The sequence below is a fragment of the Symphodus melops genome (genome assembly GCF_947650265.1).
Source record: "Symphodus melops genome assembly, chromosome: 19".
NCBI lineage: Eukaryota > Metazoa > Chordata > Actinopteri > Labriformes > Labridae > Symphodus > Symphodus melops.
In genome coordinates this window covers 14,449,184-14,945,552 of record NC_136709.1, presented here as the reverse complement: position 1 = coordinate 14,945,552, position 496,369 = coordinate 14,449,184, and the positions used below count along the sequence as shown (strand labels likewise).

The following is a 496,369-nucleotide window of genomic DNA, read 5'->3' as shown; positions in this document are numbered from 1 at the left end:
TACACAAAAGCATCACATTGGCTTACGATGCCAGTTAAAGGAAATGTGTACTTTAGCGGATGTAGCCTGAAAACACCTCTTCTCTGCTTAATGGAATACAGCATCTTCAATATCCTAGATGTTCATTTTAAAGCCAATAATACTACCTATGCTCATATAGGACATCTACCGTCTGTTCATAACTGTTCTTCGTAGCCACTGTTTTGAAGGCAGGTGAAAAAAAATTAGATAACTGTGCACACAGTCTCCTCAGAGACAGGCATAGGCAAAAGTGATCCAATTAGTTGTTTTAAAACAAAAAAGGGATTGTCAGGAATATGTAAAAATGCTAACCTTTTCACTCAAACTGTGGTTTCCTTAGTCTTAAATGGCTTGCTTGTTAGCTTTGGGTTCAACATAATGTCTGACATACAGTATCTCTTACCAAATCAGGAATTTAAGGTATCAACCTTTTATTACATGGAGCCCTTTTTTAAAGATATATTTTTGGGCCTTTTTGCCTTTTAGATAGGAGAGTGAATAGAGATAGAAAGTGGGTGAAAGTGTGGAGTTACATTGAGGGAAGAAGATGCAGTTTGGACTTGAAACTGGGCTGCCCGCTTGTAGAACTAAAGCGTCTTTATATTGGACGTGATCTAACTATTTGGCCATCAGCAACCCGCATGGAGCCCGTTCTGAAGGATACATTGTATTGTCAGATCCGGCATAAGAAATAAGCCATGAGGTATTTGTTAACATGTCAAGTTGAGATCCAGTTGAAAGACAATTAGCTCAGAAGCTTTGGGAGTCTGTCTTCCAAAATGTTCCACTGAAGCACTCAATGCACTGAAATTCAATCTGCTTTCCATTCTGCCTGGAATCTATCACAATGCTTTACTCAGCTTTGTTTCTCCGATGGCAACAGGCTGGAAAATGATGAACATTAATAACCGTGTATTTGCTAATTGACATAAAATCCCACCAGTTCAGAAGTGAGATTGCTGTCACGGTATGCTAATCCTGTTTCTCTCTGGAACAATATGGAAAGAAAACAGTTTTAATGACTTCTGCTGTGCAAATTAGAGCGTTACTTTTTTTTTTTATTTATAGAAATTACATTTTCTGCACATGAGCAGATTTTCTGTACCAACCTGCTTCACTTTTACCCTTCCTTAACCACTGATATTCTTTCAACATCAGCTCTCGTTCTCTCTGCTGCTCCTCTCTGAGCAGATCTCCTGTAACACTCAGGGGTTAAGTGCCTTGCTCAGGGGCTTATCAGTAGATGTTTTCTGATACAGAAATGATTTCCACAATGGCTACATAACAAACCAGTATGCTTCATATCTCTTAATCTAACTGATTTACATCTGATTTCATGCTAAGCTATGCAACATTTGCTTATGTAACACTTGTAAAGAGGCTGATTCTGATGGATGCTAAATATTCCCTGTTATATATGTTGTGTATATGAGATATCAGTTATTATTATTCCTCAAAAACACATCAACCAAATCGACCCAGTGATTGGTAACAAAACCTTTTCTTTCAACAATGCAGAAATTGTATTTGCTCAATTGTTTCCTCCCAACACATAAATAGTTGTAACCTTGATAAGAGTCCTGTTGGGAAGAATGATCTCTTCTAGATCTTTAATTCTACGTATGCCTCTTGAACGAGTGACTAAATCCCCTCACGCTAAGTACTAGCATGCTCATTGCTAGTTGTTTCGGCTACATGTTAGCGTGTCAAAATTCTAAAATGTAGCTCCAAAGCTTGTTCTTATCCAAAGTAAGCAAACCAACACTACTCTTTTCCCCCCCCACAATATCCTAGGACCTACATGTTGCTGTGATTGCTTGTGTCGGTGTTCTTTATGATCAGTTTAGACCTGGACTAATTATCCTCCCGTACCTTTAGAAGCACATTAGGTGTAGACATTTTAATTGGATCCTGGATATTTGACCCGTGGGTACCTTTTCTAAACGAGCGAGTTTAGTGACTCTTATAATGAGTCCAGTTGTTAATGAAAACAGGTCTGCATGTCTTCAAATGAGTCATCAACCAACTATTATACACTGTTATAGTTGGCCTCCAAACAACTTTCAAAAACCTTAATTTATATTCTGGATTAGCCTTTTGACTCAATTTACAACAAAAACTCACTTTAAAACATACACTTGATACACTTTTTGTACATAATGGATGCACTTGTTAAATACTTCAACATATCAAACATCTTACATCTACACATTTTGTGCACTGTAATGATCATATTACAGCCTGAAAACAATCCGTTTCCCTGTCCACAATAACAGAAAAGGGACCATAATGCATTTCAGTGAATGCTTATGGCTCTCTCGGCCTGCAGATGGTAGCTTTTGAGGTTCGCGCTCTTTTTTTATCAAGGTTTTTGTAGTTTGACCAACTGGGCACCGCTCACTGAGGCTTGCTGTCATTTGGCAGTAGACTCTTCTCTCTGAAATGTAAAAAAGCTTTTTGTGGAGCCAGGAAATCACTGATTGACAGAGCTGATGGAATTCTGGGTCCAATTACAAAATATCGCCCAGAATGCACCAAATATGACAGATTTATCATCCCTGTGTGACTCTGAGAAGAGCTGATTATTTTCCCTTAGTTAGATTCTTCCTGACCATGACCAGAGGATGCAGCTGTCGCTTAAATCATATCATGATGAAACTGAAGTTTAGACAACAAAAACAGAAGCAATAATACATGATGATGAAGAACAAAGGGCATGTCAGAAGATGTCTATAGTTCTTAAACTTTTAAAGATACCTTCTTTAGTCAGAGTAAGAAATCTTGCTCTTCAATACATCACATTTAAAATGTCACATAAAGCAGAAACGTCCAACCAAAAATCTCCCTACCATTGAGAGAGATCTGCACTGGAGAAATTTAACAATAAAACCTCGCATTATCACAGTACATCTACTTTTTATTCAAAAACATCTCCCCCACGCCTCATATATACCTGATTGACAAAAATCACCAAAAAGACTTCATGTCAGTTGCATGGATATAGCCTACCTCTGAGCAGCAGGAATTACCATAAACTAAAATGTTTTTATTTTACTATTGTAGAAAAATGTATATTATCTAACACAGATTTATGAGAACTAACTATCGCTAACAGTGGTTCACTCTGTTGCCTCACAGAAAAGATCCTGGTTCGTACCCCCGTTGATAAAGGGCACTTTGTGCAAAGGGCCTCTTATCAGCTTCCTCCCAGAGTCCAGACACATGCTGCTTAGGTTAATTGGTGACTCCATATTGTCTGTAGGCATGAGTGTGATTGTGACTGGTTGTTTGTCTCTGTATGTCAGATTGACGATCTTTACATGGGTGAACCCTGGCACTAGCCCAATGACAGCTGGGACCAGCACCTGCCCCTATAGTAACCCCAAACAGGAAATGCATTGTAGATAGCAGGTTAAAGGACTTCCAATAAATTCTGTAATATAGGTTAGTGTCTAATATAGCTTCTGTTTTGCTAACTTAGATGCTAAATCTGTGAGTTCAACAACAAATTCAAATATATTAGCATCAGGCTAACAAACCTTCCTGTTCATCTGTGAGAAAATGATTCACAGGCAATAATTTATATTATATTCAGTTTAACCTTTTGCAGAGAGAATAACTTAGTTGTAAAGTGATGAGTAAGGTTTGTTTAAAAAAAAAAAGTCCACAATTTTACATTTGCAATCCACAGATTCTATTTTCCAATGTTGAACTCGATAAAAACTGCCGCTCAGCAGTTTCAAAACACGACGTGAAGGACAGAATCGTGCAGTCGCTTCGTCCGAGTTTAAGGAATATCCTGTCAGCGAAAAGATCAGCTGAAACTTTGCGACATGTCAGGATGTGCTTCTCCTCCTCTTGTTCTTTTTTTTCTTTGACAAGAGAATGAAGGGCAAGTCATGAAACATGAGCCCTACACACACATACACCTACACACACACACACACACAGAGAAACACACTTTTTCAGCACAGGATTTTTCAGTTTTGCCACTTTGAATGTACAACAACCCTCTTTCCTCCAGTCGCTGTCCCTACTTTACTCTCCCAGATTTTTAACTGGGAACTGAGCCTATTTATTTGCTTTTGTCCCTGTTTTTTTGTTTTTTGGTATGAGTAAGACCTCTTCTTCTGTTAGGGTCCTGATTTTCCTATCTCCTTCCCTTTATCCACCCTGTCTCTCCTTTGAAAAACAAATCTTCTCTCCTTCTGCATCTCTTGATTTCCTCCTCAAGGGTCCCCTCTACTTTCTCCACCTTCACCCCTCTGATCCTCCATTTCTTGCCCTCTTTTCTTCCCTCTCTTTGATCTCCCCTCTCTTGTAACTCCATCTTGCTCTCCTCAGCATGCTGATGATGTAAGGTCGGTCTGCGTCGTGTCGACTTTCACACGATGTAATCCACCTCTCTGGGGACTTGTGGGCACGACCGAGGGGCCTCATTTATTAAAATGATCCTCTGGCTTGATTCGATTCTGTATATTGCATCGAAAAATGACAAGTCATTTTAAAGATAGATTTTTGTGTATTGTTTTATTGCAGAGAATCTGCGGATTTTTTTCTCCAGGATTAGATTAAGCTATTAAGTTTTGGATGGTTTCAATAAACGGGGCCCTTCAGGAAACAAAACAGTTTCTTTTTTTCTACTGGAATGTGATCAATTTCTACTGTTTTGTTAAAGCAATGGTAGGGAGCAGCACTTAAATCCCACACTGACTCATGTATTGTTTTGCAGCTGCACCTAAACTGTAGTGTGAGAATAATAAACAGCCGTCTGGGATTACTCTCTGTGGGGCTTCCTGTCTGTCTTTTTCTGTCTTTTTCTTTCCCTTGCACTCGGCATTAAGAAATCAATGAGCCTGTATTGATCTGTATCAACACCCAGCAGGAGCTGAGAAAACGCAAAAGAGGACGCGCTCTTTCTGCCGCAGGACAAATCTTCACCTTCCACTTCACCGCTGAGCTGTTTGCCTGCAAGTAAGATCCAAGAACACACAAAAACCAAAGGTCAAAAAGAGATGAATCCTTTCCCTGAAAACAGACGGAGAAGATAAACCACTCAGGCTAGAGGATTTGATGTACTAGCCGAGATCAAAGCTGTCCCCAAAAAATGTGTAAGTAAGTAATATTCAGTCTTTAGAATTATAGAAAGCTGCGAATGCTAGGCTCATTCACTTGTGTCTGAGAAATTTTGTTTTCTCTGCAGGTTTATTTGAATAACAGCTCAGTCAGAAGTCAGTCATAGATTTCGGAGGGGGAAAAAAAAGGCAACACTTTTACTTTCCACTGGTCCTGTCCTGCAGCTGAACCTTTAAAGACACTTCAAGTAGTATTCATGATTCTCCTCCTCGTCCTATTTCTCCCTTAGTCTCCTTTTTTCTTGTTCTTTTAGTCGTTGTGACCAGAATTGATATTAGCAGCTCCGGCTGCTGCTATCTTAGAGGATCAGTGTAAAATAAAATGATCTTAAATCCCAGTTTAACACCTCAGAATCTTATTAAACTACTTGAACAGTTGGGAATGTTTTAATTAGATTTTTGAAATCTTTGTTGTTGTTTTTCTACGTTTCAACCTTCTGCAATTTTCTTAACAGATAGCTATTTACCCGTGGGCCTCTCTAGTTATTAGTCCGTCCAGCTAACCCAATCAGACATTTCCCTGACACCACCTTTGTGGCGTTAAAGGCTCTGACTCTGAGGCCAATTACAGGCAGACAGCAGAATTATCACGCTCAGTTTCCCGTGTGGTGCGCCAAACGAAACGGGGGGGGGGGGGAATTATCCTGTCAAGACTCTGCTGCAGTTTCAGCTGTCCAACCTGCAGCTCTACACCCACACGTGAAGCCTCATTTTGGTGCAAGGATGGAGCACATGCTTATCCCCATTAACGTCTCCTTAAAGAGAGAGAGAAAGACACATACAGTCCACCTATGAGACACCCGTCAGCTCAGGGTTTGTGCCGGCAGATTCTCCTGGAAACATATTTAATTACTGCTGGTGAGAAGTAGAAGTGTGAAGATGTTTTCTCTCTCCTTGCAATTTGAAGAAAAAGAGCTTCTGAAGCTCACTGACTCCAGAATTTTTTTTATTTTATTGTTAATCGTGATTTTGTTGAATTTCTATATTTGTTTTTTTTTTGTATCGGGTGAGTTAACAGCTTTAAAGACACCGAGGATTATAAAGTCGTAAAAAGAAACAGACAATCAAGAGTTGATTTTTTTTCACATGACAGCGACAACGTACAAACTATTTTCAATGGATGCACTGCAAGCTTTTCTTTGTCTCTCTTGGAAAATAGATTGGCCTATTACTATCTATGAAACATCACTCTTGAATTTCTTGAGAGTCAGACGTTAAGGAACCAAACATACTTACGTACTAAACATATATTCAGTTTTGACTGTTTTGACTGTTGTTCAGCATTCCGGTCAGCATGTCTGCTGTTTCAAAAACAGGCAGCCTCCACTGTTAAAACACGATGCCAATCCTGAAGTGTGAAAAAGACGCAGATGTCCCATACACAACCCATTTTTAAATGTCTGTCATTAATTAGTTAGTGTTTTTATCAGCCCACAGCATTGGCTGGAGTGAATATTTCTATAACTAATCTCTTTCCATTCTATGAAGGGAAGATTATTTATCATTTTTAGGGTTAGTTAGTGATCGAAATGCAAGCGACCATGTTGCAGTAGTTTGTCAGTAGGCTTATGATTGAGCTTCCAAACAGCAATGGGATTTCAGCCATGTTTTTAAATAGTCTATGTACGAAACCTGGGGTCCAGGTTGTGGGGCGCCAAAGATCTCAAAGTGGGTGTGAGACTTTGTCTGCTCTTAGGTTATCAAAATTAGATCTTCACACATAAAAGAGAACAATAAAGGAAACACACTTACTGGATAGTTTAAACAAAAGTCTTTGAAATGACCCGTTTAAGCCTACATTCTGTTGGCATTTCATCAATGATGATAATTACAGCAATGGATTCTTTTTTTCATGTGCATCATGGGGGAGCTCACCTTTTACAGTGGGTTGTAAAAAAATCTACAACCTCAGGATTTTTAGAGAACAGTTCTTCTTTAAGAGAAAAAATGTTGTGTTTATTTTCAAACACACAATGTATCCAAAGAATTAAAACACTTCCTTAGGCAGATAAATACACGTTTTTCCACAACTGTTTGCTCCTCAGGAAAAAAAGAAAAACTGGGTCTCTAAAGAGGAGTTAAGTCCGTTGAAGCAGAACCTTAACCGAGAAGGAAAGTTCCTGTAATTCTTTATCGATTCAACTTCCATGAGGGTATTTGCAGTTGGCTGCCCTGTGCACTGGCAGAGAAAGTCAAGAAAGTGCTGCCAGAAACCACACAAGGCCTACAGTACAAATCCATGATTATGGATTTTTTTTAAGGTCCTCGACTTGCATCTAACATGCTCCAGTTTTTTTTCTTTTCCTTACAGGGAAAGAATACTCTCAGTTACTTGTGAACACATCATTTCAAGTAGAGTATATTCACTGTTTTGGATGTAAACTAGCTCTAAGTTAACTCTGGCACATGACAACATTTTATTTAGTATTGTACGTGGTCAGTTAACAAATAAAATCAAATAAACAATAAGTAAACCAACAGCAACTTCCGGTGTTGAACGGTGACGCCGATAATGCAAATTTAACAGCGATAAGCACAAGTCGACTGTGTGATGTCTTATAACTGCTTCTTACATTGTTCACACAGTTACGAGCAGTCCTGGTTTGAGAGTGCTGGTGGGACAATTCCAAAATCCAGAGGTACCTGAACACAACATTTCAGCTGGCTTGCTGCAACAAAGGTGGGTACACACGTTTTCCTCTTCAAAGAGTAAATAAATACATTTACATAGATTTTGTGCTTACAGTAATAATAATAAAAAAAGCAGTGTTGCTGATCCACAACAATAAAACATTAAAATCGCAGAACATACGGCCAAAACTTAAGCGATGAAGTTCTGGCAACAAAAGATGAGGTAAAAAATTGTTTTAGATTTCGTATTTCAACCAACACACTTTAATGAATATAACATTCCCATACAACTGTCACATTAGGAATGTAGAACAAAACAACTTAATATGATCCACTTTATCAGACCCAAACTGGGACAGATTCAAAGTCTAACAACAAACCAAAAAGTAAAAAGTTCCCTTTATTGTTCTGACTATACTCCTTTTGTTCTCCATGAAGCAGTTAAACATGACAGCAGAACTTCATTATTAAACGTAACTCCAGAGAGCTTTATAAATCAGAAGATCCATTCCAGACAGGTTTTAATATGAAGTTGCTATACTTCGAATCAAAATCTTTGAAGTTCTTTTTACTCAAAAAACAAAATGATCAATACTGCTTAAATATTGACTGCTCCTTTTCTCTTTTCCTCAAAATGAAATCTTTCTGAAAATGAAATCCCTCCTTTAGCTCCAATGTTTATGGTTATTTTCATGATAAAAAGATGTGAGCATAATTTTTAATATGGCACTGTGACTCTTGTGACTTGTGACTCTTGCAGGTATGTTTGCAAGAACTGTACCTTCTGGACATTGTTTCTACATGTGTTCTGACTCAGATTATTACATGTATGAATGACTGATTTCAGCAGATTACATCATCAAGTGTAGGTGCAATCAGAACAGACTTGAATATCTATGATCAAAAGAAATTACCCTGCTGAGCCACCTCATTTAGAGCTGCATCTTCTGTTGCAACATGTGATAAAAGGCCCTAAACTCCGAATGTTAAAAAAAAGTTTGCATTTATGTGTGTGCTTCAAAGCTGCTTTCCCTGCTGATTACTAGCTTTTGCATTTTTTTGTTTTTGTTTCTCACTCTTTGGTATCGTGGCAGCGTGGTAACCTCCTGGTGTTGTGGCGGCGTTATTGTTTTATCTTCATCAAAGAAGGTGGCCGTGCTGTGACCCTTCCACCACCCCTCACGGTTATATTACACGTCAATGGTATTTAAGGCTGACAGACAGTATCCTGTGGGCGATCTGTTCTAATACAGAGAGGGGCATGGGAGGAAAACACTGTTCAAAATTACCCCTTGTGATTTATTTTTTCCTATGCCTCTTATTGATTGAATTTCTCCACATCAATTTTTTCCTTTTATGAGTTAGGAGATATTTTTTTTATAGCTTTACATTAACTTATTTTAACCTCTACGTATTCCCTTTTTAATATATTTTTTAATGCACTTTTTCTATGGCACTTTATTCAATTTGTCCGGCTCAATACATTTAATTTTGTAAAATCAGAGTTTGCATCCTGTCGTAAAATGTGCAGATATTGTGGAAACTGCAATTTTCAAAAACGATTACAAAATGCATTAAGGGTTTTCAAACTAATCCAATATGGAGTGCATCTTGAACTGATGCCCAATGTCTACCAAAGCTTCAAAATGTACGGTTAAAAATATAAAACATTATGCAGTTTTTGAAAAGTTACATAGGTTGAGCACAAAGAAGTAAAAGATAATTGTGAAAAAAATATTGTTTATTAAAGGAAATAAGACGATGCTGACTGCTTAAATAGTATCTAAAAATGGTGTTCAATCCCAATCAGTGTTTAAATGATCCATCCATCCATCAAACCCAACCTCCCCCTTAAAAGGTGCTGTGGTCCAATGCTGATAATCAGATTAAAAGTCCTGGAAAACGTCAAACATTTTACTGAGGATGAAAAGATCCCCCGCCAAAAAATTAGCACAGCTAACAGTTCCTTTCCTGCTTTGTTCAATACCAACAAGGAAACTGACGAATTATTGCTTTCCAATGATTCTGTCCATTGTTCCACAGCTGGAAAAATGCTGTGTGCAAAATTTTCTGCCAGCAAAAGCGAGATCATCAATCAGCTTCCACCCCTGCTGCCTCAGTCAAACTACATGTCAATGGTAATAACGGTGATAATGATCCCAGGCTGGTTATATCCCTGGAGATATCTCACCCAACAGAGCAGTACAGCCGTCCTCTCCATTGACACTTCCTCATAGATCCTCCTCTTCCTCTGTCACTGTAGAAGTGGCTGTATAATTTATAATCCCAGTTGGTACCTGTCAAGCAGCATCAGAGGCAGTGGAGGGGAAGTACCCTAAAGCCATTGCTTCTGAATCAGCTCACCTGCCCTTAACCTCAAGTTTCAGTGAGCTATATTGGTATTCTGACCCTGATATAGTGACCTAGACTAACAGTATTAGCATTGGAGAGTACTCATTGCTGATTGGCCAGAAAGATGTGGAACGCATTTAATTGAGCAGTGTGACTGCAAAGCGGAAACAAACAAATTGTGTCTATACTTTGCAGCTATTTTTCGTTGAATTATCACATTATGAAAATGCATTTAATTCAATTTAGTTTGGATACATTTCTAACTTGAACATGTTTTGTTTCCACTGACCACATTGTAAATTCAACACTCAAATATCTTTTCACATGTTTTTACCTTTATTTTACCAATCTTCTGTTTGAAGTTTGTGCCATTGACTTTATCTTCAAAGACCCAAACTAGGATGCCAAGTTACAAAATGTAATGCTGGCAGTGGCCATGGCCTTTTTAAAAAATCTTATTTCAAAAATACCAATAATTGTTGTTGTTGTATTTAGACATACTCAGAATAAAATCTTAAATTGGCATTAAAGGGTAACACCATAAAGAAAAGCCTATTATGCATTACCAGCAAGAACATGGGTGTTCAAATTATTTTAAAAAATCCAGCATTTGCAAGTCTCAGTCTGACTTATAATTAGGAAAATACAAAACATTTACCTTATTATAGTTATGAATGTGTGGTGTGAAGAAACTTAAATCCATTCAAAACCTAAATATATTGAATTTAACAACATTCTTACGGCAGGCATCGTCATTTCAAGCTTTAGCCATAAAGCTAAATGTACAGTAAGGTCACATATATCTCCAAACACTGTTACAGTAATATGAAGTGTTATTGAGAAGTCAGTTAGTAGCACACATTTAGTATGTTTCTAACAGTAACTGAATGACATTCCTCAACAATCCATCTGACCCCTGAATTACCCGTTTTAAATAACAGTCCAGGGAGACGGTTCACTTCAATCTGAATAAGAGGTCTCTGACGTGAGTCATCATGTCTACCCTGCGCTCCCAGGAGAAGACATAGACCCCACGTTAGAAACCTCCATCGGTGGTTTTACTCAGATGCCCCTCCTCCTCCTCCTCCTCCTCCTTGCTGGCTCCTGAGTTACAGTACCCCTGCCAAGAGCTCTTGCAGTCATTGTCTTCCCTCCCCCCTCCCTGCAGCACAACGAGGAAGTGGTAATGTCAGAAAAGATTAGGACAGCGAGGGTCGTTAGAACATTTCTCCTGTCAGGGTTGTTGAAGAAAACAGAGGTCTTGGGAGAGTTGCATTCCAGACTGCTAACCTCTTCATTTTTTCTTTACATTTACAGTAAAAGCCTGTTCAGCACGCTTACTCACACGCTGTTTGCTTTGCATAGCTTTTTTTGTTTAACAGTATTCAGCTCTGTTCTGGTTTTCTACGAACAAAATCCTGCAGTGTTGATGCCGTTACTTCCAATAAATACGTTTTCCTTTTATCAGCCGTACTTTATGGAAGAGAATCAAATGGAAGAAATTGGTTCTTGGTTGTATTATTAACTGAAGAAGGGAGTATATATTTTGCGGCAAATCAAAATCATCATTATGGTGCATTTTAATTTAGATGCTTAGAGAAACTTAAGGCATTCCTAACACTCCGTTTTAGCCAAATATATACATGGCAATTGTACTGCAAACAGTTTTGTAAACTAATGAGGTTACGCCTTCATCGAAATGTGATTTGCTTTCATAATGTCTCTAGCCTGAGTCATAGTTTTATCTCCTTTGAAGTTTAGTCCATCAGTGGATGATTAAAGGTTATTTGATCTGTGATTAAATGCCTTTAAGGCTGCCACATGCTGAGTTTAAACTTTGATATGAAACACATTAGAATTTCCAACAATATAAATCTAATGAGGTGCTTCATATTAACTGCAAAGCAAAAAATGTATAGGTAGACAAAGATGAAACGAGTTTGGTTGCCTGTTTAGTTCAGTTTGTAGATCAGGTGCCCCATATACACAGGCTAACAGTCCTCATGCATTCACTACATATTTAGATGGGCGGATTAGCAACCTCTTGTGAGTGAAGAAAATGTCCCCAGCTCACTATGTCACTATGCACATTAAGGGAGTATTTTCGCTCCACTGTTTCACAACGGAAAGGGCCGGAGAGGCGTTATCCATGTCTTCAGTGAACCAGTTACAGTTCCAACTTCTGGCCTTCACGTCCTTCCCACTCTCTCAACTCCTGTCTCTCTGTCCCAGCTGTCCTATTTGATATAAAAGATGAAAAAATATCCAAAAAAGACAACAAAGTTACATATCACCCAAAAATGCAGTAAGACACTGGACACTGAAAGATTACAGTACATTAAAGAGACGAGCTGTCACTATGAGTCAGACGAGTAACTGACCTCGACCAAGAAAGTCAGCTTGTTAGTTTGGATTGACTCCATTTAGAAAACCAACATAGCGACAAAAACAGGCCAGGATCAATAAAAGCTAAGGATTATCTTTGCACTGATTGACACAGTGTCAGAAACAGTGATAACACAGTCTTGCTTGAGTGTTATTAGGCTGACCCGACAGGAAGAGATCAGATGCCAGAAGGTCATAGGTCTGATACGAGACGATTGCAGCTTTGTAGTTCCTGTAAGAATAACAATATAATATACAGATTCATTTTGTGATGAGTGTGACATGAATGATCAATATAAAATGAAATAGTCACTGTTGCTTTCTAATAATCTACTTATTTATATCCTTTTAGGACAGTTTCAACTACCTTTGTCATCGCTGCAAGGCGCTTTCAGGAAAACTATTAGATTCTAAATCATTCAAAATTGCTAAAGTCTCCAAAAACTCCGGACAGAATATATTAATCCTAATAGAGAACATATCAAAAAAAGCATTTTTTGCAGCAGTGGGGAGCTTTAAAATATTGATGTGCAGTGTTTGAACAAAGCCAAACGGGGAAAGGAAAAAGGACGAGAGAGGGTTTGTAGCATGGGAGTAGTGTATGTTCTGTTTCCCTTTGAGCACTGGGGCTCGAACGCAGCCCTGCGGCTCCTCAGTGACATGTGAGTACACACGGATTACATAAATCCATCTCCCCTTTGGGATTTATATATCTCACAACACTTTGTAAAAGCCCTGTTTATCTGCCCAGTTACTGATGACTAACTGGCATTGGGTTGGACTCAATGGAGCGTTAAGAAGTGGTCATTAGGTTTCATAAAAAAACAGTACTAATTTAAGTGAATCAAATTTAAATTGCTTAAAGAATTCCAGTTTATTAATACAACTGATCAGATCATGGACAAGCTCACATTTGGTATAAACACAGAAAAGCAAGTTCATTATACCAGAAGAAAAACACCTCAGGTAAACGTTTGCTGTACTGAAAAAAAAATCCACAGCGCATTACTTTTCTGCAAGCAAGCCCTTTTGTTTTGTACTACTTCTACACACCACGTGGTGGTGGTCAGATTTCATATTTGTCCTCTATAAACAAACGTGAAATCCAGAAGCAATTTTAAGCAAATGCATAAACATGAAGAAGAAAGTATTGTGCCTGTCCAGCATTGTGTTACACAGATGTTATACATTCAGTTGTGCTGGTCAGACAAACACCACAGTCACATCTCAGGGCGACCGGGTAGGTGTATGTTGGGTCAACGTTCCGTTGACAGTTTGGCAGTTTCACGGTGACCAGACGGGTCTCGTTGTACGTACAGACCCGTTGATGCGACTCAACGTAGGGTGGGTCAAGGACAGGTTTCTGGAAGATAAAAAATGTAAAACAACTTCTGTAAAAATGACCTTCTTAAGTTGCATTCTTCTCATTAAAAAATATGATCCTTTTTTGCTTTTTTGGGCGATTGGCTATGGCAGTTGAAAACCCAATTGCGGCTCCATTTCTTTTGTTGCTAAGGTTAGCTAACAATACTTCCCATCCATGTTTGCTGAATAGCTAAGTGGTTATATACCATCAACACTACTGCTGGTGGATGGAAAGCTTAAAAGTGATCTTTGGCTGATTTTACACGTCTCAAAAATGTGAGGCAGGCTGCACCTGAAATCTTCCTGAGTCTTATTTTTTTCATAGCGAGAGACTATCCCTTTCAGGTAATAGGGAAAAGTCTGAGGAGGCAAGACCTGATGTCAAACTGAAGATGCAAAACAGTGAGACAAAACAGCATTTTCTGATGCAATAATTTCAGTTTTTGCTTTTATCTTTGACACATTAATATCAACAAAACAACATAAAAGAACATAAGAGAAGATGTTTAGTTCTAGAGACGGTCCTGTGACCAAAAATTCAATAATTTGGCCCCCTGATTCTGTTTATGTGTTATAAACTCTTCCTCCTAAAGCACAATCTCTCTGTGAGTTAGAGCAGACACAAAGATGAGTCTCCTCCCTGAGGGGATCCAAAGAGTATCACAAAACAAACCTCTGGGCCTCTGGCACTCACACCAGCGACGCCACAATTACAAAGCAGAGAGAAGCACGAGCTTCCTAATGCCTGTTGTCACCAAACACAATGTAACGGATGAAACCTTAGATTTCTCAGCATTTTTGTAATCAGTATCTGGCGACGTATACAATCCAATTGTGTCTTTCATGTAGCTGAGGCATTGTTAAGGAAAGTGCTGCTGTCACTTCAATCTCTGGATTCCATGCTGCTTTCCATTCTTGCAAACGTTAACTCAATTTCAGTGAAAACTGCTCTGAAAGCCTCTGTGATTTCGACTTCAGACAGCCTCTCATTACCATGTGACAGACTTAGATATTGGTTTATTATTAAATACACAGAACATACTTACTAATTTCTGCCAATATTTGTTCATTTTCTGTATTGTAGTTGTCTGCTGCAGATCTGTACTCCCACTAGGCTGACCTATTTCTGACCTCCAAGTCGAAAAAAACATTACAAATTTCCTTCATTTCAATCACTCTCTCCTTTTCTGTATTTACAGTATTTGCTTTTCTGTCTCTCTGTCTCTGTCTGCCTCTGGCTTAATTTGCATCTGATCTTCTTCTTTTCTTCTTCAAACCAAAGCTAATACAAACAGCAGACTCCTTTCTTGTGTGTAAAGTTGTCGGCTCTGCTTACATCTCTTCTCAGTCTAATCTAATCCCATTCAGACACCTCTCCTCCTCTTTGTGTGTACACTACAGTAGTTGCCTCTCAGATGCTCACCTCCCAGGTCTCACAGCGCCCCCAGCAGGCGTCTGTGGTGATGTGCAGGCCCCCGCAGCCAGGCTTCTTGGCCAGGAAAGTGAACTCCCGGACTGCGCAGCCGATGAAGCGCCGCAGGTTGACGGCTGACACTTGGTGGAAGGAGTTTTGTTGCATACTGTTCAGGAGCAGAAACCAGCATAGCACCAAGCCATGCCGCCTGAGGTTGAGGAACAGATGTGTGTTTATTTCAACAGTAAAGATGGATTTCTTTTTAAGCACTGGGATAATTACATGATGCAGAAACAGATGCAAAAAGAGAAAAAAATGTGTCGATAAAACTCCAGCAGAGCAGAGACTGGATCCTAGCATGATGGCTTCTGGTAGTAACAAGAACAAGTATTGTTCTGTGCAAATGGCTTTCAGACTCACAATTCAGATGCTCTAGGTGAAAGCACTCTGAGGTCGGTTTCATCATTGCAAGGGAGACTCTTTAAAAAAGCTCAGACAGTCCTACTAAACGAGTTTCTCTTATTGCTGTGGTTTCAGCAGCTGCTTTTAGACAAACTCCTGAAAAGAGGAACCCTTCTAGACTTATCCTGATTTGTCCCCTGTGCTGTAAAGTAATGCTGTCTTAATTAACAGCAACCCAAACAACTTCATCCGACTGACACTGCTTTAACAACACATCCAGGAGCAATAAAGGGCATTTAAACACGGTCAATATAGCTCACTTAGAGAGAGAGGTAATAATGACTCTGCAGATGTACAATGCCAATCTAGTCTGGTCAATAAATGTCTTGATAAACAGGAAACTCCATTCAATTATGACTAAATAAGTGTAGTCAAATTTTAAAAAAATTGAATATTGCATGCACTAAAAAATAACAAAATATAAATTTTGGTTGTTCTAAAAAAAATCGGATATTTAGTTATTATTTCTCATGAGGCTTTTTATTTGCAAATGTCGAGTTTAATGTCTGAAATGTCTGATTTAATTTCATTAAGTTTGATATTTTCTTCAAATATTTTGTGATTGCAATAACATAATGTATTTTCTTTAGGGCTTATTTTCTGTTTTACACTGAAATGTCAGTGAACGCTACTAATTTACATCACTTTGTTTCAGCATTGTTATTGGTTTTAAGTTTCCAATTTCCTCTGGAAACATCAAGGAGTTGTTTTTTAATGTTGCTTTCAAAAATTGAGATAGAACTTTTGCGATGTCCATCAAACCAAAAAGCTCTAAAAATAATCCCTAAATACTGACCTTGTGGAAAGTTCATATTCTTAGCTGCCTTCAAATTCAAGAATTTATGTTGAACCTGAACTGTACAATAGTTTGTACTGAGATTCTTTCAGGGACATAATGTTAAATTGAATTTCTTCTGAATTGACTTACCATTCTGACTTGAACCTTTGCAGGGTCATCGTGGCTTGGACTTTCAGTTGCTGTTCTTCTTCCAAAATCAAGGATTAAATGGGTTGAATGGTTTTAAATTCAATGTGAATTAATGTCAAAGCAGGCTGTTATTGTCAACAAGCAGATTTCTCAATGTTTGAGTCCTGACCTTAAACCGCTGACGTTCTTCTCTGGCAGCGTGGAGGGTTGACAAGAACCACGGTAGACCTGAACCTGCTGTTAATGGATCTGACAGAACAAGTAGGGGGCTTTTTATTACTCTACGTCCTGCCAATCAGAGGCTGAAGTCCTCACCTCAGACTCCCTAAATCTCTCCCTGGAGGCCTTTCTACCTGTCACTGCCCATCTCATTCAGCCACCACCGTCTTCCCACTCCATTAGCTTGATTAGAGAAAGAGTCTGCACTTTTGTTCATAGTCATCCACACGGAAGAGAGGGAACAACATAGTCAAACACAGTGCCTACCTGTGTCTACTCTCACTCATCCGAGCTCAATTAGCCGGCTCCAGAGACAGACCCTGCTCCTGTTCTCACATGTCGACTGTAATGACTTCAACCTCTTAGCTTTATCCCTGCTGTTTCCTAATTCTGCCACTTTGTCTCTTTCTTGTCATTGTGTCGATTTTTTTTTGTTTCCAGTGGGTGAAGCCATGTCTTGAATGCTTTAGTGCACTGAGAACAGAAAAGATACCTGTTAAAGGTAGCGTCAGGATGAGCATGAGGAAGATAAAGAGACTGAAAGAGGTGGGAAGAATTGATTTGGGTGAGTAAGCGCCTCATCAAGGAATTACCATCGTCAGAGGGAACCCGCAGGCGGCGTGCAGAGCCAGCAGAGCAAAACTGAGTAGCTCAGGAAATGAATCTTTAAAAGGAAAGTTAAAAGTTAAGGCTAAGCAATTAAAGTTAGATTAGAGCAAATATAGAGGAGGATGAGTCAGGGATGGGTTCAGACACCGTTTCTTCCAACTATCATGTAGAATTAGCCATCCTGAGCTTCTCATTGAACAATGTGCAGGGTGTGGAGTAACATAATGTGTGTAATAGGATAACAGTGGTGACTACAATGAGGTTAATGTGTAATTCAGTACAAAGACAGTAAGCCTGGATTTCCCGAAGCCGTTGTCTATACAATTATTCATGGATTACCAATGAAAGATTCTATTCCAATTTTCTCAGTATAATTTATTTGTATCATATCTTTAATTTTATGGATAAACTTTTAAGCTTAACTGAACTTTTCTATTACAACAACAAGCCACACTCCCATGGTTTTCTAATAATTTCTTCCCACATAAAATACATTTAAGAGAATCTTGTTCAAATATAGTGATTCTGGTCGAATTGCTCAAACTGCTTAATAAAGAAAATTGACAAAGCACAACTATGCCTGATCAATTCACAATTGGATAAAGGACTAAAGTTGAACTTTTTCACAGCTAAGTGCTTGTTGCTCCACCAGGAGCACAATAACAGCTCCTGGTGGAGCTGGTATAGCTGTACTGGCAGAGTATGGAAACGATAGTCCTCACATGATGTCCTTGTCATCTTTAGTTGGTTCTACTTTTTGTCATGAAATATATACAAAACATCCCCATCCTTACCCAAACTGCTTTAGGAAAGCTGGTAATAGTTAATGAAAAAGCTCACTTTTAAGACCTTAACTCCAGGAAAATCTATTGGTTTTGCCTGAAGCCATCGCCAGTCTAAGAGTAACATGATGTTGTGCTGTCCTCTGGTGTTCACTTGAAGTATTGATTCTAACAAAGACCTGTAAACGCACCCCAAGAGATATATTTTTTAGAAAATGTCATTTTTTGACACCAGTTAAGTATTATTGTGCAAACGGCATTTTCTTTGTAGCTGACTCAGAGCTAAAAAAAATTTTTGTTTTGTTTTGTTTCTTTTTTTCATACAATACAAGACCAAATGTAAAACTCTGCAACAAAAAGCATACTCCTGGTGCATCAAAATATTTTGAATGTTGGCCATTCCATCCTTCATTAATGTTTTCATTCAAGTCTACAAATAACAATAGAATAAAATAGTCCCATATTGGGCTATAATTTATAAATCAGGTAACTATATGTATTATTTGGTGTTTCCCTGAAACTAATATCTGGTTTGGTATTTTTCAAATAGCCTTCATCTATCACTGTCACTGGTACTCTTCACAGAATTTAGTTTCTTATCCAAACTGCTGAGCCAGCCGGTATGAGCTTTGACCTTCATGTCAGCTCTTCAGCAATCTAGAGCTCCCTGGACCTGGAAACATTTGGCTTATAGGTGTAGCACTTACTTCAAGCACTAGGCCTCTTTGTTAACTTCATGTGGATCATCAGGACAAATATCCACCAATAATGGCTGTCTTGAATAGAAAGGTCTTTATTTGGTTGGAGCTATTTCGAGTAAATATCTTTAAAATCTATTGGAAGAATTTTGCCATCACACTATACTTGTAGTTTTCAACTAAAATGTAGCATTATGTTTTTTGACATCTGCAGGACCTATAGCCTGTAAGTGAGAGTGACTGGAAACAAATAGTGCTTATAGGCCAAATAAAATTTCGAATGCAGTATTAATCAATAGTCTACCTAATATTAGTGGTATTTTGTTTAGTTACCACTGTGAATTGCGAGTAAAAAACTTGAGCTTTGGTTTCTAAAAGATGAGGTAGCACACTTATGTTAGCTAGGCTAGCACTTATGTTAGCTAGGCTTAAGTTAGCTATAATTTGTTAAATCTGATTGGTTGGAAACAGATGTTAGCATGTTAGTGATAAATGTTTGACCCTCTCAGTCAACTGTGAGAAGTTATTTGCATTTAAAATAAATGTTATTTATTTGCTTGGCTAAATGCATTTCTATTAACTGATAATGGATGTAATGATGATATTTTAATCAACAAGTCAAGAAAAAAGAAAAGGACTAAAGTTCTAGGCCTTTAAAAAAGATTAGTTGGATACAACATTTACTAATTACATTTACAGTTACTAGTTAACTGTTTGAGATTTTTTTTGCATTATAATTGAAACTTCAAGTGTATTCCTGCCTGTCATAGTCTCTATATATGCTTTACTAACACTCACTTTAACTCCCCTCCTCTGTGTCTTTATGAATGGACCAGGGGAAACCAGAGTTGGCCTCAGGTTGGCAGGTTTTGGATTTGTTCCACAGCTGAGCTGACATTAAACCCCATTACATACACTTGTTGATGTGAGACCTTTAACCCAGGTGACAGCCACCAGTGCCAAACTCTTTGAGGGGGTGTGTGTTGAACCCTGACTGGTTTCTATATTTAGTCTCCCAGCAGCTAGTTTTTTTTGATCAGCCCCCGGATGGCTGGGGCTTCTCCGGTGTCAGTCCGGCCCGTCCTGTAGCTCAACGGACTGCAGATTTTAAACCGTGCTTCATGTTTCAGCTCCACAGAGTAGGCTACTACTGAGCAAGATCTGTTCTTCCACATTGGACATCAATATTCAGTGTAGCTGCATCTGTATCTTCAACAAAAAACGGAATCTTGTTACTCAGCTTGTAAGTACCAGAAACTTTTTGAACGTTTTATGAACTAGAACATTACAGTAAATACACAACTCTTAGCTGTGCTTATGTGGCAATAATTGATTCAAGCTATGATCAATAAAGTTACTGCATCATCCCCATGCAGTATTTACCCTGCCATGTGTGCTTTTCAGATAATGATTTGTTATTGCACTATTGTCATACCTGCAGGGCAAGATTTCACTTGTTTTGTCCGCTATATTGGAAAGTCCTTTGGTCATCCTCAAGGACTCATTTTACGGCTCAGCTGAACTGATCTGAAAGCAGTCACTCACACGTGTTCCCTGCTGCTATTTTTGGGCTCTGTCAGCTTCATAACTTCAACACTATCTCACATTCCTACAGACAGGGTGCACACTTTGTTACACTTGATACAGACAGCAGTAATAAAAATGAGTCAGTGTAAAATAAATAAATAAAAAACCCCAACAACAACAACAACAGAATCAGGTTGAAAATGTAAGATTGTATGTCATACATTTGTTATAGGCTATCAGTTATACATCAACAGCATGCTTGCATAGCTTTATAATGCACTTTTCCTATTTTTTAAACCTATTTATCAATCAATTTAGATTATTAATGATCAGTCCAATTAGAAGCACATTTTGCGGCATCATGCCACATTAAATACTTGATCTCTTGCCTAAGACTTTGTGTCACGTTGAAGTGCCTTTTCATGTTGTGAAAAGTGAAACACCTTCAATATTTTGTATTTACAAAACAAAAAGCAAATATTCTCAGTAAAGTTTGACTCATAGGTCACTTGCAGGTGGATGAGAGTTGATTCTGGTGCTTGGAAATGTTTTTCTGAATGTGTGACTAGCAAATATTTTGTGCACAAATAGGTGATTTAAAATGACCTATTACAGTTGCTATATTAGTTTTATTTTATGGGCAGCAATCTGTTTTTGTCCAGCAGGTTTGTGGGATATTTCTATTCCACTAAGCATATAGCTGCTGGAGTGTGCTTCCCCTTTTCAGTCTTGCATGGGTGTTTTAGACCACTTATATCAGGCCTACATCCTCCTGCATCATATTTAAGCAATGTTGAGCCGATGTTTTTTTCTTTTCTGGTGGAAAGAAGTACTTTACTGATGCCTGTGAAGACGTGAAAACCATTTTTGTTGTGTAAATCCACACTCTCCTTGCTTCTAAAGTTCATGGACAACATTGACACAACCCTTATGTAGATGATAATGGAAGTGAAATGAGAATCATTTTGTTAAGCCTGCTGCATTAGAGATCCTAATCATGGCATCCATGGTGTGATTGATGTCATACTGGGGATTCTGTGGACAGTGACAGTCCAAAGGTTGAAGCAGCAGACAGCTACTAATATTTCGACTTGCACTGTAATTAAAGTCTCTTCTAAGATACTATCTACTGCTATTTACATGCACAACGTGTGTTGCTTTGTATTGCCAGTGTACAACAACTATAATGTATCCACCTAAAAAAGTAGCTTCCTTCCTGTCTCCTAACAGGTTTTATATGGTTTATTGCAGTTTTCACTTGTCGTACAGTTCAGTAAAGCTAGTAAAGTTGTTTTCTTGTGGCAGATGTTCAATTACCAAAAGCAAGTAGCACAGCTCTCCATAGACTGTGCAACAGGTATACATTGTCATTGTTAATATACTCGCCTGACATGCTTTATAGTTAAAAGTTTTCTTTCTTGCTACAGCTAATAGATGCATTTACTAAAATTACTGAAAAAGTTTTCAAGCTTTCTGCCTGTTTTGCTGCCCTGAAATGTCACACAAACATCACATCTCAGCAACTCTGTTGTTGTCCAAGTTTCCTGATTTCCCACTTCATGTGCTCATTGCACGTAAATACAGTAAATATGATAGTCACGAGCTGCACATGAAGGTTGCATTAGACAATACCTGTCTGCAACAGATAGGACAATAATTGATAGAGATGAAAATCAGGGAGGGAGCGAGAGAATGGGGAATGACAAACGACAAAGAAGCCACAGGTCGGATTTGTAACCTAAGCTGCCCGCTTTGAGGACGGTAGCCTCTGTGCATAAGGCGCACAAACTAACCACTAGTCCACTGGCCCCTCTTTAGGTTGCTTTTTGGCCAAATCTAAATGATTTTTTTTTCTTCTCATAATTATTACATGGGCCTTATATTGCATAGGGTAATTGAAGAAAGACAGGAAATGTTGGGGGAGAGAGAGTGGATGACATGCAGCAAAGGGCCATTGTCAGATTCAAACCCACAGCTGCTGCAATCAGAACTACAGCTTCCATACTGTGCATGGGGCGCACAATGTAACCACTAGGGTATCCTGTGCCCCAATTCCAAAAGAATGTTTGAGCAAGCAGCTGACAAGCACAATCCACTGCACAGCCACTGGTGTCATTAATGCAAAGAATTTGACTTTTACTTACTCAAAGCACTGAGGAGTGGTAGTGACCTTTTCACTTTGCTGGCTGGTTCTGTTTCTTTGACTGTACTTTCTATAAATCCTTCTTCTTTAGTTCTCTGTGTAAAAACCCAACACCCAGAGTGTTATCACAGCTCGTCTTTGGGCTATTTTTCTGCTCTTTTTTTTTTGTTGTCTAAACTGAACCTCTGTTTCGTTTTTCCTGTTGAATAAAAGCAGATATGACTCTCCCCTTTGCTATTACCATGTCTCCCAAGGCGTGTCTGTGAATGCACTGTATGACAGGTTGAGCAACACTCGCTCTATTGATTTACTGCCCAGTCTTAGACAAAGAGCACAAAGCCCTGCTGGAAATCATTTAGGGAGAGCTAATGAGTGTGTTATTGTTGTTGCAAAGAAAGTCACTAATGATGAGAAAGAAGCATCAAGAGATGTTCAAATGGTTGTTAAACCTGTCGCTACATGGGAATGTGGGAGATGTGGTTTCCACAGGTTTGCAACCACTGTGTGAGCTCAGTGTGAATGTCAGAAAAGTTGAAAAAAAAAAAAATTATAATCAGGTTAGATATACTTCTAGCCTATTTCTGAAAACAATTACATTTTTCAGTGTGATTCAAAGTCAATGGCATGTTCAATTCAGCCTAATCAACTTTATCTTTTATTTCCTTTATTAAAGGTTTTTAATTTTATATTATACAGTGGTGGGAAGCTTGTTACTTTCTTGAATTGCAAATAAACAAATACAGTTTTTTGAATTGAATTGAATTGAAAAAGCAACACATACTTAAGCACTGCAAGTACTCTCGTTATTCTTGTAGAGTAATGGAAGAAGTTTAATGAGCCTTTGAATTTAATCGTCAGTACAGTGTGTGCTAGGTTGTATCCAATGCTTTCATCTCTCATACTGACAGTCATTGTACTTCAGTATGGCAGGAAAGGTCACTGTGGCTACAAGGTTCCCACTGCAGTCATTTCTTGGACTCTATGTTCAGACGTTGATGCCTTTCAATGATTGATTTAATTACAAATCAATTGTGTTCTACTTTAACAATTACAAACATTTGTCAATCTGTCCTGCACACTTTTTGATTTGTGAGTTGACACAAAGCTAAAGTCTACAAAACCACTCAATGCAAGTTGATGAAATTGATGAAAAAAAAAAAAAAATGAAAAAATGTTTATTTTCAGAACCCCTTTGTCCTTTCCCTGCTGCTATTTTCATCAATATAGCATTATCCTCCGAGCTAATGGAGGATAGAATCAGACTTCTATATCCAACCAAAAAAAGGTCAGATCAGTGAGCACAACACCTGAATATATTTGCTGAACTCCACTTTTGAAAAGTTTAGTTCTGCAGTTATGGATTCATGTCAACAGATAGGTGTTTCAGAAAATGAATGATATATGGCCTGTGTTCACTGATGCTGTCAAAACAACCATTTTTTTTATTCAAAGCAAACACATTTCTGCACTCATAGCACGTGTTGTCCTAAGCAAAAGAAGCCCTTGGCGTCAGCTGTTTTTTGTTGCTTGGCTCACAGTTCTCCCAGTTGATAAAAGTACAACTTTTAAATCACAGCCCCACTAGTCAATGTCACTTCCTCCCTGTCGACCAATCAAAGTGAAGAAGGGGCCGGACAGGATCTATTTGACACTACCATTTCTAGTTCTAAAGCTGCTTCTTGTTCCAGGACTCTGTTCAGCGTTGTGGACTTATGATGTCCCCCCCCTCTTGATATTCTTTCCACAACACTGTGTGTTAAGTGTCTCACTGCCCTCTGCCTTGTTGCTACAATTAGAGCTGACAGAAGAGACTTGTGACTTTGACTCAGGGAAACTCAAATCTTTTCCCTGCCCTTCAGTTAGCTTGTCCTTCAGTGTTCAGTGTTGTCCTAAATGTTTTTACTCTCTTTCTTCTCTCAACCTCTGTTTTGCTCAATGTTAAGTCGTCTTTATTTGGTTTAACTCTTGCTAACTTTGTCATTCTCTGCAGACTGTCTATTCCTTAACGATGTTGATCTTTGTCCAATCTGCTCTGAACTGATTCCTCTCCATTATTATTGTTGCATTGCCAAACACACTACAGCACGTAAAGCCTTCGTTTACTTGCAATGCCCATCTCTTTAAGGTAAAGCTAAATATTAATGTATTTATATGTGCTTCTTAAGCCAACAAGACCATTGGCATAAAGATGGTTTCTACAGTATACCGTTATTGTTAATGTCTGAAAGCTGAAGGTTTTTTCACAAACATTCTGAGAACATTTCAAAACCTTTATTATAGCACAGTTTTCCAACAGCCTGAAGCCAAGCATCGCCGTCAATACGCCTTGAGACATTAATATTAAATCCATAATTGTGTAATATTGGTGTTCCACTCTGTAAATTCTGGGATAGAATTACACCACTCGGGAATCAATGGCATATTATTAATATTGGTTCCCATTAGTGGGAGTGGATTGGACACAATTTAAAAGAGAGTAACAGACAACAACATAAGGCAGCCGCTGGATTGGAAACCCCGGGGGAAGAAAAGAGTGGGGAGGCCAAGACAGACTTGAAGAAAGCCCAGTCGAGAGTGTAGCCGAAAACCCCCGCAAAAACATGGGCCCAGCTTAAGACAGAATGTCTTGGAAGGGTGTAGTTGCTGCCCTATGCTTCACTTAGGAGTCTAAAAGAACAACAACAACAAGTCTGCAAATTCATAATGCATTTACTATGGGAGAGAGCATGGCATATTGGGAGCTTCACATACACACAGTAAGACGTGCACACACACACAGACACGTTTCTCCTGCTGACTCAGCTGATCCCCTGTTTCCCTCTGTAACGCCTCCCTGACATTTTAATGGAAGATTTGCTGTACACTTAGATTTATCTGCTCCTTTATTTACAATAGTTATGATAAAAACTCCTGAGGCAACTAAGATCAGGACGTAAAAAGAGTGACGTGGAAGTGGCCGTCGAAGAGCAGAGATCTGCTAAATGACGCAACTGTTTGACAAACGTATTGTTAGGTTATAAAAATATATTACTAAGCGTATAACGTTTGATTTTATTAGTGACAGACAGTGATAAATACAAAGCAGTGAAAGCTGCAGTCCTTTCCTGTGCAGTAAACGATATCTGCGTCTCATGACAGCTCCCAATTAGTTACAGCCTTTAGGTGCCTCATTTTACAGCACTTTCTTACTCTCTCCTTCACTGCCTTTACTATGGCTCTCTCTCGCCTTTCCTCTCTCGCCTCCTCTCCAACAGCTCTCTCTCTATTCTCTCGTCCGCAGCTGACATAAAGCCTTGGGATAGCTCAAATGCCGTACTATAGCAGTTTAACCTCCACCCCCCCACCCCACCCCCCCATTGGTTCTTTGCCATTAGTTGTCTTTGAAGAATTTGCACGTGTTAATTGCTGCAGTCGTTGTATACAAGCAACTTCAGATAAAAAATCGACAACTTCATGGTTTTGTTTTTGTGCATTTTAAAGCCAGATGTTTTTTTAAGCATTGAACATTTCATTTGAGGTATTTGCTATTCTTTTATCTTAGTTAAACAGAAAGGCACACCAATCTTCGAAATGAAAATGTTGTAAGTTTTACACTTCTCTACATCCAAAATCAAATACCAAGCGTATACATCAACAATATGTCATCATGTTTAACACCGGAACACAACACGTGCCGCTGGATTCACATTCACAGGAGGTCATTCAAATAGAGAAGTCTTTTTTCTCTCTCGAAGATGCCACGGTCACATTTATGTATCTTACAAACAGACAGCATAAAGGTCACTGTCAAATTTGAATTTACACTGTGTGGAGGAGTTTGCCTGCAAGTGATATAGAGGAAATCACCCAATGTTGGGTGCCTATTTTTGTTGCCATGGTATCAAAACTGTTGTTGGTACTGTTTGCTTGTACCTAGTGTTGAATAGAAGTTTGAAAATTTGGAATCATGACAGGTGTAATTTATTTAAAACAGAAAATGATCTTAGATCCTTAATACCCTTTTATGTGTCAGGCTATACAAAGAGTATTTAAATAACAGTAGTTACCAGAAGTACCTTGAATTGCCTCTTTTCATTGGTTCAGTGCCTCAGAGAGTTATAGGTGCTTGTGATGTAAAGGCAGTGTAAGAAGCATGAAGACACTGATTAAAAGTCACAATGTCTGATTCGTTCGCCCTGAACTTCCCAGCCCTATGGCAACCACTATTTGACCTGCTCTGACATTTGTCCTGGCATTTTGGTGAGGCCTGCTGCTATCTCGCGCTGTTTTATTTTAGCCTCGCTCACCTGTCTGTTCTCCGAAGCTGTCAGTCAGATTTGTGATCGACAGAGAAAGAGACATTCTTCCGCTCAAAACAAAAGCACTATGAGTTGTTTTTACAGGCAGGCTTTTTTTTGGCAGAGAAATTTGCAGGGGTTCCTAAATGTCACACATTTTTCTCAGTTCACTTTTTCCTGTCTGAGGGCAAGACGGGACAAGCTAAAACATTATCCCACAGTAGTGTAGTGATTGCTGTGATTGTTTTTTCTGTTAAGGTGATACACTATATTTGATAGGCTTTCTGCAGCTTAGGAGGTACAAGGCTTTTTGTTTCTTTAAATGATTTAACTGCCAAACTGTCTTAGAGGTTGTTGGATTTCTCCTTAACTTTGTGTTTATTGGGATTGTTTACTATGGTTTTCATCTGGCCCCCAATAGGAAATAAAAAACACCCCTACATTTATTGGCATACTTTCAAAATACAGTTCAAGTAAATGTATCAGCCCTTTGTCAACGCGGTTGGTAAAGAAGTTTAAAGCTGCTACTGGAAGATTTTCCATGAACTAACTACAGTTAAAGATGACCTTTGAACTGGTGCATTTAGTGGTATTATATTACATTTAAACAGCATAGAAACGTTCAGATCTTCCTAATGGGATCTCAAAGATCATTCAGTCAAAAACATTGGCGTATGAATAATTTTTTTGCCGACAGGCCGATGTCTGTCAATGCAGCCAATAGCCATTATCATCCTATCAGTGCATTCCTAATTGAAAAGATTTCAAGGTAACTTCATATTTTTCTAACCTATATTAACAACTAGCAGGGGTTGCATTTAAAGGCTCTGATGTGTTTTTGCAGGAACCAGACATTTCAGCTCAGTGGCATCAGTCTTTTCTCCCTACGGAGACGTACGCTCCACTTCAAAGCTACCTTTGGCGACACAGATGCTGATGTAACTGTCTCTCTCTTTGTTTCAGAGCCGAGGGTTGCCATGCTGCAGGGAGGCTGTGGATGAGAAAATATGTCGTCAGACTTCTACTCCAGAGATGATCTGGTGGAGAGGGGGCCCATCCCCCTGGACATTGACAATGTCCACATGCTGCTACAGGGTCAGTCTCTCGCTCGCTCTCTCTGCTTTGAGCCAAGATTTCAGTGCAGTGTTTCTGACTTTTCTGACGCACACTATAATCTTGTAGCTTTATGTCTTATAAAGTCACACATGAAAGAGCAGAAAGAGTATTTCTTTTGTGTGTTGAATACTATCAATTGTTCTCAGTATTAGGTTATTACAATAACCATGGTGCTGGTGTGAACTAGTGATTTTTCCAACATTATTCAACACGCTATTTAAGCTAAACTAAGCCCAGGTCTCTGGTCTCCGCGAGAAGTCTGAGATCATCCAACTATGACAATGAAAGCCCCATGTCTTGATTTCAATGTTTTATCTTGGGGTTACCGTGGAAACATAATAGCTATTTAACCTCAGTTATGTATCTTACTCAGGGGAGCAGTGTGTTGGATCCTTCTCAGTCTGCTGCTGGCGCCGTCCTGTATCACTTTTGTCACTTTTTTGCGGGGTCATGTTGGGTTTAATATGCTGGAACGGAACACTATGCTTCCAGAGAATTATGAGACGGATCTCAGAGATCTATCCTCAGGGAGAAGGAGGGTGAGAAGATTGTTCGTGAAGCCGCAGGCTCTCAGGGCAGTTTTGAACACTTAAAGCCAAGCTGCCAAGCTGTGATGTGCTGGTGTTTTCATTGGATCCTGTTTTTTTTTTTTTTACTTATGTTTCTATACAACATGTTTAATATATCAATGGGTTAATGTGTAAGATTTCAATGTTTTATTGCATTGCCAAATGGCATGAGCAATACAAAACCAATGCACTTTGACATTTTCATTTCTCAGCGTCCTAAGCATAAAAACCAAGAAGGGGTGGGACTTCCAATATCTAAACATGTTCTTTTACAGGAACTATAGCTCTAAAGCTTCTTATAATAATGCCATGACATGATTCCCTTCCATTTTTTAAGTTTTTCTTGTTAAACTTTTCTCTTTCTAACATGTGCAGCCATACTATGTTACTGGTGTAAACACACTACAGTAGGGGAGAAGGGAGTGCAGGAACAACTGTGCTCTACCATGGTATGAAACAACTGTACTTAATGTACAGACACCCTTAGTGCTTTTGCTACAAGCTCTAACAGTGCCACAGTATTTAATTTTTTCACATTTATTTTATCCTCGGCTTTTTTTCCTGTTCTGCTCTCGTCCCTCTCTGAGTTTCTTATATTGCAAACCATGCTGTGGAACTCCGTTTAAGTGCAGAGGTAGCTGTAGGTGAGGAAACGTTTTGTGTATTTGTTTTTCTGCTGACGAGAGCAAACTTTCTGGCTTAGGAGAAGCAGTTTTTAAGCTCTGGCTTCTTGTGCTCAATGCATCCTGGGAAATGAGGGCCATGGCTCTGCTAGCAGGAGAACTCAACATCTGTGTCTCTTTCAAGCTGATCAGCTCGTCATGAGAACGTAAAGATCATTTCTTTGCAGTTATTCATCTTTGATTTGCAAAGTTTTATAGTTGATTATTTTGGTGCCTTGTGTAAAGGGGGTTAGGAAAGATTACGTGTGGTAAAAATCTTTTCTCCACCACTGACATTTGAATTTGACCCACTTTTTCATTTATGTAGCTTAAATATACCCAGGAGGCTGCAGGAAAGTTGATTACAGGTCTTGTTTGGACAGGCTGCGGAGCCTCTGTGCGTCAGATTTCAAAGAGGCGGAGCCGAGCAGATCTCACCTGCCTCCCTGCAGGCAGCAGATATACTGTAGACTGTTAGCTGGTTAGAGAACAAGAGTTAGTTGCAAAATAATTTACACATGTCTCTCCTCTGCAGCCTTAGAGTCAGGGCAGGTGTGTGTGTAGATGGTAGAGCAACTTGATCTGAATTGATATGCAATAGGTTTTGCTGACTTCAATAAAAATCCCTGCTGAATCAGCATGAGTGATCCCAACATGGGTAAGTTGTTTCCTTTGTTTTGAGTGTCCAGTTTTTTAAGCTAGCAGAGAAAACGTTTTGTCTAGGATTAAGTGTAAAGGTATTATCCTGTAACGGATATTTTACCAGCGAATGAACATGTTTACTGTTGGGGGAGTGATGCAGGATAACAGTAGAGTTGAACAATAGGGAAAGAAAACTTCTCGGTCATAAAGATGTCTAATTCTTCGTCTTTATTTGGTTGGACAGAGGGGCAGGCAGGGGTAGTCGCTTGAGATAAGACATGATGTAAAAAGAACTACGCTTAAGTGGGGGACAAAGCTACAGAGTCTTCCATACGATGCAATAATGAGATCATTTCTTTCAGATCTGTCCTATAGTTTGATAGAATCACAGCATCAACCAAATAGTGGAGAAGAGCATATGGGCGAAGAGAAAACATAATTCTACAGTTTAATGATGTGCACTGAGATAGTACCGCCGTGTGCATCAATCTATGGTGATGCACCAGTTGTAGGGAATAAATGTCACCATCCCCTCCCACTCGCCAGAGGTGAATTCTCTTTATCATGTCCTGCTGCGTTCTTACATCAGCTCCCTCTGACTTTCTGCTGGAAAAAGAAACAGGAGGGTGGCAGGAGGAAACTCTATATAAAGTCAGAGTTACACTTTCACCCTAAAAAGTTTTTGTTTTTTTTCAATTGTAACCAAGGCCTAAGAAATAGTGCTACTTTCCTCAGGTGAAGTTTGATACATGACATGTATATATGTCTGTCCCCTAATGTCAGGCTCTTGTAGCAGAGCTTTACACAGTTAAAGTATTTGTTTGTTTTTCTGAAAAACAATCATTGTTGCATGCACATACAGTGAAATGTAATGCAAACACAAAGTGACAGCTTGGCTCCCACCCAAGGGCTGTACTTCCCCTGAAGGCAGAACTCTTCTGTGACATTTACTAAAAGCAAGTAAATGTGTGTTTTTTACAGAAAACACTGTTACTGTGGGACAATTAGAAAGAAGTCAGGACTTTAACTGATAAATTTGATATTCTACCAGTCAAAATGTGTAACATGTTGTCAAGAGAGTCTATTCTGGTAGTTACTAAAATGACAGCACTTTGAAGCTGACTTTAAGGCCATGTGGTTACAGTGACCAAATACTTTTGTTTTAAATAATTCTTTTGGCAGTCTCTCAAGTGTGTCAGAGCTCTTGGGTATCCACATCACGTTTATTTGCCAGGAACTCATGGACACTTTGTGTTGCTCTTCATCTCTTGGTTTTCTTTTGGTTTAATTAACTCTTTGGAGTGTTTTGTTAAAGATATCTAGTCTTATAGTTGTTTGATGATACCAGATAAATTCAAATAAGACTGCTAAACCATCACAGGGGGGTTCCCAATGACTACAACTGGACTGATACCAGAGGTTGCCTGCTGTGAAACATATTAAGACAGAAAATAGCCTGCAAGCTGTCTGTTAATACATCTCAGAGGAGCAGACAGTCGGAAGGAGGGCTGATGCTTAACATGGACCGCAAGGGCATACAAAATCAGACTTTTGCAAAAGGTTGATGGATTTATGACACAGCAATGGCAATAAACTGGTTGGATGTTTTAAGTTTTAAGAAGAGCAATCATTGTTGAAGAATATTTTTTGAAGATACACTTGGGTCATTGGATAGCTGGAAGTTTTTTTTTGTGGGTATAAAATGGAGAATGAAGACTGGATTACATGTGAGTCTTCATACTGTCAGTGATCTGAATGACTTCATTGAGCTTTACGATGGTGAGTGATTGGACACTTGTCAAGTTTCTTGATAACTCTAGTTTTTTCATTTTTAAAATACTGATTTTGTCAGTGTTTATTAAAATAGGCCACATTGTTTGCGTGCAAAACCATCAGCAGATCGATTTAGATTTTAATCGCATGTTTGAAATTCTATCGTTTTGCATTTACAAGAAAGGTTAGGCTTTTATTTTGAATATGTGTACTGCCTTCAGTCTGTACTTCCTATTTAAAAAACAAATCTACTTTTACTTTAAATAAGTTAGTTCCAGTAGATTGGAGGTAATGACATTAACTCAAAAAAATTGAGATATTTCAATAATTTGAGTCGTCAATTGTGCTGTCCATGAAGTTTTTAAAGTGAAATAAGGCATGCAAAGGTGCATCACTCTGAATACAGGAAGACGTTACAAAGGCTTTTCCTACTGTGTGCAAAAAGGGACAAAATAGCATGGAAAAAAAAAGTTTGGGGAAATGTACAGATTTAAGTAAGTATGTGTGCTAATAAAGATCAACCTAATATTCGAAAGCTTACAATATTTCAATCTGCAGCACATGTAGCAGAGTAGAAGTTGCATGGCTGAGCAGAAGTTGGACAGCAGTAGTATTGTTTGACAATGAAGAATAATGTTACCATTCTTTATACACAGACTGACTTGAGTTACCTGTGTAAGATCGTACCTTCAGAATACATTTGCAGAGCCATGCTGGTGCATGCAATGAATTCCCCTTCAAATGAAAATATATGAAAATTGTTCATAATGCTGCACATCCACAGTAATGTATTCATTATATACAATGAAGTCTTGCTTTATACATTTCCTTAAACCTAGCCTAAATACAACTTTAAACAAAAAACACAAATGAAAAATTCATTGGGGAAAAAAAACAAACATGTTTTAGGGCTCAGTCTGTAGGGACTTGGGTCCCGGTTGGGAACCGGAGGGTTGCCGGTTCAAGTATCAATGTGGACCAAAATATGCAAGCTGGTCTGACAGCTGGAGAAGTGCCAGATCATCTCTTAAGCACTGCTGAGGTGCCCTTGAGCAAGGCACCGAACACCTTCCAGCTAAGGGGGTGCTTCCACCGTATTCTGACATCTCTCCTTTAATGCATGTCCACAGGTCCTGCTTGTGCATGTGTGTAATTCAGACCTGTGTTGGAAGCATGTTTTAAAAAATAACTGAGTGTGAACCAGAATTTCCCCCTCGTAGATTAATAAAGTATATCAAATTGAATTAGAATTATGTGAACATGCTGCCTTGCTGGCAGCTCTGTATGCTAAATCATTTTCTGTGGTTTCATTATTGCAGGCTTTCTGCTTGTTCGGGCAAAACACTGATTGTCATTATGTCATCATTTCACCCTCAGGTTTTCTAAAATGATTGGCCAAACTAGTGGGCGTCGGCTGCAGTAACAATCTGCTTTTGTGTCGGTAGTAATTACTTGGTTAAATCGTAGAATATGTACTGGACTCTTTAATGGCCCCTTTTGAAATGCATAACACTCTGGCTGACATGATGGGAGCTCTGTGACCTCTGTGATTTTACTGATCTAATAAATACTGTGTTTATAACTTTAGCTGACTCCAGTTAACAACTACAAATTATTTGAACCTGTCACAGTAGGACTATTCTGCGCTCTCAGTCTGTCTTGTCTGTCTCTTGTTGTGTTGCCTTTGAGACATACCATATACTTGAATTGTTGATCCGGCCTTTTGGGTTGAATCTAGACATTAGAACTTGTTCATATTCATTTTGAACAAACACATGACATTAGCATGCTAGCAATATCAGATTGTCTTTTGTAACACTCAGCATAAATGGTTCTTGAATTTGAGCTATAATAATGTGCTTGAATAATTTCCTGTATTTATCTGTCAATATCATTTAATGTGTTTGTGTCTGTCTTCTCCTTCTCCCACAGTGGAACAAGAACAGATTCAGAAGAAGACCTTCACCAACTGGGTCAACGCTCAGCTGGCAAAGGTAAGCCCTGTGTCCGACCTCTGACGTCTCTTTAAGATCTGACAGAGAGAGGACACTTAATTTGACAAGGGTGTTTGTCTTTGTTAGCTGTGCAGCACAAAATACATTAAGAAGTCTACATTGGCTAATGTGGTACAAAAACCTGCTCAACTTCCTGTCCTAAAAACCCAGTGTAAAAGTTAAGCTATACAATCTCAGTTGTTTTAATAATGGATAGATCCTGTAGGTAAAAAAAAGACCATAGCTTTTTAGAACTGTAAATCTTCAGTTATATGTCCGATGTGTCCTTGGGCACGACACTTCGGATTGCATTGCATTCACAGAATATAAAGAACATTTTTGAGAAAGTTAACCATTGAAAATAAAAGTTTCCTGTTATTTCATGTATCCTTTGTGTACAAATGAAAATTCCCTCACAGCACATGATATTCTATTCCATTCCTTTTGAATTGTTTGCACTCAGTCCAAGGACACAAGCCACAGTGTCGTGTGATTCTTTTTGTATCATCCTGTAAGGCATTAAGTCATCAGCTGACTATATCTAGATATAGACTATATAGAAACACCAAAACAACTCCCAGAACTTCCTGATTCATGAGCAATAAATATGTGTGAAACAGGACTTCATCCTTTTTCTTTTATTACCCTCCGAGAGCCCTTTCCACATCAGCAGCTTGTGTTCACAGTAAATACACTATTTAACTTTCTCTACGCACATTACTGCAAAGAAGGTTGTTGTTTTGTTATCAGACTACGTCCTAACATTGAGTCAGCAGCCGACTGCCCTGCCTCATGTTAGAGGTCAGCTGTGACAGTGGAGGACACCGAGTAGAGGTGGGGATCTGTATGTAAATATAGCTTTGAGGAGCAAGGTTCAGCAACAGACAGACAGCGACAGACGGCCACCACACTCCCCCTTCTCCGCCTACCATCTTCACACCCCCTTGATCACACCCACCCAGTTCTGTGTGGACTCTGCCAATAATGTGAACAGTGGAGATGATTGTTAATCCTCGGGGGTTATTCACATTAGGTCTCACACTGTAACAGAACCTTCTGTCACATGTGATAGTTTTCTTTTTATAATGCCCTAGGTCCACTTTGGGAAGGCTGTGTGTGCTAACATGCATCATGAGTTATGAACCTAGATGGCCCCTCAGACTCCGTGGTTGTTCACTTTTAGCCGTTCCACAGAGCGGACAAAAATGTTTGGTGGTGCTGCATTCATCTTTACATTAATGATGTATTTTGCTTTCCTTAAGCTCTGCTTTAATGTTTTTCTGTTTTTATGTCTGTAAAGCACTGTGAATTGCCTTGTGTCTGAACAGTGCTATATAAATATACTTGCCTTGCCTTATAAATAAACTTGCCTTTACGCTCCGATACGTTTGAACAGATCTCCAGAGGATCTGAGAAAAGCTGAATACTGAGAATAAAAAAAACATGTTTATTCAGTCTGGTTTTTATTATTTGGACTTTTATTGAGTGTCTCTTTTAATCAACAATCTTCATTGTGTTGTTGTATGAAATTCTTGATTTGCATTTGTCTCTGAATCATTTTAAACAAACTGCCTTTTGTCCATCACTGTTCTGCTCTTTTTTTTTTTTTTAAAGCACTTTGAACTGCAGTGGAATTTGTCTGAAAGTTGCTACAGTATATGAGTTTGACTGACTGATTGATAAGGGATGTGTGTTGCACAGGACATTTTAAACGTGTTTGTGTTTACCAAGCAGCAACCTCTGGAATGGAAAAACTAAGCCAATGGAGATGTGCAAAAAAACTGCAGTTCCTTTAATGTCCAGTGGAGGCTTGTCCCCAAACAAACTAAAACACCATTAACAGCCATGTTAAAATACACGTTTTTTTCACACATCTAAACAGCTTATTGCTTGATTTGTACACACTGTACAGAGGTGAATTTTCGGTGACTCATATTTTTTATTATATTAAGACATATGCATATACCTACATAATTGTGCAGGTATGTTTTATAATATATTGGTATAGTGCACTATACCAATAGTAGTGCACTAGTAGACAACAGTACTAGGCTGCCTAAAACTGTTATTATAGTATACAGTAAGTCATCAGAAGTGAATGATTAACCAATCCTGAGCAAAATCATGATAAGGATTTAACTTTTGGTGGCCTGAGAGATGTAAAAAAAAAGTTCATCTAATTAGATCTGACCTTTCGTATTCTAAATCTCTGTCCAGAAAGTCAAAACTCATATTTGACTTCCAATGGAGGATATTTATGCCTAAGTAACTTTCATCACAATGTCACTTATAATTCAGTGTTTCCTGTTTAAATGGGACTCATTAGCAAAACACATCCGTGCAAAAACGTTGGTCAATAGACTGCAGTATATACTCAATCCTGTCTCAATGAGAGTTAAAATTCGTCCACATCAATGTTAAACTTGAATCACCAGGAAGTCTTACCATACCGTTACAAGAAGAGTAGCAGCAGTGTCACGTGAAATACATACAGTATAAAGAGTATAGTTGTTTTCAGGTGGGCCAACATGATTAATGAGACTTTGGTGGTTTGCCATTCAGATGAATTCCCTGATTTATACAACACATTACTTTTTGCTTCTTAAAGCCTGACAGCGATGGAATCGATGAGTTAAGGCATGTCACATAAAACATCAATGTCATCAGCGTGAAAGACTTCCTATCTTGAAAATGTCAGGTTCTCAGAAACAAACAGCCTGGTTTTTATCTTAACCACCGCATGTTTTCAAGTCGAACTCACTGATTATGATTGGATATTACACGCAGCACGTCATCCTTTAGCTTCAGCTACACAAACAAGGATTGATTCCACTTTGTGATGCCTGACAGATCTTTGATTTTCTAGATTGCAGGGCAATGTTGTCTTTGCTTATGGCTCAGTAGACTGTAAAACTGAATTGCCCTTCTGGGATAAATAAAGTTGTCTGAATCACAATTTGAATGTGAGTAAGTGTATAGCAGAATCTTTGCAAAAAAATAAAATAAATAACACAAACACGATTTATTTGGCTTTATCATTGAATTTGGTACACAGGTGTTTTTTTTTTTGGGGGGGGGCAGCTGAAGAGAGACAGAAACAGTTGGGAAGAGAGAGTGGGGTCAATGGGCAGATGTTTGATTTGTGATTTGAACTAAAAAATGGTCTTGGTACATGTGGCGGGAGACATCACCGCTCAGCTATCCTGCATCATGGTAAACAAATTCTAATGGGGAATTACTTGTGTTTTAAAACCTAATTCTTGCAACAATGGCTTATTTTCTAAAAACTTTGATTATCAGGTAAATGCCCAATTATTTATATTATTTCCAGAATTTTTTAAGGACCAAAAGTTAACACAGTTTTTTCCACTGCAAGTTGCCTCATTGTTGCTGCATGCCATTTCCCTGTTTTCTTCATAATGACTCCAAATTTCCTGGAGCTTGCATTTCCCAAATCTTCTTCTCTTTCTGTCTTTGAGGAGATTTGTGAATGTGCGTATACTGTAACAAGCTGCCTTAGATGCTGTGGATTGTCACATGAACAAACATAGCCACAAAGAAAGACCAATAGAAAATCCTATAAAGCTAACGAGACACGGTGGATTTGAGAGACAGAAAGTCTTCAGACATGTCTTAAAATGCTATCTAAAATTTAAGACCTCTCACGAGTATAATAGATTTTACATTTACCCTAAATTTAGAATGGGACCATGTTTACGTATTGACCATTGACTTGAATGTGAAAAACGTGTCTTCAAGATTTCTACTTGGGTAAAGGTATGGGTCTTTGTCCTTCATACAAGGATAAGAGGTGTGTAAAAAGTCTTTGTCCATGTGTTTGTGCATTCCCAGCGGAGGCCTCCGTGCATGGTCCTAGATCTGTTCAATGATTTCCGTGATGGCTCCAGACTGTTGGACCTGTTGGAGGTGATGAGCGGCCAACGCATTGTAAGTTTCCCTTTTTTTGTGTGTGTGGCCTTAACACGTTTTTCAAAACCAACAGCGGGTGTTTTTATTGAATGAAACTACTCTGTGGTTGTCTTCTTTTTTTTTTACCAGAGTCGGGAGAGAGGCAAGGGGATGTTCCAGCACAGGAGCAACATTGAGAAAGCCCTCTCCTTTCTGAAGCAGAAATCGGTAAATGGGACCCTTAAATCAATCAGACAAATGAAATTACTTTCAGCAGTTTTGTTAATCATCTTTTTTTCTTCCCAGATCAAACTAGTCAACATTCACATTCCTGACATTATGGATGGCAAACCGTCCATCATCCTTGGTGTCATATGGACAATCATCCTCCAGTATCATGTGAGTGTAACATGTTAACTTTTTTACACTTAGTTTACCTGTGCTGGTGTTTAAGTGTCATATTTTTACCTTTTTTTTATTTTTTTTTTTTAGTCATGACTGCTTTTGGGTTTATAAAAATGAAAACAGATTAACATTACGTTCAGTAGGACTCAATGTTTTCCCACAGACCTCTAATATAATGTCTGGCTTTTTTCTGTTTTGAACTTTTTGACACAAACATGAAGGCCTAACTTCTTAGACTTAGGCTGAACTTTATTGATCCTTTTGGGATGACTCCCTCAAGGAAATGTAGGTTCCAGCAGCATATACAATAAAAATAAAAATAAAAATGTAGCAGGTAACAAAAAGTAACAATATAAAGAATAATATAGCATAAATAATAGAACACTCTTCTGTTGGAAAAAATATACAGAAAATATGCATGGAAGAAGCAGAAAAAAATATACAAAAAAAAGGCAATGATTATTATTGCGATTATTGCACTTGGTTGAGATTATTATTGCACATACAAGTGAAAGTGTCTCTTGAACTGAGACTTTGTGTTGTTCGTTTCTTAGATCGAGGAGTTGGCCAGCTGCCTCTCTTTCAGCTCCCGTCAGTCCTCCATGGAGTCTTTGAACACTCTGGACTCGCGCTCCACACTGTCGAGCCGCTCGGCCAGCAGCAGCCCGGTCCCTCCTAGAGGCTCACCACTACACAACAAGTTCAGGGTCTCTGCCAAGAAGGCTCTGCTTCTCTGGGTCCGTGAACAGTGCCACAAGTAAGCACGGGGCGACCCGAACAATAGGAAATAAAATATTAAAGTTTTTATATTGGCTTGACAAATACTTATAAACCCTTTTATTGACTTTTTTTGTTGGCCAAGAAGGTGATGTAATAAGTTTGGTATCTTCACCCAGCAGGGACCTCTTGGTCATTTCCAGTTCCGGGTACTGACCAAAACATGAGCACTCACCCTGCCAAAATCTGAGAAATAATCGTTCCCAGTATACATGGCTTTGAGCAGGAATAGCCTGTTAGAAATAGTATCAAATTCATCTACCCACCTCCTGCCATTATTTTTAATTTGACTTTTATAAAGACGCTATTTAAGTTGTTTTGAAAATGGAGTGCCACATGAACGCTCTTATCCTTCATCCTAAAGCCCACACGTGCAGGATTTAGCATTTTTCAATTTGTTAAGAAGAGAAAGAAGAAGATATACTTCATCTCACGAGGGGAAATTCATTTTTACGCTTCGTTTGTTGAACATTCAACACACGTAGCCTGAAATACACACACATGCACAAACAGGATCCTATGGACATATCAGAGTGAAGGGGGTGCGCTGCTGAGCTGGTTTGGGGGTGGAGGGGAGACAGTGCCTTGCTCAAGGACACATTGGCACTGCTCAGAAAGGGAACTGACACCTCTCCAGCTACCAGATCAATTTCCTGACTTGATCCACCTTTGGACTTGAAATGGCCACCCTCCAGTTCCTTATCCAATCCCCTGCAGACTGAGCTGCTACGGCCTCTGCTGCCACACCAAAGACTGTAGCTAATACTTTGATACATTTGAATTTCTTGTATTATTGTCCTAAACAAAGCATTTGTTTTCTTCAGAGCTGGCTGTACATTAAATGTAAAAGACTTCAAATCCAGCTGGAGAAGCGGTGTGGTCTTCCTGGCCATCTTGTATGCTCTGAGGCCTGATCTGGTGGATCTGTCCAAAGCCAGAACCAGAAGCAACAAACAGAACCTTGAGGAGGCTTTCCGTGTCGCAGAGAGAGAGCTCAGGATCCCCAGACTGCTCGACCCTGATGGTGAGTAACGTTAGCTTTGTGATAACACAGCAGCAGGATTATTTAGTGACGCAAAACAAAAGCATTTAGTAAAGCTAGTGGCATAAAAAAAACTCCTCCCCTCCTACCCTCTCTTTAAGAGACAGAAATCTCGGGCAAAAACCAGACTGATGATGAATAGCTGTGTGGCACAGCAACATTTTTTAGATACTACAGAAAAAATGTAAACACACACATGATAAATACTAAGAAAAAGACTGAAGGCTGAAATAACTGATCAAGATGCAGAAATGTGTTTTCATTCCATTTCACAATTTTTAATCAAACCTGGGAACATTGATGTTTCATTTCATTTCATTGTTTTCATTTTGTAACAAAGACCGTAAACAATATTCAACTTGCATGTTGCCTTTTCCATGCATTGTACCAGAGTTAGCTTAAAGCTTCTCTCCTTGGCAGGTCCATTTTATTTCATCATCATTTTTGCCTTAAAAAAAAAAGAAACCTAAACTTGATTTCATACACTATTGCAAGAAATCTTTCGATGACCTTTTACCAATTGGTCATTCTAATACTGATGCAGGAAACATGTGGACAGCTCTTCTACTTTCACAACGCGGACTCCCACAGCTCGGCCTCACTTTTTACTACAATTTATTAGCTTAATCTTTCACAAATCAGTTAGCTCTGCTTCTTTTATTAAAAATCTCAGTTTTGGTATTTTGCTCTCTTTCACACTCCCTCGGTGCCTCCTGGTCTGCTACATACAAACAATCTTTCTTTTAAGTCTGATTCATTGGATCGGTCTCACTGACGTATTCTGCAGCACAGATGATGTGGTGGCATGTGAAGCTTTTTTGAATGTGTGCAGAGCGCAGCAGCAGCAATCAGAGCACTGTAACCGGAGCCGTACCCACGGAAGCCTTGAGGGCGAGCGGGATGACGATCCGACAGTCTGCTGACTCACTTGCTGCTTGTTTACTTCAGTGCTTATATAAAAACCCCAGTCTTCTGTGTGCTCCGCCTGTTAGTTCATCATCAGACTTAATAAGAACACAAACAGTTACACCTCCATTCTTCAGAATCCAGTTTTAAACTCCACCTGCTGCAGGATGTGTTAGTCTAGACTCTGACTGCTCTGTGAGAACTGATCATGGAGGATTGTGATGTGGATGCAGATGTGGACGTTCGAGACCCTGATGAGAAGTCCATCATGACCTATGTGGCTCAGTTCCTGCAGTACTCCAGAGACCTGCCGGTGCCCGAGGAAGAGATGCAGGTCTGTATCGTTTTCTAGAAAGGCGTTGAGTTATGTGTGGCACAGTTTTACACTGCAACAACATTTCAAGGGACAATCTTATTTTTTTTAATTACTCAAGATAGAATAGATGAAGGATGAATATGCACAACAACAGAGAGACTTTTAACTGAATGATACTTATTTGCATGTACAGTGCAAAGAAGAACACAGCATTTGTGTTGCACTATAAAAATGTTTTGACTTGAAGGGGGTGTGTTCCCTTTTAAACATTGCAGTCCACTGACAATGACAAGGGTGCAGCTGAGCTCCATTTCGGAGATTTGTTGCTTTGCAGGTCTAGACAGGGAGGTTTCAACGATGAAGGAAGTCGGTTTAAGATTAAAAAGTCTTTGCAACAGCATTTGAATGAATTGATCTCAAAGCGGACCGGCTTGAAAACAACATGTTTGAACAGAGAATGGAATAGAGCATCCCGAGGCAGAATATACATATATGCCGTTTAAAACACAAGCTGACATACATAAAACTCAAGAAAGTTACTGATAAAATGTAGAAACAGCAGCTGTATGAAACTTAGATGATGAAAATCGTTACTTGTTCTTTCACTTATTACCCAAACATCTGCATTTGTTTGACCTGCGAGAACACAAATCAGTGCTCCGTGTGTTTTCTTAAACAGCTTCAGTTTGTTTATTCAATGGAATCTGACTGATGGTTTTGCATTGATGCCAACATCAATATTGAGTACAGCAAGACACACCATGTGTACACAACTGCACTAATGTTGCAGGAATCCCTTTAAATCTGCTCGTCACAGATTTGTCACACGGATATCACCCAGAGGCAGGTCCACACCACTATCTATTCTGAGCTGGGATTCTTCTCTGTCAACTCCTTCTTGTTAAATCTGAAGCCTGCTTTTTTTTTTTTATAAACTCCCAGACTCAATTTCCCTTCATCTGGAGCTTGTGGTGTCATTTATTAGCTCTAAGTTGGCTAAATACATTGTGTTACTTACATAGTCTGTGTGTGTGTGATTGCTCTGCTTTGTTGTCCTTCTTATCTTTACATTTCCTGCTTTTTCCCCTCACTTTTTTCCCTCTTTTTTCCTCCCAGACACAATACCTGACTGTGCCTAAAAGTCCTTCTCCTGTCAGCCTTCCTGTTCACTACACCCCTGCTATTTCTGCTTCACCTCTGCGACAGGTAGACCTGACGGTCGTGAACAACACGTGTTTTATTCCCCACCTTTTATCCACCTAATCTCCTTTCAGCGTCAGAAACATGGTATAGAGTCAGGTGGTAAAATGTAGGAAAAAAAAAAAAAAAAGATGATTGCTTGCTGAACAAACTCCAATCCACACATTTTTCCACACCGTCTGTCACTGTTTGTGCTGATGACAGAGCTGATGTGTGTTCTTGTTCCCAAACTTTTCACACACTAAAAGTGTCAAATGTGTCATAAATCAGCTCATCGGCTTTAAGGAACCCACAAATTGCTTTAGTATTTAAAAGAAGCCTTAAAAACCAATCAGGAAAGTTGTTTATTGGTGAGGTGCACACTGTAAAAAGTCAGTTGCTCAGAGCCAGGAGTACCTTAAGATCATGAGGTGATTAAAAGCAGGACTGATCATGCAGAATCAAACTAGTTTGCCCTGTTTTCTTGGATTGAATCCAAAGTCTCAGCGAGGGTGTGTTTGTCCATAACAAGCATAAAGCACTCGCTGCAGAGACTCCTTACACCGAGCTGGTATCGCCTGTATGGGCCATCTCAGAAATCAGGAGCGCTCGGTCAAAACACCTGTTAGCTCGGGTTTCTGACAAGATACCAGCATGTTTGGATGTTGCTTTACGAGTCATTGGAGTGTGTGATCTGCACTGCATGTTGTTAGTCTAACCCTACAGGGGGTTATTTTAGATGAGATGTGCTTTATTACCCCCAAGGAGAAATGCGAATCGAGCTCCAGGGCTGCCCAAATTTAGCCTCCTCTAGAATTTGTTTTTCAAATCGCAATCCTGGTTTTTCTTTAATAAATAACTTCAGTTGCTTTCTCAAATCTTTGACTTTCTTTCTCTTGATCTCGGGATAACATGGCTGTTTTTTAACCCATCATAATGAACTCATTTATCTCATTATCCCAAGACAACAACCAATGTTGCTAACTTGGCAACTTTCTCGTTAAATCTGGTGACTTTCCGTATCCTCTTGGTGACTTTTTTTGTCAAAAGCAATTGGCTACAAATCTGACGACTTTTGATTTTTGAGAAGTGATGGCCCTATTTTAATGAAAAAAACTACAACGAAAAACCCAGAAACAACAGAAGAGAGTTCATTTGTAGTTCTAAACATATTTAGGGTTTATTTTTTACTTACTTTTCCACACTCTTCCACAGCGTTATTTCTCTCCTACAGCGTTCATTACAATTTCATGCTTATTGCCAATTCTGCAAACTAGGCAATGACGTTTGACTTTTAGTAAAGCCAATAGCTTTTTTCTTTACAGGAGAGTTGGCAACACTGACAACAACGCTTTGGAAAACAGGAGGATTTTCTGGTGATCTAAAAAACTAAACCGTAGATTCCTCACTGTGATAGGCCGGACCATGATGTGCCCTGCTGACATTGCCCACATAAACTGAAATATATGTTAATTTTTTTCTTTGCCAACTTTGGGGATACGGCATATTGTAGGATAAGTCAAGCTTTTGAGAAAAAAAACAAACTGAAATGACTCCTCATCACATAGTACATTCAAATCACGTGCAAAATGAGCCTGACATTTACATTTTCAAGAGAGCAGTACGTGGATAAATGTGGCTTTAGTAAATGTTTCCATGTTGAAACAACTCTGGAGCCAAACACAGTCCTGTTTGGGCTTGGTTCTCCGCTCTGCTCTGGCTTGCTGCAAGTGAAACTCATTTTTGGCACAATTGCAGCTATTCTGCTTTGTGTGAAAGTATCTCATGACTGGTGTTTGCCTTTTGGGGAAGTTTTTAGCTTAACTCTTTAAGTTTATGGCCTTTATGAAAGAGGAGTTTTAATCTGAAGGAATGTTGAATTTAATATTTAATCTGAAGTTCAAATATTTAAAACATTAAATAGATTTGTAAACATGATAAATCAGCGTTCTGGTTTCACCTGGGCTGGTTTAGTCATTCTCATTCAGTAACTTTTTATTTGTCCTACATTACCAGACGACATCTGAACAGAAAGCACAGGAAGTGACCTGCTGGCTGGTTCAGGCGTACGACGAGCTGCTGGAGGGATGGAACTCCACAGAGGGAGAGAGCTACTCCGAGAGATACCATGTAAGTCCGTATTTATTTTTATTCACCATTACTTACCTCAAAACATTCTGTTACAACATTTTTAAGTACCACTGTATTGCTTTCGAATAAAATTAAATTACTATCAGCAGAAAGAGACTTGCTTTATTAATCCCCGAGGTTATTGAACATCAAACTGACTCACATGCACAAACAGGATCCTTTAAATATGCATTCATGCAGGGATATAAGAGTGAGATGTCTGCACATGAAAAACGCTCTGGGATTTGGGCCTTTGTCAAGGTCACGTAAGCAGTCGAAATGGGCATATTTTGGTCTGTACTGGGACTGGTGACTGTCAGGTTCCTAAACCAAGTGCCCACAAACTGAACCATTGCCACCCAAACAGATAAATCATCCAGTTGCAGAAAATCAATCCGTGCTACTTATTTTGATTATTCCGTAAATAATGCTTCTTCAGTTATTGAAAATGTTTTGCTGCTAATTGATTTAACGGCAGCGTCATCATATCTTGTATCATATTACAAAATACCAAATCATTTTCCCCCTCCATATCTGAACTTTATCCTGCTGCATGTTGGGTTTTTTTCTTCTGTGTGAGTTGATGTCACTCATGATTGATTTTTTTTCCGTCCCTCAGGTCTTTCAGACCTTTCTGGTGTCCTTTAATGAGCAGCGGCGTCCCATCATGCCTCTGTTGACAGCGATGAGACGAACCCCAAAGCTGAGCGAGGAGCAGCGGGCTCTAAGAGAGGCGTGGGATACCCTCACTGGAAAGGTCAGTGTCAGCTAAATCTTTTGACCCACACAATCTTAACTAACTCCAAAGTTCTTGACAGGTATATGTAAAACTTTCATTCGATCGTTAAACCTTCTGTTCAATTTTCAAGAATCGTTTCAAATATACCCTCATGTTCAGTGATGCTGCTGATGGTGGTAATAATTTCTGTTAAATCGCAATCTGGGCCGCTCCTGATGCGTGGACTTATAAAGATAGTATATTGTTTTTTTATATATATTTTATCTCTCTGTTTTATTCTTCCATACATAAAACTGTCGTTTTTCTGTGCAGTCTCATGTACCACTGTGTTTTCTTGTATTGCCTTGAGCCATCTCTTGCTCTCTGTGTTTTCATGAAGCTACGGGAATACAAAATGGAGTTGGATATGAGTCTCCCACCGCCCTTGGACACGGTGGCTCGCTGGCTGCTGAAGGCAGAGGGGGCTCTGGCCGAGGAGGAGGGCGACCCGCAGGACCACGGCCGAGCTGCCGACGATGCAAGGGAGAAGCAGGAGCTACTCAAAGTGAATATTTACTTCATCACAACTGCACACTGAAACTAAACAAAGGGTCAAAAGAGTTTGAACATACAAATATACTGACTCAGGCATCGAAGACATAAAATACTTTAAGATAAACATTCACTGTTTGGGAAAAACTAAGGATATAGATATCTTTAGAAAACTGGCTCACAAGTCCCTTCCCGTAATATCTGCGTACTTTTGCTTTAGGTTTGCCTTGAGGAGATGCCTCAGCACTTGAAGACCTTCCAGTCCTTCCAGAACCAGGATGACTATGGAAACATGATGGTTCCCATTGACAAGATGGATGAATTAAAGAGGAGGTGAGGGTACTTTCCATCTTACACTCTTGGCTTACATGACGTTGTTGTATGCACTTCACGTGTTTGTGCAAGTGTTTGCTCATCTTAAGATAAATGGCCTTTAAATAGATAAAGAACGATAACACTATTTATGGGCCCTTTTTTTAAACCAGGTTCACCAGTGTTAGAGTGTCCGCCAAATACCACGGCATCAGGTTGGAGTATCGGGAGCACCGCCACACAGTTTTGGATCTATTGGGGCAGATCAAGACAAAACTTCGGGTCTGGAAGAGACCGTATATCTCCCCTGAGGCTGTGAGGGTTCTCCTGCAAGAATGGCATGTGAGTAATCAGATACGACATCTTTGAAAGTGATCTGGGAGTTGTTTGGAGGAAGCGGTACCAGGATGCACATTATATATTTGAGATTTGGGGTGATAGTACCCTACAGCTAATTCTAAGCTAATGCTAAGAATTATAAAGCTAACATTAGCAACTGTTGTAAGAGTTATAGCATGTGCCTTAGTCTCTGTTGCTCTCCGGACCAACATATAACAGTAACATAAGTTGAAGGTAATGTTGGAGTCTGTCACGTCAAGCAGTGTGGCTGATGTTGCTCTGGACTAAAACGTTTTTATTTAAACATCTCATAGGAGCTGGTTAACACACAGGAGCTGCCTTCTTTGTTGGAAGCAGCTCTTCATAAGCTAAAGCAGGTTTCTGAGAAATACTCGAGCAAATCTGCCCTTGGTAAGTGATCTCTCTGTGACATGTGCTTTTCATTCCTTATTACCTTTAATAATATCTAGAATGTGAATGTGAATCAGGCCAGTTCCTTTCTCTGTTTTTGGATTGATTGTTTTCTTTTTGCTCCTCAGCTGGAGATTACAACCAGGTCAGTCAACAGGTGACACAATTGGAGGAGGACACAGCTGCAGTTTTGGAAGACGTGAAAACAACTAAAAGTACCATGGGACGGGTCCTGTCTGCCTGGGACTCCTACAGCGACTGTCACAGCTCCTTACAGGCGTGGCTAGAGCAGGGCTCGGTAACACACAGCCATGGACACACAGCTGAGGTACTGTGAACACATTTAATTATGAAAATGTAGAAAAACAACAGAACACCATGCTCTATACATGAGTTAGCTCATTTTACCTAATGTGTTAATCTCTCATTACTTACCAAAACATCTTTAAACTTTAAGCTGCCCTTTACATAACCAGTGGGAATGTTTATTTTTAAATGTTTTCTATTTAAAATATATTTTAAAATAGTCCACGGGAAATTAACAACACAGCCTGAACACAGAGGCAGATTTCTTTACATACCATCTTCAATATTCTAATGTTTCTAATGTCTTCAGTCTTTGGCTGAGTGGGGCTCCCGACAGGCCCACCTGAACGAGATGGGTAACTTCCTCATCGAGTCAACAGACCCTCAGGCCAGCAGAAGCCTGGCAGAGGAGCTGCGGAGACTCAACATGCATTGGGCCGAGTTTATCAAGAGATACACGTTTGTAAGTTACACAACAAGGAAAACCTGGTTGGTGAGGAAAAACTAAACCTGCTGTTTAATTTGAGCCATTTGTCATACCAACACCTGAGGGATGTGTGGCCTAGTTCCTTCTTCCTTTATTTACATACAAGTGGCAGGTGACAGCAGGGATTTTGTTGACTTATCATTGTTCGATTGTTACCATTGTTCTCATGCAGTGCTATTAGGGAGTGTCTTCAAAAGGAAAGTTGCACTCCACCTTAACTTATTGCATAACAGGGTCATTATAAAATTAGGGTTTTAAGGTGTTGGAGTAAAGTGTACAGTCAAACAGCTTCACTGATTCCTCAGGTTGACTCTTAAAGGCTTAACATGCTACACTCTGAACATTAATAAAGGCAAAATAAAACATAGCCAATGTAAATGTACAGTATTGTGGGGTAAACTTTCTCTGGGTTTCTTGTTCTCAGCTCTTGTCTGACACTCAAAGGTTTTAGCTGGTGAAACAGGAAGGGAGTGGTAAGGGATGAAGAAGGTGTGTCCAAAAGAGCTGTTGTTTTGGTCTGACAATCCACTTTGAAAGTCACATAGTCCTAATTTAACCAGGAGTAACAGATACCTATGTAAATTTTTGTAATAATTTTTTTATGCTATCATGTCCAGAGGCACTGCTCGACAACAGACAAAGCAGTCACCTGCTTGGGGTCCCAGACCAAGAACGGGCCCTAGAAGGCTTACAAACTTAAACCAAAGCAGTGTCCCAAAATGAAAGCCAAGAAAAATTAAGAGCAGTTATCCATCGATAGGAGACCAGAAAGAAACAGGATAAAAGAGACAACAAGCAGTACACTTAGGACACTGGCAGACATAATGGTGATGAACACTGTTTTAAGGGCATTCTTCACCCATGTGTTATTTGAAATTATGGTATTACTAGATCTACAAAAGCTGTGCTTTGGCTCTGTCCTTAAATCCATCTTTTAAGCTTGTCTGATTTGACTATCAGGGATAGCCTTATCTGAAGCAGACAGATGTTCAAGATTTTGTCATGTTTTATTATTGAACTGTTTTAGTATTTTTACCAGATTTTTTAAAGCACAAATGTGTGCTTTTTCCAGGACAGCACAGCTGAGCCCAGTCCTGATGTACAGGTCAGACCCCAGGACATCCAAACCCTGATCAAGGAGGCCACTCTCATTCTAAAAGAGCCTGTGGAGGCCATGGCTGGTCCCCTACGGACCTACAGAAAGAAAATACAGGTACAAATCAATGGATAAAGGAATCCTTTACAAAGTGAAGAACAGTTATAGCTGTTTAATTCTGTTAACTGAACAATGCTATCACATAGACAATTTCAAAACATTTGGTAAAAGCATTATTCACATATGCTCGTACTGAACTTTGATCTATCACCTAAAATATTTATTTAAAATAAAACAAAATTAAAGTGCCAAAGTAAGTAACAGCTTCCTTCAAACAAAAGATCTCGAGCCTAGTGTTTGATTTAGCCACCTATGAGGATTCATCATTGCATGAAAAGATGTTGACTGATTGCTTTCTATTCTTCAGTTCTCAATGAGGAAAATAAAAGAAGTGGATCTGGAGGCTTTGGCTCCCTCCCCAGAATTCCCATTGGATCAGGTCAAGAAAGTGAAGCTTGCTGTACCTGAAGTATGTATTATTTATTTTACATCCTCCTTAAATTTGTGTTTAAATGCATGTAAGTCTTTTTTTCACAAGCTTATCACATCTTGTAACAAATAGGCACTGGCATCTCCTGTTTGTGAATGTACATTCTTTAGTTATTTACTATAGTTTTCCCTTTATATTGCAAGGTAATGAAGACCTTGTTTGAGACAGAACAGGTTTGTGCAGAGCTGCAACACAGTGTGTCAGGCCTGGACAGTCGCCTGGCAGAACTGTTGCATTGGGAGACTGAGGCCAGGGAGCTTTATCACTTACTGAGGGCCACTGAGCGTGCGCAACAGCGAGGCCAAGACCCACGAGCCAAGGTAAGATTATTATGAAATTGAAAGGTTATTATACAGTGAATGTGGCTCAATATATTTTCTTCCCCTAAACAGCTTAAGTTCCAACAACAATGTTCTTTAATAAGGAATTCTGATGGTTGTTCAATACAGTACCATTTATTCCCCAAGGTCCTGATTTCCCGTGGTCTTCAGCTGGAAGGTCAGGTGGTCACAGAGGAGCAGGATCTACAAGTGATGGTGATGACAAATCAGAAAAATTCTCCCATCCAATATCTCCATGCCTTCACCATGCAGGACAGAGTGCGAACTGCTGTTGCACAGTCACAGGTTTGCCATCTTTTTGCAAATTAACTTGAAAAACAATCTAGTTTTGCATTTTGTGTACTTAAAACATCAGCAAACAAGAACGACACAGCTGATGAATACCAGAGAATATTTTTGAAATTGCAATTTCAGTTGACGTATTCGTCTGATTTCAATTCCAGGAAGCTGTAGGTATGCTGAGCAGCCTAGGAGCAAGAAGAGACAGAAGCAGAAGTCCTCCAGATGGCTCTCCTCCATCAAAAAAATTTATCCAAACTACAGGAAAACCTCAACATCTGAGAGAGTCAGACAACAGGCAGTACACTCAGGAGACAAAATTAGTCACTCATCAGAGCCATGAAACTTTTGTGCCAAAGATAGTGGTGCAGGAATACAATGAAAAAAATGTTTCTTCTCCTACAATGCCGTATACCTACGCACAAGCTTTAATGCAGACAAGGACAAAGTCGCCACCAGAAGGCACAGTTCAAGTCTGGCAAGAGACTGTTGTGCACGAAAAACAACATTCTCAGGGACAAGGATCTATACCCCAGCAAACACCTCTGCAGCAAGAACAATTAAACAGACAGACAGATGAAGAGGTACATCACCAGGAAATCAAGCAACAGCAACCTCAACAAGGGCAACAGCAGCAGCACATGCCAACACAACCACAACAACAGCTGCAAAAGCAGGAACAACAACAGAAGGAGCTACATCAAAAGTTTGATATGCATCAAGCTCAAGTTCAGCAGCATGTGGTTACTCATATTCAGGTTGAAACACAAGTCAGACAGATACCAGAGCAACAGGACCAGCCCTCACCTCAACCTTCGCCTGTAAGGAGTGCACCTCTCAGTTGTCAGGAGCTTCAAAGTAGGAAGGCTCAGGCCATGAAGCATCGCCCATGGCTTCAGAAGCCAGCCTCAGCAGAGCCTGAAACTCCTGCTCCAAGTCCTGAACAGCATTCTGCTCAGGAAATGATTGAAATAAGACAGACACAGCCACAATCAGATGGTGAAACAGTGGCCTCAGTTCAGGTTGTAACAAAGCAAGCATTCACTCATACATCCCAACCTGAGACAAATGCAAAGGCTACCAAGCAGCCACAACAACTGAAAAAGGAGCAACAAAAACAAATACAGCAGCAACAAAATCTACAGCAACAGCAGGGAAAACTGCAAAGTAAACAGCAACACAATGAAGACAAGCAAAACCAGCAACAGGAATTGCTGCAGCAACAACAGAATCAGAAACAACAAAAACAACCACAGCCTACTGTAAGGAAGGCCGAACCAGACACCATGGCAATACCATTAACTGTAGCTACGACTCAGCCCCAACCACAAACAAAGGTCCACAATAAGTCCCATATCCAAACTGAGTCTGTTTCCCAGGCAAGGCAGTCCACACAGATGTCCACCACAGATGGTCAGCAATCAACAAAAACCATGTCCCAAACCATAGTGAGTCAATCACAAGCTCAAGTTTCTCCACAACCACATGGTCCCATGAAGACACAGGGACAAAACACACAACATCTTCAGGCACAGGTTCATACTCAGCTCTGGACTCAGCCCCAAACATTTATGCCTACTGGACCCCAACCTTCTATGCAACCTCAGGCCCATAATCAAGCTGTTGCTCAATTTCAGACATGGGCTCAGGTCAGACCTTCTTCACCTTTGCAACCACCACAAACAGGCCAAATTCCACCTCCTGTTCCATCACATGTTCAGCTTCGTAGTCACCCACAATCCTGGTCCCCAGTCAGGTCTCCCTCCCCTAGGCCACCAACTGATGCCCAAAGTCAAATCCATGCTCAGTCAGTGCCCCAGACTCAAATCCATCCACAGGTCCAGGTTCAGACCCATGCTCAGCCCAAGATCCAGCCAATGGTGCAGTCTCAAATCCAAGTCCATTCAGTGGTCCAGTCTCAAACCCATCCCCAGTCCATTGCCCATCCACAAGGCCATGCTGCTCCCATGGTCCAAACTCAAACCCATACTCATCCAATTGCCAAGGCAAGTCATGCCCAAACATTACCACTACAAACCCAAGCTCAACCTTTAGTCAAGCCTCAGGGTTATCCTCATCCAATGACTCAGTACCCCCTGAATGTTCCACCATCAGCTCAGCACCCAGGCCATATTTCTCAAAGCCCAATTCCTGTGTGGACTCAATTTAGAACTTCATCCCCAATGTCTGTCCAGCATCCACAGGGATCTACTCAAGTCCCACCATACCCACAAGGCTACCCCCAGGGTCAGTCTCCATCCCAGCAGTGGACACCCCAACAGGAGCAACAACACCAAGCCATTTCCCAGCAGAGACATTCAAGTCCCCAACCACACCCCCAGCAGAAGAGTCAAGCTCAGCATTCTCAGGCTTATCCAACATGTCAGGTACCACCACAGTGGCCCCAAACTGGAGCCCAGCCATTACCTCAGATAGGGCCTCCTAGCTATTCTCAGATGGGGCCACCATATGGTCAGCCACAGATGCAGCCACAAACCCAACCCTGGGCTCTATCACAATCCCAGAGTTCACAGCAGCAACAACTTCAGATGAGAGGTTTTGATACACTTCATATCCAGTCACAACAAGGCCAATTTCAGCAACAGACTTGGGGTCAGGTACCACGTCAACCTCTATCTCAGCCATACCCCCAGGCTTGTCCTATGCCTAATTCACAGCAATTTTCACAGGTTCAAACTCAACGTCATCCTCAGCCTCAAATGCAAGCACAAATACCACCCCAACTACAGCAACAACACCAAGTCCCACCTCAGCCTCCATCACAGCCTCAGCTCAGGCCTCAAGTACACATTCAGGCACAGACATCAATTCAGGTAAAGCCACAAGTCCAGACTCAGCATTCTCAGTTCAATATACAGTTCCAGCAGCCAACTCCACAAACAAAACATCAGGCACAACTCCAACCACAACAGAAGATTCAGTCACCAACCCAACCAAAGGCTGGCTCAGCTTCACAACCCAATCCTCTGGCCCTATTTCCGCTACAACCAGAGGTTCAGTCAACAACTCAAACCAAGGCTGACCAATCCATACCTGACCCCCACTTGCTACCACCACTCAAGACTGAATCACATATCAAGGCAGAATCACAACCAAAACCAAAGTTATCATCAGGAACTGCACTCCAGACAGAGGCTCAATCACCAACTCAACCCGAAGTTCAGTCACCAAGTCAAACCAAGGCCCAATCAGTGCCAGAACTCAAACCACAGGCCCAATTGCCACAACAGCCCAAAATTCCTGATCAGTCACCTACATTACCTAACAACCAAACTACATTACAGCCGAATGCTCAGTCACCTCCACAGGCCATATCTCAACAGGCCAAAAGTATTCCATTCTCCCAGGTCAGTGTCCTGCCTCAGTCTCCGGCTGATTCACCAGATCTGTGCATTAAACCTCCAGCCTTGGCACAGGTGCCACCACAGGCCTACACAGAGGCATATGCCAAGGCCCAGGCATTAGCCAGAAATGGTTTTGAGGAAGCTAAGCACTGTCTGCAGGAGCACATCATGGAAACCATCAACGTTTTTCAAGACAAACGTATATCGGCTGAGCAAGCATCCGTGAAAGAGGTAATCATCATCACTATAATTTACTTTTGGTGTTTAATGTCGTACTTAATGAGAACAATTTCTTATGAAGTTTGCAAAATAACCATAAAATTAGATCACTTGGAAGTCAAAGGATTAGTAAGGAATTATATATTTTGAGTTGGTTGTTTTGTCAGAATGGCATCCTGATTCTGGAGTACCACCCCAGAATCTGTGATAAGAGTCACAGCCCTATCAACCATCTGCTTTACTAAACGGGTTGCTCTTCTTAACAACAGTCTGCTATTAAGGTAGAGCAGAGTGTTGCTTTGTGTTATTAGCCAATCAGAATCAGTTATTACACACAGCCTTGTTATAACTATGGATTAAACTTGGTGCTGTAATAACTCTTTTAACTGCTTAGTCTATATTACTAGAGCAAGCTTAGCATTGAATTCATGCCTTTGCCCTTAGGAGACATTGAGGACCCTGGATCCGGAGTTGTTGGAGGAGTTCCTAAGAGCAGCAGAGGGCATGGAGGCCTTTTGTACCCCAGCAGAGCTCAGAGACATGGAGTTCTACACTCAGTCTGTCAGGACACAATGGGAGGTAGGACATGAACCAACTTAAATGGGGCCGTTTTGTCACGTGTGGGATTGTAGTTGCTGGGGATTGTTTACGTTTGTTAAATTTATTGGAACTATTACTTTACTTCAGGTTTAAATCTCTTTCATAATTGCCGTTACTTGTTAGCCATAAATATACAAAGTATATACACGTTTTTCATATAAGTGTCAGTAAATTGAAACAAACGTTCACATTAAAACCTTTCAATGAATAGCGTGTTCTAACTTTCTCTGTGATTGTTGTGAATTTTTTTATTTTATCTCGCAGGCGGTGAGAGCTGAGATCTCAGCCTTTTTGAAGCAATTACATTTTGAATTAACAAGGAAAGACTTTAATAATGCCATCCTGCAGTGTGAGATGCTCTTAAGCTCCCCGTTAGAAAACCAAGTACAGGTAGCTAAATTATTAGTACTATTAGCCGCTAGCAGGTGTGCTTTGGTGGCTGGGAGCCAGTATCTCTTTCTGCTTATCTAACCTTTGTCCTTCCTTCTTCTTCATGCTTCAAAGGAATCTCTGATGATGGGACTTGGTAACTGCATTACCTATTTTTGGTTGCACTTTAAGAGGATTCTGTTTTAGTATATTGGTTATACTGTATTTTCATCGACTGGAAGAGTCAAACACAGCTAGCATACACAGAAAAGTCACTTAAAAATCAAAATAATGTGAACACATGTAATACAGTAGAAACAAAGAAGCAACATTTTCCAACTTCGACACAAACAGCCTTCTGTGGGTCAGTGTTGCTCCAGATAAGCTTTATTAAGTGTCATAGTTTAACTTGTTCTAAATTAGTAGTATCAAACATCTCGTTTTAAACCAGTAAATAACATCCCTGATTATTTACTCGTCTGTCAACATTTTCCAGGCTTGTATCTCAGAGGATGCCAGCTTTGCTCAGGCTGGGCAGCACCTTCAGGCCTTAAAAGACCTGTGTGACACCTTGAGCCCTGAGGATGCTCACCGCCTGGCCCAGACTCAGCTCAGGGAGTGTGAGAACAGGCTGGCAGCCATTCAGCGCCAATTCAGCGGAGACCAAGATGCACCACTCCCTGATTCTAGGTGAGATATAGACTGCTTCTCTAGTTTTTATGGAGGATATTTAAATACAGGTTGTGTCTTGTTCAGTCTTAAAGGAATTGTATTTTATTAAGGAAAACATATTGAAACCATGCTTGTTTGTCTGTTTACAGGATACCTGTTTCACTCAGTGAGGAACTAAACACACAAAATGAACCTACAAGACCATCTGACAAACCTCAGGTCACAGCTAAGGTAAATTTTAAATTCAAACATGCTACTTTTCAGTTTAAAGTTGACTTCTTCAGCTTTTTAAAATATGGGAAATGGTTTAAAAAGTGGTAGCACTTCATCAGTAGCGTTTTTTTTTCTGCATTAATACTTCACGTTCAAACTGTCTTCTAAGGTTGCATCTGATGGCTTGTGATTAATTGCAAAGGTGTAAAATAAAAGATGATGTCATTTTCAGGTGGCTCCTGTGACAATGAAGACAGCCAGTGTGGAGAGGAAGGAGGTTGAAAAGCAGACGTCCGTAGAGGAAGAAGTTTCCAAAAAGGAGGCTGTTGAAAAGTATGCTGATTAAAGCACGTTTCAGGCTTTGATAATCTAACATAGCTGACATCCTTTTAGACATTATATCCTTTTAGACCTACTGTACTGGCTAACTTTGTCTTTTTTTGTACTTGTAAAATTTCCAGATATGAGAATTCAAAGAAGACTCTCCAAGCCCAACTGGCTAAAAATGAACAAATTATCAAAGATATTCCCTCTGACTCTGTGTCTCTCAAAGGCCTGCACACAAGGCTCCAAGAAATACAGGTACAACGAAAGCTTGGAAGAATGTGACAGTTTTTTAAACATCTTGTAGAAAAGTGAATTAATCACTTTAACATGCCAGTAATCCTGAGATAAACTTCTCGTTTAACAGTTCTTGAGACAGGAGACAGAGTCTCTTTGGTCTGACTTTGCAAACCAGTGCTCCCAGTCCGGTAACCCTGGTCTGGAGCAGGAGAAGGCGGAGCTTCAGGAGCAGTGGCGCAGCCAGCAGTCCAACCTGCAGAAGAGAGGCAGCTCGCTGGCCGCAGCCCTTAGGCAGATTGACTCCACTGAAAACCACATGGTGGACTTCACAGACCGTCTCGACCGCTACCTGAGACAGCCCAAAGACATCACCGGCTTCACACTGGCCAACACCAACATCCTCAAAGATATCAAGGTCCTCTGTCACACTCAAATACCTTTCTTTAGTGTGAAGCTTTGTCACAAAAGTTTATGCAGAAAAACAAATTATCAATTGTGAGTCTGGATAAAATTCTATGCAAAATAAATAGTGCAACTTTTATCATCAAATTTTGAAAGTTGAAAGCCAACTTCAGCCAAAGAAAGTTTTCACTTAATCAAATGTTTGACTCATAATGCACAGCCAAAGAAACCCATGAATTTTCTGTGGAAAAAGGGCAAGAACTTGTAGAAAGTAGTAAAAATGTGTTGAAAGAACTGGAGTTCATTTACTCAATGAAGGACTAGGAAACTACTCTGCTGTGCCTGTGCTAAAACACAGTCCTTCTATCTTCTAAAAAAAAACTGACTTTGCACATCTTAGAATGTATATTAAGATAGATAGAGCGCGAGATGCCTGAGATTAAAGCTGAGACATTTATAAACCCCATCCATGTAAACAGATGGAATATGGGTCAAACTGTTAATTTAAATTCACACGTTATGTCAAGCCTGGTTGCTTAGATTTCACACCACCCTCTGTCTTCTTTTAAAATAGGAACTGGATGACAACATCCAGAGTGAGCTTGACCAGTTGACACGTCTGGAAGCTGAATCAAGTGATCTGAACCCCAGAGACTGCCCCCCTCTGTCCCGCGAGGTGAAGACTCACAAAGCCAGCCTTGATCAGCTTCGGCAGCAGGTCCGCAAAAGCGAAGCAGCCGCCCGCGCCCTCGACCGCTTCCTCATGTCACTGCGTACAGTAGATGAAGACATCTCCGGAGTACAGGGCGCCCCCTGCAGCGACTCTCAGGTACTGCAGGACTGTCGCACCAAGCTGGCTCTGATCAGACAGAGCATTGACAGTCTGCAAGAAAAGGCTCCTCAGCTGGATCAGCTCCTCCAAGGAGCCAGGCTGACTGTCACCAGGGATGGAGTCCCGGCCTCATGCCTGGACATGGTTACTGCTTTGCTGAGGAGGCTGGAGGAGGCTGACAGTGGACTGGCCGGCCAACAGAAGGGCCTCCAGAAGGAGACGCAGAGTCGATCCCTGGGCCTGAGGAAGAGGACGCTCCTGGGGGAGCTGAGGAAACTGCAGGAAACAATAGAATCACAAGGCCTGAAGGAGCCCACTATGCCTGCTTTGCAACAAAGGTGAGTTTGATGTGCCAGTTGCAGTAATGCAAAAGAACTTCTATTTGGTGGTGATAACTGCGATTACGAGTATAATGTGTAGTTTTTTTAAAATAACCCTTAACTTACCAAGAAAACATCATCGAGATTAAAATCTCTTTTTGTACGAGTGTCCTGTCCAAGACAGGAAACAGCTCAATTAACAGTTTCTTTCAAACGATGAACAACCATCAAACAACTATAATACAAAACACATGATTATATTTCATTTGACAAATTAAAAACAGCAAATATTTAACAACAGGGTTGCATACAATCATAAATATATCAGAGAGAACATCTAGAGGCAGATGTGTCCGCCTCCTCGTTATTTAACTTCCTGTAAACAGCTCTTTAAGTTCCAGATGTTGTAATAATTTGTATTTCTGAAGGTTGGAGTACTAACTGGCAAAACAATACACAGTGACGACACATCTGAAGACATGTACGTACACTATTCAAAAGAACTGCACCTCCTAAAGTCATCGAACAACAATCTTGTATGTTTCAGGCTACGTGCCTTGTCTGATTTGGAGAGCCAGGTGCAAAGCCAGCACACGGAGATACAGACCCTCCGTGAACTTCAAGGGAAAGAAGGAGGAGGAGAAGACCTCTTTCAGGACCTGGAGAGTCAGTGGAAGGACACTCAAAGAGCTTTTATTGATGGGTAGGTTCGGCAGGAGAAGCATGTTTAGCTCAACTTTCCAAACAAACCATACGCAAATTAAAAATAAGTGACTCTTAGTCACCTCAGTGTAATAAGATAGCTGAAGTTTTAAAACCTAAATAGATTGTATTAAAAGCTCGTGATCACTCTGGGTTCAAAAAGTGGTTTCATTTAGCTCTACTGAAATGGTGATATCAGCTTGTAGGCTGTTTTTTTTTTGCGGTAGATGTCATGGATTAAAACCATTTCTGCTATTTTCTCCCATTGGGCAGCAAGAAGCAGTACAACCTTCTGCTGGAAAATCTGAAGAAGTTCCAGAGCTGCCGCAGCCATCTGAGCAGCACCATGCAGAGAGCGGAGCAGGCCATAAGCGAACAGGCTTCCTACATGGGGAAGGACAACCTGCAGAGAAGTATAACCAAGGTTAGTCAGCAAGAAAAATAGGACTCGTATGGTTTATTTTGAATATAAAAATGGTTGTCAGTATGTTTCAACAAACCTGGAATTTAAGTGATAAAGCCACGTGTGTATGTTCACAGGTCGGTGACATTAAAGAGGAACTTGCCGGTCTTGGGCAGCCTATGGAGGAGTTGAGGGGAGCTTGCAGACAGCTGCAGACGCAACTGAAGAAGTTCCCGGACTGCAGCCAGGCTTCCTTTGAAGCAGAAGCTGACACACTCGTGGACAACTGGCTGGACGTAAGCATCTTTGAATGGTTCTTATTTCAGTGTATTTTTATTCAACAAATACAATTTAAGTTATCGTAGTTTACCTGTAAGTACAGTACATGATATCCAAATAAAAACACAATTTAGAGAAGGCTTTTTAACTTTTGATAATGCCGCATTTTAAATATAGGACGTTGCTCCGTCAAATGAGATCTTTCTGAGGGAAATATTTAAACACCAACCTCAAAGGTGTAGAAGTCGTCCTGATTTCTGCACCACTGAGGTTCTGTTTTAAGCTTTTCTTGACTTAATATTGTTGACTTTTGCTTGCCTTGCAGGTGACAGAGAAGACAGATGCATACATCGATAACCTTCGGGTGGGGCTGGAGCTGTGGGAGAAGCAGCTGAGGGTGGGGGGAGAGGTAGATGGCTGGGCGGGGGCTAAACTGGCACTCTTTGCTGAGAGCCATCCCTTCCACAATGAACAGCAAGTACTGGCCATGAGGGTAAGACTTCAATAATGCTGTTTTTTTAGTGCATCAACTTGAGATTGAACCTCCCACAGAGACTTTGTGGTTTGCACAGAAATCGTTCGTGACACACTTTAACTTGATGTCTTCATAGGATGAGATAAATGCCAACGAGGAGTGCGTAGAGCTTTTCCACAAGAAGTCTGCAGAGATTCAGGAGATGCTGCAGGGTCAGGAGGCACCGCTGGAGCTGCAGGTAAATAAAAACAAGAATTCATATATCGTTGTTTTGTTACCACAATGCTCTTATCCATGTATGGCTTCCAGATTTGTTGACTTGTCTGTATCCTTTTGACACTCTCTTTAATAAGGTGATGGAAACCCAGCTGAGGAAGAGGATGCAGCAGGTAAAGGAGCTGTTTACTGACTGCACGGACGTCTTCGAGGAGCTGGTCGCTGTGAAGACGCACCTGGCTGAGAAGATGGAGGAGTGTCAGACGGCTGTAGAGAGCATCCAGTGTTCTCTGGGTAATCTTGATGCTTCACAACCAAAGGTGGAAGCAGAGATACAGGTACACAGGTGTTAAATTTGTATTTGTTTAGTTTGACAGGGAAAGCTATGCTAGCTATGAGCTAATTTACATCTGTAGTCCTTAGGCAGAAGATACTACAAACATCAACACAACAAAACACAACTACTGTACAACAGCATGCAATTCATTCACTGTGAAATTCACAAATGATATTAACCAGTAATAGGTGAAGAGCACTTCACTTTGAAAACTACAACATATCTCCATAGCAACACATCAGAGTTTATCAACCTTCATATGTTATAAGGACATGATTAAGTTAATTTCCGCCATGATTTCATCTTAAAGTTGAATTCAGAAAAGCACTTATTTAATTCCACCTGTCTTGTCCTATCAAGTAGCCTCTGTTTTGAACTTGACCCCTGCTCTCTGATTCTGCCGCTGAGTACTGTAAATAAAGTTTCCCTCTTGTCCTATCTCAGGGTCTGAGTGATGACCTGGACACTCAGGAGGAGCAGGCTGAGGCTGTGATGAAGGAGGTCGGTCTTATTTCCAGCGTGGCCAGTCCTCAGGTGCTGGAGGCTCTGTCTGTGGACTGCAGCCGCCTCAGGGAGGCCATCTCCAGAACCAGAGACATGATCCACCTGAAGAGAGAAGAGAAGGACAAAGGCCTGCTCAAGGTCATCAAAGGTGAATGTGGATTCTTTCAAGATACAAACAGAAACGCTGCCCTGATATACCATTCAGAAGTGAAGTTTTTCTCGCTAATGTGGTCTTATTTTCAAAATCCTTCTCTCTAGATGAAAAGCAGTCATTCATAGGATGGTTCCAGGACTTGCAGATGTCTGTCAACGAGTGCTTTGAGAACCCTGAGAGCAAAACAGACGTTGAAACATCTCTGCAAAGACTCGCTGTAAGTTGATGGAAAAAGTGTCGTGATATAAAGCTGCTGTAAATTGTTGGCTCATAGTTGGATCCTTATGGTTTTTCTCTCGTCCGTCAGTGTTTCTTAAAAGCAAAGGATGCAGAGAAACGTCTGGAACAGCTGAAGGATCAGCTGGAGAGAGGCAGCCGGAAGGTTCCTCCCCAGCAGCTCTCTGAGTTCGGCGAGTGGCTGAAGGAGCAGCAGGAGGAGGTGGGAACGTTCAGAACGCACTGCCTCAACAGGCAGACACAAATGGAGTCACTCCTCAGTGACCTGACCAGGTACACCCGGTTATATTAAATGAATACAATTCTGCTTTGTATGTACCAGATGTTTTGGTAAACATTTTTTGGTACAGTATTTTTTCATTCGGGCCTATTTTAAGAGAGATATATAATATCAAAGAGAAAACATATTGACCTAACTTTTTTTTCTCTGTTGTTTTCTAGCCTGCAGAGGAAACACGATACCTTCCGGGATTGGCTGCAGAAAAAAGAACAACAGTCCGTGGGATCAGACAAAGCTAAAGTCCTTCTCAAAGAGCTTGAGGATGAGAGGTGAGCTTCGACATGCAAACACGTAGAAGTGTAAACTAAAATTCTATATCTTATAATTATGAATACAAAAAACATTCATGCAGTTACATTATTGAGACAGTATTTTATATGCAATATTCATACATTTTTGTCATAAAATTAGACTTTTGAGTTGCTAAACTTCCAAAACAACAATTGTACAGAGTAATCTTACCCATCTTATATTCTATTACATTTTGGTCCCTCTGTTTAAAGAGCCTTTTTGTGTTACAGCCATGATGTCTTAAGCTTAACACTTCCCGTCGTGTGCATATGCATCGTTCTGTTTTCCATCTGACAGTGGTACAGCCGACTCCCTCAGTGAGTGTCTAGCTTCCGTACGCAAACAAGGCGTCAGAGCTGAAAGCCTCCTTAAGGACGGTGACAACTTGTTACAACGCTACAGAAAGCTGAAGGCCAGGCTGCAGAAGCAGGCGGACAGCCAGAGCGCGCTGGAGGGACAACATGACAAGTTTAATACTCAGGCTAAAAGCACCAAGACCTGGATAACTGACCTGCTGCAGCCCCTCACCTCCCCTGGCAAAGACATCAAGAAGGAGGAGCTGAAGAACAAAGCCCAGGTTGGTGATAAGGAATTTGAAAGCTAAACTATTTGACCCAAATTCACATTTAAAAAAATAGAAAAATCCACTCCACTTCAAAACTTCTTGTGCAAAGTACTATTTTTCCCATTTGTATTTTTGTTTTCTCTTTTTTTTCCACTGATGTAGCTTTATAGCAAAGCTCAACTCAATTAAAGAACCAAAACAACATGCAAACAAAAAGGATATATATAGTTTAGAGCATATGTCATGAAACAGGAGAATCAATGTGGCTGAAACAAAGAGAAACATTGTTTTTAAAACTGACTCAAAATGTTAGAAGTTTATCAACTAAGCAGTAATTACTATTATATGTTATAGCTTAGCCTTAAAGGTCACATATTATGCAGAAAAGAATTTACCATGCTAACATGTCCCTAGTCTGTCTACAAACCAACTTATTATGAGAGAAGTCCATCGTGTGCAGCTTCAGCCTGCTCGACTTTTCAGAAAATGTGTGCACAAACAGGCCGTTTTGGAGATTTTCTTTTTATGACATCACAAAGGGCAATGACTCCTCCCCCCGGGTGGGTGACACTCCCACAGCTAGGTGTTTGTTCTAGCTTCTGAGTCTGCCATCACACCTTAACAAAAGGGCATGATGTGAGAAAGCCTGTGCTGTCTAAGCCCTTCCAGAGAGACTTTGCTAAACACAGCTCACCTGAATTTAAAGCTACAGACACAGAAACAGTCAAGGATAATCAAATTTATTATTATAGAATTGTTCATCTAGGGATCATGGTGTGATTAACAAACTCTACTTGAAGCCATTGAAGAACTGTTTAAATACTGTACTGGTTGAAGTCAAATCGCAAGTTTCATAATTTTTCAATTTTTGTGATTAGGCCATCCTGAGCTCCAAACCTGAGGGCGACTCTAAAGTGAGCGACCTAAGGAAACAAAGCCAAGGTCTGTGTGAGTGTGAGGACCTCGAGGAGGACAGGAGAAAAGACATTCAGCGATCTGTCAGAGAAACAGAGGAGCAGTGGAGGAGTGCTCTGCAGACAGCTGAGCAGGCTGTCAACAAGGCAGAAACCCAAGCTGTGTTAGAGAAGGACTTTGACACTTTCAAAGCCAAGGCTGAAGAAGTTCAGACGTGGATTAGAGACAAAGAGCAGAACCTGAAGTCGATAAGTGGTCGCATGCAAGTTGAAGAAAAGCTTCCGATTGCGCAAGTGAGTGTAAAATGATGATAAGGCTAGCATGGAAGGCTATTTGTTGGAGGTATAGATGAACGGGTAAAGATTACCTCCTAAAACACATGTTTATTGTCTTTAGGCTGCTCTGAGCTCCAAGACTGATGGAGATTCAAAGCTTCAGAATCTGAAGCAACAATGCCAGATTCTGTGTGACAGCCAAGAATTGGATGAGAGCAGAAGACGAGAGGTTCAGGACGCCATCAGGAACACAGAGCAGCAGTGGAAGAAAGTCCTGCAGGCTGCTCAGGAGGCTCTCGACAAAACTGGGACTGAAGTTGCTGCCAAAAGGGACTTTGATGCTTTCAAATCTCAAAGTGAAAGTGTCCAGTCATGGATCAAAGAGCAAAAGCAGAAGCTGTTGTCCCTCGGTAGTCATATGCCATTTGAGGAAAGGTTACAGGTCGCACAGGTGAGTTCAGTCAGAAAAAAATAGAAAATCTTAGGTAAAGATTTTCCTTTGACTCCTTTCTATACTTTAAAACTTCAAATAAAAGCCCATCCACTTTAAGGCCCATCCTTTTTTACTAGCCTAGTGTTGCTGCACATTTTGGCAACTGAAGGCAAGTCTTACTTAGATGCACCCATGCATAGTTTGCAGAACTAATAAGGAGAAAAATCAGTACAGCAGGCAGGCATACATGGGCTGTCTTACGTTTTAATTTCTTTAGTTAACAATTTAACCATTTTCGTGTCCTCCTCTTAAGGCTATTATCGCCTCAAAACCTGAAGGAGATTCCAAGCTGCTCAACCTGAAGAAACAAGGGGAAAGCATGAGTGAGGAGAGCAGAAAACCAGAAGTTCATCAGTTTGTAAAAGACGCTGAACAGCAGTGGAGAAATGTTTTGCAGGCCGCCAGACAGGCAGAGCTCCGAGGTCTTTCTGACGACTTTGACTCTCAGAGTAAAAACACTCAGTCGTGGATCAGAGAAAGACAACAGAAGCTGCAGTCTGCTGGGAGTCACACGCCAGCTGAAGAGAGGACCCACACAGCCCAGGTTTGTTTGAACCTGATTTACTGAAGAAGGAGTCTGATATTTGCCAAGATAGAATAAAAAATAACGATGTGAAAATCTGTCAAACTTAAAGTGTCTTCAATTGAACTGTCTTAAACGAAAAACTGATCATCTCCACTAGTTTTTGAAGCCAAAAATGTTCTCATGTTAAACACATTTCACCAATTTCACAAATTGAAAGTTATTCTTCAGATTTTAGTGAGTTCACATGCTTTTAATTCGTAAATGTTTTAACAACAACAACAAACAACATGGATGCTACGAAAAAGATGTATGGAATGTCAGTGTCAAGAGAGTTTACTCTTTAATTCGAGGAAAATTCTTTCCCAGATTTCCGACTTGTTGTTCCAGCTAGAGGATGTGTTCACATGTATTTTCCAACTGTGGAACTTGTTTTTTCCGCTGTTCCCAACACCACATGAATGTAGCATAAACACAAATGGTAGCATGCTAAATGTGAATACACGCACAATCAGCACAACTATACGAATGATAGACATTAATATATGCATAATAAACACAAATAATAGCATGCTTCACATAAACATTAGCATATTTAACCAAACAGTAATATGCTAAACCTCAACTTTGGCATAATCAAAATAGTACCCTAAACATAACATTATTATAATTACCACAAATAGTAGCACATTAAACATAAACATCAGCATAATTTACAGTAGTGCCTTGAACATAAATGTTGGCATAATTTGTATTCATTTGCATATGATTAGCACTATGTACAAGAACATTAGCATGCTAATCATGAGCATTTGCTCAATAAACCTGAGCATTAGAAAGCTAAATATCAACGTGCTAAAACTAATTAACTGCTTCAAACCTTACTGAGATTAAGCAGGGCACAGATGGACTTTTTTCAGATCTCTTAACAAAAATGCAATTTTTTAAACAGTTTCCTTGAGCACCAGTTTGACATTAATCTCTTAATCTCTTTTTGCAGACGTAAACATTTTAGAATAGCTGAGTTTGATTTAACTTTCATCAAGTAATTTTTTGTTTTTCCAATAGACTTTATAGTCCCACAACCCTCCTGTTTATTCCTTGTATCAAAGGTAAAAAAAACTTTGAATTTACAATTTATGCTGTGTGATTGCAGAGCATCTTGAGCTCGAAACCTGACGGCGACTGTAAGGTGAACAACCTAAGGAGGCGAGGCCAGACTCTTTGTAACCATCAGGATGCAGACCAGGGCAGAAAAAAACACGTTCAGCAGACGGTCAAAGAAACAGAGGAGCAGTGGAGGACGGTCCTGCAGGCTGCAAAACAAGTTGAAGCAACTGCAGAAGCTGACATCGCCAAGAAGGTTGAGAAAGTGAAGTCAGAGGTAAGAGAAGAGAGAAAACTGTGAAACATAATCCAAATCTTTAGCTACCTTTGAAATCAACACATTATAGCATTTTTATGGAAGTTTTTTTTCCTAATTTATGAAAAAAGCCACAAAATGTATCTTCTTTATGTTAATGTATAACTGAACTTATTAAATGGCTTTTGTGACTAAGAACCTTGTCATGTAATGATAATTCTCAAGCGTTTGAACAGATTTACTCTTCATTCAATGTGAATGTATAGCATAGAAGGTGGAATACATCTCATTTAAAATAAATGTGACTACACACAGACAGTGGAAGTGTGTAAAAAAGGCTCAATCATTAGTCCTCATTTCAGGGCAGTTTTTGGGCTTATTTTGAACTGCCTCATTATGTCATCATCTCTCATTTTCAGCTGAGAGAATTTGATACAAGTCAGCAGGATACTGGCAAATGGCTTACAGACTTCCAACAACAAGTGGACTCACTGAACAATCAAACCAAAGCTGAGGACAAACTGCACGCGGCTCAGGTGAGCAGCTGGGTCAAAAATAAAAGTGGTCAAGATATAGGGACTTCTCTTTTTGTCACATTTGGTTCAGTGTCATTACTCCTGTCATCACTGTTTTTCATTAACCATCAAATGCCAAAATGACATGACCATGACGTCTGCATCTTCCTCTCCAGGCCATTATAAGCTCCAAGCCCAAAGGAGACTCCAAGCTCCAGGAGCTCAAGAGACGAGGTCAGAGCGTGTGTGCTCAAGACCTCGAGGAAAGCAAGAAGCAAGAGGTGCGACAAAAAGTACAGGGCGCTGAGGAGCAGTGGACGAGAGTCCTGCAAAATGCCAAACAGGCCCTGGATCAGGCTGAGAGGCAGTGTGCTGTGGAGGGCCAGCTGAAGGAATATGAATCCCTGAAGGAAAAGACCAGAGCTTGGCTAGAAGACAAGAGGAAGAGCCTGGACTCTGTGGACAGTCAGACAGATCCAGAGAAGACCATTATCACTGCACAGGTCAGTTCAAAGAAATAAAATGCTTTGCAAAATCATGTTAAAAGTTGTTTTAATGTGTAATGAGTACACATGCAACTTTTGCATCTCTAAAATGTAAAGTTTTTATGCATGCCTTTTTTTAACCTGTGCAAAAAATGTTGTCTTTTTGTTGATCACTTATTCCTTAATTCTTAGACCATTCTGAGCTCCAAGCCTGAGGGAGACTCCAAGCTGAGCGAGCTGAGGAGGCTAAGTCAGAGTTTGTCCGACCAGGAGGACCTGGAGGAGAACACAAGGCGAGAGGCTCAGCAGACAGTGAAACAGTCTGAAGAGCAGTGGAAGACAGTCCTACAGTCAGCTGAGAGTACTCTGAAAAAAGCTGAGGTTCAGTACTCGCTTTCCAGGGAGCTGGAGGCCTTTGGTACCCAGGCAGAAAGCACCAATGCGTGGGTTCAAGAGCTGCAGAAACAGGCTAAGTCCATGGGGAGTGGTACTCAGGGTAACCGTGCCCAGTTAGAGGACAGATTGAATAAAGCACAGGTAAGAATTCACAATGTATTTTGTTTTTTGGGGGGGTGGAAAATTTTGTCTCTGGTCAGTGGGTGCATGACAACTGTCTTATAAAGCTAAATATATCTGATATAAAACTGCATGATTGTGTCTTTAGGTCATCTTGAGCTCCAAGTCTAATGGTGACTCTCAAGTGTCGGAGTTGAAAAGACGAGTGCAGAGTCTCTGTGAGCAAAAAGATCTGGAGGAAGACAAGAAGAAGGAGGTCCAGCAGAAGATCAGAGACACTGAGCAGCAGTGGAGGACAGTCCTGCAAGCTGCTGAGGAAACACAAAGGTACAAGGAGCTGGTCTGAGCACGATTACGTTACAACCAAAGATAGAGAAGATATTATGAATGGAATGTGTTGAAATAAAAAAAAGTACTAAAGGCAGAACTGATCCCATGTTCTAGTCTTACTTTTTACAGTCTGGAAATTTCGATTTGATTGCGAATTATAGCGGAATGGATTCGGATTAGTTATTTTACCACTCTCGATTGTTTTCATTCCCCATCAGACAGTTGAAGGGTGTTGCGGATCGTTTGGTGTCCTGTGAAAATCAGCGCGGTAAGGCTGAGGCTCATCTGGCAGATCTTCAGAAGCAGACGTCCTGCCTGCCTCGTGAGTTCCCGTGGCCTGGCCTGGGAGAGAGGAGGCAGACTATGGAACATGGCAGAACCCTGCTGGACCAGAGTTCAGCTTTGGTTCCAGTCCTCAAAGACCTCCGCAAACAGGTACCAACTGTACAGGATAAAAACAAATGTGGTTGAACACGGATGAGATGACTGTCATGATTGTCATTGAGTTGAAACCATTCCCTTTGCTTTTCCTGAAGTCTGCAGAGCTGTTTGAGCTCACCAAGGACCCTGGTCTGTCAGATCCCTCATTGAAAATCAAAGAGGACTCCATTCCTGTTATGCTAAAAGAGCTAACTGTGAGTTTATCACTCTGTAGTGAAATAATACCAAATTGAGTTGAAAGGAGACAAAGAGTTACACTTAACGGTCTCCTTGCTATCTCAATATTCATTTACTTTCTCTTCAGTGGTTGCTCAGGCTTAAAATGTCTATATTCAGTGACATATTAGAAACTATAAATGTCATCTTTTAAATGTTATTATTGAGCAGATATTTATTGATGACTTGGCATATCTTGATAAAACTAAAACGTTATATCATGAAACAAGGTGGGGTTTTCTGCATACATGTTTTAAGTACATATATTTAAGCACTGCTAACAGCCAAGTTAATCTGTCAATGACTTTAAAACTGCTGTGTAACGTTCTAGGATGCAGTAACTGACCTCGAGCAGGGCATCCAGACGGAGAGGCAGTTCACACAGCTGGTGGAGCAGCATGAAGCAGCTCAGGACTGGCTGAGGGAGCATGTCAAAGGCCTGGAGGCCCCTCCTGCAGATAGAGCGGGCCTGCACAATGCCATCAACAATCTGAAGGTTGGATTTATTTTTATTTTTTTCACAAAGTGATTGTTCAGTATCTCAAGGAAGTCAGAGGCCCACATTGTGACCTGTCACTGATAGTTTAACTTGCTCTATTGTCCCAAAATGTATAAGCTAAGTACACATAGATCTGTTTCCAAGCATTTGAGGAAGGAATTAAAGAAATGTGAGATTTATCTTATCTTTAAAGTATTTTAGATTGAAAACTGACAAATGAAGATACGTGAAATGGTTCTTCTGTGCTATTACTCTTTTAGAATGCAAGTCTTGATTAAACCCCATTCATAGGGTTTTCACAGCAAACCCATTTCCTGAAATATTACACTTTTCTAATGTTTGAAGATTTAAGAACCTCAAATCTTATAGTCAAAGCTCTTTAAAAAGGCTTATAAAACTCTTTTCTCAAGTCATATACTTTGTTATAACTCTTTATTCCCTCTGATGCAAGGCACTGCTCCAAACAGTGGAAAGGGAGAAAAGAGAGATGAAGGAGCTGGACTCTGCCAAAGACAGTCTGCTGAGCCTCTGCACCCCAGGAGGTAGGGCTGCTCTAACCCTGGAGGTCGGCCATCTACATGACCTCTGCACTGCCTCAGAGAAGGAAGTGAAGGAGCGCCTAATGGCCTGCGAGACACGTCTAGCTGAGCTGGATGGTCAGGCGGCAAAAAGGGCTCTGGGGTTGAAGGAGAGATCTGCAGCCTTGCAGTGGGAGCTCCGCTCTCTGGACCAGGCCCTCAGTTACAGTGAACCGCAGAACAACATCGCTCAGCTGCAGCAGCACTGGAACAGCCTCAAGGTTATTACTCATTATTTATTCAAACATCAAACTGAATGTTAATGCTCTCTTGACTAAGCCATGCCCCTCAAATTAACCTGAGAAAAAGGCTGTAGACAGTAAGTGAATATTGAAGTTTTGTAGCTCACAACATCCACGACATTTTGCAGAAACGAGAGTGAACTGTGTTGTAGCAGACATGTGAATATTAATTTTGTGATGATGCTTTTCCTTTAGAACTGTGAGAAGTCCCTAGAAGACTTGGGGGTGAAGGTTCATGACCTTGATAAGGAAGTGAAGGCTACCCCAGCAGCTGATGAGCTGTCAGCAGAGATTACCACTGGGGTGGAGTCCTTATGCCAGCAACATGACAGGTACCACGTCTTACCCCTGATTCAATTCTTTTAGTGTTGTAGTTCTACTGCTGGTGGACAGTCAACAACTTGGTTATTAATTGGTTATTCATTAAAGTTCTGAATCTGGTGCCTGAGTCTTAAGACAGTCAGAACTAATGTTTTCATCTGATGGATTCTGTTTTTTCTATACACTTAAAAAGTACACAGTAAAGAGATTATCTGACGCATATCTAACTCACTCATATGGCATGCAGTAACAGCTGAACAACTCCACCACTTGGGATTTTTGAACTGTGTATGGCCTACCTGAACTGATTTAAGATGATGAAGAAACAAGAAACTAATTAGCTTTCAATTTTTCTTACTAACAATATAAATGCTCCAATAGGTCAGTCCGTTCTCCATCGCTGAAATAGAAAAAGGGCTCTCCTGATTTATGGTCTGCTCTTAAAAGATCAAAGATCACACGGCACAACAAATCAACACTGTGTATATTAATATAATAATGTTGTGCTTGCAGTTGTTCATTTTGCATACAGTTTTATGCAAAAGTATTTTATATGCATATTGAATGGATGTTTAAGTTGAATGCATGCACTTAATTGGAAAAGTGTTCAATATTAATGTATTATGTCTACAGTCTAAAGTCCAGGCTGATTGAGCATCAGGGTACCTGCTCTACAAACACAGCTCGCTGTCTGATGGACTGTCTACATGACCTGCAGGAATGGAACCAAAGCAAACCATCACAGTCCAGTTCTTCTGCACAGGTATTTTTTTTTGACATTTTAACCAATTTGCTGAGCTTTAAAAAAGCTTGATGAGTGAAGGGGTTTGTAAAGTGTTACATTTTGGTGGAGCTTTCATCAGTGGTCTATTTGACACACTGAGAAATCATTTAGGTCATGACATTAAAACAAAATCCCAGATTGTTTTCTGACTACAGACATTAACATTTTTGTCTTAGGCAACATTAGAGGAAGGTGCAAAGTTACATGCCAACCTGCAGGAGGCTCTTTCTCATAAGAAGTTCCTAACAGACTGTCTAATGCCTGAATTGATTGGAAAACTGCAGAGAGATGGTTCAGAGACTCTCAAAAAAGCAGACACACATAAGACTTCTCTCAGCCAAAAAATCAAGGTATTTCAATATTGTAATATGTTCTATTTAATTCACTCAATGTTGCATGTTAAAATATTATTTATATTATATTAATAAAAACATTGAGAACCTTTGTGTTAATTGATGCTATTCTTTGTACTTCAAGGAACTTGATGAAAAGAGTAAGCAAAAGCTGCCCAGTAAAATAGAGGAGACAAAGACACCTGTCGTGGCACCACCAAGAAAAAACAAGCTGTCACCTGAGAAAAAGCATAAACATAAACAACAGAAAAGCAGTTCTTTATCAGAAAACTCTTCATCTATTGAGGATGAATTGCCAGTTTCAGCTGAGCTGCAAATTCAATCTAAAACATCAATGCCTACTGTGACAACTACAACAGGAGACACACAAGCTACTTGTGTGGAACAAACCAGCACTGAACCTACAAAAAATAAATCTCAGAGTCCAACAGATGCTTCAAAACCATATGAGAGTCCAAAGCCACGAACCAAAACTGAGCCTGTTATGGTTGAAAAAATGAAACCTGCTCTTGAAGAAAAATTAAAAGTCCAAGAGGTCATGGAGCAGACCTCAGCTGTTGTTGGTGAAACTACTACAACTGTACCTCCAGGGAAAAAGTCCAAGACTGCCACGGTGGCTACTGAGTCTGCACAGATTAAAGTTGAGTCTGAAGTGGTGAAAAGGACTTCTACTCAAGGGTCACCCAAAGCTTTTCCAGGAACTGCTGCGGCTGAGAAAGAAGCAACGAATGTGGCAACCATTGTTCTAGATATATCAGAGCCGATAACAACTGCAGAGATCACAGGCAAAACTGACTTTGAGAGGCCTTTGACCACAAAGTTAGTTCAAGAACTGACTGAAAAAGTTGTTTCGGGGCAAAGTAAGATTTCACCCCCGAAGCGAAAGTCCAAGATTAAGAGTACAATACCATCTCAGTCTGACCAACAGACTTCACTAATAGAACCAGAAAGTCAAAAGTCTGCTTTGAGTTTGATGGCGGAAAGTGAAAATGTTGTTAAGAAAGACACAAAGCTCGTACCAACCACAAGAAAGTCAAAGAGTGCTGAAATGAATACAAATTTACAGCAAGTTGAACTTGAAGATAATAAGTCAGAATCAGACGGCTCAAAGACCTCTTCAACCCCACAGGGAGTCACAGCACAAAAAGAAACTAAACTTTCTCCAACAAAAAGAAGGTCAAAGGGTCCAAAACTCTCCCCGGAACATGCTACCACTCAGGTGGAAGAGACTAAGAAGGACCCTGGAAGTCAGAACCCTTCATTGAGCTCCAGACTGCAAACTGAATCTTTGGTTGGGGAAGAAATGAAGAATATTGCAACAATTATTCTAGATGTGTCAGATACATCCCCTGGTCTCCCTGAAGCTGAAGTTGTACCACCCAGGAGGAAGTCAAAGGGTTTGGAGGTTTCTGCAGTCCCAGAGACTATAGCTCCTCTTAGTGTGGAATCTAAGGAAACCGAACACAAACCAGAAAATGACTCTGCCATCCCAGAGGTTGGTCAAGAGCAAGCTTTCGAACAGGGTAAGTTAATACCACCCAAGAGAAAGTCAAAGACTTCTGAACTTCCTCTTAAACCTGCTGACACTGAGGAACCTCAACCAAGTGAAGAGCTAGAAGGTCAGAAGCCCTCTTTAAGTTCTGTTGACCAAATTAAAACTGTTGTTATTGAAGATGCAAAGCTGGTACCAATCAGAAGAAAGTCAAAGAATGGTGACCCCACCACTCCTTCCGAGCCAGTTGCTCACCTAAGATCACCTGATGTAGACAGTAAACAACCTAAGAAAGAACTTGACAATCAAAATGTTTCAACAACAGATGTGGTCACAGGACGAGGTAAACTTACTGTCGCAGAAAAAGGTAAGCTTTCACCTACCAAAAAACGATTAGAGGGTCGAAAATTGTCCCTAGAACTTGTTGCTAAGGATAAAATGGATACCATAAAAGAGCCTGACAGTCCACAATCATTAGAGCAGACTGAAGAAATTGTTCAAAAAGGAACACAGCTCATACCAACCAGAAGGAAGTCAAAAAGTTTTGATCTTTCCACAACTTCAGATGCTGATATGAAGTCAAAAGAGGATGGAAAAGAACTTAAAAATAGGCAGCCACCTTTAACTGAACAGGTAGTCACAGTAGTCACTGAAAACATTTTGGGAAAAAGTGAGCTGTTACCGCCCAAAAGACATTCAAAGAGTCAACATTTGGAGGAAAAGCAGGGAATTGAAAAGCCAGAGAGCAAGATTATTGAGACTGCTGTGGAGGACACCAGAGTTACACCTATCAGGAGAAATTCTAAGGAAGTCCATGATAGTCAGAAAGTAATTCTAACACAAACGCTGAACACAACACTGACTACATCTACTGAAACTACCGTTGCAGAAAAGGGTCTGACACTTTCCTCAAAACTTGAAACTGCAGAGTTGAAAATGGCCATGGCAGGGACTGAGAGTCTGAAGCAAACTACTACTCCTGCAGGGGTCATCACCTGGTCAACATCTGGAAATACTGCAGAGAAGAAAGGAAAGCTTTCGCCAACAAAAAGAAAGACTAAAGGTGTAAAACCTTCTGAAAAGACAGAAACATGTGAAACAGATAAGCTTGAGAGTCAGAAATCTGAGGCTGCGGTTGTGGAAGAAACCAAAGGTAAAATGATCAGGAAGAAATCAAAGGAAGGCCCTGACAGTCAAAAGCCATTGCTGTCTCAGTGCATGGCCATAGGAACAACTGAAATGACTGAAGTAACTGAAGAAAAAGCAATGCTTTCATCTACCAAAGAACCATCAAAGGGTCTTGAACCTTCCCCAGAACTTGCTGCAACAGAGCTGGATGTGACAAAGAAAGAACTGTTTTCAGCTCCAGTGATGGTTGCAGAACCAACTGAAATAATTAAAACTACCATTGTTGAACAAGGTAAGCTATCCCCAACCAAAAGAAGGACAAAGGGAAATAAACTTTCCCAAGAAGTTGCAAAGACCAAAGAAGAGCCTGAAAGTCAGAAGCCATCTACAACTCCAGAGACAGTCACAGCAGAAACTCAAGTGGCCATTGAGGAAAAAGAAAAAGTTTTACCTTCTCATGAAAAGTCGAAGGTTGTGAAAGTATCACCAGAATTCGGTACAACTCAGGCGACAAAGACAAAGAAAGAACTTGACAGTCAGAAGCCATTGCTGTCTCAGGGCAGGGCCATAGAACCAACCGAAATGACTGAAATAGAACTTACAGAAAAAGCAAAGCTTTCATCTACCAAAGAACCATCAAAGGGTCTTGAACCTTCCCCAGAACTTGCTGCAACAGAGCTGGATGTGACAAAGAAAGAACTGTTTTCAGCTCCAGTGATGGTTGCAGAACCAACTGAAATAATTAAAACTACCATTGTTGAACAAGGTAAGCTATCCCCAACCAAAAGAAGGACAAAGGGAAATAAACTTTCCCAAGAAGTTGCAAAAACAGAGCAAACAAAGACCAAAGAAGAGCCTGAAAGTCAGAAGCCATTTACAACTCCAGCAGCGGTCACAGCACAAACTCAAGTGGCCATTGAGGAAAAAGAAAAAGTTTCATCTACCAAAGAACCATCAAAGGGTCTTGAACCTTCCCCAGAACTTGCTGCAACAGAGCTGGATGTGACAAAGAAAGAACTGTTTTCAGCTCCAGTGATGGTTGCAGAACCAACTGAAATAATTAAAACTACCATTGTTGAACAAGGTAAGCTATCCCCAACCAAAAGAAGGACAAAGGGAAATAAACTTTCCCAAGAAGTTGCAAAAACAGAGCAAACAAAGACCAAAGAAGAGCCTGAAAGTCAGAAGCCCTTTACAACTCCAGCAGCGGTCACAGCACAAACTCAAGTGGCCATTGAGGAAAAAGAAAAAGTTTCACCTAAAAATGAAAAGTCGAAGGTTGTGAAAGTATCACCAGAATTCGGTACAACTCAGGCGACAAAGACAAAGGAAGGACTTGGCAGTCAAAAGCCATTGCTGTCTCAAGGCATGGCCATAGAACCAACCGAAATGACTGAAATAGAACTTACAGAAAAAGCAAAGCTTTCATCTACCAAAGAACCATCGAAGGGTCTTGAACCTTCCCCAGAACTTGCTGCAACAGAGCTGGATAAGACAAAGAAAGAACTTTTTTCAGCTCCAGTGGTGGTTGCAGCACCAACAGAAGTAATTAAAATGACTGTTGTTGAAGAAGATGAACTGTCCCCAACCAAAAGAAAGACAAAGGGAAATAAACTTTCCCAAGAAGTTGCAAAAACAGAGCAAATTAAGACCAAAGAAGAGCCTGAAAGTCAGAAGCCATTTACAACTCCAGCAGCCGGCACAGCACAAACTCAAGTGGCCATTGAGGAAAAAGAAAAAGTTTTACCTTCTCATGAAAAGTCGAAGGTTGTGAAAGTATCACCAGAATTCGGTACAACTCAGGCGACAAAGACAAAGGAAGGACTTGGCAGTCAGAAGCCATTGCTGTCTCAGGGCAGGGCCATAGAACCAACCAAAATGACTGAAATAGAACTTACAGAAAAAGCAAAGCTTTCATCTACCAAAGAACAATCTCCTGAACCTTCCCCAGAACTTGCTGCAACAGAGCTGGATATGACAAAGAAAGAACTTTTTTCAGCTCCAGTGGTGGTTGCAGCACCAACAGAAATAATTAAAACTACCATTGTTGAACAAGGTGAGCTATCCCCAACAGAAAGACGTGCAAAGGGAAATAAACTTTCCCAAGAAGTTGCTAAAACAGATCCAGGAAAGATGAAGGAAGAGCCTGGCAGTCAGAAGCCATCTTTAACTTCAGGTGTGGTCACAGAACACACTCAAATTAGGATTGAGGAAAAGGAAAAGGTTTTACCTACTGATGAAAAGTCGAAGGTTGTGAAAGTATCACCAGAACTCAGTACAACTCAGATGACAAAGACAAAGGAAGGCCTTGACAGTCAGAAGCCATCTCTGACACAGGAAGCGGTCAAATCACCAACTGAAATTGATGTTGTGGAAAAAGAAGGGTCAAAGGGTTTGAAACTGTCCCCAGAGCTTCCTACGGCAGACCTGACAAAGACCAAGGAAGAGCTGAACATTCAGGAGTCATTTTCAACTTCAGGGGTGGCCACCACACCAATTGATATCACAGAAGCAATTCCTTTTGAAAAAGGAAAGCTTCCATCTTCCAAAGAAAAGTCAAAGAGTTTCAAGCTTGCTAGCACTGAGTTGACTAAAACCAAGGACGAGCTGGGCAGTCAAAAGCCATTTTCAACCCAAGAGGTTATCACAACACGTACTGTTGATGGAAAAGCAATGCCTTCCCCCGCCAAGGATCAGTCAAAAAGTTCAAAACCATCCTCAGAACAAGTTACAACTCTTTCACCAACCAAAACTGAGTCAATGATCCAACCTCGAATAAATTACGCTGATGAATCAAGTGTCCCTCAGAAAGTTGAACCTGCAGGGGCTCTTAAGGATGTCAGTCCTGTTACTAAAATGCTTACTCTTGAGGTAACTGGAACCATTCAGGAACTCCCTGGAAAGAAAGTGGCTACATTGATTCTGGATACACCTGACAGTTTTCTACAGATGGCTGATTCTAAGTCATTGATCAGCAGTGAAAGTAAACCAGTTTTAGTAAAGGCTGATACCACTCCTGTAAAATCCTCAGAAAAAGTCGATACCAAGCCAAAGTTACATGATGCTACAGACAGAGCTAAAGAAGCAGCAGCACAAACAATAACCCCCCCTAAGGAAAAAGACACAAGTGCTTTACCTCAATCCCAACTACCTCTCTTCACCAAGACTACTAACACACCACCTGAGGCAGATACCACAGACAGGCTGATCGAAAACACAACAGAGGTTCAGCAGAGATATATGGTTCTTGATCTGCCTCAGACCGTGTCCACCATGATGAGTGGGAGAGAGTCTAATCAACTGGAGGCAAAGCCTTTGGAGAGAAGTGGCTCCACTCAACCGACCTCTGCTGTTTCTGTAGAGGGGCAGCCGCAGAAGGCAGGTTTGGAATCTTCTGAAATAAGATCATCTAAGAAAGACATAAAGGCCAATGAACCTGTAAGTCAGCTTTTACCTTTGGAGAAGGATAAAACCAAGGAGAAGCCACACGGTAGAAATGCAGTACATGCTGAAGTATCAGCACATGGCACTGAAGATGCACTCCAGGCAGTGAAGCCTGGTAAATTGGAGGAAATACAAATGGAGCCTGAAGTGCGAGTCTTAAAGCTAGATTTATCAGCAGGCCAGCAGCAGAAGGAAGACATTCCTGTTCCAGGAACAAAAGAGCCAATGAAGGATATTGAACAAACGCTTGTTCTCAGTGATGGACAACAAGAAAACAAAGGTGCTTCTACTGCTGATGTTATGCCAGAGAAAGCTGCAGTTCAGATGACAAAGATGAAGGTGCAAGAAAGTAACACTGACAGTAAAGATAATCTGGCTCTAAGGGACTCTGCTCAACCAACTTCTCCCCCTTCAGGATCAACCCAATCAAATGAAGCAGTAACAGAATTCATAGAGCTAAGCTTATATGAGCAAGAGGTCGTAAAACCAAACCAAACTGAAACCAAGATAGAGCTCATGAAAACCACACAAGACAGATCTAGAGCAGGAAAAGGTGTAGAAGAGGGGCACCCTAAAGTTTCAGTGTTTGGTATCCATGATGAACCTAAAGTCTATGATGAATCTGGCAAATTGATTAGAATGGAAAAAATCCACATGGGGTCTGATGTGCAAATCCTAGAGCTAGATATCATGACCGGTTTAGAGGAGGGAAACACATCAGTCACAATAGCAAAAGCGCAAAAAACAGATATTGCTCAAACAACCATCAAGAGAGACATGGCGCCAGAAAGTCAAGATAAGCCTTTTCCTGAAGTTCAACAGGAAAAGACAGCATTGAAGACTATTGTGGATGTGCAAAAAGTTGTGACTGAAAAGCAAGCGAATGTGCCTCAAAGTGACACCTCCCAGCCCACCTCTGTTACTTTTGTTGCAGTGCAGCCAAGTGAAGCAGAGCCAAAACTTGCAGGGATAGGTTTAGTAGAGCAAGAAATTGTAAAACCAGGGGAAACATTGGTTAAGCTAGAGCTTGTGAAAACCACACTGGGAGGACCTAAAACAGTAAAGGATGATGATGTACTGGACAAGCATGCTAAAGTGCCACTGAAAGCAATTCAAATTGCAGCCCAGAGCGTGGTTGAAAAGTCTATCCATCAAGCTATCATTAAGAGCAAAGAAATGCCTGAAAATAAATGCCTGATTTCAACTGACATTCAGCCTGAAAAGGCTGCAGTAAATACTTCCATGGTTGAAGTGAAGACAGAGGAAAAGCCTTCTGAAGTCATTACAGAGGACAAGAAGAATGCATCTGATACCATGAAAGAAAAGTCTATCTTTGTGGAGAAAGTCCAGAGAGAGGCTGAAGTGCCTACTGTAAGCTTATCTGAACAGGACAAAGTGAAACCAAGCCCAGGTGTGACTCAGGAAGGATTCTTTAAAACCACACAGGGAAGCCTGAAAGATGTCTGGGATTGTACTATGGAGGAACAACCAGAAAAGGGGTCCCTAAGTGATGTGCATGTTATACAGAGAAGCCTTGATGAAAAGTCTGGTGAAAAGGAAGACATCCTTATTGCTGCTAACAAAGAAAAGATTCTCACAAGGCTGGAATCAATGAGCCAGTTTGGAGCATTGGTAGAAGTTAAGGACCTGCCCACCCATGACCTTCTGTCTGACAAATCTGCGGTCAAAACGGTCAAGGTTGAAGTGAAAGAAACCATAGCTGAATTCCTACCTCAATCCAGAGTCCAAGCAGATGCGGAGGAAAAGAAAAAAGAACTGAAAGGGAGAGGGGAGAGGACAACTCAGGGGCAAGGAAGGCAAAAGATGGACAAAGATGAAACCCAAAAGGCTCAAATGGCAACAACCACAACCACTGGTGGGGAAATGAGGATTCAGAGTATACAATCACCACAGGTATGACATGATGGAGGTGGGGATGATTACGTAAAATTACCGCAGTGGCACATGTAATGTTAAAAATGCAGAATAGCTTTTTACCTTCAATAGAAGATAATATTACATTTTCAATAATAAGTTGATTAGTCAGGGAGAAAGAGAAAACAACAACTCCTAAAAAATATGATGCATATAGAGTTGTATTGCTCCAGGGAAGGCCCATATGTAAATTCTGTATTATTTACTGTCTCACACTTGTTTTCACATGCTTATCTCTCCTTTAAGGTGCATGGACATCTAATTATTTTACTTCTGTAAAAGCTTGAAATTACCAAGATTTGAAGGTTCCTAAGATTTTTGCAATTAAGGCTGTTAAAGTGGCAAAAGCAGCAACATTGTGTGACTGATAAGGAAAGAATTCCAACACAATACTTTAACATGAGCACAGTTTCAGTGCCTCAGGGTAGGAATATGAGCTTCAGTACAGGGATGTGTTTTAGCACACTTAAAGCAGAGGAAACTAATGCTTCTGATGGAATAGACAGGTTTCAGCCCTGGGCTCAAATTCAACACAATACATCTGTACAGTACGTCATGGTTTTTTCTTGCATTAATACTTTTGTTTTCACAATAGGAGCAGGTGTACAAGACTGACATGGTATCTCCAACATCACTGCAGACAGTTCAGATATCTTCAACTGTCACTAACTGGGGTGCGATATCCCCGACGGAAGGATTCCCTCCGCAGGAAAAGAAATATCAGGCCGAGGCAAGTGCTGCGATGACTGAGAAACTTGTTATGGAGGAACCTGAAGGATCCACCATGAGGAATCTCTTCAAAGACATACAGCTACGTATGGGAACAGGACCAAGCAGTCTGCTCACTGAGGAATCGAAAATAAAAGTACAGGTGGGATTACCATTTGAAGTCAGCACTGCTGTTTAATAACGTATACACATTAAACCAACAAGAACATTTTGAGACTATAGGCACTTTTGTGTCTGTGTCTTTAGGGTAAACAAGCAAAGGATGAACCAGAGGGTCAGATTACATCCATTAGAGATCTGGAGACTCATCTTTGCAGGCTGGTTTCTAAATTCCTGAGCTGCAAGAACCAACCAGCTGCGCTCAACCCAACAGCGATGGCACAGCAGCTTGAGGATGCTCAGGTGGGAAACAGAACGACAGCATGCATGACTCATAGAGAAGTGATAAAAAAGAATTTATTGCAGCAGCCTGATTTGTAGATACAGGTGGAGTTGTACAACATGCTGGAAAGCATATGTATCATTGCCAAAGCACCTCAAGTAATGGACATCTGTTATGAGAACCTTTAGTAGCTTGTTCCAGTGTATTGTAAATGATTTATTGGCAGAACAAAGTGCTTGGGTGAAAAGCCCTGATGATTTATAATTGCTGAAATGAATATTTGCACAAAATCTACTTGCTTTAAAAAAATTTCGTCTGCATTTACTTTCCGTTGCCGAGTACAGAAATGTCGAGAGACTGCTGAAGAACAGGTGGCATTGCTCTCTCAAATGAGACTCGCCGATGCTGAGAACAGGGAAGCCCTGGAGCAGCTGCAGGACCAGTGGAGTACCGCTGTTCAGGATGCAGCGGCTATCATCCAAAATAAAGAGGCCCAGCTGCAGGACGTGACAGATTACTGCAGGCACACCAAAGCAGCGGAAACCACGCTGGATAAACTAACAGTAGAACTGGATGCTGTTAGAACGTGAGTTTTTACCCATGGTTTCCTTATTGTTTTCTTTACTGAAGATTCCAACTGATTGTACGAAATGATTATGGGTGTTACTAAATGCATTTACTTGGCACAGATGAGTCAGATACTCATAGATACTCTTAAACACTACTTTAAAATATGCAGCAAGCAGCCAGACAAAAAAAAAAAAAAAAAAATCTGTCAGAGTCATGTCTTTAACGTTGTACCTCTGTGAACACCAAGCATATGATGTCAGGACTTGAATGTGTTTCTTTCAGGTCCCCAGAAGAAAGCAGCATCAAAGAGGCAGAGCGACTGTCCTCCTCACAGAGAAGCATGGAGGAGTACAGAACAGTGCTTGGGCAAATGCTCTTGGCCCTTACCAAGGCATGCCCCCACCTTAGTCGGTCTGAACGAGCTACTGCACAGGCTGATTACAAAAACCTGCAAGTGAAATGGAGGGGCCTCGAAAGAGCTGCAGAGAGATCCTTGTACAGCACAAATATCCATTCCCAAGAGACCAGCTGCCTCCTGACAGAGATATCAAGTCTTCAGGAAGATTTGGAGGCAATCAGCAAAGACCTTGAAGCCAAGTCTTCCTCAGGTGCTCCATGGAATTGCAAGAAGGCGCAGCAACTGATGGCGGCAAATGCTGAAGTAAAAGCTGCCCAGCAAAGATACCTTTATCTGCAGAAAAAATTACAGGAGCTGCTTCTCAGCTCCCACTGGGAGACAGAAATGAAAAAGATAGAGCAGGAGCTTCAAAGGGTCAAAGACCAACTTTGCCACACAGAGGAACTGCTGTCCTCCCAAACGCAGAACACCAGCAACCCAACCATGGAGAAAATCATTGCAGTGATGAGGGATGGACTTGCCTGGGCGAAGCAGACGGAGAGTGACATTGAGGGCAGGAGGAAGAGGGTGGCTCTCCTGCCTGAGGAGGTGCACCAACAGCTTAGAGACCTAAAGAAGCTACAGTCTGAGGTCCTCGCAAAGCAGGGCCAGCTGGAGTCGCTGGTGGAGGAGGTGACAGAGCTCCTTCCTCAGCTGGACCCAACCGAGGAGGTGCCAATGGTGCGCCAATCTTTGGAATCCCTTGAAGAACTCTCAAATTCGACTACTGACAAGCTAGCAAAGGCTATTCGAGAGACAGAGTCGGGACTTCAAACGAGAGAGAAGCTGTCAGAGCAGATTGCCGACCTGGACTCCTGGGTTGTGACGAATCTAAACAGAGAGGCTACCAGAAGTGTGGACAATGAGCTCAGGAGTCCTTCTGACTTCGATCGCAGAGTTCGTCAGATCCAAGATACCGTGGCAGAGGCGGAGAAGCAGTCTGCTGTTTGTGAGGCTCTTCTGATGAAGAGTAAAGACCTTGCCTCAGAACTCAGCATCACAGAGAACGGCAGGCTTTATGACAAGCTTACCAACCTTCAAGAGGACATCCGAGCCATCAGCAGCTATGAAAAGGCCAACAAGAAGGAGCTGGATGAACTCAAAGAGACTGTAGAGTCAAGCAGGAAGGACATGGTAGCCGTTGAACAAAGGTTAAGGCAGATACTCGTAGATCTGAATAAAAACAGGTTTCCCATCACACGAGAGTCCCAACAAGCATTGGAGCCTTTTAAACAGAAGATCTTCGAGCACAAGTCCCAGGTTGACCTTCTGCAACCGTGGATTCCCCAAGAAAAATCAAAGGAACTTTACGCAGTCATTTTTGAGCTGTACAGCAAAACAGTCACCCTGGAATCGAAAGCCAAAGATCATGAGGGATACTTGAACATGAGGCAAAGTGTGGAAGACCTCAGGGAGAACATTGAGGAGCAGGTCCAGCAGACCAAAGATGATAGTAGGGACCCTGAGGAGAAGTACAAAGTCTGTCAGACTCTTCTGGTCCAGTTTCCTCTGATGAGGCATTTGACCAAAGAGGCTCTTTCCAAACTCCAGCTGATTTCTGCTGACCTGTACCCATCGCAGCTAAACGCAGAGCGACTGAGGCTAAAACAGAACGAGGATAGCAACGACACCTTGGAGATGATGCTGTACAACAACCTCAGCATCATAGAGTGGAACCTGATGAATGAGCTGGACCTGGACACAGAGAGGCAAGCCGCTGGGGCATTTCTCCACAATACACAACAAGAGCTGCAGAAACTCCACACACTAGAGCCAAATGATACAGTTATTGACAACGAGTACCGGAGGATCATGTATTTGAAAAAGATTGTCGAGTCAAGGATGAGAGCTTTAGAGGTTCTGGAGCAAAAGAAGGGAAACAAACAAGGATCCAGAGAGTTGATGGTCTTGAAGAAAATACTCCTCAATGAAAGTGACAAACAGATGGTGAGTTGAGTTTTTCCCTCACATGGTTTTTCATTGCCTTTGTGTTACTTTTAAATCCTCTAACTGTTTTGATGGGGCACAGAATGTATATTATGAAAGGCACTTAGTTGAAGTGTTAAATCCTGTTTGGCTGTTTTTTTTAGCTGGAAATCTCCAAAGCCAGAGAGTCTTTCCGAAGCTACACAGGCGCTGTCAGACAGGCAGCCCAATTCCTCAGAGACATCGAGGTCTCCCTGCTGCCGCCGCACGGCTTCGCTGGCCTCTGCTCTGAGAGGGTGGAGCCGACACAACAGGCGCTGGCTTCACTGCAGCAGCAATTCCAAACGCACATTGAGAAGCTCCAGAGCCAGAACGTCCTGCACCCTTACCTGTCCCCGCAGAGGGTGGAGCAGCTCCAGGAGAACATTCTGAGCCAGCTCCTGGTGAAGATGTCCACTCTACAGGCAAAGGGCCATGTGCGCCTGGACAGTCTAAGCAGGTAAAACCAAACCAAAAATCCCAAGATGGAAGTCCAGGACTTACGTTTCTTTGGCATATAAGTGAAGCAATGTATTGTAATTACTGGATATTGATGGATCAGAATTTGTGTTACAGATGTGCAGAAAACCACCGAGAATACACTAAGAGTCAAGAGGAAATCATCAAGAGTTTGAACAGCGCAGAGAACAGCCTCTCAAAGTTCATTTGTCAAAAGGTCACCTGTCTCGCTGACTGTACAGATCAGCAAACCAAGCTTGAAGTACGTACGCAAAAAATGTCATCTCAAGGTTACCATATTGTTTGCAACATGTTAGGTTTTAAAGTAATTGTGCAACGAGACAAAGAGAATATTGAAACCTGCAAGAAAAAATGTACCTTACCACTCAATGTTTTCGTACCTTTATGAAAAGACATTGTGTTTGATTAACAGGCTTTGTCCGAGGAGGCGGAGTCACTGCAGAGGCGTCTGGAGGAGCTAAAGGAGTGGTGCCCAGAGCTGAGCTGTTATGGAGGTCGGGAGTCAAACGTGACTGCTCTCTGGAAACGGCTAGCAAGACTACGTCGTTGCACAGTGTGGCTTAAAACCAGAAGTAAACACAGGGTCACTGAATGGAGCCAAATCACTGACAGTGTAAGTTAAACGCCAGAACAAATCTCTCAAGGCTGCTCATATTTACACATAATACTGATCCTTGTAGGTTTTATTGAGATTTTCTTTTTTTTCCTTCCCTCTTCTCAGGTGGAGAAAGCCTCCGCTGTCCTGGAGCAGGTGGAGGCGGAGCTTCCTGATAGCTCTCGGGTTAAAGCCTCCACTGAAGAGCTCCAGGACCTGCTGCAGTCCTGGGAACAATACCAGGACAGGCTGGACTGCGAACACCGCGCCCTGTCCGCACTGGAACTGCGCACTGCCAGGCTGCTGGGTGTCCCCGCCCACCTCGAGGAGGCGCCTTCCACTCCTATCTGTCAGAAACTGCAGGCGATGCAGGGTCGATACGGCAGGTAACATCGTGTTTAATAAGCAGGTCATATTGTCTCGACAAGAAAAATACTGATGGATGTGTTTGTGTCTTGACAGTGTGAAGCAGAGGAGCCGGCAGGGTTTGGACTCGGCCAGGATGGAACTGGAGGAGAGAGAAAAGCTTCGGGAGGAGCTGCAGGGCGTCAAGGTGTGGCTGGAGGCTGCAGACGGTCTCCTGTCAGAGATGGAGCGGAGCAGCAGCACACAGGAGCTACAGGTCAGAATCCCAAAGAAAAGTCTTGTCAAGCAATAAGAAGGTTTTGAGAATCTATGCTGAAGATGAAGATTGATTCTGGACAAAATATTCAATAATCTTCGAACAATTGTAGAGAAAGCATCCAACTTATTCTTCTTTTTGCAGGGCTTTTAAGGATTTGAGACTTGGGGAAAAAAAGTGGCCGGTTTGAGTTGTCACTGTTAGATAAATCTATAGGTGTGTCATATTTTGTGGTCTTTACTCTTTTGTTTCTGCCCCTGTCGCCGAGCTACCCTCAACAGATAAATGAGAACTAGCTTATACAACTAAAGCTTATAATTATTATTATTATATTATTATTTTAAACATCATTTGATTTGATACAAGTTCAAAAGACGTTTCTTTGTGACATTAGTATTTGTCGCTATTCGGTTGAGTTGAATCCAATAACTTACATTTAAAAGTATATTACTCTGCTGCTTGACATTCAGAGAATGAAGACATCATGTCCCCATGATGAGGTGAAATTAAAATGTATTCACAACGATCCTGGAATGTAAAAATTCGAGTTTCGAATAAATATAGAAAGAAAGTGGCTTTAAAGCGTTTGATGCAAGTGTCTGGTAGTTATGGAAAGTCGGAATCTAACCGTTGGGCTGTCTTGAGTCCTGAAGGCTGTTCGTTGTTTCCCTCTGTGAACCCATCAACCCGCAGAATCACTCTGCCTTTTGTCCTGAAACCTGAGCGGAGGCCAGCATCTCCTCATCCACATACCTCGCCATACCCCCCCCCCCCCCCCCCCCCCCGTGCGCCCCGATCAATCAGCTACCCTCGCCCCTCCTCCTGTAGCAGACACCTTTTGTTCTGCGTTGTAAGTGGATCTTCCAGGTGGCCTTTGTGGCCAAGTCAGTCCATGGAAACACACACACACACACACGTTTACTCCTATTTTGAGGGGACACTCAGACATTATACTCTCTCAAAGCCTTCACCTCAATGTAAACCTGATTATCTTTACCCTCTGGTAACGCTTTCTAGAGGATCTGACAAAGTGTCCTCAAGGCACAAAATTGTTTGACCTTTTCCTAAATCTATTAATTTTCAGAAAATGTTTTCTGTCTTCTTAAAGGTCCAAACTGTTACATACCTACTGAATAAAAGCATACAATGACCTTACTATATCATTGCACGTTAAGGAAGCATGCCATGTTGAAGCGTTGGCTTCTCTGTTCGCAGCGCAGCAGCTCGTGTGCCCTCCTTCTAAGTATAACTTCCAGTCCAGGACGATTTGTTTTTGTTTCGACCAGAGTAAGACACAACCACACGGTCGTTTGGCCAGTTCGTACAACTTCACTTCGTATGAAACTTTCTTGACATTAGTTATTTCCCATTAAAAAAAACAACAACTTTCAAATGTTGCAAATCTGCTCAAAAATGTAAATGTAACCCCTTTAAACACACCCACAAGAACACACACAAACACTTGAACACTTGTCCCGCGCTCAACTGCTGAGAAACCGTCTCCCCCTAATTGTCTCCTCCTCACTCGCACACACACACACACACACACACACACACACACACACACACACACACACACACAAACATACTTAGTGTCCTGTAGTAATAGCATGCACTTCCCTCTTTTTTGGACAGAGCATCGGACGTGTTCAGACGCAGCAGGTAGTCTCCTCTGTATAACTGTATATCTCACATTGATAGTTGTTTGATTCTATTGTAGAACTGAGATGAGTTCACTTGAAAGTGCTGTGGAGCTGAAGAGCTTTGGAGAGGCCGGCCGTGTTTGATGAGAGCAGCACACGAGGGATGAAGCGCTAACTGCTAAACAAAGCCCTGAGAGCTCACGGACAGTTCGCTCATTGTCAGACGTCGAAAGATTTTGTCTCAAAGTTCTACGAGATTTACACGATTTGACTAGAAACAGAACACTAGCACATGAAACCATGCGGTGCTTACAGACATTGTGCTGGTGTTGTACTGTAGCTTTGAGGAACGTGTGGTCTCAGTGACTGTTTTGTCTTAAATTTGCTTACAAGTGTTTTTCCAAGGAGGCATGGTTTTGGTTTTTAGTTCTGAGAAACCGTCATCACACCAGTCATGTTTGTGCTTTTCAATGAAATGTCATAAAAAAAAAAGGAAATATTGACATTTTTCTTGCTTCAGAACACACAGTGTCCCTTTCTTATGTGGTACTCTGTGTCCTTTTTCTGGACCACGTTTTTCTTCTCCTTCCGGTTTCAGGAGGTTCACAGCCAGCTGTGTACCCAGAAGGCTTTGCTCCAGCGCACCATGGAGAGCCTGAGGATGAAGTACTCGGACATGTACACTCTGGTCCCGGTCGAGCTCGACAGCCAGCTGAAGGAGGTCACTCAGTCCCTGCAGAAAGTGGAAGTGAAGGTAAACAAGATCTGAACGGTTTTGATATTAAAGTGACGAGTCAATGAGGGACATTTGAAGAAAAAACATTCATAGAAAACAAAGTGAGGAAAAGTAGTTGGTTGAAATGACAACTGGGAAGAGTTAAACAGTTAGCGACATAAGTATAGACTACTTCGCAGTTTTCTGAGCCAAATAGGATTTCACAAGTTCAAGGGCAGTGGAGCGTTCTTTCACAGTTTGAAATCAAACTTGTAAGGATGAGTAGAAGATGCCACCCTTGTACACAGACGTCACTTTCTAACCCATTGATGCCCAGAATGTCTCTGCTGCTGGCGACAGTACACACACACACACACACACACACACACACAAACAAACACACACACACACAAGAGCATGAGTGTACCTTCGGGAGAGCATGCAGGCTAATTGTGGCTAAGCTAATGTAACCCCACCCCTATTAGGTTAACCATCAGTGCAAATAGCCAACATGTTGAAGGAGTTATTAACACCAAACGGGGTTTTAGCTGTTACTAAAACATTTCAGAATAGTGAATGAATAGTGTTTCAATCCAAATGTATCTGCTTCAATTAAGACGGCCGCTCATCTCACACAGTCAATGAAAAAAGGTGACATTTTTCACCTGCTGGCCAAAGATGTTTGCTTAAAATCTCCGTGGATAAAGCTTATCGATTTAGCACAGAGCGGTCCAACTACACATAGAGAGATAAGATGATAGTATTGGCCTTGACTAAAATTGGTTTCATGTAATTATAATATTACTATCAGACATGTCTACAATTTGACCCAGCCGACATTTTAAGCGTAAACGATGATTTTCGGTCTTGATCTCTCCGTCAGGTGGGAGAGGCGGTGGAGAGGAGTGGTCCCGTCCACAAGCTGGGTGCTAAGCTGTCTGAGATCCAGGCTGGCCTGAGGTCAGTTCAGAAAAGGCTCGAACAGAGGAGCCCCTCTGTGGCCCAAGCAAAGGTCACCCAAAAGGTGAGAAGTGACATACAGAATAAATGTACTGACCACATTTCAACATCACATAAATATACTCGATGCAAACAACTATGGTCATAGATAGTAGTTTATCCCACCTGCCTTACATCACTTGAAATGCAGGGAGAATGAGGAGCTATATAGAATCTAATATAGAAGCTATTTTTACACTCAAGGAGGTCGGAGGTCTTGGTTTGTCTAACTTCTGATACCCTCATTAAGATGTATTTTCATGACGTTAGGGACAGTAAGTGGGATTTTTGAAGCTTGGTCAATATCCTAAGAAGATAGATCCATGAGAACCCTATCAGCGTTTGATTCTGTAAAAACAGATATAAAACTCTCTCACTGTTATTCATTCATGCTGCCATGAATACTGGACTAGATAAAAGGGTTAATGACAGGTACGATCACTTCGTGTTTTTACGCCCGGAGGACTGAATAAACTTGACGAATCCTTAAATGTGATCGTGGGTCCTTTTATCTCAGCGTGTGTGGGACGAGCTGGACGTGTGGCACTCGTGTGTGGCAGCGCTGGAGGTGGACATGCAGGACCTGGAGAAGCCAGAGGAGGCGCTGACCCTCACAGAGAGACTGGTGGAGGTCCAGCAGCTCCACTCCCAGCTGGCCAAGCAGGCGGAACAAAGGACCACCCGACTCAGCAAGGTGAATGTGGGAATCTGAGTCAGGCGATCTCCTCTCTGGAATATGTATTTCTTGAAGGCTCACACACTCACTCACTGGATTGGGACTGTAAACAGATGTTTTTGTTTTTGCTCAGATCCACATGTGGCTTCAGGAGCATCGGGAGATGATCAAGAGCTCCAAAAGCTGGATGTCAGAAGCTCAGACGTGGCTCGTTGCTCCCTGCATGTACACCAACGCTAAAGATCTGAGCAGCCATGTTCAAGCTCTGAAGGTTCCTCCTACACTCTCCTTTTTTTAAATATCCTGCAGCTTAATTTAATGTGCCGTTCGAGTCTACAAACACCATTTTTTTTTGACAACACTCCAAAGGAGAATGTTGTGGAGCAGAAGTTGAGAAATACAAGGTGTTGAAAAGGTGATCCCCCGTGTCCTCGTTTTGCAGACGGTGTTGGACGACTCGGCTCAGATCAGAACCACCCTGCAGGGCTTCAGCACCGTCCTGAACGAGATGTCGCAGGTTTGCGACGTCACAACCCTTCAGGAGCAGCTGGTCAAAGCCGATCAGGACGTGGCCAACGTTCAAGACAGCTTCACGGCTCCTCTGTCTCAGCTGGAGCACGCTGCTGCTGTGAGTCTTATGTTATCTCTTTTCCTCCTTCCTGTGTACTTTTCTGTATCATGAATGGTAAATATATGGATTTTTTTTTTCATGTGTAGGAGGTGGAAGCCATCGAGAGTGAGGTCAGGCGAATGGAGAACAACGTGGCCGACATTAAGACTTTATTGACGTCTCCTGAGACCTTCCCCAGCCCAAGGGAAGAAAGCCTCATGGTAAGGTGTCGAAAAAGCATGACTTTTTATCAGTGGTCTTCATTTTATAGGCTGCGATTGTTTGGAATAGAAGTCCAAAAATACCCTCTTTTTGTTTGCAGGCTGTTGAGAAAAGGATCCAGTCCATGAGGAGGACCATAGCTGAGATCCAGAAGTGCAAACCCGGCCTTTGTCTTCCAGAGAAGGCTGAGGAGACTCTGGTCGTCTTCGCTGTCGTGGACCAGCTGCAGAATCTGCTGCTGGAACTGGAGAAGGTTTGAAAGCCAAAAACAGTCTGTCTCTTGTGTGTGTATTGAACCATGAAGTAGGTGACCCTGAACGTCCTGCTTTACTCTTTCTGTAGAAGGTCCCTGCTCTGTTTATTCAGCAGCCTCCGACTCCAGTTCAAGCCAAAGCTCCGTCAACGACCTCTCAGCCTAAACTCTTCAAGTCTCCTTCAAAGGAGGATGAGGTAGATTTTGTCCTAATTGAAAGTGGTTGAGATGATTTTAGGGTTTGAGACGTTGTCATTTTGTGAAATTAAATAAAAACATGGGATTTTTAAAAAGCATGGGGGTGAAAAGGAAGTTGATTCTTTTTTCTTTTTTTTAGCTTTATCTTCTTTACAGCCGGGATTGTTAGCCATTCCAAAGTCATGTTTCACAGAGAACAAGTCCTGAGTATTTGGACATGAACTCTTCTTTGTGCTGTCGCGCAGAAAGAAGACACGGGACGAATCCGAATCGCTCACGTTGAAGAGGACGTACTGAAGAAATCCGGAGCGGCTCTCCTGACTGTTGAGCATTCCTCCGCTGCACAGAGGAAGTCAACCGAGAGCACCAAGGTAAGAAGGCAAAAAAATATATACTGCAGGTGTGAACTTTCTTTACATTCAAACAAACCCTGTTTCTGTTCCCCGTGAATGAAATGTTTTGTTTCTTTCACTAATACTTATAATTCTACTCCCCACTATCTACTAAAATGTCTTAGATTGATATACTGTCTACTCACACAGAAGTGCAGATGGTGGGACATTGATTGAAAGTGCTTTAAATGTTAGATTATGAAGGTAGGGAAATGTACTTATTTTTTGTTCCTGTTCAGATTTTGAGCTCAGAATCTGTTTCATCACAGAACTTTAATGCAAAATTCTGAGTTTAATGTAAAAATTCCAAGGAAAAAGTGAACTGTGAGGCTCTCGGTTAAAATTCTGGGATTGAAAAATCAAGATTCTGAGATTTAAAATCAATTAGTATTATTTATTTTTTTACTCCACAGAGTTCTGTTTAAAGTCGAAATTCAGACATGTTTTTTTTTTAAATGCTTACCTTTTTTATCTCAGAACTTTAATCTGAACATTCTGAAAATAAAAAAAATTTAAAAAACGGATTTTGAAATCAGAATTCTGCGATCAGAACATTAAAAATGAACATTGGCAGTCAGAAGCTGTGATGGATTTGCCAGCTTGTAGCTCAGTGTCTCAAATGCACTTTGACCAAATGCTCCACACCCTCCCAACCCCCCACCCCCCCCCCACCCCCCACCCCCCCCCACCCACCCCCCACCATCCACTCACCCCCCTGTGACTGAGCATGTTTCCATGTCAGCAGCAACGCGAGCATGAAGGCGTGCTCCCGGCTGAAGAAGCCACAGAGAAAACAGGGAGTGAGGAGCAGAGAGTGGAAGAAGGGGGAGGAGGTGTTTTATGGTGGCTCTGGGATGCTTTCCTGGGCTCTTCTCCAGAGGTAACAAACACAGAGAGCTGCAGTTATAAAAAAAAAAAAAAAAAAATTAACCTTTGCTTCCTCTATCCAACAATCCTTCTGGTCACATCTCTTTTTCTCTGCTTGGAGTTTGTTTGACCCAGGGTGAACTAACCAAAGCGTGGCTCCATTTGGGAGGTATTTCCTTAGCTGGATTTTTTTTTAAGCTGATAAAGTAAAGATAGTATTAGCGACTGAGGTAACATCTGAGACCTTTGATCTGGAACATCTGGAAAATCTGCCTCCAATTTAACTGACTCAAAGATCTGAACCTCTTTGACCTGGGTCACTCTGCTCTCTGCATCGCCGCTGCCCATGCACTCCTTCACCTCCCTTATCTCTGCTTCCATCTCTTCTTATACTCATCATAGCAGGTGCTTCAGCTTGTAAAAACCCTTCACTGATGGAGGAATAATTCCCTTTAATCACTTCACTTTCCATTTGTGTTTCCTATTCTGTTCTTCCTCCCTGCACGTCTGTTTTTAGGATTCTTCCTCTAGAGGGTGGTATTGAACAGTGTTTTTTTTTTTTAAAGTTTGTGTGACAAAGCAGTAGATGCTGTTAACTCACACACCCATACAAACATTACTCTCTCTTTCAGGCATTTTACATCTTGATTGCTTTATTTTTCATGGAAATTAATTCACATTTGTCTCTTGGGACGTTAGGAGCCCATGGCTTGGTCGCCTGAAAAAGAGGCCGACGCTGCCTCTGAACAAAGGACTGAACAAACTGAAGAAGCTCAGCAGGTAACTAAACCATCAAATACTCAACACAACTCAGCTTTATTTATACAGCACCTGTCATACAGAAAAAGCAAGCGCTTCACTAAAGAACAAACAGATAGGAGAGAAAAAACTTAACTGGCAGAAATAGTTAGAAAAACAGAAGAATAGAACAAAACAAACAAACAAAAATAGTAACGACCTTACGTAACCCTTTTTGTTTGACCAGCTGTTTTAAAACAGCCTTTTGAAAGAGGTGAAGAAATGATCTCCGATCTCTTCTTTTAAAACTATTGATGTGTTTAGACGGAGGAACGGGCTGAGGGAGCTGTGTGACGCAGACAGGGTTGGAAAGTCATTCCTTATTAGCATCGAGAAACGCCCCTTTTATGCCCACATAAGGGCATAAGACTAAATTTAAATCATGCATTCATACATGAATTTGTAAAAACACAGGAACACATCATTTTGCGTTGGTATATCAGCACACTGAGTTTTCTTCAGATATTTGTTTTTGTCGACTAAGAACAAATCGCAGAAAACAAAACTGCTGGTGAATGTCCATGTGGGTTTTAATATCAGATCAGTCCCTTTGAGAGCGTTTGATGAATGAGGCCCATTGAGTTTTTCTGCGTTTATTGGGTTTATTAACCAAGACAAAAAACACATTACTACCAGTATCAAGCTATTCATCGTAAGTATACATGCTTGTGGTTATTTCTTATACTATTTATGTCAGTTGTCATAGTTGTGGCTTCATTTGGAGAACGCATTACATTTATAAAGAGCCAATAAGAGCCATACTTAAAGTTTTACAATACAACAGTAAACAGGATTTTTTAACAAAACTTTGTCAATAACATCCCTTAATATAAGTCCATAACCGAGTGTGTCAGTAACTGTGTGATCTGTCATCCTGTGGTGGACTGAATGCTCCGTGTATATAACTGACTGACCTAACTGATCTTCTAACCCTGCTCATGTTTCTTCAGGATGTTGAGACCCCGTCTGACACCGCAGAAGCAAGTTCATCTGAAGCTTTATCAAAACCCGTGGCCACAGTCAGAACTCAGTCCCTGCCCGAGAGCATGGTAAACACAACCGCCACAGTAAAAGTCTCCAAAGCCGAGTCTGCGTCCCAGCAGAAATGCGTAGTCTCCTAGATCTAGAGCTTGTACGACTAGAGCGTTGTACTTCCTCCTGAACTTCTTCTAGAGTAGTGTGCAAAATCGAGCCTTCGACCTCTTTCTAGAATTAGCTGTACACTTTTTTTTCCCTTCTATCTTGAACCAGTTTTTTTGTAACCCAACTAAATCTCAGACCAACTCGTGCCTCGTAAAATCAAACTAGAACACACGTCTCCTCCAGAACCTGTTCTAGATCTTTGCATTTATTCGAGATGAGACTTCTGATCTTCTCGTCTCCAGTCTGAAAGGAGGGTTTTTCTGAAATCTCTACAACACGACCAGACTTATAAGACCGAACCATTCATCACAGAGCTTTTATTTTCCTCTACAATCTAGTCTTCATTTGACGTCTTTCTCTAGAATCTTGTAGAACAAGGTCTAGATCATAGTGGGGACTTTTTTTCTAGATTACCAAACACCCTAATCATCTTTTTAGAAGTGCATCTAGAAAGCATTTCCCACCCTTAGAACAAATTCTAGAACTCCATGTTGTTTTTCTAGAACACGGATCATTTTCATCCCTCGGTGCATTTACATGGCAGATAAATTCCAAGTATTGGCTTCTGACATTTAAGAGTTTGGGACAGTTTGTTTACATTTGATTTTTAATCAGTGTTTCGTATTGAGACATGGAGAATAAAGTAAAAGATAGGACTGAGTGGTTCAATCAGATGTGTGCCATGTGTGTTTACATGAAGGACTAGTGAGCTGGCCTGTCCTCAGAGTAGTTCTGCATATTCTTTGACAAGCGCTAACCTCTGAGATGCGTGGTTCCAGATGACTCTGAACATTTTTTGAAACTACGTGAGAAGTGGTTGCCAGGGTGACGGGTGCTCTTTCACCACAAGCTGCGAGCAGACTGATAGTATTTAGCATGTGAGGTGGATGGTTTTGAGCGTTCTGCTCTTAAATAAGCTTTTGCATGGACATTGAATCTGATTGGTTACAATGTTTTTATAAAAGGCAGAAAGAATTGTACTTGCATATTCTGTGATTTTTTTATGTATCATATATGAAATAGCAATTGAAAATAGTTAATCTCTTTGATTGTTGACTTTTCATGTGTTATCTGAGCTTTTGCCAACAAAAGCAGAGTCTAACTGTTAAAATAAACTCGTGTTTGCTTGCTCATATGCATCTGCAATTTGTATTTCCATGAGCTGAACATTTTAATGAATTGTTGGAGATTTTATGACTCAGAAAGTTCCTTTATAAAGACAAATGTTGACCATGAAAATGCACTGGTTTGACATGAATACGGATTAACACACTGCTGTGGGCAGGTGAAAACCACTTGACTCCAAATTAGGTAATACTTAAGTATAAACACATGATAAGGATCGTACTCAAGTCATCAAAAACGATGTTATTATGCTTCATTTACTCATTCAGATTTCATTTAAAAACAGTAACAGAGCCAGAGAAGGTGCCCTTTTTTTGGAGGTTTAAGAGGTTTCACCTGGAAGCAGCAGTACTGAGATGTCTTACATTACATGGCATGTTCTGTATACTTGTACCTTTTTCTATTTTTTTCCCTTCCATTCTGTCTACATATCCAAACAAGAGCACAAATACAAATAAAAACACAACAGTGATCCACTCCTCCGTGTCTCTTTCTCTGTGTCTGGAGCTAATGAAGGGACAGAGAGGCGGGGGTGGACCCACAGGGGATGATGACACACACATACCTGCATCCCTACTGGCCACGTAAAGGTCAAAGAATCTTCACCCTTTACCAAGACAAATATTAAATTAAAAATATGGAGGAAATCAGGGGTTTTATATGCTGTATTCTTGTAAGATCAGCAGTGAGGTAGGCAGCAGTGGAGATTTCCAACATTTGGAATAAGTCCTGGTCCCTTTAAAACAAAATACAGCTGTAGCCAACAAACTGAAAATTCCTGGACTAGTTATTCCGCACATGTAAAAGCCTGTGTTGCCCCTTGTAAGTAAAATTCTGCTGCCTGGCTAAAAGCATGATGCACACAAAAAAAAGGAAAGCGCCGTCCTCCTCCTAACCCTCTAACCGTGCAGGAGTGGATGCAGAGTCGAGGCCTGGTTGCACAAAAATAACAAACTGATGCACTGAATTGACACAACTGATGTTTCATTACAAGATAACCATCTACAAAATGGTTTTGAGATTGATTACAAGTTTGACCTGATAACACAATTTTATAGATTTATTAATACTCCCCCATCCCTGCTGAATGCCAGATTTGCTATTATGCATTTAACATTAGTGTTATTTTGATAAATGTTTTCACTTACAGTTGTCAGTGTACACTTACAGAGCCTACGTGCCTAGGAGGACCAGAGTAAAATATTAGATACATTTGCCTAAATGTGTATTAAATGTGTAAATTTGATTTTGACTTAATCTCTACACATCACTATACATTTAAAAAAAAAAACACATTCTATTTAAAGGAACAGCAGTCATTTTCATTCTCTTTCATACACGCCCCAATTTTCCTTCTGCTTGGTCCAATCCCATCACACACTGTACACCCTTACTGTGAGCAGATAAATAGTGTCAACAAGGGCCAGCCGAGTTATTGAAAGCCACACGGATAATAAATCTTGTAGGTTTTTTTTTATTTCCAAGTTTTAACACCATGTTGTGTCCTCTTTTCTGAGTTCTTCATGGAAGCACAAGCAGGAAGGACTAGATAATTTGTCGACCATTATCTGGGAATTGTAGTCACAAATTATACATTTAAGACACAACGTAAGTAATCAAAATGAACATAATTCTGTCTTTGTGCTTACTTACTATGTTGAACTGTGTAACAGTTGTTTCATACTGTTACTTATTCAGTTCCTTTCATAAAATAGGGTTTTGTACAGTTGACATCAAAGCTGGATGCCATTCAATGCAGGTTTTGTTGACTCTTGGAGTTCACCTCTCTTTAAGCCTGCTTTAAATCCTCTACTAGAAAAGTTTGGAGTTTGAACTTGCCCAATTCACAATGCTCTTTATTTAAAAGAGGGGAGTGGGGGTCAAAAAAGTAAAGAAAAACTGTAAAGGGAAAAAAAACTCTTTAAGAGCAGAAGAACAGATGACTGACAGCTAACAAGCTGTAACATTTTTAGGAGGAAGTAGGCCAGTGTTTCTGTGTTAACTGCTTACTCAGCTTGCCTGTCTCGCCCTCTCAGCTCCACCCCTGCAGCCTGAGGCCTCTTTTCTTTCTCTCTGTCATTCTCTGTCCTGTGATAAAGCGTCGCTGTCACTGGAGCCTTGACGTTGCTCCAGGAAGTGGTTTCTGCCACAGGTGGGAGGAGCAGAGAGCGAGAGAAAGATAGACAGATATAGAGCCAGGCAGAGGGAAGAGACTGAAAGTGTTGGTGTTAGAAGAAGAATGAGGGGCCAGGATTACTTGTTAAGATTAATATTAGAGCTACAACCTGCTCAGGTGGAGTCTAATTAAAGCTACAGAGAGCTCAGTCCAGCTCCCTCTCCCCTCTCTTTCCTCTCTACCTGCAACCCTGGAGCAGAGAGGTTTAGCCGGGTGTGTTGTGTTTGTGTCCCAGGGCCCGGAGGAGCCCCCAAGACCTGGGCTTCGCCCTGCTGAAGGTGTCCTCCATGCATGCCTGGAGAGGATCGCTCAGCTGGAGCTGTTGCTGCAGAAAGCCCAGAGGAGCCTGGTAGCTGCAGGATCTGCTGCTGCTTCTGATGTTGGTGTTGGATCAACGACTATGCAGGATAGCGTGGAGCAGCAACTCCTCACCTGTCAGGTAAGCTCCGCCCCCACCAGGGGGTATACCTGGGTCACTCCCAGGGTTAGTCAGATCCCTCTTTAGGACCGAGAAAAGTAAACAATACCATCATTGACAAGAATTACTATTTCCATACTCTATTAAACTCGATTAAAGAGTTACATTATGAACAATCCTAATCATATTCATGCACATTCGCCGGTGTATGAATGTGTATGAATGGGACTCTTTACATAGCAGCCTCTGCCACCAGGGTGTGAATGGGTGTGAACGTGTAGGTGTGACCTGCAGTGTAAACACACTTTGCAGTAAACTACAGTATTACCAATATTCATAAATAAATGTTCACAATAAGCCAGTGGCCACATATGACAGACATTTCATGTTTCTCCTTGTCACAGTATGTTTTTAGCAAATTTCACAAGTGAGAAATGTTGGTAATTTAAATGAATTGATTCTGTTATAAAAGCTCTCAGTCCTGCCTGTAGAGTTCTTCATTATCCTGTCCACAACTTAAAGCTTTGGCTGACATTTTTCTCCCATGATTCACTTTGCTTACACTGAGAGAATAACCTGAGCCACCATTAAAGTTTTAGTGTTTACACACGTCTCACAGTCAGGTCACATTTGAATGAAGCTTTGAGGGCAAACAAACAACCACTGATAGGATCTATTTTTCCATTCAAATACACTGAAGAGAAACCTTATTCATGACAGAGATATAAATGTAACTATGTAAGTACATGTGTCGAATCTGACCTCAGTGAAGAATATAAATCTCTTTCACTATAAATGTTGAAAATGAAATTGAATATACACAAGTAATACATATAAGTTATTTTGACATGAGATAAGTGTGTTTCTTAATGTGCAGGTGATGTTCCTGGAGATCGAGCAGAAGGTCGCCAGTATCTCAGCAACTGGCTCGCCCTCTGACCAGCAGCAGGATGAACTGGGAGCTATGGGGTCTCAGCAGGACGCAGCTGAGCATCTCTCCTCCAAACTGGAGCTGCTGAAGGCAAACCTGGTCTGTTTCCAACAGCTGCTGCAGGAGCGACAGGGAGAGGAGAAAGTCACTGCTCACAAAGAGTCGCAGGAACAGGTACATCTACTCGAAATTACTGGATTTTAGTTTACAGCTCCTGTGAGGAGTTTTCATCTGGTTATAAAACAAACTGACATTAACATTGCTGTGTCTATATGACCGGCAAAAATAAAACAGACCACAAGCATCAAGATTAATTATTTCTATGAAGTTTTTTTTTAAAACCTGTAATAGTGCCACAGGGTAGGTGTAAGATAATGTGATTTACAGCATGCTGTAGAGAAAGCTGTACCTACAATTTCCACAGCAACAGTGAGAGAGACATCTGCCTGCAGCAGGCAGAAAAAGCACTACATGCCACTTGTCAGAAAACATTACTTGTGCATGTTATAGGATAAGATAAGCGAAAAGACGTACCTGCCCTGTCCCCAGGGGGTGCCAAAGTCAACAGCGGCCATTATAAAATGCAAATTTTGACAGCAAACACAAACATGTTTCCAGCCTGGTACACAAAAATATCTGTACTGGGGAATTTGTTTTGACAACTCGTCCATATTGATATTATGAAGGATAAGAGTAATGCATAATTAGGGTCGTAGCGGAGTACAACCATTTGTGTTGTAGCCGTTTGTTAGGAGACTTTCGTGCCTGCCATTACTCCATCTCTGCTTGTCACTAGGTTAACCAAAAGTTAGGTGAAGATAGCATTAGCTAATTGGTGATGTCACTGAGCTACGTCAATGTTTTATAAATTCTATGGAATAAAATATCATGTTTCTATCAATATGACTTTAGTTTATTAGTTTATTATTTCATGTACAAATACAATCCCCTTTTACATTAAAGTAGCAGCTTTAGCCTTTGTGGATAATTTCCAGCTGTAGTCCCCGGCCAATTGCTAATCAGCTGCCTAAAGTGGACTTACTGCAAATTTAGTTTGCATTTGTCTTTAATTTTTGGCCTGAGTGATCAGTGATTTTCAGTCATCCAATAGCTTAAATTTGGAATTCAATTCATGCTTGGTTGTCATGATATAATTACATCTGTGTGGATTATATCTGGATGGGCATTGTGACTTTTTTCTATTAGTTTTGAATGAACTTACCTATAAAAATGAACCTTCCTTTCCAATGTAATAGTCCAATCCATAAAGCTATACTCTCTCTCATTTAGTCTCAGACTTAGTCTTAGACTACAGGTGTAAGAGATAAGGGATTGGAAATAGTTATTTCAGTGAGTGATAACAGAGCAGACACTGCACATGTTTCAAAGTTTCTCCTTGATAATTATTAACCAGTTTGCAAATAAACCATTACACGCTCACAGGCGGCTGGTTAAAGGCTTCTGCCTCAGTGTGAGGGCACGTCTGTTTACCTGCAGAAGAGAAATCAAGCTGTGGATACAGTTCAAGACAAAAGTCTTCTTGAACAAATGAAGTAACTGAGACAAATGACTGCCTGGTGATGTTTTAGCAAAGGTTTAGGCTGGAGAAAACAATTGAAGAAAGGTATTGCTAAGTTCAATGTCAAGTAAGTGTAGTCCATCAAGCCCCAATTAATGTGTTTTAAGGAGTTGAATTGTTCACTCTGATTAGAAGTATATTTAAAGCTCATGTTAAGAACTTTCCTTTTGTGTTGATTTTGGCACCCCCCTGTGGATAGAGCACAACTTTTTTTTTATCACATTGCTGATTGTCCTGTGCATGTGTAAGTTGTTTATTTTGACAAAAAAATAAATAAATCTAATCCTGCTGTCAATTAACTGTAAAATATGTAGCTAATTGTGAAACGTTACACTGTTGAGAATGTTTTTTTTCTCTTTCTGCAGGAAACTAAATATTTTCTTGCCTGACAGCAGACATTTATAATAACACTATAATTCATGGCAATTTAGTACCAGAAGTTTTTGAGATTTGCATTGGATTCATTTCGCAAGTCGTTTAAGCTTTAACTATTATGAATTATTTCACCTTAATTGAGGTATTGCACTTTATATGGTTATCTTAATACTTAATACTAATACTGTCACATTTTTTTCTCTTACCATGTGGGACAAAGAAAATAGATTTAAAGTCCATAATAATTCAACATGATGGTTGTATGATTCAAATGTTGATTACACATATTCATGCCTGCATAAACTCTTGGTTGCAAAAAACGACTTGGTTTTGAAATATCGCAAAATATGCCTTAGAAAGAAAATGTTTCAATATTGATCAGACCTTACTTGAAGTTTTTCCTCACCAACATGATGATAGACCTGATCTGTTTTTTCTTCAACTTCTTCTCTTTTAGAAGTCAGAATCCGAGTCAGAGCGCCACCTGGAGTCCAGCAGCAGCGTTCAGGAGATTTTCTCCTCACCAAAAAACAAACTCCTGAGACAGAGCAGCCTGCAGCAGCAGAAGGTGCACAACTCTACTACTAACTGCTCATGATGCAGAGACAGCTAGATGTAAAAAAAAAAAAAAACCTTCTCTATGAGGATTATGCATCACTAAAAGATCAATTTGACCATACATTTTTTAATTTATTTTTTTGCTCTGTATCTTCTTTAACATTAATGTGGTGCAAGACTAGCACACTGCGTGGCAAACACACCCAGATGAGCCGCGCCCTGTCACACAGCACTCTGAGGTCACAAACACCAGTGGCAACACCCTAAACTTGTTCAATGACAATTCTTACTGTGAAGACACTCATCGTATACAAGTTTGGTAACATGTCTACCTTTATGTATGACAGTGCCAAAAAAAACTCATGCATAAACACCAGCCAAGAGGGCACTTGTCTTGTGGTAAATGAGCAGGATATGTGTGGATTGTGACGACTCACTGCATCTCAAAATATCATTTGTTGCGTTGACACTGTTGCAACGAAGTTTCATGTAACGGTGTTGTGTTGAGCAGGAGTTGGAGCACGAGCTGACAGAACAGAGAGGACTGACTCGGGCCATTGCCAGGCAGGGCAGCAGAGGCCGACTCTACAGCCAAGAAACAGAGGAACACAGCCCTATGTCACCACGGTAACGAGTCAACTTTAACACTTGACGGGTATTCGTTTTAGTTTGACTTCTTCTTTCAGCTTTATTGTACTTTTTGGTTTTTCATATCCTTCCATTTTTACCAAAAGCATTGTTTCAATGTTACCAGCATTTTGGACAGCATCTTTGTGTAAAAGTTAAAATGTATATAAAGTTAGTTATATACATAGAATACATAGAATTCTTTTTTAATATCTTTTTTTCTTGTTTTTTTTAAAAATAAATTTTTGGGGGGGGAGCATCTTGTCATTTTATTGATAGCACAAGAGTAGTTAGACAGGAAATGTTAGGAGGTGAGAGTGGGAGATGACGTGCAGCAATGGGCCGAGGTCTGATTTGAGCCCACGCGTTCAAGAAAGAAAGAGATATGAAACGTTAATTTTCAGCCTCTTTTCTCTCCCAGCAGGCCGCCTCCTGCTGAGCCTGATGTGAACGAGGACTCTGCTCAGAAGAAGTGGGATCGCCTTCACAGCCGCCTGCTGGCTGTGGAGGAGAGCTTTCTGCTTCCTCCCTCTGAGGTAGGATCTTCATCGTGATGCCTGAAGGGCTTGATTATCACTCTCCTAACACAAGACAGAAAAGAAAAATGGTTGTTCTCGCCATGCTTGGTTATCACCTCCTTTGCGCAGAAGGCACTTTGTTGTCTCTGTGGTGTTTTGGGGCCTCCTGCAGGGCCTGATGGGAGTCATGTTCATTTCAGAATCCCTCTAGCTTCTTTACTCTGTCTCTCTCTTCCTCTGAAGGTGTCAGACTCATATGTGAGGCGCGGTGATGGAACAGCAGGACGTATGATTGGCACACGAGCCCTGAAAGAGCTTCAAACTCACATCAGCCTTCTCAGAGAGCTGGGACACACAGCCACACATCGTCTGGGTCAGGTGTGGGATCTTTATCACGTTTATCGAAAATTATTCACATGATAGGCTGGAGGCGAAAGTTGCTTGAACATGTAGCCCAGACTTTATGGTATAGTTTTTTATCATATCAAACCTTTATAGCTACCCGACCTAACAACACATATTAAAGATGCACCCTGTTCTCAATCCCGAAACAATAACAATAAAAACACTGATTATAAAAAAGGCGAGTCATGGATTAAATTTTCTGTCGTTTTGTGATCTCATTTGAAATAAAAGTGAGGTCAGACTGTCAGTCCTAGTTTGCACTAATGAAGAGGTTTGGGCTACACAGCAGATTCCTCCTGTTCATGATGTCCTGTGCTGGATAAAAGATTACAAAAATGCATCATCACTCAATTGAAATAGTTCCACCTTACTGACACCGTTCTTGCATACAACATTTGCCATGGCTTGTATATAATTAGAATAACCTTTCTGACCCCAGGCCTCCCATGAGGACGGTTCCTATCAGACTCTGGATGAGGGTTTGTTTCATGTTTTGCACGGCACGTCCTTGTCTCTGTCCTCCATCAATAACGTGCTGCTCTCACCTGCTGGGAGGACACCCGAGGAGGACACACAGAGAAGGCTTCTACAGCTGCAGGTGGGATTCATAATCATTTGATTATTTTGATTTGTAATTGATTTTTCACATTATAAACCAACTAAGAGTTGCATTGCTGCCATCTTTTAATCTGTGATGGAACGAGGAACAGATTAATTTATTTTATAATCTCTTTTTTTTTTTTTTTTTATATACCTAAGAGCCTTTCGATACCATTCCTTCATTCATGATTGTAAGAACACTAGGTATTCACATTATAATTAAATGCTTATTTTCTTTTCAGAGTCTGACTGTAGAGATGGGTACCCTCAGCAATGAGCTGGACTCTCAGGGGCCAAAAGTGGCCCGTCTCCTTGGTTCAGAGTGTGGTCAGCAGTGCATGGATGATGTGTGTAGAGTTCTTCCTGTGGTCCAGGCTGCCCTGAGCTGCAGCGAGAAACAGCTCAGAAAGCTGCAGGACGAAACTGCAAAGCACCAGGTCAGATATGGTACAAGTAGAAACAAGAAGACACTGAACTAAACTGAACTACAAGTGATGTAGAATCACAGACTCATCTCTACACTGTACTTGTTATAATCTGTATGAATTGTCTTTTGTCATTGTTTCACTACTAAACTGTAACTCACCTCCTTTACAAAATGAATCTATACTCATATTGTATCCCTATCTAATCTTGCAATAATCATACATGTAAACCTTGATATCTTTAAAAGTCTTAAAATTAACCTTAATAAGTAATAAGTAACCTTTCCCTGTGTATTTAAGATTTAAAAAAAAAAAACATTGTTTAACTGATGAACCAGTGTTTTTGTTTGACCAACAGATACAACTAAATGAGTTGCATGCAGCCTTCACTTCTAACCAGACAACTGTACAACAAAACATTAATTCATTTAAAGGAACCTTGGATCCTAACCAACAGTTACAGGTACTGTTTTTTTTTTTATTGTTTTTTTTAATATAAGAATAATAATAAGAATTTTTAGACAGAAATGCAATCAGCAGCTACACTTTCAAAAACAACATGTTTCATGTGATAAAAAAAAATAATTAAAATTAATCTGCTGAAATAAATGTCACCTCACACAGATATGATAGGCATTTTTGTTCAATGTTTCTATTGAAGCCCAAAGCAGTTGAATTTTTTTTTTTTTTCTTGAGTGAAAGCTAGGGATTTGTGTTTTTATGTGTTTTTGTAGGCTGTGGCTCAGATGCAGGACTCTCTACAGCAGCAGGTTGAGCAGGTGAGCTTTCTCCTTGAGGAGGCTGACCAACACAACATGTCTACATCTCACCTCCAGCAGGCCAAGCGGCTGCAGGTATCTGCTGCTTAATGTGATATATGTGGCAAATTGTAATATCTCAAACTCAAAAAAATATTAAACAACTATTATTCTATGTGCAGGGTGAGCTGGACACATCTCTTGGTGGTGTTCGCTCATGCTGTGATGAGCTGAAGAGCAGTTCGGAACTGCAGCAGCTGTATGAGCGCCTGGTCCACAGCTTAGAGGAGCTCATCTATTTGGGCTCTGAACGCCTCTCACAGCAGCCTGACACAGAGCTGCATGACAAATCTCAGCTCCAACAGCAGCTTAGCAGTCATACGGTCAGTATAGAGGCAATACTGTTCAAGAGTTCACTGTTGACTGAAAATGTGAAGTTAAAATGGTTGAACTCTTTCTACTATCAGAAAATGCTTCAGTTCCTGGGCCATCATTTTGGGACCCTGCAGTACTTGACCCAGAGAATCCCTGAGAGCGGCCTCCGGAGGTGGGAGGCTGTAGCGATAGGCCTTAAAGATGAGGTGACTCGACTTCAGCAGATTGGACTGGAGAGAGTTACTAGGATGCAGGAAACATTACAGGTTGTGCATTGTATCCATTTAAATTTGAAATTATAAAACAATGAAACATGCACTGAGAAGAAAATGTAAGAAATTTTGAATTTAGTGAAAATATGAAGATAATATACACAAGTATTTCTCATGTAAATGTATACACAAGTAACCATAGAGGGATCAAGTTCATGCAATATTAGATTAGATTATAAAATCACAATTTATGTCCTTATCACAACCTTCTGCATTTCTCCTTCTGTCTCAGATGTGGTCTCAGTGGGAAGAGGACAGCGCCTGGTTAGACTCCCTCCTGAGAGGAATTGAGACTTCTTTTCCCAAGATAAACGCAGGGGCTGATTCTGAGGAGCAGATATCAGAGAAGAGCTCTATATTCCAGGTTATTTTTTTAATAATATGCTCTCACTTAACATCAGTACATAATACTTATTTGGAAAAGCTCTTTTTTTCCATTTTCCATTCTGTTCCTTTGAAGACGGTTGGTCATCCTCTCCATGTTGGGCTCTTTGCACAGCACTCATAACCTAATTGGCTCAATTAAATACAAGTGAATGGGTTGTTTTCTATATGGGCACATGATGTTCCCTGGCTCTGATGTGAGTTATTAACTAAGTGAAGACCTCCAACTAAAATTCATTTTGGTACATATTCCCTGTTGCTCTTCTGAGGGATTGGATGTGTCTCTTATTTATCTGAAATGGACTTTCAAGGAGGCATTGGAGGGATAGAGGCTCTTACAGAAGACAGAGGTCTCATATTTAGCTTGCTAGCACAGTTACAAATATCCAGGCTCATCATTCATAAGCTTAACTATTATTTAAACCGTGTAATTAATCATAATGATAATGTGGTATAATTTATCTATATAATTTATTTGGACTTACGTTAGAAAGTAAATGGAGTTTGTGAAGTAAATTAATTGCTAGGAATGCTAACTCTCAGTTGTTGACTAAAAATAGATAACCATGAGATTTCAGGGGCTCCACAGAAAGCAAATAAGCAAGATAAAGGTTATAAAACCTTAAATCTAATTCACTGTGTTTATTTTAAAGTGAAAAATAAGTAATAGATTTGCTAACTCGTATTATTAGCTAACAGGCTAACTGGTAAGCGATTGTAATCTAGCATGCAGTTACAAAGATTCGAAACAGGCTAAGTATTTTCAATAATTAGCAGTTTAAGTGGCTGATTTGTAGTTTTAACATTATGGAAGGGTTTTTGTGAGTTTGTTTTACGTATATTAATTTTTCATCTTTTTCATTGTCTTTCTGTTACTGTGTGAAGTAATGTAAACGTTCAGCCCAGGTGTTTCATGTGGAAGATAGGATTATAAGACTTTTGTTCTTCTTGCAGGAACAGCAACATGTTCTAGATACAAACAAAGCACGTTTAAATCAGATGCTGGAGACGGGGACCTGGCTGCATAAGGTGGGCTGCAGAGGAGTTGAACCATCCAACAGGAGGTTGGACACACGCTGGAAAGTGTTGCAGAAGAGGGTGGAGCATGAACGCATCAACATAGACAGGAAAAGGAAGCTGAGGAACAGGTAAGTGATACAAAAAAGAAACAAACCTTTCAGGTAACCCTCCAGACAACTGAAGTTGTGCTAATTAAGAATTTTATTTAGCAAACAACTTTGTTAAAATGTTAAATTAAATGATTCCCTACATTATGTGAAATTTGTTTTCCTTCCTGCTTATCTTTTTTTTAATTTAATTAGTTATGATGTGACTGGACATTAAAGGACAAAATAAATTATTTTAAACCATAAAATGCATTCCTAAAAATCATTCTATTTACGAGGAAATTAGCTTTAAATCATTCAGATGAAATCTGTATTCTGGTAGATATGTTAATCACAGTTTTCCTATTTTCTATTAAGCTTTCTTCGAGACTCTGCTGCACTTACGGAATGGATGGATGGGGCCAGGAACATGATTGACACATTTTCAGCCAATGAGGAGATGGATGCTGAGCAGGGGCGGGACTATTACCTGCAGTTTATGGTGAGTGAGAGTTGACGAGTTGGCAATTCAGGGAAGAGGTTTTTGATTGGGCAGAAGAAGTCATCTGTGGGATGAACTCAGATTTGACTTCTTCATCAACTGTGAAAGGAAGTGGCTGCAGCGTGGGAGTCTTACACCACCTGTGCAGTTTGTAAGACATGTTCCAGTAAATACATCACATATGGTTACTCATTTTAAAAACAGACACAATAAAACACAAAGCACAAATATAAATCATCTGTATTGGATGGGCAAAGGACTAAAATTTAACTTCAGACATTTGTATTGTTATCAGTATTGGTATGTCATCTTCACACCCTCTTTTTTTAGGCTTTGACAAAAGAGTTGGAAGCCAAATCTGGACTGAAGGTGGCTGTGATCGGTGCTGGAACGCGGCTGGTCAATCTGAGGGAAACAGATGAAGGCTCAGATAGAACTCCAGGAGACACAGAGACTCCAGACCCAGATCTGTGCTCCATCCAATCCCACCTCAGGCGGATCGAACTGGACTGGTCCAGTCTGCTGGCAGATATTCCTGTCACCCAACAAACTCTGCATAAGGTGAGAAGAACCCTCTATGTAAATAACTAAGTAAATATACAGTAAACATAAAACATATGACGATTTATGAATTCTTCTTAAAATGTAAAAATCACATCAGAAAATGAAATATGATTGTGGTCTCTTTTGTATGTCAACTATCAAGGTGACTTTGTCTTTTTTTTATATTTCCCTAACTCTGGGTGTTCATTTACCTTAAAAAACTGCTCAACTATTTTGAACACAAGAGGATGGATTTTAAAACTTAAATTCCCAGTTTTTTCATATTTTGAAGTGGTTTTGTCCAATAAGATAAAAACTCAAAACTTTTGGCATTCCCTTTAGCGTTTGCTTTATGCTTTACACTTACACTTTGCATTAGTGCATATTTTTGCAAAGGATTGCTGCTGACATCGGGGAGTTTGACAGCGTGAAATGATACTTGTTACAAATCACCATGTGGGAGATGCCATTGTGTGTAAGATAAGATTGGACTTTATTATCCTTTAGTACAGAAATATGTGTCGCTCACAAGCTCAGAAACCCTCACATCACATCACATCACATCACACGTAAAATACAGAACATAAACACAGTATACACTCTAATAATGTCGGGAGATTTTCTATGAAAATGGGAAAGTGCTCACAGTCCATGAGCAGACCAGGTCAGAAAATTAGCGGAAATGAGTGAGGTGGGGCGTGGCCTTCATGTTTTTATGCTAATTTTAGTCCATGTTATAGTCCATGTAATAATCTAAAGTAAGAAAAATGTTTAAACTATAATTTCAACCTTTTTTTTAACCTAAATGTGCTTCCCCTGGGCCAAAAATACATTACAGTGCAGTTACAGATTTCAAAAAGCACACAGCACGCTCCCTGTCACCAATTAGTTTTGAACATCCCCGCAGTGCAGCACAAAGCCATCCTGAGGACTCTTCTCGTCCCCTTTGGTGTGAAGCCATTCTCTCCTCCAGCTTTCTGTCAGTCTGGATCTTTTCTCTGCTCGCCTCCATGCACTGCTTCCATCTTCCAGTAATCCCCTCCCAGCTCTCTTCCCCTCCCTATCTCCCTTTTCTCTTTTTGTGTCCCATGTCTTTTTCCTGCTGATTTTTCTCGCCCTCCCTCTACTTCCTTTTGCTTCCTAGTGAGAGTTTAAAAGTTTTAAACTTTTCCATTAAATGCATCTCGCACTATACTTCAAGTTTTTCCCCAAATGAACAAGTTAAGTTAAATTCAACAGCAAAGAGTAGATGACAAGTCATCCCCTTCTTCTCCTCAGCAATGGATGAAGACGTTGACCCAGCAGGGGGCGCTGCTGGAGCTGCAGAGTTGGCTGGAAACTGCTGAGTGCCGGCTGGAGGAGCACCGCAGCGGAATAAACCCAACCTCGTCCACTAACACTGATCTGAGCCAGCTGCTGAAGTACTGCAAGGTAGAAGAAGATTGACTACTTCAAACAGCCATTAAAACATCATGGCTACTTGAGTATTTTTAGGTTTTTAAGAGGAATAATAATCAGGTCTTGACAAAAGTGCAGTCCTCAGGCCCTGGTAGAGGTTTATCTCATTTACTGACTCTCTATTATATTACATTTTATTTTGCAGGAGTGTCAAGCAGAGATGTCAGCCCATCAGGCTACACTGGATTTTGTAAACCCGCCTTTACAAACATGCATCACTGAAGAAGGCCAGAGGGGGCGCTATGTGCACAACCAGTTTGCAGATGAGCAGGGCTGTCTCAACTATTGGTGGCTCAGTTTGAAGGAAACCCTCAACTCTCAGGTCAGAAGGCAGAACTTGCAATCTGTATACGGATTTACAAACAAGCTTCTTATTATTTTCAGACCTGAAAATAGAGCCTTGCAGGTTTCCGTACAATTTCCGACTCAAGGTTCACTTGCAATAATCGTTTTTTGTTTTTCGGAAGATTTTATCATCTTCCTCTTCATCAGCGAAATTTCCATGACAGAAATACACATTTTAATGCTTTTTTAAATGCATTATATAACTTAAGGCTTCACATAAATGATTTAAGTTAAGTTTATACTTCTTACTACTCCTTTTTGGACATGTTACTTTTAAAAATATATATATTTTGTTGATCATTTTCTTATTATTACTTTGTGTTCTTCACATGTTTGAAATAAAACAATAAATTAAATAAATAAAATAAAATTTAATTACAGTTAAATGTTTTACACATTTTACAAAGTTAATTTTCAAAAAGCTTTTTAATCGACCTTTCTATTGGTAGAATTACTTTTTAAAATTGCACAGTTTAAAAACCTTTTTTTTTGTAAGCTACCAGTTTTCCTCTGAAAGCTCTGTTCTGGTCACCAAAGCTTAGATTTGAATTCTGACTGAGAGGTTTGTATTTTTTCTAAAATGTATACAGTTTTTACTTGATATAAGTTATGATTTAATACATGTTATACAAAAAAAATCAACACGACATACTGATAATATATCATCTATTTTTTTCCAACATGTCAATATCTTTTCTTCTCTTATTCATATTGTTCATATTTATAAATATGAACAAAAGTCTGACCAGCTGTGGTGGTTTGTGGCGTTCAGATTGCAGAGGTGGAGCAGGAGCTGAGGAGCAGAGTGGAGCGGGAGGCTCGGCTGCAGCAGATCAACCTCTGGATCACGGATCAGAACATCTGGATCGAGTCAGCTCAGATACCCAGCAGCAGGACGGAGCTGCAGAGGAGCGTCAACACCTGCCAGGTCAGATGTCACATCTATACTGTAACATCTGTATTAAAGCAAAGAACACTTGATAAAACATTATTATATTAAAGTCACGGCAAGTCATTAAGCAGGAAGGAGAATTATGAATCTTTTCATCTCCTTTTTTTTCTCCTTTATTTGAAGGATCTTGAGGACAAGATCAGACAGAAGTCTGAGGCGCTTCATGAGTTAAGGGACAAACTTGACGGAAGCAGCTCTGATTTTACCTCTCAGGTTGACAAATCCATTCAGCACTGTGCAGCTCTCATGCAACAGGTAAATAACACTTTAAGAGTTGGGACAAGAGTTCAGAAATGAAATCTGCTGTTATTGTGCTCTGCTATGAAATATGGACATTTTCTCTACTCAAACTTTGCAAATCTGTTTGACTCTGGTTTAACTTTTTTTGGATCATCTTGTCGGGGTTTTTTTTTTCAACAGAAGGACTCTGTGAAACAGAAGTTGACTGACGCTCAGCGGCTGTGGGATTGTGCAGAGAAGCAACTAAATCAGATGATGCTGAAAACAATGAGAACGTCTCAGGCTCTTGATTATCAGTGCAGCCCTCAGCTCTGCCTGCAGGCACACAGAGATGTCCACGAGAAGCTGCAGGTATATTACCTGGACCTTATAGATGTGTTGTTTTCAGATTCATATTTGAAACTGTTGGCTTCAATGTGTGAAGAGCGTGTAAAAAATACTTTCTGGTTCACATGTGCTGATACTTCAACTTTTTTTTGTTGTTGTTGTGCTGGAAGGTTCTTCATGAGGACACAAAAGCTTCCACAGCAGAATGGGAAACACTGAATCAAACCGTTTCCTCCCTCAAAAACGTCATAAATTCTCCCGCTGCCGTCCTCCTCACACAACGGCTAGACACACAGAGAGACAGGTGAGACATGCACATGTAGATAAACACCAAGTCTCACCTTTGAATCAATTGACAAATAGTCATCCCCCTGTCGCGCAGTTGGTCTGCGGTGTCTGGGGAGCTGGACCGGCAGCTGCAGAGGAGTGGAGGAGTCCTGCAGGCCTGGGAGCTCTATGCTGGGCTGGCTGCATCTTTCTCCCAGCGGTTGCAGACGCTGCTGAGCGATGAAAAATCAGCGCTAAGGGGGACGTCGACAGATGATAACACAGAGGAGCAAGTCACTATGAAGATACACAAAGTTCAGGTGGGGGAAAAAAGAAGAATTCTTCAAAAGGGTAAAGTTTCATACTTAATGGTAACTCAAGGATAAGGATAAACTTTATTGATACCCCAATGGGGGAAATTCGCGTAACAACAGTAAAACAGGCCATATAAACAGCATCAATAGCAAAAAAGAAAAAAAGAACAGCTATGAGCAAGTTTACATTAATTAAATAAAGTTAAAAAAAAAAACCCAAAAAAACTCAACCTTCCTTTCCTAACAGTTTTAACATTTTTCAGTTTGAAAAGGATGGAAGTTGTGTTGCACAAATAAAATGACATCTTACGTTTTACTGCACGCTGTAACAACTCTCCATGTCCTCAATCCTGTTTCTGTGTTTCCTCAGAGTCTACTGGAGAGGACAGTTAGTCTGCAGTCCGACCTGGAGGGGTTACTGGAGGCTTCCAAGGACTTGATTGGCCACCTAGAACCTTCAGCTGCCGCTCTGGTCCAATCAGAGAGCAGGTTGTTGTCACGAGGAGTCCAGCAGCTCGTCTGCAGCCTGACAGGGAAGCTGGGTCAGCTGCAGGTAAGACTTTGTGAATGAATTACTCTCTTTGAGGGATTAAGCAAAGTCACAATGGACTGGAACTATTTATGGTACAATAAAGGAATGCATAAAAAGGATACTTGAAGGAATTGCATATAAATGTAGGCATTTTGTTGATGTCAGCAAAACAGACTCAGATGCTGGAATAAGTTACTTTTTAATCCATACAAATGATTTATTATAATTTATTTATTCTCAAACCATTCAAAATTACAAAAAAGCTCATCTAAATTGATTGTTATGTCATTGTCTACATTCTTGTATTTTAAGTGTAAAATCACTTTCTGTTTTTTTCTTTTGCATTTTAAGCACTCAGTACATATTCAGACATATAGCCTATGGTGGCTTGTTTTTAGTTTGCTTTTCTTTTCTCCAACCTGCCACCTAGATTCACTAATTGTCAGTGACCTATCAATTAACAACACATATGGTCCTGTGTGTGTATGTGTGTGTGTGTGTGTCCTGTTTGCGTGTAGGAGGAGCTTGACAGACTACTGGAGTTCGGACACGTACAGAAGTCACTGGAGAGCAAACTGGAGCTTTGGCTGGAGCGTCTGGAGGATGTGGCTCAGACAGCAGACCAGGTGAGACAACATGAATGAACTTTATGACTGACTGTACTGTGCTGCTTCTTCCACAGTAAACCAAAGAACAAGATACTTTATAATGAAATAATGATGTTAGAACAGTCACTTTAGTAATCTACCATGCCTACATTTTTAAGATACAGTTTTGGACTGAGAAGACAAATTGGAAAACAGGTGTTTACTCGTTGCATATGACAAATGTCATATTCATACTTTAATGGATTAAATGTTTGTTTTGGGTTTTTTTTCAGTTTCATATTTGGGTAAATGTGGTTCAGAGAATTTCACTACAAGCTTTACTGGACCTTCAAATTTCCAAAGATGTCTCGTTTTAATTGGTGTAAAAGTAAAACTTAGAAAGTGAACTAGCTTCAAAAGACTTGTAAAAATCGACCTTGTTGTGAGATTTCTCTCATTCATATTTCTTATTAAGTTGCAGGTTGAAATACATTCTTGAAATTGATAGAAATGTGTCTTCAAGGACCATTAAGGACACTTAAAACAGTTACAAATACAGACCTATGAGTCACGATACAACAAAGAAGCAGATAATTAAGCAATAAGGGACTCAATAGGGATGTAGCCCTTCGGTAGTGATTTCATGTGTGCAGTTGTCCAGTCTGTTGTGATCCCCTTGTGATCCACCATATGTTCTTCAGTCTGGCCTCCTGGAGCTGAGCGGACTGTCTGCTGACCTGGATGTGCTGAATGAGCTGAGCCGCAGCCTGACGCTCGGCGACGCTGCAGCACGTCGCCTGCAACGCCTCAACCACTGCTGGGCCGACGCCTCCGCCAGAGCTGAAGAGGCCTGCAGGTGAGACACAGAGATCTGTGCAGGAATACATGAACACAGAAGCAATACAGATCACAATATGCTGCAGTTTTATGTTTCATTAAAATAGTTAGTAAACTCTAAAAATACTGTAACTACCTCTACCTTTTTTTTTTCATGAAATTTTCAACAAAAATGCCGAGATGTTTGCTGTTAAAAGGAGTTAATATACATGGAATTAATGCACTGCCACAAAAAGAAAACGTTTCAGAGGTGGTTGATTCTCAAACTGTTTTTCACACCCCTCAGTGAGCTGCAGAACGAAGCACTGAAGCGTCGGAGCTTTGAACAGAAGTGTGAGAGCTGGATGTCTTTCCTGCAGAGGATGGAGGACAGTCTGGCTGTAGACGTGGCCGGCTCCTACATGGGCCTCAGAGAGCAGCTCTGTACACACAAGGTATCTTTTATCACAATCTAGCAAAAAACAAAATGAAACATATAAGAGAACATTTAATCCAGATATCCTCGGGTATTTCAGCATTTTCAGGCTGAGCTGTCGATTGGCCATCAAATCCTTCATTCAGTAATCACTGAAGCTCTTCATCTGCTGCAGAAAGGAGAGGTGGAGGACAGGTAAGAAAAAAAACTAAAACTTTTCATTAAACCAAATACATTACAACGAAATCGTAGCCTATGTGACTTCTAGTGTTTAGGCACTACCACAACCTTATTTTTGAAAAAGAGCGAGGTAGAGGCTTAAAATTATTCTTTAAACTCGGTCCAGCTGTTTGTGTCCAATGGGCCACCAACATTTATCAAATCATTCTCCTGACTTCAATCACAGGGCTTCTAGCATCTTCAGTGAGCACTTATGTTTATGTGTAGCCTACAGTTAATTCGTCACAGGTTGCCAACATGGTAACATGCTTGTGTTAGCATGTTATCAAGCCAAGATGATAATTCTTTTCTAATTCATTTTTTCATAGCCTTCATTACTTACAATCTTTGTTACACTGGGATGTTGAAAGCCAAGTACTGCTACACAGGTTAGCAGCTGCCAAAAACACAGAAGGCTACATTGCTAGTCTGCTAAGTCAATTAGCATTATTCCTCAGTGACTTGTTAGCAATTCATTTACTGGACTAAAAAACTTTTACACATTTTTAGTTGTTTAATTACAAAATAAATATATTCTGTGGTTTAGACATTATCAACTTTGTGACGCATATTTGTACAGAAACTAAGTACTGAAACTGTTCTGATCCTGTTAGCTAATAGCAGAAGTTTCTTTGGTGGTGAAAGTGGTGTCTATTGTGCCATTGTGCATTATATATATATATATATATATATAGATATATACATACACATACATTCACAGTATATAGATAGATAGATAGATAGATAGATAGATAGATAGATAGATAGATAGATAGATAGATAGATAGATAGATAGATACACTGCTCAAAAAAATAAAGGGAACACCCTTTGTGTTGTGAATCCAGGAGTGACTTCATCTTGAAGCTTGCCCAGCTCAGGGAGCACTGGCAGGGGGCCGTGCAGCGAGCCGACCAGCGGCGCTCACTGGTGGAGGGACTGGTGAAGCACTGGCACCTTTACAGCCGCAGCCTAAAGAAGCTGCAGAAGTTCCTGTCTGACACACAGAGCCTCTTGCCCCCCGCCGGACCTGCCCGCTGCAGCCTGCAACAGCTGAGACGCTCCCTCCAGGACCTTCAGGTGAGACATATTTCACATACAGTGAAAGATTTACATTCTCGTTATGCACAGTGAATTTGTACCTTACCATCAGCCGGTACAGTGAGTGATGCGATGTTGTTTCAACTCTGTCACTGAGAAAAAAAAAAAAAGCGCAGTTAAAATCTCAACATACTCTGAAACAATAAAACTATCTTGCACATTTTAGGAGTTGTTCATTATCCAAACAAAGGGTTAATAGACTGAAATGGTTGTTGATTCTGACTCAGACCAGAGGGGTAAATGCTGTCTGAGACCTGACAGGGACTTTTAAGTAAGAGAAACCACCGCTGCTGATTACATTTACATCTAAAAGGTTATAAGGAGATAGCGAGACAGAGATTGGATTTGAATTGAGTGACGATACTATAAAACAAAGGCTCCAGTAGGGTTTTCACTGCACAGATCACACACGCTCATTCTTTTGCTTCAGCTCTGTCTTCCTCATCGCTGACCTTTTCTACCTCCTGCTCCCTCCTCAGCACACGGAGCTGTTGTTCCAGAGGTATCAATCCAGTTTCATCCACACCCTGGAGGTCGGCAGGCAGCTCTTCTCCATGGGGAATGAGGAGACGCAGACTCAGCTGCAGTCAGATCTGGGAACCCTGCAGGAGGAGTGGGACAACCTCCACAGCCTGCTGGGTCGGAGGATGGACCTCACCGAGGCTATCATCAAGGTATATTTTGTACTGTTGTAACTCAGCAGCTGAAGTGGTGCTTTCAGGAACATCTTGCATGTATTTCAATAAGTGACGTGTTTGAGATCTCATCCCCAATAATCCCAGGTGATGAAGTTTGTTTATTTATCGTTATTCACTTTAGTTTTGAGTGATTTTTTTTAAGATCTGGTATGGACTTTAACACAAAGATTTTTGTCTTGAACTCAGCCTGGAATTAAATGAATTGTCCATTGTACAAGCAAAATCGCTAACCTAAGTTTTCCAACTTTTCTCTGCTTTTTTCAAAATGTGGTGTTTTGACAATTCGTTTAAAATGTTTCCTAACTTACTACATGATATTGTTTGTAAGACTTTTTTTTTAGCCTTTTGAATCAATTGCTTCAGATTTGGGATTTGTTCCAACAGAACAGATGTCATCAATTATTCAAAGGATGTATATGAATACATATAGAGCTTCATCTAGCTTCATACGTTGTGTCAGTTTGATACAGCATTATTGGGTCCATGTCCTCCTCAAGGGGACGCCAAAGATCTCAGTGGGTTAAAAGTTTTTCTCTTCCCTCAGACCGTCAAAGTTAGATTTGCACATAAAATCCTGGTTACACGCGTGCTTTAACAATTCCATCATGTGAGAGCAGCTTTCATGTTGTTAAACCAGTAGAATTATAACAAGTCGCAAAGGGAAGCTCATTTGTTCATCTTTTATTTGATCGGTTTATGATTCCTCTTAGTCGGAGGTTCTGTTTCATGAAACTCGACCGGTTGTGTTCATTCAATTAAACCTGAGGGTCAGATTCCACCGAATCCACAAAATCAATTCTTCAGCAACATAATCTGATGAGTCACAGTTTCCTGCAGACAGAGTGCAGCGCTAATGCTCGCCCTGAGACACTAACATCAGCGCCTGTAGATCCTGTCTTATTTATATGACTCATGTCTTTAACATATACATTTCTTTACTTGATCAGATTTCTTTTCTGTGCTGTAATATGTCAAATATTTGACAAATTTGACCCCATTTCAACTTATTCTCTCTTCTATGTGTTGGCCATGTTTAAACTTGTTGCTTAACAAAGATTCTTGAGGGCAGACGTCCAAGGAAGAGGGTATGATGAAAATGTGAACTTTTGTATCGAGCCTTTTGTTTGCACATGTCAAAAAGCCTTTAAAAGTGAACATTTAACCTGCTCTGATTTAAGTTTTTTGAATTTGGTTTCATTTTTTTTTAGTTATGTCGTGAACTTTGTTAACGGTTGGGGCAAACCTGATTCAGCTGCACGTAAATGGGATACACCATTCTAATGCAAGAGGTGTTTGAGTTTATACTCGGAGAGGGCAGTCACCTGTCCTCTCTCAGTTTGTTTGGATCCTTTGTCCTCCATCTGTCCCAGGAGTCTCTACAGTTTCTGTTTGCCTGAGAGCGAGCCAAGTTAATCCAATCCGCTCTGATTAATGAGCGAGGACGCGTTCAGGAAGTCAGAGACAAAAGAGTGATGATTGCGTTCACAAAGACAAACAGCTTTTAGTAATGATAAGTTACTGAACTTTTTTGTTTTTTTTTGTTTTGTTTTTTAAATTGTCGCTCAGAACTGGGAGCGCTGTGAGTCGGGACTTGCAGACAGTATGCTGCAGCTGAAGGACATGAAGACCAGGCTGAACCAGTCGATGCCAGAGTGTGATGACGAGCTGCAGAGTGCTGAGAAGTTCTACAAGGTACATCTGCAAACAGCTGGTCACACAAACAAAAACAAAAAGAAAAGAAGCATGAAACTTTGTAACTCCAACATTCTGTGATGAGATAGAGTCACGCAAGAGGCAGCTGCCATCTCATTGGCTGAGTTACATTTTAGATAGTGGAACCAAACGCAATATTATTGTGAAGGAAAAAAGTGGGTTTGAAATAGTAATGGTAAGATTTATCATATTAATAATAAAGATAAAAAAAGAGTCATTCCCCACTCTCCACTCCTATCTCTAAAATAAAGGCAGAAAAGAAACCTTAGATTATACATTATCTCCAGTTTCAAACATCAAAAACATAGTTTCAGAGGTAAAAATGTCCACTCTGTCTCCTCACTGTAGTTTCATATTCGAAGTACAGAATTTCGTCTCATCTTGCTGTCGTTAAAGAAAATCAGTTATCACACTTGCCCCCCAAAAAATCCATCATGGCTTTCACAATGACTAAGTTATCGACACAAATATCATTATTATTGGTACGTTTTCATGGAAGCCCTGAGCTGAAATACACCCATTCATTATATGTAGCTCTGTTTTCCCCATGATATCAAACACGTTTCAGTTGTTCTCAGATCTCCAGCCCTCCACTCTGTTATCTTTTTTCACTCGTTGTAATGCTGATTGTCCTTTGGAAACAACTTAACTTCAGTCACTTTCTTAAAATCTCTAGACATGAACCCGTTATCACCAGAAAGTGACAGCTGTTATCTCGACTGTCTGGGCTTCCGTAGTATAATAGTTCTACATTTTAGCATAGCTTCCCAAAGGGGGTCATAAATGATTAATACACATATTAAACAGAAAGATAGCCCTTTTCAAAACATAGAAACAGAAAGTACTGAAGAGTAGGTGTAGGTTAACTTTGAATGTGAACACAGTCAGTGGAGGAACAACAAACAAACCGACAAACAAACAAACAAACAAGTCGCCTTCAGGCTGTTTCAGAGGAAATGATCACTTAAAACTTCCAAAAGAGCAAAGTTTGAAACAGGTTTGACTTCAGTCGTCCTCTCTGTCCTATCACAGCCTTTATATCCTCCACCCTCCTCCCCTCCCCCTCCCCCAGCACGGCCACCCCTCCCCCGGCCTGTGGCCCTTAATCCTCTCTATGGGCGGGGAGAACGAGTGACAGGGAGAGAAAAGGAAAGGAGGCTGGACAGAGAGAAAGAGACAGACATTATAGGGAGTAGCTGCTAAAAAGAGCCGGACTGAGGAAAACTGGGGTCCCTGACGGTCTGTTGTGTCTGCTGTGGGGTGTGTTATGGTATGCAGGAGAACGAGGACTCCCTGGAGGACTGGGCTGAGAGCCTGACGGAGCTGAGCACCATGAAGACGGATCTGTCCCAGTACATCATCGCCGATGACGTCCTCCTGCTGCAGGAGCAGGTGGAGTACCTGCACTGTCAGTGGGAGGAACTCTGCTTTAAGGTGAGTCTGCAGAGTGGGATGAACTCCACTCAGCTTAGAGCGAGAAACAAACCCAACTTTAGAGTGTCCTTCTTTATACCTGCTCAAATGAGATGCTCCTGCTGTTGCAGTTGCATTGAGTCCCTCTGAGTTCTAGTATCAGAGAAGGACATCCACTTAATGTCAACATTTCGAACACTCCTCACGATATAGCTCAGTGTTTTTCTTGCACTCTTAGAATTGCGAGGAAGAAAAGTTAGTTTGTGTTTTTTTTTTGCACAGTTTGGTGCTCCTCACACAAAACCCTTTTTATTTTTCGCTTTGGGACCCTTTTCCAATGCCATAACAACGTCACCTGAACGTCTCTGGAAGCAGAATTCACTTGTAAAAATCCTCACTTTAGTACCCCTCCCGATTCCTTTTTTGAGCGAGTTCCAGTTCTTTATTAAAACTGTCAAACACTTTTGTGTGGAAAAATGCAATCCGAGATGTCTCTTCCATTCCGTGTGAACGGGGATATCACAGATGTTTTGGATGCATTCATTTTCGCTCGTGTCCTCATTCTGATCAGCAAAGTTTAGGATCTCTGGAATCATTGTACCAATTAAAACACGGTATTGTGTATTCTTGGACAATACGTCGCTCCACTGACTTAACTCCTGGTGGAAAAGTTGAAAGTAAATGATCGTGTCCCGAGAGGAAAATTTGTTTGAGAACGAAGCAAGAGGAAGTGTTTTTGTGTGAAGGTTAATCATTAAAGAGAGGACATATGTTGCCACTGTTGTGTCTGTGTGTGTAGGTCAGTTAGATGAGGAGACTGAGGGCAGAAACTTAATTTTCACAATGAAAGAGAAGTCATGTGACATGTTTGGAAGGTGCTCTCAGCGCTTCCCTTCATGGAGCGCTCGACATCTGATGTCTCACTCTGCGGCGTTTCTTTGTGCGCTCAGAGTTCAAGCAGTTGGTAAGAAACTAAGTTAGTAAATCTCGTGAGTCTTTTTAGCGCCACTGAAGAGACCAACAGGTCTGGGTGGGGTGGGTGTGTTGTGGGGTAACAGATGGTGACAGGAGAGAAATGTTGTAATGAGCCGAGAGGGTTCAGCCTTTGTGTGTTTTTTTTTTTTTTTTTTGGGGGGGGGGGGGGAGGGAAGGGGCAGTTAAAGTGATCTCACTGACTTTCACTTTCACACCCTGTAAAGCCTTTTCACACACACGCAGAAATCTCCTGAAAAAACAAATAAACAAACAAACAAAAAAAACCTCCAGGAGGTTTCCAGGGGCGTGTGCTCATTCTGCAAGTGTGTCGTAAAACAACGCACCCAAAGTTCTGCTGCAGACTTGAAGCGCCCCGCCCCCCCCGGTGTTTAAAAAAGTCTAAAAGTCTCTAACTTACTGGAACTGACAGTTCAACACTTTGACCATCGTGCTGGTGTGTATGGCTTAAACTTCCCTTCAAAGCTCCCTCTTTAAAAAAAAAAAAAAAAAAAAACAAACCCCCCTCCCCAGTCTTCTTAAAATCTCATATAAACTGTGTGGGCTCCTGTGTGTATTGTAGGTATATCTGTCTGTCTCAAGCAGAGTTGACCACATGTAAGGATTTGTTTGGAGAGGGTGCAGGTATAAAAGTTCACATTTCTTTCACCACAAAAACAACTTGTTTTATCGCTGCTCAGCGTCTCTGTGTTCGGTGAGCTCGATGATCACACAGCCCCGTTCTTCGGTGTCTCTTCGTTTTAAAAGACATGTCCACTTTGTTATTCTGTCAAGCCTAACACACTGACAGGACCCCATGCTGTTGGCTTTTAATACAACTGCAGTATGGTTGAATTAAATCAAAGTTGATTCCCTTGCAGATGACTTTGACAGCAGTCGTGTTTCTCGATGTGTTGGGCATAAAATGTCATTTTAAAGCTGCGGTGTCAAAACTGGAGCTAAAAAGGAAATGTGTGCTGGTTCATGTGTATCAGGAAGCTGAAGACGTGGATTGGGCATATCCAGAGAGATAACTAAAAGGGAGTCTTTCTTTCATTCCGTCAGGTGTCTCTGCGCAAACAGGAGATCGCTGACCGTCTGAACGCCTGGATCATCTTCAACGAGAAGAACAAGGAGCTGTGCGAATGGCTCACGCAGATGGAGAACAAGGTGGCGCACAACTCCGATCTCAACATCGAGGAGATGGTGGAGAAGCTGAAGAAGGTAAGGGAGCATTCACGGGCGCGTATTCCTGCTTCACTGTCACTTGAAAAAGAGGAGATATTAAGGAGCTGTAGAGACTTTGAAGATCGGATTAGCGGCACGTGTTAAGAAGGTCTTTGGCTCTGTATACTGTTGATGAAAGTTGGATGTGCTACACGTCATCGATGGGGTCCACACTTTGAACGGAACTGACCCAATCCCCAGTCCCGAAAAAACAAACAAACTAAAATCTAAACTTCAATCAAACTTCAATCCATCTGGAAATGCACGATGAGCATTTTTGAAAAATATGAGGGAAATACAAATTTTAAACAAGTCAATTCCTTGGTCTCACTTTTCTTTGTGTCAGCAGAAGAGATTTGGGGACATTCAGATATAAAAGAAAACATCATTTACACGTAGAGCATTAAAAAAAAAAAGCAAAAAAAAAAAAAAAAAAAGCGGTGAGCTCCTGCATAACAGTTTTATCCTCCCAGAGAGCACGTTCATTATGCTGTGTGACTCCGCCACGCTGCACTCTGGGCCGCTCAGCGTTGATTGGGTGGTGCAGGGACAGCCTGCTCTTTTCAAAAAAGCTGTGATTTCCCTCCTGATTGTTAAAGAGGCGACAGCTGTTCGAGCTCCAGCAGGGCCACGCGGGTTTGTTTTGTGTCGAGCTCTCGGGGCCTTTTCATTTCTCACAGTGTGTGTGTGTGTGTGTGTGTGTGTGTGTGTGTGTGTGTGTGTGTGGCCCTCGCAGAAGAGATTAAACCTATTCAGGCAGTGGTGAGTTAAATTTAGTGTCTTGTTCTTGATTCCTGGTCTTGGCAGGGTCTGTGCTACTTTCTGGCAGACTTCCAAAGTCAAAGGGCCGCCACGATTTCTTGGATAAAATGAAGCTTAAATCACGTTAAAGGTTGTACGATTTTCCTTAAAAGCAGGAAAGTGTACCCACTTTGTCATTAAACCTTAACCCCTGTCATCATTTTTAATTCACATTCAATCTTTATTTCCTCTTATTTCAGACATTTAAGAGCAAAGCCTATCTGCAACATCAGACTTAAGACAAATGCTTCCAGTGTGCAGCACAGATGATGAGCAGGTTTCTACTCGGCGGCTGCTGACTCTGTCCTGCTTGTTTTTCCGTTTCTCCTTTCAGGACTGTATGGAGGAGATCAACCTGTTCAGTGAGAATAAAACCCATTTGAAGCAGCTCGGCGAACAACTCATCACAGCCAGCAACAAGACGAAAGAGACGGAGATAAACGACAAGCTGAAGGACATCAACGACCGCTGGCAGCATCTCTTTGACCACATAGAAGCCAGGTAAAGACAACAAAGTCAGGACGGCTTCTTTTTTTTAAAACGCCAACGTCCAGTTGCGTAGACGGCGTATCCACCTTCGCTTCGTTCATTAAACGCGTACTCACCGCCATGTTTGTTTTTTGCTGATGCGTCACTTGGCTGAGTCCGCACCTGTAATCCGCTAATCGCCAGCTTCCAGAAACCCGGGGTAAGGTGTATGACATCCCATGGTATCCTATTTTCTTTGGAAGTTCTCCAGAAAGCAAAGTCAGGATTGTGTAAACCAGGACAAGGGCTTATCCTGGTTTCTAAGAATCGGCTTAAACAAAAAAACAGGATACTTTAAAAAAACCCCAGTTGAAACAGGGATATTCAAGACCATGTAAGGTCTACGCTGAATGTTCTGACAAGACAAACTGTACGGCGGATGACCTCCTGTAATGACCTCCTGAGCTCGAGTCGTCCCATTAACAACAGTAGATAGTGTATAACAATCAGTGCGCTGACCATGTCTTTATGATGACAACACCTCTCCGGCTTCTCCCGGGGAACAGTCTCTTTATGACCGTGGCTCATATGACTTGATCAATAACAGTGAGGACAGCCTGTCTTTGAAATTGTCTGGGTGATTCCTTGAAAGACTTAACGGCAACCTTGTACTTGTACTTTTGTTTCGCGGTTATTCTTTCGTTCATGGCATTCTAAATGCTTCTCTTGCAAAGGTCAGACGGTAGGTCGTGCAGCATGAGAGTCCAGGTCCAAATGATGGATTTGTATGTGAGCTTTCTCCTCTCCTTTTTGATGTTTGACTGTCTACTTTTTTTTTTTTTTTTTTCTTTGCTGAAAACACATCTTCTAGGATGTTTATTTTGGATTGTTTTGGTTTTAAAATTCCAGTTGCTAATAACCCTGGGGATTTTTTTTTCAATCGATCTTTACATCTGCAGTTCAACGTGTGCAGCAGTGTTTGTGTCTTGTTGCTTTCCGTTCTCAGAATCGACAGAGCACAGCTGTTATTCCGCTGTGGCTGCAGATTAAAAAAAAAAAGCCCAGAGGATGAGCGATAGTATTATTAATCCATAAATTCAAATCTCGTCGGTGTTTGTACGCTGCGAGCTGCTGACCTGTTCATGCATCAGCTTAATGCGTCTTTGCCGCTGATCTACATGAAGCAGCATTGTGCAGTCGGACTTGCCAGCCCGCTAGTGAATTATCTTTTTTGCACACATTCGGGGGAAAAGATGATGTGAGCAGAAAATACTGCGGGAAAAAAAGTCACCGTGAGCGAATAGGAGGGATTGGTGGCGTTTTTACCCTGCGACCGACGCATGACCCCGTGCAGTCTGAACATGTGTTGAAACATTGTTTTTATCACACATTTTGTTGCTTCTCCTTACGTCGATGAGGGACATTATGTACATTATGTTGCAATATAATCTATTTTAATGAGAAATGTGGACTTGCATTTGTGGCTAAGCTAAGTAGCCCCCTTTTTTATTTTTGAAGTCTTTTATTTTTTTTTACAAAAAAATAAAAGGATGAGAGAGAGTCATTATGTGGCTGCTGATAAGATCAGGATGTGTTGTATTTGAGACGGAGGACGGGATATCAAGATTCAACATTAATGGGTGTCAGATTTTTACCTCCTGTACTTCTGTTTCTGCCATCCAATGACATACTCGAGCCTTATGAATCTTTAGTACATCTCATTAGATTTATCGGAGACAAGAAAAGAGACAAGTTCCATTCATTAGCAAAAGCTGTTTTTTTCTGTCCTTACTCCTCTCCTTATTGCAAGATGGCATTCCCACAGTCAAACTGTTTCATAATGGTCACAGGCTGTGTCCTCACCGTGCAGCAAAACGGATCCAAAGTAGTAGAGCGCTCAACATTTACTGCTATTTTTTCAGATAAACAGCAAAGCAAGTTGAAACCCATCTTTGCTCTGCTTATTTGTGGCTTTAAAAGGCTCGATGTTTAGAAGATGGCAGGGGCGCTAAATGCCCACAGCGGACTGATCTGAATCGAGCAGAGCAGCATTGGATTGTGTGGACTTGGAACCAGATTGGTTAAAGCAGTCTCATGGGGGAGGGTGTGGGGGAGGGGGGGGGGTAGAGTTGACTTAGCCTCCATGGGAATGACTTACTTAGATCTGCCATATGGTGGCTGTTTAGTGAGCGAGGCTATACTCGTTCTCTCCTCAGACTCTGGCTGTTTCTCTGGCCTCTTTTAAGCCTGAGGCTTTTGGTCTATGTCTATGTTTGCCATGTCATGTACAAACATAGCTCTCTATGGACTGTGTTGCGCCCTACAGGGGTGCATGAGGAAAAAGTAATGGCAGCTTTTATTTAACGTTTATTTGATGAGTGGACATCGCAATTACATTGGACAAACCAGATGCATTGATTTCAGTGTTTCAGCACATGTGCTAATTTGCAACACTTGTCCACAGGCTGTTTTTGAAAGGACAAAACTTTATCTCCACTTTGAATAAAGTGCAGAGATCTACGTCTACCCCTGTAGATGTGATGCATGGGATTAGCATTTTGCATCGGCCATTTGATCAAGATTAAACCTTTTCAGCCAAACTGGCCCAGAGGCTTCTGCACGTGCTCATCAGTTCCCACATCGGGCTTTGATCCAGAAATCAACAACGTCAATACATACACAAGGAAAGCCCGTGCTGTTGCCTGCCTTTGGGTATCACAACGTGCATCGCATTTATACCAACAGTAACTTAAGAGTAGGTTAGAAATGTACAGAGCTATAAAATTGTCCAAACTTTCCCCATCAGACATACAACCAGTTTGCCGCTAGCTTATTTGCTAGTTTTTGTTTTTTTTTTGTGGAATATGGCGTGATAGATCATGGAAGAAGGTCCAATATAAGCTAGCTAAAAGAGGTATATATTGCCACCTGCTGTTGCGGTTTCTGACATACTTCAGTCAATGAATCCATTCTCCTCCAATCCTATACTGGGACAAGAACAGTAGTCCACTTAAATGGCTTAATCAAGCTAAATTCATAGTGTGAGTGAACTGTGCATGGAGATGTACCAAAATGAGATGTACCAAAATGAATGGTTAAAAAAACCAAGGGTAAATCAACTGTGGAAGTTTTAAAGGGAATTTGCCATGACTGACAGGTTGTGAGAACAGATAGGTGACCTCTGCCTTTAACAATAAAAGGGGGACCTGGGTGGTGAGGGAGCGTGACACACAGTAGTGGATTTGCCCCCCCTCGGCTGAGCCCCCTCTCAGGGACTGACCGATATAACACGACTAAGCTTGTTAATGAGCCTCTGCTGAGGCACGAGCCTTGTGTCTGTGATGGAATGTGCTGTTGTCACTGTGTTGAGGGCATTCAGAGGTGTTAGATAGATAGATAGATAGATAGATAGATAGATAGATAGATAGATAGATAGATACTTTATTGATCCCGAGGGAAATTCAAGTCATGTTGGATGGGTTTGTGGGTTGTATGTACGGTAGTCAAGTTCCTTCTCTTCAGTGTGCAAAAACCTTCTTCTTTATAGACCGGGCTTTGAGCGTGAGGATCTTCTTGCATGGCAGCAGAAACTGTAAAGACAGGTCTCAGTCTGCCGTGGTGCTTTCCTCAGGCCCTCTTCCACATGGAGTCCTCCATGGCTCCATCCTCGGTCCTCTTTTATTCTCCTTGTCCATGCTGCCCCCAGGGGGTCCATTCTAAGACATGATGGAATCTCTTTCCAGGTGAAATGTAAAAAAAGAAAGACACAAACCCTTTAGGCAGACTGTGAGACTGCCTCAAAGACTCAATCCAGTTGGTTAAAATCAGTTGGTTGCTTTGGGAAGTCAAGGTGTAACGCTCCATAATGTTTGCCATTTTATAACAATCATCAGGAGATATAAAGAGCTATAACCCATTGTGGGATGTCAGGATCTACTGTAACAGACTGTAAAGAGGGGGAGAAACCCATTAAGCTGATAAAGTGGGTAGTGTCTTTCCACACAAGCTGCTTAACATGATCAGTGAACCATTTTGTCAGTCCCCATTGTCCTGTCTATGCCCATCACACCTCGGGCCCATCAGAGCATTTAGGCTTGAGGTCAAGGAGGAAATATGATTATTTAGCATTAACCCCCGAAAGTTTTCCTGAATTCTTAAAAATATTTCTGAATGAGCTCTTTCACTGGAAAAAAAGAAAAGAAAAAAGCACCAGATGTCTGTGTGTTTGCGTGTATTTGGTGGCTACGAAAATAGAGACTGAGCTAAAAGTAGATTTGTAGATCACTGGGCTTCAGCCCTCAGATCACCCTCGGGTGCCTAATCCGTCCAGGCCTCTCACGCCTCTGACAGAGGACACACCCAACTCTCTGAACCAATCAAACGTGCTGAAAGAGGTTTGGTCAGAATGCTGTGGCAGATTATAACAGCCACTGTTTCCAATGCTCTGTGTCATAGAAAGTATTAAAGTACACTACCAGAGCACAGCTTCAGCACACTGAAGGAACTGCATTTTTTTTTTTTTGCACTTTCATTAACTACATTTTTTAATACCTGAAGTTGCTACTTGGGTAATAAACTGACTAGTTAAGTAACAATGGCTGCTTAGCGTTTAAGGCGTGACTACTCACGGATTCACCTGGAAGTGAAGTCCAGACATCCACTCAGCCTGATTATGTTTGGTAGCTGATATTTCAGCAGATGTACCTATGAAAGTAGCAAATGTAATTTCCTTTTACTGTAGTAATGTCCGCCTTAAAAAAACCTCCCTTTACATATTTCCCTACTGAAACACCTCTCATGTTTAACTCCTTCTCCATTTCACTTTTTCCCCCTTCGTCTCGATTCAGTATTTTATAAACATGACCGTTTGCAGGGTGGTCATTGATGGGTCCGATGCCAAAGTCCTGCAGCCCTGTGTCATGTGTTTAGATAAGGCCGGTGGGGTTGAAGAGGAGCTGATTCAGACTCCCTCACTAAGTTGCTGCAGATGACTGCTGAGGTTGGACTTGCAGGGGGGGGGTGGATTAGACGCGTTGACATTGGCCTACTGCTCGCCTTTGTCCCCCAAAACAAACCGGGTGCTCTGTCACCCGGCCCAGCAGCTGCTGTCTGCTGACACGAGCCTTTTGTGCCGACAGGCCCTCAGCCTCGGGGGGCCACGCAAGGGCCACCGTCCTCTCTCTTTTTTTCCATTGTCTGAATAAGAAGCACATGACGCAGATGTTTTGTCTTCAAGCGATATCCCTCGCTGCTCCTCCTGCCGCCTCTTCTTCCAGCTCCTTCTGAACACCTGCTGCTGATGCTGACACAGCGGTCGATAAGTTGAAGACGGGACCACGAGACCAAAAATGGAACAGCTCTGGAGCGGATGTTTTCTGAATGTGATGCAGGAGTTTTGTAATTTCTGGAAGGTACAGATTTGAACGTTGAGGTTTCAGAGAGTGGCAGGATTAATCGCTGTTCACTTTGAAATAGCACAGATTTCTTTGTTTCAACTGATTTTCCAAAAAGACCGTGCACCGTAGGGTTGAGCTACTACTACTTTATTGTTGCCATACGTCCCCGATCCGCTCGTTACGATTGGACCTTCTTCCAGTTGACCTTGTTTAGCAAGTCAACAAGTGCTGGTTGTATGTTGAATAATGAAAACATAGACATCTGTGCAGCTCTGTGCATTTCACACCTTAGCTTAGCTTCGGTTCAGATGTGCCGCACGCCGTTCCATCTAGCTCGTGTTGATATCCAAAGGTAGGCGGCAACGGGACTTATGCGATGCAGTTCAACATCCGGGTCAAAGTTTGGAGCGGGGATGGTGGAACATGCTTAAAACAAGTCGTCCACCTGTGGTCCAACACACGCAAGAGTTAATCAAGCTACGATGTCGACGTCTTAGTCCAACTTTGATGAATACAGCTGGACCAATACGCTTTTTAAAAGGCAACTTTTAGTCGATATAGTAATCGACTTATCTAACCGCCATTTGTATCCCAGTGTGATAGCACACACGCACACACACACACACACACAGAAGTGTCCTCTGGCGTTTGCAGTGATGCATGGCGAGGCAATGTGAAAAGGGGCTTATAAAAAAAAAAAAAAGAGATGTTATGACTTCTCCCTCTCACACCAGGTGCCAAAGCTCCCGAGATCCCTGTGGAGGAATAAACTCTGACAGAACAGTCACGGGCGCCCGTGTCTGAATAACAAGCAGCCGTTACTGTAACTGATCGGTGAAGCCGGCGGTTTAATGTCTTCCATGTCTGAAAAGGACTTTAGATTTACATTTATGTGTCTATTGTTTCTGTGTTGTTGTTTTTTTACTTCTTCTCCTCCACCTGTCGCCGCCCGAACACGTCTCCATCATTCAGGCTTGTAATGTATGACTCACTCTCAGCACACTGAACCGCAGGCTAGCTTACAGGAAATAGAAGAAGTTGGCAGATGGAGGGTTTTTTCCAGACGGAGGTTCCCCGCTGGTTCTGTCTCGCTTCGGTTTGGTCGTCCGAGGTGGGTTTTTTTTTTTTTTTTTCCCGTCACGGCCGTCGACAGCTGCACCTGTAATCTTCTCAAGTGGCGGACTAACTTTAACTTTAATGGGCTAACTTTAATGGGCTTCTGCTGCTTTGTTGCTGCTTATTGGCTCTGTTTGTTGTTGTTGTTGTCGGATAGTAAAGGGATATAGTTTCACAGATGGTCGGGGTGATAGATGTGCCTTTCTTTGTCTCTTCTTCTGAATCGTTGGCATCCAATGATTGGATGTGAAAAGACCCACAGAGACACGTTCTGCACTTCACCTGTATGCTTTAACGTGTGCTGTGTATCTTTTGACCAGCAGTTGGCGGCTCTGAGTGACAACTGACGTTTGTGCTGTGTAAACAGCATGTTTCACAACATCTGTCGCTTTATATTGATAGATGTGACAAACTGTTAAATATCATGAAGCCAGCATGGCGTCTACCCACCGAACAGTCGGAGTGATCGAACCCTTTCGCTTTGATTTGAATCCATAACTCTGAAATCCCATTAACTAAGGGTGAAACAACAGACTGATAGAATACAGCGATGATTCTGTCATTCAAATACGCCAGGAAGCAAGTCATCAAGAGGTCATTTGATCAGTCAGAAAGCGACAATCGTCATTGATTAAAATGCCAAACAATGTCTGAGTCCACCTCCTGAAAGTCGACAGTTTGCTGCCTTTCTGTGTGGAACGCTTTCAACCCTCATATTCAGTGTGAAACTGAACCTGATCTTTGAATACATCTGTTTGGATCTGATGACCTGACACGTTTATTTGAAAGATTTCACGATATGGAGGCTCAGCCAAAAAAAAAAAAAAATCTACGAATTAGTCAACTAAGGTGATTCAGTTTTTATTTAGTTACAAAAATTCATACGAGATCTCAATCATTAAACCTGTTACTGCATCCAGGTGTTAGTCGAGGCAGGAGGAGGAGACAGAGAAGAGGGAGGGGGAGATGGGGGGGGGGGGGGGGGGGCAGTGGTTACTAGCGGATGAGCCGTCGCCATGGAGTAGTCTCCTCACCAGCCTGTAAGTACCTCTCGCTCTCTTATCCCCGAGACCCTCGTCACACACCCGAGGCTGAGGACGCGGGTGAAAGGGGAGCGGATCGGATGTTTTGTTGTGACGAAGGAGGAGAAGGAGGAGAAGGAGACAGGGGAGGGAAGCAGGAGAGAAATGGGGCGGGGGGGGGAGGGCTGCGCTTTGTCGGCGCAGGCATGCAGACACGCGGATGCATGCCGAGTCATTCAGAGCAAATTCAATTTAGCCGGCCAGCTCCAGTTATCCTGTGTGTGTGTGTGTGTGTGTGTGTGTGTGTTGGTATTTAAACAGGGTGGCAGCTTGGACAGCAGGTGTGTGTGTGTATCTGTGTGTGAATATCATGAGCCTGTCCGGCCGTGATGGCAGCTGCATGTTGTTTTCTGTCACAGATGTTTGTCTCCGCCCTCCAGATACATGCAGCTTACATCTGCACACGCACACACACGCACACACACACACACAGCTGAATCAGCCGCTACATTTAGAACGGGAGACACCCCCCCCCCCCCCCGCGCGCGCTTGTGTTAAACGCAGCGTCAGCATCACAGCATCGCCTGCTGTCAGTCTCATCAGGCGGAACATCAAACAATCCTCCCGCGTGCCTCTAAAGGAAACGCAGCTTCAGTTACTGCTTGTTGCTGCGTCGGTGTTCGCGGTGCATCGTTCAGCTTTTGCAGACGTGCAAGGGCAGCGGACACCCTCGAGAACACGGTCCTTCTTTGCTTTTTTTGGGATCAGGTTGTACCGCAGTCTCTTTCACAAGAAGCGAAAAAGTTTCAGGGAAAGATTGTTGAGATGTCACACTGAACTTCAGACTGACACACACACACACACACACACACGCTCGTCCTGCCTCCCGGCTCTGTGTGTTGGTGTTTGTGTGTGCAGGAGAATGAACTGATATAGGTCACTGACCTGAGAGCTGGACTGGAATGCGGTCTCTCTGCCCAGACTGTACCCAGCTCTCTGTCAGATGTAGGTCACCCTGCAGCTCGCCCACAACGGCTGCCGTTGTGTCAAACGTGAGAATGTTCGCAGACACACGATCAGGCTGCTGCAGAGACGGGGTGAGCGTCACTGTGGACGGAGCACGCTCCACATGAACACGCAGGCAGGTTACGTTGTGTTTACTCTCAATGTGTGCCTGAAACCCTGGTGAGTTCAGATCAGTCTGTGCAAACTCTGCTGGAAATTGCTCACCGGAAAGTTGTCAGTAACTAACCACCATTCATACAAATGCTCATGGGCACGTTGGACATGTTGCTGCAGGAGCTGGGAATCGAACCCCCGACCTAAATCATTCACAAAGAGATGCAAAGTATCTGTTCAAACTATTTTTAGCAGCGGATTAGTCCACTATTGGTGCTCTCTGTGTATTTCTGGCAGCTCGTGTGTGTGTGTGTGTGTGTGTGTGTGTGTGTGTGTGTGTGTGTATTTCGATTAACAGAGGATTGTAGAACAAGGGCTTTTGAATCGTTTCATAGTAGTTTTATGACGCAGTTTATTGGCGATAAAGTGCCGTTAAGAAGGGGAACATTTCTGCAAAATAAAATGAGTCAACGGCTGCTGCAAAGAAGAAAAAAACAACAACACATTTTCAGCATGGAGAGAAAGGACAGTCAGGAAACAGGGGCATGCTCTCAGCCTTCAGGGAGAGTGACCTCTGAGCGGTCAGACTCCAGCAGCAGCAGCAGCTCATCTAACGTGTCCTTTTTTCTTTTTTCTTTTTTTTTGGTCCCGTGCAGGGTGAGGAAGCTGAAGGAGACGCTGGTGACGGTGCAGCAGCTCGATAAGAACATGAGCAACCTGCGGACGTGGCTGTCTCGCATCGAGGCCGAGCTGGCCAAGCCGCTCGTCTACAACGTGTGCCACAGCGACGAGATCCAGAGGAAGCTGGCCGAGCAGCAGGTGAGCAACGACACTGTGCTTTTTTTTTTTTTGTACTTTGTTAAAGCTCTGCAAATCTTCCAGGCCGCGAGAGAATTTAGAATTATTTAGGGTTCAGACGCACGTTAAACACAATCCTACTAGATCCTTTTAAAAAATTATTTCTATGTAGAAGAAAGTATTTATGAGGTCTCTCCGCACTATACCCTCGACCTAATTGGCTCTTGCACTCCACACCTCTACACTACTGAGCTCAGAGGAGGCTTTGTTTCTGATGGCACATCAATTCAGAAAATCTACTTTGAGGGAATTTGAGGTTTGGGAAGGTGAGGCTCGCCTGCTTTTAAACCCCCTTTTTTATATATATATATATATATATATATATATATATCGCTGCTGCCCTGTAGAGGTCCGCAGCGTAATAACCGAAGAGCAGAGTCAGGTGTGCAGTAAAGTAAAATCCCAGCAGGTTGCCGGAGAAAAGAGGAAGCCGCCCACCGAGCTGAAAAAAAACCCAACAACTTAAATGAACCGAAAGTCAGAGTTCAGACGAGGGGGGACGAAAGAGAGGAAATGGACTTTGGTTCTGCTACTTCACTAACAGGAGAAAGTATGCACGGTGACAGAGGAGGTGGAGGAATAGAAGGGTAGAGGGGACTAAACATGCTCTCTCTCCCGCTCTGATTTCAGACTAAACAATTCTTCCTCTCCTCTGTTATAGTTTCACATATCCACAAGTCTATACTCCCCGAACAAATGACGTCACTCTCATCGTTACTTTTCACCGCAGACATCTACTGCTTTGTGATTCCTTCCCGGGGGTGAACGTTCGACACATCTGCCTCTCCTTTTTAAAACTCCCTTCTCAGATATCTACAATCCAGCTATGTCAGCGTTTATCATAGGCACAGCTTGTTGTCCTCCTCGCTCCCCGCCTTCAGTGGCATCTCCATCTACTTCGAGTTGTCCTGCCTGTTAGAGGAGGGCGATGCTGCAAACACAGAGAACATCATCGATGTACTGTGTAGGTAGTGTTAACCACATCACTTCACTTTGAATGAATTACAATAGGCAGATATTTTCTGTTGGTTTTTTTTGTCATAATATTTAGAGCTTTGTAAGTGCAATGTGTTCATTTGTATATATAAAAAATTGTGTTTTCCTCTGTTGGACAGGTACTTATAGCATTTCGCAGGCTATTGTATCGGGAATGATTGTGAAGTCATCCAATAGAAATTCAGCAGAGAGAGAGAGAGAGAGAGAGAGAGAGAGAGAGAGAGAGAGAGGCGCAGGAAAAAAAAAAAAACGGGTGATTTGGTAAAAAAGTGAGTAGGAAACAAAAAACCATGCGGGCTGAATGAAACACTTTGGGAGAAAAAAAAAAAAAAGTCTGCAGCTCTCTCCATTAATGGACGAGGGACGGCTGGAATGACTCCAGTGTGGACGGGCTCTTTGCTGTCACCGTGGCAACCCAGAGAGTGGTAACTTTGAACAAACAAGAGCCGACAAAAGTGATGTCAGGCTTCAGAGGGCTCAGACGCAGACCTTTGAGTCTTCTGGGCGATATCTGGGCTCGCACTCGTACTGTCGAAGAAGTGTGAGGCTTTAGCTTTCATAGAGTTTCTGCAGAAAGCACACAAGAAATCGCCGAATCGTACAGAAGGATGTAAGACTTTTAAAGCCCATTTAAATGGGCACTTGGAGGTTTAAAAATCCAGGCAACTTTCTCACATATTTTTTTCCCCCCTATTCACACTATACATCCGGCAGCTTCTTGTCTCTCACGTGCACAGAGTCTCTCTTCAGCTGTCCTATCCAATAAAGTAAAAAAAAAAAAAAAAAAAGCTCCAGAAACATTTGGAGCACCACGATCAACTTTTTCGTCCTCATGTCGCTTGAGGTGATCTTAAATTCGCAGACGACGTCCTGGCTCCAAGATTTTTCTCAAAGCATCAAGTCTCCTCGTATCGATCGCGAAAACCGACCGCTCCGTCACCCTTAATTCCATCCCAGAGTGCCGACGTGACCCCGGGTGTTCATGTGCTCTCTGACCTGCAGGATCTGCAGCGGGACATCGAGCAGCACACGGAGAGCGTGGCGTCCGTCCTGACCCTGTGCGACGTCCTGCTCCATGATGCAGACGCCTGCGGCAGCGACTCAGAGAACGACTCGATCCAGCAGACCACTCGGAGTCTGGACCGACGCTGGAGGAACATCTGTGCCATGTCCATGGAGAGGAGGATGAGGTGAGAGCCCAACAGATAAAAACGAAAAGTCTTTGTTTTGTAAGGTCATCAGAATGTTCTAGTGCTCTCATAGCTATTATAATTGTGTGTCTTAGTTTTTGTTTCATGTGCCCATGGACTTTTCTCATCACTCATCGGCATCGACATAAAGTCCTCTGGTTTGTTGTATTTAGGATTGAGGAGACGTGGCGTCTCTGGTGTAAGTTCCTGGACGACTACTCTCGCTTCGAGGACTGGCTGAAGTCAGCTGAGCTCACCGCGGAGAGCCCGGACTCTGCCGACGTCCTCTACACCAGCGCCAAGGAGGAGCTCAAGAAATTTGAGGTCAGCAGATGAAATCTGACTCGTACAGTGTGCGCTAAACTTACAACTTTTCTAGAAATGTCATAAAAAGGAATCATTTCTATCTTTACACATTCATCTGCGGATATCTGGATCCCATAATCCACCCGTGGAAGTGTCCCACATTTTACACCGTGCTTCGATGAAAAGTTGAAGTTTTTATTTAACATCAAACTCAAAAAGGACAGTTGACTGAAGCAGCTCTACTTTTGAACTGTGATCCTTTTCCGACCAATCAAAACGCTCGTCTGGGACGCGTCTCGTCCCGTTTAGTCCAGTGTCAGGCTCAGGTGTTCGAATGCAGCGCTAACCTTTGATGTGCCAGCCTGGATTAGAAAGACAGATTAGCTTCTGCTAATCTGGACTCTGCCCCTGTGCGCTCATCTCCACAGCAACCGGGATCCAGTAAGGATGTAGAGGGTTGGTTACTAATTTGATTTAAACGCTCTCCATGCTGCTGAGGATCCTCTGACCTAAATACTGACTGTGAATGATCTGACGCGAGGAGAATGTATCAGCTCTGGTACATATTCACAAACTGACGAGTCAAAGTTGCCTATGTTTGAGCCGCTCTGACTTTTTAAATGCTTGTTTGAATTTGATCCATCCGACATTTTCCAAGAAAGTCTCGAGATGTTTTCATATCACAACTGGAACAATACATAAAATGATACAACAAAAATAGAAAAAAAAAAAAATATATATATATATATATATATATATAAAAAATGTTGCAACATGTTTTTGTCCCAATCATTTATCTTACATAATTTTTTTTTTTTTTTAACACAGGACTGGATAAAAAAAAAGTCTCATTTTTTTTTAACTTTCTCTGATTGCTCTCTCCTAAACATAAAGTCCACTGAAACATATTTACAGATCAATTAAACCCTTTATTTTATTATTATTATTATTTATTTTTTTTATATTATATTTATTATATATTTTTATTTATCTTTATTAAATCACTTCTTCACACTTGCACTCTTTTGGAAAGAGAACTTACTGTCAGTACAACCAGACTTCTGTACTTAAATCTTCTAACTCTCCTCTTAGGCCTTCCAGCGGCAGGTTCATGAGCGCCTGACTCAGCTGGAGCTGGTCAACAAACAGTATCGCCGCCTTGCTCGCGAGAACCGGACAGACGCCGCCAGCAAGCTCAAAGTCATGGTTCACGAGGGGAACCAGAGGTGGGACGGCCTGCAGAGGAGGGTGGCTGCTGTTCTCCGCAGACTCAAGGTGAGAACGGGGAGGCATGTATCTTTCCTTAGAGCTTGTAATACAATAAGAGCGACCGGAGGAGACATCGCCCAAATACGCAGGAAGAGAAATGACTCATGAGTGAACGTTGCTCATGAAGGCAAAGAAGGAATGTGTCAAACCTCTCCAGCTCATCCGTGCAGCGTCTCTCTGCTCTCGCACTCTAAGCCGGCAGGATTTAGGTCACCTCTCAGACGGTGACGAGGCACGAGGCGTCACGTTGGCAGGACGCTGTTTTCATCGCGCCATGTGGCGCCGAGCAGATGGAGGAACTTTATGTTGCTTTACAAATATACCGCATGTATTCAAAGAGTGGAGCGCATTGGTGCTTTTTTTTTTTTTTGACCTCTGACATCTCAGAAGTGATGAAGCAGACATCACTGGGGTTTAACAGCACTTCCTGGAGGAGTAAAAATAGTTACACACACACAGGGGATTTGTTTGGAGACGCGTCGTGGTCAAATTATAAATCAGTGACTACAAACGGTGACTTCCTATTTTGCATGTTTTTCATGACTTTTTTTTTCTGTGTTTCCATCTCCCAATAACTCGCAAGTTTTAGTACTTCAGCTAATAACGCTGTAAAGTCCACTCCTACAAGTCAGGATTGGCTGTGTTTGCAGTTCAGGTCATAAGCCCCGCCTCCTCTATGTGAACAAGGTCAAACTAGATAGATAGATAGATAGATAGATAGATACTTTATTGATCCCGAGGGAAATTCAAGTCAACTATGCAATTAAAATTCTCAGATCGTCATGAATAATTATTATAATGCTTTTTGTGTTTAAGTCATCTTTTATCAGAGCACCTCGTCAGCCGGTGATACAAAATAGATTCTAAAAAAATAAACAAAACAAAACAAAAAAAGGTCATAATGCCACCAAACCAGACGCTTAAATTTTTCTTCCCTGTGTCTCCCAGAGTTGTTGGTCGATGTCCTTACAGGTTACATATCGAGGGTTAGGCGATGTACACGTTATTGCTTTAATAGCTGCTGTCTTACTCTCTTCAGTTGGTTTCACTCAGGAGGTTTGTGTCCTGTCCCCCTTTGCTCCTGCAGCACTTTACCTCTCAGAGAGAAGACTTCGAGGGGACCCGTGAGGGGATCCTGGTCTGGCTGACAGAGATGGACCTGCAGCTCACCAACGTGGAGCACTTCTCAGAGAGCGACATCGAAGACAAGATGAGACAGCTCAACGTAAGTCCGACGGTCAACACAAAGCTGAAGCTTCAGTACAAATAGATATGTGGAAAAACGATTATGGATTATGGACACACAGATTGTATAGATGTACAGATGGGACTAACGGTAAACACCTGAGTTGGTCAGAGATTATTCTTCCTTTAAAATCTTACCATTTTATCAGATTGTGTTTCCTAATCTTCAGTATCTGTTCTAACAGGAGTTTTTCCCACCTAACAGTCTGTGTTTCTCCTCCTCGTGTCTGCCTCCCTGCAGGGCTTCCAGCAGGAAATCACCCTGAACACCAACAAAATCGACGCCCTGATTGTGTTCGGCGAGAATCTGATCCAGAAAAGCGCTCCTCTGGACGCCGTGCTGATCGAGGACGAGCTGGAGGAGCTGCACTCTTACTGCCAGGAGGTGTTTGGACGGGTGGCCCGATTCCACAACCGACTCGTCAACAGACGGCCGGTCAGTACTGCGTCCTTATTTCATCAGATGTTTTTCATGAAGCTAAATTTCCCGAATAAAGCGCTCACTTCTTCTTCTTTTCTTTATTCTCCTTTGAATGTTTTTAAGGTGCTGGAGGAGGAGAGGGAGATGTCAGACCGGGACACAGACCACGACGACTCGCCTGATTTGACCAACGGGACCTCCTGGAGCGAGTCAAGCCGGAAAAAGGAGGGCGAAGAAGAAGAAGAAGAAGAAGTTCCATCATCAGCTGGAGTCTCAGCTGGACGGCAAGCCATGTGTCACCTCCTGGCGCCCCCTCTGGAGCGATCAGGGAGAGAGACCCCCGTCAGCGTGGACTCCATCCCTTTGGAGTGGGATCACACGGTGGATGTGGGAGGGTCATCGTCCCACGAGGAAGATGAGGACGCCACCTTCTTCAGCGCTCTATCAGGTATTAATGACGTTAACGTATGATACCTTCACATTTTACCAAAGCTTGGTGCTTTTAAAAGTCCTGTCCTCATTAGAATCTTATTTTAAGATATTTTAAGGGAAACATAAGGCCCGGGCTGCTTGCTATGAGTAAAATAAAATCTGCCAATTGAGCAAGAACACTTTTGGTTGAAGTCGTCTTTAGGTCATAACAGGGATTATTAATTCATGTGAATTAATAGTCAGAAAATCTGTCATCTGTCGCAGTTCTAAACACGTGAAAACTTCGACCAATGTCGGCACTCGGTACACGTTTTATAAACCAATCAAGTCTCTCTACCCCCATGCATGCACAAGCCCACACTCAAAGCATGAGCTGAAATCCGCTTCTGGACCAATGACACTAGAGCATGTAAGTGAGGGGGCGTGGCTTGTGAGGGAGCACAGAGGGGAGGGAGAGGATGCTACTTTCAAAATCGTGCTCGTTTTGGAAAATGACCGAGCCTGCCTTTAAGTTTCAAATCAATATCAAAATGACATGTATGTACTTTGATACATACTTTAGCCCAAGACTTGAACCGGCAACCTTTAGGTTCCCAACCCATAGTCCCTGTACAGATTGAGCTACTGCTGCCTTAAAAATGTCTTATTTCAAGAAACTGAACAAATGAACATATTTCCCTATTGGCATTTTTTTTAAACTGATGAGCAGCACCGTAGGCCTTTTGTGATATCTCAAAATAAGATGTGAATCAGGACTTGTCAGGTATCTTCTTTGTCCTGAAACAGCATCATAACTTATGCAGAGCTGCACGGCGTCCAGAGCAGCTGCTGACCTCCGCTCTCTCTTACAGATGTGAAGGTCACAGAGAGCTCAGAGTGCTTTGTTAAAGCGACTGTCAGAGCAGTGAGAGCGGCCTCGGGTAGGCACTCTGCCTGCTGCATGTGCTTGCCTCGCTGTGTTCTTGTGCACCTCCATCTCGTCGCCTAGCAACCATACAGACTCATCCAGCTGTACCCCACATCCCAATCCATCATCTAATTCACATTTTCCCCCCATTTTTTATTTATTTTTTATTTTTTATTTTTTTAGCGAAGAAGCACAGATGTGGCGGAGCAGCTCTTCAACTTAATGCTCAATTGAAAGAAAGAGATCAAACTTGCATGAAGTCACATCGGGTGTAACTTCACTTTTCAAACCATCTGTGTTTCGTTGATGTGTTTCTAATCGGAAGTCTTATTGGCAACAGAAAAAAAACCAAATAACGTGGTGATGATTTTTCGAAAGAAAGTTGTCTTTTTCCAGCATGACCTTTAAACGTTCTTCATTTTCATCTGTGAAAACACGAGAAGGGTTTCCTCCAGCGGCATTTACGGAACGAAAACGAGAAAAAAAACAATCATTATTCTGACACATATTACAAACTTAAAGAAGCTTTCTTCTTTCTTCTAATTACAAATACAGCTGAGAAAGTTACATTGATTCATAATATTGATTCGAGAACAGTCTACAATTAGTTTTTTTCTCTTGCCTCTCAAGGCTTCCCTACTTGTTGCATGTTTGTTACAGGTGTGTTAGTCTCGTGCATGAACAAATTGATCTGTGAGAATTACAGTTACCTCAGTATGAATCTTATAAACTAGTTTTTTTTTTATTTCCATTCTCTGTTTGTGTTGTATTTATTCTGATGTGACGTATGTATTTATCCTTTTTTTTACTCTGTTCATTTCCTCTTTGACACTCTTTTACCTCTTTCCCACTCTGTCTTCTCAGTGAAGTCAGTGACCGACCCGCCCAGCTGGCATCAGCCCGGCTCTCCAGAGAGGAAACGACTTCCCCGAGGCCTCACCTCGTCTCCCACTCACACCACCAGTACTCCCTTTCACCAGCAGGGCTATGTAAGGACACATACATTAAAACTTAGTCTCCATGTTTAAAGAAATAAAGACCCAACCTGTTTATCAGCACAGAAGTGCTGGGTGTTAAAGCTCTGTGTGTGTGTGTGTGTGTGTGTGTGTGTTCAGGCGAAGCTCATGTCGGAGTGCAGCGGCAGCATTAACACGGTAAAAAGAGTCAAGCTGATCCTGAATGATGAGGTAGAGCTGGATGATCCGGGGTTGACCAGCAGCACGGCAGACAAACAGACCAGCACAGGTACGTTTACTCAGATAAGGAAGGAAACATGCTGCCTTCTCTGTTAACAGCACAGCAGCCAGTGTGTGTCCTCCTTCTAAGTTTAGATCCCGGTACAGAACGGTTTGTTTTTATTTTGACCGGAGAAGAAAGCGGTGTTACCAACAAGTGTTGCAGCGAAGTGTTTCAAAATATAACTGATTCTACCCGACCTAAGATGCTTCTGCATTTTTCGAAAGAGCTCCACGAACAGAAACGTGCTCGAACTAAGATAAATATTTGAGATCGTTTTAAAAAATGGAAACGGGTTAGAACGCAGAAAGGTTTCAAGACGGATGCAGAGCTGGTTAAATTCTGCAGCTGTCATGTCCACGACGTGGCAACCTGCGTGCAAATCAACCCTCTGGAGGGGAGGGGAGGGGAGAGACGAGGTGTCAGAGTTACATATTGCTCCTTTAATGCAGCCTTCACTACAATGCAGCATGTCTTGCCTGACAGTATAAACTAAAAAAATATCCGCCGACATCTGAAGAGTCTTGCACGACACATCCTTCTCCGCAGGTGTGATCGAGCGCTGGGAGCTGCTGCAAGCACCCAAGTTCAACAAGGAGACGGACATCAAGCAGGACCTGGAGCAGTGGCAGAAGCTGAACTCCGACCTCTCTGATGTCACTTCCTGGTTGGGCAGGGTGCTGCCAGAGCTAGAGCGGCTACAGCGTATCGCACCGTCCACCAGCATACGAGACATCGAAGTCAACATCAGGAAATTGAAGGTGATAAAAAAAAAAAAAGAAAACAGTAACGGGAGCATAAATGTGCACGCCTAATTACGCGACACATTCAAATGCATGCTCTGCTCTGTTCTCCAGGAGATGCAGAAGACTTTCAACAGCTACAAGTGTCTGATGATCTCTGTCAACCTGAGCAATCGTCACTTTCTCCGCGGCGACAGCGCAGAGTTGCGGGAGCTGCAGGAAGCTCTCAGCTCAGCCAATCAGAGCTGGACGCAGGCCTGCGGGGGCCTTGAAAGCTGGGAGAGGAGGCTGCACTTAGCACTGATGCAGTGTCAGGTTAGATGTGGAGACCCCTCATGTATTTACTGTGAATGGCCATATAATCACGTTTTTACCTGTGGTTCAGACAATGTGACCAAATTGTTTTTAATCTGTCTTTGTCCTCACCACGTCTTCTGCCTCAGGAGTTTCATGAGACGCTGCACTCTCTGCTCTTGTGGCTCGCTCAGGCTGAGAACAAACTCAGCGCTGTGGATGTCAACGACCTGTCGATATCACACCTGGTCCTGCTGGTGCACCAGAAATCTCTGAAGGTGAGCAGATGAATGACTCACAACATCCAGCCTCTTTTTTTATTGTCTTTTATAGCGCTTTTTTTTTTTTTTTTTCAAACCCTGGAGTGTCTGAGATTTTCTTCTTCTTTTTTTTTTTAAGCACTTAAGGACAGGACGTTAATGCTAAAATATCTGGCTTCACACTAAAGATCACAATGGGCGCGTTATTTAGCTTTTTCCCTAATACTAGCACTCAATTAGCATTTTTCATAATTAAAATATCATGAAATCACAAGTATATGGCGTCAACAACCCTACATTATACTTTGCTCTCTGTCGCCCCCTGCTGCCAGGCTCTGCAGGAGGAGCTGCGTGGCCGACAGCGGCAGGTCTCCTCCCTGCAGGACATCTCCTCTCAGCTCCTCCTGGAGGCCACGGAGGAGGACAGCATAGAGGCCAAAGAGAAGGTCCACGTCATCTACAACAAGCTGTGTCTCCTGCTGCGACAGGTGGCCGCTGACCTGCGCACGCTGCAGGGAAGACTGGTAGGTCCAGTTTATCTTTAAACCTGCATGAGGGCTCTGCTGTGTCGTGTTCACACACTTAAAGAATGGCTGTTTTTCCTTTACAGGTTTCTCTAAACGAGGTTCTAGAAACTTAAATAGTTCATGTTGCCCGTGGTGAGGAATCAATAAAAAAGGAGCAGGGTTCCAACAGTTCCTAGAACTAATAAACAGTTCCTACAGCCTAGAAATGTCTGTTGGTGGCATTCTGACTCGCTCCATTCAAAGATGGAAATGCAGAAAATGACTAAACCCGTTTAGTGTGTGATACTCATCTGAATAAAAAAGAGAGCATGAAAGAGATACTATGAAGTGTTCAGTGTCAGTTCTCCTGTTTAAAGCCTGTTGACTCTCAACCTGTTTGCTCAGTATTTTTTTTGTAACTCTCTGTTTGGTGTTCGTGTGTGTCAGGAAACCTGCTCGACCAGCTCTGAGGTAGACAGCATCGGGCTGGGAACTCTCAGCTCTCCTCTGCCGCTGCACAATGAGGTACACCTGAAAATGTGCTCATCTTTACCTCGACTCCCCACAAGCAGAGACGTGATGCTTGATGTGGAGAGGGTTAGTGTGTGTTTGAACAATTTCATGTGAACCACGTTTTATCCTTGAAACGTTGAAACCACTGGAGGACAAAAACAGCACAAGTTCTAAATCACAAGTGGACATTCCTGCATGACAAGGATAAAATAAAAAAGTACAAACTCCTATCATGTCAATCACGTTTCCTGTAAATAACTCATTTACTGACCTAGTGTGTTGTTAAGGTTCTTAACAACACAATTGTTGAATCGTAACAATGAATCATATTTAACAAGTGTTTTTAAGTTCCAACTAATATTTGCTTCAAACTATAGCAGAGTAGAAGAGAGTAAAAGATGTTTAACACTCAACTACTTGTACAAATGAAAGTTAGGCCCAGTCGACTTGTGTAAAAATACCAATAGCTAAGTGGTTAGTGAACCATGTCATTTCATACTACTTCAACAAGACGCTAATACCTGTTAGCTTGTTAGCTATGTAAGTTAACCTCAAAGGTTAGTTTAGGCTCTATTGAAACTTTTTCAGACATTTGACATGTCTTGCTGTAGATTTAAGGTTATTATTATTTCAAGGTAGAAAAACTCAACATCACTGTCCTTGTCCTTGTTGCTGTAGGAGGAGGCGGGTCTACAGGCTGCTACAGTTGGACTACCAGCAACTAGAAGGTAAACCTTTACATGTTAGAACTTCACCTTTTGTGTTTTTTGCTGGAACATCAAACTCTTCATCTTTATTGTTTCAATAATCCTTGACACCTTTTATGGGAATTGAGGTGCATTTCTGAACAACTAGCTCAGGAGGATTTTAGGAGAAGATCTCCTGACATGTTCTAAAAATTCAATTGCCTTTGTGAAAACGGCTTTAGTTTAATTAAATGGTTAAACTGAAAGTCTTCATAGCTACCAACAGAGGCGCTGCTTGCAAAAACATAAACATTTTTGGGTGATAATGACACTGGTACATTAAGTTGGAAAACTACAGCAAGGTCATGTTTTGTTTTTTTTCGAGGTTTTTTTCAGTTTTTAACTTTGTCTCACAATGTGAAGTGCACTTCAAGGTTCTTAAGAAGTTATTAAGTTGACCTAAAGCTAAGATTGAAATGTGCAGAAAAGGGATTTACAAGTTAAAACGAAACTGACCATGTAGCATATGTTTCCACCCAGGGAGGAGAGGAGGGATTCTTCGCCACACCGACCTCTCTTCTATCGAGTTCTTCGAGCTGCCTTCCCTCTCCACCTGTTCTTCTTCGTGCTGCTGGTTTTGGCCTGCTTGGTGCCTCTGTCTGAGGAGGACTACAGCTGTACACTGTCCAACAACTTTGCCCGTTCCTTCTACCCCATGCTGCGGTACACCAACGGTCCTCCCCCCACATGAAAACTGCCATGACACCGGTGGAGTGTAGAACTGCTGGACTGAAAACGTAACCTTGTACAAGGTTAAAATCCAACATGGATCTCTTCCCAGATTAGGGTGGAATTTCCATTCAGTTTCTAGCTTCCCTGTAAGAAAAGGATGCACTGCCTTTCATGTCAGAAGGCCTCATATTGCGTGTTTTCTTCACTAAGTTTATGGATGTATTTAAAATGTATTTATTGTTTGTGGAATTCAAAAATTCTAAAACAAGAAGCCATATCACTGGTTTGTTTAAGTTTTGCTATTTTTCTATGTAGATTTTCCATCTAACGTCCTCATCTTCAATATGACACAAAAAAAATTTATTTTAGTATTCACAAATATTTCATTTATTTTAATTTCACTTTAGTCCACGGAATCCAGTTTGAAGGCTGCAGATAGTTTAGCTGGCAGCAGTTATTACCAAAGCATCAAGTAATAAAGAATAAACTCGCCATTTTTTACCACTGCAGCAATTTTTCATAAAGGTAGCCGCTTGTTGATAGCACATTTTGTACAGAAAAGTTGTTTAAGAAGTATTACGAATATAAAGATCTGTGAAATATGACTTTTTTTAAAGGATGGCAGTGAAATATCTGAAGACATGCCTTTATGTAGCCAACAGAACCACCAGAACTTTATGAATTACTTTGAATGGTTTTGCTGTTGAATTTTGTATATAAAAAGGGCAAAAAAAAAAAAGTTAAATTATTGTTTCTGCATATGACTTTTTGAGTGTGGCACTGAAACCTAAAGACGTAATTTAACAAGGGGAATAGTTTGAAATGCTTTTATTTTGTAAGTTGTTTGTGGCTTTCAAATCTATACAGGTTAGTTGCAGTGTTTTTTGGCACTCCCTTTTCTGAGAGCTAAAATGTCTAAATGAGATATTTTCTTATGACATCAAATTTATGGCCCTTGTTTTTGAAATGGTCACTTATATTTTCGTAGATCACTCAATTGTAAAGTTCGGGATAGAGGAATTAATTCTTAAATGAAAGCTGCATTTGGAAATTCGTGACCACCAAGGGTTGAGTAGAGTATAAACACTAAGAAACATACTATTTTTAAACCCATGGCTGATAAGCTGATTTAAATTATGTAGCATCACAATGTTACTCGAGTATCTATCTTTGTTTGACGTGTACAAAGAAAGCAACACCTATTTGTGTACAATGTCAGTTTTGCTGACTTGACGTTACTAAATATTAACAAAGAGATGAATCAAATGCATGATGTCAAAGTAAACATTGGTTTGCATTTTCAGTGACTTTGGTAGCAATTCATTCAGTTTGACTAAATTAATCAGCGAATACATGTCGATCAGTGTAGTTTTAACGGCTGTTATATTGAGATTTTGTACAGTTTAATGGAGCAATATAAGATGGGAGTATAAGAGATTAACAGCAGCAAACAAATACCACACTGCCATTTTAGTACATCTTTTCATGTAAAAAACATTTATAGGACTTTTAATCATCCCCTCTAGCATTACATATATGTTGTTAATAACTTACCCAATGCTGTCCAAGCTAGAGGGACACAATGTTGGTATAACACACAGGTTCAAACAAAGGCTACATTTAAAAATACAGTTTGTAGTTTAACCTGAATGCTGATTTCAAACTCTTAAGTCATACAGTTGCAGGACTTGTGTTAAAATGTAACAGGTCAGACTTGGAGTGGAATGTGAATGTAAGTTATCCTTTGGGCTCTGAATGTAGCTGTGTACATGCACAATCAAAGATCATTAACTGTAAGTTATTTGTTTTGGTAAAATTATTGATCCTCAATGCTAAACCGACTGTTTGAAACTAAGTGTGTTATCCTTATTTGTACACAATCTCAGCCTCACACTCAAGAAGGCCAAAAGAACAGGAACGAACAAGAAAAAGTGTGTAAAGTTTGATTTATTTTGTGAACTCTTATTTATGGGATGTATAGGTTGTCATTTTTGATTGATAATAAACAGTGTTTGCCATGATTTGTGGCTCAATGTTTACTGAATCTTTTTGTAAGGATAAGAGCTGACTTTAACCGGGGCAGACGTGTGTTTGGTACAAAAAGGACAACATATTTTCAGCATCAAATTTAGATTTGTGTGTGTGTGTGTGTGTGTGTGTGTGTGTGTGTGTGTGTGTGTGTGTGTGTGTGTGTGTGTGTGTGTGTGTGTGTGTGTGTGTGTGTGTGTGTGTGTGCGTGCATGCATACCAGATACAGACATCAAGAAAGAAAGGACAGTGAACATGTACAGTATTTGTATATTAGCAGTGGTAGGATTGTCCAGGATTAAAATTGGATTTACACGAGCAGAAAAGTGGCACAGCTCAGAAGTGGACTTCCAGCCTTACGGCATTCAGGACTTTTTTTCTGTTGCAGCTTGTTTGACCAGCCCTCTTTAGGAGTTATCCGTGTCAGGGAAGTGCATTAAAACCAGTCAATTACTGATGATAACGCAAAGTGCAAGCTGAATCGAAACAAACTAAATTGGATTTTTTTTTTAAACCTTGTATAAACTGGTTCTATAGCTCTTACCTGCATAAATTTCCATATGTAGTGTATATGTAAAATGTGTATACTATCTGCAAAATGGACTTTGACACCTTTAAAATGTAACTGAATATTTTGTTGCTATAAAATACAAACTTCAAAAGTGTTACTGAAACACTTTGAAGAAGTTTGAAAGCTCGGCTAATCATGCATTCTGTAAGTTAGCTTGTTTTACTAAAAAAAATAAAAAAAAAGATGCTGGCAGGTCAAAACATACTGGCATGCTAACATGTAGCATGTCAGTTTTACTTTTCACTCAAAAGTACTTGATCTGACATAATTCAGTCATTAGTGTAACAAATATCACTTAGAATAGTAGTATTCTAAGTATGTAAAAGCAATACTAACTTCCTATCAAATGAACATATACATATACATATATATACATATATACACACACATATATATACATATATACATATATATATACATACATATATATATACATACATATATATATATACATATATGCATATATATATATATATATATATATATATATACACATATACATACATATATACATATATACATATATATATATATATATATATATATATATACATACATATACATACATATATACATATATATATATATAGTGGCACTGTCGCAGAAAATTTTAAGTGTCAATCACACTCGGTGCCTTACCTACACATCTGTACTGCCATGGGTTACTGCCATGTATACATACATACTTTTTTTTTAAGGTGCCTTGCCCTAAAAGTAGATACCTCGAGAACAAATACAATTTCTGGTTTGCTGGTGCAAAGTACTGTCAATTTGTAAAACATGCTGACATTCAGTAGTATAGTTAAAATCTGGCATATTAGCTTTTAAGCCCTTGCTGTCAAACTATGACTTGCATAGCAAAATAAGCTGGTTACAACGCAAATAATGTTACAGTAGTATAATTGTATAAAATATACATATTTCTATTTATGAGTTATGAGCTTAGATTTAGTTAAATTGGTTAGCCTCGAACTAGAATATTTAAAAAAAAAAAAAAATCAATTTGCTGGGGCCAAGTGTAAACTAAGAACAGATGTATGCCACTTATCTATTGTGTAAATCCAACTTTTGTTTGACCAGATGAACAGAAAGATACAGATTACAGTTTATATTAACAGTCATTTGTTAAAAGGCCACAAACTGCTGCGTCTGACTCCACTGACAAGACGGTAGAAAAAAATCCTCTATGAACAGGCAGATAAAACACTCAGGAATACAGTAGAAGTGAAGTAAATAAACACCATTATATGACATAAACTATTCCCTATTAATCCTTAGGGTAATGGATTTTTACTGTTGACTACATGCACATTCCTGTAAGTCGTTTCAGATGGCTTGAAGATTGTTCTGGATGTTACAATAAGGTGAAAAACGAGATACAAATACTGTTTTATCAAAAAAGAGCTCCAACTAACTGGCAGAGGATTCAGCGATGTCCTCATGAACATCAATTTTAGTGCACATTCACAAGAAATATCAACGCACGCAAAATATACAATCGATCCAAAACATTTTTTCAAGACTAAAAACATCTCAACAAGAAGAAAACTTTACCTCACAATGGCACTTTGTTTTATTTTTATTTTTTTCATTATTTCAATTTATTTTATCAATCTTTGGGGAGGATGGAAAAAACACTGAAGCTCAGTTTCAGTTTTTCTCTAAAGTCCTGTCACCTCCAGAGCAGTTTCCATGACAACTCGATCAGGGATTATGTAGTGCATTGTTTCCACTGATGGAGTTGCATCTTCTGTATCCATTGACCAATGTTGCGGATGGATGTAACTGTGAGGAAAGATAAAATAACGTTGTTTTTTTTTTAAAGTACACAAGTACATTATACAAGAACTGTTATAATCATTTTCAGTTGCAGGGAGAATTTTTATGTTTTATATAGTCTCAGACATGTGACTAATTATTTACCTAAATACTATATATATATCAGGTCACATAATGCATAACATAATATAACAATTTAAGGTCACACATTTGACTATTTTTCAACCAGTTCGAATAAATCTCAGAGCTCACCAAAACATCCCTGTGAAGTGTCTAGCTGAAATTCTGTATTTTAGCATCCATATATACCCCTCTATTTCAGCCCTGATCAGAACAGGCTGTTTCTGTGTCTGCAGCTGCCATACATACATACATACATACATACATACATACATACATACATACATACATACATACACACATACACACACATACACACACATACATACATACACACACACACACACATACATACATACAAAAACGTCCCTGTGAAGTGTCTACATACATGCATACATACATACAGACACACATACATACATACATACATACATACATACATACATACATACATACACACATACACACACATACACACACATACATACATACACACACATACACACACATACATACATACACACACACATACATACATACATACAAAAACGTCCCTGTGAAGTGTCTACATACATGCATACATACATACATACATACATACATACACACACATACATACATACATACATACATACATACATACATACATACATCCCTGTGAAGTGTCTAGCTTAAATTCTGTATTTTAGCATCCATATATACCCCTCTATTTCAGCCCTGATCAGAACAGGCTGTTTCTGTATGTATCTTTCATTCAGTCCTCTCTAATTTCTTCACTTACTCATTTTTGTCCATGTGAGGGACCATGTGACTCTGAAAAATAGGTGGGGACGGGAGGGGCAGAGCCTGCATCTGTTCATCCAGGATTTGGCCATCAGCAACTCCATGTGCAGATACACTGCTGTGGTCAATGGTGGTCTGGTCAGAGCCCGGCTGTAGATGTGAAAGATGCTGTGGGTATGGGTTCTGGTCAGAGTATGTGTCAGAGCTCGGCGAGGATGATGATTGGTTGCTGATGCTGGATGTGTTGGCATCCAGCATCTCCAGGAGGAGGTCGTATACCAGCACCACATTCTTCCTCTTCATGGTGGACAGATGGTCCATGCCTTTGTTACTGAACAGAGAGGGAAGATTATGCAGAGTGATACATATGTAATGTGATTTGTTAGAAAACAAAGTTTTGTTTCAGACTTTATTTTAAGAATGAAAGCAGCTAGTCGAGCGGTTATGTTGAACACCTTTAGCAGCCAAGGGTTCAAATCCAACCGTGGCTACATTACTGGATGTCATACCCCAGCCTGTCCACCCAATATTGAATTTAGTCTTGTAAAACATATTCTTCTTCATCTGTTTAGCTGCTAGGAGCTTAATAATATGTTATTCCAGTTAAAAAAAACTATTGTCTATCTCCATGTGAAGCTTCAGCGGAAACATGGCTTCTTCTAACACCTCCTGTTAGCACTAGCAATAGCCGCATGTAACGCTCGGTCCCTAGACCCCCTCGTTGAAAATGGTTTTGTGACATCACAAACCCATGATGTCACTGATCCAAAACCATTGACTCGTAGCATTCCCAATATTGTAAAAGTGGTGGGAAATATCAGAGAACGAAGCCGAACGACTGACAAATTACAAAATCGCAGATAGGCCGTCTTATCAGATCAGACATGGCACACGTGAGAACCCTGTTTTTTTCTCTCTTCATCGGGGACTCTAAGCATTAGAAATACAGACAGATGAGCCTGCATGGAGAAGCATTACATGAAAACAGACACTCTTTTTGAACATTAGCTTGGTTCAAAAAGGTTGTAGACACATAAAATAGATATAGAACCCCAAAAAGGGCATAATATGGGACCTTTAAATTTAGAATTAAAGATAAATGAACATCTTATTGTCACTAAAATACTTTAATGATCTAAAACAAACAAAAATGTTTGTGTTGGTTCTTTTGAAGTAAACGGAACATATTTTAAAACAGTGCACATTCTTAAAGTGTTTTTTTAAGTGTACTAAATTGTGTGCTCACTTAATGTGTACAGTAAGTACTCTATACCCGTTAAGAATGGTCATTCATTCATGTACAGTACATGTTTTAAAGTGTACTAATAAAAAAAGGAGATTTAGAAGAAATAAAGTTGGACATTTTATAAATGTCTGGGAGAATTGATTTTCCATTCTCTTCTCTGTAATCTCAGCAGAAGTTCCCATGTTTTATTGCCCTCTTTGGCTCTACCTGACGTGGCGGATGTGGGAGAGCAGCATGGTGAGGTGTCCGAGGCGCAGAGTCTGCTGCTGGGTCGACAAGCCGAGTTTGGAAATGGCCCAGACAAGAGCATCGATCACAGAATCCAGCAGACGCAACAGCTTGTTCCTGCTCTCCAGCTCCTCGGCTGTCTGCGGGGAGCTCGTACACAGATCTGAAACACACAGCACAGAAAGATTTTCCTCATCATCATACATAGTCTCATAATTGGCAGTGTGGCACTCTTTTATATGGTACATCTTATTGTTTGTGCTATTTGTGCAATTTGTCAGTCTCTTGCCATAAAAGCAGACGGCTCATTGCCCAGTTGGTTATCTTCAAACAATGCTTCATGCTTAAAAGACATAACCTGTACATCAAAAAATCTGCCCAGGTCATCTGAAGCCCCCCCCCACCCCACCCCGTCTAATTCTGTAATCCTGAAATTTCCTTCACCTTCTCTTTGACATCTCTGACTCGATTTCATTGGGGGTTTTTTTCCACAATTTGTTCTTTTCTTCACTCCAGCTGCAGCTGACTCGAGTCAACAGAACAGAGTCTGGCAAATATTCTGTGTGTGTGTGTGTGTGTGTGTGTGTGTGTGCGCGCGCGTGTGTGTGTGTGCGTGTGTGTGTGTGTGTGTGTGTGTGGGGTGTAAGGGAGGAACTTTGTTAAAAGTTGTTAGGACACGCAGAGAGGTCGATCACCTTGACGAAACCTGTGCAATGTAAGGGGGGGGGGGGGCTGGGAGAGGACACAGTGACCGCTGGGAACACATGAAAAGCTAAAAACAAAGGCGGCGTGGTAATAAAGTCCATCTTTACAGGTCATTTCATCCAAAATCTTAGTCAAACAAGCTGGAAGTTCAGCCGATCCAACCTTGTGAGAGCATCACTTTTAATGAAATCACATGGAAGACAGTTTAACCCCAGAGTACAGCACTTTAAAAGGTCATTGATATAGTTGTAAAATGGATTTCAACGTGAGGTTCTTGAGGCATGACTCAGACAGAACTTTAAATACTGTACTAGGCGCTGAGGCTGCCTAATTGCTCATTTTCCTTGTGTAGAATTTTATACAGCATTTAGATGTCCAATTGAAAGAACCCTGTCCTTAAATCAGAAACACAATCATTTTTTATTGCCAAGTACATCTACACATACAAAGAATGTGTCTTGGTGTATTGGTGCAAAAACAGTTAACATGGGAAATAAATCCAAAAGAGCAAGAACTTAAATAGAATAACATATAAGAAGCAATTACCAATCTATAAAATAGAAAAGTATTAGTAAAATAGAGAATAATAATAATAAAAAAACAAAACACTAAATGTACAATAATATGTAATTTTTTTCTGACTTATGTAAATATTTACACTAAATGACTTTAACAGCTTATTTCAAATTTGCTAACTGGCTGTTCGCCCCCAGGAAAAATACCATCAATTTCTGGAAGACAGTATAGAAACCAATGACCAACTATTAACAAATAACTCATGACTTTATGTCCAAGAAAACAAACCTTTTTTTCTTTATCTCAAGATCAGATTAAAAAGGAAAAATCCTGCATATTACTTTTGCTTAGAATTATTAGACCATTATTAGAAAACAACACAACATTTTGGTAACTCTGGACCTTTGTCATGTGTGCTCTCACAGATCCAGAGGAAAAGAAAGAGTAAGATTCAAGGCTATAGATTTTCATCAAACTTTATGAGATAAATAGCAAAAGAAAACCCAAAGGAAGCTTAATTTAAGTGTTTATCATAATGGAAGCATCATAACGGCAAGAATAGATGGTGATTAGATTAATATAAATTTAAGACCGAAGTAATGTGGGGTCTTTTTGTATGTATTTTGGAGCCAGAAACCAGGGAAAAAAGGAGCGAGAGATGAGGGAATGACAGCCACACATCGGATTTGAAGCTGGGCCGTCTATGACGAGGTGGGGTTTGACACATACACTGTAGTGACTCAGTGGAGGTTGGGATTCACTCCCATGTTGCGGTTGTTCTGTCCGTCTTAATATTTAACATTGACTATTTAGTCTTCCGAGTATATTCTTTGCAAGTTATGGAAGAACTTTGCACCAAATTTAAAGGAAATATGAGTAATGTCTTCCAGATACCCTGGAACTACAGTAACACAAAAGGGTAGAAAACTGTAAACATATTTGGATACAGTGATTTAGGCAATTATTTCAATTAAATGTCTTTGCGTTAAGTGAAAAGACACATTAACCTACAGAACAGTATATTCATGACACTAATAATTAGGCTGGTATTTGCTCTGATGACATTTCTTTTTCCCAATATTGGTCATTGACCCACTTACATCCAGATTAAGGTTTCAGGTACAAAAGAGCAAAGACACAAACTTATCTCTGTCACGTAAGAGTAAAAAACAAACACTGATGACCTAATAGGACCTAAACAGGTCAGTATAGATTTTTTGCTGATACAAAGATCATCGATCTCTGAAGGAATCAAGTTAAAACTTGCGTCAAAGAAACTCACTGGAGTTGAGGAGGATCATGGCCTTTAGACAGACATACTCCTCCCGCTGAAGCTTCAGCTCACGAAAACGAGATGTGGCAGCAAGCAGCATGTCAAAGATGTCCATGATGCCCTCCACACACTGTCCCTCCTCCCTACAGAGACACAAATAAAAACAGGGGTTTTGAAACAGAGAAAATGGGAAACAACTGTGAGAGCGAGAAAAATAAAGAAGAGAAACAAAAGAACAGAGAAGATGGAGCAAAAGGTTCAAACAAGAACTATTCGAAAGGCAAAAAGAATATGAGCTTTGACTCCAGTATGGTTGTCATATTAAAATCCATACCGTCATTGTTCATTTGAATTCAAGAGAAAAAATAATTAAGAGAAAAAATGACGAGAAAATGAAAAGCACAGTAAAGGAAATAATAAAGAAAAGGGCAAGACAAAAGGCAGAGAAAACATTGAAAAGATAAAAAGTAAAAGGGCAAATGTAACAAAGTACAAACAAGTAGAGAGGTCGGAGGCAAAGCACACAAAAAAAAGTGGAATAAAGAGACAAAATCACTTGAGTGAATTACTCGATTACTCGACTGAATTGATGGATTTGCATCCAGGATGTCTTCCTGTCCTTTCCAAGGAGAACGAGCTACTGCTCACAGGAACCGCTCAGCAGAGAAAAATAACACTATGTTATGAAAACACATCAAGGTTAACCTAAGCCCACAGTGATAGTTTCCGTGGTAGTAGAGGAAGAACAGTCAAATGCTAAACTGAACCCCTACAGTATTATAGGAGAGACTCCAGCCCTTCCTGAATTTTTGTTTCATTGATTCTATAATTTTTTGTAGACTTTCTTCGATTATTTGATCATATTGTGTCTTATTTTCCATCTGGATGGATCCCATAAAAAGAAAAAAAAACACCAATGAATGGATTCTACTTAAAATGGTTGTGTTTCCAAAGACTAATGTTTTTTTTTTGTCCCTCAGCGCTCTATTGCTGTAAAAAAAAAGATCCTTAAAACACATCAATGAGCAACACTGTTGCATTGTGTGCATTGCAATAGACTCAATACACACTATAGGCACCAAATAAACCCCTTAAAAAGGAACCAAAAGGCACCCCTAAAAAAGCAACTAAGCTGCAAGCGTGCTGATTTACAGTTAGCTCATTTTTAGCGTGTTTCAGGCCATATAAAAAAAAACAGCCTTGAAAAGCTGGTATAACTGACTGGCATGTTCCTTGCTCACAAGATAGCAAATAGGTTTCCAGAGGCACTACATTAATCTTTGTGAAGGACGGGGTGTTTAGTAACAAAGCTATTCGCTCGCTGACTGACAGTGGGCTAAATATTAGCATGTTAAATACAACATACTAAAAAACAGGGTCTCAAAAAGCTCTTAGGACTGATTTCTGCCAGCATCTTCCTTGATTACAAGAGTATAAGTCATTGGCATCACAGTGCACCTGGTAACTATGTTGAAGACTATGCTTAGTCTTTAGAGAACATATTTAAAGACTATTAAAGTGGATAGCAAATCAGTTTGGACACATAACGCTGTCTGGAGGTAGGCTCTTTAGCAACTATGCTAAAGACTTACTGGAGCTAATTGTTAAATTCAAATTATAATGAGTGCTATGGCTGTTCTCTACAGGAAAGTTTTAGAGATCCTTTCAGTAGAGTTAACACATGTGAAACCCAAAACCTTTATCATAGCTTGAGCTACGATGTTACAACATAGTGCTACAGGCTACAAACTAAAAACATCCACAAATGACAAATCAGCGATTTAATTTGAACTTCCATCAATGAAATGCTTTATTGGTTTACGACATCTTGTGACATCTCGACTATGCTTGCAACACGAAAACAACATGAAAACCTTAGCTGCTCTGCATGTTGTACGTATACAGTAGCCTACTACTCGGTCAACGAGAGTTCACTGTGTCAGCAGAGTGAGTGATGCTATTGCAAGTGGAACAGAGATTGTAATAACAATAAAGTCAGTTTATGTGTATTTATTCATTTATTTCGATTTACAAAGGTGGGAAAACTTGATTCTGATTCTACCTTAATCATTAATGTTTACCAGTCTGATCCACATATTGAGGAATACATAGGTTTTTAATTTAACACTGGTATTTGTATTAGTATTTGTATCAGCAGATACCCAAGGCTGAGGTATCACATCCATATCAGAACTTAGAAAGTTGGATTGGATCATTCCCATTTGAAATGCAATGGTACAATGCATTTAGATAAAAATGTTAATTCAAAATATGAAGTTTGTGTTTGAGTAAGTTTGATATGACTGTGATATGACTTTTAAAGCAAGCTTGGGTCATAAAAATAACTGGAAACAACATAGACTAGACTTTCTGCCATCAAACATCTTAAAATTAAACACTAAAAAGGAACCTGAACCTTTTTTTTTTAAAAGTAAAGTACAATGGTTCATCACGTAACACAAGTGCCGGTGCAAGTGCTAGCTTAATGACAGTGCATTAGCCATGAATACTAAGGGTGAAATGAGATGCTAGAAAGAGCCGACTGCTGTCTGGCCAAAGTTGAAGGTCAGTGTGGAAGGGAACAGCGAGTGATAAAAGATTTTTGGCAAGGAAAGCAACCAGCAGCTCAGGAGAATCAGAGATAAATCAGCAGCAAATGTTGGTGATATCTTTACTGCTCCAAGGTCTGATTGAACTCCCCCGTTTATTGTGTGATGTCAAATCGTCAGCAGAGTGTAACAATGTGGGAAGATAACGTTGTAACCAACAACACTGGTAAGGCAAACGTGGCAGCTGCACACGAGACTCTCTTTCAAACAGAGGAGTTCATCAAGAACAATAACGTTTCAAAATAGAGGCTGCAGCTTCTCTTCACCTTGAGTTCTGAGAAAAACAGGCCTTTATATATATAACAGACTAGTATCAAAGCAGTTTATTTCTCACTTCCAACACAGTCATGTCACGCCTAGGTTGAAGGAGAAATATTACTATGCAAAACATTTCCAGCTTGCAAAAGCTTACAAGCCTTAGCATGTGGGAGTTGAAGACAAAAAGATTTTGCCAAAAGCCTGTCGAACAAAAACTTTCTCCTGTGATGAAAAAGCTGCTTAAACCCTGAATTGCACAGCCGATGACACAAGGTATAAAAGACGCCTAAGCCTGCTCACCTGTTGAGTTTGAAGTCTGGAGAGAAGATTAGTTTTCCAGGATGATCCACAGACCTCCACATCAGGCCCAGCATCAGAATCTCCAACCAGCAGCACTTCAGGAGGTGGATCTGATCAGCTAGACTCAGCTCAACAAAACCTGTTGACATACAGTACATATTACACATGGTACAATAGGTCAGCTTGGGAACAAGAAGCAACGTATAACACACTCCATTTTCACCTGGATTCAGAGGTTATTTAAGTATCTGTTTCATATGTAGGCAGGGTATTAAAGGCTACATCAGCTTTAAATAACTTAGGATACAAACTCTTCAAAGTACCCTTAAAAAGAGGTCATCTGACTGCTTGCAACAGATAGTATTGTCGAGGAAACTAAAGCCAGTATAGAAGGGTTTTAAAAAGGGACCAATTAACTTTTATTATTCATAGACAGACACACAAAGGCCCTACACTCTAAAAGCAGTACTAAAGAAGTTAACAAAGACATCAATCGAAAAGCAACGAGGCCTTTAACTGGATAGCGCTTTGCACACCCGTCTCTGCCATCTTAGATCTTTTACAAAGCATTGAATGCACACTAATTTTCACTTCCGCCAGATAAAATCGTCTTTATTCCAAAAAAACCTTTGTGATCCTCTCACATTTACACCTCTCCTGTGGAGTGACCTGCTGAGCAGCACGCTGGCTGAGAGAGGAGAGGAGAGGGTTGAATTATCCCATATCCCATATATTTTCCAGCTGCTTATTTCATGGTGGATTGAGTATTATCCTATATGATATGCACATTAAGCTGCCCCAACAACAGTTTTTTTCTAAATGGAGTATAGAGGCCATCTGTATTGTCAAATGGAAAAAAAAACTAAAACACTTGTTTGTATCAAAGTCTAACAAATTCAATTCTTCAAATCCTGATCATTAAAATGTAAGGGAATCGTGGTGTCACTTCTATGCTTTTTTGTTGAGTGTATTAGGAAACTGGATGTAAAATCAACTTTCTGTTTTAAAGCATATTGTTATGGGTTGTGGCGTGTTGTTTCTCCCCTCACTCTCTGTTACAGGTTGGCGCTCCGCCCAGCTCTCTCTATGAGAGGCAAATTGGACTCACCTGTGTCTGTCAGGCGCTGCATGCAGCAGGAGGAGGAGTGCAGTGTGGCGGGTGCTTGCGAGGAAGAATGATTAATTTCGTTTACTAGATCTTCAGGCTGCCACAGTGCAAGCTGTTCATTTTTTGTAAAAGAGCTGACATTGCTCTATGGTTGAAGGTTTAGTCGTTTGTTTCTTGACTTGGATTGATCTAAGTTATTTTTCAGTTGGTGCATTTAAAAGGAGCTTGTTTTTGTTAGTGATTTATTATTGTAAATAAATCCTTACACTTTTTTTGTATAACATTTTAGTCTATTTTTTTATGATCCAGGTTTTAGTATTTATCGTTACTCTCTGCGTCCCCTAGAAATCCGGGGAACATAACACATATGTTAAATATATTTTACATTATTTTTTATTATTTGTTTTATGTATTTCAATATCAATAAAAATCAATTATTAAAATGTTTGTTAAGAAATATACAGTGTCTTTAAGATCATCTGCTTGAGAAGAATAAATTTCACATCACAGTCATCACAGCCTCCTACGTTAATGTATTCAATTTGACAGTTTTGATCTTACCAGGGATCTTTTTAGCCCAGCTGATCATTAGGACCAATTCTTTGTCAGCCAGGTTTGTGAGGGACATCATCATGCTGGCCTCAGTGAAGGGCTTCTTTAAGTCCTCCATGAGGTAGATCTCCGGAGGCTCTGCCTCCATGATACGAGAGATGAATTCTTCTGGGCTCATGGCGGCATTGTGTATATGGTTCACCTGAGGGATGGGGCCGACTGGAGCTAGGGGACCCTCGAGGTGGAGATGTCGCTGTGCCCGAGAACCAAGCCCCACCCTGACTAAACTTTTGCCTGTGGTATCCCGAGTCTGGAGGCCACCACGGCGGTGTCTGGTTCCTCGATAACTGCAGCGTTCACGCCTTACACCTTTTATAAAAAGTCAGAGAAAGAAACAAACTGTCAAATGACCTATGACGTCCCTTTGCACTATTATGTGAGATAACATGATGAAATGCTGTCTAGTAGTACGATCAAATTACATTAAAATAGGTGTAAGTCAAGTAGGTATGCCTTTACCTAACAGTCATCCCAAAAACAGTTTCCTATTCTAACAAATGGATGTTACATATTTTCTTGAAAATCTCTACGGACAAAATTGCTGTATGATTTGAAGGGCAGAGTGCCTCTACCTGGAATCATCTACAGAAATCTACAATAAATAAAATTGGTTTACTCTTAACTATTACAAGAACAGTTTGACATTTTGAGAAATAAAGCAATTCCCTTTTTTTCTAAGAGTTTGACGAGGAGATTCATACCTCACATGCATTATCTGTCCTTTAATACCAAAATTACGGTAAGCTTGGCCTAGCATAAATACGAGCCTACTAGAGATCGTGCTGCAGAGAAAGAGCTTAAATTTGCCTGTCTTGAAGAAATGGAAGCTGAAATATCCCGATCAATTGTTTTTAATTGGCACTATGGTGAGTCAGATCCTGAGTGTTTTCAGAAGTCTCAAAGTTTACGTCATAATGGGGTCACAGATAGAACGTTTCAGTTTTTCTCTGTAACTGCTTGAACTCTGGTGCTGCCAAATCACTTACCACATTTCATCATGCCCACTTCATAGCATTTGCGTAGGCGACAGGCCTGGCAGCTTTTACGCCGGTTCTTGTCGATAGTGCACTGATTTGTTGCAGGGCAGATGTAGTCATTGTGCCCTAAAAAGGAAAGGCCAGACATACGGCATAATTATTTCGATATTTAAAAAAAAAAAAGAAACGGTTGAGTAAATATGGACAGGAAGACAGAGTTGATACCTTGGATACTCCTTTTGAAAAAAGCCTTGCAGCCCTCACAGGACCACACGCCGTAGTGGTACCCCGAGGCGTAGTCATGACACACGGCACAGAAGTGCATGTCGGCTTTCCCTACTGCAGGTGAACACAAGGAGGAGTTCACACCATCCACTCTTTCCTCTGATCTTTTCCCCAGCGGCTTGTTACAGCCGATGATGGAGCTGCAGGAAGAACCAAAGCCTCTGTGAAAGAGGGACAACTTGACATTTGGAATTTTCGCCCGTCATTTGACTGTTATTACTCTGAAAGGAGCTCCATTTCTGTCAACTGGAAAATAGCATCTGAAAATGTAATCATCGAGACATAATGGGTATATATCCTCCAGCGTTCATGGCAAGTGTCATTATGAAAACCAACTGATGCCACACATATTACATTTATAGAATATGCTTTCACAAAGGATGAAGAACAGCTGTAGATATACTGTGTTAAGGGCAAATCTATCTAATCCCATGGATGAGTGAATTAAAAACTGATCCATTTTTTATTCCAGAAGGACTTAAGTACCACCATGCAAAGTCTTTCCTAATATTCAACGAAGATTTTAGCTGTATCTCTTTAACTACATACAATAACTAGGTTCAACAGCCAAGCTTTAACTTTGAAGTTCTCACAGTGCTGTAGGAGATTACTCGACATGTTGTCAGTGAGCTCTGAATGGAATAAATCCCGGTCTAAAGTCATTCAGATTTTTCACTGAAGAGGCTGTCAAACAATGCTTCTTACTTAAAAGTAGATAACACATTCATGTTCACACATCAAGTTCTTCAGTACAAATATTCTTCCATGATTCCTTTGCCAAAGATGGCAAAACAGTAAGGGGACAAAGATTCAAGAGTAGGCTTCCAATTTCTGAGCATTTACCTTAAAACTCTATCTTTGAGTACCTGTGTGTTTTTGTTTTTTTTTGCATTAATGGTACTCACCGAATATCAAATATTTACATCCTTTCATCATTGTCTGTAAACCTACCTGCTGTTGTTGAAGTTGTGCGATTTGGGGTCCAGCCAGGGGACCTGTAAGCCAGGTTCATTGTAGACGATAGGCTGTGGGCAGCGCAGAGTCAGTGAGGGCATGTTGTTGTGGCTGTGAGGTGGCCAGAAGGCTGATGGACTAAGGGGGTTGCAAAGAGATGATGGACTGTCGGTGACGGGCGGCCTGGCATAGGTCAGCACAGATGGGCTGTAGAAGGTCAGAGGTCCATGTCCGTGGTTGTACTCGTGGCTATTGTCCGTGTATGGAGAAGGGATGTAGACCGTGTGGCTATCCATGCCCTTAGGAGAGCTGTACACTGCAGGCAGGAGACCTGGGGAGCTAGCCCTCTCTGAGGCTTTGCTAGAGTCCACGTCCTGGAGCTGAAGCAGAGGTAACTGGTCAGTGTCTAGCCCTGGGGAGGTGGCCATGTCAGAGGGAATCTACTGTGTGAGGTGACAGAGATGAAGAATACGATGATGCAGTCGGTTCCTTTAATGCATATTCTGATGCAGAAAAAGTCCTGTGAAGAAGAAATACTGATTTGTTTAAATAATCAAAGAATAAAAATTAGCCGAAAAATCTGATCAACCTAATGGTTCATTTGGTTTAAAAGTAAATATTGAACAGATGAATTAAAAATTGAATCTAGATGAAAAGTCAAAGTTTTTGCCGCCTGTCAATTAGTGAATAGAACTTTAAAAGCACACTTCACTGCAGGAACTATTTTCGAAAGGTTCCTAAAAGATCAACAGTTTTACCTGCTCTTAAGCCAAGTGCACTGGAAGCTAAATTCAAGCTCCATGTTTGAACTGTCATTATTTACTTGTATATGTCATATCATTCATTTTTAATGTATGAGTCTTTGCCAAAACCACTATTGATACTTTTATTAAGGTGAAGCTTTTAACTATTATTTGATGGAAAGATGAGATGCCAATGTGCTTTTAACAGAACAAATGTGCCTCTGGGAAGAGATGCAAGATTTGTGTAGTAAAGTAGTTCTGGTGAAGTAAGTAGTTAGGGTTAACTTTTAGTTGAGACCTCCTTTTCTTTGCAGGGGTTTACAGCTGCAACATCTTGGTCCATAACATCCTGGAGTGGCCACATCATCTGTTAAGTATCAGATCAATAGTTCAAGTTTTACGAGTTCACTCGGGCTGGGACTTCTTGGCTGTGTCCTAATTCGATTTGATGTTCATTCTTGGAGTAACTATTCAATTCAGAATTGATTTTTGAGTCAAAACAATTCATTGATCCACAGATTCAAAGTCTATGTATGAATTACTATATATTTCAGGATCCACTCCTGTCATCTGTGGGACTGGCTTAATTTCTTGTGGCTCTATTTGCCATTCTAATGAGCAGGAAGTGACTACTTACCCACAAAAACAAAACAAAAAAATTGCACAAAAAAATATTTTTGGAAGTTATGAATCGATGTTAAATCTTAGAAGAACCTCAATTTTAAATTAATTATAAAACATTTCGACTACACTTACTATAAAGCTAAACTTATTTTGTAAGATGCAGAGGAGCTGCCATAAACTATGTTGGAAAGCTAGCTTTTAAAAGATATCTGAAACATTAAATTGCTTTATCCCTTACTAAAGTTAAGATAGCCAACTACACTTGGAATGTGGATAGTGATTAAGAGTAAAGCCATGAGGGTGTAACCTTTCCAAGCAAGAGACTGGAGGCATGTAATGCAGAGATCAAAAATCAAAACCAGCAAAACACTAAAAAATATACATGGGTTAAATATAATACACTGGCTCCAAAATGAAAAAGTAAAAACCATGTTACGTAAATAGAGGTAAGACAACTGCTTTTAAAACATGCTTTTTAGTAGATCCTGAAAGTCAATCAACGTAGATGTAAAAAAAAAAAAAAAAAACTCTCTGATCTCTGATGTTGTGATAGCAGTTTGGAACCAAACACTTTGTTGGTTTTTCTACAATTTTTATTTGCTGCAAAGTGAATCCAGAATGGACAGGAGACACTTTGCCACATAGTCCCATGGTCAGTGGCTTTAACTGTCAATATGTGTCCCACATGACAGGTCAGAGTGGCCTTAAGCACAACAATGCATTCTTATCTGTTCAACCCGAACATAGGGTACACATGCGGCCATAGCACGCTCGGGCCTGATTTGAAGTCATAATATCTTGGCTAAAAAACATTAGCAGGTCAACATGCTTTCTCCACATTAGCTGAATTTGACAAATAAATCTTTTTAAAAAAAAAGTTATTAAAGCAAAATAATTTCAGAGAACATTTTCAGTTATGCAGTGTTTCAAAAATACATTCACAATTGACTGAAGATAAACTTTGAGTTATTACACCAGCTTGATATCATTACAAAGAACGTATTTGAAAATTCAAAAAGGGGAACTTCCCAGAAAGATTTTTGAACCCAGTTCAACTGGCAGGCTCTGGGGCAGTTTGTTTGAACTACAAATCTTTCTTCTTCTTCGTATCTCTAAGCCCAAGTTCAAAGTCAAGTTGAGAGAGAGAGACAACTCGGGAGCACACCCAATCAAAACAACCAGAGACACAGTCAATCAAATTTTTGAGTAAGTCAACCCGAAATCCTGTGACAAAGACGTTAACTCTGATTGCAGTCGGTCGTTTCATTGAGTCAATATTTAACTGAAGTTAGCGTTAAAGCGTATGATTAAACAAAAACAAAACAAACAAAATCAGTTTTTTTTGCCGATTCAATTGATTTGACTTCTTGAAAGGGCATGATAACTTGGAAACTCAAAATTACACACCTGTCTGCATTGAAATACGACCTATATAAAAAACGTTTGGAGCTCCCACCACCATCTTCATTCGAGCGACGCTCTGGAAGTACTAACTGGATTTTTTATTGAGCGTATCAGTCCATTTACCAACGGCAGAGGACATTTGCAGTTATGCTGAAGTGATTCAAAAATACAGTCAAAATTAACTAAAGACAAACACAAACTACAAACATGTTGGTTGAGCCGCATTTCACAACAAAAACCCTGGATGCAAAGAAGGGCTTTTTGGCTTGCAATTTAAAAAGCTCTCTTGAGTAATTGAGGCGGTTTGCTCTTGCTCAGGTTGTCTGCAATCCTTCTTAAAAAGTGAGAGCAAGGTCTGTATATTTATGGAAACCAAGTTTACTGGAAGTTAAAGGTCTTCATTACTCTTTTCAAATTCACATCCACATTAAGAATTAATCCAAAAAAAAATTTAAGTCCATAATTAGAAACCTAAATGTGTGCCCAGCTCTGAAAACAATCTACCAAAATACGAAAAAAAATATTACAAGGAATTTTGGAATCAACGATTGCACACATGGGCTAAAGTCCAGAAAATTTACCAAAAATGTCAGAATGAGCTACATGTGTGAACACAACTGGCAGAGTTTTTCCTGCTTACCCCTTAGTAATACTCCTGCGTTAAGTCCAGGTCAGCTAATGTGTCGACGCAGCAGATAAAAGGTTTTTCACTGTATTGTGCAGAGGGTTACACTAATTTCAATGTTATTCATATCTTTCAGCTCTAAAGACAGCCAAAGCCAGCTGTGAAATATCCCTTTAGCAACACTGCAAAAGCTATTCACAATACAATGATGCAGAATCATTTTGTGTCAACTCACACACTATTATTCTGCTGTTGGTAAATGCACTGATACACTGAATAAAAATGTTATTGTGTCTGTGAAAATGGAAGTGCAAGAGCTAAACAAAACTAGATCATGGTTCGTGAACCAAGCGACACAGCAGCAGATGGGTCATTTAATACAACCGGGCTGTGAGTCAGGATATTAGACGGGTATAAAGAACACAATGGTGCACATTCTTAGGATAAAAAGTATTGCCTTCATTCTGGATGACACTTCACACCCCCGAATATCTTCTCAGACCTGTTCAAATTTAACACTCAGACAGACACAATAAACTCAATCTATCACATGCTGCTGGAGACATTTTATAAACCAAAGCCCATTCATGAGGCAAAAAAACTCCCCAACAAATGGAAACATATCAAACAGTTCAAACGACTCACTTAGTTCTTCAGGCTGTGTGCCCACACTGTCAGGCTGTCACCCATTGACCATGTAAATACTGTATCTGTTTAGTCAGAACGTCTGTGCTGAAGTTTGAGCTTTGGACAGACTGGTGTTCATGGCAACATTCCATGTCAAACCACCAGGCTGGCATCAAAGGGCCAAAGGTGCCTTAATGCCACTTGTTTATTCCTCTGATTCATTCCCGATACCAGAAGCCTGGTCTTTAAACCAACAGGACAAAAGAGCTTAAACGTTCATGCTTCCCTTTGTTTAAATTCTCAATCTACTATCTCCGTTTCAAAATCCCTGCAAGCCCCCCAAACATTAGGATGTACACGATTGCCTTGAACAAATAAAAAACGTCTAAAAAGGAAATCAGTCATCTATTGCCATCGAAACTGTAAAACTAGGTTTGTCTTAGTGGTGTTGCCGTACCTGTACAGGTTTTGTCTTCATTGTTGAAAGTAGAGGAAACGCACACGTCACTCAGATCAAACTGATTGTTAAGTGGAATAGGGAAGTTATCACAGAAGTCCTTTTTTTAAAAATATATTTTGGTTTATTTTTCCGAGAGCTTTAGCAACCCCAGGAATACGAATATACAATACAATTGTATAGTTGAAATGCCCAAATGGTTTGAAAACACATTAATTTCAATGTGTGTATCCTGGCTGACATTTCCCCTGGTCCTTTTTTGGTCCTTGGAGATGCAAATATGTAAATCTATACCACATGAGATAACCCTACAGTACGTAGCAGAATGTATACCTGTTTGTTCTTGATTGCACATTTTTAAAAAGTAGTTTGAATTCTTATAAGTATTTAAGTACACCAGTGCTTTGAAGTAATAATTTGACAGAATTCCACAGCAGCATCGATACTTTGAATCAAGTCATGACACTGTCCAAGACTGCCTTTAACTAAAACTTTTTATTCACCAAGGTAAAAAAAATAATACAGAAATAATAATTCACTGGACTTCTACATAAAAAAGGAAGACCTTGTTTATACGCACTTTTTCTATTTGTGGGGCTGAACCTGAAAATTCAGATATTCACTTATCAGGTAGGCAATCAATTATTAAGTTTAGGATTTTTTTCTTATTATTTGGGTACCTGATACTCACCACGGCCAGTGAACGTCTCACTTCAGCTCACCACAACCGTTAAAGGGAAGACCAAATGCCAAAGACTTTAGCTGTTCAAAATAAGCGAAGACAAAGGTGTCGGTCTGTTTGTAAACTGAGCACGCTTCATATATAACATAAAAACATACATTTGTTGTATTACGACAACAGTATGTAGGGCACAGTTAGTCCTGGTGCACCAGCCAGTGTGACAGTGCCCTTATTGAGACATACAATTTGTAATCCTTCGTTGATATTCAATACTCTGGTGAAGCTCTCAACTCGAACTTATGTTCGCTAACAAGTCTGAGAGTGAATAGATCTTGTTCGCTTATGGACACTACAGGGGCTTCAGAACATGTATTTCAACATCCAATACCAACTTGTTGTACTAAATTGAAACCCTACTGGGATTCATGAATGGACAATCATTTTAAAAAACTCTGGAACACCCTGAGGAGTTTAGTCAAAGAGATGAAGTCCATACAGGACCTTGTTCACACAAAAAAAAAGGCAGGCTTTTCCTCTCTTAATAAAGAGATTTCTTAAGAAGAAAAAGCTTGTTTGGAAAAGAAACTAAAGCACAAATGTAGCTCAGATCTGTCGCCTTAGGAAGATGGAAGACACGGTTCCAGAGGGCACACACTGCTTTAACAAAGCATATGTGAGCAACAAGAAATGTCTCGCTTGTTGCATGAAACAAGAGCTGAACCTGGGTGAATGAAAGTACAACATGTCTCTCCATTGAGGACTTTTTTTTTTTTGCAGGCCAATGTATCAAAAACCTGTTTATTTCTGGTGTATAAAAGAAGCATGGAGCCCTCCTCCCCGCTCAGAAAAAGGCTCCCAGCCAGCAGCACATACCGAAACACAAAGACCCCCAGCAAAACCATTAGGCGGACTCTTTCCCTCCATTCTCTCAGCTCCACAAAGACGACAAGGAGCTGCTGGAGGAGAGGAACTCGGCTGAATTGAAGAGGTGGACAGATTACATGGGAGCAGGAGGAGCTGGAGGATTGGGAGGGAGCTGCTTCTGGCTCACAGAGGAATAGAAAAAAAAAGTGAGAAGCACGAATGGACAAGCCTATTATAATGTCTGGATTTCAAGTCAATTTCGCTGTCAGAGCTGCTGAATGGTCTACATGCCTGACAGGTCTGCTGTAGTACTGTACCTCAAAAAAAAGTATGACATGCTCAGAGAGCAATTTATTCTACTTCCGTCTCGTTCCTTCAGACAAAGAGATATTGTACAGTTTAATATCTGATATTGAATTACTTAAATAAACATTTTACTCTTCTTTTTTTCTTTTAAATGTTCTAACTTTCATTGTCAAAGCTTATTCATTTTACTTTTCATATTGCCAGTTCAAAGTGCAATATTTACACCCCTAAGACATCTTCAAGCTTGTGAAGATCACACACCGGGACACAAATCTCAGAGTCAAAATGACAAAAGTACAAAAGGTAGAGTGACGTTGGAGATTTGTTTTCTGAGCTGTTGCAATTTAGTAATCAAAAACCTGAATTGTTTCATCAATGGGAAATACTGGACAATAGAGCAGAACTGATTTTTAATTTCACGTAACTTCACAGCTAAGATGCCTTTCCTCTGTAGTTTTGTCGAATTTATTTCGGTTCATTTGAGCTTTTCTTTGTTACATTATCGCCAGAAATGTATGCATTATAAATTATCAAATATAAGTGACTTAAAATGAGATAGAGGAGGGGGGTATACACGATTGTCATCACGGGTTTACAGTCACACGTTTGGTTGTAGTCTACTCACGGGGCGACACAAATTGGACAACCTCCCAGGAACGGATAAATACATGGAGTGTGAAGTTGTGATTCGTGACAGACAACCAGGCCATCGATCTCCTGCATGTTTTGCTCTGACACTCAAGAGCAGAGCCAGCGGTCTCACACGCTAACGAAGCAAAGTGCTCCGCCTTCTCCTCGCAAATCAATTAAAAGAAGCGCTTTCTGGCTCTGACTAGTAGTGAAAGGATCACCGTTAAACACTGTAACCCCCTTCAGTGGTATCACAACTCTCCACTAACGGCTAAAAAAAAAAAAAACTGTTAACATTTGTGCAAATCTTCAACACTTTGAACTTTATGATTTGTATGCGTAAAAGAATGAAAGATTTCACAAGTTTTAAAAAGGAGTCGTCCTTCACAAAATGACATCCGCTGACGAAACGTGGAAATGAGTTTGTATTGAGGGAAACATTTTCAGCACACCTGCCTCAGGAGAAAAAAACACGCCTCTCTTGTTTTCTCCACTTCATCTCGTCGCTGAGTGAAAAGAAGACAAAGGAGGACGTGATCCTAAAAATTCGTATGAGTGAAGAATTAATGTTACGAGAGGCTTACTTGAGAAGGTTGAGAAAACAAGTTACTACATGATTGCTGCTCACTGATCATCGTTCATCGTGAAGAGGATTCTTTTGATTTCATTTTAGAGCTTCATCCAACCTCTGCGTTACTAAACATAAAAGCTCCGACACTCTGCCTTCGTCGAGAAGAATCACAGACCAGAGCTGTACTCCAATGCCCCCAGAGACCATATCAATGAATAAAAACTAACAATATCAAGTGACAATGGAAACAATACTCAAAAATCAGCAGCAGGGCAGCGGACTGTCTTACCAGCTAACAGGGACCTTTTGTAGGAATCCATTCGGTACACTATTTGGGGTCCAGCGACAAGACATCACATCTTCTACATTTGGTTTGTTCTCTTTTAAAGATTCACACATCCTTTACTACTTCTGAATGTATTTCCTCAAAACATTAACAAACTTTTATAAATATTTGGACACTTTGTATCAGCTTTACCAGCATCTGTTTTCAGACAGCATGACTGTGCATGAACAGTCTGTTTTAATGGTGCCCATTAAGTTTGACTGCCGCAGTTTCAGTTTAAGCCAGTCAATATCTTTCTTTACACGTCAGTCCACAGTCCTATCCAATAAAGGCATCCCCCACCATAGAAACATAAATGTGCTTGAACTTGTGAGGAATTCATCTATGTTCTTTGGGACATCAACTACGTGTTTCTGTCAATGAGCGTGTGTCAATAAAGATTCAGTTGAAGCAGAGCTCAGGTCCTGCTGAGTATTTCTCTCACCATGATTATTTTTGTCTCAGGTTTTGAAAAACTCCTGAAAGTCCCCCTGCAAATGGACTCCACATGTCGCTGTGTGCCTCCAGATGTTGCTCCTCCGCTCACCCCTGCACCTGTGACTTGAATTGGCCCCTCCGAGGACAAAAAAACGTTTTCTTTGAATTGAATTTGAATTGAATTTGACATTGTTTACTGCAAACCCATAGTTGTTTTTTTTCCCCTTTTCTCCCACTTAGGTTGCAAGCTCAACTGAACATTCTGGTCCTGCATTTGATAAACAGGGAACAGAGCAGGAGGACATACTGAAACTTGCAGTGAAAAAGAGAGGCAGACACGCACGGTTAGATTTAACCCAACCAGGAAGCAACGATCAGAGCAAGCATTGACCCATGGAGAAAACGATCAGCTTTAAACACCCCTCTCAATCAGAATGAAATCCTTTCTGAATAAGCTGGATCAGATCCATCATCCCAATTGATGTGTTCCTCATTTTCATTCTGATCACCACAAGTCTTGAAATGTGTCTGTGTGACAGACAGCAGGTTGGTTTCAACCGGAGCGAACAGGTGAATAAGTTCACCCGTATTATATATATAGATTCAACAAACCACTTTATATGGAGTATAGTGTTGTACTGTAAACTGATTACAAAATAGAATCCGGATTTATCACAATCTTAAAAGACTTGTAATTGTCGCATACACATTTTTGAATACTTTTTAGATTTAGGAATTTTGGGGGGGCCATCAGATTTCAAGTGGTGTTCACTTGCCACTTAGAAAACTAATTTTCCACTTTGCACGTACAAGCATATGTTTTAATGCGTGGCTTATCGAGTGCAAGGTGCCTGTGGTACACAGGTTCACTATTGCTCCAATGACACTTCTGAATTCAGATGGCCTCATTATTATAATGCATAAACGACTTCTCCACGTGCTGTGAAAGACTTCATCTGGATTGTATTATAATGCGGCGCGTTGAGGATCTTCGTGTTGATTGATCTGTTTGACATGATAACTGCAGACTCAACTCTACAGTGCTGTTCCTACATTTCAGAACATTAGAGGCTGTGAGACTTCATGATACATACATCGTTGTATCACTTTAGGTCGTGATCACATACTTTTTTCGGCAGCTTGGTATAAAGCACAAGACGCAGGTCTCCCTTTTTCTGATGAGTCTGCATCATGTTTTGTTACGTTTACTGTTTTTACAAAAAGATAAGTGAGTTAAATATGATGCTGTGTTGAATTGTGTATAAAGCAGGAAAGAGGCCTTAAAAAAATTAGTGCATTAAGGTCTCTAGATTGATTAACCTGGCTTAAAGCGTGAACTAGCACTAGTACAGGATATTTACTAAACACAGAGAACACAGAGACTTTAATTACAACTAAGGCCCACCATGCTCATAACTCTGCAGCCTGTTAACACACACTGACAAAACAATCGTGCGGCGCCGCTTTTCTGTTCACTACAGCCGTGTTTTAGTTACGCTCTGTACTCCGGTATCTTTAGTGATGGACGCCCTGACGATGGCGTGGACGAGGGGGGGTATCTTAGCTCGTCAAGCAATGTGACCTTGACTAACTTTCGGCACCGGCCGCTGAAATTCTTTTCGATGTGGGCGAAACCCGGAGTCCAAAAAAGGAAGTTCTTAAATTCCGACTTTTTTTATTTCTAGTAACAACAGGACTTCCCTCCATCCTCCCCTCCCAACACACACATACACACACACACACACTTCTACCTCCCACACAGCTCAGTTATTCACGAGTGGAAAAGGAATCTGGTATTTAAAATTAAAGCAAGATTATTATTACACCATGAGCAGTCTCAAGGCCGTGAAGAGGAGTCTGACTGTACATCCTCACTGGTTTCCACTCTGGAGCCTTAAGAAGAGCCGCAGATAGAGCAGGGTTTGTTGGTTTGATAAAATAATCACCACGGCTGTCAATGATTAGAGAAGTAAACCAAATGTCCCTCACAAAATTAAACACACAATGTTTTTGTAAACTTTAGGGAAATAGTATCTGAAAAGCAAGGGAATTAATAAAGAAGTTTTAAATAAAAAAAAATTTAAGTCACTTGTATCTCTGCACCCAATTCACCCCCCCCCCCCCCCCCAACACACACACACACACACACACTACACAAATCTGATGGAAACATCTATTTCATTTTTGTAAAAAAAAAAAAAAAAAAGTAATAGAAAGAAAGAAATCGAAGCCAATTGATGTCCTGCGATTGATTTGTTCCCTTTGTTTTGTAGTTTGCAAACTCTTGGAGGCAAATCAGCTGCAGAGAAGGATATAATTGAGTCCACAAATTGTCTGCAGAGCATCTGAGCAGAGGCAGTGAATCATGGATGAAACAGTCGTCTTCGTTAAGGCTGCACTGAGTGACCTTTTAGAGCAAACTAGCTCTACAGGAGCCAAAAAAAAGGATTTAGATTAGTTTTCTTCACTAATGTCATCCAGACGGCTCCACTTAAGAGGAAGTTACTCACAAAAAAGTTGCCAAGATCAAAAATGTGTCTAGCTTGCACATGTCCTGATTTTCCTGTTGTTTCCGTCGTTATAAAGTCAAATTCTGACACTTTCTTCACACTCGTGAAACAAAAATGTAACTGTAAAATTAAAAGAATATTTTAGTCTTGCCTTTTTGCCTATCCGAGAAACTGAAGATCTTTTTTTTTACTTATTAAAGAAAAAAAAGGCCCGAGTTTACATCTTTTACATCGAAAGTGTGTTTACATATGCATAGGTTGATTGTGTGACACTAAAAACCAAGAAACTTTTCTTGCAAGATTGTTCTTTCAGCTTTATGTTTTTGCTTTCTGATGTGTGACTCTACATCGTTTGGTAATATTTAAATTAAGAAATATACCCTCCTATAAAAGGGATACATTGCAATCAAGGTCAGTGAAATAAATTAAGTGTATAGTCCTCAAATTGACTTTATGACTGTTTTTTTTTTTTTTTTACATCTGTTGTACAAACCTGTGCTACAGCCGAACGAGTTACTTTCTTAAAGATAATCTTCCTCACAATTAACCATATTAATTTATCATAATTCAAAGACTTCCAGAGACGATGAGAAAATCATCTTATTATTAGTTGTTGTTTTGTTTTTGTTTTGTTTTTTCGTTTTAGATAAAGAAAACAAGATTAAACTCTATTATTGAAGGAATTTAATAAAACTCTGTCAGGTCACTAACCTGTCACTCCAGGCGATGATCAGCAGCTGTTTTCGGAGTTTAGTCGCTTTTTTCGCCGCTTCAAAAAAAAAAGTCAATGAGCACAAAACAAACAAAAGCCGAGTCGTGTCAAAGTGAAACTACACATGCACCCGGACCCGGTGCTTATTCCTCCGCGTTTTATTCCTCCAGGGGTCTTCTTCACTCCAAGCTCGTCATTAGTACTTCCCTTCGTTCCCCCTGTCTGTCTACAGTTCTCAAAGTGGCAGGTTGAAGGTTTGCCCATTTGGAGACGTCACTGAAGACCACGCCCTCTTTGAAGAGGTGCCCGGCAAGAGGAGGGCGAAAAAAACCGAAGTGCGCTAGACTATCACAGAACGAAATGCCGTGCGTGTCTATTCTAGTGACCATGAGATTTAACAAAAATCAAATGGAAAATACATCATTCCAGAGAAATAAAAAGAGACCCTGACCTCTGTCATAGTGATTTCTCTGCACCCTTCAGCCACTGAAAGTTAATGATTAAGAGATTGAACACAATAAAAAAAAAAGCATGAGAGGCCAGATTTACCTTGAAGCACAATCTGCATTCAATAAAAAAAACTGAAATTTATTTTAAAATAGAGCCAAAATGACTGGACAGCTGAATTTAACCCTCAGCGTTGATCCTCCTGCTGCATTTCAGTTAGACCGTGATTCATTTCAGCCCCCTGAGTCATTGTAATGCATCTTGATGAGGTTCATTTGCTTAAAGGAGTCAACGATGTTATGATAAAAACTATAAAACATATTCTCTTTATTTGCTGCCTTCTTCAGTTTATTGTTGTTCCTTTAATGGCCATTGGTGAAGGAACCAGGGGCAAAAAAAAGACCGAGTTGTTGATTGTGTTTAAATAAGAACACTTGCATTATTAATCATCTACTTGTGTTCATTTGAGATACGTTCGTTATCAGTCTTTTATTGAGAGTCTCCTTTGTTTTTTTCTTTTACCTGTTGGTTTCATGGTCTCTCAGTTAAAGACAGAAAGAGTCGAGCAGGAATTGTTAAAAACCTGTTGTAAGATTATCGGTGCAAAACCGAGAGATTTGAACTCTTTTTTGTAACCAGCAGATCCTCAGGAAGGCTGAGAGTATTTCAGCTTCTTCTGGTCATGCACTCTGAAGTGATATATCTCTGCTGCTGTCACGTCATTATGATGTTATACCTGCCTGTAAAACAAAACTGTTTTTCCCCTCTGCAATAAGATTACTACTTGCTACATAGGTTAATGATTTTGTCTTGTTAGCGCCACAGATCTCTTATTCATTTATTTGACTGATCATTCCAGTGTTTTTATTTGTTGCATTCAGTCTGGCTGAACTCTATTCAGTATGTCTAATGTTAGCTTCTCCTTTAGGTCTTATTTATGTTTTCACTCCTTGTGTAATTGTGTTTCTTTCTCATACCAATTGTCCCAAGCGGGGTTCATTAATTTCTTTCAAATTAAATTGGATTGCACATACATTCATTTCACACAGTGATGTTTGTAGTGGGTTTGCCTCAGCATATCTCCCTTTTACAAAACTACACATTTTTCATATTCAGTGGCTTTAACCATTTCATTTGATTTCTGACAGAGATTTATACTCTCTTATCTCGTCTCAGCATTATTAGGTCATCCTGCTTTATTTCATCCCTCGCATACAGTGACCTTGTCTCTCCAGATTTCTTGGACTTTTTTTTCTACCCGTTGCATAATCTAAAGGTGAGGTAGTCGGTAGGTTTGAGGTTGTACCGTGGAATAGCTTACATCTACAATGAGATCAGCATACGGTGCTGAATTGCAAAGGTTGAGGTACTGTGTTAAATAGTTTCAAAGGCCACCTCAAAGGGTTAAAAGGTTAAGTCAGACTGTTTTAGGGCTTACCTCTCTTTGTGTCTGCTAGAACATTGTTCAGTGACATTTCTACACATTTTCTCACAACACGTTTGTGCTGGTGGACATGTTTCCATTCAGTGTGACCTGGAATTTTATCCATATTGAATTATTACAAAGCTCAGAGTTTTGTATAATAGTAAAAGTCTGCATTAAACATAGACATCGCCCTATTGACTTCACCAATTGGCTTTTGAAGAGGAGTTATAAAGCCATATGAAGGCCATGTTGCCTTGAACTTTTGATCAATCCAACCAAAGCTAAAGAGGTGGAGCTGAAGTGGGCCTTAAGCCTCCTGTCATCTATAAACATCTATTAGACATCCACCTGTCATTGAAATGTACAATAGTTAGAATTTTACGACGATGTCAAAATGTACATATCTTTTTAAAAAATGGACAAAACCCACGTACATCCATATATTTATTTGTTGAATACTTACATGACCTTACACATTTCCAGCTGGTAGCAAAGCTGAATAAATCTGTTATTTTATTGTTGTAACTAGAAGTGTCTTGTCGAGGTGGCCGCCATGACAGACATGTTCATTGTTGCCGTGGAAACACTGGAAGTTAGGTAAAAGACCGCTATAAGCTGCTGAAAGCTGCCATACTATGTGTATGTTATAAAACAATGTTTGTTCTGAAATAAATCCATTGTCTAAGTGTTAAGATATTACAAATGGGTTTTATTGCAAATTCATCACACAGTGACTTATTTGGTGACTTATGGAGGTATTTGTTTTATTTCAAGGGACATTTTGGACGTTGACATTTGGAAAACAATAATAACAGATGACTATCAATTAATGGCGCTTACCACTTCTGTAAAGGGGATCAAGGCTACACATTCTGCTGCTTCATGCTAAGAACACACAGTTTATTCTACCTGACCAACTTATCCAGAGAAACCTTTTCAGCGCTCAGGGAAGACAAAACAAGCCAAAATCTTAAATCAGTAAAAACAAGAAATTTTTCCATGAAAGACAATTTTAAAAATCTTAACAGGAATTTTGAGAAGATAAGCGGTTCTTCTACCTTCTGAAGTTCTTTCATTTTTTTGTTTTTTACTGTTTTAAAAAAAAAAAAAACAACACAAGTGTTGATCCTCAACATGTTCATATACACAATTTTGGCTTCAGCACATTATCTGCTTGTAATAGTAGTTGAAATCAAAATATAAAGATACGATACTACAGTAGTGTCTATAAATGCATACAACATTTTGTTTCTGACAAACAGCCCTTGAGCAATAGATGTGATAATAAGATAAAAACATAACAAATACACAAACCGCAGATTAAAGCCAAGAGATGTTTGAGTGTCAAGGGCTCAAACAAGTTGCAAAACTATGCACATCCTGGAAAAAAAAGAATCTATTTGTAGCATACACGGCCTAATCAAATCAAGTATCAAGTATTGTTGCAACAAGTTTTTTTCTAAAGAGTGTGTGGATACTTAAAAGCTGACGTATTGAACATGATCATCAGATGAAATATGAAGCAGAAAGAGCCTGCAGCAACACAAATAGAGCTTTGACTGTATTCAGCTTTGTTTTCTGTCCTCAGTTTATTTGCCTCAGATGATTCATTCAATCTATTTTTTAGTCCTTGTATTAAAACAGAATTCTTCTTCAGATTCGTGAATTCTTTCTCTGCCCACTTCAATTATCTTCTCGTGATTCTATTTGCCACGTATTAGCCGCTGACACAGCAGCCGGCATGATATTTCATGACAAGAGGCAGAAGTAGGGGACTCTTTTCTTTTCCAAAAAAAACCCTGAGTAAAGGGAGGAACTGTGTGTTCCCTCTTATGTCCTCTCTTCTCCTTTAGCCTTTGCTCCAGTAGCCCATAGACCAACGAGAGAGAAAAAGATAAATGGGCCCTCCCCTTCAGGCTTGGAAATGTGTATAAGGGATGGCTTTGAGTTTCAGAGTTACAGTTTTAAATTTTACTATTGTGGCCGGGGTTTCGGCTCAAATGTGGAGTCGCTCTGATTCTGTCGCTTCGAAATTCTTTGCAAATGAAATTTGATTCATCCTTTGCCCACATTTCTCTCCTTAATCATGTCTGAATTAGATTCATTGGGGCTCTGTGCTCTGCCTGCTCTGGCAGTAATAAAAACTGGGGAGAAGGGAATGGATTCCCAACGTTTTGGTCCGCCTTCTGCCTATTACTGAAGTAATGGACTGAATATACAGCTGCATGTACTCAGAGGTGAAGCTTAAGATAAGCTAAAAGGGGGCCTATAGACTGTTAGCATTACTATTGTGGTTTCGTCTGAAAGTGTGGATCTGATCAAAGGTAGGAAAACCAAAATGTCATTTAAAGCCAAAAGGTAAAATCAGGATTATCAGAGCTGACATGTATTGTCTCCAAACTGTAATTAAAATCTCCTGTTGTGAGCGACAGTACAGGAGGGAAACTCCAGAAAGCATGTTCCTTTGACAAACAGTTCTGGAGTAATGAAGCTCACTACTGAATAAGCCATGCCATCTGCCTTCTTTCTGTAAATCCATCTCTAGCTTTTTTTTTTTTTTTTTTTTTTTCCAAATTTCAAGTCTGCATATGAACGTATTCAACGTAACATACTGGAAGGAACTCCAACAATGTTTTGGTATTAGTGGATCATTTTATACAAGCTTAATCGCAGCGTGCTTTAATCATAAATCAAGCAAGCACTTTCAGGTTCTGGCCCCTTCAGATCTTCTGGGCTCAGTCCCACTTTCCCAACAAGTTCATAGGAAATCAAATCCATTTCGCCATCGTCAGAATAGAGCGTTACTTTATTTTCACCAGAGAAGCAAGACGAGGATGAAAAATAATTAAGCTTGAAATCATGATTTTACAGTCCATAACAGCAAAAGTCATGTGGATGCATTCAGCATATTGGGAATTTCTTGATAAACAATGAGGGTTATGGCTTTCGTATTAAACCCGCTGATGCAGCTAACATAAAATTACATCAACAGCATTCATCATACTAAACAAAACAAGCATCAACTTTTTTTTAAGCCCTAAAACATTTTAACTAGAATTTACGGGCTATCCTTAAGATAGAGTTACATGTGCTTTCAAATCATTCATCACTAACTGTAGAGGTAAATTTACAACAAAACAATTCCCACCCTCCCCATGACATCACCTCCTTCCCTTACAACTGTTTCCCGACAATGTGTCTTTGAGCTTTAGCCCGCTTTAATTGTGATCTGGATTCACAGACTGGAGCAACGTGGGAGTGAGGAGGAGCTGCAGGAGAGGTTACCTTGAACTCTTGCACCTCCAGTCCTGTGGAAATCCTTCCCTTGTCTGGACAATTTAGGGCTTTTTCTAAATTCCCTGGCAGGACACTGGCTGCTTTCAGCCCTTGACCACAAGACACAGAACCCCTGCAGCAGGTTTTTGTAACACTCCCTGTTCAACAGCGATATGGGATCCATGGCAGGATTATGTTCTTCAGAGCTCAACAGAATGTGTTCAGACGTCTTTATAATGTACATAATGTATGACACCCTGACTTAATAAGGCAGGTTAAAAGCTTAAAAGCTCTCTTTTAAAGATGAGGTTGGGAATTTTCTTTTTATTTATTTAAATACACCTTGTTCACCAACTTGCACTGTGTGTCTTGTTCGTTTGGCAACACACTCAGAAGTTTATGTTACTTACTTCTGTGCACATAATCCATCTTAAATATAACTGAAGCAGTGACGCTCAAGATTTTTTTATTTAAGTGCCCCTACCGATATTAATATCCCATTTATGAAATGACAATGGGTGGTAACAAATACTAGGAAAAGCATCCTTGTTGACGCGTGACAAATCTCTCGATAAACACATTCAGCTCATGGAAGCCTGCTCCTTTCACTAAACTTATTGGGAGTATGCAGTATCCGTTAACGTTACTTTAAGACTATTATTTATTTATTCCAAAAAATGTGCTGGTTTTAAATGTGAGATTTGTCATCTTTAAGTCCAAACCCACAAAACTGTGGTCATGTAAAAGCAGAATATGGGTTACACAAAAGTTAACACACCTAACAGATTCAATGACAGCAGATGAATTTGGCTCATTTTTTTCTGAAAGTACGGATTCTTAAAGAGCATACACACAGAAGCACCCACGCACTTTCATCCACACACACAAACATACCAACAGATAAACACAGACTGGTCGATCAGGTCTACCTTCCATTTGTGTTGTTTGCTGGCATCAGTGGTATCATCTGCTTGTTGCTATGGGATTTTTTAACCACTCGCCCCTCGCTCGCCCACACTGCTCCTCCATTGCCAACAACAAGCACAAATAAACACAGAGCATGAGGACAAGAGAACAAAAAAAGTTAAGGCAGAAGAGACGGCCGAGTTAGACTTGCGCTCACAGGCCCGTTTACTCACGTGAGTGTGTTTGAGTGTGTTTGAGTGTGTGTGTGTGTGTGTGTGTGTGCATGTGTGTGAGTGAGTGCAGGCAGAAAGTAGAAAGTAACTTATGAGTTTTAATCCGTATTTAATTAGCCAATTTATCCTGGTACACATTCAGTAGAGCTCTCTACTTCCTTATTGAGCACTGATCATATTTTTTAAGGAAGTAGATTTTAATATGAAAGCTCAACTGCCGAAAGAATCAGATGTCATTCTTTTAATTTAAAAGGCATTTTAAAAGGCATTTAAGAAATAACTGCAAAGCATTTAATAAAAAAATAACAACCCACAGCCCGCCTGTTTTCAACAGGAATACTACAGACCAGTTCAGAGGTACATTTTAGAGAACATTGAGAAGCTGTAGTTTGTCAAACACATTTGAAACTTTTTTTTCTTCCTACATTTACCACCAAATAATAATGTAATCACTATGTACAGCCCTAGCCTGGAGTGTAAAAACGATAACAAATGCAGCTATTGTTATTTTTCAATGTGCGTTGTTTATTGTAGTTTGAAGTTCAGAGCTTGTGTCTCATTTCTATTCGGTTTTGCTTTCCAATCTCTAAATATTAGAAAAAGGCCAAAAATAAATCTTATAAAACCAACTCCTGGGATAAGTTGTTGAACGCATGTTCTCTTTGCTCAGTCCCTGTGATTGATACCTCTGCCTTATGCTGTCAAATAAGCATTGGTTGATGTGTTACGCAGTATTTACCCACACAAGGTATTTAAAAATGCAGGTTGCTCTTTTAACATCCACAGTGTCCTCTGGCTCTACTCTCCTTCGATTATTGGGCCTGGCACTGAACTTTGACAGTTTGGGATGAATACAAATACCAGTCAAAGTCCTACTTTACAATAAGAACGTGTCAAAGTACTTGAACTTTTAAAGAAGTGCGATGTAGAAATGAAGATCCATGAGATCTGATCATTTAAACCAGGTGGCAAACCTTTTGTCTGAATATCTCTGACATCTAACAACATGACTCACACACCACACTCCTTTGTTTCAGCTGCTTGCTGGCCCTAACCCAAGCCAAGTCCTGAAGCAATGAGGGCATTTTTACCAAACCAGACTCAGAGTCATTCATGATAATCAGATCTGTCCTCTAAAAACAGGTCACACAGGTGGGATTTGTTGGTAATGGACGACCACAGAATGGACCAAAGTAAACGTTTCGTTTTTTGCATCAGTGTTGCACTGCTTGCAGCACTCTGCTGCCATGGAGATGTTGAGGTTGTTTACCCAGCCTGGGTCTCACTCGTGAAGGAAAATGAAATGATTCCACTTGTGTGTTTTTCCACTTTATGAAAATCGATTTCGAGACTAGATACGACATGATTTAACACGTTTTAGAATTCTTCTTAAGACATCAAGCGAACCACTTCTCCCTGAGTTGTATCCATTTGTCCCATATTTAACTTCTAACCTTCCTTTATAACTGTATTGCAAAAGAAATGGCTTTAACGAGTGGAACATTTCAGACATATTGGTTGACACTATTACAGCCCTACTAAAAATACAAAACACGAGTTTAGATGTCTGAATATGTCGCTTTAATTGCATTGCATGACATACAGAAAATGTGTTATGAATGGATAATGATTTATTAATCAAGCCCAGGCTGCATGATGTTGCCTTGGTTACCACTGTTGCCTCACAGGTTCCTGGTTTGAATCCCTGTCAGTTTGATTGTTCTCGCTGTGCATACATGCACTCTCGCTTGATGCTTCCTCCTGCAGTCCAAAGAAAAGCTTGTCAGGTTATTGGTGACTCTAAATTGCCCGTAGGTGTGAAAGTCAGTGTGGCTTGTTGTTTGTCTCTATATGTCAGCGCTGTGATTAACTGGCGAAGAGTCCAGACTCCAAGGTGTACCCCACCTCTCGCCCAATGGCAGCTGGGAGCGGCTCTCTTGCAACCCCAAATGGGACAAGCAGTATAAATAATGGATGGATGGCTGGACGTAAGCCCAGCAGGGAAAAAGCTGATATTTGATACTGCTGCATTTTATTATTTTAAGTGCTCAATTACACCATTTGATCAAAGTTTGCAGCTACACAGACGAAGAACATTTCTCCTCTGGTTGAAACCCAAAGTTCTGCTCTGATTTTCAGCAGAACACAAAGAGCAAGAGGTCACCATGTGTCATTATCATCCTGGTTGCCGAGCAACACACGTTTGGACATGGAAGCCACATATTAGCATTTGCTACCTAATACGTAGTAACAAGAGGGTAGTGATATCGAAAAGAACAGACGAGAGAAAGCGGCAGCTGGTTTTTCTGCATGCTGCTGAAGAAAAACGAGGAGACGTCCTTTCTGAGGCCGAGGGAACATGACGTCCCGTCAGAGAGAACAGAGTGCATGTTGTTCGAAAATTCTGTGGTGGTGGTGGTGGTGGTGGTGGTGGTGGGGGGGGGGGGGGTGGGGGGGGGGGGGGGGGTAAGGATAAACTTTAGTGATCCCCCAATGGGGGAAATGTTGTTACAGCAGCTCATAAACAAGAGTATAAACAGCATCCAGAGCAAAACGGAAAAAAACAGCTACAAGCATGTTTACATTAATTAAATAAAGGAAGAAAAAATACTACAGAATTAAACTACACCAGGCATATGTACTATGTACACTTTCACTTGTGGAAAGACAAATAAGACATCATTAAAAACACACACAGAGTGTAGCATTAATGATATTGATGATGATTATACAGAGTCATGAGGTGGTGATGCTGGTAAACAGTCTGAGGTTGTATTGTTATTTTGAATTTATATTTCACCTTTATTTAACCAGCAGACAAAACGTGTTGACATTAAAAATCTATTTTCCTCCAGTGTCCTGGCCAAGGCAGGCAGCGGCACGATGAACTGAGTTTTTCTATATAACAACGATCAGCCATACAAACAAATATAATGAAGATGCAAGATCATGAAACATTAAACGACCTAAAATAACACACTTCAAATGGAAACATTTGTCAAGAGCACCCGCAACCATAAACACACGAGGGAGAACATCTAGTCAGATGTGTCTGCCTCATCGTCCTTCAACATGCTCTTAAAAGCGCCCAATGAAAGCAGCGTTAGATTTCAGATCTTGTTGTCATTTGTTCCAATTAAAGGGCAGCAAACTAAAGCGCCTCCCGCTCAGTTCAGTTCGGACTTTTGAAAACAAAGCATAAAAAAGGCTTCTGAGGCCGTCGATTATTACCTCCTTTACTGTTCTGACCGATGGTGAGGTGAGAAGGTGAGAAGGTGAGAAGGTGAGAAGGTAAGAAGGTCGACATTTAGATTTAGAATATGCCAGTGTTTAAGTCTACGTGTGGACAAAGACCATCCAGCACTTGCATGCAACAAAGAGTTGTGAGTGAGGGATTTAAAATGACTGATGAACCTCAGAGCTCAGTGATACACCGAGTCCAGAGCATGTAAGCTTTGAAAAGAGCTGTGCAGGTATAAAACATCCCCATTTACCACACCATGTAAAGCCACCTGGGATCTATTGAAAAGTGCAATATAAATTAAATTCTTCATTATTATTGTTACTAGCGCGGATAAAAATTATTGGCATAGACTATTCTTGGAATTAAAAGAGAGGCAGGATTTGATTAAATCCCAGTTTCAGCTGGAAGTTTATAAACTCAGATTTCTGAGTAAAAAGTCAGAACTAAAAATTCTTTTTTTTTTTTTTTTTTTTACCTGGCCCTATCCCCATTTTTCACATCAAAGAAATACCGTGCTATAATCTGTTGTCATATCCATGTTGAAATGTTTCCGCCTCATCAACTGCTTGATAGGTATTTGTAATTTTACACGGCCAAGAAATAAATATCTCTTCAGAACCCAAGGTTGGAAATCCTTTTTTTTTTTTTTTTTCAATCCACCCCACACTGATAAGACAGCTTTTGTTCAAGAAAAACTGTACTCTGCTAATTTGGAATCACTGCCTCAATCATTCCAACAACTTTCACGGGTATTTTACTCTCATATGTCAGCACAGCAACAAGTTCATGATGTTTGAAGTAATTCATTTTAAGGCCGTCTCAGACGTAGTGGAGGGGTCAACGTTGCTGTATGAGACTTGCCAGCTTTGTGGAGATGATTCCCTGGTATGAAGACCTTGAATAATAATTTATAGTCAAATGTTGTCAGCATCTCAGAAGATGGAGAAGCACATAATAAAGTCATTGTCAAAAGGTCCAGTTTTAAAGCCTTGGACGGGCTTTCACGTCATGCCTATAGAAGGATTTACAGTATTCTGAATGACACTGAAATATGAGAAGGATTAAAGACATCAGAGAGCCAAACAAGCACAGATGTTTTGAATAGGAATGTTCCAGACATGAACACGTTCTTTGCTCAAGCAAAATATGTGTATTTTATTCAAATATTACTTCTTTCAGAGTATACTAATCTGCAAGTCTAGGAAACTCAAATCATTTTCTTTAACAACTTTCATTTGAGTTCACCTTAAATATGTTTTCCCCTTTATATTCACATCAAGCTTTGTTCACAAGAATTGTTCTGTAGATTGTGAAAAAATGGCCCTTAAATCATCTAGTGTGTAAACCAGCCTTATTATTATTACAGCTTTGTTATGGTCAAATCTTTAAAAAAATAAGAGCCCAAACTGGGTTAATGACTCTTTTTCAGTCCACAGTTTGTTAGACAACTCCTGAAACCCTTTATAGCACATTCAGTGAGTCTAAATAACACAAATAAATACGATTGAATAAAGACTGTAAAATAATTGACATTAAGCATGAAATACTGGGGAAAGTAAAACAGCAGATGTGGAAGGTAAAAATGATGCTGTTGCTTTTGTGATGCACTTAGTTGCACTGTGTTTCTTAAATGTAACAGGCACAGGGTATGTACAGTTAGGGGATTTATAGCAGTAAAGAAAGCCATACAATCGGCTTAAGCTAAATCATGCACAGCATCTCTCTTTGTTCCTCCTCCAAGACAGGCTGATCACTTATACTTCAGATATTAGTTTTAAAAAAAACAATTTGTTTGCTCACACTTTAACTTCCACATCCCCTGAACACTATTCTGAGGACACAAAGGACTGACCATTTCCTCCACGTCTTCATGTTAACTTAGCATGTGAAATTCTTAACACAAGCATTTTAGAATTGACATTCCGTAACAGACAGCTACTCATCATCTGTTGGTGTTCAACAATGATAAATGAACTCTATTCAGGATGTATAGAAAAGGATCGGATACGAGTATATAAGATATGAAGCAAAGGCTTGAACTAAATACATCTTTGACCAGAACGTCAGCTGCTTCCAGTGCTCCATCTGCAAACATGCAAAGGCATACAGTTTGAAGCTTTAGCTAGCACGTTTTCATACCAACTCCCATTTGCTCTTCAGATTCAACAGCTCTGCCCTACAACCCGGATGCAGATAAGCACAGTGCCAGGATAGCATCTCACAGGAGCAGCATGTTTCTTTTGTAGTATTTCAATCAAGAAGATGGAGATACAGTTTTAAATGTTCGCTACATCAGATTAAACTTGAGCAATGCGTCACCACATTTAGCAAGAGCACGTGGATGTTAACCTATTGGTGAGGAATGAAAGCTGGTGGTACGAGCACTGCTAACCTTAGGCACACTGACAATCCAAATTACATCTTTTACCCGCTGACAATTTTGAATAAATTGTGCTCAGTTTGATGGGCAACACCAAAAACAAGCTCTGTTGTTGTCTCTGATGTTATACATAACTATGAGTGCCACCAGCAATCGTTCCATTAAGCATCTGAGGACAGGGGCCCTATAGGCAAACATTAACTGGGGGCCCCTACAACCAGCGTCCATTAATATTTTCACAGCAATAATGCACGCGACACTTAGCAGGGCATTGAGACTGATTGCTGTCAGATGGGGCCCCATTAGGGAGGTTTCCGACTGTCATTACAAAATCTGTACATTTTGAGGCAATGCTGTAGTTTAAAGTTCGTCAGCCATTGAGGGCCCCATACTGGCCTGGGGCCCCAAGCAGTTGTCTGCCTCGCCTGTTGACAAGCAGCGGATCTGCGTGAGGAATGCAGAGAAAATAAGTAAATAAGCGTTTAGAGGACATGACCCGTGTCAATTTGCGCAGTCGCGTTCTTGAGAGTGCGCTTTACGTCCAAAAACTTTTCCATAGGCATTTTTTCCTGTGAAATCTTCACTAAAGTTGGTTACATGTGTCAGTTATTGGTAGTTCTGGTGCTTTAACTTTTCTTATCACGCTGATCTACAGAAAGGATAAAACTTGGGAGATTTTCAGAACAGCTTATCTGCTTCATCTCTGCAGATAAACTCAGCCAACCATTTAGTCTCATTAATTCAGGGACTGATACAGTAAACACAGTTTTATTACAGTGCAGAGCTGTAACCGGAGAAGAATGTTTGCTCTCCTTTAATAAATGCTCACTTTAAAATCCTTTGAGCTTTATGGGAGAGTTGGGGAGAGATGACAGTTGAATACTCATTCAAGCAGATCAGAGGTCTCCTGTGAGGAGATCTAATACCTTCATTTGACTACGGCTTTACTGGTGGAACTTCTGTCAAAAAGGTAGAGTTCCCTTTTTTTATCAACCCTTTTATTACACTGTTTTTTTCTCTTTCTTATTCCTTACCAAATAACTGTCTTCAATCTGAACCGACAGAGACGTTAATGCACCGAGCAGGCTACTCCTTGCAATGACACTATTCAGCTCTGACCTTTTTTTTCTCTGTTGGTACTGCACTCTCACACAAAGGAGCAGGAGGAGGTTAATACAAGTTTGGCGGTAGAAAAAAGTATATTCGGGAAGGTTTTGGACGCCTCTGTCTCGCTCGCTATCTTTTTCTCTGCCTTCATTGTTCTCTCTTTGCACAAAAGGGGCCTTTCAAAGTCTGGATGGGATGGAAAATGAAATCCAGAGTAAAATCAGGAAATAGTGTGTAACACAAAGGATGAGGCTGTTCTATCAATGAGAAGTCCCGGTCGCTCTGCATTAGGACGGGAATGAGACAACACCAGGTGTAATGATATGTCCCTTACCTGTTTTACATTAGCCTCAGGAGTAAAGTGGACAGCCAAGCATCTTGTATAGTTGAGAACTGTACGTTGGTGCATAAACAGGTGTTACAACAGACATTTCTGCAAGAAGTGAAAAGGAAAGAATTTCAAAGTGAAACTCGTGATCATGATAACAGTTGATTGGCTCATCAAGTTCAACTTTTTACTGGTATTGAGCAAGAGTTTTTTTTCCCCAGAGATGTACAATCATAAGCAACCAGACTTTGGACAGATAAATTAAGGAGCTTCATTGGATTACGGTAGTGTAAATGTTTTGGTAAAGTGGTAATGTTTTCTGATTATTTTTGTGGTGTCCTGGGCTGGCTTCTTTGGTTTTGCTAGCATGGGTGTGGTCCTATAGGGAGAAAAATGGCATTGACTGCCCAGGATCCTTATGAAAGACTGGGCCCTTATTTGGCTTGAAATAAATGCATCATTGTTGTAGATTTGCCTTTCTCTAACTCACAACTGTCATGGTTATGGTTAAATTGGCTGCATGAATGAGCGTGATCGCCACTTTCTTGAAACAAAAAACTATTGTGTAAAACTTTAAGTTGCATGCATCTATTTAATAGATACATTATTTTAATCGTTTAATTTAAAATGCAATGGAATATTTTTTTAAGGGTTTCACACAAACTGCTGGTTATTTATATTAGTTATGATTCCAGAAGTTTCAAGTTAAATAGAGTACTTGTCAGATTCAAACAATGCTATTACCTGTTTTGAAACCAGAGGAAGAAAAATACATAACTTAGCTCACCCATATTGCGTCCTTTTTTTTTTTTTTTTTTAAAGACCAAAAACATCTGTGCATGATAATCAAACAGAGGCTCGTCGCTGGTGTCACAGCTGCACTTTGCAGTCTCTGTTTGGTTGGAGTTTGGTGGAGAGTGAAGAGGTCGACTGGCGCCACCTGTTGAAGGGGAACATGTGAGGTTCTTTTTAATCATCTGCTTTTGGCTTGAGGTCAGTGAGATGATTTTCTCCACAGGCCTCAGTTGTTCAAAAGTACTAAATTTAGGAAAAAAGCCATCGCACAGGATGACATTCTTTTAAACGGAAAAAGAAAAAAATTGATTACATAACTGGATAATATCAGGTAATTCAATCGTGGATTTTATCAGTTCAAAACTTCCAGTATTCAAAACTTTTGAGAAGTGGAAAAAAAAAAAAAGGATTATCCTGCTACGAGAAGAGGACTGGAATTCTGTCTGGGTGAACAATTAACATTTTATACAGGGTAGGTGATTTCAAGGCATTTTTAAAAGCATCACTTGAATCCTATTTTTCTTGAGTGAAGAAGTCTGAGTGAAAAATGTCTATATAGCATCAATATCAAGCACAAAACATCTCAGCTTTGGCGCCCCCAGTGGACAAAGTATGTAATGTGCAGTCCCCTGCGAAGATGTGATACGCAACATTTATATTAATCCAGTAGATTTCACACTTTTGCACCAATCTCTCATAACAAACATATTTTTAATTTTTTTTAAAAACTCTGTTGATTCTGATTGTTGTACTCTTGCAATAAGGCCATTTTGCCAGTACTTTTAGCATCTCTGAGTGGGTGTGGCTTTCTCTCATTCCCCCACACCCCTTGTTTCAGATTATATAGCTGTAAAATGCAGTCTGCTGTCCAGTTCCAGTCAGTTGAAATGACAACCATACTTATAAAATGACAGACTAAATTCTTCTGAAAATGATTTTTCCAGAGGAATTCAGGGTGACTTAACTCATAGCTCGACATCTTGATGGCATGTCGAGATTTAACTTTTTGTTTTTCAAAGACAGTAAGTGTAGAAAAGACTACACGAGCAAAAAGAAAAGTGAAATCTTTTCCTCTTTAAAACAAAATGCAACACTTTTTTTTCCAAATCTTTTTTCTCCAGATTTCTTGTGTTTTAAAAACACACGCTATTTGAGTCCTGCACATACCTCGATCATTTTCTCTAACCTAATACACTTTTCTTTCCCTCCTCTCAGAGAGTGCAGAGGACTGGATGTACCTGGGTCACACAAAACGTCAACCTGCTTTCTAGAAATCTGCTCTAATTGCTTCCCAGAATCTCACTGCAGTGTTAATGCTTTCTATAAATATTCACCTGGCTGAGCCTAGCTGCTTTACTCTGAATTATTTACACACACAAGCAGGTGGTCGCTGACGACCAGCTGTAAAGCCCAATCCTGCACAACAGCAACCCAAAATAATAAAGTACATGTTTCTTTTCATGTTTGATTATAGTTTAATCCAAATCAATAATTAATAATGCCCTATAACAAATATAATGTGAGTCGAAATCATGATTTATGTTTTTCCTCTGTATCATAGAAACCAGAGTTTGTCCAAAATCGACTAAACACACCAATGTTTAGCTTACACTGTGTGTATGTTAATGACCATAGACACTCTAATAGACCCCAACTGATGATGGTAACGATCAGCTGAAGCAACCAGTATTTGCATTTTTTTAATTGTGGCCATATTGAAAATGACCATTAATATACACCAAAGTAGATTTGAGAAAAGTACTGTGGAATCATCTTTAATCTTTGAGGCAAACAGGCAATATCTTCCCTCGGACTTTATCTTGAGTTTCTTCTTCCAGCCACCTCGTATTTATTCCACAGAATCATTTCTCATGAAAAAGCTGTATTGTTTGTGTGTGAAATTTACCAACGATGCATTCAATTTGAATAAACAGAGTCAACTAAACTTATCAAAGTCAAAGCTTATTTCACATCAGAATATTAAAACCGACCACAGCCAGGATTTAACCAAACTGCAGCTTGGTTTATTAAATTCCGAGCAATCAAATCAAACCAAACAGGAATAGTTTCTCATTTAAAATGTGCCTGATTATTAACTTTTTAATAACCTTGCAGGAAATTAAAACTTTACTTAAGCCATGAGATTTTTGAAATGTTTGGAGAAAAACTCATTACACCTCCATCAAACTCATGATTTTCCAAAACGGCATGTTCCACCTCAGATCATAGATTCATGTGTGTCAGGTTACTAATCTACAAATCCTGCATACAGTATATGTCATTTTAAACATTCCAGGGAACACATTGATACTATTATTTACAAGATACTTTTTTTTTTTCTTCTAGAAATCACATGATCATAGAATCGTTGAACATAACAGAGTAATTATACGTCAAACCTTTAAATCTGGAAAATCTAAGTCACACAAGGACCTCTGAAGATGCCTGCCATTTCAAAACTTCGGGTGGATGTCCGTGTGTTGGTGGTGATCATGGTGGGGCGTGGAGGGGACTGAAAAAGCTTGAGAACCAATACGACCTGAATTTAAGTCAAAAACCCTCTGTTCTACATTTCCCATGATGAATTACAGATTCATCTGTCAATGAATCCTTATGACAGGTAAATGACCACATCCTTTAATCTCTACTTTAGGCTTTCTGATAACAATTAAAAAAAAATGGGTGTAGTTTAAGTCACGTTAACCTTGATATCACCGTGATGTCATTAAGATAAGTGGTTAGATCTGGCTCCATGTGGGGAGGCTATATAGTCCTCTAACCCTGTCAACACACCCATGCGGGGCCCATGTGGGTCAGATATGGGCTGGAGAATGGGCCTCATCTGGGCTGCCCAGCTGGGTCCCAGTTAATTTTGTCCGGGTTCCATGGTGGCCCCATGTGGGCAAGCCCAGATGGGCTAAAGGTGGGCCTTACATGGGCCCAAGCTTAGACGCACATGGGCAACCCAGGTTTCTCCCATCTGGGACCTAAACTAGCTGGGCCCCATGTGGGCTGAATATGGGCCCCTGATGGTACCCATGAGGGTAGTAACCGTTATTATTATGAGCAAACAAAGGCTCTTTTTATGCACTCATCCCGGTCAACACATCTATGCGGGGCCCATGTGGGTCAGAAAGATGAGACATCAAGGTTTTTAACAAAGCTAACTAAAGCTAGCATTAATGGTAGCTCACAGTTTTACATTTGCTAAAAGCTGGCTAGTAGCCCAGCTGGAGCCCACTTATTGCCCAAGCTTAGTTTAGCCCATCTACTGCCCACCTAATGCCCATGTGGGGCCCAACAACAAAGCCCACTCTAAGCCCATGCCAATCCAAAGCCCAACTAGCCCAAGTGAGGCCCATATGAGCCTCAACTGTATGCGTTTGCTGGGAAGTGGGTGGCCTATAGTTTCAAGTCAGACCTGTGGCTTCTGCCGATTTCCTACTTTGTACACTGTCTACAGTAAAGGCATAAAGCCTAAAACTAAATTAAAAAAAAATAAAATGACCCTAATGTGATTATTCTTCCAAAAGTAGTCCCAGAGATTCTTGGGTTTACAGGATTAGAGCTCAAGAGGAAAAACAAACGAACCTTTATGCCGTTGCAATGCATTTACCCAACACTAGAGTGCAGTGTTGTCTCTTAAATGTTGTTTTGTGGCTCTTGGAAATATTTGGCACAGTGGTGAAATACCTCCGTGATTCTCGGTGGATCAGTGTTCATAAACACGTACAGACGTTTAAAGTCTGTCAGTGTGAGAACAGACACAAAGACAGATCACTTAATCAATGTTTGGCATGTCCAGTGTTTGCCTATGACTTTTATCACTACTAATGCAAATTGGACACTTTTAGTGTTTATTCATCTGAGGTGTTTCATTTACAGATGTGTGTGCAATGCTATATTTTTAAATTTACAGGAATAAAGTTGTCTCATTCGATTCAACTGGATTAATTTGGTCCTGCAAATAGAGCTAGCCCAGGTGGCCCATTTAATGAAGCTGCAAGACTGCAGAGGAAGCAACACTTAAACTTCAGACAACACCTAACAAGCTCCTTGAGGACTCTCACCACAGAGAAGCGGGGAAAAAAACATCATAGCGAGCATTTGCTACAGATCACCAGGGGAATGGAAGTGTTGTTTTGATGCTTCTACACTTTTACAATCATGTCCATTTCTGACATGCTGTCAATCACGCTCCAGCTAAACCCTTTTTCTTCCTCGTCATCTTCTCCCCCCCCCCCCCCCCATATGAAGAAGTGGAGTAGTGGTGATTTAGACTCGTTTTAGTGATCCGGATCATTTGGCTAAGCTGATTAATAAGACACCAATTTAATTTCATGCGCACAGCAGACATGTTAAATGAAAACATGAATGCACAAGAGAAGAGCCCCTCTAAGAGTGTTGATAAGGTGGGATGAGACAACCTCTCCTTTTCCAAACTTGAAATATGCAGCCATGTGAGAGCACCATGAAGTTAACTGTCGTAACAAGTGGAAGCTAGTGGTACTTTATCCACTGAACAACAGACCCAGGACCAGATCCTAGACCAGAGTTATCCATTGTTCCCTCAAGTGGCCCCCACTGACAATCCAGCCCCTCTCGAATCCAACAAGTGGCCCCTCCGTAGTTGAAACATAATTACTCGTCTTATTGTGGCTGAAACTGCTCACGCTCGCATTGTTTTCCTAAATCCATGTTTGGTTGCCATGGCAGGGGGGGAGACATGGAAACGTTGGGGTGAAGCCGGGGCACGTGTCTTCAACAGGAGTGTGGCACCAGCCGGGCTGAAATGTAACCATGCTTCTTATCCGTCTTGCCCTCCTCTCTCTCTCTCTTTTCTACTACTTCAGTTACACAGAGAGACATACATGTGACAGTGGTAGGATTACACAACGAGCGGGGTGGGAGTGGGGGGCAGGAGGGTGCAAATGTAGCCAAAGGCAGGAAAAGCAGTCCCTCTCCTCTGCTGTGTTATTTGTTGGTGTCATGGGCTCTTCCAAATGCCTCCATGCAGCCATAATGACATGTTTCAAAAGTACCATGCTGTGTGCCAGTGTATACTGCTTACTGACCTGAATAGAAAAAGACAAACACTAGTGTTTTATTGTTTGTCAGAAGTGTTTGGAAACCAGGGTTTGGTAATGTTACTTTAGAAAGCAACTTGTTACTTTACAGGATTTCTGTTTTTAAAAAGTAACTTCTTATGTCACTATATTACACACTGAGAAACGTTGCACTTTCAAGCAGGGGTGCCTAACTTTTGGACTACATGAACCAGACGACAGCTGTCATATTTCTGGGGGGGGGGGGGGGGGTGACAGGCACAGCGTGTTTTCCAACATTCAGTCTGCTGCAGAGCCTTGTTTTGGTGACTCAGTGATCAGTGGAGTGTCTCCAGTATCCTCACTCCAGTATCCTGTATCCTCACAGCCTTTTTTCAGAAGCCCGAGTAAAACAAAATGTGTTAACATCGTCTGTTTCTTCATGCGCTCTGCATCACGAGCTAATGTACTGAGGGTGGCCGCTCGCTCACACCACAGTGCTGCGTACTTGAGCCCCACGTGAGCTAATCAGTAAAACTTTTTCATGTTCATGAATTACCTTTACTAAAATATCAATGATAAAAGCATTGTTTATTTTAACTATAACTGAAAAGATTAGACGTGGGCCTGTTTGAAACCACCCAAGGCCGAGGACGAGTCCGAGTCACGGTGTTTGGGGACCCCCTGTTCTTCTATTGTTTCACCCAATTAAAATTGAAACCCCTTTTTCTCTACAAGGATCAACCACAGACACACCTAGCTTGGTGATATAACAGTTTTAGATAAAAAAAACATTTTTCTGGGATTTATGTTACGTTCCATTTACCTCGGAACTGTAAAGTTGGAGCTGGGAATGGTGTCACACCCAAGTTGAGCATGCTCCAGTTTTGAGTCGGAAGTGCAACATGGACACCTCCAGGAGTACCTTTGTTCTGTTAGCTAATGCCAGACGATAAAAACACACTACATGATAACAAAGATAACGTGACAACATGTCCACAGATAGAACTGTCACGATAGTGTCGTGTGGTAGGTTTATTCACGCTGTACGGTTGATGCACTTAAAAAAAAGGAAGAGGTGAGCGAATCAGGCCCTGAGCGTCTGTTTTGCACCTCGTGCTTGGATTGATCAACATAACTCTTAAGTTGGACTAACTAGTTTTTCTTCTTGACAAAGAAGAGCATAATATATTTTGTATTCATTCTACTTGCATGCAACCTTATCCCTAGAAAACAGGATCAGCTGTTGGTCTCTGTGTGACTTGTGTGTTTGTATTTAGCTCATATTACTTCACTAACTTAGCCCTGTAAGCATATAACAAACAGATATCTCCTTATTGTGCTGAAATTTAGACCTGATTGACTGCTCAGCCTTGGAGAAAGAAAAAACAAACTGCAGAGCAATGCTGTAACTGAAAACTAAATACCGTTTTCACAACTTGGAGACCATGCATCCTCTTCAAATTTCATGCCATGATGAAAACGAGGGCTGCAGTTGCATTCTGCTTCCACCATTCACCACACGATCCTAAAGCATACCGAGGCAGGGGGCTGAGGGGGGGGGGGGGCTGTGGGTAAACCAGCATGTTTGTTTTACAGTGATTAGCCTATTATGAGGTCTGTCGCTGCCAAGCCCCGCTGAGCGCTACACGCATGCCTCTGTGACCTCGCTGAGCTGAGTGGGCGAGGAGTCGCAGGCGTCATTATGGTGGCTGCGCAGCTCGCTGTCGTGGAAACGGGTTCAGTTGGAGGAAAGAGAGGTCCGTGAGTTCAACGTTTAGGAAAGTCACATGAGGTCAAACAGAGCCCACGCTGTTTCTTTGGCAAGTTGCATCAACAATTTTAGAGTAAAATGCAGAGACAGTTGTGTGCTTGTGCGTTTTAGAGTGTTTTTTGAAGACGACTAGTTTTCCTCTGTAGTTGTGAGAGAAGCAGTTTTTTTTATAGCCATCAATGACAGCTATCCAATCTATGGTCATTCTGGCTTCAGCGATCAATGGAAACACTGTTATGTGTGCTTTTTGCTTTCGAGACTTGTGTGTGAGCTTATGTGAATGTGTGTGTTGCACGTCCATAAAATTTGTGAAAGCTGCATGAGGCTGTTGGTCACACTTGGCTCGGATCGTTGGCCTTGTGGATTTCCTTAAACAAACTGAAGCTCTGACAACTCTGTGGTTTTTCTGGAAGCAGAGAGACTACAACTGCATTTACATAAGAAAAATGAAAACAAAACAGACACAGTGCCGAAAAGAGTCCAAAGATGAGCTACTTTTACTCTTTCTAAAATAAACCCACTTCAAATGGCTGAAACAAACGGTTTTTAATGCTCTAGCTCGAAGTAAATGTTGATTGTGTGTAAAGGTTTTGTCTGCATTTGCATTTACACTGATTTCCTTATGCAAGCAGTTATTTTTACAATTCAGTTTATCCCCCTCATGTAGGAGAATATAGGTTCACAATATGGTGATATAAAGGCAGATATTGGACCAGTGTTCAATTTTGGAAAAAGCTGTTTACAGAAGTCTCATTTTCTTGATTTTATTTTCACAGCTCCTGATCATATCAAATCCTTCTGAGATTACATTTTCCACAATTTCAGAGACATTTACGATTTAAGAAAATGCAGTCTTTATGTGCCTTGCAAAAATGATTTAAACATCTAGTCAGATGGGCAAAGCTCCAGAACAGCGACTGTAACTTTTTGGGAGGAAAACCGCAGTGTAAACAGGTCATATTTATGTTCTCTTTATTAAATTGGAGGGAATCCCCAAACTCTCTAACTTTAGTCATTTTGTCTTTATTAAATCCTGTCATAAGTTGTGGTTACTAAGATCAATATTTGGTGCTTTGTGGAAACAGGTCCACGTTCCTCTGGCAAAAGAGACAGAGGGAAGATCCTCTGCCCCCACAAGCCTGAAGAGTTGAGTTTGGTTACGCCTTTGAGTAGGTGATGATGAAAAGACTAAGTGCAGATTGTTTTCACACTTTAGTGCACGTGTCTCTGCCAGCTTATTCAGTGTGGCAAGTTGATCCAAAAGTGAGTCATGCCCGTCGCTGTCACGCTTCTCTAAGCCTAAAGAGCACTGGACACGCCCATTATCTATCCTACAGCATCACATGTACCGAGAGCCATATTGCAAACTCTTTTAAAACTCTTTTAGACATTTTAAACTCTGTGCAAAGACTCTGCTTTGATTGTCAGTGTTTTTAAGAAGAAGAAATATTGGTCAATCTCAGAAGGATAAGATGTTGATAAGTACCAAAATCAACAGAAATTTCAGAGGCTGGCCGTTAGTGTAGCTAGCATCTTTGTCTTTGTCGGCCTGACGTTTAACCACACGGAAGAAAGCGTCAATTTAAAACGACGTACAAAGTCTTCTGGTGTCAGAAATTCTCAAGTCATCAATTACTACTAGAATGGGAATCTAAAAGTTTGAGCTGCTTGTGTAGAATATTCATTTTAAGCGACCATTCAAATATAAGTTTTAATACAGGTTGTTTAGAAACTGTCAACTCTTAAAAAGGAAACTCAGAGACTCATTAATCAAACAGCTGTGACTCTTAACAAACGATGACCTTATAAGCTATTTAGGTCTCTATGTGTCCATACTCGTGTGGTAGTAAGAGCTCTCTGCTCATTCAATTTTCAAAAGCATCACACTGTTACGCCCATAAAGAAAAAGGTTTGCCAAGTAGTTAAAGCTGACTGATGCAGGAGAGTTCTGATGTACACCAAAGTCAATAAAATAAATCCCTAACATTTGAGGTTTATTAACAGTAGTGGTCGATGGAAAAAGCAGATTTGACAGTCCTGGTGCCGCTGGGAGAGTTTGAGTGTCTCCACATTGTCTTGCGTCTCCTCTCTCATCTGACGTCCTCGACTCACTCTCTCTGACTGACTACATCATGTCTTGGCACGCAGATAAAAAAACTCTGTGGAGGTTCCTTGGACGTGGAATGATAACCACATGAGAGCAATTACTGCATTACAGAAAAAATTACAGCCGTTCCTAAAAAGACTGCCTGGATCAATAAATCAAGCTGGTATGAGTGTCAGCTCTTAAAAGCACAATAGATGTGGTGAAGTTATTTGTGAATATGCACTTTAAAAGGCAATTTGAAGCAGTTAAATGAAGTGGTTGTAGAGAGTGTGGTGTGCTGCATTTCAATTACATTCAGTCATCATGTCAGTGACAGTGACACCCGTCTGGTGTCGGTATCAAAGCAGAGAGATTTATCAGCATCTAATTTTAACCTTCATTAAAGGGATGGGGGAAAAAAACAACATTTGGGGGTTGTTGAAATCAGATTTGAAGCACCAGTCTGTTTGGATTTAAGATGTTATTTTATCAAAGGTAGATTTCTTAAACCTAAAAAAGGAGAAAGAGGCTCTTCGTGGATTTTGTAAAAAAAAAATGTGTATGTTATTCAGCTTTATGAGGACACTCAAGATGTGGGATCGCTCTCCTGGATGATTGGTTAAATTTAAGAAAGAAATTTTGAGCATCTAAATAAAAGAAACAGAGTTCGAGATACCGTGCCACACACATAAATATTGTAAAAATAACACTTACACTAACCATGCTGCCATTTGCCTTTTTCCATCTATTTTGGGAAGCATCCACATCTTTATTTTTGAGAATATCGGGCTTTTTGCTTCTTATTTGATAGGACACAGCAGAAAATCAGGCGAGAGAGTTAGGAATGACATGAGGGGGAAAAAAAGCAGCAAGTCAGAATTGAACCCTGGCCAGCCTGCTTGGAGGACTACAACCTTATGGGGCGTGACCTAACCACTATAGGCCATCAGCAGGGCAACTCTTTACCGGTCTCCAAACCTCCAGCTTTCATTTCATGATTGTAGTTAGAATTTTTGTGGTCCCTTAACATAGCAAAGGGAAATTCAGGACACAATCTACTTTACATCGCACATACACATGGGTAATAATAAAGACCAAGAAAAGTTTTTTTGTGTATTTTTTTATTTTTATTTAAACACTTTCTCAATATGAAGGTTCAGTCTATGGTATGTGGTCTTTACATTTTACGACACTTTTAATCATCATAGATCTCAGGGAAAAAAGGACAATGGACATGTTCATAAACATCAAAAGTCTCAGTATGAAAAAAGGTCAACATAACTATGATGCACTCAGTGTGACATCATCAGAGCTTATTAAACTAAAGCTCCTCCCCGCAGAAAGGACATCATAAAACTGTTTTAACAGGATGTGCATCAACTTTAAACACATTGATGTTTGAGATTTGTGGAATACCCATTTTTTTTAATAGGACTTTGTTATATAGATTAATTGTTATATATATTTTTGTGCTATTCTAATTGATATTGAGCCCCCAAGGTGCTCAAAGTTAAACTAAACAAGGTGTTTTTAAAGTTTTTATATTTCTAAGTTATGAAAGAAGTTAACTGTATTTTCATCAATATACCAAAAAAAAAACCCACTTTGTTTGTGTTAAAGAAATTAAACTAAAAAAAAATAAAAATCATTGCTGTCGACTTGATGTCTTTCAAAAGACTTTTTACCAAAACAGCTATTGACCCTAAGATCACAAACTTGCTATCTTTTGACAGGTAAATCATAGAAAAAGACACGCTCGTGCTCAACTCCTTCTCTAATAAAAAATGTCTTCTTAAATGGTCGAAGAATCTTAAACTGTTTTTAACGTGATATTTTGACTGATAATTTGAGCAAACCCTAAACCGTCACCCCTGTCTTCATTATGCCTTGACCTGCAGTCCACGGATGACGGCCAAGTCGGTGTTAGCATGCACTCTCCAGGAGAAGAAGAGCAACTGTGAAAACAGTCAGGTTAAACTGTACACCACCCTTCCCTCTCTCCCCTCCCTGAACAACAACTGAAAATGCCGTAGAGACGTCTAAGGATGAGACAATGGGATCAACTTTCAGAGGCATCTGCGGCCCCTTTGCACTCTCCCTGTAGTCTGCGCTGCTGTCTTTCACACGGCTGTCAAGTCATCAGTCAAACCAAACACACAGCCACACACGGCAACACAATGAGCATTCTGACATTCGAAGAGCGAATATGCACACGTACAGCAAAACATATGATCACAAACAGATGCGGGCTTCACATTGACACGGCACAAAACATCCACTTTAGCACTCCAACCACAGACAACCACTTGTCTTAACACACGGACACACACATTGTTAGGACTCGCAGTTTGTCTTGTTGGTTGAGTGTCACCTGTTCAGCTCCCTCACACACACCTCTCAGCCTCTGACAGAGAAACACCATGAGTGTGTGTCAGGTCGAAATGTCACTGACAGCAGGGCACGTCTGCTGCCCGAGGCAACTCGATACTTAAAAAAAGAGAAAAAGCTCATTCTGAACAAACATTATTAGAGCAACATGTCGTCCAGCCAGGTATTACTTTCAAAATTGACAAGTATGACTTCTGATAAATCCCAAGCTCCAGAGCTAAGAGATGATCAGGCTTATGCAGGATCACTTGTCTCGGCCATGAAATCACTGCTCATGATAAGAGACAAAGTGTAAGTTGCTGACCCCATAGGCAAGTTAAACACAAGAGTCCAAACGTCCTCTTTGTGAGTGGGGTGTTGTCCAAAATTGAATGGGGTCTTAATCCAAGCCACACCCTACTAACAAGTTTTTTTTTTTTTTTTTTTTTTTAAATCTTATGTGTAGCCTCAGAATCTGCAATTAAACTGAAAATCTTACTGAAAACATCATCTCCTTGGTGGTGTGGGCACAAAAGATAGAATTCATGGCAGCAGCTATGCAAATGCTCTAAAACAATTCACCAGTTTTATCAATAAACAATTATTAATTAACATTATAAATGTTCATAACATAAATAATACATTTTATTTATAATTATTTGATTATTGGATAGAAAAAAGTAAATGGACTGAATAATGGATTAGTGAAAAATGGATATTGGATGAAGAAAAAATGAATTTAAAATTACAGTAGATGACAGATGGATGGACAAATGGATTGATGAAGAATGGATGGATGGTTAATGGATGGAGAATAGATGGATTTATGATAATGGGTTGATGAAGAATGGATAGAAGGATAAAGAATGGGAGAATGGTCAGATTGATGGATTAAGGATATTTTGGTATGACAACATTCTAGGCCACTATTTTGGTATGTAAAATATACTTTTCATAATTTCATAAGTTTTGAAAGCCACCTCGCATTGTTAATGCCTGACTCTATCTTATGAAGACTTCCCATTCAAATAATAATGATCATTTTTCAGTTATTTTAGGGAAAAATTGCCTTGATTGGATGGGACAGCTGGAGAGGGACAGAAAAAGTTGTTACAGCAATTTTAATATATTATTTTCATTTAAGTCATATTTTACAGTACTAATACAAACATTGTGAAATAAGATGTCTGAATACAGTAAAAATCTTTTAGCCATTAAAAGACACTGATTATATAAATTATCATCTTCTAATTTCATTGAAGCATTAACACTCACTTCACACAATTGGTGAAGTAAAGGCATAGAACACTTTTGCACAAAGACATCATGGTAAAAAATGTACGTAATGTTTTTTTTGTTGTTGTAAAAAACAGAAAAAGTGCTAATTTAAAGCTGTTTTAATATTTTGACAACATGATCTGTAAAATGATTTGTTTTGAGGGAACTGAAGCTTTCAGGGAGCAACCGAATGTTCCCATCAATTGTTGAACAGAAGCCACTGTGCTGTCAATTTACAACACAGAATTTATGTCACCTTGCACTCGTGTTAATAATTATTTGAATCACCTTATTGTGCCAGTAGGATATGGAGACTGTCCGGGTGACACATTTGTTGACACACTTTAAAACAATTAGAGATTATGTTTGAATAGAAACACACACTTATCTTCTCCACTGTCGCACCGAACACACCATAAGCCATTTCCTTCCACAAACCTCCTTAATTCTGAGGACATAATTACACATCATGTCAGATAAGACAAGCCAGGAGTCAAAATAAACACCCTCTCTCTTATTCCCACCATCAATCAACTGAGTCCAAGCAAAGCACATTATGCAACAACAAGAACATAGCTGATAGAGCACAGAAGTAATGTTGTAATGGATAGTGGGGAGGTGGAGGTGGCTACGAGGAAGGAGGGATGAGAGAGGGAGATAAGGTTTGAGAAATGGGAGTTGACATTTGAGTAAGAGAGGTGATAAAGAAAAAAGGGAAGAAAATGGGGGCAGGTAGATGTAATGAGTTAAGGGAAAGAAAGAGAAAAGAGAAATAAGAGGAGCAAAGTAAACTTAAGGAAGGGAAGAATTTCATGAGGACAATAGTTAAAGAAAGTAAATCGATATCATACATGAAGCGATGGTTTTGACTTAGAGGGAAGAGGGAGAAGAGGGCTGTGAAGTTTTTTTTTGCTGCTAACAGTAAAGAAAAAAGAAAAAAATGCATTTCTGTGTATCCCAAGTGGAAACCTCTGGTGCTGAAAATTGAAGCCAATGCAGATTTGTAAAAATACCTGCAGTTCATTGAGTGTCCACTTGAGGCTGGCTGAAGAAACCACAGATGACCCATACGTATACAGTCGTTAAGAAATGCCGATGATTTTACAGCGCGGTACAACAACACAACACAGGTTTGACACACTCATGCCTTCATTGGGCCACACTGTAGCATGTACATGTTGATTTTATGAAGGATAAGTGTTATTGATAGCAAGGCGCATGGCTGACCGGACTGCTAGGCGAACGTGGTGTAGCTGTTTATCAGGAGGTCTTTGCCTATCGTTAGGCTGACACCTATTCCAATATGGCGACCAAAATCGGCAGAGCTTCAGTTTACAGTGTATGGTATTTAATATTTCAAATTACACATTTTTTGCATCTGTAATTTCTTGCTTGCGGTCTTCTTTGCTGCCCCTTCTTGTAGCATTGGTACATGTCTTTCAATATTACCAACAAATGTCAACAAATGGGATCCAATTGTACAAGAGTTGCTCAAAAATATACCAATGATGAAAAACTACAGATAGTGAATTTTCACTATGGGTTATTGGCAGAATTTGACTTTTTTTTTAAAAGAAAAATAAGTAACACATAAGGTGAAGAGAATGGGAGAAAGCTCATGCAGGGACCAAAAAAAAAAAAGTCAGGTGAGGGGTGATTGAAGAGAGATATGGGTTTAAAAGAAAGTGATGGATGAGGTACAGACAGACAGACAGCGAGGGAGGAAGGGACAGAGGTAGAGAGGGAGAACAGCCATTGTCACCCCACCTGTCTGAGATGGCAGGATTTCCGGCACTGCTGGTTTTATTTTCCCTCCTTTATGTGGTTTAACAGCCCCCAGGATAGAAGGAAGTTTCAGGATATCTTTGCAGACTTCCTGTACAGCACAAAGCCGCCCAACGCTACTCTGCAGATCAAAAGATAATCCCAACACTTTCTGAGTGCGTTGAAGACAGACCCAGAAACATGAGACCTCAGAGACGCTTCATATCACACCTGAAGCCACTGTCAACATACAAAATCCCTTAAATTAAAGCTCTTTCACAGACCATGGGTGTTTACAATGTGAGTATTGCTACAGTGATTTGCCTTACACCTGTTTGTCTCAATGACTGCATGTACTTGTTGGTTGGAAAGTGGATATGCAAACTGGATACAGTAAAGAAGGTCAGGCTTACTGCCAAGGCCACAAAGCAGGAACACTTTTGTTGTTGTTGTGCTGCGTCATTTCTTAGGTGTGTTGAGGTGTGAAAGTGGACTAAGATTGAACTAAGAAAATCAAAAATGTTCATACTGTCCGACACGTTTAAAAATGATATAATGATTGCTAGTATCGTGAAAAATGTTACCGAAACATGAGGCAAGTGAAAGTGTACATTGGGGACAGAGGGCAGTAGTTCGCCTGCAAGTTGTGGTCATAAAAACCAATATTGGGTGCCAAGCACTTGTTTTTTTTTTTCTTGCAGCACGATCGAAACAGTAGTCAAGACTTGCTCTTGTGACAACTTACCATATATGTGACTTTAAGCATAAAGCTAGCTTTATCCAAGCAAACCTTTTATCTGTTCTTTCACATCTTTATTTAATCTAAACTTGTGAGTCACACATTTAGTTAGTTAGTAAGAAGAGACATCTACTGTACCAGGCTGAATATACTGCACTTGAATTGGGGTCTACAGTGATTGACTATAGCCTTTAAATCCAGCCTCGGCATCAGAGAGAGGTTTGGAATGAACCGAGTCCAATTTAATCGAACGTCTTGATTCTCTACAAGACAAATGGCCAAAAGACGAGAACAGATAGGATGGAAAGCACCAACACTCCCCATTCTTTTGAATCAAAAGTGTACGACAACACCCAAGTGCACTGGAGGGAAACTTTCCTCGCGGGCCTCTTCAGCTACAGGAGAACATCATTACACTCAACCCAAAGAGACTTCTCAACACACAGCGGTCCAAGCTGACTGATGTGTTTGTGGGGCTGAATAAAGACACTTGTTGGCAACACAAAGGCAGCTGCTAGCTTTTGTTGCCAAAGATGACAAGCAGAATCGCCTTACTCTAGTCTGGACAATGGAGGGCTGCGATGGTATGGTATTGTGTGTCTGCATTATCCTTGGTAATCTTTGTGAAGAGCTGCTATGCCATCACACAAGATTAGATTTCTTGTGAAGCCCTAGAACAAAAAAAAGAAGTAGAAAAAGCTGCTCCATTTTTCTTCTGGAAGTCAGGGCTAACACAAAAAAAAAAAGAAAGCCAGATGAATCACACAGCTACAGCTGTTTCTCAAGCGCAGGTCTGAGGAAGCTTAAAGGCAAAATCCAACTTGAAACATGCGTCACCTTATTTCACTCCTGTGATCTACAGAATAATGATGATCTTCCTGCCTGTGATCTGGGAATTTTCAATATAAACACTCCTTCAAGAAGTCTGTGGTGGTGTCAGACAAATCCTGCAGCTGCACCACTGAAAACAAGCTCTTAAGTCATAGTTATGCGCAGTGAAGTTTCTCGTTACTATTGTGTGCAGCTATTGATAGCAGAAATGTCAGGCCGTTAAAAGTAGGTCTTTTAAAACTTTTTACATTATTTAGGGGTTTCGTTTGACAGTTTCACCTTGATACTTCATGCCAAACATACAAAAGGCCTAATTTGACAGCAGACAAAATTAACACATTATCACAGTGAAAGCAGCGTTGTTTTCCCAAAGTCACAGGACAAAAACATTATCATCTTAGGAAAACTTTTCATCATTAGAAAACACTTAAATAAAGTGTGTTTCATGTCTGCTTAGAGCTTCCATTGGTATGAACATATCAGTTTGGTCAAGGTGTTTATGATCCAAGTTATCAACTTTCTGAATCACTATTAATATTAGGATTGTAAAATGTAGTTAACAGTATTTTAAGGTTGCTCGTCAATGGCTCATAAACCTCCTGTAACTGTATTTTAGCCTCGAGGGAGCAATGATTTACTGCCTGAAACATGCAAAATGTGTGCAAATGTTTCTGTTTACACAAAAAACAGATAAAGAGGATTATGTCATCCCATTTGAGATGTGATAAGTAAGTCTGGAATTAAATTTGTTTTAACTAGTTAATGGGATGTGACTATTAATATGGCTTTTAAGATTTATATCTTCCTTTAAGTAAATGAAAACACTTAGTCATTAGTTACTGTTTTCACATGCCATTTGTTGTAACTTAATAACGCTCACACACTCTAATTGATTCCAGTGAACACAGTTGTCATTCCTGCAGCCAAAAAAAATGCCAGTAGGCAAGGACACACACACACACACACACACACACACACACACATACACACAGCTACGCACACACACACGTTTAGCCCTTGTATAGGGAGGAGGGTTGGCAGACGTGTGTTGATAAAGTCCCAGCAAAGGTTTGACTATCCTTCTTAATGTGTTATCTTCTCATTGTTTTCTATAGTTGGTTACATATTTTCTACAGTAGGATGTTATAACTGAATTGTCAGTCTAACACAGTCAGTTCTTTAACCTTAAATCCAGGGCTAACTAAAGCCTCAAACCAAGTCTTAATCCCCAGAAGAACTAATATAAAGGTGTCAACATCAGAAAAAGAAAGGAGCCACCACAACTTCCCTCGGTCTGAAACTCGATTGGATTCTCACAAAACTAGAAGAACACACCAACAGACCAACTGCAGAGCTGGTTACAACAAACACTCCAGGGGAAAATCAATAACATGTTCTGTGCCTAAACACACACACAAACACAAACTCAGACACACACACCCCTCCAATCCCACAGACCCCCCTCCCTGTGACCAGAGAACAGGTGATCAGCTGCAAATGGGTGAAGTAAGGGAGGGAAGAGGGGGAGGAGAGAAGCTATTCATCACCCATCATCTCCCCCCACCTAACACACACACACACACACACACACACACACACATATATACACGTAATGTAGCAGACATCTCCATTTAAGAGCACTTGAGCGGCAGCTAAACAAACCCAGGCCCTCAGGTCGGACACTCGGGGGCCACACAACTGGGTTTGAAGCCGGGTCGACGTGCAGCCTGGCCTTCTATTAGGGCGAAGTTCAAAGGATACATGCACACACATCTTCAATCACAGGCGACAGTGCAGGGAGGGGTGAGGTGGGGTCCATACATCAAACAGGAGCAGTGTGCTGCTGAGCAAACAGGTGAGCACTCCAGCATACAGAAAAGAGGGGTGGGGAAGTGTTGCTTTTGTGTAAGTTACATTTGATGAATTTGTGATATCATATATTTTTATCTTTGCATTATAAATATATTATTTGGGGATTTATCGTTAAAACTTCTTTCAAATTAATCACACTAATCCACTTTGTCAAAAGATGTGTAAATTGAGCGAACATAAGCTACATTTTCTAATTAGGCCCAAGTTTTTATTATGAAAGGTTTTTAAATTAGTGGTGGCCATGCTGTGAATCCTGTCTCTCCCTAACTTTCAGTCATCCAACAACTGGCTTAGAGCTGGAGCTGTTGCGGGTTTTAAGCCTCTAAATAAAATACAACACACCCATTTGTCAATCAGATCAGCTACGTGCCTTACAGTGAATAAAGCCCAGTTACCAAGCGGTTAAGTTTAGTTAGTCCATAGACACTCACTAAACTTAACCACTTGGTAGTCCAAGCCGGGAAAGATCCCCAAATTACCAACCCGTACTGTCCTACTTTTTAGGACCCTTCAGTTAGGCTGCCATGTATATCGACCCGACCGTTGATTGGTCGAAAGAGTCCTCACTCACGCGGCACACAGCCTTCTCTGAAACAAAGCTAGATTGCGTTTCTGTAACAAAGAGCCACGTGCCAATGACAAAGTAGATGAATTGCTGGTTGTCATCATTGGTTTTGTTTACGGTGTCGCGTTTTTCTCCTTTGTTGAATTTATTAGCAGGGTAGCTGTTAGCTGCTATGATGTGACACAATTACGTAACTGTCGGCATCCAGCTTACACAATGCCTACCAAATAGGGCGCAGTTGGCTGTGGAAACACAAACAGGATCAAGCTTTACCGAACTAAACTGTACTGATCCACACCGGACCACCGGGTGGAAACAGGGCTTAACATTTCTAATCAAAACGCCAAAGATATAGTATTAAAAACAAGTGGTTAATGTGGCACTAGTTCATGTAAACAGTCGTGTAAAATTGTAAAATGCACTTTTCTTATTGGTCTTTTCTGTGTTTTATTGTTCTCCCTATGCTTTTCAGACACAGTAGTTCTCTCCCCATTTCACGCTTTATAAATCAGCAGAGAGCCATGAGAGGTGAACTCAGAGGTGAGACCGGCTGTCTGCCGCTTGACGTCTCAGTCAAAAGGCCACTGACCCCCTGAACTTTCTGTGAGACCACACTCACAGCTGTGACCTCAGCCTATACCAACACAACCCCAGCAACACTCCCATGAGAATTAAAACAAAAAAAAAACATTCACTGACTTTTTATTTTTATTTTTTTTAAATCAACTTAAATATGATTTTATTAACACGTTTTTCCACCTGGGGGTGCTACAGACAGCAAATTCACTGAGCTTACAGCAACTTCCACAATGGTGAGCTGATCTCTCTAATTAAAGTACAGTGAGGGGGAAACCTGTACACGAGCAAAATGTTCGGCCAGATCTCAATCTTTTAAGTGCAGGCTGGAGTCACATCAGGCTTATAATGTCTGTTTATGCTTGTTCTCCAGAGGTTATGATTACCGGTGACAGCGGCGTCACACAGTCAGCAGGTGCAGACGAAGAGAGGATGACAAAAACACAAGTCTGGTGACAAGCCTCCAAATGTCCAACTCTATCATAAGAGTTAAGCTACCTTGCTGCTAATAACTGTATTCTGAGGATTTTATCAGCAACAAATTGTTCAGTAGGATGCACTTTTTTGACATTTGCTGTGGAGGCAGCTTATGAAAGCATTTAATCATAGAAGCAGCACACAAATTGATGGTATACACCTTTAAATGACTGTTATTGGTATTAACACGTTTGTGTCCACCTTAGAATCAGCCTTGCAGAAATTGCAACATGCAGCTTGAAATACTTTGGTCCTGGCACGTGACATTTACTTAAGGAGATTAACAACATGAAGTATTTTGATAACCCTTACTTTTTTGTTTGCAACACTTGTAACCTGACAGAGTGAAAGCAGGCTGATAGACGCGGCTGTAACATTGAATGTTGTCAGTGTAGGCAGACAGGTACAGGCAGTGCCAGTCAGTAAGCTGAAACTGCCCAGAGTCTATTAAAAGGATACTTCACCCATTTACATGAAGCTTTGTATCATTAGACATGGTAGTAGTGTTGAATGGTCGTGAATCCAGCCCTCATTTTGCCCTGAGACGAGAAAAATGTGTTTTTCTTTGCCTGGACGTTTTCTTCATGTGATGCAAAAAGCGTCATATTGCATCCCTTTAAGCCTGGGCCGATAAAGTCTGGATCAACCAAACATCACAGGAGTACGGCATACATTTTAGGACATCCTCAGGTCTCAGACGAAGGTGTCAGACCTCAGACGAAAAAGCATCAGTTCTCAGGAAAACCTCCGTCGGGTGTCAGACCTCAGACTAAACGGCCTCAGATGAAACTGTCTCAGACTAAACGGCCTCAGACGAAAAAGCCTCAGACGAAAAAGCCTCAGACGAAAAAGCCTCAGACGAAAAAGCCTCAGACGAAACGGCCTCAGACGAAAAAGCCTCAGACGAAAAAGCCTCAGACGAAACGGCCTCAGACGAAAAAGCCTCAGACGAAACGGCCTCAGACGAAACGGCCTCAGACTGAACGGCCTCAGACGAAAAAGCCTCAGACGAAACGGCCTCAGACGAAAAAGCCTCAGACGAAACGGCCTCAGACGAAAAAGCCTCAGACGAAACTGCCTCAGACATATTTATTTTTAAATTCGAGGGGGGGGGGGGGGGGGGGGGGGGTGACTAAACGGCCTCAGATATAATTATTTTATTTATTTATATATTTTTAAATTGGGGGGGAAGCGGAGCGTTGCCGGGGAACATGAAACGTCATCAAGATGCGACCACAACAACCCTGGCGCGTCTATGGGCGCGGAATGAAAATACAGTAAGTAAGTTTTCATTCCGCGCCCATTATTTTTACAGTCTATGGCCCATAGACGCGCCAGGGTTGTTGTGGTCGCATCTTGATGACGTTTCATGTTCCCCGGCAACGCTCCGCTTCCCCCCCCAATTTAAAAATATATAAATAAATAAAATAATTATATCTGAGGCCGTTTAGTCACCCCCCCCCCCTCGAATTTAAAAATAAATAAAATAAATACGTCTGAGGCAGTTTCGTCTGAGGCTTTTTCGTCTGAGGCCGTTCAGTCTGAGGCTTTTTCGTCTGAGGCTTTTTCGTCTGAGGCCGTTCAGTCTGAGGCCGTTTCGTCTGAGGCTTTTTCGTCTGAGGCCGTTTCGTCTGAGGCCGTTCAGTCTGAGGCCGTTTCGTCTGAGGCTTTTTCGTCTGAGGCCGTTTCGTCTGAGGCTTTTTCGTCTGAGGCTTTTTCGTCTGAGGCCGTTTCGTCTGAGGCTTTTTCGTCTGAGGCTTTTTCGTCTGAGGCCGTTTCGTCTGAGGCTTTTTCGTCTGAGGCTTTTTCGTCTGAGGCTTTTTCGTCTGAGGCCGTTTCGTCTGAGGCTTTTTCGTCTGAGGCTTTTTCGTCTGAGGTCTGACGCCGTTTAGTCTGAGACAGTTTCATCTGAGGCCGTTTAGTCTGAGGTCTGACACCCGACGGAGGTTTTCCTGAGAACTGATGCTTTTTCGTCTGAGGTCTGACACCTTCGTCTGAGACCTGAGGATGTCCTAAAATGTATGCCGTACAGGAGCAGGATGGAGTGTTCATAGACAAGAAACATCCACACTGGAGCATATTAGCAGGAGTGTTTCAAATGTAAAACATAAACATTTTGCCACATGCTATGGCTCCCGTCGTTGACGTTACAGAACCGTTCAATAGATTTGGTTCGTTCGCAAACGTCACAACTCTGTTACTCAGGTTGTCTTTACTTCAGCAAGAAATGGGGGTTGAGATTATAGCTGTTCTTCTGTCAACACTAGTATGCTAGCTTTTTTGGGCGGTGGAAACGCGGACTGAAAAAGGCTGGTGATACGGATGCCTTCCCCTGACCTACAGGTGAAGGCCTCAGTGTTGACAGTTACTGTCCTGTGGTTTGTGTTGAACTATATCACATCCGATGGTGTGGGTGTGGATGTGTGTGTGGATGTGTGTGTGTGTATAGGCAGAAGAAAAAAAGTCTTGATGCCACAGAAGCATCCATGTGAACACCAAACATGCTAACATGATTTAAAGTGGTGTAACTTAACCCCGCCTCTGCCTCTTCCTTCCTTCAGTCAGCCCTCCGTTAACTGACATGTTGCCCTATGGACAGTTATACAGATGAACCTCTGCGCCGTCACAGCGGCCATCACCCCACCCATCGACACATATATACAGCTCACATTCCTGAATTCTGAATCTTTAGACCTGCAGGAGGGTCAACGCACATGCCTGGACATGTCCATCCATGGCAACTTTCTGAACAGAGGTGAATGCTGCACGGCTCATTAAGCACAGACCTGCTGTTACTATGATGCTCTTGATAAACACCGAACAGTATCCTCATGTGACAAAGGCCTCTTTTATCCAAGACTAAAGTTAGGATTCGCTGTTTATTTCTTTAGTCTTTTCTGCTTATTAGGACCTTAATTCGAATTTCTCAGCTATTACAGAGGAAGAACAGCGAGCGCAGATTTAATCTTTTTTTGTATCCGATTTTTGAGTTTGATGTGTAAACATCATATAACTAGTTGAGACACCGGGATAAGCCATTATTAAAATTTGAGAAACCTTATTTTGCTACCTGGAGAACTCTGAAAGAAAACAGGCTAACTCTGAAAATTGACTGCTGCGGACTACCTGCGCAGGCGCTGCCTCAGCATAGCAACGGTAATGAGAGCGTCTTACTTCTGGATCGATAATGAGACTCAATTTGGTCTTTTAGTAATGGAAGAATTTAATATAATAGGAAGTTGAGATAATAAATAAAGCATTAAAAAGCTGACCTATAAGTCTGTGGTGAACAGGCGACAAGAAGCCGGTTTCCCAAAAAAGTTTACAACAGTTTCCCTTTGCTGGAGATGTTCCCCTAATTCCAAATCTGCAATACATTTTTAGCATTTAATTGTGTTAAGATCACAATTATCACAATGACACAATGGTGTGATGCAAAAACCAGGATTTTAGTATTTATCATTTTTACAGGGATATGACGCAACAGGTTTATCTGTTTGCATGTTAACACCATATCACGAATTTGACCAAAACCAGGAAAAGGCTCATAACCTGAAGACTCAAGTCCATGTTAACTTCCTCACTGAGACACATGGCTGTGGTTGATGCTGACTGGTAGAGTCCTTTGTCTCTGAAGTGGAAGGTTGGTGGTTCAATACCTCGTTTTTTGGCTGTTTTTTAAATTCCTTGTACTAGACGGTGACAATTTCTCCATGCTACACCAACAATGTGCGAGTGCATATAAATGGAAAGGCCACTTTATTTTACATAGGAGCCTCTGCCATCATTGAAGTCAAGTGTGAATGTGGTGTGAATGGGGGGATGTGACTTGTAGTGTGAAAGAGCTTTGAGAAAACAAGTTCATTTTGGACCTAGCAAAACAAAGCAATCATATAAGCTTAAAGTATACGTCTCAGATTTGCATTAAGAAAAGGGAAATTCACTTCATTACAAAAAGAGCACAGCACTCGTCATCCCCTGTTATTAATCACACAGACCTTAGGAGAGCAGCTATACAGCAAGCCCTCAATGTGAGTGGGATGGAAATAGGTTTTTCTCCTCCAATAATTATCTTATCAGACCATTTACACGGCTAAGAATCATTAGCACCGGTTTAATGAGGTAGCTAAAAATAGAGGAAGCACATAAAGGATCAGAGGAACCTGCTGGAGCCAAAACGTCACCCTCTTGAGTGTGTTTGAGCATAAATTCACAACATCGCTTCTCGTGTGTGGCGGCGTATTCCTGCACCTGTGTATGTTTCAGTTTGTGTGTGTGTGTAAGTACAGATGTGTATGTTCTCCCCAGTGGGTCATGTTCTTGTTTGTTTTTAACAGTTTGTTTGACCGTACTTTACTTTCTCTACCTCCTAAATTCTTTCTGAGCACTGAAAAGTAAAACTATTAATAATCACAATGCATTTTATTTAAAGGCGCCTTTCAAAACTCTCAAGGTCACCTTACAAACAACAATTAAAAGCAAGAAAAATACGTTTCTGTATCGTGGCACTTACTGTACGCAACTCAGTCATATTTTTTTAATTGATTTTATTATTATTATTGATGAGTGCATTCTTATACAGGCTGGCTTTAATCTGTATTTCTTATAATCAATAAACCATTACATTATCAAAATGACATACCTTTAAGAAAGGCTCAAACTCTATATCTGGATTGTCTTTAAAAAAGTTTTTGTGACTTTATTAAATAGTTGGTCAAATGAAATGTAACTTCACCGCGTTTTTTTTTTTACTCTTTTGGAGGCAGAAACTACAATACAATAAAACAGGACACGCTACTATAGTGCTGCACAACAAAGGATATAACACATGATGAAATGCTACAGTGAGTTACACGACTTAATAAGAAACAATACAACACAGTAAAAGAAAAGAAAATATTACATCATTAATGTTCTTTCAAAATTCTGTCAAGCTGCCCCTAAAATCTTCCTGAGTTGCTTGTTCACGCATGCTTTTACATGTGAATTTGCGACTGCAGTTGTTCACACATTCTCTTTGTTGCATACAGACAGGTAACACAATGAAGCAGTTTTATTTGGAGCGCAGAGATCACGTCAGTTTACACATTATACAGTCTAATGTATGATTGTGTGCTGTTAGAAGAGTAAAAAGTCGACACACCCTAAGACCTGCTTATTTGAACTTCAGTGAATATTTCCTTCTGTGTTATCACATGTCTGGGTAAAAAAAATCATGTTTGTGTTCACATGTGCAGAACATTTCATATGAAAAGTTTTTCTTTTCAAAGGTTGTGCAGACAATGAGATAACAACATACAAAACCAAAAGTTATTTTCCCTGTTTCTTTCATGAAGTAAGCTGATCATTGCTGGTCTATTTTTGCACCGCACATCCGAAACAGTATACAAATGGAAGTACATATCTGCAATAACAGGATGCGTTCGGATAAACACAGAAGAGGACCCTTTCAACTGTAAAACAATTTCCTGAATGGGTTGTAGACTGAATCACTGCTGTGTCACGTAAATCCATCAACGCAGTTCAAGAGAGTTAAGAGCTCCGGTCGGTGTGGGGTGAACAAGCAGCATCATCTGAACTGTTAACCTATTCAACATGTACGACCAGTCAGGGAGAGAAAACAGCTCTGATTGGTTATCGTTCAGCAAGTCAAGAAGAGGACCCAAAAGTGACGAAAGAAAATGAACGATAATCCAAGAGGGCGCGTTATTACCAACGCTTTCATCAGAAATATGATTAAGAGTGCACAAAGAGTGCTGATACTTGTTCATTCAATGCCTCTCACATTGAACTCACTTGCAGTAGGCTATCACTTCTGTGCCAACAGTGTGACTCTTTGGCCCAACAGCCGCAGATAAAACGTGATGCAGCAATCACTTTTTGTTGCATCTTATTCTTTGGTGTGTAGCAGCCTTTAGAGCTCCTATTAAATGTATGAGATTAAAAGTTATTCATGTAAGGCATAACTAGAGGCATGGCTAATTTGGCTGACATGTGAGGGCCTTGTAGCTGCTTGTCTGGAGGCTTTAGATCCACCTCTTCTTGACCTTTGCTTTTCTCGTAGATTGATCAAAAGTTTGGCAGAGGTAGCATCTTCAATATGGCAGCCGCAGCTTCACAACACTTCTTCAGAAAACAAATCTGTGACGTCACTGAGACTACAGCCATAGTGTGTAGTTTATGCAATAATAGCCAACCACATTATTCTCTTTCTGGCACAATAATACAGCCTATGAAGGCCTCTTGATTTAGAGGGTTTAGGAGCTATTAGCTGAAAATACATTCAATATACTTGTTGATTATGACAAAGTCATGGGGAAAAAGTGAACCAGGGTTTAAAGTTGGCATGCACAAACATGGTAAAAGGAGGTCAGGATTTCAGAAACGCTGGAAAGTGAGACATACAGACACCTGAAACCAGGAATTTATTTGCTAATATCATTTGATCATTTGAGCAGAGCGTTTACAGTCTGGCTGCTCTCGCCTCCACCGAAGTGACGTGAGCAACTGTTTGGACTGAGGGGGTCAAGTCGGGTGTGTGTGTGTGTGTGGAGACACAGACTTCGGCTGGAGTAAGTTACAGTCTGGAGCAGCTGGAGCAACACACAACACCAAGCACCCACAGACGTACAGTATACAAACACACAGGGAAAGAAGAATCTATACAGTTAAATGATGCAGAAACTTCAAAATGAGCAAGAAGCAAATTTAAAAGTGCATCAACCGGAGGGATGATCTAAACACATGACCGCAGGGACCAGGTTGAAATTGGCAAAATATGAATTGGAAGTCATGTTTTTTCTCTGTTCAATCCAATTTAATGTGCGTCTACAGCTCCCTTAAAGAACAGCTGTTGTGCTGATCTGATCCATATTTTATAACTGATAGAGTTACAATGTTGGATGCTTTAACTAAATGTGTCAGGTCATGAGGTAAACAATGAATGTATGAATATAATGAAACTGACGCACGTGCATTCTGCTCTTTCTTGTGTCATGCCCTGTGTTTAAATACAAGTGCTGAAACCTTCTACCAAAGGTCCAATCAAATTAAAGTCGTCTCTCTCCTTTTTCCCCAACTGGTTTTGTAATAATCAAGCTTCCATAAACATACAGACTGCAGACACATGCAGACACACACAAGCTGTGATCAGACTGTTGGGTGGGTGTTTGGGGGTGGGGGTTGGATTACTTCTGCCAGCCTCTTGGCTGTACCCCCTTCCAGTCTGTACTGTAGCTGTTGCGAAAGGTCAAACTGAATGGAGCAACTGACTGACAGCAGGCCCTCTGTTTCTCTGAATGACAGCCTCAGCCTTCGAAACAGCAGAAATAAAATCACACAAAAAAATGGCAAACATCACACCAGAAGTCGCACATGTGAAGGGCGGCGTTGTCATATTGGACTAATCAACACGTTATACCAAGAAAATGTAAATATTTGACACCATAGACTACAGCCAATCCAGAAACCAGACACCAGAAACCCACAGCAACATGCTGAAGTGTTGAGAAAACAAACCGTCTAATTTAATTACAATCTTCAGTAGAAAGCGTGGAAACTGTCCTTTCTGATTTGTTCAATCCTAAACACTCAAACAGTTTTCTCCACTGGACCTTGATATCTCAAATGATCCCCCGTTTAGCGAGTAAAATAAAACATCTTTATTTACGTTTGGTGTCAAAACCACCTGGAGATTACCCAATGTATTTTTAATAAGAAAACACTGGAGAAGCTATTTTTGGATGAAACACCAATTGTGTGGCAATTATACTCCAGTCAGTCATAACAGTATGTCGCCTGTGCAATCAAATGTAATGAAATACAGCAGCTTCTGTTATGAATTCTACTTGTTTTGGAGCATATGCAGTTTTTGTTAACTTCTTCAGAAAGTTGATACGTTCAGTATACTTTCCATTAAAGTTATCATGGGTGGTGTGGTGTTGGGGGGGGGGGGGGGGGGGGCATCATTCATTTGGATGGCATTAGATAGCATAGGTGGTCATTATGATATGTTTGCTTATTGTTGTGTATCCCATACACTGAAAAAAACTTTTTGATCTGACCTGCACAGTGGCAGACCACTGTTGTTTTCAGCCCAGGTTAACAGAAAAATGATTTCAGCAGAAGATGGTACACTTTTGTTGTTTATGTGACAACAGCGTTTGAGGTGCCTGAAAACCAAAAGTTAAAAAAAAAGGGTTCCAGAGTGCAAAGTTCTGAAAATGGCACGTTTCTGTCGCCATGTAAACTGGTATTATGCTGTTCCTCTATGAATGAGGCAGGGGCACATGCGCATTAACGTTCCAGTGATAGCCATGGATAACACATATCGTTATTTAACATCGAAACAGACATTTGAAAAAATGGTCTGAAAGCAGAATTTTTCTGAAAACGCAAACGTGGATCACATTTCTTGTATAAAAGACCTAAAATAGGGTTGAAATCTAAAAAAAGTATGCTGGATGTGCATGCTTATGTTTACAGGTAGTAGATTTGAGATGTTATCAGTTCCTTAGTTGCAGAAGATACTAAAAAGGGTGAGGAGCATTTATTCAAGTCTGTTTTAAAGAGTTAAAAAAAAATGTTAGAGAAGAGTGAATGTTATTATCCCATGTAGCAGACAATTTTTTGTGTCCAAAGCAACATACAGTATATCTGAGGATAAGACCAATAAATAGTAAGTGCAAACAAATAGTTTTAGGTCAGATATGATAAGCTTTAACGTCCCCTCAGGGACATTTTTCTCTTGGACTCTAGTGCACATAAAGCTCTCCTAAGTTAAACAATTTGGACTATTTTTGTGCATTTAAAAAGTCCCAAAGTTTTCAATCTGGCATCATCTAAATGTCTTGTGAGTTTGACTTTTAGACCCCGTTGGCTGGTTTTCTTTAAAAATGTTTAACTTCAACCATTTCACTGCACTTAGTATTCAACCTGTGCACTCACTTATTGGAGTGTTCTTGTTTTGCAGCGGAAATAACCAAACTTCAAAAAAAAAATTCTCTGAAAAATCATTGTGGTTATATGCTTAAATACAAGTGTGCGTTCCTGGTGGAAGTGAAGGTGCTGATATTGTGTGTTAGTTGTTGGTGTGGGTGAGCTGTTAGCTGGGAGAGGCCAGGATGGGAAGTCTGGGAAAGTCTTAATGACAGACTAGTGGCGAGACGAGACACAGAGCCATAACCATGAATCACACGGTAATTAATGACCAGGTTCCCATGGTCGGGGCTTGTTTGATGGTAAAACAAAAGCTATCTGGACCACGCAAGCGTTATTTACACACACATTAGACAGATTAAGATTGGGGGAGGCAGGGGGAGGGGGCGAGGTTAAAGAGAGCCACTTACACTGTGTTTGCGATAAGGGGAGGTTTACTAACATGACCAGCAGGTAAAGAGGAGACAAGGTGGACTGGAGCTAATAAGGGAGTGTGAGACCAGCTGGCTGCCTGGCTGCAGAGTGAAGGGGAGGTCCAAAGGTCCCGCTAATGATAGCCCCGGACCCTCCAAACTACAGCGGGGTCACTCAGAGGGGCAATAAAGAAGAGTCAGCATACGTAAAGACGTTAAATACACGCTGAAATTCATGTGGGAGCTAGGGGCTGTTTGTGAACTTACAGTCATGTCTCATCTTTTTCTCACCTTCACAACAATGAGTCATGTAGGCAGTTTCTCACTGGGAAAAAAAAAGAGAAAGAGGTGATACAAAAAGAGTGAGAACAGAGGCTAAAAATTGAAGTCTCGTATAATGTGATATGGTTTGTGACGCAATAAATCAAATGTCACAAATATCCAATGACACTCTAAATCCCTCTGGTGCCCTGTGACCTCAAGTCTGACTGAAGTTAACTTGTTGTGACCTAAAGACCTTTCTTAATTGCTGAAATGTTTCGCTCTTACACTGACTGGCATAACATATCTGTAACCTCAGAGATTAATAACTGGAACTGGCTTTAATTTCAACAAGGTTCACATTATTTAGCACAACATGTTTTAAATCAGTTAAATTCAAGCATTTTGGTAGAATTTCTATGAAATGAAATGTGGCTTTTTGATTTTTAGAAACAATTGTAAACAACGTCAACTAAATAAAGTCTTGTTCGCACTTCCAAAATGCTGAAATAAACATTTACCTAAACACTTGTACCTGAGTGCATTGACACTAAAAAGCCAAAGAGACTCTTTACTCATCAATAAAAATATTGCAGTGTTCAGTCAGTTTATGTTGATCGTGTGTGCTGTTGTAATGAAGATTTAAAGTAAATTCTAAATTAATACGGAAAATATCCAGTAATGCAAATTAATTAGTATTTGAATAAAGTAAGTCATGTTTCCTGTTACTCTTTACTTTAAAGTCTGTTAAAGTAATACAATGAGATTAAGTCCAGATGAAGGATTATGAGATTTGTCATAAACCTAAAAGTTCTGTTTATTTGCTCTGATTTAAGCCCTGAACATGAAGCATGTTTGTAGTTAATTATACCCACTATGTGTACTCACAGCTCAGTGTGTTAGTTACCCACAGATGTCAAACTCTTTTGTTCTACCTCCCACACTGTGTACAAACATGCACAGCCTTTCACAGAGAAGACACCACGCAGAGAACATAAAGCCAGTTTGAGAGTGTATAATGTGAAACAACATCCTTGAACACACAGACCAATTAAAGGGGTCGGGACAATTAAAGGGAAGGACGTACACCAAGCAGAGACAGCGAGCAGGCGGGCTGTCAGCCACGCAGAGGGCGGGGCAAGCTGGGTGTGAGCAGGAAGTCATGACAGGCGTGAGAACAGGGAGATAAAAGGCAGACAAGTTTGGATTATGGTGACAACATGCACACAAGTATATGAGCGGAAGTTCTCACAATTTAGCAACAATGCTAATCATACTGTTTCAAACTGTAGCTGTAAAACAAAGTGACAATTCTGCTTTGTGGTGATTTTGGTTGTATTTGCAGGTTTTACACTCCCACATGGTTTCATAATAGATGCATGCTGTGTTATCATTGTTCACATGCTGAGAATAAAAAACAAAAAAAGCAAAACCCTGAATCAAATGCACATACAAGGCACACACTGATACACAAACTGAAAACACGCACACATGCAGAAACTTTTTTTTTTTTTTAACGATGGGAGCAAAAAACTTACACTTGACTTTACTCATAAGCACATAAGATTTGTGTTTATGCTCCAAATCCTGTTTGCATATCTGTGCTTTCATTATTGGCTGTACAAAACATGGACATAATTTCAGTTGCATAACCCATTTGTTACTAAAACGGAATTTTAAAGTCCAATTATGGCGGTCGCCATATTGAAAATTCCCTCACAACATAACTTGTGTTTTTATTGAAAATGGGATGAAAAGGGTTTATGTCAAAATGGCATTTCAACATGGAGTTTTTTTATGGGACATCCAGATCTTGTGCAGCCAGCCTCAAGTGGACATTGGAGGAACTACAGGTTATAGCACTTCTGCATCAGGTGTTTTTTGCTTTGAAATCTCTGTTGATTGTGATTTGATTTGATTCCCACAATACTCGTGAACATTTGAGACAATAAAGAAGCGTCTATGCATGTAAACTGTTCCCCAAAGAAGCTACCTAAAGCTTATGCTAGGGGGCCATGACAAACAGAAAGAGGGAGTGAGGGGGTGTGGCCTACATATAATACATTACATACATTTAATTCATACTACAAATAGGGATAGATAGTTATTTCTTGAGGTTGAATCGATGTAATTTTTTCGATATAATTTTGGGGAATATTCGTGGGTAATTATTTTAAAACTGCAGTACTGCTTTCAATTCTTGGTTCTGCAGTGCGTCTAAAAGTCGACACAAACTGAACTTAACCCACATGCAGCCCACTGCAGAGAGTGAACTCCAACACTTGATGATATCTAAAAGGATTAGTGGGAGGAATTTGCCTTTAAGAGAAGTTTCCACCCACGGCGGCGCTCTTGTCACATCCCACAGCCTCACGCCATTTTCTCTCTGAGCCACACAATCAGCTGTGAGAGCCCGGACACTTCACACAGTGTCGAGAGGGAGCTATTTTCAGCCGGCGTCAGAGGGGAGCTCTCTCGAAAACGTGTACAGTGTTTTAGAAGTGTGTGTGTGTGTTTGTGTGTGTTAGGGGGAACACATGTGTTTTTATGTTTGCATGCACATTTGTAGATGTGCACACTTTTGTGAATGCATGTATGACTAGTGATTGTGACTGAGCCTGCATGCTGCATGGCTTTGGTGCAAATACGTGAAAAAAGTAAAAACATTCAAAAAACACAACCTTTAAGGCCAAATTTAAATTAGTATTTTTCTGACCTATGTCCTTTCACAAATTTGTTGCATTGTTCATTTGGTTCAGTTTGAAATTTCAAATTGAACTTAGCCAAATGTTGTGTACCGTAGCCCCCTGCAACTTGTTGGGGCTGTAGCGTGTTAGTGGCTTCTCTCCTCTGGTCTAATGCTTCAATATGACCAGGAAGTATGTAAACAACAGGAGGACAGTGGATGAATGGCATCCCGTAGCATGGCACCGTCCGGTAGCATCATGATCTATGGAATGAAGATAAAGTTATATGTAGGCTTTGTCAGATTGAACTGGCATATTAACCAGAGCAAGGTATGTGGAGGTTAATCTGCAAGTAGGACTAAAGGCTGGTGTTGTTAGCATTGCTAAAATTAGCAACACTCTGGAAACCCAATTGTCTGCCACGGCAAATCACATCCGCAAACTACATCTGTCCACTAGCCTTTTTTTTTTTTTTTACACCTTGTGTGTTAGTTTGTTTGCTGTTTATTCTTTCATTTCCGGACACATCAAGCCACAACACACTGCTTTTTGGTTCACATACCTTCTTTAGTTCAGATCATGTTCTCACCTAAACTCAACTCCGTTTTTAAGCGGCATGGAGTTCAGTTCTATGGTCTACACCGGAGTTCATTTCAGCATTCACACCACCTGAAACCAAACAAACTTCAGACCAGTCACAACAGAGTTTGTTTCAAAAGGACCAAACAGCTCAGTTATTAATGCACCCTTAAATATCTGCTTGTTTGTCTCCTGCATGATTTTTCAACAATTTGTTTTGCCACTGCATTGGTTTTAGCCTTGATAGTTCAACAGGATTTTATTTTTTACTTCATTTGATGTTTAGATAAGCATACAAATGACATAACCATTAAAAGGGCCAATTCCTTGGATGTTGCCACTGCACTAATTAGAGTGGTTGTCCGGGATTCTGGACAGAACTTTATTTCAAGATGCTTTAGATTCCTGTTTGAAACAAAAACTTTGTCAGATTTTAAAAAAAACAAAAAAAAAAAAACTGTTGTATGTCAGTTGTGTATAGAAAAACACTATAGTTATGTTTGTGATATCATGTATGTACTTGCATAAGTATTTTTTTACAGGAGCCAAAGTGAAAAAGCAGCCAACATTGTTGTTTTTTTATTTCTTTTTTACCACCAACAGGTTCATGGTTTGTGACTTTTCCTGCTTTATTGTTGTTCCATATCTCTGTTGTCATGAAGTAGCAGTAGTAGGGGTGATTTGTATGGTCATTTATATCCCAACAAAGTTTTATGAACCTTGAGCACCAGTGAGAAAACTTTTTCAGGAAGGGAGGAAAGAAAGGAAAGTTATCGAGTCATGGAGTTTCTGCTTGAGATATGAAGTCAGAACAATCAGGATGAAAAGCTGATGTGAAGTCAGCCTCGCAAGTGGCAACATGTTCACCGGAGGAACTACTCAGCAGAAAGGCCTGCAGAGTGCATTAAGGTCTAACTTACAATTAACCCCTTACAACAGACAGAAGTGCAACCGGGACCTATGAACTGCAACTTGGAAAAACATGACGTTGTCAAGAGAATGTTTACACGAACTGATCTTCCAGTAAAGTTGTGTTTTCACACGTCTGCATGGTGGTGCTGTTTGTTCGACAGAAATTGCTTGCATGCAATCATGTACCCTCCGTTTGTTGCATCCAAACAAGTCTTTAATCGCTCACTTCATGCATTCAGTGAGCTGAAGAAACAAACAGCTGGTCCCACATGCCCTAATAAGAGAGTGGCTGACTAGCAGAACATCTTTTCCACCCTGCCGCAGATTAGGTTACTCTCCTTCAAGGCTCCTTACTCTGCCCTCAAAGACTCCACGTTTGAATATTTCATGTACTACAGCAACTGCTTCTACAAATTGTCTGGTAGTTGAAGGCGATCTCTACTGAAAATCTTTCATAGTTTGATTTCTAATATTCATCACTTGGGGCTGATGTCTCATTCTGGGAGTCAGACAATCCTGACCATTAATGTTTTCTTGCCTGTGGAGTATACTCTATATCTGGTCCTTATTCCATTCAGACAAATTTCCATCCAATCTAAATCATGGCAAGCCTATCACTACTCTTTATCTAATTTGGTGTGGGATTATAGTACCTTTGAGGTGCTTATGTAAACACAGATGACTTTCACTGATGCAAAAGCCCTACCGCTTCTCGATATGAAACACTAGCCAGTACAGTAGTTCAGGTAAATCAAAAAACGTCAAACATTGTTTAAACTAGAAGACATACAAATTTGATCTTGGGACATGCTAAGATTGGTTGTATTGTACAGAGACATTTTGCATCCATTGTTAAGCCCCGTGAAGGACCAAGAGGATCCACACTCTTTTGCATTTAAAAAATTGGTGTGGCCATCGATGCCAGGCTAAAGAACATGTTTTAAGGTAAGTTCATTTCAACAAAGAGATGATGAAACCAACAAGGGAGGTGAGAAACGGGAAAGTCAATCAGGAAAGATTGCTTATTTTATTTTACCAATCAAGTAAAATCCTTCTCAAAACAAATCCAATCCATTTGAAAATGTCATTTAAAAAAACACAACTTTGTACTAAAAGAGGAGGCTGGTCATATTTCAATAGCTAAATTTTTAAGTGGCTAAAACTTAAAGTCAACTTTGGTATCAAGGATTTTACACTTATTACAGTTTAAATCCCTCATTTAACCCCCATGTGTCATTATCAAGTATTGTGACACACAAACCAAATAAATCTTTACACAGTTCAAACAGAAAAGAAAAAGACAATCTTTGCCAAGGTCTGACACACAGTTTTTTTTTTTTTTATTATGACAAGTACAAGAAAAGCATGAACTGGATGGACAGGGAAGCATGACAGATATAAACAGATGCAACTGATTCCCAAAGAACAGGGTGATGTCTCCATAAAAGACTCCAGTGTTTGATGTTAACTGATCAACAGAAACAAATGGTGGGAATTGTTACACCTTTTAATGCTCCCAAAGAGATGGAAAAGTCCCAAAGGCAAGTTTATCATGGCTCAGAAAGATTTAATAGTCAACACAGACTTGTTTTGTTTAGAAAGATATTTTTGGGACTTTTTTGGCAGTTGTATAATAGGACAGTTCTGCTTTTAATCAAGTACTTATTGTATAACCTGCCCCTGAACATGAATATACCAGCAAAAGAGGGTGGTAGAGTAGACACTCTGAACAATACTGGGGTGGACACCTGTTCATTCATATGGTGTCTGGTGGTGTATAAGGGTCTAATGTTATGCATGTGATACTGTAAATCTGTCACTCCCTGCTTTTGAATCTATTAATAATCCATATGCTGTTATGCCAGAGACACATTTCCATATGTTGTCAATGTAATGGACAATAAAGCTGTCAACTCTGCAACCATTGGTGGATGAATGATGGAGAAGAGAGACAGGAGAATTTACTTGTGAGGGATACTATTGCAATGGTAGGGGAAAACACTGCATTTAATTTGTTTTAATATATTTGGAAAACCAAGTCACATAAGTATTCCCTTAGAATGCTAAAGGAATGGCCTAAAATGTGGTGTTACACTATCATTCTCTTTCAAGCCAACAGCAAAAAAATAATCTAGATCCCTGTGATATCTGTGTTAAAAATGAAGGTGGAGCATGGCATTTAGCTTAGCTTAGCATATAGACTGGAGTGGAAAGGGCAAAAGCCTACTAACACTTCGGAACTCATGAGTCTTGTTTGGTTAATGTTTAGAAACAGAGATGTTAAAATGATAAGTTGTTTTAAGATTTCCTTCCATATTAATGTCGTCACTTTCATTAGTTTAAACTTCCCTTTACTCTCAAACATGTGCATATAATATTTTTGCTTGTATGTACGATTAGGGCTATTTTTCCTGGGCTGAATGTGCCCCTCTGACAAAACAACTGGCCCCCTCATTAAAAGTGGTCTAGAACCACTACTGCATGTACTTATAAAATGATGACACCATCTAATCTACTGTAGCTTGTCTCCGCCTTCTTATAGTCCTTGCTAAGCTAAACTAGGCTAGGCAAATAACTTTTTAAACCCAGCTTTGCTGTATGCTACCATGAATGTTACTGTTTTTTTTTTCTTCTAACTCTTGGACTTAAAGGGAAAAAGCACAATAGGGCTGATGTAAAACATGTTCCTTAAAAAAGTACCTCAAAACTTGGATTCAAAGCTATTTTAGCATATTACAAATCAGATGTCAAAATTCGATGAAGGTTCAACAAATCCCATGTTATTAATGAAGAAAAATAGCTGGTGAAAGGCTCATTGTTTAGTCGACATGGTAAAGGAGTTACATCCTGAACTGATGAGGCGAATTTTATCGTTCCTGCCAAAAATACATCAAAACCTTCTGCTTCATTTAATCCCGACTCAATGAACAGACAAATTGTGCATTTAAGATGTCTGATTGCATGACATGAACAAAATAAGCCCACAGCTTTCATCACCAAGAGTTTTCATTGCTTGAAATAAGCATCACCAAGGATACTATGTCTTCATGATGGACAACCCCCACAAAAACATCAAAGGTCCGATGATAAAGGACTACAAGATGCATGCCAAGGTTTATTCAGTATAAACATGTTTTATTAATCTTCACAGTCCGTAAGATATCTCTTCAAACGCACCAATCTTGCTCAATTTTGCTGCAGAGTATGGACATGCTGTCCTCACAGCTATGCAGCTACCAAGGTCTGAAGGACAGTAGATGTGTACCACCTCTCTGGAGTGTGATTTTGGAAAGGGCGGGGTTCGGGGGTCTGCTGATGTTCTGTTGACAGTGTGTTCGGGAAAAAGGCAGCTGGGAATGCAGAGCCAGCGCTCCTCTGTGTCTCCCTAATCAGGCCCGTCCTGTTGTTAGCTGCTACCAGTCATAGCTGCTTTGATTCTCTCACGAAGCTTTGGCACAAGAAAAACTAAAGTCATGCACAAACACAATCAGAAAGGATTTGACCTTGTTTTTGCAATTGCTGTTTTAAGATTAGAGCCTTTGCTTATTTGCTATCTTTCATATTTCCATGTCGAGGTTTCTTTGTTTTATAAAGAGGAAGTTTTAAGAGGATTATCCACCTATAAAACATGACTATTCAGTCTTCACAAGACGTAACAAGCAATCAGAATCCAACCTGGTGGCATAGTGGTTGATGCAAGGTGTTCCATTTTAAGATGAAAAATGTAAAAAAAAAAAAAAAAAAAAAAAAAAAGTGTGAATGTTGCCACTGGTAACAAAACATCCGTTTAGAAAAGAAGCCTCAAATTAAAAATTTGGTGACAGCTGAGTGACTTGATTTGCTAATGTGGCAACATCAACCTCAAACCAGTGAGAATACCAGTGAAAGAAAAGAAAAAGAAACACCATCAATTAAAGTACAGCAGCATTTTGTCATTTTGTGTTTTCAGGCCTTTTTAAAATAAGTATTGCTGTATATACTTGCATTTCTGACCTGCTTCGCATTTAAGTAACCAGTTTCAACTTTTGCATATTTTTAAAAACCCTGTCATCTATTTAACCTCATTCCTCTCACATGGCACCTCCTTGATATTTTCACTTGTATCTGCACCATAAAATGTCGTTCATTATGAGATAATATTGCACGTCTGCCTACAAAAAGGCACAAGTAATGCAACAAAGCACAAGTAATGAATCAGTCATTCAAAAAAGGAAGCTAACATGTACCACTGCAGTGCAGCAGAACATCATCTTTCATGGTAATTAGTCTGGCTTACTAAAGATCCCAGCTAATGTTCCAGTCAGACACTGCAGTTATTGTTGTACCCAACAGGCACAACAAAACACAGGTGAACAAACAGGACTCAACCTCTCCAAAGCAACTTGAGTGCAAAGATATTTTTTGTTTCTGTCTAAGCCGCTGTCAAACATGATCCTGGTGCCTGGAGACCAAACCAAACACTGCAGATTTAGAGAGTAACAGAGGGAGAGAGAGGAGCTCTCCATTTGTCTTCATTAATGCATTATACAGTTTAAAGGGTTATTAACTTGGCAGACAGAGAAAGAACATATTCTCACTTCCAGATATGGCCACGGGAGTAAGAATAGAGGCAGGAGGTGAAACATTATTGGTCCCTGGGGAGAAAACAAGTCAATGCAACAACCGTATTAAATAAGCTTTGATACAGTGCAGCAATTAAGAAAACATAAGCAAGACAATAAATGTGAAGATGTAGAAATAATTTGCACCTGCAACAGAGGTCAGACACTCTAATTATGCTTTTACGGCTCTGATAATAACAGTGTGATAAAACAATGTGACAGTACATTATTATGACCTGGGAATTTTTGAAGTTGGGTTGTTGGAGCTTCTTGTAGAGTAAGTAATAAGGGTATTGGTACATAAATAATAGATAATACCAGGGCTTATTCAGCTCAGCCCCCTCTCTCTCAGGATGGACGTGCAGCGCTTTCCTTCTCAGGACACAAACGCTTTATGCAAACACACCCGGAAAAAAATAAAATAAAAAATTATTGGAAATGTGGACTTACACAGTTGCTGCCCCACAAAAAGGAAACTGCGTGAAAAATGTTGTTTAAAAAAACACCTAAAGGCTAACTGGCAGATCAAGTGACACTTTTGATTAAGAGAGTGATTATCATTATGTGAGGGCATTAACAATTGTGAGTTTCATCAACATACACTTTCTTTGTCATTGATTTATTGCCGACAGAGAAAGTAGGACATGTGGGAAACATTGACTATATAAAGGGTGATTTCCTTCCTTTCTATTCATAAATTCAGACTGAATTACTGGGTTTAACAATTAATGACTATATGCATCAAACCCACAACTGGTACACAATCAAAGTCCACCCACGTGTTGAAAAGTACTAAGATTTAAAAAGAAAATAGAAGTGGTACTGGGCGGAAACCTCCTTCCAATGTGTATTTCCTGGTTTATATAAGGGTCCCTCATGTTTCATAAATCTATTAATACACCACCACCAATTTGAATGTAACCTGGGCCTTCAAATGCACCATTCCCCCACGCAATGCAACTCAACACAGCCTGTGTTGCACGTACACATGCAGGAGCTTTGTGCTTGTGTTTGTTATCAGCAGGAACCCGGGTCTACATGAGGGAGGAAGTGTTACTGGTTCCCACCATAACTCAGCACAGGCCTAATCAGTAATGCTAGCTTGATGAATGGAAGGCTACAGTACAAACAGGACTCTTGTCGCGAGCTGTAAACAATGAGTCAGACTGGTGTATCTAACATTATAACCACTCTTCAAGGACTTCTTAACATATCTAAATGTGGTCTCTAACCCACCCCCACCTCAACACACGCATCCCCCTCCTCCGCCTCCTTTTAGCACTAGTCATGTGGTTTTGTGAAATGACAGGCTCCACGTTCTCACACACAGTAAATCAGATACACACACAACCATATATCACTGTTGGCGTTTACACTGTGTGACCTCCACCAAGTAGTTCACGAATGTCAGAATATAAAAAGAAGAAATGCAACAATCTACGGCAGTAATTGATAACCTCTATGTTCTCACGCTTTGTAGTCACACTCAGCATTTCAACGAGCCATTTTTGACTGATAGGGCTTTAAACTCAAAGGCAAAAGAAGGTTGGGTCTTTGTCTATATTTAGCATCAAATTAATTTAGAAGAGTAGCTTACTGGCCAAGAAAAAAAACTCAAAAGCATAAAGAGTCATGTTGTAGCCTAATTGTAGACTAAACAATTGGATTAATGTTAATAATACCTACTTCATGTCTGTAAGCTGATAGCAGCTAACGTAATAGCTAATGTGCCTGTTGTGTTCAATAATTCACTTCAGTGACTGTATTTGTTGCAGTATCTGGCAGTAGTTTGCCTTATAATGGGTTTGTTGCTTTTTGCGTAATCATGCACATAGCAGCTTACAGTTATTCATGGCACTTATGCTACTTTATTTCAGTTGCTGTAGAATAATAATGAATGAATAATGAGAAAAAGCAATGCAATCTTGGAGAGGGAATAATTGTTGTCATTCCTCCTTAGAAATTGCATTCTTATATGAAGTGCGATTCCAGAGAATAATATGTATAGGCTTACGCTTTTAAAGAAACAATTTCGCCCTCTTTTCCCCGCTTATTCATTTCATGTTTTTCTATAGCCTGTTCTGATGTTGTTGCAACGAGTAAAAAGGTAAAAGATTAAAAAAAGGAACAAAAACTACCAAATCAGAGTATACGAGTATTACAAATATTAAGATATGAATATTTCTATAATGGTTAACATCGAGATTGTGGTGGAATCAGTATGTGGTTAAACTTTGCAGAGGTCATGACAGAGACTTTAAGAGACAAATGGGACATATGTGGTAGTTATTGTATTAGCCTCAGATAGTTATGAGTCTGCTGTGCTTTGGTCTTTTCTTACCTAGAGTTTAGTGCCAGAGAGCATTTATAATGAGAGGGAGAAAAGGGTGTGTGAGTGTGAATAGGTGCTCTAATGAAAGAGAGGTGTGTTTTCATGTGTGTTTGTGTCTGCATGTGAGGCAGTGGTGAAGTTTGGTGCAGACTGGTGGGGTTGATTCGTGTGTTAAGGTTCTTGTGTATACCCGTGTATGCACAAAGTGTGTATGTGTGAGACAGGGATGGGCATTTCTTTGTCTAGCTTTAGGAGCCAGTGTTCAGTCTGCTCTTTAGAGACAGTCTGGAGCTGTTACGCACAAGAGGAATTTTCTTGGCACGCATTTAAAAAAAAAAAATCCAAAGGTAAATGATTTTGTGAGTTTTTATTGCCCTCCAATTTGTCTGCAGGGCATTACAGGAATGTTGATCACACACTAATTGGTTTGTTTTGGAATAAAATCTAACCACTTATTTGAATTCCACCACTTAACCAAAGACTCAACCCATCATGACAGACAACTAATGACAACGAGTCTGCATCACAACAGATTCCTAAATTGTTTATTATGATCCCCATTGGCCTTGGTCACATTGCCGCAGCTACTCTTCCTGGGGTCTGCAACAGCTTTCAAAATGTTAAGTTGGAGTGGTGGTTCATTGAAAGTAATTCCTGTGTCTTCTGTACGCTAATTTGTGGTGAAGGAACTGTGCTAGGTGTTGAGTACAGCTTACCACATAATTGTCATTCCTTTGACATTTCAGATACACAAAAATGGTCAATCTTTTGTCCTCAACACATGTGTCCCATATTGGCCACTTATATTGTTGTTGTATACATATATACTATATATCCCTGTTTTCTCCAGATATTTACACACCAAAGTTTTCTAACTTATTTGCGAATACTTTTTAATTAACAATTATTGCTTGAATCAAATACTTTTGTTAAATATCATGAATCTGCTTTACTCCTAATTTTAAAGTGAACACTTTATTATTTTCAAGCCTTATTGTCATTACTTTGAAAAATAATTTCTATAATGTCCAAATAACAATATAAAACTTTTAAAATGTCTCTTACATTGAAAAGGTCCTCATTTCAAAGATGCTTAATCGTCCCCGCAAAGATCAGTAAGCGAGTACGGTACATGAGCACACACGAAAACTGAGTCAATATGGGCTTTACCAAAGAGAGGTACGGTATAATAATCTGGATACACACAATTTAACACTTCTACACTTGTGTGTCCCTATAAAGATAAGTAGGTGAGTACAGAACATAAGTGTAGTGCACACATTTTAAAAGGACAGTATATTGTAAAGTAATTTGGATGACACTGGAACAATTTAGCACTTCCACACTTTTGTCAAAATGCACACATACACTAACATACACAGAGACACACAACTTGTATCCCCTCCCTCTGGCTCTGTGCCAGCTACCCATCTTTACTAGATTTAAGACTCTTATAGAGTTTGAACAAATGATGCAGTAAGTGGTTATCAAACATGACGCTTAGCAAATCTTCAGACACTGAGAGGCGATGATTACCAACCAAACCACCGGAAAAAGCAGACACACAGGGCTCTTCCCTTTATGTTGAAGGAAGTGCCTTTTCATTTACGGAGCCAAACCAAAGAGAACATGTGAGAACAGGAGAGGAGGAGACCATTACGTAGCAGAGACAGCTCTGTGAATCCCGCCTGCACAAAGGTGGGAACTTTTCCACTGAACCACACGGCTGACTTACTTTATCCCCAGAAACAAATCCACTTCCTCTGGGAACCTCGAGTCTGGACTGAATGACAGAGACTGATGAACAATAGTGGTGGTGAAGATGGGATTTGTGTCATTTTAACTTCAGCAGGACTATATCAAATTCACCGTGAAGTTATAATTCAAATCACGAAAGCCATTCTTGACTATACCACAGCTTAAACTTTGATGTCCATGAAATTTCCTCAATTACTTAATGTAAAAGCCAACTGAAAGGGGGCGCTGTTTTATCAGAATGAACATATAATGAAAGAAGCTCAAGCCAACAAAAGGGTTTAGAAGAAGTCATTCTTAATTCTGAGACACGTTATTACCTTTACCGCAGATTTGAGATAAGGGCCTTAGCAGTACAGACAATTGTTCTATTTGTCTACTGTACTTACACCAGGGTTGTGCAATTACTTGAATTTACATAGAAGAGACATGAGGCTCCTTTAGTCTTCCTTTCTTGTCTTTGTCCTAATCTCAGCAGAGGTAAAACTCTGAATTCTTTTTAGACCCCACCCAAGACTTTATCTGTACCATCAGATACTCTTGTGACCTCAAAGAGGGAATATGTCAATCATTTTACTTCAACATCTTTAAATGCCATGGGTATTTAAAGAATTCTTTGACACCATTCATCATTTAGTAAGATCATATCTGAAGAATGAAGAAAAGGATTATGTGACCTTTATGCAGCTCAGACTTATGTCAAGGCAAATGGAAGGTCAAACCATTTAAAAGTACGATGCTTTTATTCTTTTCTTTGGCATCTCATTTCTTGTAGGATCCTCACAGGAAGTTGCCTGTGAAACTTTCAGAGGGGTGTGTCACCAGTAGCCTCTCCTTTCCTTCAAAGGCAAAGCACCCACTCATGCAGGTTCTCTTATTGAGTCACACCAAACAGTGCAAGGGGCCCTGCAGCTATGTATAAAAGATGCTTATTCTGTGCCAAGGTATTTCACTGATCACTGTAACACACTCGGTCTCAACGTGCTCGTCTGCTGTTTGCCCGGACAAGCACAGGTAGGCACGATGATGGCGACGTGTTTAGGCAGGGAAGAGGGTTAAGCTCGCTGACTGTAATGTTCAACAGAGGAACAAAGCAGCACACCTCAGAGTATTAATCACCCTAAGTATCTGTCACACTGAATTGTCCTTCTCTTTCATTGGGGATCAGCTAACAAGAGAGGAAGTCGTTTTGATTTGAATCACTGCTGGAGTCCATTGGCTGCAGCGGTTTGTGTTGGCAGGTATTCATGAGGGTAATCACCAGATTAATACTGACTCCATTGGAATATGAAAATATGCTCCACCTCCCACGCGCACTTCAGTTGTTGACATCCTGCTCTATGGATGCTGACACAAAATATGTAACTGGTGGATTTCCAACAATGCTCTATAGCCGAAGGACAGCAGTTCTTTTCTCTTGGACTCTCCCTTCAAAATGCTCACTGTCCACTTTCTATGTTTAGAACCAAATGGAAAAGTCTGATTTAGTCAAAATTTATTAGCAATTTACGTCTATCAATGTCTGATAGACAAGATTTGCCTCTGGGAATAGAAGCCAATTTCTCAGTAATTTAGCCAGAGGTTGGCATCAAACAATTTCCAGTTGACACTTCCTGTCTGTCTCCAATGCAAACCAAGAACTCACAGCATTTATCCATTTATTTCCTCCTGTCCATTACATTTCCAAGAGCGGTGTTTGATTATCTGTGTCTTGTAGTCTTCAGTTTAAAAATAGATCCAAAAAAATAACAAAAGCAAATTTTCTTGAAATTAACATGAGAGCTTTGTCAAGTTCTTCATTGTGAGAAAGACGCGACTTTTAAAATTTGATTTGATGAATGGTGGTTGAAGTGATTATTTATGATGCATTTCAGGCAGTCAAGGGAATCATAACACTTGTTGGCTTTCATGACACAGCATTAAGAAGATGTGTCACTAAAGATAAAATAATTGCTGTTAGCAGCACTTTAATTTGGTTTAAAGAGACCACATTTCAACTAACTGGATGTCATTGATGCAGATTGCTTTACGTCTGTTTTTGGTTTCTTCACCGTTTGCCCTGCATACACTGCTGTGACTACTGCCTACTGTCCTATAATTTGCATATACTAGTATGAAATTAAATACAGTACAAACAGAAACAAGACCGCTTCCTATGCTGAAAATCCAAATACCAACTTTATTCTGGCAGGTAAGAGGGTAAAGCTAGCACATGTATTTGGTACGGACTTTGGAACGATTGGCGAGGAGGAGCCTATTTTCTAGAGGTTTTTCTTGGATTTATACTGAGTAAATCACACTATTTATTATTTCCAGTTTTTGTACTCTCAATTGGAAACTGAAACAAGACATTATTCAGTTGAATATTTAGCAGCTTCGACAGCTACACCCTTGAATGTTCACCATCACAGGATTAATAACCAACAAGTTGGCCAACAGCTGATTAGTAACGCTTGATCATGTTCATGTATTTGAAGGATAGCCTGACCTAAAAGTATTTATTCTCTGCTGCCAACATCAACTGCTGCTCCAGCTCCCTCGACCATCTCAACATTCATCTTATGAAAACGTGTTCCAGAGCATGCTTTGGCTACAATAATTCAGTCAAAATTCATAAAAAATATAGTTATGATCAACTGACAGATTGGCATACAGCACCTTCTCTTACTTATTATCAGCAATGGCAAACAGCAACATTTCTCGGTTTTTACTTGTTGTTCTAGTGATGATGGTTCATACCAAAATTTCAGGTTTATGTTGGAAGTTTACGAGCTTGGGAAATAATCATGAAAGAGAATCCAAGTCTGCTGCTTATGAGGACTTATCAGTAATGTTAGTGTCATTTATAAAGAAGGAAACATAAGAGGACGCAAAGAGCCATTTAGGAGACACTAAAGTCTCATCTAAAGATTAAATGTGATTAATGAGGTTTTGCAAAATGAAGAAGGGTGATTATGCGGTTTTTGGTGAATTCCTTGGGAAAGTTTAATGTGGGTAATCTGGTGAAAAGAATACATAAATTAAAAAGCCGGTTCCCACATTGCAGATTGCCAAACTGTGCTTATGGCACTTGTGTTAGATGCATCATGACGCAGATTTGTTTTGGCAAGACTGAGCAGTAATTAGTACATCAATAAATAAGGACTTATAAGAGCAATTACTCCATTAATGTAATATAGTTCCCATGGTAAATTATTACATCAAGACAAGTATTAAAAGGATGTATTTGGGAAGGTGGGAAACCACTGTTTAAAGGCAGAATGTGACCTTCTGATTCAATAGATGTCGCCTTTGAGCACCAGCATGAAACCAAAAATAGTCAAGCTGCATTGTTGTGCTAGCAGGCTAATTATAGCGCTCTTTACGGTAGTTTGTTCGTAGTGTCACAATGCATGTTAATTAACACAAAATGCTCATGATCTGAAAAAGATTACGTGACATTGAAATAAGAATTGTGAACAGTAATGTTATTCTTTGCACAAGTGACTCTGTACCTTTGTCCTAAAAGCAAAAGTTGAACGTGGCAACTTAATGGTTGGATGTGTGGATGGTATTATTAGAGTTCGTTATGTGCAAACCACATCAGGACTAGTTTGAAAAATAAATTCAGGAAGCAGTGCTATTTGTAGAACAGAAGAAATGTTTACTGTCTTTGACACATCAGTTTTTTAATTTTACAATGGTGATTGACAGAGAGGGAGTCAATGGATATTTGCCCTGTAATGTTTCCAAGAAACGGATCCAAACAGAATCAACTAATCTGCTTTCTGGGAAGTGTGATTCGAGAAGGGATTAATAGTGATACAGCCTCTCACACTCAGGTCTTGGTTTACTGTTTGGTGCACAGAGGTCACAAAACCAAGGAAACATCTCAGGATGAAATAGAAAGGAATTCACACGCATACAATATTCGATACTAATTTATATCCTAAACATGCAACAATACCGTTAGGTTGACTGACATGTGTTCACTTCACAGGAGTTTTACACATCTGCACATTTATTTTATTTAAACATCAAAATCATAATATATTCTTCACACTTCACACACACAACATTTGTTGGGGGGGAGGGCAGACGTGTGCAATGATTAGATGAGTTGTGTCTAGTCAGTGTGTGAGTCAGGTCTTGCATTCAGTGCAGTAGGTTTTTAAACATCACCACAGACGAAGTGGAATGATTACACACACACACACACACACCAGAGAACAGCTGCTGCGCTGCTGCAGAACTCAAGCGTTAACAGCATGAATAATCAGACACACACACACACACACCTACACACAGTCTCTCTCCTTTTTAACTAGTCCTGAGAGGATTCCTTCTCTCAGATTGGCATTCATGATTAATCACACGACTTAATGGCCAAAATGTTTAAATAAAGAAGTCATGAATAGTGGAGGCTGGTGGCACAGTGGCAGCGCGTGCGTCCCCATGCATCGAGGCCATAGTCCTCAAGCAGGCGGCTTGGGTTCACGTCCGGCCTGTGGCTCCTTTCCCGCATGTCTCTCCCCATTCTCTCTCCCTGATTTCCGCCTAACTGTCCACTTTCCTCCCTCTATAAAAAAGGCAAAAATGCCAAAAATAAATATATATAAATTTAAAAAAAGGATTTATGAATAGTAACTACGTATATTTCCTCAATTCAGCTTTTTTTTTTTTTTAAACAATTAATTTACAGCTTTACATAAGTAATTTGTGTACAATTAAAGTGTTCAATTTTGGCAAATCCTCTTTTCATTCACAATTTTTTATCACGTCAGTGGTCATCAGGAATTGGACTCATGGCTGTATTTCAATTAAAAGCTAAAGTATAGCTGCTCTTTTCAACTTAGGTTTCAGTGTGTGTACATATTAACCTCTTAAGTATTTTTTGGGAGAAAATGGCCTCTCGAAAAAAAAAAATCTTCTTTGAAGCAGTCAATAAGAGATTCATCTTCTGAAAAACAGCTAAGGGAACTCTGAGGTCAAAGTGCAGCACATTAAATGACGTAAAAAGAAAAAGACAGATGATGACACTTGACGCTAACGCTCGGCCTCCAGCTGTTCCTGCTCTCAGCATCAGAGAAGGTATGCAGCCATCACGGCTTGTAATGTTTTCACTCTTCACCACATGGATCTGGTAGCTATTTCCTGTTTGAAGGGATTCACACACAGAACAATAAAATGCTTTGATGTTAAATCCGTGAGGTCAGAGGTGCCTCGCTTCAACAAGAAGGATGCTCAAAGTTTGAGGTTACTGTACATACTGTACACTGTAAATTAAAAAGTCTGTATTACACAATGAAGATAAACAGTACACCAGACATAGACTAAAACATCAACATAGTCTCAGGGACTTCGGCTAATGGTTTTTAAAGCCCAACAAATGCAGTTGGCAATCAAATACTTCAAAAACTGTATATTTCGCAGCTCAGGTCATTTCTTAGGGACTGTGTGGGTGTGATAATTCACATACTTTATGTTAATCAAAATTTGCTCCCAATCACTGTGTATTGCAACCATCGACTAACTGCCCTAAGTGTGGGATAGCTAGCCCCACTAATGGAGCTAGCAGCGCCACTTTTTAGCAGCTTTTCTTCACTTTGTTGAGTGTACTGTAAGTCCGATTAGAAACTTAATTAGAAGACAACCAGTATCCAGCAGAGGCAAAGAGAGAACTGCTGGTTAATATCAGTGGGCAAACGTATGAGATGAAGCTGCTTTGCGAAGCGTGGAGCGTTCCAGAGGAAATTGGTGAACCAGTCTTTGTGATGATGAGCACAGCATATGTGGGGGTGCTTTTGCACGACTTCGGCACATCTCAACAAACGCAGCCCAGTATGCCCACTGTTTCTCCGAATCCAACGCGAGACAAGCTGTCATGCTCACCAATGGATGCGCAGCCAGGAAGGGCACACACAAGCATGAAGACTGAGCTGTAGGAGGGCAGTAGTTTTGTTGCAATTGATTGGATGGGACATGCATGCATGTTTTTTATTATTGGTTATTGGTGTTGGTATTTATTGCGTAATAGATCTCTAAGCTCACACTGCCCACTTAACACCCAACATCTGAAAATGTTCAAAAACTGAAATGACAAAATCTCAAAAGCAGTTGGAAGGTAGCTTCTAATACTTTTAGAAAGTTGATATTATGTATAAGATCATAAATAACATAGTTTCAAGCTTTATGAGCCAGTTATGACTCCAATGGCTCATGGACTGGTCCTGCAGGAGAAAAGAGGTGGCATGCATGTTGATGTGTTGGCATACAAGATGAATTATGCAGGGGTGTAAGACAATCTAATCTTCTCAGTACATTTACATAGAAAAGTGAACTGCAATTTGTAAGAGAGAAGAAAATGCTGAGCTAATGTTGCAAATGTATCGTGTTCTAAAAAAAGAAATTCATTTCGCATGGGGGGAAACTTGGTTGTAAAAATGAATATCACACCCGTTCCAGGGCATAAAAGTCATGAGAGTTACCATTTGCCAACCAAATCCTCAACATTTTTTTGAGCATTAGATCATCGGCATCTTTGAAGTTTTGACCAGACAAATTCCTGAAAACAGATCAGGCTTTGAAATAAAAGCTTTCATTTTTTCCCCAAGAGTGGATCCAGCCTTCTTCTGTTGTGCATGTTTCTCTGAGGATCACTGATGCAGCATGTGTGTGTGAATCAGAAGCAGGCGTCTGTGTTCGCCTGGTGGAAACACTGCAGAGCTCGTGTCCGCCTCGATCTGAACGGTGACTGCTGTGGAAACCTGAGACGCTGCTGAACAATGTGCTCATATCAGATGGTGCTCCACAGGTTTTCTTGGTTGCTAAAAGGTGTCATTGAAACTAGTGTAGGCAGCATTATTAAGGCGCTAATCACCCAGAGTATTGATGGCAATCCTTTGGACTGGAAAAACGGAGGCAGCTGTTTATACTAGCCATGAAACCTAAGAAGGTTCTCTTTTAAGAACAATGGTTTTAAAAGTGGGTGTCCCTTTAAGCCCAGTTATTTAATCAGACAAACAAATTATAGAAACAAATCAGCTGAACCGATGGATAATTAACGTTAAAGGGTCATTACGTGGTTTCTGGGTAAATTGCCTTCATATTGCCTTTTCATGGCGAGACCATTAAAAAGATCCTGTTAGTAACTTTTGATTTGTGTCAATCATGTCGAACCCCTGTGGACAAAGATGAACGTCTCATCTTTCTGTTGATATTTTCCTGTACATTTAATGAATTTAACTAAAAAGCTCCTCATGCTTTCTCGGAGGAGTCATATCACTCACTGTGAATCTTTTGCAGCAGAAAATAAAAGAACATAAGACAGTTTTGGCAGCTTGCCGGTAATCACTTCTGATATTTTCCCCGCAGCAGTGATTTCAGCCAAAGGCATTTACTATACAGAAATAATGGAGTTTGACAGTTTGAATCTTTATTTGCTTTTCAATGTCATAAAAAGGCATCAGTATTGATTTCAGTACATTTCATAACCAGCTATTAACATGCCATAGGAGCTTCAAACGACACACGATCATTAAAATGCTTCATTTAGATTACATTTATGAACCGCCTGCGGTATGTGTTTTGGTTCTAAAATATGCTGCATAAATAATCATGAAAAGAGTTGTTCTTTAAAAATTAATGAAACACATTGAAAGGCTTGGATCATCGAACCACTGTTATTAGACTGTGAACATAAACCTTTTTGTTTCTTAAAAAAATAAAAGCCAATGATGCCACAATCTTATGTTAGCAAGTAAATATGATTGGTAAAGTTAGAATTTGTGTGTTTGTGCCACATCACACAATTCCCTATGCACTGTACAACTGCCGCCCTAAAATAAACATTTAATTATTTATTGATTATTTCTAATCGGTTACACAAAAAGTTTACTTTTGCTCCAGCAAATGCATTAAACGTGATAAAAGGCAATCAAAGTGTACGCTTGGTTTGGAAGGCAACCAAGAATTAAATGTTGGGACAATTGTTTCCATCTGCATACAGTATATCTGCAGTGAGAGTTTCCTCTCTATGTTAAGAGCTTTACTATCCTGGAGTTGAAATAAGAATTATGATGGACTGAGTTAAGAAGTACGTGAGCTGTGTGTCTGTCTCTCTGTTTTCCAGCATGTCAGATATTCAGCTCCACCTCCTGGCTCTCTGTTTGACTTCCACTAGAAGCATCTGGGACCCTAATCTGTCTCTGTCAGACTTTGGTAAAAAAAAGTCAAGTTGAAGTACTTTGAAGCATGAGCCAATGCACCAACCTGCCTGTACTGGCCAGACCGAGGTGTAGGATGGCTGCAGGGGGGGTAGGGGATCAGACAGGAAGTACAGAAATATGCACTGATTTACATATACAGCATGCCTGTTTATGTTCTGCAATGCTCCACCACTCTGAAAACTGGGATGTTCAGCCTCCACATGTTGAATGATGACTGTCTGATGATTTATGTCACATGGATCCAGTCACAGGAGGCATTGGCAGATGGAGGAGAGAAAGTTATTTCTGTGCAGAAGCAGCAGTGTTTTTCAAAAGATGATTTTGTTTCACACAGAGAACAAACACAGTCTCCTAAAGCCCTTATATTTTTATCCTTCAATCCACCCCACCACATTTGTCTGACTTACTTTCATTGAAATATTTGATCATAAATTAACACTAACATGGAACACTTTCAGTATCAGACCCTAACTTAATGTAAAAGTCAACTCCGGCACACTGAAACCTTTTTATCAATGTTCATATCTTATGCGTCAAAGATTGTCTGGAACTGGAAACAGACAAACCTGTGATATAATATATAGCTGATGGAGGTGTAGTACCGAAACATTGCCAATAAATGTTTGCTTGTAAGTCAGACGGTGTGTGGGAGTTTATACCTTTAAATTCTGACGGACACATTGCTCTCCTAGGGTTTTTTCCTATGAACAAGTAACAGGCACACAAAATACAGCGACATGCTAATTATTCATGCTGGATAAAAATGTTTCCAATACTCCCCCCAGACATATAGCCAAGCTGATGAAATGCATCAAGAAGAAGATCATTTGTTGGAGGGTTTGACATTCCTGCCTTCAACAGAAAGAGAAGGGTCTACTCCCTCCTGTCTGAGCTGTGGTGGTCTGGAGGATGGTGGTTTGTCTCGGTTACAGAACTGATGTGTATCTTGAGATCTGACCTGGGAACTCAGGGGTGAAGTGGCCCATTAACCTCTGTCTGGATGTCTGGAGGCCTCTTCACAGAAGCCACTTAGCATTGCTGCTGTCGTCTCAGCTCAGCTACCTCTGAGGAGCAGTGACTCTCTCTTTTCAGGAGAAGTCATCCATCCCACCCTTCATCCATCCATCCATCTATCTGTCCATGACCAGAAGTGGTGCAGAGGACAACAAGCCCGCTAAGAGGTGTTCAGTTCAAAGGCTTTTTGGAAGTGTAGGTCAGCAGAAACGAGTCCTCGATTACCTCCTGAAAATCCGCTGAAGTCTTTGGTTTCGCTTGCAGGATGGAAAAACACAGATCTGTTCTGTTGTGGGACATCAAAGCCCAGGCCCTGAGAGGAGCAGATTAATATGCTGGTGGTGTTCCCCCGTCAGGTTAATCCATGTTTATACATGACTTTTTCTCTACTTTGACAGCTGCTGTGGTCAGAGTTATAGATAATACAAAGACTTGGCAAACCTACAGTAAGAATCCAGATGCCATGTTCGTAAAAAAAAACAAAAAAAAACAGCAAATGTATGAACCTCACCTTAAAAGCTACCAGTTGGAGTTGGTACCCAATGACTCATCGATTTTATGTGATTCCTCATTAGAACCATCATGATGCTTCATACTACGTGTTCATTCCAAAGTAAGAAAATCACAGAATGTTCAAGGGCTTGCCAAACGGATCACCCATGACAACTCATTCATACCCGAGTGAATCATCAGGTACTGCACAATACACAAAAGGTTGCATCACAATTATATATCACTAGTATGCAGCCGCAAGTATTTGAGTCAAATATCAAGAGATTGGAGTTGAAATACAAACACATTCTTAGTAACCTGTGGTATAGTACAGGATCAAACTAACAAACTAACTGAACTTAACATGCAACATAGAACAAATCCAGAGAGCAGTACTTGAAGTGTCTTGGTGCCTCGGCTCTCCAAAATCTTGATGCGAAATTGGAACAGCAGGTAGATTCAAGAAGTGCTACACAGTACCTTCCATTTGTCACAACCTGGTGTATCATGAAGAGGCATTATGCATCATAGAGCTTCCTCACTGTACACACCATTCATCCAGGTGGCCGGTGATTGAGTGAAACAGTTTAAAATACTTTAAAATATCGAAACAACCAATTATATTAATTTAACTCTAACCCTAATAATGTTTTTCATTGTCTGGCTAAACTCATAGACTATAAAAAATTGACTGAGTCTCAGTGAGGTTGACAATTGATTTCTGAAGGAGGCGTTTTGTGGCTGAACGTCGGGAGCGCAATATTGGAAATGCTATTTCCACCTAACTTTAGATCAGCCTGTCTATCCATCACATTTGTATACAGCTTGACCTGTACTGTGTCGCAGGGGCCTCAAGCTAATCCCAGATGTCTTTAAGCGAGGGACGAGGAACTCCCTGGACTGGCCGCCAGTCATTAACAGGACTGACATGTAGACACAATCGAACATTCATGTTCCCACCCACACCTACGAGCAGTTTTGAGTGTCATACTTGTGCATCTCAACCAGACTTTAAAAAGGGAATCTAGAATATAATGGACCGCTTTGGAATGATTGATAAATGTGAGGTAAATTAGTTTAGTTTGTAAATTTATTTATCAGGGGATCATGTACAAAAATAATATTAATCTCACAGTGAAATGATGCTTCGTACTTATAGCATCATCAACATTTTTGGGACGTGATCACGGGAAGTTAAATATAATCAATACGCAATAATTACAATTTCCGTAATTTTAATGATCTTTAGTATTGAAAAGGAGAGAATATTTTAAAAAAAAAACAAAAAAAAACTAAAAAGGTCATCTGTGTGTGGAGAGCAGGAAAGGAATGATTGAATCTCAAGTTGCAGGCACTCGCCTCCACAGACTCTAAATTTCACAATTAAAGTTATGTTTTTGAAGTTTTGATTCACAAGATTTATTTGTGGTTTGCCACATAAAAGGGTATAAATAAAATTAGATTTTTTTATCAGTATTGTTTGCAATTTCTACATTTCAGTATCGTGACACCCCACCCCCTTAATAAAATGAAATTTATGATAGTTAAACACCATCAGTCACAAGTTTTGAATTCACTCGTTTTACCACCTCCTGATCTTGGGCTGATCTGTACATGTACTTGTGTAGTACAGTTTGTTCTTTGGCAGAGCTGTCTGTGTGTTTGCAGCATGCCCCAGATGGGCACCAGAGGCATACACAGTGTTTCACGTGTTAATCATCAGAAACCTCCTGTTTATCATAACCCTGCCTGGTTGTGTATGTGCGTAGAAAAGTCACATCATGCATGAATATGGATTTGGCCAGTGTTACGACGCTCCGAGGCCCGAGTCCAACAGGATCAGGGAATTAACGTAAATAGAAATAAACATGTGCTGGTGATCAGACAAGGCTTCTCACAGTAATCTGGGAAAGGTCCCCATGCCTGTTGTGTAACCTTGACCTGTTGAAGGGTGAGAGTACGTACAATATCTGCACATATATGTCCTGCAGTTTAACTTCAGAAAAAAGTTTGCCCCTGCTGTTGGGCTATAGCCCTGCTTCTGTATCTGCAAAATCAGAACTTTGTCAGATTTTCACTGACGGCTACAAATTTGTGAAATATTTCAGGGCTTTGAAAAACAGGCAAATATATTCCTCATTTCAAGCAGAGGCATGTTAAAAAATTGCACTTGTGATGTTCCTCTCTGACAGCTGCTTAAAAGTAAATTTCCTTCCTTCTTGAATACTGTCTTTCATGTTTCTCTGCACTCTGAAGCAGGCAGATCGCAGTGTGTTTTATTTAGAATGCCAATTCAGCTTCTCCAAAATCCTAAGGGCAGCAGAAGAGGATTCCTAATGAGTAGCTCAAGTGAGAGAAAATAACTGTTTATCATTTAATCAGTCTTTGATTATATAACGTTATAGCACTGCATCTGGTGTTTGTGGTGTGGCCCTAATATTCAGGTATAATTAAAACGTGCCCAACAGTCCAAAACAATGGCTTTGGTTCACCAAGGATTGCAATCAAACAAAAGAAAGATGGAGGCAGATTTAATAAGCGTGGCCTGGCACAAACCAAATTCAGCAGTTTTGGCAGAGGATGAAGGAAGTTTGGCGTCTGATGAAAGCATGATCAAGGCAAAAGTGATCAGTGTGAACACTTGTTTTGACTGGTGGAGACGAGATGGTCCCTCAAAGGAATCAAAAAGCCAAAATTCCAAGCGGAGATTTTGCCTAAACACCACAGCTCTTTGTAATATTTGACAAATCACACATGTCCGATGTATGAATGTCACTCCATTAACATTGAAACAACATTGAAATTTTAAATTGAATCAATTTCACTATATCAACATCGAAACAACATTATAATCTGATGTTGTATCAACGTCACTCGTAACATTGATCTCCCTCAGAAGATTTTGGACACCAACATTCATTCCTGAGTTTCCTGCCTTCCTGCAATTCCCCATGAACAGGCCTTCAGTCTCTGAACCTGACGTGTTAAAGGTTTCAACACATCTCTGAACACCTTGGGAGCTGAACTATTTACTCATACATGGATTAGTTGATTAGGGCTGGATACACACAACAAGACGATTTTGTGCCCAATTTAACAACATGGCAGCGAACATTACCACAACAGTTCCCCGGGTAAAGTGGAATATTATAAAATTAGACTAACTTGGAAATAGGACAACTGCACGAGTGCCTTTATAATTTCTCATGGAGTCGATGATGATCGTCCCCCATATGTGCTTTTCCTCTGAAGTCATGTTTGATCAAACCAGTTTCTGTGAGATCATAACTACAGACTGCAGTTTACCACAACAATATAAAGTTCTAAATTAAATATATTGAGCCCCTAATGAACAAGGCAGTGGTGCAATCCAAGGCATTCTTTCCAAAACAATGAACATCACCTCTAAAGTCATTAATCATCCACATTGCTATTCACCAAAATCCTAAACTGTCAGTATAAGCAGATGGGAGGACTTTCTTTACTTTAACAAAATGAATTTGTGAATAAGAAAAAAACAATACTAATAATAAACAAGCAGCAGATCCTTTTAAAATCATGACTGCAGAGTGGATTTTTTAAAAAAGCATTTTGGCACATTTACAATCTGAAGAGCATCTGAAGGATTGTGAAATGGGGAAAATCTCCCCTTCAGGCTCCACGTTTTAGACCGTTTGTCAAATTGAGTGACAGCAAGTAGCCGACTTGAAGGCAGCGCTGACAGAATCTGCTGACTCAAGTTGAACTTGTCGCGTGTTGCAGCATTGAAAAATGTAAAAAGAAATACATAAGCTGGTAATTACGGCAATACAGCTGAAACTTGTGGATTCACAGTACGAGTTCAGAAGGGGGAGGGGTGGCTGTGAGGGCAGATTTGAATGCAGGCTTCAGTTTTCTGAAAGGGAACCACGCCGCACTCACGGTTGACGTGCTCACTCATAATGAGAGCTGATTTGGGACTTAATCACGCATTAAGCCTTATTGTTGCACCTCCGGCCGACTGATGACACAGTATTCCGACCAGCACGCTGTCCCAACCGAGCTGCCCCGGGGCTCGACCTCACAGCGTGCAAATGGCATGATGTCAGGTCCGTGTCATGTCTGTGTGTGTCAGGGTGTGTGTGTGTGCGTAACAGAGAGTGAGGAAGAGCGAGTTATACGGACCAAAAGAGAGGTCAGAAAGGTAGGTATAGTCACTCTGCAGTCGAGGAAAGTCAACACAATATACAGTTTATCTGTTTATACATCACATATTATTAAGGATGAAGCTTTAAATTAGGGTTCTATACATATTTCTAGTTTTACTTGCATTCATTATTTAGATAAATGCTTTTTTTTTTATGAACTCAAGATATTTGTGCCCGAAAAAAAAAAAAAGGATGGGAGCTCACATACATACAGTACATATATACAAACAGCGACTTATTACTCTCCTGGGTGGAGAGAAGAGAGAAGAAAAGTCGTGAGCAAGATGATAAAGATAGAGCCAGAGTTCACCTCCGCCATCTCCCCCATGTTCATGATGAAAGAGAGAGTAATTTAAGAGAAAAGGAAATAACTCCTGAAATATGTCAAAGTGTTTTGTGGAAGTGTGAAAGCACTCGTACTAAAACAAGCTACAAATAAAAACCTTCACTTAATATCTAAATAACTTTGGGTTGCCCAATACACCTCTGCACGTTGACTCATTAAAAGAATGATACAACTTTTTCCATTTTCAGTAACTACGTTTAGAAAGTCGGATTACAACTTGATAACACACTTCTTAATGTTATGGAAACATTAGAACAGCTGGAACTAATGATTTAAGTTTGCAGTAAGAGTATAAGAGCACAATTCATACACCTCAGTATTTCGGTCAGGAAGTTTGAGTCATTTCAATGTCTTTTGAAATCTGAAGAGTTGGATTCGACACGCCTAGCATACATGCAAACCACCCAAGGCTACACATTTTAAAGACAAGCCTCGACTCAGAAAAGGAACGCCATAATTCCAAATTTCATCCACCTATTCATCACAACAAATGGACTGGATCTGTTTCATGTCGGAGTTTTACTGCTCACACTTAATGAAAGCCGAGGAGACGTTCAAACAGGAAGGGGGAAAGTGGATCCTATTGTGTTACTGTAAAACACATTATCTGGATATGCTGACATGGTTATCTTTAGTGCACACAGTTCATTTGTCAAATAATGTGATAAAGCAACAAAAACTGCCCAGAGGTGAAATGAAGAGTTCAACTACAGTTGATTAGCTGATGCTCAAAAAAAATCTGCGTCTCACTTTCTGCACTCAGACACGATGTCAAAAGCACACATTTTAAATGAATTAGTCAGACAGGGCAGTTTGAAATGGAAGTGAAAATAAAAGCCACAGCTTGTTATAGAAAAGGTGAGGAAGACGATTAAACACATATCTCTTATTTGCTCCCTGGTCTTCGTCCCTAATGGCAGTGGTTGATGAAATAGCGTCCCATCCTAAATCTTTGAAAGTTTGGGAGCATTTACTCCTCAACACTGCAAAGTGAAGGATTGCGTGTGCAAGATTTGTGAAGCTGACTTTGCGTATTATCATGTGAGCAAGTTAGTAGTATGTTGGTAATGCTTAAGCGAAGAGAAGACACATTGGTCCACTGAATGTGGAGCGCCAGTGGTCAACAATTCAGGCCGTAAATATAAGACAACAGTTGGACAACAGCAGGAGGCTTTTGTATTGTGGATGTTTGTTTTAGATTACTTGTATAAACTGGTAAAAGAATATTTCCTCTTACACACGTGCATTACAGTCTCGTCAATAGCCACGCGTGAGTAGGTGGAATGCAGAAACAATGGCGGACATCCCAGTGCTCTGTGTGTCAATGTCGACTGGCAAGACTCCCGGCCGACGTTTCATTAAAAGTACATTCTTTACCCTGTTTAGGGTCACTATTAGTTGTGACTCCACCTCATCATTTTGTGTGCATGGTGGTTGTATCCTAATGTTGATTATATTTATGATTTTTTTTAAAATGTCTCTTTTTTTAAATCTATATTTCTATGTTTGTTTGTTTTTTAAGAGTTTTTCTGTGTTGCTGATTTCCGAGCCAGACCTCCCTTGACCAACCTAATTTCTCACAACGGGTTATCAATAAAGGTTAAATCATCTTATTTTGTATTTCTTGACACCGCTGGCTTTGAAGCAGATTCTGTAGAAATGAGTCAAACTGTCCCCTGCATGTACATGCAATCCAAAATGGATGAGATTATTAAGAAAAGGATGCGGGTTGGGCTCAAAGAATTTTTGTTGGACTTTTCTGTATTCGTACCCACAGGACATCAGCTATTCTGCTGAGGGGCCTGACCAACCCCTTACCTTCCTAAATCATCGATTCAATACACAGTACACACACACACACACACGTTTGAGTCTTTCCTCTCTGGAAGGGCTCGTTGTTTTGAGTCCTCCTCCACACTTTGATGTAAAGGGGTCAAGCGGCGGCTCCCTCCTCGTCCTCGGGGAGAGGTGAACAGCAGAATATTCAGTGTCAGGAACATCTGGGAGAGCGCTGCTAAGCAGGGCTTACTTGGCAGGCGGTTGGTATTGGCATCGACAACCTTCCTACCGGGGGCCTTTCATCTCCGTTTGAACATGTGGACATGGCCCTAACCCTGGGAGGAGACAGAGGGCTCACCGCCAGCAGAGAGGCTAAGGCGTGGTCGCTCCGAGGAGGAATCCAGCTCTCCTGCTGTCCTCAGTAGCTCCACTGAGCATTCCTACTTCCCTCCCTGTATCCATGTGCAAGTGTTCTCTCCACTCCTCCTCACATGCTGTCGAACCCGGGCTCTTTCCTAACACTTCCGACTGGTATATTAGTTGTGAAATGTTGAGAGAGCTTTCCAGAAACTCATTCGGCTGTCAGGGTCACAAATCAATTTTCAACTTCAGACACCTACACAAATTAAATTCTTTGAAGGTTAGCAGCTCCTTGAGGCGAGTTGACTCAAAATGAACGTAGAGCATGTAGATGTGATGAGCTTGGGAGCCCAGCAGGTATGTTGCTCTGTAAAACATCTCATCACTCTGCGTCAGGTGCTTTATTCTGAAATTCTACTGAGTGTCAGTAGCATGAAGACGTTAATAACACGTCAAAAAGTTTCTATTACTTGTACATTTATAATACAGAAGTCCGCCAGAAAAGGCCATCTAAATGGAAACATAACACGAGCACCAGTCTGTGCTTATTAATAGGCGATGTGGTCTGGAGCAGTGTCTGGACGTGAGCAGGTTACAGACACGCACAGGGACCCGGTCCAGCTGCAGTAGTTGTCGCTGTATTTCATCATCACTAGAGTGTGTGAGACTAAAGAAGGCTGATGGTGATCTGCTGAAAACAGGTGTGTGTGTGCGTGTGTGTGTGTGTGTGTGAGGTCTGTGCAAGTGTCGAGACATGGTGTGTGTGTGTGTGTGTGTGTGTGTGTGTGTGTGTGTGTGTGTGTGTGTGTGTGTGTGTGTGTGTGTGTGTGTGTGTGTGTGTGTGTGTGTGTGTGTGTGTGTGTGTGTGTGTGTGTGTGTGTGTGTGTGAGAGAAGCAAAGCACGAGGAGGCAGGGGAAAGTCACTGAGCCTCCCCGCCTTCATTATATCTGGCTCATTGTGTTTAGAGGCTGAGTGGCGCCAGAGCAGCAGGTCAGGGAATACCTCGGATTTTACTGCGAAACCCCCGACAAGGCTGGCACCGCACGGATACCCGTGTGATGGTGACCTAACCTCACCCACTGCTGCTATCTCAGCCTAATGTTTGAGGTGTTATGAAGAGGTGTTAACATGTTATACAACTGAAAATGTTAGTGCAATAAACCCTGGACAGACACAAGAAAGTACTATTAAAAAAAACATTTAAGTACGACAACTTTTATGCTCAAGTACTTGTAGTACTTTTTTTCAGTTGTGTAAATGCAGCAACCAGACTGTTTGAAGTGCCAAAGGTGTGTTACACACAATGAATCTGCTATTCTTTGCTCTGGTGGTGAACAAGTCTTACCTGAGACCAGGTGGCTCCACTGATCCTGCAGTCTTGGTGATTGAGGCATGGCATCCATCCATCTTCTGGGTAGATTATCCGCTGCAGTGAGTCGTCTGTCTGTCTGCAGAAAGAAGTGAGATTCTAAGTTAATCATCAAGCTAAGCATGTATGTCACTGTGGAGACGGCTTTGTTTCAGTCGTTTAAATTTCCCAAGAGAACGAGCGTCAATGGAGCGTGAAAACCATAATGTTCTGTCATGAAGCTTTACACTGCAGTTGGTGTTGTTCAGGCATGTAGTTGGATTTAAGATGAAGGGGATGGGGTGCTGGTTGAGCTCAGTTGCCCTATATACAAAGGCTACAGTCTTCCACGCATCTGTTGCCGGTTTGACTCCAAGCCCATCCACTTGATATATACATCTACCCCCAACATTCTCCTCCTATTATATCCTGTCTATCTTCAGCTGCCATGTCCAATGAAGGCAAAATGATAAAAAAAAGTAAGCTCAAAAAAGTGGAAGGGGATCAGAATCCAATGCGTTACCATGTGTTTACTGTTCCACGCCAAAGAGGTCTCCTTCAAAATCTATGTACAATTACAGAACTAGCTAATTTATTTATTTAGTATACAATTGGGGATTAAGCTATTTTAGAATAAACATTACCGAAGATATGGCAAATAATCTTAAAATGCAGTGATCTTTTGAAGAATGTTGATTCAATAGCAGATCTAAGCTTTTTTTTTTTTTTTTTTTTATGTGTTGGCCCCACTGGGGAACTGACTGGTGCAGTCTGTGTACAGACATGACACATGCCTGTCACAGATCACTGGTTGAATAAACAGGGAGGGGGACCCAATTGCAGGAAACACAAAACATATTTATTTAAACTAGAAAAAGGCAAACTCAACTTACTTTTCAAAAATAAATCCAAGACAAACAAACAAAAAACAAATACAGGCGCAGGGACCACAAGGAACCATCTGACAACAGACAAGAAACACAATGAACTGACACAGAGGAGAAGAAAAGTAGAGACTAAATAGACACCGGGTAATCAGACACAGGTGAGACTGGTTACACAGGTGAGGACAATCAGGGCAATCAGACAGAAGGGAAACACAGAGGAGCAACGAACACGACCTGAAACACTGAGGAATACTACAAATTAAAACAGGAAACACTAAAGACGAAACTAAGAAGCACTAAACTATGAAACCTAAACATGCAAGTAAAACAGGACACAATATTACATACAAAATAGAAGGACACAAGCTAACACAGGACACACTGAAGACTAGAACTATAATCTAAATCTACAAAACACTTAGACACAGGGAAACACAGGGAAATAAGAACTTAACAAAACAAGAAATTAATACTCAGAAATCCAAAACAAAACCATGACAGTGAATCCCATTGATGCTAACACGTGTTGGATAAATGTTTGACCACTTAATTGTTCATTGACACATATGTTTCTGAATTTGGGAGCAATGAAACCAGAAGTCTTTGGCATCAGTGAGACACAATTACACACAAGTAAATGTGTCTGTTCCAAGAGGTCATGCGATGTAACAAAATGTCCCAATGTAAATGAGAACACCTGAAAATAGCAAACAATAAAATATGTTTATATGTCTACCACCAACCTCAACTTAGTAGCATCATTATTATAACTTTTCCCCCCTGAATATCAGTTGAGTGCTTGAATACTGAACACTTTTTGGCTGTTACAGTACTATTTCATTGTTTCACTGTAACACTCTGTGATGACCAACATGCGACATGCAAAAAAAAACCTCTGCGTGGACAGCCTTCACTATAACCAGCTCCTGTAGGAATCTGGTATCAGTTTACACACTGCATTGTAGAATGACACGCGATCCCAACACCACCACTGGCCCTTCCTCCTTCCACTACTCTACCATCTCCTTCTCTTTTATTGTTCCTCTCTCCAAGTAGGTCAGCCATCATGCACTGTACATGCATAGTATGTGACCTGAGCGCTTGGCCATCCAGGATTCCAGACACGTTTCCCATTCTTCCCGAAACAACTGCCGGGTTAATGAACACACAGCACGGCACATAACGTCTCACCAAGCATTATGGATATCCAACACAGCTGCTGGAAGGCTTTCATGCAGAGAGGGCTAATGTTAATCATTTCCCACAGTGTCATAAAGGGCCAGATGGAGGCATGCCAAGGATTCACCTTTTTGGATTGGCGCTAAATGAGCCGGGAGGCAGATTCGCTACCTGCAGACTGCAGGCCTAGATATTCAGAAAATATATTCAAATACAAGTATCATAGCAAGTAAAAAATATATATATATATTTGTCCATATTCTATTTTTTATAAATAAAACACAGTAGAGATGTGTAATGCGCTAACAGCCTATACATTCGACCATTGCAAATTGTACATCAAGCTAAAGAGTTAAAATGTATTGTTTGAAGCTTCAACAAAGTAATACAACTGACAGAGATAACATTTTGGTTTGTCTTAATCTGTTAGCTTGACCTGCTATATTTACCTGTGGTAAATTTTGTTTCCTGTTGACACATCAATATTTAACACCCTTCTGTGTCTGACTGTCATTATGACAGCTGAAGACTTCTGAAAGAAAGCTCAGCAATTGTCAACCAATTGAACACAAAACCGACTGGACTTTAGCTAGCCGAGCAACAAGAAACATTAATGTCTGGCAGTAAAACTATAAGTCAGTCTTTTAGTGAATGTGAGCCTCTGTCTGAAACTAAGCACCGATTACTTCAAAATATCAACAAATTCTGATTGTTTTTATTGTCATTTTTGAGGGTCTAATGAAAGCTTGACAGGCATAGCATTAACATTAGCCCCACTAAGAGGGGGCAGGGTTTATTAAAGGGGGTCTTACAGAGGACAATGATTACAGACCAACACTTTTGTCTCATAGTAATGAACATAAAGAAGGACACAACAAAATAAACTTTGGTATAAAATACTTTAATAAATAATAGGATTGTTCTAAGAACAAACAAAAAAAAAAATCCACTAACAAACCAAGACTTTCACCAAAGTTTGTACAAAATAATTACAATGTTCTGCACATTCAGCCCTTCCTGTGGGGCTAACACAATGTAAAAGATGAATTTTGGGCTTAACATGATTTGCATCAGTATTTCAAACAAAAACATAACATATTGAAAACATAATATCATCCACATATAGTAACAATATCTGAACTAATTTCGTCACTACCACTGTGCAGGTAATGCTGAACTTGTCTTTCTTCCTGTGTGTTCTTAGTGCAGAAACAGACTCTTAACAAACACTGAACAACAACTACAACAGTCAACAACATCAACAATAACAGAACTTGTTCCCTTCATTAGACCAGAATTGAAAAACAAGAATAGGCGGGGCTAACAGGGAAACTTAGGATACACACTCATCCACTGTGAGTAGATTCTCATTCAAAACACACACTTTTGATTATCTCTTTTATGAAGGGGTCCGTGCTGCCCTGAGAGGCATCTCCACTGTCAACAGACTGTAAAACTGTTAATTATAACTTTTAAGACCTGACTCGCCAACCCAGTCCAGGGATACTTTATTTTGTGCCGTTTGGAATCCCGAATTAAAAGCAAGTAATGGATAAGGCACAGTAGCAGAGCCCCACAGAACTTCTGATTTTACCAGTTTAAAGTCCCAAGATTTTAGGAGGGATAGAAAATGTTAAAAGAAACAAAGATAAGGACAGGCATCTTTATTTAAGCAACATTGGAACTATCAGAAGTGGCAACAATTAATGAACTTCTCGTACATCTTAATATGTGACTCACTGTAAAGTAGCTAACTGTGTTTAATGTTTAAAGTGAACAAAGAAAGAAATAAGGGTGTAACCTCGAATGTAACTAAAGTAATCTCCCATAGAACCGTCGAACATAAAAGCTCACATAACCTGAATTGTAGGTGATGATAGACTTTGACATATTTTGAACCCTCAGAAAACTTAAATGTAAATAGAGATGAATTCTTAGAGATCGTTCGTAATCCACAAAAGCATAAAATTGCATTCCTAAGCCTACAATCAAATGAACAAGGCTAGGAGGTTCCTAAAAAACACCCACAGTGTTGAAATTTGTAATAACTCTGTGTTTGGATTCTTACAGCTTGAACAAATAATCATATCACACACAAAAACAAAGACAATCATGATTCTGTTTTCTGTTGAAAGTGATGTTCGTGATTCAGTGAAACCTTACAGTCTGAAAATCTGTAAAACAAACCTGTCAGAGACACAAATAAACGGAATGACATCATAAAAAAAAGCAACAAGCTCAAAAACAGTCTTATTTTTTTGAATAACTATGATACAAAGCATCACTTAAGTTACTAAATTCAAATATAAACAGCCATTTTTTTTTTCATATTTACAAATGTACATCGCAAAGAAAATAACCTTTCCTAGGGTATGAAGAGTTAGTACGAGGACATCTTTCCCTTTATATGTGTTTTGAATCTGCATAAACTCTTTAGGAGAAGAGAAACGGAGAAAAATAAGGGCTGAAGGCACTTTTCTACCAAATAAAATACTGAAAAAGAAATCTGTAGACTTGTAGGAAGAGTTATCTGAAAAGGATTTACGTACGAACCTTTAAGCCTGAACACAAAATGGAAAAGATGTTTGTGAATGTAAACAGAAGATGCTCATGCCAGCTATCAAACAGTGGATTCTCTGTGCCCACTTTCAAGGACTTGAATGGAAATAATACATTTTTTTTTGTAAAGGTTTTTTCTTTATAAAAAGACAAAATATGAAGACAGTGTAGAAAAGGCCCGCAGGTTTGGGCTAAGGCAGACAGGAACTAAATGCACCAAACAGTAGAAACAATGTTAACAGCTGCCAGCCGATGACGGTCAATCAGATCTCCAAGGTCCAAAACAAGGTTGGTGTTTGTTCTTTTAAAAAGGGGAAAACTGAAAATCAGTCCGTAAACAGAAAAATAATCAAGAGCGATGGAAAAATAAAAAAGATCTTCTTGATTCCAGACGTGTGAAACTGAAATCCAGAAATCCAGCAGTGTTCATTGTTGTTCTTTTTTTCTGTAGTTTTCTTGGTTTTATAATGTTTTTTGGTAAAAGAAGCCTCCATGCTGAAGATGAAAAAGTTAAATAAAGTGTGACAAATTAAAATAGAAAATTAAAGCATCTGTAATCTTCACTTTTGGTGCTTTTAAGATTCAAAAGTCAGTGACGTTGAAGACATTGCAGTTTGTTTTCATGATCTCGAGTGCTCATACATATTGGTCTTTAACGTCCTCGCTGAGCTTGGCGGCGTTCAGGTTTTTACACCGGTTGTCTTTGGGGCTGTACGCCGTCCGGTGCGGCGCCTTGACTGGTCCGCTGCGTGACGTGCAGATCACCCCTCCCTTTCCCATCATCCCCCTGTCCTGCACTGCCACAGCTATGGAGCACTTCTGCGGCGGGCACTTCTCCCCCATGCCCAGCGCCCTCTCCTCGTCTTCCTCCTGCTCCCCTTCCTGCTCCCCATCCTCCTCGCCCTCCGCCCCGTCGCACGTCCTGTCCGAGGGGCCCATCAGTTTCTTGCATTCGTACTGAATGTCTTTGTCGCGGTTGTCCTTGAGGGCGTTGCTCCGCAGCGGCTCCAGCTGGTTGTTGACCGTGGTGTCCTCGGATCGGTTCGCTCTTTCGCGCTCTTTCTTTCTCTTACGGTTCCACCAGACGCAGACGACAATGCAGAAGATCCAGAGGATGCTGAAGACCACACACAGGACCGGGACCAAGTAACCTTAAGGGGAAAACCAAAGGACGTGTTAATCCTGGCACAAACTTGAAGATTTTTAAATCAAACAGATGTTTAAAACTTGAGAGACCCTACACCTGAAGAGCTATGGATGAACATGGGCCTGTACATGTCACAGCACAACTTTAGGTAACATCGGTAAAATAGATTTGCTAAAGTTGTCCTACTCGTTTCCCAATTGGCTATCGCTTTGTTCACATGACAACCACAAAACCATAAATGCTACTTTAACTGCGACTTTTATCAGCCAATGTATCATTCCCCATTAAACAAACTAAACACATTTAACTTACCAACAGGCGGCGACTCCACCTGCGTCTCTACTTTGACCTCCACCACAGCCAGCATGACGGTGCTGTTGTGACGTTTGGACAAGGCACCAATGATGGTGCTGGCTGCTTTCTGGATCTGACCACGATCGCTGTCCTTGGAACGCCCATCCTGCTCGAAGGACTGCACGGATGAAGAGAGAATGGGAGGGAGGGGGGGAAGAAAGATGGAGGTCAGATGTGTGTTTGTTTTGCTTCAACAATGACACTAAAAAACAACAAATATGACCACAAGAGAGAAGGTTGCTTATTTATGTTCATGTTCATTTTGCTCCATTTCTCCTCTGCATAGTTTCACAATGAATGGAAGACGTAACATTTTGACCACAGGGGACGCAAAAGTTTACCCAAATCAAAAGTCCCTCACTGGAGCTTTAACTATTATAGGGTATAAAATGACTCCTTTAAAATCTGTTTAATTAGTTTATATTCGATGTCGGGCTGTGATTGGTTAAGCAAGAACTTATTTGACGTCATCATCCAATGGGGGCCTTTTTTGAGTAGTTTAAGGATAATCAGAGACTGAATTCAAAAAACGAAACAATGAAACAGACGTAGTGCAAAGAATCGAGTTATTTTGTTTATTTGTTAGATGTAGTTAATTGTTGTTCAAGATTTTTAAATTATTATATAAAATCTATTACCATTTGAGAAATGGAAATCAAAAATGTAAAGAGCAGCTGATTCGTTTAAAATTGGTGCAGCCTTAAAGCTAGCTTAAAGTCAAGTGAAGAAAGAGACTAACCGGATTTAACCGGTACAGTAGAGAAAGAAAAAAGTCCTCATTTGCCAAATGGTCTGAGTCGTGCTCGAGGCAATTCAGGACAACAACAAGAGAGAGAGAAAAAAACCACACATTCATGTGTCTGAATAAAAGAGATTCCCATCCTAACATCTGGCAGGCTGCGGACCCTCCTGCTGAGACCACAGAGGGTGGAGTTAATTGCCTAATAAGGTGCTGAGGGTGAGAGCAGGGAGGTGATGGGGGCAGAGGGGGATTAGCGGTGTGCTGTGCAGTTCAATTAGGACAAACAATAGAGAACAGGCCAGCTGTGCTCCCTGCTCAGCCCGAGACAAACACTCCTCTTTTCTTCTCCTGAGGAAATCAGCAGCTCATTCACACACCTCTAACCCCTCCCCCAAGCTGATTGACAGGCCGCATCACAGCAACACAAGAATGAGTGTCCACCTCTGAACTATAGCATTCAAAGTGATTCCCACAGGCGCTGCATTTCCTTTGTTGTGTTCACTCAGTTGTGTTTTTAGGGGTATTTTATGTTGTTTTTTTCTTCTTGTTTGTTCACCGTTGACCGTCTATGGATTTACAGATCACAAGCAGAGAGCGAACAAAGAATCCCATAATGACTCCCTAAGACATCAATTTGCTTTAAACTCAGTGTTTGGCATCTGAAACCTCTTCCTCCCACGACTTTCTTCAGAATTTGGGGCCTCTCCAAATGTTTTGCTTTCTCACATTCATGAACTGTCCATCCTCTTCGACTTGGTCAGGCCGGATATCGGAAAGTATGACGGATTGACTCTCTCTAACCTTCACTCATTTCTAATTCTCAGGCAGAACTTATTACTATCACGATTTAAAGAATAACTTACTAACAGTTCAAATGGGGCACTGTTATCCGCCTGTGATTGATTGCGACTGACAGTCTGTAGGTGTGGATGTTCCACACCAGTCAACATTAACAATGTTAAGTTCTGAATGAACTTTTGTCACATGTTGAAACAGCAGAATTATACTCAGTAAATGCTTCAAACCTTTAAGCCAGCTTTGGGTAAACATGAGTAGAACTTTCATCATATTTATTAAACCTGCATCCATAAGGCATGTACGCTATTTTCTGAATTTGATTCTTTTTTATTTCCAACATATCCACCACAAGAAAGGTGGAGTGAATCTAAAAAAAATCACGGGATTAATGTGTTTTAAAATAATGAATGCGTTAACGCTGACATCCCTCATCATCCCTCCTCTATCTGTCCCACACACACACACACACTGAGACATATTGAACCACTTGTTTCCTGCTCAGTTTGGAGGCCTCGCAGCAGAGCAGCCCGCTGATCAGCTTCAGGGATTTACAAACACACCCAGAGCCATTTAGAGAGAATAAACAGGCACGACACGGCGGCTGAGGAGTGGCCACACTTGACGACATTATAAAGATTTTACCCACACTGGGAAACAAATACTGGCATTTTTGCGAGAAAAGGAGATGACAGCAAGTGGGAGTGAAGTTTATGTTTAAATGAAAGTCTTGTTTGTAGGGTTTGGGTGGATGTCACGTTCACCACTCCTTTTCCTGTATCTGTCGCTCAAAACAAGCCTGCAAACATCAGAGGAGTATGAAGTAATCCCCTTCCATTACGAGCTTAGAGCCCAGAAGTGACTTATTCCCCCCTCTGAGTCTGGGTGGCCAAGAGACACAGAAGGAGAGAAAAAGACAAGAAAAAAAGATGAGTGAGAGGGTTTAAAAACAAAAAAACCCCCCCAAAAACAGCGATAGATAAAAAGAGTAGACAGCAAATAAGAGCAGGAAACATAAAATTTATAGGGCAGAAGAAGAAAAAGAAAAGAAGATGTCAGAGGAAGAAGAAGGAGGGAGAGCATACAGTAGACAAAGATCAGCAAGGTGTCCCAGCAGAAAAAAACTAAATCTCATCCAGATGTTAAAAGCTCCAAAAGGCCTCTCCCTCTTCCTTTTCTTACTCTTGAAATAGAAAAAAAAAAAACGGATTAAACTGGACTCGACAAAGTGGAAACGATTTTCAGCGACAAATAAAGTGTGATTTACCAAAGCAGACGGAGAAGAGGGAGGGAGAGAGAGAGAGAGAGAGAGAGAGAGAGAGAGAGAGAGAGAGAGAGAGAGAGAGAGAAGGCAGCAGCAGAGAAATCCACAGGTGACTGTTTGTTGTTTCATCGGCTTGTTCACCGGCCAGAATTCTGTCGCTCTCTCGAACACAGTTTTACACACAAAATTTGAGAAACTCGCAGGTCCAAGACAGAGTGAGGAATCAGGAAGACAAAGAGAGAGAGAGAGAGAGAGAGAGAAGAATGAAAAATACCTCAGCCTGCAGGGGATTCAAGAAAGCCAGGTGCACAAAAGAGTCAGGAGACTCACTTGAACAAAAGCACGGTGGGGGAAACTCGGGTCATTAACTGTTGTACAACGACACTGATGGAAATAAAGAATTGATGGGGATCGTTCTGTCCCAGGAAACGCAGTTCACAAACAGCCAGTAGGTGAAAAGTGTCAAACTCCATGGAAGCATTCGGCTGTACCCGAGACAGTCCATTTGAAGGGCCAATTATATAATACAATGTAGTGTTTGTTTGTAGGTTAACAGGTATGCGTGTGTGTTTGGATGCAATAATCACCATGGCAACCTCCACAGCATCACCGTTGGTGTAGGACAAGTCACAGAGGATAAGCAGCCCTCGCTCCTCGGCCAGCGTCTGAGTCACGGGGAGGTACCTCAGCTCGGAGCAGATGTTCTCCACGGTGGTGCCCTGTGACACACACACGCACGAAAACACACACACACACACACACACACACACACACAAGCGAGGATGAAACAGATTAGTATCTGCACTGCTGGCGAGGAACAATCAGCTTCTAATTCCTCCTGAGTCTGTTTCACATTCAGACAATCTTTGCCCAGCAGGAGAGAGTCAGGCTCAGATCTCAGATCAGTATCTTGTCAGAGTAATAGATTAATTTCCATTCATAAAACTTGATCCAGATCTGCTGCAGGGGGGGCCGGTTCAGGTTTTATTCGACAGTAGTAAACAAGGACAAACCATCAGGCATTACAAGATGGGTAAAATTCAGGCTTGTTTTCAGACAGCATGCATCTGTAATGCTGAGTGACAGTATACCATATAGATGCTGTTTTAATGTCTCAATCAGACTGAGTAAAACTCCTTATCCATTCCAGTGACATGTGCCCTTAGAGTCTATAACGGATATTTCATCTTGAGGTACTCTAGATACGTTTTTTTTTTTTTTAATAAGAATTTTTAGCCCTCCAAATTAAAAAAAATGAGACATTTCTCTGACTTTTTCCTTGGCGCCGAGATTTTTCTTTATCACTGTCCAGAAATGACAAGCTCACGATGTCTCTATGGAGATTTTCTATGATGCATGTAAAAGCTTCAAAGTCAATCTTTACACTCTTTTGCATCGAAGCGTTTTTATTTCCCTTTCCATCCACTCCAGAGTGTTTAATGTTCATCAAACCGCGGTGGGAGGAATATTAGCTCAAACCTAATTGTGTCTGACTTTACCTTTCCACAAAGAGGAAAAAGTAGAGGGGGTCATAAATATGGCTTGCTGATGTTTTTAACGGTCTTCTCAGCAGCAGCTCTATCAGGCCTGATAAAATGTCTGTCTGGAAATTCAAAACAGTCCCCCACCCTGTGCATTCAAAGTCATGCTTTGATATGTGATATCAAAACCACAGAGCGTCGCGTCTCCAGTGTCACACTTTAAATATAGCTGTAAGTGTTAAAGCAGAGTGTGCCACCCATCATTTCCTTTATAGCTAGGCTCAATTTTTCCTCTTCTAATTATTCCACATTTCCTTAATACGGCCTGAGTAGATTGGAGAATTAAGATACTCAGAAACTGTGGAGCTAAATCCGTTTCCCTTTGTTCAAAACTGAGATTCAAGTGCTCAAACCCGTCCTTTTTTGGTTTCAGTTTGGTAAAATATATATATTTTTAAAATCAATGATACCCCAAAATGTATTTTCTATAACACTTCAGATAAAACTTTTTACCATCATGTAAATATAGAAAGTCTCTCACCTGCGGCACTTTGTCTTTTTTGAAGATGAGCGTAATGCGAGCGCAGTTGTTGTCAAGGTAACCGCTGTTGGGCTCACACTGCGTGTGCAGAGGCGTCGGGGGGTCCGGCGTCGAACACACACCCCACTGGTGACATGGCGGCGAGAAGCAGGTGAGGAACTGATGCTCCACACACTCGTGACCTCCAGGGCAGGACGAAGGGTTTGCGTCCGCAGGAGGAGGCAGAGCTTTGGGGAGGAGACATGGCCGACGACCACAACGCACCTGGAGGGACATGGCTCGAGTGATTAGAAGAAAAAAAAAAAACAGGAAATGCGAGACACAGAGTAGAGAGGTGATGGGTTCGTCTTTGTACACGTGTGTGTTTTGGTCAAATGAAAAGACCGTTGCGCGTGTCTGACCTTGGAGCAGCGGACGTATCCGTTGACACACTGGCAGGCGTTGCAATCCTCCTCCCAGCGACTGCCGTGAGGAAACTGCAACCCGGCATGACGACAAGACTTTCCAAGACCGATGACTGGAAAGAATATCAAAGAGTTTTCAGTTGTTGGTCTTTTCCATTTATTAAGCCTTAAAAACCACAACACTTCCCATAACAATGACTTCAATGTTTATTACAGATCTTTATTAGCGCCTTTAAGTCATTCTCCTGTGCTCACATTAACTGTGGCAAACACCACAAGTTCTGCTGTCTACTAATTAAAGGTGCTGAAAAAAAAGTGAGTCGACAGCTGCTTGTGCTGAATTAAAATGGCAAATCTGATCTCATAACTTATGACAGATACTCCCTTCACTACAGCCACTGGTAGGCTGCATCGCGTGCAGGTTGACAGAAATACAAGCAGCGAACCTCCTGCCATGAAATTACATCATTGTTTTTTTTTTTTCTTCGTTTTTTTTAACTCAAGTAAAGTGAATAACAACAACGGCATCAAATTCCAAGAACTCGGCTTCATGGCACTCACACTCGTGGCAGCGAGCTCCGGCGTATCCTGGAGGACAAACACAGCGGTAGCCGTTGATTTCATCCATGCAGGTGGAACCCTCGGCACAAGGAGACGACTGGCACTCGTCTATGTCTGTAGGAGAAAAAAAAACACGTGTCACACCGGCAGTCTGCAAAGACATTTTAAGTCCTGGGACTGGGTGAGAGTTTTCAGAAACTTGTTGTCCGAGACGCAGCGACTTGGAAACTCATGGCCGTCACGATACGCATGTTTCAAATAATTATTATTGTCGTTTGTTTCTTTTTTTTTACCGTCTTTGAGTCTGTTTTTTTTTCATTAAGTGAGCTTTGAGGTCGTTTGTTTTTAAAGAATTAGTAGTTGTCCCTCTTCTTGCGGTGTCGCTGGAAAATGTCTCGCAAACTCTCAGACGTTTTCTTTCACATTTGATCGTCGTCATTTTTTTAAAAATGTTTTTACGCGCTCCTGAAAAATGTCTCGAGAACTTCAGGAGGACTGTTCCTGAAATCCCGCTCGGCTGTCTGTTTACACATGCACCTCACAGCAGGAGACTATCCCTGTCAGACAAGAGAGGCGGGGGGAGGGGGGAACTTTTTCTGATTCCGCAGTGAGGTACGTGAGCTTTCCAGCATTTAAGTGACACCGCAGAACAGATAAACATCGGCTACTGACAACTGCTGATGTCGACAAGGCACAATGTAGCCGATGGGCAGGAAGTCTGTCAACAGGACCAATACTGTCAGATAATGTCGTGTAAGCTGATACATCAATTTACCCCACTTAAAAAAAAAAATCTCATCTCTTATTTGAAGTGAATGAATAGAGTTTGCTGTACGGCTGATGAGACTGAACTATTTGGATTCCTCCTAATTTGAACATTTCACTCGTCTTACTTGGATTCTTTGTATCCGTTTAAAGTGTTTCTCTTTCTTAAGCTTCACTTAAGCTGAGAAAAAAAAAACTGAGCCTTGAGGGATCTGAGCGTTACATTCAAACATCTTCAACAAGTGATGGAACTCTGAGAATCGATTTCTGCACAAAGGCGTTTTTTTTTTCAGAAGTTTGGTCCGAAACGCTTCAATTGGATGACACTCTGCTTCTGAAAAGGCCTTTCTGAAGAGATTTCTCCCAGAAAGCCGCGGGAGAGCCCGCTGACCCGTCTGACGAACCCCAGCTCTGACCTGGGCTCAGCGTGGAGGGGAGAGGTTAAGACCGTCTTCCTAAAAGGCTTCCTAATCTGTCGCCCTGAAACAATCGGCTCACGCTCCCCCTGCCACGGCCTTTCACCTCTGATCCCCCGCCCACCTGACCCCTCCACACGCCTCCCCCTCCGGTTCCCAGGGACTCACTGATGCGGCAGTCGGGTCCGGCGAATCCTGGAGCGCACTCGCAGCGAAACCAGTTCACACCATCGACACAGAGGCCGCCGTTGTAGCTGCAGAAAGGAAAAAAGAAAAAAGAAAAAAAAAACATGAATTCACTGCAGCTCAGGGACAGGCTGAAAACAACAGTGCCTTTTGATGTTTCTTCAAATTTCTTTCCTGAGGGAAAAAAACTCTTGCCGTCTCTATGCAGGTGGCCTCAAACAAAGCGATAAATCAGTTATAGAACTAGCAGTGAAGAGTATCAACAATGTGAAAGGAGAAATCGTTGTATCGGCAACGAGTGAAAACATGTCATCTGATCGTCATGAAAACAATCATGGAATGCTCCAACGTATAGTAAGCATGATCAGAACGATTGTGCGAGTAGATACAGCAATAAAGTAGCTATTACAGAAGCATTACACCACCTCTGCTGGGAGGAACATCTTAACAAACTTAAATGTAGTGAAAGCTACCTCCAAAAGAAGAAAGAGTCTTTTCTTCTGACTAAAATGCACCTCATGGGAGTTTTGTTTTAAAGCTTAAGCTGCTGTCTTGTATGCATTTTGTCGGCTGTTCGATTCTTAGGTAACGTCCTTCAGCCCTGAATCTGTCTCCGTTTGAGTATATATTTCAGTCTGATTTCAGTTACTTGTCCCATAGGCTCCAAAATAAAAGTTCAAAAAAGGGTTCCGCTGTGTAAAAATGGCTGCCATATGTTTGACTCGTCAACCTAAAATCCTGCTGAAATTCAAACCTTTACCCGTGTCACATCTTCTCCACTAAGCTACATACTGTACACTTAACTTCTTTGACATACAGCCACATTTTTGTAATTGCTCTGATTAGAATGTGGACTATTTTGGCATTGTGAGGACGTAACTACTACTGTAGTAGTGTTTTTATTGGGAAATGAAGAAATCCCCTATTTGGTGACTCCAGCAGGTCCTGTCTTTGTTTTTTATCTTTACAGAGTTTTTCTTCACACAGACCCAAATGTAAATACGTCTTTCAGGTTTTTCTGCAGCCCGAACAACTACAACTCACTACAGACTTAATACTACACTGCTATACAAATAGCTGCGAGGCCATTTCATTGAGATCTTTGGTGTCGGTCTCAATTTCTTTCCTTCGAGGTACAAACTTTGAGACTTCTATTCCCGCAGAGTTTCCAGAGTCTGTGAGTGTCAGCACGCTGAGGCTGATCCCAGATCAATGTCCAGACTTCATATGTAAATCCCTGCTGACCACATACTGAGCCGTCAGCCCCCCCCCCCCCCCCCCCCCAAACACCTCCACTTCTCACAACAACCCCCAGGTCGAGGCCGGTGAATAGTGAGAGGGGCGTCTCTTCACACACTCCTGCCTGCAACCCCCCCCCCCCCCACCCGTCCTAAAACCTAAACCACCGCTAATCCACCTGTCAGTCATTGTAGAGGAGGGTGAAGAGGACAGAGGAGGGGGAGGAGGGGGATGCTTTTGTCCAGTGTAGCTTCTGTGATCTAGAGAAGCTGGCAGGACTTCATGGATTTATTCAACTGACACATTTTTGTTTTTTTCTTCCATAAAATGTGAAAAAAACAAAACACTTTAAATAGTGCATGTACAGTAAATATCTTAGGAGTCTCAGAACAGTCTAAAATCCAAAAATGTCCGATACACAACTTAACAATTAAAAGATCAGCACACACCAAAGCAAAGATTTTTTTGGGGGGGAAATCAGTATAAAAAGAAAAAAAAGCATAAACATTGGAGTTGCAGGATGAGAGCAAAGTGTGGGAGCAGCTGGGAAACCCTGTAACTTCTCTAACGCTCCGGTCGAAACAATGCAACACAAGTTGTTGGAGTTTATCCAAAGTGAGTCTGTGAAAATGTTAACTGAGCGAATGTTTGGAGTTCAATGAGGAAGGTGAGGATCAAAGCTGCCGCCCCGGCAGCGATCAAGAGGCTTTAGAATTGAAGGCTGTTCAGCTGAGTCAATTCTTAAAGATCAAGTGAGTTCAGGTTTAACTAACAGTTACATAAGGGAGAAAATAGCCCATTTCAGCACCAAAACAAACAACAAACTTCATGAAAACTGTAGAGGAGAATGACTTCATCTGTGGAGATGCTTTACTGAAAGTCTCCACATCCAAAGGATCAATCAAAGACGTGCAGGCTATCAAAAGGTGAATACCAAAACACTGTCACTCAAACATCAGGTTAAGAGAATCAAAACATTTGTTTCAACAACATGTCACAAAACAGCTACTTCAAACTTCATCACTGTCGGGCACATCCAATAGTGTCCATAAATGGTATAAAAATTACAGTTCTTCTTAAATCTTTCAAAATGATATGAGGAATGAGGAATAGGAATCTGTCTTACCAGGGATGTGGGTTGCAGTCGTCAACATCTGCAAGAGAGAGAGAGAGAGAGAGAGAGAGAGAGAGAGAGAGAGAGAGAGAGAGAGAGAGAGAGAGAGAGAGAGAGAATGAATATCAGAACGTGTCAAATTTCCCTTTACCAAATCAACAGCCATTGTGTTTTGTTTACAATACATTAGGGCTCAACAGTCATTGTAAGTCAGCACCATATGTATAAATGGTTGGGATTGGTTAAACTGGGGCCAACTGGGGGGAAAAATCTGATGCACAGGCAAAATCCTGTTCACACTTTTCACATGAGAAAGTGAAAGGTCAACATCTTGTAACATTAAAGACGCTGAGCACAGTACGCAGAAACAAGCTCGACAAAAATGCTCTTAAGTTGTAAATATCTGAGATGGTCCCATCCCGTGCCTTCTATGATAAGAACGAATACATACTCTGTGCACAGGTGGGTCCCTCCCAGCCGTCCTTGCAGATGCAGGTGAAGGCGTCACCTCCTCCGACACACGTCCCACTGTTCTCGCACGGGCCTAAGTCGCATGTGCTGTTTTTGGCTGTAAAAAACAAACAAACAAAAGGAAGGTTTCCTTTTATGAAATTGTTTTCTTTTTCCTCCAACCAGCTCTCAGTTAGAGAGCTGCTCTTAGGCCTGTAGTCGCAGTCGGACAGGTCGTAACAATGTGCCGTCACATTGTTTTATCGCACTGTCATTATCAGAGCTGTAATAGCATAATTAGAGTGCCTGACCTGTGTTGCAGGTGCTGCCACCCCAGCCTGAGGGGCAGCTACACAAGAAAGAGTCTCCGTGGTCGTAACATGTCCCCCCATTACTACAGGTAGTGGAGTCGCACTGGCTCTCACCTGCACAGAGGAAGCATGGGAAAAAAAAAAAAAAAAGTCAAACTTTTGACTCTGTGCCAGTGTTTTGTAGCGATTACTGAAGCTCCGAAGGTGAGATCAGAGAAGCCGTCGGATGGTAAAACAAGCCAGCACAGCAGCCAGTGGGGGCATCATGCTTCAATAAGATTAAGATAGTCAAAGTACATAAGACGTGACAGGTTTTAGAACAAGGAAGCTGAAGACAATTACGCCATTCATAAGAGTTTTGCAAGCTCAACTTGAATTGTTGTCCTCTCGATTATTAGGGATACCCAAACGAATGAATTTGTCTTTTTTCAAATTGTTGAAGAAATGTTCAAATCAAACTAATCTTATACCAAAGCAGGTTGACAGAATGAGCATTTTACTTTAAAATGAAGACATTCTCATCTTAAAGTCTTAAAAAAAAGACATTTTGTTACTTACGTGAGTGACAGGTCTTCCCTTTCCAGTTGTCGACACAGTTGCAGTAGAAGTCATTAAAAAGATCGACACATTGGCCTCCATTCTGACAAGGGTTTCTGTTGCACTCATTCACATCTGGAACACAATCAAACAATTAGTCAGCGCTGTTACTTTAGAGACTGACTTTTTTATTTATCGCTGAGGACACGTAGAGCTCAATTCTACAAATTCCAGGAAGCATAAAAATGACAAAAGGTGTTTATTGATGATGCCCTGAACTGATGATCACCTCACATTTGGTTATATAATGTCGGAAATTTTATTTTTTTTCAAAAGAGTGAGGTTGAGGAGAAAAAAAAGAAAATTGTATGAGAAGAAGAACTCTACATATGAGGGGGGGGGGGGGAATAAAAATGTATATTAAAAAAGCGGGAGCTATAAAGACAACCATCAGATGTTTTATGTGTCACGGAACCCATTTTTCAATCGTAGGGTATTTTTTCTAAAACCGCATCCATGACAGTTGATGATTTTTTTGTACAATTGTACCCATGAGCTGTTATTTCATGAGCAGTTATTTTGATAGTTGATTGATGAGCATTTAAAAAAAAACGTCAATTATTATAAATGAATCATCTGAAAATAGTCCATTTGTTAATCCAACTTAAAAAGAGTGCTTAATGTGTATTCTGTTCAAAGTCATAGAAGTATGAGTTTCATCTGCAAATGTTCACACCTGTCAATCTAAGTGTCTTTAAGAAGATGGTAGTTGAGGAACAGTTTTAGAATCAGTCAGCTGTTTAAGTAACCAGATTTTTCGTCCTGCTTTCATCTCAAAAACAACCCCCCCCATTGTTTTGTCTTCCAAGAGATTTTCAGACTGACGACTGTTCCTCTGCTGTTGCTGCAGGCTTTTCATGGATCATCCCAAAACTATTTGGGACTCACAGCGAGTATGACTTTGCGTGGTTTTGACATAAATCTTGTATGCCTTTGCTGTAGCTCACATTGTAGCCAGTTTTCGTAGTTACACACTTATTAAGACAGTTAAACACATACTCACCAACATCACAGAGACTGCCCTCCCAGCCGTCTGGACAGAAACACTGGAAGGAGTTGATACCATCAATGCATGTGCCTCCATTCTTACAGGGGGATGACGCACAGTCGTTGATATCTGCAGGCAGTGAGGGGAGAAATAGAAACGTTCAGTCCTTTAACGCCTTTATTTCACATAAACATTCTACTTTAAAGAGGAAGTAACAGCTACTGAGAATGAAAGAAAAAAATACGTTTCTGGTAAAATGAAGTCATGTGTACGTTCGAAACCAAAACCACGGTCAATTTGGAAGTGAAAGAATGTCTCTGCACAGACAACAAGCTGTCTGAAGGATTTTTTATTTTTTTTTGCGGTTCATATCTTTCCCATGATTTCCTTTCCAGATTTTTTTTCCTCTCCGCTTAGATTGGACTTAAAATAAGAGAGTGATGATTCGTGAAACTAGAGTCTGCCTTACCGGAAGAATCATGTGCTTTCCAGTGAGGGTAACTGATGATAAATATAGTCTGTGTGTTGTTTGTAGAGCTAATAACAACTCACTCTCGTGGCAGTAGGTGCCAGTGAATCCCGGCTCGCAGGAGCAGCTGAAGTTCCCGGCAGGAAGGCTGATGCAACGCCCGTGGGGGCCGCACACGTTGGATGAGATGTGCCACACCCGTTTCTGGGTATCATTGGTTGCCACGGCAACAGTGCAACTGTCAATCACTGTGGTTGAAAAAAGAGACAGCACCATCAGCAGGGCAGAAACTTTGAATTAAAAGGTATCCATTTCTTATTTCCAGATTGTCTTTAAAAAATTATAGAATAAAAAAAAAGCGTTGATTCTTTAAATGTTGTGTTACCTTGACACCTGTTGGTCTTGCAGTGGTCTTTGAGCTCTGAACAGGTTTTGCCCTCGTAATCATCTGGGCAGCTGCAGTAGAAATCCCCCATGAGGCTGTGGCACTGAGCCTTATTGTGACAAGGGTTTGGGCTGCATGGGTCATTCTGCACCTATAGATGGGAATCAATGTTACTCTTGCCAATATTGAAATATAGCCGATGTGAATTTTAATAGCTTTACACATTCGTTCTCACCTCACAGGTTGTGCCAGCGAAGCCCTGCAGGCATTCACACATGAACCCATCCAGCAGGGCGTGGCAGCGGCCACCGTTCCTGCACGGACTGCTCGCACAGCGGTTTCTCTGAATCTCACAGTGACGACCAACGAAGCCGGCCTGGCAAACACACTGGTAGCCTCTGCTCACCTCCTGGAAAAAACATGGGAAGTTAATGAAAACTCTTCTGTGACATATACATGATTGGAGTGGAAGATGATATTTTAGGAAACAAAAATGTTCAAACTCCTTCTTCTTTTATCTTAATACATCAACTACAATCTAAGAAGAGGCATATATGCGGCTTAGCACCTTGAAAGATAATTTGAAACTAAAAAATGGATGTTGTAAATATACAATCATCCCAAAAGAATCTGCACCAATTTTTGAATCTAGCATTGCATTTATGATGACTTTCAAAACTAATTGAGGTTGTTTATCCACGTTTTGTTAAAAAAAACCAATCCTTAACATCGCAGCGAAAGTCTCTTAGTTTCATTTGTACCTGCTCAATAATATTGGAAACTGAAAAAACATAATCAGGCAATTCATGTTTCACAACCACAATGCCCTTAAGCTTATTCTTTTATGTCCTGACAGATACTTGGAAGATCAGCACTCATTTCACATCTCTATTGAACTGCCATGTCAGCAAAAAAAGGTTAACTTAACAAAGACCTCATTGTTCTTGAAAAGCTTTAAAAACCACACATTTATATGAGATTTCTTAATGTTACCTTGCATGTCCCTCCGTTCTGACACTGTCCGTGGCAGCTGTTTATATCTGCGCAGAAAGCAAATAAAAATCAATCAGATTGGAGTTTGACATGTTGGGGTGCATTGGTGCCAGAACATGCAGCATCTACCGGAAAGTGGTGGATACAACAAAAGCTCAGAGATCATGTTAGATTAAATACCAGATGTAGATTTAAAGGTGCAGTTAGAACATGCAATGAATCCAAACAGGAGAAGTCGAAAGTAACCCTTAAGATATTCTCTTTAAGGTTTACAACAGTTAGAGGGAAGTCAGTTTCAGTCTACGAGATTAGAAGAGTGAGGGCAGGGTATGGAAGCTTCAATCAGCCATCTCAGGAACAAGAGCAAGGAGAAGGAATAAAGAGCTATGAGCCTTGATCTTTTCGATTGCTAGCCTCTGTTCCATAAGTAAACTAATGTTAATGTAATTCATTTTTCTCTACCAGTTGCCCATTCTTTTTGGAAGTAAAACTGTTTTTGTGTTTTATTATTTATTCTCAGATGTGTAGGTGGAAGTTCTACATATATTAAAAATAAATGGATTTAAATAATTAGCATATTATGAGAAACCCATGGAAGCTGTAACATCAATGAATGTGTGACTGTACTGCAGAGCAAATTTAAACATATTAGCATTTTCAGCAAATAAAGCTTTAATGTTTTGCTAGGCCTGTGCACATGAGTCTTAGCTATTAGAATGCAAGCAAAGCCCCACATGAGTTCCTGTAATAGCCTTTAAGCCTCCCATAAAAGATCTTGTCACTGTGAAAAAGAAATTCATTTGGAAATTATGTCCTGAGAAAGAATTAGCATCATGTCAAAGCCTCATGTGAGTCGTCGTAAAAGCTTTCCAATGCTTACATGATAGGAACTTTTTTCAGGTACAATTTTAAAATGTTCAGGTCTACTGTCCAGTTCAATTTAAATTTGTAATAATATGATTGAGAAGTGAGAGTTTAGGAGACATGTACAGAGGCTAGTGGAACAGAAGCTAGCTAGCAAAGGGGACTCAGGTTCTACCAGATCTAAAAGCAGGTGGGAGAGGCTAAAGACTAATAATTTGCTGCATTGATACTAACTTATGTCACAGTTCTGGCCCACCCATCCACGAAAGCAGCCACAATGATATCCACCAATCAAGTTTTTGCAAGAGTAAGCATTGAGGCAAGGCTTCCCCGCACACTCATTAACGTCTGCAAAATGGAGACGAGACACAAAGAGAATGAATGAGAGAGCTGAGAGCCTGCTCCGAAGCCCCATCACCAAGCGTAGCTTCATATTGGAAAAATGACGAGAACAAATTATCTGTTGTTATTTTTCCCATTATCTTTTGTAATTATTGTTTTGGGTTTTTTTCAAACAGTGGTGGCTATTACAGAAATACAGAAACTGTTACAGACTGACAGAGAGCTAATGCTTTATCGGGGAGTGGCCGATCTAACATAAGAAAAATATATTAAAATGGCCTTATTAAAAACATTATATGGGTTATTAGGTTAATTTCTGCATCATTCTGAAATCAACATTAAATGAGGAGTTTATTGTAAAGAGCATTTGAAGTCTCCAATATCCCTGCATCAAAGTGAAGCCATCATTTAATGTGACTTGTGTTTAATTACATTTCTAGTTGGATTGCTTTCATGGAATTTATGGGTAAACTAATAGGGATCCTCTTCACATGTGAAAAGGTGCCATAATATTTACAGGCTACAATCCATATCACACAGGGTTTAATTTCTTGCACTGCTTTCCATTGGCAAAAAGCTTTATCCCCACCCTCCTTCATCAGGGTTAATGCCTCTCTATTGCATTCCCAAAAGTCCAACCTGCAGAATTCCAAGTGGTCAGTTTCAGAGGCAGCTATCCCCGCCCCTGTCATGCCGCCTTGCTCACTTTAAACCTACACAGTGCATTAGTACTACTCCCAGGAGGTAGGTGGCACCTGTTGGACTGCTGAAATTCAACACCCCCACCCCTTCCCCAAAAGCTCAACCTTCCCCGACGACCACCATCCCACCCCCTCATCTCACTCTCTCCCAGGTACCACCCTGCTCCATGAAAGGGAGGGTGGCTCTCTGAGAATCTGTAACACAAACCAAAGCTTTTTGGTTGCATGTTTACAGGTTATAAGGGTTTCCTGGCTGCAGTTGAAGTTTGGCGAGGGCTCCACTATGCCGGGGCACCGCCTCAACGTAGTGTACATACTCCCCGGTTACGCCCAGTCTGGAGCCAAAGATAACCCCCCCCAATAGAGTATATGTGCTCTCAAGGCTAGCAGTTGCCAGGCGGGACATTATTTTTAGCTTTACTCAAGTCACCTGGCTCGAGTTGCAGATGATACCCGAACGAGTATCTTCATTGGGGCGTTAAAATACACAAATACACACACACACACACCGAGTGGAAATTAGTTTCCCTCCTTCAGAAACACTACTAGTTAAACGACACAGCATGATAAACAAACAAAAGACAGGTATGCTGTTACACTGCAAGCAAATGGGATTCCTGGAACGTATTCATACAAATCGCATACGCAGTAGATACTTAATGCCACACCCAAAACACACCAGCTTCATCACTGCAAAGTGTCATCCAACATGCAACAATGTTTGGCATCAGGGCAAAAAAATTTAGAACACGTTTAGAATATTCCCTCGAAAATGTTCAAAATAAAAAAATGGACAAACAAACCTGTGATATCTATTGTAAATAGATTCACAACAAGCATGCACATGTGACCCTTACCTATCTGGCAGGTCTTGCCTGTCCACTGTGGAGGGCAGAGGCATTCAAAGCCGTTCTCCATGTCGATGCAGGTCCCGCGCTGAGCACAAGGGTTGGATGCACATTCATCTGTGTCTGGGGTACAAGAGGATCATTTTGACCATTTTCACTTCATGTATAGTCAAATTGATGCATCACAATTTGACACATTTTTTATCTAATAAGTGGGCTATGACTTGTAACAAATACCGAGCAATATATTAAATGATGTGACCATCATGGATGTAAGTGCAGCCGCCACCGTCTCGCACTACGTAATGCCTAACTGGTTGAAATCTTGCCCACATTTATTTTGGATTCACGAGGTTGCTTTGCTGCGCGATATGTCAGGATACGCAGCCACACAGACCAGACTTGTACCGACACTGAGGTCACAATCATGAATCAGTTAACAGCTCTTTTCCCGATAAGTATTCACCTTGAGCACAGGTCGGCCCAGACCAGCCAGCAGGACAGTGACACTCAAAGCCAGATGGGACTTCATGGCAGGTCCCCCCATTGGCACAGGGGTTGGACACACATGCATGCTCAGCTAGAGAGAATAATAAAGAAGAGAAAAGTCTGATCTATCTGGTAAATGTATCACATTTCCTTCAACTTTGCCTGATTCATGAACTGGCACTCGAAAAAAGATGTTGAACCGTGTTCCTCCAGTGTTTCTGAATTGAAAGACTCACCAATCTCACAGTTCTTGCCAGAGTACCCGTCTGGACAGGCACAGTTATACTCGTCTGGCTCTGGGTTCATACACGTTCCTCCATTCTTACAGGGCCGGTTGGTCCCACAATAGTTCAGATCTGCAGAGCAAAGAACACTGATATGATCATTTCTGTGTGCGATAATGTTGATCACATGCTTATTAGATGATGCACAACTTGAGGCAAGGACATCTCAGGGAAAAGACAAAAGTGAGGGGAGTTTTTTTTTTTTTTTTTTTAACACAAACCTCCCTGAATACAAAATATTCTTTTGCAGAAGCTGTTCGGCGTTAAAAATATAACCTTACACAATGACATTTTCTAAAAGGCTCTGTTTCCTTTGATTTTCTAACAAAAGCTTTGATTGTAGGTTACAAAGAAAACAATGTAAGAGCATATTTACATAAAGTTTAATTTTGACTCTGGTTTGGTGCATGTTGAACAATGACAGTGTGTCTTCATCCAGTGATTTCGTAAGCCCCCTATACTGGAATTCAAAAACACTTCAAAATGACTCAACTGCATTGCAAATCAGACAGTCGTGTAGCGCAAATATATTTTCTTCCTTCAAGGCTGAATCAGTTTTTTCTTTCAGCTTAAAAGTCAAACGAAATCCTCTGAATTGCTCTAGTTGAGAGATGAATCAAAAATCATCACTGACATCCAAAACGTGCATGTCTATGATGCTTTTTTTCGCTCCTTGTGAAGCATTAAAGACTAAAACATCACTTGAAGACATCTGACCTTTGTCACACAGGAGGCCTCCCCAGTTCTTCTCACAGGTACACTGCCAGGGCTCGCTGCAGGTACCGTGAACACAGCCAGGATACGGCAGACATTCGTCACAGAGCGGACCCTGCCAGCCGTAGTTACACCTGTAACACACAGGGGACAGAACTGTTAGCTTCATGGTTATTTTACTTCTCCTTTCCTTTCCACTGTGTGCCTTTCCTTTTCTATTGCCTCTGTACTTAATTTTAATTCTTCTCATTCTTTACTAGCTTCCTTTCCTCTCTCCAGCGCTCTTTCCTTTTCTTTATGCCTAATGCTTCTTGCTTGTTAGGAAGTTCTGGAGTGAAAAGTGAACTCATTTTCATTGACAATGTTTTACGTTTACTAAAACATGTTTAATACACTTCAATGGGATTGTTTGCTAGCGTCTTCATTGCTTCTGTTGCAGTTAAATACCTCTATAATTAGTGCCAGCAAAAAAAAACAGTGACCACAGTTCAGCGGGTGCATCAGGGGCTGACAAGGTTTATTGTAAAATAAATACCTCTTATTTCACAAGCACAAGTCAATCTGTTCTTTATTTACAGCTTCAGCCTAAGGGACTGTCAGGGATACAGATGCACTTACCTTCCTACTCAGGGGTGAGTGAGCAATGGAAAATGGTGATAGCTACGTACTGTTAACAAAGAAGTGGTTTAATGCATTTACAATTTGTGAACACACAGAGGAGCACGTGCCAATTAAATGTCCCCAAGTGAAGATGAGGAATGCCTGAGGTGAGTGAAAAAGGAAATAATGTATCTCCAAATCACATGTCAAATAAATAGAGGGTTCTTCAAGATAATGTTCACAAGCAAAGCCCGACAACACAACAAGCGCTGATAGAGCTGCACTTCAACATCTTCATCAAAGTGCCTGACTCATTTGCTGCAGGTCCTAACGTTAGGTCACAAAGGGTAGAAGTGACAGCCCTGAGTGTGTGTTTGTGTCGTGTTGTGTGTCATCATGCAGCTTACAACACATGCAAGCATTTGTCTTCATTTGTCTTGTAGCAGTGTCACTGTCAGAGACTTTGAAATGATGAATGATTTCTCAAATCACACAAAAAAGGTTTTATTCATTCCAACCTTGACCCGAGTTCTTCTTTAGGTGATAACTGGTAATTAATAAAAAAACTTTTTTGTAGCATTCGAGCAAGTGTGCTGGCATATCTCTTCTCTATCGTCAGTGACAATGCAAAGAAAAAAAAGGTCCATTTGATTCTTAATTGATTCCAATTCTTTGCATTTAAAAAAGACAAATTCTACCATTCCGAAACAAATGGATCAACACATCTGGTAAAATTCATCTTGTTGCAGGAATTTTCCGGTTGTGACTTTTCGTATCTTGTTACAACAAATACCATTATAGGATGAAGGAGGAGAATGAATCGCTTGAGAAGTGATAGAAACAAACAACTAAAACATGTTGCTGTGACAAATCGACCTCAATCATTTGAACCAGCAGATAATAACTAGGCCTGAGACTATTTGTATAATTTCAACATGCAACTAACATGCGACTAACATGTTAAAGATTTCTCTCTTAATTTAAGCCACATATGCCAAACAAATACTTAAAACAAGCTCTAACACTGTAATGTCCGTCTTTGTGTTCAAGATGTCAAGTTAGCATTCTGAATGTGTTTGCTGTTTCTTTTCCTCTCATCATGTCATGTGTTGCATGTCCTCTCCCAGCCCTCTTTCCGTGCGGTGAGCTCTCTCTCGAGGTCACACTTGGAATGAGCGGCGGGTTTGTGGAACGAGGGTTAGTCGTCTCGAAGGGGAGGCCAGAGAAGGGTTAGCTAATCTGTTGGTTTATGGCAGCACTCTGTTATTCCAAGGCCAGCGGTAACCTTGCCCCACCTGTCCTGTCATTTCTCTGTCGGGGGGATATTTTTAGGGAGAACACACCCCCCCACCACCACTAACACCACCTCCCCCCGTTCTCTACGACTCACAAACACTTCAAAATGGATGCCAACCAAACTCTTACCAGCAGTGATTTACTTCTGTGTAGTGAGCTGTAATGTGCTGTGGTAAAATTACTCTGGTAGCTGAGGACAGTGAAAGACTGATGATTTCGGACTGGTGCGACTGTGTATTCGACCTCAGTGGTTTCATGGAACCATGGAGCACTATATATTAAAGCATTTTAGAAATAAACTTTAAAAATAGGGTGAATGAAAAAACTTGTGATCATCAGTTCCTCATCAATGACGAGATTTTAGTAGTTTATCAAGATAGAGATTTTTATGAAAAATGTCGGAACAATATATTGTTTTGTAACCAAAAAGAAAAAAAAAAAGAAAAAAGGAATGCGTGCGTTTAGTTGATTTAATGGTCAAAACGTTATCACACTTGCTAGTCGGCCTGCTCTACCTGTTGTGGTTCTCTGGATGTAAACAAGCAAAGGGAACGGATATCCTCTTGGACAAGCAGCATCGTTCGGCAATATTTAGATCTAAAAAATTAAACCAAGCAATGTTTGACCACATTCAGCATAAGCATGTGAATGTTAAACTGCAGGGAGGACCTAGGCTATGGCTGATGCCATAGCCAGCACTGCTAACGTTAGCCACACTCAGCTGTTCAAATTGCACCGTTTACCTGCAGACGACTTTAAAAATATTGCGCTAAATTTTGACTATTTTCTGAACATTTTCTTATCTTAATACAAGTCAATTAGTAGGCATTTCAATTTCAGTTTTAACCAAGTAGGAAATGAGTTAATCAATAGTTAGTTAGTTAACTAAAATCTGTCTAGACTTGATTGTGTGCTAAATGCTAACATCTGCTAGCTAAAATCTTCAAAGCACTGATGCTACAAGAAAGTCTTTCTTTCACTATCTTGTTCCAGCCTGTTGAGATGCTACGGTTTGAACTTTTGCTTTAAGGACAGGATACAGCTGAGAATAGCCAGAATGTCGTAAAGTTTTGCAACAAAGTACTGTGCAAATTGAAACTCTGACCTCCTGTTGGCACTAGATGTAATGTCAGGGGATCAAACAATCTGAACAATTTAACCTCCAGAGCCCATTAAAGGTTGTGGCTAAATTTGGTTGCAAAACAGTGAAGTTATTGTCCCAGCACTGAGCACTTTTTTACTGATATTAGTGACGCGAAAGGTTTATTGATGCATTGCTTTTAAAGATTACAATCCTGATTAGATACTCTCTGACCTTTAACTGGCTATTTTAGGACTAGTAGTTTTATTTCATATGCTCCTGCACATGTAAAACATGCATCAAGAGCTTGGAACTTTTTAACAGGGCAAACTTTAGTTATCAGATACTGATGAGATGAACAGCCAGGGCTGAGTTCTAGTAGTGTTAAAACGTGCACAACAATTTATAGTTTATGCACAATTTCTAAGCTAGAAAAGCTTTAACTGCAGGCATGGTCTCAATAACTTTAATCTGATTTTGTTTGGTAAATGAAGCCAAGAAATGTGAATGTGTGATTGTGAGGGATTGTGTGTGACAGTGCTGTGTATTGTTTACTACAGTATGTGTTGTTGTCCAGCACTGCGGTTGCCGGCGGTGCCCTGCACACTGTCAGCCGTGCAGCCGTGGTGACAGCGTGGACAGTCTGTCTGGCTGCAGTGTGGGAGAGCGGGGAAAATGGTTTCAGGCAGCCACAGGCAAAGGGTGGCATTACCCACAAGCCCCGTCGCCGGGCCCGCTGCCGTCCCGTCAATGGAAGGGGCCATACGTAGCTGAAAATATCCCGCCTGCCCACAAACCACACCCAGGGGACGGAGCAGTGGGCAGAGGGGCTCAGTTTGTATGCATGTGTGTGTGTTTTTGTTTGAGTTGGACCACTGAATTATTTACAGGCAAGCCTTGCACCCAAATCCAGTAGACGGACTTAGCCCGCTGTTGCCTAGCTACATGTTTAGTAGTGTCACATGAGGGAGCGTAGGTTGTGAATGCACTGTGTGTAAGAAACAAGATACCAAACACACATTTTTTTTTACTTTTCCTGTGCCAGCCTGAGAGGATTTCTCTCTCTCTCTCTTTCTCTCTCTCTCTCTTATTTCTTAAATCCTTCATTCTCGGGTTGTTTTGACCAAGTTTACTTCTCTCAGGCATTTAAAAAAAATATTAATTCCAACACTTCTTATTAAATTTAAGATATCACTTTGATTTGATTGTTTTTAATGTCCCAATTTTTGGGTTGTGGCCAACATCAGCTTATCAGGTCTAAAAACTTACATAATATAACATTTGGTGTAGATAGAAATGACAAAATATCTTTTTTTTTTTTTTTTTTAGATATGACTGCAACCTTATTCCCTATGTACTGAAATCATTAAACCCGATGCCATACTTTCATCACAGTGGTTGCAAAAATGACCCCCCATGGACTCAGATAATTTGCGACTACTTCTACTTCTCCCTCTCCCTCACTGGATTATTAGGAAAAAGGATTGCAAAACAATTGCAATGTTTCCTCTTATTGATGGTGCTACTTGAATGTTTATGATATGATTTTAAAGTTATTTTAGTAGGAGTTGACTTGTGGAAACGCTGACATTTTATGTTGCAGCGTTGATTTATGTGGACTGCCCCCTTTAAATCAACAACAAAAGGCTTTTATGCCCTCCTGTTGAATAGATGTTATCCATCATCTTCCTCTTTCTCAACAGTGTGTGTACTGTACATATGTGCGAGTATGTGCGTGCGTGTGCCCTTGATTGCGATGAAGCTTCAAATCACATGTTGAGGCACATTCCAGGGTGTTCCTCTTTCTTCCATTCCTCCGGCCATTTCCAATAAAGAATGTCAGCTTCATTTTCTCCTCTTTACTAAATCAAACCTTCCTCAGTATTAACCCCCCCCCCCCCCCCACACACACACACACACACATCTCCTCTTTTATGTTACTGTGTGTTTGTGCCGTTTCCTTCTCCAAATCTCTCATGCTGCACTGTGTCTTAATGTACAGTATATTTCCACATAAAATCAAATCTACTTTTCTCTCTTCTGTCTCCTCTTCTGTTCACATCACTGTGCAGAAATATTACAGATCTTTGTGGCGAAGCGGTGGCAGCTCAACTGCCCTAGCAACAGTGCTTGTGTAAGTAATCAGAACAGAAATATACAATATTGGGTTTTAGAAATGAATTATGAAAACATTTACATTTAAAACATGGGTGGCACTTGGAAGTGGGTTTGTGCTTGCGCAGTTCCCCATGTTTTTGAGGAAGTTTTTTTTTTGTATAAAGTGATTGAAGCATGGCTGCACAAACGTTACCCCAGCTATGTAACATGAGAAGGTTCTCTTTTAAACCTGTTTGCCGTTTAAATTATTTCTGATCTTTAATGTTGAGTTGCGATATCGCAAGTGAACTTAACATGAGCCAGAGATGCCTTTTTTTGTTGTTCTCTAATATTGTATGATTGATTGAGAGACCTCTAATGGCCCTAATGTGTTCAAGCAATATGTGAAGCACTCTGTTAGAAGAACATGAATCAGCTAAACAGACAACCTTGCTTGCTGAAAATGATACATTCAGAGCAATTCTTCTGGTTTTTCTATTCTTTTTAATATAAATATATAAAATTATAAATAATATAAATTATTATATTGGGGGCTTTAATTGGCCTCGACAGCTGAAGACATACAGGAAATCTGGGGGGAGAGAGTGGGGGATGACATGCACTAAATAGTATAAGGATCGGAAGTTGAACCTGCAACCACTGCGAGGAGGACTTCATCCTCTGTTCATGGTGCATGTTCTACATCCCTTCCTGCCTGTTGTCTGCAGCTTTTTGGATGGAATCTACACAAGCGTTCCAGCCATAACAAGGCTCTGGATAGGAAGAGGTGATGTGGGCTGTAGACATGAGGGGCTGTTTGGAGGGGACGGGAGGGTACACAGTGCCTCTCGGCTGCTGCTGGTGGTGGCGGACGAGGGAGGAAACATATAGCAACAAAAACAGGCCTCTCTATCCGTGTGTGTATGTTTTCGGTGTGTGTCTGTGCGGGCAAGAGCAGGCCAGCTTTAGAACAGGAAGCAGAACAATAGCTTCTGGATCAGAGTAGAGCTGAGGGATGGAGGAGGAGGGATGGGGGGATGTCGGGGGTTAGCATGCTTGGTATGTTATCAACAATGCCCTCCGCCTCCCACAATGCCTCATCACTTAGTTGTGTCACCACTGTTACCCTCCTGAAACTCTTAAAAGGGGGTTTCCATATAGAAAAAGCCAATTTTACATCACATACATCACTCGACAGCCACATTGTAAGGTGAACAAAGAGAATAAAACATACAAAAATTCAAACATTGAAGGGAAGTGACTTACTTGCATTCTCCCGGCACGTTACAGATGCCATGCTGGATGCTGCATCCTAGTTTGCAAATGGCTTGGATAAAAAAAAGAAGTGACAAGCTTGTGTTAGTTCCTGTCCAAAATTCATCAGCTTTTTCTAAAGAATAACATCAACTCATTTACATGTTGTTGTCTGGCACGTTGCAGATGGTGATATCATTAAAAACGAATTTCCTGTTTTGTTTTTTTTCTTGTTTGTTGAGCGGCAAAGCATCTCTGCTGTGGTAACAATGGATGGTAAAGTTATTGCTGGAAAATTATGACGAGAGTTTCCAAACATTCTTTGAATTGTTGCGAGGTAACACTTGACATGCACGTCAATGGACTCTTCACCCTTTCCAGTATATGGCATCAAGGAAATCAAAACAGAAAAACTTCTTCAATACGATCCCAAACGTTCAAAGACTTTAGTGTTAATTTTGCCTTATTTGTTTAGGCTTTTCTTAAAATTCAATGTTTTTCATATGAAGGAATTTCAAAGTACATGTCTTGCAAGAACAAGGAAAGAACTTTTTTTTTTGATTATTTTATCAACTACTTGGAGGTTAAGCTAGCCTTTTTTATTAGACTCATGTGAATTTTTCACTTTGCAGGGTTAGTGTCCGGGCTGTTAGTTTATTAGGATACATAGGCCTACATAGGAAGAACTTTAAGATTTGAAATATAATACATTGTTAAAGTGTAAATGTTGGATCCTTAACATATGAACTTTTTCACATTTTTAGTTTGTGCATTGCTGTACGTTTACAGAATGACTGAAGTCTTCCTTTACCTGCTTTACAGTCGGTCCCGGTCCAGCCCTCCATGCACTCTCTGTTCCCAAGCTGGTCACACACATAGTGGCCAAAGTAGTCGTCCCTTGGACGGCAAACTTTGTTGCACTTGGTGCCGTAGTAGTGTTCGTTGCAGCGTACACGGATGGTGTACTCAAGGTTGGCGATCAAGCTTTTGTACTCCACCGTCTGCTTCTCCTCTCCGGGGTTGATCATCCCCTTGTGGATGCTTCGCTCAATTAGCAGCTCTTCATCTGGACATGAGAGGAAACAAATTGAAATGTGTTTTTTTTTAAAAAGCGCCACAATTGATTATTTAACAACTGATTACTGTAGCTTGCTTTGGAAATATGTTGGCTTTTCTGTCTCTTTCAAGAATTATTTTGTAAATGCACTAGTAAAATCCTGAACCATAGTCTACCAGTGCTTAAGGGTGAAATAGAAAATGAAATGCCTATAAACCTTCTTGTAACCTTGTAACACTCCTACAACAATGGTGTGCTCTTCAAAGCTTGACAGACGTGCCTTGCTAATGCTAGTTACAGATACTAATCTATAATTGGTAAAATCATCTTTCAGAAGAGGGGTTTGGAAAAACAGTCAACTGACTAAACTGCTACTTTTTCAGCACAAAAGAAATAATTTGAAAAATAACATAACACTTAACGGGTCAAGTATTTGGGTCAGCTTGATAGTAAATTGTAAAAATAAAAAATAAAAACATTCTGATGGACATTTTATGGGGCAGAGCTGAGTGTGATTACGGGATCTGACCCAACAACCCCATGTTTAGCGAGGTAAGACAGTCTATGCCTGTTGTTAAAGCACGTCAGAGGGAAGGTGTAACCTCTGGTAAAACATGCATCTGCAGCACACACCAAGAATGTAAAATAAGAAAGAAAGAAGATTAAAAAAGATGAGAAAGAACAGGAAGCAGAGGGTGTAGATGGGAGGTCTGCAAGGGCTTGATAACTGAAATGCTTTTTCAGTTTTCCTGCTTGGTGAAATTCTTTTCTGTCCTTCACTCCCCCTCCTTCTTGCCACCCCCTTGTCAGGATATCCAGCCTCGACTCCATCGGAGCCATGCCGGAAATAATAAGAGACGAGGAACAGCCAAGGAAGGGCGACATAGGAAAGACCCTTTAGCTTGTTCTCAAGGAACAGAAGAACCGTGACCATGCAAGCTTTGCTGCTGTGGCTTTGCAGAGCAAAAGTGTGACCTGGACATGACAGTGCTGGAAGGAAGTGCTCTTCCTCATCGCTCACAGCATCGTTAAGGTCTTTAATAGGTTGAAAAAAAGCACAGATACAGCCATGGTTACACGTTTAAATCCACCCAGGATAATGCAAGAAAAAGATGGTGGACAGTAAATTCTAAAATACTACAATGAGTTTATACTACAAATAATATGTTCCTTCTGTAATAAAAAAATGTATCTCACACATTGTGGATGTCTTTTCAACTCTTCTGACACTTGTCATTTTTAATATCCTCTTTTTTTATCTAGGTGGGGGAGGACAGTTTTGCTTAACCATCTTAAATCTTCAAAGACTACTAATATTTAGAACTGAACCTTTGATAAGCAGTGACAACAAAGCATTTCTAATAGAGGTTAAACATTAATATTTGCATTTGCAACATTAGCATGAGTAGTAGTTAAGTTTAAGTCTATGACAACTGGCTTGACTTGGCAAAGACAGTTACATAGATGTGTTCATGTAAAGTTGGCTGAAGTTAGCTGCTTAAAAATCCTAGCATTAGCACAGAAATGGTTTACATCAGCTGATATCCATCGAGAGTTTCTGTCAAAAGTAAACTGAGATTAGCTTCATAAATTGGTTGAAAACACTGTCTCTGGCAGACAATTGTTATTGGTATAACATTTAGATAACAGGTAAAAAAAATACATAGCTAGCTTCAAAGTGAAATCTGTGAAGTTTTCAAACGTTAGCTAATAATAACCAATAGTAGCTACTGAACACACTGTAGCAAACAAAGTCGAGTTTGAATGAGTTTAACTTTCTTTGTGTGACAGAGGATGGGTTATTTTGACACAATAAAAAGTAGGTCTCTTAGACTGAACATGCATAAAAATGTTTGCATTATAATGAAATTCTGGTTAAATGCTTATGCCTTTTATCTTACAGCTTGTACCTCCCTATTCATATCATCATTTAAACATCTTTATTTCGTTGTTTTGAGTGAGTTTTTTTATTTTTTCCTGGTACCTGAAATGTTCAAAATAGTCTCTGTATCAGTCAGTAAAACTAACTACCTAAACCCCTCAGCATACTTAAAAGTTTTACACTGTTGAAGAAGAACATTTTTTTTGCTGTCCTGATTTACAAAGTCTCTCTGCAAGCTAACACACTGCCACAGATTTCAGTCCCACACCCACCACCTGAAACACCCAGGCACTCACTCACTGCTGTTCATCTCTAGCAATTAGATATAAAAATATAGACCAATCATGAGCTCTCTCTGTACTGGAAGAGAAATGCTAAGAGAGGCCGTTGTTACTAGGGAGAGCAGGAGCGAGTGGGCCATATAAAACTGGCTTATATAAACAACAAGGGGCTTCAGATCTGAGCAGCTGATCATGTCAAGTGCTGCATGATTGTCCGTGTGAAAAGAAGATTTTTTTTTTTTTTAAACAAAGTGTGACAGTATAGTTTGGCATTCAATGCTGGAGTGTTTCGTTAGAGGGCTGTGACACTTCTGATCTGATCTGTGACCTTCTTACAGCTTGTTGCTTGTAACAGTCGTAAAGTTTCAAGTCAAGTCAAGGCCGGATTTGCACTGCAGGTGAAAATGTGCTGATTCAATGTGCATTAAATCATGCGCAGGTTCTTAAAAAATATGCACAGTCACATTTAACATTCCATCTCGGCAGATGCTTCAAAATCTGCAACAGCTCTTTCAGTTGAAGTTAAGGGTCTTAATATTTACAAATTAGAACTGGGTTTGAGCTTGTAAAGTGCTGATCACACCTCCCCATTAACACACTTAGAGCACAGACGACTATGTAAAGTGTCCATCAGTGACTCATTTATACATTCACATGCTGCACACAACGCAGTCATGTGGGGGCGGTGGGGATAAACTTTATTTAACTTTCCTATAGTGTGGCTTGGAGCTTTGAGCTTTTCAAACAAAAAAAAGTTGTTTCTTTAAATGTTCTAGTTTGTTTTGGTTACATAATGGCTGGATGTGTAAAACAACCAAAAAAAGCACACCTGGAATGGGAGGCACTCCTAGAAAATCGGTCTCACATAAACAGGAATGATAACATTGTTGTTAAGGAGCGATCATGTTTTTGGAAAGGATGTGCCTTCAGGTGGCTAAGTGCTGCATAACTGCATACACTTCAACGGCACTTATTCAAATTCTTAAAAGAAAAAATTCTAGACTTTAATCAAAAAATACTTCATAATATTCATGAAGTTATATAATAGAGGTTTAATTGACCATCGAGCCCTTTTCCAGTCCTGACGGATTTGTTTTAACCTGCTTGGCACTCCAGTCTGGTGGAGTTAAGTGAATCAAAACACTTGGGAAAGCGTCATGGAAATTGTAAAGCACAAAAATTGCACTTAATTAACTTTCAAAGGCTGTCCTGTGATTGCCAAACCTTTTTTATTGCTTCATACTGTTTGGCACACTCTTGCCCTTCAGTAAAGCAAATTGCTTAATTCTCACATTAATCTTCATCATTATAAAGTCAGAGTACCACTTTACTTTTTCAATACTGTGCAGAAAAAGTTGATAGTTTGTGGAAAAAAGATATTATTTGACATGCGGTTGCATGGGTTTTTGTATGTACAGTATACATGTTAGAGTTTGAGTACCAATACTAGATTTACTTTATCTAACATCTTACACATAACCAAACCAAACTGCTGTAGTTAAAGTAAAAAAAGAATACAGCTGTTAATATTTTCAACCAGTCCCATGAGAAGATTTCTATTAAAGAGTACTAATACTTTTAGTTTACTTTAATACAATTAGTTCCTGTATAAGGAATCAGCTTTTTTTATATCATTGTCAATTATCACTAAAGTAAATATTGCTTAATAATTTCCTGAAGAACACAATCACTTCAACATATTAATTAAAATAGGAGTAATCTGTGCATTTCTTTGCAAATGATTTGATTCATTCAGCCTTCATTCTCTGTGAGATAAATGAACTACAAGATGTATGGTCATTGGTTTTTAGATGGAAATGCTCCTACTATATCTTTGGGGATAAAGTCCAACCTGAAGATAAGGTACAGAGGCACTGGTCCCACTTGACCCTTGCCTAGAACCGCATGCATACAGTTAAAGGCCTTAAATAGAAACACAATACAGTACTTGTTGGTAAGATCAATTCAATCTTACACGTGATCTTTTCCTAAGGAATGCAGAAATCGCCTGACTTTTCCTTTTACTGTTGTTGTCTGATTCACTCAGGATTCTCAGATACAGATGTTTCACTGCTATCACTGGTGCTTTACCTCACACTATCTGGCACAAGTCCAGTATCGGTAAATCTTTACCCTCCAGTGAAGCTTTATACGAGCCAAAAATCCACCAACCCACAGAGTCAACAACAGCTCGGTCCTCTTTTCTTCTGCCATTTCTGTTTTGTTTTTTAAACAGGCAGGGGCTTCCTGAAGCATAAACAACCTTCACAAAGCCTTCTTTTTTCCTCAGGCCTCTCCAACCTGCTGCCCAGACCTGTTCACACAAAGCTCCTGCAGCCCAGACTGCAACTCAGGGTAGGAAACTCCAATCATGGCGTCTCGAAACATTCAGCAGCTACTTTGAGGGAAAAGAACAACCAGGTTCGCTTTGAGCCGTTTTGCTGTAATCCCATAATTACAATGGTTGTGATCATGACGCCATGTTTTCACTTTTTTGGCACAGTAACACTTAAAAGGGCAGTCCTGTGCTAGTCAGCGCTTCTTAAAATGCATCAGTTTACAGTTTAAGAAGATGATTAATTGCTATGCTCTGGAATCATCAAAAAGTCATACCGTCAGAGAGTTAAAGCAGTTAAAGATCTTCGATCATTATGACGACTTTTTGTCACAAAAAACCCAACATGATGTCTTCCAATTTTCTGTGGCAGTCTGCACCTTTGAAATATTTTAGTTGAATTGATTTTTTGCCCAAACATAGTTTGATTGGGACATCCCCAAAACATAGTTTCCTTTGCACACCTGGCCTTTAACAGATGACAACTTTCTCTCTCCCTCTCTAATTATATAACAGTATCTCTAATGCTCGCTCCCCTTGGATATAGCACGCAACACAGCTGGATGCAACAGGTTCATGCCTGCTCTCTGACGCTTGGAAATGCAGGAAATCCCAAACTGATGCCTAAATAGAGAGGTATAAGTAGATATAAGGAGAAACAGGCAAACATTTCACCTCAAATATCTACTGATCATGACAGTCGATGATTCACAGTGGAGTTTAGCTTATTATGAAATTACATATACATTTTTTAGCTTACCCTGTTGTCTTACAATGAAGCAAGCAGGTAAGGTTTCACTTTGACAGGACACTTGGCTGCAGAGAGACTCACTGACAGATTAAGGGATCATAGTTGTAATCACGCAATGAGAGAAATACTCAGTCCAAGTCTACAAGACGGGACATGGTGGTTGAGTTGTCAGCACTTCCTTCCAGTACCACCCAGCCTCACCCCTTAGAGGCGTCATAAAAGCGTCGCCCCCAAAGCCCTCACACTGACACATGTGCAGGTGGTCAAGCAATCAATGACTTAAGTGTCCCACCACCAGAGCTGTCGTCCAAGCCCAGGCACGGCAGCCTGAATGCCAACCTGTCACAGTGTTTCAGGATAATGAAGTGGCGTGCGGTAGCCAGACAGCTGCCATGATGCTAATTAGGAGATGGACATGAGAGGAAAGAAGAGGGGGTAAAAAAAGAACACCACAGCTCATAATTAATGGCTTAAGGATGCAATGTTCTCACAGCCTTAATATAGAGAAGAGCCAGAAACATTCTGACCTGCAGAGGGTGAAAGAAGGAGTGATGAGTAGCACAACAAAGCTACCTGTCAATCATCCGTCAGCTCTCTCTAATGTTCAGTCCAAACCTCGCTCATGGTTTATTTGTTTAAGGCTGTTCAGGTTTTAAGACGTCAATGTGAGAGTGGCATGTTAGCTCAGGGCAATGATCATAAAAAATGTAAAATATGGTAGATGGCACACGTCTACCATTCCTTTCGTTTTAGTAAAAGCATTGCAGGTGTTTGGTATCATGAGTTACGTTTACTGCGTGTCTTTCCATTCCTTCTGATTCCAAATCTGCTGCAGCTGTTAAACCAGCGATCTTTTGCACCAAAAGTGAACTCAAACGGATTAGTTGTTCACAACAGCCACGCTTGAACGTGTTGAACCTTAAAATAAGGGTAGCAGTGCAAAACTTTACACAAAGTATTATTGTGGTATCAGATTTATAGATGTATAAAGAAAGGGACAAAAGCCAACGTTGCGTTGAACACAAACATTGTAAGATGTTTTAAGTTTGTAATTTTTGCCATCGCCAACTTTTTCTGGAGCCAGATATGAAAATATTTTGGACCAGAGGGTTCAAGAATTGCTATCCCACTATTCTGGTTGAGCTGTATCTGTCATAGCTACTTGTCAATCACATGTAGCCACGCCATTGAGTGTTACCCTGCTTTATGAGCTACTCTGTTTGAAAACGACCACATACTGCCAAACCTACGCATTGTATTGAATATGACTTGAAACAAGTGATCATGGCAAACAGTCAGCCCTTGTTGGACCGTTTTGACAGATGGCTGTTCAGCAAAAGAACGCTGGTTCTGTTCCGGATTTCTGTCTGTTAAAATTAAGTTTTTCGCTGCAATTTATGCCAAGAACTTGCTCATGATGGATTATTGTTGGGTCTCTGTAACCAATGAAGCAAAGAGTACAGTCTAACCCTGTTCTGTCCTTGAAGCCTCGTTAGATACTTTCCTTTTTATTTGTAAAAAACACTGACTGATGGATTTGAAAGTTTAACTGACTTCCGCTTTGAAACAAGACACGTCCTCTTCAAAACGATGAGGAGATAGAACACAAAAAGTGAAAAAATAAATTCTAACAAGTAATTCTCTTAAAGTTGGTAAAACCTCAAGTTTATCCAACCCATTCCTAGTATGAAGCTTCTGCTAGTCAACTGACTATATTAACACATCAAACCTATGCCACATGAGTTCAGAATACAAACTGACATTGATTGTTGGCAACACAGCTCTGACGCAAAGGAAGATCAGGTGAAAAGCATGAGAGCGTCATATCAGCCATCAGATGCCACTCAAGATGCGACTCATCTAATGTGACTTATCAATCTTACTCGCTTTCAAGCCAGGCTCATCCTGAACAAATCTGAAGGCATTTACGTGAAAGGGAAGGTTGGGTGCAAAGAAAGGCTTCAGGAGTTGCATTTATAGAGGAATTTATTTCTTCGTTGGTGGTAAAAAGACAACAAAAGGGATGTCAACGACAGGGAAGGAGGTAGCAAAAGTGGTTTATTCATGTGAGCCCTGAATCAGCGTGTATGGACAGTGAGCCAACAACTAACAAAGCAAATGTGGCGTAGTTCTATCACACAGATTACATCCCTCAATTAACCTTTCTTCCTCCCAGAGGTATTGGGGAAAAGTGGCCAGAACAACATGTATCAACAGGATGCATCTGCAACAAAAGACGTCAGTGTGCAGGCAGGTTCTAACCAAATTTGTTGGCCCTGCTGGTTAATCTTAAAAGCCAGTTCACACATTTAACACTAGGTACGACACTAGAAATGTTCTAAAAACTTTATCACAGGTTTCTATGCCAAGCCAACCAAAATACCACCTGTTCAATGGCTTAAATTTATCTCACATTTTGATTTCATTATGGTCATTTATGCACACCTTTTTTTTTTTTTTTTTTTTTTACAAAGGCCACTGAGCTCACAGTTGAGCAAAATGGATGGAGACTAGATTGCAGGACAGCCAACAATCTTGCTGTACTTCAAAAGTATACAACTGCCTCTTTCATCAGGGATCTAATTGGATGTTCAGTGGTTTTGGTTATAGCACTTTATAGCTTCCTACTTCCCTAAAAGCTCTAGAAGAAAAGTGCTTGCTTTGTTGGTTAGTAGTTTATTTGTAGAAAGCTCATTTTTGCCTCATGATGGTGATGTTACTTTTTTGTTGCATCCATCTATCACTTGCATACTTTACCTAATCCATCTGTGTATGTTGTACATTGGCCACGTTGACATTTTCGGATACAAATATCATTTTTTAAGGAAGCAGTAAAATTTTGAGTAGCCTTCTGATCTTTCCGTTGGCGTAACTACTTCTAACTTTGACATAACCAGTTGTCATCATGGTTGCTTAAGACATTAATGCTCTCGAGAGGTTCTTGATAAGCTAACCAAGAGAATTAAGTGATGAACAAAGACTTGCAGTGTAAATCATAAGATATGGGTAAAACCTGAAACTCTGACATTACCAGCAATTTCTCTGAACTTTATGAAGTGTACAAATGGATAATTCAATCAATCAATATTTATTTGTATAGCATGAATTCATATAAAGTGTTATCTCAAGACACTTCATAAAAAGTATGTCAAGTCGTTGTCTATTAATATTACAAAAGAGCAGGTAAAAAGACCTTACTAGTTATTATATTACAAGGATGCCAGTGAATCCTTCCAGAAAAGACAAAACCTCGACTTTAACATTATCACATAGAATTGTACAAGCAGTAAAGCAGAAGTGGACTGAGTGCAATTCAGATAGAGGGAGAAAAAAAGATAGTAATTTCTCTGTTACACTGGGTTTTATACATTACAGAGGGGCAATCCTTACCATTGCTGTGTGTGCCGTTGTCCCTGTCCCACGCCTCCACTATCACAGTGTAAGCTCGCTGAAACAGAGACAGAGAAAGAGGCCAGAGGTTATAATGGTGCACACCTATAGACAGCACAAAGAGAAACTCAGATATGCCCACATCAAGGTATGGAAATGCACAGGATTTGGCATTTGTACAGACACTCAGATCTTAAGTGCCATCACTCATAAACAGACACACGGCTGTTTTCACAAACACACTCACTCACATTTGGCATAGAAGGTGAGTAACCATGGGAAAATAAGTCTTGTTCCCACGCTGCTGTAACTGATTAGCTTCCATCTGCCCAAGGCTGGTTAAAAAATGTTCTATCAAAGAACAAAACATTCACCTGAAAACCAATAGAACACATTTTTCATATTTTCCCCAGCCAGGCCTGATCCTTTATGATAACACGGTTCAGAGATACCAAATTCAGCTTTACTCTATCACCCCTAGATCAGGAGGAGAATTATTCTCTCAACAACCTTTTCTGTGACACTTTATTGATCCAAAAAGAACGAGGAGGTTCATCCTTTCTTGACTCCACAGGGAGGTCAAAACCTCTGGATCGAGCAGGGTTTTGATGACTTGCTTAAGGGCACTTTGTTTGGTAATGTATTGATTTCCAATGGGGGAATTCATTTTTCCTGCCTTTTCCACAGAGAGTTCTTAAGGACTCAGGGTGGCTTTTGACTCAAATGGCAAAGAAAACATTTGGGAGGATGGAAGCAATACTGTTGAGTGTTTCTTGAAGAGTTTAACGGCCTAAAATAAAGCCTGTCTCAGGCAGCTACAACCGAAATGATTAAACAGTTTGCAATCCTAATAAGTATCTTAGAATACTTGCTTTTTGTCTGGTGGACTTGTATACATACGAAGGGCCATGGTGTAGGAATCGGACCAAATATTGGTACGTATCATCATTCCTGACCTCTGTAATCATCATATTGTTGGTGTTGAATGGTGAACTTAACTTTTCATTTTGACTCACCACATCACCTCTTCATGGTCATGTATGGTAGGAGTGAGGGAAGCAAACACAAAATAAATAGGCTAAAGAAGACGTTGCCAGAGGGATACAAGAAGAAGAAGGCTGTCGGAGCGGGGACAAGAACGTGATCAAAATTACAGTGAATAAAAGGGCATGTGTATTCCTCAGTTCATCAGAAATTGTGAAACACTAATAAAATACTGTCTTGCAAAACATAATGTTAACCCAGAATCAGATTATCTTTTCTTGAGCATCAGAGATAAAAATCTGATTAACTGAAGACTAGAAAATGCCCCGAGAAAGCTAAAGTGCAGGCTTAATGTACATGTTAATTTACAGTCATTTGGCTTCAGTTTCAAAGAGTTTCACCTCTTTGTCTAAATTATCCCACCGTCTTCTTCACTTTTCAACGACATCTTTGGCCAATTAATTCTATTCATGTTACCCTCAGTCATGCCATAAGTCATGAAATGGAGAGTCAAAATAATCATGGTATTACACGTCCAAGGACTATGATACACTGATTGTCTTTTTTTTTTTTTGTCCCACCTCTTTGTAAACATGAATTCATAAAAAGCTAAACTGTTGTTTGGTGACTGCTAATTCTGTCTCGTTCACTCTGCACACGGACTGTTTTCCTCCAGAACCTCTTTTTAAAAATCAATTACTCAGAACAGACACAAGAACAATGATGTCAAAATCTAGTCTTACGCCTTTCAGATTCTTTGTTGATATGAATACAAACGTTTGAACTATTATACAATATTCAGTACTTTGATAACGCGTTAAGTGGATGTTGTGTGGAAAAGCCCAGCATGTCTGCACACTATGCCCTAGTTTCAAGAGGAGACAGTCTCCGCCAACAAACTCCAACTCTGAAATTGTTTCAGGTGCAAGGCATTTTTTCACGGGCATCAGCAAACAAACCAAAATGGAGCTCGCTGTCTGTCAACTGCATGGGGCCGGACGAGCAGCTGTGAGTTCCCATGACCCAAGTGTGACTCAGAGTGACTGAGGGCTGCAGGGAAGATTACAGGGGACGTTACAAAGTGGTGCTGGGAGAGATTAGAGGCAGAGGGAAGCAAGAAACACAAAACGAAAAGGTAGAGCGTATAAGTCTTTTATGGCACTGTGCAGTTCATTTTATGGTGTTCAAATGTTGGGGTTTAGGAGTTCACAGTTTGGACAGACATGAAAAATGATAAAGGAGAGAAAATCGTGACACAGACATGAGACCATGTAGCTACAAGTATTTGGTGGTTGCTTCAGGGTGCGTTCTCAATAAGCAGGTTTGGCACTGTTATGTCCCAACTTTGAAAACATTTACTTCTTTAACTTTGACCAGTTAGGAAAAACGACAAACACATAACTATTGAGACTTAATTGACATCATTGGAAAATTATTTTTTTGTTAATTTTGTTTGGAAATCCATTTTTAATTATCGTTTAATCTGGAAACAAAAGACAAAAACAATCCAATACATATTCAGGTCTTAATGATAATTAAAACTAACAGATCCCAATCCAAAGATATTCATTTCACAGAGTAAGGGTTTAAAAAAACTCAACTTTAAGCTATTTTACTGTTTTGTTCTTGTTTCTTTTATTACTAAACCAGGGTTTCCTTTTAGTTTGGCAGTGTGTGGGAACGAAACATGAATCACAGTGCAAACAATCACACTTCTTTACTAAGATTTGAACCAATCAGATTAGCCGATTTTAAACATTTACAAGTGAAATTTGGATGTCACATATCTAATAACCTCTTAGTAAACCTTTCATTTAAGAGTGTAGACTGTTCACCAGTTTGACTTTTAGGAGGTTTGAGTTATTCTCTGTGATATTTAGTAGCTGTTTTGGTCTGAAGTAGATAAGGTAGGTGATCTGTTACACTGTGTGATATGATGCCCCCCCCTTTGGTAGTTACAATTTGAGGATACACTCTAATGACCACACATGTTACAACTGGACACTGTATCCAGTACGATTCTTTTCAGATTGTTTTTGTGAGCCTGAGTCTGCTTCCGGAGAGTCAAAATGCAATCTCATGCTTTAAGCATCCTCTTCCCTCTGACAGTAAGAACATATTACACCATCAACAAGTGAGAGTCGGCCAAATCTCAACAGTTACATCACCAAAACAAGAACATAAGAACACTTTGGTCAGCAATGACAGCTTCAAACTTCTCCTCTTCAAACTGAACTGCACTTAACTAAACTGTCTGTTTGCAGAGCTTTCTTTCTTTTGTACATTGTAAGACTATAAACTGAAACTGTTAAAATTTCTTCAAAGCTTCTTTCAATGATTTCCATATTTTCAGATGGAGCTCAGGAGCTGATACTAATGCTAGTTTGAGGTACCTCCAAACAATGCAAACAGTGCTGACACTGATCCTGACAAGTCAACCAACAATGTGATGTGAACAATCATAAATTAGCGACCATCCTTTTTTTTTTTTTTTTTTTACCATCAATGCACTTATAAAGACTGATTTTATAAAAAATAAAGCATACAGAAGATGGAATGCAGTGATATATTGCTGGTTACTATCCTGCAAAAGGCTCACACCGGCACAAAGAGTCTTCACGCAGTGCAGGTGTTTGAACTAGTTTTCCCCGTGACTCAGTTGCCTTTTTCACACCCAGCACCCACGTTGTCTCAATAATCAGTATCAGGAATGGATGTTCATAAATGAGTTCATAACTGACTTCCACACTCTACCATTAGACAAACAGAAAAGCACAGCACAGAGTTTAATTTATCCTGGCAAGATGTTGCTGGTAAACTGATCTTTCAACCTAGAAATAAGGACAAAATGTTTTCAGATTGAGCATACAGATTCTTAGTTTGCCCTCACAGACTGGATTTAGAGTACAGCTTTACTTAAGTGGATATCAATTAGTTGGCATATGAGAAGGTGTAGGACTCTCACATTTATAAAGTGAGAGTCATTGTTATTTGCCGCAAACATTTTTAAACCACAATTATCATGAAGACAACAAGAGGATGATCTCGTCTACAGCTTTGGCACAAACATCATCAGCAGCCACTTGATCAGACTGAGGCTCTTTGTCCATCAGCTGGAGATGACACAGCAGTGATTTATGAGCTCAGTGAGCAGCCATAACTCTGTCATGAGTGAAAATAAGTGTACATTATCATAATCAATCTTTCCCCTTGTAATCCATTTTAAATGTCACAGCCACCGGCTCACAGACAGATGGGTCTGTCCCACGGCCTCAGAGGAGCCTGAGTGTGTGTGTTTGTTATAGTGTGTGTTAAACATATCAGGGTGTGTGACTAAACTCAAGTGTGCAGTTTGTGTCCTTGAAGGAAAGGAGATGGAGGATCAAAGTGTCACGTCCCTGCTGTCTGCAGTGAGACGACCTTATGAGTCAAATCTGTGTGTGTGTGTGTGTGTGTGTGTGTGTGTGTGTGTGTGTGTGTGTGTGTGTCTGTGCTAATAAAGTATGAGTGTGTGTGAGGGGTATGGGGTGGGGGTGGGGACGTGTTAGGAGACACTTGACACCTCCTAACCAATTTACAGGAGTCAGAGGGATTTGGGTTTTCATTAGGCGAGGAGAAACCAGCCCACTCCGCGCCGCCTTCACCTGTTCAATGAATAAATTACTGCTTCAGCGCGGCAGGAACAGCCGCCGGCTACATACAGCTCTACTGAGAATATACTGTACAGTCTAGAGCTGCTACACACATCGTTTCATGCATTTTCGTTTCAAGGTTTATGTTTTATGAATAAGATTCATTCTTTGTGTCAGATTCTCTTGTTATTTACATGTTTCTGGAGCCTTTATTCCAGCCTAGAAACATGCAGTTTGTTTGTTTGTGGATTTTACCATGACAAAAGGTTCATGATGTTTGTGCATACCAAAAGTGATGTGAATATTTTAACTTAATTTCCCCAAAAGCTAGCTAAACATGCTAACATGCAAATAGCACAACCTTAATCCTATTCAGATCAACATAGGTAAGTAGAAAGTGAATAAACAAGTAGTTTTTAGCTGCTAAATTCTGCACTGTGCTCACCAGCTACGTGCTAACTTTAGCAGTCTGCTGTTTGTTACTATAGGTAGGTAAAGCAAAGTGGGGTTTAAGAGCTATTTTCTCCAACAACAGCTTCCCGATTGTCATTTGAATAAATAAAACAATGTCTGCCTCGTGTCACAAATCTGATCTAACCTGTGTCGCAAAAGCCAGTTAACAATTAGATTTACCTGACTTCCTGGGCAGCATCAGAATTGATAATTTCAACATCCATTAAAAAACAAGCTTTTTTTTTTTATTATACTCTTGCAGATTGACCAAAAAAAAGCATGACTTTTTACGTCTTACAATTCTGGATAATGTCATTTTGGCAGAGTTCTGAATTTTTGTTATTAGCTTTATTCAACTGAAAAAGAACACTTTATTTAGTTTCCATTAAAGAATCTCCTCAGGTGACCAATGCATCAAGAAACAGCGACTTTCAATATGCCAGCATGTCTTAAGGGCGAAATTAGCTAAAAAAAAACGTCATGCTCCAGTGTTAGCTAAGCAAGGCTGCTGGTTCTCTGAACTTGTTCTGTGTTAGTTTAACTTAATTCTCACTGTAGCAACACTATATTAAACTACTTCTTGTCAACTTTCATAAACCTAAACTTTTACCAAGCATTAAAGTATGTATTCGTCAGAATGATTCAACCAACTTAATATTTCTATAGTGTCTATCCACAGGTCTTGGTAGCCAATTGATGTCAATGATATATATATATATATATATATATATATATATATATATATATATAAAAGGAATACAGCGAGCATTAGTTGTGTACTGTCAGAAGTTTTACTTTTAAACACTTTCAATGAAAATATCTTTACACCTCAGTGTGTGCTTATTAATATAAATATCTTGCCCATCATCACCTCAGATCAAAGTTTGACATTTAAAGGTGGGCTAAAATCAAGAGAATTGTTCATTTAATAAAAAATTCACAGCAACAGGGAATTGTTAATAGATAAAAGAGAAGCCTGAAACCCAATTAACAACTTTCTTCAAGTTGTGATCAGAGAAAGAAAAAAAAAAAACATGCAAAAAAAACCCCACAGCAGCAACACCTGTCTCGTCACACCTGTTTGTCTACTGACATGAATAAAACATTTTGCTCCCGGCAGAGAGAAGCCGGGATGGTTAATTTAGCACATTATTAACAGAACGAGCCCTCCTCCCCCTCCACCAAATACCACCTCGAAGGCTTCAACGAGCCCCCCCTCCACCAGCAGCCCCCAAGCCCCCTCCTGGGAGGGCTCGTACAGACAGCAAATCTAATCAAAGCTAATCTAATCAGGTCTTTATACTGAGCAGCAGAATGGAAAAATGACCCAATTCACTTTTCCCACACCAAATGCACGAGGAGCTATTTCTGTCGCCTCCAGGTTATGCCGGCTCCTTTAGCAACAGAGAGGAATCCTGTGAACTCGTCTTTTATGGTAAATTGATGCTTTACATGCACTGTGAAGGGAACAAGGGGAGAAACTACTACCTTAAATCCATCATCTTAAATCCATAATCTTCAGATTCAGTGACATGCTTAATAAAGGAAACTAGATTAACTTTATAAAGAATGACATTTACCTATTATTTTCCATCTTAGAGCAGTATTTCCATTGCATAATATACTTGTTCCAACACTTTTGGTTTGTTCTTCGTCAACTTAAGGTGCCAAAGACCTGAAGCAATTATTTCAGAAAGTCAAAGCACATACAGAGATACAAATCTGAGTACAACATTGTACTCTCCTTTTTTTATTACCTCCTAGTCAAACTGTCTGTAATCAGATGCTGCGACTGAGAAACTAGCTGCACAGACTCTACCAACACTCCCACTAATTCCCCCTGTAAACCTCTGTGCATATACACCAGTGTTCTGTGCAATGCAGCCACAGGGATGGTGAATATGCTGCCTTTTGTGAAATGCACAATATCCATTATATAATAATTTTAAAAGAAGATGCTCTTTTTAAAATGGATGTTCAACATTTGCAAAGGAAGGCTGGAAAGAAAGATGGCAGTAAAAAATTAAAATATTAGACTGAAAATGACATGTTGACATCTGAGCATCGTTTTTACAATCAAAATCATTAGAAATCACTCAGTTCAATGTCATCAAAAAGAGCTGCTTTTCAACTTGGAACCAAATAAAAAATGTCTCTTATTTGCCATCATTGTTGCAAAAGACTGTTTACACCACCCACCTGCCAACACACACTAAAACCCACCATAATCCTTGTGAGGAATGTCTAATAGAAATTCTAAGCTTTTATATTCAGCAGCATTTGTCAAAATGTGGACCGTCTGACAGATTTTCTGCTAACTCATATGCACGAGTAATACTGGGAGTGAGTCTGTGACCAGTTCAGATGCTTGGCTGGATTTTTTGATTGGATAACAGGTTGTAAACCATATGAAGTGGAAGACAAGAACAGAGAGAGGGAAAGACAGATATTTAGACCAAACATGTCTACAATAACTCACTGAAGAACTTTTGCAGCTTTTAACAACCTGGTTGAGACAGATTTTGATTTGGAGGTACTTTTCACCTTGCATGATTGAAATGTGACAAACATTTAAGTAGGAAGCATGGCATTTCTTAAAAAAGTGTTAATTCAAGTAGTGACAAAGACAGAAAACAAAGTAGCATGGCATCACATGTGCAAATTTAACAGTGGTACATAGATTGGGATTTGAATAGTTTATCCACACTCACCAAAATAAGACAGCAAACCACCATTTGTGGTCTTATGCCCAACCAAACACTGACGGTCCCAATATTCACTGTATTGAGGTCGTAGTTGTAAAGAAGAAGATCAACATTTCTTAGGCATGGGGCTGCATTCAAAGGGTTGAGAAAATGTGATTTAAATCAAAGGTTTACCATCCTCCTCATGTATCAAAGGTGAATAATGGTCGCAATTTCATCCAAGATATGTCACCTTAGCACCTACCTTAACATAAATAGGCTCTTATCACATAGAGAGCAGAAAATTCTAAAAATCACACTGACTTGAGTCTTCAAGTTTAATTGAAAACGGTATAAGAGTTTAGAAGCTTTTCTTCACGATTCTCTGCGTCACATATCTTATCAAATTAACTAAATCCCTTTAGGATATTTCATTGAAGGTCACACAAAGTGATTGGTAAAAGACAGATTAGGCCCAGATGAGTGAAACGTCAAGACTAAGAAAGTGGGACTCGTACTCAATCGCTAAAGCCATACTGTCTTTCATGACGCCTTCCTCTTTATTCTCTTGCTTCTGAGAAATCTCACAAATCAGGTGAATGGGACCTGCGAGGAGTTCAAGTAGTCGCTTTAAGAAAACCGCCAAAACCTGAGAATACCTAAATATGACTTCTTATCATCATCTACCAACAACTGGACTCCATATAAAGAGAGTGTCACCTTAGGCAGGCGTGAATACTGGATTCAGCATGTTCAACACTCCAGAGGGCAGCCAAAGAGAGGCCTTATGTAAACACTCTCAAATCCACTCCTGACATTTTGGCCAACACAGCTGCCCTCCTCTACCTCTGCTTCTTTATGTTTCCATCTGTCTCTCCCAGCTTTCTGTTTCCACTCCTTCCACTCGTCTTGATAACTCAATATCACAAAAGCTGAGGTACAAAGTAGTTGTTCCCTCTGAAAGGTGCAGTGACATGAAGGTTAAAGCAGGCCTCTGTAAAACAGTATAGACAGACAAATGATGTTTATGCTGCTGGAAAGCCCAAAAGGGGGTTCCTTACTTCCTTTATTGTTGATCCTCCGAAGCGCAGATGTGACAAATAAACATTGAAAAAGAAAAAAAAAACTCTGAAATGTCAGGAAAGGATGATAAGAGAGAGACTAAATTTGCTGCATGCAACTCAAGCTCCACATGTTGTTTTAACCTCGAGTCTTCAGCAGGAGGAAAAACTTCAGTGAGGGCAGTTCAGGTGAGGACTTATATAGTTGTCAAGGACATGTAGTGAAAAACAAAAAGTCAGAGCTGACAGCATAAATAACGGTAGTAAACTTAAACTGTGTTATTCCTTCACTATTTGGATACTTTTTTACATGAACAGTTTTGACACAACATGGCATCTGTTTTTTTTTTTTTTCGATAGTACTGAAAGTAAAGATGCTGATCAACGGTGAGATCTTAACCAGAAACTGCCAACAACCGAGAGAGAGCAGTGTCAAGCTATTCAAATTCAGACAAGGGCAAATAGTGACATTTCATAAGTTCTTTTGGCTTCTCGTTCAGACACAAAAGTCACCTTTATGTCTCAAGCAGAGAAAGACCAGAGGAGATAATGTATTGGCAACCTTTTGTAACAAAAACGTTGCCAATGTATTTGTGCACATAAATGGAGCAGCAAACTTAAACGCCTTTTTCCCCAGTTCAGTTCTGACCTTTGGAAAAGAGAAAATCATAACTTCCTGTACTCTTCTGTTTGATGTAAGAAGGGAAAAAGGGAGCGGAGGAAAGCAATGAAATTAGTGTGAGTGACTGGCACCTTTAGGCCACCAAAGGAACCCAAGGTCATCATATGCATCTGTTTTGGAAAGCTTGAAACACAGCAAGATTTCACCAAAGAAGTTGGTAATACAAGAAACACAAACACACATGGTTGTTAAAATCGAAGCTTAAACTGAACTTGAACAGTGGTTTATAGAGATGGACAGTGAGATGGGATTAAGAAATGTTTTATATGTGGATACATTATAGTTATTGTCTAGCATTTAAGATAAGTCAATTGCTATCACATGTGCATATGCCGCCTGAGTCCCGACAGCTCCAGTCATATTCTTCTGCATTCATTCACCGAGTCTGTGGCTTCAAAATAAACCAAATACAATGTCGAATACATTGATATCCTTTATTAAAAAAAAAAAAAAGTCCCAGTCGAGAGCGTTTCAATTAGGCCATATTGCAGAAGTTATTTGCCAGACAGTATAGATCTCGTCTCTCTACTTTCAGGCAACAGACTGCACACCAGCGTAGCGGTATACTTTCTCAACATCTCGTATTGGCAAAAGATAATGAATGACATCTCTGCACACCCCTATTGGCTTATCTCCGAGGAAGTCCAGGGGGTAAATCAGTGAACTACGATATACAGTATTTATCCATTGGGTTTGCTTAACTTCCTCTGAATAAGCAGTAAAGCGTCTCTCTTTCTACACATTGTGGATTCAGAAGTGTGTGAAAGTGTTACAAGGCTTTCTCCATTGAGTGGGAGGTTGGGTAAAAGAGGTTACTGACAGAGATTTTTCAGCCCCAGATGTGTTGAGAAACGCTGCTGAACCTTCACCCAATCCCTCTGGACAGAACGCTTACAACAGGCTGCACCACATTATAAAGACCATTGTAGAAAACTAGCCAGGGAACAGTTCGCCCTGTTTGATTTACTCACTTTTACACAGCCAAAGGATGTGTCAGGGTGTGTTCATAGCAAGCAGTTTACTTGAATGATTGAGGATTAAGTGCTTTAATTCAGTTTATGAGTCCATAAAAAGTCACAGAAAAGTTAGGGAGATGTTTGTTAGCAGCTTCTACTTCCACGAAAAGAACGTTGTACAAGTTGGGAAACATACGTCAAATTACCATGAAAGATAAGGCCATTTTCTTACAGATCCTCATGCATGATGGGAATCAAAACCATTAAACTTTGGCCCATGAGCTGCTTCACAATGTGAGCCCAAAGGAGCAAAATACAAAAAAGACAACACAACCATCTTTTCCCACTCTGTTTCAGACCAAAGAAAGCAAACGGTAGGTGTGATCACACCCTCAAAGCAAGCTAACAAAAGTGAAGCACGGGAGCCAAATGGTTTCTAACGCACAAAATATGTAGCTACGGGGTTTTCTCTTAGTGCATGAGAGACTGGGAGAGATAGACAAGATAAACAGAGGATGTGTGAGAGATTTTTTGGAGATAAACAAACAAAGCAACAATGAAGGGTTTGGTCAATTTGAACCTCAACCTCTTTCTTTCCAAATTTCCCATCCTTCGCTGCGCCTCATCTGCAGGGAAATCAAGCTGTATGTGTATGTGTGTGTGTGTGTGTGTGTGTGTGTGTGTGTGTATGATGCTTTAATCAACGCTGCTCATCTCACTGCACATGTATTTCGTTAACTCTATCTCACCTAGAATTACACACAAGAACATATATCAAGGCTACGCACGGCAACAGCATCGCCACCTGGTAATATTGTGTCGTCTGTAAGAAGATATTTTATCGAGAAAGAGGTTGCGCGTTAATACAAGGTGTAAATAGGTAGGAATGCTATAGGATCAGCGAAACCATATCTGGAGGTGGACTGAGTCGTGATCAGATCTCAGCAGATGGGTAAGACATCGGGAGAGTTTCAGAACATCTTTGACAGCAGCACCTTCACCTTCTTCACGGCCAAACCTGAGAAAAGTCCTGAAAAAAGATTCCTTTAAGTGCAAAGATAAAAAAAAAAAACTGTCCTGTATGCAGCACACACAAACACACACACACAATGAATAGAGCTTGTATGTAGTTCAATATATCATGTCTTTGTTGTATACTGTTTTCTGATTGGCTGGCAGGTGTCCAGTGAAACAGGATATCAGCACAGGATAATGTAAACAAAAGTTCTAAATCAGTGCTCAGTGTGAAATAAAGGTAACTATGGCAACGATACAAATGATTCACACTACATAGTAAGTATATGTAGGTTGTGATATTTGTGTGAAACATTAGACTTGGGTTACAACATGTAAGTAAATAGTGAGGCCTACTTCACTGATAAAGATGAGGTGTGTGTGGGGGGGGGGGGGGGGGGGGGGTACATGAGATATTTTCATCATTGCAATTACTGTTTGCATTATTGAACACTTAAGTTTAAAAAAACAAAAAAAAAAATCTAATTCCAGCATCTTATATGTGAATCATTTCTGGTTTTCTTCACCCCTCACTGAAGCAAACTTTACATATTTTGGTTACAAGGGAAATGTCAGCTTAGACTTTTTGAAACATGAATGAATTCACCTTCTTTCTTTTTTTTTTTTAACTCAACTGAAATAACTGATTAAAGTTTATTTGTGGTAGAGACAAACACATTTGGATGGATGCCAAAAAAAAGAAATCACAGCAAATCGAAACATGTTTCAAAAAACATAATGGCAGACGAAAGTTTTTTGAGTCAGTGCCGAACATGATTGACACAACATGAGATTGGATTTCCTTAAATAAAACAAAAAAATATAAACATATTCAGTCTGCAAAGACCTTATGACTAATAGTGAAACACGTTTTAACACTCAAACTAGCTTACATGTGTGAAGAACTCTGGTTTTTCCCCATTATGTAACTGTGAGAACTGATTTACTTGCCCACAGCGTGATAAATACAACAACACAAAGCTGCCACTATATACATACACAAGTCACACCTCAGACCAAATCCTCCAGCAGCATCAACAATCGATGTGCGGGACAGACTGAGCAGCTAATCACACATTTCTACGCCTCAGGTCAGGTCAGCTGATTTGGACCCAGCGGCACCGTGGGAAAGACGAGCAGCCTCGTTCTGACCGCAGTTAACCGAGCAGAGAGCGTTCAACCGCCTCGCCTGGCTGACACACAACACGTAACGGAGCCCATGCTGAGGGCGTCCTGCAGGCTTTCAGGCTTATTAAAGACACAGAACAGAGAGGGCACGCAGAGGGAGCCGTTTGTGGCCTCAGTTTGTTGTTTTACTCAGGGAAGCATGTGTCAGGTTAACCTACATACTTGCGCACACAACACTTTGAGACTTGTCATGTTCTAAAGTCTGTCTGAATAGTAAAAAAGAAGAGTATGTACTGCTCCTCACAATCTGTCGTATAAAGCAAATTAAATTCAAACATTTCTCAGCTTTAACCAACACACTCTGATGCAAATAAAAAAAGGGCATCAATTTGTCTTTGTTGCACGAATTTATCTAGACGTCACTGTTGTGATGACTCCTCTGGATATTTACCTCAGCTTTCATGCTGCCACCTCATTGGCTGTAGGCTGCTACTGCTGAATCCAAACTCATTTCGATCTTTTGTATCTGGACATCAAAACAGGTTCTGACATTTAACCTGCTAATTATCTCTCAGGGATGCTCCTTGCATAAGTGGATCTTTCAGAATGCGACTTGCCTCTGCACATCAACACCTCAGCTGTAGAGCTTTTTGTTTGGAATCTCCAGAACTGTTCCGGTAAGTAATGCAATTAGGGCCAACATCTTCTATTTAATGTTCTCCATTAGATGAAGCGTCTGACACTTGCAGTCCTGAAAGTTTGCGTGAATCAAAACCAGAAATAGCTGTGACACAATGCCAAAGACAGAACTCAGAGTTTGATTAGATTGTGGATTTAGCCCGTTCGAAAGTCTTTAGACACTTTGAGGTTCAGGTTCGTTCTGTGAAAATCCGGCCACGCTTGTGCTACAATAATACGAAGAAGAATTGGAATCGCAAATGGGTGTAGTTTAGACGCATTCAACAGACGCAACCACAAGCTGGGGTTCCTCATTTTGAAGCTAAGTTCCTGGCTTTTTTATTTTTTTATTTTTTTTAATTATTCCAACCTGGTGGTGTAAAAACTCAATTTCTTTTTTTTTTTTTTACTATACTCTACACAGACCTTAACAGTGGAAGTCTTGCAAGTGGGTTGCATCTTTTGTCGCACAACTGTTAAACACATGTGGGCCTAAAGAAATCTGTCATTTTGGTCTTTCTTTTCATCGAAGGAACATTTCTCTTGCTAGATTTAACCAGCATAGTCCCTCCCTTACAGAGAACATACTAGAACATCAACCCTACACCTCCATTCAATATCACACCCATGTCCTCCTATAACAAAGCTAATCAAGCATAAAGGCATCACCAAACTGAGCAGGGATCTTGATGGAAAAGCGGGCCATAGTGCCAGAGCCGCACTCGGCAAAATGAGCCAAAACAAACCGAAGAAGAAGGCGACAACTCGCCGTCATCCAACATTGCACTTTGTGATTGCTCACTGATACTCCTCCGAGGAGCTGATCTGTAATCATAGCCGCTTTTCCTAATGCTATTTCACTAAAACATTTATTCTGGGAGGAGGAGGAGGAGTAGGAGTAGGAGGAGGAGTAGGTCTCGAAACAACAGCTGTTCCACCTCTGTCCTCTCAGATCTGCCAGGCTGAGGGGGAGGAGACAGGGGGGGGGGGGGGGGGGGGGGTTCTGGCAAAAGAGGGGGCAGAGGCGGGGGGAGAAAAAACGGGCCATGAAACTGAAGGAGTATGCACCCTTGATCCTTGATTTACTCACAGAGGGGTGAGGGGAGGACAGCAGCTCTAAAAATACCCCATAAGGAGAGAGAGAGAGAGAAAAGGAGACAGGAGGAGATTTAGGTTTTTTGTTTTTTTTTTGGGGGGGGGGGGGGGGGGGGGGGGGGGGACAAAGGAGGAAGCGTAGAAGACGAAAATGCTTGTTTTTGCACGGCTCACTACAGTAAAAAAGGGCATCATCTTAAGTTTCAGCATCCTAAAAATATACCTCCCTCGTGACTGAAAGCTCACAAGAAAGCTGTGTGAAGTTTTTTTTTCAAATTCACATATATACTTGAATGGGAGGCGAGCTGCCTCTACCATCATCCTCTCTCTTCCCCATCACCTCCCCTTCTCCCCCCCACCCCCCGTCCCTTTCATGAAAAAAGATGTCACTAAAGACCCAAACAGCCGGAGGGGTTAGCATGAAGAGGAAATGATCAGTGAAGAAGGCGGCGGAACAATGTCCTTCTTTTTTTATGTTCCTCAGCAGTTAATTCATGTCAGGACCAGTGGCCCAGATACTGTTAGGCCCACTGAAGGAGTCCACTATAGCAGCACCAGAGGCTACAGGCCACGGCCTCTCACACACAAACGCATGCACATACACACACACACGCACAAACACTTTGTACGTGACTGTCAGAGCTGTCTGTCAGCGTGCCAGAGTGCAAACTACAGTCTGTGGTCTGAGAGGGTCTTTGTAAAGAATGAGCAGAGTGAGACATCTGTCGTTTTACAGCCTGAGAAATCAAGCTTGAGGCTTCATAAATGATGAACTGCACATTCATTCAAACTCACTCCAAGTTAAAAAAAAAGAGGGCATTTACAGTGATCAGATCTATTAGTCAGGCAAGTTCACTCACTTTCAATTTAAGGATAACAACACTGTATTTGATCTAACAGTAGCTCAAGAGAGCTTATGAAGAAATCACCACGCTCTCCGACAAAAAAACAGGGAAGGCCTATTCTCAGAGACAGTCTCCTTAGAAGTGGAAATCATTCCAAAACAAACCATTTCCTTACATTGAGGAGGGAGATCTTTTTCATAAGGCAGCGACCTCGAACAGAACCAGAGTCATTCAGCGCTGACATATCACCCCCCCCCCCTTGATAACAGAGGTGTGATGGTGGAGAGACAGTGGTGATGTCGAACCTCGAAGCCAGCTGGGCAGAACAGCACAGTGATGAACGTCAATAAAGCTCTTGGTGTGTGTTTACGCACCGTGGTTCTTGTGCTTCTGCGACACTGTAATGGAATCCCACACTGGCACACGCCATTGTGGATGCAATGTGTAAGTCCACAGGCTCCGTACAGCGGACTTTTCTTGAGGAGTTGTTGGGGAAGTGCAATTTGTGAAGGGCTAGGTGGACAGTCATCTGCTGCTACAGGACGGGCCAGAACTGATACACTCCTTTAAGCTGAGAGAAACAATACCTCCAGATTTACAAAAAAAAAATCTGTCCAAGCTCTATGATGTCAAAATGTGTTGGCTGTGATGACATTTTAACTGCCTCAACCTTCACAGCCTCATCAGAAGAAGCGTCTAAACACTAATACCCTCCTTCTTTTGTGCCCCCTTACACACACACACACACACACACACACACACACACACACACACACACACACACACACGCTCACACTCCTCCACTCCCTTCCGGATGGATAGTGGAAAATACTGACCCCACACACGCCGAGTGAGACAATGACCCAATAACGGTGAGAGCGTGAACCTGAGAGGCGGCGATGTAAAGGCATCCCCCGGCCCAGATTGAGCGGGGATCTTCACTTGTTTGAGTAGTTGGTGACACTGATACCCTCCGCCTGTGTCACACACAACTTAGTGGTAACCGTATCCACCCGCAGGGCCCCAACTTACTACTTCCATCTTCCCCTCCGCTGACAGCTGACCATGGGGAGTGATGAATGGAGAGGTCACATAGCTGGTCGAGCACACAAAGCACCCGATATGTCCGATATGTATGTATCAGACATGAACACACAGGCGGGTTTCTGCTTTTTACTGCAACTATGTCTGGAATGAGTTTTCAAGATGAATTATGTTCCATTATTTTCGGATACTTAGAGAGTGTCATATCCATCATTTCACTTAACATCAAATCTGGGTTTTTGTTTTTTTTTAAATGAAAAATGAGGGTGGCAGCTTATGATTGTTATATTTGTTTCTGTTTTTATGATTTATCAATTAACTTCTTTGTCTTAGAAGAAAGTCCAATCTTGGTCCAAAGCCAAGTTCAAGACTTCCCACTACCTACCCACTGAAAAAAATCTGTAACATCAAAACTTGACAATGAGGAAAAATTTAATAAATTGAAAAAGCGAAAGAAGGACAAGACAGAAAAGACTCTTTTCTTACTGCACACTGAAAGTATGAGTCCAAAGTTAAGAATCTTGTCTTTAGAAAAGCATGTGAAAAATGTGCCACTCTGAAGAGATCAGTCAATCTTTCTCCATAAAAACAAATACCAGTAGGATTTTAAAAGAGTTAGGTCAGTAACTACAAACAAGACTGCAGGCAAACAGCACTGTGATTAACAGAAGTACACAAGATTGAAGACAGCAAGCTTAATGTGAGATAACGATGGGATTAGAGAAAATACATCTTTAGAATCATGAACAGGCAAACAAAAAAAAAGTTTCGTAAGACAGAACTTCTCTTAGTTTAACACCTTTAGAAAATAATTGATCATCATGTTAAGAGTCATAAAGTTATCATCTTCTGATTGAAAAGTTGTTTCATCTGTTTGAACCTTAGAATGACTCAGAATGACTCAGGACTCGTCTTTTGACAGCTCACTCAGCTGTTGTGGGAATCAAACCTGTGACGTTTGCTCCGTAGGACGTCACTGTAACCAGCAAACCTCCCTGATTCTGATCTCTGAACAGCAGCTCCTTAAACCTTACAGAAACTGTCATAAAACATGGTTCCTTTTTCTCACTCTGTTCCACCAAATAAGGAGCCTGAGCAGGTTTTGATTGGCTGCTGCTCTGTTTGGATAAGATAATAAGTTACCTGCCCCTTCTTTATCAACACAAGCTTAGATGTTTTTTTTTAATGTTTTTATTATTGTTTTACCCATCAAACACCCATACTACACCCCCCCACCTCTCCCCTCTGTAACTGAAGCCACACATACAGTAGCGTGTTTGGTAACTTATCAAACAGCACCGTACCGCTGCTGTGCGTAAACGTCGTGCGTAACGCGCGCACAGGCCTGTCGCTTGATTGGAAACACATGAACACACTCAAAAGCTCAAACATATAAATGTCCCTCGCGAGATGGTTGGTGACGCACAGAAGCCAAAAACTTGTTGATCACGCACGCGAAGTGGAGAATGAGTATGAGGCAGCCACTTAACAGAGTAGGAAGAGACAGAAATCTGTGCCAACATGTGCCAAATTTCTCTTTGCAAGAGAGGGGTTGAGCGACTTCAGGCTGTCATATGATGCACCACCAACATATCTCAACTCCCTCATATGATTAGTCTTTCTTTTAGACTGAACAACGATGATTATAAGCCATGACATGATTGTTTTATGATGTCACGATAAACTAAGATAACCACAATTGTTGCTGATCAAGCATCAAGCGAACATTTTGAAACTTCAGAGCAACTTTCCAACTTTTCACAACGACAACATTTTGGACTTCTTTTCAAAACAGAACTGGAGAATCTATGAGCCACTCACCGGCCATGCGAACTGGAAGGGAATGATGATCTTCCCGGCGTCGTTGTTCCGGCTCTGTCCAGTTTTCTGGCCAGCTTTGAACTGAAAAGTATTCCCACCGATAACCTTAGTAGTTTCCGAGCCGTACGTGCATTGGCCATTGGGGATGACCTCCGTTTGGTATTCCTTTAAACACACTTTGACGTAGGTGTCGCACTCGTCTACGCCACAGTGGCCCTCCGCTGCGCTCTTTTCCACGTCGCAGCAGTCGCCGTTGAGTAGCTGACCTTTGGGGTTTTCCACTGATATCAACTGCAGCTCGAAGTAACCGGTGCACTGGGACACCTGAGGAGGACGGGAAATGGTTAAAAAAAAAGAAGAAAAAAGAAAAGAAAAAAACCCTTGGAATTCACTTGTAAAGGTCATTTTAGGCTATTTGTTGAGTAACTATTCGCATCGCCATGTGTGTTCTTTTTATTTCAAGGTCAGATCTAACGGTAAAAGCAATGCCACTTAAAGTTTAAGTCAAATACATAAGTGACTTTTTTTTTGCAGTGTTCGCTCACCCTGCAGCCCACACTACTGTGCATTTTGGCACAGTTGCACCTCAGGGCTGCATAACGCGACATACTAGCACTCCAATTTTGCTCACTCTGCATATCAGTCTGCAGCCGAGCACTATAGAAAAGCCCACCGTAACAAACCCTGGAGAATTTGATGAAAAGAATTGAAAATATCAGACAGGCACCAGGACAAGCAACTCGTATTTTTGCAATTTAACTTACGAGACCTGTGAAATAAGTCATTATTTTTTTCCAACAGGTGAAGCTACACTGAAACCATGTAAAGCCAAGTTAAGAAATTGTTTTGCGTTATTAAGCTGGTAAGAGTCCGCAAAAAGGCCTATTAACACACTCAATATTGGTATTACACCTGTGTTGTTTAAACTTTGAGGAATGCAAATCTTTACCTTGTGTGAACTATTATTACTTATTTTAAACAAAAATTCATCAAATGTCACCAATTATTTGCATGTAAACTTCAAACTTAATTTATCCCCCCCGAGGAAACACACATTTAGAAACTCGTATATCACATGATTCGACTGTAGAACACGCAATTCAATTAAGGCAGGAATTTAACCCCTTCCAAAATAACTCTAGTCAATGTCTAAGTTAAACTCGCGTCTAAAATGTGAATAAAAAGGAGTTCTCACCTCAGCCCACAGCGTCAGGAGGAGACACACTAGTAAGAAGCGGTGCAGTTTCCCCGGAATATTCCACATGTCTCCGGCTGCACAGTGTTGGTTACCATGAGGGAAAAGCAAAATATGAATGTCTCAATGAGTCAAAATGAGGAGTGGAACTCGGTTATCCTCCTCCTCCTCCTCCTCCTGGTGTCCGCTGAATGCGCGGTGTAGCTGCTCCCCGGGATGCCTGCAGATCTGGAGGAGGGAAAAAAGCGCACCGCTGCTGCTGCTGTTTGGTCCACGGACGCACAACAAGACGCGCGAACTCCACTTTCCTCCGCCGCTCGACGCACTAAACTGCAGAGAAGGAGAGCAGCGGTGCGTCTCTGTTTGACAGAGCTAGAGTCGGGCGCTCCACGGTGAAGGACAGCTGCGTGAGCCAATCACAGGCTCACCTGGGTGGGACGTTTGTCGGCAGAGAGCAAATCACGGGGAGGGGCAGGACGAGGATCGATGATGGATTTCTAGTAGAAGTCTACTCACACAGGAGCTTGTATTTGTGTAACATTTTTTCTGAGAATGTGTCATACTAAAGTGGAATCAAGAGATTTCCATGATTAAATCAAAATCAACATGTTTTTTGTTCAAGTTTCTTATATTATTACATTTATTAAGCTTCATATTGACACAATGATACAACAAGCAGAGTTTAGACTATACATAAGACATATAACACTTCATAAACAAACAATCATTACATAAACATTAAGTACATGATGTTTTCTGAGGACACCTGAGCTGTTCTTTGCTGATCCGCATACAGAGTAAACATTAGCGCCCTCTACTGACCACTCAAAAACACCCGAGTACACAGAAGTGCTGGAAGGAGTGTACATTCATCTATTACGTTGTTTTCGTCATATTTGGCACTTTAAAACATGCTTTGTACTTTCCCTCCTCGTCAGAAGACAAACTTTAAACTGCTTCACAATTTTATATCAATATTTATATCAAACGTGGGATACAAAAACTTGATCAAATCTAAACGGATGAGCTTTCAAAGTCCCTCCTTCAGACTTGCTCCCCCCCCCCCCATCTCTGCATGAAATATAAGATATGAAATTAGACATTAAATAGAATTAATGTTTTCCCATTAGACTTTGGAGAAATACAGTGTACATCATCATTTTACTCATGATTTCAACACACAAATAAACACATTGTCAAAATGAAGAAAGAATAAATAAAGAAATAAAACCAAAAAACTACCGAGGTTTTCAATAAAACCTCAAATGCTTATCTCATGGTAGCACCGACGGAAAAAGCCAGGGCATCAAAGGAGTCTGCAGGATTCATCCTCTGGCCACCATGGATTTATGTACAAATCCGAGGGCTAATGTGACCTGTGGATAGAGTCTAGGCTGAAGACTCTGAATTACTTTTTGCATGTTTGCATGTTGTCAGAAAGTCAAAATCGAGCTTATTTCTTTTAGGGTATTTTTGTCAAGTTTCCAAGATTCTAAACCATTTAAATTACAATTTCTAGCCTCCCAGTATTCAGGCAAACCCTGTAAATGTGTTACTTCCGGCGTGCAGGGATTGCTGCACTGTTCAACACATTTTGTGTGAATGATGCAAGACTGCAGTGTCTCAGATAGCGGGCCATGGGAAGATCTAATAAGACAGCTGTTTCTCCCCTTACAGATCTTCCTGCTGCAGATTTCGCTCATTCAGACAGTGGATCAGTTCTGTAGTCACTGTTCAGCGGCTGCTGTGTCCCTGCAGGACGGAGGTGGACAGGTGGCCTCTGACACCCTGCAGCAGATGTTTCCTTCCAGGGAAGCAGGTGCAGACACATACTTTTTGTCATTCGCAAAAACACACACACACGGTTATTCAGATGCCTGCATGCAGACACAAACGTCTTGTGTTCATCTCTTTATGACTAGGCTTATCAGCAGTGATAAGGACGTATGGGAAACACTGCTACACAGATAAACTGGGGAAGTATTGGGGTTAATAAGCTGCATAAAAAGGTACTGGCTTGTCAGCGGTCACAACACAATGTTGTTGTAAAAAGGCCTGTGCGAGCCCTGCTCTTAAGTTCCATTTCCAGATGTGATTTCTCTGTTCTAAGACTCTGAACTACTCTGTATTCTTAGACATTTTAAATTCAAAAATTTGTAATTAACCCCATACCTGCACTTTGTGTTTGTTGTTACTTTCAAACGCTCAAACTCGTGGCTCAGTGGTAGAATCGGTCAACTCTCACCGAGAAGGTTTGCAGTTCAACCCCCCCATTCTGTGTTCACAATGACTTCCCTTGCTTGAGAGCTTTCTTGTAGATCAGCTGATGCGTCTATGTCTTTTTACATTCTCTGAGACGGCTAAGGGAATAATGGGAGTGACAAAGTAAAACGCAAGTAAAAGAAGGAGAATCTACGAATAAGAAAATTCAAAATTAGGAGTACACTAAAGTCGCGGCCACTGACAACGGGCTCTTCACTCACTTGCCTTGATTTTCCAGGAAACAAATACAAAGCACAACATCACGTGACAGGTTAAAATGATCCTTTAGTATGTAAGAGTCGCTATCAAGCTAAATGCTTTTACAACTGTTACAATCCAAAAGGGTCATAGCACCTGCATGATCGAAGTCTTGACAGAGCTGTGCAGGGGTCTCTCTCTCTCTCTCTCTCTCTCTCTCTCTCTCTCTCTCTCTCTCTCTCTCTCTCTCTCTCGGCGTATCAAAGGACATCACGGCTCAACATCTCGCTGGACCCTGGTGCTGACACGGAGGTCTGGTAACAGGAAAAAATAATGTTTTCTAGGTGGAAGAGTGAAACCAAAAAAAACAAACAAACATTGTTTTCATATTCCTCAGCTGAATGTTTGAAGGATTAAGAAATTCAGCAGAAGATAAAGTCCCATCTCACATTGCTGGGGCCTCTAATGCGGAACAAAGACTAAACATGAGGCCAGCTGAAGTCTGCCCACACTCATCTGATATGCAGTTCAGATATGAAGCAGCATGCTGTTTACCAGCACAGCACGAAGACAAAAATAACTACAGGCACCATCCACAGGACTGACTCCTGATTTTAAAACACTTTGTTTTTTAAGTTAAACAATATGAAGGTTTATACTCATTTATATTGTAGATTCAATACTTTAAAGCTCCTGTGAGGAGATTAACTGCTTGTGTTACAAAACTGAAATGTATTGATGTTTATGGTGATCTACAAAAAGCAAATAAGACCATTAAGAGGACGAAAGCAGGAGAAGTTGTTAAATAAAAATAATAACAAAAAACACAACTTTAACATGTAGTCTGTCAACACAAAACTGAAAGATGCTCACAGGAACTTTAATTTTAACGCAAAAGAGATCTCATTTAGAACTGAAAAATGTTGGCTTCTGAAAAAGCAGGGTGGTAAGTTAAGCATCATTTGTCTGCTGTGTGTTGACTCATGTTATAATGAAAGGGGCAGTTATAATACATGTTATTCTTCCTGCCTCTGTTTCTTAATAGACAGCATTATGAGAAAATACTTCATGATGTGGTAATGTGCTGAAATCATACCCTGAAATGAACAAATAAATCAAGTATGAATGTAAGAATATGGACGAACCCGCCCATTGTTCCCAACATGCTCAGGTCTGTCTCTACGATGCTGTATGAATTCCTGCATATTAATCACACCTGGTGATTTAAGCAGTTTTGTCTCTGATTACTGTACTTTACTATCTGAGTGGATGTGAACTATTCAGACTTCTCTGTCTGTCATTGTTAGAAATATGAAGTCAGCCCTGCAGGTGAGTTCTGCCCAACATGTGCCGACCTGCACAGGAGGGGGCGGGGATTTCTGATTCCTGTTTACTTTTTATTGCAGGATTACGTTTATGTTCATCTGATGGTTTTTTTTTTACTTCAAGAGCATCACTCACTCTGCTGTGACTTTCTTCTTCTAGATTTGCATCCCCTGCACCCAGAGACATTCATTTCTGAACTCTGAAATCGATTCACAAAATACCGAAAGTTATGTTTCATTTCATGCTATACATGAGTTCTCTCAAGGTCTTCGTAGCAACACTTTTTAAAACGAGAAGTCGCCATTGTATCCTGCTGTTTTTCAAAAAAAAAAAATTGTAAAAAAAAAGATTTCACGAAAAATATCAGTTACAACAAATATTAGTAAAATTGAGTTGACTCTGTTGAAAATACATTTTGTTTAAACAGACAGAAAATGGTTAAGCCTGAGTTGATGTGTGGATGTGACCCACACTCAGTCTTCCTGTCGTCATCAGTTGTTCTCCTCATATGGCCACATCTTTTAAAAGCATATACGCCTGATTAATAAATCCTGTGTTGAATCTATCAAATGGTACATCAAGCAGAACCACAACTAGTATGTCGAACTTATGTCAACTTAACCTATTGTTTAAAAGACGTAATTAGAAGTTTCAAGGCCCCTTTGTTGTAGGGCCCAAAACACTGACAAGCGAGTAGGACCCTATCGAATTGTAAGGATTATTAACTTTAGTATTGGTCACTATTCGATTGAGAAGAAACCAATTTATAGCATTTTGAATTGTATTACTTGAAAAATGTGTTTAAGTGACAACCCTCATTTCCTTTTCTTCATCTCCTTCTCTTTCTCCTTAATGACTCGTGAGCTTCTGTTTTCCAAGGAGCTTGTTGAAATCAAACACTAATGTGTTTTCAGAGAGGGATGTCGCTAAAAACACAAAATCGCTTTCACCTTTAACCACATCTTCTGCACACAAACAGACAAGAGGGCTTGAGAGAGCTTCCATAGAAACGTTTACAAGTCCCATCCTGAAGAATGCAAACAGAACTGGATCGAGCTCTTATCTGACAAACGAGTAAACTTTAGACAGTCTTGTTGCGGCTTGCCTGTGTGGTCTTTGGATGACAACGCGCCGTCATTTTCACAGAATGCGCGAGCGTCTTCGTTTTTAGATCCTTGTGAAACCCATTGACTGAAGTCAGAATGCATTCTCGTTTACAGGAAAAGCATGTGAAGGGGGAATGTCTGCAGGAAAAAACAAAAAAACACGCAGTCAGAGCAAGCAATGGAGAGAAGTTGGTGACAATGCTGTTTAGGGAGTGGAGACTGATTCACACTCGGCTTCCCAGCATGGGATTCAGACCTGTGATGCTAAATTCCCAGAGCAACGACCATCCCCTCTGACTGATCACTGTTGCTCATCAAAGGGCGGGGTCGTCGTCTGGGTCAAACGGTAGCCTTGAGCTGCTTGGTCGCGTCACTCACAGATTTTAATCAGCTCCTGGAGGCAAGGTTGAAGATCTTTTATGAGAACTTGGAAGGACAATTAAAAATCTGCTCTGCTTGCATGTGTTTTGTGCCATGGTGCATTCATGTGCTAGTCTAAAACTCGGTAAATCTAGTCTCGAAGGAATTGCTACGGACTACACAATCAGACATTCTCAGAAGTGTAAACAGTGAGCAAACAAGCTCATTTATCAGCAGCTCTTGTCAATGCATGGAAGTCTCCCACAGCGCAGAAATCCAGATAAAGGGAAATTGAAAGCCATGCAGGTTTTATGCATCTTTAAATTGCAACGGAATGTGAAGCGCTTTCCAGGAGAATCCAGAAAGCAAGAGGTTTAGACAACGTTCAAATATTGGATTCAAAACACAAACTGACTAACCAAAAAAATCAAATTGTGAAACAAACAACATGGTTTAATTTTAGGATATTGTTTAACAGATGCATGAGGCGTGACTCTACTTTGCACACAATTAAAAAAGTTACATCGCTAAAAAGTTTAGACCGATAACTGTCGACACACTGAATCAAATAAGTCGCGTTCCCTGTAACTTCGATCACCAAAAATGGCCGGAATTGGGTGTTTTATGCAAGTTTTAAAAACTGACGACGCCAAGACTAAGCCCCCACATCACATCTTTTTACTCTCTGCTTTCTGAGAGGTTTGACCTCCTGAAGGTAGACGAGGTCAAGAAAGCAGAAACCCTGTTTGACCTCAGTCTGCAGCTCCTCTCACCTCAGCTTAACAGGCTCACACCTTCGCAGGAAACCATGTTTGATCACCTGACAGCTCGCTGACAGGATGGGGGCCCACTCTCCACCTCTGCACATACCGAGCAGGACACACACACACACACACACACACACACTCAACTTATCTCAACTTTATGAGTGAAGTGTTGGAACAAGCATTCCAAATGAAGCATTATTCATCACTGCTGCTCTGCGTGTGTTTTAACCGCACACCCCACGCACATTTTTTCCCTCTTCATCTTCATTGAGAAGAAACATTCCCTTTTACGCAATAAACCTGGATTACTGTCATTTTATTTCAGACCGTGGGCCGAACCACAGGCTCCAGTTTCACATCAAGCCAGCTTCAGACTGCAGAGGACAAGATAACATTTTCCCCTCCACCCTTTAAGACAGCTGTTCTGATAACAGTGATGTTCACTAATGATGCCCCTTCAAGCTGAAATTTGGCCCGACGTTGGAATCAGTCTTACGACTCATATCAACTCATATTAAAGCAGACACACAGGTGAAAGATAAGTGTCAAAAAACTTAAAAGTCCCATATTATGCTTTTTCTGGTTTTAGATGCTCTTTAGTGTGTTTTCCAGGTGTCTCGTGCATGTTTAGGCACATCTATGTAAAAAAAAATTAAACGTCCGCAGAAACGTCGCGTTCTCCTTCCTCCTCCTGTTAGCACTAGCTGCATGTAACGCTCGGTCCCTAAAGACCCCCTCGCTGAAAATGGGTTTGTGATATCACTGGGTGTGATGTCACTGCTCCAAGACCACTGGCAAGCACAAGCTCTCCTCGGACTGACTGTAGCATTCCCAATATGGTAAAAGGGGCTGGACATATCCGAGAACAAAGTCAAACGACTGTACAATTACGAGAACGCAGATTGGCCGACCAATCAGATTGGACCTTTTTTTTTTTTTTTTCCTCTTTGTGGGGGAGTCTGATCGTTAAAACGCAGGTAGATGAGAAAGTCTGCATGGAGCTGGACCAGTGAAAACAGATAATGTATTCGAACATTAATGATTGGAAACGTACTTTAGTAGACAAAATAAATATATGAACCCCAAAAAGGGCATAATGTGGGACCTTTAAGGCTTCAAATCATATCCAACATCCATTTGAGGTATCAGATTTATATTAAATATCGGTCAATATTTAAATTCAGATTTCGGAATCTGAATTAGAATAAAATAGTATCAGGATCAAAAATCAAAGACAAACACTAGTTGTCATTTTCCTTTGCAGCAACAAGACCGATCCCCACTGTATAAAAGATATGACATATTTAATTTAGCATATCTATTTGAAAGGCATCAATATGCAGGATTCTGAACTCTTTGGAAATCCGAAAAAAAAACCCATTAACTTTAAATCCAACTCAATCCCACATCACTGAAACAGAAAAAAAATATTTCTAACATTTTCAAACACATGTCACATGTTCACTTGCTCTCCAGCTTACCGCCACACAAAACAATCTGATTCAACCACCACAAATCCATCTATACTCACAAGCCCCCACACACCAAAACAAATTGCATAGATGCCCATACAGGGCAGGTGGCGGGTAAGCAGGTGTTTGTCGACGGCTAGAATCAGTTCGTCTGAGTGGAGGTCAGTGTGTGAGCAGCAGCAGGTGCAGTCGCTCTAATCCAAAGGTGTGTCTCTGATAACAGTGGAGTTATGATGGTTTACAGCCTTTATCAGCAGCAGCCAGCAAGAGGCTAATGAAGACTGAAACCAACACCTGTCTGTCTCTCTTTGTACTATAGCCTATAAAAAAGATACACTTAAGGAAAATCTTTAAAACCCTAAAATTACCAATCCATAAATGTTCCCTAATGAGCTGCATTCAAAGTTTAAACAAAAGGGTTAAACTATAGTTATCAATAGACTCATCAACAACACAATCATTTGTTTAATTTACAAGTTTATGCTTTATTTATTTTATGTAATAAACTCTTGCTGTGATAACCAAGTCAATTATTTAATTTTTGTAGTTTTGCACAGCTAAAATCAACATTAGTTTTACAGTGCAGGAAAAGCAAAAGTCCACGATTCAGGATGAGTTTTTTTTTTCTCTGAAGTCCATGTGAGCAAGAGATAGTTAGCGTGTTGTCACCACGTTAAGTTTAGCAAATTTAGGTTATAAAGATTAAAAGTCAATAATTCATCAGTTAGGAGTGATAAGAGTTCCTGTAAAACCCATGTAACCGTGTGAAGAGTGTGTGTCACCTTAAAAAAAAAAGCGGAACTTCACGTCTCTTTCTCAGCTAGCCGTTTAGTTCATTTAGCTAGTTTGCTGTGTGTTAGCAGTAAAGATACGGGTATGCAAATCCGTTCAAACAATTTAATTGGACTCTGTGATTCTCTAATTCATGTTTATGATAGAATTTTGTGGTGAAATCCTTATTCGACTGAGAGGGAGTAGAACATTTCTTTCGAAGGTGTTCGTTAGTTACTGAGAAATAATTCTTATTAGAATTAATAAACAAAAGAATTTGGTTTATTATCTCTGTTAGAGACCTTTTCCAACATAATTGTTTACTTAACAAATAAACCGATCACTACTGTGTTTTACATAAAAATGTGGCTAATGCTTTCAGCTAGGGAAGTAAATGTTGAAGGTTTTTGTTTATTGAATTGATTAAACTTAAACAGTTTAATACTCAATTCAATTTTCAAATTCGCACAGTGTAAATATTGTTAAACTATCGATGAGAACAAAAACAATTCTAATGCTGAGAGGAGAAGCTTTGAAGACGTCGGATGCCTCATGGATACCTCTCTTCAGAGGGTTTCGGTGCCAATTCAACAAGACAACGAGGAGTTATCAAGGTCATGGTACACTGTTAGATCAGCCGTAATCCCCCGCCTCGACACCTTGAGGTCCCACTACCAATTTCTTTATCTCTCCGAAAACTGTCAACTCCACTGTTGAAGTACACTTGACACAGTGCTGTGTGGAAGCGAGTAACTGGACAGGTGTGAAATCTTCCCCCAGACTTTTTCCCACCTTTTTGTTGGAGGAACAATCATTTCTCCAATTACCTTCCCCAATTAGAAAATGTCTGCGGTATTTAAATAATCAAAATAAACCTTCCACTTTATAGTTTTCTGAAAAGCAAAAGGCAGATTCCCTTAAAACATTGCTTTTTGGACAATTCATTCCCTTTAAAGAATAACCATGCTTTGCATGTCCAATCTCTCTGTGAAAGGTATCAAGGGAGTCCAGGAAGAGTGTGAGCATACAGACTGAAATTGCAGGACAGGGGAACAACTGGCAAACATTTATATTCACCTGGCTGTTCTTTGAAGCGACTTACCAAAAAGGGGAAAAATAGGTTAAATGTTAGAAGAAAGACCCTTTCTCCTATTATCCTTTTGCACTGTGACTGACAGCAGATGTCATGCTGAGTGTCTCTGACCTAGCTGAAGAACCATGAAGGCTGCAGGCTCTGATTTCAACACTAAAACCTCTTAACAAGGCCAAAACACAAAGCAGGTCCCTGTCATCTTACACAGCAGCATATGGGCCCCTGTTCCCACACCCAGCTCCATGTAAACATCTCATTAAGCCTTGCAGGGTGGGGAGCCCTCAGCTCTGTAAAGGAAGGAACAAAACGACAGCAACAAGCCCCCACTCCCTCCCCACAGACAGTGTCAATTAGGCCCCCGGTCTGAGACTGCTGGCTGGAGGTGCTGCGGGTCCTGTGAAGCTTCAGGTAATGACTCCAAATTATTACCTGCAAGAGCTCTGTGAACTCTGTGGAGCTTTTTTTTTTTAAACGCCCTCTTGCATGCTGCACACCTCAGGAGTCAGATCAGTGAGCTTGTGGACCATTTTTGAATGAAAGCGTCTCTGATAGCATTCAGATGAGGAAACAGACCACTTCACACTGCAGTAACTTTACCCAGGGACATTCCCACTGCAGGGCTGGGTGGACTGTCCACCAATCTGTAAGGTGACTGGATCACCTTTACCATTCCATAAAACAGACCATAAAACTGATTACAGTGGACCAGAATTTTAAAATGAAGCTTGTTTGATTAGTAGCAGCTCTTTTTGGGAGGAAACATTCCCAGTTCTTCCCTCACAGACGTGTCACATATTGTTGATATCTCCCTCATACTGTATCGGAGACTTGTGTGCACTATCTCTTCACAGCCTTTGTGCTGTTCATCTGATGGCCCGCTGCTCCTGCAGAAGATAGCGGTAGGAGACATCACCACTTTCTCCGTGTGTTTTCTACTCGCTGCTATGCGATGTGAATGTCAAAGGACACGTCGCATTCTTTGATGAAAAGCTGCCGCTGTGGGTAACCTCACAGGGGAGTAAGAACTTCTTTGTGCAACGTTATCAAAACTATCTGCAATTTAAAGTAAATGAGCTGTGACACCTCTTCAGACACAAAACCATAAGACATTATCTTTGGCCTAATCGACAAAATAACTATAAATATAATAAAAAATCAGTGGGGGTTTTTTATACTTTTTTGAAACTTTTAACTAATGGATTTTAGATTTTTTTTTTGCATACATTAAAATCGACACGAAAACAAAAAGGTCATTTTGGGAGTTAACGGGCAAAGAAAAGTTAAAAAGTGAATAACTTGGGGTATACCTGTAGCCTAGTAGTCAGTGTGCACGCCTTATGTACTGTTGGTTTTCAAATTCTCAACTTGAATATTGTAGTATAACTGTACTTTTTATTTTAACTGCAGAAGCAGCAACATGTCGGAGCTCAATGAAGACCACTTTCCTGACCTGAAGAATGCCATTTGGTCTGAACATGTTCGCATTTTAAATTGGACAATTAGTTCTCGCAACATTTCGCTTTGATTTATTAGTTTGGGAGTTTTTTTCCCTTTAATTTTTTTGCACAATATCGTAGGTGGGAGGTGAGGTAAGATGCAGGGGAGGCTTCATTTTCACCACCATTGCCACAACCACAATCAGGAGAAACAAGTGTGTGCTTGACTGCATATTTGTGGAGGTGGGCATGGGCATGGGTGTAAATGATCTCTTTTCTCTGGAATTGACATGTCAACATTGTCTTTGAGAATATCGCCTCCCTTTTGCTTTTTTCTGCCTTTTATGTATCAACAAAAGTGGGCGAGGTTGAAAACGTGGCGTCCTGTTCTTGCTGGGAAAGACTGCGAATACCAATTGCAGTTTGTTGCATTGTGTTCAGACATTATAAAACAAATCAAGTGCTTTGCTCATATCTAAATTATGATTCATAATGTCAACTTGGGATAACACCGGCTGCGTTCAATTGACAGCACAGGGGGAAAAATACATATTGTCTCAGTGCAACAGTGCTCTATGAGTCTACAACTACAGCCTAGTGCTAAATGATTGAGGTGTCCTTTCAAGGCGAAACACACCATTGTTTGTTTAACAATCCACAATCTGACGCAGGAAGTGATACACAGGACACAAATACAATGAGCAGCGCGGCTGCGGCTACGCGACAACAGAACAGCGGCTCCATGGAACAGTGGGAAAATGTTCCTTTATGCTCTCGAGAGCACCAGAACGCACATGAAATTACACAAACGTGTACAATTCAAATGTAAAAGAATTATTCTGAACAAAAGGACGCCGCATACAGTATTCATATAGAAGCCTTTATCACTTTAAAGGAAGATTAGAAAGTAGAAAGCTTTTCGTGCTGACCAGACATGTTGGGCATTTTCAGCAAGTCCTCAAAGAAGTCAACGCCAAGATGATTTAAGGCTACAGTGATACACATCAGAGGTAGTGCAAACGTCTAAAGGAGCTGATTGGCTATTTTCTGAAAAAAAAAAAAAAAAAAAAAACACCTGACATTTCCCTCCATCCAATCTTCCTGCTGAACTTGGACAGGATCCCACTCTTGTTTTCAAAAACTCTTTTCCTGACCGCATTATAGCATTTCCTTATTTAGGCTTCTTTCAGTTTTTGTAAAACACATCGGAAGAACTGGATAGCCTCGGAGGTGCATTGCTTTGAAGAAGTTATCTGGAACTTTTTATGAATTTTGCATTTGATGTAAGTCATCTGGATACAAGACAGGCTTCAAACTTTGTAAATGCTGGAGAAAAGGTTGGAGGATTCCTGGTCGTATACATATCGCCAGTTAAAGGTGGGACTTCAACGCTCACTAACACTTTCTCACAGCACTTCACTTTGGAGAAAGCACATTTTTGACGTCTGAGCGTATAGAGTTTACTTCCCCTATCAAGTCCAATCCCATTTTTTTCTCAAGCCAATAATTTGGCCTTTACAAGAGCTAATACTCATACCAAAGTTCAGATTTTAAAGTAGATCATCCATATTACTGAAATGACAATCATTCTCTGGATTGGCCACGTATAAATGATAAAATGTGGTAGCAACATTAATGTATTTCTAAATTATTTTTTTTAACACCAGTAATGGCATAGTCTGTAATTCTACATTTTGCTTTTTACAAACTACATTTATCGTACTTGTTTTGGACAAAATTCTGTCATGTTAATGAAGCTCAGAGTTTTTGTTTCGGCTTGTGTTCTTTTTATCGGCTAGTCCTCATTTGCCAGATTTGTTGATTTTTTTTTTTTTTTTTACATGATACCAAAAGTTAACATGCTTTCTTAAATGACTTAAGTGAGGGGTTCTGACTTCTTTGCCCACAGCTTTCTGCGACTGATAACGTGAAAAAATGGACAGATGGATGGAGGATTAGAAAGCAGTGACAGAGGTAGATTCAGCTTCGAGGCTTTCGAGTGAAACCAAGCAGCACCGGGGTAAATTCACCGACCCGCTCAGAGCTGCTCCATCATCAGACCAACAGCTCTCAGTTTGACCTCTGATCACTGTTATCCTCTTTCTGCACACTCTTTGTTCTTTGTTTGCTGCCAGCACAGATGAAAAGCCTCCTCAAACTCTGATTTTGTTTTTTTGTGGGGTTTTTTTTTGTCCCTTTGAAAAGTACTATCGGAGAAGCAACAGTTTTTAAGGGCACTGTGTTGGAAGATTTTTTTGTCTACTCCCTCTGAAACTTGATGCTGCAGGTACTCTTGTAGCGGCCGAGAAATACTTAAAGTGGGGAAAGTGTTTCGTGCTGCAAAGCAAAATTTAGTGTTTGGGATTGAAAAACCAAATATTGTTCCTCTTCGAAGTCTTAAACTCTTTAATTGTCCAATACTCTTCCTGTGGGATCACTGTTAGAAGTCAAATTTACAATTCCAGAAAATCTCCCACAAGGATGAGAAAATTGTCCTAACTTTTAAAACAATAAACATATTTTGATTCCGTTTAGTTCTTAAATATATTTACTGTTTCGTTAAAAAAAAAAAAAGGTAAGGAATAAAATGTCTTTTTCTTCCTTGTTAATATTCTGTCTAACCTCTTAACCTAATCCCCTTTAATATGCTCATCACACTTTATGTTCTAGTTAATGATATATGCCAGGCTCTGACATGGCCTTGACACCATAAAGCTACACTGATTATACGGAAAGAAAAAAGAAAGAGGAAGGCAATCTGATAGGAATGCTGCTGGAATTCCCCGGAATCCCCCCGCCCCCCCCCCAACCTCCCTCCACTTTCCCCATCACTGTTCACAAATCCATAAGGAGTTTTAACGTGCAGCACAATGGACAAGGGGAGCTATTCTGCGACTATAATGCAAGGAAATGTTACCTCAGAGCAAAAAATGTCAGGACCATAGAGGCCCACGGTACTGGAAACAATCAGTGAGGAAGCCAAGGCAGGTGCCCACCTCCTGTGAAAATATCCTACTGCAACTCGCAGAGGGAAGGGCCAGGCGTGTCGCTTTCAACAGCAGCAGTAGCAGCAGGGCAGAGGAGCAATTAAACCATAAAGTCATAACTGCTCCACACCACAAATCACTGTCCTAAAACCCCATACTGTGTAAAACAAAAGAAAGGCACTTGCATGCAAAGAGACACACATGCTTGCTGAAGAATACTGCCAACAGTTTTCTTGTGCAACTCGCAATTATTAGCAATACATTCACTTCTGGTTTTACCTGTGAATCCTATTAACCGTCCACAGTTACTGCTCTGACCGTTTCATAGCTCATCTTTTTGGTTCTTTAGAAATTAAAGTTGTTGGAAGCCAATGTCAACCAACCAAATGTTGAAAGTTCACAGCCATCCCATTTTTTTTTAATTCACAAACTGTGTACCAATATTGGTGGCTCATGTCAAGCCAACCTAGAATTTTGACAATCCGATTTTAGGTGTTCTAAAACTAAAGTTCTAATTTCTCTGAAACGAAAACCATGATGACAAATGTCAACAAACATGGGTACAAATGGAAACACAAAGCTTTCTCTGTTTAATCATGACCAATTAACTTCTGTCCGTCAACACTTGAGGAACTACCTATAAAATCACATTTTAAATTGAATATGTCTCTCTGTAATAAACTCTAAAAATGTACAAAGTGTTCCTGTGTTACGTCCCACAGGATGTCGGTTACCATTTTGGTTTGCTTTGTTGTTTCTGTTTTCCAAGGGAAAATGACTGGCTCTATTTTATTATATTTATTGGAAGGGTGTAATATGGGCCAAAGAGGAAACAATTAAATTTTTTAGATTCACATCAGAACAAGGTCAACTCTCTCTAGATGGGCGCCATGGTAGCTTAACCATCTTATTGAAGATACATTAGAGCTCAAGCTAAAATTGGTAGGATTATTTTTCAGAAGTGATTTCTGTCAGGCACTCTTTGACGCTCATAATGAGCCCAACCAGAAATCGGAAAACAAAATGCAACACTCAACCACTGCATTTCCTTTCTGAGACATGATACTTGATGGCAATCTAGACTCCAAACGTTGTGCATCGTTGGATAAATTACAGGGGCATTAAAAGAACAGCATACTGTAATTTCTTCTTTTTTTGTCCTGGTTTTTATCCGACATAATGAACAGCTTGGCGTCCCATGAGGGGCGGCAGGGATCAAAACTCTGAGGCGTCCCAGAAGACTTCCTTTAATGTCTTTGTGCACGTGTGGATTTGATACCCTCCCTCCTTTAAATTAGATCCCACTACATCCATTAGTCACAGAAGCCTGTTAATACGTCTGTGGAGAGGGAGGGGACACCCACATAAAGGCCTGTCCCAACCTATTGTGACTTTGAACCCCCATTAGATTGTGATACAGACAGAAGGCATGCATAGAAATAAGAGAGTGGTCCGAGTTTGATTTAGGAAGGATGTAGCATAGATTTTTTTATTAAAAACTTGTGTGGTTCAGTTTTTCCAGTTTCACTTCAGTTTCTTTTCTCTTTAAGTGAGATAAAAAAAATTAAAAAAAAAGGATACATATTGAAAAAAAAAAAAAAATTGTTGGACAAAGAAGAAAAGAGGAAAGAGTTAATTCAATGGGCACACAAATGAACAATTCAATAAAAAAAGATCAAAGGATACATCTCATACAAATAACCTGAACTTAATATGCACCGATGTGTATCATGGGACATTAAACTAGCTTTGCAAATTTAAAAAAAAAAAGAAAAAAGAAAAGTAATGGTTCCTGAAATTTTAGCAAAGAGTTGATGGACTTTAATTATCAGCACAAACTGGCCAAAGTCCCCACTCTAAAAACATCTAAATAAATACCATAAATAACCCTTAGATAGGCAACACTTGGTTCTAAAAGGGCCAGCCAAGACAAGTCTAGATTTTGTTCACACATTGTGTTGAAACCAGACACTGTGGTCCCACACATGGACTATCATAACATCAATAGATAACCATGCTCACCTTGCTCAACTGTAACTGTAATTACTTAACTATTATTAAGCAATTTCAATGTTTTGAACAGCTGATGACAAAATAAATGAGTCAACGAGTCATTTTCACTGAACTGTAAGTATTTGAGAAACTCTATGGGAGTTAAAGGTCAAAAGGCCGAACCTGTGTGACTTCATGTGTTCAAGGCTGTGTACTTACAGTTGTAATCGCTGGTGAGGATCTGAGGGTGCAGCAGTATTGTTAATACATGGTCATTTTTTTGGAGCACTGAGTGACAGCCGGGGTGGAAATGTACGTTCCTGGCTTTCTTGGGAAGGTGGCAGCGGGCAGCACTCGGGTGGGTTAAGCTCAAGGAAATGACACTTTCTCCCAAAAGATCTTAATCTGGTGGAGTCCGTTGCCAGGCACAACAATGCAGTGTTGAAAATGGGAGTGGACCGCACTACGCTCCCCCGGCCCGTCCAGTTCTGAGCTAAAGGAGTGATCCAGCTGTAGGGCCCGATAAGCACCTGTGATGATGCTTTGACGAGAAGGCAGCGCTGCGGTACAAACTGTTCGGATTAACACCCCGAATAACTCATGATGTCACCTACCACAAAATCCAACAGGGATGAAACAACCTACAGTTAAAAAAGATTTGCTCAGAGAAGAGAAGTGATTAATTGAAGGTGGATAATGTGTGTAGCAAAGAATGTTCACCTCAAGATAAGTACAATCCAGGAAGATAACAGGGAGGGAAAGGAGATAGAAAACGGAGGGGAAATGATGAATCACCTAGAATGCATGTTTTAAATGTAGGAATAAACAAGACAGCACAATAATCCAAGGAAGTGACGAAATCTTAAAATACATTTGGATGATTGAGTGATCAAATAAACAGGGAGCGGGTGTGAAACCTAGTGATACACAGATAACATTACATTATCATTTTCCCTGTGAAGCACCAGGACAAAAAAGATAAAAACCTGTAGAATCATTTGTAAGTGGTCTTCATCAGCATCTGGACGTAACTTCATCCTCTTTATGTTAAAGAGGCTAAAGTTACCTCCAGATGTATTGGTGGAAGTGTTGGACAGTAGAGGACAGGGTCTTTGGTCCTAATTATATAGGCACAATTTGGACGAAAGAAAACTGGGGACATGTCCGAGCATGTGGAGCACTACACCACACACACACACACACACACACTCGTAACTGGGCCTCACTCAAGTTATTCAACCTCTTTGTAAGGTTCTCCGTCATTGACAAAGAAAAGAAAATGTTTTGGTTTAAGTTTAAATTGCTAAATGGGTGTGTTTTACCACATTAGAGAAGACAATAAGTAGTGAAGTGTTTAATCACAGAAAAATGTTTCCACAAGGGCAATCTCTATATAAATTGTCTGCATACAAACACACGATCAGTGAGCAATGGATTCGATTTTTAGTGTTGGCGTTCTAAAATCTGGTTCGTGCTTTAAATTGTATTGTTCACTGGAATTTCTGTGAGCGTGGGCTGCTCACAAGTAAGCTGCGTTTCAGCTGCATTTTGGCTGTTCGTCTATTCGACAATGGCGTTTAGTGATCAAGAAAAAAAAATAAGTTTTTCAAATGGGTAGAAAGTGCAGACTTTGAAAATGGCACCGCCTCAGTCTCTGTGTTAAATATGTACGTTATCATTTCTTTGAAAACAAAAAATATCTTTTGTCACATGGGAATTGCTTCACCAGTCAATAGTCATGCCTGAGTAGGTGAACAACACCACCTCTGTTTGTGCTGCTCACCATTAAATCTAACAATGCTTCTTCATGGATGTTTTAGTGCCATTTCAGTACCTTTAATTGATCCAAAAAAATCCTCAGAAGGGGTATTGCTTAATGTTAATTGTAAGCTAAATAGCCCACCATTAAGTATTTCAAAGCTTGCATGGTTCATCTGTTTAAATGTGCACACGTGTTTGTACATAAGTGTGTGTGTGTGTGTTCATGTCATCCCACTGCACGCATGCCTCACATAAGCTGTGCAGGATGGACACAGGCGAGTGGCTTCTGACAGGCATTTCAAACCCCTCCTGCCCTCTTTGCCGTGTGGCCTCGCCAATAATGGGAACCTGATCGGAGGGAGTGCAGAGCGGGCAGCGGAGGTGGGTGGGTTGGGTGCACGGAGGGGGAAGGGGGGGGGGGGGGGGGTAGTGTGTGGTCCGTCTTTTGTGAGAAACGCTTCAAAGCACTGGACCTTCTATTTGTCCACTGAAGCTCTTTGTAACGGTATCCTCCACTGTCATTTTGCCCCTTGTATTTTTAGGCAGGGCTATTATTGCTTCCATAGCCCTCACATACCCCTAAGGCTTTGTGTGCAGGAGCAGGGTCAGGTTTTAACTTCTTTTTTTCACCCTGTCCAGAACTGTCTTTCCTTCCCCTCCTCCATGTGTTGCATACAGAGTAAATGGATCACACCAGCAATGGTTGCTCTGCTAATTCCAGGTCTGACTGGGAGGACGGAGTGCATCTGGTTGGTGTTCAACCCAATGTTGTGCACAGTCTTGACTTCACAATGTTGAATAAGAAGATGCAAATGGAATAAATATATCTCTTTTTTAAGGTCTACTGTTGGAATTGTCACCCTATGTTCAAATCCTAGAGACACTGTGGAATTGTATTGTGATTATCTGTTATTGTTTACAAGGATTTCAGAGAAATAACTTTGTTAGAAAGCCAATAGAATAAGGTATGAGAAAACACTCATCCAAAATCCATATTTTAGCCCTACGTCTGAGACATTCCACATAGGCCCTGACACCAAAGCCATAGTTTTCGCGGTGTGTCCTGCTCCGCTGGAACGCGTTGGCCCCCGTTTTTCTTTTTTTCCTGTCTATTTGACATGTGGAATCGGCGTCAGCCGTCACTGGCGCAGTTGGGGGTAGGAATCTCTCCGATTGGCTGTTCAGCCAAGCGAAACAGAAGAGCCAGTGCACAAGAAGAAAAACAGAAGCGCCTCTTCTGTCCCTGTGCCACTAACTTAAGAACTAAGGGCTGGCAACGGCAGTGACATTTTCAACTTTTCATCAGACATTCTCAACTAGAAGCACCTATTTTACGAATGGTGAGAAAAGTGTCTTCTTAAATCACAACAGTTTGCTTATCCATTCCATATTCTTCCTCGACGATTACAGACTGCAGCCACAGGTGGCCACTAGTTACTTCCTTACCGTGTGCTTCGTGTGTCAGGGCTTTTAAGGAGACATGTTTTGGATCATTGCGTATAGCGACATCAATTGGAAAAAACATCTTCTCTTCTTCATCGTCAACATTAGTGAAAGGTTTTAGTTCTGTTGTTTGGGCAACTGAAACGAACCACTGATTTGGATTGCAAATAAAGCAGACACATGCAGTGCAGAGGGATAATTGAAAGAGGCGGCACAGGCTGCTTTGTGTGTCAAGTAGAATTTCAAACATTTTGAAAGTAGCATTCTCTCCGTGCTCAGTCTTCACCCGCCCCCTCCCCTCTGCGCTCCCTCAGTTTCCCTCAAGTTTTTACGAGTTTACAACTGCTACTGACAAAAGATTTTCTTTGTTTCTTTTTCAGAGTACAGGAATTATTCATTTTTGTCACCAGCTAAAGCCAGTTAAAACCACAATCTTGTAAAGTGTATCTGGAGGAAATTACCTACCCTTCCTTTAACTATCCAAAATCGCGATTTTTTCAAACGGATCATCTGACAACCTTCTTTCAGTAGATGTTGATACTGATCATGACACCAAGCTCACTCACATCAGTTAAGGTATATGACCTACTGACAAACAGACAGCTATGGTAACATAAGCTTTACTGATCTGGTCCATAAGAGAGTAAGAGAAAAGTTTACACAGGTGCGTCTGAAAACCCGACTGAGAAAGAAAGCAGAGTAACAGATTAGGACGTTTGCAGAAAGGGTCGAGTGTTTCTAGGGACACTGGGACAGATGCATCATAACAGACAGAGCCCTACAGTCCCTGTGTTGTGGCCTTGTTGTATGCTTGGATGGCAGCATGCACACTTGACAGTCTGTTTGTGTCCACTTCCTGACCCTGTGGTGCAGCAGTGCATACCACCTCCTCCCCATGTTACCCTGTCCTCCCTGTAATATCTGACATAAGTCAATGAATAATAGATCAGAAGGCTTTAGCTGCCCTGTAACTCTACCCGAGTCCCCGGACAGGAGGCAGGCCAGCGGCTTCAGCCAACAGAGAGCACGTGACCACAGCAGAATAGCCATTCAGTGTGACCGTTGATGAGTAAACGTTGTATTATTACCGCCAGTCAAACACCATGTGGTTGATATAAACGCTTAACCGACAACTGTGGCCTCAGTGTGCGTCCAGCTGCTCTGTTGCACACAGCTGTGGACGGAGAGCAATGTGGGAGATCTGCTGCTGACTGTTCTGTTCTTTTAGCTGTAAACTCAGACTGCATGTGAGGTATCCATTTGCCATTTGACCTTTTGATTCAATAAATGTTTGTTCATTAAAGTCACTTGGAACACGAGCCTAACATTGCTACATTAGCATTATATCTATGCATTGAGTGACCACTCTTAATTATTTATGAGAAACCTCAAAAAGGTAAAGACTAGTTTTTAAGTTGCCTTGAACCATTCGGGGTTGAACAGATGTCATCGACACCAAAATGAAAACTGCCTGTGGAGATGCTGCCAACGTCTCTCCTCTGGGCTCAGTGAGCCAGCGAGCTTGCAAGCCGTAATCTGCTGGGAAGTCGTGGAGACTTAAATAAGCATATGCTTGCTTGTCATTTGAACAATAGCGGACACTACAGTAACATCTGCGTCTCTAATTAGCAATGTTTTTAACTTAAAAATCCAGCAAGATTTGGTATCTTCTTTTATTGGGCGCTGTAGAGAACTGGAGGTCTATCGTTGTTAGTTACTGTAAAAGGAAGAATATGTAACTTTTGGGTCAATTTTTACCCAATTCAATACCGATTCAGGAAAATCCTGAGATTGATTCTTTCTGTTGTAATAACACCCCTCTCCAGTGGGGGCACTGTGGGTGCTGGAAATTCAGTTAAGGCACAAACGTGCACTTTAGATCACAGTTTGCTTGAATGTTTTATTACTCGTTTATAAGCAATAAAATATATTTTTGAGCCAGTTTTTTTTTTCTAAACCAATACAAACAATGCACACAACATTATTGAACAACTATCAGAAAGTACTCTGATTCGTTTTCTGGTTACGTCTTTCATCTGTATGTATTATTAAATCAATATTGAAGCATATTTCCCAATAATAAAATTATTAATAGAATAGATATTGAACTGAATTGTCACCCAAAGAATTTTAAACAAATTGAATTGGGAAGTTATGGACAACACTCAGCTCTAATGAGCCGGGGGGGGGGGGGGGGGATATGTTTGATCTGAAAACAGGAGAAGGGAGTCATAAGTCTTTCAGCTGGAGCGGTTGTTCTGGGGATGCAATTATCAAAGATGTTTCAATAAGATATAAATTAAAAGGTACAGCAGGGATGTGGTGAATGTGAAAACAATAACCAAAGTGAGTCAACCTGCAGCTGCTGGAAAAAAACACCAATGTTCACTTTTTTCCTCAACAGGAAGTCAGTTGGTCCTTTGAGAAACAAGCATCAAGGAGACCAACGTGTGCTTCTGTATTCATGTAATAAAACTCTAAGGAAGCGCATTAATTAAAGGGCAACTACCTGGGAAATTGGTATTATGTATTATGGTGATGTCATGGACTCTGTAGATACATGCCGAAATATTTTCAGAGTCTGAATGTAAACAGTCAGTTTTTTCAGTTACTATGATTCATACTAACTGACCTTGCGTTGACTAAAGAGTTGATGACAACAGAGCCCAATCAACACAGTGCATCTGATTCACACACTGACCAGAGAATAATGAGGCACGCTTGGAGTACACAAACACAAAAACACACACGCCACCCTCTCCGGAGAGGATCAGGTTTCCTTCCTTGTCCAGTGGCTTATTAAACATTCAGCTCAACAGCTTCCCTACAGGAGGGGAAAAAAGGCCTCCCCCGTCTCCCCCTCTCTCTGCCTCCCCTCTCTCATTACAGCTGTTGAGGTATGAGACAACAGAAGCTCGGCCACCACAATGGAACCAGAGGACGACAGCCAATCAGTAAGTTCGCTGTTGCGTTAGCTTAGCGACAGCAGGTAGGCCTGTGATGGTGAGATTAACTCTTTTTCAAATAGTGACAGAAATTCTACTTTTCATGAACATCAAACAGAATACACTTATTGTAATTCATACCATTAACAAAAACATACTGCCATGCACCTGTGAGATTATAGCACAACAGAGATAGAAAAAATAAGTCAATTATTGAAATAGGTAAAAAGTAATACATTGTGAAATGTTTTGACTTTCAATTAAATGTTTCAGTCACTTTTTCAAATGTCTCTATTGTTAAGACTTTTCCTAAATCTAAAGTGTTGATATGAAGTTTTTGTCATTTTTCTCAAACTCTGTTGGAAATGTTTTTTTCTAATTTTAATGCATAATTTTTGATATAGTTAGGCTGTTTTTCTCTAAGTTGCAGCCATAAAGATGCAAAAGTAAATAACAGATTGCATTTTATTAATTAACTAGTAAACTCAGGGAAACTAGAACGTTAGCTTATGTTTCTGTGTTACGCTGGATGTACACTGTTTGAGACCAATTTAGTCCAAATTTGTTGCCACACAGCTGACTCTAGAGTGGGGCCAAACTTCAGCCCAATCGCTTGTCATTCGTTGTGCAGTGTACAGGGACCCCAGCCCGATCAGCTGCTCTGGCAGGTTAACTTACCCTCACTGGAGATAAGGAGAGATACATAGGCAATATATAGCAGCGGAGTGTTTCTGTCATTTGAGCCACGCATTTCAAACAAATGTCCTGTAAAACACTGAAAATGTCAACGCTCCTTCTGGTTTCACTTGTACTGTGCAAGCTCTACGGTTGCGTTAGATGGGCTTGTTATGAGCATTAGTAGAGATTTAATCTGACAGTGTGAACAGCACAGCATCCACAAAGAGCAATACAACACATAAAATAGTTTCAACACCAGAGGAGTGGTTCAACTTGTCTTGGTCAAGCATTTTCTGCTAATGTTAAGAACAAAAAATAGTTTTCTGCGATATTTGTTTGAATATTAGATTTGTAGTTTGTAAACAAAAATAAAACAACAAGCAGAATATCTGTCTAATTTGGGGTCAGAGCTTACATTGCATATAAATGTGCCGATTTTTTTTTTTCCTCTTGTGGTAAAAACTCAAATTAATATGTATTGCATATCTTAAAAAAGGTTATGTTGTTTCTTCCTACTTCCCTTTAGACAGTAACTCAGCTGACTCTGTCATGTTCTCTCTGAGCTCTGAGGGGGTTTCTCAGGTTCTCAGGTGTGGTGGCAACACTCCCTGCGTGTGGATGGTAGTTTGACACCTGATACCTGACAACAAGCAAGCACTGTGTGTGTGTGTGTGTGTGTGTGTGTGTGTGTGTATGCGTGTAACGGAGATTCAAACTGCTTGAATGAAGTAAAACGTTTTAATCAGCTTCAGTGCCTCTTGTGCCTTTGGCTTGACAACAGTGACACCTGGTGGAAGTTGCAGTTACGGGCATGACAGTGAAATTGCTTTATTTAGCGTTTCATCGTTTGAAAATATATTCTAAAGACAGACACATCTTTGTGGATAAATTCTGCTCCTGGTTAAAACCTTGCCAAAACTGAAACCCAAAGATGTGTGAGCTGCAGCTAAACTTAAAGCCTTCCCTGATGTCTTGACCTCTTGTGTCTGAAAACGAAGTGAATCAAGGACACTTCATTCTAACTTGGAACAGCTAGTTTGTTTTCAAGAAGCAAACACCTCTGCTGATCATTTTCTTTGACTAAATCCTATAACTTATAAAACTCAGTGTAAGATAATTATGCAGCATAGTTGAGTACAGTATGGACAAGCAGAAAAAATATGATAATCTCAAAATAATACAAAGATTTGGCTACGTACGGTAAAAGAAAAACATGTGCGTCAGGGCAGTAAAACCACAGACCGGTCAATCAGCTCGACTGACTTATTTCACTGTATACATGCAGTGAAATAAGTAATAACCAGGACCCACAATCTCACGATATGATACAATCACGACACTGATATCACGCACTTGCAGCCATATTGAGTAACATCTGCATTGGTGGAGGACATGACAATATATTGCCATAACAAACTTTTGAGCTCAGCCGTAGCAACAACAGACAATAAAGAGAAGCAGATCACTGAACGTCATTCTGTCACGAAACACCTGATGCATGTGACGCACACAAAGCCTCGATTTCAACAAGACTTCTCAGATTATTTTCACAATTCACTCAATAAAAATGTCCCATCACGTGACTCTGAAGTTTTTTCCTTTCTTCCTTCTCTTTTTCAGATCCTAATGCGATCCTGATGTCTTCTCTTCATTATCTGGCCTCAGGCAGGGTGGCAGACACTCAAATGATCTAATTAGCAGTCATATTGGATTAGTCTGACTCAAAAAGGGGAAAAGAGATGAGACAAGACTCTTCGAGGGACCCCTCATTGCCTCCTGGATCCCAGATTAGAGAGGGGGGGACATTTAAGATTAAGTGACCACTTGTGTCCTCTGGAGAGAAATAAAATGAGTGACGACTGTAGAGGGAATAAGGAGACTAACAGTTTGTCAATAAGGGAATTATTTCTTCGAATTAAAACTCTGCAATTATTTGCGATTTATATTAGCGTACGTGTTGTTCCTCTCCCTAGAAAAAAACCTGCTTGGTATTAAGTTAAACACTTTACGTTAATAATAGGCCATGACTTCAATGTCAAGCCTTTGCTGTGAACATGCAAAAAGTGTGTAATTTTTTAATGTGCAAACATTTTTTAAAGGAAATTAAATAATTTTGACCTAAAACTTCTGTCAGAGCAGGTATGAGACAGGTTTAATTTAAAACTCGAGGATGACCTCTAGTGGTTTTTAAAGGACATTACAGCTGGTGTCAGACTGAGCCGGAGCTGGTTTAAAATGTAAAATGTGTGCTTTTCCTTTTGTCAATGCAAAATAAACCTCCCTTTCCCCCTTCTACCTGCTTCCGAACGACAGCAAGCTCACTCACTGCAAACCTTTTGTGAACAATAAAATCTCTCTTTGTATTCGTAACAAAAGTTGTTTCGACAACAAAACAGCAGGTCCATACCGTATTCTTTTCATTTGCAGTAGTATTATTTACAAAGAACCACCATTAATTCACAATGAGCACAGCACTAAGCAAAATGAGAAAAGTTCAACAAATGCGCTTAAATTTCCTTTGTTTAAAATGTCAGTCCTGTTTGAATATCTTGTGCTTTATTTAAACGTACTGATTTAATCTCTGTTGTAGTGAAATTATAGTTTTAATTCCTGGACTGCATCTCATTTTAATTCTAAGACTTGGCTTTAGAATAAATAGAGAGTAGAGTCTACTTTAGTCTATTTGATACACGTTTCCATATTACCAAGCTCAACCAGTTCAAGCTATCACAAGAGTAAAACATTGCACTGAAAGTCCTAATGTGTCTTCATTCATCCTAATCAACAAAACACTGTGTTGGATTAAATGCCTGTAGTGCACCATATAATAGTATTTCTTACATCTAAATAATCTTTAGTCATGAAACTGAACATACTACTCCACCATAACTGCTAATTATTCTATATAAAACAGTTGATTTTATTTTAAATACTGTTCAAATATTGCATTGATTGATTGTGATTACATTGTGATCGTAGCGTATAGATTCTACGTGTGTTGTAAACGATAAGACAGCTGATTTTGAAGTTATTTTGATGTGGCAGCCCATGATTATATAAAATGTTAACATCACAGCCAGCAGATGGAGCCAGCATTCAACAAACCAAACAGCATCTCTGCCATTGAGTCCTACCAGAATGTAAAAGGTTCTTTTCAAGGGCAGTTTCTCACTGAATAACGTTGCTTTCCATGTTTAACGTTTAAAAGAAGGGAAGAAAAAAAAAAAAGGTGTCTGCTTTGCTCACTAGGGATCTTGCAAACCAGACAGTTCCTTTCGTCAAGATATTGTGTTGCGCAAAAACATAGTGTTTTTTATATTAAATGAAGAATGAACAAAACATCATCAGTACTGATGTTAACTTAAATCAGTATTCATGAAAACACAGAGACCCATTATGACGGCAGGCTATCAAGACAGGAGACAAAATACCAAAACAAGAGACAAAACCAAAAGCAGTCTACACCAGGCATGCCTTTTTTATTTTTGCTAAATAACAGATAAATCGATAGTAACACAAGTAACTAATTAAGTGGCATTAAATAACCAAGTGTCATTTAAATATTAATTCAGTCTCTCTTGTACAACACTAGCCATCAAAAGAGGGCTTAACTAAACTTTGCCACAAGTCGTTTGGCCATTTTAGCAACAAACGTTACACTGGCTCTGTTTACTATTTGCATGTCTTATTTATTATCATTTTAACGTTTAATTTGAAAGAGGTCAGTTTGTGGTAGTGCTCCTTATTTTCAAAAGTTACAAAATGTCAATTTCAAACTGCAATTAATGTTTGTGCCACTTGGTGGAGGCAGAAATTAGTTAAAAAAAAAAGAAAAGAAAAAAAGATTGACCCATCCAGTTTTGAGTAAATGAGGTTGTAGGCATTCTGTTTCTTCTTTATATATGTTCCACTTTTTGAGCAACTATAACATTTATTTGAAGCCTTGGAGAAAAGTTGAGCATCACAGCAACAGTAATAGAAATAGGATGAATAAAAGTGAAATAAAAGTTAGTAACACTTTCGCAACATGAACTGACAAAACAATTCATTGTGCATGAAGGTGACAAATACTGTACTTTGTGTTGGTCTGAGGAGGAAATATTTAGAATTCAAGGAAAGGGTTTGACACTCAATGCAAATTTTAAACAAAAAACTGCAACTGTAGAACGACAGATTACGGCACAGTTTTTACCCTGTGGACACTACATTTATCATTATTGGCGACACTCCCCACAGAACCAGCTGGACTGGTGTGTTCTGTTAAAATGTGCCCTCACAGAGCGCATGGTTGCCAAGATGAGCCATGGCAATACATACATATTTTGAAAACAATAAGGCAACGCGTTTGATTCAGTCCAGACAAAATGACTGACTGAATGTTTTGCAATTCAAGAAAACTCTTCTTTCCATTTGTATTTTGTCTATGATTCTACCATTAGGTTCTGTGTGAGCATGGTCAGAGCTGTGCTTACATGTATATTTAGACACATTCATCATTAAAAGTACAAGTCGATAAACACCATGCTTTGAATGGGCATGTTCTTGTACAGTCTTTATGCAAAAAATGTGTTCATACACACTGTTGATAAATGAGGGCACCGGCTGTTTTAGGATGCTCCCCATCATCCCGTAAGCTTCTACTGTATTTGCTTTAACACTGCTAATTGGGAGGTCTTCTCTAACCAGTCTGTGGTCACAACGACACTGACCCATTTTCCTGTCAAAAGGCCATGTAATCAACAGAAAACAATTACTGCCTCTCGCGGGAGCTCAAAGCACTCAATACCCGTATCTGCTCACTTCCTAATTACCTACCAGGTAAGAAGCTTAATTTGAAGAGGAACTCGCAGCAATCAATCCCTGTGTTATACTTGGCCTGATTGTCAGCAGCCCAATGTGTCAGGCTGTAGTGTGCGGTGTGTTCAGGTCAGAGGAAACAACAGTCGTTTGTGGCTGTCCATTGTGCTGATGTGACTGAGGTGGTACTGAAGAAAAAAAAAACCTGAACTATAACACACCTGACAATACAATCGATAAAATCTGGGGGTCAACAAATATGTCAGAGATTTTGTTGCAAAGATTTTGTCGCCTGGAGCAAAGATTTTGTCGCCTGTAGACTTGCAACCAGCCCAGAATTCTTTCAAGTCGAAGTGCGTTATAAAAGTATAATTATCAAATGTAGAAAGTTTCCACAGCAGCTTTGTAAAGTGCAAAGCAACCTTTCTTTTTTTTTTACATTTCTGTAATAAAACAACCTTCACAGGCGGCTGAACTGCAAATAACACACGTTTGTTTTGTTGCAGAGTTAGCAGTCAACAGAGCCTGTGGTGGGTTGTTGAGAGATTGATTTTCACAGTGTATTTTTCCCCCTACAAAAACACGAATGAATGCACCGCCCAATATACAAAAACAACCTAGTGTTTACTGTGTGTGTGAATGCTTGTTTCTGTCCTCAAGTAAGCCTGACAGATAGGGGGGAAAGTATAGTGTGCTGTTGGAAATAGTACAGATGCATGTGCATATTCCCTTATCCGTGTCATATAATGGCACCGTTGATGGCTGGCATCATTATCGGCCCTGTCTATGGCAGTCTAAAAATATAGTTCAGGACTCCGACAGTATGTGGCATTTATCTAACCGAGGAGAACAGGAGAGGGGTTTGGATCACAAGCTGTTTCTTTGACAGTCCAGAGACAGAGAGGGCGAGTGAAGGGAGAAGAATCAGACTCTGTGTATTGGGCTAGAACAGGGTGTGGAGGTGGTTGAGGTAGCTCAGCTCCATTACAAGGTATATTTCACATATCCCTTCAAAGTTCACCTGACAAGACATGTTCACGTCTGCAACGTTTCCTTATTTGTCCTCTGAAAAAAACAATGGAATAATACATTTATATAATATATATATATATATATATATATATATATATATATATATATAAATAATATTACACAAATGGTATTTAAATTGTACATTACAAGTATTCCGACTGAGCCAAAAGATGTTCTGCCTTTTGATGTATTAAATCTCAACAACATGCATATCTAAGAGGCGAAAGGATGCAAGACATGAATAAGTTGGAGATTGCAACTGCCTACTTTTTATAGACCTACGAGTCATACCTAATATAAAGTATTTGAATATGTAGTATGCTCAATGAATTTTGAGTATGTGAGAAAAAAAAAACAGATGTGTAATGTACGATATGGGAACAAACTGTTGACACTACAACATCCCAACGGACGTGGTGTCGGCTAAGGATTAAATCTACTCACATGGTTAGCATTTAACAAGCTAGCTCGCTCGCTCGCCACAACTGACCAAGGCCTAAACTACAAGACATTTAATTTCTGTTCAGGAAAATTCTTAAATAAGCACAATCTTTGTATAAAAATAGATGTTTTGATCCCTGCAAATTATCAAAAGCTTAGCTAAATATAAAAAAAATAGCCCAGTGGCCAACTTGTCTTTCATTTCCAATGATGAAGTCATTTAAAAAAAAAAACATGAGAAATCCAAGTATGTACCATTTTATGTTCCTGTTTATCATGATTGTTTAAAGTATCACGAAGGAGAAGCCCATGGTCCTTTTTGATTGGTAGGCTACTCTGGAACAAAAAGAAAGACAATCTCTGCACAGTTTATGACATTGTTAACATCACACATAAACACTTACCATCAGTTTGCTGCATGAGGAAGCTTTGAGGTGCTGCCTTGTTACGAGTGACGTATCCTCTGTTGCCTCCGCAGCGTGCCTTGTTTATAGATCAGACTCTGGGGAGGGAATCTACTTGAGTGTGATTAGAGCTGCAATATTGGCTAAATGTTTCCCCTAATTAACATGTAGTAAAACAGGAGAGATCTCATTATCATTTTCTGCATCCACACGCCCTGATGTTTTTTTCCCTACATTGCTAATATGCTTGAGGAGCAAGTAAACAGAATAATACAGTCAAAAGGAGTATATTTTCAAATATGTATTTTATGTGCAAAGTTTTAGGTACCAATAAAAGAGATAGTTGTGTTAGTTGATGAGGTACTCATTCTTCTAATCCACCTCTTATTGCAATTGTAAATATATTCCCCAACTAGTGCCTTGCATCAAAGGACATTTTAGCAAACTGTGTGTCTGATTTTCCTGTCCTAGACAACCCAAAGAGTGCATGTGGCATTTGACTGGATAAAAAAAACAAAAAAAACAGCCTAAAGTAGCCTGCATTTTAGTGCTTACAGGACATAATCTCAATCTAACTAAATTGATCGAAGTCAATGATTTTAAAAAAACAAACACAAAAAAAACCAACAACAACTGTGAAAGGGGCAACGACAGAACAAACACACACAATGACCAATAAGATCAAACTGACAGAGAAGATTCATTCCTCTTTTCCAAGGTTGGGTCATAGTGGCACCAGGCAATGTAAGTCCATCCAGAAATCCAGGATTTTCCAGCACTTGCTGGGGGATTTCAAGGCATCCTTCTTCACCACAATGGTCCAGTTCAACGCCGATGCTAAACCAATCCGCCTGTCAACGTCATGGTCCAGCTCACCCTCACTTGTAAACAAGACAAAGAAACTTACAATCCTTCACTTGGGGTAAAGACTCAACCCTCCTCAATTTACATACATTCCTAAATCATCAGCACCAGTACTTTTAAGTCATTCTGCTTTTGTAATACTAATTATGTTTAAGAGACCTTGAATAGTTGTATGTCGGTCTTCAGTTGCATTGATTTAGTGATGGAACAGTGAACACCAGCTCTTAACTATTGCATATGAAGCAGAAGGCCCTCCTGTGTGGAAAACAGTTACCCATACTTGACAAATTACCCCTGGTAAGCAAGTCTAAAACACGTTACCTCAGTGTTTGTAAGATTTATGAGCACGTCTACATCCGCATCTTATCCATTTGGATCTGGCAGACATGGCAGAATGTCCGTGATGAGGAGGGGGAAGAAAAAAAAAAAAAGAAAAAAAAAAGATTTCCTCACCAGTTTTTTTGTGAAGATGTATGCACTTTCCCCATCATTCAAAAGGAGGTTGTAAAAGTGAACAACCTCGGCATATAAAGGAGAGCTGTAAACATACTCTGACATATGGCAGGTTATGCTGATCAAAGTCTGAAAATGGGGTTTAGTCGAGAGGTAAGAGGGAAGGGGTTACGATTTCAGCAATTCTTCACTTCATGAAATTTTTGCATCTCAAAGCTTATAAAGTCACAAAACAATCATGGCTCTGTATATAATATGTTGCATCACATCAAGATGTTTGAAAGACTTTCCAAGAATCCGAGAATGTTCTACTTTGGAGGAGCAGCAGACTGTCTCAACCTGTGCAACTTTCTGAAATGCTCAACCATTCAGAGCACTTTTTCTTTTTCATATTGTGTGAATAGAAAAGCACGTATAGATAAGTATTGCCCATATGCACTCATTTGGGGCTCCTACTACCTTGCGAAGAGCTCCTCGCCGCTGTTGTTCTGCTTGTGTTATCAGAGCTCAGTGGACTGGGCTGAATAATTCAATTCTCCCAGCAGCACCTCTCTCTCTCTCTCTCTCTCTCGTTCTCGCTCTCTCACACACACTCTCTGTTTGCACCGACCTAGTTTACAACGGGAGTTTACAGGATTGGCAGGGGGCTCGTGACTAGCAGCATAGTTATCAAAAAAAAAAGGTCCTTTGTACAGATGATTAGTCTGACAGACTTGGAAATTAAAATAAAGCTATCATTAGATTGAATTTAATGTGTCATGTCTGTGCCAGACTTTTGCAACCTAAAACCATTTAAAAAAAAAAAAAAAGAAAAGAAAAGAAAAAGTTCTTCTATGACAGTTGCACATGTGTCCACAGCCACTCAAGTCAAGAAGCCCAAAAGGCTTTAAGTCTTCACTTTGAGCTTAATCCAGAGACACAGTGTTAGTTCAACCACCAGCCAGGCTGACAAGTCGAGATGTTACGCCTGTTGAACAGACCAACAACATCCAAAAAGCTGCGCTCTCTGTGGCAGGCCGGATGGTGCTCATAGCTCTCCTTTGACCTGCCAAGACGGGGGAGCCCAAATGAGCTTTAAACGCAGCATGAAACACAGGCTGTCGACACCCATCTGTGAGTGTGCGTCTGCTGCCAACAAGCTTTGAATTCAAGGGTTGTTGAGAGGTGACAGTATGGATCTGTCACGCAAAATCAAAGTTTTTAAATGCGGCGCTTTTGTAAAAAAAATAGGTTTTTCATCATTCCCTCCTAGTGCAGGTTGACTCTTCTACTCTATATTGGTGGAACAACAGACGCCAAGCACTAAAATAACGAGTTAATGAAATTTCCCCTTGAGAGAAGAAAAACACAACAAACAAAAATTGAATTGGGCAGCCAAAGGTTTAGGGAAGCCAAGGTTAAGAAAATGCAACAAAGCAGTGCAGTGGCTTCATAGAAAATCAATACCGTGCTTCTCATTAATGTCCTTATACTGCTGTGTAGAAGACAGGTCAAATATTTCAACATGTAGGGAACACTAAATGAATGAGAGACCCGAGTCTGAGTCAGACCTGTATAGCCAATTGAATGTCAAGGATTCTTGTTTAAATAAGTTAAGTTGCGTCAAAAACAAAACGTGAGGAATGACAAAACAACCTGAGCTTATAGAGACATGTACCTTCACTTCTCATTATATTACCAACTTTCTTTTGACCTCTTTCCTTTTGACCTTCTCTAAACAAGAAAATGGATCATCTAGCTGAAGTAAGGCAGAGTGCAGCAGCTCTTTCACTTGCTATGTGCAGTTAAACAGAGACTGGTCAGAAACAGATGAACGTACTTCTCCGGGGATATATTCAACCGAGGAAGGACATCGTTTACTCAGCTGGAGGGGTCATTTTTGTTTTGCTTTTTATCCCAAAACATGGTCTCCGAGTGGTGGCTTAAAGTCAATGCTAAGTTAACCCATGGCTTTTAACAGAATTAATCAGGAATGCTCGTTGTTGTGCCTTAAATAAAACACTACATATTACCTCTGTAAGTCCTACTAATGTTATGCCACAGTAAATTAAATTAGCCCCCTGCACACAGGCTGAAACTGCTGCTTGTTCCTGACACTGACCTCCCTTTGCTGGTCAGTGCAGTCAGGCTGCAGAATGATGTAAACCAGGGGTGTCCAAAGTGCGGCCCGGGGGCCATTTGTGGCCCTTGAGTGGATTTTTTGTGGCCCTTGACTTCAAGAATCAGAAGAATCAGAAGATTTTGGCCCCAGGCCTCATCAGATGTAATATTTTGTTCTTTTTTTTTTCTTTTTCATGTTAGCGAGGGAGACCTATAAAAGCCTGACTATTCTTTCCAAAAAATTAGAACACAACAGTTTCCCACTGCAATTAGTTATTGTGTGTTTACATTATTTTTTGAAGAGGTCAAAATACAAAAAGTTCCTTCCAATATTTAAAAAAACCCTGTGGCCCGTGAGCGATTCTAACGCGACAATTTTGGCCCGCAAGAAAAAAAGTTTGGACACCCCTGATGTAAACGCATCCCAGCCACAAAAGGCCAACCCTGCTTCACTCAAAATCTGGAAAGCCAGGGCTGACAACCGGGGTGCAATTACCATATAAATTAGAGAAGGTCTTTAGTAATCGCTGACTGAAATTAAAGTCACATAGTAACAGAAGTTTGACACTTTTTGTCTGCATGGAGAAGTAAATTGGGGAGAATCTAAGTTCATAATTAATATTCTTGAGTTTATCATAAAGGTTCTGAAGTTATTTTAGCTTATTTAGTCCATAAAAGAAAACAAAAAGTTCATTGATCTCGATGACTGTTAAGGTTTCCCGGTTCAGGAAAAAAACTTGGATAGCATAAAAAAAAGGCCTCATGATATTAAAAAACGTCAATAAATCAAATATATAATATATGCACCCACACTGTGTATAAAGCAGACATTTGCTCTTTAAATTCATCATGTAAACTCAACACACAACACATGCAGCAACTCACCAGTTCAGTGTTCGGCTCCGAGTGAAGTCATCTGTCCTTATCACACCACGTCATTCACAGGAGTCAGAAAAGTTTGCAAACATTATTATTCAGCTTGAAATCTCCGCTTCTCTTCTCTGTCTGTGGGCGCCTCTGACGGTGATCGGGTGCTCTGATTGGTCTACAAGATCACGTGAGATTTAGAACAAAAATACCGCGGGATTTTAATTACACGCTCTATCGATCTACTTTTAAATCTCATTATTTTTAATTAATCTCACAGAATGGTAACCCTCATTGAATTTAATTTTCAATAATAATTTTACCTGACCTGGACCTACACAAGGCATTAAAGAACAAAAACACAGATTTTATTTTTTCTGGCAAAATAAAAAGATTGAATATGCTAAAAAAATAAATAAATAAAGGGGGGGGGGGGGGGGGGGGGGTCAAGAGAAAACATTTATAAGGGTTAATGGCCTTATCAAGATTTCTGCAACCCCATTAACCCCTTGACGCCTATTGTTGCAAATTTGCTTTAAACCACTTCCAATCCAAATGCAGCCAAAATAGCGTCTGTATTCCTCCACTACCAGTTGATGCACTTTCATTACATATAGGAACCTTTTGCAAGCATTAGCTTGTCATAGGACCAGTCGGAGACAGAACTGCTTGATGTGCTGTGTATGTGCTATTTTTATGTAATATCTATTCATGTGCTGTTTTCAAATAAACGTTCTCACCTTAATTCAGCATCTACTTGAAAGCAGAAAGACATGTAAAAAATGTTTTAATACTTGGAAACAAATTCAGGCGTCATGGGGTTAAAGCTTTCTGATTACAAACATGACTAAAACACCAGTCACTTTACAAATAGTCCCCGCATCAGCAGCAAGCTTCCAGCTATATAAATGTTGCTAATTACATCTGCAGAGGGGTGTCATTCACTGATTTTTACGACTATTGTTCCTCATAATGTTACGGTCTTTGGTGCCCAGAGAGTGGCAGTGGCATTTATTAGTTGATGGAATAGCCCACCTGGGATAAGAGCCGTGACATTTCAGCAGTGGAGCAGGGCAATTACCCCCAGTGTCAGCAGCAATGGAGCAAGTTGGCCCTCTGTTATAGTTCAACTCATCTATGCATTGATTTGTTCATAGATTTCTGTGGTTGGACATTCAGTGATGAAAAACAAGACAATTCAAATACAAGTCTGCTTTTAAACCCAGAGGTGGAAACCTGATTACTATATAAATTATTTTTTGGGAAATTCTGTAATGTAGTTCAGAGGTTTGTCACGTCAACATGAAAAGAAAAAAAAGGCAAGTAAATAGTAAATAAAAGTCTGCACGTTTTATGGGAAATGCAAGCAATATTGGATGAATAATCCTGTGTCAGGTTCCAAAAAAGGTGTTGACTTTTTTAAACGACTTAAGTCAAGTCATTCAAGAATTGTATTCAAAGCTTAGTTAGAGTTCAGTAGTTAAGTCATTCAAACACATGTTCTTCTCCTCACAAACACCAACATGATAATATTGTCTCACATTAATCATTCGTTGTGAACACAGCAGATATCTGAATGGTTTACTTGTTTTTTAGTTTTTTTTTAAGAAGGCTTTCACAATCACATACCATGCAGAAAAATTGGGCTCACTCTCATAAATGCAGATGAAAGCAGTGAACTATTGATCCTCTAAACTCTGACTCCATGAAGGTAAGAAAAAAAAAATCATTTTCCATAGTTATTTAAAATGGATCATTTGAAAAATAGAAAACATCAACAACTTTCCTCCTCTGGAGAACCCTCTATATTTGACTCTAATCTGTTTATTTTGCAATCTTCGTTGCCAGTGCTGTGTATGGAAAATGTTAAGGGCATCAGATCTAAACGAACAACACCCTGCTTTGTTGCGACCTTTCACTTTTCTGAAACCAGGAATAAAAATCTCCACTTATCACGGCACTGTATTTCAATTACTCCCACATCATAAGGCCACTCTCCTCTTCCGACATTACATTTGCCTGAAGGTCACTGCAGCCTTTTAGTATTGCATGCCGTCTAGGACTTTTCGTGGTTGACCTTTAACTGTCTGTCGCTTCGCAGGATAACACCAATCACTTAGCAAGAATGTGATGAGGTTACATCATGAGGTCCTGGCTATGTTTTGTACAGTATATTATTCACGTCGTCTGTGTTCATTGTTGAGTCCATTATCTTCAGTTTTGTGTTTAACAAGTGAAAGACAGCATCACAGACATAATGAAAGAAGTAGGCAGTAATATATCTTTTTAAAGAGAAAGAAGAGAAAAAGACATGAGACCAAATCTGCCTGGGATGACTGAGCTTTTACTTGACTTATTTGTTCCCAACAGTGTCTTCTTGTTTATCTTTAACAAGTCACAGCTGTAGTTATATCTTTACCCCAAAACACTGCCACACACTATTTTGGCAGACACTCTTACTTCCAACTTCAGTGCAAGAAGAGTCTTGACAGGAAGTCAACAATGGGCTATTACTGATTTCGCTTTTTTATTTGCAAGCTAAATTCAACCTCTGTTAACTGTTGGCGGTTGATGGAAAAACCCAATGTCAGGTTCCATTGAAAATGTAATCTCAGTCCAATGTTGAAAATTGATTTCAACCCAAAGTTGAATATTCAAATTAACAATTTTCTTATCAAAATAAAGTTATCTGCAGTGTTGGAGGTCAGCATCCACCAAGCCAGTGCTTTTCTTCTCAACCCATCTTCCATGTCCAACCACATGTTGAGTTTTGACATCAACATTTTTTTTTATCAATCACAATTCATTGTCTTTCCAAGGTTGGCAGTTGATGTCAATCCATTTTTATATATTGATCATATTTTTAGATCATTAACTGGATCTCCGTTCATAAATCCATAGCACAGTCCCCAGTAGATGTTTAAGATCCCTCACATTGCTCTTAGGGCATTTTAAATACTCAGTTGTGGCTAGATGTCACTGAGCTATCCTGTAACAATGATGGAATTTGAAGTCTGCAGACATGTGTGCAAGAGCTGAGGTGAGCTAATATATGTTACTGCTTTGCCTTGACGAGTTTGATTGACAAATGTTTTGGAAATTGAGGACTTTTTTTCTTTTTTTTTTCACAAGAACATCGTATTCATCGTACAGTAAAGATAAAGTGAATCTCATTTTAATTTTCAAGTAACTCACACAACAAACAAACTTGGTCTTCCTCTGCGATGTCATTAAACCTGCCGGTCTCTAAAGCTAATAATCACTTGAGTTATTTTAATAATAATCATTTGGAAAAGCTATGCTTATTCTGAAGAACGAATGTTCAACACAATGAAAAACAAACCAAGTAAAAAGGAAGCTGGCTCTGAGAGCACATTTCAAAGTGGGGCAGAGAAAAATGAATGATGTTGTTTAAGAAGGCTGGCATGGTCCATTGGCTGAATTTTTTTTGTACAATTTTGCCACTCTGTCACTGGGACTCTCAAGGCTTGACTATTATGGGAGCTGCTGCAGCCTAATAACTAGGAATAGTGACTGTCAGGAATTTAGGGCAGGACCTGCAGTATGGATCAAACAATATAAAGGATGTTGAAATATTTATGATGGGATTTTCAAGGTGGGCAAAATGACAGCAAACAGTCCATACAGGAAAATGCAGATGTACCATACTTGTTCTGACAGCAAATCAGCTCTATTTTATAGAGGAATGTAAAGCTTTAGACATGCTAATTCCCACAGATAAATACACACTGACAAAAAGACTTACACACATATACATGCACATATATTAAAATATAGCAAGACTCACATATAGACACCCACATTTCTCTCCATCTCTTACTATCATGAGCCCCTGAAAGTAGTTTAATTGCTGAATGTGTCAACACTCATTATATTCAAATGTCACATTTCTGTTGGCAGACATCTGCTGATGCTCTTAACCTCCACAGGGAGACTTGCTTTGATGCCAGCAATCGCTTTTTTCAGTGGGTAAATGGTGCTTTTGCTTTATGGAGGATATCTACTCATAGAAAGTGACTCTTTATGTAACTAATTGGAGTATTTGGCGCTGCTGTGATTGCACGCTGTGGTCGGTCATGTGTCTACATTTAAGTCCAGATGAGATCCACAGAGATACCTTGGTTTTTTCGCTCAGTTACACTGGCCCCGATCTGGGTCCCCTGGAAGTTACACTGGACGGCTGTGGGGCCAAAGGAGAAAAAATCAAAAACCCCGAAACACACAGTTTTAAATGTGAGACAGTAGCCTTGCCAGATTTACTTGAAATCACTTTGGCACATGAAACTGTTTTAAATAATCATGTTTTCAACATCATTTCATTCATCAACAAGAATTAGGATTGTTCATAGTTTTCCAAGGTTTGTTTCTGGAGTCATTAAATATTAACCCACCACAGCCTGCTACAAGGCAAAGCTCTGGCCATGCAATAACAAGAGGGTTTTTTATTTGTCCTTATTCGGAGTTGAGGGCTTCATTTCTCTCTGATTATTTTTTGCTCTTAGAGGCTTATACAAGTGGGACACATTAATTAAAAAGATGAGATGCACCATTCATATGAAATATCTGTGATTTTTCTGCTGACTTTGCCACAATGTGAGTTTTGTGTTCTGTGATGAAAAATAGTTTCTCACATATGTTGAAGTCCTTCTGATAAAATTCAGACTAAAATTTAAGGATCTGAGATCTCTTTTAATCACTGTTTCTCTGTCTTAAATTTCAGATTTTGGATTGCTACCCAAAAAAGGATAAACATTATAATCTTAATTTTACATCAGACGATTCAGGCTGTTTATGTTTAAACACCTTTAAAGAGAACACTGAACATATGATGATCACCCCTATATATTTTGGAGAATCTAAATGAACGGGCTTCATTTGAATTTCAGCTATTTTTAAAAACAGTTGTTGCTTCAACATGCCAGACAAATATCAACCAGCACAAGGTGTGGGGTAAAATGCACAATTGAGCGGATGGAAAAAAACATTCAATTAAAACCCAGAAAAACAGAATGAAATTGTAATTACAAAGTATAAATAGCTACAGGGGCTGCAGCAAAATGAATTCCTTTTGGGATATAAAGTAGAGGGTCAGCTGTTGTGTTGCGCATCAACAGTTCTGGATACCAATGAAAATAAATTCTACTTCAAAGAGGATTTCACATTGCACCTAAATGGATTCCCCTACAGGGCTGGGCAGGAGATGCTAAATTGCACTTTCCTATTCCGAGTGTAGCATTAATTAGACAGAGTGAATAATGAGCTGAATGTATAAAATGCTTCCTTAGTGCTGTCATGATACTGACCAAAGAAAAAGAAACAGGAAGAGGAGAGGAGGAAAGGATAAAAGTTGTTTAGCATCGAGAACTGTTTTGAAGGTGTTTACATGGAAGCAGCATGAGAGTAAAATAATAAATAGTATGAACTGAAATAACCTTTCCATGTTGTCTAAATGAAGAGCTATTGTACTGTTGAGATTTTTGCTGCCTCTCTTTGTGGTAATTTTGAATGACTTGCTTTTATCAGGAATGGCACGTGCCATTGTGTCAAAAGAGGGCATTAAACTGCACCCTGCTTTGGAATGAATGATACTTTAGAAAAAAGGAGAAATGAGATAACATGAGAAATGTATGACTGGATGTTTTGTGTATTAATGGATATTTTGCTGATTGGATGATCCATTAAAACTGAAAAAACTCAACAGTTCTTGCCAAAGAGGAAAAGAAAATCCACAGCTTGATCGATAGTAACGTTGGCAAACTTTAACAAGGTACAGAAAATGTTTGTCCTTAGAAGCAAACAAATGAGGAGCTAGCTAATTGCTAGTTAAACATAAGTATAATTTAAAGATTGAGTAATTCCTCAACAAACCTCTTCCTTAACATACACCAAGTCCCATACTTTTCTTTGTTTTTTTAAATTGAAACTTCTGTTGGTGATTCAGTAACAATTCATCAAAAATCTATCAAAAAAAGTCAATGACTTTTTTGAAGAATTCATTGATTTATATCACACATAATGTTTACTTGAACAGTATTCTGTGTCCATTAATATAGGAAAGCAGTGCGTAGACCTAAGTGCATGTGTCAAAGCAAAAAATGCAAACAAATGGATCTAACCATTGAATTGAGGATTTAAATGAAGTAAACCTTTTCATGCCGTCTTAGATTCGACCACAGTGGGTTTTGAAATTAAAGGGTAGAAGGAATGTCAAATCAAAGACTAACAGCTCCTCTTTTAAACCTCATATTTATGGTTCTTTAAAAGCCCTCCTGCTGTTGTCATGGAGAAAAGAGTTACGGCTTTGCCCTATGAGATCCTTGAAGCCCTCTTTACTAAATGTGTTTGTATTTTTTATGTGTCTGTGCCAACCTCTATTAGTATCATGTCACGACGTGCCCTTGACTCAGGTCGAGCAGAGCTGTGTCTGTTGGTGAGGTCTGGTCTACATTTACAGTCCAACCCCCACACACACACACACACACACACACACACACACACACACACACACACACACACACACACACACACACACACACACACACACACACACACACCAAAGAAACTTCTTTGCATGGTAAAGGACAGACAAATGATGTTTAGTTATTCAAGCTGTGAAATCAGCCAGCTTTAAAACCTCTCCAAGAAAGAGAAAAACACACTATTTAAATAGTAAAATTGCAATAGATTGTCTGCTGCCTACTTTCAAAGTAATATGCCATATATAGTAAAATGCCCTATGGGGCACTGCACTAATAGTGGTAAGACTGTATAAAACAATGTTCTTAAGTCTTGTGTGATGACAACTTTACTTTACTCAGAGCGCTGACTCAATTTCTTAACGTTACATTAGCTGCTCACCAAGAGTCTCACGTGGGCGGCTGAATCACGGGGATTATATGTGCAGGTTCATTAAACTATTCAACCGTACTTGTATGTCATTATGTTTCACAACTTCACAAGAGAGTGAAAGGTATCTTCCAAATATTTCTCACAGCAGGGGGGAGGTCTTCTCTTTCCTCACCAGGAGGTAAATAGGGTAATTTTCTTATTTCCGAGAAGAGAATTAACAGCATGAAAGTGGCGTTTGACAGAAAATATTAGCCTTTACATTTGAAGAATTATGTTCTCACATGAAATTACCAAATAAATGTCTGCAGGTTTTACGGAGCGGATTTTTATCACCAGTGTCGCGTAGAGTGCCGATTGTCGAGATAAAATGTATTCTGTGTTTACGTGGTATCTTGTCATCTGGGCAGGTTTACTGACCAGGGCAGATGGGATGTCGATTTGATGTCATAGAGGCAAAAACCCTCACGTGGGGAGACGAAAGATTATGGAGGGTGACTTTCAGTGCAGCTTTTAGCACATTCAGGGCCAATGGCTCAGCCTGTGTTAGCAGGCCAGGAGAGCTGAGGACCTGACTGGGGATATTGTCGAGGGATGGGAAGTACTTAGGAACTTGTGAAACCACCCAGCACAGTGATTGGATCTAGATCTTCACTCCATCTCTCATCTGTGTAAATGAACTCAGACATTCGGAGACATCTTGGAATATAATGTGAAAAGTAATCACTGACAGTAGATAATTATATTTTTCAGGGAGTGATGTTTACTGTCATGTATTTTAAAGCCAACAATGCTGTGTTCCTGTGAAACTTAAAGTCCCTTTGAATGAATGATTCCAGTAATTCCGCCAAATACTTGGAAATGGTGAGCTGGTTAATATAGGCTGTATAGGTGTCTGTGTGCTCCTCAGAGCAGGACATACTGTAACACATGAGAAGTGCTGTGGCATCCAAACACAAAAAAACCTCGCTTGTTGGGCCCAGAAAGACGTTCTGTTCTCGGGTCAGCAGTCCTTCTACCCCCTAAAAAAAAGTGCAGCCGGAGCCTCTCTGGAAAGATTAATGACCATTGATCCTGAGCACAACCCACCAGAGCAGCAGACCACTGGTCCCTCCAGTCCCCATGTGCAGTAAAATCCTCATTACACACTTTCTGAGTCTTTAGGTTTCCCCTCTGCCCGGCCCAAACAAAGTCCAAGGACAGATCTGGGTTTGTTTTGTTCTGCTAATTGACATAGCTGGTGTTTGTTTGCCGATGCGTTCACAATTTAAAGGGTACGCGAGAACAACTGCAATTTTTTTGATGGCAACATATTTTGTCACGGAAACAATGTCAATATCAAGGTATGAACGAGCAAACAACCGACGACCACAGAGAAAACTTCACAGTCTGAATCAAACTTTTTAAAGAGGCATGCACGCAAAAACAGAACCTTGTGAGCACACTCTGCTGCAGACACTCTCATTTGCAGATGAAACAATAAGTCTGCATAATCATCTCTGTGTTTGGAATAGTGGTTCCTTCTCTGTACACAACCTTCCTAATCAGATGAGCATTTGAAAAGCATACAGAGCCGAAGGTCACTTTCAGTACAGGGCTGATACTGCAAATTACCATTCAGCAGGAATAGTTCTCCTTTAAATAAGCTCCAGCTCTATTCGGATCAGTAAGAGGCAGTCTGGCTTCTGGCCCCACACGTGGTGTTTGATGTTGGGAGAAGGTTTGAAGTTGCAATGATTAAAATGTAACACATCCACTGAGACAAACAGAAAACTACTCTTTTACATGTTGTTGAAAGAAAAATAAACGTTCTTTTTTTTGTCATTCAGTTTCCGTGAATGTATTTCAGGTGTTTTTGAAGCATTGCTTCAATGGTTTTTATTGTCACCATGAACAATATGCTGACTCTCATTTGCAATTAAGTAATTGCATTAATTTGGCTTTATTACTGGCCGGGATGAAACATTGCAATATTATAACGCTTGAGGGAATTCGTTTGGGATTGATATCTTTTATACTGTCGGTAGATGCGGTTGGCAGGCTGAAGGAAGCAGGCGTACCTTGAGCTCTGAAGAATCCTTCATTGGCCATACCTGTGGATAGGTAAGGTGGAATGGACGTCAAGAGGCAAGACACTGGAGACAAATGAAAAAAATTGTAAATACTGAAATTGATTACATATAAAACAACACAAGAACACATCCTGACATTGTGTTCCTTTCTCTGGATATGCTTCATTCTGAACAACTTTTCGGGAGCTCCACATACACACATGTTCTCCCCCCTCCGGCTCCACCGAACCTGTCTCGTCCCTGGAATGCCATCTGATAATTCCTTCAAATGGGACAGAAGGAGGATCACTTCATCACCCAGTTTCACTTCTGAAAGCTTCACGCTAAAGGCAAGCCGTCACAGGGACATAAATATTGCACGTTTAACGGGCAGTTTGAAAAGGACTTTCAGTGTCAAACTCATACATTCTTTGTGTTCTTGCTCGATCAATTCATACATTATCGTTGTTTCCATCGAATGAATGAAATGTAGAGCAATGGTTCAAACGGTACTTAATTCATAGCCTAAAGAGTCAAAATCTTCAAAACAGCATTTCAATCCTCATCATTAGTGGAGCCAGTTACCAAACAACCTCAAATACATGTTTAGATGATGGGTTAATTTTATTCAGATTTTTACTGCAGATGAAGACAAACTATAGCGTGTTTGGCAGTTCAAGCAAGGTTTTTTTTACTTTAATTCTGACTTTCCAACTCAGACCTTGCACGCTAAATTGTTATATAGCAAGTCTCACTGATGGGCTTATTTGATTTAATGGATCAGGCAGAGATATCAGTATTACTTCCAGTCTTTATCATTACCAGCTTAGGAACTTTAGGAACCATAGGAACTTTAAATGCAACAGTCTAGGTCTCAGTCTGTTGTTATTATCTCATGGATCTATTTGTTTCTAGACCTTTTATACATCCGCCGCTGGATGTATGGAAAGACTGGCAACAACCTGGACGTGTTTACTGTCAAGTAAAACGTCATGCTCTTGAATTAATGACGTTGTTCTCTGTGCATCCAGACGAGGGGATAATATTTCCTACACATTTCAAATTGAGCTATAGTGCTGACAGTAGTGATCTACAGCTGGTAATGGTGTGTGAATAAGTTTCACATAAAACCAGCATGAGGAAACACGCTGTCACAGCAGCCCCATCGTTAGGACAACAAACAAGGAAATGCTCTGATGGACACTAATCATTCAAGATCAAATGCATTTCAATTAAGTTTTAACATCTGCTCACACAGCCATTCTGGGTCTTCGCCAGATGTCCCGCAACCTCAAAAGTGGCGATGACGAAGAGACGGCTGTGCGATGATCTGCTGCCAGAGAGGAAAAGAAAATGCACAGAAAAGATTGCAGTCAATTAATTCTGCTGATGTTGTTTCATCCAACAGGCTTAAAAAATATACATCCTAAAAAAGATGATCCTCGACTGTGACTTTGAAAGTTCCATTAACTTAACTGGGAATTAGCATGAAATTACATATTTGATCATTTTTGAACATATGGTTAAACTTGATGTAACAACTTTGCAATAATGAAGGGCTGAGCTCCAAATCCTCTTGAACATGTAAGGAAAGGGTTCTCAATAATAACATTGGTTTACAAATAATAAGACAGCAGAGCAAAGTACGACAATTGAACTAAGGTTAAAGAAAATAACGAAAAATAAATACCTAAAAGCAATTGATTGAAGAATTTAAAGCATATTTGGACCTGTGGTTCAACATTTATAAAGATTTCCATGGCCCAAAATAACGATAAACAAAAATATTAGAATTGGTAGAATGAACTGGAGAATTATCAATAACAATTTAAATTTAATCCTCCAAATTCCAACACATCCATGTCTTTATCTTTTAAAAAGAAAAAGAAATCCGCCTAATTCATTTACATAATTGCATTTGTTCCATTTTTTGTCCCAGGTTAATAAGCAAACATTTTAGCTGGAAGGGAGGAAAAAAAACTCTGCTCCTATTAAGTGGGATAAACAGTGCCTGTCAGCACATCTATTCAAGCCTTATGTGTAATACAAATAAGCCCGTGTGCATGTGTAGGTGCTGTAGCTATGAAAGGGTTTTCATCCATAGCTGAACAATTTTCTGCTCCTCTGGGAACTTTTGCATCAATTCAATTTATTTCAGTAAATGGATCAATTCATCAGGGAAATTTGGTATGTCATTTGTGTTTTTCGTCAAGCGATATCGTCCTCCGCTTTTTTTTTTTTCCAGCAACAAAAATGGATTAAACAATTATGCAGACATCTCCAACTTACAGTACATTTGCATGAGAAGTTATTGTGTGCTGACAGCAAACAGGCAAGAAGCCCGTTGCATGTTGAGAGGCATCAGAATAATTTATATAACCAGGTGTTTACTGCTCATTCACTTCGAGGTATCGATCGTTGAGCTGGGTTTGCTTTAGATTTAATCAGTGGCGGGGTGATTTTAGACTTAGGCTGTAAATCCAGACTCATGTAGCACATAGTGTAAAAATAGAATAAAATTGGGGAAAAATGTACAATAAAATCTTACAGGGACCAGCACAGGTAAGTTTACTCCTTAAAAAAGACAGAACCGCTGATGCTCCTTATCCTTCCAGATGTCTGTGTGCAATATGCTCCTCCCTGCTGGCCCACACTGTCAGCCTCGTGTCATCCCTGTGACATTTCCAGAGCCTTCACATTTCATCAGCACCGTAATTAATCATCGCCGAAACAATGTGGTGGCCAGGAACATGGGGGCTGCTACAGCGCTGAGGAGGAGAGCGAGTGCTGCCAGGGGCCTCCTTGGCACACACCAGGCAAAGAGAGGCAAGGCGTTGCCATGGTGAAGCCTTGGCTGCATCAGCCTGGACCATCAGCCCAGTGTGACATCTGTTGCAATCACAGTCTGCAAAACTAACCTATGTGCAGGAAACACTCTGGCTGCTCCATGTCTGCACAAATGACGGCAGTGACCGGTTTAAAATAAAACACTTAATCTAACTAAAGTTATCATGAATTGTGAAAAGAGGGCTGCTTGCGAAAACATTTCCTTGACCAATTTTAGACGATATAAGCTGAGGATTTTTTAAGTTGGTTACCAAATTGCTTTTTAACAGCTACAAAAAAAACCCCCAGACAATCGTTATCATGATTAATCATTTAAAGTGTGTATATATAGCAGGTCCTCTGCTTGTACCTCCTGCTGTGTGGTAGACGTAAAACAGGCAGAAACAGCCTTTGTCCAAGTAGAGCGTCATTGGCTCCCAGTTTCCATTGAGGAAACAGGGTGTCCAGACTTGGTTATCCAGTCAGATGTCTCATCAAGTCCAGAGTCGCCGCCTGGCTGAAACCTCGTTCTCTGAAGGCGGTCGGGCCAAAATCTAGCCTGGATCTTCGTCTGCGTTCAGAAATCCTGGCCCTGACCCCCCCGGCTGCCCTCTGGACCTGCTCTGTCCTGCTTGTGTCTACTTCCCCTACTTGTCTAAATTTTAGCCATCCTATGAATTTAAAACAATGACCAAACCTTGATAAGACTTCAACTCATTCAAGGCTGATTCTAACAGAGAACAACTTTCTTTTGAACAAACTCAAAGATTCACTTGGTTTCGCTAAGATTACATTTTGCTAGACATATTTTATCATCTCCTTCCGCAAAACACAGAGGATGAAGCCGTGTTTCATTAAAGGAAATTGTTCCCTGGTCTTTGTCTGGCGCAAAGCAGACCACTCAGTTCTATGAAAATCAGTAATCCTATATCAAATACAATTTACTGAGGCCAGGTAAGATTCATGCTAGTGCAGTTTTAAGATAGTAATCATCTTTGAATGCAGGGATTCTTCTGCAAACATTCCTTATTTTTGCAGAACTTATTACTCAGAATAGTATTCTGTAAACCAATTACGATGCTTCCTCTTACAGTATAAGTATAATCAGCTTCTTTTTCTTCATGCTGGAATGTGGCTAATTAAAACTAGGTACATTAAAAAAAAAAAATCTTTGCAGAGGATCACAATACTAAAACCTATGAATAACTTTTTAATCAGAAGTTTGATTAAAAATCTACCAAAGCTTTAAAGGAAATCTTGCAATGTATATGATGGAAAAAACAACAACCACCTCAAATCCTCAAAGTTAGGTATCAGTAGGCTGAAACTGTCTCTCATGTCATCGACACGTTCATCTTAAATGATTGTGGCAGCATTTCATCAACAGCTGTCTTATCAGTTCCTAATGAAATTATAAATGCAAAAATAAAACAATAGCTGATACAAGTAAAAGCGTTTCATAATTAAGTGTTGTTTGATTTATGTGTTGTGAAATCTTGAGAGGAAAAAAAAAAAATGTCAGAAAAAATACCAATAAAGTGCCTCAAATGTGTCATGTAATAAATAACAGGGCGAGTTAATGTACTTTCCACATCTCGTTGCTTGTCAGAGTATACAGTGCAGAAGGAAACACAGCCTGCAGGCAGGAAAAAAGGTTGAAAGAGAGCCAGATGTGCCCCGGACTTTCAGGCTGTATTAAGTGTTGGAGAACAGGTAACCTACTTAAGATCTGTCAGCTGTACACACATTTTCAGAAATGCCATCATGAATAAATCAAAGGCATAACAGCGACCGTCCCCACGACTGCATCATTATTTCATTAGAGTAACATCTTATAATCTATATGGTCTTAAGGTACAGGTTTTAAACATAATGCATTATTATGTGACTTTTGTTTTGGCCAAATCTCAAAGTTACACCTAGCTCGTCACCTTGTCACCGTGACCTTTTAATGTGTGGTTCCTGTGTGTTTGTGATATGAGGGCCTTAATGAAAATGAAGGTGCCATCTTTTGAAGCTTTAATGCTAACTGGCAGTAATTTGTGAGAAAAAAAACAAAAAAAAACCCCGGCTTCCTTCCAGGATGAAGCTGCTTCTGACGACTTTGCATCGTAGGAGGTTTTAAAAAAAAATAAAAATAACCTTTGCAATACAAAAAGAGTGCTAAAGCAGCACGGTGAATACATGCCTCTCCTTTGTGGTGTTCAAACAGCATACAGAATGAAAATTCACAAGTCCCTAAGTCAACCAAACAGGTGAGGTCAGATTATTATCAAAGCTGCTGAACCTGAAAGTTGATACGGTGTGCTGCATGTGCTCGAGGGGGAAGACACTGACAGTTCAAGGCCTATTGAGTCTGCAAGAAAACAGGGAGCTCGCTAGAAATGCATCTGCAAGCACTGGAATTATTAACATTTAGGTATGCTTACAAGACAGTATTAAATCAAAGTAAGCAAAAAAAAAAAAAGGGAGAGAGAGAGGAAGAAAGGGCTGAAGCAGTGCTGTTTAGATGGACGCTCACATCCACACTTTTATTATTCACTCATTTACAATTCATGTCAAGTCACTACCACCAACCCCCAACCCCCACCCCCCTGCTTGACCCCCCCCCCCCCCCCCCCCAGCCTCTCAGAGAGACAGCGTTGGAAGAAGAAGAATAAAGGAAGGAAAAAAGAAAGTCGCCTCAGGGCCAATGCGCGTCTTCCATCGGCGCTTCAAATGAAGTCGATCATCAGGCAGACAGTCTTTAACAGGGTTTTGACTCCATTGAGGAACATGTTTTGGAATCATCTATGCTAATGGTCCGATTCAAACGGATCCCAGACAGTAATACAATTAAGGCGTTGTTTCATCGTGGCCTTGAGAACAACTTTCGTGACCTTGATAAACATATCAGGCTATAACTATAACTAAGCCATGTGATACATTATGGGAGAAGGATGTTCCAACAAAGCAAGGGAAATATGTTGTATTTAAAGGCTTTTATTACTATCTTGTTAAAACCAGATTTTTATAGGGAAATCTGCTTCTGCCTTTAAGATATGAAGATACCTCTTCCATCCACAAGGCTGTATCTTATACTCAACAGGGGGGTTTTTTTCCGACCCTGTCTTTTGGTATGCATATCTATTCTAACTTGACTGCTTTATTTTGAAAATATTTGAGTGAGCACGATTTAATCTGGGAAACTGCATTCATACTGATTTTTGTATTTGTTTCATTGTTTATTGTACATCCCGTCTGTTAACCAGCCACCGTGATTCTCTGAAAAAGCTGCTCTACGTTTGGCAAAGCGGCAGCTGAGAAACTGAGTTAGTCAGACAGTCGCTGCCCTCGATCCTTCAAGGCACTTTGCTGGTCTGATGGATGAGAATTGAAAGGTGAATCAATAGAGATCACAGCTTAAATGAAGAGTGATTTTAATTGGCTTACTGTTATTGACATGTACTTCCCTCAGCTTTCTTGGACTTGCCCTGGAACCACACAAGGATCTAGGGCTGTGGCTGCTGCGAGTGCCAACACTGGGATGTTTACTGAATGAAATGATGTTTAAGGAAGGGTGACGATAGCAATTCAGACCAGTTTCGTTCTTTTGCTGGGGTATTTATGCACGTCCACTATGAATTACGTTTGTTTGGTATCGGGCACTGCTACACTTAAGATGACAAAGAACATGATTCTTAAAAATGTAAACGTGCTCCCCTGAGTTTTAGGAACACTTCCCTTGTCTTCTTTTAAAAAACTGGAAAACATCCATAACAGCTGTACTTTGTAAAAACTTGAGGGGAAGCTGACGTCTCATTCCTATAAAAACTAAGTCAAACATGAATCCAGGTACTGTAGAGGCTGGAAACGTTCCTTTAAATTAGTTTTATGAAATTGTATACAGTGCCTATGATAGTTTTCTCCCCCATCAGATCCTCATGAATTCTCAATATGGGGCTGATGAACTACCTTTTTGTATCAAGTGGTAGCTGGACAACTCACAAAAACTCAAAACAAGAGGGAGAGAAGATGTAGAGTGGAATTTCGATTTTGCATTTACTGTCTGACACTGCTGCAGATGTTTTAAAATTCATTGAGTACTTTATGGATTCGCTAATGATAAAAATGGATTTTCCCCCAAAATTAGCACAATCTTGCAAAATAGGAGGCCATTCATCTGTTCCCACATCGGTATTTGGCCACATTAGATTTAAATAGCATCCATGCTTTGACTTTATAAAAAAAGAACCATTTGACTGAAATTGTGCTTATTTCATGCTAATCATCTCAACCGGTAATCTTCAGTCATCTCCACTGACATCTGTGGCACAGAGCTGTAAAAGAAATCAATTAAAGCTTGAGTGTCAATGATTTCCCCTCATTCTGAGATCTTTGTTCAAATATGCAAACGCCGCACATGATTATGAAATAAGACCTGAAACATAGCCTCTATTGATACACGCACAGTCAGCAGCAGGGAACGCCAGTAAGATTAACACGGAAGACTCCTCTGCTGATTGCGTTAGGGCTGCCTGAACAGGCTGTTTTAATAATGCATACTCACTCATGCATATTCTCTGGGCTGTGTTGAGCACATTGGAATTAAACAAGTTTATCATCTAAAAAATGACATGTTCCCTATCAGCCATTTTCACTAAGCGGCCAGCGAGAAGCGAGTCTGCTTTCGCCTATCATAGAGATACTGAAATGAGACAGCTATCAGCCATCAACGTAATGTAAAATTTCCTACTAGGGCAAGTATCTTTAAAACCGTATTACTCGAGGAACAGTTCTGATCCACAGAGAGATTGTTAGTCGTGGACATTTTTAAATAAATAATCATAATAAGAGTAGGATAGGATAGTTTAAAGGCGTTTAGGTTACAGAGTAAAAGCAGACAGAGGGGGCAGCTGCTTTTAAGTTACAAACAACATTTCTTTTTCATTTTTGAGAATAGAATGGGGTGCCTCACAACGAGGAGGTTCCTGGTTCGAATCCTCGTCGGACATGAGCCCTTCTGGGTGGAGTTTGCAGTAAGATAAGTAAGATAAGTAAAAGTTCAAATGGGGAGTTACCTTTATGACACCACCGGTATTTGACGCCTTGGCTTGATAATCAGCCAGTCTTTCAGATACAAATAAAAAATCAAATGGATTGTCCAGTTTTTTTTGTTTTTTTTGTAATGCTGTTGTATCAAGCATCAGTTAATGGTAAGTGTACTACGTCCAGTAAATAACATCTATCATGCCCCAATGATTGGCTTGAGCATATGAAAGCTGATCTGTCTGCTGGAGTCACAAGAAACACATACTGTACTTTAATGACCTAATCAACCAAAGTCCTACATTTCAGCTCAGTGTATTTTAACTAATTGAATTATTTATGTTCTTGACTTTGACATCAGACAGCCCTCTTACCTGGGAATTATTGTATCTTTACAATCGGCCTCAAACTTTATTCACTCAATTACTATTGTACTTCATACAATAATAACACCACTATTGATAAGTACCTCATAAAAATCTACTTTAAAAAAAATTATGCTATATCCTTAAATCGGAAAGAAATAGGTGTAGAGAAAATAATGTGTTTGGATGGACTGATTTTCAAAGTCATTTTGCCAGACTTTTCAAATGACTCCTGTTAATTTATTTTCAGTTCTTTTTAGCTCATCATCAGATTCGGATAAATAATTAAATTATTTAAAAAGAAAACAATCAAGTTGGAACTTTACAAATAAAAATAAAAACCAAAAAATGGAACATCTGAATAATTGAAAGCATAACTTTGGTAACTACTTTCACTGTGAATAGAGCAGACTCATTGATTTCAATACTTTACAAACTTAGTCTTATACTAATACTTGTGGCAAGTCCTTTTTAAAGAACACAGAGGCTGGAAAAACAAACAAACATGTCTTTGTTTTGGGCTTGAACTCAGCCCAAAGTTGTGACCAATAATCTCTAATATCTGGGAGGCCTATAGTGTGAGAAAAAAAGGGGTGGTGGTAGGAGAGTGGGAGACATATCTCCTGGCAGGATCTATTGTTAAACCTCCTAAATCACCAGCAGCGAGTGGAGCAGAACATAACAGCCATATGCGAAGGCTGCAAGATTTCTTATTTCATTTTTTAATACCACAAGATCGGATCCATCCAGGATTGTGTTGCTGTAATCCCTTGGCTCGATATCCCCCATGTTCAATATGTTAATGTCTCCCACAGAATGGATCATTCGTCAGAGAGACTTGGCAGATGGGCTTGCAGCCGTTTAAAAAAAAAAAAGAAAGACAGATGTGTAAACATGGCGTGTTAAAATCTCAGTGTGCTTTTGCACAGTCGACTCACACGCAATACAGCAATTAACAAATTTGTTTATTTAAAAAGAACAGAGAAATCGTCACAAGCAGCACCCATGAGTTCCAAGCGTATAAAAGATGGTTCACAGCGAAGGATGAACATTTCATCGTCACCACCCCTGAAGACTAAACATAAAAGAGGCTTTTGTGTGGCTGAACTGCCAGAATCATTTCTCAATACATTATATTTCAACAAGATAATGATCTATTTCTCGGTTCCGCTGCGTCCTACTTAGCCTACTTATCTAAGTTGGAAAAAAACATAATCATTTGATGTGGAGGATGCTTCTCAGCCTTGTTAATGCTCCTCTGTCCTTGATTATTATCCTTATTATATAATAGCTTAAGGCCATTTTACTTAAGGATGGGATTTGTATTGCTCTTCTATACGCTGGATGCTTTATTGAGCAGAGACAACACAACACTTGTTGTGGACTTGAAGAAGAAAGTGGCCAGGGAGAAAAAACACCTGAATATCAAATCAATATTTTGCAATAATTCTTTTTCCAAAACAAAGCAGACAAAAGGCTGTTGTCTACATTCGGATTCAGACCTCGGCATCTCAGGATGAATAACCCGTGAGCTATTATGATGCTTCTGTATGCAACACATGATTTATTACTGCACCTTCTGTTGTACCATCCGGGCCTCAGAAGACATCGTGCTGATAGAGAAACTCTCCTCAGCAAACTCAAGCTGCTTTTGTTCCTTTTCTTTTCTATCTAGCATGATTCATTTGCAGGTTATTTACTACCTGCAGCTGCTGGCAATGTGACATTTTATCATATTGAGACACTTTACAATTCAATTAGTCATTTATACTACTAAACAAAGGGACATCAAAAGAGTGAGGAAGCTGTTCACACTCACACAGTGTATACCTCAATTTTTACTGTGGGTGCATGCATTCAATATTTCACACGTATGTAAATGTCACGAAAAAAGCTCCAACAAAGCCAGATGTTGTTTACAGTATACAAAGCCTCAGCATACACGCGTCATATGCAGGCAAGCAAAGATGGCCTCCACAACAGATATTGAGCGCACTGAACATCAAAGCTGATTTTTTTTTTTTTTTCATCCCTATCAATGATGTGGTTTTCTTTGTGCTACAGGAGGTCAGACTTTAAAGTTTATGTTGCATAGAGTCAAAGGAATAGGAATAACTGGAAATACCTTTGAATGCATTTGCATCCGAATAAAAAGTGGATGCTGACCTGCTGATGTCAGTGTGCTTCAGAATCAGCTCCTCTGTCGAATGTTCGGAGGACAAGAATTAAAGCTGCATCGAGTGTTCCAGTCGGACGACGAGCAGCTCTCAGAAAACAGGCTTTCATGTGCTCAGGCTGACAGGCTTTTGATGTAAGTAGCAGAGTCTGAGATCAGGCTTGGAAGGATAGCAGTCCGGCCTTTATAGAGAAAGAGAAATGAGGAGAAACAAAGAGGAAAAGGGCTTTGTGTATACCTGATGTTTACAACTGCATTGTTAAAAATAAACATTCAAACATTTCAGATGGCAGATCTTACTCATGATCTTGAGATGTGATGGGTATAAACCAAAATCAGAGATGCTCTCCACCATGAATAATGAAAGACACTGACAATCATCAGCTTCTTCTTTGCAGGCAGTATCTCTCGTGAGAGATAGAGTCTGAACATCTCAAAAGCTTCATGCTCAGAGAGGGAAGGCTTAAACGCTCAAGCCAAGTCATCACCTTTATTCTCACCATACATACTTAAGGGAATATTGTTCGTTCTGGACCATCAAAGCGGTTGAATGAAAGACTTTTGGACTTTATTCAACTGACTTTGAGGGAGTTTTTTTTAATGTTTTGATAATATCACACACTCTCTGTTAGCCAATATGGATAAAAGTTGAACTGAAAAAGAGCAATTAAACATCTACCATTTAGTGCTTCGACCTCCTCGATGCTACTGTAAGTCAGGCTACAACAATACCCGTAGATGACGGTGAATGCAGGCTACTGTGTAACATCCTACATTTGTAAATATTCAAACAATAGATTCTTATATTTACAGACGTACACAAAAAGCAAGCTCTTCATTTCTAGCCAAGAAATATCACTTAATTATTATTTATTTACTTTAACACTGGCTCATTTGCTAAGCTGACAGTCGAACAGGCAGGCTGTTTTTTTTTTTTTAAATCTGTTTATGTTGTCCTGTAAGAGGATCTTATGTGGTAACACTTACTAAGGACAGAACACAGCTGGGAAGTTGAATCACAGACTCTGGAGGACTGACTGTAATCATACTAATCTGGAGGAAGAAGTCTTTTTAGTTTAAAAAAACAACTACTTGTTATGTCTTTATTATAACTGATCTGTAAAGGGCTAAAAATGTAAAGAAAGGAGAGTTGGGTTTGGCTATCGTAGTGGCAGCCAAGACCCCCAAGCCCCTTCCTGGCTCCACTAAAACAGAGAAATCTACACAACTGAAGATGGGATTTTCTTAGTAACGGTTTGTTCTTCTTAACAACAGTCCTCTATTTAAAGCTAGCAAACTGTCTGTTGTCAGTCTTTCTTTTTCAATAAACAACGCTTAATTACTGGTAGCTTAAGCAACCTTTGTTTACTGTTTGCTAACTGTTAAATTAGTTAGCCCAACATGCTAACAAATTGATTGATTGCTATTCTTACCAACAACTGACCTTCTGAGCTGTGCTACCTTTGAAAAAGCACATTCGTGTTACTATTATAGATGCTAGTTTGTGTGTAAGACATGCTAATGTACTGTAGGCTATAGTTTATATCACAGCTGACAAACTTTATTCACAATATTTCTGTCCTAAACATTGCCATGACTGGTTATCTCAAGAATGAATTACATGTCGAACAAGTCGCTTACATTCCCACTCATCTGTCACAACAACACATAATTTAAATATGTAATGAAATGAACAACTGAACAAATGAGGTCTGCTGTGGCCTTTCATTGCAAATATAAATTTTTCATCAGCTGATCTCAAAATGAGCGCTAATTCCTTTTCCATCCATCATTTGAAATGGAATGTATAATTTTCTGTGCAACATCAAGCTCCATGTAGAACACAGCTAAAATGTTGAACTTGGGGTCAAATCTGACTTCCGATGAATGAATGAATGTATCTTATTTGATTATAAAGCTCCACAATTCAATAATTGAATAAAAATGCCAATAAGAATCCAAGTTTAAGGTTGGGGCGCTGCAGTCTGCAATTAGGACTAAAAGCATCACTGTGACTATTTCCGAGGGATGGTTTTTTCTGGAGGTCAAGCGATTTTCATCATTTCATTCTATTAGACTTAAAACTACTTGAGCACCAAAGCACATAGAATCAAGCCATCATACAAACACATTACAAAATGAAAGATTCTAAAATATTTTGGAGGTATTTTATATTCTTTATGCGACACTCAGGATCAATTTTAAGTTACCAAGAAACCATTACAACAAGATGAACAGAGATGTTCTTCCATTATTATTATTACTGACTGAAACACGATTTGAAGAGCAGTCGTCTGGCTCCCTGACTGGATGACACCCATATGCTGCTGTCATGTTCCCCACTAATTAGGATTAATGACAGCTATGATACTGTCTTACTCCTTTGCCTTACACAACCCCTCTTTGGCCTTCACTTAACTTTCAACCACGTCTATTTATCCCTACGACAACAAAAAAGGCAGTGCGAAGATCGAAGTGTTGTGAAGATTTAGACAGCTTTCTTTTAAGGCCGGCCAACAGGCGGTGTTTGATGTTTCTTCAAGGTTCCTGATGCCAATTCAAAAGGTTTTACGGACTAAACTTTTTTTCATACGTTTCTTCTGAAATCAACAGAACTTCAGGGCCTTGATGTTGGCTGACATCCAGTGTGTTGAGCGTGGTGTTTGTGATCAACTGTGTTAGTGTAAGGCACAACTTTCTGGCTTCTCAATAATTAATGAAGTGGCATTATTGAGCTGTGTTCTCTGAAGGACAAATTGGAAAGCACAGTTTGGACGAGTGAATGCAAACACACAAAGGGAACAGATGTGAAGGAGAAAAGCAAGATCATTAATTGCCGATTACTTCTCAACTAATCTAGATTGTTAAAACCCTCCATTTCCATTAGCTTTGCCCTTGAATCTCAAACAAAATACTAATACCTGGGATTTGTGTGTGTGATTCTCTCACCCCAATTTGCAAAAAGGCCTATGAATTACCTTGTGAAAAGTGTGCTAGAGTAGCTTACCCTGTGAAATTAATTAAAGTACACCCAAGGCCTTCACAGTGCGAAATCCAACACCCTCTCAACTCTTTTAAGCTTACTTCACATGAAAGATATTTCTGTAATACCCTCGACCAATTTTACTTCTAGGCTTCTTTTTTTTACTCTTTGAGCATTAAAACCAATTCAGGCTTTCAAGGTTGAACCTCAATTCATGTTTTGCCTACTGGGAATGGCACAGCAAACTGAACACCTTACACTGCAGGCAGTTGTTTAAGTTGTTGTTGCTAATGAGTTTCGAAGAAACTCAAAATATCCACAAGACAGAGCGGAATTTAAGAATAATTGTAAAATGTGTTTCTAGCCAACCAACCCATGTAGATCTTACTCTCATATTTCATATTCATTAAGATTTTTACAACCTACTACATGAGATGGCTCCAACCATTGAGTAACATTTTTCTATTTAGTGTTGTTTTTTTACAATTATCAGAGCTTTTTAGTTTGAAAGAAAAAGCTATGTACTTCTACTCTAGAGAATACTGATTAAATATACCCTAATAGAATAAAAAAAACTGCCTGCTGCCACAAGAACATAGGTCAAAACATGTTAAAATGCATGAGCTACTGTATATGGAGAATCTCTGTGATATTTCTATTGTCCCCTTTGACATTATAATGCGTAACTAATCTATTGTTCACATAAATGTATTTATATGTGTAACTTTCACTACAGGACATAAATGTTGGTCTCAGATCGTGTTGTTGGTTTCGTGTTTTGCCTGGGTTCTTATTAGGGTTCTTGTAAAGTTTCGGGTTGGGTCTGTTGGGTTTTGTTTTTTTGCATTTGTCATGTTCTTGCTGTTGTTTATGTTTCTGTGTTTGCTTTGTTTGTTTGTTTTTGATGATTGTCAAGCACTTAAACCTGTGTTTTTCAAGGTGCTATATACATATAAATAAAGTAATTCAAAGTGAGACAAATCATAGACAGTACACATTTTAGTTGGCACAAAAAAAGTTAAGACACACACTGCTTCATTATAATTTTAGATGAGACTAAGTGGCAGAGGCTGTGCTGAAACTGATGTAGGCTTGTTCGAAGGGCCAAAGGATCCTCAACATTCAGTTGAGAAAATATTGATTTTGTTGCGAGAACAAGAACAAATTCAATGGACACCTTGATTAATTGTTATAAATGCTGGTGCAGGCAGAGACAGTCCAGGTTAGTTCTTTAGAGAGAAGGATGGAAAGTCATCTATAACATTATGCACACTGATGATCAGTTTGGATGCAATGTTTCCTTTACATTTACATTTTTATTGCTGTCCATTCCAGGTCATTTCATGAGCAAAGCAACATCAAGCCTAAACTAATATCTTGGCATCTGTTTCACATTCAAAACGTTTCCATTAGAAGCTAAATCCATCCACACAATGAACCATTTTTTTTTGAGGAAAATTCTGTTTTCAAAGTGTTTTATTTAATCCCCAGATACCAAGTTTTTGCAGAATTAGTCAAATGTAATCCTCCGTTTTTTAGTATGCATCCAAATATGAAACCAGACTACTTTTTAAAATGTCTAATTTCTTCAAGAATCAATGAAATGGAAAAGACTAAAAGAAGCAAAGGAAGCAAAAACATGTTTTCTGTCCATGGTGATATAAACACAAGCAACGTGTTGCCCCAGAAGTCAACAAAACAAAATGTATTAATATGCAGCTAGATTCTTCCCGTTTCACTGGAAAGACATATCTCTTGCAGAAAGTCACAGACGAATATGTGAATTGATGAATAACCTTTAAATATTCAAGTAATGACTCTGCTTTTCTCTCTAAAGGAGCATGGTTATCACTGCCTGGATGAGTCACTTCTTTTCAAAGACAAGTCTTTCTGCTTGAGTTCAAACACTGAGCGTCTGTGTCCTTCCCTCTGGATGAGGTGAAGAGAGAAAACAGGATTGCAAGCAGGGGATTGGATAGGGTTCCTCCTGGTGTCAGATTGCAAAGTCAATGTCCAGGACCTTACTAAAGTTTAATGAGTGTACTTACTCTGTCGAACATACCTTACACTAATGTGTGCTTTGTTGTAGAGCAAAATATATGGAAGTTCAACATTACGAGAAAATGTGGGCAGACAATAGCCATTGTTTTAGCAAAAAAAATCATTTAAAATACAGCAATGTTAATGCTAAGACAATAATACTTTACAGTTTGAACCACAACATTTAACTGCAGTCATGTATGAGATGTATGAGCTTGAACAATGAAAAGCTCAAAAGGCAATATACCTCAAAACTTTGGCACATCTTCTGGCTAAACCTTCCTTCGATGGCCATTATTTACAGTCCTCATAGCAACTGGAGAAGTGCTCATGGAGTTGGAGTTGAGTGACGACATGAACAGATTTGGAAAGAGCTGCTTGTCCATGCAGATATCTTATAAGGGATTAATAGAATTTAACTTTCTTATCATTGTAGCCTGTGGGTTCTGCGAATACATTTTGGCTTCTCCATTCAGTTTCTTTGCAAAATCCACAAGGGCTATTTCCTGCATTAAGTAAAAGTCTGCCAATTTTCATTTTTTATGATTTTTTTTTTTGTTATCATAAGTTATGTACAGATTACAGACAGAGGCCAAAACCTCTAATACCAACAGTCATGTTATTTATATTTGGACTCACTTGGATTTTCTTTACCCTTTCCAATGGCAAATTCCTTTCATCTTCATTATTTTGTTTAAAAAAAAAAAGACAATTACAGAAAAAGTTGTCGAAGAAGGGCGATCAAGCCAGCTAGGTAGTTTCTTCCTGTAAATTCACTTTGCTGAGTCATTATTGGGATAAAAATGAGTACTAATGTGACCAGATTAATGCATTTAAATGTTTTATTCAAATCATAACTTCTTGAACAATGTATTTACTTTGACAAAGCCAAAAGCCTTCTCTATTTTTAAATTTCTAACTCTCTCAGTCTTCATAAATAACACATTTATAATGATCAACAAACTTTAAATCCATACAGAAATGTTATTGTTTTAAACATTTAATGATAATTTACACTTTATTTATTAATCCCACGAGGGGAAATTCAGTTTTTACACTCTGTCTAACACACACATAGGCCGAGATACACACTCATGCACAAACAGGGTTCTAGTGACATGCATTAATGTAGAGGTCTCAGAGTGAGGGGGCTGCCCACAGCGAGCGCTCCAGAGCAGTTTTGGGGTTCGGTGCCTTGCTCAGGGGCACCTCGGCAGTGCTCAGGAAATGGACTGGCACCTCTCCAGTTACCAGACCAGTTTCCGGACTTGGTCCGTGCCGGGACTTGAACCGGCGACCCTCCGGTTCCCAACCCAAGTCCCTACAGACTGAGCTACTGCCGCCCCAAGAAGAATGCACAGCTCTCTTAATGTCACATTGACTTGAACACATAACTAAAGCCCTGTGTCCACCCAGAGTCGTTTTTCAACTATTGTTTTCAATGAGTTCATAGCAGCAAGTGGCCACATAAAAAATAAGCGAAGCGCAGAGCATTTTTCTCTCCGAGCACTCTGCCTTCACCGAGCATTCAAGTTGAAAATCTTTCAACCCCCCCCCCCAGGTAATGGGCTCTGAATCTGCTTGAAGGGGTGGTCTCGGCCACATTTCATGTGCACTAGAGTGCAGTCCGCAGGAGATGTGATGTGAACGCATATATGTTCAAACAAGGGAGTGGATCGCTATATGATTCAATTCTGAACGGCTCTGAAATCGGGGTATCTGTGCAGCATGGGCCAGTTTCACTTTCTGAGCTGCACGGTAGATGTGGACATAGGAAGAGGGTTGCTGTTCGCGTTTCAGAAATAAAACAAAATCCACAGCTTGCAGGATGGATTAGACCAATGGTTGCTCGCTTCTTCTTCTTTGTGCGTCTTGGCGGATTTGCAAACCAATGTACATACTGCCAACTGCTGTATCGGAATGTGTACATGCGTCCAAAGTGTCCTATGGAGCGATGTTAATAATGTGAACGCAGACTAGAGGGGGAAAGATTCAATACAACTCGATTCAATTCATAATGTTTTCTGACACAAATCGCTCGGCTACGTTATCTATGTGCGGCTGCGAGCTTGAGCAAATCGTCACATTCCATTTTTTGATATATTTGGGGTAAATGTTGATTTTGTTACAGTAGCTGACGTAAAGTAATTGTGTCTGTTTCACCACCATGCACAAAACGCTGCCAACTTTCTTTTCACTTCAAAGTAGCTTGAACACATAAATTCTTGTTTTTTTTAACATGCAGAATCCGTGACTTTTTTGGTTACTTGAAAGGATCATCACTGAAAGGGCGGTCAGCCATACCTGAAACCTATTATAAGTTAAGATGAAAATAAACTTTTAATGTACAACCCCCTTCCACAAATATAAACACACACATACACACACACACACACACACACACTTAATGAATACAAGCTCACACCTCTCTTACTACACACACTCCCAGCAACTTGACAGGAGTTGACATTCTGTGCACAAACACTAAAGCAGAAACACTCTGACATACAGTACCTGTGCAGTGACTGGTCAGTGGCATATTTTACACACACACACAAATTCCTCAAGAAAAACAAAAAAAAAAAACATATGAGAGAAGACCCTCGCCCCTTATCCTGGTCCCTGTCACAAAAGCTTCTTGTTGCCATGCTCAGTGTGACTCCTCTGAGTTGGTTGCCAGGTAACCATGGCTGCATTTACATGCGCTGGAGAGAGAGGGAGAAAGGGATACCTCTTGGCTGTGGAGTGAAAGCAACCACGACAGGCTGTGTGTGAGGCGGCGGGTACCTTCACAGTTCCCATTTCTCTTCCTTCTCTCTCTCTCTCTCTCTCCCTCTCTCTCTCTGTCTCCCTCCCTCATGCTCTCTCTCTCTCTCTCTCTCTCTCTCTTATATAGCCATGTAGCGTTTGCAGTCTGCACAGTTAGTTAAAGATACACACAGCCACTGGAGCGCATGTAAAGGCATGTCAGGTTACACATCATGTAGCGCAAGCAGGGGCTTCCAATACTTACGCAGGGGTGCCTTTTCCCCCCATATTTATTTCAGTTTTAATTGTTTTATAGCCAAAACATTCACTTTGTAAGTTTAATAGAGGAGATAAGCTGTTTTGATAAGATGTTTTTCGTGCCTCTTTTCTGGAAAGACAAGACTTAAATCTCTATTTTCTTGTCAAGCTTTGCGAAAAAGAAGACAAAAGGAGGATGCAAATGTAGATTTGAAAAGCTTTGCTACATCCCACCCCCATCTGCCTATCAACTGACTTCATTATTCTACTTGACATCATTCTTCTACAGACAACAAGAAGAAGAGGAAGGAGGAGGAGGAGGAGGAGGAGAAGCAGTGTTGGGGAGGCAAACGAAACAGAGAGAGAAAGAGAAGAAGAGCAAAGAGAAGGTGGGCAGCACAGTTACAGCACTCACTCGGCTGAGGAGGAGAAAGTGAAAACAAAGAGAAGTTGGCCACGAGTGAGATGAAATTCTGGGAGGAGACGCTGGAGCGCTTCAGGGTACGATATCCACTGAGAGCCCTGAAATTGGACTGCCTGGAAGACAAGCCAGCCCTCTCTGGATCCTGTACCCCTCCACAGCCAAAGGATGAGAGGGGTTTACGTTCACCTTAGTTGCCAGGGATGTCTGTGCACTACAGAAAGGCATCACCCTCCAGCATGCCCAATGCTATGCTATTCCTGATGCTCTGCAAGGTAGGTTTTTTTTTAAAGTGCTTTTGTCATGACCCATCCAGGTTTTTTTAACGTCAATCTCATCCTCATCTAAACAATACAACTTCTTGAATCTTCACCTATCTTAACTGCAATGACACCTTTGAATTGTTGATGCTTCATTAATCATTCATTATAAATGGAAGGGTGTTTCAGGTTCAGTTGTCTTAGCATATCATCGGTTAAGATAATAAAGCCACCCTGAAACTTGCCTTTCAATTCATTCATGCTCCCCTTTGTCTTTACTTTAAGATTACGATGCTAACAAGGTTTTTCCCCCCTTGTGCATGTCTTTGCCAAGTTTGAATCATTCTTGGAGAACATGTCTTACATGAACTGAACTTTTTAATAGAGTGCATTTCTTTTTCAAGAGCATTAAAGTTTAAATATCTGTCACATACATGTAATCACGCCTTCTTTTTAAAACTCTTATTACAGCAATCATGAAGAGTTTTTTTTTTTTTTTTTTGCCACAGGAATGCTACTCAAGAAGTAATATGCAACCCGTCTTTTGGTCGAATTTCAACTTAAAGTCTGATAATAATCACAAACTTCCTGCATATTTGAACTTCATCTGGCTGTTTTTTTTTTTGGTGTTGTTGTTTTTTTTTTATCAATAAACCAAAAACTTGACAAATACAATTTGTTGTTCAAACTAAAACCGATCTGCCACTTTCCTCTCACTGACAGAACAATGAGTACAGGTTGTGAAAAATAGGTCACATTTTCAATTGCCTCAGCTCTCTATAAAGTGAAACCTAGAAATAATGATCTTAGTGTGCCTTTTCCCCTGTATTCTCTTTGCATCTGTAAAAGTGTACATAATTCTGTGAATGTGCGCGTGTGTCAGTGTCAGTGTGTGATGGGTGTCAGCCTTTATGTGTGATTGCATACAAACACGCTGCGAGCTGTTTGCTTTAATACAATTTAATGACAACGCCAAAAGCGACGGTGCCTGTCAAACTCTGTTGGCATCTGGGGCATCCCTCGACATGCTCACGATTATTCAAGTGGCAATAGGTTTCACTCTCCATATGATCTGAGGTTGCTAGCTTCTGTCAGGTGAAGAGAAAGAGTCGTGATGGCATGTCCCGGGTATGGCATGGGGGCGATCCCTTTTTCCTCTCTCTCTCTCTCTCTCTCACACACATTTTCTCTATTGTTGTCTACTTTTTCTTATAAAAAAAAAAAAAGCGCTCTTGGTTGTTGCTGTATAATTGAAGAGCCAGGTGTGAGATCGCTCCACAGAGAAGATAAAGCTTTGGGGACAGGCGTTGAATTTTGAGTGAGAAGTTGTCGATCTGACAATGCTACTTCAAATATCAAATTAAAATGTTGTGTGACATGCAGATGATCGATCACTGAGGGGAAATGTGAGACTTAAAGCATGTTCGAATCTTTTGAAATAAGCTCTTGAGTGACAACAGCAATCAATACAGAGATAAGTTAATCTTCTGTACCTTAGAATAGAACAGTCAAACAACTAATCAATAAAAGGTGGAGAATTGATTACTGAGGATTGCCTCTTTACTGGATTTATCATCTTTTAGCTGTCAGTGTGTCGGTACGTTTAATTGACTTTCATGTCTAGATTGCCCTGCAATATGACAGCTCTGATCTCTATTAAACACTGCCCACGCCGAGTGTCAAACAGACAGAGAGAGTCATTATATCTGCAGAATAATTTTTGAAAGATTACACGTGCTGCCACTCGAAACAGAGCGCTCTCTGTTGAACACGGGAGACATCGGATGAGGATGCTTTGGAAGGCATCCAAGAGGTTCTCTGTGCGCACACAGCTGTAGTCGGTGGTTAAGCTGTTTCCTCAGCACTCTGATTTTTGGCAGAACCTGGATGTTCCCTCAAAAACAGCAAAATCCCTGCTCAGGGTTGAAAGAGGTATCAAGATACTTTAAATATGGAAAGTGCAATAATGTACTGTAGATGTATTCCACCTTAAGGAAAGGTCCTGCATTAACAATAAAGCATAATTTTATGTATAATTGACCTCCTGATTTAAATGCAATAAATGTTATTGCTGGCTGGGTTGAACCTTGACAAAACTCATTGAAACTGTCTAAAGTTTGTAGTCTGATAGTTGCACGACCGACACAGTCGTCAACAAATGAATGAGCAGTGAAGCGATTGATGCAGGTAAAAACTCTTAAAAGTAACGTTCAGTGGATTATGGCTGTTCGATAGCTGTAGCTAATTCAAAAGTATATTTACCTCTGAATTGCAGTATGTGATTCAAGTTTGTATTTAAGTACAGTACATGCACGTGGTTGTTTGCCACCACTGCTCCCCCCCCCACACACACACACACACCTCCTTCTACTTCCTCAGGCACATTTCCCCCCCATATTTTTTGCTTACTGCTTGCTTGTTTAAATCAGCAGCGAGCAGGCATCTTCATGCATGAGGTCACATCCAGTGCACCACACGAAGCTTTTCATTCAGGTAGGGGGAAGCCCTGTGTGTAATTCTCCACAGGAAGGGCAATCATGCCCTTTGTTACGGATCGGAGGAGGAGGGCGCAACTTGAACACAGAGACAGAGCCTGATGGGGTTTTTTATGTACTTCGAGAGAACAATGCATCTAAAAGGACTCCACTATCACTCAGAGTCACTGTTAGTCTTTTAAAAAGGGCAACCATTGTACCTAACCTCATGAACACACATGAACAAAAGGTCTTGGACTTGTTTAGTGTGAAAGTCCCTCTGATTCACTTAAAGTTCATTCAAAAGTGAAAACGACCGGGATAGATATGTGGTTGCTCTTTAACTGACTTAAATGTTCAACTCTTCCTCTTTTAAATCTCAAGTTGAGTTTGCGATTTAAATGCTTTGGGCAGAGTGGAAAAAATGCTTTGAGTGAAGAAATGTGGTTGAAGGGGACAACATGGATTGTCTTATATTGAACGCTAAAAATAAGATTTAACTGTGGTATGCAATTCAGGTGGCAAGAGCATTGTCGGGGTTGTATTTTGCGACAGGTCGCCATTACTGTCTTCACTTTTCTCCCGTTCTTTCTGTCGTCACATGTGACTTCCACCAGACCCTTTAAAATGGTATAAACGTCAAGATAATAAATCCAAAATACCAAACACGTTTTCTATAAATTAAGCCCTGATGCAGCCTTTATAGAATTTGGCAGGTTAGATTGGATCTGTGCAACAAAACTCACAAAAAGAATAATCTGGGCAGATTTTGAGCTGCCTCGAGTCGGAATAACCCCACGACTTTTGGGAAGGGGGAACTGGAACTCAAATCAACCAAATGATCCTGAAGTAAGAGCCAGGCTGAAAAGGGCAAATAAATTGTTCTTTTGAATTGTCTTTATAACAACAGTCTGACTGAACGGTTCTATCTGTTTTATCATGTCAGCTCCTCTTTCATGGAGTACATCAGCCTGAAAGGCACGTTTTGTGTACAGGTATCAGTTCAGGAAACATCTTTTTGTAAACTTTTGCTGGAGGGCAAAAAAACATGGAGTTTATCTTGTATCGAAGGCTTTACTAACAGGACCAGCTCCCTGTTAGACGGTTTATTTTTAGTCTGTATGAGCTTACATGCTTTAATGTTAGCATTTGGCGCACAGAACCCACTGACCCACAAAAAACCCCTCTCTTTTCTCCTGAGATGTGTTTGAATGCCAACTAGCACAAGCTGCTGTACCCACAGGATAAAACAAGCATACAGTTAGTTTAAAGCACTCCACCCTGGGCTACACAGTTCAATACAAACACAAATTAAAAGTCTCAGAGTTGAAGAAATACCTCTGCTGATAAAGGCTCGTGTAGGATTTTTTCATTTCCCACTTATCAGCCTCCGAAGGCTCCCAATTCTGTTACTCTGACGTCCAGTTTGTCGATCAAGGTGAGATATGTTTTTAGAACTTCACTGTTAACAGTTACACCGGACTTTCACTTCAGCCTGAAAAAAAGACTCGACTCTAAAATGAAAAGATGACTTCCACTTTTAAAGTAAAAATCCAGGTTTCATGGTAATATCATACTATATTCATAAAACTATCAATATATCTATCTATCTAGTCCAGATTAACTTTGTTTTGGACCCATATTATGAATTCATTCTGTTATATAATTGCAGAATTTCTGTCTGTAAAGGACTTTTGTTTATGTGTGTGTCGTTTGGCACTTTGTGACGGGCTACAAAAAAAAACCCTCAACCCAATCCTGCGATGAAAAATGTCTCTAATCATATTGGTTTTTTGTTATTTATCAAGAAATCATTTCAGATTTATATTTACTGTTAATATGCTACACAAAGGATGAATGTACATAAAACAATTGTATACATGGAAAAAGTTTAGAAATGGATGAATTTTGTGACTAGCACTAGAACTGCATGCTCGGCAGCTTCCCCATGATTTTTTTTTAAAATCCATTTATCTTTAAAAGTTCAAATGGACAAAAAAATCACCATTATTGCCAACAAGAATATAATCCCTTTGTTGATTACTTCTCATCAACACATTACTCTCATTTTTCTTTCATTTACTTTATTACAGTCGACCATACTCCAATTAAACCAGTTGCAAACTAACACATCGTTTGTTTTCTTTTCTTTCCTTGTATTGTCTAATCTGCTCACTCCAGATTGGTCTGAGACGGAAACTGCAGACTTTTCCTGGGAAAATGGTAAACAATCTCCACATTGATGAGGAAAAGGGAATCCAAGACAAGGAAAGTAAGGAGGAGAGCATCTTGGCCATGTTGGGCATCATTGGGACCGTCCTCAACTTGGTAGTCATTATCTTTGTCTACATTTACACCACCCTGTAGATTTTAAAGTACTTTAAACACAGCAGATCAGAGCTGTCTGTTCCACTGCTGCATAACCATGTTGAGTGATCTGATTATGAGGTTGATGGGAGTTGCGATTAAGACGCCCACCTTCCCTGGAGGTGAACTGGATCTAAGACTATGTGATGGGCGAATGGCACCAATCCTGCATCTCTTCAAACAACCAAGACTATGGAAAGTCAGCTTGTACCTCTTCAATTTCCAGCTTGAAAAATCCAGAATACCTTTTGGACACTTGTACATAAACGCATGAAAATGACAAGAGACACTTAAAGGACGCAGCTTTGACCAATGTAGGGACTTCAGAGGCTGCAAAGAAAGCATGGATACTTTTGGAAACAGTTTTTTTCCAACTATGACTGACTGGAAAATGGAAATATTGCTGATCTGCTGACATTGGTTAAGGAGTCGATGTACAGCGAAGTGGCTTCAGTGTTTGTTGGTTTTTCTTAATGAAGATCTCAGTGATACACAATGTTAATCCGTTTGTATAAGATCAAAACTGACTTCATGTTTTTTTTATACTGTATTTATATTTTTTCTGTAATAATTGACTTTGGATAGATTATTGAAGAGGTGACTAATCAACTGAAAATGTGTTACATTCACATGGTTTTAAGTTGTTTAACCGGCACATCATATATTTGGGGTTTCAAACAGGCATTCAGTCAGATTTTAAAATTCTATGAACATGTGCACTTGAAAATGTGGTTAATGTGGAACATCAGACTGCTGTTAATTAAGTTGCTTTGTAATGCCACTTTATATTACTTTAGAGTAATTCATTGATGAGAAACTTATTCGGTAAAGTCTCAGCTCAGCAGGCGGAGGACTGACTAGGTTGACTTTGAGTTCAGTTCATCAGTAACACTTTCATCTGTTCACCTGAAAGTCTTTATAGAATTTACACAGCACGACAGCAAAGGATAGTCTCCATGTTTATCTATTAATATCAGTTTACATCTCCATTTTCAAAATGTTGACCTGTGTACAATGAATATACTGTATGCCTTAAAACGTAAGGGAATAACTATTTCCATGATGTATTATCAGGTAATTGCTTCTTTGTGAAAGGAAGCACTTGCTGTACTTAATGTGTAGTTAAATTCCTATATGAAATGTTTTTCATCCTTAAAGTGTGTTTTAGCTTAATTGGTAATTTTAGAATGATCTTATTTGCCTAAAACAACACAAATCAAGACCATATGAACGTTCCAGAACTAGGTCAACTTCTTTCATTCATTTTGATTATTTCTGGGCAATACTGTGAATGTTGTTTCTCTGTAAATGTATGTAATCACAGAAGAATTACGAGGCCTGCTAAATGATTTCCATTTGTGACCAGGCCAAAAGGGTCCAGTTTAAAATCAATAAGGTAGTAGTTCAACAGAAAATACAGTTTGAGTTGTCACACAACTTTTTATGAATTTACAACAACAGTACATTAAATTGTGTGTTTTTAAGGCACTATAGGAGTACGTTTTACATTTTGACAGACATAAAAGTCACAGGACTTTTAAACTTTGCAACTGAATGCATTGCATACGCCATAGTCATATCTTCAATAACTCATTTGTTTTGATTTGATGAAGGATAAGCATTATTCACAAGAAAGCACGTAGTTGACCAGATTGATGGACGGATGCTGTGTAGCTGTTTGTCAGAAGGTTTAAGACCCACCTCAGCTTCAGCTCTTAGCTTGAAACAGCATTTCCAGAATGGCGACTACCAGCAATGGGCTTCCAAATGTTTATAGCCAGAGAAGTATCGTCCACTGGTGTTTTAGTGGACATTGGCTGTTTGCAGGTAAACAAGCATGTGGAGAGCAAAAGGGGCGCAAAGCAATTACCTTGAATTGAATCATCTAACCACAATTAACCTTTAATAAATATGTATTTATAGAAACCTGCAAGTATACAGATTATAATACTTCTGAACTTCAATAACACTGGCTACACCAGTCAACCCAAAAAGTCAACAGATTCAGATATCATGATGGTCCGAAAATAGTCAACGGTTTCTATTGAACTTCTGTGTATCTTGCTGCCTCACAATGTATTATTTGTGTCAAGATTTATATAAACAACTGGATTTGGTTTTATTTGTCATGGACAGGCTGATGTCATTATCTGGCTCAGCACGAATGCAATTAGCATGCCTTCAAAATGTCAAACTAGTTAAAAAATTGGAAGCCATTCCAGATAAAAGTGAAGTCTATAATTATTAATGTACCATATTAACAGCTTGTAGGGCTACATGGCAACAGATTATACCCGATGATCTTTGTTTTTATCGGACAACAACCTCATTGTTTCAGAAAGTGCCTATAAGATCATAGCGTCTCAACCTCAGCTGTCTCAAGGTGAAGGAAAAATGAACCAGTGAGTGCAGAAAAACTCGCCTCCTAATCCATTATTTTTTTTAAATTCTCAATAGGACTTGATTTTCTACTTCTAAACCTAGTTAATCTTTTTTTTGCATTTGGTGAGGTGCTTTTTCAATAGTTTAAGGAAAATTAAGGCCTCGAAAGCACATGGACAAGTCTTAAGAATGTATTCATATTCAGTGTAAAAATGGATTATTCTTATGGTTTATTTATGTTCTCTTTAAATTGTAATATGTAGTTATTATCATGTTTTATTTATGTGTATGCTATTTAAAATAAACTCATTTAATATTCTCTTGCTGGTGACACAAAGTGAAGAGTTTCATGTTTCTTCAGCCTGCAATTTGATGAAACGACATTCGAGAAATAATTCTTGAAACATTGTTTGCAATGGGTGGGTTTGTATTAAGGAGACAAGTTGATTGATGGTTAAGGTTTTTTTTTTTTTTTGCAAAGCAACTCTGACAACTAGACATGAGCTTCAGTTTTTAACGCAAAACACCAATTATGGAAGCTCTTTCAGCAAAGGTAGAAACTGTTCCCTCTTTGGAGTGGAAATCTTTGAAAATTCTCCTTCAGCCTACAGCTGCGTCCGATAATATAAAAAGTAAGAAAAATGGAGAAGGAACCAACCCTTAAATGGTCGATAGACTCTGTGGTATTACATTCTGCAGAACTGATTTGTCTCAGTGGCTTCAAATCAATCTGAAAGATGGTGAAAAAAATGGACAAAGCCACAACAACCAAATCGCTCTGAAAAATATTTATACTCCCCCCCATTGTCTGTGGGTGTGTGTCTTTTTGGTCATACATGTGTCAGAATAATTTCCCACTCCATTAATAGTGCCCTGTGACTGGAAACATACTGGAATAATCCTGTTGGGTGAGAAAAAATGAGACATAATGCAGCTTTACTGCACTTTTGAGCTGAATATAATGAATAGGGCAATGAACCAAGAAAACAGTTATGTTTGGAGAGACCCCAGCTGTGCAAATTCACCAGAAGCTTGCTTTAAGCTATTGTTTCACCTGGATCCAGGAGGCAGCCAGCACAACCTTCAAAATCACTCTCTCTTTTGAAGCTGAATGATGCCTGCTGAGCATTGTGTGCAGGAGATTGCGATGCATTCAAGATGGATGATTCAACCGAGCAGATTGTCCGTGCAGACGCTCCATCTCTATCTAGTTGAGCTGACATCGTTTTGATGGTTTCACAGAAAAGCTGTGCGGGCGATTAATCCATCCTACCACGCAAGCCCCGACCGAATCAACAAGACATACGCGCGGCTGGCGACTTCAGGCTGCCTCTATTGTTATTCAAAGGTAACTCAACCCTTGGCGGCGGCAGCAGCAGCACATTAAAATTGAATGCCATGTTGCAAAGCACAGTTTCCAGTGGGACACAAACTCACTGGTGTTCTTTTTTTTTTTTAAAACCATAACAACAATCATACCAACGGAAGATATAATTATTCACAACAAAACACCACCCTTCACGCATGATCACACACAATGCAAAAAACAATTCGACTCAGCCAGGAGAAAGGGTCAGATGTGTAATCTGTTTTTGGCATTAACAAGCTTTGCTGAAATTAAATCAGAACACAATTTAGAGAAAGACTTTGAGCAAGAATCTGAAAGCATGCGTGCTCCTTTTCAAACCGTTAACAAAAGCATCACTGTTTTCATGGCTGCATTTTGTGGCCTTAAATAATTTTGTCTCATTATCTGCTAATACGTCCCCTAAAATATGATCCCGATGCAACATCAATATGTCAGTGTGTGTGTGACAGTGGGTGTGTGCGATGATGTTCGTCTTTGTATGTTTTCTTATTGTATGTCTATAGGCTTAACTTCTGGTGCACAAAGGATTGCAATTTCTTAAACAGTGATTTTTTTTTATGCCTGTAATGTTTTTGTCTTTTTCTCTGTCCTTTATGTCACTCTCTCTTGTTGTGTCAGGTCACGAATAGGAAAAGGAAAAAAACCTCTGATATTAGTGCTAAAAATCAAAGTGAAAAGCCCCTAGTGTTGACTTAGGCTGACTTAAGTTATTGTCGAAGCTCAAATCTAAACAAAATATCACTGCATCTCAGGATAATTTATGAAGCTGATGTGAATTAACACGCTTCCATTCCCTTCATGTGATTGGTGAGAGATCGCTTGTCATGTAAACACCTGCTGGCTCTAATTGCAGAAGGGGAGGGTTCAAAGAGCTGAATGAAAATAAGCGCTAGTGCAAGCTCAAATTGTTACAAATAAAAAAAGAAATGTAGCAATGCTGTTAAATGGCTCCATGTATTCCTGCATTTGAAAGATTTGTTCCCAATTTGAAGTTACACTACTTTTCTCAGACTTTTTTTTTTCTCACAAAATAACAGCTCATACAATTAGGCCCCTGATAGAAAAGTGTACATTCTGAACTTGTAATTCAGTTGATGATTCAAGATGCTTTTTTTCTCAACTCTGTCAGTGTTGTATTTCTCTTATGTACAGGGCCAGCAGCCGGATGTACTTAAAAGCACGTTCTCTGAGGTTGTCAAATGGCATTCTGGGAAATGTAGGAGGAACAGCATGAAGCTGAAATACAGCACATCCTTTGGACATTAATGGGTTAACCTAAGGCAGGTTTGATTTATATTTCCAAGAAAAAGTGTTGTTTTTGTCCATTCCTCTGAAACACTCAAACTGAAAAACAACATATTAGAACTAGGTCATATTGATTTCAAATAACCTTTTGTACTGACTGTCTACGTTAAAGTTCACAAGCTTGAGGAAAATGAAGAAACAAAGCGAGGCTTTTTTCTACCTCGCCAGCCAGAGTTCACTCTGGAGTATTTGTGTCGTGACTTCCCTGAATCCAAAGTCCTCTCCCAATTAGAGATCTGAGAGGATTTCCCCCAACAGATGTGTCCTATATAGATTTCCTGTCACAAAGGGTGCACATATCCAGCTGCCTTTCTCCACTTTTATTCATGCAGAGAAATAAATCCTGTGATCAAAATCGGGGAGCAGGCTTGAAAGCCGTGACAAATCCTGATATAAATGTAAAACTTGAGAGAAGAAAGTGTGAAACTGTCAGGTTTTGGCTCAACTGTTAGAGATTACCAACCTTTGTTTTTTTTTCAGCATGGGAAACGCTTTCATCCGCATTATGCTGGAGATCAACCAAGATGGCTGCTGAGCATCAGAGATGTTTTGGGTTTTCAGAGGAGAATTTATTCTTCTGGTGAGGTGGAGGATTAACAAGGTGCATGACGAGAGGTTGCCTTATCCTTCACACCCTCTCAAAAAGAAAGTAATGCCATCTATCAAATCTGCGCTAATGACAGGTGCAAGAGGGCGCCATTATAGCTCAGTGGTTCTCAACTGGTGGGTCGGGACCCATGAGTGGGTCGTAGAGCTTTTTTCGGAGGGTTGAGAAGGTGTTCCTGGAAGGTGAACCTACTGTCAAAAGTTCTGTTTCTGTGTTCTATCAGGCTTTGTACCGTCCAAAGGTCCAAACTGAACAATTTTCATTAAATTTAATCTGATTGATTGAAGGATATCAGAAATTCAGGCCATGATTTTCCACAAAGCAGTTGATGGTGGGTCCTGAAGCTCGACCAATTGGGAACCAAGCCGATTAGCAGCGTTGAACTAGTAAAGCTATGAAGCAGATTAAGGGAGTTCAGTTTCAATACTCACTGTCAGTGAAACATATTGAATAAAAAAAAAAGTTATTTTGGATGTCCAACAGTTGCTGTGCATGGAAACATAAAGTAAACAAACAACCAGCTTTAACACTGTTCCAGAGTCGTGTCAGAAAAAGTGTTGTATTAACATTCGCTAAAATCTGAGAGGTTATATACTGTTCAATTATTGAGGAGTCTGCCATCTTTGAACATTTCAGTTGCTAAAACACAAACAGAGAGTATACTAGTTACTTGTTTCGTCATATTGGACAAATATAATAATAGAAACACACACAACCCACACGCCAGCCTCCTCTTTCCCTTTCAGGGACCTTCAAACACACACATTTGAACACGCACACACACACACACACACACACACACACACACACACACACACACACACACTCTCACAGCTTTATTAGCAGCAGACAAGACAAGGAGAAGAAAGTCATTAGAAGGAAAAGATGCTTCAAAGCAGTTTGTCTTGCATTTAGGACACACGCCAAGGATGCTCAGCTGACAGAGCAAACATGCTTTGTAGTCATTCTTACCTGAGAAAGTGGGTCAGCATTATAAACACAGAGATTATAAAGCTATACAAGCCTTGGAAACGTAAGACAATAACAAATATTTATCAATCATGAAAATAATTTTCCTGTCATTTAAGTCATGCATGAATGAAAAAAAACAAAGTGACACTACAAGGTATTAAAACAGTTTCCCCTCACGAAGACGTTACGTGTATTTGCTCACGGTAAACTGACCTTGGCTTGAATACATGCAGGTTGTTAAAATCTCCCTGAGAATACGGTTTGCTTTAATTTCTGTGCAGCTCTTTGACCACAAGTGACGTGCTGACTATGATTAATTATGTTAATATTTACTCTGGTGGTACAGAGGAGCATGATTAAGTAGCTGGCTTGTCAACTGTCAGCCAACTTTTCCCTTTTTTAAATCCAGGCTCATCTCCCTAAGTACTGATTTAGCCGACTGGAAAGTCTTAGAGGAAGTTGGGAGATTTTCACTTGTGGTATGGAGATTACTCTCTGCCTCAGCTTCCTCTTATGCAAGTTTTTTTTTTTTTTTTTAAGTTTGTTTTCTCTTTTTTTTTTTTACTTAAATCACGTGCAAAGTCTTTTTTTTTTAACAAGACAATAATCAATCAAAACTAATACATTGTTTAAAATCTGAATGGATTATGAACCCTTTCAAGGGGGATTTACTGAAGAAAAAGTCACTAGACGTAAACTTTGGAGTAAAGATAAAGAAAAGGATGCCAGTATAGGAAAAGTCAGGACGCAGCAAGCATTTTCTCTAATGGGCAGAGAAGAAGAGAAGAGTCAGAGCAGGAGGGGGACAGCTGTGTTGTCTCAAGCTGAGAGTGGACGACTCAGCTCCCAGGATCTGTCACTGTTGTCTGAGGAAAGACTGCTGAGCTGATCGATAGAGTGCAGACGACGGAGCTCCTGGAATACTGACTATTACGATAAAAATGTCTCTTTATGAGCACAGCATGTATGAAAAAACGTCTGGTTTTAAATCAAATCCATCTTTTTGCAGGGGTACTTCACACAAACTAAACTGCAGAGACTGCTTGTCAGAGAGTACGTGAGAGATTTGATCTGGTGTGAAGTCAATGCTTGTTAACTACTTTGACTGATGAACAAGCTCAGCAGAATGGGATCTGCTCTTACTGTACTTCTCACTTTGAGTCTGATTTGTGCCCAGAGGAGAGGACTGGATGACTCCCTGGCCAACTGATAAAGGGTGAACAGACGCAAGGTTTAAGCAGAAGCAAAAAAAAAAAAAAAAAAAAAAGCCAGAGAGCAGAGACAGCATCGTATTCAGGGGCTGAAACACCCCAGTGCACTTCAATCAGTCCAGTTGTTGAGGTGGCACACATGCTGTGCAGCTGCTGAATGTACGTTTGCTCATTCCTGCTGTTTCAAGCACATCTCTGCTGTATCAAGGGGGCATCACATATTTGTATGATTATTGCACAGCTCCAATGTCTTCACATCAAAATAGAGGAAAACAAAGCTTATTGATTGATGTAGTACTTAAAACGTCTTAAATAATAGGTCATCTGCAATGCAGGTTATTTGTACATGTCGTTGGTATATGCTCCTCTGTTTACAGCGTGGTTCTTTTTATGTGATAGAGGCAGCTTAAAGGGATAGTTCAGTACTTTGAAGTGGGGTTGTCTGATCTTCTTGTCAATAGTAAATATATTGTCCATGATGTCAGTCAGCTCGACCCCTTTAAGGAAAAACTTGCAATAAAGTGCCTACATGGAAGACAAAGTAATTTTTTTCCACATATTTTATTTAATTTCAAGAAAATCCTAGGTTATTCAAAATGTTTGGTTAAATTTCTGCTACATTGAAACAATCTCAGCACTTCAGCTTCAACTTTGTTTTTAGCACTAAGTAGACACCCCACTTGCATGTTCTTTGGCCTGCAGCACACTGATCAGATATTTGAGTCTGTGGGTTGTAAAAGCGAGGAGGTAAGGAAGAGGAAAACAAGATCGGCACACCAAGAAGCAAAAAAAAAAAAAACAACCTAACTACAGAATGATACGCTCAAGAGTACACAGAGGAGATGGAGGATCAACAAGTCTGAAAGAGAGATGGGCAAACGAGGGCAAAGGAGAGATCCCAAGTTACCTTTTGGTGCAGGTGTGTAAACTGTGAGCGCATGTTGACTTCCAGTGGGACTAGGTCAAAACAGAACATCAGGACCTCTTGAATCAGAGGATGCCAGCGGGTGCACATATGCCTGCAGTCTGCAGCACTCACCAGAGTTAACTGCTGTACCGAATGCTAATGTTTTTGAACTTTCTTCAATTTTCAGAAATCAAATTGGTGTTTGGATAACAATTTTTGTTCTTTTTTTTGCACAATGGCCGTAATGGCTTAATTCACAGGTTACAATTTATTTATATTCACAACTGTTGTGGGGTTTCGGTTTTGTATGTTTAATGGTTTTAAAGAGTGAATACTGAGAGATTAAATACATCTGAGGGACTTCATAAAAAACGTTTTTAAATTCGCAGGAACATATGCGTTACTGCAGTTGAAACTCACACGTTCAGACGTAAGCCCGTCTCGAAGAAAAATAAACTACTAAAGGAACAGTTATATAAGAAAGTTTGAAACGTTAGACACAGTACGACTTCTGGAAGCCATGACAAATCACAGTTTAGATCCAACCACGTTAAATTCTGTCCTTACATACAATTAAAAGTTTATGATGTAAAGCTGATTGAGGCTGAAACAATGCATAAAACATGTACAAATACTCAACAGAAAATATCTCAGTGAAAAATAAAACAGACATTATTAGGTAACTAAACTAATAGTTTGAAATACATAAATAATTGATGAGTTACATCATGATAAATTATGATGAACATGTTTTTTTGTGCATTTATAAAGAACTCCAGTCTGTAGGTATTTAAGTAGCAACGATAACAGCCGACCCATCCAGCTTTGCCACATACTCACATTTGAATGAGGTCACTATCATCACACCCGAGTCTGCTCGTTGGACGTGAGCACCTTCCTCTGTCAGACTGAGACACCACTGCTTTGTGCCACACTGCTTTAAGGACAGACGGAGGATACAAAGGCAGACAAAACAAGCATGCACATGACTGCCAAAACACAGAGGGGATGTCTTTATGTGAGCCGCCGGAATGAAATCACCGCTCTGCCTTTGAAGAGAGAGAGGAGAGAAACGGAGACACACTGCCCTCTGCTGGTGGATACTGAGAAGAAGAAGCCTGTAAGTACTCTCGGATAATTCTGCATTATTTACAGTCCATGTTAGATTGTTCTAAACATTTCGCAGCGAGAGTAGTTCCTTTATTCAGTGCATTCAGTTGAATCAAAATAGCTGAATCAATGATGAATAAAAGCAACATACATTGAAATTAAGTAATAATCAATGTTGAGTGTAACGCCACAAAAAAGTGATAAATCACAAATAAAGAAAGAAAACGTATTATCTCTGATTTTTTTTTTTTGAAAGACCATCTTGTATTAGATTTAAATTCTTTCTGATGTTTCATTTTAACCCAGCAAGTCGTGCAGTATGAGGTCACCTGACATTTCTGTAGAACCCTACACAAGTACGCAACCCCATCAGACTTCTACTGCCTGCTTCTATACCTGGAGGTATGACAACAAAGAGACCTCGGGCGGCACAACATCACAAGAAATAATGAGCAGTGGCCTAAAGGTTAAATAACAAAAAAGGATTATTTAGTTTGTAAAGAAAAAATCCGGCACACTACTCTTGCGACGCATCACCAATTTATGTCATGAACACACTTGACAAAAGGTTCAGAGGGACCAAAACTTGTTATCTCACTCACTTGTTGAAAGTTTGTTGTCCGACGCACTTCATGAGATAGTTGGATGTGTGAACACCTCCTCGAAAAATAAAGGATCATCTAAAAAGTTTTCAAAAGTGCTCGTGTCAAAAAGGTTTTTTTGAGACAATTCGTGTCTCACTTCAAAAAAAAAATCCATGACCCATTTTTGGGTCCCCACCCACCTGTTGAGAACCAATGATTTCACACATTTATTTTCCAACCAATGGTCAATTATAACACAAAAAAGTGCACCAGATGTACTCGGTACGTTTGCAAAGTGTTGTCCAAAAGAACAAAACCGAGATATTTCAACACTGCTACTTCAACAAGCAACAACAATGAAACGTTTCTCACATCTTCAGCTCATCTGTAACTATGCTGTATTTCTCCTCAAGTATTTGACTCCACCAGGCCACTACTGTCTGCTGCTGACATTTAGCTGACACTAAAGGTATAACAACGAGGGTTATTCAGACCTCGGGAGTAACAACATCACATGTTATGATGAGAAGTAGCCTACAGGGTCCTTCTTTAATAAAGGGTTTTGGTTATGTCCTTATACGACAAGTAATGGTCAGAAGCATTGCGTTCTTTATGCTAATCAATACGCTGAGGATTTCCAAACATGTCCAAACATTGTTAACATCAGTTGCCTCGGTTATAACACTTCATATCTTTGCCGAGTACAAATGAAAATAAAGACATCAAATGTGACGGTCGTTGGGATTGGAACATCAATACAGACAGTAAATATGTCATTAACGCAGACTGCGTAGCACCTGACCAAATTCTTAATGAGTCGACACAAACACTCGTGACCTTGTAGCTGTCCCATGTTCTTCTGGTGAAATATGAGTCGGGTTTGAATTATGACCTTTGAAGTCGTTAATTTTCAAGTGTTCATTTGACTCAAGATGAGATAAGAGGAGACAATTATTCCATTAGCTTTAGCGGAGGATGTGTCACCTTCTAGGGGTGAACGGCTAATGTATTGCATCTCCTTGTATACATGAATTATTCATAATCGTTAATTGCAGCCATTGCACGGCCTTGTTCTCTTCATAAAACCAATCTAAACTGTAAAACATAACAGGAGTACCAAAGCTGTCGAGGTCCCCATTTTTTCTTTTGGGAAAATCCAATAAAGAAGAGATATTTTATGACCTCTTTAGAGCACAGAGCTTCTAATTGATGCTCTTGCACTTATTTCTCCTATAACGTTCTTGTCTGTTAATCTCTGTGGTGCCATGTTTATGTGATATTTATCCACCTAGTTTTTCTATCAGCATTGTGCAGCCACTTCTAGGTCACCTAAAGTCAAACAACCTTAACAGAGATCAAATCTCAGCAGTTCTGGTGTGAAGAAGTGTTTTCAGGACAACTCTACTTTACACTGAATGATTAAAGAAGCTAAGTCTAATGTTTTAGCAGGGTTTTTTTCCTTTTTTTTGCTTGACAATAATAAAGAAGGCAGCTCACAAAAAGGAAATACCTCAGATCAGTTTTAACTGACGACTCAAAGAATGTTACCATCCAAATATGAAAACTTAGACATTTTTCTTTTCTTTTCTTTTTCAAAGGACATTGTGAAATTTGTGAGAGATTTAATTTTATTAATGTATCGTACATTTAACTATATGCCCAACCTCACATGGTCTTACATGACACCATTAATTAAAACGTTCTGGGATCAGAGTGTATAGTAGGTCTATTTATTGTCATGGAACAGAGAAAGTACAAGCAAGACAAACCCGAAGTAAACGGAAAATCTGTCTTCTTTACCAAGCTTAAACACATCAAACCTAAACAGCCATTCCAGTTTTTACCCCAATACTTCAGGTTTTTTACAAGTCACTTTATGAAACCATGATTCTTTTCAATCATCATACTTTGTACAACGCAAAATAAAATAGGACTCAGTTTCCACTTAATATTTTTGAATCAACCAACTTCAATGGTCAGAGGGAGAATACCAGATCGTAACTGTGCGACCAAGGATCTTTGGCTTCTAGTTCAACGACATGTTAGATATAATTAAGGCACATTAATCTGTTGGATCTGCACATTATGTCCATAGTACAGAAATCATCCCATTAGAGCAAAGAGTGTGTGATGTTGTTTGTGTTGATGATGGCCTGTAAAATGCTTTTTTCTTCATAGGCCTTTTCTGTTTAGTTGGCTTTTTCAAAATGTTTATGAAGAAAAGCAGAAACAGTGAACACTTAAATGAATTAAAAGGAAATTAAAGACCAACACTTTATAAAATGTAAATCTGGAGGTGCAAGATACAAGAATTATTTAGAAAAAACACTCACCAAAGTCGTACAGCACTTTGGGTTTACTCAAGTCAACATGTAAAAAATAAAGATTTGTGTTAGCTATTTTACCTTTTATATTGGACTGCTCAAGGAAAAGTCAACTGTCCATCAAAGCAGCTAAATCAAGCTCAACTATTCACAATGATATGTCAAGATTTTGGAGCGCATTGTTGTGACTATTCTTGGTCTCCATATTTATCTCTACATGTCTCCTCACACTTCCCTTCTTTCTTTGCCCGAGGGAACAGGAGGTTGTTCTTTGTGTGTGTGTGTGTGTGTAGGTGTGTGTGTGTGTGTGTTTGTGTGTGTGTGTGTGTGTGTGTGTGTGTCTGTGTGTGGACGGACAGGGTTGATGACCTTTTCACAGAGCTATCATTTAATAAACACTGACAGCCTTTTAGAGACCACTTACCATTCATCTGGCCTACGAGATTAGACCCCGCAGTGAAACTACACAGTGATCGAATCATTGTCCCCCACCGGCGAAATGACAGCAAGCAAACACAAAATCAATATTTCAGTGGTGAGGATTCATATTTTGGGAATTCTGAAGGCGACATGCAACAGTCCTCCATCCATCAATTTATTTTTCTTTACCTGGTTAAGTATGCAGGTCAGGAGGGGTTGGATTCTATAATGCATTTTGGAAGAAAGTGGGCTACATGCTGAACAGGACACCAGACTGTAACAGGACAAACGGAAATGAGCCGTCTCCTATGTTTCAGAAATCAGCTTATGAAACTGTTATGACGCCATGGCTTGGCCTCAGAGATTAGTTTCAAAACACCCAGATGTTTCAGCAGAATTGTAGGGTTTGGGAGTTTGACCCTGAGAAAGCATTTCAGGGTCTCTGTTGATCTGATTTAAAAAATAATAATAATAAATCACTCAAACAAATTGGGACTTTTTGAAATTTTTTCAGAAAACATTCATCAAGTGTTGCCACTTGATGAATGTGAGGAGAATTTAATTTCATCCTATATAACGAAGGCTTTCAACCATAAAAGGCCAACACAGAGGCTAAATATCCGTGCCTTCCTGGGTCTGATTTTAATAAAGGTGGCAGAGAAGCCAGACAGGGTGCTGCACCTCAAAGTACTGGGCTGACAGAAAAACTGTAAATTGTTCCTCCACTTTTCTACAGTAAGCATCCTTAAAAACTCTCACTGAGACAGACTTAAAGTTTACATGCTGTACTGTAGAGAATGAAGGGCCTTTTACTTGAAGTATAAGTGCTTCTAACAAATGAATGACAAAAACCTTCCAACAGACATCCACGGTTTGGAAAAAGAACAAGAAACTGTGATTCAGAAAAAAAAAATTGTGCATGTTTTCATTTCGACTCCTAAAAATAGCCAAAGTAGTTTCCAAAGCACGACAACAGAAGACTGATTTTACATGATTAACCCACGACCACTCAGCACACTCACACACGTCCACACAAATCCAGGCAGTGAGACAGGTTCACTGTGAGTGCTCGGCCACAGTGTTCTGGTGGCACGTTTCATGCACCGCTGCAGCAAACACGAGAAGTGCATACCGGAAACAGGCCGACAAGGATAAGAGCAAGCGCATCAGCACGGGGCACGCAAACTCTCACCCTAACGTCTGCATGTTTGTCATATTAAATATGAAGCAATTACACCCGCCTTACACCAGCCGCACTGCTTCTCAATCTCGCATTCAAAATGAAAAAAAAAAAAAAACTTCTTTCACTTCTTTGTGTTTTCCCTGCTGAGAGAAAAAAAAAAAAAAAACTTCAGCAGCCTCTCTTGGTGAAATCAGACGTCCTCTCCTCCCGACTTTCGCATTGTGTTGATAGCAAATATGAGGGATGAATTGATGAAGTTACACTTGGATGAATAAATTAGTGGGCCAACTTGTGCGGGAATACATTTACATCTAGATGAGATTACATGCCTGACATACAAGCTCATTACTGGCCTCTGCTGCTTCCTCCAGACGTCATCACCCAATTGCATCTTAACTCATTCTGCAGGGTCGCTGCTGTGACTGGGGGAACAATACTTACAGTAACTAGCTGATTGATGTGATAAATTAGAGGGAGGGAACATGAAGGAACCACCAGCGGAACATTATGAAGGCTGAGCTTTAGTTGCTGCATCAGAGACCCCAAGGTGCAGATAAATGTCTCAACATTTGAGGTTGAAGGATTCTTAATTAAAGGCTAAATAGGACAGCCCTGCCCACAGAAATCATCAGAAGAAAAGCCTGACTACAATATACACTAACTTCTTAACTCTTCCTCTCTCTTATGGTATGTGGTAATGATCCTAGGAGAGCATTTTATGTCTACAAATTAAACACTATGTTTAAATGCTATTACTTTATGTGGTGGAGCAGCAAAATAAAGAGCTGTGTAACAACCGGCGTACTCAAGTACACACACATTTCTGTATTCATTTTTTTTTTTTTTTAATGATATTCTAACAGAACTATTCAAGTTTAAAACTTCCTAAGTCAGCTATAACTCAAAATGTTGGGCATTTCTGTGAAGCGGTTTGTCGCATTTACTCCATTGTACTTTTAAAACAATTCTACCTCTTTTACTCCACTTAAGTTTACTGACATATCTTCTTTTTTTTCTTTTTTTTTAAAGATGTGCTGTCTAATATCTCTGGTGTTTAAAAAGTTGTTTTATTGTGGAAAAACAACTTTGTGTAATCTCTTCAATTTTAACGTCCACTCATGTTTACACGCCATCTTTACCAAATGATCTAACACAGTTGTTAGCAACTGGTCTAGCCAACACCAAAAAACAACCAATCAAAATGTATTTAATGAAAGATTGTGTAGTTTGGCACACAGAAGGTACAACATGTAACTGAACAAACCAAACGGTCATGTCATGACTGGCAGCTCTTTTGACAAATGTAACTCATGTGGTGCTGTTTTGTCAGCAAAGCGAGTAAAGGACGTACAGCGAAAGGAAGCAAAGAGTTCTAACACAAGAGTCCTTCATCTTCCCAAAGCTGTGATTGGCTGCTTCAAATAAACACAAGACGGCATCTCCACCAGCCAGATCTCTTCTGCACATATACTTCCTCCACATTAGGTCTCCAAAGCAATATGTCAGTGCCTGTCATGGTGTATTTTGGCTTCATTTTTGTACAAAGGGAGGAGACGGAGACATGCTATCCATATTTTTTTTTATCATTGACTGTCTGAAACAAGGATGTAGTCTCAGTGATTTCATCCATTGGTTTCTGAAGAAGACTTTTCAAAGCCCATCAATGGCTGTCGCTTGATTGGAAATGCTGTCTTAAAATAACTTTCAGTCAGTCTCATAACTGGCCAAGAGCCGGAGCTGAGGCAAACAGTTAAAACATGTCCGCCTTTCATTGAGATCAGTCACAACCTGTATTTATGAACTCAACTCTGAGCCTCCATATAAATGTATGGGTTAAATAAAATGCACCCCCATGTTTGCTGATAAGACAAGAGCTATTCAGACCAAATTGGCGTTTTGATTCTCCAGGCTGTGTTAATTTTGCTGTCAAAATGTGGATTTTAACATGGCTGTTAATGGACTGCCACAGCTTTTGCAGTCAGCCTCAAGTGGACACTTGAGGAAGTGCCATTTTTTTCCTTTTTCTTTTTACATTTATGACAGCCAGGTGATTTTATATACAGTCAATGTCACAATTACCTGCTGCGCTCATGTATCTGCTCACTTAAAAAAAAAAAAAAAAAACGTATTTGGGGGGCTAATGGTTAATATCCAGTTTATGTCTGGGTCAGTAATACTGGGAAACACATTTGCATTCTTACATGCAGACCCTCCAAATAATGTCATGACATTTTCAGCGCATGTCTCAAAGGGGATAGAAGTGTCATTTTGGAAGATGCCAGCTGTTTCCATCCAAAAAGCAACATCAGCTGTTCACTACCTGCACTGCCTGGGACTAACTGGTTTAACAAATTTAGTAAAAAGAGCCAATGTACTACCTGAATTCACAATGTAGTGTGGAACACAATCAGAAATTAATGTCACAAATATTTCTTTGTAACTATTGTTGTGAAACAGCCAAAGTGCATTCAAATTGTTTTATAAAAAATATTCGATAAAAATGACTCGATTCCGGAAGCGTTTTCCATCGTACCTCTGACAAAATCCTGCAGGCCAACTCGATCAAAGCAATGGAGCTGAAAAAGCCTGCAGCTCGAAGTGAAAGTGAAAGGCTAAGACACAAATGGAGGGGGGGAAAAAACAGAGTGTGTTAAGGTGAAGGTGGATCCATGGGGAAATCTGCAGAAGGGGAAGCTCAAGGGGAGGATAAAACCCCTTTCATCAGTGACCCGAGTGCTCACACAGTCAGGCACATGTGAGCGCGCATACACATCTGAGCATGAATGCATTTTATCTGTATTTAAAAAACTAACCGTATGCCTTGTGTTAGGTGAAATGTGTTCAAAACAAAAAATATATATATATCTAAAAATAGAAGGGAATAGCGATGACCCTTGTACAAGATTTCAAGCATGCTGCCTGGAGAGTGTGCACATCGGCACCTGTCACTTCTTGCCTCCAGATGTTCAATAGATGCCTTGTGACACTCTGCACAGCCCATCCCTCACTCAGACACAGCCATAACCTTCTGCTTCCCTATTCGCCATTATAAATTCAGCAATCTGAATATGAGATGCATGGAAGAGGAACTGGGGCGTCAGTGTAGAATGGAGAGTGAAAGGTTAAGTCTTTGGCTGTGGGAGGCGGCACAGAAAAAAGGGATTGTGTGCGCGCATGTTAGAAGATGCATGTTGTGGCTCTGAGAAACGTCTGCTGTTTATGGTTTACGGGAGGCAATAAGGACAAAGCAGTGCTGTCAAGCATCTCATGGGGGGCCAGCTGATGGACAGCCTCTGCTGTTTGGATCATATCACAGAGGAAAATTGTGGCTCAGCGGGATAAACAGGCCGTCTAGATTGTAGTGAGCAAATGGCAAAATGTGTCATCGGCACACTCTGTGGTGTATGTTTGGACAGACAACCTAAAAGCGTACGTTGAAGGTGGCACATGCAACCGAAAGAGTAAATGTGCAGTAGATGTGTCACTTTGGCACCAGTCCCTCAGGCAGAAAGGAAACCTTGATGGTGATATCTCCTTAGTCCCTCCCCTCCCGCCTACCCTTCCTTTAATGTTCTGACCGAGTGTAGCTGTTCGTAACATCCATCTCCTTACTGATACGCAGCAGCCCAATGATGCGATTATTATTTCTTTTTAGTATTTCAGACCAAACAAGATCTTGTCTACAGCTTGAAAAGTCTTTTGTTTCTCCCTTAGCTTTGCTGTTTGGATGACATTGTTTGGTAAGTGTGAACACTATTGTAAAAAAAAAAAAAATTTTTTTTTAAATAAAGCTGCTTTAAAGCTGTTCACTTGTTTTGGCTGTGCCACAAAGGGCTGATTTTAAACCGCTGATTTACATGACATAAAATCTCCAAAAATCTAAATCACGCTAATTAATCGAGCTGAGCGTCTGGAGTGCAACCAATGACACTGAATGTCAAATTATATAACTTTTTAAAAGTGAGTGTAAATTTTCTTTGGGGAGTTTCTATCAAATGAAATCATTACACACCGAGCATTTTGCTGCTAAATAAAATCTGGCTTGAGTAAAAATGACCTTGGGCTGGCTGCATCAGGTTTACTTCTCTCTGCACACAAACTAATAAAAAAAAATTGATACCAAAATGGACTCCTAATCTTAAAACATCAGATGCCATTTACTGTTGTGGACATGAAGACAGAGATGAATCATCCGCTGTCCTTGAATGCAATTTGTGGTTCAGTGCGACCTCTGACCTGAGAGTACTGTGTAAGCACATTTCTATAAGTCACAAGGGAAGCCCATAAACATGTTGTTAGGAGTGAGTATTGTTGGCCGGTAAACACATAGGAGGCACACGACAACAAACCCAGCAGAGTGTAAAATCGTCATAATACATTGGCAGAAGGCAACGGAGGAGCTGTCAGTCAGGTTTATATTTAGAACCAGAGTTGCTTTGATTCACAGGTGGAGACACGGCACTGCTGAAACTAAGAAGCCAGAATAAAAATTTCATAGCTTTGTTGGACAGATTTCTGATCAGATCTGACACCTGATGTTCACTCTAAACATCACATCAACCTTAAACCAGTTGTTGTTTATGTTTTATTCAATTGTAAGTGGATCTCCATGTGTGAGGCTTCTAATTACCCTGTAAAGACAGGCCATGATTTCACAGTTTATCAGCCTTTAACAACTTTTATTTTAAAAATCTCAATCATAATCATAACTTATCATTGTAACTTTTTTATACAGAATTGACAATAAAACCTGAGAAGAGACTTTTACCTTGACATTTACCAATATGAAATATGTTACGTATTGTGTTCTAATTTACAACAGAAATAATGCCCTGGGAATATACTGAAGTATATCATAAATCATCTCAGCCATCATAATACCACCCATTGTCATGTTGACCATCAATAAATCCATTCTTTACGTATCAGATTCAAATATAATGTAGAGGGGGTCTACTCTGGACTAATTACAGAGACCTCATAGAAATCCACCATGAACAAATCCTTTGCACAGTGGAAGGAAACCTTTATCAGTGAACAGCTGTTTGCCACATCTGGATGGGATGGAGAGATGGGAAAGAGAAAAGAGTGTAGAAGCATTTTTGCCTTGATCATCTTGTTTATTACGGGGTTTTGGAGCAGGGAGTTATCATATTAGACGAGAGATTAAACACACTGCTAAGTTAAGTTGCCACGGCCTATAGCAGAGAGATTTTCTACTAAGTAGTGGTGCCAGTCACCGTTCTGGCTATTAGCTATAATAGAGGCTTGTCAATATACTGTCAATGGTCCTGAGTCAAATTTTACCTTGCAAGTAGCAAGCATGAGACTTGCTGTAATTTTTCAAATAAAGTGTAAAACAGTTTGAGAGAGCAAGAGGACGAGAGAGAGAGAGAGGATGATACGCAATAAATGATCCAAGAGGGCATTCGCATGCAAGACACTTCAACTACATGACATACACCTGAGCCATCTAATGTTCAACATTTAACTCTCTTTACACTGAAGCACTCACACTGTGCACACACGTACTAAACGCACAGAGGGAGGCGATGCCATAAGGGTCAGTTGGCCGCTAAAAGTCAGATGTGTGCACATTTTCACACGCTGGCAGAGTGTCAGTGTACTGTGGCATTCAGGCATGAGAGATCCTGAGAGAGTGTTTGTGCCTTCAACAGAACCTGTTGCAAAAGCTTGTTTGTGTTGTTTGCTTTGGACAGCATTGGTTTAGATATAAACAACCAGTGCCAGGGAAAGCACAAAAATGGCAGGACATTTGAAAGTCAATTGCAATTTTATTTTCAGCGGAGGACAGGGTGAGAAGGCTAAGATAAATATCCCAGACAGAGGTATACAAAAAATGTTTTATCAGGTGATCATGAAAATAGATTTTGGAGGAGCAGTTTATTTCCATTCATTTAGGATGGCTGACAGCACACAGAGGACGTGAGTAGACAGCCAGACAAAGAAATAAAATGAACGACTTTTGCTGCGTCACGTCGTTTCCCAAGGGTGGAGACGTCATGAGCCTTACATCTAATGAAAGAAGATACTTTTTTGGCATTTTACTTAAAGCGAGGGAAAAGTGGAGAGTACCTTAATGATACTAAAAACAAAAATAGATATTGCCCTTGGCTCTGATGATAACTACTGATTATAAGTGGAAACAAATGAAACGCGTTTTAAGAATATGAAACAATTTGGGAACAGGTCTCCAACAGTAAAGGTAAATGAACTGCACTCTTATTGCTTCTTTGTAATCTTCTGACCATTTGAGGGGATTTTCATTGCATGGCTCTTTCACACACTGACGCAGTGCCATGCAAGACCACGAATCAGCAATGCATTCACACATGCTCATAAAGTGTCTATGCCTTTGTGAGCAATTTTCGGGTTTAGCATCTTTCAACAATTTAAAAAAAAAAAACGTTACAATTGGAGAGCTACCTATACTCCACGTCTGACTCGTAGCTGCACGCAGTGTGACAGCTAAGGTGTGCTTACTGTTTTGTTTAGCATGCGTTACCTGTTGCTAACACTTGGCACACAATTCAAGCCGGCAGACCTGGGTGGGTGATTAAAGTTGAGGGTTAACAGATTTAGCGTCATGCATAAATGGGGATCCGCCTGTGGGTCCTGTGCTGACAGAGGCAGACAAGAAGATTTGATTAGCTGTTGAGTGTTCTTTTTTTTATCTTGACCTACAACACCCTAAGGAATGGCACCTCAAGGTATGGAAATGAAGGACATTATCCAAAGGCAACATGTATGCGTAAAAGAGCTAAAATGAAAAATAATAGCTCCCCCCCCCCACCCCCACCCCACACGCTACATTATTTCTTTTGGTTTTCACCATCTTTTTAGTCACAACAACAAAAACAATGGGGAATCACTTTTAAATCACCAGCCAAATCGTTCTTGACATCTTCAGGCTCTTCTCGATGATGTAACACTGACAGTTCGGCACGTGGAAGCCTTTTTGTGTGCTCTGATTGGTCGGCTGCCTGTCACCCTGAGGCTTTACAACTCATCAGTCTCATACAGTACAGGGCTGTCAAATCGTTTCTCTGCCTTATTTCATCGCTCGACTCATCTACTGTATGACAAATAAAGGCTGAATGTGGAATAGAAGATGTCATCACTCACGTTTGACCGCTAAGAATGAGAGCAAATAACAACAACTTGGCATATTTAGAGCCTGAGTGTAACAATGGAAGTTTTAAATCTACTCTCAAGCGGCTGAACTTGACACTCTGATTGGCAAAAACATTTATTTTGCAAGTTCTCACTGCCTATTTCTTGCTGTTTTTCCTTGTCCAGTTGAATTCTTGTAAATACGATAAATAACCAATACATGAAGCTGATTAAAGTGGGCTTTAAGGCATGATTTTCCCCTGGTGTTTTATGGGCATTTTTAACCGTTTATTTGTATGTGTGTGTGTGTGTGTTAGGCTCTACCCCAGATGTCAAAGGCCATGGTTATACATGTGGGACCTTGATGCTGTTACTGCAGCAAAAGGAGTGTTTCTGGCAGGACTGATGCAATGAGAGCTGACGGATGTATACGGTCGGAGGGTCAAACCACAGTGCTGATTCCTCCCCCGTCTAAAGTGCACAATGAGATGTACAGACAGCAGGATGTGCATGGGGCGTGTGGTGGCCAAGGGCATAAACGTTCGATTTCCTTTGAGGGCAACATAACTCTTAAGAAGTGTCACATTGTGGAATCATTTATGTCGAGTGTAGTTCGGTTTGTTTTTGGACCACATATGCATCACGTTGGGCAACAACAAACCCCCTCAGCATAAGTGTATTTTGTAACGGTAGATGATGAATTCCATGTATTCTGGTCCTGCATAGGTATCGAAAGTTGGAAGGATTACCTCAGGGAATCCTTCAGGTAAAAGGGAGAAACTCTTCTGTTCTCATCAGCTTGAGGTTGACAGCCGGCTCTTTTGATGTAGACTAATCTTCCAAGTGCGCGAGAAGTTGCCTGATTGTATTAAAACACAATGAAACAGCCGGAGCACACAAGGCGCTGGGCCTGACACACACATTCATTTTCTCTCAAAGTAGAAAAGGGCACAAAGTGTCTGCTTTCTTTGCATCCTGCAGGGACATTTTTATCAGTGTTTTTTGGGACATATGTTACAATCGATTAATTTCACTACAGATTGAAATAATTGCAATTCATATGAATTGACTCTGAGGGTAAGAAAACATGTCAAAACAACAATTATTTGACATGGTAAAACACTATCTCAACTTTTAAAGGGTGTTGCCTAGGGCTGTGCAGAGACGAGAACTCAAAGAGTTTTAAAGCTGATGGGGTTAACTAACATACAATGGTGTCACACTTTAAACATTGTGCCTTTAACAAGAAAATTCTATTGTATTTGTTGAAAATCCACAAACATAAATATATGTGTGTATGTGTATACCTAAAATGAAGCAGAGTATACACAGCTTACTTTGACTTATAGAGCTGTAACTAGAAAAGCACATTTATAGTGCATATTCTAAAGGAAAAATGGACTTCTGGGCCCTCGGTTGCAGTGTCAAAAAAGAAAGCATGTCTGAAAAAACAGCCTTAAGCGACAAATACTGAGGGGGTTTTTTTGGACACAGAAAAATACAGATATCTTCAAATAAGCTGAAATCATCTCAAACATTCTTCACACTCTATAGCTAAAGAATACATTCACAAGCACATTACTCATAAATACTGTCGAGACTACATGTTATTGTCACACACAGCGTATATGCACAGTATGAAAACACACGCACACAGACACTATTTTACCTGTGGGAAAAATACTGCTTTGGGCTGTACCCCTGTTTTGTCCAGAGTCATTGCATATATACTGTAGAACTGGTGCCAAAGTGCTTCATCACAGCTGACTGCTCAATAACAGCCACAGACAGAGACACAAAGCCAGAGAGGCCATTGCAATTTTGGACTTTGATATGCTTGAAATGCATTAATTTAGCCATAGCAGATGTGGTGCGCAGATGCACAGAGGAGTTTATCACAATGGCTTCTTTGACCGGATTGTTGGTTGATGAAAGGCAAAGTAACTCAGCCAAGTGGAAACTAAAAAAAAAATAAAAAAATAAAAAATAAAAAGTCAATAAAAGCTTGCTTGATGATATGGCTCTGCTCACAGAAGTTCCAAGTAAAAAGCGACAGCTTATGCTCTCAGTTTCAAAAGGGAGACAGAAACTTGAGTGAATGTCTGGATTATGAAATCATTGGTGGCTCATGTGAGAAATGTGCGGGGAAACACGGGTGTAGAGAAATGTAAAGACGGCATCTCTGTGGGTTAGGCATGGTCAAACACACATGATGAATTTCAATGTATCCTGCTGAACATTAATTATGAATCACATTCCTTGTTGGTTATGCATCAGTTGAGTACAGTAGAGGCAAACTAAGACGTAGTACATGGTGGGTGTATGAAGCCGGGAAAAGCGCTTATACAGCACATGAAAAGTGTAAGGGTGGCATGTTATGTTTCCGTGGAAGGAGGTGCATGAAAAGTAGCCTCTGTGAAAATAAAGTCCCCTTTTTTTTAGTGTGTGTGCATTTCTATGATTGAGGAATGTAGGCGTCGTTCTCATGTATGGTTTCCCCTGTGGTTTGAGTAGAAAATCCCACTCTTCCATGTCTGATTCGATGCTTTTTGATTGACGACGCATAAAGGTTTTGAACAGCAGAAATGTAATCCGCAGGATCTGAGACTCACCTGTCAAAGCCAAAAATTACAATAAAAGTTCCCGCTGTGATAAAGGAGCTTTAGGAATCATCAAAAAAAAGCATGACCGATCCCCCAAGACCCCACTCATACACACATAAATACATAAATTCACACATGCACATTCAGGGCAGTGTAGACCTGAGTGACAGAGCACATCAGTCACACCACAGGCATTCATAAATGTTGAGCAGGCCAACCTAGTAGGTGGCATGACATTATTCCAACTCATTATCATCAACCTGGAATACTGTAACATGACAAGACATATCTTGATGCTTGTTAATAATCTATTTTTACCGAAGCGACCCTGCTGTGAAACTGGGTCGGTGGATGCCCAGTGGCGTGTCCATAACAAAAGGAAAGGTTGCAGAACAAACGAGGTAGTTACAGATTTGAAGGTCCTTAGAGGTATAAACAGGCTGTACATTTTTAAGGGTCATGTTTCTTGTATCAAAAGGAGCACCAAGGTTAAAGGGCTTCTATTGAGGCGGTTGTTTAGGTCTTGTTGCTGTTGGCTACGTAGCAAAAATGTTGACTCATCGTCATCAGGAATGCAAATGTACCACAAAACGCATATCGCACTTTTAATACCATTTCTGTATATTGTACCAGTGGACCAGAATATCACAATGAGAAGATCAGATCTATTGAGATCTAAGATGAGATCTTCACCTGCCGTGAAGTGAAGCTGCCACCATTAACCACTGGATGTGAATTGATGCGATTGAATTACTGGGGTTTTGATAGAGATGTATTGCTATAGGTAATTAAAAAAAAAAATACACAAAAGATGTATTCCAAGAATTTGGAAGTGAGGCTCCGACCTGGAGTAACGTAACATTTCCCATGGTGAGGGTTTCACTGGATAATGTAAATGTCTGATCAGCAAAAAAGCAGACGAGAGGATGAAGTCAGAGCTGCTGATCTAGGAGCTCTGCTGTGTCTATTCCATGGCAAAGGTTAAAGTTCTATTTTATTTAACCTTTCATTGACCACCTTTTCATTCAGTGGTCAGTTAACACTAAACGTTATCATAATACATGATTAAAATACGTGACTGTTTCACCACTTTCGACAGCCAACGAGTGGGGCGTGAGCTCGTGCACACAAGAGGTAGAGAACGAGCAGGGAGGCAGGGAGGCATGGCTGGTTTATGAACTTGGTACCTCTTGGCAGACAGTGATCAAAGTTTTATAGGCTTACACCAGCACATGAATCATGAATTTCTGTCAGGACCAAAAGACAAGTTCAAGCAAAATCTTAAAAAGTGTAAGAGGAGAAAATGACTTGGGTGCAAGCTTTCTAACCATTATGACTGAATGCTTTGAAATTGCTTTGTATGTAGACTTCAGTGTTTTTCAACCACAGTCTTTCTGTATTCATAGACGAGGCCTGGTCACTATTACATAAATCACTCCGCACATTGTGAGTAAAGCTTGTTAATTAGCTTTTTGAAGAGACTCTCCAGTGAATTAGAGTGCAATCTTTCATTCTGCAGGCCTAGTCAATTCAAAACACGTCATTAATTCGGGTCACCACGTTTTCAATGTGCGCTTGTAAGGGCTCTATGAAGAGTCAAGTGTCTGTGCTCACACCTTTTCATCGAGAGATTAAAAATGATTTCTTGACTGGCTCGACAGCAACAAGTAGCTTGTGGTCTTTAATATGTGGACATCCAAACATGACACCCATGAATATAAAGAAAACATCTTTGATATTCTGCTGTGAATGTGTTCCTTCTTTCTCGGTATACTGGGCTGATGACTTTACATCATGGCTTCAAGATGTGTTTCCATTTAGCCATTAGAGCATTGATCTTCAAGGAAAATTAATCTCTTTTCGGTCAGTGTGTGGGTTGATGGCAACACTGTTCCACCTGCGTAGTGTCAGAGGTCTGTGCCAGTCAGTAGAGTTCCTCCAAAGACAACTGAAGAAAAAAACATCAAAGTTGTCTTTAATGCTGTTCTGTATCATTGAGTGTTCACAAAGAATGGCATCTGTCATATTTGTTCTCACTTTTTTTATATACATGTATCAGTATTAAGCCATTTAGCATTATTCAGTTTATTTAATGAAATGGTTGCAGTTTGATTGAACATGAAAATGACTAGATAAGGTTCAGATAAAACATGATCTTTGGCTATCGAGTTTATGTTAACCTTTGGTTTCATACAGGATTCAAACAGTTATTTGAAATTACATTTTTATAGGCAATTTAAATAATGCTCATTGACCCACACTACTGTATAATGGCACTTAAACTAAATATTGAATTCCTTATCGGAAACAAGATGTGGGCTTATTTTCTTAAATTAAAAGAAAAAAAACACTTTTGTTTGATTACGTTTTACAATTCATGACAAAACAAGCGATGTGCTTACATCTGTCAAAAAGCATGCCTCAAATAAAATTGATGAAAAAAATAGGAATTGATTTACAAACAGAAATGTAACCTTTATGTGCCTCAACATAATGTAGAAAACGTGTCAAGAGTTAGAAATGAATACTTAAAAAGGAAAGGGAAATAAAGAAGCAGGAAAAAAATCAAGCGAAGATGGAAGGGGGGCAGGGAACACACACACACACACAGAGAGAGAGAGAGAGAGAGACAGAGAGAGAGAGAGAGAGTAGTTGCACCTCCTTCGTTATATGTGACAATCCTCCTCCACAGCCTCCTCCTCATCTCTCTCCCTTTCTCGGTGCAAATCTTCATCTCTCCGTCTGTTCAGATTCTCTCCCTTCTCTCTGTAACATCTCTCTTCATTGTTCCCCACTCGCTCAATTTCTTCTCATCCTTCATCTTCGACATGCTGCCCACGTGAAGTCCGCCAACTTAAATAGCCAGCGGATATCGCGGTAAAAAAACAAACAAAAAAAACCCGACAAACAAAAACAGAAACAAGGCAAATGCTCCATCGTGGAATAAGGGAGAAAACTACGCACGTTTGCATATTTCATTGAGTGCCTTGGCTGGAACGGAGTAACAGTATGGATCTGTCATTCATGGCTGCGCAGGTGAGACACTTCAAAACATGTTTAACTTTTCTTTGAAGTTTCCTGTTTATGCGTGGACGATCAGGAGTCCATGACGTGCGTGAACAATTTAAGACTTTCTACACACCTTAAAACTGTTCATCGAAGAGCAATCACCATTACCTGTAGAATGAATTTATACTGTGAATGGGTCTTAAACTGTGTGTTGTCATACCATGCTTGTTGTTTACCTTTCTCTTTCCTGTCTATCCTTTCAAAGTTAAAGGTTTTTAGTAAATCTGTCAGACTTGGACAGACTGTACTTTTATTCAATGTTGTGCCTGGATCTCGTGCAAAAATCATTTTGAAAATCACAAGATCCTTAAAAAGAAACATTTAATTGATATCATGATGTATAAAATTATTTGGTTTCATGGCGACCAAGTGTTATTGTGCGTCTGTTTCAGACACATTATTTGTTTTCATTCGGAGCTGATCTGGTTTGCTGTTTCTCCTCTTCCCTCTCTCAGTGTCGAGCTGCTCATACGGTTTTGTCTGGCGTCATCTACTTTGCCATTTTCTGTGCAACAGCTATTAAATGGTCCAGAGCTCTATCTGTGCAGCCAGTGGCTAGTCTGCAGGCCAGACTTAGCCAACATCTTCTAAAATCAAGGGTCTCTAAATAGGAAAGCTTTCAAGCATGGAGCTAGCTCTGAATACATTTTTTTCCCCCCATCAATATCACCAGATCGAAAGAGAGGTGCAGGTTTAAAAAATGGTGCTGGCATTATTCACTCTCCCCTGAGACAATGTGCACAATGTTGGTGGGTGGAATACTCACTCGAAGCCTAATAATTCACATTAGACAGGCCCTGACCATGACTTAATTGTGCTGTCTTTACAGTCATTGTTAAATCCTGTGGTGGCCACTGTTTGACATCTGATGAGCCTTTAAACTCACTGAAATGATTCTCTTATCCTTACTGGGGTCAGCATCATGCTGAAAGTATCCCAAACATCTTGGTTGATATTTTACTGTCACACCTATGGACATGGTTAGGTTAACCCAGGGCTGCTATATTGTCTCGTCTATGACCAGAAAATGAAGTTGTCTTAAGATGGACCTATAAGAAAAGAAAGCCACGCTGGCTTAAAGAAAACAAGGAAATCTTTGTGCGAAACATTTATAGATAAATAATGATACGCTTTTATGGCCCTGTTCTAATGAAATATATAACACTAGCTTGAAACAGGAAGCATACAGCTTTTTTAGTTTGATCTAGTTTAATGGCTACTTATCACTCACATTTTTGCCAGAAATTATTTTTAAAACATTATCACACAAATGACAATGGTCTTGTTGATTCAGCTCCAAGGATATTTGAGGAGTACATAGAAGACTCTTGTCAATATTTGTCCAACCAACTATTGCTGTAAGAGCAGACCACCAATCTGGATCAAGAATCTATAAATCAACTATTTTGTGCAACATTTCATAACTTAACATAAGTGAGGGTCTGATTTGTAACATTTTCACAATGACTCTATTACCTCATACATACTACCTGCTGCCCTGGCTATTCACCTTTTTCCCCAGCATCCTGTATACTTCCCAACAAAGCAGCCCTTTCCGACAGGTAATGGATAATTTTACTGATGTGAAATTCATTCCAATGCCCTGAGTTGCTCTGTAATGGTGACTGTGAATGAAGTCGGGCAAATGTCCCCGGAGTTTCTAAGATTGACTTCTCAATGGATGATTTTTTTTTTGCCCATCCATCTCAAAGTAGCTGTGCTGCCTGGGAATCATTGGACCATTGCCACCTCTCTGTCTGTAAAACATGACGGATGTTAACACAACTGTTCTCTCCTCCAGACAGGGAAAGTTTTGAAAAACACCAACTCAGAGAAGCTGGTTACTGTTTTCTTCCTGTTACAAAGGATGACGAATGGGCTGTTTGGAGCCTGCACGATCATTAGTGTTGCAGCGTATGAGAACACACTGAACTCATTACCTGCAGAAGAACTTAATTCCTTGAGTAAGCTTGGCATTCAGCTAGAACTAAGCCTCCCAGACAGGAACACGAAATGTGTCTTACATCAAACCAGTTCAGACTGGTAACATAATGGACTATTGTTTTGCTGCATTTGCTGCTTTTCTTGCTTGTTAAAATGGATTTGTACATATCAAAGAAACATACTCAATAGCTCTCTTCGTTACATGATGTGCTGTTTTGTGTCTGGTGTGTGATTTGCATTTGGCAGCAATGCCTCACTGGTTTGAAATGAAAAGGCACAAACTTCATTAGGCTGGAAGTGGCGGCATCCTCAAGCACGCAAAACATGGATTAGGTGGTAACAGCACTGAAGCGTTTGAATACTAATCTGAGGTCAATGAAGCGAGTTGTTTATCTTTTTAAATAGACAAAATCAGGGTGTTTTTTTTTTCAGATAACTTATTGACGTCGAAATAAGGATTTATTTTCAACCTGCACTCATGTCTATACGTCCCTATTCCCAGTCCACTTAGAATGTTAAACACATGTTCATCTGTGCCGATCAAAGCTGTTAAATGGATTTTTAGGCATAAAAGTATGCCAATCTGTTACTAACTGATGTTTAGGTCAAGTCTGATGTGATGTAGGGTCCAGAGCCATCTTGGGCATGATGCCAGTTCCAGATTTGCTTCAGCTGACAGATCTGCCACACATGGCTGCAGAACCCTGAAGGCTCTGTCTATCCAGTATAGACTGACCCACTGGCCTTGACCTTTTGAACGTGTTTTCACATACACACACACACAGACATTTAAAAATGTAAAAAGGCAACATTTAAATTCAGCAAGTAAGAAAGCAGACACTGAAGGATTGTTCACGTAGACGATTCGGTCAATCTTGGAAATGCTACCTTTGATTTTTTTTTTCTTTTCTTTTGATGACAGTCCATCAGCTTATTTTTGCACTACTCATTCTTCGCTCTGTCATTCTACCTGACAGGGTTGTCCATCTCTGCTCTCGTTGGGAGATATATGACTTTGAATGGGTGAGGATGATGGGAGTGTTAGACACCCCCAACACAAACAGAGCCATCTGTATTTACCCACAGCGCCAGCAACTCAAGACAGGCAAATACAAGTTGGTGCCAAATGATATGAAACTATAATACAAGTGCCAGAGAGTCAATGCAATCTGTAGAGATGATTCTGACTTTGAGTATAACCAAAAAGGTCACGTATAACTGGAGTACGATTGAATGGAGACTCAACAAACCAGTGTTTGTGCAACCACTACCACTGACATGAAGCCAGACATGAATATTAAATTAAACAAAAATATCCGTGCATCATTTTGTGAAGATGTTTGGAGGACCCTCTTTTTCCCCAGGTGACTGATATCATGTGTCAATACATGGGAGAGATAGAGATTTTTTTTGTTTGATTGTAGTGGCTTTGTTACATTTTTAATTATCTTTGTTAATGAGTCCATTAAAACATTACAACATCTATTAAAAACACATGATTGTATAACTGAATCCCTGTTTATACTTTGTTCTTTGTAATCCCTTTAATTAAATTATATAGTCATATATCCACTGTGGGTTCTTCACTCCCAAATTGTTCCTTTAAAAAAATAAATCTCCTGGTCTTTATAAAGGAGTCTTATTTAAAAAGTGTAATAATGGCACACCAGGCTTTTCATCTCGAGGAGTTCATTTCCCCTCTGGTCTTTTGTCTGCTTTTTCAGCAATTGGATTCATATTAAAGCTGTAGTCTGGAGATAGTGCAAACTTGCAGAAGCCCCCAATTTTCCATCTTTTTCCACTTTTAAAGACCCTGCAGTGTCGTAAATAGGGATGGAAAATAACATTCACTTTAAACCAGTTACAAAGAGCTGTATAGACAGGAACAACCAATGCTTAAAATAGATGGAAAAACAGGTGACTCTGCCTTTGTCAGGGATATTTTCAGCACATTTCCTGAAACGAATGTTTGAGGAGTTGAAGCCTTTTGATACCATACTTCAGATATAACAGCTCAAAATACAAGTGAAGTGTCCATAATAAGTTTGAAATATTATATTTCCCGTTTATTGGGCAAACAAAGATTACACCATATAAAATAAGTCTAAATAGCATATGTTTTTTTCAAGTGAAGCTAATACTGAAGGGCCTTAAAATAGCAGTCTTTCAAACGAGCCAGCAGGGGGGGACTCCACTTTGTCCAATTGTATGATAGCAGATCGTTTTTTTTAAAGCATAGGCTGTATAAAAGATGGACATAGTCAGTGTCGTAACTCTGGGATTTCTTGTGAAGCCCATCGATGGTGATCAACACATTGGAAATATTGTCTCTTACCAGTTTATTGAGCAGCCTCGTCACAGACAAAGAGCTGGAGCTGAGGTGGGCCTCAAACAGCAATCTACAACAATCCCAATGACAGTCAGTCAGTTCAGCCACACCCCTCAAATAAATCTTATCCTTCATAGGCTCAAAAGGGCGCGGTTAGAAAATAATTCACCCACTGTACCGTTGATATTACAAAAGACATGAGCTATTCAGACAGAAACCGACATCTTAATATGGCATGTGCGGGACTTCCAGGACAGCCGAAGCCAAAGTACCACTGCAATTTATTTGCACTTTTGCATTGATTTAATTTTTCAACACTGGAGCTTGGTGCTTGTAGTTAACATTTTCCTACAAAGATTTTTTTACACAAGACTCGCCACTAGCAATACTTTGTTGTTGTTTGATTATGTCACTTGTTAATATACATAAAACCTGTTCTTCTTTGAGGGGCTATGGGTCAACTCTTGACCTTAAGGTTGTGGGAGACGTGATTTCCTTGGGCAAGACACTGAACCTCAAATAAATCCCCCTGCTGTTCCAGCATCTTGTGGATATGTTTGAATGTGTTGTGCGGAGGTTAATGTGACGTGTACTGTAAAACTACTTTTAGTGGTAAGCTACAGTTTTGGAGTATTAGAAGCAGGTCTTCGCTGATAATAAATAACAGTATATTGAATGGACGCAGTGGTGTGCTGCACTCGCTGATCCCTGATGCTGCATTTTAATGCAGCATTATACAATTTCGGCGAAATCTATTCTTTAAATGCTATCAGAGTGTAAGCTGACATAGGCTCACAGCATCTTGACTTTTTGTCGGATTTTGGAGCAGTCATACCAGAAGAATTTATAATCTGAACCTGTTTTAAGCACAGTACATTTTACAGTGTTCCGCCAGCAAGTGCATAATAACAAGACATTTTTTTTAAACACGATTGTTTTTTTCAAATGAGTAAGCTGAAAACATTAAAGAGTCAAAAGGAGACAATGTCTTTCAACTGATTAATGTGGAATACTTAATCATCTATAGCTGATTAAATCTGCAAGGCATGATTTCAGATGGAATATTTAAAAGTGTTTGCCTGGTGAAAGAGTCCTCGATTGTCCATATCAATTTTAAAGGCAACGTTAATATTAAGAGCTTGGGATAATTTTCATTGTAACAAAGGGTGTACAAGAATGCTGACCAAACAAGAAAACAGAGATCGATGAAATGAATGTTTCCTGTGCATATATTCCCAGTGTCTCCATGCTATCTTATCCTAATTCATGTTTGCACTACAGGCACAAACATGTCGCAGATGTTCTGCACCTGAGATGAGTGATGGCATATTGAAAGAAGTCCTGGGGTGAATAAAGGGAGACTTAATGGACTGTGACAACCAAGTATGGAGTAATAACATTGTTCCCTGATAGAAGTTACTCCCATAACTGCATGATGCTTCCTATATAACAGTCTCTGATATTCAGCAGGTATGAATTATGTAGTCCAACATAAATAATCCATCCCTCACCCATCTTGAGATCATTTCAAAGGAGCTTTATTCCTTGTTTTGACATGTTTCTGAAATAAAAAAAAAACGAGCTAAGATTTGGGGTGGACTTTTGATGCCATATGGCCTCACCCTGTTTGTGTTAGAATAGTAAAACCTCATTGCTGACATTTTTGCTATTAAGCACCAATAACATTCAAATTCAGCTCATGAGGAGTTCTTTTGATAGAAAAGAAGAATGGGAATAAATTATGAGAATTTCACAGTGGGTGGCTGCCTTTCTTGAGCGAAAGCTGCCAAAATGCTAAATGGCAGAGGCTGATTACACACTATTAAGAAGGAAGCAGAGATGAATTATGCTTACATTTAAACATCACCATAGCTGCTGTAATGTATTGGGACCATTACGCATTATGCAAACGTAAGAATGCTTAGCATAATGAAATAAAACGTTAAATGTGTCTTATTTTACAGCAGAACTTCTCCGTTTTGGAAAGGATGACAACTTCAACCTTGGCTGCTATTTCAGTGAATTATGCTGAAAAACAATGTGAAAGGGGGAAAAAAAAACTGATACGTGTGAATACCAAATTTTCAGAGATATTTCTAAAAGAGGTTTGAAGGGGGCAACGGAATTTATGATGTAACCTCTTCTAAACATCTTGGTTCTCACCTATTTTGGGCTTCAAAAGCCTGATTGAGTTTAATACTATTTTCAGGAAACTGTTCTTTTAATCTCCCCTGTTCCACCGGGTCTTTTGAGTCTTACTTTTGGGGGGGGAGGGGGGGTTTAAAGACAACTGTACTGAAACCGGGTCTCACTCTTTGACTCTGACCTTGGGTTATTTCAAAGGAACCTGCTCTGAAACTAAAAGCAAAATGCACAGGCATGACTTTTTCCATTCTATTACACAGCCATGTCTTGTTCAATCTGCAATGAAGCTGAGGTTATATTGCGCATCATGTACCTTCACTTCCTCTGAAAAACACTGTTGCCTCAGGAGAAAACTTTACTTGGAAGTCCACGGCAGGACTGAAGGTTGAAGTGCCTCAGTCTGCGACATCAGCTAAAGAATCATCTTTGGTACACCATGCCATTATCCTAGATTATGCAACATGCTTTCCATAAGAACTCAATAACTGTATTTTATTCCCATAGCACATTTGTGTCTTGGGCATCAGATAATATAGGCCACAAATGGAGTGCTTTCATTTTCCCTGTTGATGAACTAAGCTAAATGACACCCTAACTCTGTGCTACAATACAGCATGTTGCAGCTGTCATCTGCATCTATGCTGATATTTGACACCTTCAGATTTATTAAAACTATTTATATCATACATACTTTACAAAGCTCAGGTTAATGGTCCACTGCTCTTATGTCTCATAGAAAGCAAATCTGACAGTTACCTTCTCAATCCAGATGCATGAAACTGTAATGCCTGTATGATGAATCAGCCACTTACAGTCAGTTGTATTACTTATGGAAATCATTTGGAATGCCCACTGGTACAGTATGCATGAGTGGTGGAGAAGTACACAAGCTTAGATTTTTCCTTAAACGTTGAATTTTTAAACACGCTTGCAAGGAGTTGTGAATCAATTCACAGCTTGAGCTTCAAGCGTTTCTTAACAGTTGCTGTGATGCGTTTGAGCTGAACACTTTGGCAGTTCTCATTCAGCAATCTCAGAAGTACATACTGTATAGAACCATGGTCTTTCATTAAGGTTTTGTTTAGTTGTGACACTCCGACAGCCAAAGGATTTTGAGCAGTTTGCACAAGCTGAAGTCTATAGGGAACTACAAATGATCAAGGTGGTAAAACATAATTCTACAGTAGCAGTGTAATTTTCTCCATAGTTCGTATGTGTTCTTAAGAATGAAAAATACAGTCAAATAATTTTCATTAAATCTAAACCTACTTGTGTATATTGTTTGCAAATTAAATTTGGAATTAAAACATGTAAATCAATTTAAAGGAAGAATTGTGTAACATTTTACACATAAATACAGCAGAAATCAAGTATATCTTCTGTAAATGTCTCTCTGAGTCATGACTGGCTACAATGGGTGAGAAGCCCAAGTCCTGCCAGCTGTACTGTTGTCCAGTCCGGTTGTTTTAGCTGACGGCTTAGGTTTAAAACTGTTTAACAGTCCAGATAAAATAAGAACAACATATTCCCTGCTTCTTTAGAAGTATCTTTAGATCACATTCAATCCATGTCATTTTACGTGCGATATGAAGCTTCGAGTTAACCAAAGTGCGCTAACGTTAGCCAAAGTGTGCTAACACGACAATGCAGACCACAATTACAATTACAGCGTGAACAAGGGACTATTTTGTCTGCCGCTTGTGCTTAATGCTGCTTAATTATGGTGGCTATAATTAATAACTCCTTATGCAGACTCAAGTGGAGAGGGGGTTGGAGGTTTGCCGCTGGAGGAGAGCGAAGGCTTCAGGATGGCGGAGGTTTTGCCAAACAGCAGTTTCTTTTGGTTTAATGCTGCTGTTCAAGGGAGACATCTACAGGATCAAAAAGTTCCTTATTCTTTCTTTAAAATAAATAAATATGTGCAAGGAGAAGCTAAGTGATAACTAGTTTACAAACACAAAGTTTTTCAGAAAAAAAAAACTTATCTTTGAATTTTAGGAGATATTTTAGAAACAAAAGGAATGCTATATATGCTGTACATACATCAATTATAAGATGATACATCCTTCCAAACAAAAATCACATTTGATTGAGCAGTGATGTACTTTTTCCTGTAAACCTAGCCCTTAAACAAACAAATGTCTCCCAGATGCCTCAAACCACATTGACACACGCTGACATGAACACATTGACACACACATACAGTTGAAGTCATATTAATTCACGACTTGAGGCATGAATAGTCAGGGAGAACAGCTCAACTGTTACTGCATCTGACAACACTGCAACTAGGCCAACATGGAACTTGCGTGACAAATTCATAACAGCCCCACCCACCCCCTCCTCCCAATGGGAAAATACCTTCAGTATCCATTCATAAATGCTGATGCCAACCTGCAGCAGTACGACCGGGGGAGACAGGAACATGCTAGATTCATTTTACAGCAGTCGTGTTGTCATGCTGATGGCAATAAAGACTCTACTGAAACATTAGCATTAGTTATGACTTTGACAAAGATATTAGACCTCTTGTATTAACATTTTCTTCTTGTTAGCCTCAGCATATTTTAGTTATTAGGCCTCCTCACAGGCTGCAGCCTCAGGGGGGCGGTATATTTCATGTTCTGTGTTTGTTTGCAGTCTCATGAACTTTGCTATCACAAAAAACCTTTTATAGTATTTATTTATATAGTACATTAAAAAAACAATCTCTCAGCACTGGTGAACAGTTCAGGGTTTAATCCGCCTATCGTCCAGTGACACCTGGCTCCAGGCCACCCAGCAACCCCAGACAGGAAAAATCAGTATGGATAATAGATGGATGAATGGATTAACAGAAAGGACTGACTCTCCAAACTGTTCTGTATAAATAAAAGGTAAAGCTGGACTTCATGTACAACAAGGTCCACGCTAACGTCTAACAATGTAAATCATGAAATAATGATTCTGTTTTGATTGAAAATAGTTTTTTTCCAGTGTTGCTTGTTGCATGTAAGACTGTGCCAAGCCTTCATTGTTGTAGAACTTTTAAGCATTGTCACTAAAATGTCCATAAGTGAAGCCTCATCTCTGATCATGGCTGCAACTGTTGCTTCTGTGATAATCATCTTTATTGGCCGGGCATGTAAACACATGAATGGTCTGTTTACGTCTTCCGTCACAGATGTATTGCAGATCAATAAAGGTGATGTTTAACAAAGTCAAATCTGAATATGAATCACACTTTCATGTCTGCATCACAAATGGGTTCTAAAATTCATTCACATGATGATGTCTTCTTTTTCCCTATATGTGGCCGATGCAACGGATCTTACTGTGTGTTTTCATTCACTCATACATTCAATCGGTATCACAACAATATGATTTATTTACATCTGTTCTTATAGGGCTGGAGGCCCATTGATGCCTGTTAAAAGGCTGTGGTGTGAACATTCTACTTCAGTCGATTAAATGCGTCTCCTCCCCACTGTGAACAGAAATATATTGGGGGGAAAAAAAAAACATGCTTAGAATTAGTATGAATATGGGACACAGCTTTTCGACAACTTTTCATGGGGCACAATTAATCATTTTCTGAAAAAACATTGACAGTTGGAGGCAGACGCAAGAAGTCAATTACACATGAGAGGAAAAAGAACTTGGGGCGGATAATTGTTAGGGTGCTTTTGTATGTACAAAAAATAGAGAAAGAAAAAAACAATCTAGAGAGCAAAGGCTCTCAGGAATAGAAATGTATTATACTTAATTTATATTTGACAGGAAGTGTTGGTTCAGAGTGTTCCTGCAGAGTAGCTGAGGGTTGCTACATAAACTGCGCACAATAAGAGGGACTGCTGTTTGGCTGATTAGAAGTGTGATTTTTTATTAATAACATAGCAACAGTGTGTCTATTCTGGGGATATGTGCCACACAAGGGACTAAAACAGAATAAAGAGAAGTGCGCAAAAATATTTTGCTGCTGTTTCTTCTCTTAAAACGGTAACAAAGTGTTTTCAATGTTTCAAATAAAAACAAAAAATAACATGTTCTATTCTTCTTTAAAAATTGTCAAACTGTAAGATTCTTAAATAGTGTTCTTTCAGCAGAACAGTAAGCATACATGATGGTCCATGTATGTACGTACGTGTATGTACTGTTGGTCCGGAAAAAAAAAAGAAACAGCGCGTCCATCTTCACCTCAAATCTGTGTCTATGAAATGCGGTGGGCAGGCCATAAATCTTGGTATTATTTTGGAATCAGACCTCAGCGTTAACAGTCACATCACCAATATTATCAGAGCAGCATAAAGTTCACATATAATGCAAAATACACTTAATATTTCCATGTTTTTCTAACACTGTTATGTGTCCTGAGCCTGTCTTATAAAAATAAGACAAGTCCATCCTCTCGGTCTTTTGCCTGCTCCACTTTTTTAGGAAATGTTGTTCAATAGTTCAGCTCCTGAGGGCCTTTCTGACCTGCTCACAGACAACAACCCAGCCTGGCCCCTCAGGTCATGTGATAGTGGTCTTTTAGCTGAACTCAAGACTAAAGTCTGAAGAGGGGGCCTTGTGGTCCTTCTCTCTGAAACAAAGCTCCTGCTGACCTGAGGTCCATCACTACGGCATCTACTTTTAAAGCTTTACCCAAAACCTTTTATCCCAAGCATGTGAATAGTTACTTTGTGTGTGTGTGTGTGTGTGTGTGTGTGTGTGTACAGTATGCTATCCCTTGTGTGGTTATTGATGTTTGCTTTGAGGTGTGTATAGTATGACCTTATTGGTTTGATTTTTGTATCTTATTCATGACTGATGAAACACTTTTTTCTTGTATACTGTGCGTACTGTTACTGAATGTGCAAGTGAGAGAAAATCCCTCTATGTTACTGTTGTATCCAAACAACTCCCTCTACCAATCCATCACATTTCCCAGAAGAGTCAAACACTGCACTACAGTGTAAGTTGTCATGAATAAGAAAATCTGCCAATAGCTATAAATACAACATGATACATGGGTCCTAGGGATCACTGTAACTGTGCAAGACAGAAACTAATCTTACAGAATATGTTAGGCATCATGCAGGGATATATAGTTCAACTTTTAAGAAGGAGGGAAAGATAAAGATACTATGACAGAGATGGATTTAAGTAGTTTAACCACTGAAGTAAAAATGAATGGATAAGCATTTTGTCAAAAAAAACATGTACAGCGAGTAAGAGCTAAAAAGGGATGTGAGTAGATATAATGCATATCATTTAGAGGAGTGTGACATGTGGCGGTATATCTCGAAAGCAAAAGTCTCAGCCTACATAAGATGAGGGGGGGGACTCTGCCTTTCTGAGGTCAATGTCGCCTTGGGGAACAGAGAAGGGAGAAAGATTTGAGACCAGCAATAACAAGGTCAGAGTGGAGGGAGGGAAAAGAGAAGAGATAGTGATCCAGGAATGAAACATATATACCCACGGGCTTGGTTGTGGCTGGAAAGGGAGCACAAATCGAGATTTTTGGACTTGTAGGGTGCGAAGTGAGAGACGATGATTTGAGGGGAATTTGAGGAGGTGGTGGTGTAATGATCTTATCGCAGAAACACTTGTTTTGGAACTTGTATTTTACTTCATGTACACAGTTAGAGCTGTGTAACCATTCAAATAGTACAGTAGTCCTCCCTAGAGCCATTGTGTACGCAGATTGTCATGTCGCAAACAAGGAAGCTGCAGTGTTTAGCCAGCTCTGCATCCATCGTGAAACATCGCGCCATTTGTTTCAAAATGTCTCCAATATTGATCCTCGTATTACCACATTTCTGTTGTGGAGCTTATGGAAAAATTACAGAGGCTTTTTACATCAGGTAGAATGGGTTATATCTGAATTAGTTTGCTTGCCCACTTCCAGCACTGCTTCACCAGTTGGTTTGTCTGGCAAATAGGGACTTCCACAATGGCCGTGTGGTGTTGCCTTAAAACCACATATCCTCTCTGGTCTGAACAAACACAGACCAATACAGACTGGAATCAAAACTTAAAAGGAAGACATACTGGCTGCTGCATTGTTGTCAGAAAAGGCAGCACTTTTCCTGATGATATAGTAAGTTCATAATGTTATATATTATAATTAATTATATTATTTAATTAAGTAGCTATCTTAGATATTTGTCCTTAAAATGTATATACTATGTTTTCTGTATTATAGGCAATGAGTTGATTTTGATTTGATTTTTACTCTTAAAAGTTCTCTTGTCCTGTTAGTTGGTAGCAAAACCAAGAAATGTTGTCAATTGTGGAAAAAAAAAAAAAGAGGTTTCTTATCTCCAGAGTGGCTCGCCATGAGGGCGATTAACAAAACATCCCAATTTGTCAAGATGATTATCTCTACTAATGGTTATTCACAATTGGCAGTAGTCTAAATGATGTGTACAGACGACCCATGAGCCAGTATGAATGACCGAGCTACTGTGACTCTTAAGAAAAAGACGCTCTTTACGTATTAGATGGTTGTAAAAGAAGTTTTATGTCTTTTTTTTTGGTCAGTGCTGTCTGCTTTACGCTTCAGATATCAAAGTGGAAAGAGGTGCTTTTGCCTTTTCTGTAATTAGAGTTGGAGCAAAGCAGAGCCGCCCCTGCTGCTCCTCGCTCTCAACCGAGTCTTACATGAGTGGAGATTCAATTAAGGGCTTCCACGTCTTTGCCGGAGATTTCTCAGTATTGCACAGAGACGTAGCAGGCATGGATGGAGCCGAAGGGGCAGCTGACGTTAGCAACCGTTACACAGACAGCATTGGTAATGTCTGACTCTGACATATGGGAGCTTAGTTTGTATTAAAAACCAAAGAACAGCTCCTCTGATGTACTGCATCTTTAAGCAACCAATCGTCTGCTATTTCAAAAAATACGCATGATTAAACTGTTATTTAAATCTTTGACATATCTGCTACAACAGGTTTTAACAAGTTTAACCTGATTCATTCAAATTCATCAGTATGCATCTTTGTCGAACTAGAGAACTATTTACTATCGATCCATTTTCAGTAAGAAAATACTTGCCACCTTTCACAAATACCTGCACATTTATTGAGAACCTGTATCCTGCATTCGAAATTTTTAGTCAAGGAGTAAATCATGTTAATATTTTGTGTATAACCAATGCACTAGTTAAAAGATAACACAACAAATTAGAATTGGCATGCAGAGTAAAGTCTTTGTAATGAATGAAGACGGTCAGGATTCTGTTGTAACTCAGAACGTGCAGTGTGATACAGCATCCCATCATAGGCTTACATCACTATGTTTTTTCTTGGCTCAGGTGGGAGCTAAGTCTACAGTCTTGCACTGGGGGCCCTTCATAGCCAGCAGCTGCTTGTGTCGCTCACCATGAAGGCCCTAACACGTGACTCTGCTGGGTGTGTTTCTAGTGAAAATGCTCACTATGTAAAATACATGAGCAAGCTGTGCATTGAGATTCTTTAGGGGTGTGTGCGACATTGCACATGCAGCAAGAAATCTCTGATGCTATAGCATGATGTGTTCTTTGGTGTAAACTGCACCATGAAAACTCATGCTGCACATAATCATCCATATTTAAAATATCTGTCCTGTGAATTATTCACGCGACAAGTCAGCATGGATTTGGCCCAAATGAAGGCGGGAAAGTTTCGATTAGGATTGATTAAGATCAGGGTAACTGAGGCCAAAAAACATTTTTCAGTTCAGGAATCATCCATCGTAAATGAAGCTTTTTGGCAATAAAACAAACTGCTAGCTTTCTGTAATTTCTCCCTCAGATAAAACCACTTAGACAGACTCATTTATGTACATTTAATATTTATCTGTAATATATCTAATGTATCTCTGAAGTGCCAAAATCTTTGTCACCAACAAGCATTCTGGTAAAGTGCTATTAAATTGATGTCATTGTCCAAAATGTTTAACAGGCCGACCTTTCATATATTGTGCATATTGGCTTCTTCTTGTAAACAACAGGGCACGATGCAAGGAAGCACCAGGGACTCAAACCCTTCCAGATGGGGATTGTCAAACACAGCTCATTTTGCATTTAAAGCTACAGGCAGAGAAACTGTGTCTGGTCTGAGCAGAGATGAAATAGAGTTGACAAGTTAAAGTAGAACCGGTACTGATCATGAAAATAATGTCTCCCTCAAGGAGCACAGACGCAGAGGAAAAATAAAGAAATTGATCCCCATCTGATTACGCCTGGACACTCAATTTCATAATCAAATAGATAAAAGAAACCACAAGAAATGTGAAAATGTCTAGAAAGATGAACTAATCTAAACAAAAAAAAAAGTTCGAGCTGAATTACTTTAAAATTATTTAATTTTTAAAGTTGACGTTTTGCGGTGCTGATGATGAATAGAGTATAAATATAATTTCTTCTGTGTAATCCTGAAGCTCAGGCCTTGTACATCCTTATTATCCCCGAGACAATTAAATAGATTTGATCTTTTTTTAAATCCATATTGGAGGAGAAAAAGCTTTGAAATCAGAGCATCGTCTGGAAGATTAGAGATAAAATCTTCAGTCTTTTCATTTTCTTGCTCACTTATTCCTCCTCCGCCGTCTTTGATGTCTCTCCGCCTGCGCTGACAGTTGTAATGACTAGGATTTTTTTTTAGTTTTTTTTGTTTTTTTAAATTTCTTTTATGAGTACTCACAGACACTAACAACTGTGTCTTCTTTTCCGTCTGTTTTTTATTATTATTTCTCATCCTTTTAATACTGTGTCCCCATCTCACTTCTTATCTGTCAGGACTAAGAAATTCTTATTTGTTTGTGGATTTTAATGTTTCATAGATACCGAGTTTACTTTCATCTCGAGTTTTAAGCTCACACAACTGCTAATTAGCGGCCTACAAACAGTTCATGAAGATTCAAGTTCATGTTGTCTTCTGATTGGCTCTAAGCGCTGATAGCATATATTGAAAATGTGTTCTATTTAGGTCAAACACAATAGTAAGAAAGGAACCATGAAGGCGATCCATTTACCCATCATGATATAATAAAAGAAGATCTCTCCTGTGTTGCACATTTTCCACTGCACTGACAGACTGACAAGGGTGCCTAGCGAGGATCACTTTCTGCTTCACTTGTTCTGCTGAGATCTGAGATATATTAAAAAATGCTGCTCGGCTCCAGAGGCGGCTAAAATCGATGAAAGCACAGCTGTAAATCTGACCTGCAGGGACCAGGCCTGAAACGACAGGTGTCACCACATGTGTGCGGGTGAACAAACCTACTCAAAATCTGTGGAAATCTCACTGAAGATTAATGGCCGGACAAGGTCAATATGTTACAGCATGGCAAGGTTCAGACCTAATGTATTGTTTTGCACTAAGTGGCTGCTATTGTATCGAAGGAGTGGCTTTTTTGTACAGACCACAGACTTACATGATAGCAGCTTATCCTCGAGACTCTTATCCCATTATATTCTTTCCTTGAACTGATGGTGTCCAAATATGAGCAAGCAGTAGGTTATAAAAACACCCTCTCAGTAGCCCACTTCATTTGTTAAAGGCCCTTGGGGAAATTTGAGGTGTGTAACCAAAGGACCAACTCAACTCCATTCTTGTGAGCCAGATTTCTGAACTTTGTTTTCAGCAGTGTCATTGTATACAGAGTGGCGCAGGAGCAACAGCATAGCAGGCTATAAACTTTACAAAATTAGTCTCAGGATGACCCTTTAGTGGTCCCACAGTTTTTACTGGCAGCTAAGTCATTTACAGAGGTCTCCTCCTCTCAAAAACAAACAGCAGTCCAGGTGATCTCAAGTGTTTAAAACGCAGAACAAGGACCCGTGTCCAGAGACGGCGCTTTTTCCGCAGGTTGTGCTCGTTTTTTGATATAGAAGGTGATATAGAAGGCTCAGCACCCTGAGAGCAAAAAAAACACCCTCGGTGTCAGCTGTTCTTTGTTGCTGCACTCACAGCACTCACAGCGCTCTCAGATAAAAACAGCTAAACTTTTGGACTTTGTTGCAGGCTTATTAATATCAGGCTTACATGTGCTGCGTGTGACGTGTTTGGAGTTGGTCTTTTCGTGTTGGTTAGTTCAGGACCTACACGTCAAAGAAGAAGTCAAATAAAGGCCACTTTGAAAAAAATAATATAAACAAACCAAACTAACAGAACATCTGATCTGAGCTAGAAACCGGAATTGAGCATCATGACTTGCATTGTGAAGGCAGACTCAATGTTTCTTATTCGAAGTCCGTCAGTCTGTCAATGTCAGTTGATACCACGACTGTCGTAAAATTAAGATTCAAAAGTGTCTTCGATTTATTCAAATTCAATCTTGAATGCAGAAAAAAAAAAACTGCATGTACACCCGGCAAAAACATCAGGCAAGCCTCAACCATCTCGATGTTGTGTGCATTCATTTTTAAAAACAAGTCCACTCATGAATTAAATATGGTGATATTTTGTTCAACGTTTCTCTTACAAAACCACTGTGGTGAAAAACAGAAGACTTAAAGGGAACATCATTTCCTATCCACAATTACATGCAACCAAACTGACCCGTGTCATCACTCCGACACCTTGATTTCTCAGTTAGCTATTAGTCTGCATTTATATTACAGATTATGAAATAAGATGTTTTTCTTTTTACCAACTGCGCTATCATGCAGTTAGCCGTCATGAAAGCCTTGCACTACACGCTTAATTAGAGATGTTTTAATCAACACACTTGTGGCAGCAGGGTAGTGATTGAGCAGGAGGCAGTGAGCCCGTCACAACGTCAAGAAACATCTGTGTGTAATTAGATCTGTGTGTGTGTGTGTGTCACTGGCTGGATGAGGCTCTGTGTACTGCCTTCTGCTGGCTGACAAAAGATTTACATTATCAGCCATGTTTAGGAGTGGTGTCAATGATTGCATTATGATGAATGAATACTGCTTCAGTTCCAGGTCCCTGGTATCATGCATCTTGGCTTTTACTTTCCCTTTTATGGCTTACTGGAGCTGGGAAACTCAGTATTCTCACAAAGAGCTGAGATGAGTCAAAGTGGCTGCTTTGAATCAGGGCTCTTCATTTTTTAATGTGATGTGTTTCAGAAGATACTTTTATGGCTCCTAAGTGAATTCCTTGTCCTTAAATTCACAAATCAGTATATTTGAGTCGTGAAGTTCTGTTTTTAAAAGCACATTTGATTTTTATGAAAATAACTCAATGTATTGATACATTTGGAAGCCTTCCAGAGAGTGATGGATTGCTGCATGTCATCCCTCACTCTCTCCTTTCCGCTTCCTGTCTCTCTTCAGTTCTATCTAATAAAGACAAAAAATGGCACAAAATATCTTTGAAAAGAAGTTTTGAAAGAAGTATAACGAAATAATTGTTGTAAAAGTTTTTGCACTGAAATATGGATGTAAATAAAGTTGTGTGTTCTCAAAGTATATTCATTTGAATAATTAAAACAATTTCAAAACATTTTTAAAAAATCATGTTGAAGTCCAGAGGGTGGAAAAAAAAAAAACTCAACAGGGTACCGACTTTCAGAAAAACCGCTCCAGGATTCAAAAACGTATTCCAATATTAATGAGCTTCAGTTAATTTCCCAAACGTCTCTACTATAGCGCTGATATCCCTCGACAGAAAAGCCTGGACAGCTCTGATGAAAAAAAAAGAAAAAAAAGAAACAGATACTGCTGATCTATAAGACGTTAATACTTCTCTGTGGTGCTGTGAAAAAGTTACGATCCAGGCCAGAGTGAGAACTCAACTCTCAACAGGACGAGTGAAAAGCTGTCCTCTTTTTTTAATGAGCTCTGTATTTTGTTCATATTAAAACCCAATACATCAAATTTGATATCATGTCACTTCCTTTTGTGCTTTATCTTTGGCTTCCTTTAATGAAGTCCCTCAAGGCGACATAATATTCGTCATTCACATGGCAGCTGTTTTCAACTGATATTACACTCCATATGGATAAGTCAGGTGCAGTTTTGTCATTTTACCACACAACTATGTTAAACTTACAATATATAGAATTTTATGCGATTAAATGCATTAGTAATTGACTTAACTCATGTTAAATGTTTGTGTTGGGTAATTACATTACCTTAAATATTTCCAATAGTTTTTAATTTTATAGTTTTAACAGGACGAGTCTTGTCGAGGCGGCCGCCGTGATGAGCTGCCATGACAGACAGAATGTTGATCGTTGCAACGAAAAGGAGTAGTAGCAGAGAGGACTCCCATGATTCCCCGCTAGCTCCGACGTCATCTTTTGTTATTATAGTATTGATCGAGAGCCCCCTGGTGGCGGAATCTACATGTTTTATCTTTAAATACCTGATTCTGACAGGCCAAGTGCTTATTAGTGTTTGGCTATTCTTCTAGTGTAGAAAATGTCAACAGACAGTTACAAGGAAAATGACCGCAGTGTCTGTGTTGTTTTCAAGAGATAAGTTTGACGGTATAGCACCCATCTGAGCAGTGTAGTGGTAACACAGCAGTAATGGTAGTGGCAGTTGTACAAATCAACAGTGTTTTGGTTTCATCGATTGTTCGTGTGATTCAAACTCAAAGTCCATTCTTAACCCAGCAGGGGTCCACCTCTGTGCCTGTTTACTCCGATGCAGTTTGTTCGAGTACACCTTGAAGGTTTTTCTCAACAAGGACACAAGTATTGACTAAGATGTAAGACCAGCCTGTTTTTTCCCCCGAAGTGCAAAAAACTAACTTGTTCTCTCTAATTTTGTTTCATGGGCCGTGTGCCTTTGTGGTCAGGATTTTATATCGGTTTTCCAACTATCCAAAGACATCAATTCAGAGGTTTTTGCTTGTTTGTTCCAAAGCTGTTTCATGAAGCACTTACTGGTGGAGATATCCCACAGGAGGCAATTACAGCCCATTCTATTTCACAATTACTGTGATCATCCGTGTAGATGGCACAGCTCTTGGAACAGCTGGGGCGAATAAATCAAAGCTGTGAGAGCAGAGCAGGTGGAATACAGTGAAAGGAACTTCACTGAATCGTCTGCCATAGATTGGGGGTTTACTGTGTGGAGTATTGAACAGGTGTAGACATCACTCAAAGCCAAGAAGGTGTGAAATACAGAAGGCAGGAGATTTATCAGGTTCTAGTTAAAAGAGGGGTGTTGCTTTCCTGAGCATATCACATCATGGAAGGATGGCATCCTTATTAATCCTACCTTGTTCACTTATATTGTACAATATCAAATCCAACACTGTAAATACAATATAGTGTAATACATTGTTATGGCTTTAAACTGTCAATCATATTTTTACGAAAGGAAAAGACTATAAAAATGACTAATCTAAAGATATATAATAATTATTTACCTCTTGCATTTAAAGAAGGAATGTGCCACAATTTACACTTCACACATTTTGTAGGAGGAATCAAGTATTCTTATGTAAATCTCTCTGTCTGAATCATGACTGTCTTGCTGGCCCTTTTTTTTTGTAGCCGTGTTTATTTTTTTCCCCGTTGCGGGAAAAAAAAAAAATGTTTGTGAAGGACTAATGAAAAGAAGAATATGACACTTATTATTTGAATGTCACGTAAGCATTTTCAGATCAAGGTAATTTCCAAGAAGATTGACATGCAATGTAAAGCTACAAGCCCACTTAAGTTTTATAAAGAGGATTTATAAAGAAGATCATTACCCGAGTGTGAATCTTGACTTGACTGTGTGGAAACATTAATGCTCACTACACCTGTCTTAATGTGGAGAGGCACTGCTCATTTCTGCCATTAAAGAGTTACTGCAAGTGTAAAAAAAAAAAAAACCCTCCTTAATTTCCTGACCCACAGTAATATGACTGCATAATCACACCTCGCCGACTGCTGCTAAACAATCAGCCACGTGAACGTGCAATAAGAATCTGAATAATCTTACAAAAACATTAATGCAGTCTTTGTCAGAAAATACACACGGGCCCTTCTCTCCATCTTTCACCACTCCAAGCCCTGAAGCTTGAGTACTACAACACGATTGGAGAATGAAGGAATTAGAATTTTTAGACTTCTGCATTGTCTTCATTTTTCAATCAGAGGTAGCTGCTTGACTGCTCGCAGCACTGCTAAATGAGAGTTAACAGTGCCACTGATGACAACAGAAGGAAAACAAGAAACTATTGTTTTTGACCAATCATTAGCCATTTGGTGGAAAAAAAGTTAGCATCACTGTTGGCAACAATTTACCAAGATTTTTTTTTTCATGCTCATAGCATGAACTTGCACCAAGGAAGACAAGTAGACTATATGAAAAAAAATAAAGAGTCAAAGTCAACCTCAAGAAACCAACTCATGATCATCATCTAAGCCAATATTGTGGCGTTTTTGTGTATATGTGGGTGTTCGAAGACATTTAGCCAGTAGTATACTTTAATGCTGGAGAGATGAAGCTTGTTTGCAGGAAACTTTGGTCCGTTGAATGAAGACGTCATTACTGAAAAGGCTCATCCACATATGTCAACAAGCGTGTGTTTACTGTCAGTAATGCCGAGTGGATGACCTTCACTGCTCACTTAAGTGCTCAAATGCACTGAGATGCTTCTCCTCAAAGTCTCTACTTCCTTCCTTTCCATTAGTCCTTAACCACATGCTGTTTTTTTAAGCGGGTGCTTGATCCACATGAGCGTTGTGGGAGAGCTCGGGTGAACATACAGTGTATGCATCAGAAGGAATCAGCAGATACTGGGACTGAGTCGGGGGCAGGGAGATCAAGGTTTCTGGACTTCATGCACGCCTGTCTGCCTCCATCATGCTCATGTGAACAGCGGGCGCTCCACAGGATGTGTCATGTCATTATTATCCACCAGGGGCCAATGAAGAGCGCAGCACAGTTCTCTATGTACAAGCTTTTATGGCGCAAGGGATAACCTGAAGTGTGTTTGTACATCGTAATGTCTATGGTATTGGGGGGGGGGGTATCCTATGAGCAACAGTGAAATGTATTGTATGTAAATGTTCAACATCCCTGCAAGGTATTTTTAGTATTGTTTTTTTTTCCCTCAGTATCTTAAGCAGAGCGCTCCCTCCATACTGAGCTTCATTCTGGTTTTGCATGCATTTCCTTTTCAAACAGCCGGATATGGAGTCACACACATGAAACATATACTCTCACACACATACGAGTATTCAGTTTGCTCTAATGGCAAACCTTCACAGGCCTCTGATTGTCCCAAGCAATAAATCATATTCACTTTCCACATCTGAAATATTCATACCATGTTAATCAAGCACCGCTACTTAAATACACACACATGCACACTCACTCACACACACATACACGCAGAGGTGTGTGAGACAAAGCGAGACCCTGCATGCCTGTGTGAGAAACCTTCTAACTATTTCCTAATGATGTCGTGATGCAGTTATATGTTATCGCGCTCAGACTTGCTAATGCATGACCAATAGGAACAAGGCTGGCGTGCTGTGTGATTGTCATGAATGTAAAGCTTTTCTTAAAGGTATCACACACTGATCCGGGATGTTTAATTGATGTGTATGATTTCATCCAGCTTAAACATGCAATCCTTTTTTGAAAAAGCAAAAAAAAACTTTGCAAAGTGAAAAAATGCACACACAAAAAAAAAAGCCCCCAAAAAACAGAAATTGCAAAGTCATTGAAAACATGATGGCTATGCCAGCGGCTCTGTGAGGCCGTACTGAAGCAAATCAGTGTTAGATGTTCATTTCCATAATGATGACAGTTAAAATTCAGTCCCTTTCCTCATCTAATTGTATTTTTTTTTTAAAGAGTCAATATAGGCAGCCCTGCAAGTTCACTTTTTATCAACTTGTTTTGGAAACTTGCTGAGAAGAACTGTCTTAACACGCTGAGGAAATGGAAAGCAAATGTGTAACATTGGTCAGAATGACTGGACAGTTTGTTTCCTTAAACTCAAAGGATTAAACTACCTTTCGTATTTTCAAAACTCTTAACACGACTTTGAAGAAATAACCCTGGAAAAGTGGCGTGTACTGTCTAGGCAGATAAGAAAATGTTCATTCTGCGTAAAAAAAAGTTTGATGGTCTACATTGTAATAAATTACGGACGCAGTCAACAGCATCTGGAATGACAGTCTAAAAGAGAACCTTATTTCTTATTAGTTTTCACCATTTACACTTAATTCTGTTCAAAATATCGTAATACCTACAGTAGAAACTCCAAAACTTATATTAACTTTGAACTTCCTCTCTTTTAGATCCCTGTCATGACGGGAGCCTTCATGGATTCGTCACCCAATGACGACTATAGCGGCGAACACTCCCTCTTCAACTCTTCGGCCAGCGTCAACGCCGCCGCCTCAGCTGCATCAGTACACGGGCAGCCGGATGAGTCGCAGTCCATGTCCAGCGATGCCATCTGGCTGTGGATTGCCATTATCGCCACCATTGGAAACATTGTCGTGGTTGGGATTGTCTACGCTTGCACTTTCTGATGAACCGATTCAAACAAAGACAAATGCTCTGCTCTTTGCAGATTTCTGGACCCAAGAGCACGGCCAGGCTTTATAGACAACCACGCAAACTTTCTATCTCTCTCTCTCTCTTTCTTTAGCTCTCTCCCCTTCACCTGGCTTTTTAGATTAGTTTTGGCCCGCTTAGGGTGTGGAAGTTGTGGAACTAGACATATGGACCGCTTCTTCTTCATCATAGCGAGAGACTGTGACTTTGCTGCATATGCTGACATCAAACGCTGGATTGGATTCTACATGTGAGAGTTAAAGAAGAAGCTTCGGCGTACAACAGCTCTTTAGTTAAAAACAGAAACATGTGCCCTCAAGCAACAATCAAAGGAACCATTTTTGAATTCTTTTTTTTCTTTTTTTTCCAGCTTAAGTTTGTTTCCATGTTCTTCTTCAGACAACACCCTCACTTGTAAGGCAGAGATGGGAACGGAGATTAAATGGGGCTTAAGATTCGGGTTGATCCAGGCCATCCTAAACCTCCACCAGATAGTTTCAAAGCAATTTAGGGCAGAGCTGTTTAATTATGCGGCTGAATAGAGACGGTGAATGTTAAAACATTTAGAAAGTACTGGGGATTACTTTCATGCAAGGCAGATTGAGCCGCACCATGTTGGAGCTCATTTAAGGACTAATTTGTGAATGAAACACAGTGAGGACGCTGAACCTTGAGCTCTATCTTGTCTTACTAAACAATTTTGTGGACAGAAAAGCCCTGACTATTGAATTCCTTTGAAGTACATGTTTAAAATCTATTAAAGATGGTTTGTCTGACCTGTACTCAGTTATACACTATGGGTGGTGACTATACTGTTGGATACAATTCATAACTAAGTCACCCAGTTGAAATGAAAGGGTTTCTTGTTATTGGGGTTATTGGAAATAACGTGTAATGTCATGGTCTGTTTATTATGGTTGGATATTATCTACACATGCTTACTTAATGCGATTAAAGCACAAATTTAAAGGCCATATGATGTAGCCGACTTTACTTCCTGCACCTTGATTATTGTTTTGTAGTATGTTTTGAATACATGTGTAAATTATTTTTCACTCAGACATCAGCAACAGAACGTGTAAGATCCTGATACCATATTAAAGATGTGTAATGGTAGATATGGCGGACCTCTATATAATGAACATACTGTACTTGTGAAGCGGGAAAGGAGGCCTTATTTTTAAATGAGGTTTTGTTTGAAGCTTCCCCTCTTAATTTGTCTCTGTTCACTAATGTGGTTTTCTGTTACCGAAGAATCTGGAAGCAGCTGTCTCCATGGCAACTAATCCTTCTTCTAATTGGGAGCAATGACTTTCTACTGTGAGACTCAGGCATTAACCTGCAGCCACGGATGTGTTTTGTGCTCTTTATACCGAACGTTAGAAATCACAGAAAACACAACACGGCATTTACACACATATTGCATCCGGTAGCCTTTGAATGTTTTCTGTGCTTTTTGCTCACACTGTTTCAATTAAGAAAGCAGTAAACCTACGAGAGTTGATTACAATGTTTATGCCTTTTTGAATATGCATTGAAGGTCAGTAAATACCATTTTTAATTTTCTGTTGGCATATCTTTCTTTTACTGATTGTTTATTATGAAAAGACGTAATTAGAAGAGGAAGCTTTATTCCAGTACTTTTTCTTGCTGCTCATGGGCTGTAGAAGGTAATATCAATGTGCTTTAGGTGGATATATATCGAGCTGTCCTGTAAACACTTAAATAATACAAATGTCCAAACACTGAGTTACCACAGTAGCTCACTATGTCAGCTGTACGCCTTGTCAGAAAGGAATAGACAGACACTTATCCATTCTTATCAGTTCAAATGTTTAAAGAAGGACTTTTCAAGCCTGTTATTTTTAATAAATGGTTAATGTAGAAATTCTGTATGTAGACATGTTGTAATCCACATACACAATGCTCCTTTTGTAAAGATATATACTATTAAAATTTCTGTAAGAATGCACATTGTTTTTTTTCTCTGTCACCAAAAGAACTTGTCCACAGGATTCATACTCAGTTCCTCTGGACCAGAGTGACAAATGAAGAATGATTCATTCTTAGCTAAAGACAAACTACTTTTTTTAGCTTTTGTACGCAGTGCTTGATCATGCGAGAAGGTGTTTTAGCTCCATCTTTTCTCTCCGCGTGAATCACCTGGCGCTGCTCCTGGTGAGGTGAACCAACTGACAGACAACACCAGTCGCTGCTGAGAACTTGGGTGAGATTGATGCGAAGCTGAAATGGCCCCATTTGTTATTCTGACACAGACACAAGTTGCTTTCAAACCATCTGGGTTTTGTGGATCCCTGCAGCACTCCCCCTTCTCCCTTTGTTTTAAACTCTTTTCTTTTTTTCTAAACTGGGACTGTATTTCTTTTATACTTCTGGACATGTAGGATATTAAAAATACGTATGTCCAGGACCCTCTTGAAAAAGAGGAGATTTTTATTCTCAATGAGTTTTTTTCTTCCTGGTTAAATAAAGGTTAAATACATAAAATGTCAGTTGATACATTTATCTTACGGATTGAAACCCTGATTTCATACATGTCTCTTAATTTGAAGGATGAGCTTTTCAAATCGAAATGTTATATAAGATTGCATGAGTGCTGACATCACCATCACCTATTGTCCCCACAATGATTGTGCTCACATGCTAATGTTAAGCTTAATATTTATTTATTGTCTTTGTTTGGAATCATGAATTTATTTGAAAAGAAGCACATCATTCAAAGTAAAAAAAGTTTTATAATTAGCCCACCAATGCACCTGGCACCATCTGTGCTAAAACTGCAGAGATCTTTTTTTCAGTTGTTAAGACATTACTGTCATCAGCAAAGAAAATTCCTTGCCACTGTTGGATTCTGACAAAGTCTTGACAGTGTAAATTCAGCAACTGAATCCTCGAGGCAAGTGAGTCTTCCTCTGAAGGAGCACGATGAAATGAATAACCTCTGACCTTGCCTATGCTAATCTATGCTAATGCATGCTAATTACGATATTTTCAGCTGATATTCTAAAAGAAATCTACCGCGTCTAAGACTGTTCTGCTTGATGAAGCTGGATTTTCTGCTTTTTTTAAAGCAGGACGAGATTAATCAGTCTGACAGAAAAAAGGAGAATAAAAAGAGAGGTGAGGAGGAGAAAGGTTTTAAAGGGAGGTTGTCTTACGTCTCTCCCCCCCCCCCCCCGTCTCAGAGGATGTAACACTTCTGAAGGCCAAGCCCCTGTCCAGCAGGGAGTGACAGCCGGGTGATGAGGTGCTGTGCCGATACATGCCAAGCTGCTTTTGAAAAACAGTTTCTCTAGAGACGGTGTGAGTCTATTTTTATTCCTAGTTTCTACAGTACATTAGCATCCATTTAATATCATTTTTGTTTGAGATAATGTGTGGTAATTGTGGAAAGGAAGTTCAGCATTTGTGCTAACAGTATGTTGTGTTTTTGAATGACACTTGAGCTTTTCAAGTGTCTGTACTTATCGATCCACAAAGACAGAATCCTGCAGAAGTAAATTTAAAAAGTTAGACTATAGAGTCAATGTCTCAGTGTACTATACTTTCTTAGCTTTACTAGTTTACAATTCTTATTTAAACAAAATATAGCCTACGTAAACAAAACATACTGTGGGCAAGAGACTTCCTAAAAAGAAGTGAAGTCAAACTCCCTCCGGATTTGTTTGGTGTTTTGTGTCTGGTCTGTGTTTACATAGATGGGAAGGGACTTCCTTCAACTTATTTTGTTTTTTTTAAGTTAGAGGCTCACATGTTTTTTCAAGTGAACCTCTCCCTCTCAAACCGTTCGCCCTGCCACTCTATGGGGGAAGACGAAAGCCTTGCTCACACTCAGGGAAGCTGTGTCAAGACGAGAGGCATAATAACATTTCACTGCAAGAGAATAACTGAAGGCGAACCAACAGCCTTTCTAAACCAAAGAAACAACTTTATATGGCCTAAAAAGATGTATTCTTATTTAATCAACTGTTTTGATGTATATCACTCATCTCCTGCTGTCAAACCCATATGGACGAGAGAGGCAGGGGAAGTATAGAGACAGGCGGGAAGGGGAGAGACGAAGGTGTGTCTGAAGAAAGCTTTGTTTTGATCTCAAAAGTATAAAGCTTTTAAATGTCACAAGGGCCACTTAAATGAACCAATCCTCTCATCTCGATGAATCATTTTCTTCGTCACAGGGAGAAGCAAACAGCATTCCTGAAACATGTGCAGTGGCCGCCTTTAAAAGAATAAACAATTTATTACGAACACGGTTCAACTAACAAATGTAATGGAAGCACGACCACGTCAACATTAAATAACGCTACCACAGAAATGACATCAGAGATTCTCACTCAGTGAAAAGGTGGTCCAAAGACATATTGAACAGTATGTTTTTACAATAAATCAAACAGCTGTACACAGATGGGAAAAGCTGTACCAAATATCCTTAGAAGGGCACATGAAGCTGGAGCTAATCATAGCTGACATTCAGCCAGAGACATGTGGACAGGACACTGACACAAAGATAGATAATCATCCTCACTCTCATATTCACACTTTTCAAATGTCGGGTCAATTTGACCTCAGATAACCTAGTATGTCTTTGGACTGAGAACCTGAAGAAGAAAAAAAATGTACTTAAATCAGCATTCAAAAATGTATATTTTAATGTGTTTACAGCTTCATTATAAAGACTATATGGGTTTTCTAAATGTCATGTTGAAATGTTAACATATTTAGTTATGTCTTTTTGCAGCTAAAGATCATGACATGCAACAAGTATTTGAATACGCTTGAGAAGTCGAAACGTAATATGTACTACGTTGCTTACTTTCAGTTTGCCCTCGTCAACAGACAAACATGACGCTTCTGCTTTGGATTAATGAGCTGTTGACTCAAATCACAACACTCAGAGGCTCAACACTGAATAACACAGTGAGCCGGAAAAAAAAACCCCATCCACTTTCTGAAACGAGCTAACAAGCTCTGTAGAGTAAAAAAAAAAAAAAAAACTCAAGTACCAGAGCTTTGATGAGCCCCTCCTACTTCTGTCCTCGTCCATGTCTATACAGCAGCAGCAGATAGGAAAATAAAAATGAGCAGTTGGGGTAACAAAAAAAACCCAGCAGGTCATCGGGCTAAAAACTGTGAGCTGCGTCCTGCTGTTTCACAATGTGTCGCTTGCGGACTGTCAGGACAATCAAACAGGAAAAAATAACATCTTGCTGATTGTTGTCACAGATGCTCACTTGATTCACCTGCTGTTAGAAGTAACACAAGACTATCAAAGATACAGAAATCTAAGATGACAAAGGAGTGGTAGATGGGTTAAATTCAAAGACGCCATGCCTTGAAGTGAGCTAAGCCGACAAAGGAATCTTTGTACCACTATAATGGAAGTATGTTTGGATGTAGAATCAAATCAAACAGACCCAACATAAGACTGACTTGGTTTCATGCTGGTGCTCAGGGGCAACGTCTACTGGATCAATAAGTCACACATTCAGCCTTTAAAGATACATTATGTAAATTCCACCTCCAGGAGGGTCTCAATCGACTGGCGGGGATTCATGAGAGTCCTCAAGTAAACATTGTCAAAGAATTCAAAATATTGCACATTTCAGGAAAATAAAATATATTCTGTTATTTGGACTTCTATAAACTACAATATAATATAATATAAAGGTTTATTTGGTCTATTTTGGGCCCTAAATGGATCTTACAGGCCTTGATGTGGTGTAACAGGGGTCAGGTTATAAAAACATGAATATCCAAAAGCTGATTGGCAGCAGACTATATGATAGAGGGAGGATAATGGAAATGCATGACTTTTCTTCAGGTTGATGTTTTCTGCCTCATAGGATTAGCGAGTGAATCATGAGCTTTTGATCACATTGTTTCCCGCTTGAAGTCACTTTCAGAGACAAAGAAAGAGTGCATCTTCTCAAAAGATCAACTGACTGCCTCCACACTCAAAAACATTTGTTCAACTTTAATTTAAAAAAAATAATTAAAAAAAAAGGCGTCGATTTGGCACAAGGTATCAGAGCATAACATAAATGATGCTGTCTTTGCATCATCTGTAATCGACTCTGGCATTACAATGATGAATGTTTTCAGCGCACGAGCAAGGAGGGGTTTTATTCTCTGGTCTCATCTGTCAGAAACTGACATCTGTCAAAAAAAAAAAAAACGCTAACACAGATTTCCCCAACTGGCACTGTGGGATCGCCTCTTCATAACAAATAAGAGGACTAAAATGTGGTTGGTGGGGAAGGAATTGATTCAAAATGTGTTGCTACCATGGCAACGGCAGGGTGTAATAGATTTAGTACCACCTTTGGCTTCTGGCTTCCATTTCTGGAGCTCAATTTTGCTTGTTTATGACTTCTTTTTCTCGCTTTTTTTTTTGTCTTTCTCACCAACAGATACACCCACAAACTCAAGCCTCTAATAATCACTGCTCACGTGTGTATAACATCGACTTATCTAAAACTTGTACCCTGTGAAGAGTAGCTCACAGAGGATCAACTACTTCTCTGACTAATCAGAATGATCAAACAAGATGGTAAGCCATGTAGACAGAGTCATGTTCGATTCTAAATCAATAACAAGACTGCAAAATTTGACTCAGCAGTTGACCAGTCAAATAAGATTCATTTGTTCTGTTCCCTTATAAACAGAGGTGTTTATAAAAGCTTAAGGTAGTTGTCTTTTTTCGGATTCAAGACGCAGGGAGAGAAAAAAAAAAAACAACCTCGCTTTTCTTTCTCCAATAACGAGGAATGGTAAACAGGGTGCCAAGTGTGACAGGGAACAGAGAGTTTTTAATGTGATCCCTGGAGCTCCACCGCCCCCCTGATGCTGCTGCTGCTGCCGCCGCCTCGCTGAAAATGCTTCATTACTGTAACACCATGATGGGAGCTCAGCTTCACCCGTCATCCACAAGGCAGGAGCCCTATTCTTTTGATTTAGTAATGCTTTTGAGTGGATGAATAGTCTCTTGCTCTTCAACACACACACACAGACAGACACACATACACACACACTCATGCAAACACATAACCCAAACAGTTTTTCGATGAGGCCTGGAAGACCATATAATAATATATATTATACAATCAGTGACAGTGTTGCACAGTTAAACCCTGGACTCCTTACAAGACAGTTTTACTCTTCAAATATGTCAAGATTCATCATTATTTTCACACTGGAGTCATAGTCTTCCTGACTGAACGTACGTTGGAGCTTCATTTAACATGTGACGCCCGAGTTCCCATCAATCAGAGATTCTGTTTATAGAGATTTGCATTAACAAAACATGATACAAAAAAAAAAAAAAAAAGAGTCATTATTCAGAGTTGGATTCTTATGGAAACAAGGTGAATCGACAGCCCTGTAATGAGATCTGTCACATTTGGACACATCAGGAAATCAATAAAGACGCAGAATCCGTACAGTCTTTTTAAAATGTCAGCTTAATCAGTCCAGCAGTTGAGACGTGCATCTGCATAGATCACTGCAAAGAAACAGTTTTAAGTCAAACAAACCTCTGTATGCTTTATCAGAAATCAGAAATTATGTTCGACCTGAAAGCGCTCCTGATCTGTGCAGCAGCAGTTCGTTAAAGTCTGAGAAAATGCTGTAAGAGTCCGAGGAATAAACCTCCCATTCCTCAGCAGACCACTGTCACAGCTCTGTCACTTCACTGCATATGATTGGATATCAGCATGCAGAACATGCAGCCTGTCGCCATGGAGACTGACATGTATCACTTCAGTTGCTCCAATTGGCCGTGTCTCCCTTCCCCGGTCGCCGGCCAAAATTAAAGTTGAAACCTCTCCAGGGTCTAATGGAGGGGGGCCGTGATGGTACAGAGAGCGAGACGATGGGACGAGACAGAGGCACGGGCTGACAGAAGACGACAGGATGATTGAGATGAGAAAAAATGTAAGAGAATGGAAAGGAAAAGGATCAGGATTAACAGTGGAAACCTCTGTCCATTTCTCTGTGAGGTGATGAATGTGTGACAGGTGTTCTCTCAGAGCAGAGCGGAGATTGATCGAGGCAGATCTCTGTCGTCTCGCGCCTATATGGAGAAACATTTCAGAATGAGCCAGGGAGACTGTTTTTCTCCATCTATACCTGCTCATGTACGAGTCTCGTCACTGAAAGGTCATTTATGAGTGATTTAATAGGAGGAAAATGCAAGAGATATGCACGGAAAACATTATCTAGGTTACACATTCCTATCAAATTTTTTTTTAAAAACCTCAAAATGAAAAGTTTCTGACTGTCAAAATGTAAGGGAGATTCATTCTTGCAGGCACAATTGTGAAGGAAATTTTTATTTTTTGTTTTACTTGTAATAGACTTATACTCCAATAAACTGTCAGACAAATTGTCCTTAAAGTAGGAGAATACGTGGAAACACTCAGGTCAAGTACAGACACCTCAGATCAGCCTGTGTGTCACTAGATTATAAAGGCTAAAAGCTGTCCATTTGATTTCCTAACATTCAGAACACTTCTGCTTCTCCTCCAGCAGAGGGCTCCATATTAAACATTTTCAAACGGTGATGAATTCACGTACACGCACCACATTTTATGTATACTGAATCAAAAACAACTTGATAGTGCAAACAAACATTTCAATCTTGTGGCTCTTATTAAAGTGGGAGAAGGCTGGGATTCAAAGTTATATAAATAGTTTAAATAAGTGCTTTCTCTAGATCTGCTGTACACACACGCGCGTGTGTGTCTGTGTGTGTGGGCAGCAGCTGTGGTTTTGAATCTGACCTCTGCCCTTTGCTGCATTTTTGTGTATGGTTTTCCCCCACTCTCTCCTGCTAACATTTCCTCTCTCTCTCTGCTGTCCTATTCAGTAAAAAAAATAGCCCCAAACTATCTTTACAAACAACAGGTCATGTTTAAAGAGACTGTTTTCTGTCTGTTTTGACATGCAGTGGTGTGAGGGAACGGTTTGCAGCACGCAGGTTATGAGCGATATGCAAGTGTGTTTTACATCATGAAGAAGCCTCCTCGCTGCTTGAATGAGGATTCAAAGAGTGACATTTGAAAAGAAAAAAAAAAAAACATAGCTCCCATTATTATTTCTTTTTTCCACGAGTCTTCTGAAGTTCTCCTTTTAAGGATCTGGAGGAGACGAGTTCGTGGTCACTCAACTCTCTGCAAGTCACCCAACTGTCACTAGCCATTCTGTGAAACAAGCTGGAGTCGTCTTGTTTGCCTCTCAGAGGCTCACATCGGCCACGTAGTCCATCACTTGTCATCACAGTAACATCTTGAGACACAAAATGAAACTTAGGCAAACCTTGTTTTAGGGTGGGGAGCTGGGATGTTCTGAAAGCATTAACACTTGCAGTATTTGATCTGATTCATAATATCGGGAAGTTTTTCCAATGTCGCAATAGTTATATTTTCCAGATGTTGATGCACACTCAGAAGTTATGCAAGAGAACCTCCATCACCCTGTTTTTCCCCATTTGTACCCTGTGAAGGGCTGAATGATCTAATAGTGATACCTCATCATCGGGCTTTTTTCCCCTCTCATAGTTTACCTCTCATTGGCTTCTCTAAACTTCTCCCACGGCCCTTCAAACATCAACAAATAAAGCTTTTCAGCCTGCTCATCTAACCTGAACATGTCTATTTTGCCATAAATGGAAAGTTTCGTGTTGCTTTGACTATGTTGTTTTACTGACACCACGTTCGTTTTAGAATGATTTTAATTCCTGCTGACGTTCAAATCACAGAATTCGGAGCAGACGTCGGGACCGCGGCTGCGGACGTGTTGCATTATGTCTTGTGATGGCTGGTTTATAAATAAGACAAGGGCATGTATGTGTGAATCTTGTAGATTTCTCTCTTGTTTGGTTTTCTCAAGGGCGATAGAAAAATGATACAGCAGGGAACTAAATGGCTTCCACAGCACAGTTTCACCCACACACTATCTCTTTGACGGTAAATACAGTAATGTTTGCTGGTGTTTCTAATTTCTGAGAATCAGACGTTGGTTTGTATTTTATTGTGCTTTGATTTCTGTGGAATGGTTTCATGTTCCACCCGCTGCGGTATTAGTGGTACCACCCAGCGCTCGTCAAAGTTGCATTAGTGGTTTCAGAGCCGACGCCTGAGGCCACAGCTAGCGTCAGACCCTGCGACTGGTTTGACACCATCTCTTTCGGTCCCTCACTCGCTCTCACTCTACTTTTCAGACGCTCTGATTTACGGTGCAGCTGTCAAAACAAAGTCTTAACTTTACCAGAGTAGCTGTGCCCTGATGGGTCCGATCTGCGAGGAGTTCTGAAACAGGCACTGGAGGCGGGAGCAGCACAGAGAAATGGAGCTCACAGGCTGGAGAGGAAAAAAAACTCCTGAAGAGACAGGCAAGAAGGAGACAGGAAATGAGCGGGGCATTTTCAAAGAGGAGCATGAGCTCCACCGCCCCCTCGTCCAGACATTGTTTTACATAGCTCATTACACACCGCTGAGACATAACTAATAGCAGCAGTCTGACAGTTGTAGTCTGGCCTCATGATTACTAAAGGACCTTATGAGATGATTAATAACTTTATAGGTAACTAACCACAGTACAGTGAACCTCCACAATGAACCCTTTAAGTTATAAAGGGTGGAGCATGAGGATGAGGCTAAATGGACAGGGTTTGATGAAAGTGAAATGTATAAAAGGACAAAAGTGTTTTTTTTATGAATACATTTGTGAGTCAAAATGACCCCAAAATAAACATAACAATGTAACCGCAGCTTGGCTTTACATGAGCAATGTATTGTTTGGACACAGACCCAACTGTCAACACTTGAAATTTGATTTATTTGTTGTGAACAAAACACTTTGTGACTATGAAAAACATAGATACACCAATGGACTACAAATGTAGTTCTCTGTCTGTCCATACAAGTCCAGTGCAACACAAACATTAGCTGATTTAAAAAACAAAATTAAAAACTGTCACTGGAGGAACTTTTCATTGGAACAAAGATGAATGTGATTATTATGGGGCTTAAAAAAATCATCAGAAGTGCAGAAATTACAAGTGTCAAATTAAGAACGTTCTCATTTGTTTTGTCTGATATTTAAATATATTCAACATTTTATTTTGCTTAATTGTATCTGCCTTCAGAATGCAAAATACAGAATAATGTTGAAATCATTAAACTAATTAAACTACAGTCCAAAAACATTGGAGCAGACTTTTTTCTTTAATAGTCACCTCTTATTTAAATCTAAATTTAATTAGGATCTCATTAGGATGGATGTTTAGGGTGTAACCTATGAATCAACATTCTGAACATCAGAGTCATCTCTTCATGTATTCTAAGGATAAAAAAAGTCACTATTTTATTCATTTTGAAGCTATTTCATTTTTAGTCCTTCAGAATATTTGGGCAGAGCAGAGAAGCAACATCACGAAACTTCAGAGAAATGAAAGGGGACAATCAGAAGAAGTTAGGAGGATGTTGAAAGAACATTAAATAACCATGAGCACGCAAAGAAAAAGGAAAGTTTGGTGTATTTTAAAGGGGAAGTCTTTTGAGAAGTTGAATTTGAAAGAGCAACAACGGTGAATATTAAGTCACAGTTTAAAGCTGCAAATTCTAAAAGAAACCCTGACCACAGTTTTCTAACAATGTGTTGCATAAGAACTTTTGTCCTCCCGTCTATATATTAATTTCCCTTATTATTCATGTCAACATGACGGAATGTCATGGAAAAGTATGAGAAATGAGAAGTGAATAATTGATACAAAGGTCAATTATTTAAAGAAGTGAATGAAATCATCTATCTAAAAGTCATCTAAAACTCTTTAATTTGTATTTGAAGGTAACAAAGTTTTAGTTTTTAGCATCAGGAATTCTCATTGTTTTCTGTCTTTTAATGTGTGAAGAATAAACCTGCTAATCAGCACCAGAACCAGGTTTAAAACCACATCTGACTGCTCCAGTCTGCAGGTTACACAACAACACTCTGGTGATGTTAACCAGTAATCACTTCAATAATGGGCCTTTTCCTCAAATATGCACACTGTAGTTTTGGTAGAGAAATATAAAGTTGGAGAAGTGTAGAGATTCTGTCATATATGTTCATAACTCTAGACACAAACTTTCCTCAGTGGAAAATGTGATCCCTGGAACACTGTGTGAAGAAATGATACAAAAGACGTTATGGTGGTGGGTCCGCAACAGAGAAACCATAACTCTCCTGGCAGCCTTTAAGCTCTGTTCTTCGAGTAAAGTACGTGTATTCAGTTCAGAAAATAGCATAGAATTGTTTCAATTCTGCAATTTTTAAATTTCTCGACCAAATCTCTGTAGTGCATTTTTAAAAAAGAGGGTAGCATTTTAAACCTTTTACAATGCAAAAGTACCATTACTTAAATGTGCATGTTCTCTGAAGCAAGTCAAAACCTGGCCTTAAAATTGTTCACTGGTAAAAGTATGGCAGGCAGGCCTCATGGCTCTGTGGAGTTGTTAGCAAAGCATACTAACCTGCTAACAAAAGTGATTGAAGATAAATTACGTTTGATGTAGAAATGTTTCACATTATCAATGAATGCATAACCAGTGAATCATAAATTGATCAATTGTATTCATTTTTAAATAACCAAAGCACTTGTTGTGAAGACATCCTGTTACCTGTTGGTTATGGTTCTGGGTCCAAATGTCAAATAAGGGATGTTCTTCTTCTTCTTTAAAGTTTCATGGCGGTTGGCAAATAAATTGCTGAATTTCCGCCACCTACTGGCATGGAGTGTGGCTCAGAATGTCTCATGCATTTAATCCAGTGTGTCCAAATTGTATTCTAGATCAAACAAGAGATCTAAAATGCGTTTATGTGTATATAGTATATATATACACACACTGAATGGGAAATTGGTTTGCACTCTCTCTGGTTCTATATTTTGGTCTTTAACCCTATAAGTCCCTATAAGCACTGAGCTACTGACGCCTTGGTTTCTGTAAAAAGGCTGTAAATAGTTCATTTTAAATGGCCCTTAAAACTGAAGTTGAAAATAAACAGTGATGTTCACTTTACAGGAAGTGACAATACAGAATTTCACAATGACAGCATCATTTAAAGAAAATGGCGAAATCATGGTCATGCTTTTACCTCATGGTAATCTTGTGAGTATTACAAATCATATCATTTTTCACAAAATGATGGCATTAAAACCCTTAGTCTACTCTAATCAATGCTAACTTGAAAATGGTCTCTTGGGTTGAACAGCATTCTCCCTGTTTAACTGCACTGTGAGAGCTTAATGTCGACCAAACAGCCTTGTTATTCATACATTTGCTGTTTCTGAGACAAATGAGAATCCGACTGTTGACATAAGAACCGGTAATGGGTTCGATGATTGTGTCACCAGACCCCTACTCAGATGTCATTTGTGCACAATATTGTAAAGATTATTGTATAATTTGTGTCATTAATCTTAATTTGGTATGCCAGGTCAATTCATGATTGATTTTGACATCACTATGGGGGGGGGTCAGTCAGACAGCTTATTATAAGTCTTGACCCAGGCACACAGTGGAATTTACCGGTGTGACGATTGTCAACAACTTAGTGTCGGTGTTGTCATGGTTAGAACTGAAAACTGGAAAAGTGAAAGTTTGAAGCTGAAGTTAAGAAATTGGGATGCTTTTGGCTTGCTAGATTTTTATGCTAACCAAGCACATATTCTATTTATTAATTAATTCTATTGGATCCCAGTTTTCCACCACCATGTCAGCATAAATTTTCTTTAGATTAATTTTATCGTCATTCAGAGTGATCACAACGTAAACAGACATGAAAAGATGGCACAAATGTCAGATGTCCAATTGTAACCATCCGTTGTATTGCAGAGGCCTGATCGTTAGACGCCATTAAAATGCAATTCTTTATTCACGACTCTAACAGAACATTTAGCAGTAATATGAAACGGTAAATAATAATAAATGGATACTTTGTTGGCTAATGCACTGTAGCCTAAGCAGTGGATTTAAACAGCTCTTTCTCATGACATTAAGTGGCTATCATCCCAGTCTACAAGTAGAACATATCCACCCCACTCTAAAGCTGAGCACTTACCCTGACAGAACTTGACAGATATGATGGGAAACGACTGAGAAATTATTTTTTATCACCTTTACTTCTTCTAACCTAAAGGTGCGCTATGGAGATTTGATGGTTAAATTTGAAAGTTGGAGAATTGAAACAATTCTGTGCTATATTTTTTAACTGAATACACAAACTTTACTGGAAGGCTGTTCGGAGCTTTAAAGCTGCCAGGAGAGTTATGGTTTCACTGTTGTGGACCCACCACCATAAGGTCTTGTGTAGCATTTTATCTTCAAACATTGTTACGGGGACCACATTTTCCTCTGAGGATGGTTTGTGTATAGAGTTATGAACACAGACGACAGAATCTGTACACAATCCAACTTCTGCTTTTTTCTACCAAAACGACATAGTGCACCTTACATCGAACATCTTACAGCATTGTGATACTAATACCAAACTCCCTATACACTGTGATTCAACTGTGAAGTGGTTGCATACAAAAAAAAAAACATAAAAAATTAAGATTTAGCTGTAAAAACATGTTTTTTGTTGATTCTCCATTAAATTACTCTCACTTGTCTTGCTCAAAGTATGGCTTTAATGATATCAAATGTCTTCAGTAAATCATACAACTACAAGGAAGTAAACATTAACAAAAACAAGATGATAAATATGCCAGATGTGAGAAGGAGAAGGAGGGAGAAGCAGAGGAATCAGACTGAAGTATGTCCCTTTGGCTGACATCACTATAATTACAGTTTCCTCAAAGAGAGCGAGTCAGACAGAGTCAGTAAAGCAAGGAACAGCACTCAAGCAGTACAGCCAGGCATCTGGGGATCGTGGACTAACTCAGGAGGGATGAACTTTCCACCTACAAGGTATATTTCACATGATTTCTTCTTAAAAACTTGTGGTTTTGAGTGTTATATTCATTAGATATGAAACAACTGGTCCCAAAAACTTTGTGGTGAGAGTGTTTTCTTTGTGGATAGAGAGTTTAAATCTATTGCGCAGTCTAAAATGAAACCTTGAAAGGAAAATAGAACGAAGCCAAGTCCAGCCTGTTGCTCATTATTGGAACATGATGAGCAGTTTACATTGGCGTACACATGTTCAGGTGTGTGATTGGCAATAAGGACTCAGCTAATGATCAGCTGTTTCTCAAAGGTAATTCCAATGAATAACTCCTGTTATTAATAGAGCTTATGTTGTTGTATTGCACCAAGTTTACTGCTTGAAAAGAAACTGTTTGGAAGAATTGTTTGTATTACACTTCTATGGCTAAATAAGTTGGATGACCCAAAAAAAGTATTTACCCTGACGGGTAGGGTGGGCCGTAACAGTCGCAACAGAAATAAAACAATAGCATACAGAATAAGAAATGTCAATATTCACTGACAGAATTAGAAAATACTTTTTTAATTGATGACAAGTTATAAGAGCAGTGCCGTGTATAGTTTAATATACCGTATTGATACCCTGGGTGTGATAGTACATCTTGTGAGCATGCTGTTTAGAAATGTGAATGGAACTATAGCCCAACCAACTGCTGTCCCAATCTATAGTCACTGTAAACTCACGACAACAGTATTGATCTAACCCATGAAATAGTTGCTCTAAAGTAATTTTTTGTTTTTTTCCTCACAGCGTCCCTGCTGACAACAGCACCCCAGCTTCATATGGAGACCAAAACATCACCAATGGCACTGGATGTTTGGATTCAGATGCCTGGGAGTGGCTCTACAGCTGGCAGCCAGTGTACATTGCATTCATCACCGTGCTGGGGATTATTTTCAACGTGTTTGTCCTGATGGTTTTCTGCTTGCACAAGAAGGCCTGCACTGTGGCTGAGATCTACCTGAGCAACCTGGCTGCTGCCGACCTCGTTTTGTTGTGTTGTTTGCCTTTCTGGGCTGTGAACATCTCCAATGGGTTCAACTGGCCATTTGGTCTGTTCTTGTGCAAAGTCATCAACCTTGGCATTAAAATGAATGCCTACTGCAGCATCTACTTCCTTGTTCTTGTAGGCATTGATCGCTATATAGCATTGGTGCATACAATGTCCCATGGCAGAATGCGTAGGCCCAAATATGCCAAACTGGGCTGTCTGCTGGTGTGGGGTTTTGGGTTACTGCTCTGTGTCCCTACTCTAGTCTTTAGGAAAGTGAAACATTTCCCAGAGTATGAAGTACATGCATGCTACCTGGAGTACCCAAAACATGTTTCCTACCTACAGATTTTGTTCGATGCGATGTTGGTCATTTTCAGCTTCATTGTCCCAATTTCAATAATCTCATTCTGCACTATTAAAATTATTCAGGCGTTGAAGATGCAGGCAATGGAGAGGTTCAATGCTGAGAAAACAGAGCAAAAAGCTACCAATCTGGTGTTGGCTGTCCTTTTGGCGTTCCTGATTTGTTGGGTGCCATTCCATGTGGTTGCCACTGTGGATGTGCTTGCTCGTGCTGTTGGCTTGGTAAATTGCGACTTCGAGGAGGTCCTCGACATTTGCAACCAGATGTTCACCTACTTAGCCTTTTTCAACAGTGTCCTCAACCCTATCCTCTACGTCATTGTTGGGAAAAACTTTCGGAAAAAAGTCCTAGAACTTTTCAAACAATGGAACATTAAAAGAGTGACGACCTTTGAGTCCACAAGGTCAAACCAGTCCAATACACTGAAGACTTTGTCATGACATGATTGCCCTCGAAGGCAAATATGGACTTCTGATGCTATCGTCTTTCTGCTGTCCTGCACTGATGTAAATGATTCAAATGATAAGCGTAGTTCATGATTTGAATTGAAGTACATGTAATGGTTTGATTTGACCAAATCATTGTTCCTCAAATCAATCTGTGATGTGTCACCTTTAAAAAGTTAAAATCAAATTTTAGGTATATTTACATAATAGAAAAAAAAAACCCAAGATCAATGTAGAGACTCGCAAGTCTTGAAGGACTGCGCCCTCCTTGGTGAGGCGTTACAGACTGCTAACAAATGTCTAAATGTGTCTTAACCAAGTTAACTACCTATACAACCTTCTCATTAGCTGAACTACCTGGCCACATGCATTTTTTTCTCTTCTTATGAAAGTTTTCTTACATGTGGTTGATTAATACAGCATGGTCTGCTGTTATAAATGTGGATATCACTATATATATATATATATATATATATATATATATATATATATATATATATATTCCACAGGTTTTATACAGCTTGCATACTCTGTCTGCTCTTGCTAATTACTCAGACTATACATAGCTGTCAAATAAAATATACACATGGTTTGAATGGATGTCTGGTTGAATCTTTATCATGCATTTAATAATGCAAGTCCAGAACAAAAAACAGAAAAAAAGCCCCGACAACTGCTTGCTAAGTGTTTTCTGGTGTTTCTGACTCATCGTCTGCGGGGTTAAAAACAGGATTCTGTCAAAGACTTTCCAGCGGTGACACACAAACATGCTCCTTTTTGTTGGCTGCATGGACATGGGTCGTCTCATTATACATTTCTACCCACACCACCATAATTTAATGGCCCAGTGTTGACTCATTGTGGGCTGTGGGCGAGGGTACACCCCTTGTTGTCCCAAAAAAAAGAGGCATGTCGAGCCAAACAGGAAATCTTTCTGAGGAGTCATGCTCTGCCACCAATGCCAAGGCTGAAAATTGTTGTGGAACAAAAAAAACATGCAGGCGGACAAAGTTACCTCAAATGTTGAAATGCATTGCAAAAATACATAATTTAGCCTCGTGTTTTTTTTAGTCTTTCAGATTTTTGTACAACGCATCACACAAGTTACAGTAAAATGGAAGTTAAACTTACATTTTTTCAGGAGTCATTAGGCCTATTCCAATTTATTTTTCTTCTGCGTTTGTTCTTATAATTGAATTATTAAATCAAAGTGTGCATGCACTCCTAATCATTTCTAATTTGTAGAAAAGTCTCCTCCTGAAATCTGTCTCAGTTGCCCATACATCTCGCAGCAGGAGACTTTCCTTGCCGGACGTGAATAAACATTTTCAGAAGGCAGAACCTGACATCAACATGGAAAATGAGTCTCAGCCAATGATGACAGAATTAGCTTTGTGTTATTGAAAACAGCATCAACATACTGCAAGAGCATGAAGCAGCTTCACTATGTGCACAACGATGGCCCCTTTAGGAGGGCCACTCAACAAGTCCGTCTGGGTTTATTTGGCTCCTCCAGCACACTTCTTTCAAAATATATATATTTTTTAATTATCATATACAATTTATTTTTTCATTGATCCATTATGTTGTTGTTTTTTAAGTGCAGAAAAATTAAAGAAAAGGATTACCTATTGCGTGATATATTATTTTCCCCTTCTCCTGAAAAATGTTGGATATTTAAGGACTTCTCTGTATATTTCAGATACTGTATGGACACAATGTGCAGGACAGCCAGTTGCATTACAGAGAGCTGCTGCTGCTGCCATGAGAAACACTTAGTCCTTCGGAGCAACCAAAGGATGTGAAAAAACAGAGGTACAGTGTACCTTCACATTGTTGTGGCTTTGGTCATTCTCTCTTCAATGTGAAGTCACATCTGGGTGTACTTGTGCATTGGCGTTAGCCATTGGCAACCAGGGAACAACCTTGGATGTAGACTTGTTACAGCTCATTGAATCCCTTCCTGTATATGTGATTGTGGGTAAATGTTTAATCCAATCCTGTGCTGCAGGAAACAGCAAAAAAAGGGAAGTCTTCTCTTTTCCAATTTCTGTTTAACTAAATAAAGTCAAGTCCATTTAAACCTAAAGAGGAAAGTATTATAAGTAACAACTTCCTTTGGGAGATTTTTTTTTAACTCAAGGGCCTTCTGTCTTTAATTTTACAAGTCTTCAAGCAACACAAGCTGCAATTACAATTGCGTAATTAACTTCATCTAAAACGCAACACAAAGGTTGAACAGTACAGACAGTGTGTTCTATGTGCACCCCTAGGTGAATGTGGGAGTAATGCAAGCAGTATGTGACAAATGTTTTTTAAAAAAAGTTGCCCCACAACAAACCTATATAAGGATTTCTAGGAAAAGACAAATTAATTAACAGCACGTGTTCTCTATGCAACATCAAATAGGGCACTGTTTTTAACTTGAGGATATTGATTTATAATATAGCTTGCATTATTGCAGGCTATGAATGTATGAAGATAACATACATCGATTTATTCATCTTCTTTTCCCAAATTATTTGCTGAAAAATATTCTTGACCAGACAAGGGGGTACTTAGCTGAAAGAAATAATGAAAGTGGGGACAGAAGCAAAACAAGTTTGAGAACCCCTGTTTTAACCAGACATGGGGTGGCCAACCCGTGGCTCCAGAGACATGTGGCCCCTCAGTTCATATTGAATTTCGTTCTTTTTTGAGGTTGTTTTAACATTGCCTATGCGCGCCTGTAATTCACACAAAGTCGTAGTTAGTTTCAAGTCCATTTTTGGTAACTATGTTGGTGTGTGACATGTACAGTAAGTTCGGCTGAGCAGAGGTATGTGTCTGTATGTGTGAGGGTGTGTCTGTTCAGATAGTTAAACAAATGAAGGGCTTTACAAAAAAGTGCAGTACTGAACAGTTCAGTGTTTCACAGATGCTGAAAGAGCAAATCATTATTCCTGTTAAACTACTGAAACATATTAAAAACAATGAACCCCCTGTAATCCAGAAAGAAATGTGTATACTTTCATCAAAACAAAATATCAAACACATAGTCCTGATCTCCAGAATGACACTAAGAACTTTAAACATTATTTGACAGTGTATGAGTTTTAGTGTCTTCAATATGTTGATATAGATGGACTGAGGGGATTTTACTGTTTAAATGATAAGAGACATCGCCCAACTGCAGAAGTCAACAGAAAATGTTAATTTACAAAAAAAAAAAATCATGCTTACTTTTCAAATCCCGAAAAAACGTGCAACAAAAATCCACAAAAAGAGTAATAAGGAACCAAAATAGAAGTCATGAGAAAGGTAGGACAAGAGGGAAAGAACACTGAACACACAGGTGTAATCATACACAGGTGAGACTACAGGTGAAGACAATCAGGGCAATCAACGAGGAGGGAAACCAGACCCAGGGGAGGAAGTAAGACCAGACTACAGAAGGGGAACAAGAGTTACAAAATAAAACAGGAAACACTAAAAACAAAACTAGGTAAATAAACACACAGGGAAAAGAGAAACACAATGTATGCCAGAGATGACACAGAGATTAAAGTAACACGAGGATTAATAAGAAATACAACAGGAAATTTATTTTAAAGCACTGTAACCAAATATAAATCTAAACAACGAAAAATCCTGACACGGGTGAGGATAAGCCAGATTTCCTCTCAGAATATCGTACAGGACTTTCACACTTGCAGAAAACTTCTGAAAAACTCCTGATATGAGCTGGAGGAGCTATATGTGTGAACACACATTTTTATTTTTCAACTTCACTCAGAGTTCTCCTTCCAGAGTCCGAGTATTTTTTTTAACCACAGAAAGCCCGAGTGAGCTGATGTGAGAATACAGCAGTATATTACCTAGAGAATTTACTTTAAGCCAATGGGAAGGGAGGAGTGACATTTATGTACTGTGACTGGCTGCTGTACGATGCATATAGGCTGCATATGCATGATGGAGGTAGATACATATGCACTCAACCACTACAATCTCCGTGCACTTAATTAAACGGCTGCATTAAGTTTTCTGTTCGCCAGTTGATTATTCTGTGCTCTACACACAGCGTTGAGGTTTTATAATGAGCCTGGGATCAGCTGAAGATTTCTGCGTGTAAAAAGGCCATTTTTGTGTCTTGAGATAACGTCACAGCCTGAACACTATCAACTATTAGTTGATAACACTTTCCATTGCATTCAGACTACAATTAGATTAGTACAATTTGACGTATATTTTATATTTTCGTTGTGTAATTGTTATCTGAATATAAATTGCTACCATATGAGTTCAATAGAATTAAGAAAATATGATTGTCGTATTAAACACTTTAAAATACAGTTCATAATGTTTTAAAATAATAATAATCAATCCATCAACACAGATTAAACAGATGTATTTACAGACCTTGTGAATTGGGTCTGATCCTGTTAATTCTATAATTAACCACCTTGTTTAGCACACTCATATTAATTGCACTAAAGCATTACCTTCACCTCGAGGAATGTTGTTATGATCATGTAAAAACACTGTTTGCATTGCAGTTTGACTTTGCATGTGCATGGGCCAAATTGGACACTTGCATAAACAAGTTGATAGATTCAACTCCTTGTACAAGGGTGTGGAAGAATGTAAGTGTATACAAAAAGGCTCCTCGCAGCTCTCTCTTCCTCTCTCCTCCTTTTTCAGTAGCACTTCGAATAGACAGGATGAACATTTTTACTCAATACAAGGTAAGAAAATTTCATCATAAAGGTATGATATAATGTTATGATGTGTAATCTTGTACTCAGAACACTGACAAATAATGTAGGCGGACTTCATGTTTTATATTGTAATTGTGATGAAATGGTTTAGATACATGGATGCAATAAACAAAAAGGTCAGACCTACTATAATAACTAACTGGTTATCCAGTACTTGGTACTGTATGGTTTCCAGTTTTGTTGAGTGGAAATCGGTGCCTGTACCTAAACAGGTTATCGGCAACATTTTTATCATTGATTTATCATTTTAAATCATGTTACTTTGTGTACAAAATGTTTTAAAGGAAGTGTTTTCACATTCAACTATCTCACTGAAAAGAAAAAAATACTAGTCTTCACCAAGTTATTCGAAAAAAATCACAACATTTCAGTCCCTCTGAACACACCTAAAAAAGATTCAGAGCGACTGAAATGTTGTGATTTTTTTTCGAATACCTTGGTGTTGTTGAGCATTGTGTGTCATAAAGAAATACTATAAACTGGACATAATATACCATACACATATCCTCATTAGTCACATTCTGCAATTGAAAGATAGGAAGTTAATGAAGAACTATGTGTATTCTTTGTTTTCCGGTACATGAAGCAAGTCAAGCCTATTCATGGCGTCTTCATGGCAACACTGTGGTTTGAAAACAGCAGTGAGCCTCTGCCAGCCAATGCATCAGAGTCTACAATCGCCGCTGACTGGGATATAGTCCACACCGTCGTCCCTCCATACATCTTCACACTCTCCCTGCTCGGCCTCGTCTTTAACAGCTTCGTCCTGGGTGTTTTCTTTGCCCACAAGGATCGACTGACTGTCGCAGAGATCTACCTGGCTAACCTGGCGCTGGCTGACTTCATCCTCCTGTGTAGCCTCCCCTTCTGGGCGATGAGCATCCTCAACCAATATGATTGGCCTTACGGAGATTTCTTGTGCAAAATGGTCAACTCCATCATCATAATAAATTTATACACAAGTATTTACACCCTTGTGATGATTAGTGTGGACCGCTACCTGGCAATCGTTAGAACCATGAAGGCAAGATGGCTGAGACGGACGGTCTACGCCAAGGTCATCAGCTTCATCCTGTGGATATTTGGGCTCATATTGAGCACTCCCACAATGGTTCACAGGAAGGTAATCTTCTTCGAGGAGTATACAACAACATCCTGTGTACTGGAATATAGTCACAGCAGCTCCTGGAAGCTGGCCCATCAGATTCTGTTGAACGTGGTGGGCTTTGTCCTGCCTGTTCTGGTCATTGTGTTCAGCAGCGGGAGCATAATCAAACATTTGGCTCAGCGGAGGGAGCGTGTCGCCTTTAATGACATTAAAGACACAAAGGCCACACTGCTGATATATGCCGTCACACTGCTATTCCTAATTTCTTGGGGTCCCTTCCAAGTGTTCACCTTCCTCGACACACTCTGTGACATGCAAGTGTTGGATGAGGAGCTGTGGTTCCACACGCTGGATATTGGAAGCCAGGTTTCAGGGTACCTGGCATTTCTCAACAGCACCCTCAATCCGCTGCTGTACGTCTTCTCAGGGCAGTACTTCAGGAGGAAAGTTAGCACCATCTACAGGAGGACTAGAGACACTCGCAGAGGATCAGACATGACCACAGTCCAACGCTCTACTGTGTCCACCTACATCAATAGACCAGAGCAGATTAAGCCTGTGGTGATTTTTTAAATGCAATAAATCATCATGTAATCAGATGTTCTCATCTTTTGCTGCTGCTCAAGTTTGATATCGTTATTTAATTGTCAATAATCCCCCCCCCAAAAAAATGCTACAATTAGGTTTCACAGCACTATTATCATGTTCATTGGAGACACAAGTGAGGATAATGGACATGATAAGAAGAAGAAATGAAATCAGAGTTTGTCTTTACAGTCCCCACACTTAATAAATCGCACAATCTATCAAGTGTTTTTGTCTAACTTTTAGTTAAGAATCTCTTGTTCCTTTTAATGTCAACTCCAGATAAATCAAATATTTTAAAACTAGTACAAGTGCTACTTCCACAAACAAAAAATGAGGCCTGAATTGTTTGTAATGCAGACCTAATTAACAATAATAACTGAAAGTAACTGAACATTTTTTCCCTGCTGACAAACACAATGTTTCTGAATCCTTTGAACTGTGACACATGGGGGAACGGTCAACACATACACTTTTTGTACGTTACACAGTTTACACTATATTGAAACAAACAGCTTTGTATGTAGTGGACAAAAAGCTTTTCTATAGTTCTGAAATGAAAAACTATATCCTTCAATTGCAAACACTCATGGGTAAAAGGAGCAATTTAAAAACAACAGAAAAAAACACATTAAATTCTGCCTTTACTGTAAAGAAACCATACACAAGCGTGGGCCATCACACAATGACACAACTGTTTTGTATTGTTACAGCACAAAGTACTAACCACACTGGGAAACTTATGACCACATGCAGCTGTAACATATTCAAAACTTGAAACCGATACGAGGAAGGTTGTTTCGGCTCATTGTCGTAACCTGGATCAAGGGCCAGGACAAATACGATGAAGGACACAAGTTAAATTACAAATAAAAATTATTTATAAGAACAACACAAACAATGACTGCAGCACAACATATATGGAATTAATGCGTGACATGAGAGAGAGTGCCAGGCGTTGGGCTTTTATCCCCTGAGAGCAACAGGTCCAGGTGCTCCAGTCAAATCCTCTGAAAATGTGGAGACAGAAGCAATTAATAGTTTGTACACTACGGCATTAACCGTGGATTTGACCCGACTCTTAACCATCCAATCAGGGCCCGATGTGCTCTGGGGTTGCCAGAGTGTACCCTCACTAGGTACCTTTGCCTTGCTACCTGTAGTTAGCTTGCTTATGCTATCATTTTGTTGCACGTCACTGAGCTTCAGGTATGAATCAAAGAGCATGACCCAGATTCAGCAATAGAGACAAAGCTGGCTGATGTCTTTGTGGCTGCGCGGAAAAAAGTGAAATGTGGGGTTCGGCTGGGACAGGTAGAGTGAGGTGAACCTCTTCACAGACCGAAATGAGTCCAATGCAGAGACCCTGTCACAGGCCATCAGAGCTGCAGCACCTGTGACCAAGACACTGTGGTCAGCGTCAGATATTACACTGGAGTGGTGAGGATCAATCAGGGTCACCTTTATTCCTCAAACAGTGACACACAAGAATACCACAAAGTAGAGATCTTATTTGATTCACTTAAAATGATCAATGTTTGGCTCTCTGTACAGGTGAACAAGGCGGAAATGGTTGGTTTAGAATCAATACAACCGCAATGCAGTAATGGTCGCCAACAGTTATGGCAACCTGGTTGGCAGCCACAGATAGATAAGTGGTCAAATAAATTGACACAAACAGGGAAAATGGATATGAGAAGCAGAATAAGTGAAGTCACAGTTTGCCTCCTCTGAACCACATTTTTGAACTATCACATCTGTTACATTTGTCACACCAGAGGATGTCACTGCCACTTGCAGTTTCTGCAACCAAAATCAATATTTTTAACAAAAGAAAAATGCTTTTGTTATACTAATGCTTTGACTAACTTTGGACAAAACCCTCACAGAAATTTCACAGAATAATTTGAATAATTGATACATTAGAAAGTCAAACATGCATAAAAAGCAACGCCATGCAAACATTTTATAAAAAAAAACAAAAAACATCTGAAGTGGCTTAGAATATAGAATGGGAGCTGTGGTTTCCAATGATTGCTCTGACATCGCTTCTAAAAGAGGTCTCCTTTAAGAGACAGAGTCAGAGACCATCAGAGGACTATAGCAGATTACACTTCATCTGTGTGGCTCATCTGTGGTTTCAGAACTAATCCTGGATTTCTGTTCGGAAAATGAGTCTTCTGCAAACAAGGTATGTTAGAGTTCTATTGCATTTGTACTATATTTTACTAACAATTACTTAAGAAGGAGGAGTATGGTGTTCTCATAAACTTATAAAATGCTCAAAGTTTTTCACCATACATAATATTTTCTGCTTGATAACTGTGTCTGTGAATGACCCTATAATGTCCATATATTGTGAGGAACAAATAACAGAAAATGGTCATTTTGAGATTTTCCCAAAGGGTTTTCAATTGTTACATTTTGTCTCCTTCCACTGTGCCATTATAATATTGTCAACATGTTGAGTGATAATCAAAACGACTAACATTTAGCGCTCTTTCACTCTCTTTATAACACCTGGAATTTGCTTCACAGACATTTTAAATTCAACATATTAATAACATTGGGACAATTCAAAGTTTTAATTTCTGATTTGATTGATTTTAGCTGTTTTTGCTTTTAACATTCCAAATTCTTACTTGTTACTTTTACCCTTTTGTTTTTTTTTTCTTGTATTTTCTTGCCTTTTTTTAACTGGCTGCACTCTCTGTTTTATTTTCTCATTTATTTCTTGCTGTTGTCTTGTTTTATCTGTATCTTGTACCTTGGCACATTTGCAAATGAGGGTTCTCCCTCAATGTATTTTCCGAGGATTTAAATAAAATGAATGAGGATGATGATCTATATTGATGAAGGATAAAGAATTCAATGTGAAGAAAGTGCTTTAAAAGAAAAAACTAAATTGCAGTTCACATGCACACAAGTGGGAAACTGCTTTTAAAATTATGTTGTTGGCAACTTGATAGACAAGTCAAATATGTCAGTTTGAAAACAAAAACAAAATTGCAAAAAATCCGTCTGTTGTTATAGTAAATGTGTCCGGTCTATTAAAGTAAATTGGATTAACTTTTCAATCAATAACATGAGTTAATATCCAAAAATAATTCAGGACCATGTTCCATTTTCACGTATTGAAAATTCATACATAAGGTTTTTGGCTTGTTATTATCAATGGTTTTGAAGATCATAGTCAAAATGAGTACTATATAAATTTCTTATTAGTGCTTTCTAGATGCTCAAAGAAGCTTAAAAAGGAAAAAAGAATCGAGCTGAAAATGAGAACAATGGGCAGGGGATATGCTTCTGAGATAGAGAGAGGCTGTTTTGGTGATGTGTTTGTGTTTTTCAAGAGAGATTGTTAGGTCAAAGAGGACACCAAGGTAACAGTAGATTTGGCCTTTTTTCCATCAGTAGTCAATATTTTACTCGAAACAGCACTAACTCGGTATTCAGTGCGACTCGCTTACACTTTTTAATTCCTTTTTCCTGAGCGTTCCATATTATAATTACTACAAAGTTAGAAGAGAGCTTTTAAGTTAACCTTAACACTGTATGTCTTGTTTATATTCCCTTCTTTCTTTCTATAGAGTCCCTGGTAATTATAGCAATGCAACTCTAAATGGAGATCAAAATACCACATATGGCTCTGAGTGTCCTCCAGGAAATGACCGGGAATGGCTTCACACTGTGTTCGCCGTGTACACCCTGCTCATCAGTGTCTTTGGGATTGTGTTTAATGTGTTTATCCTGATGGTTTTCTGCTTCCACAAGAAGGCCTGCACTGTGGCTGAGATCTACTTAAGCAACCTGGCTGCTGCCGACCTTGTTTTAGTTGCTTGTTTGCCCTTCTGGGCAGTCTACGTATCCAAGGGCTTAGATTGGCCGTTTTCCGGTCCCATGTGTAATCTTGTTTCCCTTTCCATCACCATGAATGCCTACTGCAGCATCTACTTTCTCATTCTGATTAGCTTAGACCGCTTCTTCGCGCTGGTGCATCCACTGTCTGATACAAAAATGCGCAGGCCAAAATTTGCAAAACTTGGCTGTCTGCTGGTGTGGGTTTTTGGTTTGCTTATGAGTACACCCATGCTAATCTACCGAAAGTTAAAATATAACCCCAATAGAAATACTACACAATGCTCTATTGACTTTCCAAACCTCACTGTATATCTTTTCAATGAGGGGATGATAAGTATTTTCATCTTCATCATTCCCATTTCCATCATTTCCTTCTGTACCTACAAGATCAACCAAGCACTGAATACACGGTTAAACACCCAGAAGAAAGAGCAGAAGGCGACCAAACTGGTGCTTGCAGTCCTCCTTGCATTCCTGATCTGCTGGGTGCCATTTCACCTGGTTCGGATCGTAGAACTGCTCACTGTGACTGGAGTCTTGGGACAGTGTAACGTCAGAAGAGTCGTGCGCACCTGCAGGCAGATCTTTATCTACTTAGCCTTCTTCAACAGTGTTCTCAACCCTGTCCTGTATGTCATTGTAGGAAAGAAGTTCCGTAGAAAAGTCAAGGAGCTGTTCGGTCAATGGAGCCATGTGGTGACTTCAAGCCTTGTCTCCACAAGCTCAGAAATGGTCAGAAGTACGAAAATTGTGGATGTCTCAGATGTATCCACATGATTGCAAAAAATGAAAAATAAGATGACAAATGCCTCCTATGCATATCTTATAGTTTCATAGTTGCAGGTTCAACTCACTATTGAGTTCAAACTCTGTGATTAAAACACTTTTTTTATGGTATCGTGGATTGTACTCATATTATTATTGAGTTGCCTCAGTACCATATTTCCCGAAATGATAGACTGTAGACAAATTAAAGCTCGTCTTGAAAAATGGCCTGCATGCCATTAAATGTTAGCCGCTCCTCATTAAGAGTGGCTAACATTTAATAGCATGCAAATACTAGTAATTCTAGTAAGTTCTATAATGTTATTGTGTTGTTGTTGTGGTTTTCGGCACTGCAATGCATGAATTGTGCATGAAATGTATTTTGTAGAAAGGGTTGAGTTATTACAAACTGTGCAAAGACTACAACACTTGAATGCTTCCATATTAAACAGTTTTCCTTGCAAGAGTCTGATCTTCACTCTGTGAAGAGTTATGGTTTTAATGTATCTGAAAGTGTCTTAAACAGGATTAAAACATGACCTCAGTCAATCAAGGGGATGGAAGAATAATGGAAAAATTAGTAAAAAAAAAAATCCTTTTTCCTGTTAACATTGTTTTTTTTACTTTGCGGAAGCTTCTATGGTGAAAGAATCATATTCCCGGATCTGCTAATTGAACACTTACATTGGTTTCCATCAAAGAAGCTTTTTCAAGTGTAACACAATAATACCACTGCTACATAATTAAACAGCACCAGCAGATTGTTTTTATTGCAGATGATAATGGAACTAATGGAGGGAAGAATAGGAAAAAAGCTTAATGTTTCTGGTATATCCCTTGATATGACTCTTTCATGGTAAGATGTTCCTCACTGTATCTGTGCCTGTTTGGAACTTGTTTTTTTTCTCTGTTACTTCACATTGCATTACAACGACTGTCTTGTGATATTAAAATTTCAAAACCAAAACCCAATCTGTTGCTTTATACAAACTGAACATACGTTTGTATGCAAGTCAAACTTCCTGAAGAGTAGGGCCGCACACTTTCATCGTGTTTTCTACAGTGAAAAAATGTGACTCTGCAGAGCACCTGTAAAATAAAAAGCATCAGGGCGACAGTAGCTCAGTCCAGGTTCAAGTCCTGATAAAATAAACATTGAACATTGAGAGCAGAAATGGCTGGGCCCCTGAAAGGCAGGTCGATAGGGCCCTCTCAGGATATTTCAACAGAACTGTTTGCGCTAGCTAACATTAGCTGTCTCTATCTGGCTCCCATCAGCCTTTGAAACTAACTGACTCTTGTTGGGTCATTTTCTTCTTCTTTAACTTTAAATGACTTCATTGAGTAACTAGCAGGGGTGAGGTGTTCAGGGATTGGGGATGAGGCAGTGAGCTGGAGGTGGCTGGCTGGCAGGCATTGTTGGCAGTGAGGTGGAATGAGCAGAAGAAGGTCCATGAATGGCATCCAGAACAGACTGATGCAGGGTTCTTGTAGGTTTAGTTAATTGCGGGCAGGTGTGTTCATGGCAGATCCACTGTAGGTGAGCAGAGGGGCGAGAACGGAGTGGAACTAGATAGATAGATAGATACTTTATTGATCCCGAGGGAAATTCAGGGCATCCAGTAGCAGTATACAGACAGGCGGAGAGGGGAAAACAAAAAAGACCCTATGACGCAGCACTCACACAATACTCCTACTCCTGCCATTAAAACAGAGCACACACACACACACACACACACACACACACACGCCTCGTGTAAGTAAAATGAAGTCATGGAGCAGATACTGTGATAGTCTCAATGTTTCAGAGGAGGATTGATTTGAATAAACATTTGTATATTCATGTGTTTAACCACAGAGCTGCTGTTTGTATGTACTGCTGTTTAAACAACAAGAGAATAAAACACTGAACATGTTTAATAAAATGGAATATAGGTCAATGAAAGCCCACCATTTATTGAATTGATTTTCAGTGATAACTGTATTTTAAATTTCTTTGAAAACCACAAATAAAAAAGCACGTGACCAATGATTAATTCAAACAACAGTGTGTTGGTTTTTCTTACTTTGACATTTGATCACATCTTGAAAACCTAAACCAAGATAATCATTTGGAACCTGTAATCCCTGATTATTGGTATTAGAAAAGAAGAAAGCATAAGGCAATTAGTCCACACAATGGTCACTGGGAAAAAAAGAATATGTTGTTCCTGTAAAAGTTTTTGATACAGCAAAAATAAAGGAATTAAAGTACAACCAGCACAATACGCTTTGATTATGAGGTATATACGGAGAAAACGTACTGATTGATGCCACAGGAATCTCAATATCCATTATTATGCAGACACCTCCAAAAGAGTTTTTTTACGCCACGGAGGATTCATTGAATTGATTTTGTTAGAATTGTCTTTTGGTTTGGTCTCTCTTTTTTTTTAAAAAAGTGATTTTGGTGGAAGAGCTGACTTAAACGCTGCGCAGTGTTTTAATCAAGCATACAAAGTCCTTAAACATTGTACCTCAAAAAGACCTCAAAATTGTCTCAAAATATAGATATGTATTTATTTAACTGGTACTTTCTACCATAGCTGCTTATGAACACATTAAATCCAAGTGTCATACTGTCTGTACCATCATCTGTTACATTCTAGATGGGGTTCCTGCTTCTAAAAATACATGCTGTTAACAAACCAATACACTGTTTTCACTAAGTATTAAAATGTTTTTGACCTTCGTCAATGTCTGTGTTTACCTTCAACGTTGCACAAAGAAAACAAAAGCCCCAGTGAGAGTACTGGATGCTATTGTTGTTTGTAACTGGGCCAAGCATATTTTACTGAAGAGTATTTGCATCGCTGATCGTGTATCAGTCCTTCATAACAGAGAGCGTTCCACTTTCAGGTGCATTCAGGTTTGGAACCCATCACTATCAATGGAGGCAGCGCTTTTCAACAAGACCAACATAAGTGCATCTTCCTCGTGCACTGTGGAGTCCTCGGTGGAAAGGAACATGTATCCAATTGCTTATTCGCTGTTCTTTATTGTGGGATTTCCAGCGAACTGCCTGTCTCTGTATGTGGCCTGGATGCTGATCAGAAGTGGAAACAGCATGTCAGTGTACTTATTGAACCTGTCCATCTCCGACCTGCTCTACACTATTTCTCTGCCGGTTTGGATCGAGCTGGCCCTGCAGAAGCCTGTGCACGAGAGCGTGTGCAGTTTAATATCTGTGATCATGTACAACAGCTTTTATGTGGGCTCAGGCTTCCTTTGCTGCATCTCTGTTGATCGCTACCTAGCAGTGGTTTATCCTCTCTACTTCCAGTGTGTCCGGGAGATACGCACTGCAGTGTATGTGAGCATTGCTGTTTGGACTTTTGAAATTTTAATCCACGTTGTTTTACTCGACCACACGGGCGCACTGCAAAATTTCTCCTCAAGCTTGCTTTGTCAAGAGCCAATCCCCATGACGTCTAAAGATGCTGACCACTACCTCACACGCGTCATCCTGGGTTTCCTGGTGCCTGTCTTCATCATGACCTTCTGTTTTCAGCAGATCATGAAATCCCTCCGTCAAAGCTCCTCCATCCTGGAAGGGGAGCGCAGGAAAGTGGGAGTGCTGCTCTTTTTTCTACTCCTGACCTACATAGTGTCCTTTCTGCCTTTCCAGGCAGTCATGCTGCTCAGGGCTGTGCTGGAGCCAGGGGAGTGCGTCTGGGCAGCAAGGCTCAGAGATCCCTACCTGGTCACTGTTGCCACGACAACCATTAACAGCATGCTAGACCCTATAATATATTGTTTGATCAGTGCCAGTGCTCAAAAAGAGATCAGAAAAGCTGTCAGGAAGGGGAGGAGCGTTTTTAAGAGGAGTAAGTTGTTTGAGAGCGCAAGTGGAATTCAGACAATTTCCTAAAGACTCAATTGATCATTTATTCATTTAAACCAATGTATCTTTGAAACTTTGTGGTACTGCTAATACAGTGAAGTAGTTTGTATTTTATTGATAGATACCTTTGAATAAGTGTAAATTTGACTTTTTTGTCTAAACAATGTACTGTTCAATTTGCATTACATTTATTGTATATCTTGATGAACTTTGACATCTTGTTAATGACACATAGTATGAATTTAAAGAAGCTTCCTACGGTTTGTCTTTTCTCTTTTACCATTTCATTATGTTACATGTTTAAGTTAGTTCAAGTCTTTGTTTAGCAGCATGGGGGGGGACGGACCAGACTTCTTTGACTGGGGTGGTACTGGTATGTTTGCACACATTGACCCTTTCCTGTCTTCAGTAATTATATCCACTTAAACTACTAATTACTATGGGTGTGTGCTTTGTTTTTTTTGTTTTTTTTGTTTCTTTTTGCTTTAAAAGTAACACAACAGAGGGGCAACATATGAATCTTCTTGGTACTCGTAAAAAAGATGTGTTCAAAGTCAGGATTGAAAGAACTAACAACGGAAAACGCTACAAATAATAATACACAAATAATCAATCGTGTTGCTGATAGCTCATATAGAGGCATCCTTATTGATTTTCTTTTTTTAACCACAAAAAAACTGCTCATGCCAGCTCTCAGTGTCTGTGCCTATCCTCCAGCCGCACTAAGGACCAGCTACAGTAAAACATTACATTGTAAGTGCCCTGTGGAAACAATGTGACAAGCAGATAAGTATCCCTTTATCAGAGTAAAATAAGCATTGCGTATCTGTCTTTATTGACACATCAAACAGACAAAGTAATCTGTAAAAAAGTAATTAAGTCTGCTGTGTGAATCTGTGACACAGGAAGTTTGTCCTGCAGTGTCCTTTCACCCAGTAAATAACGTGTGGTGATCAGGGAGGACGAGAAGGCAGCTTCGGACTCTTCCTGTTCCTTTTTACAAACTGATATGGCAGCCAAAGACAGGGCCAACCGAATGAACTCCCTCTGCTTCTTTTTATGTCAATGATGGCGAATTTGGTTGCAAGAATAAGGAGCGAGAACTAAACTGAATCTTTGTAAGTAAACCTTCATATCAGTTCATTTGACTCCATCCTGAGAGGTAGTTCTAGCTGTTAATGGTTCATGCTAGACAGCAAAAAGTACTATTCCACTTGTTTTTTTAAATTTACGCTTAGTTTACGCTCACATTAACATAAAGACCTTAAAGTCCAGAAACAGACATTTTAAATCTGATCAATTAGAGTGTGTTGTTCTATTGTTTCTTCCCCAGCAGGTTGTGTTGTGAAATCACATCCTTTGTTGGTTTATGTAACAGTGTGCAGCATAAGAGATTGTTTTTTATCAAGACAAGACTTTATTGCACAATAAATTGATTCTGGTTATTTCCTAGTTCACACTGTTCATTTAACTCAAAAATAATCAATAGGGCTTTCTCAACCTCTGTCCAAAACTGTAATAATACAGGACACTTGATATATTTTTTTATCATTTCTTCTAGTCTAATTCTTCTTGTTCCTCCACATCCTCTCCTCTCCACTAGGGGGCAATATTTACCAAATTTGCAAAGTGAAAAAAATGCATGCTTACTTTTGAAGGCTGCATTACTTCCTGAAAAAGCTGTGCAAAGAACTTTTCTAAATTCAAAAACCTACCTCATTGATCAGTTTTCAGGGCTGAAAAGATGTGTATTGGTCTTTAAATAAAAAAAAAAAAAACAGTTATCTAAAACAACAGTTACCAATGTATTTCTTCCATTTTTCTTTTTTTGTTTTGTTTCTCCTTAAGGTATAAACACATTACCACCACGTCTGCAATGGAGAACTTCACCCTGGCCACCAATCGTTCAGACTGCTACTCAGTCGACAGCTCTTCCAGGGAGAAGTCTTTCCTCGTCTTCTATGCGGCTACCATCATCACTGCCATCCCATCCAACGTCTTCTCCCTCTACGTGTCCTTGCAGCACATTAGACAGAAAAACGAGCTTGGTGTTTATCTATTCAACCTGGCGTTGTGTGACCTGACCTTCTGCATCAGCCTGTCGTTTTGGCTGGACTTCCTGTGGAGAGGAGCGTGGGCTCATGGAGGCTACATTTGTGTGCTGTCCATTTACTCGCTCTTCACTAACTTTTACACCACCGACGCTCTCCTCTGCTGCATCGCTTTTGACCGCTACCTGGCAGTGGTTCACCCGTTTAGGTGCACTTTCCTGAGGAAAGTTGACACTGCAGCAGGGGTCTGCGTCACCATTTGGGTGCTGGTGGTCTGTTTCAATGCTGTAACCATCACATGGGAGGACTCGTATTATGAGAACAGCAAGTTTTCTCAGTGCTTTGATGTGTTCCGACCATTGTCAGAAAACATGTTTCGGGCTAATCTGGCACGCTTCTTCCTGGGTTTCATTTTTCCTGTTCTCCTGGTTGTGTTCTTCACCAGGGGGCTCTTTGAGGCGTTGAAAACCAACCAGGCCACAAAGGAACAAGAACGTAGACAGGTTTCAAAGCTGCTCACAGTCATCCTGCTGTGCATTTTGTTGTGCTTCGGACCAGTCCACATCATAATGCTTGCCCGTGCGTTTGTGGATGACTGCAGGTATCTAGCATGGCTCCTCTATCCATACAAAATTAGCGTAGCTATCTCAAGCCTCAACTGCATTGCTGACCCTCTCCTTTATTGCTTTATTACTCAAACAGGGAAGGAAAATGTAAATCAGTTGGTTCTCCTGTTCCAGATAAAGAAGAGTAACAAAAATGAAGGCGTGGTATAGGTTCAATAAAGTAGAAGTCAAAAGTAGAACTGCTTTTCACAACACAGTCACAGAAACTGCAAAGAAGTTGTCGACGATAGAAATGTGTAAAGATGGCAATTTGTTTCATAGGGAAATACACACGTATTTTAGTGTGAGTTACACATTTGAGGTTGATGATTGTGTGTGATCAGATTTGGATAAAAAGTCAATTTCCGCAATTGAACTGAGAGGAGCGAATACTATTCTGTACGGATGTGACTTCATGCAGGAAACACTTTTAACGTTTAATCTTTAAGTTTCAATAAATACTTCAGTGCAAGACATTAATGTCTCCTTGGCCATTTTTGTTGAGTTAAACTAAGTATGATAAATGAAACAACAGTTACATACATTGTCAGTAAATCATAATTAGAGACCCAAACCACAAATAACTTCCACAGTTTTCAAAACAATTCTAGGACCCGGCTGATATGGGATATTTGGGGCAGAGACCGATATCAATATTAGGCAGAGAAAACGCTGATACAGAAGTATTTGTTGATATCTTTTTGAGATCAATGTTCAATTTGAAGAGGTAAATATAGACAAAGATGTACACACGAGTTGTGTTAAATCCCTCAAATGTAGCTATTGAACACTTGTGAAAAATAGACACAATGAACATCAGATGATCACTCACCTGGAAAGTAACTGTGCATGTAAGTGCATCACCGCTGGACACTCAGCGTGCTAGTTTGTTGTAATCCATATAGCACCCACTGCTGGTGAAAGATAATTGCTAGTGTAATACAATGAAACTCAAATTAAATGCTATTCAACTGATGAATAAATAGTACTATCATTATAAAGTAGCCGATACCGATTTTCACTGGATTTGCTCAAATCTGCTGGCTGTCGTCGATTCCATGTGTATAGCTGAAACATTTCAAATGAAACGAATGAACGCTAAAAGTTTATATTGTAGTTGAATAATAATTTAAGGATGAGTATCTTAAAAACAAAATTGGTCAACAAACACAGTGCAGGGAACTATTGTACTGCATTTAAGTGTCAACAACTAAATCATTTTAACTCTTATACTAACATTTTTAAGGCTCCATCTTTTTGTACATATGTGTCAGTGTAGTTCATCTGGACGTGAAGGGTAGCTTATTCTTTCAGGAAGGGTAGCTCTTTCTGTCTGTTAGAGTAGGTCAACCTGTCCGAGAGGGTGGCTCAAAGTGTCAGCAATGATAACTTAAACTGACACAGGAAGGAGGTCTCAGTCTGTCGGGCAAGGTAGCTCATTCGCGGGTATGGTGGTTCTTCTTAATAAACTGTCAGGCAGGACTTCTCATTCTGTCTGACAGGGTAGGTCAATCTGACATTTCTAGTAGCTCACGTAGTAGGCTCACTCTTTATGTCAAACACGGCAGCTCAATCAGTCATGATGGGTAGTTTAAACTTTCACATGCTGTATCTCAGGCAGGGTAGTTCATTTTGTAAGGTAGTGTGATTTTTATGTTCAGGCTCATTCTATATCTACATTTTTTCAGTTTAAATGCATTTAAAAAAAAATTCCATTTCCTTTGGTTTATTATTTCTAAAGATGGTTTTGTTTACACAACAGAACGTTTATGCATAAATGTGTTTTTAATGAAATCACATTTCTCAAACAAAACCACAAATTACAAGAAGAGAAAAATGATTTCACTAACTGTATGCTAAACCACAGAGAATAATTATGCTTTAATTTAGCAACAAAAGAGCATGATCAAAATGATACTGGTGAAAAATTAAAATCAGCTCTTAAGTGATTAAGCACTCTCACCAAGAAAAACACGTTTTAAAATAAACGTTAACAAATCATGGGGTACAAGTCTGCAGGGCCCCAGTAGAGGGCGCTCATGTCATGTCTAAAAACAAATCCCAGTGTTACGCCAAGAGAACAATAAACAGTAGGCTATTAAACTGAAATAGTTTAATATTGGTAAATTGTGTCAACAAGAAAAAAAAAATTAAACATGTCTTCAGAAAAAGCAGTTTTATAGTTTGTTGTACTTTTGAATAGTTCTCTTTCCTATAATGAAAGGCTAAATCAGTTATCAACTGCTGGGTCGAAACCCAAAGTTGGTTTTGCGGAGCGGTTTTCAGATGGTCGTGAAGGTGTGGTTAGAAAAACTAGACTTAAGTGTCAAAAAAATCCATGAATGCTTTTTAAAGGAGTTGGTTTCATTCATAAATGTCCTTTGTTCCGTCATGTGTTTTGTACCTTCTGAGATTCAATCTGCACAGTTTTCATTCAAGAAATATGATTGGTTAAAGAAGTGTAGTACTGGGCCCTGAGACAAAGCCAGTGGATAATGACTGGTCTGATAACAGAGTTGCAAATTATGAGGAACAACAAAACTTGTTTGTGCATTAAAAAGAAAAAGTTGTTTTCTCCATTTCTTCCTGCTTTGTGAACTACTTTTTACCTCCTGTATTTTATCGCGTGCTCACAAAGAGTGGATTGAATCTGTATTTTAGTGATTTGTTGCAATGACTTCCAGGGTGCAGTTATGTTTAAATCTACAGGACGTGTTTAAGTCTTCCTTCCGTCTATGAATTTTAACATTTCATGATCCAAATCACAAGTCCATCAGGTTTCAGACCAGCAGAACATTAAAGGAGGCAAATCAAGGCTAAAAACTTGGTTAAAAGAAGTGCAGGTTTCATGGCAAAAGGAGTGAAGTCATTTTATTTGTTTTTAATATGTATCTACAACAAGGGGGACACAGGCAAAAACGACTGACAACTTGATGAAAATTGAAACGAAACCAAAATAAAATTTTAAAAAATTACATTATCAATGCAGTTTTCCCACCTTTTTTCCAATAAGCAACAATTTTTTTGTCTAAAGAAACTTTACAATATAAAGAAACGTACGAAGAAGGAACCTCTTTTTTTTCTCCTTTTTCTTTTTTTTTTTTTACTACACGAGACATTTAGGATCTGAAACTACCCTAACATGAGATACAAAGCAATCCCCCATAGATTGCCTCATATTCAATACTGCTTTGTCATCAAGAGGAAAAGTGAGGAACTGAACCGAAAATCTTTACTCCCCTCAAAAGAAATAAAATAAAATAAAGATATTCCTCTTATCCCTCCCTTCCCCTGAATGTTACAGTATTATACATCAGCACAATAGAAATACAGAAATGATCAACGTTGTGACGGCTGTACTTACAGGACAGAAAGATAGAAGTTTCACTGCATTTTATACGACAGCTGTTCAAAGTCAAATGAAAGAAACGCCTGCCCCTGCTCTCTTTACCCCCCCCCCCCCCTTTTTTTTTTTTTTTACCAATAAGAACAAATTTTTCCAATACGTTTTTCTCCTCACGTTCTCAAATACCTCCCAGCCCCTCTTAAATAGTAAAAAAAAAAAAAAATCCTTCATAGTAAAGTATTGTATAGTTCTCTGGTCCCTGGTGTGTGATGAGAGGAAGCGTCCCTTGTGCCCTACGTTCTGTTTCTTCTTCGCTGTCCAGAATTTGAGGGGAGAAGAAAAAAAAAAATGTCTGAGGCAGAAGGAAATGAGATTTATTTTAGGAAAGACTGGCCTCTTTTATGCTCTCCTTGTAAAATCCCTGTGTCAAAAATGATGAAAATAAGCCTTTGTGAGACTTTCTGGCCACCCTGCTAATAATGAACCAGCAACAGAGAAGAGGGGGAGGGGGCTCCTGGACAACAACTTCAGTTTAATTTATATGATTTCTCAAGGAAATGTTTCTGACAGCGAGTTCACTAAAAGGCGTTCGAAAACACTTAAACCCTCTCTTTGTTTTTTTTTTGTCTGTGATGAGAAGAAATAGCATAATAGTCTATAGCAGCTCCAGTTTGTGTCTCATCATCATTCATATCATTTGTTGAGTAAAAGACACACCATCTCTGCACAAATACACACAGTCGCCCCGAATCTGCGTTTTTTTTTCCCGTTTTTTTTTTCTGATCAACTGTCGTCGTGATCTGAAAAATATCAAAACATGTCAATGATATCAAAATGCATTTTACAGTATTTACAACACGATCAAATCAAAAGATGGAGGGGGTTGTACCAAAAAAAAAAAAAAAAAAACAATCAGAAGGGTTGTGTGATAGTGTGTGGATTCTGGCCTGTCTGTGAGGAGAGAAAAGGGAGGACGGAGTTCTTGATGCGCAAAGAGGGGGAGGGGGGGGTCATAAGTTACAGAGCAATGTCTTGATACTTCCTGTCCTGCTCTGCTCCCACATAACAGCACAGAGCATCGAGTCTTTCCCCAGAAGTGACAGCTGCATGGACTGAATGAGTGACGACTGAAGTCTGGGAGCTAAACTGACCGCTGTGTGAAAGCAAATTTCCATAAAAGTACAGACATACATCACAGTGTGTTGAGGACTTCTTAGTTACCAAAGACAATCCAAAGAGTTCATTAAGGTCGGCAGATTGTAAACAATGCCTAACTACACGTTGGAGTGAACATTAAGCTAAGTGGGTGGCTGTAGTTGGATCAGCATGGGGGGGGGGGGGGGTCCAAAAGACGGAGAGGCTGCTGTTTGGATCTGCATATTTACACACTTGCTACTAGTTCTGCAGTTAAGAAAAAAAAACCCAGGGATAACACTTAAAGACAGAAAAAAAAAAAAAAAAAAAAGGTAACAAGTCATGAGACAACTTTAAAGTACATAAATAAATAGAGCTGTGCATATCACTGCATGGAAGCTACTAAAAACAGGAGCTGCTTCTTCTTCGTCTTCTGGTTTGGAAGTTAACAATTTGAACTGTTAAAAAAAAAAAAAAAAAAACTGAGATAAAAGGAAAAAGCGACGATCAATTAGTACCGTGATGGTTTACCTGCAGGGGGCACTGTGTTTACATGGAGCCGCAGGTTTATTTGGGACTTGTGTGCACGTATGCCGTCTTCATCGTAACAATGTGCCCTTAGAAACAACACAAATTAAACCCTAACCTTAAAATGATCATAAAAATATTATTAATAACAATACAATAATAAAAATAGCAATGATACAATACATACACAAAAAATTAAAAAAAATATGAGTTCACTGATCATCACAACACCTCTGTTCAAAAGAAAAAAAAAAAAAAGAAAAAAAAATGTACACACAGAAACAACATGGAGGATAAAAAGGTCCGTTTGTGACCCAGAAATGAATCCATCGGGAGGAGAATGACAAAAAAAAAAAAAAAAAAAAAAAAAAAAAAGAAGACAACAGTTTTTTTAAAAGTCCAAAGTGGTTTTTCGAAGCTTCCAGGCAGCGGCTAAAAAGATCCAGCACCGTGGAGGGCTGTCTTATCAGTCTCCTCTCTACCTTTCTCTCCGTTTGTCCTCCTCCCCTTTCGCTCATTGTCTAGAACCTGACAGGAAGCCAGGGAGGCCGGGGCCGGAGTCAGAGAGGAGGCCCTTCCTGTTGCTCTGCGACTGCTTCCTGTTCAGAGCGGCGGCCATCTTGCATGCTCCAGGAGGGCCCGTCTTAATTAGAGTCCCAGAATGCTCGAGGGCTGTCCCGGAGGTCTGCGTGGCCGTAGGGTCCCGAGTGACAGGAGAAGGGGTGAGGGGGAGGAGCAGGGGAAAAGTGGATCCCGTGTGGAGGATTCAGGAGGCAGAGGATTTGTGTGTGTGGGAGGAGGGGAGGGGAGGCGGTCCAATCCCCGGTAAAACACGGATTGAATTGAAGAAAAAAATTCAGGTGCAGGGAGTCAAAAATAAGGAAGGAAAAATAAACAAAAGTACAAAATAAAAATAAAAAGAGGAAAAATAAAATCACACACTCATCGTCATGTTGGGTGAATACTGAAAAGAGAGAGAGAGGGAAAGAGGAGGAGGGCACAGATGAGTGGATGTGTCACTGAACACCTTTAAACACCACAGGGCGCCCACACCCAGCGCCGCAGAGCCACCGAGGCACAGACAGGAAGCAGCAAACGCTCAAGTCCTCCCATTGGTCAGAATAAAAGCTGGACGTTCAACCTCAACACAGGTGGCAAAGATGGACCACATACTGTCTCAGACTGTCTTTTTAACTTTGACCGATTTCTAGAACACAAAGTTCTACAACAGCAGAACGAGATTTGGTTTAACGTGTGGAATTCTTTGGTGGAATTAGAAAAGTATTATTCACTCGTCTAATAAAAATGTTTAACATCTTTCCAGCCGTGCTGCCGACCAGCTACATCAGCACATCTAAAGATCCAGTCTGTGCATTCTGTGGCTCTCCAGGTGGAGGGTAATGGACCGTCAATATGCACACCATACAATAAACCCACTCAACCCGAAATTTCCTTCAGAAGTCAACTTAAAGATTTGAAGCATGACTTTCTTTAACTTCTCGTGAAAGTAGTTTAGATATGAATCATGTCAGTAAACATTCTGCGTCTCTTGACGAATCGTTGACACGGAGGGTGAACGATGAACTTCTGAGTGATTAGCAAGCGGCTACAATGCAAGAAGAACACTAAGAAGTGCGCTACATGTAGGAAGCACACTGCAAGTCAGGTCAAGAGATTTTATTTTATTTGTTTTTGTTTTTTTACTTGAAAGAAGCTAAATAAAAGTGAACCAAAAATTATTATTATTTTTTTTTTTTAAAAAGGTACCTGACTGCTCCTACACTGCCACCTTGATTAATCTGAAGCGCTTTGCTAACCCTGCCGAGCTAAAAACACGATTCAATAAGAAGGTTGTTCCGAGCATCGTTAACCCTCCGTTTGCATTCATCCACTGGTTTATGTGAGGACATCAAGGATAACTGTTAAGGGCTGTGAGATGTCAACCAATCGCTCTACTTACACTTTCGCTTTGGAATGGGTTCAAGAAGTTGCCGCCCATTTCGCTGTCGTCTCTCGGCGTTCCGGGGGGGTTGTTCATGCCCCCCATGTTATTTGGGGAGCTCTGTTTGTGAAGAAGAACGGAAAAAAAGAAGAAAAAAGAAAGAAAAAAAGAAAGACAAAGACTGATGAGAAGGCTTCTTTAAAAACAGAATGTTTAATGTTCTGCAAAGTGGAGCTAATCTCCTTTACAAAAAGTGATTGAGTAACTCACCTTTGGCAACCCGTCCATATCTCCAGACCCTGACGGGGGAAAACACAGAGAGGGGTTTTTTTTTTCCCATTCATCTTAAATCTAAAATAAAGCACTGGTCTCGTTCACTCTTATGAAACAGCCCCGTGTTAAAACCCACCTAGTGATCCGTTCATGTGGTGTGGCTCCATGGCTCCCATGGCTCCCATGGGCCCGTCAGGCCCGGGTCCCATAGGGAACTGGAACAAAGGACGCAGAGCAGAACCAACCTTACAAAATGACTCGCACGTTATTTTTCTCGTTTGACCTCTTTGATACTACCGTGCTATTTTCAGCTCAGGGTGAAGAAGAGATTACTTCATTTACTCTCGCCGGCTCATTTCCACTTCAGTCTTGCTGAGCTCAGCATGGGGCGCATTATGTTTCTAAGGGGTGCCCAGTCATGTGGCTGAAAAAAAAATGCCTGTTTGAACTGGGTTCAGTCTGTTAGGGTAAAGGTTGTGTAATTTCAATTAGAACCGCTGCAAAAGCTTTAAGCCCAGCGTTTAAACCTGGAAAAAACATGAAACCTTCAAAATAAAAGTTTTGGGGGGCGAAAGTATTTTTTGTGGGAAACTTTTGTCTGCATCAAATTTTAAGCCTCCTGTGCACGAAGCTGTGCGACTTCATTGTTTGGGGATCTTGTCCTGTCCACACATGAGAATGTTTGCAGAGGAAAATAAGGTAAACAAAGGCTGATTCAGCAGTGGGCTGGTAACTGTCTCATGTGACACCGACCCCGCTGCACTGGTTCCAGATGTTAAAAATGACCATTTAGACCAAAAAGCAATCTTCATTTCCCTCCTTTTTTTTTTCTTAACCGGTTAAAAGAAACTCATCCCAGGAGTTTTCAGTTGAACGTGATGAGAGACTCACGTTGGGTCTGTTTCCTCCTGGTCCGATGGGATTCATCATCGTGTAGATGTTTTCACTTGAGTTAGTTGAATCTGAGAGGGGGGGTAAAAAAAAAAAAAAAAAAAAAAAAAGAAACTTTAGTGACATCATATTAGAGGGAATGACTCTTCAAAAAAAAAAAAGATCTTGTCATGCAAATGCTTTCAAAATAAAAGAGGAAAATAAAACCACTCAAAAAACCCCCAAAAAACATGGTTTGGTTGGTGAGGGGACACATTCATGCTTGGTTAGTGCGGAGAGAGATGGAGTTGTTTTTATTACAAGTGTTAGTGCTGGGGACATAGTTAGGTGACGCACCACCTGGGCTGGGCATGATGGGAGTTCCAGGTGGACCTCCTCCTCCTGGAGGACCCTGGGGAACAATACATGATTGAGGTTAACGTTTTTCATGGTCAGGACACGGATACATCAGATTCATGTGGAGGGAGTAGACGGCAGCTTTGAACTCACCACATAGTTTCCTGGAGATGAGGAGGAGTAGGCTATCTGCACGGACGAAGAGGAAAAAAAGATCATTAGATGGGATCACAGGAGGGTGAAGCTCCACAGGGGGAACGACGCATGCAGAACTTTACAAATAATACAATAGCTTACACTGTTCAGACTGAGCACCTTAAATGTGCCCACTGTAATCTTGATAAACAAAGCGTTCAAATTCAGGCTTATAAAATGCAGACAGAGTAAACTCAACCCCTCTGAACAGCCTGAACCCAAGCTGTACATCTAAAGAACACGGGTTTGTTTGTGCTCCTGAGCAGCTGTGAAGGGTGTTTGCTTCCTCTGCCACCTTCAGTGGAACAGAAGGATCAAGGTTTCTGACTTACAGAGTTAGCGTTAGGTCCTGGCCAAGGCCCTCTTCCACCAGGGCCCCTGAGGCAGAGAGAAGGGAAGAAAGAACAAAACAATTAAAGATTTAAAAAAAAAAAAAAAAAAAAAAAAAAAGGAGTAAGGTTTAATGTGATCCAAAACTGTGATCAAAAGTCTTTTTCGTTTCATCAGAAAACTGAGATGTTGTAACTTACATGTTCATTCCTGGCATCGGGCCGCCCATGGAGTTGGGAGGAGGTCTCATGCCTCCATAGTTCTGTAAAAACACACATTGTGAGAACACATTCCTAACACGTTGATAATTAAACGTGACATATGCAAGTACAGTGTCAAGAAGTCGAAGAAGAAGAAGACACATTCATCACTGAACGATGATGTCACGAGCCTGAAGAAATGGCAGTTCAACAAAAGGAGACGTTTGGAGATGCACTCATGAAGGCCTGCTCGTACCTGTGGGCCCATGGCCATCCCTCGAGGAGGATTCATCCTCATTGGTCCGCCCATGTTAGGATGTCCTGCAAGAGCACACCAGGGTCAGAGTCTGACAACGACACACCCCGGTGCACGCCTAACTCCTGATGTGGCTGCTTTATTTATCTTGTAAAAAATCGAATAACGATAAAAAGAAGTCCAGCGTTCGGTCGCAGTCATCGTACTAATCATGGTGTTTTACCTTGCGGTCTTGTCGGGTCTAAACTGTTTGGCAGGAGAGGCTGAGATCCAGGGATTCCCCCCGGAGGCTGAGAGGACACACACATGAAATATGGTTAAAATACCGACCAACCGTATGCCACGAGGAAAAAAAAGAAAAAAAAAGGGTGGGGGTGGGGGGTGGGGGGGGACAAACAGCTCTCGTACCTGATTTGGCATTCGAAGTGAGGGGCGGGGTCCACCTGGATATCGTGGTGACATGAAGGGCTGGAGAGGGAGAGAGAGAGAGAGAGAGAAGGGGGGGGGCGAAAAGGGACACAGAAAACAACATTTTCATTATTGATTCATCCTGGAGCCCTCAAACAGGAGCAGCACGGAGGAAACGCAGAAGACGGGCACGATGTGATGGGAGGATGAATGACGACACACCTGACTGAAAACACACAAACAAAAAGAAGTCTGCGTTTAACTAGTCAATGAATGCATGCTTAAACACACGCTCAAAGCAAGGATTCCTCTGAGTGTGTGTGTGTGTGTGTGTGTGTGTGTGTGTGTGTGTGTGTGTGTGTGTGTGTGTGTGTGTGTGTGTGTGTGTGTGTGTGTGTGTGTGTGTGTGTGTGTGTGTGTGTGTGTGTGTGTGTGTGTGTGTGTGTGTGTGTGTGTGTGTGTGTGCGCTCACACAGCTCCCTGCCTGTTCTCACTGTGGTGTAAGCTGATTCGGCCTGTGGTCGGCCTGGCGTGGTTAGAGGCACCTCGGGCCAACAACACAGTCCAAAAAACCTTCGAGAAAGCGTGTCCACATTCTCTCACACACCGGGTAGAAACCAGAAACCGCATGAATGAAGAGCCGGGCCAGCCGCAGCTAACAGGCAGAGGCTTTCCCCTCAGATGTGTCATGTGTGGCTCCTGTTCTGAGTAAGTGTTGAAACACACACCGAGCCTGAGAATTAAAAAGATGCGCAACTCTCTCCACTAACTCACCGTACACTACGTATATATGACGAGTCCATAGTGCCTGTCCCCTGTTTTATTCATAATGCAGAAGCCGGCAGAGCGTGTGTGTGTGTGTGTGTGTTAAAAGAGTGGAGGAGCAGATAAACGTGCAACCCCCCACAAGCTGCTCCGGGAGGGGGCGGGGCAAGGGGTGAATTATTCATCAGTCGATGCTGAACCTCGGTGAGGAGCGGGCTGTGCTGCCTCATGATGCTCAGCTTTCATCAAAAAAAAAAAAAAAAGGAAGCTGGCGACTTGAGAGGTCCTACGAGGAGTTAGTATAACAGGAGCTACCCGAGCTTTAGGGTAGGAGGTGAAGGAGAGGAGGAAGTGTGCGAGCAGTGAATGGAAAAGGAAGATTGTGTGTGGGCGAGTGGGGGGGGGGCAATGAAAGAAAGAAAGAAAGAGAGAGAGAGAGTAAGAGAGAGAGAGTGAGAGAGAGAGAGAGAGAGAGAGAGAAAGAAAGAGAGAGAGGGGTGTTTGAGAGTAAGTGTTTACGTCTTACCTGGCCGTGGGGTCCCATCATAGGGTTGCTGGGGTTGTGTGGGGGGGGCTGTGCGTGGGGGGACTGCTGAGAGCCGGGTGGTCCCTTTAAGAAAGAAGAGCGATATCAGAGAGGGGAGGGGCCAAATAGAGGGGGAGGAGGGGGGGTTTACACCTGGAGAAGTTACCCTGATCAAAGTCATGAGAAAGAAGAAGACAGGGGTGGGACCTTTGGGGGGGGGGGGGGGGGGGTCTCAAGGTTGGGGAAGAATAAGAGAAGCAAGGTAAAGCTGAGGGAAATCTTCAGTTCAGATACATCAGGAGAAACAGTGGGAACGAGCAGCGTCAGGTTTTTTTTTCAGCATTATTATTTGAACATGTCAATATAATATAATAAAAGAGGATCCTCGGGACCCTTGGGGTAGAGAACAAAATGTAGTTCCCCTGACAGCCACATGGGGGCAGTGCTGTCGAAGAATCGCTGCAAAGCAGAAGCAGCAGAAGCAGCAGCAGCAGCAGGACAGGCACCATTGCTGACTGACAACCTCAACGCCAAATACAAAAAAATACAAAAATAAAAGTTCTTCCAGATTATTATTATTGTGAGGCTTCTTTAAAGTTACAACATGTACAAACAGCAGCAGCTCTCTGGACACACTGCTGACATTTCACACCAAGACAAGAGGTGAACGACCCCTAATAAATAACTCTGCAACCAGTTCTCTTGTCGTGGATTTGTTCTAGCGGTCAGGACCGGCCTCAGTGAGGGTTTCATGAAGTTAGCGAGAGCGAGCTTGTGTCCAGTCTGAGCTCGACGAACGACTGTGGAGATAAAAGTCGAACACATGAGAGTGACATGTTTTACTACTGATTAAGCATACTGGTTGTTTCAGTTAGTTTCCTTATGGTTTCAAATAGAAAGAAGATTCATGTAGTCAATGTTCGACGTGTTCACTCGTGAGGGTTTCCAATGACGTGAAAGATGGGCTCGTGTTTTTGCAACTGAAGAGAAGACTGCTGCCCGTCTTCTTCAAATCGGTGTTTGATGGAACGGTTCTTGCGCCCCGACGTATTTAGAAGAAGTTATTGTCATTCTTTCACCACTAGAGGCCGCTACGTCTCTTAATAACATCAGCTTTACATCTCGGATAGTGAAGCCTTTAAGCGTATAAATAAGGTGCGACCTCAGTATCTTAAATGACACTGCAAGAAAAACCGAGCAAGACGGAGCCTGACCTCCGAGCTTGAAGCACAGTCGCAGAGAGCAAAGTTGTCATTATGATAGAAGTGTCCGGTAAACCCAACACACACACACACACACACACACACACACACACACACACACACACACACCTGATGTTATAAATAGCATGTGTATGCATCTCTACTCACCCTTCCCCCGTGCTTATACATCTCCCGCCCCCCCCTGCTCACTAAGCAAACAATGGAGTGGTAGGTCGCCACAGCAACAAACACTGGGCCACAATCTTGGTGCCACTGATCTTTCACATTTCCCTCTCTTCTTCTTCTACTTCTTCTTCCACTCCTCGCTCGTCCTCCATCCTGTTACTCCCTTCTCCTCCCTCTCTCTCTCTCTCTCTCTCTCTCCCCTCCACCACCTTATCGTGCCTCCTGCCAAATGCCAGTGCTGTCCATCACACCACTGCATCACTGACGATGTGTGTGTGTGTGTGTGTGTGTGTTCTGTGACGGCCTGTGCGTGTGTGTTGTGCGTCTCTTCACTCTTCCGACAGTCATCTCCCACACTAAAAAAAAAAAAAAAAACCTTTCCCTTCACAGAGCCGAGGCGGGTCGGAGATGGAGACGGAGGAGATGAAGAACGGGGGGGGGGGGGCTGAATCATGAATCGGACAAACGGAAGCCCGGCGAGGGCGAGCCGTAACATGAATAAACGACACGAGCATCGGAGGCTCTGGTGGGTGTAAATATCAAGAGCGGAATAAATGATGTTTTGAAAAATGTAGGAAGAAGGAAAAACAAAGTGGGAGAGCTGGAACGGAGGTGTCATCTGATCAAACTTCACTTAATTATCAGGACACTTCACATGCTGGATGTCTGAGGCTCCTCTAAAAACCAAAGAGCTCTGATAAGACATCACACGACTGACTGCATGTAAGCTTTCACTGTTGAACAAGAGACTTTCTACCAGTCATGACAGCTCAAACATAAATATAACTACGTATCAGGAGTGGTTAAAAACACCTCACTCGGACTCGTCAAAAAGCTTTAAAAAACAAGCAAACAAATCAGAGTAATGGATACAGTGGTGTGTGAGGGAGAGAAGAAGTGTCTAATGACGAGAGATGGAGGAGTGTGAGGGAGAGTGACAGGAGGCGGGAAGCATACCTGGAAGAATCCTGGGGGCATGGGGCCACCTGGCATGGCGTCGTTGGGGGGCATGTTGCCCATCACCGGGCTGGGTGCTGCCGCTGCGCTCTGAAACACACAGACAGGGAGGGTTGAAGCGTGGCGGCATGTCCCCCACGTTGCATCGATGCACTTGCCAAAATACGACTAGAGGGGGCAGTGTCTGCGCCCGCAATCACTACAACTCCCCCCCCCCCCTTCCCCTCTACAGTTTAAAGGTGAATTCACAAAAGGGGTCTGCATCCCAAATACTTTAAACTGAAATCCTCTCAGTGATAGAGAGAGAAGGTTGTACTGACCAATGAGAGCTCTTTCTGTTTCAGGTCTCGTTTTCATGGTTAAACTCTACTGAGCGAGGTTACTACCTCTCGCAGATACTTCGTCACTTCTTCATTTGACCACACACACACGCACACACACACACACACACAGCTTCAAATCATAGAAGAGTCAGCAGAGTCAGCTGGACAAAGACTCGCTCTTTCTTTTTTTTTTTCCCGGCAGATTCCGCTCTCTAAAACTCGTGTCCACATTCGTACCTCGCGCTCGTCCAACTGCTGCAGGGCCGACAAAGTGACACGTACCTCGTTTCCACAGAACTCTGAAATCACTGCGTTGCATGCCAACCAAGTCGTTTTGTACGCCTTCTTACCGATTCTACTTTAAAATAAAGGCAGGCTTTCATTTTATTTTCGGTTCCTTACGCACTATTTCATTGTTTTAAGAACACACCAGTGTACGGGCATTGTAAGACAGAAGCGTCGGAGTGTTTTTGAGGCTTTCCTGAGAGCAGGAGAGATGTGTGTGAACTTGAACGGATAAGCATCAGCTCATGTAAAGTCCACCGGCTAAACAGCGTGCACATTCTTCTCTTCATGCCTGAATGAACTACAAGTGACACTTTGCTCTGACGTCAGGTTTGGTGACATCTTTTTTTTATTTATTTTTTTTTTAAACGTCACGGGTATTAAAGTGATTGCAAGATGGCGTGTAAACACTCGGAAAGCAGCTGATCAGATTGAGCCTGCGCAAACCATTTCAGATCAGGATGGAGTAGAGAGAGAAAATATATAAAGAAAAGCAGATTCAGAGCAACCTCTCAGGAAGGAGTCTGACAACAAACCAACAACTGGTATGTGAAGCTTGTGAGAGCAGCTAATGGTTTAGTGATCACCGCATTTATCATCAGTTTCTCTGTTTCCAGTCTCGTCGTCCTCGTCAGTCAGACTATATGGAAAAACTAAAGAAGAATGTACGCTGGAGGAGAGGGGCTGAATGATTCAGCCCGGGAGTTAAATATGATATAACTGTATTCCTGTCAACACACATAGATGGAGACGCGTGTTCAGAGTGCTTACATAAGCACGCCGGAACAAACACACACACACGCATACACACACACACACACAAGCACACCAACGTGCAAACATCTCACACACACGCGCACACACACAAACAGAGACACACAAAGAGTTGCATCACAGGCTCATAAAGTGCAACCCTTCAGTACAGAGAGGCAGACCGGGGAGAACCGCAGGCTACAGGACCAGAACAGGGAGGAGGGGGGGGGGGGGCTAAGACCCAGGGGAGGGAGGGGTTCTCACAAACACAGACACACACACGAAGATCCATCAGCGCACACGCCCGATAACATCCAGCATCCATGTGACAAATACTGTATGCTTGGACAACGACGCATTCTGCCAATTACACGCATGTACACAAACACACCCGCTGCCCCTTCTTCTCCTTTGTGAAACCAGCGCACACATTCACTTACAAAATCACAAACACACACACACACACTCTGACACACACCTCCCCCCATCTTTATGCTAATTCTGCTAGTGAACATGAGCAGGCCACTGAGTCCCTGGGGAAGAAGCAGGGTCGGCTGCCTCTTTCTCTCTCTCCCTCCCTCTCACTTCTTCTATTCTTGCACACTTTTCTCTCCATCTTTTCTCCTCTTCCTGACCCCCCTCACTTATTTCTCTGACACACACACACACACACACCTTCCCCTTGCCCCAACCCCTGTACTATTCGTTCCCATCAACCCCCCCGCCGCACACACACACACACACACCCCCACCCACACCCCCAGTAGGATGTCAGCAGCTTGCAGAAGCTGTTGCCATGGAGACAGGTCCTATCTGCACTCTGTCCCCCTGGCATCCCCCGCTCCAGGAGCGCAGATACGGAGAGAGAGAGTGAGAGTGAGAGAGAGAAAATGAGAAGAAGCAAGAGAGAGAGAGAGAGAGAGAGAGAAAGAAAATGAGAAGAAGCAAGAGAGAGAGAAAGAGAGAGAGAGAGAATCTGAAGGAGGGAGGGAGGGAGAGAGAATGAGTTAGAAAATACAAGTGAGGCTGAGGAGGAGAAAAAAAAAAAGAAGAACTAGGAAGAAAAGGGTTCCAGGAGGCAGATTTGTGTTCACAGTCAATCACTTGTTCACGATGTTGCCGTCGACTGTTAATGATCTACTACCTGCTTTAGCGTTACACAATTTGCTGACAGACATTGAAAGCAAGTTAAAAGCACTGAGAGCGCAAACACCTCCAGCAAAGGTAGATTTAGTATTCAGTCGGTTGTTTTTATCCAAACCAGCTAGCCTGGGGAAACGCACACAAAAAAAAAAGGATTCAACAGTTCTGTTTTGGGTTTTTTTTAATGGCGGAGGCCCACGGATACATCCGTCTACTTTTGCATTTTTACTCTGCTGCTCAGAAGGACTCAAAAAAAAAAAAGAGGATCTCTCTCAAATCAGCATATCTCCAATGTACATGTATGTGTTGTTGACATTGATGCAGGGAAACAATGGCTGCAGGTTTGAGATCAGGTCTCTTACATTTATAAAAAAAAAATATATATAAAAAAAGTCCAATCCACAACAGACTTCACTGCTGAGCCAATTAGTCAGTGTAATCAAGGCGCGCTCTTCTCGTTGGGTGCTGCTGAATGGATGGAAAAAGGACGTCTGTAAATGAACCGGGGTGCAGGAGAAGCTCTCGGTGGCAGCGAGGATTCGGAAAGGCGCTTTAATGCCCGACGTGCAGCAGGCAGGAGAAGAATACGTTTCTTTCATCCAGGCGGGCTGAAAGTTCAAGCGAACCCACGGGACACATTCTCAAATGTCTGGGAATATTTACACTGTTTAAACTGTGAACCATATTTTAATGGCTCTGCTCGGCAGCGCTGCACAAACACGGAGGCGAAGCATCTCAGAGCCACATTCAGACACAAATCTAACTGGAATGTTGTTGTTTTTTTAAGTTACCTGGCATTAAAACAATCTAAAGTATCTGGAGATGAAGCTCCTTCAGTCGTTCTTGATGGAGAACTGATCACTTTGGCGTTTTTTTTTTCCTTTTCTAGGTGTTACATCATGGCCATTCCTCCGTATCTATGGAAACCTGTGTGTTGTTTTGAAAATCTCATCATGATATCAGGACAAACTGCCTTTTGGATGCCTAACCAGGATGACATTTAAATGGCTTCGTACACAGGAAGAATGACTTTCTTTGCTAAACATTACAAAGGAAGTGAAGATTGAAGATTATCTGCGTTGACGTCCTAAATAATAAAACAACCTGTAGAGGCAGAGCGACTTAACGCTATCTAACCATCTACAGAAAATATGTTCCGTCTTGCAAAGTTTAATTAAGATGATGCTGATCATGGCAATGTGGCTCGAATGTGTCAGACACCGACTCCTTTACTTCCTGTGAACAATAAAAGCTTCAATAGTTGACTTGATTATCAACCACTAAAATGAGTTTGTTAGTCTCCAGGTTGACTGACAGGAAGTGGAACTACAGGAAGGGATTTAACATTCATAAGGATTGTGGCTGTTTAGTTACTTTTTTTCCCCTCTTTGAGTTTCGGCGTCACGGATGGCCCTCGCAGACAGACGTCTGGTTTGAGACGTGTTTTGATCGTATTCAGACAAAATAATCAGGAAGAAAAGACTAAGAAATATTAATCGACAAACCTTTCAGAATAAAAGCGTTACAGATCCAAACGGACATGCAGAGTCATCCTGATGATGGAGCTGAAGTTTCTCACTCCAGGTGTGATTTGTACTACGCAGGTCGACATCTCACCTTACAAGCTGCTTCCTCACTGCCGGTCAAATATTTTGTCCTGCAACGCGACCGCCGGCCACTAGCGGGGGCTGTTGCTATAGACTGGATGTAGCCTTAAAGAGCATTGACTTGTGGCTCTACTGCCCTGATGTAAGCAAGTACAGTGAACAGACAGCATCCCGTAGGAGCGTCCATTCGAGGTAGAAAATTGAGATTTAAATGCATGTAGTGCCGTGTCAGCTTAAACGGGTCGATTGGTTTTAGCAACGAGCACGCAGAAGTTGATCCTGCAGGAGGAGCGAGGGCTGGAGATGCTAGCCACACACAGCAAACCAAATTCCACAGTTTGCCCGCTGACAATCATTTACAACTCAATCATGAACTTAATAGTCGGCGAGTCTGAATTTAAATTTGCATTTAGAAATTAGTCGCACGGTCGCCACTGAGGAACATAGACGAGACGACGAGAGAGAAAAAAAAAACGGTTCTCATTTAGCAGCGATTAGAATTTGAAGGAATTCACAGAAGCTGGAGCAGTCAAATGTTTGCTCAAAGATTATACAATGACCAAAGCAAATAGTCCATCATCAGAAGTGTTGCTTTATCCCCTCACTGAAGAACTGTTATTACATCTACATGAGCAAATGTAACAAGTTAAGAGCCTTGATCCAGTCGATACTCTCTGTGAATACAGCATGCGCTTCTTGCTTTTCCTCCTTAGTACAAAGCCACCATGTTGATGAATAATCCATCAGAGAACAAAAGACTAATGATCTGATTGGTCGGTAGGGTACAGTACGTAGATGTGCTCTACAGAATTGCATTGATCCCTCTCTGCCTCCCCCCCCACCCTCTCCATTTCCTTCTCCCTCTGCCTCACCCATAGGACCTACCGGACAGATCAATAGTGCTCAACACATTATTGACCTCCGCCTGATACCTTTCACAGGGATAAAGACAGAGACATAAACAGAGGGTGGAGAGAAGGGGACAGGTAGGAAAAAGACTGTGCGTGTCTGGAGAGGCTACTAATCTACATTCTGGTTCACACTGATATGTACCTCATCACTGTCTCCTTGACCTGGTGTCCTCAGCGTAGAGAGAGAGAGAGAGAGAGAGAGAGAGAGGGAGCGCGAGAGAGAGAGAGGGAGCGCGCGAGAGAGAGAGAGCGCGAGAGAGAGAGGTGAAGGAGTAAGGATGGAGGAGCGCGAGGATGCTGAGATGGGTCGGGAAAATAGCTGACTGCAGTGATCTTGCTAATTCATTAGCCCCCCCCCAATCAAAACTGTGTGTTTTTCACTCTGGAGCAACAGGATACGGCTGCAACTCTTACCAACACGTCTGACAAACAAATGAAACACACACACACACAGAGTCTCTGAAAGCCCAGCTGGTCCTCGAAACTGGCACAGTAAACACAAACACACACATGCTTCCCCTAAAGCTGCTGCCAAGGTAGCAGTACTGAACCAGACAGACAGATTGACACACACACACACACACACACACACACACACACACACACACACACACACACACACACACACACACACACACACACACACACACACACACACACACACACACACACACACACACACACACACACACACACACACACACACACACACACACACACACACACACACACACACACACACACACACACACACACACACACACACACACACACACACACACACACACACACACACACACACACACACACACACACACACACACACACACACAAGCTGCAGACACAACATCCACTTAGCCAGCGCTCGCGGGAGGAGGAAGACAGGATGAAAGAGGAAGATGAGGAGCCGGAGAAAAACTAATAACACAACTTCAATTAACACTTGAAGGCAGATAGGCTGATGTTATCGCCCTCCTTCTTATACATATATGTTGAAGATGATGAAAACAGGTGCTTCACGATCACGAGGTCAATCCCAACTCTTAACCTTTCCCCCTCCCTCTGTCTTTTTATCGTTAGAGGGCAGCATTTAGGGGGAAGAAGCTTAACGTGGCTAACAAAAGGCCAGAAAGCTAACGAATAAGAGTCCAAGTAAAGTCCTCTGATACATCCTAAAATATGGGAGCCAGAAAAGAAAACGAAACGGGAAAAATCAACATGTGACACTGACAAAACAACCAACACAAAGTTTGTCAACAATGGCAGAATGTCGCCAATAACATCAGATATCGTAACTGTCAGTGTACAAACGACACACGAAGAGATACAAATATACAAGCATGTATTTTAATATACAATGTGAATATTTAGACAAAAATTATTTTGATATTTTTTTAATTACACGGGTCTCAGACGGTGTATCATTTACCACTACCATCCGACCAATGTGGGATTTTTGAGGCACATACAGATAGCACTAAAAAAATGTGATCACGATCCATCGGCCGGTATCTTTCTTTGATCTTTAGAGAAAGATTTAGACCTGTTTGACTGTTCATATCTACCTTGACTTAAATACTTCAGCTCCAAATATTCCTCTTTCATTCACATCATCAAATGTCTTTGGCGCTGAGTCACATTTGTGTGTACGCAGGTCATCAGGCGTCAAATACATACGTAATGATTGACTCGGCTAAACCTGTGAGGACCCCTCTGGACCGTCATGGTGATTCATACATTCATCTATTCAGCTGAAGTTTTTCCTCACCGTGAGAAGCTGCTGCCCGTTTCACGTTTTCTTTCCAGGTTCAAAAATTCCCAAAAAAGGCGAGCTCCAACCGTTTCCCTCGTGTTTACACACGTATTGCGGTTTTTCTAAATTTATGACCCAGCTAATTGTCAACTTTAATGGAGCTTCTTATCTCTTTTTTTTTTTTTTCCCCCCCCATTCCAGTGCATCGATAATGCTGGAGGTAGAGAGAGCACAAAGCAGAGAGTATGTGGGAGAAAAATAAAGAGCTCCATCAGAGTTTATTGCAGAGAAGATGATTCAGACTTGATTCATTGTGGGGAGACAAACGTTATAGTTTGTTTAAAAAAAACATTCAAGTATAAGTAAAGATAGAAATATTCATAATGTATATTTCTGCTGTTACTTTGTTTAAAACAAACTAGTCCTTTCTCTCCTCCCCCTCTCTGTTTTGACACCTGCACACTCAGCTCTTTTTTCAAATACCTTAAATGTCATGTGGTTGTGTCTTCACTGCCCTCTCCTTCACGGCACTACTAGGCATTATGGGTAAACAGCTAGATTAGCCAATCAATCTTCTCTCGGGAGCAGAGGTAGTAATGGTGGTGAGGGCGGGCAGGCGGGAGGGACGAGATAAAGGGGGGGAGAGAGAGAGAGAGGAGGAAGGAGCGATAAGGAGAGTGAGATGCGAAGAGGCCCACTGACTGCTGTGTCGGGCGGAGGAGAGAGAAAGAGATATAATAAAGAGGGTGGGAGGCATAATGGGGAGGAAACTAGAAGAAGAAGAAGTCGTCATAGAGTTGGTGTTAAAGAGAGACCACATGCTGCAAGAAAGTGGGGAGGGATGTGTGAAAGAAGTGAGAAAGGTGGGCAGGTGTGTAAAGAAAGAGGGACGAGCAAACGGCGTCAATTTAAACATCTGCAACCGAGCAGCAGCAAGAAGTCACATCTCAACGAAACCGCTAACTCTTCAGGACGTCCGAGAATTGTTTAAGTTGTTAAATCACGCAACCGCGTCGACCTTTAAGGGTTGTTTAGGTTTCGACTGTCGGAGGGGTTTATGAAGGCCTTTTTCTGCCTCTCATGCGCTCAGTGAGGATTTCAGTCATCGTGGGGAAAAAAAGCCTCAGAAATCATTTGAATACGTCGCAGACTAATTGTCTTTGCTATCATGACACCACGAGGCGTCAACACACGTTTTGGTTCTCTCTCTTTCGTCGCAGCCTCTTTGTTCAACAACTCATCGATGGCGTCCAACATCAACCATGACAGGCCCTCCTACAGCCAATGAGCTGTGACTGATGCTGGCCAATCAGATCGTTTCTTGAGGTGGGATTCCCACGCCGACCTTCAATAAATATATCACCTGAAAAGGTTATTTTTAAGACGGGTATTAGACTCGTGGAAAATGAGGAGATACAAGCTCAGGTGACATCTTAAAAGAGTGGGACGACTCTTTATATCACCTGATGCCTAAATTACTGACCGCCTTCAGTCTAAATGATGTTTGACTAATGTCATATAAATATAACGATGTCAGCGTCAGACAACGTACAAAGGAAAGGAGCTTGAAAACTTCAAGAACAAACCAGTTTTATTTTCTGTGTTGATTATAATCTGTGAACATTTACAACACAAACAAGACAGTAAACCAAATCAAGTTCAAATCCACATAAATCCCCCATAAAACCAAAAGTCAATCCAAAGGTGTCTGAATGTGAGGTGAAAGTAGCTTCTACTGTACCCAGAAACCTTTGATGGCTCCCTGCACCCAGGACAGGAAACAGTGATAATGCCTGTGTAATGCTGGCTTGCAATCTTGCAATCCTCAAAGAGAGCGAGTAACTTTGAGGTGAGGTGAAATATTGTTGTTGGTTTTTTTTCTTCCAACGTCTCAAAGCGTCTCCTTTTGAAAGCAGTAAAAAAAAAGGACCTGTGCTCAGAGACTCGCCTCGGGGGGCTGGAGCCAAAATTAAACCGCTCCTGTCTCCTTCGCTTTATCACTGACAGCAAGCAAGCATGTAGCACACACCCATCTATGTACACACACACGCACACACACACACACACACACACACAGGGTTAACTGGCACTCTGGCACTGAGGGTGTGAGCCCCTCCACCCTCCCTCGATGGGCTGGTTGCCAAAGATGCCCCCCCATCCAAAAATACACACATATACACACACGCACACGCGCACACACACACACACACACACATACACACACATACACACACACACACACACACACAAATCCCTGGCTTAGCCTCGGCCCAGTGCTGGGATTATCGGATTAGAACTCTATTCCATTATCTCCCCACACTATACAGTGCACGCGCGCACACACACACACACACACACACACACACACACAATGCCACACTGTCTTGGCCAGAGAGGACAGGCTGGAGACAGACGCACAGTGTCAATCACAACACGACATTTAAACAAGTGGATACAGTTAGAGGAGGAAAACACTTATTTACAGTGTTATTAGGCAGTACACTGGAGCTGTTATTATACCTGGACCTGAGCCGCTTTGACAGCAGGCAGCCACTCCCCCTCAAGAGTCCTCCATCGAGAAACTGAATTCCTTTCAAACTGCAGAAAGGCTGCTTCATATCTGACCCTCGACTCCTGACCTCCGATCGACCACCGCAAATCATTTTTCAAGTTTGACATCAGAATCAGTTAGTGTTTCTAATCGTCTTTCAAGTCGAACACGTGTTGATGAACCGATTCTTGAAGAAACCAGAGTAGAGATTCAGACGCATCAGTTCAAGCTACTTTCATTTCCGTCTCCAGCAGTCACATTAGTATTCAGCTCTTCAGGTGTGTACGCAACAACATCAACAACAACAACAACAAAACTCAATAAGTATAAGTTAACTACAATTCCCATGATGCACTGTGCTGAGAGACGCATTCTGTGACATGAGGCTAAAAAGCTTACGCCGTTAAGAGAATGGTTCTGCAGCTTAAATCTGTTGACTTCATCATATGGGAGCGTCTGGATTATTTCAGCGTTTATGAAGCTGTTTTTTTTTACGCTTTAAACTGCAACAACAACAACAGCCTGTTATTGACCACGTAACAACACTGACTGGCTTGGTCTCAATGGCAATGGTGGCCAATACCCACAGATGGTGGAGTCTTTTCTTCGGGGCCATCGACAATGTTTCAATGACCAGAGCTGAAGGCCTCTATGTGAACCGAAACAAAGCACATCACACGTCAAATCCACACTTGAAGGTGGATCGCAGAATGAACCGAAAATCTTTTTTTTTTTTTTTTGTTATCACTTCAGCAACCAGAAGTTAGTCAAATATATCGATATAGAACTTTTCACAGACGACAGTGGCAAAGTGCTTTACATCAACAAAGAACAACATACATTCAAAAAACAACAACATCAAGCACAACGTTTTTTAAATCCTGCTACGGGCTCGCTGGTGGCGCAGTAGTTAGCGTGCGCGTCCCCATATATGGAGGCTATAGTCCTCAATGTGGGCAGCCCGGGTTCGACTCCTGTCCCGCATGTCAGTCCCCACTCTCTCTCTCTCTCTCTCCCTCCCTGATTGCCATCTGTCCACTGTCCTATCTCTCCAATAAAAGGCACAAAAAGCCCCAAAAACACATCTTAAATCCTGCTACAACCAGGAACTACAACTGTCATGGTAAACCAGAGAGTCGAGACCCGTCTGAACATGTTCAGGCTCTTCTTCGTATGCCACTGCAGTGTTTCCCTTAGGTTTACAGCTTGAGTTAACAGTTAGCTTACAAAACACACACAAAAAACATCACTGCTTGAAATCCATGACTACATGGTGTCTGTTTTTAACTGATGAAACTACAGAGTGTCCAGACGGAATACTTTTCATCAGTTTGTACACCAAGACAATCAAGAAAATGATCAGGACTTATAAAGAATCAGATGTTTGGAGCGTATCAGATCCTCTGTCCAAATGTCCTTGTGCTGCACGTTATCCGTGTGTGTGTGTGTGTGTGTGTGTGTGTGTGTGTGTGTCCAGAGTCAAACAAGTCAAACACCTGATTCCTCAGTGAGTAAAGACAGAACACTTTAAAAGAAAAAGTAAAAGAAAAGGAGAGCCTGCAGAGCCGCTCCGTCACTTACATAGTCATGGAAGGCCTTGGCCTCGCTGGAGTGTTCGCACGTCTCCCTTCGGTCTGGAGCCGCGCAATACAAATCCCAGAATACGCTGAAATGGAGGGTGGTGGAGGGGGGGGCACGGGAAGACAGAGGCAGAGAGAGAGAAAGGGGGCAAAGGTTACCGAACAGAGCAATCCAAAGCAAATGTACAACAGCTATTCAGAAGCCATTCACGCACTCTCACTATCTCCCCCAGCGCTCTTACACACTCGAGTATCACAGTGAGAGGGGCACAATGCCAGACACAACCCCCCCCCCCCCCCCATCAACCTCGCACTCACTCAAAACACACACTTGCACACTTACATATTCATACATGCATTTACTGCTTCTATTTCCGAGCCCTAAACATGGCTGTCAGGACAAAAGTAAGGCTGCACTCGAGCTTGAAGATAGCCTCTTGTCGAAGCGTTGATTTGGAGCCAGCGTCATTGTGAGTGCATCTTCTCATCATTTCATCCTGACGCACTCGAAAGTCTCTTTTTTCCAGATTTGCAATTGGGAAACAGCGGCATAGAAGAAACTGTCACAAACACACCTTTGTCCTGTCGTAATGATCACGCCACTCACGCTTGTAGGCTCTGTAGAGATCTCCCGGTACTTTTTGAATAAAACCTGTTGTTGTTTTTTTGGTACGATCCCCTCGGGAGCTGTTGTGCTGCTTAACCCACAGAGACATTCTAACAACCCCTTCTGTCTTCTCTGGATCCAAAATGTAGATGATGTGCTTTGAAAAAGTCGAGTTCGGACTTCCTACCAACAAAGTCACTCAGCGTATTCCTTCCTTCAGCAATATAAACAAAACGCTGTTTCGCTCCACCTTTTTGGGGTCGGATTGATGCACTCGGCACCCCAAGAAGGGTTCCGACAGTAGAACGGTACGGGTCGGCTATTTTGGGGATCTCATTCTGGCGTTAATCTAACCGTGTTACGGAGAATCATCCTCCAACATTTTTTGACGAAAGATGGGTGGCGGTCCCAAGTCGCAGCAAAAGTGCAGTCACGGCTTTTTGCTAAACCTCTGGAGCATCAGGTGAGACTGTCTGCCTTGCTGTGGTAGTATGCTAACCCATGTGACCAACGCTCCAGGAGTCGTTCTTTTGGTCGGGGGGGGAGGAGTTACTCCGGCTTTAAAAAGGAAGGTCTTCTGTTTCAGTCTATGTGAACAGAAACACAAACACACAAATATTAAATGTCAAAGCTAACTGCGTGTGTGCGGCCCGTCTCCGAGGTCTTTATTCAATCAATTTGTGTGCATTGATTAAAGAAAGCGCTATAATCCCAGTGAAACATCAACGTGGCGAACAATGGGACTAATCAGGCAGCAGCTCCAGTTCAACATCTTGTAGTGTTCCTCCATCTCTGCACGCCATGAGTCATGTAAGAGACGCAGTGCGGTCCCCAAGACGAAAAACACAACGTCATCTTCCCGTGATAAGAATGCCGAGGTGTTGTTGTTGTTGTGTTTTTATGTGGACACAAACAAATGTGGAAAGGTTTGATTTTTGTGTGAATCTTAATCCTTGCAGAGACGGAAGATTTAAAGCCGTGACTGAAAACTCGTCGTCTAGTTTTTCCCCCTGCCTTCTAAACATTACTATTCCGTTGGTTGGGTTTTCTTTTTATTAAAACAAGATCCTTGGTCTAATATTGCTGATGGTGCTTTCCGGGCCTGACGCTCATTTCTCCGACTCAGCAGAACCAGCCCCCTGAGGTGAAAACTTACACGAGACATTGTACCTTCTTTTTTTACGAGCATTTAAGGCTATATTTACTTTTAAGTCTGTAATTTTACGCTCAGCTTTTTTAAACATGCGTTTCCTTTGTAATGTGTACAGAACTAAATTCACAAATCGTGTCCTTCAGCTTGCTCAGTGAATCTGAGAAGAATCCGGTGAGCTCAGTTCTGGAGAGTTATGTCGATTTGGTGAAGCGATCAATCAGTGATGTTTTACATGATAACACAGCGAGTATTATCCACACGGGAAGTTAAGTGTTATTTATTGAACTTCGTTTGTAATTGAACATTTGGGGGGAAAAAAAAAAGACAGGAAGTCTTGCAGTAGTAACACTTCCTTATTGGATTTGAATAGAGTTTGGGATTGACGTACACAGCTGTTCAGGTTATTAAGGGTGCACTCACACTGGAGGTAAAGATAATGGAAGGCTGGGATCGATTGCACTTCACGTTGGGTTCTTCCAACCGTGCCGGGCCCGAGGAGGTGTACCGTGCTTAAGCAGCTAACGGAGCATTCAGTACCAGTCACTAACTAACTGAACTGTAGGGGTCAAAGGTGCCGTACAGATTGTCTAGTGTGAGTGACACACTGTATGACAGTCGAAATTTTAAACATATTGAGATATTTTCATGACATTAACTAGAGGATTTATTGGGGGGGGGGGCATGTAAAGCGGTCGATGGTCTGGACATGTTTGTTTGGTCAGATATACTGCCTGACATGTTTCTCTCAGTTACATACGACAAAAATTAAAAAAAGGATTCTGTCACAGACAACTATAATAAACTCATGGACAAAAAACCCCCCCAAAAAACAAGATTCATAAAGCTATTGACAGACATCGGTAAATAATGAAGACTGCTACGTTAGAGTTGGATATTACAGTCAGACACAAGAGTCACTTAAAGAGGAAAAACAAGTGAAACTGCAGATCAGGGTTTTGGGCTGGTGACCTTAAAGGTCAAATCTTAGCCAGGGGCAAAAATGACAGGAGGAGGGGGGGAGGAGGACAGAGAGGTGACAAAGGAAGATGGAATGCAAAGGGTTAATCTGCTAAGAATCCCTCTTCCACGTGAACAAAGGAGGGAAAAAGTGGGAGGTGAGGGGGGTGGGGGGGTTACACAAAGGGTGACGAGGGGGGGACGTAGAATTTTAGGGTGGGGGTCCATTCCCTAACCATCTGGGTCTATTGTTTCAGGAACATGGAGGTTGAAGGATGGAGAGCTGGAGGAGGGGAGAGAGGGAGGGAGGGAGGGATCACGCCCTCTGAGTTTGGTCGACCCCAAGGCAGAGAGGCTCCGCTCACAGGCCCGTCTACGGAGGTCGGTTTTAAACCAGACAGGAAAAATGAGGACTGATGATCGACAACGCCATCGTCTAATTCCGCCCCCAAAAAAACAAAAAACGATTTTCCGCCGTTTCCTTCTGTACATTTTTTATCTGATGTTTTCATTGTTTTATCGTTTTTCTTCACTGACGTTTCTGCTGCACAGTTCTCTAAACCAGACACTGAATTTGGAATGACACGCATGACACGCACAAAACAAACAAAGACAACACAAGACTTCTTCATACAGTGAACGTGACACTCACCACCACCATGAATGCAGGAATCCCGGAGGCTCCCCTAATGTAATGTTCTTCTCCCATCGAATCTGAAGGGGGACGAGAGAAGGGAGAAAGAGTCACTCGCAGCCACGAGAGAGAGAGGGAGAGGATTATGTCTGCAGGTCCAGAGGTTAAGAACATATAATCAGTCCGTCTCAAACTGTCAATGGCCTCGGATGTGAGGATAGGCATCTCTCCTCCTGTGTCAATCTCCATCTTCCTGACTGACATCCTTCTGTCTTGTTTGTCTTTTTTTTTTTTTTCTTTTTCATCCGAGGTGTGTTTGGTTATAGTTGCGAGCTCAACTGTCGAGTTTTATTGGCTTGTCTGGAACCGAGGCGGCTGTTGCATGTTGCTGGTATTAAACTGTGTTTACATGCTGCGTCACACCGTGGCAGACGGTGTTGCACCAGCCGCCCGTAACTTTACCGGATTTCCTTTTCAAATATTGATGCAGCACCTTACGCTCGGTCGTCCTTGTTCAGCACGTTTGCGTCGGTGATACAAGTTGCTGTGAGCATCCGCTACTGCTGCAAGGACCAGGAGTGTGATGACACTTTTCACTCACAGGTCATCGAGGCCCGCGTGACATGGGTTTGGTTTATTTGTTGGACAGATTTTTTTTTTTAAGAGAACAAACATGAGGCATACTTTAAAGTGGTTGGGAGTGGTGGGTGCCGTCTTACCTCGGACAGGAAGGTCTGTGCGGACTTCTGTGCTCCCACGTGTAGCAGGTACTCGTACACATACAACGCTAACCTGGAGGAGGAAGGAAAACAAATCTTAGCGACCACGTTCAGGTGCACAAGTATTCCCTAACTTGAGTATTTTGCGTCTCTCTTTTCGGGGTGGTGGGAGGTTGATTGCTCCTCCTGGTACCCCGTATGCAAGCAGAAGACCGTCGGGCGTTCCCCGGCAGCAGAGGCCTGAGATAAGGAAGTTACCGTTTCCCTACGTGAACAAATCATCGCTGGTCGTCACCCCGGTAAAAACAGAACCAGTTTCATTACAACGCTCCCGAGTTTGAAGCTTAAACTTCATTAAAGGGTCGATCTCTTCATTTACAAGCAGACGCACTTCAAGTGAGCAACGGAAACATTTTGAAACTGAGGTTTTTTCTTCTGAACAGATGCTCCAAGACACTCGAGGCCTCTCGAGCTCACAGTCAAAGAACTGCTGTAGTTTCAAAAACCTATTTTAGTCATTTAAGTTTCTACCAAAAGCAAAAAAAAAAAAAATAGATGAGGACATGTAGAGCAACAGCAGATACAGAAATTATTATCAAACTTTTGCTTTACTAATACATAGACATCAAAAACAATCTGTGTCGGTGTTAGCGAGTGTGTTGAGCAGCCATCAGATCAGCTAACGTCTCGCTGATGCTCTCAGGTGTAACCACAGATGCAGGGACTTCAGCACGTCAACAACCAGAGCGAGAACCAACTTCAGGACCCTGTTCTTCAAATGGAATCGTTGGTGGGGTGGGGCGGTATTTTGGGGTTCCTGTCCATTCTTTTAATAAAGTGCCACATCATTTGAGCATGGCATGTGCCGATCTCTTCACATCTCACCAAGCTAAAGCTGAAGCAGCCAGAGTCCTCTTATCCTCTTATAAAAAAAAAAAAAGAATTGACTGATGTGAGAAGAAAAAAAAAAAAGCTCTTGACATAACAGGTTTCTCCACTTATTTCTACAATACATTCAAAGCTGCAGATGGACTTTTTGAAATCACTGCTATTACACTTGAGAACAGCAATCCAGCGGGGTCTATTAGCACACACAAGAACCATGCTGTGGAGTGGGGGGAAACCCCCATTGGCCCCAACATTGTGCTCCAACGCCTTCACTTAGTCGTGTTTAATAGGCTGTTAATGGACCATCAATCGACCGGCAGCGTGGATATGACAGTGGCCCGCGTGCCGAGAGCAGACGCTCCTAATGAGAGGGACAGTTCGCTCCGTGTGTCCATCATTAGTCAATGGAATGGTCAATCAAACATGCTTTTTGGATATTAAGGATGTTGTCCTGTTTGGGTTTGTTTTTTAAAATCACAAGCAGCTCATTTGCTGCTCCCGAAGCCGTCTGCGGGTGAACGTAGGGACGACTCCGACGTCTTTCTTTTAGACTTCTCTGGTGGTTTAAAGGAGGAATACAAAAGTTTGGTTGAGAGTCCTGAAGAGTTCAAACTATCGGTGTGTTTGAAAAGAAGCTCGGTGAGGGTCTGGTGTGAAAGCTGCTCTGATTTTTTTTCCCCTGACGAATATTTCTTATAAAAAATTAAAAAATTAAAAAAAACATACACGTGTATTTTGGAATCATCGGGATGCTAACATGCTCAGCCGCCGGCTCAAACCTCAGGCTGCCTCGAGGAGGAACATTACAACTTCTTCATATTCTGCTGGAGAATAAACAATGGAAGAACTCAAACCCGAGTCTAACAATCATTCAGCACATCAACTAAATAAGACGAAAAAAACAAAAAAAACATTACTTATTGTTTCAGGCATTTCTGAAGTAGAGTCATCAAATGGGCAGTTTGCAGCCCTTCTTGTAGGAAATTCATTCATGATGAGATGGTCATTTACAAACGTCGTGCTTCTAAAACTGTCTTTAAATATTAGCTGTTAGTGTTTCCTTAATGTCCCAGATCTAGGGGACGTGTCCCTTCACTCCAGGCTTCAGCGTATGTAGCTTTGAGTAATGGCAATAAATACATGTGGGACGTGGGAGATGTTAAGGCACGCTAAACTTTAGCATGTGGTCGTTCCTATTCCTGCTGAATGCTGTGAAACAACTGCTGCCGGTGTGTTATGATGGAGATACTATCCGTTCTTAATCATCGTGTCATGCAGAAAGCTTAATTTATGCATTGTTAGTATGCAAATGGGAGTCTGGGAGAGGAAGGAAAAGGCGAAATGGATGATAACAGAAGGTTGCAGACGATGGTCACTACACGATCACACGCTGTCCCTCTCGTAGACACGACGCACGAGTTCTTTTGGAACATCACAAACAGCAGACGGGGTAACAGCTGGCGCATTTAAATCCAAGGAATTTATGATGCAACGTGTCTTAAACGTCTCAGCGAAAGATTCAACAGCCAAACTTTTTGGGTTGTTTTTATTTTTTTTAGCGCCGTGGCACGGGAAGAGCTCTGCTCGCAGGTCAGAGCAAAAATCGGTTGTTCACACGCCGATGCTGAATGGGCTTCTTTTAGTCCGTATGACATGTATGACGAAGCTCGTTATTCAGACAACTCCAGACTCTCAGCTGATCTTCAGTTCATCGCTCAGCAGACTGACCGAGTGGTCCTTTATGTCAACAAGCAGCATCACAGCTTTAAGTTGGTTTTGTTCAGCGCAGTAATTGACTCTTTTTTTTTTTTTTAAAGAACGAAAAAAAACTGCTTCCTCTTAGCTAATCTCCATCCTCCAGGTCTACGCTCCCTCCCACTACACTCTGCCAATCATGTGCCCGACCGAACCTTCACAACAGCGTTCCAAGCCTGTAACGACTCCTGTCCTCTGTGGCCCCCTGGCGGTGGAAAGAACTGTAACACTAAATCGGATCCGCAGAGTCCCTTTGCACCTTTAAGAAAAGGCGAAAGACCCAGATCTTTCATGGCCACGTTCACACTTAACGATGATTACGACGATGGTCTCCATGCTGGTTTGAACTCTCAAGAACAGCTGTCGATGTTAGGCTCCGCCTCCGTGCACTGCCTGTCACTACCTGTGTGTACAATCAAACTTAGAGCTGTTTGTTTTTACTTAGTGACGTCGTTTCTTCCTTTCTAGATCCTTACTTGTGTTGCACGTCACTTTGGATAGAAGAGTCCCGACCGGCTTCCAATGACTGATTCAACGACCGCTCTTTTTTTTTTTTTTTTTTTTTCAAACCTGAAGGGTCATGTGCCCTCAATGTTGCCTAACCCTTTGTGACTGAATAATGAAGGACGACAATTTGCTTTCGAACCTCCTTCAGCTGACAGTAATCACTGAGAAAGGATCAAATAAAACCATAAAAACATATCTGTGCGGAGACCTTTGCCTGAACTCTGCTTGGGACTGATAAACACCGACTGAAGGAATCCCTTCAGTCGGTGAAAAGTCGGGGAGAAAAAAAAATGGCCGAGTAATGTCAGACAGGCTAAACTCAAATTATCTGAAATTTTGGCTTACCACTCACCCCGACATTAGAGAAAGTCGTTTATAACCTGAAACTTCTATTGCAGCACTGGTTTGACAAACGTTACATTCTCCACCAGCATCATCACTGTTGTTGTTTACTGTCATCACATGAAGAATTATGTGGTTCAAGTTGCCTTTCCCTACTTGGGGGGGGGGGGGGGGGGGGGAAATGGTAGTGGCAACCATAGTCATTCATCCAGCAGTGCAAGTTGCTGTGCCTCAACTGTTCTGAAGCCGCGAGGAGGAAAAACTTTGGGGTCAGAACTGTCTCATCTTCAGAGTGGTGGTAGTAGAGGGGTATACTGATACTTGAATCTTAACAACAAGAAATTCACTTTTTTTTCGTCCATACTAATTGAAAATGATAGAAGAGCATCTAGATGGAACAGACACTGGAGCTACATTTGGTACATTAGCTCTTTTTAACTAATTTTGATGCCTTTTTTTTTATGTTTTTATCTAATTTCATTTTTGCACAGTGTGATTGTTCTTCTGCTGTCCTGCTGTAACACTGTAAACGTCTCTGTTTGTGACATGAATAAAAGGATCATCTTCTCTTCCATTTGTTGGATGTCACTGGAAAGTTTCTCTGAAGAACAGCCGCAGACAGTGTGGATGCTACGAGCGGCCCAATCACAGGTTGAACCTGATCCCAGTGGACTCTTGACTCTCCATGTTAAAATGCATCCGTCTCCCCTTCAGTAAGCCAGCCTGCTCGGTAGGTCATAAATAGCCGAGGGAGTTCCCTTCTTGTAGATAAGAGAACGTTCATGGGCGGGCAGACATCCACATGAGCAAACAAACAAACAAAGCAGAGGTGGACGTCTGTGTCGGAAAAAAAACTTCCTGGAGTCACCTGCGCTAATATCGTCCAGCTCTGAACACGTCATGTGACACACTTCAACAACAGTAACACATCTGACAGCATAAACACAATGTGGCTGATTTGAACACAGACATCGGGGACAGAAGAGTTGTTGTTCAGCCAGTGCTCTTAAGAGACCAAAGACTGTTCACACACACACACACTCTTGACCACTCTAGCCAGGGGAATCTGACCACTTTCAGAGTCTCCTACCAATTTGTAGGTCACAAAGCTCCCTGTGACCGCTGGTGTAGAGTGTAAGTCACTGCCACTCGCAGGTCAAGCTCGTATTAGGGACACACACACACACACACACACACCTGCACTGAGCACGTAAGTTTTACCTCGAACCTTTAACGTGAATCCCTCTACTTCCTCTTCCTGTGTGCAGATATTAAGAGTGTTGAAAAAGAAAGGCGTGGGAGTTCCAGGACCGTTTTAGGATGCAGAGAGTTAGCGCTTGAAATGTTTGACACTGTTGACACCGCTCTGTACAGTCCAGGTTTACTAGCTCGCTTAACACGCGTGGAGCCCGACGGAGGAGTTTTACTAGTATAGGAGAATAGTTAAGGAGTTGGTCTTGTGTCTGGGGATGATAGGAGGATCACACTGCAGAACCCCCCCCCCCCCCACCCACCCGCCCACCACCCCAAGAGGCCCTCAATGAAACTTTAATGTGTGGCGCGTGTGTGTGTCTTTTTTGTGTGGGATGCGAAAAGGGGCTGCATGTGCGTGCACCTGGCCTCCTGCATTATTAAAGCTTGCTCACAGAACAGGAAGACAATTTTGAGTTGGAGGAGGAGGAGGAGACAGAAGAGCTACATCGTGGGGGGAAGAAATGTGTTTTGACTGGAACATAAGAGTGGGCATGTCCCACTTCTTTGGACACAAAACAAGTAGATGGGAGCAGTCATCAGAGGAGCTATTAAGTCATTAAGGGGAGGAAAGAAAGAAAAGGGCAGCTGGGTTTTTTGACAGCCAGAATGTGAAGTTAAATTCAATCAAAATCAAAAAAGATGCAGCTTAGTCACCAGTAACCAGTAGTCTTTTCGAGTTTGCGCACGCGTTACACAACTTGCTTTTGATTTATGCACTCACTTCTCGACCATGTCGGGGCGACCTCCTGACCTTTCTGTTCTTCCTACCCTCTTGGACATCAGCGCGGACGCTCGTGTGCTCCCACAGGGTGAGACAGTGTGCCTAATACCACAAGCACACCTGACATCCTACCCGAGAATGCCCGACAAAACCCTCGTCTTTAAACATGGATGAGTCTGCCCACCATCTCTCTCTCTCTCTCCTTGTCTCTTTCTTTCCTCTTCTGTCTCTCTTAACTCTGACGCAAAGCTGAGAGCAGCTGCTTCAGTCTGTCTCAATAATTCAACAGTGAAGCGGGGGAATGAGGACTTGGATGGGGCGGCTGGGAAGTGAGAGGGCAGATGAAGACAGACATTTAAGAGGAGCGATGCATGGAGAAAGGATGAAGAATATGGGATCATTATCATCATCACACACACACACAGAGGGAGGTGTGGGTTTGAAGGTAATGAGGCACATGCTGATCTTAACGCAAACATACACATGTGTCTGACAACTCTGTCCCACTTCAGCACCCTTAAAGCTGACTGGTCCAAGCAGCCAGGGAGTTCGGTATTCGCTGGTGTTAAAAGCCCATCCAGTTAGAGGAATAATAAACCCACCTGTTCGGTAATTCAGTCGTAGTTTAACAGAGGCTCCCATCAAAAAAAAACCCACAGATCCTCACACACAAAGCACATCGAACAAAGTTGAATCAAAAAGACTGCACTGTATGCTTAGCTTGCGTCACAGCAAAGGAAGTTCCCGGCAGAAAAATAAACCTGCCTCTATTTCATGTATAATGTTTAAAAACGTCTTTAATTAATACGTGAGTTTCACCTGGACTCTCTGCAGATTATATAAGTGTTGGTGAACGTGTGGTATATCATCTCCTCGGCGAACAACAGGCTGCGAGACGGAGGCATGCAGACAAAGGGATTGGAGGGCTACAACTCCCCAAGCTAACACCACCTGAGCTTGTGACAAAACGAGGGAAAGGCAACCCCATATATTTTTTTTTAAAACAGGCCATTATAGAAAGCGTGTGTGGCATTGGAAAGTGGTTCTATCTAGAACACAGTTTTTTTGTTTTTTTTAAAACACTCGGGTGACTTTGGGGAAATCGGTACGGGCCACAAAAAGTTGAGAGCTCGCAGCGGCGGCTCTCCGGTGCGCTCGAGCACACACACACACACACACACACACACACAACATAGGGGTACGATATAGCGAGCGCGTGAAGGGAAACCATATCAGAATGGAACGTGGAGACAATTCTAGAACACGTTCCTTCGCTACTTTGTGACAAAGCTCCAAACAGCTGTATTCTATTTTTACACGCCGCTCCATCGGGGGCGACACAAAAAAGCCAGCTAGCTACAGTACAACGCTGAGCGTCACTCCAAATGCATTGTTCCTAACACTGGGAAGAGATGTGGGATCCCCATGTATGAGCGCACATTCTTTTTATCCTTTTTGTAATAAATGCATCATTATTGGAAGCACGTGCAGCAACGTTTCCTCCTTTTTGGAGTGTTGCAACTCCAGTCGCTCACACTTCCAGTTTGTTTTGTTTTGGGGGGGGTTTTTTGCATTGGGAGAGAAAGAAAGAGTGAAACTGGTTGTGGAGCTAACAAGCTTCAGCTAACTTAGCAGCCATGCCTGTGTAGTTGGGGGGATGAGAGAGCCAACTAGACACACAAAAAAGTAGCAAACACAACAAGACTAGAGAAAACATCACTTTTGTGGCATGCATGTTCGCAACGAAAAAAAACCCAGCTTGCCGAACCGGTGTGCTCCCTGTTTAAGTGGCCAAGCTGACTTCCATCAGTTAGCAAGTTTAGCTACCTAGCACACTCTTCTTGGCTCGCTCTGTGTGTTGTGACAGTGCAATAATTTACTTACTTTTCTCTTGCTTGGCTATCGGAGGGGACCACAGCTCCTTTACCCTTGCCGTACATCTTGGAAGCTGTTCTGATACTTAAATTTATCCCACTCGGCACCTGTCAAAGAAAGCTACCAGGAAAAGCTACTATCTCCATAGCTACCCAGTTAGTGTTGTCTCCCTATTTCTCCCTTGCGCTCTCTTTGCTCCGGTTTCCTTTTTTTCTACATCCCCAACATTGCCCACAAATCAGGCAGGGTTTCAGCCGGGGGGAACTTGAAACCGTCCACTGGTGGAGCTTTTTTTTTTTCAATCGCTGTTCCTGGATTCAGCTCACGCCCCCCCTGTTGTGCGACGGTGGGGGCTTCTTAAAGGTACAGCGTCTTAGTTTTTAGTCGACTTCGCTCAAGTTCAAGTTCTCTCCTGGATGCCTTCAAGTTCAGGCCTCACTCTGCATTTTTGGTGACGTGCAGAGCCAAATGAAGAATACAAATTCATACTACAATTCCGACACTAGTATTGGCAAGAAGCATAGCTGTATCCAAATTGTACATTTAAATGTATTATTTTTGTAGCGATGTCAAACAAGAAGGACTCCTACGTGGTCCAAATGTCAACCTGGGTAAGTCTGTGTTCCAAGTGAAGTGCCCCTATTTCTGCGCAAGTACCTGTCCTGCAGCGGGACCACTATAAACGGTGAACCTTGCTCTGTACAGAGGAGAGGTGCCTCCCATTAACTTTCACCCCTGACCCCGACAATAACTTGGGCACACAGCTGCTTCAGGTAATTAGTGACCTGATTATATAATCCCTAATAGGAGGCTGTAAGTAACTTTACTGGTTTTTCATGCAATTTAGTGCCATGGGTTACCAATCAAGGGCCTTAAGAGGGCTTAAAAAATCTTGTTTTAGCTGATGTTTTATCCTTCAAACTATTTCCCTTTTTAACTCAAGAGCAAACGTAGCACAACATGATGTTCATGATGATACTGCCATTTCCGAAATGTGATGTTGGTAAAAACAACCAATTTGTTGCTCATTTACTCTGACCTCAGTGCACATTTCATCCAAACTATGAACTGAAAAGAGAATAATAGGATATAATACAATCATTTAAACATTGCGGTTAGTTTCAAAGAGCTTACAGTGTTACACAAGAATTAAGTATGTTTTTTTTTTAAACATCAGAATTTAAAACGATCCATCTCCTTTAATAGTGATATAATCCTTTTATGCCAGCCACTCCCGAACAATACAAACATGACATAACGCTCATATTAATCCTCCATAGTTTGCCAGTATAATGTTCATTATCACACAACATTCAACCCTTCTATTATGATTTATGATAATCTATCTATTCTTTATGTTTATGAGGTGTTCACATGTGCCGTTTGTTCTCCGTAGCAATGTTTGAATGTGCATCATGTCCCTTTAAGAGTGTGTAGAGGGCAGTTGCAGAGTTTGTGTGTGTGTGTGTGTGTGTGTGTGTGTGTGTGTGTGTGTGTGTGTGTGTGTGTGCGGTTTGTGTGTAAGGCAGGGACAAGCAGTGTGTTCTGTTTTCGTGCTACTTGCTGTGGGAAGGGCACAGCTGACTGTCTGTGTTCATGTGTGTTTGTGCGCACGCGCCGGTGGATGTATGTGTGGACACAACGCATGCATTTTTGTGTGTGTGTGTGTGTGTGTGTGTGTGTGTGTGTGTGTGTGTGTGTGTGTGTGTATTAGTGCAAGAGACAGACAGAGAGAGAGAGTACATCTGTGTGTGAGTGTGGTTGAGCTTGTTTTTTTACACGAGAATACAAGCACGTCATGATGAGCAGAGGAGTAAGACGAAAGAGAAAGAACAGGAACAGAGACACTATTTGTACCAACATGAATTGGAAAAAATGTGTCTAATGTAAAATAATAAAGATAATCTGGAAAAATCCAATAGATATGGAGAACAATACTATTAAACGGATTGCCTATTTTTGTTTAAATAAATGAAATAAAAATTGCAATCTTTATGATATTACAAATTAAGAACATTTCAAGGAGTTTTCTATTTACCTGCATTTCTCTAGTTTTGAGATGAATAACAAGCAACTGGTTTGCTGGTCAGACATCAGCCTTTAACTATAACTTCAACTTCAGTGGTAGTCGTGGATGAGGACAGAAAACTGGATGAGCACAATGTGATTGGATGCAGTTCATAATATCTAAAGCGAAACTGCTAATAAGAAACTTTCTCTTTTAATGTGCTGTCAATCAGTTGACTGTTTCATGATTGCAAAGTTGGGAGACAAAATATTAACATTCAAAATGATATGACAACAGGTAAGGAACAGGCTAGTTCCGGCTTTGTTTGCAAAAAGTTGTGTTTCAACATCTCATCTAAAGTGTGAGAAATCTGAGGATGGACAGAAGAAATAAAAATTTAGGATAATAAAAAATGTCTTTAATTAATTTGTGAGAATTAAGCTCTGGACAACAAACTCTTCCTGTCTCATCATAGACACAGTATTGATTCAAGTGACCAGTGAGCCCCCAGCTCTTTCTCCTTCAAACACAAAAAACAGAAGAATCTCTTGCTGTCTTTTAGATAATGATTATGTGTGTCAGTCACCCTCTTTATCCGTCCTTCACCTAACCACACAGTATCAACAGCAGGTTTCAGTTTTAAGTTAGTGATGCATTTGTACCATTGTGTAAACCCTTTTGTGTCCTTTGTAGTGTTGTCGTACTTGAGATTGGTCTTGCTCTCAAGACCATTCTCGAGACTACTTTTTGAAGGTCTCCTCTCCGAATTGAAAGCATGTTTACTCTGTCTTGTTCTGGTCAAGAACAAATAACTTCAATCCATTTTTAGTTCAATTTTTATCCCCCGATTATGGCCACAACCTTCCCAGTGTTACAGTCGAAGTGAGTGACATCCCCTGTACACTGGATTTTGATTTGTCATTGATACTTTTGGTCCTGGTCTGGATTAGGTCTCACCCTGCCTTGGTCCTGGTCTGGATTAGGTCTCACTTTACCTTGGTCCTGGTCTGGATTAGGTCTCACCCTGCCTTGGTCCTGGTCTGGATTAGGTCTCACCCTCCCATGGTCCTGGTCTGGATTAGGTCTCACTTTACCTTGGTCCTGGTCTGGATTAGGTCTCACTCTCCCTTGGTCCTGGTCTGGATTAGGTCTCACCCTCCCTTGGTCCTGGTCTGGATTAGGTCTCACCCTCCCTTGGTCCTGGTCTGGATTAGGTCTCACCCTGCCTTGGTCCTGGTCTGGATTAGGTCTCACCCTCCCTTGGTCCTGGTCTGGATTAGGTCTCACTTTACCTTGGTCATGGTCTGGATTAGGTCTCACCCTCCCTTGGTCCTGGTCTGGATTAGGTCTCACCCTGCCTTGGTCCTGGTCTGGATTAGGTCTCACCCTCCCTTGGTCCTGGTCTGGATTAGGTCTCACTTTACCTTGGTCATGGTCTGGATTAGGTCTCACTCTGCTTTTTTTCTTGGTCTTGACTAGGTCTTGATCCCCTAATATATTGGCCTCGGTCTCAGGTTCTCTTCTAAGGTAAATGTCTTGGTAAGAGAGGTCTTGACTACGTGACTACTTTACGTCACATTAAACCTGTGTGATTGTTTCGAACAAAATAGTAAATGAACCGGCATGCTTTCTAATTGAACAGTTTCAAGTGTGTATTAAAATTGAAAATAAAAAAAATCTCACCCCTGTAAATGCATTATCACAACTCCATCTTGTCTGTGTAGGTTCAAAGTTTGATCCAAAACACAACTGGAGTGCTTGAAGATCTTGAAGACATTTTACCTCTCATCTGAAAAGCTTCTTCTATTTAGAACTTCATCTTCCACAGAGGCCTATCAGGGAAATTATGACCTACGATTGATCAGACTCCAACGTGTTATCATTTATTGCGAATTAAGACGCACCATTGTTTTGGTTGGGGGGTTTTTCCCGACAATTTTTTCTGGAAAATTATTAAAAATGTGCATTTGGATGAAAAGGTTATTCACGAGAAGTGAAATCGTGTGGAACTGATTTGGAACCATTATTCCTTGTAGGTTGAACTGTGTAAATTATGTATGAGAGTTATGTTAACTGACCCTGGATCTGCTTTAAATAATTCACTCAAATCGCTACTGAAATACCCTGACATCTTGTAATATATGTCAGGAAATGTGTTTGATATGGTTAAAGTATCAACTGGCTTTATTAGAGAAGGTTCACGGTGTGTTAATGCTAAACTTGTATAAGTATCCGTTATGCATAGAGTTCTCAGAAACAGATTTATAAACCGTACAAACACACACATTGTATTTGATTGACAACAGTTGACCTGTAACATGACAATTGTTAAGGTTCATTATTCAGGTTTCTTCACCTGTTGGTCCTTCGTACCAAACTTTCATTATTATCCCCCGCTCCATCCCTCTCTCACCCCCCCCCCCCTCCATCTTGCCTCGTCACTCACTTCTTCCTCCTCTTCCAACATCCTCGTCCGCTCCTCTGACCCACTTTCCTGCTACTATCTCCCTCTGTTCTTCCTCCTGCTCCCATATCCCTCATCTCTATCTATGTCTCTCCCCCCCTCCCCCCCCCATAGCCTTCCTTCTTTCCCAATCCCCCCCCCCCCCCCCCCGCCCATTTTCTGTCTCCTGCTTTTGTTCATGCTTCTCGATCTTCACACTTCTCCATCTTCTGCTACACCTCGTCCTCCCTGTCTCCTTCTTCTTTTTTTCTCTGCACCCACTTTTCCTCTCGTCCCCCCATGGATTTCTAAGCTCCTAGTGATGAAGCCTATTCCAACTTGCAACTCTTTCCCTCTGTCCTCATCTTCTGTCTGCTCGTTCTTCATCATCATACTCCTGCATCTTCCTTCTTCCCTGTTCTCTCTCAATTGTGCCCTTCTTTCCAGCCTCGCTTCTCAAACTCCTCCTCCTCCCTTTTTCTTGTTTCTCCTTCCACCACCACCATGAGTCATTTCGTGCACTCTGTGCTCCCCTCACTACGCAACAGAGACACTCAGGACAGACATTCATCAGTGGCTCAGATGATAGATGCTGCTTACCACAGCCCCAGCAGCCTGTTAGCCCCTGGTGATGCCTCGTGCATTTAGATGCCACCTGGCTAGCGGTAGTTTAGTACTTAAACTTGGGCGCTGCACACGAACGGACACATTCACTTCACAGCCATGTGTCTTGCACTGGCTTTGTGGTTGTGCATGGGAGGGGGGATATAAGCACAAATGCATGCAATATTCACAATTGAATAAAGTGTTTCAAAGTCCTGGAATTGATTTTGTGTGTATGTGTGTGAGTGTGTGTGTGCTGAAGATTGTAAGGTATGAAAATTCCAGGGGAGTTAGGTTAATTGGGTCTGAAAAAGAGGTGGGTGTGTCTCTCTCCTCCATGACAGGCTTATTTACATAGCAAAGCTGTAATTAGCCTAACGAAGCCCCATCCTATCAGGGAGAGAGTGTGCTCACACACACACACACACACACACACACACAAACACATGAGCAATTCCCAAAACAGGTTTCTAGCTCAATCATGGCAAACCTGTATTTTTCATCACTCCAGATCCCTCTCAGAAGCTTTCCCATTCACATGTTCATTTCTAATTGAATGGCATCCTTTTGCAGTGCCAATCAGTCGGTTTGTTGGAGTTTCTCTATCAGAGCTCATTGGCTTCTTAGATAGATGTGGGACCCATTCCAAGCACTCAGCAAACACTTCCTTCCTCTGCCCCCTCATCCCCCTCCCCCCTCTATTCTAACAGGCTTTCCCGCTGAAGTTAGGTGTAATAAAATAAAACACAAAAAAAAGAGGTTTGCTTAATGTCAATATGAAGCTGAATTCCAAACCATTGTTTCAGGAAATGAGAAGATGTAAGAGCAGTGTCTAACTTTGGGCAGTTTGTTATCCATTGCACCAGGTGAAAGTGAATAAAAATTTATATTCTCCATGTTTTTAGTCAGGATGAGTGAATGAATCACAAACGTTGACGGTGTGAGGAGTCAGCATGAAAGGTTGTTTCTTTCAAGGATAGAAAAATGAAGGGGTTTCAGGATAAACAATGTTGGCTTGTTTAGGATAG

General features: G+C 40.4%; 13 protein-coding genes and 2 long non-coding RNA genes across 33 annotated transcripts; 9 read left to right on the top strand and 6 right to left on the bottom strand.

The window, feature by feature from the left end:
• Positions 1-13,441: 13,441 nt before the first annotated feature.
• On the bottom strand, positions 13,442-16,927 carry gphb5 (glycoprotein hormone subunit beta 5). Its single transcript, XM_079370281.1, has 4 exons — positions 16,863-16,927; positions 16,694-16,748; positions 15,313-15,511; positions 13,442-13,887 (listed from the first exon to the last, which is right to left on the bottom strand). Exons 2-4 carry the CDS (start codon positions 16,720-16,722, stop codon positions 13,696-13,698), a joined length of 420 nt encoding a protein of 139 aa, XP_079226407.1. The 5' UTR covers positions 16,723-16,748; positions 16,863-16,927; the 3' UTR covers positions 13,442-13,695.
• An 11,028-nt stretch (positions 16,928-27,955) lies between these two features.
• LOC306840142 (nesprin-2-like) lies at positions 27,956-48,724 on the top strand (the record flags this gene model as incomplete). Its single annotated transcript, XM_079369236.1, has 18 exons — positions 27,956-28,043; positions 33,643-33,704; positions 37,557-37,652; positions 37,764-37,841; positions 37,920-38,012; positions 38,573-38,775; positions 39,620-39,819; positions 40,977-41,077; positions 42,176-42,265; positions 44,255-44,368; positions 44,988-45,125; positions 45,487-45,651; positions 45,859-45,971; positions 46,124-46,292; positions 46,604-46,700; positions 46,829-47,028; positions 47,317-47,469; positions 48,566-48,724. 18 exons carry the CDS (start codon positions 27,956-27,958, stop codon positions 48,722-48,724), a joined length of 2,319 nt encoding a protein of 772 aa, XP_079225362.1.
• A 299-nt stretch (positions 48,725-49,023) lies between these two features.
• Positions 49,024-144,691, top strand: syne2b (spectrin repeat containing, nuclear envelope 2b). 7 transcript variants are annotated; one of them, XM_079370249.1, is made up of 110 exons: positions 49,024-49,118; positions 49,283-49,459; positions 49,607-49,765; positions 49,924-53,355; positions 53,788-53,922; positions 54,809-55,002; positions 55,134-55,215; positions 55,430-55,530; positions 55,659-55,779; positions 55,889-56,176; positions 56,738-57,333; positions 57,863-58,018; positions 58,291-58,441; positions 58,558-58,716; positions 59,025-59,192; positions 59,311-59,412; positions 59,528-59,728; positions 60,172-60,379; positions 60,490-60,602; positions 60,693-60,895; positions 61,064-61,171; positions 61,491-61,770; positions 62,637-62,966; positions 63,070-63,399; positions 63,695-63,985; positions 65,121-65,348; positions 65,747-65,863; positions 66,019-66,345; positions 66,520-66,864; positions 66,992-67,170; positions 67,392-67,608; positions 67,710-67,808; positions 68,162-68,326; positions 68,781-69,128; positions 69,345-69,481; positions 70,104-70,233; positions 70,431-70,604; positions 70,732-78,585; positions 79,202-79,477; positions 79,582-79,737; positions 80,062-80,303; positions 80,570-82,631; positions 82,775-83,109; positions 83,226-83,370; positions 83,542-83,742; positions 83,851-84,110; positions 84,187-84,346; positions 86,588-86,743; positions 87,588-87,728; positions 88,221-88,397; positions 88,513-88,650; positions 88,822-89,007; positions 89,097-89,210; positions 89,312-89,464; positions 89,554-89,661; positions 89,908-90,033; positions 90,800-90,934; positions 91,621-91,701; positions 92,670-92,768; positions 96,399-96,602; positions 97,459-97,686; positions 99,924-100,034; positions 100,536-100,651; positions 101,073-101,187; positions 101,413-101,547; positions 102,014-102,172; positions 102,417-102,611; positions 102,958-103,062; positions 103,334-103,453; positions 103,540-103,740; positions 103,825-103,998; positions 104,237-104,368; positions 105,343-105,536; positions 105,873-105,996; positions 106,327-106,557; positions 107,818-107,970; positions 108,143-108,319; positions 109,115-109,270; positions 109,418-109,549; positions 109,715-109,885; positions 110,032-110,165; positions 110,244-110,448; positions 110,813-110,995; positions 111,493-111,600; positions 112,263-112,417; positions 112,685-112,832; positions 112,914-113,008; positions 113,879-114,110; positions 114,611-114,805; positions 116,396-116,521; positions 117,821-117,976; positions 119,993-120,151; positions 121,290-121,456; positions 130,733-130,895; positions 132,933-133,120; positions 133,294-133,444; positions 134,519-134,701; positions 135,783-135,920; positions 136,182-136,376; positions 136,485-136,809; positions 137,645-137,713; positions 138,565-138,689; positions 138,816-138,945; positions 139,486-139,697; positions 139,794-139,994; positions 140,123-140,251; positions 140,566-140,757; positions 141,187-141,264; positions 141,931-141,980; positions 142,479-144,691. In XM_079370249.1, exons 2-110 carry the CDS (start codon positions 49,286-49,288, stop codon positions 142,687-142,689), a joined length of 31,989 nt encoding a protein of 10,662 aa, XP_079226375.1. In that variant the 5' UTR covers positions 49,024-49,118; positions 49,283-49,285; the 3' UTR covers positions 142,690-144,691. The 7 variants fall into 7 exon arrangements, with proteins under 7 accessions (XP_079226375.1, XP_079226374.1, XP_079226376.1 ...); XM_079370248.1 differs by having other exon boundaries at positions 90,797-90,934; positions 101,076-101,187; XM_079370250.1 differs by having other exon boundaries at positions 90,797-90,934; positions 103,825-103,938.
• A 1,594-nt stretch (positions 144,692-146,285) lies between these two features.
• esr2b (estrogen receptor 2b) lies at positions 146,286-244,354 on the bottom strand. 7 transcript variants are annotated; one of them, XM_079370264.1, is made up of 10 exons: positions 244,265-244,354; positions 159,020-159,542; positions 158,009-158,229; positions 157,793-157,909; positions 156,756-157,115; positions 155,087-155,225; positions 151,929-152,062; positions 149,405-149,588; positions 147,950-148,282; positions 146,286-147,054 (listed from the first exon to the last, which is right to left on the bottom strand). In XM_079370264.1, exons 2-10 carry the CDS (start codon positions 159,448-159,450, stop codon positions 146,931-146,933), a joined length of 2,043 nt encoding a protein of 680 aa, XP_079226390.1. In that variant the 5' UTR covers positions 159,451-159,542; positions 244,265-244,354; the 3' UTR covers positions 146,286-146,930. The 7 variants fall into 7 exon arrangements, with proteins under 7 accessions (XP_079226390.1, XP_079226388.1, XP_079226393.1 ...); XM_079370262.1 differs by lacking the exon at positions 244,265-244,354 and adding an exon at positions 170,540-170,753; XM_079370267.1 differs by lacking the exon at positions 244,265-244,354 and adding an exon at positions 170,540-170,753 and having other exon boundaries at positions 158,009-158,208.
• A 2,864-nt stretch (positions 244,355-247,218) lies between these two features.
• On the bottom strand, positions 247,219-304,130 carry LOC306840220 (protein jagged-2-like). Of its 3 annotated transcripts, XR_013781299.1 has the most exons (27): positions 303,633-304,130; positions 302,438-302,761; positions 284,361-284,418; positions 275,476-275,730; positions 274,677-274,737; positions 268,340-268,470; positions 267,575-267,694; positions 267,316-267,429; positions 266,859-266,972; positions 265,193-265,306; positions 264,095-264,141; positions 263,337-263,510; positions 263,102-263,252; positions 262,800-262,964; positions 262,263-262,376; positions 261,221-261,334; positions 260,663-260,776; positions 260,353-260,469; positions 259,914-259,941; positions 257,531-257,616; positions 256,182-256,295; positions 255,618-255,733; positions 255,217-255,480; positions 253,782-253,913; positions 250,352-250,511; positions 249,007-250,043; positions 247,219-248,967 (listed from the first exon to the last, which is right to left on the bottom strand). XR_013781299.1 is itself a non-coding variant. In XM_079369339.1 (26 exons), exons 1-26 carry the CDS (start codon positions 303,699-303,701, stop codon positions 249,529-249,531), a joined length of 3,771 nt encoding a protein of 1,256 aa, XP_079225465.1. In that variant the 5' UTR covers positions 303,702-304,130; the 3' UTR covers positions 247,219-249,528. The 3 variants fall into 3 exon arrangements, 2 of the variants coding, with proteins under 2 accessions (XP_079225465.1, XP_079225466.1); XM_079369339.1 differs by having other exon boundaries at positions 247,219-250,043; XM_079369340.1 differs by lacking the exon at positions 265,193-265,306 and having other exon boundaries at positions 247,219-250,043; positions 303,633-304,129.
• A 2,212-nt stretch (positions 304,131-306,342) lies between these two features.
• Positions 306,343-308,913, bottom strand: LOC306840720. The gene is made up of 3 exons (XR_013781364.1): positions 308,781-308,913; positions 308,524-308,662; positions 306,343-306,406 (listed from the first exon to the last, which is right to left on the bottom strand). It is a non-coding gene; the product is annotated as an uncharacterized lncRNA (long non-coding RNA).
• Positions 308,914-347,364: 38,451 nt separating this feature from the next.
• Positions 347,365-430,460, bottom strand: LOC306840102. Its single transcript, XR_013781289.1, has 3 exons — positions 430,372-430,460; positions 356,491-356,682; positions 347,365-347,435 (listed from the first exon to the last, which is right to left on the bottom strand). It is a non-coding gene; the product is annotated as an uncharacterized lncRNA (long non-coding RNA).
• Positions 364,465-372,446, top strand: tunar (TCL1 upstream neural differentiation-associated RNA). The gene is made up of 2 exons (XM_079370599.1): positions 364,465-365,225; positions 369,866-372,446. Exons 1-2 carry the CDS (start codon positions 365,154-365,156, stop codon positions 370,049-370,051), a joined length of 258 nt encoding a protein of 85 aa, XP_079226725.1. The 5' UTR covers positions 364,465-365,153; the 3' UTR covers positions 370,052-372,446.
• On the top strand, positions 396,820-422,056 carry LOC306840101 (uncharacterized protein C14orf132). Its single transcript, XM_079369171.1, has 2 exons — positions 396,820-397,198; positions 419,823-422,056. Exons 1-2 carry the CDS (start codon positions 397,172-397,174, stop codon positions 420,057-420,059), a joined length of 264 nt encoding a protein of 87 aa, XP_079225297.1. The 5' UTR covers positions 396,820-397,171; the 3' UTR covers positions 420,060-422,056.
• A 4,526-nt stretch (positions 430,461-434,986) lies between the features above and the next one.
• LOC306840183 (B2 bradykinin receptor-like) lies at positions 434,987-436,873 on the top strand (the record flags this gene model as incomplete). The annotated part of the gene is made up of 2 exons (XM_079369279.1): positions 434,987-435,056; positions 435,826-436,873. Exons 1-2 carry the CDS (start codon positions 435,037-435,039, stop codon positions 436,871-436,873), a joined length of 1,068 nt encoding a protein of 355 aa, XP_079225405.1. The 5' UTR covers positions 434,987-435,036.
• Positions 436,874-441,564: 4,691 nt separating this feature from the next.
• bdkrb1 (bradykinin receptor B1) lies at positions 441,565-443,317 on the top strand (the record flags this gene model as incomplete). Its single annotated transcript, XM_079370473.1, has 2 exons — positions 441,565-441,603; positions 442,223-443,317. The coding sequence occupies exons 1-2, from the start codon at positions 441,580-441,582 to the stop codon at positions 443,315-443,317; spliced, it is 1,119 nt and encodes a 372-aa protein (XP_079226599.1). The 5' UTR covers positions 441,565-441,579.
• Positions 443,318-445,500: 2,183 nt separating this feature from the next.
• Positions 445,501-447,967, top strand: LOC306840182 (B2 bradykinin receptor-like; the record flags this gene model as incomplete). The annotated part of the gene is made up of 2 exons (XM_079369278.1): positions 445,501-445,520; positions 446,920-447,967. 2 exons carry the CDS (start codon positions 445,501-445,503, stop codon positions 447,965-447,967), a joined length of 1,068 nt encoding a protein of 355 aa, XP_079225404.1.
• Positions 447,968-450,962: 2,995 nt separating this feature from the next.
• LOC306840181 (ovarian cancer G-protein coupled receptor 1-like) lies at positions 450,963-451,865 on the top strand (the record flags this gene model as incomplete). Its single annotated transcript, XM_079369277.1, has 1 exon — positions 450,963-451,865. The coding sequence occupies one exon, from the start codon at positions 450,963-450,965 to the stop codon at positions 451,863-451,865; it is 903 nt and encodes a 300-aa protein (XP_079225403.1).
• A 1,007-nt stretch (positions 451,866-452,872) lies between these two features.
• On the top strand, positions 452,873-454,970 carry gpr65 (G protein-coupled receptor 65). Its single transcript, XM_079370197.1, has 2 exons — positions 452,873-452,956; positions 453,687-454,970. The coding sequence occupies exon 2, from the start codon at positions 453,715-453,717 to the stop codon at positions 454,663-454,665; it is 951 nt and encodes a 316-aa protein (XP_079226323.1). The 5' UTR covers positions 452,873-452,956; positions 453,687-453,714; the 3' UTR covers positions 454,666-454,970.
• Positions 454,971-457,338: 2,368 nt separating this feature from the next.
• Positions 457,339-490,569, bottom strand: LOC306840099 (single-stranded DNA-binding protein 3). 5 transcript variants are annotated; one of them, XM_079369167.1, is made up of 18 exons: positions 490,297-490,569; positions 482,946-483,018; positions 482,245-482,306; positions 478,877-478,961; positions 467,970-468,059; positions 465,625-465,708; positions 464,334-464,393; positions 464,149-464,215; positions 463,926-463,990; positions 463,670-463,731; positions 463,472-463,517; positions 463,098-463,133; positions 462,945-462,999; positions 462,609-462,679; positions 461,854-461,932; positions 461,715-461,743; positions 461,463-461,564; positions 457,339-460,187 (listed from the first exon to the last, which is right to left on the bottom strand). In XM_079369167.1, exons 1-18 carry the CDS (start codon positions 490,350-490,352, stop codon positions 460,017-460,019), a joined length of 1,293 nt encoding a protein of 430 aa, XP_079225293.1. In that variant the 5' UTR covers positions 490,353-490,569; the 3' UTR covers positions 457,339-460,016. The 5 variants fall into 5 exon arrangements, with proteins under 5 accessions (XP_079225293.1, XP_079225290.1, XP_079225289.1 ...); XM_079369164.1 differs by having other exon boundaries at positions 460,128-460,466; positions 462,948-462,999; positions 490,297-490,568; XM_079369163.1 differs by having other exon boundaries at positions 460,128-460,466; positions 490,297-490,567.
• Between the last annotated feature and the right edge of the window lie 5,800 nt (positions 490,570-496,369).

What these genes read in the sequence shown, in the direction of transcription:
- gphb5 (XM_079370281.1), bottom strand. Translation starts at nt 16,722, where the DNA reads ATGACCCTGCAAAGGTTCAAGTCAGAATG. An exon ending in CAAAGGTTCAAGTCAGAATG is followed by an intron (nt 15,512 to 16,693) that starts GTAAGTCAATTC and finishes CCTCAACCTCAG; the next exon opens with GCGGCATGGCTTGGTGCTAT. An exon ending in GGCGCTGTGAGACCTGGGAG is followed by an intron (nt 13,888 to 15,312) that starts GTGAGCATCTGA and finishes TTTATCTTCCAG; the next exon opens with AAACCTGTCCTTGACCCACC.
- syne2b (XM_079370247.1), top strand. Translation starts at nt 49,286, where the DNA reads ATGAAGACCTTGTTTGAGACAGAACAGGTTTGTGCAGAGCTGCAACAC. An exon ending in AGAGGACCCACACAGCCCAG is followed by an intron (nt 63,986 to 65,120) that starts GTTTGTTTGAAC and finishes GTGTGATTGCAG; the next exon opens with AGCATCTTGAGCTCGAAACC. An exon ending in AGGAAACCCTCAACTCTCAG is followed by an intron (nt 108,320 to 109,114) that starts GTCAGAAGGCAG and finishes TGTGGCGTTCAG; the next exon opens with ATTGCAGAGGTGGAGCAGGA.
- esr2b (XM_079370264.1), bottom strand. Translation starts at nt 159,450, where the DNA reads ATGGCCACCTCCCCAGGGCTAGACACTGACCAGTTACCTCTGCTTCAG. An exon ending in CCAGACTTCAAACTCAACAG is followed by an intron (nt 152,063 to 155,086) that starts GTGAGCAGGCTT and finishes GTGTCTCTGTAG; the next exon opens with GGAGGAGGGACAGTGTGTGG. An exon ending in CATGATCCTCCTCAACTCCA is followed by an intron (nt 149,589 to 151,928) that starts GTGAGTTTCTTT and finishes TGTGTGTTTCAG; the next exon opens with ATCTGTGTACGAGCTCCCCG.
- LOC306840220 (XM_079369339.1), bottom strand. Translation starts at nt 303,701, where the DNA reads ATGTGGAATATTCCGGGGAAACTGCACCGCTTCTTACTAGTGTGTCTC. An exon ending in CAAGACCAACAGGTGTCAAG is followed by an intron (nt 262,965 to 263,101) that starts GTAACACAACAT and finishes TTTCAACCACAG; the next exon opens with TGATTGACAGTTGCACTGTT. An exon ending in GACTGCAACCCACATCCCTG is followed by an intron (nt 257,617 to 259,913) that starts GTAAGACAGATT and finishes TCCTTTCTGCAG; the next exon opens with CTACAACGGCGGCCTCTGTG.
- tunar (XM_079370599.1), top strand. Translation starts at nt 365,154, where the DNA reads ATGTCTGTGCACTACAGAAAGGCATCACCCTCCAGCATGCCCAATGCT. An exon ending in TATTCCTGATGCTCTGCAAG is followed by an intron (nt 365,226 to 369,865) that starts GTAGGTTTTTTT and finishes TGCTCACTCCAG; the next exon opens with ATTGGTCTGAGACGGAAACT.
- LOC306840101 (XM_079369171.1), top strand. Translation starts at nt 397,172, where the DNA reads ATGGATCTGTCATTCATGGCTGCGCAG. An exon ending in TGTCATTCATGGCTGCGCAG is followed by an intron (nt 397,199 to 419,822) that starts GTGAGACACTTC and finishes CCTCTCTTTTAG; the next exon opens with ATCCCTGTCATGACGGGAGC.
- gpr65 (XM_079370197.1), top strand. Translation starts at nt 453,715, where the DNA reads ATGGAGAACTTCACCCTGGCCACCAATCGTTCAGACTGCTACTCAGTC.
- LOC306840099 (XM_079369167.1), bottom strand. Translation starts at nt 490,352, where the DNA reads ATGTACGGCAAGGGTAAAGGAGCTGTGGTCCCCTCCGATAGCCAAGCA. An exon ending in CCACATGAACGGATCACTAG is followed by an intron (nt 461,744 to 461,853) that starts GTGGGTTTTAAC and finishes TTCCCCCGTCAG; the next exon opens with GGTCTGGAGATATGGACGGG. An exon ending in ATATGGACGGGTTGCCAAAG is followed by an intron (nt 461,565 to 461,714) that starts GTGAGTTACTCA and finishes CTTCACAAACAG; the next exon opens with AGCTCCCCAAATAACATGGG.